This window comes from Nyctibius grandis, chromosome 8 (assembly GCF_013368605.1).
Source record: "Nyctibius grandis isolate bNycGra1 chromosome 8, bNycGra1.pri, whole genome shotgun sequence".
NCBI classification, from domain to species: domain Eukaryota; kingdom Metazoa; phylum Chordata; class Aves; order Nyctibiiformes; family Nyctibiidae; genus Nyctibius; species Nyctibius grandis.
This window is the reverse complement of record NC_090665.1, coordinates 45,018,377-45,595,092: the sequence shown is the minus strand read 5'-3', so window position 1 is coordinate 45,595,092 and position 576,716 is coordinate 45,018,377. Positions and strand designations below refer to the sequence as shown.

The 576,716-nt window shown below is 42.2% G+C and overlaps 3 protein-coding genes across 3 annotated transcripts; 2 read left to right on the top strand and 1 right to left on the bottom strand.

The window, feature by feature from the left end:
- The first annotated feature begins 169,853 nt into the window (after positions 1-169,853).
- On the top strand, positions 169,854-515,732 carry DAB1 (DAB adaptor protein 1). Its single transcript, XM_068406705.1, has 15 exons — positions 169,854-169,871; positions 278,034-278,105; positions 396,356-396,555; positions 453,479-453,618; positions 455,985-456,083; positions 477,376-477,507; positions 478,131-478,250; positions 484,885-484,944; positions 497,494-497,550; positions 500,427-500,489; positions 501,666-501,774; positions 503,149-503,697; positions 504,539-504,666; positions 505,588-505,686; positions 515,068-515,732. The coding sequence occupies exons 3-14, from the start codon at positions 396,489-396,491 to the stop codon at positions 505,669-505,671; spliced, it is 1,608 nt and encodes a 535-aa protein (XP_068262806.1). The 5' UTR covers positions 169,854-169,871; positions 278,034-278,105; positions 396,356-396,488; the 3' UTR covers positions 505,672-505,686; positions 515,068-515,732.
- A 7,530-nt stretch (positions 515,733-523,262) lies between these two features.
- On the top strand, positions 523,263-541,590 carry C8B (complement C8 beta chain). Its single transcript, XM_068406861.1, has 12 exons — positions 523,263-523,354; positions 524,776-524,929; positions 526,008-526,149; positions 527,167-527,308; positions 529,487-529,619; positions 530,484-530,681; positions 532,837-533,077; positions 535,184-535,303; positions 536,076-536,239; positions 538,577-538,730; positions 540,003-540,071; positions 541,439-541,590. Exons 1-12 carry the CDS (start codon positions 523,263-523,265, stop codon positions 541,588-541,590), a joined length of 1,761 nt encoding a protein of 586 aa, XP_068262962.1.
- Positions 541,591-548,508: 6,918 nt separating this feature from the next.
- C8A (complement C8 alpha chain) lies at positions 548,509-569,877 on the bottom strand. Its single transcript, XM_068406900.1, has 11 exons — positions 569,759-569,877; positions 567,169-567,265; positions 566,081-566,225; positions 564,778-564,922; positions 563,065-563,254; positions 560,774-560,974; positions 559,207-559,447; positions 555,044-555,172; positions 554,180-554,337; positions 551,639-551,861; positions 548,509-548,660 (listed from the first exon to the last, which is right to left on the bottom strand). Exons 1-11 carry the CDS (start codon positions 569,875-569,877, stop codon positions 548,509-548,511), a joined length of 1,800 nt encoding a protein of 599 aa, XP_068263001.1.
- Between the last annotated feature and the right edge of the window lie 6,839 nt (positions 569,878-576,716).

Sequence of the window (576,716 nt, the reverse complement as noted above, 5' to 3'; positions counted from 1 at the left end):
TGAAGGTACACAGTGGCCAGAGCGTGTTCTGCTTTTAGGTCTGTCCAGGGTTTCTTGCTGCTGCACTGCTGGGGTGCAGCTCTGCTTTGTTGCAGGCTTTCAGCTCCGGTGCCTGAATGGCAGTGGCGGGGCTATGGCCCTTTCGATGCTCATGCTTCATAAATGAGCAGCACAGGCAACGGTCCTGTGACATGGTCAAGGAATGGAGGAGACAGGACTCTCGGGACCTAACCTCAACTTGCTCCCAGACAGGGGTCTTACCCTGATTTATTTGACTTTCACTGGGTTTCAGATGAGCTCTAAGAAGGTTCAAGAGCTCAGCCTATGAGGATGTAGTCTTGCTAATGGAATCCTGTGTAAACTTTTCTCTAACCCAAGCATCTTTCCATAGCACAGTTGCTAAATGTTAAGATCTGCACCCTGGGGATCATTTGCAAATGACAATCAACTGTCATTTGTGAATAAATTAATGTTATTGCTCTGATTCACTCCATGCACCTGCTACATATGAATGTGTATAAATAACCACTAGATTCTTTAATACACCCATCTTTTAGCGCAAAGTAGCACCCCTCTTTTGAAGAGAAAGACTTTAAGTGCCCTACTTGTATGACTAGGAGAAGATGGTTTTCAAGACAACTCAGGTACTGCTTCAGGGAGTTAAAAGGCAAGTTTTCAGGAGCATTCGAGCCTTCACAGGTTCCACCAGGAAATGAACACCCAGAGTTTTTGTGGAAAGTGAAAGCTGGGGAAGGGAGCTTTTTGGGAATCTCATTTACAAGTGGTGATTTTAAGAGGTGCTGAGTGATACAACTGCTCTGCATGCAGTCAGAACAGTGTGTGGGAATCACTTAAGTGGGAACTAGATGTCTGGGAAGAGTGACAAGTCCCAGTAGGCACCTCTCCGCATCTTTAGGTACCTAAATACCTTTAACCATCTGGCCTTAGGCAATAAGGTCTAATAAAATGTTAGGCAGATGTAGTAGGTAGGTAATTTGATTACAGCTGGTAGACAGACAATGGGATTTCAGATCATGGAGTTTTTAGCTATTTTCAGTAGGCCTTTTTTGTTTGACTTTTATTTTGAAGCTCCTGATTTTAGGCTGTGATTTTAAACCTTTCTCAGCTGGTGACTCTGATTGCTTTGCAAACCTTCTATTTTATAACCTTTGTACTCTTCTGCGTGAATCTAGGCCAAGTTACTGCCTTCTGTTCGCTTTCCAGCGTCTTTGAGCTTTAAAGTAAGCAAAATAATGCAGTTTAGGTCTGCTGGGGCTGGGAACCTCGAGAGACACCATTGTTGTGGGTTTGGTGGTTGGGTTTTTTTTTAATTGGCTTGTATACATTTGGATGGGTCACCATCCATGTGAATGTCTCTAACGATTGGTATAGACCTATACCTTGTTTAGTCAAGCACAATTAAAATAAAATGTGCATAGGTTTTTTTGCCTGGCTTGCAGCAGGGCTTGCTCTTGAGTGCCAGTGGAAAGCAAAGGTGAATGATGTCACACAGCAAGAAGAAATGAAGAAGGGAGCAAATTTTACAGCTCTCCTGTGATCATTGTTCAAGGGAGAATTCTCACAAAATGAGAATGAAAATCTAATTGATGGCCTGATTCTCCATGGCTGTGCAGCCATCCTTTCCTTCGCCTCTTCTAATAAATGCTCTCTGTGTTTGCCCCCACATATGCAAGAAAAATCCATGTGACCAGATAGGGAGACCTTTAAGAAAAGACCAATATTTGCATATCTATTATGGCTATACTCAGTGGTATACTTGTTTCATTAAAATTTCTATTTGGATAATATGTAAGGTCAATACTGTCACTGTTCTGGAAAATTCATTTATTTTAAAATTAAAGCTAAACGCAGCAAGTATGATTCTCCCCATGCCTCCACCTGTGTAAATCCACTGAACTTGACAGAGTAAGTGAACGCAGAATCAGGCCCAACGTGTTTAGAGATGGGGGTCTGCTGTGTGGGGAAGAAGCATGCTAATTACATGAATCCTAACTTTCATGGTAAATCACTTGTTATAGATGCACTGAGTTCCTGCTTTTTTGTATCCAAGGGATGGTTATTATTTCTGCTGGGTGCCTACTGAGGTCCATTAGCTTTTACACACCCGTCAAGGTTGTCAGTTGCTGGGATTGAAAATACATGAAGAAATACTTAGGATTACTTAAAAGTACCATGCTTCCCTAAGGTTACCAGCTTTCAAACCTCAAGCAGCCTTTTTCAAATGAATTTGCCTGTTGAGAAGGCTGAAGACAGGGGTTCTTACCCCAGAAGAGAGGAAGGGAATAGCTGCTTTCAAAGTCAGGTGCCGGTGGGTTTCCTGATCTGTTTCACAGCCATTAACATTTTTTAGGGCCTGTGCCTGGTGTGGTCTAAGTCTTTCCAGGTTTGGGCTCTTTTGTGTGGTCAGTTGTTGTTTACAAATATTGCTTAACAATCCTTAAAAGGGCATCTGGTTCAGTTCTCAGAAATCAGGAAAGGGGAAGAAATTATCTAGGACAGCTACTATGGGAGTCACCTTTAAAGTCTTACAAAAATATATTAAAAGCAAAAGCTATTTTCAACGTGCACCAAGGGAAAAAGTGTATTAAGATGGGTCTGTTTTAATGTTAACATTTCTGGTGTGAAATCGTCGCTTTTTAAAGGTTTCATTTTGTATACAGGAAACTTGTGGGTGTCTGTTCAGTCATACTGGAAACACAAATCCGTTTGTTAAATGACCATGTTTGTTAAATAACCATAAACTGGTTACACTAACTTTCACCCTTAAGGCAGCTGGCTTGCAAGCAATCAGATGGTGTCTGTTACCCTTTTCCAAGGTGGTAATGGTCTCTTATATGTCAAATAGGCTCACTGGCTTTAATCCCTGCCCCAGATGTCCACAGCACAAAGAGCAGGATCTCAAGCAATAATCTTTATGTCAGTCTCAACAGACAGAGCCAGAGCTACATCCACCCAGGGGAGCAAGAGGCTTTCTTGTCAGCAAAGATTTTTCCTCCAGCAGGAAAGAAGGAAAATTTACATTAGTGCTTACAGCACTTGGTCCTTTCTCCAGTGCTATTTCCAAAAATTACTTTCATTTGTAGATGAGAGACTGGATGAAGTGGAACTCCGCAGTGAAGAAAAGTCTAAAACCACCTTTTTCAGTCAACTTGCAGCATGCTGGTAGTAGGACAATGTTATTGTTTTATAGGAGGAGAGTGGATTACAAAGATGGGATTCATCCCACTGAATTTAAGCATCTAGAAGTTAGCTGTAGGTACCCTTTATAGTTAATGAGAAAGAACTGGTTTCTCCAGGGGGTGAATCAGTGGCAGATGAATTTTCTTTCAGAGCCTGTGGCAAGTAACTTCTAGATACCTGGAGTTAGGCTGAGTGAATGCCGCCCTGCCTGACAGAAATCTTTAGCAGAGGAAAGACAGGAACTCAAGAATCCCAAATCCACAGCCTGGACCATCTTCCCTTATTTAAATTGCTGATTTATTAATGAAACAGAGATGTGCAAGTAGCTTCATGCATGGCATTAGTCTGGGGAATGTGGGAATGCAGACAGTGTTCAACTGGGTCACCCACGGTGGCTCTAGCTGTTACACTGAGGAAAGCCAACAGGGCAGTGCTGAGGGCAAGGTGTATGTTCTGCAACCTGAAAGGAGCCCAAAGTAGCAGAAACTTGGACCCTGCCAGTTTTTCTGGGCTGTGGGGAGCAGGTACTAGTTTTCTTACATGAGACTGTGCTGGAGATGAGCCTGAGCTATGATAGTGGAGGTGGAGGTCTTTGGAAAATTCAGATCTCTGTTCAAAACTTGTAAGCTGAACTCAGCAGACGTGAAACTTCAGGCCACAAATGACTGCTTCAAATATATTTTTAAAGTGCTGCTAAATGATGGCTGAATGTAACTGGCAAGAACATTTAAAAAAACCCAAACACAAACATTTGCTACTGCACTGAAATCAGGCGAAGTTCATACTAGGAACGTGGAAATTTTCCCTTTCCCCTTAAACATTTTGAATGATTTCTATCAGCAAAAAGATTAAATCGGACAACATTTCAACAAAGTGTTTATTAATCTCATGCAAAGAAATGGATTTTGCATCACCTGTGTATATATGTATTTATCATCTCGTTAGAACTGATCAAAGTGGGTTTTGTTTAGCTTGGTAAGTGCCAAGATCTAAAAGAGGCCTGAATGATGGTAAAATAACATCATCACTTTAACATCAGGGAGCAGGAGTTGTTAAAATGGTCATTTCTTTTCAGTGCTTCACCCATGAGTTGAGAAATCCAATCTTATCCTTGTAGTAACCAGTATTAGCACAGGGGAATAGAAAGGAACATCTGGAGGCAGAAAATCCATGGCATTGACCTGGGGAGGTCAAATTGTGATACTGGCCAGGGTTTGGGGAGAGGGGGAGAACAAGGCTAAAGGCCAGATTTGAATCCTGATAGATTAAATGAAGCTCGGAGAGGGACTCAGGGAGTAATAAGGGATTCCTAACCCTGCCAGCAGAGGGTTTCTGTAAGCCTGCAGCTTGATCATTCTTCTGGGCTGGGAAATGAAGACTTTGCTGATTAGCATGCAAATGCAACAGCACTGTAAAAAGTTCCAGATGATTTTATGACTAAGCCTTGCTGCAGGGAAAAACACGTTTGACAATATGCATTAGAAAAGGAGAGGTGAGTGAAATTAGGTGTCAGTCTACAATCATTGTGGTTGGGAAGGTACATAGCAAGAGGTGCAGGTACACGGGACATGAGAAAGAGGATCCTGCAAACAGAAGCACAGACTGAGAAGGGGAAGCCCCTGCTTTTTTCATGAAAGAATACTAATAAATGCAACTTTCTGCTTGGCACTAATGAAGCAGATTAATAAGGCTGTTGGAGCCCATATGGCCACAGAGATTTCCTTAGACTAAACATTGCTAATGAATGTTTTCAGAAAGTAGTGTTTACACTCAGATGTATTTCACCCTTGCAGTGGCCTTGAACGTGAGGTAACTTCAGTGTTTATCTTCATGCATCAGCTGCATCATCTCGCTGTGAAGTAAGTATTATTCCCATTTTGCAGATAGGAAAAGTGAACCAGAAGAGCAAAGACCAACATTTGCAGAAGTCACCTTACATCAGGCGTTGGTTTTTAATAATCTCAGACATTAATAAAAAAGCCAAATTTTTAACTGGTAGAATGAGGCCATGAAGAGGTTCAACAGTAGAGCAAAGGTAAGAGTGCAAGCATGTCCTGGTGTGAGTTCGGTGTGCGACTGTGGGTGTTGTAGGAGAGGTTATTGTGGCTGCTGCTCATTAGAGCCAGCTCTGCTGCACGCGTCTGACTGCCCAACAACTGGTGGCAGCCCCCATAGCAGCAGAGGCCTTCCCTATAAGCACATATCCCTCTAAAAATAACTAACTCATAACCTTACCAAAAATGGTTCAGTGACCGGACTCCAGCACAGGTCATCTAAGTCACATATCTGTTTATGAGCTTTATGGGTTTAATCTCCCAACACACTGGCTATCTTTCTTGCCCAGCGCTTCTGGCATCCTAAAGGGAGGCCAAACACATTTAAGTTCAAAATTACGACCTGACTGCTTGGGTTGAGGCAGTCAGATGTGAAAACATACTAGTTTCATTCTTAAATGGAGATTCAGTTGGCTGCTTATCTGCTGAACAAACATATCTGCAAAGATAACAGGAACACCAGCTCCAGGCTGCGTGCAGGGCCCCTGTTCCATTTTCTCCTCTTGTAGGTTTCTCAGCTCTCCCTCTCCACATTCTTCCCTGTCATTTTGGTCTGTGTCCCCACGTAGTCCTGACCAGTAGAGATAAATGGCTTTTCTTTTGCTCTGTCTAGAAACGGGGAACCTTAAGCCCTAAATCTCCCTGAAAATAACTCTGTTGTGATCTTTTCTTAAAGATTTCTGAAAGTTCTTGTCCCCAGTTGTGCAGCTAAGATTGAGTGTGTGATGCATATTCAGACTCTATTTTCTTTTAGCTGACTCCACCTGTAAGTGCTGCTTTGTTGGATTCTCCAGGTAGTGAACTACTGACTGAACCCAATTCCCTGCTGCAGCATTAGTGGCTAAGTCTGGTGAACTGGCTATAAACACGAACACTATTATGTTGTGTTTAACTGTTTGTGAGTGCAAATGTGTGTTTAAAGACAAGTTACCTTTGAAAATCAGACTCAAAGTACACATGTATCCTGAAAAGCTGAGGAGAATTCAGCTCAACACCAGCACATAAATATGTGCATGCATGTGTGTGCGCCCTGCCCAGAGATAACTCAGAAACACACCTAAAATCATACCTCATCGATGTGAAGGGCAAAACCAGATGCATCAGCTGTCTCCTCAACTGTGCTTGAGCCCTTTCAGGGGAGTGCCTCATTTATTTATGGAGGGGAATGTCCTCCGTGCGCGATTTCTTGCTGCACTCTGTGCTCTTGGCGCAGGACAGCTGAAAGTAAAAGAAAGGTAAAGGAACAAGCAAGGGAGAAGAGAGCTAGAGCAGGATGCTCTGTATGTATTTTCCATCCACCCTTATTGCTAAAGGACAAGAGAGGGATAGGAAAGAGGAATCCTCCAACTGTACCAGCTTTTGGACAGAGACCACTGGCTTTTCCCTGGTGCTTGTGAGAGTTACTTCTCTTTTGTGTCAAACTAATATTCCTCTTGAGCAGGTTGACAAGGACAACAGCACCCACATCATAGGAAGATTGTCGAATAACCACAAGCTCTTGGATGGGAAACTATGCTGTGGTGTCATTGCTGATTGTGTGTGGCCCCTCAGCTGATTCAGGATTGTCAGAGTCTCCCTCTGCTCTAAGGATGAGCTGAGAAATAAAACATTTTATCATTAAATGACGTATGACTGAGATTGGCTGAATTAACATATCCCAGTGCATGAGAGCTGTATGACAGGAATGAAGATCACTCCTCAGCTGCTCATTATTGCAAAGGTTCCTTCCAGTGTCTGTTACACAAGTGAGGTTGGACATTCGTAGTTCCATTTGCTGGCAGTGTTGGCACAACAGCTTTAATTCTTCAAATATTTCACACTTATGGCAGTTGTTGGACCTTTTGTGCTTTTGATTTGATATGGTGAATACATCTTTTTAAGAAGCTTTTCTTTTAAAGATGAACAGTAAAGCAAAAAAGCCCTTTACATCACTTATACCCAGTGGATAAAGCATTTCTGCAAGTTTTGAAAAAGGTTTATATTTTCCACTTTTTGACATTTGAGAAGTCTTGGTTTTGCTTTTTTGCTGAACAAGTGGCTGAGGCCATCACTGCATGGCAGCAGGCTGCACTGAAAGCAAAGACAAGTTAAAAAAAGGTCATGTTTAGTGAGATTGTTCTGCATTCTGTTAGTATATAATACCCACTTGCCTACCTAAGCATTTCAATACTGTTTATCACCATGGTGCCTGAGTGCTTCTCAGCCATTAAGAAGTGTATCCTGGTCTATTATTCTGAGGTAGCGTAGAGCTGTTCTATTAGGGTGAGATTTTCGTCACACACAGATCAAAGAGCAGATTCTTCAAAAGTGTTGAGGTGAGAAAACTGATAATTTAAGACTTCTGAAGGAAAGTCTGAAGTTGTACTTCCAGAGCCACATGAGATTATCATGTCTCTGTATCCTGCAAGTACCCTTCAGCTCCCAAACCATGTGGCCAACTTCTTTTCTTCTTGCTGAAGCTTTAGAGGAGAGCATTCTCTTCGGGAAATGTTCAGCATCCTTTTCCCTGACGTCAGTCTGGCAGAGTTTCTGTGCAAGATCTGCCAGTGAGCGGTCAGTAAACATGTGACTGAGGTGAAAATATGTCTGGGGCAAACAGAAGAGATCTCTTTTATCAATTGCCCCTGTATCGTATAAAAAAATTAATACCAATCTGTCTCTTTCAGGCAGGATTGCATGAACAGTAGGTTTATTTGCATTTAGCATTTCACTGTTAGCAAGAAGCGGTTTTGCATTAAGCATTCGACCATTTGACCAGCAGATTTTGCTGCCATCATTTAAAAAGAGGTGAACAGCATTAAAAACCCTCCCAGGTTAAAACGGACAATAAATATAGGTGAGAGTTTGCACAGAGGAAACAGGCTGCCCAGTGCACATGTACTCAGCAGGGTGCCCTTGTCACAGGTACTGGTTTTGTATCTGGTTCCCCAGCGTGCTGTGGAATTTGAATTCTTCCCTTCACACAGCATGGACAAGCTCTCACACTCATTTTACTTCAGGCTTTTTTGCAAAGGCAAATGGCACTGCTGGAAACTAATCAACGTAATTTTTTACTCTTCACGGAGGTCTATTAGCAATCATTGCTGCAGTCTTGGGCTGTAAATGGGGACAAGCGTATTCCTAAATTCAAACCCAGAAATGTTTTGTGTTTTCTATAAAATATTGTTGCCTTGGCTTGTCGCTGGACAGCCTCTTTTGGGGCTTTTTGTATATTCTCTTGTTCCCTAGATGCTGTAGCTGGCTGTCAGATAGATAGGCAGATGCTGCTGAGGATATTGAAAAAGCTCAAATGATGATGAACAGGAAGAAGCTAACTCTAATGTCACGGCTATTGTAGAAGCCTGGCACAACCTCTTCTTATATATGTGTACAGGAACAGAGTACAAATATTAGTTTTATTAAATGAGACACAGACACTTAGTTTTTATGCTGCCTGCCAACGGAGAAGAAAATAATCGTTTTCACCACACAAAGACAGACACAACTTTCGTGATGTAAAATCCCAACGGAGACAAAGTGCTGCAGATTTATCATGGCTCAGCTAAGCAAAGTTGTCCTTAGGGCAGACTTCATCTAGTTCTATTTCTATAGAAATTTTGTTCCTGTTAAAGACAAACAAGCAACTTGTTTATAGTGTAAGAATGCAACCTGAGTGATTTGCCAAATCCCACGCAGGAATTCTATGGAGTGTGGGTGTTACATTCCCAGGTGACCGCAGGAACCACTGATCAAATTTCCTTTTCCTATTGAGTATTTATATTGAGAGCAGTTAACTTAATTGGTAAATGCAGTTTTGGCTAAAAGTTTCTCTGGGACTCAAAGGGACGCCATTTAATTTCCACCCCTTGCCCTGGCTTCTCTGAGAGCCTGGGGATGAAGGCTGTGGTTTCTTTTACACATGCAGCCAAACTGCTTCACTGTGCCCATTTGGATAGGATTTAAGCCTAAAATGAGGGTGAACATTTAAATTCTCATGTATTACAAGAGCTTGCCCATTTATCAGAATGAAAATTATAAGGATCATTAATTTGTGCATATGTAAATGAGGAACTGGAGAGGGTTTCCTAATAACCAGTGGTAGCATGTGAAATACTCCGTCGCAGTCATGCCAAGGATGAAATGTGTTGATTGCCTCCAGGGTTAACCCTGCAGCTTTCACACAGCGCAAAAGCAGCTTGTTCTGCTCCCCATGTGGCACTGGAGCACAGGCAGGAAAGGTCACACGAGCAATCAGGATCAGCATATCCCTCCTCAGGTAGGGACCCCCTGTGGCTGTAGGCTTAGCCGAGAGTCTGAGCTGACTTTGAATACATATTTACTTATAAATGTCCTGACTCTGTTATAGACAGTTTTTCATTCATTAATCTGTGCCCATATTTGCCGTGAACTTGGACAACACTTGCTGTTTCTTGCTGTTTGTCTGGTTTTCGTCTTTGCTGGGGTTTTGCAAAATGAAAACAGGAGGAATTAAAAGGTTAGATTGTTTTGATAACGTGCCTCTCTGCAGGAGTGAGGCATAATCTGACAGGCTGCTTTGAGGGCTTTGCTGATGGTATGACTTTAAGAAGGATTCTACGAGAAAACTAACAGTAAGCATCTGCAATTATCAGATAATATTTTTTAAAAATATGACTGACATTTTCTAAAATATTTTGGGTTTTAGAAGCATGAATTTGGTTGGGGTTAAGAGGAGCTGTACATCTGACCCCCTTGCATCTTATCTAGAATTTTGGTACATGAATTTCAAGTTGAGACTTTAAAGCCAGACAAAATTTACCCTTCCCTTTTCTCTTTACCATTCCCACAACATTTGGGTAAGCAGTAAAACACATTTGCTTCAGGAGCTCCCCGATCCTCTCAGCACCTGCCCTGCCCAGCTGGAACAAGGGGCAGCAGTGGATACATGTAGTGCTGTCTCCAAGGCAGATATTTGTCAGGGAGAAGTCACTGACCTCCTTGTTTCCTTAGCCCTGGAGATCCTTGCACTCTCATTGCTGAGTCTCCCCAGAGAGGTGGGGGTGCTGATGCCTACCCTGGGAGGAGGATAGCATTTAATCTTATCATCTGTCTCAGCTGACATCCCTCCTGTTGCTGGAGAGGAGCTCTGGGGGCAACCCCCAGACAGCAGAGCAAGAGATGTCCGTTCCAGAGGGTCCTCTAAATGAATCCTCAACATTTTCATTAAAAAGAGACACTCCTGCTGGACAACTATGGATTGTGACTCTCCCGTTTTTCCACAGGCAGAGAGCTTGTGTAAAAACTGACATTTTAAAATGCCAGAAATCTTATTAATTCTTCAGTTGAAGAAGTGTTTCTTGGGGCTTTGCATGTGGAATGCCATGTGGAGGACAGAAGGGTGATGCAGCCACGCTGACAGAACCAAGCTCTTTACACAAATACTGGACTCCTTTGAGTCTTACTGCTTTAAAATTATGTTTACCATGTAACTTCTGACTAACTGGGAAATGCACCTGTGAAGGTTAAGGCACCTGGTGCCCCTGAGAGTTACAGCTGTGTGAGTACAAGCTCCTTTGTGCTCTGTCCCACAGTTGACCTCTTTCTGCCTTGCGAAGAGCCCCTTCTGCAGGAATTAAAGGCTGGTCTCTCTTCCTGCTAGCACAGAGATGCGCTGCTGCTCTTCCTCGTAAGCAGAGTGCACTAGTACAGATTACTGTCCACCAGTAATTCGAACGGCATTGCTAAGGTGTTGCCCTTATTCCAGGATCACAAGTTAAATTCAAACCAGAGGACAGTGTGTGTCAGGGCTTTTCTCTACTGCAGGATTGAAAGGCCAAGCACACTAAAATGTCTGTTTCCTCTTCTCACTTCCCAGTTTGTGGTAACTGGCACTCCAAAAAAGCTGTGGCACTTGTCTGAGGAGATCTGGGTTTAATTAAACATCTGCCAGAAAAAAATGCAACCTTTCCCCCACCCCACCTTTATTATTAGCTATGTGCTGAGTTGCAGTTCTTTTCTCTGCAGAGGAGGCAAAGGGAGGTAGTTTCCAGGGGATGAACTAATCTGTGAGCTGCCTTTGTACAGCTCCCACTGCCTTTACCGAGAGCTGCCGAGCAGAATTTGGTCCTAAGCTGGACTGACAATGCAGCTCAGAGAATACAGCATGTTCCCCTTCTCATAGCTGCTTCGATAGATAATTCTGGCGTATGCTGCTGCCAGCTTACTCCTTTAGCTCGAGGAGAGCTTGGTGCTGGGATGGTGATTCACACCAGTTAAAGTGACTGGGATCGTGCATATTTGCTCTGTGCCAGATGTACGTATATTTTGATGTCAAATTTGTTATTCTATATGGAAAATCATTCTCCGTGGTTGGTAAGTATATTGTTTTGTTGGGTGTAAATCTAGCCATGTGCTGCATATATAGAATCAGAGCCAAGGTTACTTCACTTCGAAATCTCCAGTGACCACCCAGTAAATAACAGCTCTTGAAGTCCCGAGTCTGTTGGCAGAAAACACAACTGTAGATCACTCTTAAAGGAATGACTCATTGCAGGAAGGTTAGGAGAGAAGAGAGGGAAGAGGTTTCTCTAATCGGTTGATTTGCTTTATTAATGCAACAGCTACTACTGCATTAGCAATTATATTTAGTAAGTAGCGAATGAAAAAAATCAGATGCCTTCTAGTTCCTGCCATCGATAGGGAGCTGCTCTTTGTTGAAAATGGGAGGGGTATATAAAATTATCTCGGGGTAAGAGGTTATGCGTGCATTGAGGTGACAGCCAGCCTCATATGGGCTGAGCCGTCTGTAAGCCATGGGTGCTGGTCACAAATTGTGAAGACACTGTCTGTGGGTTAGCGCAAGGTCTTAAATCCTGCTTTGAGAGCTTTTATTCTTTGACCTGATTCACTGCAGGGGAATGAGTTTCAATTTGGAATAAATTTTGACCCAAATAATTGAAAGTTAATCTCACTTTATTTTACATAATGCTTTATGATAATGCAGTTGTAACATGTTTAGTGTGGGGCATAGAGGGCAACAGTCTGCAGAAGCTGACATTTTGCATAAAAGAAACAAAGAGGCCCTGAGTTTATCTGTTCAAACTGATAGCAGCAGTTGAGAAGATTAACCTTTTTAATAATGACTTCCCCTCTTTTATGTATTTTTGGGGGTGGTCTCTTGTAGGTATTCATTTGTGACACTCAACAGTTACATGATGTGCAGCATGGTATATGTGAACTGAATAGTTTACTAGGTCAAGCAAATGCAGAAGAGATCGAGACAAACAGGGTGAAAAAAATGAACTATAACAGAATAAGTGTATCGCAGGTCAAGTGCTGCTCGAATGAAGCAATGTATTGGTGTAAGCTGCTAGATACAAAATACTTTTCTTCTTGGGGAGTTATCAGAAAATATGCACTCAGTGAACCAGAAAACTGTGAAATTATTTAATAAAATTAATCCTCAGCTGTGAATAGCAAAAATATAAGACTTATTTTGCATCTAGATTTTCATCCCAGCAAATATAAATTTATCTCTGGATTCTTTTGTCCTGATTTTAACATTGGCTCTGTTGTACTGAATATAGTTTTATACCCAGTCCATGTTTTCTTAATAAGTGTCAAGTTAGCATAAAGAAATAAGGAAGCATGTTTTCAAGTAGGATTTAAACCCACAATATTTGTGTTTAGATATATTTTCAGGTGTAAGCCAAATCATTTAATTACATATCCTTGCAAGCAGGATTGTTCTTCTGCAAAGTTTTCCTGGGAAGTAGCCAGAGCAATTGCAGTAACTAGCACATGGAGGGACCTTGCTTCCCCATTGACGGCAAGTGGCACTTCTGATGTCTTGCCCCTTCCTGGGTCAGAGTGCGTTCTTCTCGTTAGACAGTGGTCACCCACTTCATGAACGGCGCACAGCCTGCTTGACTTCTGTTTCAGTGCTTGTGTGTGCTGGATCCAAAGGGATGCTCTTGCATTTGGTACTAGCAGCTGCCAGCCCCATTAACTCTTCTCCCAGCCCCGTTCTGGATTGAGGTGACCTGTGTGCGTGGCTGGATTCAGAATTCCAGCAGCAGGAGCTGAAATCATCAGCATTGCCTCTGTTCAGATGCTGGAGCAGCCAGTATTAATGTTCATATTCTCTGTCCCAGCTCGAACAGCTCGCTTTAAAGATTCTCCTTTGAACACCCCTCTGCTTCATTTTCCCTGGGTGAAACCATCACTGTGTTTCAGTCAATGTCAAAACACCCCTTGAATGAACAGAATTAGGACAGAATGGGGAGGGCTTTATTTCCCTGCCTACATGGCAGTGGCTTGGGACTGAAATAATCGGTGCTCTTTGAAAGCTGAGTTATTTCCATGAAGATGCCTTAGGAGTGCAAAATGTTATTAGCATATCCATTATTATTTTGATTTTCACCTGTCAGGACTGACATCAGTGACAGGGAAGGGCACCATACTGGAAATACGATCTGCTCACTTCTCGCCAACATGATGCAGCACAAAGACAAGTGATTGTTACGCTCTGCTTTTACGTGGTAGCTCAGTCCCAGAGGGTATTGTATTGCTGGATGACATTGTGCTGGAGTCTCTGTGCTTGATTTTATTTTGAGTAAGTCGTACCTCTTTATACACAGTTAATGAACCCACTGTGCACCTGGTACACGCTGCACAGTATTATTTAAAACATGAGGGTCTGAGCATGCCTGAAAGTGAAGTTCTCTCATAAGTATAAGCTGCAAACCCTTATTCAACATTAAATCAAATCAGTGTTAATTTGTGAACTAATTAGCGTTTCAGGCTTTTTTTTTCAGCAGTGTGGTGATTTTGTATATAATGCTATGTGATTGGACCGAAGTACATAATTATGGAGCTGAATACATTGTCTCCTGCTGACATGTTGCAAAAGGAGTTGCTTTCAGCAAAGGATGCTCGCTACATCTGAATTAAAATAAAGATACACATCTGAGTCCCATGCATCTGACCCACAGCTGAATTAAATGCATGTAATATCAGAATCTAAGGGCCTTGTTGAACAAATGGGCTGAATATATATTAACTGAATTTGCTTCTTCATAATTGTACTTTATTTTAATGAGGAAATGGCAGCATATCCTTTGGTGTGAGACAGACGATAAGACAGGTATTTTGAGTGGGGAATATGCATCAAAGAAAACCAAGTGGTTTCAGGAGAATATTTTTTTTTAACTCTGCAGTCGGAGGGCTGGAGTACAGAACTGTCAGTACGTGCTCAGCTCAGTGTTCATTCTCACCCAGAATCTTCTCCCTGGCAGCGGCCAGCACCAGGCGGCTGGAAATGGTGTAAGAAATTCCATCAGTTCTGTAATAGCTGTCTCTCTTATGGCAAAAATTATAGAAATCTCCTCTACATTTACCTATATTTACCTAGCAACAACCATCTTCATTAGATATGACTGCCCACACTCTAGTTTTCTTTAAAAAATAGCATTAATAATATTTATGTCCTTTGTGATCTATATGTTATCTTTGACAACACTGATTTTTCATAAAAGTAACACATTTAAGATAAAAGCCTCTTTCTTACTGTAATGCAGAATGTACAATCTGCACTGCCAGGCTGAACATTGTACATATCTAATATAAATACATAGGATAGTAATGCAGCCTTATGTGTACAGTCAGTGACCTTGTTTAAGAAAACCAACACATAAATTGTAAAAGGTTTCTGCAAAATTGAAGGTCAGCATGTGCGTATAGTTCCCTATAAGATCCCTGAGTCAATCAGCAAAATCTCATATCCCCAGATAACCTTTGCCCAGGTCAGTTACTGCTCAGCTGCTCACAGGAGTCAAAATATGAGTGTTTGTTGTGCTGGGGACCCACTGCTCTCCTCCTGCTGGTTTTGCCTTGATGGAGGTGAGCGTGGGACTGCTTGAAACTGTTCTGGGTGTTTGTCCTTTTGGACTGACAGGCTATTCTTGCACCAGACTGAATCATGGCACAGAACCATGATTCTCACCCTTCTTCATTATTTGAAGAATTAAACGCTCAAAAGTGTTGAAATTTAAATGATCGGCTCCATCTGCCTGGGTTAGACTCTGAATGAGTTGACTGTGACAAAAGCTGTTGGTTTGGCTCTTTTTGTAGACTGTTTTTCTGGGTTCTGCTTCCTAGATCTGACTGATCTAGGGGTGACTGCGATCAGAAAGGCTAGACACTTTAGTTTTTAGTCTAGTGTTTTAAGAAAATGAGGCATGTTGGATCTCTCTATCTGTATGCGTGGTCTGTTGGTCTGTCTTTGAAAACTTTTGAAGCCCTCAACTAATTTCAACCAAATCTGCCAGGCTGTTAAGTCCTCTCAGATCTCATACAAACAGATTGCCTCTGAGGAAACACAGCAGGGTGGGCTCATTGCTTTGGGAGGTGTCCCAGGTCTGTAGGTAACAGGCTACATTGATTCTCCAGCCCTGAGAAATGCAGTTACAGGCTGAGACTCCAAAGGTCTTGACTGTCTTTTAGTTGAGAGGTGCTAGAAGTCATATGGCTGGGAATTAGCTTTCTCCAAGACTTGCGTGTGGAATTGAGTTGCCTACAGAATCAAACAAAGCAGTCACGACAGTACAGCCACCTTGTTCGCTTTGGTGCTTCAGTCCAGCAAGTCGTGTAGCTTTGCATGATTCAGCTGTAGTCATCACATCTGGTGACATTGGCCTTTTAGTAACATAAACACTAAAACATATTTATTTATTCAACCTGCCTCTCCTCTTCATCAGTCAATGTATTATCTATATTAAAATTTAATTAAATTAAATTGTTGATTTTTATTTTAAAGGTCCAGGAGATCTAGCAAAGGGCTAATGATATGAGCTTAGGCTGAGTATCCATTGTGCTCTTTGGAATCTCAGCCCACTATTACCGAACTCTCACGCTAGTTCTGGACATCTGCATTATGGGAGGAGAACTGGCCCTGATTTTCAGCTTTTACCATAACTTTCTTACGTTTGTATGTTTAAGGCATTTAAAAGGTTTAACATTTCTCCCAGTTACATTTTATGGTTGAATGTACACAGTGCTACCTTTGTGCCAATACCCCAGTATGCCAATGTTTTCAATGCAAACAGCAGAAAGTTGAACTATTAAAAAAATACATTTGAGCCTAAGAACATGCTAATTATATCCTTGGTTATTTTCACACAGAGAAATATTTCAGTCTACACTGTGTGTTTATATGCTAAAGATGTTTCTTCTTGTCTGAACTAGCAAATATACCTCAGGGACCTTTATTTTTGGTTACGCATTTAATGCAGAACATTATTTGCATCACGGAAAGTTCACATCTTCCCCTTGCCCATTGCAGCTTTTCCATACCAAACCTCAGGCTTTCCTATTCTTTGTAAAATTGCTTTTGTTTCCAGTTGGGATCAGATTCAGAAACTGAAAGATCAGGGCATGTTAGGATTTGTAGCTAGGGGAGAATTCTGCTCCAAGTGCAGAATGCTGAACCACGGCGGGGAGGAGGGGTTGCACAAGACAAAGGAAAGGGTTTAGAACAGGGTTTTTGGGTGTCAGATTGCTGTTACCCTGTGAAAGAGCAAGAGCTGAGGACAGGAGGAGTAAGGTGTAAAAGCAGGGAAAGAGAAGTATATTCTTAAATGGTGTAGATAATGAATTTATACTTCCTAAATTTGGAGGTAAGTGATCTTGCCTATTTGGGAAGAAAGCTGGTACTGGCTTATCAATCGATTAGAAACCCCCAGGACATATTTAAGGAGAAGGTGCAGAGAAAATGTTCATTTTTATATATTCATGGAGAAATTGTAAGAATGTTCCAGTTTGTGCGGCCAACTCTGATCTGCTTAACCATTTCCCTGTCATCTCCCTGTTTGCAATGAATTTATAAATGAATTTTTAATTGGATTCTACCGTTATTAGCAGTCTTTTTTTTTAGTTCTAGGCAAATATCACAAAATGACGGGCAACTCTAGAGATAAGGTCTGCTCTACTTTCTAGCAGCAGCTGCAATATCAAAGTGGTTAATTTAGATCATCAAGGTTTCATCTTCTCGCCCTCTAAGGTCTGATTCATAAAGCTGAAGAGATGAATTCAGAAATTTCCAGAGACAAAAGGGGGAGAAAATCAAGATATATGAAAAAGGGGGGTGGAAAATTAAGTTTTGTCTCAGTGTATGTGGTTACCAAGCAGGGCTTGAAATTCGCTTACTTCTTGCGCAGAGGAGGTGTTGAGATGTTTCCCTCAGCAAAAGGGCAGTCTTCGTATCCTGGGCCAGTTTTCAATGTTGAAACAGATCAATGATCCGTTTGGTCTCCATCGCTGGCTGATGCTGGAGAGAAGGGCAGAAATCCTTGATGATGCATTTAACAGTTTAAAACTACAGAGATGAGATTGCTTCCAGCTCATGTTTGTCTTCTGCCCCTAAAATATAAATACTAATCAGTTGCTATTGTAATGCTGTTCTAGCGCATGTGTTTGTATATGAAGTTGATACTAAATATCTCACTGAGCTTTTCTAAGTACCTTGCTCTGCTCCCAGCATCCCACGGGTTCCAGTTCAGCAGGTTAATTAAACACTGTTTAACTACCACTGCCTTTACCTAAACACCATCTTTCTGTTAACTTTGATTTAGTTTTGCTCTAAATAAGCATTTGAATCTTTGTGGGAAAAAAAATAAACAGCCAAAAATTGGTATAGTGCTAAACCATCCAGCTCAGAGTGTACAAGATGTAATGGACAGTTATGCTTGATTCTTCTTCTTAACCGAAAGGAAATAGAGGCAACGTTCTTAATGTCTCCACTGGGACAATTATGTTGGCAGCATCTGACTTGGATTCCATCAGGTTTTGCTTTCCAAATTCTGAACAGAAGAATTCCAAAATTTGCTGATCACCTTGCTAAAGCCTGAGATGTTAGAGGTAGTCTCAAAAGCTTCAGAGGTAATGCTGGTGCTTCCTGAAATCATGCAGATGTGGCCTGTGGTGGTGACTGCTGGATACAGCCATGAACCCTAAAGCTGTGGAGACCCAAGGCAAGCCCAGAAAAGTGGATGTTGTGTGCTGGTTGATTCTGGCTGTAGCAGTTTATGCTTCACTTGCTCAGACTCCCACCCTTGTGAAACAGCAAAGGTAGCGCCAGGACTGCACGAGTGGGAGAGGAGGACGAATGCTGGCTTAGAGAGACACTGAAGGGTGCAGGAACCCTTGGTTAGAAAGGGTCATTAGCCATTGGAAGGGGCTGCCCAGGGAGGTGGTGGAGTCACCATCTCTGGAGGTGTTTAAGAAAAGACTGGACATGGCACTTAGTGCCATGGTCTGGTTGACATGGTGGTGTCAGGGCAATGGTTGGACCCGATGATCCCAGAGGTCTCTTCCAACCTCGCTGATTCTGTGATTCTGTGATTTAGATTAAAGTCAAAACTCATGCTTTCTCAGTGCAAGCATGGTGGAGCTTTGACACTGGCTGAAGCTGCACTTGTTACTCTACTACATCATGATGATCATAAATGATAAACATGAAACTAAGAAGATAATCACGGAAACAAGATTTAGCAGGGACTTCTGGACCTTGTATTTAAGGGCAGAAGAAGATGTGATGAGAAGGAGAAGGGGAGGGCTTGGAGTGATGTTCTTTGATGTGTTTTTGCTTGAAACCTGAAGGTGGGAGGAGAAAAAGAAGATGGTTTTGTTCGTTTAAATCTGTTATGAGAAAAGACCAAGCCTTTGCATACCACCCTTATGCACCCTGGTTTATGCCTTAAAAATGTTCTATGCTCTGAGAAAGGACAAATTTGTAAAGCAAACAGTGAGTATTCTTTAAATGCAAAATAGGCTCTTAACTGAGCAACCAAAGCCTGACTGCCTTATGTCTGGATTAATTTTACAGTGGTACCAGCAGTCAGATAACCCTTTTTCCTTCACAAACAGCAGACAGCTAATAACCCAATGAGAGCCCTACATTTAATCTTTTTAATTTTCTTTTTTAAATGTTGATTTCAGTCCTATCTGGTATATAGGACGCTTGCAAGTTTAGACGCAAAGCCAGAAAATGCCAGTACTCTTCTTATTTTTTTTGATTATGCATGGAAAAAGTCCAGGATGTTTTTTCCTACTTACTTTTTCCAACACAAAGGACAGAAAGGAGCTAAATTTCTGCCTAGAGAATTCTCAGCTCTACCCTGACAACTACCTTCAACAGTTAAGAGTGTCTGCTCTGCTGTGGGAGCTGGTTTCTGTATGGTGGCACAACTGATTACAGTGGTATGGACTCAAGCTTTTGCCTATGGAAATGATGGTCTATAATTATGTTTCTTCTTCAGCTAACAAATAACTTTTTAGCATAGGGATGCTCCTTATTTTATGAGACACCTCTGCAGGAACCTCCAAGTGCAGGGATCTGAATAACCTTCTTCCTATTCCGTTTCTTAGTTCTAGAAGATATAAAATCGTAATAGTGGTCTGTAATGTACTGAGGGAGGAATGCAGACACATAGAATCCAGGATTAAGTTCCGATAGCATCTAAGTCTGTTATCTCTTTGCGTTTGCTTTTTATTGTGTGTCTGTGAATCCACATGGTTTTGTAGATTTTCCCTTCCTGATGCGTATCTCTCTGTTCTTTGAGAAAAAACTAGCTGAGAATGTATGCATTGTTGAATTGACCTCATCAAATTTAGTTTACAGCTTTTAGGAAGTTAAAACAGAAAGTCGTGGAGCACCTGCACAGATTCTTGTTTACTTTAGAAAGTCTTAAAGATTTAATAACAAATGTTGTCCTGGTTTATTTCTGAGCTTTCTGAAACCAGCCTTGCAGAGAGAAGACTGTTCAATGTGCTACATCTTGAATTAACAAGTTAATCTATAGCTTCTTGCTGAAAGTGAGAGGAAGCAATTACTGGTAGGCATTAGATCACTTTAATTTCAGGTATAGGTTCAGATATATCTTCCTTGGCCCAACGAAGGACTGGGGTTTGGACAGAGAGAGTGAACAGTGATTAGCCAAAGCAGCCCGAGTCCCTTTTCGTCATGAAGTTTAATCAGTTACTCGCTTACATGACAGTTTTCAAAAGCTATTCATTACTCTTAAAAGATGCTTGATTCTGTGACAGTGCTGACTGTGTTGTCTATTCTTGCTGCTTTTGCAGACAGGACAGTACTCATTTATGTGTCATATCCAAGAAGATGCCATTAACAGAAGTCCCAGATTCAGTAGTTTGATGCCAATATGAAAATGACTGATGTTGACCTATGTAAAAGATACAAATCAATTAACAAGAGTTTTCCAATTATTCTATAGCATGGGTGACCTGCCACAAACAACCACGATGCCCTCTTATGCAGGGCAGAGTTTTTGTTTGCATTTTTTTTCTAATTTCTTCCTGGCATCAATATTTCTTGCCTAGAATTGTTATAAATCAGGTATTCTTGATTGCTGAGATTTGCCTCACTGATGGGACTGGAGTTTTTCAAGGTAGGGCATAGGCTCCCTCCTACCCCTGGCAAAGCAGCAGAGCATACTGCTATAGCTGCATTCCCTCCCGCTGCTTCTCCATAGTGTCTGCAGAATTTCGCAGTGCTGCAGGGCATTTTCAGCTTTGTGTCTGAGTGCTGCTGGAGTTGCCACCTCATTTGCCAGGCTGGTGACCAGACCTGCATCCCATTATCCTTCCTGGTCCCTTTCCCTCACAGCACCCTGCAGAGCTCTGCAGTTTCTAATGGCCCCCTACTTCTATCCTCCTTTTGGGTCCCAGGGTCAATGAGGAAGAAGAAGAATTAATGGAGATGAAGCTCATTTTAAAAAAATTAGAAACTGCTAATGTATGTGGTGGAATAGTGCAGTGTAAGTTTCTAGGCATTACAAACAGGGAGGGCAATTTGTTTCATCTTGTTCTACTCTTTTTTCATAGCCGTGGGCTACATTGGGTGCAGGGTGTTTCCCGTGGTTACCTCGTGCTCTGTTAGCACGTCCCACTCCTTGGACCTCATCACCAGATGTAATTTATCTCACCGTGCCACACCATTACCGAAACCCACTTACTTGAGGTTGAATTTAGCCATTAGTCTATAAATTTCTGGCTTTTCTGGCTGGGTGAAGAGTCTGTCGTGAAAAATATGAATTATTTAGAAATAGAATTTCAAAAGGGAGCAGGTAGAAAGGACCTCTGACTGGGAGAAAACAGTCTTCTCCTGCTGCATTGTTTCGATTAGTGTTTCATGTTTCTCCAGCACGAGTGAACCGTTGGGTTGCACTTACCATGCAAATTCATTTTGAGGTAAGCACCAGAGCAGAGGTGTTGGGTGGTGCCTGGGGAGGTGCTCCAGGCGGGGAAGCAGGAGTGTTGCATGTTGTGGTTATGGCACGCCTATCTGGAGTGAGTTGTAGTGGGGTCTTTAACCATGGAGCCTCCTTTTCCTGCACAGCCAGTATTTACTAATGCCGTTGATTTGCAGAAATGAAGCTAAGGCCGTGAAACTGGGTAATAGAGGAGCTGCTCGATAGGCAGGCAGTGGAAATTTCTGGAGGAAACTAAAGCAGGTATAGAAGCAATAGGCTAATGGGAAACACTATGTCTGGTAATGAAAGGGAAAATAGTGATGAGGGAGTGTGAAGGGGGATTATTACTGAAGCATTCACACTTCTTTGCAGAGCTCCTGCTTTTATATTCAGATTCCTTGATGATACGCTGACTCATGGAGTTTGCAGTTACTCTTTTCCGTGGTATGAAACTAGCAGGTGATATTTTTCTTTTTTTTTTTTATTTTAACCAACTGTTTCCAAAGGCTGATTTTCTTTGCTTACAGTAAACGTCCTAGTTTTAAATCCAGTAGCGTAAGGCACCTGTCTCCATCTTTTACCCCTGCCTGCACTGAACTGTGAGCCTTTTGATGTTGAAAAAGATATCTCACACAGATTGCAGCTCGCAGTTGGTAACGAGGAGGAGTTATCGTCACCGTGCTATTCTAACGTCTCAGTATGCTTTCTGTAATGTGAGAGATTATTACTGATGCTCTGCTGGCTCTAGTCATTGTTGGGAATGAATTATGCTTTTAAGCTGGGCATTAGCCTAAAAATACTTCCAGTAACTTAAGTGGGGATTATTATTACTGATCATGTTTATGGTTGTTCTTAAGAGCCCCCCAAGAATGGAGCCCCGTTGTGCCAAGCACTGTACGCGAGATGCTCTCTGCCCCAGTGAGGGTCTGTCTAAAAAGGTATATTTAGAGTGGGGCCAGGGAAAGAGCATACAAACAGGGTGATTTCACACGCAGATACTTTTCTGCTAAAGAATATGACTGACATCTTTTTCCTTCTGGTACTCTGAAGAAAAGAGCATCTCTCCCCTCTGTAGTTCAGGGTTTGTGTGGTGTGGGGTAGAGTCCTCCCACCAGATACCGTTAACACTTGCCTGCCTTTAGCTGCTCCTGCTGGCTGCAGATTTTTTTGCTCTCTGTGGACTTCCCTTGGGTGTCACAGGACTCTGGGGTGAGGGACGATGGGGAAGAAAAGGCTGTGAGTGGTACTGTGCAAGTCCAGCTCGGTGTTTTTCTCTTCAAGTTTGTCACTGTCTTTTAATGCTGAATTTTTGAGCCTTTGAATCTGGACATGCATTTCACCGTGAAGAGAGCCTTTTAGAGAAGGAAGTGAGGAGTTCATTACTCAAGGCATTGCCGTTGGATGGCTTATGGGGAAAGCTGTTGGGAGGAAACAGCACAGACTAGTCCATGTGCTTTCTCATTTGCAAAGATTCAGTTGCTGTCTTATTTCTCCCATCATAAAATTGTCTCTCTGAGTTTTCCAGGTGGATGCATCACAGGGGCTGGAATGTAGGCTGACAGGTAGAAATCAAAAGCAGCATGTCTTAGTGATGCTTTGTCAGCTGTGAATAACAAGAAGCGTTTGGGGGTTTGTTCTGAAAATCCAGATGCCATCCATTGTCAGCTCTCAGCTTCTGCTGCCCTGGGCAAACCTCGTAATATGTCACGGGCAGAATGTTTGCTGTGCCGTGTATTTTACTCCCACAGACATTTGCCTGATCCATCTGTATGGCAGCTCTAAATTGGGTGTCAGCTCCTTTCTGGAACGAAATCTCTATTGCCCTTGTTACCTGAAATCCAGAGGAAAATATTGAACATGTTCTGTGGCTACCAGGATAATTTGTGCTTAATTCCTAATGACTTAGGTGACTAATTGCATGGAGTTAGAAAGTAAACACAAACTCTCTAAAGCATTATGTTTTTGCATAGCGATGCTGATAAATAAACCAACAGTAGAGAGGATGAGACCTGCAGCTGTTAGTCAGAGCCTGGTAGTGACCTCCCCACCCCCAGTGGCCGTGAGGTCTTGGCACATATAATGGATAACCCGTCCCTTTGCCAGTCAAGCGTCATTTCCAGTACAGTCTGTGAGCAATGCTCTGAACGTATGTTACTCTGGTGTGTGTGTTTGTGTATGTATATGTATGTTTATATATGATCTGGAATTATTTAGCCTGAATATTTTGGGATGTTTGTTTGATACAGTGATCTATGTGATGATATATAGATCTATTCACTGGAATAACAAACAAGGTTTATAGAAGTGTGCTGCATGCTGCAATACACTTAGCGTTTATATCAATGGGTATTAAAAAGTATACCATGTTTTGGCTTGACAGTACACTTCATAATATATTATAGGAGTAATATTTTACCAACCAAATACTCTGTGATACTGATTTCTTCTGCTTCTGTTCCTCTTTCTTTTAAACCTCTGAACTCAAGTACCAAAAGGAGCAGATTCACCCCACAACTCTCTTCCCTTGCTATGCTTAAAGATAGGTTGTATTCCATATTCAGTAAGCTCCTCATATTTTAAATCCAAAAGATTCCTCTTTAGACATATGTAACAAAACAAAAGTTTTGTTCTTCATAAATTAAATATCAATGAGCTAGTGGTAAGATGTTAATTAGAGTAACCTTTCAAACTCCAATCTTCGGCTGGTAAGAATGGGAGAAAAAAACCAATGAAATGCAGGATAGTGCTATGCATTTTCTCCAAATAAAGATCATTAAAGTTTCTGACAAGGCTTTGATGCTGAAACACTGCCTCACTCGTAGTAAACACCCAAGTGAAGCAAATACTCGACCTATCTGACAGGCCATGAATGCTTCCATTAGCATGGCATAATTCTAATGCATTTAGCGTGTATGTTTAATGCTAAATGCATTAGCACTTAATGTCAGGAGCTCCAGACCTGCTCGAGTCAAGGGGTTAACACAAATTAAGAATTGCAAGAGAGATTTGTCACTCTTTATAGCTTTGTGTTAGAAGTCCTAATTTCATTACCGACGCTTACTCTGTAAGGAGAGAGTATTATTTTTGTGTTAGGCTCTTTTTCTTTCTTTTCAGTAAAGACCTATTACCCTGCTAGCATTTGCTGCCACAGTAACACCTCCTGAGAAGCCCCATTATAACATCATGTAAATATATACAGTAACATAGTGAAACCTGCAGAATGTTACCTGAGAAAATTTAACAACCCAGTTTAATTAACAGATTGACATTACAAAATCAAGTCTGTAATGGACACCTCTGGTTAAAGGTGGGCTTTTTTGGTTTTTTATCCTCGCTAAAACCAGAACATTTTGGACTTCAGCCGCGTGAGAGAGCGAGGCCAACGTGTGAAATACAGCAACCCAGGGCACAGCTACAGGGAACTTTCCCTCAGCATCCAGTGAGGGTTAAGCAGCCCTTAACCTTTCCACTTGACCTTGCCCCTCTCAGTATTTCAGCACAGACAGTGGCACAGCTGTGCAGTGATCCTCACTGGGGATCAGCCCAGGTGAAAAATAACATGGGAGGGGAAACTGGTACAACAGAGGAGTTGGCTTAGAGGCTGGAATGAGCATCGGTTTTGCCATATTGCTGATGATTGCTTAATGGCACAGAGCTTGCTTTATTATTCAATGTGCAATGAGGAAGATGCACCTGATCTTTCACAGCACTGCAAAGCAACAGTGCTTCATTGCCTTAATAGTAATTTCTTCTAGCAGTAGTAATGTTAAAGTCAATGGGACTGCAAACAGAGCATGAAAAATGTGCCAGTCTCGGTAGGGTCAGGATGAAGAGCTGTTGTGTTGATTGACCTCAGGAAAAAATTATTTTGAAGGGTTTTTTAAATGATTTTAATTAAAACATGTATTTAGATAAGTGGGTTTTATGCTAATTGGCACTTGTACGTCATCCTCATTCTTGAAAAAGTTTTAGAACTCTTACAAACTTTAGCTTCTCACAGTGCTTCAGTGAGATGATGCTTGACTCTCTCTCACAGAAAGGCGGTAAAGGAAATGTTTGCTCACCCATCACCAGCGTGTCAGGGCCCAAGTGCACCAGCAGGTCTTTATTGCCCCAACCAGGGGCCTCCCTGCAGGTTCCTGCTGCCCAGGGCTCCGTTTCAGCTCGTCCCTGGTCCTTGCTGAGCCGTGCCAGAGGTGGGTCCAGCGATGGAAGCTGAAGTACAGAGGTAACGTGGCAAGAAAGAAGGCTTTGTCTGTCACTTCGTTCCTGTTCAGAGACCTTTGCTCTGTTTTCCTTGAGGGCAAGTTTTTGTGCTCGGTACTTTGCTACACTCAGAGTGTTTTGGTACCGATAGCAGCTAGGTGCACAGGTGTACTTTGTGTGGTGTATCTTGACTCACAGCTTGTGCGCCAGGTCCAGCCTGAGGAATATTTCTATGTGATTTGCTTCCTTTTCCCCAAAGAAGGAGGAAATACTGCTGTAAGAGCAGACATCTCTTCTTGCACCTTCCATCTGTGTTTAACATCTCCTGCTGAGATCCAGAGGAGGATCTCAGAGGGTCTGATCCTACCCTTGTCACTCTGTGAAGGATTCCCTCAAGATCCCAACAATTTGTTTCCTTCTGTCACTATGTCACTTCCCTGCCCCAGCGTCTCCCAGCTGCAGTCTTGGTTCTCCAGCACACACACGCACTAGTAATGAGGCTGGGGGTACAACTGTGGCTTCAGAGGGGACCAAGCATTCATCTTGCTAACTGAAAGGATAAGCAGTGTATTTCCTTTGCCTTTTCAGGCATGCTGGGATTCTTAACCTTTCAAAGTATTCTTAACATCTGCTCCTTTCAATAAGCATGCAGTGTCGGTAACATGCCAGCGTGTTCCATGGGTTATGGCTACCAGAACAAGTCACTACAGGGAAGGATCGAGAAGAGTTATACCACAAGGTAAGAGCCAGCTGTGGAGCAGCTAATGCTGCAGAGCTGCACTCCTTTGCCCTGCAGCACTGTGTTCCTGCAGCCATACCCTAGCGCTACCCTCCTTAACCCTGCCGTGTCCTCAGCGTACACTGCTGTCAAATGAGCCAGTCCAACATTTTCTGTGTGTGGAAGAGCTTAAAGTGCTTTCCTACACCTATGCTGAAAACCAGCCATCTGATCAGTGATAGGCTACCTGCTGGACAACACAGTGTTAAAATGCCTCTAACCCAAGTTGTATCAATAATAGAGCCCAACCTGACTATAGGCAGTATGTGAGCATTGCACATTCCTCTGCTTATCTTAAACTGATTGCAAGGTATCATTTAAAATTAAGGAGAAAATCCAGTTGAAAGTGTATTTGTGGGACGAAATCAGCACAAAGTGTCTCCTGTTAAATTGTACCTTGATTTTAATTTTTTTGGCTTTCATTTCATGAAGTGTTAGATAAATGGATGAGCAACAGAAGTTATATGATGCAGTTGTCTGTGTTCTGCATTTACATTTGGATAGTAATTCCAGATGAAAAAAAAGAGCTCTGTGATTTGACAGGCACCTTGTGATGATGATCATGGTGCGTTCTGAGAGTCTGATTTAGTCGATTTTGGATGAGGTGGGAATTAATGAACAGAAGCCAACATGCACACCTTCCCCTTTGAATATCTGAGTGGTGAAGCAGGCTGAACCTCTGGCTCTGCCACCAAATGGATCAACATACTGAATAGGAAGCAAGGGTAACTGCTGATAGGAAATGAGACAGAAAGCTGGAGCCAGCAGGAGCTTTATGCTCATTCTCTAATAAGCCCTGGGGTGCGTGGCATTGATAGGACATCTCCAGGGCAGTCTTGCAGGAGGATGGAGGTGAACGTCTAGGATATGCAGATGTGGGCAGGAGCTATTTCCCAGCTGTGACTTCTTAACAATCTCTGGAAAGGCAAAGGTTTACCTCAGGCTGGAGACTTCCCACTCCGCCTGGCCTTTGAGAAGTGTTAGAACTCCTCCTCAGCTGACCAGCAACTGAGGTCACTGCTTTTGCTCTCTGTTTCTCCTTGGACCTTGGGTTTTATTTCGGTCTAACCTTGGTTCTCTCTCCATTCCGCTTGTATCTGGCTCTGGCCATTAGGCTGCCCTGCTAATGCCTTGGCTGCAACGATCCCTAGCCTAGCTGTGCTCTATAAAATGAGACCTTTTCTTCCTCGGGCATCCCCGTTTTAGCACACCTTCAAACTGAAGAGAGTGATAAATCGAGCTCAGGCTGTACCTTGGGAAGAGTTACAGCTGGCTGAACAGCCACGCACGCAGGCTGAGTATTTTCCTCTGTACTTTGCCATTTTAAAGTGACATTTGCTTCATCTGAGCATTTATATTAAAATCATGCTTCTTAGTAACCCTTGTTTATTAGTCTATACAGTATTTGTAAGCTCTAATCATAATACATTTTACTGGGATTTTGGCAGGGTCTTCCTTGTTGAAATATTTGAACATTGTTTGGAAAAAAAAAGAAAAAAAACAACCCACCAAAACCTGGTAAAATTCCTGATGTCTTAGATGCTGTTCCAAGTGGATAAAAAGTCCTCTGTCTCAGGGGTTTTTCGACTCTGACCTCCCCAATATAAATTTCAATAGACAGATTTAGATCTCAACACAAAAACAAATTGCTTGCTGTTTATAAAATGCATATATTTGTGTTGTAAATGAGTGTAATGGATGTAATCCAACAACACTGCTATTGTCAGGATCGCTTTATTTTTGCTTATTAAAATTACATATACATTTAAAATAGATTTATAACTACCTGTTTCTATACTCGAGCAAAATCTGGCGTTTCACTAGCTGTGCCTTTGATAGTTAAGACTTCTGTAGGTCTTTTCATGCTTTCTTTCTGGTTAGTGGAAACAGGAACTGTTTATTTTGAAGGTTCTTATTTTTAGCATCTGCAGCTGAAAATGTGTCTATTCAGTTATGTCAGTGCCACAGTTGTCATTTATTAAAAATACATATAGATTAAATGGGAACATACATATAGATTAATGGAAAGTTATTTTTTTATACTTATAGCAAATATTCTGACCCCAGGTTCAATTTTGCTTCTAAAACTTGGGTTTATTGAATGGCCAAGAAAGCACTAAGTTATCTGTGGCTTTACTGATCCTTACTTATACTGTCACATCTACCAGGGACACGTGCTTGGCATTGCCACCTCTTCCAAGGGTGCCTCCCTCATGGGCTGCTTGGTCCTGCGCGTCACTGCTGCCACTCTTGGGTGCTGCTGTTTGTCCAAGGACTAAGAGTGGGGAGCAGACTTGCTTAGACTTGTCCAGACGCTCAACTCAGCTTGAAACTGGCTTAACAAACCTTTATTCCAGTCCATGTGATAGAGAGCACACATAACCCTGGGGACTTGGGATCAAGCAGATGGAAAGGAGTTTAACCCCAAAACCAGTTCCAGAGAGAGTTCCTCTTTATACAGCAGAATCCTCTTAGGCAGCCACCTATTTCTTATCTCACTAAGTGGTTGAATATTTTATTTATTTGCAAAGTGTGCACACAGGCTTCATTCACATCGCATGCACTGTGTTCAGTGCGTGCTATGTGTCTTTATATGCTGTGGTTGTACACTTCCCAGTCTGCATCCCTTCGTCCACGCAACACCACAATGCCTTGTACAGACCTCAGATAGCCGATGTTCACCTTGTTAGCCTGTCCTGCAGCTCTTGATCGGTCACTCTCAAGCTCCCTTATTCTTTCAGCTGTGCAGCTGCCATGAGCAGACTGCGTATCCTTAAGACCTTCATAAGATTGTTCTAACCTATGCCGGGAATAAGCCGAAGAAATGACTGGGACTGTTTTCTTCCCTGTTTTCAATAATCTGTTTGCAGCATGTGCATCTTAGTATGCACAAGTCTTTTTGGGGTCAAGGCCTCACTGGTGTCTTCCAAGTTCATCCAGCATCAGCTCGAATGAATTAGTGCTTTGTGCAATCACTGAGCAGAGAAGGTAGGATGTTCTGGCAGAGCAGAACCTCATGGGCAGTAATTAGACTTAGCATCTGTAAATTACTTTGCAAACCACATCTGAAAGGTGCTAAAGAAGCACCTCTGCAGGGATTATTAGTGCATACAAATAAAATGAAATTTTGAATGCTAAATGACTAAACAAAACCCAAAGACATATTAAAGGTGTTCTAGAAAGGCTATAAATCAGTTGCAGCCGGTAGGTTGGAACAGAGTGTGGAAGTGCTTGGAACACATCTGTCATCAGGGAAGCTGTAGCAACCTTATTTCGTGACTGCAGAAAGAGAAGCTTTGATCACAGCTGCCACTGAAGCACTAATTTCTCACAAAATGAGTTAAAAGCCAGTGTAAAGTTTAAAAAAGAATGGAGGGTTATGACTTTGAAAACTGGTTTCAAATGTTAATTTTCTTTCTTTCTTAGTAAAATGTATTTTAATGAAAGTAACTTAAGGCCCCCAAGACTTTGAGTTTGTAAGTTGATTTAATCCTTTTCTTCTTGCTTACTTGTCGACCTCATTTCATCAGCTATCTCAATGTAATATTTCTTTAATTAGTGAATAGTGACTAACATCAGGGAACTGGAACTCCTCGGATTGTGTTACATAGTGCTGTAAATCAGGTCAAAACAGTACTTGGATGCAGAAAAGAAATTCTGCTTGTCAGGTGGGTATTTACCCTGATGTTTTAATTCAGGTCAGTGGTAAGCTTTTAAGGTAATCTCTCATTCACTGCACTGTGGTTCTTGGAGTGCACAAAGTGGATTTCTTTAGTATGAAACTAAGTCAGAAGTGATGCTCCAGGAGTGCACCTAATCTGTCTGCTAATGGACACTTAGCCCACTTAAATCAAGCTTGGTCTAGTCTGAAATAAGTCCCCCAAAATGCAGGGCCCTCAGCACAGCCGCTGTGCTCTGCAGATCCGCTCCTGTCACACTCAGGTAGCCTTGATTCCTGTGTTGCATGCTCTGCCTTTACTTTCCACCTGGTAAAGAAGATTGTGGGATATTTTTTTATTATGGACATACTATGAGCCTGTGAGGGTTTTATGGCATTTCAGCCCCATGCAAATAGGGAGCATGAAGGCTTGTGGTTAGAGAAGAGGGAGGGGAATAGCCTTGTGTTTATTCCTCACTCCATTGGCCCTAGAGAAGTCCAAAGTAACTGGAGTCAGAAAAGTCCCACCGTGAGGAACTTATGATTGTACTTATTTCTTCACTTTGAAGTAGAGAGAGATGATTTAAGAGCTGGCTGTGAAAGTAGACATAGACATAAAGATAGACATAAAGAAATCATTCTGACACTGCTGCTTCCTAAAGAGAACTGGGAGCTGGAAGTGAGTGCTTTCAGGGATCCTATCAAGTGGTGTTTGTTCTTGAAGCTGTTCTTCAAACTGTTCTGCATATTTGCCAAGGCCCTGCATATTAACAGTGCATCCATAATAAATGCTACCTTGGTGGAATATTAGCAAATCAAGCGATCAGCTTTGGTTTTAACTCCTTCTTCTAGATACAAGCCACCTACAGCTGTACATGGAATTGCACCCATTGTTTATGTGACGTTTGTGTGGTAACAGGGATAAACTGGAAGATGAGCATTATCCTTGCTGCATCCGTTAGCTCATGTTACTCCACTAAAGCATCTCGAGAGAAAGGGATAATTCAGCTATAGGAAAGAACTTGGTTAGAAGCATGGAGAAATCAGACTGGCTTCTGAGCTGACTTGATATAACTATGCAACCTCACTTCTTGTGAAGCTGCAGCCGTTATGTCTCTCCAGGCAGGTGTCTCTGCTGTTTCCCTGAGCTAGGTGGCCATGAATCAGCACTGCTTGATCAGACACATGAGGCCACAAACAACCCCTATACCAGTAAGTCCTGTCTCTGCAGGTGTGTCCCAGCACTGATGTACATCTTTGGGGCTGGTCTGCCTCTCCAGGCTTGGAGTGCAGGAAACCACTGTCCGCATCTGGGAGTGTGTGCATGTAGGAGCCGAACTGGAACCCCAACTTGAGTTAGAGCCTTATCTGGTCCTGCCTTAGTTTGATATATTAACATGAAAAAACGTGAGAGATGAGCACATTCCTCCTTTATGGTCTTCTTGTGTTTGGTTTTGTGTTTTAGCAAAAGTATCTTGATCTTGAACCAGCTGGCCTCCCACTCAAATCTAGGGCAAATGGCAGGGAGATGAGTTTTATGATGGGAGGTAAATAGAAGGGGAGGGACCATGAATTTAGATTTAAAAAAACCCACAAATAAAATTAAACAAAACATGCTCACATTATTTGTCTATCCTCATCTCTGAAAGAAATGTCAATTTTTAAGCCTTCATGTCAGTATGTCAAATTCAAATTTTCTAAAAAATAATTCACTGCTCTGGTTATTCAGAGATTTCAGCGACCTCACATAAATGCAGTGAACAAAGAGCTATGTCATATCTTTGATAACAATTTGGTACTGGATGAGTGAAATAAACCAAAATTTGAAAGAGGCCATTTTGATACTTTGCTTATCACTGTAAACTTGCATGTGAGCATCTGGCTGAGAAAGAGTTAACTGTGTTTGTTCACTGGGGTAGAAATACATGAAACAAAACAGAGAATCACTTGCATTTATAAATGTTGGATTCACCTGCATTTTGAATGTTGAATGGCTCGTGATAGAGTAAGGAAATGAATGTTTGGAAATAGTGAAATCATCATCAATAGAATGAATGGAATAAAACACTGGGAAACACATACATGGGAGACGGGCAGAAACACGTGATGGTGGTTACACAAAGCTGTCTGCGTTTGTACCAGGAGGTCAGGAAGTGTTCAAGGCAAAGGAGACCTCTAGGGCTTGGTTTTGTATCACGTACTTAAGATTTGGCTGTGTTTTTTTTTGTTTTACCATTCTCAAATGATAATGATGAGAGGTGTTAGGATATATTGTTTTGAACTGAGATCTCAAAATCTGCAGACGGAATTTTCTCCTGAACATTGTCTTGAACAGTTTAACATTCTGGCTAATGTGTTAAGTGTTACATCTCTTATCAGGATGTCAGACCTACTAAAGCAAGCACATATCTGCTGGATTTGAATATGTGTGAATCCTAGATAATGCTAAAAGTGAATATGTGTAGGAGAATCCATCTTAAGTGACATCTCATTTTTGCCTTTCACTTAGTTAAAGCCAATAATAGGCTGAATAAGGAGCAGATGTGAGCTCAGATATGCTGTGTTAGTACTTACAGTGCTTACTCAGTGGTGCCAGTTGTGTGACTATGTGAAAGCTCTGAACGATCTTCTGAACAATACCCATGCGGGTTAGCTGCTGTCATATCCTGATATCATATCTCCAGAACAGGACTGGGAGCGGAACAGCTTTTCTGTCCTTGAAGACCTCAGAATTTCAGACTTCCAGTGCTGGCGCACCATTGGTGCTGAAGGGTTTGGAATTTCTTTAGTGGGGTTGAAATAGAAAAACACTCAACCAAATTCCCAGAGACTTGGAACCTCCTCCCATTCCTGTCCCAGAATAGGTAATATCCTGACTGACTGTTGGCATAACAGAATTTCTTTTGACTATTTAGATTTAATTTTTTTTCTGTTGCTGGGGGGGTGAGGAGAATTACTAGTTTGAAAATATTATAAAGCTTCTATCTTCACAAGTATCTGCTGTTGCCTGAACCACTCTGGTGGTTGATTTGCCAAGGGTAAAGGCACTGATCTGGGGAATCTAGTAGCAGAGATGTGTAACGTTAATCTCACGTCTTCTTCGGTGTATCATTATCGCAACGCTCGCTGTATGCAGCGTGGCTCACGCTTTGAACTATCGAGGCAATCACGTCTTGTGCTGCCACAACCACAACTCAAAATACAGATCCGTGCCTAATAACGGTAACTGCTTTCATGTATCTTGCATGATGTGTTTCTGTGCTGTAAATACAGGCTGGAAGATATAGGTTGGGGGGAGAAGGGAGTGAAATTTTCTTTGAGAAGTCTGTTTTTTATGTTTGCTTGAACAAAGGGGTTTAGCAAACACTGAGAAAAGGAAATTGCCTTTCCTCTGAAGATTAGAGAAGTCAGCATTTGTTTAAGCAATCTATCGTGCTGTGCTGTGAAACCCCTGTGCCTTTCAATCGAGAGGAACGGGAAATGAAAGGTTTGCCTTTTAGGAGGTACTATTCCAATGTCTACCTGCTGTTACAGGAGTACAGACATGACTGCATCTCCAGTGGTGAATCCTGCCCTTCTTTTTAAAGACAATTAAGGAGTGATTTTTCTGGGGCATATCTGGAGAATCTAAAATACTGAAGCTGTTACCATACTGCCCTCTAAAACACCAAATGCTTTTGGTCAGGGCTGAGTCCTTGAGCCAGAGGCGACCTTGTGGGAGCAGGTCACTGATCTCCATTGCAGGGGCATGCGTGGAGATCCCAAAGCCAGGCTGCTCCTTTGTCTCTGTTCAGAGGTACCAGCATCTGGAAGCTCAACTGGATCTGTTGCAGCTGGGAAAAGCAATTTTCCTGAGGTGCCAGCACAGGGAGGAGACACTCCCTGGCTGGCAGCAAAGCACCCTGATTAGAGGGTGCCTCAGCAGTCTCTCTCCCTGCTGTGGGCTGGCTGATGGATTTTATTTCTGTCTAGAAGGGGTGGGAGCTGGAAGAGCAGCATACATAGCTTTCATAACTGACTCTGCTTTGAGTGGGATGCTGGACTACATGACCTTCTAAGGTCCCTTCCAACACGAACTATCCTACATCCCAATGAAGAAAAAAAATCACTTGGTGACCCTGCCTGGGAGCCTCTTCCCTCCTCCTGACTTTTTTCCTTCTGCAGGTGCGGACATGAGAATCTACTGGCTCTCTAGGAGCAAAGCTTCTGTGTAACCCTGAAGATCTGACCTTGCTGGAGATATTCAGCATTTCTTTATTTATAATTATTCCAAATGAAATGTACAGCACAACTGAACCTCTACTCTGTCGTAACAGATCACTTGGCTTTCTGAAAAGATCATGAAATTCAGAATACGCTGAGTTCACGTTGCCCTGCTCCCCCTGTTGAATATACATTAAGACTGTATTGCATGCGAAGAAGGACCTTGCTCTGAGTTTGCCTTCAGGGTTTTGATTTCAGTGCTGAATAGTTCTTCCTTTTTTTGGTTCAAGCCTGGGAGGGAGGGTTATTTGGTAAGTTTAGCAATAGCTGTGTAAGCTTTATTTTTACTTAGCTGTGTTATTTCTTTCTTATGACTGTTGCAATCGCCTGCCATCTGGGGGCTTCTGGACCTGCCTCAATAAATCGTGTTCTCTTTTCCTGTTGCTCTGAGGATTTGCAAAAGGAGGGGAAACTGGATGGGTTATGAGTGGGCTGCACTGTGGAAGGAGCATTACATGTATTTTACTTGTTTGTGCTTATGTAAAATTGTCGTGGTAAGTCACCACAAATGACAGCCAGGGAAGAGATGGGTGGCTAAGAAATTTTTGTTTGACAAGTTGACACAATGTGAACAGGGAGCTGCTAACCTCCTTTCTTCTTTGCCTATAGTAGAGCATTATTGCTGGTTTTATGAATGTGTGTGTGCTCTTGGGTGGATCAAAACATTGTCAGGAGCCATCCCTGAAAGTACTAAGTAGTGCCTACCAAAAATGCCACCTTCTGGAGGTGCAGTCATCAGAAGCTGTGTTGGAGAGAAGTTCCCAGGAGACCCACCTGTATGCTACAGCCATATGTTTCTGGAAGATTCTTGCAGTGGAGTTCTTTCTCTTAAAAATCAACTCTTTCCACTTACACATTGCATCTGTCGTTTTTGTAAATTTTGTTTACACCTTTCTTCGGAGTCCTTATTTATAAGTCTCTGTGTGAAGCCTCAACGTTTTGTACATCAATTTTCTTTCCCAAGAGACTGCGAAATGACTCAGGCCAGCAGCCTTCTGTGATTCCAGCATCTGTATTTATGAGCTAGAGGATGTCTGTGATGCAACATTTCGTTTTACTTTGCTTTTTGTTTTATATACTTATTTTCACTTGGCATATTACTCATTCCTCCCTTTCTGTAAATGCACCATTGGCATAGATTGCCTCAGCCCAATTTTTTCTTTCTTTGCTCTTTTGCCCTGGCTGGTGGTCCTGCTCAAGTAGTTTGTTAGCCTTACGGTCACCTTTGGTCTAACAGGCACATCGTCATTCTCTCAGCAATTCTCAGTTTCCGAATTGCCGTGTTTAATAATAGTAGTTTTGAGATTCAGCATTGTCGACTTTGACTGTTCCCTTGACCTCCTCATTTTCCTGGGAGGTTATTGGAATAGAAATGTAATGGGAGAATATGTTAAAAGAAATGCTGTGGCATTCATTACTCTTGCTACGAACCTTCATTTGTAAATGCTGGTTAATGGTAATGTAGCTGCTGTCCAATGTGCTCTCAGTTAGTGTATGTCATGCATGCAAAACAGATATGCCGTTCTCGCTTCGCTGCAAAATACCTCGCCGTTTGCTATCTACAAGCACAGCAGTGAGAAACAAGCTGTCCTGTCCCCCTCTAAAGTAATAATACATTCAATATGCAGGTGGATTAGTTCAAGTGGTTGGCTTAAAGAAAGCTTTTTGTAAGAAGAAATACCCATACCAGGTACATAATTAGCTCTTGCTTTTGTTTTTAATGAGTTTAATCCCAGGGTTTTGTCTTTTGTTCTCTTAGTGCTCTTACAACCTCCTGACTTGGTGCTGATGCTTTCTTGGAGAGCTTAAATTAACACGGCACCAGCTTCAGTAGGTCCCCAAGAGTGATAAAACACTAGAGTCACGACACCTCAGGTGTACTTATTCCTGATGGGAAATACTGACTGGATGGTAGTGGCTGTTTTACATGTGATGACAGGACAGACCGCAGATGTGAAGAGTTTTCTTCATGCCTCTCTTTGGAGCAATTAGTCATCTAACTGAACTCTTGGGTTTTTATTTGGAAAAAGCTACACATTGCATAATAACTCTATCTAAAATACTTTAAGAATCTTATTAGGAGCATCAGAATTGTGTGACCTTATGTTTGGACCTCTAATATTACTTGAACATATCTTCTTTTGTCTTCTTTAGCTCAGTGACAGGGAAGTAAATGATGTGCAGAATTCAGCCCCCACTGAAAATTTGTCTTTTTAAGTAGCATTGTCTTTTGCCTACCTAATACTTGCATATGACAAGCAGCGGGACCCTAATCCTTTTGTCCTTTGTGTGTTCATGATTATATTGAGAACATCTACAAGCAGGTTCCACTGTACATGTAGGGCCAGGCTATCAGTAATTGATCACAACTCCAAAGACACCTGCTGGTAGTCTATTTATAAATCTAGTCCATATTGAGTGAAGTCCTTGGGGATAAAAGAGCTTTATATATGCAAAATATTCATTTTTCTTCTAAGTGGGGTAAAGCTGTTTCCATCTCAAGGGATGAAAAACCTGGGAGTGTTCATGGAATCGAGCCCATCTTTTAATGATCGTATCAGCAGAGTTGCCAGGCTGACATTTGATTATCTCCAAACAGGGTAGTGCCACATTACCACCTCTCCCAAATGGATGTTGGATTGCTTATCCATGCCTTTTGCAACACTCTGGCTGAATTAATTCAACTATCCCTGGAGTGCTTCCAACAGAGACAATTCACTGGGAACAACTGATCTAAAAGTTTCCCTTCCAGGTTTTAACGCAGCCTTTGCATGTTTTGCTCATCCTGGAGTGGGTCGTGCTGACTCACAGGTACAGGGTAACAGAAAGCTGTATCTCGCTTTGCAGTGTGTGGATTCATCCAATCCTTTTTCATCTCTAAAAACAAAGGTCTAGGCAGACATACAGTCAGGAGTAAAGTGAGCTTGGTGCCCCTGACCTCATCTCTGGTGGATGTTTGTCTGCAATATAAACCAAGCACATGGGCTGGCGTGGTTCATGGTGATTGCTGTCCTCTCTCACATGAGATCCAGGGAAGGACTATCTGGGGGTGCTAAAGGCCACAGCAGAGGTGAATTAGCAGAGTTATGTCAAAAGCTTATTTCCTGAGCATGCCTCATTTGGTTCCACTCAGACCTGTAGCAATTCGTTATATTGAATGTTTAGCAGTTACCAGTCTATTAAAGGGAGCTGAAACAATAGAAAATGTCGTTCCTATATGTTGCTGAAGTTTTGGGGTTTTAGTGCACCTATGGTGCTGGGCACACCATAGTTGCCATGCTGATTTTTATAAAGGTACAGCCATACTTCCACCTTTAAACTGATCATATTATCATCTCTGTAGCTGTAGATGTCAGTGCTGGCTGTTTACTGATGTTGCAGAGAGACTTAAAATGACTGTGGCTAGGCCTGCGTTCAGATAACTTATACCATCTGTTATTACTACTGTAAACTGCGCAGCTCTGCTTGTACTAACATGACCTGAATGCAGTGCACCTGTTGGGAAACCCTTCAGTGCTTGCAGAAGGAGCAAGCCTGAAAACCTGCTTTTCATCAGAACACATCTTACTTCAAGAAGGCTGGGATTAGATCCAGTTTCAAACTTTATGGATAATGCTCCTGTCTGATTTCTCATTTGTATCTCTGCCATTTCTATTGGCAGAGCATCAGATCTGAAAGAGCCTCTGACCCAATAAATGCATGAATTATTTAAGACGTGAGTTAATTTTCTTTGGGCATTGTAACAGATTTAAACGTGATACCAGCAGAGAGGACTGTTTTCTGGAATTCCTTTGAAGTATCTTTTAAACATTTTTAATATATTTGCATTATGGTCAATTAAAAGGAGCTGAAACAATGCTAATAGTGGATTTCTTATTGCTAGTGCTTTTAAAATTCCTAGATTTTTGCTTCATGCTTGAGGGTATAACCCCACCTCTAACTAATGAGAGCTAAGAAGCAACTTCCCTGTGGGCAGATTATTCCATAACTGCTGTATGACTGCTGGCTTGTCTCCCCAACTAAGGAAGGGCTAACATCTTGCCAAAGTCTCTTCCAACCTCTTCCCTTAGGGCATTGTTTATTAATTCAGACAAAAACCTCTGAGGGTAATGCAAAACAGAGCTGTTCCTTGAGCACCACGGCCTTTGTTCGATGCCCTCTTCTTTATCTCTCTTCTGTGGGGCTAGTTGTAGAGGAAAACTCCTTAGTGTGTGTTCATCTCGCTCTCTCTTGGTCTTGTTTGAGGCTCAACCATTCCCTTTCCATCTGAATCTCAAAACTGCATGTGTTGGTCTTGCCTAAAGTGGGCAGGATTCTGGATAACCAGCCCCTCCGTCTGGGCTAGTACACCAATTTTAATGTTTCTTTTAAATTATCAGTTATAATAATGAAAGAATACCATAATGAGGGCACAAAAATGCTTCAGCGATGCTTCAGCAAAGCCAGGAAGATGTGGCTGCCTGTCCAAAGGCTCATTCAGACCCATTGTCACCTTTGGCTGTGACAACTGTACTTGTGCGGTCCGACGTACTGTCTCATGAGAGCAGCGTGACTCTGGAGGCTCTCTCTGGAAATGCGATGAGATGACCCAAACAGCGAACCGAGATGGCGTGGGCAAGTCTCTGCTTGTGTTCGGATGGCAAGATCAGGACGAGCTGGTGGCAGATCTGGAGCCTCAGTGCAGCGTTCTGGTCCGGCAGCCAGTGTGCGATGTGTGCAGTGAGACAGGCTGGGGAAAGTACCTCTTCAAACCCAGGAATGCACACAATGCCTAGACATCTATTTTCATAACATTTTTTTTTTGCAAGTATTGTTTGTTATGCAGCTTGTCATCAACTAGGGATCACATTTATGGCAGGCACTCATGTCTGAAATTATTAAGAAAAAGAATTATAGTGCATTCTAATTTAATTATATAAATCATTTAAATTATTTATAAGGGCTGCTTCAAATCTGTTCTGAAAAATCTTTACAGACTGCATGTGATTTAGTATTAACACAACTGAGATGCAGAGGGGACATTAAGTGCTGTTTCTATTTTTTTTGTTGGTTTGGAAAACATAAAGAAGTCAGTAATTGGCTCTTTAATAGTGCTGTAACTGTTGATTTTTAACCTTATTTCAAAGCATGTTTGAATACAGAGAGCAATTCAAAAATTCTTGTGAGCAGCAGTTTTAGTAGCTACCATAGCAACAAGTCCAGTATCCGAGCCCTTCCTCCCCACCGGGGGCTAGCAGCCCCTGAAAGGACACTACCTAGAGACGTTGCGATACAGTTTTGCTAACACCACTTGCATTAGGACAACCTCTAGGTGAGCACTTCATTTTAAACCATCATGTTTTAACTTGGAAACCAGCAAGGCATTATTCAGCATGTGATGGAGGTACTAACTGAGAGGAGGGGGAAAACTTTGAAAAAGAAAATGTTATACATGTTTTAATACAATTTGTGTAGTTCATGAAATTATCGACATGTTCTAGTATCTTCTAGCTTAGTTTTAGCCTCTTCTATCTGTATGTTTTAGCCTCTTCTATGTGTACATTGTCCTGTTGTTTGGAAGCCTTCATCTCTATTATATTACCTGTGCCAAGAAACAAGGAGTCTCATCCTATTAATGCTGTCACTGCCTGTAGCTTTGTCCTCATGATAATGCAGGGGAAGACCAAGGGCAGAGGTCTGAACAAGCTGCGTGCATTTTGGAAAGAGCAGAGTTTGAAGTGGCCTTCTGCTTCTGGGACCTCTCAACTTCTCTGGGGTTTGGGAAGCCAAACAGAACTGAATTTCAGAGCTGTTCTTATCAATAAGCCAAATCAGAATCCTGGATCTTAATTATCATTTCCGCATTTAGAATTACTTTTGTGAACGCAATAGAGCTGATTATTACTGAAAGCCTCTTCGAAGAAGTTAAATTAATCTGATAAATCAATGTGGCCAATGCAGCTAAGTCTTGTGGAGCATTTTCAAGCTGTACCAGGATCTGTCAAAAAGACTAATGAATATAAAATTTCCAAAAGTACACATTTTCGGAGGGAGAGGAATAAGATAAATGACACACATAAACTTCACTAACCTGCATGCCCGGTAACATGAGGATGCAAATATGAAATTAAACTGGGTCAGCAGAAACAAACTTGAAGACAATAACGGAGAATGCTGAAATTGTTGTGACTGAGGACTCTAGGAGCAGATGGCAAAGAAAGGGAGGTGATGTATGGGAGCGATGGTATGACTTGCGCTCCTTCAGATGTGTCCAGCTCAATAATAATAATAATAATCCTGCTGTGAATGAAATTTCATTCCCTGTCACATCCAAGTGAGGAGTAGCACACTAGTGTGGTAGTAAACTCATCATAAAACTGAAGAAATGCGAAGGCCTCAGACTGTGGCTACAGCAGAAGATTACAAAGTGAGCAACGGGCCAGCCCTGTGTTTGCAGCAAACGACAAGGAGGTTTTCAGGGAAGGTTCTTACCACTCTAGGGGAAAATTTTGCATCTTATTCTTCTGTAAGATCATCTTTTCACGGTGCCAAGGCTCAGATAATAGGTGGTTTTGGATGCCAGTGATACATGAGTGGAAATATAAGATAGTCAGAGTAGCTGTTTTTATCAAAAAGTGCAAGTGAGGAGTTCCTATTGCTAAAAAAGGCATTATTTCTCTTTCTTTACGTGTGAAGTCAGGGAAGCAAACAGAAGAGGGTTACATACAGAGGAGTGTAAAAAGAAAAAAAGCCCAGCCTGAGATCAAGAGGAAGAGGATATCCCTAGAGTCAAAGAGGAAAGGAAATGGCAAGGTGTTAGAGGAAAGGTAGCATTACCCTCCCAGTGGGCTCCATCTTGGAGGCTGTGTCCCTGACCTACACTGGTGTCAAGTGTCAGGCCTGTCTGGCCTTTTTAATATTCTAATATGCCTTTCTGACATTAAAGGATGGGAGATAGGCTGGAAAGCACTTAACAAATTAATATGGGAGGTGTTGTATGCCCACATACAGTGCTGGCCCTTTGGATCACGGCTGAGTTACCTCTGTTGTACCACGTCTTCCTGACACGCTGACTCCTCCATGATGTTCAGTAGGAGTGGTGATGTGGTTTATGTTAGATGGATAAATGTATTTAGATTTAAAGGTTTGTTTGATTTTTATTCTTCATAGATTTCCTGACCCCCTAGACTTTCAGGTTCTACCTGAGCTTTGAGCAGGGAGTATCAGAAATCTCACAAGAGTTTTTAGTCTCAAGACTTCTAGTCTAAAGCATTTGTGCACACACCAGATGAACATCCAAAGTAAACCTTTGGTAAGTCAGCCTTCACTGTTCCCTAATGATCACACCAGCTATGCCTGCTGGCTTTTTGAGAATGGCTGTGCTCTTTTTTAACATTTCTGTGATCTAGGATGACCTTGCTAGAGGTAAAGAATCACAGGGGAGCCTGTATAAGTTTCATGGAGCAATCCTCAGACTTGGAGCTGGAGGAGAAGAAACTGCATCCTCTGAAATATGTGCTGCTGTTTCTGTCTTTGGAATTAGGGGACAGGGTATGAGAATAGGTACCTTGTTTACAAGTTTTTCTTGTCTTTCAACTCTCTGAGCAATTTATGTCACCTTTTTTCATAGGCGATGCTGAGGCAGACTTGCGAGCTCGAGTTGAAAGATAAAATAAAAACGATGAAGTGAATGGAGGGGGGAAAGCGTTCCCTTTTTTCAGTTCTATACAATAAGAAGTGGGTTATGAACTAAAATATTGAATCACAATTCTTCAGGCAGTTTTATACTTAAATCATAGTCTTGTCAAGTCTGTGTTTGATACGGTTTAATTAATGCTTCCCTTTGTGTTTGATTTTGATGTGTATGTGATAGATTCATACAACCTCAAGTGATCAAAGAGAGACATTTGTCAGTGTCAGAGTCTGTGTTAAGATCTCGGTTGGCTCCATGTACACCCTAGATAAGGAAAGCGGGGAAGGGTTATTAGAGGAGTGTGAATCAGCTATTAAGAAATCACCTACAGTAAATGAGGCTAATACTGTTTTCATTCGGCTGCACTCAGTACCAGGGTCAAATGAGTTTGAAAAGTTAAGTCAATCTGCATATGACATCCCCTGTAATGTGACAGAGGGTTGTTCGCAGCCTGCAGGTTTGCGTTTGTTGGTACGGCTTGTTCATTCTTCCAGTGCCAAATCCTCATTTTCAGCAATCACCATCTGAAGGTCCTAGCTTTCTGTGAGACACTTACTGTTTGCAAACACTTTTATTATTTGAGACAACCCAATGGGAAGGAAAGGAGACGGAGCAGGTAATTATTCTCGTAGGGACTGGTGGTGGGATCATGCTACCAGCAGAAGTAGTTAGGAAGGAAGCTCAAAAGTCTTTTAGTTGGGATTCCCTCGCAGATGACATTCGCAGTGACAGCAGACCTGCGTCAGCTTCAGCCAGTGACAACTCTTTTTCCCCCATTTCCCTGGGTAACCCCCCTCAATCAGTTAGGACATACCGGGGTATGTCACCTTCCGTTCCTGGCTTGCTCCGAGTGCCTTGTGATGTTTCAAGCATCCTCATTGCTCTTCATTTCCTTAAGTGTTAATAAAAGAAATACCTGGTATCTGTAAGGAAGTGCTTCATGGGATAAAGTGCTTTGATAAGCTCTTAATTATATGGTTTCTTATAATTTGTTGACTTCCCTTCACAGCAATAGTGGGGTGCTTCTAACACAAGGCCTCATTCTCAGCGGTGTCATTAGACATAACTCTGCTGATTTCATTAACTTACACTCTGATTTACACCCCATTTTTTTGCAAGTCGATCACAATGATTGATTGACCAGGAAAATAGGTTTTATCATCCTTAGTCTCCAAATTGAATAGTTGTAGCTGTTGGATTATGCTAATCCTGGCGGTATCTTCCTTTGGCTGATTTGCATTGCTGAACAGAACCGCCCCCATCTCATCCCCCTCCGCCACCCCTGCAAATTAGGGGATTAAGTGAAGAGGTGCTTAAGCTTCGCACTCGACTGATACACATGGTTATGCAAATTGTGAAGGAAATCATGAGATTCTTGAAACTTGGCTTGAATATTGGACATCTTCAATGTGAGAGCACACAGAAAATAGCAAAGGATAGTGAAACAAAGGCCCAGTCAGGGCAAAAAATCGTGATCTTGAGCCCATTTTGCTTAACTCTGCGCTGGGACAAAAAGCTCATCCTTTCTAGGCTGTCATGCAAGAAGCAAACCCTCCTTTTCCTTCTCAGCTTGCCACTAAGAACATTCTGCACCAACCGAAACAAATGCCAAGCGGTGATAAGCAGGATGATTTTTTTTCTTGTACTGGATTTTGTAGTACTGCTGCTGCTGGTTGTGCTAATATGTCTCTCAGTGAAAAGGTCTCCCTGTTTTCCGGCACTCGCTGTGCTGTTGTGAGTGGTTCACTTTGCCACGGAAGGTGACATGTGGCAAGTAACAGACTCGCAGTTCAACGTGGCACCGAGCGCACCGGCTCTTCGCTTGAATTTTCTTTGAGGATTTTTTCCTGCTCCGTAAGAGGACGAGCTCTGGAGGCAGACGTGCCAGCCTGCTACCCAGGGATCAGAGAGACGAGGAGTCAGCTGGACTCGGTCATTTAATCTACCGATTTCTTGCAACCTTGAGATCCGTGGACCCCCTATGAGCAGGTGGAGGGAAACAAGCAGGTTTTAAACACAGGCAGGAGGCAGTAGTTGTGTGATGTATACAAATGTTAAATAAACCATATCATTTACATTCATACATGGCAGGTGAAAGAGGAACAAAATGGCTATGTCGTCTACCACAGGCTACAAGGGAGGCTCAGTGTGTGATTAAATAATGAATAAAATATCATCGCAAATGATAATGTTATATTGTAAATAATTCCATTTGTTTACCCTACTCTGGCATTGAAGTTCATCTCCCTTGGAGACTTCTTTGACTTTTGATGCTGTTTTGCTTTGCATATGCTTGATTTTTTTTTTCTGCTTTCCACAGAGCCTCTATAAAGGTTCAGGAACCGACAGAACTAAGTGAATAAGTCACAGCAAATAATTTCTTGGTTGAATTTAGCATCTTTATTTCTGTAAAATAGCCCTACATGTTATGTGTGTTTTGCACTAATTTATTGTTAAATTAGTTTTAAGTATGAATTCCCCTCTAGCCACCATCCTTCCATTTTTATGAATAGAATATAAACTCTAGTCTGGAAATAGTTGATTTTTAAAATTAGTTTGTTTGTGACTGGAGAAATGTGTATCATTTTTGTTTCCTGCCTGAATGACTACAGTATTGCTACTGGTATAAATATGTCCAAACATATAATTAGGCAACGTGAATCTCAAATTTTATTTTTCTTAATCATACTTAAGCTATTAAAGTTTGATTTCTCAAATGCTTTAGAAAGGGAACACGAGGCAGTCTAAAGAGATCTTCTGTGTTTTCCCCTAGAGAAATCATACGGAGGAATATATTTTAAGGAAGAAATAGTGCAATTTTTATTAATGGTTTTACTTGACTTTTACTTTGGAAAGTGGTATTTTTTGGAGGTGATTACTGCAGAAGAATACTAAATCATTCTTTCAGGGGATGAAGGGTGTGGGTGTGTATACTGCGGATATAAATCCAGACTGGTGTTTACACCTGAATATTAATCTAAAGACTGGAGTTTAGTGTGAGAGTACATGGCAGATGTTACAGTGATGCAATACACTTTATTGGGAGGTATCTCAGAAATCCTGTTTAACTTACTGTGTTGGTCTGGAAATCGGAAAGAAAACATTGATCATTTGTCTCTGATAGAAGCAGAAGCTTTGTGGTACCAATAATCCCAAAGTGCACCTCCCCACCCCCTTCTTCCACCCCCAGGAGTAAAAGAGAAATATCTAGAAAGGAGCTGCTTGGGGTGGAGGGAGCCTGGAGCTCTGGGAATAGCAGGGATGGAAGGCACTACGGTCTACTTAGTGTCACCCAAGCAAAGACTTCAGATGAAAGAGACTCTCCTGCTTTTGATTGTTGAATACAGGATATTTTTTATAACAGGGGTCAAAAGGAAACTTCCAGAAAGGAAGATCATCTTTGTAGTCCAGCTAAGGATCCAAATAATTCTGTGTGTGTTTGAAAGATGCAAAGTCAAGTCATGCTACCTGATCTACTTCTAGACGGTGCCTCTGGTCAAACACCAGCTACCTCTCTTCAGTTGTCTTTTTGGTAAAATTGGGGTAGTGACACCTGTATCAAGCTCCATCCACAGATGGGAAGTGTAAAGTAAAAGCACTGCAACATAAAAACTCAGAACATTTTTCTATGCATATGAGACTTGTAGTATTGCTGGGCATGTATTTGATTAAGTATCTCTTGTCTCAACTAAAACAGAGATCAGAGGGGGTTTTGTGTGTGTTTGCTTTTTTAGGTGCCAGCAGAACATGCAAGCCCTGCCTGAGAAAGCCAGGAGTTTCCTAAAGTCATAAAAAAGAAGGAAAAAAACCCCCAAGCTGTGATGAAGGATGATGACAAGGCAAGTCAAACTTCTCTTTCTTTGGCAGAGGCAAAAGTTTGCTAGACGTTTGCATTGGTCCTTGCCTGGAAGTTATGGGTCTGGAAGTTCTGAAGGTTCAGGGAGGCCTGAAGTACATCAGTGAAAGTGGGTTTGGTTTCCTTATAGGAATTTTGGGTTGAGTAGGCACTATGACCTGAGGCATTCTCAGACATGCCTGACTGCAAGAGGAAGCAGTGTTCTTACTCTGCAGCTCAGGTGTGAGGCCTTTCCAATTCCTGGCTCTGGAGGCCTTTGCATTGCATCACAGGCGGTATTTTGTTTCCAAGCCCATAAGGATGGGGCCTGTGTGAAGAACTGATAATTTGCTCTGCTTTGAGTGCACAAGCCGAAGGCTCCGCATGCAGGGAGACCTCGACATCAATGTCAAGATGTGAAAGTAGGAGTTTTTCTTAATGTTTCATTAGAACATGGGACTTTCTGAGTAACAATTAAACGAACCTCTGAGATGAGCTGAATAACGGTGAAACAAAACAAAGTCCACGCTGCGTGTTGCCTGCTTCCCTGTTGTCTTAGAGCAACGTTTACTGTAGCTGCCGTGTAGTGTGGCATGGAAACCTCCTCATTTCCATTTCAAACCCTGCCTGCTCTGCGATGAGTATAATCAGTCCCTCACTGCAGTTGTGCACTGCAGCATCTTTGCTCCTGCTCCCCCTCTCGGGGCTTGCTCCGTTGCTTGCCCAGCTGTTTGTGGCACTCTGCTTCCCAGCTGACTCAGAGGCCCTGGAGCTCACACAGCTCTGGGTGAGCACTCCAGCGCTCTTATTCAGAGGCACTTGTGTGGCTTTTTTGCTCAGACATCTGCGTTTAAGGAATGGAAATTAATGTCACTTGCATATAGATCCCTTTCAGTGATCTTTTGCAAGCGTTTCCCGATTCTGTATCTCTTTGTTTGGATGAGACTGCAGATAAGCATTTGTACATTCGATGCCCTTGGTACAGATATGCATCGTTACGAGATATGCAAGTTGAGAGCCTTGCCGAAGCTCAGGGAGTTATTCATACCAACAGCAAGCTTTTGAACCCAACTGATCATCCTGTCTGTCTTCAGCAAGTATTTTTGCTAAAAGCAGGCAGGAATCTGTACCGGAGCTGGCTAAACACCCATCTCTCAAATCCCACTTTGTACCTGCATCACAAGCCTGCGGCTTAATCCAGTCACTATGGGAACGTGATGGATTTCCTACCAAACTTCTCCCTCCAAAACCAGGCAAGAAGACAAAAGTGAGAAAACTGTTGGGGGCCTCAGTCAGAGACACCATAACTTAACACTGGCAGGATGCAGGGCTTGAGATTTGACAAATATTTTACTATTGTAATTCCAATTTAATTCCTCACACAGACACGGTGGGATTAGAGAAAATCGGGCAGACAGACGGCAAGTTCAGTGCTGTTTTGTAGGCATGGTTCCTCTTTCCATCCCCACCCAAACCCCAGAAAAGAAATAGAATGGAAGAAACTCAGTGTAAAGAAGGGCAATCAGGGTACATCTCAATCACATAATCAATAGGATATTTGACAGCTTTGTCCATCTTTTATCACCCACGAGTTAAAGATAACGAAATGTCTGAGGCAGCCGTTGTCAAATGGCTCAAGGTTTGCATCAAAGCAGCCTGTTAAGCAGGAAGAGCTATTACGCTTGTAATAAATATGTGAGTCAGGAGAGCTGGTAAGAGATTGGGGCCAGGAAAAATCGTTTAGTCAAATGTGTCGGGTCACCCTGACAAAAGGTGAACACCCTCTCCCATGGCACATGTCGGTAGCCACCGAATACAGCAACTACCAACGCCTCCACAAGGCTCCCTCTCCTACGAGGTACAGTAACCACAGACGCTTTCATGTTCTTACATATGAAGGAATATGTAAAGCTGCTTAAGTCTCATTCTCTAGCTATTACAAGCTTGATCTCCTAGAATTAGACAAGAACTTTAATCGCTGTCTCACTGCTGTGGTTTGCAAGCTCACACATGAATTTCTTCCTTGCCAGGGATTAATTTTGCTGTTTGGGGACACCCCATTGAAAGAGTGGACACGAGGAGCAAGAATGATATCCGTACACAGATGATAATTCTCCTGCCCGAACACTGCCCAGCAAGCCAGTCACCTATTGACAGAGCTGGCTTAGGTCAGAGCTTCCAAGATAAATACTTAACATCAAACTGTGAACAAAAAGGGAAGTTTGATCTGCCGTGGCCATAAGCTGTCACTCAAAAGTATTTCTGCCTTCAAAGTCCATTTTCAAGCAACAAGACCAGACATCTACTCTTCCTCCCCGCACAGGAGAGACAGCAGCCAGGAAGGAAACCTCTTGTGGGACAGCCAAGCAGAACTGGCCAAGAAAAAGAAGCCAGCATGGGAATGAAGCTCAATGCCACATCCCACCGGGCCCAGAACCCCAATTAGTGCCTACACTTGATCCGAGAGCCCCACCGCTGCTGGCCAGAGGCACATCAATCTTCCCAGCTGCTGCCTCCTGTCTGGCCACCGCCGAGAGGGACGATGCTGCCCGCGCTGGGTGATGATGGTTCAAGTGTCCCATTCCCCAAAGTCAGCTTGTGGCCGCAGCCCGCCCTGCCACGAAGCCGGGAGCGATGAGCAGTGCGGCCCCTCTCCCACCACCTGTGCGCTGGAATGCCTTTCGCCAGCCTTCCCTCAAGTTACCGCCGGCCCGTGGGGCAGAAGGCAGCGGCAGCAGCCTGCGGGGTGGATGACGGTGAGATGAGGCGTCAGAGCGGTGCGGCGGGGTGGAGGGAAGCCGCGGCCCCGCACTCGCCCTCCCCGGGCACCCTGCGAGGCGCAGAGCCCCGAGGAAGAAGGACCGGGGCGGGCGGCGGGGGCCGGGGCTGCTGGGCGGGGGGGAGCCCGCCGGGCACCGCCTCCTGCCCCCGGGCCGGGCGGGGCGGGGGGCTCCCGGGCGCGGGTGCGCCGCGCCCCGCTATTAGGGGGAATGCGGTAGCGCGGTGGCTGCAGGGGACCGGCGCTGCCGCCGCCGAGGGGCTGCGCTGCGCGGGGAGCGCCGCGATCTGCCGCCCGGGAGCCGTGTCCGCCGGCGCAGGCTGCGCGCCCAGCAGCGGGAGCGCGGGGAGGGGCAGCGGAGGGGAAGGGAAGGGGCGCGCAGCGCTCCGCCGCCACGCGAGGAGGATGAGCGGGGAGCTGCGGACAGCGGCGCCGGCTGCAGGTAGGAGGAAGCGGCGGGGAGCCGCGGAGCCAAGCGCGGGGCTGCGCGGGGGCGGCCGCGGCCCTGCGTGTGGGGCGTCGCTCGTGGCCTCCTCGTCGTGTCCCCCCTTGCGCAGGGTGGCGGGGGGGGTGGGGGGTTCCGCGGCAGCGGGTGCAGCTGCCGGGGCGGCCGCGGGCGCGGACTTGGGCGCAAAGTTTTGTCGGCCGGGAGGGAGGCGCTGGAGCGGCGGAGGCAGGAGGGTGCCCGGGCGGGCCGGTGCCGCCGGGGCTGGGACGTGCGAGCGGGGAGATGCGGACGGCGGCTCGGCGCGGAACCGCGCCGAGCCGCCGTCCGCATCTCCCCGCTCGCACGTCCCAGCCGCGCAGTTTGGGCGGCGTGTGGGATAATTTAACACTTCCAGAGCCGGGCAAAGCCAACTTAGAGCTGTAGCGAGCATCTTCGCGGCCGTAGTGGGGATAAACGTGAGCCACCGGTTTCCTTCGTATCTCTGTGTGTGTGTATGTGACTCTTGAGCAGGGTTTTCTTTGCATCCACCTATGCGTGGGCAGCCTGGAGGGAGCAACTTGCACCAGCTCTCCCCTCTCGGTTTCATATTTGCAACCCGAATAAATATTTTGTTACCCTTCAGCCTTTTTTTTTCTCAATGCCTTCTTATAATGGAGATGATTAATCAGTTAGGTTGGTGGCCAATTAGGCATAACCTTGTAGGAAAATAATTATGCAAGGATCTATGGGGTTTGACTAGTGGTGTGATACAGTATACACCCAGATTTTAGTAGCTGTTTCCCAGTGTGTTCTTGATTTTGAATGAAAATCAAAGTGTAATGATAAATATGTTGTTACTTCCAGTGGAAGAATATAATTTTCTTTGCCAGTGAAATATATGCCAGCTTTAAAGTAAAATGGAGGGGGGGAGGTATAGAGAGGGGCTGTTTTCTCTGGTCAGTCACAAAATGTTTTTCTCCCTTTGCAATACGGTCTTTCTAGTGCTGCTGGTTGCTTTGAATGTTTGGTTTGCAGAAATGAATTTCATTTCGGTGCCCTGGGAGTCTCATGAGAAGAGGTGCACTGCTGTGTCTTTTGAGGATAGTCGTTTTAACTGATCTTGTTAAATAATGCTATTATTAAATGAGTGCAAATGGAAGCAAATGCATTTTTCATTGCCCACAAGTTGTGTTTCTGAGCTAAATTTCTTCTTCTGACTAGAGAGGCTTTTGCACTGCAGTATTACAATACAGCCATATTAAAAAGGTCCTTGGAGCAAATAACCCTCTAATGCTGCAGCTCCGTTTTCAGTAGACTCCAGTAGTTCTATGGGAAATAATTATGTTGGATTTAAGGAATCTGGGCTGAACTGATTGTGCTTTTTAAATTGTGGTGTTGTAGGTGTTCATGTGAGTGGTAAATCTAAACCCAAAATCTAAAAAAAGGAAAACCCTGAACCCAAAGCTTTAATTTGAATTCAATAATTGTTCTCTCTTTTTTTGCAACAGGTTCTTCTGGTATTTTGTTTTTCCCCTTTTATTTGTTCCTCCACCTTCCTCCTTCCTTTAATTGACAGTGAGGTCTCCTGCTTGAATATCTTTCCTTACCCAAGTAGAGTGCAGTGGTAGATGATACCATCATTTGCTCTGTCGGTGATGCTGCAAGGGGTGAAGGCAAGGAAAACTAGAGATGAAAGGAAGGAAGATTCCTGAGGTTGATGGTGGTGGCAAACTGGGTGATGAAGGTTTATGCTGAGGAACCCCAACAGGTTTTAGATGGTGGTTGCTGTGGGATGTAATGCTGAAATCACAGTGTAGGTCAGCACGTATCCTTCAGCGATCTGCACCATGTTCTCTGGTGCATACTTGGAAGGTGTGGAAAGCAGACATGGAACTAAGCTGCTTACCTTCTAATGTCAATATTTGGTGCTAAAAATTTAATTTTGAGTGGAAGACAAGCAGGTTGCTTACTTCTAACTGCAGCTCTTCATTACTGATCTAGTAAACAAACACATATCTCTTAAAATTGAATTAAATGTATAAACTGCTTGAACCAGAGAGGGGGAGAGAGGATGACTCTGTTTGTTTTAAATAATAAATAAAAAATGAAAATGTTGTGCCACTGCCTGGCTGAAGTCAGCTTTGGCCTTATCACTCAAGCAGCGCTCCAAGCAAACCCTCAGTGTCCAGCACCCTTCTCCTGGATTGGAGGATGGAAGTGCTTGGGGTGACTTGCGGGGTGACGCCTGCTTGACTGACAGACGCTTATTGCAGAGCGGCACCCGGCGCTCTCTAATTTTGCCTCTGTGATGATTTCCTCCAGCAAGCTGACAGAGAATTAAGATGTTTACAGTTGGGTTTTGGAAGGGTTCATCAGGATGCAGAGGGGAGGGGAGGGAAATCCTTCCATTTTTAGATCTCTCTAATCCCAAGCTTCTGTTCCTGTAGTCATGCTAATTTTGTATCGATTGTTGTGGCAGTGACTGCTGTGTTTCAGAGCACAGCAATGCTAACGGTTCCACTCCAGGTAGAGTGGTCTTAAAAAAAAAATGAAAGTGGGAAGGAAGGAGTGGCTGAAAGAGACTCCAGTCTTTTTTTTCAGGTTCTTCATGAAACTGAAGCCATTGATGAACAGTTGTACACTTTTGAAATTAAATTTCAGTGAAAGGACTAAGCTTTCAATCCTGTGTCTACCATAGAAATGCCAGGTAATCTTGGGCACTACTTACTGTAAGGGTGCAAACTTCAGTGTTCTCCATCTCAAGCCCATTTCTCCACTGGAGTGAAACTATGGGAACAGATGAGTATCGTTTGCCACGTTGATGTCAACGATTGTGTGCAAATGGAGCTGACCTGGAGTCAAGACTGGTACCCAGAATGGCAGTACATGAGCAGCAGAAAACTTGAGTCAGTCACTTCTGATGATCAGCTTTCTCCTTACCAGCTTTGTATGTGCGCTGCAGGAACAAAGTCTGTGTTTCTTTAACCATCTGACTCTGACATAAAATTCCTTTGCAGATCCATCTGTGCTCATCAGAGGAGCCTAAGTCATGCTTGTGCCTGATACTCACCCTCTGGTACCAAATTCGCTGCTTTCCACACTTTGTGTAGGCAAGTAAGGGTGGTGTTGCAGCTAACCCAGCCTGGAGCTGGCAAATAGGGGTGCTTTTACAGTGACACCTATTAAGTGAATTCACTGTCTACAAGGGGGAAAGAAGAAGGGTTATGATACTCATGAGGATTTACCAAAATGAGTATGTTCTCTGTGTTCCCCGTTCATCTGACTGCGGGCTGCCTACAGTTGCGCTCTCAGATTTTTAAGGATGTCCTCCTGCTATCAGAGCTCTAAAGAATGAAGTAGGCGGCATGTTTGTGGTTTTACGTTTTACCAGGGATGCAGAAGCAGGCTGGAAATGGAAACAAACCATTCTCAAGTGTTGCTAAGAGTTCTTGGAAGAGGGAATGAAAAGTACTCTTTCGAGTAACCTGGATAGCAGATGGAAATGACCCATTACACAGTGTCTGTAAAACAGCATGTTGGATAAAATGGTCCTATTGCAGGAAGCCTAAGCAGTCTTGACAATCGTTTTGGGATTGTTCTACAAGAAAATCAAAGGCTTGTCAGTTTTTGCTTTTATGCAAATAAATCACCTTTGCTCCTCCGTAAAATGCGTTGGGTCAGGACTTTTCAGTTTTCCTCCGTAGTATTACGAGTACTTACAGTAGAGTACACTTACCAAACAACAGGAGATCCGTATTTCACAGCACTTTCGTTTTTCATCGGTATGCCAAGTGAAAGAACCTCCCAACTTTCCTTTAAAGTAGCGTTAAGATTGTGCAAGCCAGTTAAAAGCAAGGAGAATACCTTCCAACATTCCTCTTTTATATATGCAGATTGATGCATTCAACAGCCAACTTCTTTGATTCTTGCAACGTTTAAACATGAATGACTTAGTGGAAAAATACTGTATGAATATTTACTCCTGTTTTAACGTAGCAGAGTTCTGTTGAAGTCAAAGCAACTGCATCTGGTTCCTTAAGCTGAGGATGTGGCCCTGCAAAGGACTTTTCTGATTGACAGGAGGCTGGGTTTGGTACCCTTCCCCTTCCTTGCAGGGCAATATTTTAGGGGGAAAAAAATCTTACTAACATCAGTGGGATTTCTCATTTAAGATGTTAAATACTCCTCAGTGAGAGGTGAGGGTATTACTGCGGCTCACCGAGCATTTTCTCTGACTAATGTGTACAAAATGTATGTTGGGATTGCCCCACACTGACAATTCACGCACCTCTGGAGTGGAATACAGCAGCCATTCTGGGATAGAAACATTATGCAGGAGGGGTTTAGGGAAGAGAAATGAAGAAAAACTAATCCAATTGAAACTGCAAGGGGAATTTAGGAAGCAGAATGCAATTATCCGAATTGGATATTGGCCAGGACATGTTAGTTAACATTTTTACTCTTGCAAGAATTGTCATGGGATCTTTAATGACGACGAATGGTCAGGGCTCTATTTTACATCTCATTTGAAAGCCTGAGCTTTCAGTTCATCATGAAGATGAAGTGAATGCTTTGCCTTCCTCCAGGATATGCTGCTCTGGTCAATGTGCTGTCCTCCCCACGGGCCCAAGGCTCTCTGTGCACGCCTGCCTTGCAACTCCAGGTCTCCAGGGGTTTTCCTCACCTTGAGCTGCTAAGCCAGAAGGAAATCCAGACACTCGGCATTACTTGATATTTCCTTTCTACTTAACGTCCTTTTTGGGGTGGGGTAGGTAAAGGTGCTCTTACACCATCGCTTCTCCCTTCCTTGGAATTTTGTCATGTTAGCAGTAATCTCTTTGGATGTGTACTGTTAGTTGCAGGTTCTTCTGAATGGAATCAACCCTGGTTGTCGTGGCTGAGTATTATATGACACAGGGCACCTTTGTAACTCCAGGAGGTCTTTATAGTGGGTAGTGTCAGCGCACAGAAGTCATTACAATTACTTGTTTCAGAGACTAAGTAGGTATTTTTTGCAAGAGCACACATCAAAGCCCAGTTCCAATTTAAATAACTAAAGTCTTCCTATGGAGAAGTCCCCCTTCAGTTTGAGTTGGCCGTGGCATATTTCCCTTTCCTTCCCTCAGCTCTTGTGCGCTGGTTCTTCCCCCTGTTATCTGAGGACCACGGGATGGAAGAATCAGTCATCAGTAGTTAACAGGTGATAAATGTTACTGAAAAGTTAACTGGTGTTTCAGGAGAAAGGAGTTGATGTGTAAAATATTTTCTTCTCTATAATAATGATATTCCATTTAGCTCTCTGAACTTGGATCTTCCCCAAAAATAAAAAGAAAAGAAAAAACACCTCTTCTCTGTAAAAAGTCATTGTCCAGTTATGAATGTGTTTCAATGTCAGTGCTTTTTGGTATTCAGGCTAGAAGAGCAGTAGGATGGCAGTGTGCTGCTTGGGGGAGAAGAGGCTTCATGTTGTTTTGGAGGTTTAGGGATGGTGCATTTGTTGTGATTCAGTTAAAATAAGGTTCTGGGAGCTTGGAGGGTTGCTCTGTATCTGCTGAGCTACCTATTAGTCTGTTCGTCAAAGTGCTTGCAGTCTCTCTTAGAGGTCATGAAGCAGGGGCAGATCCTGAGAGATAAGATTAGATATGCGTCCAGACTTTAATATGTAATTTTATTAACAAAATATGAAGAGTAATGGTAGATACTTTGTTTTACTTTCCTATTGGAAGACCTGTCCTGAGATTTTGTTTTCCTGCAAGCTGAAACATAAGGAGGCCATGCTTCTAAGCTACCTGTGTCACTGGTACTGATGTGCAACACAGATAATTAAAAGATAACAGGGTTAATACTCTTCTTATAGTAAAGATTTTTGCTATTTATGTAGAAATTTTCCCCCAAACTCTCGTGATAGCATCAATGTCAGTAATTTAAAATGCTGTTTCAAAATCACTCAAAACATACATAATGTAAAAAATGATATATTTTGCATCCAAGGATTTCCTTTCTACATTTTCATGTATTTGTGGACAGTTTAGATTGTTTTGTAGTCTCTGGAAGGATAGGTAAAGCGGGTACATACATCCAAGTGTCTTGTGTTTCTGGTTAAATGTAAAGAGCTGACCCCTCCAGCCTGTGTTACGCAGGCTCATGGTGCAGTTTCTACAGCATCTGTGGGGTTTCACAGGGGAGTTGTGAGTGATGGGGAGAGTCTCATCGTTCTGTTACTGTCTGTCAGAGTGGCATTAACATACAGGTGGGTCTTAATTACACCGATCTCCTCTTAGGATGTGAATCAAAGTCCCAACTCTGAGCTTTTTAAGATATTCAGAGTATGTGGAATGTAATGTTAAGGAACAAAATGAATTTTCGTCACCATCCAGAAGCCTGGGAGGAGACCACTCTTCCTTAGCTTTGTAAAATCACAATGTCTTTGGTTCAAGGCTTCTTAGATGACTGCGTAAGGCCAGCTTTTGTCCATCATAAATAAAGTGAATGGGCTTAGGGACTTCCCGTGTAAGTGAAGTGCCCATTCTGTCTGCCTCTGTGTGGGTTGACCCACAAAATAACAACAAACCCTTGCACTGCTTGAAAGAATTTGATGAATATATTATGTTGGCCAGGTGTAAAGCCGTGATCTGTGACAGTTCATGCCTCATGTGGGCATCGTGCTGTCATGCGGCACAGTGGGCTGCATTAATAGAGTCTTTGGGGATAAAGAGAGAGAATATGGACAGAAGCTGTTGTTAGGCAAAATAAATTATAGAGTAGCTCATCCACTGTGAGAAGGATTGTGAGTGATGTAGTTTCAAACATCATTTTTTTCAGTAATTGTGCTGTTTGAATTGTGACCTACTTTAATAACATTCTATCATTTTTAATATTTCTTTATTCATTACATTTTATACACACTCAGGTGGTTTACTGCAAGCTGTGTGGAAATTACGATGAAGGTCAAGTGCTCTTTGTGAAGATAACATTAATGAAAATATTAACTTGTTGTCATTATTGTTTTTCAACGTGAAATTTTATTTGTCTAGTGAATGAAGAGATGATGTCGGGCTTGTGTTAAAATGTGTGATTACTGTCAATAGACCAAAGTCCCTCCAGTCGTAGGTCTGAGATGTACATGATCACTGAACAAGTCTCACTTTAAATTGATTTATTTTTCCCTACACTGCTAAGCTGGTACAGGCCCTTATTGGAAACATCTTTCAGATTACGACTGGCTTATATAGATTTAACGTTTAAATACCTTCAGTTAGCTGAAGCTAAACTGAAAATTGCAACTTTACTGTTGAAATAACCATGCCTATGCGTGGGTTTGCAGCCTTTCAAATAAGCTTAAATTCATGCTTTAAATTATATTAGTTCAATATTTTTCATGTGGAAAAGGCTTTGTGGCTTGGTCCGCAGGAGGACTGTGTAGAGTTGGTGTCAAGCCTTGGGTAGGGTTGAGAGTATGCTCTTTATTGCTAATAAATCACAAGGTCTCTATAGCAGTTATCCATACAAATGACCGTCTAACAGTTTCCCCGTGGCTAGTGGCCATGTAATTGTAAATTGTATGTGAGAGTTTGGAAGAATGTGTCCTGGGATCAGGACATCAGGATCACCAGCTTCTCAAATCACGATTCCACTTTGGTTTCTTACACATTATTGAAACAGAATAGTTTTAGGTAAAGGTCAGCTGTGCTCAGTGTCTAAAATGTTCTAGGTTTTATTACGCGTATTTGAGATTCCACGTAGGAATCAAGTATAGAAAGTGTAGAAAGAAAACAGTTGCATGTGAATGTTCACCCTTTGGGCTGTTGCAGCAGGTCAGGGGTTGAAGTGTTACTGTCTTTCTCACTGCATGACCAAAATTCTAGCCTGCTGGTTTGATGTGGTGGACCTAAAGGTTTCCCTGATCCAAAGCCAGAGGGACTCAACTTAGAAGTCTTCGGTGTCTAATTTTCCTCCTGAGCTGTGTAATTTGAATTCTGTATAGTAGTGTCTTCTAAGTATAATATGGAAGAAAACTGTAAGTAGTAGATACTTAGGTAAGTATCCTGCTTCTAAAGGTTCTGGACTGCTGTGTTAGCTTTGGGTTGGACAGGTTAGTTAGGAAGACAAGAAATGTTTTACAGAAATAGAAGTGAGATATTTTTAGCTGAATGTCTGTTTTCTGAGTGCAATTGAGCTACCCTAGACAAAGATTTCAAGTCCCCCCAGCATAAAAAAGAGGTAGTGGAACAGGAGAAGGTTAGCCCAGAAAAGAGAGCACTTATGATAGAGACCTAATAAAGTCATATGGAGAACTGAATAAGGAATTGTCTTTTCCAGTAAATTAAGTGAAGGGTGTCACATGAAACAAGCAAGCAGCAGATACAGAACAAGTAAGATGCTTCACACAAGGTGATGTTACACAGGAAAACTCACTGCCCTGGGATGTTGTGGCTGCTAAAAGCTTACACAGACCACACAATCTTCTGGAAAAGTTTGTGGTAGAACTGAGGACTATTGCATGGGGTGATGCTGTGTCTGATGTAGAAATGCCAGGCTCACAAATGGCTGGAGGCTGGAAATGTGTTCTGGTGAGTTATTGCAATATGTGTCTGCTCTTGGTGACTGCCAAAGAGTCAAGGTTACTGAGTACAGGGCCAGCTGGCCCATTGCTCCGGGCCAGAAGGGCTTTCTTATGCGTAGGTGAAGAACTTAGTCAAAAACCAGTGCAGGATAGTACACCGTCGCCTCTCCCCTGCTGTCATCCGAGTGTCTCTTGAGTTAAAGCTGTTTGAGCTGGACTAGAGCATGGGTAGAAGTTGTTTCTGAGAGACAGGCATCAGTGTTGGAAGAAAGATGTTACGTTTGAGCAAGGCACTCAGTGTCGCAAAGGTGTAGAAAACTGAACTAAATATTTATTTTTCTGTAGTTTTAACCAGTGACTTTGGTTTAAGCCTGTTATTTCACTTATTTGGTGATATGTGCTCTACCTTTGCTGTTTGATAGTGTAATGATCTATCTGTTGGAGTTGCTTGTTCTCAGCAAATACTTGTGATGTATTTCTGTATCCATCTGTATCTAACTGCACAGCTGTAGGAAGTTTGTAAAGTGACCCAGCAGAATTTTAAATGTATATATTTAAAAAAAAAAAAAGTAAATAGTGTCCTGGTATAAAGTGTTGAAATGAGAACTTGGAAAGTGAATCTGGGCCCTGAAAGGAGAGCAGGGACAGGTGAGGCTTGCAGAGGAGGCACGCTGCTCTCAGCTTGAGGGCCAAGTGAATCGCCTCAAAGACAAGTCAGCCCTACTCTTCCAACCTCTTTCTCCACAGGCCATGAATGTGTTGGTTGTGGTAGCAGCTGCTGGTCTGTCCTGAGCACCAGAGGTTGAAATAAGATGATTCATTTGCAGCTTTGTCAACCATTCCAGCTCCTGACTTAGTCTTTAAAACATCACCTTTTCAGTTTCAAAAGCCTGCAAATTTAAACAGTCTGTGCTTTTTTGTGTTTAGAAACCATTATATTGTGTTTAAGTCGTGTTTAAAGCTTTGTTCCAAGCTCATGGGATGGAAACTCCAATTCATTTTTATTGGAAGTGGAAAATCTTGGGTAATTGCTTGACTACAGGAATTAGGGCTTAAGAAGAACACTGAATATCATGAGACTTGTGATAAAATCTTAAACAGTGGGAAAAACTGTATAAGCCACCGAACAGCTGTCAGATTGTAATTAGGTTTGATCATTATCAACTTGAGCCAGATTTGCACAGGTTACCTAGACATGAAAAAGCGCATGTACCGTTACCAATCCCTCGAACACCCCCAACCTCCAACTGAACAGTTCCTTGATGATGGTTATATGAAGTGTTCAGGCATTTTTTCTCTTCCCTTCACAGTTTACTTTGCACAAGCTCAGGCTACCTAGTGCCTAGTCATAGGAGACCAAGCGCTCTTCCCATGTGGAGGAATGATCTAGGCTGAATATCGCTGTTGGTCCTGGAGGTTATGGTTTCCCCAGTTCATTCTGATTCTGGAGACCAAGGAAGGCCTTTTAATTCTAAATGGCTGTCTTCGAAATAGGTTGTTTTTCTGTGGAAATGCTTGTCTGTTCCTGTAACTTTCTGTGTACAAATTTTGAAGAAATAAAATATTAATCTGGTAGCAAGAATGTCACCTTGTGCAGGGTTCTAGGGTACAATGGCTTTTGTTAGGGGGAGGACCTGGAGTGGAGTTTTTTAATAATTTCATTTGCTACAGACTGTTGCCTTCAGATTATCACTTCAAGTGCAAATACATGGTGGAGTTTACACATGGGAACATTTAAAAGGCAAAGTTCAGACACTGTAATTGTGCAGTGGCATTGCTTGGAATTATTTAATGAAAGAGCCATACAAAAATGTTCCTCGTACTCTAACTTCGTTAATGTATTTTGCAATTGGCTGGAGACATTTGGCTGACAACTTTCCTTTCAGTATGTTGTGGAACAAATCAGTAACCGACTAAGATTTCATCATTGGAATTATGCTGTACATCATGTCTGCTGAGAATTTCACAGTGGCAAGGGGATCATATAGCCCTTATTTCAGAAGTACAAATTAGGGAATGGAATAGCATTTTTACCTGTCAGCAGATGTCAACAGATGGAAACAGAGATTGGAGCAATTGTGCTTTTGAAGGAGAGCGGCGTGTCATAGAATCACAGGATAGTTTGGGTTGGACGAGACCTTTAAAGGTCATCTGGTCCAGCCCCCTGCCCATCGAAGCTAGTTAATTCATTCGTTTGATATATATCCTGATTTATTTTTCCCCCTTTATTGAAGAAGTATGAACACATGCTCACTGACTTCAGCCTTCCAAAGAATTTCACAAGAGCAGTTCATGAAACAGCCAGGCTTTTTTGCCAGTGAGATTTCTCTTCCTACTTCTACCTACTAGTTGCAAACATCTTATTTTACCTTGCAAATGTGGGATGCTGGCTCTCCAGTTCTGTTCACCTTTGCTTCCCCTGCAGCTCCCACATCTGATTGGGCTCTTGGCTCCGCAGTTGCCTGGCTGACTTGCTTTCTGCCTCATTTACTCCCCAATGACCGACGAACGACGTTCCCTGAATTCAGGACCAGCTCAACTTTGCGACTGGCTGCTCAGGATGCTGCAGCAGCAGTGTGTTTAGTGACTTCTCTCTACAGATGTACAGCCATACATCTTTTGAATTGTAAAGCTAAATTTCATTAGCTTCACTGGAAGGAAGGAATGAACAGTGGGGAAAAAATATACCACTAAGGCTACTGTAAGGAAGTCCAGCTAAATGATTCAGCATAGTGGAGCTAGTGCTGAGTGTGGGTAAGTGTTGGTACACACGCTGTGTGCTTTACTGAAGCTAGAGCAGAAGTTCATGGTTACCTGATGTATCCTGAACATTTGTTACAAATACCAAACTGAGCCACATGCTGAGTCACTCATGTTGTTTGGTACTTCGCACTTGCAGAAGTGTGTGCCGAGGCTTTGGAGAGGTTTAAAATTTTTTTCTCACTGAGCTTGAGACCTTCTTTAGAGTAAACCTAAGGCAACTTGAGACCACTGACTGTCTTTGAGTTTTGAGCTCTTTTCAGTATGATGCTCCCAGTGACACTGAACACAAGTTAGGGGTGTGAGCTGTAAGTGCTGTTCCCCATCAGTTTTTTGCAGTGCAATATTGTGTATTCGGTCCTTGGTGGCTCAGAAGTGAGAGTCTTGGACTGATTCCCTTCTCACATGTACACCTGGATCTTTATGGGCCCTCATTAATCTGGTGATTGCTGACTTTAAGCCTGTGGAAAGGTGAAGAAGTGTGTGTGTGGGGTGTTGGGTTGTTTTTTTTTGTTAAGGTTCTGCTCAGTCAGAGCTGAGTCTTTTTCAATGGAAGCTTGTATGGGCTTGTGGTGGCTTTTTTTTTTTTCCATGTGCTTATTTGTAACATCTTTCTTCCATCATATTTAAGGCTGTATTGGGTTTGCATGACAAGGTCTTGGTAGCAGGGGGGCTACAGGAGTGGCTTCTGTGAGGTGTTACTAGAAGCTTCTCCATGTCTGACAGAGCCAATGCTAGCTGGCTCCAAGAGGGACCCACTGCTGGCCAAGGCTGAGCCTATCAGCAATGGTGGTAGTGCCTCTGTGATAACATATTTAAGAAGGGGGAAAAAAAAGACCTGTGCGACTGCAGCCAAAATGAGGAGTGAGAATATGTGAAAGCAACAGCTCTGTAGACCCCAAGGTCAGTGAAGAAGGAGGGGGAAGAGGTGCTCCAGGCACCAGAGCAGAAATTCCCCTGCATTGTGGTGAAGACCATGGTGAGACAGGCTATCCACCTGCAGCCCGTGGAGGTTAACGGTGAGCAGGTATCCACCTGCAGCCCGTGGAGGTTAACGGTGAGCAGGTATCCACCTGCAGCTCATGGACATTAACAGTGAGCAGATATTCACCTGCAGCCTGTAGAGGACCCCACAGCAGAGCAGGTGGATGCACCCGAAGGAGGCTGGGACTCCATGGGAAGCCTGTGCTGGAGGAGGCTCCTGGCAGGACCTGGGGACCCACACTGGAGCAGTCTGTTCCTGAAGAAGAGTCTGTGGGAAGGACCCACGCTGGTGAAGTTTGTGGAGAACTGTCTTCCGTGGGTGGGACCCCACGCTGGAGCAGAGGAAGAGTGTGATTCTTCCCCCTGAGGAAGAAGGAGCAGCAGAGACAAGGTGTGATGAATTGACTACAACCCCCATTCCTTGTCCCCCAGTGCAGCTGGTGGGGGGGAGGTAGCGAATTCAGGAGTAAAGCCTGGGAAGAAGGGGAGAGTGGGGGGAAGGTGTTTTAAGGTTCAGTTTTTATTTCTCATTATCCTACTCCAATTTTGATTGGTAATAAAATTAAACTAATTTCCCCAAGTTGGGTCTGTTTCGCCTGTGACGGTAACTGGTGAGTGATCTCTCCCTGTCCTTATCTTGACCCATGAGCCTTTTGTTATATTTTCTCTCCCCTGTCCAGCGGAGGAGGTGGTGTGATAGAGCGGCTTTGCTGGGTACCTGCCATCCAGCCAGGGTCAACTCACCACAAAGGCCCTTTTTGAAACCCTGGGTGGGTGAATCCTGACTTTCCTGAAGTTGAGGGAGAGCACCGCGATTGCCTACATTGTGTAGTGTCTTAACAGAAACCCCACCCTTTTGGAAATATGTCTCATCTATTGTTTTTATCAATTTTCCCACCTAACTAAAAGTTCTGTTTCTGGTTTCAGAATCCCAGTATTAAAGGAATTTTGCCTTTAAAAGTCCTATAAATACCGTGCTAACAGCAAAGATACGAAATGCTGCATAAACTCAAGTGCTCGAGTAACTTTGACTTAATTCCTTAGCTAATTGGGCCAACTAATAAAGCAAAATTGGGGCAGAGGTATGACATTCATGCACCGTGCTGTATTCTGTGGGCATCTGATTTATAGTTCTAATGTTGGTTAGCTTATAGGTGACATAGTATTTTTAGAGGTCAGCACTGAAGCCAGATAGCTGCTTGTGCATATTTTGGAGGAAGAGGGAGAGAAGAGAACTGGACAGTGATCTTGGGTTTTGGTTTTCTCTTGGAGGAGGCTGAATTTGAGACAAACTTGACACTGCTCCATAGCAGAGGAACTTGCAGTGATGCTGCAGTTTTGTTGGTGCCACTGCAGACACAAAGGCTAAAACAAATCAAAATGAACTGAGAGGAGCAGATGGGGCAAGTGAGAAGTTGGGAAATCATTCCAAGTGTTAGACACCGAACGATTTCAGTTTTCCTGAGACAAGCAGGTGCTGCGGCACAACATGGCTCTTTTTGACACTCAACACACGTGAGACAATTTTGGAATAAAAGCTGCATCAGGTGTTCTGTTTTCAAATTTTCCTGCCTGAGGGATAGTGTTTGCATTTGGCAAGGATGTCTAAGGGGGGTGGGTGGTGAAAACAAGCTTGTAATAAATCCTTTCAGGTGTTTTGTTGACCACTCTGAGCATAGTATGTCTGTATAAGACACAGGTCCTCCTTCTGAGACAAAAATGGAATTTTTAGGGTTATCCCAAGGCAGTGGGAGTAAAAAGTCAAACAGATGTACCTCCTTTCTTCTGAAAGTGTTGTCTTGCTTTTTATGTCATCCTTAGAAGAGACAATTTTCCTGTAGGATGGGAGTACCCAAAAGAGTAAATGCCTCACTTTGTTAGATCTGAATGTTGGAAATTTGGGCATCTTGACCTGTGCAAAACCCAGGCAGCAACCCTTGGAGATGCCTCCCAGTCCTTTCAGTCCTTAGTGATAGTTTTGCCTTGTGCTAGCAGTGGTTTTTTGGGTGCCACCTTCCTAGAAGCTCAGGTAAGCCTGTCACTATGGCATCAGCTTAGCGTTTTCCCTGCTTACGCTGTTTAAAAAAGCTACAGTACTAAGAGGCGTAGAAGGTGGAGAGACTTGCAATTTTGAGGGTGGAAATGCTAAGGTCCGAACTGCTGTGCTCTGCCAGCATCAGCTAAGCTGTTCGCCATCACTAAGGAATCCACAGAAATCCCTCAGAATACATCACCTCTGTTACCCTGTAACATTGTTCTTGTGTTTCAGATTCTCCTTTAAGGGATTTGGCTTCTTTTAAAAGTAGGGAAATGAGATATAAAGAATTCTGTTCCCATCCAGTAATTGCAGCCTAAACACGATTTTGTAGTATTTATTGTTTATAACTGTATAAATAGAATGTAGATAATTCATGCTTTAAATGCTGTGGGGCATAGAAAAGTTGGGTGTAGGAGGAATGTCTATGATAAGGCGTAGTTCCTGCAGAAAGAAAAGGAACTGAAAAAGCAGTTGGATTCTTTCCATCCACCCTACAAAGAAGCAAATTGGTTTGCAGGAAATATAGGTCATGGCACTGTTCTGGCATCTTGATGTTACTGTTTTGTAAGTACCGTGTATTGCTAGCAGCACGATTTGGGACTCCCATTAGAGCTGTTCTTTGCTGTCAGACTCAAAGGGCATTTAATATTCCTTGTCTGATCTAATGTACTCCTCCTCACACAGACAAAGACAATTTAGGTGGTGGTGTGAGTTTGGTAGGGGTTTTGTTTTGTTTTGTTTTAAATTAAGTTATTGAAAGCCACTTTGGAGACGCTTCCTGCTGTTGCACCCAAAAGTCAATTACTTCAATAAGGACCCAGGGATCAGGGGTGCACCATAAATGGGGCAGTGAAACTAAATTCTTCTCCCCTCTCCGTGGCAAAACACAGAAGAAAATGAAACCTTGTGTTGCTGTGCCAAAGGGTTTTACAGATATGAGCTTATTACCGGAGAAAAGCCTTGGCTTTTGGAACATGACATTCACTTTTGATTAGGAGATTAATCTAATTTCTTTGTGTTAGAACACAGCTGCCTCTAATATCTTTTCTGGGAGTCAGGTTGTCTGTATTCTTCTCTGTCTGTGTCCAGCACCAGGACAGTGTCAGTGGTGTTTGCAGAACAGGAGAATAAGGCCAACAATATCTCTGTGGGGAAGGGAGGCAAAACTGCTGCCATCTTACAGATGGTAGCACTGAAACGTAGAGAAAGTACCTGATTTTTCTGCGTAGATGTATACGACTGGCTACTGGGAACAATATAGAGGCCAAGATGAAAACGGAAGGGTGGGCAGGAAATCTGGGTGAGGAACTGTACCTACACGGTGGTGCTTGCTTGCTTTTGAGGTACGATGCAGTGGCGTAAGCACAATGATGTGATTGATCTCCCCAGCCCGCTGCGATGGTGCTCGCTGTCTTCTGGTGAAAGGGAAATAATAATGTTCAGCTTTCTGGTACAATGTGATGTGGTGCAGCTTTGAAGAAGGATGGAGATATATACATATATCTATTTTTCAGGTTGGTTTGAGATGTTCTTCGTATCCTCCAGCTTTCATAACCTTGGGTCGATGCTGTAGTGGTAGGGATGCAGGCAGCCTCCTCGTATCCATCCCCCAGTACTTCTGTAGCTTTAGAAATTACACGCTCCGTATAAACACGCTTGACTTGCTAAAACTGCTTCATATGCACATTCTCTTTTTAAATGTTTTATCTCAAATGAGACTGGAGGTTAACAAATCCATGAAATCAGATGAAACCAGGGTCAGTTTTGCGTCGCCCTGTGCTATGATCCCCTGTGGCTCATGCAGTTTGATGCCGGTACAGGACTCTCTCAAGCTCGTTGTACCAAGTAGGGCTGCAGTGAATTGAAACCCTTTTGATTCAGTTGAAGTTCTAGCAAGTTATTGCTGCTCAATCTGGATATTTTCAGGCGTGACAAAGATATAAGAATGCAACTACAGATTTTTATTGCTGCCCCGATGAATTTCCAGCGTGGTGTTATTACTTCAGAGTTCATTAGGAGCCAACAAAACCAGTGGAAGGCGTACTGCTTGCAACGTGGTGCTGCACAGCACGGCTCGCTCTCTGCTGGCTCGGGAAATGGCTGAGCTTTGGAATAAGCAGGATCCCAACAGTTTCCTCTGCAGCTTGCCTGAAGATTTCCTAAACCCCTAACTACTTTCATTCATTATCTGCTGGTACACTTGGATAAGAAATAGGCCTTTTTTTAAGGCAATCAGGAAAATTTCCTGTGGTGACAAGTAGGTTTTTCTTTCGGGTTGATCTAAGTATCAAACAGTCTTATTGTATCTTAGTTTCTTGCTTTCTTAGTTTCTTCTTATTTAAAGCAGGATTTGGAAAACTGATTCTTTGCATCCTAAACGAGGTGGTTGTATGTGTATGCACACGTGTGTGTGTATGTTTTTTTTTTTTTTAATAAAGAAAATACTTTGTGGATTACTCTGGCTTTTCCTGCCTCAGTGGGAGTGTGGGGTGCATTGAAATGCTTCAAGATTTCACTGGGACACTAACGCTTTTGACCAGTTGCTGTTTGAGTCATCTGACTTGGATGACATCTAGAAGACCAAGGTTAGAAACTTGAATTCCTGAGACTCATAGGTGGGGAATAAAGAAAATAGTTTTGTGGGACACTGCATAGGATGTATAACGAAGATGTGTTGAAGACATCTCTCAGTGATTGCTTTCAAGCAACTGTCATTAAAATTCCAGGTTCTGATATTTATCTCTTCTTTGAAGATGTTTCAGCATTATAAGAATTGTAAATAAATTCTTTTTCAGCTTTAAAAAAACCCAAACGTAATAACTTTAAAGATGTGTTTGGTTTTATTATTTTTATATAAACATGCAAAAAATGAGCAAACAGAAAGCCCTAGTCATTGTGTGCTTCTGATTTAAATGCATAGGTTCTTCTACATAAATTATTATTGGATGCAGTCGTATGAACAAACAGAAAAGCTGAGTTTCGGACCCCTTAAAAATAATCTATTTCTGTTAGACATGCATATCATTTCGATATATGCTTGTCTACGCAGTGTATAATTTTTCACTGGCTCTTTCAGAGGTAATTTTGGGAGGCGAAATGTGCCGTGTGAATATGGTACTTCCAATTGCAGAATGCTTCCATGAGAAAATGTAGGATTAGTCTGCAAATAATCTCTTCAAAGGCCCTATTACAATTCTGAACTCTCAGATGGCTTGGCTGGTCTTTGCTATTGCTTTAGAGGGACAGAGAATGTTAAAACCATTTATGTGTATTCTCACAAAATAATTTTATGTGGTTGATCCTGCCTGACGTGATGCTTTACAACATGATGGAAAATTCGTAAATGTTTTCTTCAATTTGATGGTCAAGAAGCACTTAAAGGCGCTCATTTCTTTAAGAATTATTTTCTCTCTTTACATCCAATTCATAGATTATGGTCAAGTGTTCATTTTTATGGTATTTACAAGAAATCAGTTGAGCCAGCTTGCTCATGACACCCCTCCCTCCCCCCCCCCACCCCCTGCCCAGTTACATCCTTGCAGCATCAGGGAACAAAGCGTTGAGATTCTGAGCCATGCTCGGATTTGATTTAATAATGCATTTTCCTGTAGTAAATTTTTGAGAGGCTGCGTTGTTTGTGGTCAAAGATTCTAAGGTTATGTCTCTTATATGAAAGACAAGACTGATGGTTAGTAAGTTTTTCAGCTGTCTAATATTTTAATTGGGGATGAAGCTCCTGGTCTTGTATTTGCGAGCCGTGTGTGTGTTCGTCTGTCCCTGCCCCTCTGCTCGACCCACAGGTGCCTGGTGATCATCTTCACTCTAACTTTTCATTCCCTCCGTTGGTAAAGCATCCCACTTTCCTCTGCATGGACTGGGAGTTTGTCAGCGATAGTCTGCTCTGGGCATGGAGCTCTTGGAAGAAGCTCAGATGACTGAGGAAATCTCTCTAACCAGTTCATCAGACTGTGTTGTCTGTTTGGGCTATTGAAGATTGAGTTGTCCTTTAGAGCATTAGCTACACAGTCTTAAGTCTGCTTGTGGAAAAGTATGCTGTTGGATCCTGAGGCTTCTGGATGAAGCGTAGAGCAACAATGTGCCGGTATGTGTGCCATGTCAAAACTGAAACGTGATCTCCTGTTTCCAGACTGGAGGTAGCTGCTAAACATCTCACGGTACTAGGGATGCTTCAGGATTCACGTGGAATGGCTGGAATTGGATCAAGAGTTTCATAATTGGCCAAGTATGATCATTCTGGATAACAGCGTCTAAGGTTGGACTGGTGGATAAGTATTTGGAAAACAGACCACTGTCTGAGACTGGCCATAACTCCCAATATGTGAGGTCAACCTTGCTTCTCCTGTTAAGAGAATTCCTCTGTGGTTGTCTCACTTCCCTCCAAAATGGAACTGGGGTTTTACTGTTAGCCTTTAGGAAAGGTGTTCTCTGCTAGACTGTTTTGCGCTTGGGTTGGCTGTGTTGCTGTACCATCACTAGCGAGGCTTTTAAGAGTCTTGCACATCCTTTTGGATTATATGACAGATGCAGTGAGAAAAAGAACATGTGTGGGGTGTTGGTGGCATCATCCTGAATCCCAGCCTGACACATTATGTGTTTGTCCACTTGCAGTGTGGAGAAATCATCCTCGTTTTGTTCCTAGTTTTGTTGCCTTGGTTAAGGTGACCTGCTCTCATGTGGTGTGTTCTCCTTTATCAGGGATATTTTGGTGCCTTTGGAGGTGGGGGGGAGACCAGCTGGCTATAAAAGAGGTGTGTAGGACTCAGACTCTTCCTACAGTTGCTTTAGCTAGTAGTGTTGCTTGCTCAGGTAACACTTTTGTTTTAGTCTGTCGTTTTGTGGCTTGGCCTTTGTGTTCTCCATAAACTACGTGTGCAGCTTGGGAAGCACTGGGTACACACCAACACTGGCTATATAGCTAGTGCTCCTTCCTGGGGGAGGTTGTAGTAAAGGTTGTAGTGAGAGAGCTCTGAGGAGCAAAGCGTGTCACACATCATCAGATAGTGGAAGTGTGGAGACGGCACGTTGATACCGTTACACAGTCCCCTCCGGGTGCCCGTGACCAGGTGATGAGGCTGATTTTTCACAGAACTTCAGTTGCCTTTCACAAGTTCACGATGATTTATTCTCCTGTGCACCTACAGTGAGCGGTTCTTTTTGAACCTCTGCTTGCGTTAAGTGGAATTAATGGTTTAAAAGGTGTCTCCGCAATATGTTAAATAGCTAAACTGGTTCAGGAATTCAAAGGCATCAGACTGTTTGGTTACCACAGCAAGCAAAGGAGGAAATTTTTGCTAAATATTGGGGTTGTGTTTGTTGAGATGCACCAGAAATGAGATGTCCACTCTTCCCTATTCGCTAGACGTAACCTCAAGGCAATCTTTAGACTGTAAGATCAGGCATTTTCATCAGATCTTTTGTTTCTTTCTCTTTTCCATCTTTGCTGATGACGCTTGCTGAGGCTGGCGGGAGCATTTGTAAACCTTTGTGAACTCTCCCCGCGGCTGAGGCCAAACTGGCTGCAGCTTGCTCAGCTTGGACTGCATCACCTTGTTCCGTGGTGCAGTTCACTGCGGTCCTCGGGCTGCTGTTGTGGGGGGTTTGTCAGCTGGGATTTGCCACCTGGGGATGATGCTGGAGTGCTGTGCTGCTGGGTACACAGCAAGCTGCTCTTGCAAGGAAAGGCTGCTTTTGGCCAGGGCTTGTGACCACACCTTTGTGGCTACTGAGACTTCTGATGTGTGTTTTCTATTCCTCAAGCTCATGTTAATTACTGCTGTAAACGTGCACAGAGCTGCACTGCGTATCATTCCCCACGCGGAGGCTGGGGCGGGATGTGGTGACCTTTTCAGGAAGCCCTGGAGTCTCCCCTGGAGATGCCTCCCTGCCACCAAAGATCAGTTGCGTGTATCCGTTGTGGATAGTTTGTGGCTGGTTCTTTTGGCAAGGTTGTATTTTATTGCTTTTCAAATTTACCTCTGCTCAGACTTTCTTTTCCCAGATGAGGAATAGCTGGTGTGGCTGCACTGATTGGTAGGTTTGGCGTATTTCTGTCAGAAAGACACCTGTAGCTCGGGGTAGGCACGCTTTAAAATGTGTATTTGTGAATTTAAAATTACAAACACTTTTTTGTTTGGGGTTGGTTTTGTTCCCCCCCACACACCAAAATAAGCCCTGTAAGGAGTTGATCCTTCAACTCACCCACAAATAAGACAGTTCCGGTGAGAGAGGCTGTTTTATGGGATTCATTTTGGAAGCTATTCAGGGAAATTACTGTAGGCTTTTGAACAAATTAGTGAGAGCGTAGAAGGACCACAAAAAGGCTTTTTCCCTTAAGATTTATAGGATCTTATGAATGGAATAAAAAAAACCCAACCCCTAGTAATTAAAGAAATTTTATAATGAAATAAAATTATGCAAGCTCTGGTTTTGAACTTGGGTAAGTTCTTAGCTGTTTCTGCTAGTGAAAGTTTTATTTTAAATTAAGGCTTTTAGAAGGGAAAGGAAATTACTTAACCACTGCTTCAAATATGTGTGTTTATTCTATGGAGGCATATGTGTATCCCCTTTGCAAGATTTTAGGATGTTGTTAAAAAAATATATATGTAACTTGTAGGTGTGAAATGATCAAGGCAACGAATCTGTTGGGTTGTGGGAACCTCAGGAGCTCGGCTCGTGATGAATATAATTAGTTGAGTTCACCTGAAGTGTTCACCCTGGGCAAAAAGCAGTGAATCAAACTTCTGGGTCTTTCACAGGGACGTTTCAGTTATTTGAATTGGAGAGGGGCATTTCTTGTTGCTTGAATTAGGTTAATATTTTGTGGCTATACTGCCAAGACAGCTATGATTCAGGGCATGAGGAGCTGGGGAAACTGTTCATGGACCTCTCCTGTTGAACGTAGTGTCTCTTAATAACATAGGTTACGGAGGGAAAAAGTCAGATTGTTGGAATAACTTAACCTGATTCTTGTAAATCATGTGGACAGTGTGATGTTGAAATGCAGCGAGGGGAGTAGGAGAGCAGGTGTGGCTGTGGAGGATCCCAGCAGCATCCAGTGAAACTTTACACTAAATGGTGAGTAACTTGGGAATGTGCCTCATCTGTGCATGGGGCTCGTTGACTTACAGGCTGCTTGATCTGTGTGCTTATTTGTGTTTAAGGTACTCTTTGGATTCCCTCTGTCTCTTGACTGATTCAGAACATCCAGAGCAGGTGAGTCTTCAAAATGGAAAGAGATGGACATGGTAGCTTGCTAGCGATGGGGACCATGTTTCCCTAGGAACAGTATCCCTAGGGAAGGTCGCAGAAAAGCTTGGACCTCAGTCCTGTGTTTGAGTTCAGAAAGTCTCAGGTCTGGCTACGCTGTTTGTCTGGTTTGGTGCTAAAGACAAGAGGCTGAAATGCGAAAGCAACATTTTTTTTTACGCATTGTTGAAATCACTCCTGGCTAAAGCTGCTGTCCAGGTATTCCTTTGAACGTACCAGACATCGTGGACCTTGGGATCAGGCAGCAGCCACGCTGAAGCTATTCAAGTCATTCTCTGAGGCTTTAGCATGCTTTCATATCAAAAATGTGATCAGATACTCTGTGTGTATCTTGCATAATCTGGGATGTAATAAACCTGAGACCACTTTGCCATCTTATTGTAAATACTTTTGAAGCGTCTGATTGCTGATTAACTTCATCAAGCTGCATTGACAACTCAGCCGAGATAACGTGGGGGGGAAAAAAGCACGTGTGAGCCCTGAGAACTGCCAGGGCTGGGAAACCTTTTCTGTTTCTGATGACATTTTCAAAATCGTGTTTGCAGATGCTGGTGTGTCTGCCTGGCGGCACTCGGTAAGTCCCACACAGCCTGCCACACGGGGAGCCAAGCCCTGGGGCACGGAGGGCAACAGCCCCGCTGTGCCTTTTATCCTGTTATCTGAGATCTCTTCAGCCTTTCTGGTGCGTTGGGAGATGACAGTGTGCACCAGAAGGAGGAAATGAGATTCAGCAAAGCTTTTTTATAATGTCCTCATTGGATGCAAGCAGATTCTCAGGTGGTCTGGACAGGCATGGTCTGGCTTCACCATCTTCATCGGCGTAGATGTACGTGGTTTTGGTGCTGGTGTTACTTCAGTAGATGCTCAGGTTAGATAGTACGGGAAGGCAAGGGAGTTGTGCGAGAAACTCGGTGTTACTTAGCGCATCCTTCTCCTTTGGTGTGCCAAGACCTGCGTTGTCTCGAGTTTCACCAACTCAGTGCTTGAACTCCTTCCCGTTTCTGGGTGACACAAATGTCTGCATGTGAGCGTGTGGTTTCTCCTCCTCCTCTTGTCTCTTATTCCTGATGTTACTTTGCCTGGGTGGGGATAGCGCGTTTGCCTATTTAAAAACAACAAGAACAACAAAAAAAAACACCAAACAAAAAACCTCCCACCTTGAATCACTGAATTTGTCACAATAATTAAGTATGGTAGCTACTGTTTTGGATGCATTTCACCTGCTAAGAGATACAGCAGTCAGCACCATATGGTAGCCTTTTTTTCCTTTTTAATAGACTTACAGCAGCAATTTGTTTCACCCGTGAGCCAGCACCACAGCGTGCATTGCTTAACAGAAACAATGTAGGGCTGGTGAGATTTCAAAATGAAAACTTAAAATAAGTTTTCAAGGAGCATTTAGCTGAGGTTCAGAGCCTGAGTTCTGGCACTGTCCTATTTGCATTGTAATTCTTTGATGTATAAAAGTGAGGGGCCGAAGGACAGAAGGGCTTTTTCTGACCAGAGACTCCTCGGTACTTCAGTCTTAACATTTGCAAATAATATACTAATGTTTACCTGCCTTTTAGCTTTATTGCCAAGCTCTCTTCAATGTCCGTATGTCACCCTGAGACTGTGGAAAGAAAACAGTTGCAGATATGGAAAATATTATTTTATTTGATGGATGGACTGATACTGTTATGGGTATGTGTGTGCTGTAGAACGGGGCCCAGTGCGGGATCCCTGACCATCTTCTGAAACACAGAACACTATTACAGCACCATGATACGGTCCCTGAGGGCCTTATCCCGAACAGTATCGTGATGATGTGTCAGTGCTACTTTGAACTAATGTGGGTGGTTTGTTCTGTTTGTTGTGCTTTGTGGGTGTTTTTTTTAATCACCAGGGTACTCGGATTTTGAATAGCTTGCTGCACTGTGCCCCATAAGCTGATGTACTTAATGCAAAACCACAGTTAGTTCAGGATCCCCTTATCTTAAAGCTTTTTTTTGGTAACTGCCAGATCGACTATGAATTTTTGTATATTCTGAGGCTTCCTTAATACTTGGGCAGGTCTGCTACAGTCATGCAGTACCTTAACAGCCTGAAATGACATCTCCAGAGTGGAACGATAACCTGGTGGCATAGCAAGTTAACCTGCAATGCAAGAGACTCCTGTTTAATTCCCCTTCCATTATTGACTCTATATAACTCCAGGTAAATTGTTCAGGTTAGAGAAGCAGCAGGATTCCCTGCCTCGAAGGGCTGTAAGGATACACATGCATACCACAGTGGGTCTCGGATATCGTGGTATCGAGGATGTATAAGAAGTAGATAGCCCATTTCAGACCCTGTCACTTCCCCAGGCAAAAGTCGATTAGGGTCATGCTGAGTCCTCATTTAGATGCAAGAACCGTGGTCCTGGTGTCTTGCATCCTTCCTCCCTGTCCCCTAATTGATCCTGGGATCTTGCAGTTTGTGATGGCTGTCTAATTCTGGGTCAATATCTTGGGTTACTTTTGTTATATAAGATAGTGTTGATAACCCCATTCTGCAGGTCGTTCACTTGGTGATAACCACTTCATCTGCTTAATTAGAAATATCTGCTTAAAAATAAGATATGTATCTGGGTGAAATGCAGGTTACAAATGATTGCAATTAAATCTCATGTTTAATTAAACTTCATGTGATTTCCTACATCTTGTCCTGTGGTGTTCCTTTTTCCTTTCTTTAAAGGGTAAGAATGCAACATTTCTGGAGGGTACAGGTGTCTCTTTGGAGCTCAAGAGCATCTGAAGTGAAGCCGGTTTGAACTGTCACACATCCAGCCTTGCTCCTGTCTTGCATCCTTGTGTTCTTTAACTGGAATAAAATGTACTTTTAATTTCACAAAGCTTTAGAAACAATGGGGAGCTCCGAGTGGTTTTTCTTTTGAAATTAACCAACTTATTTCTAAATAAGTTGTGACTTTTTGTGAGGGCAATTAAAAAGTTATTAAAGTAGTATCCAGTGGTGCTACAGCTAACACTCTATCAGTGTTTTTGTTAGACGTGTTTTGGACGAGGCTGGACTTGAGACTGGAATGGAAATTGCCAGCTTTACAACTAATCAAATTTTCTTGGAAAAAATTCAACTATTTGGCTGGGACAAGGGACCTGATTTGTCATCATGCTGTGTTTTTTCTTATCTTTGGAAGCAAAGAATTGCAACAGTTGCCTTAATCTTTCCTCACTTCTCACCAAACATAGTTATGTGGACGTTGGTGGCCTTGGGGAAGGCAACGCCTCATTGCAACCTGTGAGCAGACCAGGCAGCAGCAAGAGGGAGCATCCTCCACATCGGGGACTTCCCAATCCCAGATGCAAACTTCTCTTTCATTATACACCAAGAGAACTTGCTCTGCACAAGAGAGACTTTAATCTGAGCTTAAATAGGAGTGGGATAGAAAGAAATTTGCCTTGCAATGGCGTTCTCTAATGTGATGTGGAGAAAGGTGAGCAGAAGGAAGGTAGTGCAGTGCCCAAGAGCTTTTTGTTCTTCACAGTCTTTTAACTTCATGCATCCTTGCTGCTTGCTAGTGCTCACGTACTGTTCAAATTGGTTTACTTTGCAAATGTAAATGAACTTGCTAATGTTCTCATTTTAGCAATGCCGTAGAGAAATACTGATTAAAAATGTCACCTAGTGATTTTAATCTGTGTGGAATAAGTGGTTCTAGAAAAAGTAGCTATACTTCTTTCTCAGTACACCTCCATCACGGCAAAAATGGTCCTGGTAGTGTTCCTTGCCTGAAAGGTGTGTGTTTAGCTGGTTTTGGAAATAAATGGGAATCTGCATTCCTTTTCTGAAGCACCAATAAAAACAGTCTTTTCGACCAGCACTGGGCTTGAAGTTGAAATTTCTGGTTTGAAGGGAATCAGGAGAGATGGCTCTGCACCTACTTGGGAGTAAAATGCAATTAAAATATTTGCTTTTTGAAATGACAGTTTGCAGTTCTATATTCTTCCCTATGGGAAAACAGGGATCCTAAATCTGTTGCTGTGGGTTTAATAAGCCGCAAGGCAGGAGCTGGGCTACCTTGCTGTTACTGGGTGATTGCCGTACGGCAACCTGCATTGCCGAGCTTTCCCACGGGCCCAGCACCTAGAAGCCTTGGCTCCCTGTGAAGTGGTGTAGGCTCACCAAACTGGTATCGTTCATCCAAAACCTCTCTTTAGCAGAAATTTTCTGCTCAGCTGTTGTTGGAGCTAAGATCTGCAGATATTTGCAACAGAAAAGGTGTTGTTTCTTCCATTGGCGGGTCCCACAGTCAATATTTGTTTAGCAAATGCTGATATTCTAGTTTGTTTTACAACACAAAATCCTTCAGTAATCCAAAAATTGCTCCCCAGACTACAAATAAAGGGCAGGATTTTATCATGTGGGAGAACGATATTGTCAAGTGTCCCATTTTTTTTTTTTTCAGTAGAGAGGATGTCTCCTGCAGTAAGAGATACTTCAGAAAGCAGTTGTGTGGTTCAGGACTGCCTTACTGGATTGATTTCTGAAAGCCAGAGAGAGATGCCAGTGAGTAAAGAGAACAAGGGACTCGGTGCACGTGGGTACTTTTCCTCTACTCGCTGGAGCAAACAGATGCACAGTATCAATTAGTACATACCTTAGGGCACCTTATGTACTTAAAGGAGGGAAAAGATCAAAACATCACCTTATTAACAAGAAAGATGAGTTGTATAGTGACCTTAGAGCAGAATCATAAAATATTTTGTTATTCTTCAAATTCTTTGAGGAAAAATAAACTGAAGGATGCAAACACCCAGAGCACTGAGCCATAGACAAGAAAGCAAAACAAAGCGAAAGGGGGGAAAAAGAATAACAAACATTTAATTTCTCACTAAATTTAGTGTTTTCCATTTAAAAAAAAAAAAAGTCGGGGAGATGTGTGGGAAGAATCAGTTAACATATGCCAACACTAATATCAAATGTGTTCTTTCATATATGAAATTATCCCATAATTGAGACAAAGTACTTGAAGCATTAAAAAAAATCCCAGAAAAGCTGATGTGGAGAAGACCTTAGGAGGTAATGTAGTATGTTGCCAGGCTCTTAGGCGAGATCAAGCGTACCTGTCTCACCTCCAGAAGCTGACAGTCTGTCTAACCTCTTTTTAAACCTTGGGTATTGATTTCTCATCTGCCCTAGACAGCCTGTTCTGGGTCTTCACCACTCTTACAGTTAACAAGACTTTCATTTTTCTAATATGTAATTCTTTCTACCGCTTGTCCTCCTGTCAGTTGTACAGAGAAGAATTGATGAATGTCCTCTTCTGTTACTGCCCTGTTGGACATTTTTGGAGGATGCTTAGCACCTCCTTAACTTAATCTTGGCTTTGCTTTGCAGGAAGAGAAGAAAAAAAGAAATCTTGGTGCTTTTCTTGTTGGCCATGCTTCTGAAATCACTTAGTTGTTTGTGTGTTGTGTTGGTGTTTTTTTTCTTTCCTCCTTATTGACTTTTCCCTATGTTTTCAGGAGTGGCACTCAAAAAGGGATATCTGTTGAGATAACCAATGTCTTTCTAGTGAAATAGGAAAAGAAGAATAAGCTCCTTGGTCTGAGCATCTCATGCTTCTGTCATACTTCTCTGATATTTCTGGTTTTCCAGTAATATTGTATTTTTTACCTGTATTCATTGTAACTTGCTGAAGTACAGATACTTGGCCTTTTGTCACCTCACGCGTTCACCACGTGTATTTTCAAAGGAAGAATAAAATGAACAAACAGGAAGTGCTGCCCTGTATCAGGTTGCAGCTCTCGGTTATTGTAGCCTAGTCTCCAACTTGTTGATGATAGTCTCCAACTCTGCTGATTCTGCTCACATTTCTTAGCTCAGTGTCACCTACAGCTGGTCAAATGTTCTTGCCATTTAGTCCTGTAAGAGCAATGGCATCTCTGATTACTGCTGATGGTGGATATTTCTGAGATCATTTATCAGAAAAGAGTTGGTGACTTCAAGCCTTGAGCAACTTCTTAGCAGAGCTTTACGTGAGCCTCTGTGAATGTCCAACCCCCATGTACTAAAGATTAGAAACAATTTCTAGATGTAGGGCTAGTCGTCATTGCTTTTGCTCAATGTGTGTATGTTGATTTAAATTTTGGAGTTTTAGAGCTGATCTCCTGAATGCTGTTAGTGATTGAGATTTTTAGAACCCTCTGAAATGAAAAAGATTTTACAATATTATTTTTATAATACTCTATTAGGACTGTATCTTCTATTGTATTGATGCGAGCATCATCTGTACTCTCATTTGGGACTAATAATATTCCATAATTCTCCAGTGAAGAGGAACAAAACCAGTTGTTAAAAGGTCTGTTCCTTCCCTTGAAAGAAGCTACCAGTATTGTCAGGTAGCTCACGTAGTTTTCAGGAAGAACTTGTTAGAATATAGCAGTCCACATAAAGATGAATATATTTGCAATATGTAGTTGCAGTGTGGTTTTAAAAGACTAGGAGATTCTTGAGTCTTATAATATTATTGTTATTAAATACTTTCAAATGCAAAGTGACACTAAAGCGTTTCATTGAAGCTGTTATTATTTCAGAGTTAATTTTACACCTGAACTGAGGAAAGCACTTTAAGGAGTATTTGAGGGTGTTGCTATGTTATTTAGAAATACTTGGGGAAACAAACAAAACCCCTCCCACGTTCTGAAATTTTTACAGGTAAATGCATTTATCCCCTTACCTGAGTGCTTATGAAGGTATTTTCCTCAATGCACTCTGGGATCATTATTCACATACCACTTGAACATACATAGTGGGTACAATATACTGCACGTTGCTGTTAGTTACCACTATATTGGACAGAATTAAGGTTCTCTAAGTTTACAGTATTTTATAATTCTCCTCTGGGTTTCTTGCCTGATGCTCCAGTGCTCTGTAAGTCGGATCTTTCCCTGGGACTCCCTGTTTGTTGTTTGTTTTTTTTTTTTTTTCCCCCTCATCCTTTTTCTCCCCTCTTGCTTTTTCTGGATGCTCTTTGGAAATCCTGAACCCCTTTTGCTATTTTTTTTTTTTTTCCTGTGATGCTTCCAGTGATCCAGAGAGGCTTCCAGCATTCCCATCCTGCTTTTTGCTCTCCCTTTGCTCTGCTCTCATGCAGCAATATTTCCTACCCCATGAAGCAAAATTACTTTCCTTTTGTGCTTCAGTTTTCTTCTTCTCCTTATGCTGGCCCATGCTCTGACTATACCCTTAGTTGCTCACTCCCTTGCTCTCTCCCTCCTCTGCACATCGCTGTTGTCCCTGGGCCTCCCTGCACCCCGTGTCAGCCCGTTTCCACGCGGGTTGCCAGCTGCAGAGCTGCCAGTTGATATTGCTCTTTCCCCCCGTGTTTTTCCCAACGCTGCTCTGCTCGCCTGCTATGTCTGATTAGCTGGCTCCAGGCTGCGAGTTAAATGTCAGTCTTTTTTTTTTATTCCAGTCTTAAAGGGGTGCCATGAAATAGAATTTGAACACCAAAAAATTCACTTTTGCTAGGAAAGGTTTAACCTGCAGTGTCCAAGTAGGCACTAAATCTCCATCTGATTAGCTTCCATTTCTAATGTTCTCTCGTTAGAATCCTGACCAACAGTGGCATAGTCTGAAAGACTGGAAATAAGAATGGTTGCTGTAAGTGAACTAATGCCACTGAGTGTAGTCTCTTTTGTTCTCACATCTTGAGTCTATTCGCTGCTTGTAGCATGCTAAGGCACTTGCTAGTGGTTGCAGTTTCTCTCCTCTCAGGTCATGACACTGACCTCAATAACAGTGATATGAGGCAATAGTTGTGGGTGCACGTCACGTCACATCTTCCCTGTGCAGCTACTGCCTAGTTTTTATTTATTTAATTTTTATTTATTTTTCACTAAGGGGAAAACGGATCATAATCAGGTTTTTCTAAGAGCTTATTGGGGGTTATTTAAAAAAAATAGATAAAAAAATTATGGCAGTGGACAACAGCCAGTAGGCGTGTCTGACCAACTGTGACCAAGAAAATAGAGTGAGAGAGACAGTGAAACAGGCTCTGTGCTACAAATCAATCCACCGATGACAGGCAGGACCAGCCTTGCAGGGGCTCAGGGTGCAATGGTTTTGTTCTGGACACTGGGAAAAAGGTTAGAAAAGATGAGCAGCTTGGCAGCAAGAGGGATCCTGGGTCGTTTGCCTGGAACTGAACTCTTAGCAGTTAAAAGGTGGAGGCAGAGGCAGGAATGTCTGGGCAGGCAGGCTGCTTCTCGGCCAGGGGACGGGTTGGGCATCATAACTTGCAGAAGAGCCCCCCTGCACCACTGCTAGCTCTTCTCTGAGTGAGGACTGGTATTTGTGAGCTACTGTGCCAAACTGGGTGGTAGGGATGGGGCGATGGGTGTTAGGCATGGAGGCTTGTGCTTTTGGCAGCCCCATTGCAGGCTGGACTCCTCGGCTAAGAGCTAATCCCACGCTTAGGGCTCTGCTGGGTGGGGGCCAAGAGAGCCGGTCCCTGGCCAGGCGCGAATAGCTTGTGCTTTTCATCAAAACTGAATTTTGATCTACTTTATATTTAGGGACAAAGTGCTCTTATTTCATCATTGACCCTTCTCTCTCAATTCAAAGCTCTTCTGTATTGCTCTCAACTGTTCATGGATACTTTATATTAAGATAAGGATCATTGTTTGGTTTTTAGAGAGATTTAAAGTAGCCTAAGGGAAAGCAGCGCGCTTGGCAAGGGCAGTTACTTGTACAATGAAAAAGACATTGCTGCAATAAATATAACAAACCAACCCAGTTCAGAAGGAAAGAGATGACATTTGGGAATTAAGTCCTGCCTTACTGCGCTGTCGTTCAGGTTAGTATTTTCTGTCAGGTGACATCCAAGAGCCACAGTCTGCGCAGTCCCGTTCCCCTGAAGGAGGATGATCTGTCCGAGATGGAAGTGGAGCTGCAGCGACCACAGATAACCATCCTGTGAGGACGGGCTTTGTATGTACGTGATATGCAGTGGCAGTTGAAAATGGAGCTGGCTGTTGAAAAAGATAGACATGATTATAACTGGTATTGGGCTGTGCAGGGTGTTCTTCCCTGTAGATTGTGCTAATGACATGATGGAGGGAAAGGCAGAGAATTTTGATAATCCGTGTTTGATTCCCAAAGATAAAAAATTGAGTAAGTTAATATTTTACAACCATCTCCTTTTGCTTTCTTCATCAGTTGAATAGGGGGTCTCTCAGAACAGCTAACCCTTGATGAGTGGAAGGATCAGGAGGAAAACTGCTTTTAAGAAGGAATGAGAGAATTTAGTTTTGCATTGCACATTTTGCTTGCTTTTTGCCCCATGCTCATGGGAACATTTTGATGAAAATCTAATAAAAAATAAATTAGAATTTGATGTAAAAATGAAAATTCAGCTACTTCTTACGTGAAAAGTGAACATGACTCATAAGCCAAAACACATCTTTTAAAAAATGAAAGTTAAACTGGAGTGAAATTGTGTGAAAGGTTTTAGCTACATCTGTTAATGGCTTTTTTACACTGGTTCACCTGGTGATCACCTTCAGAAATCTCACTTCTAAACACTCTGCATGTTTTTTTAACAGGATGCATCCTGTTGTGTCATGTTCTTGGCTGGTTTCAAGACCTGAATGCACTTAGGAGACACTGAATTGGGATCTCAAGATTTTTTTACATATGAGACCTTGAGAAAAGACACTTGAGCATAGGTTTCATGTGTTGACATTTTAATCCTGTTGTATCTGAAGCTCCATGGGGAAATAATTTAAAAAGGTAGATATGTTTATATCAGGCCAATTTTCATTTTCTCACCTTTTCACAAAAACTACCCTCCCTAAGATTTGTGGTTATCCAACCTCAGCTGGATAATCCTCTCTCCTTCCTTTCCTCCAAACAAAAAGAGAGACTTGAATGCTTGGCAGAAAACAAGCACGTTTGCCTTCAGTGAACAGCTTATGCCTAACAACAAAAGAAAACTTCTGCTTGTTTTTATATGTCAGTGGGCAGAAGAACTGCCCTGAGAGAACACATGCCTTTTCAGTGTCTCCTTTATCGCCTGAACACCTCCCAGATGAACTGCCTGGTTTTGTGGGACTTGGTGTGTACCCAGTCAGAAGGTAGTGCTAAATGGCGTTAGGAGCACGGACAATAATTGTCTGTTAATAGACATTACAGGGATTAACGGCTTTTAAATACATTACTACATTAAGGCAGGTTTTTCAGAGGCAGACTGTTGAGATAAACTGAGAAGTCGATGGTGGAGAGGAACAGATTGGTGCTTGGACTGGCAGAAGAGAGCTGTGAGGTTACGGCAACGCAGGAGATGAGATGTGCTCCTGTTTTTGTTAACGTTGGATGATAACCTCGACTTTTGAGTCCTACCCTCCCCCTTTTTCTTCATTAAGCATTTTACATCTGAACTATGCCTCTTGACCTCTGATTTTTCACAGGTACCGCTGCTGATCACGATGTGCAGGAAACATGCCTTTGTGCTGAGTAGCTCAATTTTGGTGTCTTGCCATTTTAGGCTTTCCGCTGAGCTCCCTGCGTGAGCAAAGTGAGACACTGCCGAATTGGAGTACTTCTCGGCATGCTTTTTTTTTTTTTTGTACCCTTAAATCCTATGGCTTATTATTTGTCTTGCTGTCTTGCATAGGAACCTTCATTGTGGAACGAGACTCCTTGGTGCTTGTTGTGTATAAATATTGAAAGAAAAGAAAATCTCCCCCCCCCAAGAGTCTAGGAATATGAGAGATGTTTGATGCACTTACATGGACACGTGTAAACAAACGGTCAAAATGAATCACTCTGAGAACGGGTTATCTCAGCATGCCCACCGCTCCTGCATGCCCCTTCTGCAGTCTTTTGTAAAGCACTGCAGTGAAAGACTTACAAAAGATAAGGAGATGATTTTGTAGAAGTTTGTGGAAACTCTTGCTAAGGGCCCAGATCAGGTGTAGATAAAGTCTGAAGGTCAGTGTTTGAAAATGTAACATGTAAGGAGTATTTATTGACCAAAGATAGGATCAGTTCTCAGTGTAATGACTGAGAAACGAGAGGTAAAGTGGAAAAAAGATCTAGTGAAAGGTTTTTTCTTGAAGATACACGTCACATTGACAAGTCAGAGATTGGGAACTCTTGGGGGGTTTTGGGGGTCCCTCTCTTCACCACTTACCAATACGCAATGCAACTTGGGGTACTGGCATTTCTCTCATTTAGACTATGCGTTTGTCTGCTCATTTACCTTGGGCTTTATGGATTAGCATGCAAATCATAGCACATACTGGTATTTATCTGCTGTTGTGTATTTGGCTTATCTATGTATTTTCCAGAACGCTCACTTCGTTCTGTGTTAAGGTCAGTGGTTCTTAGTTGCATCTATCCATCTCATTGTAACGCTGGGCAGGCCGACGTGAAGCTATTTGTTTAACCATTTCAGTATCTCTGTCACCCTCAGGCTGTTGATTGAGTCTGCTGAAGAGACACGCATCTATACAGCCACACTTGATTTGTTACAGGTCATTTTTTCCCTCCCCATGCAATTCTCTCTTGTCATCAGTCGACCGCTTCGTCTTAGCACCGCTCTTCTCCTTCAGCTTGTGTGTCAACCTCCGCCGTTGCCAGCCACACCAGATGGAAGCAAAGTTGTGTGCCCATTGTGCCACTGATCACGTCCAGGCCCAGGAAGGTGTGTGCCAGCTGGCTTTGAAGGTATCATTTCAGTGTCCTCCAGTTGCCATTGGTTTGGAGGATAATTTGGCATGTTGATTTTGGTCAGAGAAATGATCTGGGCATCTGTGGCGAGCCATCTGCTTTGTGCGCAGTCAATGGCATGGGGAGTGGAATAGTTGCACCTGACCCTTTTCCACCATATCACGGTTGGTAACTTCTGTGTGCTTTATGTTTATGTTCATGTATCTGGCTGGCTGCGAGTGTCAGTAAAACGCTCTGTCCTAGCGTGCGTTTCAGGGAGAGCATCCAGTTGCCTTTTCAACTACGCGGCCACGCATTTGTTTTTCCGATATCCTTTGAGATAAAGGCTAAGGAGCTTTGCCTTGCCATCTCCTGGCTTCACACCGCTCTGCTGCTGGAGTAACTTGCACTTTGGCGTGGGTTTTTCTGCTACGGTTTGCTATCGCTTACAGTGAGTAGATGCAAATTTCATTAGGGTGTTTTGCGTGTATGCAGCCTTGGATCCTCCTGTGTGTACATTCTTGTACACCCAGTAAAAAGTGCTGGTAGTGAAACATGCTGTTACTGGTGTCTTTCCTGCGTGTGTTGTTATCGGTAGTGGGTGAAGACAGACTGATGCTGTTTTTGCAAATACATTCCTACACATCTCTCTCTTGCCTCTTGGCTCAGGCTGTGCTACTTTGTTGGAAACAAAGCCAGAATGTAGCCCTAATTTTGCAATATGCAACCATCAGCTTGAAAACGCTGAATCAATTAAACACGGCCTCACCCAAACTGCTGGTAGTGTCTGGGCTGTGCAGGTGTTAGTGTGTGCTGAGTGGAGCAGCGTGGGAGCCTGGAGCAGTGTGGGAGGTTATTGCACTTTTCTCTCAGGAGCAAGAGGGTGTCATTATGAGTGACTGGATTTCTAGTCATGGTGTTTGCAACACTATTTGCTGACACATGGTAAATGCTGATTTTAGTTTCTCCTTACCTCACATCATGAAATGGAGCTGGAAATAATTCAATACTTTGTATTTGCTGCTGCACAGAAATATGCTGGTACTTCCAAATGGGAAGTTCAGGCTTCTCAAACGTGAAATTCTGTGCTTCTGTCTCAGCAATTTCTTGTTCGTCAACGTGTTTAAGTCACTCTGTATTTGAATGGGTGAAGTAAGGTATAATTCATGTTACTATTGTTTCCGATTGTTAGGAAAAGCAGACTGAGCCAAAATCACCCGAGTCTATTCTCAAACAACAGGAGTTAGATGAAATGTATTCCTAAACAATCAGACTAAATTACATGTGTACTTTGGCAGACTTCAAATGAATGACATTGATGAATCCTTAAAACTGTGACCATTATGTCAAGCACAGGCACAATACCATTAATGAAGAAATAATGTTTTGACGTTCCTACCTTCATAAATTCTGACATTTCCAATTGTCCTCAAGTAAAAAAAACACCGTTGTCATCTGCAGTAATTTGTTCTTTACAAATTTTGCCTGTGCTACCTAAAGCTGGGTGCTTTATGTTAGGAAAGAACAAGCATTTCTTGTTTGTGCTTTTATTTCCCTTTCTTTGGTGGTTGCAGGTCCTGCTGTTTGAGTCCTCGGCCGTAGTTCAAGGTCTTGTGCAGTGACTGTCGCGTGGGTCAATAGGCTTGAGCTGAGCCTCCAGACCTAAGCGATGTGTTGTGCCCTGACTTAGCATGTTGATGTATGACCACTTCCTTTTCTATCCTCGAAAAGGGCTTTAATGCCTCTTTTTCTTTTGTTGATGTTGCCTTTTGTTCCCATTACGCGGAGGACAATCCAGTCTGAGAGAGATAAATTTCACAATTTGTCTTGTCAGACTCTGAGATGAAGTTTTCCGTTACGCTGGCCAGGCAGAGCAGCAGCAGTGCTCTTCCCGAGCGCGCGTGGGTGGCCGTGCGCAGACACCCCTCTTGTGATGGGAGCTGGGTGATTCCCTCCCACGCAGCAACCTGCAAACGTACCGCAGAAACTCGCGCCTCCTTGGCTTGCTCTCTTCCTACCTCCTGACGGGGCTTAGCAGTGCTGACTTGGGATGTAAAACCTCTCGGTAACCCTTCTTGGTAAGTCATCAATTATTAACATGAAATACCCGCTCTGTGCGCTTGCACTGCTTAAGGATTCATTATGTTGCCTTTTGGTTGACCTGACAAAGATGTTCAGCACTTCTTCCAATGCCAAGTGGATTCAACCGTGCTCCTGGGACCACATGCTCCAGCTCTGGCTGACCTTTCATAGGAAGCAGAGAAGAGAGCATAGCTGAGAAATTAATTTCTGGAGAGAGTTAGAAAAAAGGTATATAAAAATATTTCACTTACTGTAAAGGGAAAATAGCGGCGATCATGCTAAAGGTAACAGGAATCTGGTTCATGTTCCTTGCTGCCCTTTACTGCAGCATTTAAATGTGCGGTGGAGCAATGCTCTAGCTATACGGCGATGTTATTGTTGACCCATTTTCCCAACAGCTAATGGCTAAGGCTGAATACATATTACTACCATTATAATTGTTAAATTTTGCCTCGTTGCATCGGGAATTCGGTGAATATTGTGAGTCTGGCCCAGAGCACTTTGCTAATCAAACACAAATTAAAACTAACCCAACTGACTGCTTTAAAAATATTGGTACACTTCCCTAGTAGATTTACTGTCTCATGTACTAAGAGAGCTTCGTGACCCTCACTGAAAATATGTGGCCATATCTCCATTTTCCAGAGGATGAAAATGAGATGCAGTAAGGCCTTTAACTTGCAGCCACACAGCAAGTGAAAATTGGCTGCTGCTCGTTTGAGACTGGGAGCTCTACCTTTGGTAGAGAGGTAGGTGTTAGCCAGATTTACTTCCAGTTTTCTCTATGTAAAAAGTGATTTGTAGTCTTGGTATTGCATTTCCTGCCTCAATAAATAGCCGTTTTCTGAATGCTGTATATTTTAGGTTTGGTGCCAAAAAAGGCCATTACAGGTTTTACTGCAATTCATTCCCGTGAAGAAACACATTAACCCCATTTTTTTTCTTTACCTTTAAGAACATCAGCCAAAATCCTGCAGTTCTGAGGAAGTAATAAAGGAAGATACCCCCCGTTTTACTGAAAATGCACATCGCATGCTGTCGATTGCCATTTTCCTTGCGCTGTACTCAGCGTGGCATCCTATAGCACAATGTAAACAAAATTATAAACTTATCAACCAGGCTGCTCCTACAGTGATGACAGCTACTTAGATTGCCAGAAGCAGGGCCAGAAAAACAGAGACCATTTTAAAGCAGCTGACAAATTTTTTTAGCAGTGTGGGTTGAAAGAAAATTATAATAAAGATTTCATTATATGCTGTTCAGGGTCAACACAGTGAGTCTCCAGCAGACCTCAAGGCCTGCAACCCAAATGGGGTCAGTGTCCTGAGCATAGCAATACCTTGTGTGTTGAGATGAGGTTGGGAAGACTGGATGAGAGCAACTGTGGGTTGAATTCTTCTTGGGTGTTGTCTTGGGGGTGTTGCATGATCTGGTTGATGGGATGGACTCACTCTCTGCTTATTCTAAAGCCAACTAGATTGCTTTGGGCCGACCAAACCATCAAGAAGAATGTACTCTACCGTTTTGCTAAGTTAGGTATGTCCTTAACTCACCTACATATTGAACTGGTTCTCAAAATATTGCCTTAGTATGAATTTGTAGCATTCTGATTAGGGCTTCTGTTTTTGCTCGCTCGCCTTAGTAGGTCCTTGCACAGTGCATGTTTAAAGTTTTGCTCATTTTAGAGGTGTCTTTGGAATAATAAGCTATTCTCCTGGGACTTGAGATCTTGAGCATGACCCAAAACTTACAATGCCCCGTTAAGAATTTGCTGCCTCATGCCATATCCATTGTGTTTTCAGTTGACTGGTACATCTTAAAAAAACTTGGAGACATGGAGTAAAATACTGCTCTACAGATGGCAACATCAGTTTTAGCATGAGCTCAGGAGAACTACTCCATCACATACTCGCTTTTAAATATATTACACAAGAGGTCACGGTCCCAGTGCATTTTGTGTCCTTAACGGAAAGGAAGTATATTTGAAGGTGGCTGTATAACTGTCTCTCTAGCTTGTGAAATATTATATCTCCTATATATTTTCAGTTATTCATGAAGTGTATTGCATATATAATTAAAGCATTAATAAAAATAACAGCAGGAGGAGTTCATCAGCAATTCAAATACAAATATTTGTGAAAATCTGTCTTCTCCAACATGTTTCTTTCCCCTCTGACTGATTTTTTTTCTTCTTGGTAAAAATACCATAAGCAACGTTGCTTATCCATTTTCTCCAGTACATCCAGTATCTCTGTAGGATAGTAAATTCATTTAGCTATTGAATTAATTTACCATAGATTGTGCAAACTCGTTATTGTCATGCACTTTCCAGACATCACATATTCAGCACAGGAAAGGCTCCTGGCTGGCTTCGTGTGTCCATTCACTTCAGGGTAGGGAGTTTACCCAGAGATCTGGAGGGGCCCTTACCCTCCCCACTGCCGCTTGGCACTCCACAAACAGCACGGGGCATCTTTGTAATGTTAATGTCCTGCAAGCAAAGGAGTAGGGCTTGAAGTGCTTGGTTTGTTTCCTGTTTTTTTGTTCTGAAAGGTGCCTTTGACTGGTCTGTGAAGTAGGAAACTGAACCACAGCTGCCAGGATTAGGCAGCGCAGGAGAGTTGGGTTGGCCTTGGGAAGGTAGCCAGGAGATCCCGCCTGCCATTTACCGTGATTTTGGTGGGACTTGGGTACTTGCCTTTCACAGTCAGCTTCGAAATTCTCGGTATGTGGATTTGTCTTTGTAAGAGTCTTAAAAACCTGGCAGCATATGTCTACTTTCTGAGCTCATAATATATCTTTTTAAAGAAGTGCTGTCAAATGAGTTAGACCTTTCTAATTCTGGGTTATTAAATTTTCTCAGGATAGAACCTAAATTGTACTTTCCCTCTCGTTACCATGATCTGTTGTATGTCTGTAGCATATGCTATATTCCTAAGTAAAACATTCGGACAGTGTGCAGCATCGATATATTGTTTTGAATAACGATCACAGGATCCAGCCAACAAATATGTCCGATGCGGTGGTTGGAAATAGGTTCCATTTCCAACAGATGGATTAAAAAAAAAAAAAGAGAGAGAGAGAAAAATGGCTGATGATGGGGAGCACTGTTCACTTCCTTAATTAAAAGGTCCCCTTTATTTGAGGTGTTTTTTCAGCTTTTCTAGTTCACTTTCCATTTTTCTGTTGGCGGGTGAGTCCATGGCCTTGGAGAGAAAGGAATTGCTTTCTAGAGAGAGTTTCTCTGTGGCCTTACTGCAGTTTCTCTGCTTTTCTTGACTGATTTAGTGTTTCACTAAGTCGTTATCTTTGGAATACTCAGCTGTGAGGAGGATCTTTGTTTTAAAAAGAGAGGATTTAAAAAACGTGGCTCCTGCAGGATGCTGAGCTCTAGTGCTGGCAGTCCCTCTTCTGGGTTATCGCTTCTCATGTTTGTCTTTTTGAAGGAGCACTGGATACAGATGGACTCTTCACCCCCTTGCATTTCATTCCCAAACCATGCAGGTCATATTAAAGGACTTTGCAATGAATCCCATGCTTTTATTGTTTAAAAAGCCACTATTTACTTCCAGCATGGGAAACTGAGCATCTCCCTGCGGGTAGCCAGCCTGCCTCTGTGGAACCAGCAATGAGCCGCTGGTTTAGTACCTCCGTAAGGAAAGCAGTTCTTCTCTCTGGTATTCTGTACGTCGATTGACGTTAATCCCATAATTGAAGCATCCAGTTTTAGGATTAAACTGATACTTATCAGCAAAAGCCAGATAAAAAAGCACAGATTTGTCGTAAATGGTGATTTAGACCAACCCTCCTTGCTCCTCCAACATGCATCAAACTTGTCTGTATTTCTTGCTGCTTCCCACCTCTGTAAGCTCAGCGAACTAGGCTGCTGCACTTGTTGGTTGAAAGCTGCTCCAGTCAGCTCTGTGGCTTGGAAATGTATTAGGTTGAGCAGGCGTAGACTCAAAGTGTGAAAGAAAATAGCCTCTGAAATTTATAATCAAATAAATGCCACCAACCAGAAATTCAATTTGTAGTAGCAACAAAATCCATGTTAGGAACAGAGACGACAGAAGATTTTGCTGTTAGAAAATGTGACTATGGTATGAAGTGGAAATTCCCTGAGCAGTTGCTTGGTCTGAAGATGATGGTCCGAGTGCCAGAAGAGCAGTGCCTTTACCATTAGGTTTGTATGTGAATTCAATGTGTTACTAAGACCAGGTGGCACCAGAAATTTCACGGGTGCCAGCAGTCCAGTGTGGAGGCAGCCACTTAACAGCAGCAAAAGCAAAGTAAGGCTGACATCATTTTATCAGAAGGTGCCTGGATTCAGATCCTTGAGCTCTGTTTCAGGTGGTGACAGGGAATGTCAAACTGCTTTTCTCGGACAGAGCATTTTCTTCCTTTCCTTACAAATATCTTTAATTTGCTATGTTACGCTTCACTACTTTTCAAGCATGTTGTCTTTATATTTTCATATAAGTGATTTTTTCCCTTTGTTTTCATTTCTTTTTTGTTGTTTTCTGATTCTTCGCAGTATTTCCTCACTGGCTTCGAAAGGGAGCTAACTAGGTATAGTGAATTATATCACAAAATGGAAAAGAAATGTTAGCTGAGGGATGTATTGCTTTTTGTTTCCTTCGGGATATAGACCATTATCTTGTAGTACTGCAAGAATTTGAATGCTTTAAAAACATATTAAGTGAATGAAGCTATATAAAATTCCTTTTTTTAAAAAAAAAAAGTCACAAACGTGCTTTGCATAAGAGTTTAGTATTTTTGTGTTTCTATTGGAGATAGTTAATGTTGTCTTGAGATTTGTTGCTCTAGAACCCCTGTAACAAACTACAGGGTTTGTGCTGTGGAAGGAGTGCCATCCGTTAAAAGCTGCCTCAAGATTTTTTTTGTTGGGTATTTATTTTTGTTGTCTGTATTGTTTTATCTGCTTTCTGCAGGCAAAGCTTAGGACTGCTGTAGTTTAAAGAAACTGGAAAGGAGGGGAAAATAAATAAAACCTTTGCTTTTTGATTTATGATGTTCATTTCACAGCTGTTTTGGTACAATACGTTCTGCTGTTTCTTAGGTAGTCAGTTGGAAAAACAAATTTGGAAATTAGGCAAATATGATTATAAAATGACACACAACTGAGAAACCTAAAGTCTGAGGAGCAGGTGAACTGCCTTAAATGACTTACTCTGAACTGGTTTTGGCTAATTGCTTCGTCTGACTCACTAAGATGTTCAAGTCTATGGATTGATGCATTTGCTCTGAACAGCATAGGTAGGTCTTCTTGGGGACTTCCATGTTAGATCAAACTTGCTTGTTCCAAGCCTGTTGTGTAAATATCAGAGGACAGGTTACCCCTGTGCTCTCTCTACATTATCTGCATGTTAAGGGTGGCTGATAAAGAACTGCTGATCCTAAGCTGCCATTTGGGGTAGAACATGGTCACGTCACAGTCCTGGTGTGTCTCTACGTTGGGAATTAGCTTCATTCTGAGCATGTTTCTGGGGCTGGTTGAATACGTAGTGTTCATCAGACAAAAATGGGAACAAAGACCCGTAACATAGTACCAAGTTTTGCAAGATGTTCTTGAAATGGTCTGTAATTAAGGGCATCAGGAATGTATGTCAGAAGAAAGCCATGGGAGGGAAATGCTCTCAGAGATATTACCTTACCTATCAGAAATGGCTGTGTTTGCCAGGCTGTTAGGCATTAGCTTAGGAAACAGATGCTGTTCAAAAGCCTCATTTCCCCTGTGCTCTGCTCAGCTCTTCTGAAGGTGCTCCATGGCTTCCCAAACCTGAGCGAGGTGGAGTCTTGACCTCAAAGACAACTTTGTGGAGATAAAGGTAGCATTAAAGTTTAATACGGAGCAAATATTGACTGATTTACAAGGGATCTTTGCTTCTCTGAATCATCCCTTCAAAACATTTTATGTCAGCAGGAGATTCCATGGCAGGAATAGCAATTTTAACCCCTTTTAGCTTTTCAAAGCTCCAATAAATCACTTTTGAATTCCGTATCTCTCCTGAAATACAAGTGTCAGGCAAGTTAGACTCAAATACTGCTAATATTATGGGTTGTGGTGATTCTCATTGCTTAGATCAGCGTGTCATGTTACCAGAGTATATTTTTTGCCTTTGCAGTAGTTATTATATCGCAGCCAGCATTGTATGTCATTAAGATTTACTGTGTAATAAAATTCTTGAGAAGTTGTGAAATTTAAGCCACCTAGTCATTCTGCTACGTAGTTGACAGACATATCATTTGGGATATGTTTCATACTTGAGAAATGAAATCCAGTATTTCAATAGGCTAAATAAAAGCATTGAAATTTATTAAACTCCAATCTATAATTGTTGTTACTTAATGGTGTTGTTTTTGTGGTTTTTTTTTAAATTAGCTGTCCTCACAATACAAACAGGCATCAAGAGGTATTGCATGTTTCTGGAGTCTGAAAGATTCCCTGCTGCCAACCTGTTGTCTCTGCACTGAGACTGGATGTCTGAGGGGATGTGGAGTACAAGCTGCTTATTCTATTTCATAGCATCTCTCAAAGATTTAAAACCTGTTTTCATTCCAGAATTCAATAAAACCAAATCATTTTAGCTAAAATTGAATTGTTACCAGGTCCATTGCTAAATCATGTGAAATGGGTGCGACTGGCGGAAGCACTGCCGCTACCCAGTGGAATTCTTCATCCTGCATCATGTTGACTGATGCTCTGCCATCTCCAGACCTAAGCCCTAGCCACCAGCCTAAGGTTTGGGACAGAGAACATCTGCTTCGTTCTCTTGCACAGAAACACATCTACAAAAATGTTAAACCATTTTGGCTGTCCTGCAACAGGAACTTGGACAGAAATCCATGTAATCGAACGTGCTCTCACCAGCTGCCGTAGGCGGTTGGAAGGGTTCTCTCTGACCAGCTGTTGCGAGAGTCATTGGGGATAATCTAATGCAGGATGCAGACACCCAGCCTGGCTGCACAGAGAATAAACCCAGATCTGGGATGACACTTCTGTCCAAAGCAAATGTGTTCCATCTCATCCCCTTTACCTAAATCGCTCTTGTCTAGTAAAATAAAACTTTTCTTAAAAAAAAATTTATATTTTCCTATAGGAAACTGTTTTCCTTCAAACATCTAGCACTTTTATCTGTTATCTAAGCAACATTTTTTTTCTCTTTTTTCTCATTCTGTTGTCTTTTTAGATTTTATTTTCTCTATATTTTTCAATTCCTGCCTTTGAAAAAGCCTGGTAGGAAAAGGAGAGATGGGAGAGAGACTGTAGGAAAAGAGCTCAGTGAAGATTGAAAGTGGAGGGAAGAACTTGGAAAAGTACAGAAGGAAAAATCCCTGAACTTTTCCAGATTAAGAAAACATATTTTGTCCAAAGTATTTTCATTTAAATATTTTTATTTGCTTTACTGTTGTGGGTACCTATCACTCAGAGTTTGTAAATGTTACCTAATCAGTCCTTAAGGGACTAAGGACTGTTGATTTGAACCTGAATTAGTTTCATGGGAGAGCAGCGCTCGAGAGCCAAGTCTCTGGGCCAGTCCTACATTTCTGCTCTTACAGGTTTCAGGAGCATGCTAACAGGATTAGGTCCTACAAACTTTCTTGCATTCAAAATTAATATCAGAGGGGGAGTGTGTTGTGGAACAGAATTTCTTGCAAAGGGCGCTGATAGCAGAAGCACAAACTCACTGTGAGGTTCCACAATCGTGTTACTACTCACTGCTGTGAGCTTCCTATTCCATCGCTTTGGATTACTGCTGTTCCAAAACCTCTTCCTCTTCACACAGCTCCTTGGCTTCACCCAGAAGATCCCTTGAGTTGGACATTCTTGAGCACACACAGATGCCCTTATGTCAGGGGGTTTTTACACGTGGCTGTGTCACGGGTTGTTATGACTGAGGGAGGAAGAACTGGAGTGGTTGTGTAAATAGCAGATGCTTAGTTTCTGAAAATAGCCTTAGCTGACGTTTTTGCAAAAATAAGTAGGTAGCCAAAGTCTTGGTGAGCTGTGTTTCTTGACTGGTGGGAAGTCAGGTCAGTATGTTTCTTAAAAGGAGCAGTGTCTGTACTCTGCTGCTCTCCCCCTCCCATTCTTTCTTTTTATTCATTTTGCAAAATTCTACAGCAGTGGAACCAGAAATATAAAATTACCAGTTCAGCATATGTTGGGTTTAAAATAGAACAAAAATCAAATTCCTGCTAAGGGATCCAAAGCTGAACTTCAGATAATTCTGTTAATTCCCACGTACAAGGTCCAGCCCACCATCCCATCTCCAGCAGTGGCCATGGGCTAGGGGACTGTGAGCAGGGCAGGCACATGTGATGCTTCTCCTCCAACGCTTCCCAGGCTCCAGCTGTTTTCAGCTCAGGGACTTTGTGCCAGGAGTGATTTCTGTGTAGATAGTAAGCATGAATAGACTTTTCTTCTGTGAACTTGATCTTTACCGTTAAGGCAGTGTGTGCTTGTGACATCCACAGCTGCTCTTGTTAGGTAAAAAATCACTTTTATTTGTTTGTTTTGGACATGGTTCCAGTTTGGTTTAAGGTGTCCGTGTGTCAGCATTGGAAAAGTCCATGAACAAACAGTCCCCGTCCATGCTGTACATGGTATACATTTCCTTTTCCCCTAATGAGTCTTAACATTTGATCTGGTGTCTTTTTTCCTGTGACTGTTGGTAGCCCTGGGCTGACATTTCCATGGGGCTGTCCATTGTTAATCCAGGATTTCACTCCTGTGTAGTCACGGTTGGCTCAGAGTCCATCATTTCAGATGTGAGGTTAGAGTTGTTTTTCCCACATGCATATTTGACATTTATCTCTATTGAATTTCATCTGCCATCTCATGTGTCATATCATTTCATAAGGTCCTTCTGCAGTTCCTCACAGTCAGCCTTTGTCCTCATTACCCTGAATAAATTGATATCAGCAAACTTCCTCCTGCTGCTTTCCGAGAGTACGTTGGAGAGTGTAGATCCCTAATTTGACCAGTACAGGTGACAGGCTTTCAGTCCTGCAGGTCTGTGCATCTCCCTTGGTTAATTGGTACTCAGTATTACGTTGATAAATTCAGTATACTGTGAGATGGATATGTACGTGTCCTGTTTGCTCCAGTGTTCTTGCTTACAAGAAACCAGAACAAGCTATGGGAAAAGGACTGCTAACAATTTTCATCTCACAGGGTGTTTGTGAGTATTCTCTTGCAAGTGTTTGATGTTGCAGAAATTCAGGTTAATCAGGACAGTTGTATTACTTTTCAAGAGACAGAAGAGGAACTCGGTAACTGATGAGAATCCTCTGAAGTACAAAATCTTCTTGCAAGTGATTTTGACAACCTGCACTGATAAGCTTGAATATTTCTCTTGATAGAGTAGCACGTGTGAGAACAGTGTGAACAGGTCGTAGGGGTGTGTTTAGAAGTAGTAAAGTGACTTGACTGAGTTGAAGGAACCTCCTTGAAAAGCTTGCTGTAAATACACAACCAGTGATGGAGGACGTGCAGCTGCCGTTCACATCAGGTAGCCCTACGTCGTGGATATACCTGATGCAGGAAGGAGGGGTGGCCTCTCCTCCCCATGCACGCAGGGACTGTCACCCTTTCTCCAGGTACTGTCATACCATGGCAATCGTAACCTTCACTTCCCTGAGCTGATCAGCAGCTTCTGTGCACAGCGCGGTGGAGCGTGGGCACAATCAGCACGTCTTGCACAGCAACGAAGAGCAGAGATCTGACTTGGGAGGTCTGTGGTGTCTGGGACTTCTCTAGCTTAGAGATCTCTTCCCTGCCCCAATCCCACATCTGTTCTGCTAGAGACAGAAGAGTCTCTGTGACAGGTTCCTGGTTGAGTCCAAACCTGAAATTGTTTATGTTGACGTTTGTCCTGTGTGTGTGCCAATCTGAGTCCCGGAGCTGATGAGTAGGAGGGAAAAGGGAGAGAAGAGGCCGAGAACAGGGGTCACATAAGAATTTTCCTGAACAGTTCACAGTTTGATTTCTGTGCATAACATGAAAGGCACCAATAAAACCTAGAAAAGAAATGGAAAATTCAGAGGTGCCTCCTCTGATGATTACGGTGTGGAAACCTGCCATTGGTGTATTGTGCTGCTTTTCAAAATGGGCACTGTTGAAGTTGTAGCAGAAAGGCAAAGACCAAAGAGGATTTGATCAGGTACATGAATACGCAGACAGGAGCGGGAACACAGGCCTGTGAAGCTCCTTTGCATTTCTCTCTTCTGCAACAGTAACTTTCATTTCAGCTAGCATAAAGCGTTAGTTTTTGGCAGTATTTCAGGCAAATCTTCAGATAGGGATGAACTTTTTCTTGAACCAAATCTCCAAAGGATTTGGCACAAGTACGCTTTCCCGCAAGGTGAAATGGGGATTTTTGTTCAGTAGTTCTGTTTGAATAGACATTAATGAATGCCTAAAGAAAATCGCCATCTCTACTTTTTCTCTTGTTATTTGATTTCCCTTTGTCTGCTTAATGCTTATGCAGATTGTACATATTGTACTGGCAAATCTTACCTGGTGTCTGTCTCACTGTTGGGGTTGGGGAGCGGTGGGGGAGACGACTTGATTCTGATGTACCTGCGACAAAACATTTATTGATCAAGTGCAACAGTTTCGGTACTTAATGTCTGAGGATGATGCCAAACTGGAGGAAAATCCATCTTTTTTTTTTATATTTTTACTCATAACCTTTTCTGTGAGTGTGCTACCAATACCAGAACGTGTGAAGTTCCTCTGTAGGTATCATTAAGGGAGATAAGCATCATTAAGGAGTTATTTTATTTGGTATTGGCTTTCCCACTTCCTGTACGAGACCGACCAGTTCCTGCGTGTGCTCATCAGGAACTGATCGTGGTTGCTTACAGGCAGGTTTCAAGTGCGTGGCCAGCTGAGACTTCCAAATGTTGATGGGTCATATTCTTGCTTGAGTACCGAAAGATCTGAAAACGGTATTCAGGGACTTCACAGGAGGGAAGAAGAGTAACGAGAAAAGCATCAGTAATTGTGATCCTTCTGTGGGAAGTCCACTGCTCTCTGTTTATTGTATAATAACTAAAAGGAGGCAAGAAAGAGACTAACCATGATCATTTGTGGGCTAAAGGCAGTGTCTTGTGTAACCAGATCCAGTGCTTGACTGGAGATCAACATGAAATTTAACCTGAAATCTAGAATCACGTCAGCGAAGGAGCTAACGTCGCAGGATAGCTAAATGCTCGTGACCTTTTTCTGCTTTGCTGAGTTAGTAGATTTATCGCTCTAGTATATTCTTTAAGGGTGGTTTTTATACACCACTTGTCAAGTTGTAACAGATTAGCCCTTCAGAAGATATGCCCCAAGTTTCCTCTAGACTTCCCACATCGCACTGAGTAATGATTCTCTATTAATGAAAAATTGAGTTTGTTTCATTTGCTGTCACGTCTGGAGCACAGGTATATTTTTTGTTCCGTAGGACTGGTTACATTTTAATGCATATATTCAAAATTCAAGACCAATCTGAAATGACCTGCAACAGCTATGATAGAGTCAGTGGAAAGCATCAAAACATGATGCATTGGAGATATTTTACAGTCCTAGGATAACAGCATCCTCGAGTTGATTTTGTGCAATACATACATACAATATTTGATTTTGGTGAGAGGGTCTGTGGATGCAGATGTACTTCTCTGTGATTATATTTTGGCAGTGGTAACATATACATTGCTTTAATTTTGGATACAGAAATCACATTGATGTTTTTTAAAGCTGTGATTAGGAAAACACAGCTGAAAGGATCAGGGTTACTGTCAATAATTATATTTTAGAGTTTAATGGAAAAGAAAAATATATTATTATAAACCAGGTGTGGTATGGTAGGTTTTAAGGCATTTCACTGAGTCTAGCAGACGTGGTAGGTTCTCAAGTTGTTTATCAATGGGCAAGTAAATCTTCTATTAATCTCTTTATGCAGTTAGAGTAGACTGTTAGATATGTAAAAATATATTTTATACAGTTAACTATATCTGAGTTATGTGTCTGGGAGGGTGGTGCAAGTATCCTCATAGGCTGGTATTTAGGCCTGAAGTGAGAAACAGAATAACATGCAAAAAGCGGGTAATTAGAAGCTGCCTGTTTGCTTCCGAATTTGTAATCAGGTTCATAACTCCTGCTTCAAATGAATGGAAATGGTATTTTCATGCAAAAGTAAAAAATAAATATTTATCATATCAAAACCATTCCAATATTTCCCTGAGCACATCAGGATTAGAAGAGAGAGCTTTGTAGCTAAAATGAGTCCCTCAATGGCTTCCTGAACAGAAAGGAGAGATGAAATGATCTCAACGTAAAAATTGTAAAGAGAATTTCATAGATCACACCTTATTACCAGGCAGACTTTGAAAATGGTGTTTGGGGATAACTTAAGACATCTGTAAACTCAAAGGCACGTTGTGAACCCTTGGAAACCTTGTAATGAGATTATTTTATAGCAAACCACATTTTGTGGTACTAACAGAGATTTTGATGGAGAATTTTAAAACTTTCCAAAACCAAGAAAAATGTCAACTTGCGAATTATTCAGCTTGTTAAGCTCTGAAGATGAGGCCTCAACAGATATTGGTCCTCTGACCCGTTCACAAGAAATCGAAACAGCGATTGACTTGGGACTTTCTCCCCCGTGTTCCCGGCTCATCCTTTATCTGGTTTCTGAACGGCAGAACCTCTTTGCCATTGGAAATCCAATTACAGTTAAACAAAGATTCACCTCAGTGCCCCACGGAAAGCTTTGAAAAATGTTTTGCTTAAAGACAGTTCAGCCCTCATCTGTCTAGGTAGAGAGCCAAGACTTTCTGAAGGTTTTAATGCTGTGTCACACTCTCCTCTGAAACAGGGTATTAGCTAATCTTGACATTAGTGTTAATCTAGACCAGTCCCCTTTACACACTACAGAGGCCGTGTAGGTCACACTCTTACTACCTGTTTCCTCATGAGATTGGCTTAGAAAGTTGACTTCATTGAAATGAAATGTGGTTTTTTTTCCCTTTAGTTTTTTAGTCTACCTTTCTCATCATGTGAGCACCTGAGAATTTATGTATTCAGGATTTTCTCTTCCTTCCCTGCACCCCTCTTTCAAAATGCAGCAGGTAGAAAATCACTTTGACTAAAGCTGAGATTCTCACATTAAAAGCTGAGATTCTCCAGCTTTTCAAAGTATGTGATTATATAAAGTATCAAATACAGTGAGAATTGGATTAAAAAACCACGAGGGCTGATATGGAGGCAAATGATAATGAGCAGTGGGAAAAGGCAGTGCGTACAAATACACTAATGGATAGCAAATGTCAAGAGTGCAACATTCCATTTTTTTTCTCTATTTTTATGAGCTGGATTTTTATTACATGTCATGGGGAGTGTGTGTATGTGGTTAAGGGAATAGCTGAAAAGGTGTATAGAGGAAAGAGATTAAGGGTCTGGATAGTCAGAGAAATTTGGGCTGAAGAGGACTGGGCTGAAGCCAGGGGAGTGAGTACCAGTAACACATAGAGGAGCAGATTGTCAGCCTCGTTGGGATGCTGCTGCAGTTCCCCAAATTCGTGTTTGCCAGCTCCCTCATAACTGCAGAAAGTTCGGAGGGTCGCTTCAGCACCAGGGGTGTTGCTTCAGCATATGATAGAGGTGGATCCGAAACTATCTTCCTCACATGGAGGCAGTTTCTCAGCACATTTATTCAAAACCAGAAGGAAACCGTAGCTTTGTGTCCACACAACTCCTCTTTCTCTCCTTGGGGAGCTGGCTGTGAATTTTACGGGGGAGATCTGATTGTGAAGACTGGGGCTCAAGCACAGTAAAGATTTCAGCATATTGCAGAAAAGAGAAATGTTTTTCCAATTGAGAAGAGTGTCAGAAAAGTAAAGATGTTCCCCAGATCCCTCTAAGCTGTAGGCTCCACCAGTGAAAAGAATGATGTTTATTCCAAAATTTCAAGTGGGCCATTTTCTAGCGCTGGGTTCTGCAGCTGCCTTTGCAGCTTGGATGTGTCAGGGGCGTGGGAACTGCTTCCAACTGGGTATGGAGACTGCATTCAGGTACACTGTTTGCTGACTTTGTGATTCAGTTTTGCCATTTTTGTGTTGTTGAAATCAATTCTGCCTTTTTGTTTTCCCATCTCATCTTTGCTTTCATCAATGACTGCCAACATGCCCACGTAATGCTGTAAAGCACATCCTTGAAAAACTTGCCTGAAGAGGATGGAGGGGATACAGTCAGGAAAGGCAGAGCTCCTGCCATACAGACTGACCCATAAACCCTGGGCTGGTGCTTAGGATTAAAACCAGCTTATGACATGATTGTGAGAATCTGCACACAGATTCTCTGCAGCTCCTCTTGGCCACATCACCTCAGCCCCCTGCCCTCTCTTTGGCAACTTCTGAAGTGCTGCTGCCTTGTGCTAGATTAAGGATTTAAAATGTGTCTTTTCTGGCCTTCCGTTATCCTCTGTCCTGACTTAGATAGAACAGAAATGACCTAGGCCTTGTTTGAAAGTAGGCTTTAACGAGGGGGATGGAAGTGATATGCCCTGCCAAAGTGAATGCTGTATTTAGCAGAGAGTATTTAGTCTGGAGTTCGTACACAGAGAGCCAAGGGAGGAGAGCTCCTTCCTTCCTCAGGTTTGAGACTGGACTGGTTACGCATCGTGGATTCACTGACCGGTGGGCAGGCAGCTGCCTCACGGTGACACCCCTGCACGGCTGTGCGGTTGCTTTGAGCGTATTCCCAAGCACAGCCTAACAGGGCTCTTTAAAGGGCGGTTGTGCTATGAAAGGCGAGACTCTTCAATGTTACATCTTGGTGCCTCACGTTTATTCTTGCTCCCTCAATGACTTCCTCATCAAGTGCGGTCCGTTTAAAGATTCAGAATGAGATTTTTCTTAACTGCCAGCTTTGCAACAGCAACCCGCTATCCAAGAAATCAAGCTGTGTGCTGTCTGCTTCATCAATCATTACCAGCCGGCACTGACGGGAAGGAGTCAGGATGGAAACTTAGCTGGCAATCAGGCAGCTGACACGCAGGAGCGGGTGGAGTGTTATTTTGTGCTGGCAGCGGCTGTGTGGGCTCTGTGGTGCAAATGGTAGGGAAAGGAGTTTTGCCTGTTTCTTAAGAAGGTCAACCTGTGGCTTTGTGCAGGGATTAATTTTCCCCATTTTTTTGCCTTTACTACCTTGAAAATTAGCTATGTGTCTCTGCATTTGGTAACAGCAGCAACATTTGGTTGTTTTTGTATTTCTGGGAGGGCAACGTTTTGGAATTGACAGCTTTGGCATCCCTTCCCAGCACTGCTGTTGGGGCAGCATTGCGTCTCCCTCTCACCAACAGCCTCGTGGACAACTTAAACAGTGCAGCATGTGTCATCGTGTCTGCTTCCCCCTCTGCTGTAGTAGTAATTGCAGATAGTCTCTAATTACCACATGCATTCCTAGTATATGTTGCAGTGTTACACAGCACTTACGAGACTTTCAGCAATTTGGAGCCATCCTACATGGCTGGCAGCTTGGTGACTTAAAGGCTTTTCCAAACTAACTGTGGTTGTTTTGAAAAGTTGGAGTGTGACATGGTGTTATGCTTTCTCACGGCTGAGACGTGCCGTGTGTGTCTCACACACAACACACATGCACAAAAGAGCTGCTGTCCCCTTGCACATTCTGTTTGCTTTCACACATGCCTTGCTGAAAGAGGAAAAGGTGAAAATGGGTCATCATCAACTGATCTTCGTAGCTGGGTGCGAAACATTTCTTCAGTCATAGGTTTTACAGACTTCATAAAAGTTCCTGGTTTTGGAATCAGGGTCGACTGCAACCTTTGGGAGTGGAGAAGTCAGAGCAGCCTTTCAGAGTGGGGAACGGGAACCACCACCCAGAATCAGTAGTTGATGCGTTAATATCTGTCATGGGGAAGCAGCGCTTGAATCAGGTAGACCCGACTTGGACCTTTGCTTTGCAAATCCCGAGTGAGTACCCAAACCACGGGGAAGCTCCTGCCCCCTTGCCTGAGAAGATTTGTTTTCAGTTAACTTAAAACTAAATGGTCCTTGCAGCAGCCTTCACTCTGTTTCTCTCTGGCTGATAGACTGTGTCCCTGGCCCAGACATGATGAAGCTCTTGGGGATAACCGGAGGCAGAGAGGCCATTCCTACATTGGCCAGGAGACTTGATACTGCAAACCCACGGCCTGCAGTCTGTGCTGACCGCAGACCCTTGGGCAAATACTGCACGTGCAGACTGAAGATGAAGAGGAGGAGGTGTCAAATGATGGCTTATAGCAGTGTTAGATACACCAAAACTTTGAGGGAAAACCCCAAAAAGTATTGCAGGGAAAAGCCATCAAGGCAGACAATTATTCCCATTTTTGCAAGCCTGTGTACAAAAACAGAACCTGTGGTATTAAGATCTGCAGTAATTTTGCAAAATTGTTTCCTCTTCTTAAGTGGAAATGAATTAAGTCATACTGTGAGCTATCATGGTCAGTGCATCATAACGGAAAAACAGCAAATAAAAATTACTCCTCCAGCAATAAGGTGTTAATGCCTTTTTAGCACCAAATAAATTTTTGATAGTTATCATTGATGTACTTCTTAAATAATTGACTGGGATGCTTAATAATGCTATGTATAATTTGGGAATCCAATTTATTGACAAAACCAGAAAGAAACCAACACATTAAATAGACAGAAAAACCAGTTTAATACAGTTCATGGGGAGGAATCCTCACTTCACAGCAGGCAACATACAATAAGCACTAATGTAACCTTTTAAAATAAGGATTAAGCACAAAACCTCCCAGCCTGTCCAGAGTGGAATATGAGATGATGTGGAGGCATTGACGCCTTGGTTCATAGCCTGTAATCTCTCTGTCTACCCAGAAAAGTCCTGTTTTGTTGACCACTTCTTTATTCTTCATCTTTCACTCTAGCTGCCCTCATTTTGCTTTTTAAAATATCTTTCCTTCTGTGCACTCTTCACAGTATTGTTGAAAACCCTTCCATCGTGGCAGGGTTTCCTTCAATTCCGTTCATCTTTTCTTCAGCAGCCGAGTCCATTTAGTGAGTTTATTAATTACCGTGTTAGGTTCATTGAAGTGAGCACCTCATTTGGAGAAACCTCCTGGGGACTTCAGCAAATACACACATACTCATTAGGCAGAATGTTTTCCACTTGTATATCAGCATTTTGATAATAAACACTTTATAATGTTAAGGAAAATGGTGCAAGTTAGAAGTTAGAATTTAGGTGAGGCAAGGTTTTTTGTTTTGTTTTTTTTCTTCCATGGGCATCAATATAGTTATTAGCTGTACAGCTATGGATCATCAAGCAACCAGGAAAATAATTTCTCACATGATTTCTGTACTGTGCTTAAAGAAATCCATCTCTTCTGTCTTGCTGGTTCATGCTGCTTGGCTTGGCTGTTGGCAAGTCAAAATATAAAGGGCCATGCAAGTAAATATAGTTCTGAATTTCCTCGCTTTGCAGTAGGGGCATGATAATGGTGTCTGACTTGGTTTAGCACTAGTAGCTGTGCAGTTTAACCCAACACATGCAGAAGATTCAAAAGTTAAGTAAAACTGTGAAATTGGTAGCCCAGGGCTGGCTTTACAGTTCAAATTAACTAGGTGACGATGATGTAGGGTGGTGTGTGGGCCGTGGTGTATTCAAGGAGGGCTGAATGCAAGGTGGAAAGATTTTGCAAATCCTTCTGATGCAATGACAGGTCAGATGAAAACCTGGAAGTATTTTAACTCAATCAGTTAAAGTGCCTCTGATGTGCCTAGGGCTGTGCCCATTTTATGGGCTGTAAAAGGCCCGGGCAGGTTAGCTCATTTGGCAGCAAGTCTGCGGTTCAGCTGAAGCTGGATTTCCCCCCTGCCTCTGGAGGAGCAGTCTGTCGCCATCCTCGCCTGTTGAAATGCTGTAGCAGTTTGGTTAATCCCTTGCAGGGAGATCTACCGCAACCCTCTTGCTTACCATCATTGAAAATGATCCCAAATGTTTTTGTCCGAGACGAGGATGTTTGGTTGGACTGGCAGAGCCGTTAATTTCTCTCCCCGAGGATGAGCAGAGCTGTAGAACTGAACCCTGGGTCGCACCATGAATCAGCCTCCAAGCTCCCACCCTAGACTGGAAAAAGCAGAGAATACAGCTTAAAAACCAGCCGGGTAACTGGAGGCTGCCGGTACCCTCCTCTCCTCCTGTAAGAGGAGACGTGACACCTATACTGAGTTTCTCTGGGGGCACTTAAGGCTGAGTTTATTTACTGTGTAACATGTAGTTTAGTGTGATTCCTGTTTGCTGCCTAATTAGTTCCACTAATTTATTTGGAACAAAACTTCCTCCCTTTCTGTTAAATAAGCGGAGTGTGGTTTCTGTGAGCACCTCTAACCCTCCTGTAGCCGCAGCATGGCTCGCTGGGTGCCATGCTCGCTCTCTCTAAGGCCTGTGGTCTCAATAACTCTTACCTTTGTAAGCACTTTACCTTAGCGATGCCCAAAGGCCCTTTTGGAACAATTGCAACAGACTTTGTGTAGACAGAAGATGTTGCCTTGATCCTTTTAAAAGCTGGGTACTCCTAAGGAGCTCCATTGTTGTGAGTAGTCCCTGGAGCACAGGGGTTCACAGAATCACAGAATGGTTGGGGTTGGAAGGGACCTCTGGAGATCATCTAGTCCAACCCCCTGCCAAAGCAGGTTCCCCTAGAGCATGTCACACAGGGTCGCTTCCAGGCGGGTTTTGAATATCTCCAGAGAAGGAGACTCCACAGCCTCCCTGGGCAGCCTGTTCCAGGGCTCTGTCACCCTTAAAGTGAAGAAGTTCCTCCTCACATTCAGGTGGAACTTCCCATGTTTCAGCTTGTGCCCGTTGCCCCTTGTCGTGTCACTGGGCACCACTGAGAAGAGTCTGGCCCCCTCCTCTTGACATCCGCCCCTAAGGTATTTGTAAGTGTTGGGAAGATCCCCACTCAGTCTTCTCTTCTCCAAGCTGAACACACCCAGCTCTCTCAGCCTCTCCTCATAAGAGAGATACTTCAGTCTTCTGATCATCTTTGTAGCCCTTCGCTGGACTCTCTCCTGGGAACCTGAGCTCAGGGAGAGGACACGAGATGGTGGCGGGGGGACAAAGGGGCAAAGTGAACAGCCTGACCCTTGGTAACTGATGGCAGAATGGTGGAAATGCCCAACTTCTGATTTCACCAAGTGCACAGACACATCCGTGCACTGGCAGGTCCTGTGAGAAGGTGATGCCTTGAACTCATCATATTCTTCTGTGTTTTTAATGGCTGCATCAACCACCGAGAGTAGTTGGCTTTAGCCACTGTTTGTCTGCTGTTTTTCTTTTGGCAGTGTGACCACTAACTACGCCTGACAAACATGCACATCTGTGCCTCGCTGTATACACGTACCCCAGCTGGCTCGGAGCTTCTGCTGGGAGCGGTGCCTGGGGCACGCGGGGTTCGGGCAGACCGATTCACTTTGCGTTTCTGCCTTCAGGGTAGCTTCGATATAGATGAGTCTGTAGGCACTTCTGACAATTTTATTCATTCATTTTATTTTATTTCTCATACTTTGCTAATTAACTTGTGCCTGATATAATTTAATTTATTTATTGGCCTTAATTCAATAAGACTATGCAGTAAGATCGGAGAATTTTTATATACTTCAACTTTCTTATGCTTCATATCCTGCTGCCTGCTGACCTGTTCTCTCTTCCCTACCCCTTTCCAACCTTGCTTACTGTCTGCTTATTTAATACCTTTAAAAAGGATGTAATTATTTCTACAATGTATGCACACTTGTAACTAAAACTCTTTGGCTTTGAGAGCAGTTTGTACAGAAGCAGACTTGATACTAAATCTTCCTGTGCAAGTGCTGCTTCTCTGTCCTTCTCCGTGGACGGCTGGCTGTGACCTTTGGGACTTTGGTAAGTGGAGAGGAGCGTAAGCGGAGCGATTGCAGGTACAGGCATTTGCTGCCCAGCGTGTGCACCAGCACCGTGCCTCCTAGCAAGATATGTCCATGCTTGTGCTTGAATTTAGGACTCGGCACCAATGGGTCAGGAAGCAAAAGTGCCAGACCTGACCGTACGTATGGTGTGCATTTAAACTTGGTCAAGCATTTCCTTTGTTAGAATTGCTTCTTTCGTTTTACCATCACCATGAGTATGGCTCAGAGCAAGGCGAGCCCACAGACGCTTTACCAGCTTGCACTGGGACCATTCGATATAAGCCAGCAGGCACCTGGACTTCACCACCGCAGCCGTATTTGGCTCAGACAACCAAATGGGTGCTATTTAATCTGTTGCAACTTCCTCTCCTGAAAGTTTCACAACAGGATATCGTGTATTTTAAAACTGTTTTCTAATGAAAATGCTCTTTTTGTTTGGTCTTTTTCCTTTTGGCAAAGGAGACTTTTCCCACTCCCCTTGGCCGAGGAGCTGGAGGGAACTGGAGGCTGCTCTGCGAAAGCTTGCTGCCTCTGTGCAGACAGACGGGAGGTGATCAGGCTGGCACAGCAATGGGCCATTATTTATGAAGCCAGCCCTTTTCTAGCTTTTCCTTTGTTTATGCAGTGTACTTTCAATGTCATAAATACTAAAAGGTTTACTGCTGAGAGATGAGAACTTCTCTCATTCATCTCTGCAATTAAACAACTTCTTGTGCCCACGGTGGCTTTTCCTTTTAACTGCCTTTTAGGATGGAGTCCAGGATTTTAGGAGTTTTCACTGACTGAAATTTTTTAATGAAGTCAAAGAGGTTGTGAGGGAATTTTGAATACTATTTCATTTTGTGTTGTTTGTTTTTTTTTTTCAGGTTTAGGCTTTATTTTTCAGTACAGTCCTTGAATTCCTGAGTGACTTCAAACAAATCCTTTTCTGTGTCTTACTTTCACTATATCTGTAACAGGATAAACCTGGTTACTGTCTTTAAAGTGTCCAGTGCTATATGTGAGCTACCCTAGAGCTAGATACTCTCACAGCTCAGCTGCTCCCTTTCTTTCTGGCACAATCTCTGCAGCCTCTGGGCTTGTCCTGGAAATGTGTCACACAATGACAAATATTTTAAGGAAAGGAATCCTGATTGAGTTTTTCTGCAAAGAATGGGGAAAGTTACTGCATGGTAATCCTGAGGGGTACTGTGTGGTACTCTGTCAGCTGTAGGCAGGCGGTGCTTTTATTCCATTGATAGAGCTCTGTTAATTGGGGTTGCTTCAAATCTGAACCAGTGTATGCTGGGGAGGAATATACAGATCAATGAATTTCAAACTTTCCTAGGAGAAGCAGGGTTTTCTACTAAAGTGCTGACACTTATATTCCTTCATACCTCCACGGATTTTGGTATTCTCTGTATTTCAGCAGAGTGGACATGATGCTCCATGACTAGCAAGCTGTCAGAGCAAGCCACGCTGTCCTAAATAAGACTTATACATAGGACCATCCCTGGGTACTCCTGGCTGTAGAGCCCTCCAAGTGTCTGCTGCTCTGGTTTTTCTAGTCACAGGGAGGGCACGGTGCAGCCTTGCACCCAGTTACTGATGGCTGTTGCTGTGGGCAGCTCCCTGGCAGGGACTGGCTAACAGAGCATGAGAAAGGATGAGGTATTTGAGTGACTCTTCCAGAGCTCTCTCCAGACCTTGCTTCTTTATTCTTTATCTACAGAGCCCACTGGCTTTAAGGTTTGGGATGGCGAAAAAAAAGATCTCATGCTGTCTTTGGGCCCTTAAGTTAACTGAATTGTGTCTTTCAGTTGCAGTTGCAGATTTAGTGGGTAAAATTTATTGTGAAGAGGAATATAAAGAAATTCTGAGGTCACTGTAGAGCTTTAATTGTTTTAATCTGTAAGTATGATGTTGCAATAGTGGGAGTAGCTGGCGTGCATCAACCTACTCTCATTTCAAGCAGCTGTTTAATGAGGGCTTCTTGTAAGATCCCCTGTTAAGAACAGACCATAATGAGTATGATGAAACCACCTCATCCTTGAAAACAAATTCCTTTTCATGGCTTAATTAAAAGTGCTCCTAATACTTCTGTGAGCATACATGATAACTTAGGAAAGCCTCGGTGTTAATTTATATAAAGCAGTCTCAATTAAGAAGCAAAATAGATAATATATTGCTTTAATATTATATAGTAAAAACTGTTCTTATTTCTGAACTACTCATATCTTCCAATCAAATACAATGTGTATCTTAACAGCTTAACAGCCTTCCCCAGGAGACGAGCATGGCAGCCACTTTCTTGTGTGCTTTTAGTTGTGTCTTACTGTGATGGAAAAAATAGTTGAGACTAGAGCAACGGACTTCGTTGGGTGTGCTTTATTGCTGAATTTTTGGGGGGAGAAATTTACGGATGACTGAGCCTTATTTGAGCCCAAATTTTCTAGCAACAGACAGCACTAGCTAAAGTTGGCTGTGCAATGAGCAACAGTGCCATGTGCCCAAACTACAACACTGGTGAAAGGTGCTGCAGGATGGGTTTGTGTGAGTGAACTTTGGGGAGAACAAGAAGCTGGATCACCAGCAGCTGGTGTGGACAGAGCAGGCGTCTTGGGGCTGTGGCTGGGCTGAGCCGTCCCTGCGGCCCCAGTGCAAATAAAATCCAAGTGCAGGAGAACAACATCGCCTGCTGCTCCCCACCGCTGGCAATTCCTGCGCCTTTTCTTTCTTTATTTTCTTCTCATTTGCCACAGTGAAACGTCATTCTCTGTTTGTAGTTTCTATGAAGGATTCTAGGAAAGATGCTAATTAAAGAAAGAAATGTTGATTTGAGAGAGAATTGCCAAAATGAGCACTGTAAAAGAACAACTGTTTCCTTACATTTGTGTGAAATTGCTCTCCCCTTGGGAGAAGCATAAAGCTACAAGTCCCTTGTGCAAGGTCTTCCCAGCCTGTGATACATGAGGAGGAGGGTACTGAAAAGCAGGTTGTTTCCATGCCATATCATTCGCAGGTGAATAAATGCCACTGAAATGTGTTAAAACCACCCTTAAGGGGTCTTTTTAAAAAAGAAGAGTGAAGTCTTGAGGGAGGGTTGCTGTCTTGGGTGAAGAAGTTTGTTGCTCTTTGGGAAATGCCCTGTGGCTCTGGCCTGGCCTTGGGCTTTGGCCATCCTTCGGAGGGTCACGGGCAGCACCCGGTAGCTGTGAGGAGCAGCTGGCTGGGGAAGGAGTTGGGGGGATGTCACGCTCTTTCCGAGTAGCCAGCGGTGTTACGGAGCAAACAAATGAGCAACAACCCATGACTTCCCATATAGATGCAGTCCTGCAACAAAGGTGTTATCCTGGTCCTCTTTCCCTTCTCTCTCTTTTAGGTGCTGCATTTTGGTTTCCTGACAGAAGGCGTGCAGTAGTTTGGACAGTGTACTCTGATGTAGTACTTTGTTTTCACATTGTCAGATTTTCTGTACTTAGTAAAGACACACTACATCTGTGTGCCAGTGGAGATCGTGTGGTCCATCACATGAAGGCATGGGAGATTCAAATCTAGGAGTTAAACGGTGACTTAGTCCATGTCGCGAAACCCCGACCTCTTGCACCGCGACACCCCAACAGATATTATTAGCAAAAGGATGGTTAAAAAAATTAACGGCTAAGAAGGCTTTGTTTTCATATTGATTCTGGTGTGCCTTCCAGACGATCAGGCTGACAACTGTATTACTGACCCTTTGTTCTCCACTCAGTCTAGGACACTGCTAAAACCTGATCTTCTTTCAGTTCCACCATTATTGCAGACTCTAATTTTCACCAATTTTTGTTCTTCCCTGCAAATCTGTCAACCACACAAAACAATTTAGGTGTGATCTGTCTTTCTCGTGCTCTCCTTCACACATAGCGGGCTCCCTGTCTCTTCTTGGTGGGTTGTTGCAGACGGATTTGCTTTCATGCTGGATGGGAGATCAAATTCTTCAGCAGAAACACTGCCCCTGGTAGCATTGTTTGCAAGTTTTGTTAATTGCTCGTTGATGGTGCCTTGTTTGCTGTTAGTCTGTTGTTTCCTCTAAAAAGAGGTATATTTGCAGTACCGAGTAATGCTCATAATTCGCCTCCTACTTTGCCAAAATGCTACTTGTGCGAGGCTAAGAGATTGCAAATGTCAAGCATGGTACCCAGGAGGACAATCTACCAGTCAATGCTGAAATGATTTGAACTAGTGAACTCTTGTTAAAACTGTTAATCGCTTTTTTAAAAGCACTTAATGGAAATTGCCACATTGAAGTAGTCCATAAAACTGTGATGACACCAGCTTTAATCAGGTGTCATGAAAACAAGTACATTATAAGCTACCTGGCCTGATAACTTTGACGGTGGAAATCAGTCATGACAGCCTGATGTTTACAGTCCTGGATCTCTCTGGAAGAGAAGAATCATTTATTTATTTTATTTATGAAGCGACCCTTCTCTAAAATGCACCTTTATGTGAAATAAAGCTTATTGAAGAGAGTGACCCCAGTAAACTCAGAAGTCTGTAGGGTGAGGTTGTGCTGCCTGGGTTTGAATATCTCCTACTGGAACATGCTAATCGGTATGGTGACTTTGCTGCAGACTCAAAATAACCACGGAGAGCTGAGTGAGAGCCACTGTGCTGTGTTTTTGCTGGTGTGTTTGGATGATTCCAAAAGGCAAAATGTTATAGGGAGGAGACTCTGGTGCTGGGCAGTGAAGTCCAGGAAGAGAATTATCAGCTAATATAGTAACTGAGGACCACATTTTAAAGAATACCAGATGTTTATGTGACATACATTTTTTTTTAATATCAGATGAATTAACTATAAATCCCACTGAAAGCTTAGATGGGCACTTAAAAGTATTTATGCAGATACTGTGAGATGTCTGTTCGCCTCTTCAAGCTGTCTACAGAAGCTGATAGAGAACGGCGTATATGGAAATAACCACACTTCTTACCTGGATTGTGGATCAACACCTGACCCACCAGAGAAGATCTTTGGAAAGAAGAAAAGCCAGGAGCGAGCGTTAGGTGAAGGTGTTTGTATGGGAGAGGAACATTTAGGTTCTCTGTATCCAGTTCAGATTGAGACTCTTGACGGCAGCAGCCTGGAGCCTGCTCAGAGGCCGATGGCAGCGGGCGTCCTGGCCTCACTCCATTCCCCGTGCAAAGGTGTTCCTCTCCTCAAATCTTCTAAAAAAGGTGCCATTAATTGCTGTGCTTAGCAGCAGTCTCAGAAGAGAGCCTAAAAACAGAAGTGGCCCGGTGAAGTGACATACTTTCTAACCCTTTGCAATGGACCCTTTTAGGTCACAGCATCTTAGTAGGGCACTGCATTAAACATCAGAAACCTCTTCTTTTGTTCCTGGGGGTGTTTACTATGCATCCCCTTGCACCTTTCCCACGCATATCATACTACATATTTTATTATACACTTCAAAAATAATACCTGTAGTCCCTATCAACTTGTTTTCTCTCTTGACATTAAGAGATAAGTTGAACAGAGCTGTGGTAGCAGTGGTATTGCCAGAATGGGCTGTTTTTAAGTAGGGTTTTAGTGACAAACATTGCTATAAAAATGCTAGAAATCAGCAAGTTTTCACTTTTGTGTCATGCGGAGTTTCCATAGTACCATGATGATGTTTCTTTTTTCATGCTGCTTAAAGTTTTATACGGGCTCTTACTACAAGTTATTTGAGGAAACTTTAGGACATAACCTTGAATTCCAGTGATCTCCCTCAAAGACTTCACAGAAACTCTTCCACTTCTTTTGGAAGAAAAGTTTGCTTTATTAAACCAGTTTAATTTACTGACAACACTGATTTAGAGCAGAGCTTTGGAGGCATATGGAGGTGCAGGTGGTCCATCTTTCTAATGATGGGATGTTTGCAAGAAACAAAGCCTTAGTGGATTGCCTGAAGTTAGTGTCTACATTCATTGGCCCTCAGGAGGTTTATTTCGTAGGGCAGGTTTCTTTGACAGCTGATGCTTTCTCAATTTGAACTTGTCCTTGGTCAGAGCGCTGAGCTACTTTTAGATTAATGATGTATCCAGCTTCACACTGAGAAGAGGGACTCTGTTCACTCCTTGAGTTGGCAAAATGTATGAATAAAACTGTAGGAACTTAGAATTTTAAAAAATGAGAAGTATTTTTGCTTCTTTTTTTCTTTTCAGTTCAAACCTGTATTTTTGGAAAACAATACTGGAAAACTTGCCCATTTCCAGAGGACTGAACACTTGTCACTTTGTGAAAGTCTGTGTTTGTTCATCTCCATGAGAAATTATTTTTCATTTCTTACGATTTGGTTTTGTTTTGCCTTTTATTGAGGGGATGAAAAAGGGTTTATGGTGCTGATACAGCAAAATATTTCATGGGCTGTCAGAGAGAGGTGTGCACTAAAGCATCTCCAAACCTTGAAGCAGGTTTGGAGATGATGTGGGTAATTCAGTTAATGTTGGTTTGTACCTTTGCTGCCAATATCCTGAACTTTCCCAGAGCTGCTGTGCAGCAACTCCTTGCCTCTTTGATTTTATGGAAGCACATAAATAAATATAAATATGAAATATGAAGTAATAGGTCTTTATTACACTTATGTGATATTTTTTAAGACCTTATTTACCTGGGATCCTGACATCTTCTACCGTTATCATTACTTTTTAAAATATAAACCCTGAATAGGGCAGACAGATTACCAGAAGAGCTAAAGGTAATTTAAAGCAGAAAAATTACAGCGGAACTTGAAAATAACTTTTTTTTTGAGGCACCTGTTCTAAATGATATGTTCTTAGTCTTCCTTCTCCAAAGGGAAATTTTGTCTCTTCCAGTCAGGGCAATAAATAAAGGTGAAAGAACCACCGTGAAAACATCACTGAATTATTAATTTGCCAGAAACACTGTCTCAGAAGAAAAAAACCTCTTCGGGATAGTACTGGAATGTAAAATACTCATTATTCACCAAACACATAAGGATCTGCACAGATAAGTAATGCAGCTGGGCCCACAAACTGAGGTCAATGAAAGACTTGAACCAGATTTGGAAGACTACATTTTTTTTTAACAAGTGAACTAATGATTTTTAAAAACACAATATATCTAGCTCAAGGTACACCTTCATTATAATTCAAATGGGGAATACCTGTGTTATGAAATCAAGCTACTGTAAGGTGTAATGACGTATATGCTTTAGTTTTGGTATGAACAGGAGAAAGTTTCTATTGCAGTGCTTGGCCCAAAGATTTAAGGTCACAATGAGGAATATAACACCAGCCTTATGAGTCCCAGTCCCTGCCACATATCCTTTAACTTTGGGTATCTTTAAAAATTAAAGGAACGGAAGACAGGTGAAATATTAACAGTGGATCGTTTACTATATCATAACAGTTCAATCATCAGTGCTGGAAAGTCAATATTATATTAACTTCACAATAGTCTCTACTTAAGTAAAGTTCTCCAAAATGATGGAAATTCAGCAGTCCTAGCTTTCTAGCTGTGCATGTGGCTGCTTATGAAATGTCATATAAAAATGATGTTTTGGTAAGGAATCATTACCTCTGTTCTCCCAAAGGCAGCAGTTATGTGTTACACCGGGTTTGGTTTCAGAATAGAGTTTACTACGAAGTATGTCACGTAAATTAAAATAATACTGACATAAGGTAGTTGGGTAAGAAACAGTGCTTGATGATTCCTATTGCAAATTCTTTGAATATTTCTCAACTTGAGTATCAGCAATAACTTCTGAATGTCTGTCAACAGATGACTTCCCAGAAGGTGTTTGGTTTTAGTCCTAACCGCAGTGGAAGTTCATTACCTGAGGTATAGATTATTGCATCTGTATTCTTGCTGTTGCATCAAGGCCGTCTAATTGGCAGCTATAGAGTGTTTTACCACTCGGATTAACAAAAGCCTTTGTCTAACATTTATAGAAGATAAAAGAGGATTTGAGCTTTTATAAACTAAATGTATTTTATAGGATGGTAATAGATGAAACTGCAGTACACTTCTTATGATATAAAATACAGTCAATTTTCACTAAGAGCTTCAGGGGCTTCCCTCCAGCCCTCGTTCCCCTCCTGTTAAGCAGTCTGGGAGTTTGCCAGGAGAGCTGGAAAATCTGAAAGGTTTGATCCCCAAACTGCTGAAACCAACGAAATAATTTTGTATAAAAAATGTAGTACGGTCGCCCACGTATACCTACATGGCAGATGTGTACATGGGGGCTTCGTTTAAATGCTGTAGGTTTTAGTCTGCATAGATGTGTGTGATTCCCAGTCTGAATTTCTGAAGGCTGGTGTCTTGCTTGTATCTGATTCCAGTATTTGTACAGTTCACAGGAATCCTTCAAGGGCTTATTTGCTCTATGTTCATCTGGGATGGAGTGAGTGTACCATGTAAAATAATATGTCAGCTCCTAAAGTGCATGTACAGCAGTGAGATGTGAGCTCATTTCACTTTTATCGCAGGACCCTGAATCAGACTTGTTCTGCTGCCAAGGCCCTGAACGCCTCCTTGCAATGTGCCTGGAATTCACTTTTCTGGAATTGTTGTTTTTTGGTGTCTATTTGTGTGTCCTTTCAGGCTCTCGTGTAGGGGACTGATTGCTTCCCAAATGAGAGCCAAGGAGGGATGCAGCCAGTGCAGCTGGGAAGCTTTTGCATTTTGGGTCCTTCCTAGGGAGCTCAGGGCAGGACGTGAGCTCCACCGACATGAGCAAAAATATTGTGATCTGTGCTTCGTGGGACATGCTGAACTGTGCTGGCTTCCTCTGCCCGGTTTCATGGTTGCTGCTGTGTGGCACATTGATTTGTGTGCATTTTCTTGGCAGCATGGACGCCTCAGTCCTCCTCTGTGCCATGTGAAGTGGCGTGATGTGTGCTGCCGGCTGGACACCGAGCAGCAGCAGGCTGTGGTGGGGTGCGGTAGCTCAGAGCGGAGAGGAGAAAAGATACCAGCAGCGTTCCTTCTTTTCCTGCTCAGCTGCTGAGCTGGCTGGGCAAAAGGATGGCTTCTTCCAGCCTCTATTTCAGGGAGCTGGTTTTAATGAGCGTGATGCACGCTGTGCTCCTTTGTGCGTGGAGTGGTGATGTCTCAGCAATGAAGAGGTTGAGGAAATTTATGAACTCGACTTACCCACGGTGGACTTAGTGGGATATGTAATTCCTTTTACTGTTACTGTTCACAAAATGCCTGCTTTAAGTCACAGCGTTTCCTTAAACCTCTAAAAGCTGTCTGTTAATCACGTCGTCTTGCTGGTAACGGCTACAGTGTTGGACAGCACTGTTGCCGCAAACTGTTTTCTTTTCATCTTCTCTCACCATCTCTCCAACAGCTGATCTGCTGTGACTAGGAAGATTTTTGGACTCTCCCATGCCTCTTGTTTCCTTGGCAGAGTGATACTTATCTACTCATAGGTTGCTGCTTTGCGAGACGATATGAATCATGCTTCGAAATGAGCTGCTGTGTTGTCTCGTGCTCTAGAGGAGCTAACTTGTTATTTTAGTGCTCTTCGTATCCTTATGACAGCTTGTCAGAGAAGAGAAGTTTTGCTTTATTTTCTTTTCCTTTCATCGTTGTTGACTAATTAGTAGCCAAACAGACAGCATTTGTTTTTGTTATCAAGCTGGTAGTAATTTAAGAGTTGGATGCAACCCAAAGCTCTGGAACCAAATAATGAACTTTGGGTATGGTCAGCTGAAGAGGTGACTTGGAGCCCTGGCTGGGTGCATCCAAAGCAGGACTTGAGTGGGAAATTGCCCATCCATGGGGAAGGTCTTTATATTCTGGACTATCTCAAAAAATCATGATTAGTTTTGAAGTGCCATTTTAACAGTTCATGATAAACAATTTAAGCTGGCATGCTCTAGAATCAGGGGGGATTGGACTGAGGAGAAATTTTGGACCTGACCCTGGTCTCCTTTATTTGTTTAAACAAGAAGGAACCGGTGAAGCAGACTGCTTTTGTGTTAATCCAAACCCTGTAAAAGGGATTAGAAGTGAAGCCCCTTGGTAGAGGTGGTGTCTCCTGGAGATGAATGGCTGTCAGACAGTGCATTTCAGCTCCATGTGACTTTCTGGGTGACAGATTAGCTGTGTATTTTGTGTGTTTGCTTATACCTGGCTACGAACGGGAAGGCCATTCTCAACCAAGGGACCTATTTGTCCAAAGGAGTTAAACAGTCATGTATTCATGTCATTTGGAGAGTAACTAGTGCCCTATCTTTTCAGCCAGTGATTAATTGCACAGAGCAATGGGTGACACGCAGCCATTTTTCATACCTAACGCCATTCGGGTCGGGCAGACGCGTGGCACTCCGCGTCCTGCGACTCCCCGACAAAGCAGCAACCTTCTTGCTGGCAGGTTTCCCGAACCACCTCGCCTCATGTGAGGAGACTCTATCACCTTCCCACAGTGGGACCAGATGTCCCAACACAGAATGTAATATTGCAACGAGGGGAAAAAAATGAGGTAGAAAGCTCTGAAAACTAATCTCTGTTTTGTCGAACAGTTGGAGAGCTCCTGGCCATGGCATTCTCAAAGCTGACAAAATTACCCCGAAGTCACTGATTTTACATTCCATTTGGCAGTAGAAAATCTTCCAAAGCATTCAAATTCTGCTTTTCTTCATCAGCTCCATTGGGAGGTAAAATAATTCAGAGTAAAGGATTATTGTGTTTCACTCAGGCCTGGGAACGATTAGCCATTTTTTCTACAAAATTCCTTTTTTAAAGTTTTTCTTGTCTTGCTTCCTCCTGGCTGTGTTTGCACATCAGTGGCATGTGTCTGTGACTAGTTTGATGAAGACTAGCCATCTTTGGGAGGCTTGTTTAGAGTCAGACCTTTGCTATATAATAATCATTAATGTTAAGAGAGAAGTAGTTGGGAATTTCATCTCTGTACATTGAGCTGATTATCCATCCCAAACTGCTGCCTCGGTGACAAGCTTAGACCCTGCAGCCTTAACGTGCGTGTGTATCAAACACGGCTCTCCCACAAGGTAGCAAGCAAAGTGTATGTTTCCTATGCATTATTTATGGAAGTGAAAATGTATTCTCTTAAAAATTATTTGTGGACTGTGCACTTCTGCGCGATGCAGCTAGAAACATGGGGATCGCTGACGTTTGGAAGGACCTGGGATGGGCGCTTGCACAGCCTTACACCTTGCACAGCCTGTTAAAATTCACAGTGAGGGTCCATGAAGCCCTTTTAGGAGCTTAAGAAAAACAATTAATAGCTTTTTTATTGGAGTTTGAGTTTCAGTGAGGGAAGATTAAAAAATAGCTGGGCAAAAATACGTGTAAGGCATAGCCATTCTAGAAAAGTGGTTTGTTTTCATAAAGAAAGATTTTATATTTTTTTGTTAGTCTTTTTCATAATTACATGTATGAAGTGTTCTTGCAGATGTAACGGTTTGCCAGGCAGGGTGTGTTTATGGTGTTCATAGCCTTTGTTCAGAGGTGCAAATCTGCCCTTAAAACCATGTTGTCCCCACGTGGTAACTGGAGCACAGAGGTAGGACCCTGTGCACGCAGGGACTTCCATTGCTTCTAACACCCTTTTTCAGAATAGTGTCCGTCCATCCTTTATCATTTGTACACATCGAAAAGCCAAAATCAGGCAGACCTTTTTTTTTTTTTTTTAATTTTCCTGAAATTTTTGCTCATCCAAGCAGTCTGTTGTTGTCTGTGGTTGCACACAACAGTGTGCACGGGCAGCCATCAGTACCTCCCTTACTGCTCTCAACCATGCGGAGTCAGGTGAATTATGGTGCCTTATGGTATTCTCTGCAGTGAGGGACTATTAATGCTTTGACTCAACTGTTGTCTTGATTAGCCTGAAAATGTTGAGAGCCAAGCTTTAGACTGTGCGATGGCTAATGTGTGTTTAAGCTCAACCAAAGACAGATTTATATTTGTCCTAGCAAATCTAGGTCCTCTTCCCATGCCTGTTGTAGCTATCAGGGGGAGTGTCAGGTATTGGTCTACAGGCAAATATATTTACTCATTAATGATATGCTTCATCTATAAGGCAAGAGAATGAATTATTTAAATTGCTGGCAATCTCCAGCCAGCATTTCCACGTGGATTTAGAAGTTTTATTTCACCCTGGGTGTTTTATCCCTACCTACTACGATGCGTGCCTGGAGTGTGCCCGGGATAGCCTACATGCAGATAATGTACACAGTAGGTTTATTATTTCCAGGTAGCAAAGAGGGATACACCAGCACATTGGAGACATTAAAATGTATGGTTTCTCTGTGGCCTTTAATGAGGGTTTGCAGGAGTTCCTGTGCTCTACAAAAAATACCTGGATTTTTCTCCTACTTTCTTGCCGGGTCCAAAGAGAAAGGAGGAATTTGCTGCGTTTGTGTTCTGAGGATACCATATGTAGGGTAATCACAAGTTTTGGCTAGTTTCTCACACACAGCCAAACATGGAGCTAGGTAAGCTCTTTAGCTACGCATCATTCCTGCGCTGGTGCCTGGGAGAGGTTAAAGTCCCTCTGTCCATGCTTAGCAGCTGAAATCAGTCATAGGTGTGCTTTCCAAAGGCGGCTACTCTGCCTGCGTTTGGTTTGGTTCCCAGGACTGTGTAAACTTGCACAAATGTTCTTTTCAATATGGCAGTGAATCAGCTTTAGTTGTTTATTTTCTTTTTATATTTATTATCTATAAATACACTAGCCAGTAGGTTTTCTGGCTGCAGCTAGCCCTGAGATAGGAGGATTGAAAAATGTTTCCAGAAGGAACATTTTGGATGGGTAATTGTGACTGTTCACCCTACAAATCTGACTCTGAGATTGTCTTTTCCAGTCAAGGAACAGATACACTGTGTGACTTACGTCTCACCGAATCCACCTGGGTATTTTATACAGTCAAATACTCAGAAACATGTCACAGACTAGGAAGTATTCACAGAAAGTATTTAATGGCTAATCTCAGGTAATATTCAGTGTCTGCTGTGATAAAGTCAAGACACTCATGACTTGTTCACCGACAATTTGCAGAAAGAAAAGCGGCTGGTGTACATTAGATATTCCTCACCCATCGCTCAGCTCTAGCTACATCTGGAAGCAGGTCTGGGATAGCATTTCCCTTTATTTTCACATCCACAAGGTCTAATGGAGTGTGGCATACACACCTTTACAGTTCCTCTCCCTCGTTGGGTAGAGTACCACCCTATCTTCCAAAAGTGGTGCGTGGTCGGGCTTTAGTCCCCTGAGAAATGGTAGCTCTGAGCTGCCCTTTGTGTCTCACCTGACTTTCACGTTCCCCCTCTAGTAGCACCGTTTGTTTTGGACATCTGCTTCCCTGTGGGAAGGTGGCAGCAGGTGACAACATGAGATCAGTTAATGATTCTAAGTATGTTCAGGCAATCTGCCAGTCTGAGCGCTCAGCCCTTCTTTTTTTAACTTGTCAGGAATTCAAAGTAAAAATATTTTAGTGAAGAGGCTCATCTAGAAAAACAGCACGTTAATTATGGGAGGCAGTTTCTTGGCTATCAGTTGCTGTCCTGCATAGAATAACTTTGAGATTTCTATTTTTACTGTGGGAAGATGTTTAAGTCTGGAGCTACGGGCTTTGGTCCTTGTAGTGTGTTACTGCTACAACCATTCAGGAGCAACAAAGAATTCTCGGAGGCTATAGACTAGAACCGCAGTTTTCTCCTTATTCTTTGTACATATTAGGTAAAGTTTCACTCCATCAGGTCAAATTTTCAAATGTTATCAGAGAGTTTTGTGTCCAAGTCTCTAATAGATTTTATAAGTAGCTACAAGTGCCAGTGGCTAGAAGCAAGGCACCCCTATTGTGTGATTGATGTTTTGTAATATATAGCAGGAGAATTGACAGCATTTCAGAAATAAGGCCAACGTTTATAGGTTATATGCCAAGATGCATTAAAAATATGCAAATCCATTGAAAAGTAGAATTCAGGAGGTTTAAAAATCAGGTCCTTTGTGTAAATTATCATGGTAGCATTGGATCTGCATTTGCTGAGTAAGAGTCTTCGTGTAACCTAGGGCTCAATGCATACAGCATACGCCTCAGCACTTTGGCATAATCTCTTTTTGCAGAAGTTTTAATGTGCTGAAATTAAGCATGCAAATAGAAACTATGATGGGGGAAGTGGGGGCAAGGGGCTTACCTGATGTTATTTAGTCTCCAGTGTTTACTTTGATCATTTTGCTCTTTTTAAGCCTTGAACTCAAGTCAATCAGCAAAATAACAAACCTTCCTTCATTGCAAGCCAGCCCTTTCCCAAATACTACAAGTGGAGGGTTTTACCCTGAAAGAGGGAGAGAGACCCTGCAACGACCCCAAAACTGTAGTTGTCTACTCTCAGTTACGCTTAAAAAGAGCTCGGGGATTCCAGTGATGGATGACAGTATACAAAACTAAAGTAGCTTTGTTTAGTGTGTGTTGTGATATGATATGGGAGAGATAATTCCTACCCAGTGCCTTTTAAAGGAAATCCTGAGGGTGAATCAATTACCTTTCTTTTCGGAATCAATAGAGATGGGATGTATTGCAGTTACTTTATGCTTTAGCGAGTGCTCAAGCACAAAGGAGGGCTGTTGATGATAACCATTGCGAAGAATACCGTGTTATTTTTTTCTCTTTCTTCTTTTAAGGACACTACAATCCCCTTAGTTCACACACTTCATCATTCCTAGTCACAACCTTTTCTCAACAAAGATTTAAGAGCAGGAGGAGGAAGTAAGCTCTCAAAACGTACAAAGTACGCACTGAAACACGGCTTGTAGTCCTAATGACAGCACTTCCCGTTCCTGAGACTCTCCAAACCCTCGACGCCTGTGAATTTTGCCTCAAGAACGTTCAGATTTAGGAGATGGAGGAAGGGAAAATGGGTTATGAGCTGACACCGTGGTGCTAGCTGAGGTTAAATCAAGCAGTTGAGGCTCAGTCAAAAAGACAGATTTCCTGTATCTCTGATTCTACAGCAAATATCTTTATGCTTTTTGCAAGACTCTTCTGTGTATCCCACCAGCTACACTTTTGTCCAAAAAAGGATAAAATGCTGCTATATGTAAGACCTGATATTTTAAAATTATGTCTGATAACTTATTGCCTTTATAAAGTTCATCATTATACTCTCAAAAGAGTATTAATGTGTGGGTATAATCTCATTTAGGAAGACTCTATTGTAAGAGCTTCCTGAGTGCAGCCCATAGAGAGTAGTATGAAATGGTAGTTAACACAAAATGAAGCGTGATCTGTGGTTTAAGTTTTCATAAAAGTTATCTTAAGACAATTGGGATGGCATTTTCTTTTTTTTGATTTGGATCTCTCCAGATCCAGATATATCTGAGAGGTCTGTATAGGTCACTCTACTTACCTGTGTTGTCAGACTGGTATCTAAAGGATATGGTGAGACAGGAAAGTGGAAACTAGATGGGAAAGGAAGGCTTCTTAAGGTCCCACCTTTCTTGCCTGATACTGAGGTCCCAGGAGCACTAAGGCAGTCTGAGGCGACAGAGGACTGCATTTGGCTTTTCTCCCTAGTTCCCTTCATCAGGATCTACGTTCCTTTTCAGAAGCTGAGAGGAAACTAAAGATACTAAAAAGACAGTGAGGGGTCTGACCACGTACTGGCTCTGTTGGCTGCTGTTTCTCAAAAAGAGGAAGGCTGTGTCTTAGTACACAAATGAATTGACTTGTAAGAGAGGGTCCTGTTCTGTTGCAGGCATTTCTTTGCGTTTTGTGGCTTGCATAGCAACGACTTGACAAGGAAAAGGAAGAGAGTTAAAAAAGAAGAAAATTTAAAAATGCCTTTCTCAATGAGAAGAAATAAAATTATACAAGCAGATGGGGACAGGTTAGATGTGTGGACAAGAGACTTTAACATGGCTTCACCTTTGTTTCTCTAGAATAGTTTGCATTGCACCGCCTGAAAACTCAGCAGAAGCAATATGTGGGAAATCGTATGAAAATGGAGGAGTTACAGAGGACACCATACAAAAGTGATACTGAAATCATTGAAGTGCTGGTTGGGAGGGAAGTCTGGAGGTTTTTGTCTGGCCTCTTGATTGAAGTGGGATGATCACAAACATTAGCCAGGTCAGCCATGACTTGGTCAAGCCAAGTCTTGAAGTCCTCTGAGGAGAGAGATGTGACAGCCTCTCTTGTAATGTGTGCCCATGCTGCTTTCTCAAATGACCAGTCTGAACCTTCCTGCTGGGTTTGTGGCTGTTGGCCCTATGTTGTATTGTCTGCCGATACCAATGAGAGCTGGGCTATTATCTTTGTGTTAGATTTTACAGTAGTTGTAGCTGCTACTAGATCCACTCTTAGTTTCCAGATGAACAATTTCGTCTCCCTCAGGCTCTCCATACAGATCTGTTTTGTAGCTCACTGACCCATCTTGATAGCAGTTTCATGGACCTTTGACAGCTTCCAAGTATCACTCCTGAATGGGGAGGTCCAAAAGTGAACACGGTATTCCAGGTTCAGCCTCACTGGTGACAAGCAGAGGGAAGTAGTAACTTCTCAAACTCCTCATGTAGCCCACGTTGTAGTTCCCCTTACTTGGGGTGGGTGTCCACTCTTGGTTTCTATTCAATTTGCTGCCCACAGAAACCTCCAGGTCTTTTTCAGCAAAGCTGCAGTGATTCCCAGCCTGTGCTCATGTGTGGGATTAGTCCGTGGCAACTGCTAAACTTCGCATTTCTCTTCATTGAGGGTCATGAGGTTCTATTGACTCCATCTTCAAGTTTATCAAAGCCCCTCTGGATTGAAGCTCTGTTCTTTTTGTTGACAGTTCCCCTTAATTTAGTACCATCCACATGTTTGCTCAGGATGCATCAGGTTTATGCAGAGATCTTTAGTGAGTGGAGCATTATGAATCCATTTTAAAATAGATTCCAGAAATGCCAATTAAGTTTTGTCTGGGAGCCAGACAGGTAATATTCCCTCTGTGCAAAGACCCTTTTTCTGCCGTGGAATGTAGCATTCATCTACAGGTAGTTCGATAATAGAAACAGGTTAACAAATTAGGTGGCATTCAGGAAAGAAAGATGATTGTGTGTGAAAGTGAATTTTCTGGGTGAATAACAAAATAATTTTGATGTATTTCATTTTGATTGAAGACCAAGCAGCTTAGAAGGGGCAACTACCAACAAAAATGTTTCAAGGATATTTAAGGTACAGGAAAGGCTTTTCATAAAAGTTACGTACCTGGTAACTACCAAGAAGGATATAAATGAGCCCTGTCTCTAAAAGCTGGATCCTAGAACTGCTACTACAGTACGGCTGCACCACAGGGGTGTTTTGTGAGTTTGGGATGAACCATGTTCGAGTGCCAGTGCAACCTTCTAAAACCTTGAAGATCACCTTAATCACTAAAGGTAAAAATTAAATCTGTACTATGCTCTGCCTCTGTGTGCTTTCAGGAGAGATGGCAAGAGCACTGCATTTCACCCAAAGTATTTCTCTTTTCTCTTTTGCTGGGAGGGATCCCCATAGAGAGGAGATCCTGCCAGCTTGCTTTCATGTTGCTTTCCCCTGAGTTATTCCCCTTGGTTTCTCCTTGCATTCTTGGAGGAGAGAGAAGCAGCTTTCCTACCTTCAGGGTGTAAAATCTGGCTCTGCTGGGGTGAATGGAAATTTTTCTTTGACTTAAAGGCGATCAGAATTTCACCCTTAGAGTCTGCTTAGGGAAGCCAGAGGATTTAATCTGAAGCATTGCACGTTATGATGATCATACATAAAAGAATAACATTAACCTCAATGCCACATACAGAATTATTTCTGAGTGGAAATGAACAAAATTTTATATAGTAATATTATTTGCAAGGCCTCCTTGGTAAGAGAAAATATTACAGATGATGAAGAGAAATAAGAATTACTGCTTGAACTACTGAAAACCTCTTTTTGACACTGTCTCTTTAATTAGAAAAAATGAGCCTAACCAAGGTGTATATCATCATTGATTTTTATAATAAGCTTTTAAAGCAAACATACGTGGTGTCACTGTGCTATTTTATACCATACACTGCTAACCATTTACTCTGTCGTATAACAGTTCACCAGCAGACATATTTTATTATTTTTTCTGTGTAATAAAAAAGATAAAATCAATACCTATTATATGGCATACCTTCAAGGCTAAAAAGTACTAAATCTTGATGCTAACATCTTTCCTTGTATGCATTAATTTAGGAGCAATATAAATTCAATACAAATACATTTTCTAGCTATATGGTTAAAGCTAGATCCTAAGTATAACAAAGGATTTGGACATTCGGAAAGTAACATCAAGATACTGACACTGAACAGTGTATTCAGGTAGATGGTTAAACTTTGCAGGAGATCTGACTATGGAAACTTGAGAAAGCTGGTAAATGGGCCAGATATGTTTGGAAGGAAAGATACTGTGGTTTCACATATTTTGATGTAGTTTTTATCTGACAGAAACTCATCTGGCCTGACAACCACATACCAATTAAATGGATTTATAAGGTCAACACAAAAATGGAGTCACTTTCCTTGGCCCTGTTGCTGGTAGTCATTTAACAACAATTACAGAGTACAGTTAATTTAATGATGAGAAGCATCAAAACCGAGAAAGTGAAAATGGAAGTGTCAAAGCCATCACAAGACTTGTCTTTACTAGGTGATAGCTCAGTTATTTGAACGCCTCAGTGGGAAGCAATATGGTAATGTTGCAGCCTATTACTTTGCCAGTGCTTCAAGAAAATATCAAAAAAAGAAAATCCAACACATATCTCTGCTTATTATGAGTTAGTTCAAGATCTAATGTGATTGCAGAAGTAGTCAATGAAGAAGGACTTATTCTCTTTTCTATTAAGCAACTAAAGCTTTTGGGTTTCTGATGCAATGATGGGTTTGTGGCAGGTGTGAAGCCAAGTATACTTGTTGGTGATGTAACATGCACAAAGTGTGTGCTTAATATGTATTTTGTTCTGTGTTAAACTAGAAATCTTTTCTATTCATTACTGCTTTTTCACTACTCAGCAATTAATTGTATATTGAGATACTTATGAATATGCAATTACTGTTTCCTGCCTGTGAGCAGTCTTCTCCTGTATGCAGGGGAAACAGTTGCATAGAGTTAACTAAGCACTAGCTGAAACTCCCTCTTTATAATAACATCCTTGACATGCAAAATGCAAATGATGCTAGAAATGCTAATGAACAGATTCATATTTATGGGACAAAATTCTGCCCTTGGGTTATAACTGCTGGTGGGCAGGAGGTTTACCTCGGTGCTGTCCTGGTGAGGAACATGTTATGCTTATGGTGAATGAAACAAACTTCCAGTGCTGAAGACAAAAAGAAACAGCCAACACTGAATACCTCTTATCCTAAGAGTCTTCCGTTCCTGTTTGCATCTGGGTAATATGCAGGATAAAATTAGTTATTGTGGGGATTTTTTTTCCATGTGGCTTTAGAGCTGCTCTCAGCAACTTCAAATAACAGCTTACACCTGGAAATATCCTTTGGTTTACTGTCAGTAACAGCATGAAAGGTTCTGTAATGGACTGACTTGGATGGCTTCTTGTTAAAGCTGAGCTCTCCTCCCCGCTGACTTGCAGAAGCCCCTGGAGCAGAATAACCCGTGTTTTCCAAAGTATTTGTCAGCTGAAACACATCTTCCGAGAAGTGTGGCTGGACTTCTGTCGGTAGGATGAATTCCCTGACGTTGCAGATTTGTTCGATTTCCTGGACACTGCAGAAGGATTCCCTGCTGGGGCAGATGAGAAAATTCAGGAAATCTTTGGGAATCTCCATGCCTGTTATCAAATCATTATCAATTTCTGGATTTCTCCAAATTATCCACTTACTGTTAACTATATCTCTTTCTATTGACAGAATTTGAAGGAAAAATTCTGTGGGCTGCTTAATATTTGCACTGTTGGGGTTGTTTTTTGAGGGCAGCAGCTGTTTAGTGAACCAAATAATGCATCACAGGCACCTTCTTTTTTGTACCTTATACAATTACTGGCCTTTATTTTTAAATTAATGTTTTCCAGATAAAACTTAGCTTTGTTTGGCCTTAGTTTAAAACATCTTGATATAATTCAGCTTGCTTCTTGCAAAAACTGAAGCGGATGCTGATAATATAATTTATGAAGAAATACATGGGTTTGGGATCTTTTTTAATAATTTGGTGAGGAAATAAAAGGCTAGCTGATAGATTAATGTCTTACATGCTCAGCGTAAGGTGGAGAGACATTTCCCTGGCAAGCTATAAGCTTCTGGATACAGAGGATTATAAGGGAAACGCTCAGGCAACCTTAGCAGCGTTACAAACAGCGATGCCACAATGAACGGAACAGCCTCATTGCAGCGATCTAAAGCCACTGCTGTTTTCTTTAAGGCAAACATTGTTTTTATGCCCCCCAGATAAATCCCATTTTAAGCTTTGATCAAAGCAAATACACTCACTTTGAGGCTTTGGGCAGATGTAAATTGCTTTGTTATACACATGCATTTGCATACATTTGCAAGGAGACAGGGCCTATGTGTAATGGTGCCTTTTATTTTTGACAGTGCACTGAAATTCAAGTAACCAGTGGTTTTCTGCCATTGAGAACGCAGAAACGTCTCTGCAAAGGCAATAAATAACACAAGTGAAGCAATGTGGAGGTGTGCACGAAACTCTGACATTGCCAGAGCTGCCAGAAGAGGCCACACAGGACCCTGAACATCAAGAGTGGTTTTATTTTATTTATTTTGCTGTTCCTTGTGGTGAATAAATGTAAACGAACTAGTTCCTAGAGAGGGACATTCCTCTTGTTTGGCCACTTCTGGAATGACTGTACCAATAGTGTACGAAATGTTCAGACTGCCAAAATCCTGGGTATCCGTCTTTGTTACAGACTTCCATTTGTTTTCTTATATATTTCTCTACTTAGTTTCCTGAATTAAATTGGATTAACTTCCTCTCTCTCCCAATTAATGCTGTTAACAGTAATAACAACCATAATGTGTGAACATCTGGCATTTTAGTACACAGTAAGCTCTTAGAAATACCAGATATGAATCTACTGAAATCTGTCTCTATAGTGATTTTTCCAGCATTTTGTGGCTTCGACGATGAATTCTTCTTTCCTCTCTGGTTTCCTTTCATTATCAAGGTTTGGTAATTCTTTAGATGCCAGGGTTAGATAATTAAATACCCCTTTGTAATTACCGTGGTGCCTGTGGGTTTGAGACCTCTAGCTCATTAGGCAGTATGCTGTCCTTCTGAGATATTTGAGGGAAATGCTTTCATACTCATCAAAGATCTCTGTGGCAAATTAAGGTCACAGCTGTCTCTTTGACAGGCTGAAGGCTGAGGTTTTATTTTTTTTTCATTAGTTACCACTAGGGCAGTTCATATCAGAAACAGCTTTCTGAATCCAAATATTGAACAGCCCGTTCTTCAAAACTTCTGTGCTTTCAGTGTCAAACATGTTGCCCTCATAAATTACCCATGGCTCCTTCGCTGTAGTGAACAGAGAGATTTTGTGGGGCTGCCTGAACTTCCATACGCTCTAAGCTGAGGATTGCCCTTATGTCGTCTTTTATTTCTACCCTGTCACAGCTCTTGACCATTTTCCAAAGTTTTTTGTTATGGCTGAAGAAAGAACTGGAGCAAGCTTCCGATTATTCCCCCTTGTAATTTTGAGAAAGTGCTAGTTGTCAGGTGAAAAATATGAACTTCTCACTGGGGTTGCCCTTCACTCCGTTACAGAGATTTCTGTTGATTTTTTGTTACCTATGTAGGTGTCTTTCCATACCCATCTTCACTGTGTTCAAGCAGTCCTTGTGAGTGTGGGGAGGCTGGGTTTGCTAGTGAGGATTTGAATGCCTACTGAGCTCCTGGTTCAGTTCATGGTTACACTTTTGTTCAGTTAAACTATGTATGATTTGATGTCTCTTCACTAAAATGGGAAGGAAAATACTTCATTATTATGGAAGGCTCATAAAGAGCCTGAATACTGAAATGGCGAATGATGCAGCGTTGGTTGCTTAACGGAAAACAAGCAAATGGAGCCAGTGAACTCCAACATGAAAACTCTGGAGATACACTAAGGAGGAGAAATGGGAGACGGATATGCTGATTTAGGAAGTAAACCCATATTTAATCTGGAGTATAGTTGGAAAAGGAGAAAAAATTCCTTTCCAAACAGCAGGATGGGGTGGTAGGGGTGCAGGTATAGCAGATGAAATGGGTTAATTGTGTGTCCCCATCCCCACCCATGGTAGATCATCTCCTCTGCAATGCCTGGAAAGAACAGGAAGGTAGATTGGAAGGGGAGCAGATCTGAGGCATCTGGAGAAAAACCTGGGTTGAAGGTTGTTTAAAAACCCTACAAAGGCACAGTTAATTTTTGTGTGAGGCAGAAGCCAGTTTATGAGCAGCAGAAAGTGCTCAGAAGGGAGCCCCAAGACGTTTTTCCCCACTGGAAAATTAATAGGGAGTAGCAGGCTGCTCATCTGCTGGCTCGAGGCAAGCTATGGGAGGGAGGGCGTCCCAAAGCCTGCCGTCACAAGCCTACCAGCACGCAGGGGGAAGGGTGTCACCACCGATCTGCCAGATGGAGCATGTTAAAGGGCAGCCTGCTGAGCAGAGAAGGCAACAAGCTTGAAAAGCCAAGCACATTGACGAGTGCACCGTCTCCCCTAAGAAAAAATGAAGCCGCAGACAGTGTTTACAATTGCATCACACTGATTCACAGAGGCAAGAGTTGGGGGTGCAGGTATAACTTTGATTTATTGGGTGTTAGTAAACAACTGCATTTGATGGTGGCTTGAGCCAAAATGCCAGCGCCCCAACTTCATGCTGTGCATGAATCTGTGCTTGGAGCCTGGCTGGTTTTGCTGATGGTAAAATTCCCATGGACTAATGTGGAGCTCAGATTGGAGTCGTTACATTGCAGGAGAGATGTCCTATGGGGCAGAGCACTCCAGCACCCAGGAATGAGGACTACAGGGATTGAGAAGTACCTGAAGAACAAAGGAGATTCCATTGGGCAACTCTACATCCAACTATAAATCTCATGAAGAGCATTATATTCTCTTCTTCTTTTTGTGTCTCCATGATTTTTATTTTTTACCACCCATGAATCCCATAACACGCATCAGGTTAAAAGAAAAGCAGACCATTGTCGACTGTATTTCAACAGTGCTGTGCCTCACATGATCTTCTCTGATGCTGGGCTTGATCTGTGAACCTTTGTTTCCAAGAATTTTAACTGTACAGGTGTGATGGCTTTTGCTGATATGGAAGTTGAAGGCCATAGATAACACTCTAATTTGCAAAGTTTTCAGTTTATAGTGCTCTAGAGCATGGAACTATGAAGCAGATTTTCATAAATCTTCTCTTTTTATCTTGTCTGATGGTTCCTTTTTAGATCTTACTCTGCCAGCAATTTTCCACTTTGCCGGACAAATGAATGCGTATAGGCAGAACGTCCATGGCAGTTGAAAGGTTAATGGAAGGAAAATGTAGTGACATCAAAGTTAGTTCTATTAAGTGAAGCTTTGATTTTCTCCATTATTGGTTCTTTTGTATGAACAAACCTATATAAAGCACATGAGCACAGACTGCTCGTGAGCAGAAAGCACGAGAGTACAGCAAAGAATATTCATTTTTTGTTTTTTTCTGTAATTCCTTCCTGCTGAAGGTCACAGTGAATGCATTACATTTCAAGCGTCTCTACTCTTATGCGTGTGTTAAATATTACCAGTTTCTTATTATAAATAAATAAGAGACTGAAGCAGAGATTTGCATATTTAAAGACGAGAATAAATGTCTAAGGCAGCCGTAGGAGGAGATGTCAGATATTTTGGTTCCCAGTTTTGGCCCTTTCCTAAATGAGAATTTTTTCTTTATAAGGCTGCTTCTGTGCAGGTCCTGGGCACAGCACTCTCTCAGCACTAAACAGATAAATAATAATCGTCCAACAGATTCACGGTTGCACCTGACATACCAAATCTATTTGAGAAAACTTCTACTGCTGGCAAATGCCGATTCCATGTCTGCATGCCAATTATGGGATAACTGTCTTCTGCGAAGAAGAGAAAAGCCTATTGTTTTAAGGGGTTTTCAGAAAATTATACACCTGAAAGAGGTCACTTTCCATTATGCTTGAACAATTTCAGTTATCTTAAAAAACCCTGCACATAAAAAAGAAAAAAGATCCTATAATTTTCTAAATTGCAAAAAGAATTCTTCTCTTTTCTCGTGTTCATTCCCCCCGGGTTAGCTGCTGTGTTATTAGTGCTACAAGAGTCGAAGGCTGTCAGATGTAGAGGCAGGTTTCAGTTTTAGGCGAAGCTGTACAGTGCTCTGAGATGAACCCCACACCTGTGATGGTGGAGGTTTCTTGGGCAAGTGAAGACGAAGAGCAGAGGAAGGATCAGGAAAACTAGTCAAGGTCTCTAAATATAGAGAGGGTGACCCCCTCGTTCAGTGGCTGAAGGTTGGTGATTAAAGAAGTGTTTAAGGGAGAGAGAAAGCAGGAGCTCTGCATGTGTTACAAATATAGATTTTTTTTTTTTTTTAATTTTTAAAGAACTGCACTTGACCTTTTTGTCAGTAGCTTTATTGAGGGATTTAATCTTGTCTTTTTGACATAGAATAGTATGAAAATAGAAAATCATTATTGGCACATACAGTATTTAACAAAAAATATAAGCAATGTTTTCCATTAACTTTTTCAGTTAACAGTAGATAATATATCCATTTCCAACCATGATGAAGTGTAGTATTGGAAATTATTTTTTACACTGTTTTGAGAGGCAGAAAACCAAGTTTCTCTTATATCCAGTGATAGCATGTTGTGCTTCAATGATGTGGCTCCCTGTAAATGCAGATTTTGTAATGATATACTGGTCTGCTATGGGTCAGATTCCTTTCACCCTCTGTGTTATGGCAACTCCCACTGCAGATCCGATATATAACTTGGCATATATGGGATTTATACTCACAGCTTGTATCTTGTCCCGTGTGGAAATCCACTCTGTCAACATAAGCGTATGTGTAGCTGATTCAATAGTGAATGTTATTCCACTTTACCCCAGTACCATTAAAAAATGGTGATGTAGGGAGGGAAAAAAAAAAGAGGGAGACCAAAAAAAGAGAGACAAACCCATAAGGATTTAAAATCCCACTGAAAGTCAATAAAGCTTTAGCACAGGAGTTATTTATATCCTTTTGTTAATGTTATCCGCTTTTTCTGGGTGCAAAGTGCAGATTCTCAGTGGAAGGCTGGCTGAACACTGTGAGTCTTGAGGAGGAGGATGGGAAGAAGATAACAAGGCCACTGGGGAAGGACACGAGGCAATGGAAATTGTCTCAGGCAGAGCAGAGCGGCGGGTAAAGAGGCGTGAAAAAGGAGGTGTGAGAAGGGTAGGCAGCAGAGGAGGGGGAGAAGGAATGAGAGGGCTTGGGGGGAAGTAAGAGCCATCATGCACTTGGGAACGGTGGCTGGGGAGGAGAAGCCTGGCTGCCCCTTGCCAGCAGTGGGGTCTCAGGAGCAAGCTCAGTCATTCTGCTCACGCAGTTGTATTTCACATGATTTTAAACAGCAAGATTTTAAGGTGGCTGGTACCTGCAGTTTCTAAAGGTGTCTTGTCCACCCGTTAACTGCATGGTACAATTTCCATTGCAAATGGAAGCCAGCCTAGTGAGTCCTTCTGGGAAGGGTGTTTGGTTGTACAGTTCGGGTCATGGCACACACTGGGTCGGGGCATCCCTGAACCGAAGGACCTTGGGGGTGGCAGCCTCATCGGCCAGGGCCGTGCAGGACCAGCACTCCTTGGGCTTTGCTGGGCTTACTGCTACCTGCGTTCAGGTAATATTTTGACATGAGGAAGGTGGAATGTGGGAGAAGACAAAATAGAAGTTTGGCAAGAAATATATAAAAATTGGCAAAAATTACCTGCTAGTCTGTGATTTTATTAAAAACCCCCACTTTGTATATAGGCTTTTTAAATCCTTCATAGCAAAGAATTCAGCCAGGGATTTTATTCTTGCATTAACCTCCCCACCATCGTTGAATTTCATGTTACTGTAACTGATGAATTGTTTCAAGGCTGCACAGAGTTTCATGGTCAAAATGGAAATGAGTTGAAGAAAACACAGCGTAATGAAGAATTCTGCCATTTTACGTATCAGTTCCCTTATGATAATTGGCCCGCAACATGAAATATTTAAAAACACAATCAAACCCCGTCTGTATGCATGAGGGTATGTTTGTGTATCTGTATGTTAGCACTGTGCAATGTATTAGTTGCTTGCAACTAATTAGTTGCTAGCTACTCACAGCGTCTGTATTTCAGATCCCATGGGACTCCAAGGAATGTGACCTTATTTTAATGCTTTTCTGTGCTTTGAGAATCCCTCCTTTGTATCTGCTACTAGGACATGTTTTGTTGCTTTAATAACAATAATGCTTAGCACTCTTTTTAGATTTGGTTCCCAAGGACATCTACAAAACTAGACAAACATTATCTCTAAATATTATCAAACATTATCTCTATTATAAGATCCTCCTCTGCTCCGCTCTCATGAGACCCCACCTGCAGTGCTGCGTCCAGCTCTGGGGCCCCCAACATAAGAAGGACATGGAGCTGTTGGAGCAAGTCCAGAGGAGGCCACAAAGATGCTCAGAGGGCTGGAGCACCTCTGCTATGGAGACAGGCTGAGAGAGCTGGGGCTGTTCAGCCTGGAGAAGAGAAGGCTCCAGGGAGACCTTCTAGCAGGCTTCCAGTACCTGAAGGGGCTACAGGAAAGCTGAAGAGGGGCTTTTTGCAAGGGCAAGTAGTGACAGGACGAGGGGGAATGGTTTTAAACTGAAACAGGGGAGATTGAGATGAGATATTAGGAAGAAATTCTTTGCTGTGAGGGTGGTGAGACACTGGCCCAGGTTGCCCAGAGCAGCTGTGGCTGCCCCCTCCCTGGCAGTGTTCAAGGCCAGGTTGGATGGGGCTTTGAGCAACCTGGTCTAGTGGAAGGTGTCCCTGCCCATGGCAGGGGGATTGGAACTAGATGATCTTTAAGGTCCCTTCCAACCCAAACCATTCTGTGATTCTATGATCTCCTACTTTAGAGCTGGCCACTTAAGAACAGAGCAGTCTGATTAATTGTTGGGTGTTGCTGGTGCAAAGATTACAATAAACTGTGCTGGAAGTGCCAAAGATGGGACTCTGCCCTCGATCCCAACTGCACAGCTCCAGTGGCTTTCCTTGACTCCTTTTATTCCTCTGGTAGCTTCTCCCCATGCCACTGATGGGGATACCTGCCCCAAAGTGCTCCATCACAAAACACAATGGGAAAGGAGCTCCTTGGAGTACATCCATTTACACGCAGCGGTGACTTGTGATAGAGGTTGTGGTATCTATCCAGACAAGGAGAGAGAAGAGAAATAACAGCTCGACTTCTAAATACCTTGTATTTCTAGGGACATCTGACTGCATAGCAATCAGATGAGAGACTGGGGTTTTGCTCTGCTTTCCCTAACACACGTCTGTCTACAAGGCTGAAGAGAAGTTTGAGCTCACTAGAACAGATTTAATTCCCCAATAAAGAATGATGTTGATGTTCTTCAGGCCCAGGGAAGTTTGATTAAAGAGGTTCATTAGACTTTGTGTAGAATTTGGTATAATGCTTGGTGCATAGTTCTTAAATACGCTGAAGTTTGCCAAATCAGTACTTAGGCTGTATTTTTATGAGAATGTTGTTTATGTTTAGTAGATGATGCAAGACTTTTTTTTATTCAGCGCTAGAGCCACATTAAAATTGGAGCTTGTTCAGTGGCTATTTTCTCTTTAAAAGGCCATATTGTATAGGATGCAACACTCTGGGATCTTGCCACTTGTATTCATTAAAGATCTCATGGCGCTTCTGGCAGGAACTAGGTGGCTGGACTTCATGTCCTGGCTTGTACTCCAGTTTGCACTGGCCAAAGTCCAGTATGAGTAATTATATTCTGCATGCCTTAATTCCCCCAGTAATTTCAATTAGAGTTAGTATTGTTCTTTGTGCCTGATCCTAAAATGTCGCGTGGTGTTGCTGTGTGATTAAACTGTTGCGACATTCCATCCCAGGGGTACGTAAAATGATCTTGGCTTCACACTTTGTCAAGCATTTCCTTGGGATAAATGGGCAAAGGAAGCATAAAAGATTATTACCATTTATCTGAGAAATATTGATGGCAAGGTTTTTTGCTTGTTTGTTAGTCCTTTTTTTTTTTTTACACTACAGCAAGAAGTGTTTGAAACTCAAGACATGAGGAAGAATTAGGCTTGTTGCTCAAGGTGTTTTCAAGGTTTTAAACCAAATGAAGATAATGTACCTTAATTGCATTTGCATAATGGACATAGTTGATATCAGGTCCCTTTTTTTAATGTCTGTGACTTCCTCAGCAACGTGTGCGAGAGCCAACTTTCTACCTGTGGCAAAAAGGAAAATTGAAACTAAATCTGGATGGAGTTTAGTATGTGAGCAGAGTTCAAATGAAGATGTAGTTGGGCTCGGTGCACAGGGAGGCAGCCATCCTTATTCAAAGTGGTCACATGTTCGCATTTGGGATTTACCAAGTCCTTGATCTTTGAGATACTGAATGAGCTCATTTCATCTGACTGCACGCTCAAATCAAGCCTGAACTGCAGAAGATAAGACCTGCTGCAGAGTGCATACATGTTTTTTTTTCCACCCCACTATTCTCCTGGCCCCAAGATGTCACACCTAAGCTGGATTTAAAAAAGCTTTGATGACTAAGAAGCATAAATAATATTACAATGGTTTCCTGGAGTCAGAGGAGTCACTGAACAAGGGCAAATCACATGTATGTTAGTTCCCGAGCGGGGAACTATCCCTGGGGAACTGAGAGTACGTACAAGTTACCTTCATGTGCTGTCCCATATCAGCAGAATTGGCATGCTGCTTTTTAAGCCTACAAACCCAACTCTTTCCTGGAAGTAATGTTGATCCTTGGGGAAAAAAAACAATCTTCCTTGCTCCAGAAATTGTCCTTGGTATCAGATGTCAGCAGCTCCCCCTGAAGCAATCTCAGCAGGGCTGAGACAATCTACAGTCGTGCATGAGCACATTGAAATATTAGGGAAAACACTGTTAACTAAAGAAAAATTTGTGGGTGCTGGGTGATATTTCAGAGGAGAAGGATGCCTTCGTAGGCTGATAGCACAATGGTTCCCTTGAACCGGTGGCTTTTGGCTTGGTAAGAAACTTCAGGAGCAGTGTTTTGGGTGAGGTGTTTCTTCTACCTCTTTTATAATTTCAAAAGCTTTGTGAAATGCTCCTGAGCTGCAATTTCTCAGCTTTAAATAATTCAGGACTGAAAGCAGTGGTCCTTACTGAGGCAAAGCTCTTAATTGAAGTCGATTTTTTTTTTGCTTGAGCGGGTCAGACTCGACTCTGAAATAAGACCTAGGACGCTTGATGGGAAACAAGCTTTATTTAAAAAAAAAAGTTAAAATACTAGTAACTGTTCTTTTAATAAACAAATGTCCTTCCAACAAGGACAAAATCACAAGAGCTCACGGAGCACTCGGATGTGTCTCTTCCTTCAAATGTTTAGTGTGTTTTAAAGATGAGCAGAAGGCACAAGTGTGCTGGGTTTTGTAGACTGGGCTTGCCTGCAGAAAGCAGGTTCCTTGAGCAATAGTATTTAGGTTTTTTTATTCACCGGGGCAGTAGCTTGGCAGAATTCAACCAGCACTACTGGTGATATCCCATAATTGTTCACGATAAACAAATTATCTGATGAATGGAGCCTCTTTCCTATTTGGGTAATGTCTGTCAACGGGCTGATGTTGTTTTTTGTTGTTATGATTGACGTATGGAATGTGTTGGCCATAACTGCTCAGACTCCTCCAGCCAGCATCACCTGCTGTGCCCCTGCTCTGCGCTGGGCTGGCATTAGGGTAACTCGCCACTCGGGACCTTCCTCCTCCTCTCTGGGGACAGCGACTCACTGTTTGGGTTTGTGCACAGGGTTTTCTCTTTTGGCATTTCACTCGGTGTTTGTAGGGGTCAGTAGTTCTCTAGTCCCACGGTACTCTTTGTCCACTGAGGCTGAAGGGATGAAAGCAGGGAGCTATGTGAGATTTAAATTCCATTTTACTTAAATTTGCGACTTTTAAATCCTGTCTTTATTTGTTTGAAGAGGGACAAAAGCATTTTGGATAAAGAGGGTTTTGGTTTTATTCCTCCTTTTGATTTTTGGTCTGCTCCCTAGAGCCTTTTTTGAGTATGATCTTTAGTAAATCACATTGTTTGAGTTCTGCAGTTGCACTAGATGTGGTCCAAGCACGTTACCCTGTGAAAGATTAACATAAAGCATTACCTGTTCTAATGGACAGTTGTGACAACTTAATTTTCAGAAGTGACTTGTGCAGAGGGCACGCTGTCATTTGCTGCTTGGTAAGTAATCTGCAGTATTGATTCTTAAAATGTCTGTATGTTTCTTAAAATAATCATTCCTGTAGTTGAGACTACAGCTGTCAATGCAAGATTTCTTCTTGGGTAATTCAGCAGATGCTGAACATGCTCAGGCTCGAGCCCTTAAGTGGAAGATAATATATGATAGTGAATCTATTTCAGAAAGCATCTTTTTAAAAAAAACATTGCTGCATTATTTTCAGTTGATAACTATTTCTGGTATATATCTCATTCGCCTGGTTTATACCATCTGTTTTCTTTCCAAGTTTAGTGTAATTTCATTAGTTACCCATCAGACTTGGAAAGTTTTAAACACTGCCTTGAAAGTGTGTGAAGAAAGTTGGAGTCATTGTTGTCTTTTAGCTTTGAATTCCACAGCTTCTAAGTAGAGTATGTCAAAATAGGTGCTTTAAGAAAAAACACAACTACCACCTTCAAAAGTAAATTGAGTTAATAATGGTATAGGTAATAATCTAACTTCTGTATGCTGCAGATGTGAATTGTCAGAGGAACAAGATAAAGCAGTATATCATGAATAGGACTAGATCTTTGATGATTTTTATGCATAATTTGCATAGTAATGAAAGACAATTATACTCTTAGATTTCGTTGTAAGCTCATATGAATCACCTTCAAAACAATTTATAGTACATATATGGCAAGAAAACTTGTATAATTTTGCTGATGTTTCAGCTTGGCCATGTCAGCCTGACCTTCAATCACTGTCAATTGTTCCTTTCAAACCAATCAATGAGAACATTATTAGTAAAGTAAGTGATCGCTTATGGCAAATCAGTGCAATGTGATTAAAGTGTCTGTGCAAATACCCATGGTTGCAGCTGTAGGTGCAAGGAAGTAGCACAACGGCGGGGGTACTTAAGTCTGTTCTGTAGACTCAGGCGTGTAAGTATTTCCAGAAACAAATGTATGGAAAGGGCAGTAAATTGAACAACAGAGAGAGGTAGATGGTTTGTTGAAAAAGCTGCATGTGAAACTTAAATGGCAAAGAGAGCAGCAATAGCAACCTAAGCTCCATCAAAGTGGCATGTTTAATTTCTACTGCAGATTAAATTCAGGTCTGCTTCATGCCATTAGTTGCACGTTCCCACTGCTGTAATGCAATTACTTTCACAGAGTAGCTTGCTCTTCTTGAATCTGTACTCGGGCTTTGAGCAACCTACTGATAGAAACCTCTCAAAACTGTCATCCATCCTAGGAGAGGGACAGAGCCTTTGCCTGAGCTGCAAGGAGGATGTGCTGCTGTGCAATGCAGGCTCTCGCTGCAAGCCTTGGACAGGCTCTGTGTTTCCCAGATAGCTACTCTGAATAGTCACCAGCCCGAATCCAGCTGGAAAATGGGACTGGAGGCGATCCAGCTTGACAGATGCATCTGCGATGCACAGTGCTGAATGCAGCCTTCCTATTTTTCTGGCTTCTAGGAGGTGACAGCAACCATAATGATGACTTCCTCTCTTTCCCCAAAGTCTTTCATCTCAGGACCAAGGGGCTACTGCACTTCCAGGTTGCAGAGAGCATGCTGTTTCTTCCGTCCACATCTGTCTTGTTCACTGTTTTCAGTGTCAAATCCAGTTTCCCTTTAGGACCCTCCGTCTTTTCTGTTTAGCTGCTACCAAGAGACTTTCTTGTCTCCTCTCCCAGCTAATCAGTTAGGTCTTCTCCTTCCTGTGAGAAGTCCCAGTCAATCAAAGTGTAAAACAGACTTACTAAAGCAACCATCAGAAAAAGGGTTTAAGTTTTTCATGAGCTGACAACGGAAGACCACTTTTAGCAAGTGCTGTGTGCTGCTTACATCCTCCTTAGTGAAAAAGGGTTGCTGAGAAGAGGAGCCAGGGGATCCAGAGGAAAGAGCAAAGGAGAGGGAAGAGAAAGGAGAGCTCTTGGCATTGGTGTTTGTGCACATGTGTGGTAGAGAGTAGTAAATGTGGAAAACAATTGTGTGGGGAGGGGGAAATTATTAAAATAGCTGGAAATTTCAGTTAAAACCTTTGGGTTTTTTTTGATTGAGCTGTTGAAGGCGGGTCTGGATCCAGTTTATGATCTATTTTGGTTCCTCCTTGTGAAGAAATACTATTTCTGGTGTTTGTCTTGATCAGGATGCGTGCCAGCCCTCCTGCTGCTCAACTTCTCACACTACGCTGAGCTATGGAGTATTGCTCATCTCTGGGAAGGGTTATGGGTTATACTGAATCCCCTTACACTTGTAAGACGAAGTGCTTGCCACCTTGGTTGCTGTTTTGTTTATTAAGAGCTGAAATAACAGAAGGCCCCTTCCTAAAACATAGTAGCGCGCAGCACTGCGGTAGCAGAAGCATTGATGCACCAAATACAAGAATTACATCACTGATGATCTGGAACTAAGTGGGATTGTGTTTTGGGGACAACCAGATGAAACAGAGACACTAAAAACCAAGGGGCTGTGGTAAGAGAAAAGCCAAGAGTAAATATTTGGGTTACATGCTGGCTGGAAGAAGAGCAATACGGTGATGTCTTCTGTTGCTGTGCCCATAGAAATAGGACTTGTAAATAAATAGGATGTGTTAAAGGGACTTCAGAGTTCCCCATGAGATCATCTTTCTTGTTGGAATTGCATCTGAGATGATTTGATTCAAAAGGGACAACGTTACTCTTTGGCACTGGTAAATGACAAGCCCAAGCTCCTCCCACGTTAAGTGATTTGTCCCAGCAGCACCTCATTTCTCATTCCACAAGGACGGAGATATTTCCGTGAATGTGCTTTACTGTAGCACCACGGATCCCTCTGGAGTTCCTGGGCCCTGTCTCAAGTCTTCTGCTTGTGCTATTCACAGAATCACACAGAATCACAGAATGTTAGGGATTGGAAGGGACCTCGAAAGATCATCTAGTCCAATCCCCCTGCCGGAGCAGGATTGCCTAGACCATATCACACAGGAACGCGTCCAGGCAGGTTTTGAATGTCTCCAGAGAAGGAGACTCCACACCCTCTCTGGGCAGCCTGTTCCAGTGTTCGGTCACCCTCACCGTAAAGAAGTTTTTCCTCATATTTAAGTGGAACCTCCTGTGTTCCAGCTTGCACCCATTACCCCTTGTCCTGTCAAGGGATGTCACTGAGAAGAGCCTGGCTCCATCCTCTTGACACTTGCCCTTTACATATTTATAAACATTAATGAGGTCACCCCTCAGTCTCCTCTTCTCCAAGCTAAAGAGACCCAGCTCCCTCAGCCTCCCCTCATAAGGGAGATGTTCCACTCCCTTAATCATCTTCGTGGCTCTGCGCTGGACTCTCTCTAGCAGTCCCCTGTCCTTCTTGAACTGAGGGGCCCAGAAAACAGCCAGAAAACAGAAAACAGCCAGAAAACAGAAATTCCAGCCTTAGAAAACAGACCCCCAGTTACCCTGCCAGCTCCCTTTCTTCCAGTGGTGCAGGTTTCTAACAGAAATTCAGGTGTCCATCTTTGGACAGGTTCAGCCTTATTTTCAGGTTAAACTTAATATTAAACTCCATCTCACTCTAAGTTTGGTAAAAACTGTTGTCACTCCCACACTTCCTTATATTTGCCCAGTGCTTTGCGAGTCGTGGAAGAGGCACAAAGTTTTAGTATCATTAACCGTTATTTCGAGGATTGTGGGAAAGGAAAGTCAACACAAGCATTCAGCTGTGTTACAAACTACAGTTCATAGCAAAGAGGTGACCGTTATGTACATTACATATGTTCAAGCTGAATCTTTGCAGTGAATTTTACCACAGTGAGGAAAACAACTAGATTAGAGATGGCCTTGCGCATCGGATCAGGGCAAGCCAGGGATTAATATGGCAAAACTTGATACTAACTTGATAATTAAAGCACTGGCCGCTTTACTGAATATGTTCAAACAGGTTAAAATCAGCCCCAGGTTCCCAAATATCATGCACAGAAAGTAAAAAATGGATTATATTCACAGGCCCTTCTTCACTGACAGCAGCAGCTCACGTTGAACAAACTCGATAGCCAGTGATGACCTTCGTGTGGCTGCAGCAGGATGGGAGAGCAGAGCGCCTGGGCCAGGGAGGTGGCACAGCCCGGTGTGTGCAGGGCTACTCTGGGTGGTCGGGAGACCCACGCTCTGGCCCTGGTGATGCCACTGGTTTGCAGTGGTGGTGGATGCAACTTGGGTTCGGGCTGTCCCTGCTTTCCTGGCTGTGAGGAACAACCTCTGTCAAGAGCTTTGAAGTCTTTACTGACTGTGAGGGCTAATTATTGCATAACAATTTAATGACTCATTGCCGTTGTTCCAGCTAATAGATACCCGTGTAAGAATTTGAAACAGTATGTTAGTTCTTTTTACTGATTAAAGGAAAACCTTGAGTTTCTGAGTGTCACTAGCAAGCAGGAGCTTAAAACAGGGTTGCCGGCTGCCACGTGGTTTCCTGGTAGCTATAATATTACCAAGATCTCAAAGCTGAAATATCAGTTTAAGAGATGAATATCTTTTTCTTATAAAGTTTTTTCAAGTACTGCCTTAGCCCACCTAATGCAGGATGTATTAATTAGTAAAAGTGGGTTTGAATCTTCCTTTATCTTTCCGTCCTCTACATCTGACTCCCGTCCCCATCATCCCTGTGCGATTGAGAGGCGTTTGCCTGCAGGTGTTGTTTAAGGGTCTCTCTCCTTGACAGTTATTTTGTCCAAAGCAAGGGCTGACCTTTGCTCCCATGTTTCAGGCACTCTCACTATTATCCAGGCTTCGCTCTGCTTTTTTGTGGATGTTGCTTCCTGCCATTACCTTTCCTTTTACTACTTGAAAGAAACCAAAACAACCTCCCCTCCCAAAAGCCCCAGGTTTCACCAGCAGGTATCCTTCTCTATTTCCTTTTCTTTGCCGTGTTTCACTCCAATTACACGGCGAATGTGGTTTCCCTTTGAAGTTCCCTTGCTGCTCAGCTCTGTGTTGACTGTCCCCCATTGTTGTGTATCATCAGCAGATCTGACAAGTTCACAGCTGGTTTCTCCACTGTAGTCACTGCTGATTAGAAACAAGAAGGGGCTTTATTGAACCTTCCCTCTCTGCTTACCTGCTTATCTGCTCTTACAGCCTGTATTCTCATCGTTTCTTTTGCAGGGGGTCTCTTCCACAGTTTTGGTTACTTCACCCCAAAAACAACTGGGGGAAGAGGCATCCTTTCAGTACTCTCTGTGATTACAGCCCAGCAACCCAGTTTTGTGTGCACACACCCAAACATGCACACCTGTGCACCCCATCAGTTGGGTTGGGCAGGAACATTTCCCCTTAGTTTAACAGTTCTTGTAGGATAGATACCCGATCTCCATCCTTCAGTGTGCTGTCAACTATAGACCTGGAGGTCCTGAAAGAATTAGATGGTGTTGCTGTGTGGTAGAAAGTTGGAGTGAGCCAAGGCACCCTGGAGTTAGACACATGAATCAGAATCATAGAATGGTTTGGGTTGGAAGGAACCTTAAAGACCATCTAGTTCCAACCCCCCTGCCATGGGCAGGGACACCTTCCTCTAGACCAGGCTGCTCCAAGCCCCATCCAACCTGCCCTTGAACACTGCCAGGGAGGGGGCAGCCACAGCTTCTCTGGGCAACCTGGGCCAGTGTCTCACCACCGTCACAGTAAAGAATTTCTTCCTAATATCTAATCTAAATCTCCCCTGTTTCAGTTTAAACCGTTACCCCTCATCCTATCACTACATGCCCTTATAAAAAGCCCCTCTCCAGCTTTCCTGTAGCCCCTTCAGGTACTGGAAGGCTGCTAGAAGGTCTCCCCGGAGCCTTCTCTTCTCCAGGCTGAACAGCCCCAACTTTCTCAGCCTGTCTTTAAAGCAGAGGTGCTCCAGCCCTCTGAGCATCTTTGTAGCCTCCTCTGAACTTGCTCCAACAGCTCCATGTCCTTCTTTTGTTGGGAGCCCTTATGCTCCTTAAATTTGCTTTGGGAAAAATCAGACTAATTACAGCTCTGTAGGATCTTTGAGGAGGGTGCTTTGTCCGAGTGGAGGTACCTGCTTGCACCTTCTTCTGCTTGGCATTTAGCACGGGCAGCAGAAATGCCTTAATCTCTACAAAGGCTCCCTCTATCAGGGTGAGAGAATTTATTAGTTTTCTGTATCATTTGGGTCTTAGTTACTTTGCTGACAGCATCCACACGGGGCCAGCCTACTGATTCCTTGGGGACGCAAACACTTCCCCGTGGGCAGCTAGAGTGAGAGCCTCCAAACTCCGGTCAGACCTGGGGTACGGCCTCGCAGGCCTTAGCAGGAGAAGCATCCGCTCTTTGCATGAGCTACGTTGAATGAGACACACTGATGCAAAAGGTTCTCTAAATTATTTTCTAAAGCCCCTGGTCTCCTATGCCATCTAGTCCTTTCCTTATTGTGTAGCTACTTTGTGGTTTTAATTAATATTATGATTATACAGCAGACGTGCTTCTAGAGCGTCTGTTGCTGTGGCAGCTAGACGCTTTAATTACAGAGATTAAAACACAAATCAAGGACAATACAGAGTTGTTATGATGATAATTACCAGATTTGAGTATTTATAGAAAACTGGCCACTTGAGCCACTGAGGTTGATGTATGGACACGTGCCACTTGGTCTCTTCTGGAGACCTGCGTTCAGGCGGCTGCTTGGGACCAGGGAGGGAGAGCGTGGAGGGCTCCTTCTTGCTGTCACCTTCCTGAAGTGTTTGAGCCGTTGGAAGAATTGATACTTTTAGCCTAGGGGGTCACAAATTTCCTCATCCAATGTCAAGACCCCAGTCTAGGGCTTCAATTGTTTTATTCTGTTATTCATTTTAAAGTAATTTTTGTTTAATCCTAAAGGAAACATTTTCTCATTTCTTACCAAAATGAAAATGCTGGAGGAAGGAGTTTTAGTATTTACTTAAAGGAACCTTGAAAATTCATTTGTTTAAAAATTTGAAATATTAATATGAGAATTTTTACTTTTTTTGAACATGAGCTGTTTGGTGGGTTGAAACAGTTTCATATGTCTAATACAAATTTGGGAATATTCTAGTCCATTTCTGTATGCATTTCTGATTTCGGGGTGGGGAGGAAGATTGCTTGAAATAATTAATCTAGCGTTAAAATCACCATGTAATTTAGGCTTAGAGATCCAGCCCAGAAAGCTTTCATAAGGCTTAAGAATACTTGCCAGCCTCAAAATAGGGTTAAAATCTTTGTCTTCAGTTATTTTTATTTTACCAAAAAAAAATCTGTAGTTTAAGAATCTTTGTATCTTGTTGGCTTGTAAATACCTTCTTTCTTGATATGTGACTGAATGTGTTCTTTCCACTAGATTTGCTGCTTGCTTCTGTGTTCACTTACTCTTTAAATAGAAGGAACAGAATATGATTTCCCCTTAATTCTTGGCCCAGAGGTCTGTAACAAATCTGCTGTTATCTCGTGGTTCGTAGCTGTCAGTATGCTCGTGCAGTGGTCACCGGGAAATGTAAATGCTGCTCCTTTGGATGCAAAGGACCCTGATACTTTGCTCGTACACTCCCTGATTTCGCCACCGTTCATCCTCCTCCGTCGTTGCCAAATCTCACTTGTCTCATGCTGTCACTCTGGCAAGGAACGGGGAGTCATGATCATATTAGAAGCATGGCAAGCTAAACTCGGAAAGGAGAACTAAAAAGGGTCTCTCCAGAAGGATTTCTGACTGTTGAAAAATCTCCAAGTCATCTCCTGCCAGCATTGCTGGACACCAGGGGATTGTCACCTGCGGTGCAGTAAAGGGAAGCATTTCTTTTTTGAAAGAATACAGCACCGTATTCTTCCTTAACTAGGCAGAAATAAGGGGCTACCAGCAGGAGCTAACTATAAACCTACAAGGAGTGACAAATAAACCAAACAGAAGCAATACAGTATATGTGGTTGTTCGCTACTCGTCCCCCTGGAGAGCTGTAGAGATGCTGTGCGCGAAGGTGGGAACAGCAGCGTGTGCACGATTGTCCCTGTCCTGTCACCCTCTCTTGATCTAAAGTAACACTCTCTCCTAAAAGCACTCGTGATTCAAGAGAAAGCTCAGATGAAGCACAGCAAGGGTTTCCCAACCATATTCCCTTCCTCCGCGTATTTCCCATATGTGGAGGAAGGGAGCCAGATCTCTAATTGTTGCTCTAATGTTTATCCCCATGGATCCTCTTAGGGAAACAAGCTGTGTCCTGCGGGGAATTTCCCTGCGTATTTTGAGCAGGAGTGCGTTTTTACTTGCAAATGAAGGAAGACTTTAAGGGACACAACTGAATTTTAGTACTGTGGTCTGTCTGGGGGGGTGATTACCTGCCTACTTAGAGCAGATGAAACAAGAGCTCTTCAGGCCATGCAATGCAACTTTATGTTGTACGGGTTATTTCATTTTCAGGTGTCCCCAACTACACTGTAGAATTACACAGCAGAAAGTATGTGGGCTAAATTAGAGCAGAGTACAGGCATGCAGTGGTGCATAAGTTAAAATAGTAAATAACTGAAAGAAGAAGAGCTTGCAAGGTAGGGACAAAGAGAAAACCCATGTTTTCATGTTAGGTTTCATAAAAGACGGTGTTGCTAAGCCCAAGAGATAAAAGGTGATTTGACTTTATGGCAGAACCTAGAAGGAAACGTTGTCCTATGGGTAGAAGAGTGGTGGGATGCAGAAATGCATACAGAAATCATCTGTTTCCCTTGTCTCCTTGTTGATGGGGAGTTAACAAAGGTAGAGAAAGAGACAGCTGGGAGTTTTCAAAAATATTAAAAGACGTCCAGTCCTGTGGCTTGGGCTCATGCTAACGATCAAGGTACCTCTTGTCAGCTGAGCAGGAGTGTCTTTGTGCAAGCTTTTAGCCTGCAGCAAAAGCAACATAATTCAGCTTAGTTTCGATTTGTGGTAAAAAAAGTTCAGTGTGCTTCTTGGTATCTCAGTGCATGGGCAGTTACTGGTTTCTGTGTGCACAGGTGACACAGTTCTTGCTCATTTTCAGTGAGGAGTGAACTGCCAGCTTTTAAAATCTCATAGTGCAGGACAATGTGGTGAAGAGGGTTGTACAGTTTTGTTTTGAAAGGGAGGTAGTTTTAACCAGACCGTGTTAAAGAGGGATGCTGTGGGACAGCCTGATGACTGCGGTGAGGCTGGACTTCTTGGTGAATTGATCATCTACAGGAGGATCAGCACAACTAGACTGTGGGAAGGCCCTGGAACAATGAATCTAAATACCAGACTCAAAACAAGGCTGATGTGCAGAGTAAGGATTCAGCAGATGTGCTGTTGAAGTAACTACGTACAGGGCTTTGCAAAATCATGTCCCAGAAATAACTATTTTTATTCCTTACATCAGTTTTCTACAGCGTACTGTCTTCTATATTGACTGCACTGAGCTGTTGCATCCCAGCATCCTTGGCTCTGGGACTTTGGGAGTACACCAATGTTTTGTGTTTGCTGAGAGGACATACAGGAGCTGGTGATAAACAGCTCCCAAGGGACTGTTCCTTACATTGTCCATGCAGGGTCTTAGTTTCTAAGTGTGATGGATCACTTAGATACTGGTGGCGTTTAACCAATTAATAATAGAAAAAACAATATAACGTTGCATTCCCCTGAACTTAATAGAGGCTTTGTCAAATACTTTAGTAGCGCTGGGATTTTATCCTTATTATTTAAAAGTTTAAAACACCTGAATTGCAATTTAAAATTGTGCTAGTTAAATGCTTAACTAATCCAGATATTTAAGATGGGCAGTTGTATGTGTGTACACGCATACTGTGTTCCTGTGGATGCACGCTGTGTGTGTGAATGCATATAGTTACACAGCAAGTATATTATGTGTGTATCCACATCTGCCTATGATAGATCCTTTGTTACTGCTCCAGACTTATTTGTCAGACACCATTGGACAACTTAATTCAGAGCATTAGCAGCAGTTTCTTTTCATTAACAGTCTTGTTAATTTGGGAGGCAGTAGTCGTTAGAGTACAGTGTGAAAACAACAGTATTGTATCTCAAGTGTTAACTAAGTTCTGGATGTTTTCACATGCCCAGCTCAGTCTTAACCTGTCGATACTCCTGTGCCACTGGGCACTGAATGTCCACAGCTGGATCTATCCCTTCATTCTTCATTTAAAGACAGTGTTCAGAGGGAACCCCCCCTGCCATCCTCGTGAGCTGCTAGAATGCCTCTTCATGCTACCTCTCGCTTGTATCGTGGCATACATAAAATCAACTAATTCTGAACCTTATTGGCCTTCAAGATTTTTTGCCTTAAGAAAGCCCAAACTGGCATTTGCTGCTAAGGTTTGACTCCAGAAAAACAACTCTGCTACTACTGGAGTGCCCACGTCCACTGCATGTATACGGGGAGAAGGAAGGTACATCTTGTAGTCCAGATGTGCATCCTGCTTTAGCTGACATCTGCGATCTGACAGACACGGCACATGCCTCTGTTTCATTCAGATCCCCTCAGCCCTTTAACAGTGTGAGTCCTAATTTTGCTAAAAGTATGTCATTTCTTCAGTGTTTTGGGGGTTTGAATCTAGGACAAGAGTATCAGCAGAGAGCAGCAGGTACAAATATTCAGCCTGTATATCTTATCAGATATTCAAGAATGCAGTAAGAAATGTCAGAGAGCCTTCTACGAAATATTTAATTAACAGCAACAGCTACAGAAATGAAAAACAACATCTAGGCAATTACAGTGTTCAATAAAGCAGCTCTCAGAGGATGGAGCAGCAACGGATTAGTGACTGACTGGCATTTAAATATGTTATCAACCAGTTAGGGAGACCAGAGTAAATTTGCTCCCCTGGGGATCAAGCTCGTAGGAGTATTATAACTATATTATTGTTTCTCAGGGCAATCAATTGAATTATATGGTGCAGTAGTCTGGGACGTTTGGCTGTTATTCCAGCAGCTGGCTACGTGATTTGTTTCACTGGACAGTAATACAATGTACTGGGTGAGAGACTTCTGTCAGCTTGCAAACAGCGTTTTCTTGTTTAAAATCAACAACGTATACATTCCACTTTTGGATTTTAAATGCAGAGTGAGCTGGAAACTCTGTAATTTATAAAAGTGGTGGAATATGCTAATCTTTGGATGTTAAAATAGAACACAGTGAAGAATTTGTGTTATCTTTACCTCCAGGGCCAAGTATATGCTGAGAAGGCATAATTAGTCTACTGCTTGTAATGCCTTATGATCATGCAAAAGTGCGGATAGTTTCACTGATTGGGGACTTTTGCTGTTATAGATTTTACATTAGAAAAAAATGGAAGCCCTAGAATAAATAACTGTGCTTTTAGTATGATGGATGAGAGAAAATTACATGAACTGCAACCATACTTCATTGCCAGCTAATGCATTCCCTTTACACGTACATACAATCTTGATGATGCAAAAACCATGTTTCATGATGAAGCTGTACAGGAAGGGCATACCCCAGTGTACACAGATACGTGTGTAGTTGAATTTCTGGTTGCATCTGGTGGTTGAATCCATTGCTTCTCTCTGTCTCTTGGTAGAGTACAGAGATGCAAAGGAACTTGTAGGGAGTTGGCAATTTGCAAAGTTGGACCTAATAAATAGGATTTGTGTTGATTTACGTTTGGTGCTGATCAATTTGGCAAGTAAACTAAAATTAATCAGTGCCCCTTCAATAAATAACTGGTCCAAACCCCACGGTGTATGAGCCAAAGGATAGCAAGCCAAAATGATTCAGTAAGGGATCTACATTTCCTTGATATCATTCATTCTTTCTTTATAGCAGCAAGGCTGCCTGGGATGTCCTGTTGAGCCAGTATTGTAACAGACTCTTTTTCATACGGAGACGCAGAGTAGCAGAGAATGGCTTGGTTTTGTTTTTTTTTCTCCCATTGCGTTTATATAGATTCATTTTCCCCCACGGCCCCTTTCTTCTCAGTTTCTCTTCCAAAGGTGAGAGCAATCTTTGCTCTCAGGACACTAGGAGCCAATGTAATGGTCCCAGACAGAGCAGCTACCAAAAGGGACACCACTGTGAATGATTTCTTTCACTGTAAGTGCATGTTATTGATGGATGGAAGTGAGGAAGAGCCCTGGATAAGTCAGCCTGTTGAAAACGTAGGTGTTAAGGAGTCCCCTGGAATAGCTAAACAATTTTCCATTAATGGCATGCTTAACTTTAGAAGAAAAGACTGCCATTAAAACACATAGGAGGCTAAGTACCTTCAGTACAATTAAAAAATATTTATCTAAAGACTGTGAACCCCAGAACAATATAGTCAACAAAATAATACATCAATATGAACACATTTACATTAATAACAGTCACGAAGACAATTACAGACAAGCATGTCATGTTAGTAAAGCCCACCTTGAGTGATGACTTGTATAAATCAACAAGTGTCACAGATTCAATACTGATGACATCCAAGGTGGGTAAAATGGGCGGGATGGTCTGATCCAGCTGTCAGGAGAGAACTGAAGCAGGGTCCTGTTGCTCACTGCTGTCCAGCTCGTCGTGAAGAAGAGAGGGGTATTGTGTGTTGCCTTATCTTGCAGATGCCAAGATATAAAATACTACATTACTGAGTAAGAATTCATTCACTAAAAATGGTCTATATGTGCTATATTTTCTAGCTGAGAAATGGCAAATCAAGGAAAAAATGGGACCAGCTGCCCTGAGATGTTGCTGCTGGAATGAAATTCTGGATGAGAGAAAGTTCAGACTGAAAAAAAATCTGTGTTTTCTCTCTGTTCCCATTGCACTAACCACTGAGATGTTTTGGGAGCTCCCGAGCACCCCTCAGCAGTCTCTAATTGTTCCACATTGCAGCAAGGAGAGGGGGACAGTGGTCAGGCAGGTGAGAAGCTCATAGAAAAGCTGTTTACACGCCGCTCGGTCTGCACAGTCCCAAAGAAAAGGGGCAGTGTGGATCCACTCGGGTGTCTTACGAAGACACCTTGGAGAAAATTTGTCAAAGTGGAACCAGTTCTCGCTGTGAAAATTATGAAGTGTCCCTTTAAAGTTAAATATTAAGGATCAAGTTGCTGGAAACTCACATGGTTTTCCCCATTACCCCTGTAACGCAGGGAGTTGAGGGAAGCAGAATGAGAAAAAGAGCGATGTTCTGAATAACAGAAGCCTGAAGTTAATTAATGCTCAGAAAGTGGTTTGAAGATGAAAAGCACTACTGCTAAGTGTTATTAATAGTGGAGTAACCCTGCTGTTAATTATAAATAACAATAATGCTGCGGAGCACACTACATGCAAAGATCTCAAAACCCTTTTGAAATATGAATCACTGATTTATTCTGATATTCTAAATGGGAAGAATGAGGCGTGGAGGGGTGGAACAACTTGTTTGAGTATGGCGTTAAATACAGAAGTAGAGGAGTCCAAGGCTGCAATCCAGATCTCAGACTGGCATTTTACAGGTTTAACTCCTGCAGACTGTTCCCCAGCTCTGCAAACACTGCAGCAGAGCCCAACCTCTGACGGAGTGTCCATTTGTGCAGAGTATTACTGATGAACTGAGATGAGGTGTACCAATACCTCTGATTTCTTTTCTTTAATGTTAGGAAGTGCAGTGAATCCTTGCAAGGAGTCTGAAGCTGTATAAAATGGACAAAGCAATCCAGCTCTGATGCAGGAATTCCCCTGAAAGCATGCCTGGGATTGCAGTCTTGCTGTACATGTGAAAATAAAAACATTCAGTATTTCTCCTCCTTGCCACTGCTTTGTTTTCAGCATGGAGTAGTGCTGGGCTGATCTCTCAAGCAGAGGTTTCCTAACTCAGAGCTTTGTGCTTATTCCCAGAATTCCCAAAAATGAAGTCTGCAGAACAAAGTGACTCAAACGGGGCTGAGCGAACAGTGACTGAATTTCAATCAGAGATGCTAATCACACCCAAGGACCCTCTTAGTTTTAGGGAATGGCAATGTGAAAGTAAAATAAAAAGAACCAGCTCCTGCAATAAAAGGAGCATCTCTTGTAGGTCTTGCACTCTCTCTCGTTTCTTGTGGCTAATAGACATTCGCTGCCGTATTAGTTTGGCTCTGAATTTCATCAGACCCTTTTAAAATGAGGATTTTTAGTTCTCAAACTAATCTTTTCCTGTGAAGGAGGGCTCATTTGTATGCTGCTATTGTCATTAACAGTGTAATCTTCAGTCTTCATGTTAGTGTGTCTATTTTGTGCTTCCTTAGGGTAGCTGTGAAGTACTTCTCCCCTAACTCTGAGTGCCTCTGTTTTCCCATCTTACCCAGGCCTATTGTGTATTGTGATCATCTGCTAATAGAGGAGATTAGCTGAATCACAGCAGTCTCTCAAGCAAGAGATAGGACACTTTTTTTTCTTCTTTTCCCTCTTCAGTTGATGTTATAAACTTGTCTTTTTATACTGGGAATAATCACTTTGTGTTGTTCTTTTATTATTGCCATTTCTGCTGTAAGATTCCTAACTGCGGAGTCCTAAAGCTTTTCCTTGTTTCATCTTCATGGCCATTCAGTGTGTTTAATGGGCTTACGAGCAAATCAAGATTTCCATCTTCCTTGAATGGAGCTTTTGTTGCAGTCAGTCTGCTTGCACAACTGGGATCACAGGTGGATGCAACCTTTCAAGCAGTGGTTCTTGTTCTCCAGACCACATTTGCCCAGATGTTATTTCGAGAGCGATCAGAATTATTAACGTATAGTTCAGCAAAATGTTGACAGAATACAAAGCATAAACCACCTTGTGCTGAAATTCCAAACCCAATTAAATGGGCTAATTCACCTACTGCTTAATTGGCTGGAAGCCATAGGAGTAATTACGCCACTGACATCTTCCAAAATTATATTCTTAATTGTTACATTTATTTGCATCACAATGAAACAACCACATCTCAGCTCCTCTTACAGCAGCAGCCTCACAGCGTAAGGGAAGGAGCAGTTTTGCATTTCACAGGGTTGCCTTTGTGAAAACGTCACTTGGCAAGGTAGCGAAGCGGGGCCGCTGGGGAGACGGGGCAGGAAAATGCAAAGTTGGCCTGTTTATTCTTGAACATATGTAGCTTGTTATTGTCGAACGTGGTGGCTTTTATTGTAGCACGCTGTTGAAGACTCCTTCCTTTTCTTTTTTTCCCCTCTCTGTTATTATTCACTAAAATGTATGAACGTAGCAGGGCAATGCTATATTGGTTGTGCTTGCAAACTGCAATATAATATCACACTCCAGAGATGCAGTGTTTCTATTTGCTGTCATAAATTTATTTCGTATTTTCTTTCCTTCATAAAATATACCCCTACTTCTTTATACAAATAATGTCATTCCAAGGAAAATGTATGCAGAACCACTTTACAGAAAACCTCTATAAGCACTGTTTGGTCTTGCTGTGTAGATCTGCTCTCTAATTGCTTTGAATTTACTTTATTGCAAGGCTGGGGATTGCTTTGAAGTGATTATGAAAGAATAAGCAGGCTTCTGCGAAGGGAATTTAGGAAAGAAAAAGCTTTTAAGAAATCCTATTTTGAAGTTCCAGTTCCAGAGGGTCCCCGGTTACTGAAATGTGATGCCAGTGCATCCCCTTCCCTTCGTTCTCTTTAACGGCGCGCTCTTCTTCATTAATAAGGCTTACACTGGCATGAAAATTGTTTCTTGAGATCATTTTCCAGCCATGTCATTTTGTTGTAGGGGGCCGCAATATTCCTGTATTTATTGGCTTTTTGAAAGTCCTTTATATGCATTCAGGAATATTTTCATCCATCTCACAAGAGCTTTACCCAATTCTAACCCTGTTCCAAAATACAATAGACACATGATGGGTTTGCTGGCTGCACGATATCTTCTTTCTGAAGTACATGAGTTAGGTACAAAGTTCACCCGAGTATCTATTTGACCAAAATAAATTGAATACTGAAAATAAGGACTTAGATGGAACAGGTTAATGTTATTTTAAAGAAAATAAATAATGGAGTAATAAAAAAAGGATGTGAGGATTTGGACTCAAGTTTCTTATATTTATGAGCAGTCAGGAGACCCAGGTAAGTGCTGCTAAGTCTGATGACTTTCTATTAAAGAAAAAAGTGGGGTTGTATTTTTCGATGTATAATCAGTTAGAGATTTCTGGGGAAACTCCAAAACAGATCCAGCCATCTTTCTATCCCAGCATGAACATCAGAGGATGACAAAGGATGGATGGAAATCGGCCCCGGGTTGTTTTATTCAGACCTTGTGAACACCGTGACTCCCAGGCAGCGTTCCCCTTTAGAAGCTCTCTGCGTTCATTTATGAATTGTTTATTCATCAACCAACTCCGAATTTCCATCCATGCGTAGAAGACTTGTTCGTTTTCTGATGCAAAGCTAATAACGTCTGCTCTTAATTAAACATTAATAGTAACAAATGGCTGCTTATCAGGTTTTTATCCACTGTCAATCTGTGCGATATCTGAACATCTTCTGGAAGGCAGATTTCTCACCCTGCCTCACTTCGGGTGCCCTAAACCCAGTGCTTACAAAAGCATCACCCTCACAGGCATGCTCAGGGCTGTCCATTCCAGGCGTGGGTGCTGGGCAAACAAGTCACCCAAATTAATTACAGGAATGAGGCGAAACAGAGGTAAGCCCACTGCCTTGTGATGCCTCGTGTGGGACTCATGCTGAGGAGGGTGTGCTCAGGGGTGTGCTTGGATATAACTGGTCTGATATGAATTGGGTCTCCTGTGTTGCAGTGTCTCCAAATTAATAATACTCAGCTTTAGATCTTTTTTTTAAGTTGTCTTTAAAATGGATGTTTGGGAAACGTGTATCAGGGAAAAAATGGGTGTGCTAATAAAATGGAAATTAGCAGGCATCACTGGCAGTCCCACAGCAGATAAATAAAGAGAATAATGCTGCTGGCATAGAAGGAAGTAAAAATTTTTGTAGTACATTAGTTAAGCATTAAATTCACGATAAGTCATAGTTTCTCCGGTAAAAATGTGTTCCTATTCAGATCGCTTATGGAAAAGTTTAAATGGGTTGTAAGTGGTTTATAAGCGGCGCAGCATCTCCTGCCATGGCGGGGGAAATTCGGCTGCTCCAGCTCCCAGCTCCCTTCGGGCTGTCGCCTCCTGGGTGAGCTCTCCTTGACTGGTTCAGTATCGATTTTTTCCCTGCACAAAGACCAGGCACCTTTTCCCCTTCTCATTTACAGTCCATCTCCACAGAAGTCAATCAAACGCTCTTACCTATAACTCACTTCAAACGCTTGCTAACTTCAAAAACCCCGGTTCAAAGAACTCTGGTTTATTTGCTGTTTTTGCAGTAGCTGTAGCCTAAATAATTAGCGAATACCTTTTAAATATGTGTTTTAAAGATTATGGCTTAAATCCTCAAACTGTGTCATCACTGGGAAACAAGTCTCGTTAAATTTGCCGAGCAAGCATAAATTACAGAAAAGCTCCAGATGGTCCAGCAGTTTGCTGTTTATTTACAATAAACCGGATCCTTCCCTCCGCCTTTTATCTCAGAAAATACAGTCGGTTAGCAAAAGGTGAGGGGCTTTCTGTGAGCTCCGTCAGGTATCTGAGTCCTTTTACCAACCTGCAAGTGAAAAAGCCACCCTGGCTGATTCTGGAGCCATAAATCAGATGGGAAAGTCCAACGTACGCTGAGCTGTCACCCATGCAGGCGCCCCGGGCAGCGTTACCGTCCCGCACAGCCGACAACATCTGTGTCACATCGCCCTGAGCCCTGGGAAGAGCTGCCGGTGGGGGTCTGCTGGGAGGACACCTCTGCATTTTTTATTATTATCTTTTTTTTTGCCCTTGACTGTTTGTTTTGAGGATCTTGACAACAGCGTTTTATTATTTTACCGTCTGTGACTTTGAAGGTAGGACTACAAAAGAGATTTGACTGAAATATTTGGGATATTTGCAACGCTCACATCTCTAGCGTGGCTCAGCTCTGCTTTCTGATCTTTCCCAAACAGTCACAGTTTTCACCGATCACAGATGTTGCCCTAAATCAGAAGAAAGCCTTGTTGTCCATCTATGCCGAGATCTATAGAGAACATCTTTTTGGGTCTCCCGGTACATTTTTTTGTCAACTATGTTGTTCTTGTATGCTTGTTTGTGCTCCAGCTGGGCCTTCTGTGCCTCGTACAGAGCAGCAAACCCTGCCAGCACGTTCCATTATTTATAAGGCAGAGATGCTATCAGATCTCACTCAGGTTGGAAGAGACTCCGCTTTCAAATAATTATAGAATTTACATTTATGTAGTGCCGCTCAGGGAGACCTTGAAGCTCTGTGTCGAGTGTCAGTGTGAATCTAGGAGTGTTAGTTTGCTGCTGAATAGAAATAAAATCAGTCGGAGGGGGACAGGGGAGCAAATACCCTGTTGGTGTCCGGCTGCCAGAGGTTGTGAGGAGAGTTTAGGCAGAAGATACAACTAAGTTGGAACTTAAGTCAGAGAGCAGGCCTGAAGCAGTCTGTAGAAAGAGCTCTGGGCTCATACATGACCAGTGGGGACAGAGTCCTGGTTTTATTTTTCATCTAAAAGAGTTATTAAGGGCTGTGTAGTTCCTCATGCAAAGCAAACTGGGACTTTAAGTGCAGTCTACAAGGCAGGGATGAGCAGCCATCAAGTTTTGACAGAAAGGAGGGCTTGGCGTGGCGTGGGGTGAATTCGGGGGTACACCTGCGAGTTCATCACAGCCGCTCACATCTGGGCTGTTCCACGTCCCGTCTGTTAATGCCATTTTCCAGTTTTAGCCAGGACTTGGCATGTTTCTGGCTTCTCAGCAGGGACAGGCACAAGCTGCAGTTCCCTCCAAGGTTCATTTTATCGGGATGTTTGTAACATATGCCTGTCTCTAGGAATGTGTTTGTTGGAAGGAGGGTGTTCTGGAAGGATGGGAAAGATCCATATTTTAAGCGTAAAGCCTAGGGAAGAGCTTAATTGTAGTGTATTTGCAAGTGGAAGAAGAGCTCTACTTGTTCTTGCGTTGGCACAGTGCAACACACCAGTTAAGCAGTTTGGAAAAGTAGAGTAACTTAGTGGAGAGGTCCCAAGTGACACCCTTCTTTCTTTTTCTTTGGAAAATCGATTTTATACAGAAAGCTTTAAAACAAAAAAAAAGGCGGGGGGGGGGAAGGCCCAGGAATGCCTGGAGTGGGATGTCAAGACAAGAGCTGGTAGGGCCCAAGGTCTGATCTGAGATAAACTGGATTCCTGCTGTAAAGGCTATTTCACTGCTCTGCCCCTGTGTTGCCACAGTTCCCCTGGGAATATCTGAGCAGGGGTGTCTTCATCTAATGTGATCAAAATACATTTGGTTACTACTTTTTGAAGATGTTGTGGCTGATATCAAAGGTCCTGATTTAAGATCATGAGGGACCTATGGGTTTGATACAGCACAGACAAATATCAGGGACAGTTCGAGGCGATAAGAGAATCTGGGAGCTTCAGACTGAGAAGATGCAATTTTGAAAGCTGACTAAATGAGCTGCGATATTTTTGTTGATAACTTCTGATCAGATTTATAACTAGTGGCTTTTTAAAGCAGACAGAACTCCCAAACTCTGGAAATTAATATTGTACTGTTGGACCTGCTTGAACAAACATAATAAAAAATGTGCTCTCTGTCACGGCGAGCTGAAAAAGCAGATGGCAGTCAGAAGCTGAGCAGTGTACAGAAGTTTGAAATTTTAAATTAAATCAATTTGAAGCTTTGTTTGTGCCTAAGGCAAGCTTTCCCCTCAGATGAAGGAGAGTGGCTAGCTGAACTCTTTTACATGGGCTCTGGTTTTGAAAAGGCTGCTGAAATCCTCTATGATCTACACCATTGTATTAGTCTGGGCTAATAGTGGAGCAGAAATACGAAATTCAGGTTGGTCCAGAACTGGAAGCCTTTCCAAAAATGTAAACTCCTGTAATGAGATGGGTACAGAAGAGGGGCTTCTGCTTTTACACAGCGTGCCATAAATATTCAGATTGTGTCATATGTTTCCTGTGCTCTGAAGAGATGCAAAAAAATAACTGAAGGAAGAAAGAATCCTGAAGCAGACATACACACCGTGTTGTTCTGCTATGGTAAATCAACTTGCATCTTGATTTAAACATCATGAACTGTCTTGACTTTCCTGTAAGCTCACAGGAGATCACGGAGTAACGCAGGGAAGCTGCTCCCTGGGCAAAATTTTGTTCTCTGTATCTAAGAGTTCATTAGTAAGATGGGATAGGCTGGACCCTGAGGTCCTTATTTTTACTTACTCAATACTCTCCCAGATTTTAATGAGAGCTTTACCTGAATAAAAACTACGTTTTTTTCCAGGCCAGTAAGATTGCTGTCTTCTGCAGAATCGTAAGCCTTTTTCTGCTGTCTCCCAGCTTTTTGATAATTGCGCCTTCTTTGTAGTTCACCAGCTTTGTGTAGGGACCCTTGGAGCAGGTCTCGGGCTTTTGCTTCTTGGCCACTGATTGCTACATTAGTTCAGGGGTGAAAAGTTATTTCATTTCTGCTGGTTTGGTGTTTTGGCCTTTCCTTTTTGGAAATCATCCCGTCAAATTGCAGCTGTACTTGTCTGTTGCCTCGAGCTCTACAAACCTGCTGCTGGTAGTTTGTGTGCCTCCTGCCCTGATCAGCAGTGCTCAAATCACGATCCCAGAGATTTTGTCAGCCCCTGAACCCTCAGAGGTGCTCTGAGGTGGTGGGTGTGCAGCTGGTTTTGAGAGGATACCTACATGCACAGGAGGGAAATACTCGTTTTAGCAAAGCACAAGAGTCAAGAGATATTAAAAGAAAATCAGTTTAATGACTTTTAATTTTGCAGAAAGAAACAAATAATATCAGGATTCTCAAAAGATGGCTGAATTCTCAGCCAGCCCTTTGAATAAAAGAGTCAGTCTGTTCCTTGCTGCTTCTTCAGGGGTGCTGGTCTGCTGCTCATCCTTGGGCAGGGTGAGTGGTTTGTGCAACAATAGGCATTCACCTGGAATCCACTGCCAGTGTAAACTATACCTTTATCCAGGAGAGTAGGTGTTGAAGTCACTAGAAATGTAGCAAACTCAACCGTGTTGAAATACCAGCCGCAATTACTGCAGTTCTCCTGAACAGAAATGTAAAGGAGAAGAATGTAGTGCCCAAACCTACTGCTCCACCGTGTTCGGCGGGACAGGCCGGAGCGTGAAATCAGTGTGGCTGTGGGGCGGAGAGAAGCGTGGGCTGTGCAAGGGAAGGACCATACGTGGTTTCCCCCACCAAGCACCCCGGCTGGAGAAGTTGCTGCTTTGCTTATTGATGGCGGGAGCCCGTGGCATGGCTGTAGCTGCGGATGGAGCCAGTGCAGTGAGCAGCGTTGTGCATTCATTCGCTGCACAGTGCTTAGAAAGGGCGACGTGTGCGTTACAGGCTTAATTTGACTTTCCCCCAAATTTTTCCTCTATGTTACCAAACACACCAGGTTTTGCAACAAGTTTTTCTGTAGCCAGCCTGAACCGCTGGAGCCTGCAGCTCTGTGTGGTTGCGTTGTTCCCCACTGCACGGCAGTGGAGAGGAGCTGTGAGCTTCTGCTCCTGGCACTGCGCTTCTGCTGGGGGCTGGGTGATTTCTGAGTCCTGGCGGGCTCGGTGGGCTCGAGCAGTTGTGTGCTGCCCACTCAGTGTCGGTCTCGGGGCGGCTGCAGCAGGACCGCGCTGGTGACCTTGTGGCTGTGCACAGCGTGTGATGCCCGGCAGTCACACACAGTTGCCTTCTGCCGTGTTGTGTTTGGCAGTACGTTGATTTACACCGAAAGGCTTGCTACAGATGACAGGTCACCACTGCTATTAACGTTTTTCTAGCGCTTAACCACTCGTTCTTGTTTCTGAATCGCAGTTTCTTTTGCGTCCTGAGTGTCAGAGTGCATGAGACAAAGAGCAGTGGCCCTGTTGCTCAGTGTCGCTGGCATGTTCAATGCACGCTTCCCTGACCACTGATTATTATCCTTGCTAATGCCCAGGGCTCCACTGTAGCAAAGCACTTGGCATCACTGCCAGCTGCACGAGCTACCAACCAGCTGGCAAAGGACAGGGGAAGGGAACTGAGAAAGGAAGAGAGGCTACACTGGGAAAAATGATGATTTAGACCCAAGTACATTCTTTTTGACAGTACAGCTCCAGAGGGATTTGTGTGGCTTTTTTGGTAATAAATAAATATAGCTCATGGACACAACAGAAATGGGGTTTAACTTTCTCTTCATCAATAAATTCTGGTGGCTCTGTTTGGCTTTAACGATCTTACTCTTTTAGATGGCTTTCTATAGAAAAGACAATTAAAAATAGGCAGAGGAAGAAGACTGTCCTTAGTACTTTTCCTCTGCTCTCGCTCTCTCTTGATCTACCTTGCAGTCAGAAGAGCTGCTATGTGCTGATGGGTGAAATAAGCCCAGTACAGCTGTGTGGTACCCCGAGCTCTTGGAGACTGGGAAAGCCACAGCCCGGGGACCAGCTGCTCCTTCAGGAATTTCTTCTGCTGTTCCAGCTTTTTGGCTAATTTCCACATATTTTCTTTCTGCAGTCCTAGATGATTTTTAAAAATCTTCCTATGTGGAAACTGTGGAAGGAAGAGGCTGGACAAAATAGCCCTGATGTTTCCAGTCTTGTAAATCCAGATTAGGGTTTGGACTGAGAGGCATGTCCTGAGCTATTGGGATTTGCTCTTCTTACTTGGAGCATTGTAAGCCTGTGTTCTGGAAGGCAGTGTTCTGGGTCTGCCTTCCATTATGTGCTGGGAAGTTTATAAAGAGATACCAGGGGTATCCTCTCAGATACCACTTTCCAGATACATACACATGGATTTTTCTTGGCTTCTCTCCTTTTCCCTGATAGGCAACCACCACCAGGTCCCAATCCAGCTGGGAGGCCACCGATATAGTCTAGCTGAGCGGTACATATACAGTCTGAATTTCAGTGAGAGGGAGACCAGCTGGTATAAAATTACCCCTTGACTCCAGTGGAGCTGTGTATCTCCCCTCAGCTGAAGATTTATACCATTTAATAGTGGCTCTGGCTTCTCCAAAGGCTCTTACCACATCTTGGATTTAGGCCTATCTGTAGATCTTCGATTATGTGTATCTTGAATCTGAAGAACCAGAAATTAGCTCTGTCATTAAGTTGGATGGTACGTTGCCACTGCTACTGGGCATTTGTGTGATGAATTAACCTGGCTAATGTAGCATGGGGTGCAGGCCCCTCTGCAATGCCGTTTTACAGGGTTTATAGGTATAAATACATTTACAAATGTAGCAGCCTGACTGCATAAATCTTCAGAAGTGTTTGCATCCGGCTACCCTTGGATGTCCAGATTTAATTATCTTCAGATAATTAAAATAATATATCAGTACACTGCAATATGAATAAAAGGACAGGGGTTTGGGAAGCCTCCAACACCTCTGTTGTACCTTGATAGATGTATGTGCTATGTGCTTTCATGTGAGCGCCGAGCGAGCTCTGCATACCCGCGTACTGATGTATCGAGTTTCCCGTGTACCAACTCCCCTGCCCCAAAAATGGGAGATATTTCTTCTTTCTTTTGTGTGTCAGGAATATGTGATTTTGTTGTCAGCACATTTTTTGTAATGAAAAGCAAATGGTATCCAATATGTCTTGGAGAAAACGTGCAAACAACAGCAAAATTATATGTTGTTAAAAAAAAGATAAGTAACTTGTTTGCTGTCAATACAGCTCTTAATGACAGGGTACAAGGAAAATGTACCCAGTGTTCCCTGCATGTGTGCAGTGATATGTGTAGGATTGGAATATATATGTATTTAAAAAACTGTACCATGAGAACTGAAGTTACGAATATTGGATACACATCTGCAGCATTTCAGAGAGTTAAGAGTGTACGTGGACTTTGTGAATAAGGACTTGGTGCTGTAAAACATGTGCGAATTGAAAATCCCTGGCTGGTCTCTTCAGAGAGAAGACACAGACAGCTCCCTGAAATTACTTCTCTGCAATTCACTGTGATTTTAAGTTCAGACATGGAGAGTAGTGTCCTAAATCACAAACCAAAAAATGCCGTATATTTGTGTGTGTGTGCGTGCACACACAACACGTGTGGGTGTAGAACAGGTATGGGAAGAGCCTTCCCTGTTTTTTTGCAGTATCCCATTACCTTTGTCCAAGCAAGCAGCCACTATATGGAATTTATCCTTAAACCAGAGTTGATTTTAAGTGCCTATGTTACTCAGTGTAACTTGGGAAAGGTATTTTTTTTCAAAAGCTGTCTCATTCTAAGAAAGGTTATGAATGATTTGCTATTTCGGTTGCCAGTACAATTGATTGTTCTTGCTTCGAAATCAGCTAGAAGACTTCTGGAGTAAAATCTCAGCGTTTTTGAAACACACAGCAAAATTCCCATGGACTTCACAAATGTCACATTCTTCCCAAATAGGAAAACTTACTGCTTGCCACCAGTATACATATTTTACACGAAGATCTAGTCATGCTAAAACTTGCTCATGCAGTGAATTTTTGCAAGAAGTGAGTAAAAAGCAGAATGAATACTTGAAAGGAAGCTCGTGGGCCTTGATTGAATGACTGTCCATAAATATTTGATGCCAATATTTGTCCTGCTCTTGCAGAGACTCTTAAAGAGCTTTTCCTCTGTGATCTTCACTTGACTGTTCTTTTCTCCTTTCTTCTCCCCATCTGTTGGAGGGCTCATTTCTGTTCCAGCTGTGAAAATATAAGTCTCAAAAGTGGAACTTCCATTAAAAGTTATCATAGTTTAAAAAAAAAATAAATTAAGAATCTGTAGGCTGTTCGTAGGAGCATGTTTTTAATAAAAAGATATTAAACTGTCTGCATCTGCCCCCCACAGCCTTATTTATATGCTACTAATACTTCTCAGTATAGCCAAGCTTCAGATAACTACCCCCAAAAATGTCCACGTTTCACACACATACACAAGTTCCTTGGGGTTGTATTTCATTTTTTGTTTATAAAAACATGGGGAATATGAAGATTTCTCTCCTCATCCCTGCTGGAAGACAACGTATCACCCCTGTGATAAATTCAGCTGGGAGGGTCCAGTCCAGCTCCTCCACGTGTCACTTGGGATCTGCTGCTTTCTCAGTCTTTGCTTGTGACCTCCGTTTCTGATCATGCCTACGTACAGCAAGGCCCTGCAGCCCTGAAAGTGTTCCCCAGGCACTTTGATCAATGCTGTACAATCCCCAAAGTAGTACAGTAGGGATATCTGTAGTATGCAATTAAAAACTGTGTAAGACTTTATTTGAAAATATTTTTTATGAAGCTAATTTTCAGGCGTAACGTTCAGCCTAGGAAAGCCCCAGTCCCTGCTGTTTTACACTGTTGTGACCCATAACTTCAAGAAGGGCATCATTTACCCACTGGCAGTGTGCACCGAGCTGCCTGGCAGCTGTGGGCGCTGGGGTGGTGCTTGGCTGCCCTTTGCTGCCAGAATAAACCACGTGAGTGGACGGTGCTGAAAACATGCGCGCGAAGGTGGCTGCCACCAGCGAGGAGCAACCTGCCTCGCTTTAGCTGCTGTACATTCATATTTCCTTGGTTATGTCCACTGAGGTTTTACGTGCAGTGTTATGTTGAATGGCAACAAATAGGAAACGAACAATTGTGTGATTGTAGGTAATGTTTTTTTTCAGCTGTAAAACAACAGCAAGGGGGGAACAACTGGGATGTAGTTTCAGCTCTGCTATAGCAAGTGTTGGCCTCACAGCTCCCATTAAGCTAACAAGAGATGCACACCTAATGATCCGTACCCTGTAATTAGTAAGTTGCAAGAGGGAATTTGGATCCGGAGTATTTTTTTAAATTATTTTTTATTTTTATTTATTTAAATGTTTTTTTGGCATCTAAGGCTGGCTGTGGCATATATTTCTGGGGAAGTCAGGGCTTTTTCATGAGAGCAGCTCACATGAAACATTGAAGTGTTTTATGTTTTTAGCAAGACGTTGTTACAGTTGGTGGCCTTCCCAATCAAGAATGACATTAACGAGGGAACTGGTCTTAAGGATGCGTGCCATTTCCCAGTGAGTCGAGTGATAGCTATGCACATAGTCATTTGGAAAGTACAAATGCAAAAATGTGAAAATTAATTCAGAATATCTTTGTGATCGTTTTTGAATAATTAAAAACTCTGTCGTAGGCCCTTTCATTTCTTGATTCAACCACTATGGCCACTTTTTTTCCCATGGTAAATTGTATAGCGACCTTAATCTGTGGTAGTGAAAGAATAGACTTTAAATCAAAATAAGCGTAAGGGAAAAAAAAAAGGAGCATATTAATTGCTCCTTCTTCCCACACAGTTTTTTTCGTTCTCTTTCCTTCAGGCATTCCTTGCATAAAAATATCCATTCACCAACTGTTCACCAACTGTTCCTCTGCTCATTGCCCTACCTTGGATTTCATTTTAAGACACCAGTGAATATTTGCTCTTCAGCCTCACAGTCTTTGAAGTTTTCTTCAGGTTTTTAAAGTTAGCAATTTGAGGATGTACCAAACCGTGAGTTAACGAGCACTTTTTGGAAGGGCTTAGGTGTTACTAAAGTTACTCTTTTATGAAACCGTTACAAGAAACGTGGCGCAGATTAACTGAACTGCCGGCAGCGTATTCCTCACTTTAGCATCCTCAGTGGTTTAATTCCTCTCGCTCCTATCCTTCAACTTTTGGCACTTCCAGGCCACGTCCTTCATCATCATAAGATCAAGCGGTACCTTTTTAGACATGGGATTTGGTCCTGTGAGGGGAGGTGCGGGCGAGACGGGAGGGGAGAAGATCAGACGTTGACACTATTGCAGTGGCACATTCACCTCTTGGTTTTGGATGGTGTTTCTTTAGTCAACGGTGGCGAGACAGAAGAGGGGTTTTGTGGGCTTCGCCTGAGGCTCTGTCTGCAGGTGGGTCTCTGGGCAGCCCGGGGACGCGGCTGGAGCCACAGCAGTGCTCATCGCAGGCACCACATCTGCTTCGTCTGCTTGAGGCGGGAGTGGGACAGGACACAATGCAGTGACCAGGGGTGGAAGGACCCTCTGGAGAGACCTGCAGAGCTTTCAGTGGGAACGAACTCTAAATCCCACCCTGTGCCCCGTTATTTATATCCTGGTTTTCCTGTAGCTATTTACATTGTTTTCCTCTTCAGAAACAGAGAAGCAGATTGAAAACTCAGACTGTATCTATAACCATTAAGGTAGATGTTCAGCTTATAACAATGAACTCCTGCAACTACCTGTGAAATTATGCACAAACACACCAATTCCTTGAAGACTGTGGACAAGTGTCATAAATATCTTCTGTTACCAGCCAGGGGCATTGACTCTGCAGTTTCTTTTCTCGTTTCCATGTGGTGGGCCAGGTGGCCTTCTCCTGGAAGGTAGTTGAGATGAGAAGACATTTGAGAGGCAGCATTATTTATTTTTTCAGAGCTTTCTATTGAAGTTCTAGGAAAAAAAAGTTATCAAAAATGAAATACACTGTACACAAACCTGTCTCTTTTTCCTGGGAATGGGGTAGGAGTTCTAGCCTTAAGAACTATGAAGCCATGCAAGGTACTACAGCTGTGCTTGAAAAAGGTGGGGAAGAGGAGCAGATGCTGGCTGAACTGCCTGCTGCATCATTCCTTTTCTTCTGCCCTTTCATTTTGAGGGGCTCCATCATCGTTTAGATACCTGTGACAGCTTCTCTTCTAATAATAATATAGGCACAGGAACTGAGTGAGACCTAAGGTCCATCTATTCCAGTATCTTGTCTCTGACAATATTCATTACAGTCTTTTGGGGGGGAAAGTGTAAGAGCTGTGCAGGAGGGAGATACGGAATAATGTGATTCCCTGCATGGTCTCCTTTGGATCTATACTACTTAGAGACTGACCTAACCCCTGAGGCACAGGGTTTAATATCCCTTCAGGTTTTTTGCTGTCATTAATTATGACAGCGCTGGACCTAAGAGTGGATGTGTTTGTTGTTTCTGTGGATTTTTTCCTCTTTCCATCTCTTGAGACACGTGATCTTGCATCTTGTTTGTCTGAGCGAAGCAGAACGTGCTCCTTACAAACAAGTGAATTATAGGGGCCTGAAGGGACATTGCAAAAGGACTAACATGCCCCCTCCTCCTTATTCTTTATGTCTGATTATAAATAACCCAGGGTTTATGACAGAGTCCAGAAGAACTACTTGCAGACCAAGTACTGGAACATTTTGTTGTGTAGTTTGGCCAGTTTCAATATATTTCCTTATGTCTCTAACATAGGGGCTTTTATAGAGCCTCTCAAAGGAACATTAATATGCTCCACACAGAGATTATTTTATGTGCAGAATGAAATCCCTTGCACCTCTACTTTTTCATCCATTGTTTTTAAAGCCTCCATATACACTGGTAATTTTGGAAAGCTCTTAAAAGAATAGGTGGGATTTGCTCATGAATCAGCTGTGCTTTGATCTGGCTGTTTGCTTCCTTAAGGCGCTCTAAAAGGTGATAATATTTCAATATTTTTTATTTTCCCCAGCATCCCACTTTCACGAGCGACATAGGTGTGTAAGAATCATCAGGTTTTATTAGGCTCAGATTTCTCTTCCAGCGTTTTCTTTCACCCTTTGATTAGCACTCCTTTGATGTATCTGTGTTGAGGTTTTGGATGCACCCCATTACTGAACCATGTTCTCTCATAATGACTTACTACAGTCACTTAAGTTATCCGTGCTTAAATGTGTAAGTGGCAAATGTAGCCTCTGTAATGAAATACGGAAAATGTTGCTGTAATATTTGAGATACTTCAATTTGGAGAACAGAGCAGATGGGGTATGGGGTTTTGTTTTTATTTATTGTATTGCTCTTTGTGCTTGTTCCATGAGTCTGGTGACAATATACTGTCTTGTGCCACTTTGATTTAGAAGAAGCTTTACTTCAGGAGTGTAATTACCCTTTCTTTAGCATTAGCTCATTCTCAGCACATGGGGAACTGTTCCCATATTTCTTCTTTTGTCCTTGTTGGTACTTTCTTCTGTGACATTCTCTCCATTCATATGATCTCTGACCCTAGTGATACGTAAGTCGCTTCTGAGTCAAACTACACATGAACCCTGTTCAGAGCAGCTGCAAAAAATATTCTTTGCTTCAGGAACTGTTTGATGCTGTACTCCCGAAGGAAAGATGTTTGTTTCCCAAAACAAGAAAAAAATCTTGCTGCGAACAAAAGAGATGATAAAATATTAAGCATCATTTTACCACTGACAAAGAATAAAAATGATTTAAGTCTGGACATGAATGACTTCAGCAGAGCATAGATTATTTTTCAGGTTGAATGTGCACTCCGCAATTCAGAACACAGTCGAATATTCAGACTTTTTTTTTTCTTCATCATTTCAAAATGCATCAAATGTATTTTATTTTTTTTAAACCCAAACACATGCTTAACAGTACATTTTCTACGGCTGTTGTTGGCTTCTAATGGTGAGTCAGTTTGTCCTTTATCAGAACAGCAACACATGGCTAAACTAACGTGAACTCCTTCGACTGTCTTGTGCACGTGGTTAGTCTGCTGGCGTTTGTGTTGAATTGCAGAGAGGTGATAAGGATGCAGAAACCGTTTCATCCAGGTTTCCGTTACGGAGTTGAATTTCAGCAACATCCCTCCTCGCCTGCACTATTCCCTTGTGACCTAAAAGTAAAAAAAATCATGTTTCAGCTCTGGCTGGCTGGATCCTCGCTGGCAAGGAGTATCCTTTCAGATAACCTCGGCAAAACCGAACAGGTTCTTTGGAGATATAAAGCCTCCACATTGGTTCTTTAATTGTTACTTTTCACGTGTTATTTAGTGCTTCTGTATCCGCTTCTTGCAGCCCATCCAGTTACTGAGTTATGTCACGTATGAATCACAAACAGATGATGGGTCCTGCCATTCCAATGGCATCTTCCCGGTCTAGAGGCAGACACAGTGCGAACGTCCCCCCAGGGAATGTAAGATGCTCCTGATTCCTCACTGAGCTCCGGGATACCATCTGCAGTTCCCGACACTCCTTGCCCTTTTGGGGCAGCCACACTTCCAGCATGGAAAGTTAATCATATCTGTCTCAAACTTTTCTTTCCAAAGTCAGTAATTCATTACAGTGGCCCACAGAGTTCAGCATTTTGGCTGAGAGCTGTTTTGATAAATTAGTTGCGGACTTTATTCATTAGCTGTTTGAAAAGTAAGAAAGTTTTGTGCCAAATGGGGAGAAGACTTCAGTGCAGATAGGTGACAAGATATATGAGGACCCAATGCAAATATGGATTATGCTTTCTTTGGCTGTTGGTGTTGCCTTGAAATTATGATTCTTCCTGATTTTTTAATTGTTTTTAGAAGCTGCCATTGATGTGAAATTCACTTAATTAAATTTGACTGCAGCGTGCATGTTTTGAAAGTTTTATTACAAGCCAACACTGCCTGGATGTGCAGGCTGCCTATAGAGTTACCTGCTATCTTCTTTCTGGTCGGTCCTGAGAGAGAAGTACTAGGTCGCCACATCAATTTATTTACAGTTGTAGGGCATCATTTTAGCTGCTTTCTGGGTTTGCTCCTAACTTCCCTCCCAATTCTGTTAATACTCACTTTCATTAATACGATACAAAACCTGACAATCATCTTGGTGTCCTTTTTGTCATCTTATTGAAAATGAAACTATAACAGTGATACACTTCCAGTGCAAGGTGATTTGACTGCAGTAGGGTAGGCAATTACTGTTGCATTAACATATCCCCATTACATTAATGACAGAGTGCCACGCTTGCTACCAGAAGGCTATGGTTTACTTTTGTCTTGCACGCAGAAAGGGATCATTAGAGTTCCACGAATAATAGAAATCAGAGAAGAAGAAAAAACCTGTTAGGGTATTTTATCTGTCTTCCTGCCAATATAAAATTCCCCTTTTTCAGCACATATTCTACAGTTGTGTTCTTTTTGCCTGACAAAATGTCTGCGTTAAAATTCCTGAATAACTCCCTGTGGGAAATGTGATCCGAGTGCTGTTAGGATCAGTGGCAGGACTCCCACTGAGTTCAGCAGCAGTTGAATCAGGACTGTAAAAACTTGAACACGTCTTGGTAGGTAGCTTCTTCCAAGCAGGGTTTTAATCTATAAATCAGTAGGAGACATACAGGGTCTCTCCGTTCACGTACTGTAGCATTTGCGGGGCTGCTGTAGTTGCTGGATTTAGGCAGCTAGAAGGCAGATGGAACGCAAGTGATTCCACCCACGTTGCCTATTGATAATTCATTATTCTTTCACCTTCAGAAAATATTTTCAGATCTATTCTGGTAAAAAAGGCACCAGATATTTATTTTAAAATGTCTTTCTACATGGGTTACAGCTTTATTCCACAGCTGCTGTTCTGTTTTTTACTTATGAAGACAAGGCATCATGGAGAGAAGAGGATCAGAGATGCAGACAGCCTTCCAGTGTGCCGCCTCTCTATCAGCAACATCCAGAGGTTGTGAAAAAGCATCCTAATTTCTGCAATATCCAGGGGAAAATTTTCTGAAAGCAGGACAATTCTTATTTTTCGTCTATGTAACCTTTGGGGGAAACTGTGTGTGCTTTTGTCATCAGTCTCGCTCTTTGGACCCACTGATTTCACTTGCCAACGTGGGGCCTGTTTACACAGCTTTGCTATACCCTTGTGAAGTGCCTCTGACTTGCTGTCCTCTGTATTTTGCATCATCTGCTGAGTGAGAGCTGTGCCACTCCTCACATTTTCCTAGTGTGCAAAGTCCGGCGTGTGCCCGTTTTCAGAGAGTTTCAGGAGTCCGGAGAACAGGCAGTGCTTCCTGCACACTTGAAGGTGAAATCCCACATATAACTTGGTTCTGCCCATGTTCCATATTCCTAAACTACACAATACTATATACTTGCTAGGTCAGGACACAGAGAATGGTACAGAAAGCGGCAACTTTCAGATAGTTCAATGAAGGCTGGAAAGAATAAGAGTGTTTTACACCAGAAAATCCTGTTAACTGCAGGGGACAACACTGGGCTGTCCATCCTGCATGGAAAAAGCCACCTATGAATGCTAAAGTATGCAAAAGTTGCAGCAGATGTCTGTGATTTAGAGATTTGAATAACTCTTGTACTTGCCAATAGCTCTCATGTACAGGGATTATCCTCCCTCTCACATAAAAACATGGTTTATAAAACGTGGAATATAGGGAAGATTGGGTAACCTTGAGCAGTGCTAAAGCTCCTGAGACAGGGGACAATAGATGGTTTCTTTGGTTGACTCTCCAGCCACCTCTTATTAGGGCTGTGCTTGCTTTCAAGATTTCTCGAAGTCTGGTGTACCAGCCTGACTGCAAATCAGCCGGGGTAAAGAAAACATCCTTTGACTTTGAAATTATTCCATAATCTAAGTGGTTTCTAGTTTTGCCATCCCAGGTGGCAGCTTTTCCCCCCACAACGTGAACGATGAGCATGAGGTGTGGTTGTGTGGGTAGTAATTTTTACTAGGGTGATAAATAATTGATAGATGCACAAACAGGATCTTTACGCTGTCAGATGTAAAACATTATGGGCTATAATATTGCTATTAGGCTTTTTGGCTGAGATCAAGTATAGTGTCAGCTTTGGTTTATGTGTCTTCCAAAACAGCCTCGCAACAGATTCAGAGGTTGTGAAAACATGTTCTTGTGTTGTTTTTTTACTCTGTTCTTTTTAATTATTTTGTCAGAAAATGTAGTTATTTAAGTAGTTATAGGAGTTTATCCTTCATATGCTAATAAATTGACATTTACAAACAAGAAACATATATGTCAGTAACCAGATCAGTAACTGTAAAATAATTTCTATTTTTCTCATCTGCTAATATCACTCAAAGAAGGCCTTGGGTTTCCAGACGGCAATAACATAAATACCAATTTAAGAGGTCTAGTCAATAAAGTGCTCTGCACACACACTCCAAATGGAATTAGTTACTCCATTCTGTTCCTGTTGTGTTACCTATGGATTACATCTATGGATTAGGCCTTCCAGAAGCGTTTCTCTCCTGCTGTTTTCCCCTCACTGTGAATCAGGGAGGTCAGGAGGTAGCTCCCACCTTTGGGTGGGAATTGTCTGCCTACAAATGACCTTCTCCATTGGGCACTGCCACCCCGTCATGGGAATTTCCGTTGGGGAAATTTGAAAGGGATGTTAGTGCACGTTAGTACTTACCTAAGCACCCAGGAGAGGGATGTGGATATCCTATTAGGATAACATACAAAAATTGGAGTCATAGCGAGATTACTTTGGAACTCTTACTCCATTTAAAAAATGCAGGAACCAATTTCTAATTATGTTTCTTGCATGTCAAAGCTGCAGGTTTTCTGCCGTCACACGGAGAGCGAGGCAGCGGGAGGCTGCTTGCCTTTCTTTCTAGTTTGCTGATGGGGAATGTTAACCTCCTCCTTCTCCAGTGCTTGCAAACTTGAGGCTAATTATCAGCGGGGGTCCATGTTGCATTTCTTTCTAAAGCAGATTTCAAGGCCATGAAATCCAACATAGTAGTAGCTGAACCTTAAAAGAGGGGGGGAAAAAAAGATGAAAAGAATCTGTAGCATAAGTTTGATTTAGCAGAAATAGGTCTTTCAAGTTTTGTTTGCTTACCTTAGCAGACACACACGAGCCCAAAATACACAGCGGACTGCAAAAATAATGATCTGGAAAGCAACACGCTGTGTAGGGGAGTGAATAGTTCAAACGGGAATGAAAAAGTCTCCCTTTTCTGAGCTTGTGTACTGTGGTATACTGGTATCCAGTGTAAGTTTAATCTGTGAAACTGGAAAAGTGTGAAACTTGGTGTGTTAGCCCAAACCTTGTAGGCCACATTAACTCATTTTCAAGTAAATTTAATTGCAGAAACTTTAACGAACCATACCGTGTTGAGACCTGCTGTTGCGTTAGAACGGAAATATTATGTGAAATTGGTTGAATTTGCCATTATTTAATTTAAGAGAAATCTAGGGAAAGAGGTTATGATGTCTAAATATCTTATTTCAAAGTTTTTGGAACAGAATGTCTTGATTTTTAATTGACAATCATACTTTCATTCAGAACAGAGTTCTCATTTTATGAAAGTTGATGACTCAACTATGGAGCATTTTACTGATCGCATGAAACACTCTTCTGCAGAATTTTCCTGCATTGAAAATTTCAACATAGGGAAGATTTGCTCTTAACTGGGATGAAGCTGAATGTCAAAATTTAAAAATTAGTTGGTATAGCAGAACATGGATCTTTTGCAGAACTTGATTTGTAATGTAAAAAAGAAACAGTGTATGGTAAATATTCCTCACTGTGTTGTTAGTCACAATGAGGTAGAATTTTAATAGAATAAAAATACTTTAGAAGTATGACTTGTTTCACCATAGCTCAGAGGAGCAGGTAGGTGAGAGGCAGCATGTTTGCTCTGCCAGGGCGTTTTGAATGGGCTGAGGAAGAGCTGAGGCTCTGTGCTGTGCAGAGCAGTGCCTGTGTGCTGGTACTGCAGGGGCCATAAACCCAAGGAAATTAGATACAGAAGTGACATAGGAAATAATCTGCTGTGCCATTTGCTCTTTTTGTCTGCTGTCGTACCCTGGGATTTGTCCACCCTCTCTTTAAACGCCTGAAGCTTGAAGACTTCCACTTGATTTTTTTTAGACCGTTTCTTAAACCAAATGGCTACGTAACTGAGCAATTAGTCCTGGCATTATTGAAATGCCTCTGCTTGCTTGCTTTCATTTTTCCTACTTGTCACCCTAAATATTAGGATAGTTTACAGGCTGGTTTGCAAAACAGTGTGAGAGTCTCCAAGATGATAATTTTTTAATTGGTATGAAGCACCTCATGATTCTGCCTAGAGAGAAGATGCTTGGGAGGGGATCTACGATGGATGGTATAATTCCAGATGGTGGAAATAGCTTCCAAAGAGTCGAAAAATAATATGGAAACATTGGACTTTTACAGGGAATGATTTCTGATCCAGACCAATGGGAACCCGCAGTAACTCCACAATGCGTGAGTAATATATTTCCATCCTCAGCTGTTCTTTATACATTCCTCCTGCGAAGCATTTGAGCCCCCAGACCCAGGAGGCCTTTGCATGGCTGGCCTGCTCTACTTTAACCTACATGAAGGTTCTTATATTTTATTTTCCTTAAGGACAGCTTTTCCCCTGTACGACCTTCCTAGAGATCCTTCCATTCCCCAGTAGGTTTTACAAAGTTAATCAGTGCCTTGTCTAGCTCTCAGTGGTAGAAAGTGCTACAACACAGCCTATTTGTTCCTAAACCTACGCTTGATATAAGAAGCGGCAAGCAATGTATATCCTCACATACACACGCGCACGGACGCTCACACCTTCTTTGGCTGACCTGGTTATTCCCGTGTTCCCATTAGCCTGCTCAGCTGTTCAGTTTAACCAGCTGCATGCGCTAAATAATAGAAACGTTTAATGTTTTGCCGCTTGAGTGGACCCCAACAACAGTTTGGAACAATGTCGTCCCAGCGGATGGTGCTTGCGGAGCGGCTGGATGACAGCCCGGCTTCCTTCCAGGGCTTCGGCGCTGGGGTGGAGGCGAGGGGGAGAACACGGGCTGTTTGCTGAATGCTCTGGGTGCTACCAGGAGTGGGGTGTGTACGTGTGTGTGCCTCCGTGTTTACACTTCATGCAAATTCAGATGTCTCTACAGCAGCACAAACCTCTTGCTGCTGCTGGAGAAGCTCTCAGAAGTTGTTTTCCTCTGTTGTTAAATTTGATTTCGATGTTGTACTGTGTCACAGAATGTTCTCTGCCTTCCTGCTGGGGAAGGCCTTCCTGTGCAGGGCGTGCTGGCTGCAGGCATCCCAGGGTGAAAGCAGAGCTGCAAATCAGCTGTGATTCCTCTGACAGATTTTAAGAAGAAAGTGCAAGTCTCGGTCCCTCCATCCTGCTCTCCCTCCTCCCCCTCTCTTTGGACAACGCACTTTCTTTGCAAACGGAGATCCTTTCCCTTGATGTATCCCTCACCCTGAAGGCCCACATGGTCAAGTCCTTAAAAAAAACAAAATATCATAGAATCGTAGAATGGTTTGGGTTGGAAGGGACCTTAAAGACCATCTAGTTCCAACCCCCCTGCCACAGGCAGGGACACCTTCCACTAGACTAGGTTCCTCCAAGCCCCATCCAACCTGGCCTTGAACACTGCCAGGGAGGGGGCAGCCACAGCTTCTCTGGGCAACCTGGGCCAGTGTCTCACCACCGTCACAGGAAAGAATTTCTTCCTAATATCTAATCTAAATCTCCCCTCTTTCAGTTTAAAACCATATCCAACCGAAGGCCTTACTTGGCAAAGCACCTGTGAACAGCCTGCTCCTGCCAGCAGGATTGTTGCGGCGGGGGGCTGGTGCCTGCGCTCTCACTACGGGGAGCTGAAGCCTGGAGAGGATGAACGAGCTTTGTTTAATGCACTGCTCGTCCCTTCTCTGACAGAACCAGCCTCTCGGAAACGAAGTTCAGCGTAACCCCGGGGTGCTGAAGGGCCCTGCAGAGCAGGGGGTGCCTCCCCAGTCTGCTGGGGACCTGCTGAGACCCTGTAACAGCGGGACTAGGCTGGCAAGGGGTGAGCCACCCTGCAGAGGGGTCGGTGGCCTCAGCTTGCCCCCAGGAAGGCTGTGGGACGGGTTGTGCAGTGTCACGGGTATGGGGACAGAGCCGGTGAACGGCCGCACGTGAGAGAGCACGTCCCACTGAGGGGTGCAGAGCCAGGGCGCTCCCAGGCACAAAGCGTGGCCCCCAAACGAAGCTCCCTGCTGACCTCTGTCAGCTGGGGCTGGCAGATGAAACACCCCAACTCAGCCGGCGCTCCCTCCGAATGAAGGGTTTTCTGCTCTTTGTCCAGACAGAAAATTGGAAAACGTCAGCTTTGTTTTCTGATGAAAATTCATTGTCTGCCAGCTTTCCTGAAAGCCCTCGGTAATGCCTACCCCCAGCCTGCATCAACGGGAGTCTTGAAATACAGCTACTGGCAAAGAGAAGTGGTAAAAATAGAGGCTGCTCTCTTCTTGTAGGTGCTATTACTCTTCCTGCCCCGCCATGGGTGCCTTGTGTGAGTGTGGCAGCTTCTATTGATGAAGAATGCTGTTTCCTTCAAAAGAAGAGGAATTTATTATTTTTGCTACATGGGGAACCTGTCATCTGACAAGTATTTCCCTTTTCCCAACCTCTGTTCTCCTTTTCTGTACATAAATAGAGTGCTTGCGCCCTTCCAAATGCCCCAGCTTTTCTGAAAAACCGAGTGTTGTACACATCAAATTGGCCCATGCATTTTTAATGCAGTCTTATTGACTGGATTCGGGAAACATAAGGCTAAAACAAATCGCTATACTACGAAGGAAAAAGCCATTTGGCCAAGTGCATCTGCTCACCTTTGATTTATTTCAGCAACTTTCTCCTATATTTTCAGTCTATTCCCCCCCCGCCCCCCGCCCTTAAAAATAATCTATTAGTCTTCTAGTATTTTGGCATTTGCATTTGCAGTTGCTTCTCAGCCTATTCCATATTCACTTTCCTTTGATATATACGTGTGAAATAATGACCCAGAGCTGAAATACTAGCTAAACCTGGTTTCTGATATAATCCCTCTGGTATTTAATTTTACTTTCTTAGGCTTCTAAAATGATGGCTTGTGTGATTGGTATCTAAATGTATAGTAGTGTATCTTCGAGGAGTTAAACCTAGCTGAACAAAGCCCCTCCAGAGAAATGAGCTGTGTGCTGTTTGCTCAGCACAGGGTGGATAACCCGAGCCTTGCAAATGCCATCTTGGAGAAACGCTGCGGAGGGAATATAGAAATCCACATTTCAAAACCTTGGCTGCCTCCCGAAGCCATCCAGGCTGTTCCTTTGGCTGCCAGCCTTGGGTGTGCAGCCTTTCGTGGGGGCTGTGCTGGGAAAAAGGAAATGTTGAAAAGAGGTCTTGTGGGGATGTGTCATTTGGGAAGAGGACTTGCTTTTTCAACAAGTAAGTACTAGTCTCCTCTGCTGCCTGCAAGCAGGATGTTCATTAGGATGTGATGGAGTATGGTCCTGAGAGCAGCAGCGTGAAGGTGCCATCCCAAGGGGCTTCTAGGTGAGCTTAAACTTCTGGGATGCCTTTTGAGATGTGGACTGTTGTGTCAGCTTTCCACGCATTGCTGTTATGTACTGCAAGCCAGTCCACATCTTCCAGAAGCAGAAGTAGCTCTGTTGTAATGGAACAATGATCAGCGGGTCCAGGCAGGGCCTGATAAAGCCACTGTACTTCAACAGCAAGAAACACCTTTTTTCCAACCAAACCAAGGTGGATCTTGATCTTCTTGCTTCTCTTTTCCTTCCCTTTCTTTACTGCAGAGCCTTAGGCACTGCAGGACTCTGTTTAAAACCTGTAGTAACACATACTTGTCTTGATGAGCCCTCTGTGTGAAGGAGAACTGTAAAACACACAAATTCCGATAATCCTTCATAAGCTGTGGTAGGCAGTTGGGGTCCAAGTGGCTACATGGCCACACCAGCAACCTGTGGGCCTGCTAGCATCTTGTGGGCATTAATGATTGTCTTCATTTAGCCTGCACCCAGGGCTAAACAATAAACAGCTTTTCTCTCACCGAATGTCCCTTCCCTGACCGAGGAAGGGAATTGGGAAAAGGAGGGAGACTCGTGGGTTTGAAGTTAAACAGATTTAATAAAATAAAGAAACCAATATCAATGACAACACAAAACACACAAAATTATACTTAGCTACAGAGCACTGGCAAGTTACTCCAGGAATAGTAATTGTTGGGAATGAAAAAGAGGGAGGCCGGAAGAGAGGAGAGCAAAAAGAGCCCCCCTCTACCCCCCAAGCCCTCCCTTTTGTAGTGAACTTGATGTCAATGCTATAGAACACACCTGTGGGCCAGCCTGGGTCAGCTGCCCTGGGTTTAACTGCTGATGGCCCTGATCACCATGGCTGGCCACAGACTGAACCAAAAATCTAACAGAAACTTGATTCTATAATTTTTATCCCATGAAACCAGGACAATGGTGTAAATGCAAATGCCGGTGCTCGTAACAGAAGTGCCTGTGAGGTCCATCTGAAAATGGGACCCTCACTGTGCTCATTACTCCACAACCACAACAGCAGGTCATTAATATACCAGCCTGTCCCCAGAGCTGTCAGTCTGAGCAGGTAGGATGGCCAAAGATGAGACGTGAAGGAAAAAGAAGAGAGAAGGGAATGATCTTACACAAGTCGAGGTGCACTGACAGCAGTTAGATCCTGGTCTTTCAGTCCCATCCCAATGCGCTGACCCGGGACCACATGGTTTTCCCAGGAACAAAACCAAGCTTAATGTCTTGTCTTCTCTCTAAAATACACACAGTCTTGTGCTTTTCCGTATTGTGTTGCTGCTGTGAGTCGGTGAGGCTTGCGCTCCACATACAGATATAAATTACTATCAGCAGCATAATAAAGAGTGATATACACAGCCGTGTCAGCCCTTCGCATGCTGCGAGCTTTTATGTTGGTTGTTTAAATCCACCAACAATATTGCTGCAACTTCACAAGATATTGGTGCTTTTTAGTCTAATGGGAATGACACGGCTTGTTTTCAGCTGCCTTCAGGAGCAAATATCAGTGCTGTGGGATTTGAAAATAGACTCTCAGCATCAGGAGGCTGGTGCTGGCTTGGAGCGGGTCCTTCACCGGGAACAGTCCGGCAGGCCAGAGCACTGAGAAGGACTGTCAGTGAAAGTAACCTAAAACTCGTTGTAGAGGCAGGGTGTCATCATGCTTTTGCAGTTTACAGCCATTTACTAGTGTGGAAAAGGATAGCTTGTGGAAAAAGAAGTAAAAAATTCAGTGGGATGTAAATCCTTCTGCATTAGGATGCATTTTCCCTAAAGCATCCCTTAGCCAAATGGGCTGTAAGGTTCCCTTTGTCTCAGGCAGTATTTTAGCCATTCCAAGTTTAAGTGATGGGTGTATAATTCTGTGACATGCCCTTAAAGAAACATATTGTGTCTGTGTTCAGTGTTGACCCAAAGCCAAAAGAGAAAAAGGTTTTTGCAGATTTTTGTGTCCAGTAGCTTCAGGGAGTAATGCTCTTTCTTTAAAATATTTCTTTTAATAAGCTTAAGTGGAGAAAATTGAAAAACATCATTCATACTTTGATGTCCTAAAGTATGAAGTCTGAATAGCTTACTAGTGACTAAATTCTATCCCTTGACCATGGAAAGAGGCAAGATTTAGGAACATCTTAAGATCAAATAAAATAGGGTCTGCTTTGTGATGTAGTGGCTGTGCGATTCATTGGCATATAGGAGTCATGAGTCCAAGCTCTGAGCTCGGTGTATCTCTTACAAGCTGACGTTCCCACAGAGGGCTGCAGGGCTAATATTTTAAACACAGTCCTTGAGAAGGGCTCTGGACCAGCTGCATGGGGAGACCAGTGGTTAGAAAACTTCCACAGGACATGGAACATGTCGGTTTGAACCCCTTAAACTACAGCTTTCTCTGAGATTTTGACTAAGATCCTTCTGTAAAGCAGAAATAAAAGCACTTTTGTGTCTCAGTAGGGTGTTTTGAGCATTAAAGACACCCCAGACCGGAGTTTTAAAGATGTTTAGATGCCTGAAGATGCAGTTAAGCAATTTGGGAAATCACTCAGGGCTCCCAGGTGCCTAACCTGTTGGCTTCGCCGAGTTTTTCATAAGCTGCTCGGCCGGTATTGACTGGTACACCCAGATAAATGAACCTGGAGAGATTTTCAGTTCATGGCATGGTTTTTAGAGGTAGCTTTAAAGACACTTCATTTGCCATGAGAAAAGTAACATTTGGGAGACAGCTGTAAAACATCGTTAGACCCCTACTGCAGTTTATTACTATTCTTCATGTAAATCCATGTGGAAAATTGCTCTGAAGGTACCTCCTTAGGAATCTAAATACTGACAAGCTGGCCACAGACTGGAGGAAACTGGACATACAAAATCTCTGGCCTGACCTTTGAATAACCCTGATACTGAAATATTCAGTTTGTTGTACACAGTCTGCTTTAATTCATGTTAGAAGAAAAACAGTGTGCCCCAGAGCAAGGAACCTGGCCAGGTGTGAAGGGCTGCAGCTGATGTGTGTCATCACCTCCATAGCTGGGCTCCAAAACTCTGTAATTGCATGTGAACTTCAGCATCTTCTTTCTGCAATCAGCTGATCGGGAAGTTGGCTGTGAAGCATTTGAGCTTAGGTATGTTTGTATGTATGTATTTAACAGGAAGTTTTTTATGAATCAGACAGAACTGAGATGGTATCAAGGATGCTCTAAGCTTTATGGATGTGGGTGATTTGGCCACAGCTTTATGATGGTACTACCAGTAATATATGTACTACCTTATGCTGAGAAAATGTATTCATCTTTCACCAGCATGAATATATTAACACTTGTGGTGCATTGTGTTCGCCTTCAGCTTGTTTAGGAGGGTGTAAAGGAGCCTTATTTTGGTAACTATGTTTTGATAGACTCTTAATACCGTGCTGGTTATTGACTATAGGCAATAATCTAGCCTTCATTTATACCGAAGTTCCTCAAAGTCTTGCTTGCCCTGCTCAAAAAATATTTAGAGGAAGACTACAGCTGTCTTCTTGGGGAGGAAGGAGGTGGATTCAACCCATAACTGAATGCCTCATCAGCCCAAGGCACTAAAAGTAGGAGTATGGTTGGCCAAATTTCACCTGTAGTTTATGAAGAGAAATAGAACCTCCCCAGGGACTGGGTGCTCTTTCTGCTTTGACTGAGGACAGCTGAGCCCCCACTTCAGGCCTCGTTCAAGTGCATTACATTAGGTCAGGAGGCATGAACCCAGGCCACAGATGTGGAGGGAACGATCGGTTTTTGACTGTGCGTCAGGAGGCCCACCCATGCTTCCTTAATTGACTTAGCTGGGGCGGCTGGAGCGGTAAGGGCATGGTACATCAGGCTTTACCGCAGGCTGTAAAGGCATTTCCAGCATCCCTGGATGCATTTTTATGTACCTCAATAAGCCCGTGTACCTGCATTTTTATTGCTGCAGGATTCTGCTGTTAGAGCGATGCTTTACTTGTCCTTTTATGCATCAGCCATTACATCTGCTTTTGAAGTATCTCTGTGAAGAGATAAACCTACAGACATGTGTGCAGAACACAGTACTGAACCTCTCCCCCAAGTTCCTGGGTGAGAACCTAGGCAGTAGACCATTCCTCTCCTAAGTCACGCGTGTATTATATTACTGTTCTTTCAGAGAATCATAGAATCATAGAACGGTTTGGGTTGGAAGGGACCTTAAAGATCATCTAATTCCAACCCCCTGCCACAGGCAGGGGCACCTTTCCACCAGACCAGGTTTTAATTCATAATTCAGGTTTTAATTCATAATTTTAACCTTTAATTCATAAAAAATGAATGCAGAGAAGCTAAGTGACATCTGGTTTTCATCTGGATAAGAACTTGCTGGCCTGTTCAGTAACACATAGCCATCCCCCCTCAGAGCCTACAGAGTACAGAAATATTAAGGCGTCCTCTTTTCTTTATGGCTTTAATTATTGTGTGCTCTGGGTACGATGATAAGTGGATATCTTTATGTTAAGCAGCTAATTAATGTTTGGAACTTAGTCTTTTGTTTATTGTAGAGTTTTGCGTGAAGCTATTCTCAGCTGTAATGGAGTTCATGAAACATGTACTGTAGATTCAAGATGAGAGACGAAAAGATGAGGTGCTGCTAAGGGCCATCAATGCGTGTTGACTTCTTTTGGTCCTACATACATCAAAAAAATGAAGTGAAACCCGTTGCTGGAGGACTGACTGCAGCTCAAGTACCTTGTTTAATCTCACACGTGCAGGATGCCTTGTGAGCCAGGAAGGCTATCAAGATACAGTTTTAATTAACATTTGCTTTTTAGATAATGTGCACAGTTTATTTTGGCAAGAGTTCATTGAATATGAAATTTCCATAATTAAGATACTTAAACCTGCAATATTTTGTTTTCTGCAGTATTTTTTCCAAAATGGCATAAATTCTGCAACGTTTATTACCCAGTAGACAACTACTGCAAGAAAGAGCAATTTCTTCCCCTGCTTTTTTTAATCTGCTTTTAGCCTCTTGGTTTTGGTGCCTTGTTAGGCAGCATCTTCTTTTCGCAAATGTGTTTTAGCAATCACAGAATAAAAATAAAGGAGTGAAAGTATAAATATAAGTACCTATTCCTAAGATAATTAAATACAAATCTTCTATTAATTTGTTTTAAGATGCACATCTGAATGAACTTATCACTATATCACCTGAACACCCCACAAAACTATGTAAATCAGTGAGTCTTCACAGATATATTTCTTTTCTGTCCTTTGAAAGGAGCCTGACTCTTAAAACAATATGTTTTACATATTTAGAGGTATTAAATGCTCCTTTCAGAGATCTTACCAGCCTACTGTTGTAAGAGGAATAAGAGAATAGGGGTGAGAAACCTTCCTTGGTGTAGATGGTGAGCCAAAAGAATTCATGATTCTTGGATGTTCCTCTTCTTTTTAATGGTGCCTAAAAAGAATTTGCTGAATAAACTCAGTTGTGCTTTACATTTTTCTGTCATAGATTCTTAAGATGAGGCGAGAAAGCTCTAAAACCAAACAGAAATGGTTGATGAACAATGAGACCTCATATCTTAGCTTTGTATAATGTCAACAGATTTTCCCAAGAAGCAATGTTGTTAAACAATGTCAAATTAAAAGGGAGAAAACTGCTTCCATTCTGGTTGTGTTGGGAGGGGTTAGGAGAGAAGAGAAGGGTAAAATCACTGTTCAGATTGCTGGAAAAAAATGAGATTCTTCAGAGCACTCGATGTCATTGGTAGGGGAGGAAACATGCAGATCTGTTGTGGCACTGTGAGTTTATTATTTATTGAGGGACTTCCAGATGAGCGCAGGAGGAGTGTAAAATTGAAGAACAAATTAAGGGTGAAAGGTTATTTGTGTTCTGGCTAAATCCTCTTTCTTTTGGATATTGCCAGTAATTTAGTTTTTAGCTATGAAGTAGCTCGCCCTGAGAAACCACCAGGAATCCAGTGCACAAGGTTTGAGGGGTCCCACCTCCTCCCTGCGTGCTCAGCGTGTGTGTATTGATGTGAGGGTTTCCAGACTGGGAGGAGAACAGCGCACTTGTAAGAATATAGGTTTTCTGAACTAAAGTTATTTCTCTGTCGTCCAAAGAGTAACTGTGAGGAGAGTTGAAATCCCACCAGCCTCCCTACACGCGCTATGAAAGCAATAGCTTAAATTCAAACTGCCAGGTAGCCTCTGCTTCCCCTGGGCTGTGAAATAGCTCTCAGGGGAGAGCTGGTCCCTGGAAGGAGTTCTTCTGCACCCAGTGTCTGCACCCAACATTTAGCAGATCTGACTTTTTTTCACAGCTTAGCCCTTACATTTAGTTGCGAGATGTGGTCAGTCCAGCAGTACCCATCAGAGCGTTAGCTTCTGCCGAGATACCTGGGGGTCCTGGACCAGGTTACGGATTGGGGGAAGGTTCATGTAGGACGTCAGTTCTCACCTGCTGAGCTGGGCTGAGTAGCTGTTCCCGGCTGCGGTCGAGAGTAACCCCTGCGATAAAACCCAAGTTTGCTGCGCAGAGGCACTGGCTGGAGGAATGCTGCATCGATTGCATCCTCAGTATCTCAGAGGGCGTAAATGCTAATGAGCATCAGCGATTGCTAGAGGGGAGGACGGCACCCGTTGGAGGGGTGTAGCTTGCCCTTTCTAAGCAATAAATCTATATTGGTTAAACCGCCCGTGTTGGAGTGTTTGTCGGATCAAAAACAGTGTGTGCAAATTCGTGTGAAGTTAATAGTCTCCGTTAGCACATCATCACAGAGATGGGCGACCCCGCTCAAGCAGATGTTCTAGGTATTAAGACAATGTTGAGAAGCTGGAATTGCAAACTTTGAGCAAGGAGGGGAGATGAGGAACGGGCCTGACCGACGGATGCAAAGCACTGCAGGGAACTGGCAGAACAGAGGCTGTGAGTTTATTCAGACTAATGCCAATATTTGCATGAGGGTCCACAAATGGAAATCTAAGCTGCTCACCAAAAGAATACGAGAATTATTTCTCTGCTGTCAGAATGACAGCTAACAAGACTGCAACCAGCCAGAGAATATATGTCTTTAAATGACCATCATGTATTATCCTCAGAAAATAATGTAGTCTCTTCACAGCTTCCATATCCCTAAAGTATGTGCTAGTTATTAGCTGTTACAATGTACATAACCGTCCTTTCATTTTGAGGTCTCTTCTTTGTTCGTTTTCTTCATCGTTCATTAGAGAAGATGTAAAACTACACGCTGTTTTAATCCAAGCAAAAATGGCTACTAAAAATTAAAGAAAATCTATGGTTTTATGTGCTGCTTAGGAAAACCATTAGTGCAAATTCTTGATGCCTTGGCCAGGTACTTCGGTAATTCTGGCCTTTGTGCTCCCGCTTTACCCGTATCTTCACGTTCTCGCTCAGTTCTTTTTAATCTGTATTAAACATGTTTACATTTAATTCCATTACAGGCTCTTACCTAGTTTGCTGGGGCTTTCCACACTGCATGAAAGAGAGCTAGGTGTGCCATGCACCGCATCCCATTTATTCATCGGAAAGTGGGTGAGCCAGGCAGGCAAGGCTCAGGGGAAGGAGAAGGTGGATCGGATATAAGCTAGTGGGTTAATAATGACTGCGAACTGTGCTACGTCTCTATCAAGTTCAGAGCCTTTGTAGATACAGCTGGGAAATTGTACGAGATGGGTTTGCTCAACCACAAACACACTCGCACAATAGGGACAAAAATGAAAACCAGAGATAAAAGAAGCAATATATTAGCTTCACAGAAAGCTGCGATACAAAGGTTTCAGGAAACCATATTTTGTAGAATTAAGAAAGTTTTAGGAGGTAAAGTGGGATGTCTGGAAGGGATATATGGAACAATCAGCGATTTTTGTGCCTTAAAGAGGGACTTCTCAGAGACTGAGGCTAAAAGCGTATGTTGAAACAGCCAAAGTAGGGAAAGAGGAATACTGAGCTGAGTTAAATGCGAAAGGACAAAGATAAGCTGGAGTTCGAGTCAGCAAAAAGAAGAAAAAGAAGCTCCCTTAGAAATAATCTATAAAGGAGAGGAAAGTTCAAGAGGGAGAGCAGGCCTATAATGAAGAGAAGGGCCTATTTAAATGGTAATTCAAATGGTTAAGGTGCTAAAATAATTTTTAATCATTTCTGTAGCAAAGAGAAAGATTAGTTTCTGGCTCCAGGGAATTAGTATCGATAGCCATTTGTTTCTGATGGGGCAATACTTTGCCCAATAGTTGTGAAGGGGTATTGTGTATGTCGTCTGTGGCATCCAAGAATATATGAGGAAGGCTGGAGGCAATAAATGTGGGTGTAAGTGGTGAAGGGTGGGGAGGAGCATGGTGAGAGCCCTTGAACCTTTGCAGCTCAGGAAGGCCCATGCTGTGGAGTTACAGGGCCCAAGGAGTCAGACTGGCGGCTCTGCGGCGGAGCAGCAGTGGAAGAGCTGATGGGCTTGTCTGACATTTAGAGGTGCAATGTTACAAGCCTTCATCTAATTAGCACCTTGTGAAGCAGTAGCCAACGCAAGCCAACGGGATGTCTGTGTGTCTAAAGTAAGCGAGAGAGTCTAGGGGGGTGCTAACAGTGTGACAGTATGTCTAAGTTGGCAGTAAGTAGGATTTTCGACTGAAGGGTGTAAGACAAAACCCTTGGGTTGGGTACTGGGGCTGGCAGGACACCTGCCCACGGCAGCCCTACACCCTCGACTGACTGTGCTTTTTTTCCCTCTTGTTTCTTCTTTTCTTGAATGTAAAAAGAAATCCTTTTCTCCCATTTGAAACAAAACTTTAAAGATAAACACACTTCTTTTGGTCTTCTGCAGAGGAATGAACTTCACCTGCAGGGACTTAATTAGCAGTCACTGTGTAAACAAAACAGGCAAATTATAGTAAAGTGGAGCTGATAAAATGGGAGGAATCCTGAGTTACCTGGTGAAAAGCTAATAGACTATCAGTTTGAAAACAGTGTGCAAAGTGATTCTGGCAGTTCCATTTGAAAAATATCTTCTATCATCAGTAAAATAAATGGAGCTAAACCCACTGGTGTTAGAAGGCTAATGAAACTAAGTGCAATAAAGAATACAAGTTTATACAGAGTAAATCCCACTAAGAAAGCGTACTGTGGTTTAAAACAGAATCACCGCCTCTTTTGGCAGCAGGTAATGCAATTAGTGTCGTAAGGTTTGGAGTTTTCCAGAGCATTTGATATCGCATTTCAAGAAATCTATTTGACAGATTAGTTTAGCAAGGCTTGCGATGTGAAGCACGGCCGAGAGACTGCGCGACAGGAGCTGAATGATGGATGGCCAGGTATTGCAGTCAGGAGAGGTACCTGATGGGGGGTTCTGGGAAAGGCGTTAGGCCTGGGTTTATTTAACCTCTTCATTAATGAGCTCGGAGAGGGAGTGTGCAAATGAATGATCTCAGTTTGAGAAGATTTGCAGATAAAAAAAAAGAGAGAAATAAGGAATATGGGCAAAAAGATAACAAAATGCCTTCACCTTGGAAATACAAATGCAGGAGTATATATAGCTTAGGAGAGCTGGCACTGAAATAATGGACCGAGAGGGCAATAGAAGGAAACAAATCAGATGCAAGTTTGCAAGGAAGTGTGCCAATATGAAAAATAAATACGAATTTGGGGTGTATTTGGGCAGCATTTCATCACAGTGCAGAGGATGTGACAGTATGAATCGCATCTCTTAAGACATTGGATAGTCAGATGGGAGGAAGTACAAAATACACGCTGTGAAAAATAATCTTATATTGGCAGGTGGACGGTCGAAATGATGTCATACCAGTCTTTTACCTATACTCTGTATTTCTCTAAAGTCAGGAAACAAATAGTTTTAGCCTGGATTTGTTGTCCCATAAAGCTACACAAAATGCAAACCGGGAGATAAATCACCCAGCTGACAGAAGGGATGGAAAGGAAGAGGAAGAAGTGCAAAGCCTGATGCGTAGCACATGCGGTTTCCAGCTCTTGTGACTGAATTTTTCTCCTCGTAGAGAGTTTATTCATACATGATCTGCACTTTCTGTGGTGCTTCCCACTTGATGAGCACTGCGATGTGACATCTGAAGGATTTGGGAATATGGAAAAAATAAATTAAAAAAACGGGGGAAAAAACCACTTAAATTTAAGAAAAGATAGAGGTCAAATGCAGCCTAACAATCATACTTGGGCGTTATTTCAATCAGGTTGCAAAACCTCTTTGTGTGATTGCAGAGGATGCAGGATTTTCTGTGAAACAGTTGCCTCATTAAATTAGGCTTATGTTTGGGGAGGCTTGAGAATGGATTTTTTTGGAGACGGTAGGGATAAATTGAAATAACAGTTCTGGGCAATTGTTAGTTCAGAGCAGCAATCAAAGCCCTAAAAATGCTGTTTTTAGTTGCAGATGGCTGGAGAGGGAGAACTGAGCGAGCTCCTCGTGTTTGCTGGTGAGGGGCCGGGTGCTAATGAACACACGGGTTTCGCAGGATGGACAACCAGCAGCTCACACTCGCCTTTGAACTTCCACAGCTCTTTTCATCTGCAGGTTGCGAGTATTTATCCAGACACTTCGTTAGAGTAGAATGATCTGTTGAGCAGTGAGAGAGCTTGCAATTCAGGTATAATCTTTGATAAGATCCAAAAATGGATCCCACTGTAGGTTTTTTGACCACAGGGGTGAAGACTGACAAATTCAACCTGGTTTTTCTCTGGGAAGATATATAATTGTTCTTAGGGAGTTGCTGTAATTTAAGGTTACCCATGTTTTCCTTAAGCATGAGTTACTCATTCATACATAAGCCATCCTTACTGCTTTTAGTCTGACGCGTGCAGCTTAGACCTGATTTTGAGAATGCATTTATTATTTCCATGAATTTGGCAAAAAACATAGGTCTTCAAGTGCTGGTGAATTGTTCCCTCTTCGTAATTTATGATTGTGCAAACGGCTCCTTAAGACTCCTGGTATTGCTCTTCTTCCCTCCTTGGAGGACCAGCGTTATCCTGAGTTTGTATGGCTTTTTGGAGGCGGGACATGCAGTAATGTCCAAGCAATTTGAGGCATTTCTTACTGACCCAGACTTGTCACAAGTGTTCTTTGCAGGTTTTATTTGCTGTTCATCTATGCTAGTCTCTGCTGTGTCTTACGCATTTCCCCATAAAAAGGAAAGCATTGAAGTCATGTTGTAGTTATAGGAAGAGTTTATGCTGGTGGAAGGTAGCACTGATGATGGTTAGGGCTGGTCCCACGCTCCCCTTGTAGTAGCTCCTGCCTCCCTTCTGCTGCTGCCAGTTTTTCCGGGGGACAACAGCCACGGCACTGCTGCATCTTCAGACTCACACCTCCATCGTGGTCCTCTGTGACCCGCACCATGGTCTGTCCCTAAGGAAATGGCATCAATAACAGGGTGCATTCTGGTAGGACCTTCTTCGTCAGCTATCTACCATCACAGTTCTAATTTCACTGTTTTCTTGCAGAGCAGGAGAATTCCTTTCAAGATGTGATGGAAGGAAACTGTGATGGCAATAGTGAAAGATAAAATTTTGGAATGCCTCTTTGGAAGAGGACAGTGTGAAGTCACGGGAAGACATATGATACTTGCTTTCTCTGCATTATTTTTATGGCTGCAATGGGGAAATTGGCCAAAAGTGCTGTTTCCTGGTGTATGGCTGTGTAACTGATTGGTAAGGGAGAGTGCTGAGATGTATTTTCTCTGTCTCGTGTTTGATCTTTTTTCTGTTCAAACTCCAACCTGCTACTGCATTCACTTATTGTAATCTAGTATCATGTACCCATTCACATCTGCTGGTTTTGTCCTGCCATTTATATACCTGCAACCCTCTGTATAGGCATCATTAATGTATGGATGCAGAATCAGCCCTTCTATGATGCATTGAGATCAGGTTCAAGTGTACTGTGTGTGATAAACCTGCTGTATCCAGGAGATGCATTAGAGAACTCTTTGTTGCACATGAATCACCTACTTGATCAACTGATGCAAAAGATATTTTTCTGTTAAAGAACAGGAATGAAACAGTGCCCTTTTCCATAAATAATGCTCTGTTTTGTACATGCATGCTACTGAGCAGGAAACCAAAGGAAATATTTGCAAGTGATAGTTAATTTTTTAAAAGCAGCATAAACTCATGTGCTCCAGGTCACATGGCAAGCCTCAGCTGACATAAAGTCAGAAGAATCAGCCTCTTATGGACAAGATATTCCATAAAAGTCAGGGGTTTTGTGCATCCTCCAGAGTGTCTGGTCCTCTCTGCTTATGGATGGGCTGCTGTCCCGTTGTGGCAAGGCAACTCCTGTCTCCTGAATGTGTAGTTGCCTCGCTATGCGCTTGCATTCCTATTTAATAAAGGTCTTAAAGTGTTGGTATTTTGTTTGGCACAGCTGAGCACATGGGGGACAAGAAGAGGCTCCTCTGTTCAAACCAGTGTCACACGGGCACGCCCAGTCCCGCTGCCGAGCTGCCCAGAGACCTACGTGTGATTTGCCTGTTCGTGATGGGATGCCCTGGCCCAGGGAGCTGTGATCCTTTTGAAGCTGGATACGCTTTGTATTACTAAACTGAAGATTGTGTGAAATCAATTGGGAGGGGGAAAAAAAATCAATGCCTGTTTTTTCAGGATGAAAAGGCAAGATAGCCACACAATTAAGCACTGGAACACATTTTCCACACTCTTCCTGTCATGTTCTCCTAATTCTGTGTCTTGGCTGTTCATCAGAAATAATTAAACTCTCTCCCATGGGCAACAATTACTTGCTTAAAATATTTGAGTATAAAGAATGCATTTATAATTACCTACCCTTTTTGAAGGTGAAAATGGAGATTATCTTTTGATGAAATAAATGTATGTGGGGAGACTTCCTGACTGCCACAGCATCGTACCCTATGGCGGTATGAACTGTTCATCGTCAGATGTGATGCACTCAACGGCGTGTCTCCAGCCCTCCGGTGCGTGTTAACTGTGAAGAACTGGTGGAAATGTTTTGATTTCAGCGTTAGGCCCAAGTCTAAGCCCCTGCCCATTCAGTAAGAGGTGTTTATTCTGGCAAATCTGCACATGGACTTGACATTTGTAAGCAGCAGGAATGAAGCAGGAAACATATCTAATTTGTACCTATCAAGTATCGCCCTTTTATTTAGTCATACCGTGTCTTCCCTTTTCATGCTAAGAATTGTCTTTGTTCCTTTTGACTCTTACTCCCAAGGGAGTTTGAGCTTTGAAAGTGTTTCATGTTTCAGAGCAGCCTTTTTTCCCCCTCAGATTTGTTTACTGATCCATCCTTGGTAAGACCTTTTAGTGAATGTGATAGGAAGGTTATTAAAAATAAAATATTCATCAGGAAATCTGCCATAAACATGTGGGCTGGTTAAAATTCAATTCCTAATTCTTTCAACCTTGACATCATTTTGCTTTTCGCTTAATATCTCTGTATACAAATTTCTGAGCTAATTTATTTTATCAACTTATGCTTATTTCAGTTGTTCCTACAACTCGCTGTTGTCTGCTTAATAGCATCAAATAATGTGACAATGGTAAAAATGACAATGACAAACGGAGGATTGTGACAGATTGGCTGAATTTGAATGTCTCTTGCTGAGAAAAACGTTCCAGGAGTGCCATTAATTGCTTTCACAGCAGTGAGTTATGTTTGTGCATCTCGTCTGTCACTCGGTGCTTGTTCTGCCCCTCCCGTGCGGAGGGGTGCCGACTTCTTTCATTTGATTGCCTGGGACAGTCGTGCAGGGAAGCCAGGGCAGGGAGTGCAGGAGAGAGATACGGGATGGAAAGCAGAGAAAGTTGGTCTTGGGCAGAGGTGGGAGCTGGATTTATCTGGATTATTAAATGCAAGCGAGTGGGGATGGAAGATTGTTGGTACAAACTGGGCATCTCTGGGAAGCCACAGAACAGCAGTGGTGAGTGGCTGATGCCTGGAAGCTCTGGTGGGTCACACCGTTTCCGCTGCACCATTCCCACCAAGGCTGAGGCTGTTGATGGTGCTCATTCTGGTGGTTGTGTTCTTCATTATCGAGAAAGATGGTTCGATTCTCTTACTTCTTCCCGCTGGCTCTTCCTCTTTTCTCTTTTCAACATCTTTCTGTTTTCTCCCACTACTATTCCTGCTGTGGCACTGGGCGTTCACACACTGATGTAGTCGTTCACTCAGACCTTGGATCCTATCATGGAGGAGAATTAAAATTACCTCATCCGACACTCTGTTCTCCATTCGCCTTCTGGGTTCAGGTGCGTTGGCTGCCAGGCAGGAGAGACCCTTGCTTCCATCTGCTCTCTGAAGATGCAGTTGAGCTGAGGAGCCGTACAAAACACATGGCCCTCACTTATCCCAGACCTGGGAAGCTTGTACGGGGCTGGAAGAGCCATCCCTGTCCCCTGTACAGGGAGAGGGACTGAATTTCAGTCCAGCCTTCAGTACTTTATTATGCCTACTTCTTCTTGTCACGCTGGGGTTCAGTAGGGTATTGCTTTCTTTGTCAGCTCCCATTTCAGGTGGTTTATGCATGGATTTTAGATTTTTTTTAATTAGAGAAAAATATGCTTCAATCCTTTGGACATCTTGCTTTGCAAATCAGTGACTGCAGCCAACAGTTGCCTGTCAGCTCGCAGTATGTGCGATAATTGTAAAGGTCAAGTAGGAACCTGCATCATTAGAGAGCTACCAGCATTCAGCGTGTCCTCAAAGACTACGTGCTGCTGGCACGCCAACGGGAAGGACACACGACAGCTTGGTGGGGTACACCAGGGCTTGAGCAGTGCCTGTTGGAGAGCGTCACTGCCACCATGCACCCCTGCCACTCGCCCAGCCAGGCTGGGCCTCTCATGGTTGCTCTGGGGAGTCCCCATGGCCTTCGCTCCTGGAGGTGGGGAGGAAAAGAGCCACCACTGAAATCATCAGTCTGACGAGCACTGCTAGCAGAGGAATGATCTAGGTATTTAATTTGCAGTTTCATTTTCAGAGTGATTCAGATCACTTCCTTGAGGTGACCAACATATTTTGGAGCCTGAGGAACATTTTTAATGTTGGTAATGTTTATTTTATTAAAAAATAAATAAGAGGTGACCCTGAAAGGGCTGGAGTTGCACATGGGGTGTTCATTTCTGAGCCTCTTCTGAAGCACTCTTCTTCAGAAACAAGAATTCACCAATTTGGTTTGTGACCCATGCGTGTCCCTTTGCCTTCTGCGAGGGTTTGGTGTGCCTAGGAATAAGAAAATAATTACTTCTTTTTATTGCGTGCAGGTTTTCTCTGACTTCTTTCCTTCAAATCTCCAGGTTAAATAACCAGGAGATACCAAAGGGCAGGTTTTGAGATACATGCACTCAATTACTCAGCCATCTGTCTTAGCTGAAATCATGATTATGCTTTAGAGCAAAGATTGATTTTCTTCCTTGACCGCATTTTCTTTTGCAAGAGGAGAAGATGCTCGCCAAGCCTGCGTAAACTCTTGCTCTCACCTTCAGTAGAGGTGAGCGTTTTTGAAGTGCCACAGGTACTTGAAAGCCTTGTTGGGTCAGGAAAATCTATTCAGAGGCCTAAAGAGCTGAGGCTTGGAGTAAAATATCTTTTTTTGATAAATCCACCTCTCCTTCTGTCCTTTCCTCCAAAAGGTCAAAGCTAATGATTTCCCGTATGGTGGGCACAATGGAAAATACAGAGCATCAGAGTTTGTTTACTACTACTTTGTATATCAATATGAGGAAAAAAAAGAAATAATTTTCCTTGCAGGCTGGTGCCTGGGGACTAGAAATCAGGGAGCAATTTGCCAGTGTTAGTGTATTTGTGAATGTGCATTTCTGCCTGATGGCAAATGTTAAATCAGCCTTGGAGCCAGTCAGCCGCCATAAACTTTCCCTGTCCTAATATACACAGAAATGTGTTTGTATCCCACTAGAGAACGGGTTTGGAATTAGCTTTAACCAAGCGGTGTCTCAGTTTTGCTCATGATCTGCAAAAAGAGAGAGAACAGCTAGGAAATGCGTATTATGAAATGTGATAGACAATGAGTGATTGAAACGCGAAGCTGGTAATGTATTTGCTTTCCCACTTACCTGTAATAGAAGTATGGGGAAAGCAAAGATTTTCTTGTTCCTTTTTACTTAAATGGGGGCACTTCTCATTTCTTGCTGTAGAAAATCGGTGTTTTTCCATTAAAATATAAATATATATTTCTCCTTTTCAGATGCTCCCTTCTGAAACAGGTTGTTTTAAACCCTAACAGTTTAGGGATGGGAATATGTTAACAGCTAACATCATTTTTTCTGATTTGTAAGTATTTTTTTCCCATCAAAACTGTTTTCACTGCCGGTTGGGGGCAGATTCTAAATCAGTCACTGGCAAAATTGTTTAAAATCGGGTGTTTTAACTGATTGGAATGAGGTTACCCAGCGGAGTTGAATTTGCAGCATCTGGACCTTGCGAAATGTACGGACAGGGGATGTTTGTCTGTTAAATGAGTGAAGCCACTTTTTGGCTGAAAAAAAATTCAGGGGTTGCCTTCTGATACAGAAGAAGGTTGTCTTTGTTTCTCAGATCAAAGTGTGATCCTGTAGTTGAGCCTGTGAAATGCCCAGCGCCTCCCCCTCCTCCCCTGGATCCTGTAATGCATTGATTCATCAAAATCAATCGCACTTTCATGAATTAGTCATTCGGTTCCTCGCTGCATCTGGACAAATTATATACTTCTTCCTGCGCGCCGATATCTCGGCTCTGGTCTCTGAAGCAAATGCCTCTGACTGGCTTGTTAATAGGCCAGGCTGCTCCTGATATGGAGCTGGCTGACAGCAAATAAACAGTTATTCTGTAGGATTTTGTTTGATCACCTGCAAGAATCACCCCAAACGTCTGTGATGAAGGGACTCGTTGCCTTCCAGGAGCGATGGCAGAGAGAGGAGTTTTCAAAGGCGTAAAGCGCCGTTGCTATTTAAGGGTGGATTAAATGCCGCGTTGTCACCAGCAGCTTTATCACAGTGGAAAGCACAAAGACGTGCCTGGCGGTGTGGCAGGTTGGCCACGTCTCTGCAAGGTGCAGAGGAAAACCTTCTGCCTCTTGGATACTTCTTGCTCAAAAGAATTGAAGCGCGGGTGATGACAAGTTGCCTGTAGAGACGGGCTTGTTACCTGTGCCCACCGATACCTTTTACGACCTGTACGCTGTGCTGGAAGAGGGTTCAAAAGCAGCAGCGTAGGGCAGGAATGCAGGATGCGCCCCGTGGAGCGGAGCGCAAGGGTGACACCGCCGGGTTGGCGTGGGGTGGGAGTTTGAAGCAGGACTTCTGCATCCCTCACTCCCCAAACCCCTTGCAGCACCGTGAGCCCCAAAACATTTTCTGTGTTGGGGAATCATAGAATCATAGAGTGGTTTGGGTTGGAAGGGACCTTAAAGATCATCTAGTTCCAACCCCCCTGCCACAGGCAGGGACACCTTTCCTCTAGACCAGGTTGCTCCAAGCCCCATCCAACCTGGCCTTGAACACTGCCAGGGAGGGGGCAGCCACAGCTTCTCTGGGCAACCTGGGCCAGTGTCTCACCACCCTCACAGGAAAGAATTTCTTCCTAATATCTAATCTAAATCTACCCTCTTCCAGTTTAAAACCATTACCCCTCGTCCTATCACTACTTACCCTTGTAAAAAGCCCCTCTCCCACTTTCCTGTAGCCCCTTCAGATACTGGAAGGTGCTAGAAGGTCTCCCCGGAGCCTTCTCTTCTCCAGGCTGAACAGCCCCAACTCTCTCAGCCTGTCTCCATAGCAGAGGTGCTCCAGCCCTCTGAGCATCTTTGTGGCCTCCTCTGGACTTGCTCCAACAGCTCCATGTCCTTCTTCTGTTGGGGCCCCAGAGCTGGACGCAGCACTGCAGGGGGGGTCTCACAAGAGTGGAGTAAAGGGGCAGAATCCCCTCCCTCGCCCTGCTGGCCACGCTGCTGGGGATGCAGCCCAGGACACGGTTGGCTTTCTGAGCTGCAAGCACACGTTGACGGCTCATGGTGAGCTTCTCATTAACCATCACCCTCAAGTCCTTCTCCTCAGGGCTGCTCTCAATCCATTCTCCGCCCAACCTGTATTTGTGCTGTATTTCCCATTTGGAAATGGGATCTTGCTGTGAGGATCCTCCACTGATAGTGGCACATTCTTAAAGATGTTGATTTCTGGGCAGAAACTAAATTCTCCTTGTGAAGCCCCGTGCCTGTGCTTGAGCAGGACATAACTGCATCTACAGCTGACTCCTCTCGCCAACGGGCGCAGCGTGGCATCGGAGCATCCTGCCTGGCTCCTGGTGTTCCATGCTCTGAAGCATGAAATGTAATCATCATTACCTTATTGCTCTCTTATCTCCCTCGGGTGCCGTGCCCTCTAGCCCATCCCTCGGCACAGAAATCACTGCTCACAAAAATCCTCTTGCCTCTTTAAAAATCTAGCTGGAGTGTTTGACTCGATGGCCCTTCCGTGACAGGGAATCCTTCAGGCCGGCTGTGTGAACAAGTATTTCCTTTTATTCATTCCAAATTTACTGGCAATTATCGACTGACCCCTTTGCTCTTGTGTTACGGGATGGTATGAAAAGAGAGGGATTGATCAATCTTCAGTATACTGCCCTGCAGAGTTAACGATATTTTATTTTCCTGTATTATGGGCGAGAGAGAGAGATCCTTTTTCATTACGAGTCTGATCAATTCCTAAGTTTTTCAAGGCATTCAAGTTCCTGAACTTTACAGATAGTAAAGAATAAGATGAAAAGGCGTAGAGTTGTTCTTGAAATAAATCGTTGAAGAAGATGAAGAAAAATCAACGCCAGTTCATTTATGTGTATTGCTTTGTGCCTAAATAAATTAGAATCAAAATTGTCCAGCGAAGGAAATGCAGGCCTCTGCTGTCTCTGCTGCATAAGATCTTCAGGCAACATTTATGGAGTTGAAAATAATGTTTCTGGTAATAAATGGCAGAAATATTCTGTTTTCTGCATCAGCAGATATGAGGATTAAAGGATTTGACCATATTAAACAATTTTGCACAGCTTTGGCTCCCAGGGCTTGCAGGCTGTATTATCGGAGTTCATCTCACGGCATTTCCAGACCTGATTTAAGAAGAGAATATGTTCCTGCTTTGCAAGTTGTAACTCCCTAATTTAGGCCATCTTTGACAGAGTTAAAAAAACAAAGATAAAGAGATTATTTCCCTTCTCTTGAAAGTGGGACGGCTTCCTGAGGCGCCCCCCTACCCCAATCAGCCATTTGAAATGATGGAGATAATTGAATTGTGTTGTTTCGCCGTACTCCCCCGAGCTCAGCTTATGCTGGACTATCACATTGCTATCGAAACTTGAAAATGGTAGTAGCTGATCTTTGTTTGGGTGAACAAGAAGGTTTCCTCTGCCATTTGTCATCATAATCAAGCTGGACCTGGCGTATAACACCCTGCCCTGTGGTCTCTGAGGCAGGTATCTTCCACTCTTTTTTTTTTTAAATTTATTTTTTAATTTCTGAATTTAAAACCATGGAATAATTTGTTGTTATTTTAGCTATCCAGCATAAAGGTACAGCACGGGTACCAAAATAAGAGTGAGATGCCTTTGAGGTAACTAGGTGTGAAATAAACCCAGAGCATCCTTCTGCCTTCAGGGTTTGTATCAGACTGAGGAGGTTAGTCACTGCTGTGCTCCAAAAGCAAATGTTCCTGCCTTCCTCTGCCAAGAATGGGATGGGGCAGGTATTTAACTCCATTAACCAAGTACATTTTCTTAAAATTGCGCTGAAGACAGCAGCTGGCCTGATCTGTAACCTTAGTTAAAACCATCCCACCTGCCTTAGTGCCATTCCAGCACTTCTTTTTGCAGCGTGGTGTTGCCTGCTGTGACAGCACCAGCCTTGCCGTGCTTTCGAAGAGTCATTGCTTCGACATCGTCTGGATGGATGTGGGACTTCCTGGGCACGTTTTCCAGCTGGCTGTGCTGCTTTGGGTCCATGTATCAGGCACACCACAGTGATACGTCATCACCCACTTGTATCGCGTGTGTATGCTGAGGGGTTATTTTTGTGATCCAAAGAGCAAGATTTTACATGTTATCGCTTTCTCTTAATGTGTTGTTTGTCTGATAACCATCTGATAGACTCCTGAGAGCCCTAGAGACTGATTTTATTTTAGAATTATGTTTTTTTGCATTGAAGAATCATTAAATTTTAGGTGAAAAATTATGTAGATACCCATTAAGCTGTGCTAGGGTAGACCCACCAACTCCGTTTTGGCTCATCCTTCCTCATCTTCTGGTTTCTTTTTCCAGACCAAAACTTTTCAGTAATAACAAGCCCTTTTTTTTTTTTTTAATTTATAGCGAACTATAGCGTCTACTGCAGCATTAAAATTCTCTCCCGGTGCTGCGTGTCACAAGCCATATTTTACAAAGCTTCTTTGCTTTTATCAAAGAAAACTCTTAGAACTTTGAAAGTCCTGAATGCAGATATCTGCACGCGTTGACTCTTGCAGTCTGCACAGGATTAATCAAGGCTGTCACACATCTAGCCATAAAACCTTTAATATTTTTAAAAGGTTTGGAGCTGCTATGTTTATCGCATCCATCAGGGAGAATAAACTGTTAAACTGCTGTATCAGTAGGAAATAGTTTTATTTGTTGCAAAGTAAGGCAGAGATGAGCCCCAAATGCTAGCCAGCTAGAAAAATACCCCTCTAGATATTAGACTGAGATGCTGCTCTTTGAATCTTTCGCAAATATTTCCTCTCACATACACACGTATGCAAATGGCACTGGATTCGGTGGAATTTGCACATGGAGGCTGGTGAAAGCATTAATTGGTTCCTCTAAATAGGCAATAAAAAGGGTAGCGTGCCCTTTACTCTGCTGGTAAATACCTCATTTCTGAAGAAATCCCACGGTTGACTTTGTCACTACAAGACATTAATTTTGACACACAGCTGCTGATATCGTGCACCTAACATCAGAAGTGGTCTCGGGTATTTGTAGCGGCCTGTGTCCAACGCAAGCATAGTGCAAAAGTTTGTAATTTTATTTTAATACTTCTCTGGAGTAGCCACCTTTTCAGCCTAACTTTGGAAAGTTTCTGTGAGATTTCAACCTAGAGGTGGAAGAAGTTTGTCAGAATTTTTGCGTTGCATATGAGTAATCACAAACCGGCAAACAGCGGTGATGGTTTCTCCAACCTAATTTGAAATTCTTGGGTCTGTGAAGCTAAATTGGATGTGCCACCAAGACAGATGCTGCTTTTCCCTTAATTCTGCACTTCAGCTTTTAGCTTTGCTGGAGATTTGAACAAAAGAGAAATGGTGGGGAAGAAATAAATGTTAATGGCTCCTTTTCATCTTTGAAATAGGTTTGAGTATGGAGAAAGTTTAGATAAGGCTACTTTTCCTTGTGTATATTCCTTCTGTACACACATCATGTTATGTATAGCTCAGAAATGTGTAACGCACAGTAAGATGCAGCACAAGTAAAATACTGGTTATACACAACCATTGATTATCTGTCCGGAGGATGACGATGCTGAAATCACGTATGGATCTGAAGGGCCGTTATCTGATACACTGATCCCTGCCCAAACACGCTCCTGCCAGATTGAGATCAGCTTTGTTCTGTTCAGCTTAAGATGTTTGGGAAGACACAGGCAAAATCTAACCAGGGAAGAGCTAGTGTTGGGGCCATACCAGGTTTTTCCAAATCTCCAGGAGGAATTATAATCATACAGGTGCAGATGGCAAGGTCTGTGCACTAGGACTGAGCAATAGACGGTACTTTGATGTCATCCCTTTTATGAAACCATAGTGATTCTCAGTGTTCGGTGAGTTGTAAGGGGGCAGATCCTGAGAGGTGTTCAGCATCCCCTGAGAGCTGCTGAACCATTTAATTCCTTATGGCTACTGTCAGAGCTGAGGATGTTACACACTGTGTAAGATGAGCACCTACCCAATTACGCATGGCTGCGACACTTCTCAGTTCTCACATATGCCTTTCCTTCAGTTGAAGCATTGCAAAGGCTAAATTATCAAAGTGTCCAAATAGTGATGGCAATTACATGATTAATTAGACATGCAAGTGCAGTTGCTTAAAAATTTTCAACAGTTGGTGCTTAATGGCAAAGAAACCATTGTGCAACTAAATAAACCTCTAGAAATGATCAGGTGGATCTGGGGGCATGTAAGTCCATTTAAGTATGGAATTGCAGAGTCAGTGTAATTAGTTACCTAATTGTGTGCCCAAACTTGTTTGATGCACTTAGTGTGCATGTATAATTAATGATGATTTATTGAAAAGCAGTCTTAGTGTAAATGCTTTCCTTATCATTTCCTAAAAATCAAATTGCTGAAGGAAAGATTAGAATCTGATTTAATATATATGGACAGAATTAGAATTTCTTCTTGCATTTTTTACTAGCTTAAAACAGATAAGCCTAGAAATTATCTGTGTGTAAACTCATATGTGGGAGTGGACCTAATACACTCAAGTTCAATCAGATCCAGTAATATTAATGGTTCAAATATTTTCCTCAATTTACACACAAAAGAGGGGAAAAAGCAAGATTTTTTTGCAGGTAGCACAGAGACGTGACCAGTGTGTGTGTCCTTTCATGCTTTTTCTTTTCCCCCAAAGCTCCCTACCTTGAATGGTGCTGTGCAGTTGAGCAAAAGTTAAGCTGAGCACTCTCTGCTTTCTGGGTACCCACATTAATGTTGGGTTATGGCAACATTAACTGTTACTGAGTTTCCATTTCTTTGTGAGTAAGTCTGTGGTGCAGTAGCAACTTTGCTGCTCACCGAGCTGCTCTTTTTCCAGTACAGGGAGGAAAGTGTGACAGCAGCGTGAAGAGGCAGCTGTCAGGGTTGGTGCTGCTTTGTGGTTGTGTCTTCCTCAAGTCCTGAAGCTTCAGTGCATCTGTAGATGTTGTAGCCAAGTAAGGGGGGTTCAGAACCTCTCAGAAGACAGGTTTGCAAAGCCTTCTCAGCCTCCCAAGGCATTTGTGGTTAAGCTGTTTCTAGAAATTTGAGGTTTAGAAGAAGTCAGGAGAGGAGAAGGAGTTGTGATGTGTTTTTCCCTGGTCATCTAGGGCCCTTGGTGTGAACGCAAACTGGCCATTAGACTTGGTTCTAATGGGGAACTTCACAGACCCTAAACTGAACTTCATGGGTGGCATCCTATTTCACCAACCAAAATAAAAGCTTCAGCTGAGGTGGGCCGTGGGCAGTAGGTTACATGGCAGCCCTTGAGAACAAGGGCTGCCCCTTCTCCCAAAGCGACAGTACAGCTGTGCTCTTCCCTCCCGGTGGTGTTTCCCTGGTCTGAAGACAGTGTCCAAGCACATCCCTGTTCCAGTAGTAGCTGTATTACATACTCCTGCTACTCACGTTCCTTCTTTCCAGTGTTCCCTTTTTCTGTGATGGGCAAATCTCATTTCTTGGACATTTCAGACAGGTTTGAGAGCCAAATGATGGAAGAAAATTCATCATTGATTTCTTCAGGTTTCCTAATAATCTTTGCACTATTACCTCTTTCCTTCCTATTTTTTACTTATCACAGATCTGTCACTGCTCCTTTTTCATCTTATTATTTCCAGGCTTTGGTTTCTTGCCTTGCTTTTCTTGATGGGCTTAACACTGCTTCCCCTGATCTTCTGTTCATCTTTGTTTTTCACTGACATGCACAGATCCTGTATTCTTTCTGGCATTCAGATCTTTCCTCATTTCCTTTCTATCTTTTAACAGTCTTCTCTCATCTCTTCAGATATGACTTCCAAGCTGTCTGGCAGTTTCTTCTCCCAACTACCCTGTAGTACAAGGAAAAGTAATGTGTACTGTGCGGCAGGTCCAGTGGGGGAGAGCAGAGCAGATTGCTTGATTTTTTGGTTTTCAAATACTGGTTTAAAGGAAAATTGGTTTCATTGCTTGAAAATACACATAATCAAATAAATACTTTGATCATCTGAAAAATAAAATTCTATTCTGTGAGTAGAAATTAAAATACATCATGTGTAGGCTATTTATTGCCTATTATTCTAATATTATTCTAATTCAATTTGCTATCTCTTTTTCCTACCAAATTTTTCTTAATGTTATTTTTAAAGCAGATTTCACAGATATAAGTTGTAAAAGAAAAAATGAAGTGTAAATTATTGCAACAAGGAATCTGGAAAATGACTTAGGTCTTAATTTTGCATCCTATAATATTCAGGTGAACACATCAAGAACCTCATGGATTTCAGAACGGCTTCATGTGGAAACACATATGTAGCAGGATTTGGGCTTTGATCACCACTAGAATCCAAATCAGTCTGAAAAAGTAAGAATCAGTTAATCACCTCCCTTTTTCTTAACCTTTGCCTAAGTTGGCTACACCAGGACGAGCTGCGATAACTCTTTCCCTTTAGCACAGTTGGGGTTCTTCTGCAGACCGCTGTGATATGCAGACAGTAGGGTGGCTGGGTACATAAAAATTAGCACAAAACATATCAGTAGTAGTGCTTCACATCTTCAGAGCGCCTTACAGACATTAACTAATGAATTGTCACAGAAACCGTATAACATAGGCAAGTGTCTTTGTCCTCATTATAGAGATGGAGAAAGTAAGGTAACAAGGATAAATCACTTGTCCTGGGCCCCAGAGCAGCTGACAGCAGAGGAAGGATTTGTAATGGAGGAATTTCTGGCCAAACATGCAGGAAGGCTGAGATTTCGCTTTCCTTCATGACTTTCTCTCATACAAAAAATTGCCAAAGGTGGGTAAATACCATCCTTTTCCCCCATCCTTTTCCTTCCTTTGGCAAGTTTTATTGCCTCTTGCTCTCATAGATGTTTCTAAAAGGTCTGTGTACAATAAGTTGGGGGAGAGTGTAAAGGTCAAAAATTGTATCTTGGAAAGTGGTATTTTTTTGAATTTCCCAGTCTGATGAGTCATTCATTGCTATGACATATCGTGTCTGCTTTTGTTAGTCATGTCATATTAGACTCAGTGAGTGAGAATGATCCTGCCTATTCCAGGATGGCTGATTTCATGAAAAAACTTAAATTGAGAGTGACACTGAAGTGCAAAAGAGTAATCTGAGGGAATGCAGTTAGTTTGCTTCAGATCTTATTTCTTCTGTACGTTGGACTGACATGAGTGTTTTTCTTCATAACCTGCAGTTCACAACCAGCTGAGTTCTCTAAGATTATGCACTTTACAAAAGTGACACTATTTTATTGAATTAAGTAAACAATTTGTCACTGCTGAAACTCAGTGTTAGTAATTTATTACAAATTACATCATTATTTTACAACACAGGACAAGTGCGTCAGATGAAACGCATCTAGCTAATTCTGAATTTCAGGATAATCGATGAAGCCTTTGTTAGATTAAAATATGATATATTATCTAAAGCCATTTAGGTGGGCCTGGGCTGAAATTTAAATATTTCTATAACAATCTAACTCTTAATTTCAAAAACAACCACACCTTTCCATTAGCACTTTCAGTGAGTATGTGTCGTCATTTTCTGATGACCAAAGACATGGAGAACGTGCGTTATTCTGTGCTATTCATCAGAGGGTCGTACTTCGTGCTGTCATATTGAGGGTTTCCAGCAGAACAAGGAGTTGTGCCAGTTGTGCACAGAGGAAAGAGGCTGAAGTACTTCACCTCTGTCTTAGGCTCTAGAAGTATCTAATCCAGAACAACTCCCAAGTTACTCTCTGAACTGACTAAAATCAGGTCTAGCATTGCAAAAAAGTTGGCATCAATGTGGTTGTAAACTTATACCTGTGACCATAACCTCTACCTTGCTGTAATCACCTGTTATTCATGCTGTTTCGCTCATTTCCACCTGTGAGATCTTTTTTGCTAAAACAGTGGGATGTTTTAGAGTAGTGGTGTGTTTGTACATGGTGAGAGTGCCTAGACCCGCCTTAAGTGAAGCACAGTGTGCTGCTTTTCACTGTAGTGAAATCTGCATTTTAAAGTTGTAAAATTAGAAAACTGTAAGATTTTAGTGAGATAGGAAATGATTCTTTCCAACCACAGGAAAAAGTAGGAATTCTGACAATGTTACCAGGTGGTCAAACAGCTGAAGCCTGGTATATTTTCGTTAACTCAATAGGAAAATAAAATTTTAGAAAGAAAGAAGTCAACCGAGAGAAAGATTTCATTTCAAGCTATTTTAATAATAATTTGTATGTATGTCTAACTGGTAAGTAAATTGAAATCAGAGATAACGATTTTTTTAAAGTCAGTATTAAGTGATTATTTTTATTTCCAACACTGGTTGATAAATTAATTGAAAATTATTTTTCCTTCAAAAGCGATGCTTTAACAAATCTCTTATTTTCAAATTTCAAAAAATTGAATTCTGAATTTCCCAGGTTTCCTTTTTCCCCAGGGTTTTTGCATTTTTCCCCTGTATTTTTCTGGATCAGCATAGCCTTGCCTTCTATTAGGAGGGAAAGACATGGTGGCCAATAGTTGTAGGCCATTTGTGCAATCTAAACCAAGCTTGTAAGTGTAGGGAGGAGAAGCACTCTTCTAAATCAGAGTGAAAACATTCAATTATAAGGTCTGTTCTGAGGCTGTGGCTCTGTCACAGTTTAAATCTGGGCTGGCTATTAAACCTGTGGCAGATGCTCTCTGTTAACCCTCCCTGAAGGGAAAGGGAAAGGGAGAGAGACTTACGGGCTGGAAAGTTAAAACATTTTTAATAAACTATATTAATGAAAAAGAGTATAGTAATAACATTGGAATAATCAAATATATACAAATATATACAAAACCAAGTTCGGCCACGTCACCACCGGCACTGCAGGGCAGGCTCCAGGAAGGCCCAGGCTGGGCCTAGCGATGGTCAAGAGCTGGATTCAGGGATGCACGGATCGGGATCGGGGGCAGCAGGAAAACGGACAGAGTCCTCCTTGGACACTGGCCAAAGGCTCAAGCCGCAGAAGCAGCCCGAAGCAGCAGCAGCAGCAGCCCAAAGCAGGCAGAGGCCCACAAAAAAACGAGGCAGAAGAAGAAGAAGGCCCCCAAAACAGCAGAAGGCCGAGACCCTTGTGATCCCCCCGCTTTATACTGAGAATGACGTGTATGGGATGGAATACCCTCGTTGGTCAGTTTTGGGTCACCTGCCCTGTCCGCTCCTCCCTGCAGGTGCGACCCCCCTTCGGCTCTTCACTCGTAAGCAGTGAGGAATTTAGCAGTGACCTTGGTTTCTCTAAGACTAAGTACAGCAAGAGCCTTTCTGCATAACATCCCTACCAGCGCCTCAGCGATAACTACAAACTTCAAGCGTTACCGGTTCTGGAAGCAGACACTGTCTGCAAAACATGCAGTTAGTTTCAGAAAGTGCAGTTACTTAGAAGAGACTTAGCTGAAAGTAAAAATCACTGAAAGGAAAATTGGCCTGGTTTAGGCCAAACCAGGACAGGCTCCTGCTGACTTCCTAAGGGAAAGGCCCTCTTTTCTATGAAGAGCTTTTTTCCTCCCTCCCTTTAACCTGTTTGCAGTAGGAGTTGGATTTCTTTCTGTCAGAAATTCCCCTCTTGGCAGTGGATGTGCTTGGGATACTTGGGTAATTAATGACCCTAGTTAAGGACCTGTTACCAAGGGAGAGTTCAATTCATCTCACTTCACTGGAGCATTATATACTGTGTATTGTCATCGGTGAAGATATGGGCTTTTGCAATTACGGTAGGTAAATTCCGTCTTTGAGCATACCGGTGATGAGTCTTCCTTTGGCTTTCTCCAAAGGACAGGGTTGTGGAATAACCCCAGCTGTGTTGTCTGAGAAACAACCCCCCTAGGTTTTGTTCTGCTTGGATACATGGCTTTTGGGGGGGCGCAAGGACTGCGTTACTTTGTGTTTAGGATTTTGAGATACAAGATGAAGGTTTAGGCATTTGCTGTGGAAGATTGAGGGAGGAAAATAAGAAAAGTTGTAACCCGGCCTTTATATCTCGATTTCCATTCTGTCCCTTGGCGTCTTTATTAGGTTACGGTTTTCCATGGGTGCTGTCTGCCTACGGTGAATTGAAATAAATAAAAAGAACAGCAGCATTTCAGCTACTTTTTTGTAGGAGGAAAATGGAATTCCCTGACTACGAAAAATTATCCCCAAGCAGTTTGTTTAATATCCCCACAGTCGCAACTGCAGGAAATGCAAACCGGAATGAGGAAAGAAAATAAACTTTAGTGTGAAATCGCCTATGTCTGCTGATGGAAAGGCAGCTCTGTTCTGCAAGTGAGGTCCAGCGGCCCCCACCTTTAGTGCCTGGCTTCATGGGGCTTCGCAGCACCCTTCGTTCAGCCAGCGAGCATAAAAGAGAAGCAGGCAGAGGAGGAGATTTGTAGGCCATGTATGTCTCTTGGATGGGTGTAGGTCACTTCTGTCTTCCTGACTGGTCCAGGGACCCACGAGGTAGGAATACGAGGAAGCCCATTTGCTTGTGGCAGACATGTGGCACAGTGAGTAGCCCAGGGGCTACTGTTCCTCAGCCCTGTCCCTAGTGCATTGCTGCCTTCTGCTTGCAGGGGACAGGGAGAAGCTCATGTGTGTCATAGAATCATAGGATGGTTTGGGTTCGAAGGGACCTTAAAGATCATCTAGTTCCAGCCCCCCTGCAATGTCCTGGGTTAGGCAGAAGATGGGTTCATAACTCTTCCAAGGTAACGTTTCCAGCAGCTGTACAGTTTTGCTGCAGTCCAGGTGCAGAATTAACAACTATCTGAACCAGAGCATAGATGTAACAAGAATTCATTTGCAGCTCCTCTTTCTGCAGAGCTTACAGCATCACTGGGCTGTTCAAGGGAGTTACCAGCTTGTTGAGGAGTTTGTGCATCAGATTAGCAAATAAACTGAGATGCATTTGTCAAGATGGCTTATGGGTTGCATGGCTTCCCGATGGCATTGCCTGGCATGGTATATGCTTCTTGTCACACGATAGACATGAGTGACATCCCCCTGTCACAGAGCATCCCAGGCCTGGTCACTTTTAGGTGTCTGCACCTTGTAGTTCAACCAGCAGCATGAGCTCCAGCTCAGGAAAAACAATTTATGAACTGTTTTATTTGAGATATTGCCTAAAGTTGCTTTTGAAAATGGTTGTTAGTCACCTGTGTCACTTTGATGCGTTTCAAAATTGTATTTCCCGTCCAATTTCTCACTTTGTCAGACAGAAGTAATTAAGGTTTAACGTGCAGAACTTAAGCCAGAAAGGATTTGCTGTGCAAAAGATGTATGTGGGCACTGGGGAGTAAATTTAGCAGCCTTCTAGTTGTAAATATTTTATCACTTTATCTGTAAGATTATGACCATGATACACAATGGGAGTTGGAGATGTGACTGAAGATGAAAATGTGGCTGTCTGTGGAGGGTGTTCGTGCCCTGACATGCAGTGGGAGCTGTATTGAGCCTATCCAGCCACTGGGTTAATTTATATTCACCAAACCCCTAAACCTGGGAAATGAAGAAAAAGTTGTAATTGTTCACTCGTTAAGGTAAGAAGATTCTCTCCAGAAACACCCATCACTAGTCCTAGCCTAACTTTTTACTGTCTCTCCCTTTTCTAAGTTGTAGGTCTTCAAGTAAGAAAAGATGCCTTGGGTTGCAAAATGGAGGAAGGAGGAATCACGGGGGTTGCAATGGCTTTGGCAATTGTATTGAAGCCTGAGGATGAGTAGGCCTCAGCCAACCTGACATCCCTCGCCTGGTCTGTCGGCTGTTTATTCTGTGTGTGTTGTCAGGAGCAGATCCAAGTGAACAGAGATTAAGAAATAACTCTCTGAGAGTCATTTTTATCAAAATTTTCCTGCTTGGAAAATGAGACAAGGAGCAGATGCGGACGTCGTCCCCCAGACCTGGGCTCACACAAGGCGTCAAGGCTGTGGGTTGTTTTGATCAAGTGCCTGGTCTGTCTTAGGGCACAGGAGAGGAATCGTTGCTTACCAAAGCCTGTGCTGTATTTGGGGTGCAAATTCTCTGCTGGGTAACTCCCAGCATTATTTGGAGAGCAGGATAAAAGCCAAGGATCATGAATCTAGATTTCAGTATGCTTATAGCTGGAGCTTTACTTCCAATAAATCTCTAATTAAAGCCAAAGGATAAAAGCACTCCTTCAGTGAGGTATTACACTGGTAATTCTGTCACTCGTTCAGTTGCATGAGAGAAATGATAGATTGAGCTACCAGACAGTTTGTACTTATGGCATATGGGTTGTTTGTTTTTTGCAGCTGAGCGGAGCAACAGCTCTGGGCTTGCCGCTGTGCTGGGTGTTATAGATTGCGTTTACAATTCCTCCATCATTCCCTATTTGCATGGACATTTTAGTGCCTCTGGACCTTTGCACAATTATCTCCCAGGATTATTAATCAAGTCCCAAAACATTAACACATCCAATCAAGTTAATTGAAAGAGATGAGTTTTATTTAAAAGAAATCTTGGCCAGGTCTGTAGCCTATATAAGAAGATTGTTCTGTAGAATCTCTACCTCTGATGCAAAAGAAAAGCCCCTTATGTGTGATACAAAGCAACTAGATCAAAAATAGCTGCTACAGCTAAGGTCTTGCTGTGGTTGGGTAACCTGTGGCTGTATGGCAAATAGCAAGGCATGTCTTGAATAGTTTAATTTTCCCCTCATTTAAAGCATAAGTTCTGTGTACAATACAAAGTTATGTAATACTACCCATAGGGCATGTTTCTAGCAGTTTTCAGGGTCTTCACTTTCGATTTATACAGTTTGTGTATTTTCAACATGAGTGGATGGTTGTGGTAGCTGCATTAATGGAACAAAACATCTATCTCAGTGAGTCAGTGAAAGCCAATAAATTTATTCACCATACATTTGCTAGTTGAAGTGTAGGTAATACAACTACATCTGTGTTTCAGTTTTGATTCAGAGCAGTAGTACGGCTGTGAAGCCAGTCCTCTCATTGGCCCCACTGATTGTGTGCTGATTCAATTCACAGCTCTGTTTTGCTGTGCACAAACTGCCCCAGGCAATGCATCCCGACCTCTAATGGAGGTAAAAGGCCTGAAACACTGATAAGTTTTGAACCACATGCATGGTGGGCATGTTTGGTTGAGGGGAGCAGATTAAATTTAGTCCCCAGTGAATGCCTGAATTACATGTAGGGTAGACGTAGAAGCCTCAGTACAAGATTGAATCTGGTGATTTACTTCTGCTGTGTGAAATTACTTGCTAATGTAGATATAGCAGTGAGACTACAATGAAGAAACTATAATTGGTGGCTGTGGATGTAGTAACTAAACTGTTGTCACCTGACGTTTCGCAGCATGTCTACCATTGTGTATTGGACTGAACTGGTGAATCGTGCGCTCATCACATGCTGTGCCAGTGTATCTTGTTTCCTTTCTTGAAGTCTTACTAAAGATACCATAGGACCAAAACTGGATGAAACCGTGCATTCAATATGCGTTACTGCAGAAGTCAAGATCAGTGTGTTGGCAAGTGTAAAGGGTGAGACTTGCTTCACCACTACCTCAGGACCAACAGCTACTGCCGTCACATCCTCAAGTGTTTTTCTTGCCTGTAGAATGACAATGACAATTGTCCTCTGTTAGGGTTTGTTTTCACCAATATTTTAAAGAAAATGAGGTTGTAGACCTATTGAGGACCTAAATTAGCAGAGACTAAGAAAATGCAGCAGCTGGGACTCTTAACCTGACCTAATTGGAGTAGGCATATATTTGATGAGGTGTCAGTGATTGGAAAATCTGAGTCTGAAGCTTCCCATGAACTCCAACTCTTTGCACCCCTTGCTGTTCTGATGCTGTATCAGATGATAACGCTCACTGCCTTAGAAGAAAGAGGCCTGTCTTAACCTCTCAGATAAGACACATTTTCTTGTATTTACTACATCTTTCCAAAATATGTCACAAACTAATTTTCAGTCCTCAGAGGTCATACTAGCTTGTCCATATGTGTTTAAGTAGTAATACCTTCCAGTAACGGTTGGAAGACCAACGGGTTGTTGTAGTTCTTAGAGCAGTTCCTTTCGCTTAGCTGTGGCCAGGATTTTAGTCCTGACTGGTATGTGTGCGTGTGCTCAAGTCGTTATTAATCATGTTTTTTGTTAACTCTGTGCAGTTACAATACCTTATAGGTGACTGATAAGGGTTTGAGCCAACCAGTTTGTTAATGCAATGCCAATGATCAACACTCCATTGCTGAACAACTTGTTGCTGTCTATGTCTGAGGAACCCGTAGCTTTAATGTGTTGGCTGTAGTCAGTAGATGGGCTTTTTTTTTGCCACAGTATAGCTTGGGGACAATTGTGTGGAAGATAGAGAGTAAAGCAGAGAAAATGCATGTTACTGGTGTAAACTTGTTATATTCTACCAAGGAGACGTTGGGCAGACACTAACCAAAACCTGTCATGTTACCAAAATTCTGTAAGATGATACATAAAAAGATACAAAGCACCAACGCAGTAAACATCCTTACCTCTTTATGCACCATCTTGTATTACTAATGCCAGAAGGATATTACCAAATGGTTTTATTTTTTACCACTCGTGCTGTTTCCTGTTTATCTTTAAGTCTGATTACTTAAGTCACTGATTTCACATCCCATTTCTCATCTATTAATGCCTTGATGCAGTGACTTGGCTATCCAACAATGCAGAGAAAAATTACATCTAGATTTTTTTTTCTCATTTTGATCACTTATTTCTGGCCATTTCTTTAACTTTTAAAACTCACACTGACAAAGCTAAATTTTGGACCCAAATGAGTTAGAACTATACATTAAAAAAAAACAAAAGAAAAAAGGAAGCCCAAAACCTTTATTAAAGTTACCCCGATGTTGCTGTGTCAGCATCAGTGTGATTAACTTGCTGTACAAATGTGGGTGCTATAAAATGAACTTGCTCCAAGGCAGCTTTGATTTGCATGCTCAACACTTTCCAAGTGTTGCATTCATAAATCAGTAGTTTTTTGTGTGTGTCTGTTCTGGGTAAGTGTTTTTAATTCATTCTCCCCTCCGTCCTGCTGCCCAACATGTATATCACAGCCATATGAGACCTGCCGAGCATGTAGAATTAGAGATGCTGATTTTATTTCTTAGATACAAAGGAAAACCTATTGCCCAAGCTTTCTAAAATAAATACACAAATTATTAATAGCTTATGGAAAAAAAGTAATAAAGGAAAAAAAAAGAGAAAGTGACCTGCCAGTGCATTAGCAGGAGATGCAGTATTACAGAAGCTACGTGTTTCTACCCATTTTGAGTTCATATGAGCAGAGTCACTAGCAAAATACATCTAAATTCCCTTTTATTTGAAATTCTGCATTTCTTCTGGAGAAGCTGAGCTAGTGGCATTTCAAACAAACACAGCCTGAAGTCTTTCACTTCCAGATCACACTGTTTTCTAAGGCGTGCCTCACTTGCGTGCTGTGTTTCTTAGCAAACAGTCCTACTTGTTTGTGATGGGGAGTATGACTGCCTCTGCCCAAACATTATTGATGCCAAGTTCATTTAAATTGCATTAAGTTAATTGACTCGTTGTGGAATGGGATTTCATTCTTCCCTTATCACAGTGCAGTGTCCTCATTTGATGATACTGATTAATAGATTCTCAGTTCCTGCAGATAAACTTTCTAAGCAGAGTGGTGGCATCTTAAGAAGTGCAAGAGATTTTGGGAGAGGTGGAAGGCTGATCTGAAGCAATAGTGTGTTTTCCTATATTTTATCCATAAGACCATAGCACCCGTAAGAACAGCAGTAGCTTCTGACTCGGCATCTCTGCTGGAGACTTAACATTAGTATATCTGCATAAGATCTGAAGACTTACTCCTTCTTGTTGTCTTTCACCTAGAATACTCAGTTTTGTGACTGTTTTATCTCTGCCTTCTTATCACTGCATCGTTTAGAGAGAAACCACAGTAATACCCTCTGCAGATGTAGGAACCAGAGTATGGCAATAATATAAATATTGTTGACTTGAATACTTGTTGAGCACTATTGAATACTTGTTGACTCGTTTTCACCTCCTGATGGGATCCCATGGAAGATCTCTCTGGGTAACAGTAGCTTGGGTTCAGATTTCTCATTAGAGGGTGTTAGACTGACAAGATGGAGCATAACTGTGTTTAAAAGTGAGTATGTAGGATGAAGGTTAGAGAACAACAACAAAAAAGCTAGGAAGGATTTAAGTTGGTCTGAAATGAGCAAAATTAGACTGGAACACACCAAAGTTACAGCAGTCTTTTTCGTTGGATGCTGCAGTTTTGTATCTTATTTTTTAAAAAAAAAAAAGCTTAAAGATACATTATGAACCCAAACTGATACCGTAGCTCAACAAGTTCCAGATCAAAGAATCTGGAAAACAGTATTTTGTGGCCTCTGTGTCCTGCACAGGCAGACCCCAAAGTTTAAGAGTGGCTTTAAATTGAAGAAATATGAATCAGGAGTTTCCCTCTAGCTCCTTAACTACCTAAGGGTAGATGTTGAGATTTGGGAATTGGTTGGCATTTGAACCTGAGCCACAAGTCTAATTTTCTTCAGGCTCTTCTGAATGGGAGGAGAAGAAAATGTATCACGCAATATACAACGGATGAAGTACTTGATGATATTTTAATATGTGGAATTTATTTTTAGCTGTAAGTATGGATTATGTATAATGCGTATTTAAACCATTTCTGTTTGAATTCCCTCTGCAGCTGACAAGGTGGGTAATTAAAAAGAGAAGCTGGTTATGGCCAACTAGACCTGACTGATGCCATGTGGTCGGCTTGTGAAGAGAAAATTACATTAAGATGGGTGTTAGATCTAATGTCAACTGATTAGAGCAAGGGTGGCTAAGTGCAGTATTTACCAGAGTAAATCAGGAAAAGATTAAGGAAGGAAAACAGGGCAAGAGATGAGATAAGAGGTTTGAAAGCCATTGTGTTCCTCACTTGTATCCTAGGAGATAATCCCAGCAAGTCCATCAAGATGAATGTGATGTGTGATACTGAGCTGCAGGTCAGGGACCAGGGACCAGACATGGAAACTGGGAGAAAAATGCCAGCAAGTGTCACTTTCTGTGCATCAGATACAGGAAAGAGAATAACAACAACAACAATAATAATAATTTCAAAGCACTTTTGATATTATTATTTATTTAAATACTTATTCTCTCATTTACAGCATTGTTTCAGAGCAGGCAGGAGAAGAGAAATGAGGTGAGATGGCCTAACACAATAAGCACAATGTGCTGCTTTTTTTTTTTTGGTAATTCACAGAAGTTTGTCTTTGCTGCTTTTGCTACCTTAATTTTTCACAACGAATGTTGCACCACAGGATCTGCAACTCTGCATATCAATACAGAAAGCGCTACAGAGGAAAGAGTCAAGTAGTGCCAATGTTTATTACACCAAAGATACGGATTTGCTTTGTTGTTTTTTTTTTTGTTGTTGTTCTTCTAATATTACTCTCTTGTCTCCAGGCAAGAAAGCAATTCTTCCTTTGCCTCAGAAACATGTGGTATAACCTCATGTCTCGCTGGCAGGGGATTTAAAACAGCCACTATAATTTACATGATAATTGTGTCATGTTTTTTTACTTCCCATACAAGTTCCTCCTCGTTTGAGATTGTTCTGTCCTTTAGCAAATAGCGCACTTACCTTCGGCTCTGTAGGGAGCTCTTGGCAACCTTAAGCCAGGAATATAGAATCACAGAATCATATAATGGTTTGGGTTGGAAAGGACCTTAAAGATCATCTAGTTCCAACCCCCCGTCATGGGCAGGGACACCTTCCACTAGACCAGGTTGCTCCAAGCCCCATCCAATCTGGGCTTTGAGCAACCTGGTCTATGGAAAAATGGCTCACCTGATGATTTCAAGGGGGTTACAGATTTAGGGAAGATAATCTGGTGGATGGGATAGGGAGGAGGATTCCACCAGACACTACTGGAGCAGACCAAATGTTGAACTCTGTCATCACTGGGCTGCCCACATGTTTTCTTTGCGGTGCTGCAGGGGGTGAGAGGGAAAGCGGATGTTTGGGATGCACCTGGTGCATGTGCAGAGAAGATGCACATGCCAAACCAGGTGTCTTCTCTATGCTCAAACCTGCTGCCAGCACTTTTCACATCCCGAGTCCATCTTTTGCTCTGTGGTTTAAGGGGGATTGCCAGGCTAAGGCGGCATTACAGACTTGCCCTGAATGGCATTTTTCCCAAGTTCGGACGTGAAGAACGTGCTGCAGGAATGCCAACTGTTCCATGGTTACGCTGCAGTAAATGCAACCTTTGCTAAGAGCTGCAGCGCTTGTCCTGGTTGCAGAGGAGATGGATCATTCTGGCCTTTGCACAGCTCCGCTCTTTGCCGTTCAACTTGTCCTGTTTGAAATACAAATGATAGAAATTAGTATATTAGCAGGAGAGTGCAGGATGTAATTGTATGTTGACTGAAACGTTTCTGATGGATGGACCTGGTGAGATGACATCTCTTATGTATGGAGAGGAGAGCACAGGTAGTTGATGGATTTGACAAGAGCACAGTGGCAAAACAAAGTAACACTAAGGCGGCATGAGAATGTGTTTCCTAATGGCCTCCCTCACAGCTGTATACACTGATGTAATCTCTCCAAAGCACTCCGTTGTTTATGAGGCCTGTGGGTACAATTTTATGCCTGACTGAAGAGGTTGCTAATAGCTGCCATATTTGTGTTTAAGGACCTGCGAAGGATTAAACTAAGTATTTTAAAGCAATGAGCCATAATAAAGTAATAATATATTGAAAATAATAAACAGCTTTTTATTCAATAATTGGCTGCAAAACTGGTGAACTTTAAATGACAAAACTACTAATTATAAATGCAATTATAGTGCAATATATTTATTGGGGAATGCAAATTAAAACTATGGCATAAAGTCTCTATATGTGCCAGAGGCAACAAGTCACAGAACAGGACAGTAGGGTCCTTTAAAAAACACAAAACCCACAAAAAACCTGTAAGGGACAACAAAATATTCCCGTAGGAAGAAGTTGTGGTCATTACTCACGATTGCTTTGTCGGGGATAAAGCTGTTGCATGAGGGGAGATGTATCTGGTCTTCTCAGTGACAAGGCGCAATGTTCCATGGTGAAGCATTTGGTGTCTCAGTCACAATGAAATGATCTCCAACCCACAAGTACTGGAGCACTGGAGGTCTCCTTTTCCCATTTTTGAAGAACGATTCTCCCATCCCAGTGACCTCATTCTCTTCTGTTCTCTAGGAACTACAGATCTTGTGGTTCCCATCCTTCACAGCACAGCATCATAATCAAGGTTTCCTCTCTTCTTGAATAGCCTTTTTAATAGAGCAGGTCTGGTAGGGGTGATCTGAATAGATGATGAGAGGAGGAGGTTCCTGGAAGCCTCAGTGATGAGGTATTTTGTGCTTTTCTTTCCAAAATGTGTCTGATTGGAGCTTACCAGGGTCTAGACCCCGTAGACTCACTGTCTCCTTCCTTCCTCAGTATGGGGCAAGATTGCAGGTGAGAAGGCACTGTAGGAAATCACTTTATAGACAGACAATTTCTGGGTATAAACATGTATTATGGTTACTGAATCAAGTGTAGCTCCACGCAGACAGAAGTACACACAGAGAAATATAGGTGCAGAAGCTATGAGAGAGGCTGTCCCAGCAGAGAGCCTGCTGAAGGGTACAGAGCGTTCCTGGAGCTGAGACAGCTGACTCATGGACTACCTCCAATACTGCAGATCTAATAGATACTTCACACAGCCTATTGATAAAATAAACTTAGTCTGAACCTACCCCTTGGTATTGAAATATAATTTGAGTTTCACAGGTCAGGAAGTGACGTTAAGATCTGTGAACCAAGAAATCAGGAAGATGCAGAGGATAACCTATCATCAAGGACAAGGGGCAATGGGCACAAGCTGAAACATGGGAAGTTCCATCTGAATATGAGGAGGAACTTCTTTACTTTGAGGGTGACAGAGCACTGGAAGAGGCTGCCCAGAGAGGTTGTGGAGTCTCCTTCTCTGGAGATATTCAAAACCCGCCTGGACACGACCCTGTGCAACATGCTCTAGGTGAACCTGCTTTAGCAGGGGGTTGGACTGGATGATCCCCAGAGGTCCGTTCCAACCCCAACCAGTCTGATTCTGTGATTCTGTGATCAACATCCGTATGTTCAAGGGCAAGAGCCTTTCTCAGGCTACTTCTAAGCCAAAAGCCATCATCTCTGTGTCTGTGCCATCTGCCCATCCACAGCTTGATAACAGATAGTAGTTGATACTATTGATTGTAGTTCAGTGTTCTGCATAAAATTAGGTTGCTGGCCCAAACTAAGCTGTTGGGGAAGATCCTGCCGCTTGCTAAATGGTCATTTCCATGTAGTCACAGCAGTTGCTGCTGGTTGCATGGCTTTGGTGCAGGGGGTCTCACTGTGATTCTAGATGGTGTTAACAGGAGACAGAGCAAACCCTTGTGCTGCTGTTTCTCATTGAAGGCTGCGCTGGCTCGGTCGCACCTGAATTCCCTGCCGGGTGCTCTGCGGGCCTTGCACAGCTGAAGGTGTTACAAGGCTGTGTGTCTGACAGGATGAAAAATGCGGAGGCACGCCTGGACCTGAGTCTCAACTAGTAATATTTGTCTCCTGCTTCCAGCAGAAGCTGTATACATGGCTGCACAGGCAGATTTCCCTCTCTTGATGAATATATAAAATATATATGTCTATTAATTTGCTCTTAGGAGCCTTCAGGTTTCCATTAATGACTTGAGTCCCTCAAGGACCTTGCAATACCAAGTTTATGTGGAGATGCCAGTGTAATAGCCTCAGGGCCAAGCAGCACATCACGTGGTTTGTGCCCTCCAGGTAATCATGTGGAACGGTAGTAACAGTCCAGATATCTTGGCAGGTCACTGAGTCAGCAGCGGCTCCTCCTGTGCAGCCCCAAGTGCAGCTTCTCCCAGTTCAGCAGCTGAAGAAGATGAACCTGCAGTGAGAGCACTCGTTTGGTGTTACGAGCTGTGGGTGTTGAGCTCCCTTGAAAAATGGATTAGGTACTTAGACGCTTGCATATACATTTTAGGTCCTTACCTTAAATATCCATGTTAGAAATCCTTCAGGGGAAAAAACATTTTTCAGGCAAGACATGGTTGGAAATTATAATTTTTATTCCGCTTCCTATAGATTCTATGTTGATTTTATTTTCTTATTTCCCTGGTGTCACCAGGCTGGGTTATATATGCCTTTGTAGCTAAAAAGGCAGTTACCAGTTGAACAACTTCTGTACAGGTTTGTTGGCGTCCCCGTCTATTTTAAATGTCGCAGCTGAGGCTGGACAAGCTTCTAGAAAACGTGCAGTCAGAAGTCAGGATTAATGCAGAAGTTACCACATGACTTTCAGCACAATTGAATGCAGGAGGTTATGTGAGATGATGGTGGAAATCTGTCTTGAAGGTGTTTCCAGTGTGGCCCCTATGTTTCTGTGTTACATGGGCGATAGCAGGACTCTGGTGCGGTGGCTGCTGGGTCATCCTGGTCCTCCTCGGAGGGAGGAAGGCAGCCGGGTGGAGCTGCTGAGGCTGGCAGCCAGCAACCCAGATTCGGAGTTGCAGAAAGTTAATTTTTCAGTGACCACAGGAGCAACTCGATTTCTTTTTATTTTTTACTGTTACAGTCTACCCTTCAGAGAACCAAAACAGGAACATGTGACTTGTTTGGCTACAAAGCTCTTTAGCGTAGCTTGGCTACACTGAATTACTTGAGAAGAATTTTCACACCAAAAAAACCCCAAATAAATAAAAAGGCACAATAAATCTATGAACATTGTAACTCCTTAAAAGACAATTTATAGACAGTGAAGAGGCTGAAGTTGTTGAATAAATTATTATCACTGAAATTATTCAGCCCTGTTTGAATTATGGAAGATGTTACCAGGTTGTTGTCTCAAGTCATCTTGCATACTTTATATGCAGTGGTCTTCTGAGCCCTTCTGAGGTCTCCTGCATCAAGCTAAACTGTTGATTGAATCTTTGTTGACATTTTCAAGCTTTCCACAGAAACACCCTTTTACTGCCGCTTGTGAGAAAGGCCTGTCACCAAGTGACATGCTGTGAAGGCATGGGCATGGATTTTAGCGGCCCTGGCTCAGCCGGGCTCTCCAGAGCAGCTGGAGGAGCAGGTCTGTGGGCAGGGAAAAGCTGCTCTGGGCAGAGGCTGGGCTTTCCTAGGTGCTGCTTTGGGGATGAGGAGTGATTCCCTGCAGGGATACAGGAGTTAGTCTTCCCTCTCCTCAGTGGGAAGTGGAGGTGTCACTCTGTCAGCTCACCTCCTGGCACAGAAGCACCCAGCAGCGTGTAAAAACGCTGTGAATGCAGTCAGGGGGGATGTGTTTCTGAGATGCCCATGGTCATAATGTGCAGTTGTGGCAAGGGATGGGCCGGGATGGGGCTGGTCCATGAACGTGCAGCTCCTTCAGGCTCTGCGCAAGAACAAAACCAAGGCCTAGTCTTGCTCCCCAAGAAGCAAACTTTGGTCGGTCTGTGCAGCTAACTAAAAAGTGAGGTTTATCTCGGATCCCAGGTGTTCAGGAGGACTCAGATGTTTCCTTAAAAAAATCACAGAGATACAAACAAGGAACAAAGCCATTTCCCTGACCACCAAAGGCATCGCAGCTTGGGGATTATTTGTTGGTTGAAGTGGCAACAGTGAATGGTTTGGATGAGGATACAGGTGATACCAATCATGTATCATTTGCAAGCAAAGCCCCGCAGCCATGTGCACGTAATGACCACCAGCCCTACCCACTCATTGCGGGGGCTAAAAATCAGTCTTGTTCTGGGGGGTTATGGCTGCTGCAAGCCCTCAGCCACACCTGGGTGGCCCCTGGGCCTTCTGGGGGGAACTCAGCTGGAGCAAGGGCCTCATTTGAAGAGGAAGGACTTTCCCAGATCCCCCTATAAATGCTGGCTGCGAGGAGTTTGCTCTGGGGTGTGTGAGGCAGGAGAAAAACCTGAGGTAGTGCTGTGAAATATTTGGAGTGGAATAAGTGTTTGGTTGGTGTTTTTTTTTTTATCCTGACTAAATTAAGCAGTTTGGATGATGTGAGTGGGAGCAACTCTGCAATGTAAAAAGGTACTTTTTTTATTTTTAAACCAATATGTACTTTCTTGGAATATAATTATATAGAAATATGAATGTCCTGTAAAACAAGGTCAGGTGTGTAATTCTGTTGAACTGTGGAAGTATTTGCATACAGACTTGCATGAATTAGCCCTGTGACTAAGTGTATTTACATAAGCAGCAGTTCAGCTGCTTTCTGGAATTTAAGAGTTAAATCAAATATTTAATAACTTCCTCACCCCTGTGATTAGGGCTAGGACTGGTGGTGAGTTGGAGGTAACTTTTTTGTGCTCTAATGCACAAAGGGACAGAGATGCACTTAGCTGTATTGGTGGGGAAAGCTGAGAGTTAAAGAGCAAAGTCCTGAAAGTAGGGATTAAAGTTGCTTTGTCTGTTTGTAGCCTGTATAGCTCTGCTTTTTTCCATAGTCCCAGATTAGTCTCTGTTTTGTATGCATTAGGTCTCACATCATGTGTTTTCTAAAGAGAACATGTGTTCATCATGTCACTAGCATTGGGGATGGGTGTGGGGAGTTTCTCTCCAGACTACTTTTTTTTGCTGCTGCTTTTGCATTGCGTTACCTCCCTGGGGTGGTTTGGTGTTGCTAAGAAAGTGGATATGGATGTCACCAAACTGTTCCTCTGTTCCTCAGCTGTGCTGTTTAATTCTGCTGTGCTTATTTTAGTGATACCGTAACAAATTCATAGACAAAGGTGGTGGGAGTGTCACAAAAGGTGGGTTTAATAACCACTTGTAGAGAAAACAAAAGCAAATCCAGTGACAGCCCTGGCAATTCCTACCTTCGTTATTGCTGATAGACAGCTCAGGAATAAACAGAAGCCGGTTTACATGCACTGACACCAATATACAACCTATGGTGATGTCCCAAAGGAATATGTCACCAATTAGCATGAAAGCTGCTGTAGTTATCAACTTAGACAAGATCTGGCCATGGAAAGTACAAGATTTTAAGATGAACCTATGACTCCTTCTCCCAAATGCTTTTCTATCTGTGGAGACTTGTAAGACAGCTCAAGTGAACTTGGTAGGTTCTTGTGGTCTGATGAAGCTGTTTCCTTCACACCTGTCTTGCTTCTGGGAATGAGGTAGCATAGTGTTGTGAAAACAAATACATCTATATATATATATATAAGGTGTGAAATAATGGGATTGCGTGATGAAGTTCAGTGTTGGAAAAGTCATTAAACATGAAGGTGGAAACACTGAGATGCATGTTAGGGAGATAGAGGATAGCGGGGAAGGATTCGGACTCCTTCACTTAGCATAAACTGCTACAGTACTCCATGTTTAATCCGAAACTGGACAGGAAAAAAATAGAAGGGGGGAACTGCCACACCATCTGTAAAAACTGCCATGACAATTTATGCTGCATTAAAAACCTTTCCCTGAAGCTGTGCTTTAATAAGATCCCTAGTCAGAAGTCAAACTCTGCCTAGTAATTCATTCTAAACTCTCATAATGCATTTATTAGTGTGGAAACTGCAGAAGTGAAGTGACCACATTTGAGGTCTGTATTCAAAATTAGCAAAATCTAATGTCCTTCCAAGTTAAAAAGGAAGGAAAATGAGCAGTGTAACATGCAGTGAGTGATACCTTTTGCATTAGGAGGCAGCTAAATGAGCATTGTTTGAAATAACATTTTATTAGGTTTCCTTAAAGGGAATACTCAATATGATAGATTATTTTTTTATCTCAGATAAAGTTATTGGAATGAGAAATGTTCCATTATAAAGGAATCTCTTGAAAGACAGGGATACACTTTATCATATTATAGCTCTTGCATCATATTAAATGCCGCTTCTGTGTTATATTGAAATCCAAGCCTCTTGCGTAGTGTTTCTTTTCCAACAATACAAAAGCTTATGATTCACAACCTTTTGCATAATAGATATATTAATGAGTTTGTGCATATTTTATTGCTTTGTATTATTCTAAAAGCCATTAATCTATTTTTCTTGATTATCAGTTATGGCAAAAACATTATAATTTTTCTCTGAATTTCATTGCTGCCAACCAAGTTCAGGGTTTTCAGAACTAATTTATTTCGCTACTTGTTGGACTCATTAAACCTGATTCTTTTCTTCCTTTTTCCTGTTGAAAAATGTATCCAGCCAAAGACCCAGCATATTTTTATCTGAATACAGGAGGATAAATCCTGCTTTGGGGTACTTGCATGTTCTTTCGTTCAAGTAGATTAGAGTTGTGTGTATGAATCTCGGGCCCTAATTATGTTTCTAATAATAGAAATTTCTTGCTATAAATACATGCCTCATTGAAATGATTCCTGTATGTTTAGGCTGCAGATGTGACTTCTGCATATTCATTAACCTCCCAGTTCTCCACTTGAGATATGGGAATGCTCGATGATTAGCAGAGGACATGGGGAGAAAGGGTATTTGCCATCTCTATTGGGGGGCGGTGAAAGCCGAACGAAACAATTGTGGGAGCGAGTGGCAGTGGCTTCGAGCTGTTCGTGTGTCCAGTTTGGGGTGGAGAGGACTGTGCTGTAACTTCAGTCTGGAGAGACTTTCAGAACTGGGGCCGCCACCTGAGGCCACCTCATGTGGTGCAGTTCTTATTCTACATAGTGCTTTGCGCTTTATCTGTTCTCATGTTTTCCTTAGATTGAACTGGTTTGTTTGCTGAAGGGAAAGTATAGGTATATGTTTCAACTAATTTTTCTGTTTGCTGTAAGACTTATGAGCTAGATGTTTAAGTTACTTGGCTTCTAATTAATTTCTGGACAAATGTCAAGTTTCACAGGGACATGTGTAGTTCTTAGGCAGGTAATAGGTAGTTCTGTGCACATATTTCAGCCTACTGTTAGTGCCGAGAGCTGGTGTTTCTAAGAATTACTGCCTGCGCTGGTCTGAACAGTGGTTTGCATAAGAAAGGGAAAATATCTATTGTATACAGTATATATTGTGTGCAGTATTTTTGACGAGGCTGCCTAATAATATTATCTATATATGTCTTTTCCTCCTTGATGGCTTTAGTTACTATCAAAGCAGGACACTAGTGATTAAATAAAAAGACCCTTCATTCTTACACATAAAAATGGATGGCAGAGGCATCATTTCTACTGTGCAGAAGGAAACGTGTGGACCGTAGGCCACTTAGTTCTGCGGAGCAGGTTAAAATGGGATTTAAGTGATGCACGCATCTCTCTGTCCCAGCTCCAAAGGATCCGTGTCACCTGCAGGGAACAACTGTGCTTTCACTGTGAGCACAGGCCTTAATGGTGTGGGTTTAATTAACAAATCACGTGAATACGGTATGGCAGAATGAACTTGCATTTTATCCTGGCAATTATTGATTTATATTCCTGGAGTGACAGAAAGCATTTTTACTTTTACATCCAGCAACAAGTTGTTGCCATGGCAACATCAGTGCTGGGCACCGTTCGCATCCCACCCTCATCCCAAAGTGAAACCCAGTAGATTCTGAAACTCTTTAAAAATTATTACAGTCATAAATTTTTTAAGATAAGTTTTACTTCTTGTCTCCATTCCTGAGGGGAATAATTTCTATTCCAGGAAGGTAATGCATGAATCTACTGCATCTTCTGCCAGCCACTGTCTGTATTGGGCAAAGTCCAACATTACCTACAAAAAGAGCTGGAAAAGCTTTGTTTTTGCTCTCTTTGACCCTTTGCCTACTCCTTCCTTCCATCTTTCTTTAAAGGGGGTGTGGGGATGACACCCACCAAAGCCAAATCTACCCTCAATGCTTCCTTCCATTGTAGACTTGCTAAATTATTTTTAAAATCCGCAGCCTGTTTCTACTACACGCAAAGCCAATAGTAGAGTTTGCAAAGCCAAGCTCTTGTCTTTGCAGGATGCCTGGACAGGGCATGTGTAACATCTTTTCTGTTTGCTGAGTGCAACTTTGATACTTTCCAGCCTTGCTAGATGGTTGTCCTTGTTTCATGGGGAATCTCCCCAAAACCAGAGATGAGGTGAGTAGGCTTATTCCTAAGGCTCCACTAATTTTCTTAACCTCTTGCAGTTGCTCCTGTCTTTACTGCTGAATTTCCAGGTCATACTCTTTCCTACAGCAGCCATGGTTTATGCTGTGACTGAGAGCGGGTTGCCTTTTCTGAATATATAGACTGCTGCTGCAGAGTACCCATACCCCAGCTCTGAGACTTGCTCTGCTGAGTGCTGACCTGCTGCCATCTCTGTTGCTACAAGAATGTATGTTTGGACTTAAAAGATCACGCTTCTATTCTGCTGACTATGCCCAAGAAAGCAAATGTTTTAGCAAAGGGAGGGATGGCTAAATGGCATACCTGAAGAGCAAGCTCCTGTGGTAGCAACTGTAAATGTGATAATGTGAACTCTTCCAACCAGCACTGGGGTGCATGTGGTTCCCCTCTAGATCCTCACACCCAGAGTTTGCTCATAGAGGTGCATTCTGCCTAAAAGAAGTGTCACATTCCCAGCAACTATTTTCTTCTGCTGCTTCTGCCAGCTGGTGGTTGACCAGGCAGGTTGTGGGGTCTCTGACCTTGGAGATGAAAACCCAGCTGGACCCAGCCCTGAGCAGAGAAGATCTCTGGATGTCTCTGGAACCTCAGCAATGCAAGGAATTAGACTCAAACTGTGCTCTGGCACAGGTGCCAGCACTCTGGCTCCATTTAGGGTTGGTTTAGGGTAAATACTCACAGCTTGTGCAGCTCAAGCAGCCTCCTGCCATCCTGGGATGCCTTGTAAGGGCTGCTGTGCTCCCTGCCTGCCTTGCTGGGATGGGACAAGCAAGCATCATGACTACTTATTCATCAGTGCGTCAAAACCAGCAAGAAAATACTCATTCTGCTGCGCCTACTTTTAGCATTGACTGGTTGGAATTACTTACTGTTAGTGGATGAGCAGGTATTTGAACAGTCTTTTCTTTTTTATTTTTCCCCCATCTTGCAGCATTTAAATGCAATTAAGAGACTGACTAAAAGTCAAGTTTGATTTATCCGTGGGTGACCCAGCAAACCACATCTTTTTAATTTCATGCATCAATGAGATGATACGTCATGCTTTGTACGGTGCGACAGCTTGCTACATTGCATAACTCAACATGCTGATGCAATCAGGCATGCAAAATTAACCTGATCATCAAACCCAGGAAATTCAAGACAAGCGGCTTCCTCTGCAGTTTGCATCATTCAACAAACCTCGTTGTTCCCCGTCTTCCCTCATATTCCTCTTCTGTGCAAATGATGGGAATGGAGTATTTTGGAAGATATGATTGGGTAACATAAAATGTGATTAACTCCAGACTGGATTTGGGTTGAACTGACAGTTTCTCTGTCAGAGGCTGCCCAAAAGGATGGGCATCTCTTTGGGTTTGGGGTTAGCTTGGGAAGGAGAGTGGCTTACTATGCTTCTTGCAGGGGCTGTGCCTATCTCTTTTTCAGCAGTGGTAGGAGGCTATAGTTCCCACATCTCCTTGCATCCCCTTTACCAGCTCTTAGGACTATTCCAATACTGCAGAGAGGCTGTGAGTCCAACAAACCTCATAGGAATTTGCCTTTCTCCATTTCCACACCACACAGCCATGTAAGCACGAGCTGCCATCTGGCCTTTGTGGCTAACTTCTTTTTGGAGTGACATGGAAAGGGATATTGCTGCAGCTCTTCTGCTCCTCTGCAACCCTGCAAGGCACTTGGGTCATCTCATCTGCTTCCTTCCCAGGGAAGGGAACAGGAATATTGCTCAGCAGATGCAGGGGTGCTTTGTGGGACCCTCTGCAGCCACCCCTGAAAGCTGCCAGCAGCACATGCTTGGTCTTGCTGTGCCCGAAGTGGAGCATAATTATGAACTGTAGGGAGAACAAAAGACTGATGCTGGGCATGAATACCTTCAAAGGCTGTGGCATGCCACATGTGAGCTTGAGCATCCAGCGCCTTGCTCAGGGCAAAATTTTTGCTCAATATCTGACATCTGTCAGTGGCTCCTTGCACGTTCCTGGGTGAAGTAAAATAGAAATTCTAGAGGAGTTTCTCGCATGGTTGTGGCAATGGGAAGCCCTGAGAAACTGATCTTGATGACCACACTTGAAAGTATGGAGAACAGGGAGGATTTTCCGTGCAATCTTACACAGGTAAGATTGTGCTGGTCACCATAGCCACCTGAGAGCAGCTCAGGGAAGTCTCTGGCCACAGTAATGAGTGGTGTGTGCTTACCTGAGCAGTGAAAATCAAAACAAAATGGTGCTTAGTGGCCTAAATAAGGATCAGACTCTGTGTTGGGATTATTTCAGTGACTGGGGTAGATCTTGGTAATGGTGACAGTGACATAGTTGTTTACTTGCAGATTGAAGTAACCAGAATGGGCGTTTGGATGTCTCTGGGTGACCAGAGTGATGTCCAGATGTTGCTGTTCTGGCTGGAAGAAGTCCCTTTGGAGCAGGAGGTGCTGTCTGTTTGTGTAGCACCCAGTGTGATGGAGTTCAGCTCCTTCAGTTGTCCCTCTGATTTTCATGTATGTTAAAAAGAGGGGAAAAGGAACTGCCTGAAATCTATTTCTTACCTTAATCCCTGTATCAGCAAATGGGCTCCTCTAAAATAATGAGGATTAGTATGTCTGGGAGAGGTAGAAGAGGGCCATGACAGCTTGTAGTCCTTAGATATTGTTCTTGCTTGAGTTGCTTTGCGTTTTCTCAAAGTGTACAGTGCCCTCTGGCACAATATACATCCACACTGCATCGCTAAGTGCTGAAACTTCACGTCTTAATTCTATGTGAGTGGTTTTCTCTCGAGGCTGCGATGCCTCTGCGGAGAGGGAGCCTGATAGCAGCACTGAGAAGGTTACGCATTATGCAGAAAAATGTTGATGGTGTATTAAAAAATCTTCACTAATGTCTTTTTATTTTTGTTTTTTTTTCTTGTACGATTGTGTTTGAAGTACATCCACTTGGAAGTTCAGTGAGGAAAAGCCTGTTTATTTGAAGCTGATGGAGATGCTTGAATGGAGGATAACTGGGATATAGGGCTCTGGGATAAATTACTCCACTTGTATTTTCTTTTTCTTTTAATCTGGAATGCACATAAGCCACACAGCAATATTATCATCACTTTGCACTTTCCTTAGGAAGTATCTTAATATTCTATAATCCTCTTTGCTACATAATGGGGACTGAACTAAGATGGAATTATATTTTAATATTTTAATGTAATTCCTCATGAAACAAAAGGGGACCGTGTTCAGGAGCTGGCTAGATATATGGCAAAAGGGAACTAGACAAGCTGTGTAACATCATGACCAGTTTCTATGGCAACAAAAATGTCAGCTATCCTTTTGGCTGATTCTATTAATCTGTGGTAGAGGCACTGATACTGACACATTTGGAATTTATTTAAACAAGAAGGTGAAAAGATAACCTCAGCACAGCTTATAAACAAGGGGGAAGTTAAGCCACTAACCTAATGCTATCTGACATGTATATAAGGGTGTCACAGGCAAGGAAGACATTTCCAAAGCAGCCACTCTGAATTTTATCTGAGAAGTGATTAAGCCATTTACCAGGAGGAGTTACCTGCTGTTGTTTGGGTTTTTTGACAAAATTCCAGATTTGCCTCCAGGGTTGCCATACCTGAAAACACTGCCCCATGTTTGAACCAGTGGCCAGGTAGCACTAAACCCACTAAGTGGGGTGAAATCTGAGCACCTGGGATATCCCAAACTAGTGGCCTGGTTTTGGGGGTCTTCCCCTCCCATGCTTGCTGGCTTCTGTCCTGGTTTTATTCGGGTAGCTGGAGCAAAGTGGCTGCCTGATGGAGAAAGCTGTAGTACTCCGTGTTTACAATGCATGGGCTGGCCACTGAAAAATGGCAAAAGCAGTTGCAAGGAAACAAACTACATTCTCTATTCCCTCTATGCGAGTCAAATATTTTCCTAGGGATACTCAGAAATGATTGTGCTACGGTACTTTATCCTTTATTCTCTTGTTATTGAAATAGCTAAATGTTTTCCTACTTTTCAATGTACCATGACAATACAAACTGTAGGGTGATGTCAGAGCACAAAATAAATATGGATGCAGATACTTGTCATTATGATAAAACAACATCTTTTCATCTTTATCTTGGAATTACAGGCTCCTTGGGAAGATGACACTGTCTTGTTATGGAAAATGAATTTTCAGTAGTAGAAAGATATCTTTTAACTTATTCTTGAATTCTTCCTGTTTGCCAGAGGCATGTAGAAAAATTAGCTGCTTTCCCAATTCTTTTGCTGGTTTTATTAAAATTCATAGTACAAAAAATGCCATATAAAAGTGCTTCGTGTGTGACAGAGAAAAAGAAGAGCTGGAAAATGCAGAGCTGAAGTTGTTATAAGGTTATTAGCTGGCTGCTGTCTGGATTTTTTTTGTTAGTTATTTACAACTATAAATATTAAACAGCCCTCAATATCTTTGTCCATTTCTTTTTAGGCTTGTAATGTACTGAAAAGAATTTAATACCATATATTTCTGATTAAAAAAACAAAAAGCCAAATTCCCAAATAGAAGAATAGTCAGCATTGTAACCCCAATACAGCTCCTGGAAACAGAGTTCCTGTGAACATCTGAACTTTTTCAAATTCAGAAGAGCTTTCTGATAGGGACAGGAATTCTCAAATTTTTTCCATGCTTCTCTTAAACAAAATCACATTCCTACAACCTGTAGATCTGCCTCTTCCATCCCTGTCACTGCTGGCTTTGTTAAGCAGGTGGTGTTGCAAAATTGCACAAATGCATTATGTTTTGAGCTTTTATGAAGTTAAAAAGATACGTAGTGGTAGTGTAACGGGTATGCAGCGAAGCTGATTTCTCCCAGTTTCTAGTCCAAGAACAATGGTTATGTTCAAGACAAGTTTCTTATCAACCTACATATTTAATATCATCAGTTTATGAAGTTCTGCCTCTAACTCTCATGGGAGTTTGCCAGTGTTTTAGACAGCTTTCCTTTCCATCTTTGTAATGTAGGAGCAGAGAAACGTAGGTCATCACTTGATATTACAGAAAATGAAGCAGATGTGAATAAGACTGAACGTGAGAGCTTGAAATAGCATCGCTCAGCCCCCATCTAGGGGAAAAACTTATTGAAAAACTCTACTTTCTCCTAAATCCCAATGCAGTTTGACCTGATCAGGAGCTTTTTCTGAAGATGACCTTGATTATTTTGCTTTTCTTTCCTTTCTACAGGAAATTCTAACAAACTGTAGTTGGGAAGGTTTCTCTCATCCTGGTTAGCAGTGAAAGAGAGCTTCTTGGGTTTCTTCCTCTCTTGGCATGATTTCAAGTGTCCCCATTGCTTGTGCTGGAGATGCTTCCTTTTGTTACCTCCTCACTGAAGAACCTCCTGAACTCAGGGCTCCCACAGACTGGTCAGTGTCCTACCCCAGGAACCTCACTAGGCTAGATCACAGGGAAGAATGTCGCTTTAATCCTGAAAAACGGAGAACAACAAAACTTTAAACCTCTTGAAGAAGAGACTTCCTTTATTTTAGTCATTTACCCTGGATTAATTGTTACAGCAAAACTAGACTTTCTTCTCCAAAAAAGGTGAAATCTCCTATGAGGAGAGAAAATGGGGAAGTGGAATTTCTTCTAATTGTTTTTATTCTTAAGCAGGACTGACATACTGTATGCAACAAACATTAACAACTCTTAATTCAGGTGGAAAGTCATGCCAGAGACATTGTGAGAAGAATGCAGTCTTTCCTTCTGAAGCCATTGACGTGGAAAACTTGCGCACACAAGAAGGCTGACCTTTTGAGGAGTCGTAGGCATTAACTTCTGATTAATTACTAGATTTAATTTCACTGAGCATCTAACCTGAGGGCAGGGTCTAGCTTAGTGTGCTTTGAAGTCAAATGCATGGCTGGTCCTATCATGATCAGAACATGTTTTGAGTCCTAGGTATTAGCAAGGGAAATACCTCTGGTGCAAAAGCAGATGTATCTTGATTTGTTTTAAGTCCCACTTGTGTGATTTTGAAGGCATTATTTGGGATATATCCTGCAGTGCTTTAAAAATAAGGACCTTCATTTATTCTTTTGTTATCTCTTGTTCAATAACCCCAATTCTGATCTGGCAGAAAAGAGTGAATCTGCTCTGGTTGCTGGAGTTGCCATCCTTGCACACCAAGGTTGGACTGGCTCTGTGTTAGTGAGAGCACTTGGGTTTCCTTGTCTGCCTTGCCTTCTGCCCTTCAAAGACACAAGAACTTAATTTTATTATCTTACACATTTACATACATATACACACATGTGTTATACACACATGTGCGTATATGTCACGGTTTAAAGCTGGGCTGGCTATTAAACCTGCGGCAGATGCCCTCTGTTATCCCCCCCCCTCCCCCCAGAGGGAAAGGGAAAGGGAAAAGGGAGAGAGACTTCTGGGTTGGAAAATTAAAACAGTTTTAATAAACTATAATAATGAAAAAAAAGTATAATAATAATAATAGAAATAATCAAATATATACAAATATATATACAAAACCAAGATTGAGCTCCCCTGAAGTCAGCCACGTCACCACCGGCACTGCAGGGCAGGCTCTGGGAAGGCCCAGGCTGGGCCTAGCGATGGTTGAGAGCTGGATTCAGGGATGCCCGGATCGGGATCGGGGGCAGCAGGAAAACAGACGGAGTCCTCCCTGGACACCGGCCATAGCAGAAAGAGAGCGAGACCCTCGTGATCCCCCCGCTTTATACTGAGAATGACGTGTGTGGGATGGAATACCCTCGTTGGTCAATTTTGGGTCACCTGCCCTGTCCGTTCCCCCCTGCAGCTGCGACCCCCCTTGGGCTCTTCACTCGTAAGCAGTGAGGAATTCAGCAGTGACCTTGGTTTCTCTCAAGAACAAGTACAGCAAGAGCCTTTCTGCACAACATCCCTACCGGTGCCTCAGTGATAACTACAAACTTCGAGCGTTATCAGTCCTGGAAGCAGACACTGTCCGCAAAAACATGCAGTTAGTTTCAGAAAGTGCAGTTACTTAGAGGAGACTTAGCTGAAAGTAAAAATCACTGAAAGGAAAATCGGCCTGGTTTAGGCCAAACCAGGACAGTATATGTATAAGATACGATATATTTATTATGTATGTTATAGAGTACTATGTTATACTGGCATATTTCAAATTTTGTGTTTAAAATCCAGGCATGCCTCATCAATAACATGGCAGTGACCTGCCAGATGCCTGTCTTGTCAGCCAGATGTTGCTAGAGGAGCTCTTCAGTAAAGCCTGCCAAAGAACAAGAAATCACGTTGCTGGCTCTTGGCGGATTTTGATGTGTGTCAGAAGTAAGGCCTCCAGTACGTGTGTACCTCCTCATAGCAAACGGACCGGTGTTTTCAGGGTCACATCAGAGCAGATTAAGTCAGAAGTAGAAGGTGGTCTGAGCTGGCATGGAGTAGCAGAGAGTTGGCCTGATGTTCGTTAGCAAGCTTCATAGCTAATGAAGTGCCTTATTTGACGCTTCTAAAAATGATGGATGGACACATGACTTAGTGTGTACTTTGACCTCTAAAGGATACAATTGGAACCACTTAATTGTAAGCTGAACGGCCTCCTTCTGCTAATAATTAATGTTGGTTCTCCATCTGCTTATAAAACAGGTGGCCGGTGGTAAAATAGTAAAATGTCAGAAAGATGAGACAGGGTGAACTTCATGTTCTCTCTTCCTTCTAACTTTCAGCCTTTTCTTTTTCCCCAAATCTACCCAGCCTTAAAAATCAACGTGAAGGAGGACACAGAATGACAGAATCAGTGAGGTTGGAAGAGCCCTCTGGGATCATCGAGTCCAACCATTGCCCTGACACCACCATGTCAACTAGACCAGGGCACTAAGTGCCATGTCCAGTCTTTTCTTAAACCCCTCCAGAGATGGTGACTCCGCCACCTCCCTGGGCAGCCCCTTCCAATGGCTAATGACCCTTGCTGAGAAGAAATTCTTCCTAATGTCCAACCTGAACCTCCCCTGGCGAAGCTTGAGGCTGTGTCCTCTTGTCCTGTCGCTAGTTGCCTGGGAGAAGAGGCCAACTCCCACTCCACTACAACCTCCCTTCAGGTAGTTGTAGACTGCAATAAGGTGACCTCTGAGCCTCCTCTTCTCCAGGCTAAACACCCCCAGCTCCCTCAGCCGTTCCTCATAGGTCAGACCCTCCAGACCCTTCACCAGCTTGGTTGCCCTTCTCTGGACTCGCTCCAACACCTCAACGTCTTTCTTGAAGTGCGGGGCCCAGAACTGGACACAGTATTCAAGGTGTGGCCTCACCAGTGCCGAGTACAGAGGGGCGAACACTTCCCTAGACCGGCTGGCTACACTATTCCTAATAGAGGCCAGGATGCCATTGGCCTTCGGTCTTAGCTATGTGAGGCTGGAGACTTGTACCCTGGGACTCTCCTCAGATTGCTGTTGTCCCGAGCTCACTGTGACAGTGTTTGGAAGCGTTTGGGTTATTACAATTTAAAAAGCTAATGCTTGTTGGTACGGTGCAGTTGCCCTCATGTAGGCTCTTAGACCAGCTCTGTTCTACAGGGTGAAACATATTTGCTCCAGGGGTTCATGAAAGGACCAGGGAGGCACATCTGGGAGGGTATGTGCACTGTTGCTTCATGTGGCCAAGCCAGATGAAGTTGAATCACAGTAACTCAATGACTTGCAGCAGTCTACAGCTTCCTTGGAGGAAGAAAATCTGTTTTCTTCTCATTGCCAGAAAAGTCTGATCAGCCTTGGGGTGTAACGCAGGGAAGCCTATTAAATTCAGACCTGCTACATGTTCACTCCAAAACATGCTCCCTGTTGAATTTCCTTCTGCCAAAGAAAAGGAAGTTAACCAAGACCTGTCAATAGTATTGTTTCTCCAGAACTCCTGATGTTTCACTGGTGCACAAGGGGAATCATTTAACAATCACGTAAGCCCACCTCAGCTGCCCTGTGTTGAGGTCCCCTCAGCAGCTGGCAGATTCCTGGGATGGCTGAACCATGAGCAAATGACCAGAGGGTTTTTTTTCTCTCTGGACCATGTCACAGCACAGTAGGAGATTTGCCTCAGTCAGTGTGTGAACTGAAGTTGTACCTTTGTGCAATACTTCAGTATGTTTCAGTATTTCCTTTCTTAAGTGGGAGGATATTGCCTTTAATTAGGCTGGACATGTGCTGAATTCACATTAGAAATGTCTGTTCTGTATTAAATCGGGCAGGATTAGAGCCTCTGCTAGTGCAAACTGTTGGGGACATGGTGAAGTCGGTGCAGACGTGCTGATTCACTCCTCTGTACGTGTGGCATTAACGCTGATCCTTGTTACCAGACTAAAAATGTCTAAGATGATGCAAGACTGTGATAACATTTTTAGGCAATTGCTGTGTTTGTCAAAACTGTCTGTAGCTTTTCTTCTTCAGCACAAGATGGTAAGTAATGAGCTATTGAAATAATGTCTGTTTGAAACATCCATAGCCATATGGCAATGTGGGAGGCGAGGATAAAACAGGGATCAGTCACAAGTGTTTACTTTGAAACATAGATTAAAAAGGCAAGTTTTGTGCTGCAGCTTGGTTACTTGTTGGATCAGGTACTGCAAACAGTAGTTTTTAATTACTTTTGTGTTTAGTGAACTTTAAAATCCCAAGCACTTAAATCTGTTGTGTATTAGTCCTCCTGATTGCTCTCTTCTGATCTGCACCGTGAAACAGCAGGACAAACCAATGTTTGAGTGAAACCCCAACCGACTAATCCACATAGACACTGGATGTTATTTTCAACACTGTATGGGCTGTATGTTGTTAAAATGGGGAAAATATTGCTTAGGAAGGTTTGTAAAACTGTCTGGCTGCACTTGCAAGATGGCTTTGGAGGTTTTGGGATTGTTTTAAGACCAGTTCAAGACTCCCTGGTAAATGCTTGGCTGAGTAGTTATTTTTTTTCCCCAAAGAGCTGAAAGACTTGGGCTCCTTCCTGGGGCGAGCCACAGCTGCAGGAAGCAGAGTCCTCTGGGAAAGTAGGTGGGTTATTTTGGGAACTGGAGTGGTTTTGGAAGCGATAATTTGTAAAAATATCCCTCCGGAGATAACTCCTCATTTGGGATTGGAAGAGTTGTACTGATTTTTTTTTTTTTTTTTTGCCTTTACCGAGCTTTGCACATGCACTGTTGGCTCCTGCCTCCCTCCTGGAGCGGGAGCCATGAGCCTCGGCCGTCTGCTCCGTCCCGAGGTTCCCATGTAGGAAACCTTTTGGAGAATGATGGAAAAGAGACCTTTCTGTACCTGTCAGGCTGTTGTAATTGAGTGGTATTAAGAATATGTTGTGGTTCAACAAAGAAAACCTCACGTAGTCCACATGCATTTCAGTTTTAAAATACTTTTGCAGATTAATTGGATGGACGATCCTATCGGATAGGATGAAGGTGAAGAGAGAAAGTTACCGCATCAATATGGTCTGGCAGTTTCCTCCAGGACTATGTTATTGACTGCTGAATGACTAAAGGGTGCTCCTTGTCTTTAAAAGGAAACTTTGTGAAGGTGAAATGTTTTCTTTGCAAAGCAGAATTGCAGAACAGGGGAAAAAACATCTCTCAAACTTTGCTAATACTGTGTGAGCTTTTGATTAGAGCATGCTCTGTATGCTAATTGAATGTTGTCATATATTAGCATAATCTTGGGGTTATGTCTGGTCAGTGTTAATGATAAGTGACAGAGACACATTTCAGAAACTGTTTCATCAGATGGGAATTACATCCTGTAAATGCAAGCCCAGATCATAATATTTCATCTTTGTGTTGATTTATCCCAGCCTTAGACTATTTATATCGATTTGCTACTGGAAAACATATCATATTGCATGTGATCTACTAATTGCAGACATATAATACAGACATTATACACAGTATAATGTATAAATCTATAAAAGATGAAGACTACTTGAAACATAAGTGGATTCTAAATTTGGTTTTGAGGTAAAATTGCTTCATAAAGGAAAGGTGTATATGCTTATGTGTACAACATGTACATATGTTTTTTTTCTAAACTTCATAACCATGTTTAATGCATGTGCTTTAAACTTCTAGGACCATATTGCCCAGAGAAGTATGCTTGTAATTGTTCACAGGATAAGTGTTTATAATTGCTGTGATTTTTGAGCACAGCTATTGTAAGTAGCTGTGCATCCAAATGAGCATTTAGAAGAGTAATGGGCTTTTTCCATGTAAGAATCATCTTTATAAAAACAAAAAAAATACATCCTGGGAAAGTGGCTATGTTCTGTCAGCACCTGGTAGCTTCACTAAAATTGAACAGAAACAAACCCAGCATCTCCCCGTCAGTTTTAGTGCTACAGACAAATGTCTTCTCAGCTATTTGCACTTGAAATGCTTCATTTGCCAGCTCCAAGGCAGCATTTGCAAATGTAGATTAGTGATGGGAACGCTGTTGGCTGCTGCTTCTTCCTCCTTTCAGATGTGGCTCCTACTGGACATTTCCTGCCCAGACTTGTAGGCAGCAAACATATGGTCTGGTAGATAGTTTATGGAATAACTTGCTGGGAGTACTTCAAGTGTTCCAGAAATCTCACAGGCAAAGATGCACAATTTTCAACATAACATTCATCTGAAATGCCAAAGTTAAGATATTCATTTGCTCACTCCTATCATTGTGTTTCATAACGATAGCACAGAGAGGCTGCAAGTTAAACTAACAGATACAAATCTCTGCTGTTATTAGCTGTTTGTTTGAAATGCACCCACTTTCAGGGGTCTGCATTACAAGAAAAATTGCCATGTCTTGTTAAGAAGCGAATTCCATGGCGTCAGGAGCTAGCAACAGTGGAATGGTCTTTGTCTGAGCTACAATTTCTCCCTTTGCACTGTACAGCATTTCTGTTTTATCAAATGTATTCAGTGCCTGCCATCGCCGAGGGAACTGTCTATAATTCTTCCTTGTACTTCTGAACTGTGTCAAGTGTGCTGGGAATCAGTTTTCATACAATTTTAGTTTTTCATAGCCGATAGCAAATGAGCCTAGCACACCAGTCTTGTATTTTTGTATTTCCTCCAAGATCTCTTTCATAAACACCCTGGTATGCGGGGCCAGGATTCAGCTGATGTAACTCACTAGCAAAAAGAGTTTGATTTCAGTTGCCTGGCAGGACGTATTTATTTATATCAGCTAATCTTAGGTGAGGGTCTGAATTTAGGCTCTGCTTGAATACACTGTTGAATACCCCAAAATGTGATGCAGATCAATGCGCACTAGCACGATTCACCATTTTATCTTTCACGTGGCGCTTCTGTGCGTTAGGTCCTTTACATGGCTCATCTTAGTACTGCAGATTAAGTTGCTGTGGTGAGCTCGGGGCGGGTGATAATGCAGGGTACGTTGGTTAGTCTGCGATGAGTTTGGGCCTGCCTGGAGAACTGATCACAGGCTGCCTGGCTTTGGAGCCTGTTAGCTGTACCTGGAGGATGGGGAGGCTCAAGAAGTGCCTGTAGAAGGGGAGTTGGGAAAGGCAATGCGAATTCCCTGTGAGCTTAATGGGGATTATTTATTTCCCACTAGGTAACTTCCATTCCAGTGGGCTGAAACCTTATAATTTGACTTTGTCCAAGCACTCTTGTCTCTTCTGCAGTCTGTCTTTCTGGATGAGTGTATGTCAAAGGAAACACAACCTCAGGTTTCTCTTCCTTCTTCTCCTTTCTGTTCTTTGGAGCTAGATACCTCCTTTTGGTAGGAGGATCAGGGAGTGGATCTGGGTGAGGAACAGGCACCTGCTTAATTTTGGAGCTAATCACAGTAAATCTGTTTTGCCTTTCAAGATGTAAACAAACCAGATTCCCACTCCAGCTGTCCAGCCCCATGGGTGCAGAGGGGCAGCTGAGCAGTGGGGCTCAGGCTTCACTGCTTGCAAATCGGAAGGGAAACCACGGCTGTAGCTTGGAAACTCCTTTTGGCACCTTGTCTGTTTTTTCCAGAGGTCCCAGGTGCTCCTGCTCTGTGGCAGCTGCAGTGCCCAGATGCCAAACTGAGCAACAACATATGTATTTTCTGGTGGCTGGCTTATTCACATGATTTTTACGTGATCTCTTTGACTGCTTTTCTCATGATATATATGGAGCTGGTACAGGATCGTGTCTCCAGTAGCCTTTTCTGGCTGATTGGGCTGATCAAACACACAAACACATGGCTGATTCCCATTAAATATTTTCAGATAAATACATAACATGAGGCACAAATTAACTTTAGCTTCAAGTGGTTTCATGGTTTAAAGGTCATTTCTTAAGTGAAAGTCGAGAACCACCTTTGTCCTTTTTGCTGGGTAACTTGTGGCTGTAGCTCGTGTGAAGTGACCGAGAGCACTGCCTTTACAAAAGGATGCGTTGCAAAAGGGTGAGTGCTCATCTCAGGACAGAAAAGCAGCCTCCCTTGCAGAAAGGCTGTCATCTTCCTTTTCCCAACCCATCTGTTTCTCCCAATTGGAAAGGAGGGTCGAGCCACTTGCCTACATCAAAAGACCCTTCCAGTACCTGTGTGTAGGTACCACAGTGAAACCCAGTTTCACACCACCGTTTTACTTTACCATAGGTTTTTGGGGCTCAAAAGGGAGGTGGGATTTTGAGGTTTTTCCCTTGCCTAACTTGGCATCGTGCTGCTGTGGGAAGTCTTGTTTCTAAGCCCCTCTCTTTTTGTAGCACCAGGGAAATGATGGTGCCCAGCTCCAGGCACTGCCTGCCAGGGATCTTGCCATGCCCTATGTCCTTCTGGGGACCTAGCCCTAGACCAGCTGGGTTACTGATATTTCTAAATTAGGCCCTTCCAGTCCCAAACAAAACATTATCAAACTTTGCCTTTCTTTTTCAACGTTTGCATCCCAAGATAAGTAGGGAGGAAAATCAGAACCTATTCAGTATTGTAAATACAGCAGATTATTATCCTAATGTTATCTAGCACTAACAAGCTAAATAATTCAGCACACTTTTAGGTCTCTATTCAAACTGATGAGCTAAAATAAAAAGTGTTGATTAAGCTGAGTGCATACCTCAGTGTGGATGGATACTGCTGTTTGGTTTGGCTTTTTCCGAATACGGGAGGCCTCTGATAAATATCCAGCTATTCTTGTAAGGCTTCTCATAAGCTGCATTCCTTTGCTGTTTTACTGTCTTTTTTTTTTTACTGTGATCACTTTAAACCCACATCGCAAAACTAGGTTTGTCTATCACAAGCTTGTGTGCTCATGATGGGTTTTGTTTTTAATCCTGCCTCACCGCTGGAGTTCAGGTGTCACATAAAGAAAACCTGGCTGTAGGACGATGATAAAGCATAAGCGTCAGCTTCTTGTATTTTCTTAAAATAGCTCATAATTGAGAAGTAAATGTTTTTGTTTTACTTTCCTTCTGCTGTTAAAGACCCCAGGGATTATAGAAAATTCAGTGTTATTACACCCAAATAAAATGTCTGTATTTAACAGGCCCACTTTCCCTGCCATGGGGTGCTTGGGAAAGGCTTTGCAGGGTGACTTTGGTCACTTCTGTACTTACATGAAGAACGTGAGCGTGCTCTCCTGGTGTACAGTACCTTCAGGAGCTGCGAAGGGGGCTGCGCTGCCTTCATGGGGTGCTGCCGTGCCACGTTAGTGGGGTCTTGGCAGAGAAAGAGAACCCTTTCCAGTGAGCTTAGATAGCTTCATCATAAATAGCCAGTGTCCTGGGATTGTCCCATTAGCAAACCAATTTGCAGGGTATAATTGGATCTATTGACCTAATATTTTGCCTGTTCAGACAAGTTATTCTGTGTAATACAGGTGTTTGCTTCCTGTGCACCAAGATCCTTACTCCAAGAAGGCCTGAGTGGGTGGAATCTGGATTTAGTTGTTACTCTCTTTGTCTAAGGAAATCCCTGCTTGTAGCACAAGGTAACAGTTAGACTTGTGCACCAGCCACACCTTTCCATAACCTACCCCTTAAATTCTCAAACTAAAGCTTATATATAAGAGGAAAACAAAAAAACATGATTTTGAATGGTGGTTTATCCCATGCAGTAAGTCCATGGAGGAGGACATGTAGGCAAAGATAGCTGGCAGTCTGCTTAAAGCATAGTGGTGAAGAGCACAATCAATGTTTCTTTGGGAATCTTATTTCTCATAATACATGGTATATGGATGGAACAACACTATTCCTGCTGAAATGACCTGCCATTGCTTCTGTGATTAGCCCAATGTTAATGATATGACAGGAGTTCACCCCAATTTCAAAGATGAAGTTGTGTTTTAGAGGCTCAGTTCCCAGAAAACTGATGGAAGAATCTTTAGTCTTGGTATGAAGTATTTAGATAAATAAACTTTCAAAATAAGCTTGTGGTGTTTGCCTAAGTTGGAGAGCAAGCTGTTTCTGTAAAAAATTGAAATGTTAGGAAGAACTCACACATGTCCACTTAATTTTTTTTTATATATACTAATGCTTGAATTATGAAATGGTCAGATTTTGATCTGAGTTTTCATTGGAGATATCTATGGAGATATTTCTGACTTACACCATTTCAATCAAGTTCAGTAGCTGATTTTTCCTTGTCTGTCAGCACAGACACAGAAAAGCTGTTACAAAATGATCCCTTTAATCCTGTACTGTTTTTTTATGTGCTGATTAGAATCAGGGTAATTTCAGCCTGTGTTCAAGGAGTTAATCTTCCTGATGGAGATGTGAAAAGTAGGAACCATTTTAAATCTCAATACCACATGCTGCCTTAGGGATCACACTGTGCTAAAACCCAAGATAAAAAGGCCTGACAAAGATTATTGACGGTTTACCTTTTAATGAGCAGCTTGGATTGATTTTTATTTCCCTCTGGGGCTGCTTGCATTGCCCTGTTTCCACCCATGATGTCATGATTAACAAAAACAACAACAACAACAAAATTAAGGCTTCATATCTGAATAATTGCAGAGAAATAAAGAGTAGCCATGGCATTAAAAGGCAACTGGTGCCAAATCCTGTTGAACCTTCTAGGAAAAGCTGGAGCATTTGAGTCAATGGTTTGGCGCTTCTCCCTTCAGAGGAAATTGTGCCTTCTACCAAACAACACCTCAATTCTTAATATATTTACATATTTTAAATAATATATAATTCTGCAAATCGATGGAAAAACAAGAAAATGCCTCCAAATGTATTTAATATTATTGCTGAGAAAAGCAATGATTTATCTTCTTTTGCCAAGCCCCCACCCCTCTAAAGCCAGCACTGAAGAAACTGCCTCTGGCTACGTTTCCATAATTTCATTCAAATCTTTAAGCTTCAAAAGAGAGCAGCTCTGCTGCCACAAAACTATCATCCCAAAAGCTCTTAAGCTCTGACATCATCTATTCTGTTTGGGTCCTTGCGTATAGACCTTGCCAGAAAATAGAAATCCCTTTTTCACATTGGAGAAAGGGCGTGTGTTTTTTTTTAAGAAAAAAATCCCATTCTGCATCAGGATGAAACAGTAGTTAAAACAAAAAAAAAATGAGGCTGTTTTTCCCAGGCATTGCTTTCCAGAACAAAACCCTATTTTTGAAGAACAGGATGGAGCAAAGCCTTCCAGGCAGGCAGATGGGAAGCCAGCGGCACAGAACTGTTCTGCAAAGTGGGAACTTTCCCATGGAAATCTCCTGTTTTCTGAAGGCAGGAGAGGCATTTGCCTTCTGCACTGGGTTAGGAGGTGGCTCCAGCCTCCTGGGCAGGGTTGGACAACCTGTCTGTGATCAGTAGGTGGTCTTTGGGCCAGCAGGAGAGAAGGGTAAAGGGTGACAACATGTGTGGCCACTCAGAGGCTATAAGGGCTGGAAAAATGCAAATCCAAGCCAGGTTGTGAGAACTGCAGGAGCCTGCTTGATACACAGGTGTTCCTCAGAGGTGTGTTGGGTGGAGGTGTAATTGGAAATGTGGTGGTTAAGAGCACTTGAAGAGTGGTACTTGTGCAAGGCTGTGCAGAGCTGCATGCTGTAGAGCATTGTTCCTTAATGCACTCAGCCTGTTGCAGGCGAGATGCTGTTGGGTGGAGCATGGAGAGGGGGAAAAGCAAGTACAGAAGGGAAAGTGCAGGTTAAATTGCTTGAACTATCACTAAAATAATCCTCTCGAAGTATTTTGGGGTTTTTTTCTTGCTCTTCTAAAGAAAAAAAAATAAAAAAAAACCAAGTTGAATAACTACGGGTCATTCTCAGCAGTGTAAAATTTCAATTCTTTAAAACACGTTCTTACCTATCAAATTGGCAGGCTCGCAGAGCAGTTATTCTGCTGCAACTTCAAATCACCGCTTCAAAAATTGATCTGGGCTTAGGTATGTCTTTGCGTGTCCATGCTTATTAGCTTCATGTTGTGATTAACTTAATGGGCTATGGAATTTTACATGTACTCTATGCAAATGCAGCTGAAAAACCAATTATTGAAAAGTGAAAAATGAACTCTAGGAGACAGTCATTAGACTATTAGAATCCCCAGCTCCTTTGGAAAACCGTATTTGGGTAATACGTGGTTTTAATTCTGAATTTCAACCCCAGAAAAAGCAATTGGCAATTACGTTTTTTCAGGCAGTATGAAAACATTTTGACAGGCCTGCCTGCATGGGCTGCTAAGACCCACTGGGCTTTACGAGTTGGAAAATTAGTTACAGCTTCACTAAAACGTTGTAGTCCACTTAGTACCCTGTTTTCAAGATCCTTAGATGTACAAGCATCTGTGAATTTAGCTTGGGTGGCTGGTGAGTATAATCCATATTAGCTGGACTGGATCCAGCAGCAGCAATGCTCCCCTGGCTGCTTCCTTGCAGGAGTGTCTTCCAGTGAAGGTGTTTTGTGTAGGTAGATGGTGGTGGGAAAAACCCCTCTAAAGCCTGGTTAGGTTATTTGCCCAAGACCATGGGGACAGGCTGCAGCAGCACCTGTTAGACAGCAAGTACAGAAACACTGTTGTGTTATGGGGTGGTGGCCTGGATGGCACTGCTGCTGTTAACTGGAAAATGATGCTGATGTCTTCCTCCCCTCTATAATAGCTCTATTTTTTAAATACGTTCCTATTTGTGTGCCAGAGGTGCTACAGGTGGCTGTTGATCAGCCTTGTGGCATTCGCAGGCCAGTGGCCCCCAGCTTTGGTTAAAAGCCTCTTCAAAATGAACCTGCTGGTGGAGGCTTGGCTTACACACCGCCAGCGGCAGCCAACACTGACACGGTGATGCCCTGAGCTCACAGCATATCGCTGCTCTCGCAGAGAGAACGCAGGCGCTAGCGTTAGGTGAGCTGTGCTCTCAGCCTGGAGCTCACGCGGGTGTTTGTAGGGGATGGAGCTCAACATAAAGTCAAAGCACTGATGCCAGCCCTTTATGGAGGGAATGTTGTCACTCCTCGAATGTGCATGGACCAGTGCTATTGTGCCACCTTTCTTTCTTGCTGGAGACCTATAACTAGCATTCAGCATGCCGAGATGCACATTTGGACCCTTTATCCTCCCTTACCTTCCATTTCCATCACAGGTTTGTCTGGTTTTCACCACTTGCAATTTCTACCCACCCTTTGCAACAGGTTTTGCCTGTGCAGATGCCTCTGTGCTGACAGGCTCCCTGTTGTCTGTGTGGTGGAGGTGTGTTACTCTAACACACCCTGCGTCTCACACTTGGCATCAGCGGGTCCTGCACAGGTCCAAGGCCCCCCACATGCAAATGGTTGCAGGACTGGGGACTGTCAGTGTATGTGATGGGCAACAAGTGTCCATTTAATGCACACACACATGTTGCCTTGTGCTCTGGGGAGTGTGGGGTCTGATTTGGTTCTTTGTTCGGCTCACTTCATCTGCTGTAAAACACTTTCCTAACGGGGTGACAGGCTGGAAGACCTTGTGTAGGATTGAGTCGCCTTGGGCTCCACGGGGAGCTGTGCAAACAGATGAGGGGCAGCATCTGACCTTTCATTTTCAGTAGTGCCTAGGCACAATTGGATGAAGAGGTGAGAGGGTGTCTGAAGAACGCTGGCTGTAATTTAATCAATTGACATTTAGATGTGTGGTGATGAGTGTCTGTAAATGCTTTGGATGGATGAATGTAGGGTACAACCAAAAGGAAGGAAGAGAAATAAGGGTGTGTAAATTCCATAGACCAAAGTTTGGAAGAACATAGTAAAGAGTAGATGAACAGGAGTGAGGTGTGATGAATATAACAGAGAAGCTAAAAGCTCCTGGATATAAAGCATCATATGTTGAACTGTTCCAAGTCTATTCCATCAGGTAGCTTAGAGCCATTTAAAATACCCTCTGTACAAATGAAGAGGGGAGAATAAGAATAATCAAATTATAGATAAAGCATGTATTGAGAACAAAACAGGGATAAGGAAGATTATGAGGCAGAGAGAAGGAATAGATGTGATGTGGAAAGCAGATGTGCAGACTGAAGGGTAGGTGTGTAAAAGATAGATGTAAATAATAAGGCATTTGTCAAATCCTTGAATGTAAAATGTCAGGGCTTCAAGAGCTTGTAAAGGTTATTTACTAACTAAGGCCAGAGTGAAATACTGTTTAACTACATTAATGCAACACAGGCATGTGCATGTATGCTTTGCTGAACTGGACTGGTTTGATTACTTAGTGCCTAAATAAAAAGTAGTAATTCTTTGTCTCTGTTGCCAGGGAAATGGGAGATAAATGCCATAAGAAATGGATGTAAATTTCTGAGCTTTTAAAAGAAAGCAGGAATGAAGGGGCAGGGGGGAAATCACACTAGAAATTATAGTGCTTAAGCATTGAAATCTATATTGGAAAACTTAAGAGATAGAACTAAAAGACTTGGGATTGAGGAAACTGTAGAATTCCATTGGTCTAGCTGTGGGAAGGCATTGATAAATTTTTCGAAGACCCTTAGGGAATACATTCATAAACAAGATTTAGAAAAATCTGCTTTTAACCCTGACTCTGGAATGGGAGAGTCAAAGAAATTCTGTAAGAGCCTAAATAAGGTATAGCATGGAAAACTCTTAAATCTGGATAATTTGTATTCATGCAAAATCATATAATCACATGCAGTGTCTAATTAATTGTTTTTAGGGACCAATGTCAGTAGCTAAGAGTCAAAACGTATTAGGAGTTTAGTAAAGCGGTCTTTAGACTACGTAGCGCTCAAAGGCTTGTGTTCCTCTGGTAGCTGAGAAGGGCAGATGTCTGTAGTCTGTACTTCAGAGGGCAGGATTTCACTAGGAAGACTTGAAGCAATTTTGAGTTATCAGCATAGAAACAACAGAAGGAATTGTAAATGCTTCATATGTTAATAACCTGGAAAAGGGAATTCGCAGCAGGATAAGAAAAAAAATACAGTGATATAGAACTGGGAAACAAAGAGTTAGAGCAGAGGATGTAAGCAACTTGTAATACTTCTGAATACATCACGTAGATTAAGAGCATGGACAGATAAGCAGGCTGCACAATTTATGGCGAAGCAAGATAAGCCTATGGACAGACAAAGCAGGAAATATAAAAAGATGCAGCAAAATAACCACCGTGGCTGTACACTGACAAGGTGGAAAAAGAACAGATGAGAAAGGTGGTTGGATATTGTTGCCTTCATCACCAATGTTATCATTGGTGCATTACAGCAAACAATATATTAAAGCACACGTAGCAGAATGACATTTAAATCAGATGAAATAATCTTGACACCGAACAAAGGACCAGGGACTACTTCTGCACCCACCTGTGTATAGCTTTACTCATGTCTTTCTGGGCTATAGGCCCAGACCACATATGGCAGAGGGCAGCCACATTTTTCTTCTGAACTCCTGAACCATTTATATGCGCTGTCCTCACATTTACATATACTGTATTGTTAGATGTTGTATTGAGCACGTTCATTAAAATTAACCAATTTGTTGTAATGGCTTCTGGTTACATGCACAGAATTGCCATAGTCTTGCCAAGGGAAACAGTATAAAGAAAAAAATGCTATAATTACACTTAAGGCTTCTAGAATGAGATTTCTGTACTTGCTAAATGTAAATTCATCCCCCAGATAGCTTCTTTCAGCTATTTATCCTCTGAGAATCTATTAGCTGTTGCTATTTCTGTGTGGGTAGTAGGATGACTGTTTATAAAGAGCCATGTAGATAAATCAATAACATTTGCAAATCTGATGAACTAGGATGTGCTGCAGGTTGCTGCGAGTGGGCTGCTCTGTGCCATGAGTGCAATTCACTTGACTTGGAATCTGTTCTCAGGTGGAAAAGTGTGACTTTCTTTTCTTGATGGTCTCCTTGGTGATATATTCTTTCTTCTTTGCTTCCTGGTGAAGCAGCTGCAAATTATGGCACAACTCCAAGCTAGAGCAGGGTGAATTCCCTTTCTCTGTCTTCTCACCTCTGTTCTCCTCTTCTGACTGATGATAAAGAGGCAGAGTCCTGGGCATGCCATGAAGGTGGTATGTGGATTGCCCTTTGCTAGACATGTGTGGCTTGTGGTTTACTTACCATGTACCTCAGATCCTGAAAACCCAATTTGTTTTGTAGATCAGTGATGGGAAGCAGCCACAGTCTTCTCTGCATGCTGCCTGTTTCTTGCCAGCTCAAAGGCATAGGTTGCTCTTGGGCACGTCCTTCAAAGAGACTGTCCTTCTGCTTCCTTGTGTGCAGCTGTGCTTTTCTAGGTGTTCTGATATAGTTGCGTGGTGAGCAGCATTCACATCTTTGAACTAAAATCAGCCCCGTTCAATTTTAAGCACGTGGACTAAATGATTAGACCTGTAAATCTTACTTCTGCAGGCAGCAATCCTCCACACTTTCAGATGTCTGACACTGGATTAGTGGGAAGAGGCTGCTGCATCCACACTGATCAATTGAGCAGAGACGGTACATGTGTCTGACGTGACCTGTGTTGGACATGCTGCTTTCAAACCTAAATCTGCTAATCATGGGACATCTGGGTCATTGCTGTATTGCATTGAGGATGAAGAACACAGCAGCTCCTTCCTAAATCCTTCATACGTGTGATGTAGCACATCCAAAACAACCCCAAAGGACTTTGCTCTGTAGCTTCCCTTAGTCACATACTTGGAATTTAACAACAGCTACTAATCCCACAGCACTGTTAGATGCTCAGTGGGTTAGAGCAGTAGTAGCTGTGTGTGCTGTACTAGTTGCATTTGCCTCTGCTGTAACAGCAGGAGAGAAAAGTCTTTATTCACCAGAAGATCAATGATTAATTCCAAGTTGCAGAGTTTGGAGCTGATCCAGCCTAGAACTTCTCCAATATTTGTGGTGTTTAGCTCCAGGATTTTTCAAGCATTTCTCTAGTCCAGGTAGGGTTATGAAGTATTGAAGCAAACTCTCAGAACACTTACCTTGCCCTAAGAAGAATAATTTGTGCAATAATGTAGAAAGGTTTTAATCCATGCACTTTGAGTAGTGGTTCGATAGTCTCTGAAGATGTCCCATTTAATTTGGAGTTAATTCCACCTTTGTTGCTCCATGGATGCACTTGAGGTGCTCTGTGGTGTTTAATTTGGATTCTTTTGAATGCCAGATGCAGAGAATTAGAGTAATTATAGTGTGTAACTCTGCTTTTAAAGGCTGTTTCCTTTTTAGAGAGTATAAAGAGTATATAAATTGTTCTAAATGTTTTAGTGGGTATTGATGTCCTGGAAGATTATCCAGCTGGAAATAGAATGCATGTTCTTTGTATTTCTCTATCCAAAGAGAACATCACCGTTTCTGGCTGTTTTCTTAAGGGGAAAAAAGAAAACACAAACCAACCCTGTCTTGTGGAGGGGAATGACATGTATATACATGTGTGTGGTGCTCTTTGAGGAAAAAGACTGTCACCTTGATGATGGAAATCATCTTATAGCACCACCCTTTACTTTAGGGTCTAGGAGACCTAGTCATGGATTCACAGCCTGCTGTGATGAATACTCTTTGGACTCAAACGTAATGCCAGTACCCATTTTCAAGTAAGTATTTTATGCCCCTTCATATGAGCTGGCACTCATGGGGAGGAGATTGCCATATGCATCTGCAAAAGAACCTTTTATTTCTCTTCTGAAAACTAACCTTTGTGCCTACAAAACCTCAATAAATATTGGTTTTCCATTGTGCCTATTGTGGACTCTTACCCACTATTTCTATGTGCTGCTCTTATGTCTCTCCTGAAGCTGCACCGTCAGGAGCAAGGACTTTGTTCTGTGTTACTGCAGCACCTGGCACAAACAGGCATGAAAACAAAGCTTTTGCTCTTGAATTAGCCCTTGAAATGCCAAGAAAGGGGGGAAAAAAAGCCAAAGTATCCAGGTCTGTCAGGGTTAACTCAACTCTTTAGCCATTCTGCAAGTCAGCTGAGATTCAGAGTCTGGAGCTATCAGCTGCAGTTTTCGTAAGTTTTTAAGGTGTGCTGAAGTTTTAAAAAGCAAAATAGTAAATATTAATAAAATATATTAAATAGTGATGCTCTCTCAGTGCAGTCATGACTGCAGGTTTTTAGTACAGAATAAAGGCAGTGGACAGAGGCTTTGTCTTCTTTTCTAGTAACTGAATGCAATCCTACAGTAGTTATTCGTGCCTGTGTTTTCGGCAGTTGGGTTCGGGGCATGTGGAACACGTTTGCACCCACTGGCTGTACAGTGAGGAGCAACTGCTGTGGGGATTTTCACTGCACCAAAGAACTGACTCTTGGGAGCAGTCCCAAGTTTTCTGCACTTTTAATCAGCTCTCCTGGTGGGGAACTAAAACAAGTACTGCTAAACCTAAATCAAATTTCCTGTGAAAATGTGAATCTGACACTCGGGTATGACCTGTTTCAGTGCACCATAATTCACTTGGGCAAAATGCGGTCCTGGAGCTGCCTCCCACGATGCACAAGCTGTGATGAGATGCACCATCTCTGTTGGGGGCTTTCGAGGCAGTGGCTGCAGTGGGAATTGTCTGACGGCTTAATATTTCAGTTATGACTGGCCACACTTACAGTAATGAGGATGTAATTATTTTTTTTAGCCTGGTTAGAGCCACAAACATATGGTACAGTAGCAGAAGAAATTATTTTGGGTAGCAATCCTTAAATATTTTTTTGGCAATCAAATGACTAGGCCTTTCCCAAGGGAAACAGAACTTCCCATAAAAGCACTGTACTGGCAAGTCTTCGTTACTGCTCTTCCACCCACAGACAAGCCATGCCTCCTCCCATCTTTCACTTGGCTGCGAGTCCAAACACTATATTTGCTGTTGGCAATGCTTGCTGTCACCTGCAGGAGAGGACAGCACAGCAGGGTCTCTTTCCTTGCTATGTGAAGGGCTAATGTGTTGAGAGAATGACTTTAGGTTTGACTATTTTTTTTATTATTTTTATTTTTTTCCTGTTGGAAAATGGGTATACCTATGTTCATCATTAATTCTAGAGTAAGTGATGGATGTTTGGAGTGTCAGTAAAGTTTTTATAGAGCTCTATCGAATAAACAGTGAGCTGTTTCTCAAATGTGGATGTTTGTAAGTAAAGCTTGCAACTACTGAACGTTAGAGATGGTGGCATTGTGTCCATGACACTTTTCTGGACATCCTTGTGTCCAGGGCTCTGTGCAGTGCAATACACAGACCTTGTTTTGGGGAGTTCCAGTTAAGGCATCCCATAATGGGTTTGTAGTCTGCGTCAGTATGTCCTTAAGGCAGGTTACACATATGTTACTTCCTCATTAGCATGTGAAACACCGCCAGAGAGAGGAAGCCATGCCTGGGATCCCAAGCTCTGCGTGGTGGCTGATTGCTCCTTCTTTCTTCTGCATGGGCTATTTTCTGTAGCAGCTCTGACAGGGACAAGGCAGTTTGATGCACAAACTGTCAGACAGGTTTGTGTCCTGATGGTGGCTGAAGGGGCTGTTTTATTCAGAAGCAGAAGGGATCTGATCTCAGGTGAAAGAACAAAGTCCAATGATCCCAAATAATGTCTTTGTCAACATTTATGGATTTATGGGGCTGTGAATATATTGCCTCAGCTCTGCGAGAGCCTTTGTAGGGGAAAACAAATCTAGCATGAGTGGTTCTCCTGCCAACCTTATTTTCCCTCCCTGTTGGAACAGAGCACATTTCCCAGTGTTTTCAATGTAAGAGGCATGCTTTGAAAGTGGGACCTCTGACCTCGCTCTGTAATGCGGTGATTCCTGGAAGCTATGTTTTGCTGAAAGCTTTGGTTTTTAAAGGGGAAAAAGAGCAAACAAGGATGCTCTGTGGAGTCAAAGCTAAGAAGAATTCCTCTTAAATGTTTGCTCGTAGAAGTTGGAGAGGACTTTAGGGCCCAATATTAGGTGTTGTAGTGTTACTATAGGGAGAGCTGATGCCTTGGGAGGCATTTCTGGATACAACACTCATCTCAACATTTGTAAGGTAAGTTCTCTGTTGTCCCATCCTGCAGCGTTCACAGTCCTGACCCCTCTCCTGAGCTCTGTGTTTACATTTGTTTATTGAAAGTTGGAGCCAGTTTCACTTTTTTTTTCCCTACTAAATCATGGCTGGAAGAGGTAGAGCTGGAGCAGGAGGAGCCACAGCAGGAGCTGCCATGCTCAAGGGGGGAATGATGCTGTGAGTCCTCTTGGGAAGAGCAGGGAACTGAAGTCACTTTTTCATGTGGTGGGCAAGTGGTGAAGGCTCCAGGCTTTCCTACCAAAGGAGGGCTGGTTGTGCCCTTAACCTGCAGTGCTAATGATGGGGTACAATGACAGAGCACGGACAGGTTTGTTGATAGCTTTCCCAGGAGTTAGAAGGCCATGCAGACAAGTCAGGTATCAAAGTTGCTTTGATTTTTCTAACTCATGAAAATGGCAGAAGGATTTGTCTTTGCTAATAATTGACTTCAAGCTTGGATTTCACTCAGGCAAGGAAGGTCCCTTTTTTTTTCCTCCTCTTTGAGGATGGCCATAGTCAAACCATTTGGTTTCTGTCTGGCAAAACAGAAGAGGGGGGCATTAGGGTGAGGAAACTCCAACATGAATTTTTCCATCTTTTAGCTGATGCTGTTTCTCTTGGAAGCTTTCTCATAAATGCACGTGTTTTTGTTTTGAATCCATTCTGTGGAAAGACTAAATGATAAATTGGATGTAGCAACAAAAAAGTCATCTCTTCCTCTGAATGGACTAGTTCATCATGTGATGTGCTGTTGTTACAGAAAATTACTCTAAGTGCCTATTGATTTCACATGGTTGTATGCAAGGATGTATTCTGGAAGATCCTGGGTTCCTCTTGGCTTCTGGGGATGGCAGTGGAGATAGTGGGCACGTGGCTCCCCACCGATGTGATGAAGCACTTCGAGGGCGCCAGATCCCACATTCAGCCAGCTACTTGATACTAGTTCAAATCTTGGTTCATAAATAACTGGGAGATCTGTTCTCAGAGGCTGTTTTGGGTATGTTTTTCACCCTGTGTTTAGCAATTTGCTAATCTTCTCGTTCATTAGTGCTTGGGGGGAAGGAGGGGACCTTTATTGGGCAATGTAAACTGAAACAGGCTCAGAAGAACATATTTTGCAGGTATTTGTAGCATACCTACCAGTGTAGTGATGGATGGGGAAGGGCAGGACTTGGAGAAAATCTCTTCTCTTGTTATGCAGTCTCAGCTGGGTCACGTAACACATCCATATGCCAAGAGAGGTGCTAATGGGAATGCTGCTGGTCCCCTTATAAATCTGTTCCAGTACTGGTGGAAAGCACAAAGGCTCACTGGCACTTCTCACCTGTGCCAGAAGCTGCTGCTGCCTTTGGGCTGCAGGTAATAAAGTGCACAATCAACAAGGTTGTATCTTATTTATGTGTTTCTGAATACTTCCTGGCTTTCTTTGTGTTCTTGTAAGAAAGCAAAGCTGCAGCTCACGCCTGTGCAGGAGGCCACTGTGAGGCACCTCCCATGTCTGCCCTTCCAGCCCTCGAGGCATTTCAGTGGGCATCAGGTTAGTGGCGCGGAAAGCGATTGCAAGAGCAGGCCTGATTTAGGTTATTAACATCTCTTGAACAATGACAACAAAAAAGGAGACTCTTCCATCATTCGCAGCTCCCGAAATATCACTAATTAGTGTCTGAGGAATACAGACTGCGTGGGAAGTTAGACATTCTCCAGGCTGTTCATCTGGGAGCTGTCTGAGGAACAGCTCTTCCACGCCGGACATCTGCAGGATTTAAAAAAAAAAGAGAATAAGACACAGTTCATTAACCAACAACAACATTACCCGTAAAGCAACTGGGGAAGCTAATCGCTGCCACTAAATCTTATTCTGTTTACCATCAATTAATATTTAGTCTCCCAAATTTGGAGCTCTTTTGTTCGCATGGCTCATGTCATGTAGAGTTGCCACAAATCTGGGAATTGCGCCTAGCTGTGGTTTGCATCAGCGTGCCCCACGGGCTGTGATGCTCTCTGCAAAAGCCTTCAGGGTGCCGCTCTACTAATGAGATAATAGTACAGATTTGAAAGCTGCTGCTGATTAATTAAATGCAAACACAAGATTGTACTCACAGGCCCTTTCAAAGGACTCGGAGTCCTTTTCTGAAGTCAGTTCAACCTTGACCTGAGTAAGCGCTTGTATAAAAGATTAAAGGTGACCCATAAAGAGAGAGAATGGATTTGTGTCGTTTTTAAACTTGGGTTTGTATGTTATGGAGAGAAGATCTTTTCCACTGCACATGCATGCCTGCTCGCTCCCTTATACATGCATAGAAAACGGCATTTTGTGTTTCCTGACTATATGGGGGGTTAGAGCAGCATGTCAAAAGCAAGCAGACGGGAGCAACTTTCTGCCTGGTTTGCGCAGCGTGCTGGCAAGAACCACATGGTGTAAACTGTTTCTGGTGAGCTCCTCTGAAGATGCTAAACTGTTCGAGACCTCTGGCAGTGTCATTACTGGCTTTCTGCTTTTGTTGCTGGCATGTACGTCAAAGCCATCTAGGGCTGGGTTGTCTGTGCTAGAGGTCCTGCAGGTCTCCTACCACACCTTCTGCACGTGTGCACCTGGTCATCGTGCGAGCGGCACGTCTGGAGTGTGGGACCGGGGTCAGATCTGCTGTGCAGTGCAGATCAGCTTTGTGCTGAATAGGTAAAGGCTCTGACATGGGATGTGATGGACGCGCTGCACCTCTGCAACGCAGCTGCTCTGCACGTGTGCTTGTAGCTGCCTGGCTGGGGTTGCCAGTCTGCGAGACCCTGAGCAACCCAAGAGATCACTGCCTGGAGAAGTCAATCGCTGCTAAAAATAGCAGTCTGCCCTCTGAATCGGCGGGGCTGTGTGGTGTGTGCATCCTTCACCCATGGCAGCGGGTGGCTGCCTCTCTGAAAGCTGTTGGTTTTGCAGTGGCGTTGAGGGCGGTGTGCTCGATGGAAAAGCATCTGCTCTGCTGAGCCCCTCATGGGGCAAGGCACTGAAACCATGGCCTGCACCTGGGCCATGGGAAATCAGTAGTGCTGGGACCTGCCGTCTGTCTGGGAAACATGTTTCCATCCTACTCGTTTGGGTGGAATTTAGTTTTGGAAAATGCTTCATGAAAATCATTTGAATCTCTTTTGGGACCAGTCAGAGCAGACTGTCGCAGGAAAAGTTAATGTACTTGGGGATTCTTACGATACATGTTCATTTGTTTTGATTTGCTGTTTAATTCTGGTTGTACTTCTTATTTTAAAGGGCTGAGCTGTATGTTTAGCATTCACTGAACAGCATGACAACTTGTGAAGTATGTGGCAACATGGCATGAGAAAAATAATACGGTGGACATCATAAATTACCTCTTCAGTTATATTTCTGAAGCTTTTAGAACAACAGAGATTTGATCCTTTCTAACTTCCATTGAACCTTATGAATTGCAGATTACTATTATTTTTTGGTCAGAACAAAAAAGATTTTCACTTTCAGGCCACATATGTGTGTTTCTAGCAGCTATTTCCTAATCTATAGCTGTTGTAACCCCTTAGACTGTTTAATTGGGTGTTGCCAGCGAATATACAGAATTACAGTGTTACCAATCATTGTACTACATTACAAAGCTGAGTTCATCCAAGTGTCCGATTTTTTTTCTCAGTAAGTTTGTCCCTGCAGACTTCTCTTTAAAGTTAACGTTTGTCCTTGACAGCGTGCGTATAACAGAAGCAGTAGAAAGGACCAGATGTAGTGTTATGGAGCTGCTTTGTTCTTCCCTTCATGATAAAGCATAAAAATCCTACATAGTTTAACAAAACTCTAGTATCTGGTCCTAATTGCTGTAAGTAAAGCACGTGTGATCTAAATGTTAATCAGATTTCTGCATTTAATGAGGGGAAAAAGCAGCTATTATATGAGAAATGTTCAGGAGCAGGAGCTGTTCGTGTTCCAATCAGGTGATTGTGCATTTGAATAGTATTTCCATTTAAATAGCTTTATCGCCCCGCTGATTCCTAAGCACTGAGTCAAAACAAAAACTAACAGCTAAATTGATATTATTACTAAGGAGGAATGAATAATAGGCAGTAAATCCATACCTGCTGGGAATCGTCAATGTGTTCACGGACTGTGTAGGTGTAAGGGTTTGCACCAACTCTATCGAACTGTTACATTTCCAGAGGAGTGTCGTGGGGGGGTAATTCTGTCCTACTGAGTTCACATTATGTTTCCATTAAATTTTTCCTTTGCTCGTTTTACTATTGATTCTCGTGAAAATGCTTGGTCATGCAGTGGGCTCCCTTCCTAATTCCCGGCATTTGGAGGAGCCAAGACTTTCAAGCGGGCACATGGAAATTCATAGAGGTCCTGCAGGACACACACTCATTTCCCCAAATCATGTCCGTAGTTGCAGCATTTCCTGGGACATCAGTGCAACTCTATCGCTCTGGCCACCCGTATCTCCTAATGCTCCTGAAAGGATTATTTTATAATCTTATCCTGTGAATGCAACAGCTGTAAGCCCAGATAAATTGCATTCCTCTAGGGAAAGTGAGTTGGGACTCGTTCTAACTGCATCCCAGTGGAATTACATCATCTATAATGTTAAATGGTATTTGGCTGACTGTGATTGTGGTTGATTCAATGGAAGAGCCACCTTAGGATCTCCTGACCTCTTTCTGTTTATATAAACCAGGCAGGTATATACTGATGTTGAAACCAAGCCTCTAGCTCTGATGTATTTGCAGCAGGACTGCCCTTCAAACAACGGCTTTGGGGAGAGTGTCACAAGAAACACATTTTATTTCCGATTTGACTGTTCTTCCAGCACGTGCAGCTGTCATGCTAGGTTGGATACAGATACAATTAGACCTTACGAATGTTCAGAAACTCTGGTTCTTTCAGGCTATGCTTTGCAGCTTCACAGATGGTAAAAGCCAGATGAGGTTATATCATGATCATGGAGTCCTGCCTCCTGCATAGCCTGGGCCAAAGGCTGTCACTCAGCAACCCTTTCATCAGGGTTGGTGCCTTGTGCTTGAACCAGAGCACTTCTTTCAGAAATACACTCAGGCTTCTGTGAATTGATGGTGAATCCAGCCTGCCCTGCCTATCAAAAATAAAAATAAAGGAGAAAACCAGCTTTTTCTCCCAAATGAGAACCCTAGTGTGACATGTGATCAGAAAATGCTATATTGGAAGGGACCCGTATCAGTGTGATTCAGAGCATGTGAACTTTGGTCCCTGTGCAGAGACCAATCATTGCTTGCTTCTAACTGTTGAGGTATTTTATAGGATATTTCATCACAGCTGCTTAAGAAGTTGGTCACATTTTAATACATCCACTTGTTATGACTTTCTCTTCCAGCTCCCTCAGGAGCTGCTAAGTAGAGTACTCCTATTTGTGCAATACTTTGTTCTTGATGTTTCTGTTCTTATCACCCTCTGCTTTTGCATAACCATGTTTATAAAAGTTCAGGCCCCCTGTGCATACATACAAAGTAGATGTACACTTGTACTGTATTTTAGGTAGTTAATTAATAATAGCTAAAGAGTAGGTATTTCTTCTTTAGGCTATTTCAGTTCTTCAGCAGAAGGGTGACTTATTTTTTCAACTTTTTTGTTTGTTTTCTAGTCAAAAATCATAAAAAAAGCCCAAGAAAAAAGCGATTGCTATTGATTCTTAACGATATAACAGTGATAACATCAAGCTTTGGAGGTGGGGACCACACTGATTTGGAAATTTAGTAGGAAAGGACACAGCAATTTCTGTAAGAGAAAGGCTAAGCCCCAGTGCTGCAGTATGCTCTCCACAATACAAAGGTGGAATGCTGCTATTTGAAGGCAGACTTCTGTGAAACACCTTCTTGTCCTGTATGTATATAAATGTATATATATATGTTATGAGGGAAAGGTGGCATGTGTAGGTCTAATAGAATCCCAGTTTATAAATATGAAGGTGATGCTCCAAGAGGATAAGTGCTTTGTGTGAGGAAAAGGTCCCCAACCTGACTGTTTTTAACTAAAATTTCTTCCTTCCTTCCTACTGTACATACGATTATAATAATTGTATGGCAGATAACAGGCTGCATGTGGATGTTGGTTCCTAATGAAGGCGGTATTCTTGGAAACGTGGTTGAAGGTATCAAAGATGAACAGAGCACAGTCAGCACTGATCAGAAATGCATATATCAGTTGAATGAGAAATAAGTATAGTGATAGTGCAAATATATTCAGTGTCGGGCTATTTTTGCCACTGGGTATTAGAATTTCACGTTGGTAGAGAGCTACATTTGGTTTCAACATTACAACTTAACACCTGGAAATCAATTCTTACACAAAACCTCTTTCAAAATGTTAACTGGGAAGTGTTTTCCTGACATCTAGAAAAGCCACCCTTTCAGCAATTAAGATTGGAAATGTTTACTAGAAATTGAATCAATGGTGAACTCTAGAAGAGATTTGATTGCAGGTTTGAAATCTGGGACAGATGCTCTTTTATTCTCCCATTACTAATGATTGCATTAGTAAAGAAAGAAATCAATAGTGTGACCATACTGGGGAAGTAGAGCAAAATGATTGAATGATTGGAAAAAAGACTTCAATAGTATGAGACCTGCAAAGATCCTTTGCACAAGATGAGCATCTTATAGTAAAGAGCAAATAGTGTTTGCATGACAACGCTGCAAAATTCCCCATCCAGGGGCTTTCTGCAGATCTGGCTCAGCTTATCTCTGGGAGCACTAGAAGGTTCCCCTCCAGTGTCAGGCTTAGGAAAAAAAAAACAACAAACCCACAGATTGAGTCAGTAGTGCTGAATTGCATTTAGCTTTATGTTGAAGTGACAATTTTTGCATAGTTTTAATGAGAGGCAGCCCTGGACCAGAAACTTCAGCCTGGGATGCTTCTTGCTTTCTGCTCTAGTTTGTTTTCTGTTGGTCTGAGACTTTTCATCCCTAGCACGAGAGTGCCATCCTGTAGTGCAGTAAGCAGTGGGACTAGCATCTATCTGTGGTGTTTATTCTGTCATCTCTCCCCAGGAAGAGAAGTGTGAGCAATGAAGTGTTTTATTTTAATAGCATTTTTGTTTGGTTGGTTTTGTTGTTGTGGAAGTCTTTTCTGAGGCAGGAGGAGTTCCTTTTTGGTTTTTAATGCATCAGTTGCTGTGTGCTGAAGTTAAAGCAGAGAGAATCAAGGCTTGTATCCTGCATTTGGGGTGGATGGGTGTGAATTTTCTCTTAAGCTTTGCAGTTGATTCCACAGCCTTATGCTTGCCTTCAAGAACATCTGCCTTCTGCCTGGATAAGCTTTAACTCATCGTGCAGAAAGTTCCCAAAGGGTGGCCCGTGGGCTTGTGGAGTCTGCAAAGTCATTCAGTGTAGCTCACAGACTTTTTGAGTCACAGATGAATTTTTGGTAGGCAGACACCAGCCTGGGGATTTGTCTTGGTCTCAGACTTTAGGGTAGTCATTTAAATACCCTGGGCCAAGGTCATGGACTGCTCTGACAGACAGGGGCAAAGCTGTCAAAAGATGACAAAACCATTAATATCTTGGGTCCGGTCATCATTTCACATTGGTGTCCTAAAAAACAGAGCTGGAGGAAAGCCTTTCCTGTGGATGGCAATGTGAGAGCCCACGGCTGAGAAAGACTGAGGACTACATCTTGTGTCAGGAGTAGCCATTGGACACGTTGACCACTGCAGGTGCGAATATTTGAATGACATGTATCTCTCCATGGTGGAGTGCTCTCCACAGCTTGGTCTGGATCCAGCTATGTGCTCTCTGTACCTCTGTTTCTCCATATATAGAAGTGATTTTTTTTTTTTAATATATAGACCTTCCTGTGCTATGAAGCCAGGTCAAAGGAAACAGCTTCACAAACCATTTGAAGTGTTGTGGGGCTAAAATGAAACAACCTGAGAGATATCTGGGTTGAAAATAGGAAGAGGAGCTAAGTGTATCCTCTTCAGAAGGCTGCCAGTGGTGGAAAGCCTTGGGAATACATACTTTCTAAGTTTATACTCCTCATCTGGACAATGAACGTATCTGGGTTTTATAGTATTAAGCAGTAAAGTTCATTGCAGGTAGACGTGAAGTGGAGAAGAGGAATTCGGGGCAGGGGAAAAGAGCATTAATGGTGAATTATTCAGCAAGAAAACGGTTAGTTAGCATGATATTTGATAAGGTAATGACTAGACACTTTTTTATTATTAATGAAATCAACCCATAAAGGTAAAATAAGAACAATGAACTTAAACATGTGAGAATAAGAGAAATAAGTTAAATGTTTTCTTGCTGTTTGTAGAATGTCTTGAAGATGATGAACACAGTAATAATGCTGAGATTACTGCTGAACGCAAAGTGAACTCTCAGTCCCACACAAAACCTCTAGCCAACCCAAACGGCTGGGTCAGTAGAAATTAAATCAGCACTGAGCCCCAGATAATATCTGGTGGTGGGTTTATGTCTGGATGGACAGATTCTTTCTTGTTTGCTCATTATGACTGATTGCAGTCACTGCAGAAAGCAATAGTCCGGGCATGGCTGGGAACCGAAACGGTATTAGGTGGAAAGGCGGCATCACAGAAGAGCTTTGTGGGAGGCTTTACAAATCCTGGTAGCAGTCCTCCCAGGTGTGCAATACCTTCTAGCAGGGACTGAATGTAGAACACGTAAAGCTCTTCGTCTTGCCTGGTCAATTGGGGAAATATTTCCTTGTATATTCTCATGTCAGCGTATGCTTCCTCGTGGCACTGGAATTCCTCCCTGGGCTTCATACGAAGTGTGTGCAAGTCCAGCTGGGCAGAGAGCAGCGCTCCTTGGAGAATCTGCCGTAGGGACGGCAACCCAAAGCTTCCTGAGAGGTTTTTTTTCATGCTGTACTAAAGTGAGAAAGAACCAGTTATGATTTCTACTGGGGGAATAAAGCTAAAAGCTTTGAATCTGGTCTTCTGAGAGCAATAACTGGTATTAAATGATAAAACTTTACTGTGGTTTCCCAGTAAACTTTTAAAATACAAATTTGGATATAATTTTTTTTAAAAAAATTATTTCATTCACCACATGCTTGGTTTTATTTTACTATTTCATTGGTCTTATCTCTACTTGGATTTTTTATGTGGTATTTGTGAACAAGTACCATAAATATTGCAAAATGTTATAGCAATGAGAAATTTTATATTCCTGTATAATTAATATATTATAAAATTAATAAGGAAAATTCACTCTAGATCAGGTGGCTTCTCATATATTAGTTGATCACTAGCATATGCTTTAATGGATTTTTAAATCAGCCTGTAAGTTCATAATTCATGGATCTCCATGTTTTATAGCTCATAGCAAATTGATAGAATTGAATGAATAGGAATATAGGAAATGGATTAAAAAAAAAAAAAAGTAGTTTTCTGATGAGGTAAGTTAGAACAAAAAGGGGAAAAATATTTAAAATGCTCTTCTATGGGGAGGACGAACCTACCCTTAACAGCACATGGACCACACTGACACGAGAGCCGCTGCTCCCCGTGTGCTGTGCGTCACCCGCAGCGATGGCCGGGCTCTTCCCTGGCTCTGCAGATGGTGGCTTTGGGTTTGGGCTGGGAGGGGACTGTGTGGTGGGACCTGCCCAGGTTTGTCTCCCAAGACCCTGCGGAGGGCTGGGTCTGTGTGTTCACTACATCTCGATATTCTACAACTTATAGGGTACGCTGTGTGTGCCTTAGGCCAGGGATAAGCAGAAGCTTAATTTGTTCCAAATGATTTTCCACCCTTTTTCCTATTGTTTATTATTTATTCTGCTTTAATTTATTCACAGGATTAAGTGGGTAAACAACATCACAACTCCTTATTGCTACACAGTCCAGTAAGCATAATGATGCCAGTTTTAAATGCCGAACGCTGCTGGTTAGAGCTGTTATGCTAATATTCATTTGTTTCCTTTACCTTTACCACTTTGCTCACATACTTCACAAATTAAGGTATTATCCTTTTTTTTCCTCTTACTGTTTTTATCATCAAATGAAGGTAATTTACCATTTTTCCATTTGAATTGTACAGCTAATTGAACTTAATGGCTTCAGAAAAATCAATAATTTCCTACTGTTATTGATATAATGAAGCACATGTAAGAGATTATCCAATAAAGACACAAACCACTTAAATGAAGAATTCAACTCCATGTTGAACTATTTAAATTCTCTACATGGCCAATTAAGGGGAGATCCTTATATGTGGGGAAACAACAATTTTAGTACGTTAAAGTTCTGACACAAACTGTGTGAGTCAGAGAAGAGCACTGCTCTGTTCGAAAGCCATCCACTTTTACCTAGGAAATGCATTTAGTGTTCACTCCTGCCTTCCCTTGGACGTTGTATCTCCTATGGTTTGCAAACTGTATCCCCTCACATGCCACTAACTGAAGTTAATATCCTCCTTGTAGGACAGTCCTGAACCTCCGATGGGTTTGTGCTTGTCCTGCACAGCTGAAGAATGTGAGGGTTTTCCCAGGGGGGTTGTACATTTTTCTATGCGTTGCCTGTAAGGCACATTGCAGTATTTTCTGTGTTGTGGTATGAACTGGTAAAGTGGGAAAGGACAGTATCACCAGCTTGCTTCCAGGTGTTCACCTATCGCTGCCCAACAGTGTCATGAGAGAAGCGGCCCATGTTCTGCAAAGGGGATGGAGTCCAAGAAATTAATAAGGATCGCAGTGGTCATAATGAGCTGGCTTTAGCGTCTCATTTGTGGCGGCCTGGCTTTTGTGATTTAATGTACTCTATTTTTCATGGCTGGTTTTAGAAAGTAATAAAAATCCCATATTGAAGTGTGTTTGGGGTCAGAAATCATCCCATGAGAAGCTTCCTCAGATGCATTGCTCTGCCATGAAAAGGGAGGAAGGGGAGTTGGTTGGTTAGAAATGCAAAATGTTGAGGTTTCTCCACTAGTTCAAAAATACAGATTTATTTGGAAACTACCATTAGCTTGCACCCTGGTTCTGGCAGAGGTTTAATGGCTCCTAGGAGAGTATATGAGAAACTCCAAAGAAAACACTTCTAAACCTTTAAATCTGGATCAAAACAATTAAATCCCTAAATGACACAGGAGATGTTAAGTTCCTTAATTTACGGATCAGTGTAGTAAAAAGGAATGGCAAATATGAAATTAATGACATTTAAATTACTGTTTCATTAGAAAACAATTTTGCTACAGTATTTTACTGAATTTAGGATACCCAGAGATCAATAGCAATTCTCTTTATTTCAGGCACTTGTGATGTTTACTGTGTGATTTTTTTTTTTTTTTGGAAAGGAGTTGCTATTTGTGAAAACGCTGTTTGTGAAACATTAGTGAACTGAATGCATTTTTAATTGCACTCTAAAGCTGTATTGGTTTGGCACTTGAAACTTCTGCGTTAATTCATATGATGAATGGATGTTGAGAATACAGAACAATTTCTGCTGGATTTGCAAAATGGGAAAGGTAGGCTGGAGTCGCTTCCACACTGTGTTAGGGGATGAAGAAGAGAGGGGACATGATGGGCTGCTTTAGCTCAAAAAAAAAAAAAAACCAAAACAAAACAAGGGGCAGAAAAAAGTGCTAAATACTAAAACTTGGAAATTTTAAAATTCTCCTCCCCTAGAACTGTGGTAGGTGCCTGGGTGATGCTTCCTGAGCACCACCACGCTGTCCACATTATCTCCAGTTCATGCCATGTGCCAGGACTGACCTGCCATGGGTGCTGGAGTCCCCCATCAGCCTGATGAGAGAAGGTACATCCCAATATATTTAGGTCTAGGCTGTACTGGAAAATAATCTCCGTGAAGTAATCCAATTAAACCCCCCCAGAGGCACTAAGGGAGGACGGCTGAGTGGAAACACTTTAATTTAGGCTTTTGTTGCAAATACCTGAAAGGTTCGAAGGAGAATGAATACCTTTATGGAAATTGCCAGTCCACAAAGCTGCATTTACAGAAGAAAATGTTGAAATGAGCTGTTGACAGTGAGCAATAATTACCTGAATGCTGTGTGCATCCGCCATTTTAATATTTTTACCTCCATGGCGTAAAGAGAAGGACTGCGAGTCCTGCCGTGCGCAGTGCTTGGACTTGCATGTGCTTCTGGAGTGTTTTCTCAGATTGCAGTTGAGGTGCTTCTCCTCTAGTGTGCCCCATAACATTTTCAGGATGACACTTACGGGCATGAAAAAATAAAAAGAAGTGGTTTGTTCCTACTGTTCTTTAACACTATAAAAATCGTGGCTATCACCTTCCCAGCATCCTCTCAGCTAACGTCCTGACACAGCACCAATATTTGATTTCCACTTGCTGTGTTTACTTTATAAATAGATACTTCATGGGTTTCATTCTTTGCTGAGATTGAATTAGTGGGTTAAATAGACAGAAATATTTCTTACCATGGCATACTGATCTCTTAGCATCTTGCACTGACCTGATAACAGGCTAGCAGGAGAGTAAACTTAATTATTTTTTTAAGCTAGAGACTGACAAAGGAGGACACTGAATATTTCTGAAACCTAGATCTTCTTTTCTGTCATTAGAAAGCCGGGGAAATCTGAAAGGAGTGTGAATTCAAGGCATATATCACTGCGATTATTGAAGGGTTTTCAGAGAGTGGCTTATCACCTCCCCGGCTTATTTACCTGATAAACCGAAGCCTTATGCTTCAAAAGCCCCAGCGCCTCAACCCTGGTGCGGTAGCCACCTCTTAGCGAGGATGAATCCAGTATGATGGCACTGGCAAGCAGGACGTCACCAAGGCCTTTTGTTGCAATTTGCACTTCAAAGACCTCCCCCCAAACGTCTCTGTTTCATTATAAGCAATAACTGCATAAAATGAGCTTGAGAAGATGTCTGGGGGTGCTTTGCCTCCCTCATTTTGCTCTTTCAGGTTGACTTCTTCATGAGTGAATGTGATGGAGAAGCTGAAGGGTGAGGGTCTGTGGTTTTGGGGGTGTTAGAGAGGATGCACAACACGTCCTGGTGAGCTGCTGAGCCCAAGCGTGATCTCTGCCAGCTACTGGGGCATGAGATCAAGCTCTAATTTCAGATGGCCTTTTCCAGCCTCGGTGTGAACAGTAATCTGCAAAAGCAATAAATGCCCGTGGTACCGGCCTTCGCCAACCAGCAGGGCCCCAGAAAGCTGCTTCTGTCCCCGGGGAGGTTTTGTGGAGGGTTCCTGTTTCCCCGCTCACCCTTCACCGCTGCTCCCCGGCCGTGGAGCCGGCTCGCTCTCCCTGTCCCCGCAGCCCTCCTGCTTCCACGTGCATATTAATCTTGATTCTCAAACATCCGATGGACGCCGCATGCAAATACACCGAGCGGTTCAAATTGGTTTTCTCTGTTTGTAAATGTGGTGTTCTGTGACTGCTCAGGGGCACGTCGAACATATGCTCCCTGATATCTGACATTTTTCAAAATTTCAAGCAAGAAGGATATTTGTGGCATAGGCATGTGGGGGCCCGTTGTGCTGTCCTGCCTCTCCTCCCACCCCGCGGTATGCACCCAGAGCCTGCCTTGCACGAGAGCGGGTTAAAATCTTTAAATGAAAGGGTTTTCTTTTGGGATGTGTATATATGGGGAGGGGGGGAGAAGCACCAGAATTTAAATTCTCTGTGAATTAAGCAGAAAAGCCCGATCCCATTCCCAGAATTTCAGTTACAGCAAAGTCTATTATTAAGGAGGTTTGTGTGAAAATATCATTACTTGTATCTTGCTGCCTTAAATTGACTCTGTAGCATCTCTGCTGGTGATCTGGGAGGAGAGAGCCTTGCTGCTGCTCTCAGCCACAGGCTGGGGCCTCCAGTGCTGGGTAAGGGTGCCAGGGAGGCACGGGAGAGCCTTTTGCTGCTCATTCCCACACCAAACCCCACATTTTCACACCCTCCACTTGTTCCGTGCTGCTCAGGGTGAGACTTCTTAGTCCCTTCTCTCTCCTTGGGCAGTGTGACCTTGGGGGTGGCACCTGGAGGTCATTTAATGGCTCAAGTCAGTGGTCTGTAAGCATGGATGGATGGATGGAAGTAGAGTAGTGGCTGAAACTCCTGCTGCTCTCACCCAGTCATTCTGCTGGTCTGTGAGACAGATGAGGCATCCCTGAAATACCTGCGAGGCTGATGCTGAGCACGGTGGTATGTTTTCACATCAGCCCTAATGGACCTAGCTCCAAACTGGGAGAGATGAGGAGTGGGCTGATGTGCTGTTTGGCCACCTTACTGGAGGGATGATGCCCTGTGGAAAGACAACCTCCAGTCATCTGGGTAGAACCCACCTCTATCTGCAAGCCAGCACCGCTTGATTTCTCTGGCTGAGGAAGTTGAGGTTACCAGAGAGATGCTGCCATCGCTCGTTGGGTTCCTAGGCGCAGTCTGTACCTCAAGTGCAAGGTTTGCACGCAGCAGCCCGGGGTACATGACCAGAAATCGCTGTGGTGCATCCAGCGATGGTCGCAGTGCTGCCGGGATGGAGCTGTGCTCTCCGGGCTCCAGAAACACGCAGCCTTGTTCCTTGAATGCCTGGCTGCACCACAAGACTTTAGGCACACATTTTAACACTAATTCCTTCCACTGAAGGGGAATAAGTACTCTAACAGTTAGTTTGCTGCAATAATTAAAATTCATGTTATCTTTCTTTAAGCTCAGAAGACTCTCTGTTGTCAGCACCTCCAGAGGTCCTAGTTTAGCTGCTTCTGGTTCATTTAATGATATAACAGTGAGACGTAGAGATATTCCTTTTAATGTTGATGTGCAAGGTTTAAAATTAAATGTCTCTGCTGGTTGCTGGGTACTTTCTGCTACTGCCAGCCCCATGAACTCTTTAAACATATGCTAATGAGCCTGACTTGCTCCCATTCCTTCTGTATAATCCATGAAGGAAGAAAAGTCAATCTTAGTCTTACTGCCTAATGGCCTCTATACATTGTAGTTAGCACAAAACCACTGTGAAGTGACGGAGATCAAGAGTTAAATGCATGAATTAAGCAGAGTCCCTCTGACCGCACTCCATTAGAAGAGAAACTGTCTCGAGGGAGACAAAACAAGATTCCTCTTTATATATACATTATGAGAGTCGCCCACTGATCCTCCAGGCATTTTGAAGCATTACTGGCACCCTAGTGATGGGGACAGAATATAATTTATCAATATCACTACCAACTCCCTACCTGAGATGTTGCTGGAATACAGATGTGCTACAGCATAATAAAGTTTGAAGGAGTATATATGTTGTACATAGCATCACTTTCTATCGTGCATCTGGCCTCTCAGCCCTGATAGAAGTCTAAAAGGTTTATTAATTGAAATTGCATTTATTTTAGCAGTCTATACTGCTTTTTATTTTTAACATTGCTTTTGAACAGCTGCACACAGTTTTCTGCATTGGCCAGCAGCTGTTTGTGTGTGGTTTGCTCAGAAAATAGAGGGGAGGAGTTATCCAGCAAAGCTCCTGTGATGGATTAATGCAACAGTATTACAGTGGTAAACCTCGTGCCATGGCAGCAGACTGGTGAGGTACAGCCATGGGACAGGAAACTCTTCCACAGTTCTTTCAAGCAAAATCTTTTCATCTGTAGGAGTTGAGGAAAAAGCAGCCACCAAAAAAGACAGCACGGCAGAGCTGGAGTGGAGGCAATTCTTAGCGATGTTATGATTGATTATGGCATCTTATACAGTCATTGGGTGAAAATAAGAGACTAACAGGCCTCGTCCCTTGCCTCATGTTCCTGCAGCTCCATTCAAAACACTGCTGCTGTAATCAGCTTTTTACCTGGAGTGTTTGATGAGGATATGGGCCAGTCCTCTCTGCTATGTTGGACGAGATCTTCTTTCTAGAAGTCTCAAATACCTCTAGCCTGTGCCAGTGCCATTCACCACTTCTCTGTCTACCACATCCCCAGGAACTGTGCTTCTACATCCCTCTCCTGATTTCTCTCCCTGTTTGGGAATGCAAGAAGTATCTTTTACCATATGTTTTGTATGTTGTTGTGTGTAAGCATGTTATCTTAACTGGGGTCTCTGGACACTGCTGTAGCACAAACAGCAATGTTCCCAGCAGCAGCAGTGACTGCTGCGTTAACTTCTCCAGGATGCTCGAGCAGTTGGCCTCAGCATTTCTGCTCTTTTAATTTTAGTGTGGGAAAAGAGACACCAGATAAGAATCTGGAACAGAGGGAAACCTGCTATTTGCATGTAGAAATTGTGCATTATGGAATGGGATTGTACAAATCTTATGAGTTTTTTGGATAACGTCTTGTTAGCATCCCTCAGTAGGTACTGCGTGACTTTTCAAGAAAGGGTCTACTGTTACATGTGCTATTTAGTAGGATTTGGTACCAGTACCAGAAACTCTGCTGGATACTTTGGAGTGAAAAACTTCAAAGAATAAAAGTGTAAAGAGTGTAACACCAGAGAATATGTTTCTTTCAAAGAAATCCATGAATATGAGTTAGTTCTGTTACAGTGATTTGGGCAGACACGTTTCTTTCTGTCACTCTTTCAAATTCCCCAGAAGCATTCTCAGAGGGGCCTCCAATCTTCCATGTAATGCTTTAGCCCTTGTAATAAATTATTTAGAAGAAATATCTTAATCTATAGCGAGAATCCCACTTGACATTGTTTGTCTTCCTTTATATACGTAAACAGGAGAAGAGTTCTGCAGGAGTTAGGTGTGGATGTTTACGGTGGAGTGTGATAAATTGTTTTCAGGAGCTATATGCTGTACTGGCTTGTGATGGCTTTAAAAACAGGAAAAAAAAAATCTTTCTTCAAGCTCTATTTTTATCAGTAATTCCTTAGCCACAGGATCTAAGTTCAATTATTAAAAGGGAGTAAAAGAACAGGGAGAGCTAAATTCAGTGCACATACTTTTTCTGCCAGGTCTATGTGTAGGCATGAGTCCAGCTGATTTCAACGTGAACTTTGTAGAGTTGTAGTCTGCACTAGGACAACACGTTGAGCCTCGAGCGCAGCATGAGGCTGTACTGTGTTTACAGCTATTTTCTTTCCTCTCTGCGTGCCAATAGCTGCCTTTTAGAGAAACCAGCTGGAAGAGTGCTCCAGTAATCCTTTTAGAGCTTGTGGGATCCGCATTTAAGTACTCCTTTTGCTGCTTCTCTCTTGCAGACGGTTCCTTGCGGTAGGCTCAGTGTGATCAGATGCATTATTGCTCACGTTTTGCATAAGGCACGCAGCCTTTCTTCCAGCACTAGCATGCCATGTGTATAAAGCCGTCGCCCCAGGGGATAAGCTTCCAGATCCCCATTGCCTTGAACTTGAAGATGCTCACACAGGAATGTTTTTTTTTGTGGTACTTCACTTCTGGTGCTCGCTCACATAACGCCACGAATGTGTTTGTTCTATAAAGACACGGGCTTTGCTTTAGTTTGTAATATTGCAACATTTCTGGGTTTCTCTCTGATATTTATTCTTCGTGTTCTGCTCTCCCCCATCGTGTTTTGGTTTGATGCAGGCTTCTTAATGGAAAAGCAATTGCTTAGGGAAATACACTGCCTATCAACTGTCTGATCACGGCTATCAGTTCATGGAATTAAACTGAGACTATATCAGTGTAAAGGCTCCATGAAGAAAATTTGCTTCATAAAATTCATCTTGCATATCACGACTCTCTTTGTCGGTACCGTTCAGAAGCTCACTGTTCTTTACCCATAATCTACTGAATAATAACAGTTAGCGCTTGCATCTGCAAATCAAGACGCAGGCTGTAGCTCCCGACCATAGTGAAAGTTGTGTTAGTGTGTTAAACAGTAACCATTACCTTCCATGCCTATGACTGATCGTTGTGTTCTGTGTTTCTGTCAAATTTGACGACAATCACCTCCTGAAGCTTTAACAAAAGGCAGAAATTCCCCCGGTGCTTCTGGCAATTACACACTAACCTTCGCGGAGACAGAAGATTACTTGCTGATTCCTGTTTGCTGATTCCATTACGTATGCTCCAGTACATAATGGTTTTTTAATCCTTTAAAATAACATAGCTAGAAATATTCTTTCAAAATTATACTATATTGGTTCTATTAAAAAAAAAAAGCCATCAAAAATGATGAATTCCGTAGAGTCTCTTATAACCACTGGGGATTTTAATGCGATCGCTATCAGGAAACTTATCATTATAGTAGCTGGACTGTGTGCTATGTGGTGAACTGTTCCCTTTTGAAGATACTCATTTTCCTTCCGTCGATGTGATGCGATATGCTTGCAGTCTGGCCGGGCAAGAGTAATAGCTGCGATGAAGACAGCTTGGTGTTTTATTGTGCTCTAAAATAATTCCATTAAGATCTAGTCTCTTTCCTGAGATGAATTCCTGTTTTCACTTTGCTGCGTTTGCAATCGCCCAGCTGCAAGCTTCACCCGCAGCCCCGTCCTGACGGAGAGCCGCGGGCTGTTTTGGCCCTGTTACAGTCAGGTTGATACACTCTCATGAGGTTGTACCTCAGCCTTGCTTGCGAAAAATGCAATACCATGCTCTGTGAAACGGGATTAGGACAGGGAAAACAGAATGTGATAATAAGTTCGGCTTCATCTTGCTTTTTGTGTCGGTGCAAACCTCACCGTGTGATGCTCTGCACCGCTGCTCTACCCTCCGCTGCTGTGCATAGCTCGTGTGCCCACGCTCTGGAGTGAGCTTAGCAACCAAAAAGCATTGCATTCCTTATGGAAAAATGGACATAACAGTGAGAAGCCCTGCGCCGCTTTCCCTCGATCCAATGTTACGTCCCTCGCATACCATACTGGCTCACGGGAGGATGGCGGTGATGCCACCCCGTGAAGGGCCGCGGCTTGTTGCTGCCGCTGTGAGTTTGAAGGGGCAGAGCAGCAGGAGGTCCCGCTCTGATCCCGTCCCCGTTGTAGCGGGGATTGTCCATACAAGCTGTAAGAGATAGTCCTTCCCCTGCAGAGCTCGCAATCTAATAGACGAGACGGAGGCTGTGGGAAAGAGTGTAGCGTTATCCGTCTTCCGCAGATGGGGAAAAGAGGCGCAAAGAGATTAAGCCCAAGGTCGCAGAGGAAGTCTGGGGAAGGACCAGGAACTGAATTCAGCTCTCCCGGGTCTTCGTCCAGTGCCTTAATCACAAAACCTGCCTTTGCCTCTATGCTTTTCTATTATTTAATCAGCTGGAAAAAAAAAAATGCAAATTGATTTAATTAAAGGAGAGAGCAAATTTCTAATTTCAGCCTGGATTCATTCTATGGATATGGAAATTTTGAAGAATGGAGAATAAACATCTGTAATTTATTTTCTCGACAGATGTGTTTTCATTTACACAGCTGTTCAAAAATTACATTTATATATTTTGTGATGTATAATTTCAGCCTAGAAACAGATCTGATGATGGACTGCTGAGAGGTGTCATTTTCTGGCTTGCAGAATAATCCGCTTTCTGGCAAAAAGTCAGTCATGTTTCTTCCCGTAGATGTGGTTTCTTCCTTTAAAGCGTCTCTCAGAATTATTTTATACTTGATGAAACAAATCCTCCAAAGGCTTCATTATTCTGATGGTAGCATCATCTGATTGAATATTTCAATCATAATGTCCTTTGGTGAATTTTAGCAGTTTCCACTGGGGATTTTGGAGGCTTGGATTCATGTGTGTTCCCGAGGTTTTGAGGAACGGGTGTAACAAATTCAGATAATTTCGGATGCAGAGAGTTCATTGGGGAGGAAGATGTTAATGTTTACTCTAGCTGTGGATTAGAATACATTAGATCACCTCTTTCCAACATGAAAAACACAAATGCAGCTTCTGTGGGCCCTGCTCAGCAAAGCATTTAAGCATGTGCTTATTTCTAAGCACGTGAGTGTTGTCTGAGCACGTTCCTGCCACGTATTATTAGTAAATCGCAAAGGTTAACGCAATAAAGTGTCACTCGTCAGATCCGACTGCTAGTGACATCAGCAAGGAAGTGCACGCTTCCCGGTGCCAGGAAAACATTCAATGTTTGTGGTGTGTGCTCCCCATGAGCAGTCTCCGCTGAACTCCTCTTCTTATTTTGTTGTTCCCCTTTGTACCGCCGTGTTGTTCAGAAGCCGTGGGCCCCGGTGCTGCGGGCGCTTCATGTCTTTGCACAGCAGCAGCCTTGTGGGACTGAGCGGGGCCATGCGTGTGCTTTAGGGTTGGCGTTTTGTGAGTGTTGGCGAGATCAGGGCCTCTGTGCAGAGCAGAAGGGGAGGAAAGCAGCTTTTCTGCCTTCATCCTTGATGTTTCTTCCTCGTTCACTGAAAAAATATAGAATCATAGAATGGTTTGGGTTGGAAGGGACCTTAAAGATCATCTAGTTCCAACCCCCCTGCCACAGGCAGGGACACCTTCCACTAGACCAGGTTGCTCCAAGCCCCATCCAACCTGGCCTTGAACACTGCCAGGGAGGGGGCATCCACAACTTCTCTGGGCAACCTGGGCCAGTGTCTCACCACCCTCACAGGAAAGAATTTCTTCCCAATATATAATCTAAATCATCTACCCTCTTTCAGTTTAAAACCGTTCCCCCTCATCCTACATCCCATGCCCTTGTAAAAAGTCCCTCTCCAGCTTTTCTGTAGCCCCTTCAGGTACTGGAAGGCTTCTAGAAGGTCTCGCCGGAGCCTTCTCTTCTCCAGGCTGAACAGCCCCAACTCTCTCAGCCTAATCTATCTTTAGATAATTCTGGAAAAGTTCTGTAGTTTTTGATAAGCGAGTTCCTACAAGGATGCCAATTTTAGAGCTTTCTAGAGAGCTACAACAGCCCTTGGTGCCCCATTGCCTCCTTTTCCCCCTTGCATCCCATGGAGAAAGTATGAAAGATTTTGGCATCCACCTTCAAAGAAGGAGCTCCTCAGGCTCACGTTGCTGCCTCTGAATTGCCGTGTAGCTGAGGACTACTTGTTAGGGTTGTTCTGCTTATTTCAGTCTCACATTAGGTTTTATGAACTTTAATGAACAGTAAGTAATAAATTCACTGAAGAAATTGGGTTAGCCTGTGATTAACATTCAGAGTGATGCAGATGAGTGTACCAATGATGGGAACATGTGCTCACATCACGATGAAATGCAGATGAGAGGCCCTGGAGCAAGCCCAAGGATGTGGGCCAGTGCAGTTTCATCTCTGTCAGTTTTAATCTGATCTAAAGTGCGAGTGCTACCGGCCTGCAGAAGGAACCTCAAACCCTGGGAAGACCTAAATACAACTTCTGTTTTCTATTAGAGGCTCTTAAAACATTTTCTTTACAGTCAAAGCTCCACAACGTAGAAGCGCAAGACACTGTATCTAAAAAACAATATTTCTAACAGTGGGGAAGAGAGGGGAAAATGGTTGGAAGATGCCTCTTGATTTGGTGTAGCTTTTGTAACACGCTGCTTTACTGAGCAGTCATTTGAGTCAATTGAAACCCAGCTGAGCCTCATCGTCTTATGACAGCGCCATTGTACAGAACAGAGGGAAAAACCCACTGCCGCCCCCTCTTTTAAATGAAGTGCAAAGCAATGCTAGAAAGGGAAAGAATAAATCAATTTTAAGTGGTAATCTACGAAGTTGGACAGAAAATGATGAGAAATGAAGCAACTGGTCATAGGAAATTGACCTTGAAAATGGTGTTTATCTTGCAGACGCGGTGGCAGGGCCCTGCTGCAGGCTGGTGGCTGAGTGGGGGTTAAATCAGAGATTCTTTGCTTTGAATCTCAGTTGTTTTTTGGGGGAGTTTCTTTTAAGCCTCTGTATTCTGATGGCTACGCCAGTGGTGCTGCTGAATGGCATCTAGCAGGATTTATTCCTTTGTGGTAGTCTCATATTTTACTCTGTTGCTTGGAAGGCTGCATGTGTTTGGGAGCAGTAATTGCCCAGGGTCAGAATGATTGTGTAATAGATACATACGCTAGGAAAAGAGATGGTATTTTTACCTGGCTTTAATTTCCATACAAATAAACACATTAAAGTGAGTAAAAGGACAAATGAGTAATACATGTCACCTCTGCTATTTTAAACTGTAACACCTACTTACACCAGAAGGACGGCTGTTGCAGTATTATATACAACTTTATTTATGGTAAAGGTACAGAAGGGTGTGGGAGGTGGGATATATTGAGTTTTCACTGAAACTCCTCTAGCAGAAACCAATTGACAGTGTCTTCCTAGGGCGTGTGGTCAGGAGTTCTTCAGATTAACTAAATGCTTTTTGGTTCAACTGGTGACAATCTTGTTGTGCCTTTTTTAGCATCGGCCGTGTCCATGAATGAGCCATGTGCAACTCACTGTGGTGGGTCATCTCCTCTTCTCAGGCACCCACTTACTGAGTGTCTCAGTTACTCCCAACTAAAACATGAAGGTACAAATAGCCTTCTGCCATGCCATGGAGGCTTTATGGTTTTGATGGTCAGCAAAATAACCTGATATTAACACATTAACGTCACTGAAACATTAGAAATCGTTGTGTCAGTTCTAATCTGAACCATCCAAGTGGGCTATCTGGTTTACTCAGGTGGTTAATATAATCCATGACCTCCTTTGCCAACAGATTCTCTTTCAGCGTAAGTCAGATAGCAAACACAGGCAGGAAGGTCGCTGGGGCTTCCCAGGTGTGAGACCAGGTCAAAGCCCTTAAGTACCCCATATTGTGTCTGGTGACTTGTCATACATTTTGACTTACACCTGAGCTTCTAAGCCGCCTGAGGAATAGCTCATATTGGCCATTAGAAGATGCGGTCCAGGCAATATCTGCAGTTGCTTCTGCTTGTATGGCCAGCATCCGCCCTAGCTCTGTGTACGTAAGGGCTTATTTTCCCAGCTGGGACCGTGCGGGTTTGGAAATGCTCCAACTCAGGCGTTTCCCTTGGCTGGGAGCATTTCCTGATCCATTCGGTCCTGCGTGTGTCTACTGGGATAGGATCTGGGACGCGCATCCAGAGCAGGCGCAGGGAAACAAAGGGAGCGAGGTGGGAAGCGGGGCCGCGACGGTGCTCGGCTGCGGGAGGAGAGGAGGGGAGCTGCTCCCAGCAGCTCTCCCTGGAAAACTCTTATTGATCAAGCGCTGGTGACATTTGGGTTGGTTGTGTTATTACAGCGCTGCTGCTCTGATGGAAAACTAACAAATAATAAATCTAAGCAATGTTTTCAGACTGTGCAAAAATTAAGAATTTCGAAGCAAGCCTTCTCCAGATATTTAAAATGCAGTGAGCTTTTTTTGTCCTGGGTCTTGAGATGTTAATGACTTTGACTAATTGTCAACACCACCAATTACTATGACTGATACCTTATCATTTCCCACAATGAGCAATGCTAATTAAAATTGATTGTGCTGCTGTTCTGGCACAGCAGCAAGTTTCCTTTTCATTTTTTGTTTAAACATGAGCTTATTGTGCCGATTTGGTGAATTAAATAAGGGAAGCTCATTATTCTGATGTTTATTTTTGAGCAGGGGCTTTAAGCCACATTGGAAGCCTGTTACAAGTGTCAAAGAAATAGAAGAGCTTGAATGAATTGTATTTTTGGAGTACCAAAACATACACCTAATAATAATATTTAGCACTTTTATACCACAGTGTTTTTTACATGATCGCATTTCTGCACAAATGTAACTGCTTCTATTATCTCTGTAAGGTGGGCAAACACTGTTACCTGTGTTTCACAGATATTGAAGCTGCGACGCAGGAGCTTTGATTCTCTAATAGCGGTGCACTTCAAGCTAGTCACTTCAATTACATTACAGATCTCTGTCTTACAGCAGCGTGAGCTGGCTCAGTTATGATTTGTAAGACTGGCTTGCTTGAATTTTAGAAACGTGGCCTTTTATTTCTCACTTATTTTTTTTAACGTATGGTTATTTCTTTCTCCCAAAGACAGGACCAAGGCTTCCTTGTGGCTGGCCTGCCCTGTGCTGCCTCCTGCCAGTCAATTGGAACAGGCTGCCCAGAGCAGCTGTGGCTGCCCCCTCCCTGGCAGTGTTCAAGGCCAGGTTGGATGGGGCTTGGAGCAGCCTGGTCTAGTGGAAGGTGTCCCTGGGGTTGGAACTAGATGATCTTTAAGGTCACTTCCAACCCAAACCATTCTATGATTCTATGTAGGCATAGCCATACAGGAGGGCTGGAATTGTGCAGTCTCGTGTCCTCCTTTTTCATGGTCTTTGCTTCATCAGCTGAATCTCCTCGTATCAGGAGGGGCTGTTCTTTAACAGGGAGAAGCTGCTGGCGGGGAGGAGAGATGGCTGGATAGTAGCGTGGGACGGTCCCCTTAAACTCATGTGTTACATATCTCCTGTGCAGCACTGCAGTTGTATTCTGCATTCAGCTGTGGGTTTATGTGCGCTTTTCTATGGGGAATGTTTATGGGAGAGGTTATCAACGGAAGATCTACTTGGTTTTTGAACTGTTCTGCTGGTGTCCTCTTCTGAAGTGGCTGATTGCAGTTAACAGCACAAGTCTTTGACCTTACCCTGTCGGAGATTGATTTAATCTGAACAATTGATTCTTTCCATGATCGATCTGTAATGAGTTAATATGTAATGGATATAAATGCATGGAAATGCCTGAGATACTCCTTACTTCCTCCTACATAGTCCGTAAATGAGTCAACTACTTCATGGTAGTTATTAAAAAAAAGGCTTTTAAAGAAATCTATGTGTTGCACTTTTTCATAAACAAGATCTCTTAGGTCTTGACAGAAAGGGAGCCCATGTTTGCCTGCATGGTATCTTGTATGAGCAGTTATAGAGGTGTATGTCAATCAAAAAATGTTTTACATTTATTGGGAGAAAAACTTTTAAATGTCTGGCACTTGAAAGCAAGATAAAAATATTTATATTACAGAAACACCAATAGCAAAAATAGTATCTGAAAAGTAAATATTTCAGTCCTGAACACTTTTTCTTGATTATTTACAGCTACATGGATTTCCCTTGAGCATTGGTTTCTTCCAATCCTGATATGAGCTAGGAGCAACCTTATAAATCTGTAGAGCTCGTTATGCCAGAGTACCATGACTGACTCCAGTGCAAGTCCTCCTTGCTGCAAAAAAGTGGAGGTCCTGCCCTCTCCACCCCTCTTGTTTTGGCTCTCCTGCTCCACCAGTAGTGTTCACGGGGACCTAGATCAAGTTAAAAATCTGGCTGAAAAGTAATTTTTAAAATAATAATAAAAAGAAATGTTTTCAGCAGTGACCAGTTGTTTGATATGGGGTTTCTGCATGGTTACATGAAAGCCAAGGTGGCATCAGGCAGTGGGGGCTTGGCTGTGGGGTCTCAGAGCAAGCCCACCTCCACCGCAGCAGCACAGTTTGATGCCTAATTGAGCTGACCCTGCAAGCGAGGCTTCATGCCGTCTCTCTAATGGTGCTCTCCTGAGCGTTTCACCTAGGTCAATTTGTTTATGTTGGGAAAGTGCTAGGAAAAGGTGCTGGTGAAGTGCAAAGTGTTCTGGCTGGACGTAAGCACTCCCCTTTTTTTAGCGGTAGAAGAGCTGAAAGGAGCGGTGGTCTGCGTTCAGCTGACACGCACCGATGGCACCATTATCAGAAGGTAACGTGTTGCCATCAGTATGTGAAGCTGTGAAATAACATGCCGAGTGTGTCTTCTTTGAAGCACATTGGACCTAATTCTCCTCTCATCTGTACTGATGTCTCTCCGTGGACTACAGTGAAGTTGCTCATGATTTACACTGTAGAAAATCAGAGAGGAATCGTGGATGACTGACTCCCTCAGTGTAACAAGCTGTACGTGGAGGCAGAAGTTTTTACTTTCTCCTCTGTTTCCAAACGTCCCCTGGAGTTTTGTTGTGAAGTCGGTTATGAAAATTGAGAGTGTGTAGGGGGGGAATATGTCATTTGGGTTGTGATTTGCTGTTAATTAAACTTTAGCGTGACACATCCTTTATGTCAGGGGATTCCTGATTCTCATCTCAGTGGCCTGGTAGAATGGAGGAGCATCTCCATTGAGATCAATGCTCATTATTATTTTCCTCATTATCATTATGATGCTCATCAGTATTTGTTCTACAACACCGGCTGTGGAACGGAAGCGTAGGCAGAGATGACCCTCACCCGTTCCTGTTCAAAACCTTTAATTTTTAACAGATAAGAGACACAAAGCCTGGGGAAGGGAAAGTGACAGTGAACTCATGATAGAGAATTAGATCCAACTCCTCAGAAGTCAAAATCAGCCTTTCTTTCCACTGCAAATGACATGATGAGATAATCAGTTTTCATTAGTTTCATCAAAGTACAAGCACTTGCACACAGGTTGAAACCCACAGCACACAAGATGGGTGATGGATGTTATCAGACAGGTTTTAGCTGCATGAAGCTCACGCATCTATGCAAGAGAGGGGCTCAATGGTACATGGGAATGGAGTCTGCCCAAATAACAGGCGAGGCAGAGGGGGAGGGTGGTCAAATTTAGTAAATGTTCCCTAGAGAGAGAAGATCTGGCATGGAAGGTAAGGTCTACAGCCTTGACCTGTACCCTAACAGGATTTTGAGAACTGTTCTTCTTTCTCCTTAGTTGCAAGAGTGTCACTGTGGGAAAAATGCTCATTATACAGTCTGAGGCCTGAACCGTGGCTTTAGGGTGGCACTGTAGGTGGCAGGGAGCTCCAGTATGATTTTCTTGCCTAGCAGTAGCTCCTCCTTGAGGTGCAGATGGGCTGAAGTCAAGACAGGGGAGCTCGGCCTTGGAGGAGAACCAACGGAAGCAAGGTTCAACTCCTGTTCAGCGCCCCTTGAAATAACCTCCTCAGACCCTGTTACACTCACCAGGGGGATGCCGCTGGCATGAAATGCTGAGAAAGGGCAGACGCTGCCAGAAGCGTCTGGGAAACAAATTCGGAAAGATTGTCAAGATGTGGAATGACATTTGGGGGCAAATCCAGGGGCAGAAGAGATGGCCAACATCCCATTCATGTCTGAATGATAACGAACGGAGGGCTGGAGAGAAGCTGGGCTCAGACCGTGATTGCAGACATACCCTGGCAAGTCAGCCTGTTTCTGGACCTGATTTGTGCTACACGTGGGGCAGCAAGAGAAGCATCTGCACTGACATGTACCTGCGGGAGACCTCAAACACAGCAAGCGTTTGATGATCTGACCACCTTGTTTTGCTGGATGACCTTTTGTAAAATCTTGAAAAAGGACCACAGAAGAAGAGGTGTCCCTTTGACTTAGGGACCTGGACCTTCCTGCTTAAAATGTTTAAAATTAGTTCTTTTGGTACTCTGGAACAGAAAAGACTCTTGCCAACCTGACAGCTCATTTCTTCTGGTTTGAGATGTGGGAGGAGGGGTGCAATTTCTGTGACTCGTGTTCTGACAACCAACTGATAATCCCACAACCGTCCCCTTAGTGCCAGTAGTTTCTCTTTCTGCTGATGGGAAGTCATCTGGGGGCTAGGAAGTGGATGGAGTTGTTAAGGCTCTCGCAGAGAAATGATGGGATACAAACACATTGAAGTTGTTGTAGGCTGTACCACAGGAAAAGCTGCAGCTCTCTTTGGGGAAAACAACAGCTCAGAATAGAACAACTGTTGAAAGCTTTGGGGTTCCTGGAACAGATCAAAACCAGTTGGGATCAGCCTTACTTCCAGCCTGATGAAAGAGGTGTTAATCCTGCTGCTCATAAAGAATTTAAGAATATAAATGAGCTGCAGCCTGGAAGAGTAGAAGAATGCTTAAATAAATGATAGAGGCTGGATTGACAGAAAGGCTGACATGCTGGGATCAACTTTTCTCTCTTCTGGACTAGCCAGTTCCCAGCCCCTATAGAGCTCCCGGTTATGGAGAAAGCACCATTGTGATAGTGGTTATCAGACCCCTGACGATGGCTGATGTCCAATGGTCCTGGTCATGGCATTCAAACACCATCTGCAGGTCCTGTACAACGCACTTAACTCTCTGTGGGATGCTGGTTTGACAGCAAGCTCTTGGAAAGCAAGACATGCTTGCCAGGGAATGGACAAGTGTGGTAGGTTGACCTTGGCCAGCTACCAGATGCCCACCCAGATGCTCTCACTCCCTCTCATCACAGGATGGGGGGAGAAAAGTGATGGGGAAGCTCATGAATTGAGATAAAGACAGGGAGACCGCTTACCAATTACTTTCGTGGGCAAAACAGACTTGACTTGAGGAAAATTAATTTATTGCCACTTAAAAATAGAGTAGTATGGTGAGAAACAAAGACAAAAACTCAAACATCTCCTCCCCGTTCCTTCCCAGGCTCAACTCCACTCCTTCATTCCCAACTCCTCTACCTCATCCACCCACAGCAGCGCTGGGTGTGTGGGAATGGGGGGTTATGGTCAGTCCATAACAGCCCCTCTCTGACACTCCTTCTTCCTCACACTTTTCCCCTACCCCAGCGTGGGCCCTTCCATGTGCTGTAGTCCTTCAGGATAAACCTGCGCCAGCATGGGCTTTCCGCAGGCCATGGTTCCTTCAGGAAATATCCTGCTGCTCCAGTATGGGGTCTCCAGGTTCTTCAGTGTGGATATCTGCTCTGGTGTGCTCCTCTCCATGGGCTGCAGGGAAATGCCTGCTCTGCTATGTTGTACGAAATTTGCCCCCATGACCGGAGGCATCAGAGCTCCCGTCCAGGAGGAAGCAGCTTCTACTTGCAGCAGGGGGCGGGGGGGTTGCAGCTGGCGGCGGTGGGGACCCACACTGCGTTCATGGATCCACGAGGCAAAGCGGTGGTTTTGATGTGTTTTCCTGGTGATTTTATAACACCAGCTGTGTCTTGTGTCTGTTGCGCGGTAGCTGTAGTCCTCCCTATCAGGGGTTCGTGTTAAGTTGCAAGCGTTTTGTAGGTAATCTTTTTTTGTTTAAATGCTTATATAAGAGATTAGTTATATTCCAGAATATCTAAGTATAGATAGCATTGGTTTATACAACAAAGGATAATGCTACTTTGTTGCAGAAAACAAACAGAATACTTCTTTTCTTCTGAAAAAGAAAGCATTGCAAGTTACAGAATTAATGCATCACCCCCCAAAAAAAATCCAAAAACAAAACCCCCACCAAATTTTTTCCTCCCCTTCCTCTCCAAGACAGCAGCAGTGTTGAGCATCTGCTCAGGTTCACCCTCTTACTCGTTTGTGCTGTGTGAGTGAGCGCTCTGTGTCCCCTACCTCGAGCCCTGGCTGCTCTCAAGTTTGCTGCAGGAACCGGGTTTGGGGAGGTGTTTTGGTTACACCAAAGTGTTTTGCGGGTCAACCTCGGGAGGTGAACTCATGTCATATTAAAACATTTGCTGTGTGAAAGAAGAGTTTTGGGGCTGTTATGGACCCAGAGAGGGTGGCGAGCTGCTCCCGTTCCTGTGCGCATTATAACCCCGTGCGTTTGTGTAGCACATGGGTTAATGGGCCATGGCTCAAACTTTCTGGAAATTGCCCGTGACCATAGCACTGCGGTGACATTTGACCTGTCCTGGCCCCAAACCAGGGCGGTGTCACCTTTGGGTGAGATCCGTGCTGCTCTTTGCAGCAAGCTACAAGTCTACAGCTTTTTATGCACTTAAAATGGCTGCTGGGGAGAGGATGCAGAGCATACCTTCCTCTTGTGAAAACCCCTTTCACGGTGACAGGTATATTTTAGCATTATGGATTTTCCTAACATATTTTGTTGAAAGGCAGCGAGGTTGCCAATGTGCATCTGTATGTGCTGAGCAGCTGCTGGCTCACAGAGGTGGGTGTTGGGCCGGCTGTGAGGTCCATGTGTGGTAATTTGCCCCTCTGGAGCATGGCACAGCTAATGAGGACAGTCCCTCCAGTCATAGGTAGCACACAGACACTCATCAGAACAGATTGGAAACAGCCTCTGCTGACCGGACTCATGAAAAAGCTGTATTCTGTGCATGGCGAATAGTAGGATGTTGCATATTTTTCATTATTAACTCTGAATCCATACAATTAGGCGTAAAAAAGAAAATAAAATATTCCTATCTGTTAAGTCTAATGATGAAATAATATCCAAGTAAAATATTGATCCCTACCTTGACCTCTCTCTCTTATAAAATAGGAATTTTCATTGTTTCACGGGTTCGTCAGTGCATTGCAGGTACTGGAGTTGGCAGTACATCTTGTACAAACATCATCTCCGCTGTCCTGTTCCCTTCCCTTCCTTCCACCAAGACTTTCCTCTTTTTCTTTCCCTTCCTGTGGGTGATGAGGAGGGTGTCTGCTCGATGGATAGAAAGGACAAAATGCCTTCTTGTGACACCAGAAAGAAAATGATCCAGGGAGTTACAGACCACTAAGCCTTTCATTTGTACCTGGTAAACTGGTTCAAATGATAAGAAAAAAAGAAAACATTTGGGAGATGCTGATAAAATCAGGCTTATCCAGTAGAAAGGTCCTGTAGGATATGGCTGGAAGTGATAGGAAAAGCCTAGGCTTGATGACCCAGCAGGTCACTTACAGTCTTTCACTCTTAATCTGTTAGAAGTCTTTGAACTTGTCAATAAGAAACGAAGAGAGAGGAACTGGCTTATCTCATTTATTTATGATATTGAAAGGTCTTTAGCAAGGCCTCTCATTGAAAGCAGTCAAAAAGACAAGGTAGGCAGGTGAAAGGGAAAAGTTTAGTAGTGAATCAAAACCTGAAGTGAAGTTTAGGTATAGCAGAGCAATTTTCACCTTTGCGGAGGGTTAAACTGGGAGTTCCTTTTATGTTCCTAAGTCCTATATCAGGTCTTTGATCTGGGATGGAGAAGAGGTGGAAGGGTAGCCAGGTTTGTGGGCAGCAAAAAGCCACTGAGGTCGGTCAAGTCCAGGGAAGGCAGTGAGGAAGGTCAGAACAACCTAAACAAGCTAATAAATACATGACATAACATTCAAAAAATGTTCAGTGTTAAGGTATAGCTTTTGCCCACCCTCTGGTTTCTGAGTTTGCTATGGTCAAACCACAAATAAAACAGTTTTCAGTTCTGCAGTCCATGTAGGTGAAGATCTTGTTGGGGCTGTTAATGGGAGAAGAGATGATCTCTCCCTGGTAGCCTCCCGAGGAGGGTCTGCATTTCGGGAAAAACTGTACCAGTGACTTCAGATTCCGATTAATGAGCCTTTTTCAGAAGTACAGAAGAGTTAGACAAACATACATAGTATTATCTAAGAAGCCAGCAATGGTACTCAGCATCAGAGTAGTCCTGTTAGTGGAGAAACCCAAACCTAAGAGGCTTCATGTATCAGTATGAACCATTTCCCAAATTGGTACTGGGATTTCAGTTAGATTTTCTCCCTCCCTTTAGACACCGCATCTTGTTTCTTTTAAATAGCCATGTTTGTCTCTTTGTCCTAAACAGAAAGTTTGAATAAGAGTTAAAAAAATATCATTTTTTAACTCCAGCAGCTTTGCCTGCTGGTCTGACTGTTGCAGCTGCGTGTGTTCCCTGCACCACTGACTTAAAAGGCCGCCGCACCTCTGAATGGATGGAGCCTCCGGCCTTCCCTTTCCCTTTCCCTTTCCCTTTCCCTTTCCCTTTCCCTTTCCCTTTCCCTTTCCCTTTCCCTTTCCCTTTCCCTTTCCCTTTCCCTTTCCCTTTCCCTTTCCCTTTCCCTTTCCCTTTCCCTTTCCCTTTCCCTTTCCCCACTACCTTCTAAGCCAGAGAAAAGCTACTAGATGTCCCTTTCAAAGCCGGGGACTGAAGTCCAGAATGTTGCTAATTAGCAGTGAGAGCTTTTTAAGGAATCGAAACGTTGCATTGTTATGATTTGGGAAACAAAAGCTGAATAAGAACTGTAACACTTAACTATGGAATTCCACTTTATTTTTCTTTAATGCAGGCTGAGCTGCCTTACAGCAATCTTTTAAATGTAATGATTGAGACTATTATAGGAAATACTATACAAAGCAGCATTTTTTTTTTTTGCAGCCTAAATAATAAGTAGGGCAAGGTTTTAAATGAGGCTAGAGTAATGAATGCTGTACAATAATGTTGATGATAAATTTCCCCGGAGGATAAAGTGGAAGAACAGAAGCAGGCTGTATTTAATCATGCAAAGTTAAAGGAATGCAGACCAACAAATATTTGTAGAGATGTACAGTTTTTCTAACCTTTTCTGAGATATTCCTGCCCCTTTTTCACCTGAGAAACTTAGCAGAAATTCAGGTCTTTCGGTGTGTAATAATTAGGAGGTGGAATTGGTCACATAGGGTCATGCGTTTCTTTGATGTAGTGCACAGAAATTCCCGCTTCCTTGCAGGCTGGGGGACTCAGACAATAAGACATTTGTTTTTCACAGCTATTTCATTCATCAGTGAGTCTGAAAAGCTTGCTTTGAGCAGCTATACAGCATGTGATGACATACTCTGCAGCTGCTCTTCACCTGGTATTGACCCAAGGAGATATGTCCCCACCATACAGCCGAGCGCGGTGCGGAGATCCTCGCTTTGCTCCCCAAAGCGATATAGTCACCTTCGTGCAGAGCTACATGCAGAATAGTAAAAAGGTCCATGCGTTGCATTGCAGAGACGACGTCTGGGCTTCCACGTACTGAGCAAGCTCAAAATCTTTGCCCCGTGCTCCATCGCCCTGTGTAGACCTGCCCTTCCCATGCACATACCAAAGACCATCCTCCTCAGAGGTGGCGCTCCTCAAAGGTGATGCTCCCCGGCTGTGGTTTCTTCTGGTCTTTGCTATTTGTCTTCAGGAGGCAAGCACGACTTCAAAAACTTAAGAGACAGTAAAAAAGTCACTGCTGACATCTGGCTTAGCGTGTTCCTGGTTGTTCTGCACAGATGCACATGTTTGTGGTAGGGTTAAGCATGGGGTTGGCTTGCTTTGTGATTTTATTTTTTTAAATAACTGTTAAAAGTAGGGTGTTTCGGTGGACTTTAGCTCCACCTATAACAGTATTCACTCGGCAGAGGCAAAAACCTGAAGATTTCTGTTCTGCTGATCAATACTTAAAGCATATATTGATTTCCAATTTAGGTGTTAACTTTTCAGCTCTTAGAAATGCTCTCAATATCAATTTTCACCTTGCCTGATGTTCATTATATACTGAACATTATGACAGTGAGCAAGCTAGGATCTCATCTGGTGAGACGATTAGTTCTAGTGACTTCAAGACTGCAACGTGCGAAGATTTACTTGTCTTGTGTAAGCATAATGGTAGCATGAAATATCTGTGTTTAAGGCAATGACCTTTTATTCTGGCCTGACACAGGCTTCCTCTAGTGTTTCTTAGTCTGTGTAGTCCACCCCTGAAATGATACAATAAACAAATTAATAGCGCTCTTTATTACAGTCATGTTGTTTTCTCATAATAATTCATTGGAAATGAGCCTGAGGTCCCCAGCTCAGGTTGCTGGATGGCTGGACTTTATTTAAGCAATAAGACACACACGATAAGCAGTGCATTCCTATGTGATTATGCCTCCAGTAGTGTTAGGAGGCACAAGGTCAAAAGGCTCAGTGACTTTTAACTACCTGAGAAGTGCCTTGTAATCCCCTGCAAATGGCCTGTCTGCCATGTCTTACTGCTGTAACAGAGAGGGAGTTATTTCTTTTTAAAGGCAGGCACATGAATAACCTCTGTAACTGGCACGGGTATGACATCACTGACTGCCAAGCAGAAATCCTCTTTTGTCTTGGATTTTAACACCTGAATTTCAAGTTCAGGTCATCTGCACAAACTGATTTTGTTAAAATGGTGTTTAATCCTCTTTGTGCTCTGAGTCCCATCTGCTTGCTTTGGTGGGGAAAGCACTGTTCCTGCTATGTGCCTGTGTGCTGTGAATTGCTCTGCAGTAGCTTTTGTATCGTCATCAGGAGCTAAACAGTGACTGCAAAGTCTTTGCAGAGCTGGTGACATAGAAGCCATGGCCTGACTTGTAGTGCCTAGAACATTATTTAGGCTCAGGGACACAAGCAATCAAGGAAGCAAAGGGGAGGGTGGACAGCGAGGTGAGCACTTCAGGATGCAGGCAGCATGGCTGGGGTTTCAAAATCAATGTGTAGCCATCACATTCTTTCAGCCTAGCACTGCCCTTTCCTTTTTATTGGCAAACATAGCCCCAAAATAATAAAATCATCCTGATTTACAGTTATTGTTGATAAAATAGGTACACATAGGTGGCAGCTTACTAGCCTGAGCAGATAAGGAGCAGGCCACAAGAAGGATGCTTCCAGCTAGCCGTTGCTTCTTTGGCAGGGGAGAGAAAAGCCTGCACTAAATCCCGTGGTCAATCCCAGAGGATGTTTTTCCTTTGGGAAAATGGGAATGGATGGCAGAGGTCACAGCTCGCCCACGTCTCACGGCTGTTGGTGGGTGGGATGAGAGCATCTGCTGGTCGAGGGGATGCTATGAAAGTCGTTGTTCGGTTGCAGAGGGTTTGGGGGGCAAAGTGAGAGGAATCATCATCCTGTTAGAGGGCAAAATTTTAACAAATACTTCTAAAGGCTTAAAATAAATCTATCTTCATAGCCTGACTGCAGTGCTTTTTTCCTTAGGTATGTTATAGAGGCAATGATACCTCTACAGTGAACTCAATTAACCTTCTGCAGCCTTCCATGTGACAGGGAATCCTAAATCATCTTTTTTATGAGTGTATGTGCAAGATTTGAAGCTACTCTGAACTTAGCATTAATAAATGCCATTTCCTAATTGGTGCCCATTCGTTTGTTTCTTACAGTGAGAAAGACATGGTGGCTGTGAGTGGGATCTAGTGCTCATGGTCGAAAAGAGCTTTCCACACTGGAGTGAGGTAACTTTATATTATCATTGTTATTAGCGCAAAGCTGTTGCTTGTGTGTGGGTGCCTTTTGGGGTTTCTGTTGTTCGGTGGTGTTTTAAGAAGATCTTGAAGAATTTAGCTTTGTTTCTCTGCATTGTTTTGTGTAAATGGACATTCATTGCCAAGAAAAGCTACGTGACTTTCCTCTGTCTGAGACCCGGTGCATTTTGAGTGTCCTTTGGAAGTGCTACTGTTACCGGAAAACAGTAACCAAGAAAACTCTCTAAACCAAATGATAGTTTAGAAAGCCAACACTGGTTTATTGCAGCGCTGGGTGTGTGGAGGATCTCTCCTCCTAGCATGCATACCTAGGAACAAAAACATACTCATTATATACATTACAGAAAAATGAATATTCATATAATTCCAAGAAAAGCCCACCTATTCCGAGAAACTTATGCATATGCTAATACATTACGTAATTGTCTTTGCGCATGCGTCCTAAATTGGGGAAGGGGTCTTGGGTGGTCCCTGGGGGTCTCTAGTGGTCGCAATCCCCTCGTAATTGTGCTTCTGCGCAAGCGTGGTCGAGGCCTTCTTGTTGACAAGTGCAGGTGGCCTCAAGGAGAAGATGTTGTTCTGATTCTCACTGGACTTATCTCTGCTCCAGCGCCAGAGTTTGTGAATCAAGTTAATTTAGACATCACAAAGTTGTTTTTCACAGTCCTGTTTGTCTTTAGCCCTTCTTTATAATTAGCAAGGAATTTAGCAGAGACCTTGGATTTTCTAAGACTAAGCGCAAGCAAGAATCATTGACGACTATAACACTGTTATCAGTCCCATAAGCAGACTCTATCTACAAAACATGTAGTTTGCCTCAGAACATATTATTCTCTGTTATTCTAGCTGAAAGGAAAATTACTGACAGGAAAGTTGATTCTGTGTAAAGGTAACACAGAGTAGGCCTTTTAGAGCCTACTCTGAGGCCTACTATTGCTAAAGTGTTGCTAAACCATCTGGTATCACTGTGGGAAAAAGGATAGGAAGAAAAATCTCTGTACGTAGGCTTCCAGAGCTCGGTTTCCCTACAAACCTTCCTTCTGCTCTGTGACACATCCCAGTAGGTGCACATCGTGTCAGAAGGCTCAGTAGCATTGGCTCCGGCCTCACTTCTGAGATCTTTGCCTGAACACATGCTGTATGGAGCAAAATGTTGCGTCTAGGAGAGAGGATGTCAGCGATAAATGAGAAAACAAGAGAAATGGATGATCCCCCATAATGCATACCCTATAATACAATCATTGTTGTTTGATAAAAGAGACACTTCTAGCAGCTCTCAGTGCCCTGCTAGGTATGCCTGGATTTATTATTCAAAAAGGCACAATCAAATCTCTTCATTCAGTTGACAAATGGGAGCTATTCAATTCAGTATCTGCCTCTTATTTATAGCATATAGTGGGGTGATTTATATGCTAGCTGCAGATCTTCCAAAACAGTTTTAATTAGCAGCATTGGCTACTTGAATGGGAGTCCTGTAGCTTCCCTGTCATACACATGCCCTTAAAACACCATAGAAATCTTACTCTTTGCCAGGCAATGCTTCTCTGTTTTTTTCTTTTAATGCTAGCAAGAAAATGTACCTGTGCTTTAGTAGCTCGGAGAACGCATTCGTGTTTGCAGCTCCGAGGGGGCAGGCAGGGGAGGTGGAGGAAGGTAACGCCAGTTATTGCTGTGCCTTGGGGAAATGGGGCAGCCCTTGGGGCATTAGCATTAACATCACATGGGAGTTTGCAAATGTCATAAGCAACTTTGGTTTTGAGAGCAAAGGAAGCGCCGAAGACGCCAAGGCCAGCTGCTCCTGGATGCTGTGCTTGGAGGGGGATGGATCTGCGAAGGCAGGAGCCCTCATCTTGGCGTGTCCTGTGGCTGGAGCGTTCACAACGTTATTTTTCCTGTGTGCATTGTGTGATGATATAAGTGAGCATTTCCCCCCAGTTCCCTTATCCGCAGAGCTGCTCTGGCTTGTGGTCTAATTGGTACCCCTGAGGTACGGACCAGAGCAAGGCACGGCGCGGAGGTGAGTTCAGTGAAGGCACTAGTTTGAGTCTCTATTATATTTTCACGCATCTAGGAGGAATGTAATCCCTTAGAGACCTCTGCCTATCTGTCAAACCTGAGATCAGCCAACAGGTTCAGAAGTTATTTGGGGAAGCAATGACTGACAGAACAATTGCACATCTCGTGGTTGTTTTTTTTTTCTGAGAAACCAGACTAAAAAACACAGGAAACATAAAGAGTGTTTTTGTGCTTTATGCGTGTGTGCAGCATGCAGAATGGTCTGTCGTTATGCTTCCACTGATCTTTTTTTTGACATGAGCAACGCAGTCGTTCTGTCTTCACATCAAATAAGCCTTTGTACTACTTGTCACCAGCGCGCAGTGTCTGTGTACGCGTGTAAACTCGGTGTTTCCTTCATCCCCTTGTCAAAACCCTGCTGCTGCTGCCTGCAGGGGCACGGTTCTGCTAAATCGCTGGGTGGTTTGCAGCAGCACGCTGGCTGTGACGGTTACTGTGGAGAGCAAGGAAACCTTAGAAATTCTATCTCAAGTTTGAGGTTGACAATAATATGAAAAGAGAGGACACGAGCACTGGACCTGGTCGCAGTGTCTCTGCATGTGCATCCCTTGGAGGAGGCCAAGGAAGCAAGCCCCAGCTGAGAGAGGGGAGGCTGAATAAAGTTCATCGCTGCCCCGCCAACACCGTATGTGTGTGGTGCTTAGGGGACTGATGGGAAAACGGGGAAGGAGGAGATGAGGACATAAAAATCCTGCTACAAACAGGCCTGAGAATGAACGTGGTCAGAAGGAAGAGTAGACAGGGTGGGGAACAGAAATGGTTCCTGTGGTTTGCAAGTTGGAGGTGATGGGCTCTGCAGCCAGGACGGAAACACGGCCACGGATAGTTCTCAAATCAGTGCCTGCACTGTGGAAATGTCAGAGTCCTCTGGCTAAACACAAGTCAGACTTTTTTTTTTTTCATCTATGAAAGTTCTGTTTAGGACTTTTTATTTCCTTTTCTGAGCATATCAATAAAGCACATTGTTTAAGAAGCTTTCAAATTATTAACGTATTTGGTCTTGTCTTTCAGCCAAATGAATAGTATTTGGTAAACTGTCTTTGGATGTTACACTAAGTGCTTTTCTGCTGCAATTCTACTAGAGCATAGGGCTGAATTTGATAGTTACCTATTAGTGATTAGGAAGTGAAGGGCTTTCAGTGCGTCTGTACTGCAGAATAGGCTTTGACTGATAGATCAGGCATTATGCATTTCATCATTTTAAAATTTGGCCTCAAAGTAATGAGATTTCCTCTTAAAATTCCTCTTTTCCCCAATATTTTGAATACATTTTGAAAGCATGAATTGGGGAGGAAAAGAAAGAGAGAGAGCAGTTTTGTTCATAAACACTTAAATATTAAATTGTGCATTAGTCAGTGGTACAGACTGAAGTCTGCCGGAGAAAGGTACTTTTAAATTACCAAAATATTAACATTGTAATTATTGAGCATGGATAATAGTTATGAATTATGGATCATTCAGGTTAGCAAAGTCACAGCTGCCTGATAGAGAAAGGTATGATGGGAACGTGAGGGAAGATGATTGACGATTCCCTCTTCATGTTTTCATACGCTCTTCTTGGCAAAGGAGGTTGCTGGCCCCACCAGGGCTTTTTGATGTGCCAGCCCAGCTGGAAGGCCATGGGCGCTGGGCTGTATTTGACACTGTCACCGTTTGTCACCACTGAAAAGTCTTGGCGTGCTCCGAGGCACAGCACCTGCAACGGGAATCCCTGCTGCTTTTAAACCTTGTCCTCCCTGAGGAGGCCCTGGAGGGTGGCAGCGATGAGGAGTGGTTAAGGACCGTGGCTCTAACTTTGTTGATGACCTGCTATCTCATCTTGAGAAAATAACTTCCTGTCACCACCTCTCAGTTCCTCTGTCTGTAGAATGAAGATAACATCATGTCATTCCTCTGCAAAATGTTTTGACATCTATGAAGGAAAAGTATAACCTCGAAGCACACAATATCCTACTACAAAGCGACTCTGACAGAAGCTCCAGGCAGTGCTTGCTGTTAGGATTTATATTTTTTTCTCTGTGACTGGGGGTTGCGGTGGCAAGAGGTCCTGCCCTGTCCTGCTCCGTTTTATAAGGGCAAGTTGCTGATGGTGTTATCACGCAGCTGCTCTTCCATCGGTTATTCACTTTGTATCTGGCCAGCTTCTTGCCTTTTCTTCAGCTACATCTATTTTATCCAAACAAAACTGGTTTTGCTTTTACTTCATTTTTTAGAGGAGGGCTGTAATGTGCTTGAATTGTTTGTAATAAACTTTTGAGATTCAGTGACCTTTGTTAATCAGGAAGAGTTTTTTTTGAGGTCTACAGGAAGAATTAATCATATGTATACTGTTTGCTTTAAAAAGCCTCTTACTGAATTTGGGATTTCCCAGGTAGCCATCGAAAGGTCAGAGGCTGGAGGCAGAAGCTGTGAGCAGCTGGGAAGAGGAGAGCTGGAGAGCAGTGCAGGAGGACAAACCATCTCAGAGTAGTTTCATAAGTAGGGAGAGATCTCTGGTAACACATGGAATTGGGGAGAGACCAATGTGTTTGAGAGACTGGCCTCAAGCCAGAAATTTGGAGTACCTAAGGAAACAATACACAAACTAGCAGCATGCTGTTGTACCATGCTCATATTTGCTTGTGATATTCTGCAGTTTCAAAAGCAAGTTTTCGTGCTTTCAACAAAATGTTCCTTGGCCCTACAAGACTCTAAAGTCATACGCAGCTCAAAGAAACCATGAGAATTTTGAAGAAGTTTGCAGTCAGCTGCTGGTGCCTCAGCTGGCACCTTCTCGCAGGCACACAGGGTACAGGAGTCTCTAAAGGAGAAGGTTTGCCTCATGGACCTTGCCGCTGTCAGCTGTTGGTGAGAGCAGCATGTCCTTCCAAGTGTCCACCTAAACCTTCCCAGCATCACAGTGCCGTAGCGAGGACCATCCAGACTCCAGTCCCCTCCTGCTGATGAGAGCAAGCCCCAGGGCTGTGCTGAGGAAGGACGTCTCTAGTCTCTGCAGGAACCAGAAAAGCCACTGCTGCCTGCACGTGTTGCTTGATGTACTGGGGAGAGGAGGTTGGATGCAGTTCATCCTTGCAATTGCAAAAATGAGTGAACTGCATCAGAAGTTACCATTAACATCCTGAAGTAGCAATGGCTGTAGAAGCAGAGGAACGGTAGGGACTTTCTCCGTTATCCAGTCGTATGTCCTGTACCTTCGTGTCACACTTTTGAAGCGGATTCCCTGGAGAGCCCCTTTCCTAGAAGCTTCCTGGGATGAAGCAGAGCTGTCGGTCATGTTGGGTGGTTCACGGTCAGAGCAGTGGAAGGTGGCTCCAAAGCTGCCAGTGCAGGCCCCCTGAAGAGAGAGAAGGCTTTCTCCTGCTTTGTGTCCTTGCTCAATGCGTTCGATGAAGTTTAGCTTGGGGGATTTCACAGTATAGCAAACCCCTGTGGGGTTCTTCTCTCTTACCAACCTCTATAGCGATGATTATGGGGACCTTATAGCTCTGGGTTAAACCCATGGAGAAAAAGAGTTCATGGAGAAAAGGGCAGTTGTCAAAAGAGGGGGACAGTCAATGTCATCAATATCCTAAAGGCTGCAATGTCTTGCTCTATAGGGTCCTTACTAAGGAAGGTTTTTCTCTGAATTTTACAGAACTCTGCGTGTTTAAGCCAAACCCCTTAATGTTGTTTTAATGTGTTTTGCTGTATTCAGCAGTGGTTTTTACCTGTGAGCCCTGGGCATGCTGTTTCTCGATGAAGATAATGTTGGGAGATGTCTCACAAATTAGTTTCCGTGCAGTGAAGTCTTTCATCTCCTGCTGTGCAGCTCTGTTGTTCACCCCACTTAGCTTCTTCAGATGATGCACTGGAGCCTGCTCTCAAACTTGTTTTCAAATTTTTTCAAGTCTTGGAGAATACTTCTGTTATATGTTACAGGGAAGCACATTTGGAGGGTTTCATTCCCAGAAGCACATTGCGTGACAGTCTGGAGAGTTTGCCTGACTACTTCTGTGCCCGTACAGGAGGAGGACATCTTGAGCACCATTAACCAACCCTTCCCTTGCAAGCAAGTGGAGGGAAAGAGATGTCACCTCACCAACCATCATTTAGCAGTGTGTGCTCTTCACTAGGGATATATTTAGGGCCTGATTTCTGCCAGTGCTCAGAGGGACCTTGCTCCCAGGAGGGCCCTGCTGTGGTGGCGTGGCTCAGAGCCCAGGGGCTTCTCGGGGCTCATCCTGCAACAGTGAAGCATGGGCATTGCTCTTTGTCCCGATGATTAAAGAACAGAGCTTTCTCTTTAAAGAGTTCATTCCTCAAAAACATTAATGGAAAAGTTATGGCCTAGGAACATTTCCATCTGATCCAGAACATACAGAAAGTCTGGATATGAATGATTTAAAGACTATGGGAAAGCATAAAGATGTTGAGGTGAATTTACTGCTTTGTTCGGTGCCACAGATTGTGTGAGGGCTCTTCAGCATGAATTAAAGAAAGGTTCCAGTCATGAGATATTACAGTTTAATTCAGACATTAGTACAGTAGGGGAGAAGACAGTAATGTAATGGCACAACCAAATAGGATTTCCCATTTCCAATAGGATCGCACCTATGATGTATTTGGTCCTGTTTCTGTACGGACAGTGCTCTGTGTGTCAGCAAAAATAATGTGATATAGGATAACAGGCAGCTGTGGAAGGATTTACCTGGAGCAAGCTCTATCTACTAATAATTGGCTCATATCCCAACCCTAACTGTGAGAGTTCATTGTTAAAAAGCCCTATTGGGTGCCAGCGAGGACGTTCTCCTGACCTTCACCAGCCTCAATGCATTAACAAATCACCTACATCTGCACCTTGTTCGTACAAATAGCAGCGAGTTCTGTGGGACAATGTGTTTAAAAACACACACAACATTTTTTAAAGGCAGTTTAAAATGTGATGTTTGTCAGAGTCATCTGTTGCCCCGTTTTTGTACTGAGAAGATGGTACGCTAGAGAGCCTGCTTTATCTTTGTTAAATCTCTTGCCACTCAAGTATACCACCCCCCATCAATTTTATTCATCCCTTCTCCAAATTGAAGAAGGTACCAGTTTTCCTCTAAAAATATTTGCAGATGGTATCTAAGCTTTTAAACTATTTCTTTTCTTTTTGAGGTTGGATGTGCCAGTGTTTCAGTCGAGGTTGGATACCCTTCCTGGCTTGGTATTTGAAGTATCATTTCTTGTTCTAGTCTCTCTAGATCTTTGCTTTGACTCTCTGACTGCTTCTGTTTACAGATGTGTGACTTTCCTGGAGCTTTTATTTCTCCTAGAAAATGTGGAGGAAATAGAGGTGGCTGCAGAAGAGCACTGTGCTTGGGTGACTTCTGTTCTAGAAAATTGGTTTTAGCCTTCCGGAGGCTTTCTTTCCCCCCTGATTTTTTTTTCCAGTTTAGGAATTTCCAGCAATGGCTCTGAAGTAATCCCAGCGCTCTGTCTCTTTCCATTTTTCGGCTGAGAAAGCTTTGCACTGTACGTTCCAGAGGCCATCAAACTGGGGTCTATTGCACATCAAGCAGTCTGCTGCGTGTTTGCTGCTCTCCTCAGAAACAGCATTCCTGGAGCCATGCCGTGAGGAGCTCGGCGAACAGATGGGCCAGGAAAGTACCTTGCTCTCGGTGGGTCTGGAGAATGAACTCATTATACAGCCAGTGGTCTGTCACACGAGCCTTGTTTAGCAGTGGCTGGTGTAAAAAAACAAACCCTGGAAAGTGGTGCTGTGCCAGGCATGGCGGTGTCATTCAGCGAGCGAGCTTGTTGGGTATGAGGAATAGCGAGGAAGCCGGGAGAGGCAGAAAGTTTACAAACAGGCATCGAAAAGCTTCATGAAAAGTGACAGGAAGTCCACCTTTCGGGAATCAAAAAATGTCACGGGGAGAGGAAGCCACATTTCAAGGCTGGCTCTGCGACTTGGACACACCTGAGATGAAGGCGTTTCCTTAGATGGTACGTCCTGCCAGGTATCTCCTAAAAAAGCCATAAAGTATTAACAAAACACGTTAAAAAAGCATTATGTTCCAACAAAAAAGGACCAAAAGTCCTTTTAGACTGCATAGGCAACTGGATGGCTTTTCATCTTTCTCCCCTTCACATGCCAACTGGGAAACATCTCTGAGCTCCATGCGGCTCAGCCTCCTGCGTTGACAGCCGGGGAGTATCCATGGGGCTGCTGAGCTCAAACCGCCCGAGAAATGTAACATCTTCCTCCATGTTTCTTGCCCACTCATCAGCGAGGAGCACACTTTGCTAGAAGTGTGGTGTGATTCTGAAAAGCCAGAAGAGATGAGATTTGGCTTGGTTGTTGCAGTGATGGCTTGAGGATTGCCGGACTCCTCAGTAGCTGTTGCTTTGGTTGCTGTTAAAGATAGGGAAATTTTTGGCACTGATTTACTCAGAGGAATATAAAAAATGTCAGTCGGCAGCAGTCTTGGAAAGGGAGAGTGCAGGGTGGGAATGATTTTGTTTATTTATAGTAAAATCCATTAGGAATATGAGGGAAATTGTTGTCTCTGAGTTGCTCTGTGGGTTTGTAAGTGACTGATTGATAGCACGTTAATAGTTTTAAGCTCTTTGCTTCAATAACATCATTGGGAAATCTGGCTGAAAAATATTTGACCGCTTGTATAATCACAAGTTTTATGCAGACAAAGCATCCACCGCTGTCATGTGGAGTGGGGTCCTACACCCGCGTGGGAGAGTCTCATCAAGTAAACACATATATCTGGTCAGCGCCGGTAAGATCTCCTGTGTGGGGAGAAGTGGGAAGTTACTTTAGCTTCGAATTAAGCAGAATGTTGTGATTTTAAAATGTATAAAGACACCAAAAATGTGTCCCCACAGGCTACTGCTGGGCTTTTTTTGTTGTTTTTTTTTTTTTTTTGAAAACTAGTACCTGACACAGCTGGCACCGTGACGGTATGTAACCTTTACCATAGGTGAAGAGGCTGGAGGCAGACAGATGTTCCAGTGTTGTTGGCTGCGGATTCTGTGTTCTGTGCCCGCACGTTGTGCCCAGATGGTCCTTTGTAGTAATGCGGCAGCCTCTACCTCCTAACGCCCCGTCCCACCTGTTGACACTTACAGTATGTCTCAAAAGAATAGCTGACTTGCTGGGGAGAGGAAGACAAACAGATACAGCAGCACTTCTGGCTGTGAAACAAGGCAAGCTGTGTTGTAGCACATAGCAAGGAAGCCAGCAATGACAGAACTCTCCAAAGCAGGAGGCTGTGTATAAGTAATACATTCTGGTAATTCACCAGGTTGTGGTATGTATGGAAATAGAGGATTTTTTTTTTTTTTTTAATGAAAGGGAGCTTCTGTCCTGAGAAAAATTAGTTGATGCTGAATTGGATTCGGTTCTCCTCCTGCATGCTCAGCTTTATACAGAGAATAAAAAAGGGCACAGAAGAACAAATTGACTCTGTAAACCACCTCTTACAATCCTGCCAGGATTGAACCCTTCCCATAGAGATGAGCCCCCTGCCCACATAGAGAGTAGCTGAAGTGGAGAAGCCCCTTTGTAGAGGCAGCTACGGAGCTCTGTTAGGGCAGTTTCACAGCGGGTTTCGGCAGACTGCACCCGCGCTGCGTCCCGAGGGGCCATCCCCTTCTGGGCTGGCTGCGACGGGATATCGCTGCTACCTGAAGGGAGGTTGTAGTGAAGTGGGAGTTGGCCTCTTCTCCCGGGCAACTAGCGACAGGACAAGAGGACACAGCCTCAAGCTTCGCCAGGGGAGGTTCAAGTTGGACATTAGGAAGCATTTCTTCTCAGAAAGGGTCATTAGCCATTGGAAGGGGCTGCCCAGGGAGGTGGTGGAGTCACCATCTCTGGATGTGTTTAAGAAAAGCCTGGACATGGCACTTAGTGCTATGGTCTAGTTGCCATGGTGGTGTCAGGGCAATGGTTGGACTCGATGATCCCAGAGGGCTCTTCCAACCTGATTGATTCTGTGATTCTGTTTCTCCCCTCCGCCCTATCTCTTGCCCTTGTCCTTGCAGCAGGAGCAGGAACAGGACTGCTGCCTGGCCCCTTCCAGCATTGGCACAGCTCGGGTTGGCTTCAGCCCTTCGTCTGAGAGCTGGAAATCAACCCAGAATGAGCTCAGACCTCAGCGTCATTCACGTTACCTCACTCTGCAAGTGAAAGCAATGTCTTCAGCAGTAAGGTGTAATACTGTAGGACCATCACTCCACACACAGGGCTTGAGGGCTTTCCTTAACAGTCTGTGGGGAATCTGCCAGGCTGGACAGGGAGCTGGTGCAAGCTGGGCCTGCGTTACCAACCCCACAAGGACCACACTGACTGCCAGCAGTGGGAACGCAGGCAGCGCTGCCTGAAAAATAAAGTAGTAGTTATTGTTTTCTAGTAAGTTATAACTTGCAGTTGTGAAATTAAGCCCTGACTCAAGCTGACATTTGAGTTGTTTTGGTTTGTATCGGTTCAGAGGAGAGCTGGACAGCAGGGGCTTTGTTAGCTGATGCACCACGCAGACCTTCGCAGCTGTTTGAGGGATAGTACTGTACCATGCAAAATATTTTGCAGGCAGGCACTTTGCGAACCCCAGAAAGTGCTTTACGGATTCTTCTGCAGAGGAAGTCCCCATTCAGTAGCATGGTTTATTTATTTTGCTTGGTTTATTTGGGTTATTAAACATGCTTTATTTATAGAGTGTGCTTTCTAGAGATCCATCTGCATATATGTTCTTAAATAAAACACGCGGGTCTGTGCGTTTGCAGACGCTGGGTTGCCGTTTGTGTGTGTTGGGCCCACGCTGGGTACCAGCAGCCAGCTCTGTGGGATTTGTAGGAGCGGGTGGAGCTGTGCATGGAGGTACTCGGCACCCACCTGAAGAGAAGAGCCAATGTCTCTGAGCTTGGGAAAAGAACGTGCGTGTGGCTCGCTCTGGGCTCCATCCAGGGCTGAAGATCTCTGCCTGTCCCTTCTTCCACCACGGAGCTCCTTGCCTGCCAGAGTCCCTTCACAGCTCGGTTTCAGTGGCTAATCCTGAATGATGAACTCCAGCCGTAACCCTTTTAAGCATAAGCGTGGAAGGGTCTTGCTAGTAACCTTGTGTCGTAAAAAAGTGTGAATTTGTGTGTGTGAATTTTTGCACCATCTGTTCCCTTTCCTGCAGCACAGAGTGAGATTTTTTGTCTCCTTTGCTTAGTTCCAAACAGGTACATGTGCTACTGATGTCCGCTACGACATAATACAGATTGCACAGATTTTTTCCAGTAGAACATATCAATACATGGGCATAGGTGTATCAGTGCAATGCAGGGAGAAATCTATTATGATAATAAACACCCTCCTGCCTTTATCTCCTCTTTTCATCTTCTTAATTAAATTGAAATTCCTAAGATGTATTCAATTTAGGATTTGGGCTTTTTCCTACTGAGAAACCCAAGTAGAAGGAATTATGTGCATAATGGTGTGGCCAGCTGGCAGAGCTGTACAGAAATACAATTTCTGTATTTCTGGGTAGGTTTTGTCCTAGCAATCTACAGAGCAGCCAGTGGGCAAGGAAACCCTGCTTGTATGAGCAATTTCACATGATTATTAATGCCCTGAAAGCTAAAATCACATACTGCTAATCTCTGCCACTCACAGTGCTTTGACACTGAGCCGTCGCAAGGGAAGAGAAGTGTAGTTTAAGTTGTACTTTGATTATAATGGGTTTTGAGAAAAGCTAAGATATTCATCTAGACCAAAAGTCGCCAATTAGTGTCGTAGAATGAATTTAAAACTCTTCCGCTCTCCTTCTAAACCCTTGGCCATGCAGGACTGCTCGTCTTTGCGCACCAGCTAATTTCTCCAGAGCAGATCGTCTGAACAAACCTTCCAGCAAAGTTTTAGGTGTGGTTCAGGGCATCAGAAGCCATCTGCAGCGTGACACACGTTCGGCTGCTTCTGCAAACTACTTCTGGGGCAAAGGGTTTCATCTGTTCAGCAGTCTGTGATATTCTGGGGAAGAAAGGCTCACATCTGGACTGTGGTCCTTGCAAAAATGTGGCAAAATGCTGGCTTGATCACCCACAGGGTGAGGCAGTGATGGGCTTTCAAGGATGCTCGGCTCTCCAGAAGAGCCACCCTTTCTGGGTGATTCTGGCGTGCTGCGCTGCAGCGTTGCAGGTTGCTGTTCCTCTCGGCTAAACTGAGGACTCAGGAGTTGAAGTTAACTCCCTAAGGACTCAGGAGTTAAATGGGTTAATGCCTCGACACCTTGCACGCTGTGTTTTAAAATTTCTTGCCTTCTGATTGCGTTACTTTCTCAGTCATTGCAGCTCCCAACAGCAGCCCAAGTGCTGGTTTATGCAGTCATTGATCAAATCAGGATGCAAATGAGGTCTTAAAAGTATATGTATAACGTGGGAAAAATTTTATATGTATAGTTGGAAACCTTTCAAATGACAAACTTTTGTAGCTGAGTCTATCGTAATTTATTAAGATGAGCTGTAGATTTTGTATGGCGGCATAATTCAGAGTTTTCACATCTTGGCATTTCAAATAATTTTAATTAAGCAATAGATTTACAATTTGTTCCACAAGTAATACAGTCTGCTCAGATTATGCACATTTTCTGTAGTTTTGATTTTACTACTGCATTCATTTAGCTCAGCAAAATTATAAAACTAATTAAAACAGAAGTACTTTTTTGATTCAAATTGTAAATTAAAAACAGCGATCTAATGTAAAATGCTGCTTGCAGAGAAAATAAGACCAATTGCAACTCTATAGGTATTTTATAACTTAGTTTTTTAAACTAAAAGAAATTATTGTTATAGCAGATTCTTGGCAGGGTCTTACTTGTTTTCATATTTTGAGATGCCAAGAGAGTGAGAGATTAGAATCTGATTCAGCAACATACTCAAACATGTCTGACATTAACCATGTAATTAGTCCTCATTGAATTCGTTGGGTTTCTTGTTTGCTGAAGCACTTTGCTGAACTGAGGTGGTGGTTTAGACCCCCACATTCCCACTTCAGGATCAATGCACGTCGTGCTGCTCCCTGGTTCTTGTTAAGTCTCGTGTCACCAAGGGAGTAAAAAGAAGCTGCAGTTCCCGGGCTATCAGCATCCCGAGACAGCATCTTCATGCCAGGATTTTTCCTTGTCTCTGGAGCCCTCCTGTCCCCAAGTTAGCGCTGACAGCCGAGCTTCGTTACGATACAGAGAGCAAGGAACATGTAACATTGTTTGAACTCATTTGATGACACGCCGTTGCAGGTTTAAACACCAATTACCACGTTTCAAGTGACAAATCTGGAGGGAAAAAAAGATGATCATTTAATAAATTTATTACGAAGGCAAATGACTCATACATAAATCAAACTGCTTCATTAAGGGTGAAACTCAGTCAGCTAAATACAGAGGTGACCAAGGTTAACTCCCCAGTCGTGACACCAACTCTTGTGTCATTTCTCCTGAGCTCTGGCAATGCATCAGTATTGCCGCAGCGCCTGGTGTTGCCGTCCCCAAGTCCTCTGGCAGCAGTGGCATTTCTCGCGTCACCTCTTGTGACATCGGAAGCAGTCTAAACGTTAGGAGACATTTATAATCCTGCTCTTGACAGAGGTGGAATTAAAGACGCTTGTTTGTTTATCCAGTGCGTGTCTCGTGCGAGCCGGGTGTTCCCAGCGCCTCCGGGATGTGTATAGCTGCACGCTCCGTGATAGCCCTCCCAGAACGGGGCCCTGCTCCTGCTGTCCTCCGCATCTCTTGCATCAGTAACGTATCTCTCTCAGCTGATGCCCCTGCAGTGCTGTGAGCCTGTGCCTTTATCTGAACTGCTGTCCCATGCCATTCCCGTGTTATCTCCCGCTGCTCCAAGGCTGATCTTTGCCCGCCGTACTCACGTGGCAGCCATGGCTGCTGTGGGGCAGCCCATGTGAAAGGCATTTTGCAGGACCCGTCCCCCACGTCTGGGCACCCGTGGGCCACCTTCTACAGGCCAGGGTGTTTGGCTGACACTGTGGGGCTGTTGCCAAGGACAGCAATGCATCTTTTGGCCCATTTCACAAGCCAATGTGTACCTCTGTGTGTCATAGTTAATACACAGAAAGAGTTTGTGGGGGGCTCTTGGGGATGGGTGAGCCATCTCAGTTATTGTCGCCTTGTTTGCAAATCATAGAATCACAGAATGGTTTGGGTTGGAAGGGACCTTAAAGATCATCTAGTTCCAACCCCCCCTGCCACAGGCAGGGACACCTTCCACTAGACCAGGTTGCTCCAAGCCCCATCCAACCTGGCCTTGAACACTGCCAGGGAGGGGGCAGCCACAGCTTCTCTGGGCAGCCTGGGCCAGTGTCTCACCACCCTCACAGGAAAGAATTTCTTCCTAATATCTAATCTAAATCTCCCCTCTTTCAGTTTAAAACAATTACCCCTCATCCTGTCACTCCATGCCGTTGTAAAAAGTCCCTCTCCCACTTTCCTGTAGCCCCTTCAGGCACTGGAAGGTGCTAGGTGGTCTCCCCGGAGCCTTCTCTTCTCCAGGCTGAACAGCCCCAACTCTCTCAGCCTGTCTCCATAGCAGAGGTGCTCCAGCCTCTGAAAGATGATCCGAGGATCATCTTTATGGCCTCCTCTGGACTCGCTCCAACAGCTGCACATTATTCTTTTATGCCCTGTGCCCTGTGCTTTGGGAGTTCGTGAACAATGATGGCGATGATGGGGCATATCAGCTGCAGTGAGGGCAGAAAAAAGCGCAGGAAAGTTTTGGCCACAACAAGACAAAATGAGATAATTTTTTGGTGCCTTTGGAGCTTTTAGAATTGATGAACAGGTGGCGAAGATTTTAAATAACCCAGATGAGGAATTTACGCATCTTTCTGACCCCATACGGTTCTGCTCTCTGTGATGCTCTGCTCACGTGTGCAGCCTGACTCTCTCTTAATTTACTCATACCTTGAGCAGAAAGAGGGCAGGCAGGGAAAGGCAGCACGAACACCAACCCACCATATGTTGTTTCTAATCATTGAGAATAGCTGGTGTGCGCGTCGGTCTCCCAACATATTCCTTAGGCTGGGGGCCTGTGGCACTACAGCTGTTGTGCTTTTATTACCCTCATATTTTCCCCTCCACCACTGAAATCTGCGGTTGGGAAGTTGAGGATGCTGTTGCTGTGAAACGCCTTTGGGAGACGGCTCTTCTGTGAGGAAGCGATTGCCACCGCCTATCCCCCCTGAGTTACACAGCCCAGAACTGGTGCTGAGTGGCAGGAAACACCGTTACGGTTTGGGAATTTCAGGTTTTTCCAAGCCTCCAGCATTAAATACTTTTGTTCTCATTGGTGTGGCAGAATCCATTGCATTTTCCAGATTTAGGGTTGGTCCCAGTGCCCATCGGTGTATTGCGAGGCAGAGCCTGAAATCAGCAATCGGAAGAGATGGTAGAACCGTGTCATCGCACTATTAGTTCATATTTTTATAAAACGCCAGGAATTCGGAATATAGCTCTTTTAATGTTTCATTCAAGCAGACAGTAACATAGAAATGTATTTTATTTGATGCCCAAGAGACACGCACTAGCATTTATAGTGACAATAGAAATCTACTTGTATTCCAAAGTCTTGAGGAGAAACATTGACAGCTTTATTCAAAATAACGGCATTGAGAATTGCTGAATCGCGTTCCCAGAGCGTCTATCCTGGAGGAAAGTCAGCGGCGTCATTCCAGTCATAGTTCCAATAATTAAATAACGTGTAAGTGAGGCATATATGTCTTCTGGTCCATACCACAGGGAGGGGATAACCCACAAATACAGAGAGGGGAAATGCATCAGCGTGGTCCGGGCTCCACTGTGGTCTTCTCTTCTCCCCCATTTTTGGGGAGAGAAGTTTTCACCCACTACGAGTCACTGAATTTTGTAAGTTAGACTGGCAGGGATGCTTAATAACAAGCAATGAGGATAGTTACACATTAAATACACTTTATTAATCTGACAGACAGTGTTTATTTGTTTTATTTTTTGATACAGTGGCGAATTATCCAACAGTAGCGAAGCCTCAGGTGTAGGTGACCTTGTGGTGAATCTTGGCCATTTCATTTTGCTAAGGGTTAAAGGGAAGCTCGTTTCATTTTTATAGAACTCTGAGGTCTCTGTATGAGCTCTGCAAGAAGTAGCAAGATTCTGCTATTACATTAAATATAAGACCTGCTATGCGTTAAAATAAAGTGGAAGCCTGTGTTAAACTGGCACAAGGCAGAAATTGCCCTCATATTCTGAAAGAGGCACTGGTATTGCACAGAAAATAGTCTATTTGGAGATCATTCTGCTGATATTTTTCTCCACTGTATCTTTTTGGGGAGGAAAACAAGCTCTCGGTGGCTGAGGAGTTCATTTTCTCCCGCTGCTGCTTTTTTCATTGAAGTCATCATAATCCTCCATTTGTGACATCAGAGTTGCTGGCTAGCGAGATAATTATGATTTCACAAACTGAAGATTATGACCTTCCAATGAGGAAGGCACAGCGGGGAGGACAGATTCCTAAGCAACAGCCATCAGATATTTGTGAAATATTTGCAAAAATGTCCTTGCAGTTTAAAAAAAAATGAGGGAGAGAGGGCAGGAGGGAAACATCCAAAAAATATTATCAGCAGAATGAGTTGCCAGCCAGCATTTTTTTCCCCGAGTTTTCCATTTGGTGCCCATGATTCTCTAACCTGTCTCATTTAGCCTTAATGAACACGAGACATTTTTTTAGCATGCCATATGTGCTGTGGTCCTCAGGAAAAAAATGCATCCAAATAACTTATTTTTTCTGTTCTGACTCTACCCAATCATAATTTACATTTTGCACAGTTTGATGCCCATCTGCAACGTCTTTACTATCAGAAAAGGTAATAAGAAAGGGAGGAAAAAGACACAGGAACATGTTGAACGACTAACAGAAGAAAACCTGGTTGGAAGAAAGTAATTTTTCTCCCTGTGTCAATAAGCAACTCAGAGAATGCGTTGAAATCCTGTATCCAGTGGTGGGGCCAGCTCCTGGATCAGCAGTACCTCAAGAAGAAGAGCCCCAGCAGTGGTCTGTGTGTCTCTGGGGAGTCTCTTGCTCTGTCAGGGGGTGGGTGAGTGGTCCCCCCATGGCTGGGGAGGCTGGGGAGCAGCCACGTGTCTTGAAAATGAGCCCTGCCTCTTGGCATGAAGTTCAGAAACAAGTTCTCTGTACAGAGCGAGTTGTGCCTCAACTGGATCCTTATTTGCAATTATGGGACAAGCTGTTTAATGACCACAAACTCTCCTCTGTCCAAAGCTCCTTGCAAACATTTCAACCTGAAAAGGTGAAAGACCTTCGAAGGACATCTGTTCCTCTTCAGTGTTCCCTGTCCTTAAAACCAACGGAATAATGTATTTTTATTTTGGAGCTTGGCAGGAGAAGGAGGAAAGGAAGGAAACACCAAGGGGAGGTCCCAGATAGCTCCAGGAGCACATTTCCACCATGTGACTTTCTGCCTGATGACAGTTCCCAGGATGGTGCTGATGGACTGTGAGCTTCTCTGCATCCTCATGTTCTGCTGAGCACTACATGGGGCCTTGTTCTCAACAACTGCAACAAATGATGACGATTAATTACATTTAGAAAACAATCAGCGTTTTCCAAACAAAGCTCCAACTGTAACAATCCAAATTAGTCACATCAAGCCATCGGAGAGCCCTGATATGGCCAGGCCAAAGGTCTGGCATCTCTGCAGCCCCACCTTGGCTTCACTATGACCCCACGCAGGGCAGGGAGTCAGAAAATGTCACGTCTCCCTTGCCTCGAACTATTACAGTCCAATGAGACCTTCAGTTACTTTACCCAGATTTTACAAACTGAGAATTTGAAAATTGGTTAGAATCATAGAATTGTTAAGGTTGGAAAAAACCTGAAAGATCATCAAGTCCAACCATCGACCCACTGCCACCATGCCCGCTAAACCATGTCCTGAAGCGCCACATCTAGACGTTTTTTGAGCACCTCCAGGGATGGTGACTCCGCCACCTCCCTGGGTAGCCTGTTCCAATGCCTAATGACTCTTTCACTGAAAAAATTCTTCCTAAGATCCAGGCTGAACCTCCCCTGATGTAACTTGAGGCCATTTCCTCTCAGGATTCCTCCATAGGTCAAGACCTCCTCCACGCAGCCAAAGCCATGTTTGACTCTGTTTTGCTTTCCCCCACTCTAAAATAGGGATGTGGTGTTTGTACGTAGCTCTGAGCCTTAGGAGGGACTCCCAGTATAGACGATGTACTGGGGATATTCGAGAGCGATCACAGCTAATGTAACTTTAAGCTTGGCCATCTGAATGCTGGAGCCTGAAATAGCCCAACTGTTGTCACAGGGGCTGCTCTGAGAAGCAGAGGAAACGAGCTGTCTGCAGGAGCTAGATGTGGCCAATTTGCATCCCGAAGTACAAATCCAGTCCAAATCCTCCTGTCCCGCTTGAATCCGCAGCAAACTGCTTGTGATCAAGATACAGACTAATAACTATTTGTATAAAATATTTAGTGACTAATTTCTCATTACAGATGCTTTGGGGAACGCTGTAAGCTGCTTGCAGACAATTGAAAAATTAAAAAATTAAAAAAAAAAAAGGATATTATTGAATGCATTATTCACTGCCCATGATTTGACCAGCTTTAGGAGCTGCAGTGTTAAACCACAAGACAGGACCCTGCAGAGCATCTGGAGTGTCTTTACCCACTAGTAGAGAATAAAGTAGCAGCAGTACCCTGCCAGGTACCAGGAACAAGTACATATATATTTTTCAAAACTGAATTCATTTAAAGTTATAGCTTGAAAATATTGTGGTTGGAGTGAGAACCGAGCATAGAACCAAACCATTAACCTCCCTGAGCCTTCCTCCTGTGGTGGGCATTACCCAGAGCAGTAGAATGTATTTTTTGTCTAGTTAATAAATAAAAAAACTCAGTTTACTTCTTCAATTTCACTTTTGCTAAATGTGCATCCGTGGCAATGAAGTGAAAAAAACAGCAGAATAAATAAGTACAGACAAATACATGGAGGAGTTCAATTATCATTTTCCCCTATCGAAACTGCCTTTTAACAACTACATCTTCTGACTGACAGCTTATTAATACTAATTACATTAGATATATGCAACATAACTAATGCACTGGTACTTTCAATTATCTTCCCTTGTCTTCATTCCTTCCCTGCTCTCCCATCCTCCTTTTTCATGCCCCATAACTGCTACTCTGGGCTGCAGCTCAGAGCAAATGGATCTGTCTGTCCATGAGCAAAAGACTTTTATTTCTTACGTGGGTAAGAAATGCTGGAAACTCGGGCGTGGGTTTACGAGGCTGCGTGAGCGCTCGCTGAGACATGGCATGAGGGGAGCTTCCAGTCTCGGCGGCGGTGGGAAATGCTTTGGATGTTGGGTGGAATTTCCTGTGGAGGTCCTCTGAATTTCCTGTGGAGGTCCTATGAAGTTCCTATGGAGGTCCTCTGAATTTCCAATGGAGGTCCTATGAATTTCTTGTGGAGGTCCTATGAAGGTCCTATGCAGGTCCCACGCTGTCTCAGGCTGTTGTGGCCTCCAGCCGTGGTTTGTACCTCAATTTTCACAGCTTCTCCAGAGTGCAATGCAAACCCAGTGCTAATCCTGGTGAATCTGCAGTAGATGTTTTGGTGATCTGAGATTGAAGCAGCACTGATTGACCCTCTCTAATTATGAGCTCTGCAGAAGGACTCTGCGCACTGGCCTTTTTCTTTTCCAAAGTCACAGTCACTCCCTCCAGGTCATTGTTTAGACCAAAGTCCCCGGTATTGTCTTGGCTTTGTTTTTGTCTGTTTTTTCCACCCATATCTAATGAACTGTTAATTGCTTATGCAAATCAGTGTAGCAGAGACATTTAAAGGTTATTTAGAATGCCTGAAAACATTACGAAATCAATCATTCCAGCTTTTACAGCTCCTCCTATTCAAGCGTCATTTAGAACTCTTAACTTTTTACATGATAGTTCTGTAATAGTTTATATAAGAAAACAAATATGTTTTGATTTTTTTATATAAGCTTGGTGATTGCCAAAACATCTATGACAGTTGACAGGGAAATCAGGGAGGTTTTGATTAGGCTTTTCTGATACATAAATATTTGTAAATTAATTACATTTTTAAAAAATTCTTTTAAAGTTCTATTTAAAAAGCAGGAGGTAGTATCCCATAGCAATTACGCTTTAAAGAAAGAGCTTGAGATGAATGTTCGTGTGAGTAACATGTATTTAAAGGAACTCTAAGAGTAAACATTGACTATTCTGTGCAGAGTGGAGAGACCCTTTAGTATTCACCAAGTATTTACACCGGGCACTTACACAGTCAATGTGCCTTGGCTATAATATTTCGTAATTGCTAAAAGTTAGGAACCGTGGTCAGACACAAAATGAAATGGTTGTCCAGTAAAAAACTCGATAAGATCGAACTACAACCATGAACTTGCAAGTGATTTCCTATACCAGGTCCTAACACAACGGTTGTTGGGGCTTGCTCCTTGCCCTGTTGACGACAAGAGAAGAGTATGTCTCTGTACAGCAGGTTTGTGCCTGCTGTTTGAGATGTCCTGGACGGTGCTGGAAGGCAACATAGGGGGAAATAAGATCACCACATCCCTTGAGATTTATTTTAATAATATTTTTCTGTGGAGTAAATTAGTCTGTTTTACCTGGCGCCCGTAAGAAAGCACCACTGGGGTCATGGGGAGCTTGAGATGATGCAGGTGGTGGAGAGTAGCCCTGCATGGGGTCCCACTGCAGCACCATGGGGCTTCGGGCAGCCCCCCGTGGGCAGGTACCGGGGGTGTTGCTCAGGCACTTCTTCATGTTTGCAGGATTTTTCAGTAAGTCCAGCTGATGCCAAATCTAACATCTGTCCTCTGCAGAAAAGACAAATAATTTGTGCTCACTGGTTTAAATCAAGCATTTGGATCCTTAGGCACCGAGAGAACTGACAGCGCTTTCCCGTGGGGTGGGTACATCTGTCTTGAGCTTTTAAACTGAGCTTTATTTATAGGCAGAGGATTGCTTTTTCCAGGAGGTGAGGTGTTGGTTAAACTCAACAGGAGCTGTGCCCCAAAGAAGAAGGGTTAAAATCAATATTTTGAACTGGATGCTAATTTAAGCTGAATCTTTCCTAGCCTCAGTGTTTTGAGCCCGTTAAGCTTTTCGAGTGGTTTCTAGACTGAAAAGAGGAATATCATTCAGTGTTGGGGTCCTTGTTAGCTCTCCTTTCCGTTTCGCCCTCAAAGAGCCAACCTGGTGTTTTCAAATAGCAAGTTTGCTCTTGTGGAGCATCTGCCGTCTTCTGCAAACCACACTGCTGTGGATCAAAGGACAAATGAGAACCCAAGATGCAGGAGGTTGAATCCAAACTTCCCCCGGCATGGGGAGGTGTGGCAGGAGGTTCTCCTTGATGGTCCATCCAGAGTTTTGGATCTCACATTTGTGTTGTGCCCTGCTGGCATTTCTCTTCAGTTTGATGGAGTTCAAGGCTCTGTTAAATCACCTGTTTTCTTTCATCTGTCAAAGTAAATTAACAGCTATTTTAGCAGTATCATGGTAAATCTGTAACATTTATTTTGAAAAGAAAAAAGAGCTCAAAAGATTACCTAGGTGTCCAGCTGTGATAATATTACCTGCCTTGTAAAGTGCCGTAGGTGACTTTGAAGATGTAAAGCAAATTGAGGATTAAATTAACTTCCTTGTGATTTTCTAAAATTATTAATTCAGTATCACCAACTATCAAATAGTGTGGTGGTGTTATTTTTCTAAGTATAAATACATAACTATTTTTGATACACATGGCAAAATACTGCCTTCAAGTCAGTAAAACCTATTTTGATTGTATCTATAGTAGAGGTTGGTACGTCTTTTTTGGTTTTTACTGGTGTTTTTTTAATAATACAAGATTATAGTAACCTGCATTCACATTCAGCCTAAATAGTCAGAAGAATGAGTATTGCACAGCAATGTGATTTTGTAATGTGATAGTTTTACCTTGAAGATTCCCAAATTTTTTTCACACTCTGCCTCACTGCACGGCAGATTTGTTACTCAGCCAGCAAAGACCATGCTCACACCCAAAGCAGGTCAGTGGCAGAACTGGAAACATGGTCCCTTTTTCCAAAACTTTCTAGTCTAGAACATCACTAGCAATTTTGGAAACCTTATTCTCCCTTATTCCAAATAGATAATTTTAATCGTTTATCTATTCTGTAGAGCATCTAATGTCAGTGGTGGAAGATGCTCTGGTGGGCTTCTCTGCGTGGAAGGGACGTGCTGATCCAAGCTGCCCTATTTTAAGGGATGCCATCGCCGGGCAAGCGCTCGAGCGGTTTCAGTAGTTTTGTTTCTGCCACTTCAGTGCTGGCTTTTGACTCTTCCCAGAAGTCTGCGTTCCCAGGGGCTGTGGGAAGAACTGCAGGGCTTGTTATCGGAGGACACTGCGAGTGCGATGATTTCGAAGAGGATGGCTGACTCACAGCTCAGATTCGCAAAGCTGGAGCGGATGACACAAAACTGTATTGAAACCTTTTTCAGCTCTCGTGTGTTCAGGCTGGAACATTTCATTTCTCTGGTGGAGACGTGAGCTTATTGTTTATTCATTGTTCTTTGATCTTGATGCACTAGAGCAGGGAGTAGAAAGAAAAGGTGGGAATGGCTGGGAGCAGCTATTATCCACCACAATGTAATGATGGTTTTCGGGATGGCAAGGCTCACCAGTTAAGGAGGCTCACACCAGCTACCTGAGCTCCTGTACTAACAGTGAGGCAGAAAAGGGACTGAAACATTCACCCAACAGATTAAAAAAATATAATTATCTGCTGGAGCAAAATCCTAAAGTGTCTTAACCCCAGGATTAATATAGAAACATATTTTCCAGTTCAGGTTCCCTATTTAGTCAGGCTTGGCTAATCCACATTTCTAGGGCAAGATGTAAGACACCGTAGTTAATGCTACAGTCACCTACCTGCCCGTGCTCTTCTGCCTGTGCTCTGCTGGTGATGCTTCCAACACCGTGAGATCATTGTTTCAATTTCATTGCCTCTTCCATTAATCAGGAACAATTTGAAATCGTAAGAGCGCTGTAGCATTTCTGTTAATTAATAACTAACTGAGCTATTAATTTTCTACTACTATATTGTTCTTTAGTGTACAGAGAGTGAAAACTTGTCGATGACCTGTACTGATCCTACCCTGATCAGGAGAGATTTCCCTGGACTTCAGTGAGTGTTTAGGGATGCTCCGAGATGCCCCATTGGAGGTGCTAAGGGTTGAGAGAAAAACAGGAACTCTAAAGCCCCTCACATCGCTGCTGTTCTATTACTTCAAGGATTTAAAAGCACCCCTAACCCCAATTAATATGGGCAGGCTTGGGTTGTTTAAGTCTTAAGCTTTTTGGAAGGTATCTTCTGACTTTATTTTCCTTGAAAAGGTATTTATTGGTAAATTTGATTCAAAACTGCCTTTTCCACTAGGAAAGAAAATAACTGTGAGACTAAAATACTTTAAATAGGGGTACGAGGTGTATAGTAAGTTTGGACAGACACTGCTGACCCTTGTTGGGACCAGCAACGTACATTCTTCCTCTGCCAGCGATTATCATTTCTGTAGCAGGAGGAGAAGGAAGAAGTGTCCACATTTTCGTGCTCCTTGCAGTTCGGTGTGACACGTTAGTATGCACCCACCTTTAACGTCTGCAGCTGCCCCAGTGAGGTCTGGCAGAAGACCTCTGCTAGAGTCCTTACCAAATGTCCTGCAGCAGGATGGCAGCTGGCAAATTCCATAGCTATAAAATTTTACAGTAGCAGAGCTCTGATAATGAGTTTAACAAATAATTAGCTGCAGTACCTCTTTGTTTTATAAAAGTACAGGAGCTGATGAACTTGCTATGCCACAATTAGGAGCTCATTAGCAAACAAAATTCAAGGGTAACAAATACCTTAAGGGGATGTTTTTAGGAGTATTTAATGAAATCCTAAAATCAGAGGAAGAGTGAGGAAATGTGAATTTTCTTTCCAGACATGCCCCACACCTCCTGCAGGACTGGGGACAAGGCGGGATCTGGAAGTCACGACTGAAGCTCACTGTAGTTGCCAGGGTTTGCATTCATCTACAAATTTTAGGCCTTTCTATGTCATTGGAATGACACTGTATTCCCATTTTTTTTTGTTGTTTAGTTTGACAGTTTTAGAAAAAAGAATGCATTCCTTTTGCTGCTGCAAGAGGACTGTATCTCAGGAAAGAGTGTCATCTTTGGGTTTGTTCTTTGTTATTTTCCAGTCTCATTGAGGAAATAGTAATCCTAACAAAGCTGGCAAAAAGTGTTTCCTGGGCTGCTCACAAACCAACAGGAGATACAGCAACATGAAGCAACGTACTCCATCAAAGAGTGTTTCTAGGAAATGTTTGCTATTGTTTATATGCTTATTTGAAGATACAATTTTCTGTGGTTAACTCCACCTTGTCTCCAGAAATCCATCCCTCATTCTCTCCATAAAGGATAAAGCAACAGGACGAAGAGAGCTGGTTTTACCCTTGTCCTGAGAAAAACCTTTTAGAAAATGATAATGGGCTTCTAGCAAATGAGAAGTCTGGTTATCATTGGAGAGAATTAATCTTTGACTTGATTGAGAACACCTATGCCAAATTACAAGCTACGATATCCATCTGCTTGCTGTTATCCAGCAATATAGATTTATTGTGACATTTCAGAGAAGGAGTAAGAGAACATATGAACAACTGTTTTGGTTCATTAGCCCTTTATTGGTAAAGCATGGTGCTCAGAGATGTTAGGGGGGTATGAAAAGACAATCCTTTGGCTGAAATCAGTACAATCATTGCATTTACAAAGCTGTGCAGAGCATCCTCAAGGACAAATTAGCTGCTGCTTCACGTTACTTGACCATGAGATCGTTCTTTTGGTTGATACTGGAGTGATTCAGCCAGTAGCTCCAGGAAATGGGAGAAAATGTTGGGGTGCATCCAGAGCCCTCTAGATAGCAGCTGCTTAGGACACCAGACTCACTCATCCCAGCGTCAGGCAGATAAAACAACCTCCTCTTTCCTACAGCTCCTTTGCCACCACAGCTCGAGAGGGCTGCTGGCAGGGCCAGCGTGGGCGCGGGGCAGCCAGGGTCTCCTGCTCTTTCAGAGCCACCTGTCAGACCCAGGGCAGGCAGAGGAAGCATCACTGGGATGGTGTATCCCCAGATGTTTCTAGTTTGGTCTCTTAGCTGCAGTTGTCATTGTCATAAGCCCTTGTGACAGGTTTCTATGAAGGAAAATCCATCTGTGTTGTCACTTTCTTTTCTCACAAGTATTTATTTTTAATCCACTCTAGGGTGCTGTTCCATGGGTACAACCATATAGGCTGTTGATTTATTTGCAATTAAGGATCTCAGAGTCAGGATGTTAAAGCCTTCTAAACCAACTCCCTTTTTATATGGGAGAACCTTTGGAAATGCACTTCAGGTTTATGACACTGGCTTGGCGTAATTTAATTTATGGTTCACTTAACTGATTATTCAAAACACCAGATGTGACAGACAATAGATTCAGCTGAAATATTACCTCACAGGCATGTTCAACATATAGAATATGCTGTCCATATGTGAAAGTACTGAATGTCCCCCATCTGCATCCAAGAGCAATCAGTTTAGTTTTGAAAGGATAGTGAGGCTGAGTGAGAGACAAAGTCCCTCATTTCTTCTGTAACCTTTGTAGAAGCTGATGGGAGAGTGTAACCAAAGCTCTGTTGCGTGAGATAAAATGTGACATCTAAAAAGGCCAGCGGCAAAGGATTTGTCATGTGTAAAACATTTGTTGTTAAGTAGTTACTGATGTTAGGCTAAGTTATTCTGCTAGCAACTTTAATAGTACAGTAAAGGCAAATAAAATGGTGGCAGAAAGGTGGAACATCCCAAGTTTTCAAGAGTGTGTCTTCTGATGGCTGGGCCGGTCTTTCTGAAGCGAGGGGTCGGACAGAACAGTTGGAAAGGCATGTATAGGTCACAAATACTTGCTGACTTCATGGTCATTGGTGCACTAAAACCTTGAGCTGGGGTAAGGTACAGGGGCTTCGAGAGCTGGTCCTTAGAGGTGGCATTGGCCATCAGGTAGGAACAGAAGGGTTGCAGCAGTCTGCTGAGGCCTCCCTCCTTCTCTCGCCACTGCATTTGTCCTTTGGAGCAGGATGATATGTTTGGTCAAAACAAGAGCAATGGAGACATGATTAACTCCAGGACTACCTCAAGCCAAGAGACCTTGATTCTTTTGAAGAAGCAAACATCAGATGCCCATCATCAATGCCTTTGAAGTTTATGGTCTGAGCTTCCTTCATGTCAGGGCAGGACCTATCTAGGGTACTCATCTGGACCTTTACTGTTAAAGAAACATTAAAAATTAAACTTTCAGTGATGCAAGAACCTGAACTTTGAACTCCCATGTGCCAATGGAATGAAAATCTGATCCCAGCAGTACCGATAAAGTCAATCTGTCTTCCTTGCCTAGTTAATTTTTAATCGTTTCAATGGATAGAAGAGCTGTGAGAGGTGAGATTAAGAGAAGGCTGCCTTACCACCACCCCTAGATCCTAGTAGGGAATGGGGACAATAGGAAATAAACTTTATACTCTATATTATACCCCTGTGTTTATTTATCCAAGACTTGATATATAGGTGTGTTCTCTGAACTGACGTTCAAGGGTAATAGTACACAAAAATATCTGCTTGTGTGCACATATACTGTGTGAGGCTGTTAATGGGAACAGTATTTCCGAGGTCTACAGCAAATGTTTTTAGCAGTGCTAACTAGGAAAGAGGATTTATGTGATCAAAAAGCCCCCCACCTTTAGTTCCAATTTTGGGGTGATTCAGTAGTCTATCCTGGGGTACTTCTCTCAAACTTTATAGAAATAGTTAAAAATAACTGTTAAAGCATTCGTTTTAAGATACTATTTTGATTATGCTATTGGTGATTTTTGCAATATATCTGCCGTTCTGCATCAACACTTACAAAGCACGTGAGGATGTAAAGATTAACGCCCTGTGTCAGCACAGCACTTAACGTGCTGAATTTTATCATCATTGTAAAGGGAGGGAACTCAGAGATTTTAAAGCCCATCTCTGTTACTTGGACAGCCCCAAATTACAGTGCTGAGATCACGGCAAGCCCAGGCACAGACTCTCGTTGAACGAGGGCCACCTTAGCCAAAACCACTCTAGACCTTCCTGTGCTTGCTCTGCCACCGTCTCACTGCTAGTAGGGAACAGGGCAACTCTATTAGTGCCACTGATTTTTTTTTGTGGCTCCACGCAGCTCCCATGAAGAGACCAGCCAAGGTCAGCAAGACCTCAAGGTTCAGGTGGCTGCCAGGGGAAGTGTGTTACTGATGGCCATAGGACCTCAGCGGAGAAAAGTGGCAGTTAGAGGGTCCCCAGGTGGCTTTTTTTTTAAACATGGATTTTTCTGAAGCATTTGTGAGCCTAACTTGTGCTGAAGTCCAAGCTGTCAGGCAACTGACAGGCTTTCAGGCTGTCAGCCTTTCAAAACCTAACCCCAATTAATTATCTGTTTGTAGAAAAAAGCTGGATCAGCAAAAAAAACTGTAGAAAAGATGAAGCAAGATGCTGCAGATGCAATATGGAGAAAGGCTGCGTGCACTTCTGTCGCTAGATTACCCCAACGTGTGCAAAACTCATTTAGGCAACTGTTACCTGCAATAACGTTGAATTCCCAATTTTTTTCCCCAAGTAGGGTGCACAGAACAATTTTGTTGGCCTGGTCTCAGATCTGACTCCACCATAACTGTCTGTCCAGTGTCTTTGAGGGGAGCTAATTCTGTCTGGCAATGTTGGAGGTGACAGCTCGTGCAAATAATTAGTAGAAATGCAAATCAACATAAGTACATTTTTTAATTCTTCATGCCTGGAGCTGTGCTGAACTTAGCAGCTGTGAATAAACAGCATCAGCATTCCCCTCCTTGAAAGGACGCAGAGCCTCCTGGTATTTGGGGTGTCTCTGGTACACTGGCTCTCTCAGGGTAGCCAACCCCAAACATGTAATAAAGTGAGCAGGCCCTCAAAAATTACTGAGATTAATAAATGTTGAATGTTTTCATTTCTGAGCCTTGAAGGTGTACTTAGCTAACATCTTTAAGCTTTTCTTTGCAACTGAAAGGCTGGGAAATTACTCCCAGTTAATGACAGTGAGATTCTCATGTAATCACCTTATTTCAGGCACAAGACTTTTAAATAAACTCCAAGAGACTCATGATAAAATAGCGGGAACTGGCAATGTTGAAATATGATCCTCTATCATTAAACCATTCGCACTTAATTAGTTTTTATTTGCAATATTGACAGCTAGTCTCCTCTCTCTGTTATACGTGTGCGACCTCCAACGACTGGCATAGCAGAGTATATATGTAGCTGAAGACATAATTTGGTCCTCCCCACAGAAGACTTGCAAACCACACAGGATTTTTTAGTAAAATTAAGGTGTATAAGACATGTGGGCAAAAGTCAGTAATTCCAGACCTGACCTTGATTTAGAGAGAATGAGAGACTTATGGGACCAGAGACTAGATGCAGCCCAGTGGCCTGGCTAAAAGAGTGGTGGGTGGTGGAATAATTGTATCTGTCTTTCAACATCATCCAATTTTTTGCTAAATAAATAAATAAATAAACGTAGTTTAGTTTCAACAAGGTGACATTTGATGATGTTCACTCATTTAAGAGAGACTGATTTATGCGTGTTTAATCCTCACTAATGATGACTCCAGGGCAAGAAACGAAAATAAGTTCAGTTAATAATCTGTGTATATATTATTAACACCTTTACTGATGGTGATGGTTCTCTTCCTGGTAGACAAATGTACAAGCGATTTGTGGAAGATCCAAATGACTCAGGACTGTCAGAACCTCTCTCTAACTTACCAAAGTGTAGAGAGCAGGGATATTTGGACAGTAAAAATTCTCAGCTGATGAACTGTCATTCAAAACTTGTATGAAAACTATAAGTAAATACAATAAGTAGCCCAATCCTTATGTTTTGGGGTGCTGTGTAAAAATGAAATTATGTGTATCGCTGTTGTTATTATACCCTGATAGTGGCTGGCGTCTCCTCCTGCCATAAAAATATTAAGAAGGATGCAATCCTTGAATTCAATCCACGTGCTGACAAAACTTATTGCGAATATTAATGTGCTTGGTCTAATCATCCTGCTATTTTTTGTGTAATTTACTTGGTCAGGGAGTTGGAATTCCCTCCTAGCTGTTACAGATTCAAGCATTTATGCAAAATCCTCCAGTCTTGAGATTTACAGTGGATTATCTACAAATATTTGAATACATTAGTGCAGCCCTTTAAATGCATTCCCTTTATTTACATACAGAACAAATAACAAGCAACTTGAATGACAGCGCTGTAATTCCATCAAGGAGCTCGCGTCCTGAGAAACCACAGCAGTAAAGCTCTAAGAGGCCCATGCATTTGGTGGAGCTCTGCCCTGAATTACAGCTCCATAACCTGGATTTCATTCCTTTTTCATATTTAAAAAAAATTCCACAATTTCATAAATTGTGGAGCTGATGTCATGTTTGGAAGAGGGTGGGGGTGGCATGCTCTCCTCTCATCCACCTGTACCACAATCCAGGAAAAAAACAGTTATTTCCTTGGTGTCACCATGTCCATCAGTGTAACAGCAGATCAGAGAGTAAACACCGGGTTCTTGTTATCGATGGGGCGAGGGAAGGTTTACTGCGACTGATGGTGGGGGTTTGAAGAGCTCCTTTGAGTCTGACCCACCCAGGTCAGATAACCCAGGACGGGTTATCCTGTATCCGTGGCTATAGAAGCTTACACTATTTGCATTGATTTATGAGGCTGCTGCACTCGCGCTCAGTTGCAGATTATCGCAGTGCATCGGCGGGTGGATTGATGCGAGAAGACCAGCCTGGGCTTGGTTTCTGTTGTGAATCTTCCTCCTGGAAGGAAGCGAGAATAAAATCAAACCCAAAGACTTGCAGGCTTACCTCTGTAGTAAGAGGGATGGGTTCCTGCCGATCCCAGAGGTAAAGCCTGAACAATTTCCATGGAATAGTCAATTATCTGTTTCATTGCACAAGCCAATATCTTTTCTCAAAAAGATGTATTAGAGTGTTTAGCCATTCAAGTGATCCATCTGGCTGAGCATTCTGAGATGCTCTTTAACTTGATTTATCAGACCCAGAAGCAGTGTCCTTGATAGCTTCTGGGACTGTACGGGGACTGTCCGTGCATCTGCTGCGTAGTCACAGGCTCGTGACCTTCAGTTCCTAGCGGAGACAGGGCCTGTGCCATCGCGCTCCTCAATCAGGACAGCCTTATTGCGCATTAGCGTGAGGCTGCAGTGTAATGGTGAGATTTAAAATTGCCGTTGCCGATGAGGGCTGAGGGGCCACCAGATGCTTCCAAGGAAAATGCGAGAAAGCCCCCAGGCAGCAGATCCCTGATAAGACACCATCTTTTTCTCCAGCAGAATCTGCACCTAAATCCTAATGGAGTCTGGCTAAACCCCCGTGGCATGAGATTGTGTATCTCCTTTAAATCTCCTCTATTTATAAAATACACATTCCAGCTCCAGCACTCACGTTATCCCCATTTCCGTTGGGTGTCACCTCCAACACAGTTAAAACGTGGCACGGTTCAGTCACTGGGTAACTCACTTCTCTTGTATTCTCATCCCATTGCGGCGGGGGCTGCGCCGATGTGCAGCCGCGGAGGGTCGGGGCGGCTACAGGATGCCCCTGGGAGGAGGCGGCTGAGCTCCCATAAACCAGGGGATCGGGATTGCGGCGTGTCTGGGGCAGGCATCGTCGGGGACTGCTGCTGAGCACATGGTGAGATGCAGTCCCAGAGCCTTGGACTGCAGAGGGGAGGAGGGACACGCAGCCCAGGGAGGTGCTGGAGCCGTGTTTTGGACCAGAGAGACGTACAGCAGCGAAGGCAGGACCCAGCTAACCGCTAGCTACAGGGCGCTGGGAACTGCTGTAACGTAGGAGCAGCTAGGAGGAGGCTGTATGTAATGTTTACAGCCTCAAAGTGCATTTCAAGGCAAAAACATTTACTGTAACGCAAGTAAATGAAATCAATGGTGTAATATTTTAATTACTAAAAACTTCAGGCGAAATCCTACGTATTTTCTTCTGGGCTATCATCCAGCTTTACAGCATAAGTTCTTTAAAGGTAAATTATTAAATTAAATTAAGCTTTGGTTCCCACTTGCTGCTTTTTAAAACTGAAAATCACCGCTTGGCAATGATTTATTCTTCTTCCTCCCCCCCCTTTTTTTTTTAAGCAAAGATTGCAACAAAGTTTAAGTATGAATGCATTTTGGAGCAATTGGAGTTATATATTTAATATAATCCAAAACAGATTGTCTCCTCAAACACTGTTCATTAAATGAACTGTCTGCAAGTGTGATTTACAGTGCAGCATGGTCATGTGAATGTCTGTGTGTATTTAATAACTGCACAGTAATAGCTTATTGGCAGGAGTGGTAATTCGATTTTGGAGTTTTATCTTATTTTTGAATTTCTGGACCGTGCAATCCTGCTGTCTGACACACTTTTCCATTGCTTAATCTCCTGAGATTTGTGTGAAGAACAACTTTCCTCCTTACCGAAGATCCAGTGCCCTGCTGTGTATTTTTTTATTGCTGACACCCCGGTGCAGTTATTCACATACACCCATCTCAAATTTATGGGCTCGGGGCCACAATCAAACTGGAGTAATAGACCAAAATACTGACATTTAATGAGCTAAGACCTCCAGTCTTGGAGGAGGTAAAATCTTCCAGTATTGCATAAGTGCAAAAATTTTCAAGGATAATTTTCTGCATAATCTGTTGTGTTCTGTATTTAACTTCCTGAGCTTTACTATTGATTTAAAGTCAAAACTCTCTTATTTAACATACTTAAGGAACTAAATCAGTAATTCTTATTCCACACAGAGACTTGTGAGTGTGCTCTCCTCCTTACGGCTTGCAAGTTTGACAGGTTAGCACCTGAATCAACCCAAATTATTCTGTACTCGTATTTTCCTAAGGCCTTGAGAAACAGTTTTGGAACCAAGTGTTGACATTTTTCCTTTGGAGCAATGTCCAACGCCTGTACATTGCAGCTGCTCTTCCCAGAGGGGTCAGCGGCTGAGGGGCTCCCCCGTGCCTATGGAGAGCTGCCTCGGGGCTGCTCCACCGGGTACGATGAGGACACAACAGTTGGGATGGCAAGGAGGACACAAGGCTTGCGGTGGCAGGATTCGTTGAGGAGAAGGGGATCTTTCCCGTGGCCCCACGCTTGGATGTGCGGGGCTGACATGGTTACGGGGTAGGGAGGCTCTATGTAGTCAGCCAGTATTGTCTGATAGGGAATTAGTATTAATTTGCCTCTTTTTATCATCTGCCTTTGCCATATCTGTGGAGAATGATGTCTCACAGCAAGTTCGGCTCCCACCTTCCCACCCTTTCTTTCCTTTCTTGTGAGAAATGCACTGCACGATTGAACAAAATATTTTGAGTACCCATAATCAAACATAATTCCACCTGCTGAATCAGTCAGCAGTGTCAAGGCTTCATGAAGGGTTCCAGGGCCCCAAATAATAGCAAACCCACCCTCTTACATGACAACACAGGCATCAGCTGTCATCTCCTTGCGTCGGCAATGCAAGTTCTTTAATTCACTTGTCATTATTTTAGTGTCTTTCTGCCTAGTGGAACATTATTGTCCCCACAAATACACGTCTGAATCATCTAATTATTCATCCAGGATTAGAACTGAAATCCTTGCTTTAAGGCTAGCTCTACCCCTGAAATCATACTATTTAAGATTTTAATTATTTTAAATCATATATAAGTTGTTTCCTTTAAGTGTTGGAGCCAATTAGTTGTCAAATATGGTTGGGCAGTGTAGATCTGATGCAAAAAATATTTTTCTATTTTTTCTTTTTATTAAAAAAAAAAAAAAAAAAAAGTAAAAAATAAAGGGTATCAGGTAATTCCTGAACCTGTAACCAGCTTGATAGTCCAGAGGGAGGGTCACAAAGCAACTACTAATGGGAAAGTAAGATGATGCAGAGAGTTAACTAAAACAAGGTTCATTTATGGGGAATTACAGGTGGGAAAGGAAGTTTTACAGCATAGAGGTTTCCTCTACCCCTACAACAGTGACAGCCAAACCTAAGGGCCCGATACAAAGCCTTTGGAAATCAACAGATGACTTTTAGTTAATAGTGGATAATTCTGAAGTTTTATTTCTATTTAATATTTGTTATGAGGAAACAAACAGAAAAGTAAAGAAAACGAATTGGGAGAGGTTTGCATCAGCTTTTTAAGCAAAAACCCACAGTGAGGGCCAGGACTGAGAGGGTCGTTGGAAATGTTTCAGTTAAAGAACTGTGAAGGAATTACTGAGCCTGAAGAGTTTGAAAACTTTCTGAATAGGAAATCATGGCAAATAATTGTGATTTTGTTGTTGTGTTTTGATACCGTAAAATATTTTCATGTTGCTGTTTTGTTCAGATGTATTTTAATGCTTCAGATCATATTTAAACATTAACCCTCATTATATGTATTCAGAGCACATACATACATGCTCTTGTTTTATGATCCAAAAGGTCCAAAATTATCTTTCATTGTCTCAAGCAGAAGCATTTTAGCATTATTACAGCAAATCTTTTGATTGCTTAAAGTAAATAATTTCTCCATTTTTATTTTACCAGAAAGCTTGAAATAGAAGAATTCAGCATGGCAGCATCTCCTGTGAGAGGCTCCTACTTGGAGCAGCTCTGTTGTTTTGTGAAAACAACAGCAAAGCAGTGGTAGAAGATATTTCATGAATGTGTTTTAAAGTAGCTTTTGTTGGCCAACCCTTCTTTCCTTGAAATCGGTGATGAGACCCCCTGTGACTAGAGCACCAAACAAAAACCCCGTGTGAAAACCCCATTTTAAAACCAAAAATGTTTATTAGAAGAGACCAGGTGTTTTTCAGAGTAAATATAACTCATAATCATCACTTAAATGCATGCTTTTCTTTCTCTCTTCCCCTCAAAAGGAGCTTCATTAACACTCGTGTGTAGTTTAAGAGACATTAATATTCACCTTCCATTCTCTTGACAAAGTGTCTGGCTACGCTGTGAAGGACCATACACCATTAACATAAACACACGCACGATGCAGATTGCCTCATGCTTTTGATAACCGGAAAGTTAGGCAAGAAAGGGAAGAAAATATAACCGGTGAGGTGGGAGCAGAAGCAAGCTTGTGTGTATGACTGCCAGAGGTGCGTGAGGCACGGGTGGCTTGGGTGGAATTTGGTGGCCTCGCACTAATTGTTCAAGGATTTTAAAGATTTCCTCTGAGTTTTGTGGGTTTTTTTAGTTAAAAGAGCTGGTAACGAGAGCCAAAGAGGTTGGTGAGTCTTAAGCTGCTCTCTGTGGGGTTGTATCAGTCTTCGCTGCTTTCCTTTATATGTGTGTATGTTTGTATCTTATCTCTATGCAATAATAGTATCTAGCAGGCTAGATAACTATTTGGTGCCTATAAGAGTGTTATCTGTATGCTCAGAAGTTTTCTATCAGGTAAGTGAACGCAAACTGCAGGAGCTTTGCAAAATTGATGCGTGCGTTAGGGGAACGAGGAACCTGACTGCATTTCTACTGCCTACACTGTTACCATGTACTGCTTCCCTCTTTGAAGAGTTCTTGTCCTGTTAACTCTGGCTTTTACTGTTCTAATTGATACACCACAGGGTTCAAAAGCATTAAGGCTATATGACAGCACCCAAGACAGTGGTCAAAATCCCCCAGAGCCACCCCAGGAGCAGTGAACCCCGATTTGCAGAGTGTGCAGTCTACAAAGCATGCAGTGTTGTGTTGATACCTTGTGCCATCAAATCAAAATGCTTCTACTTACCAGCTCCTGACAGTATGAAGCACAGAAGTGTTTCAGAGTTAAAAATGGGAAATAAAAGTGCAAATTCAGAAATCTGGTTTCCTGAGTGCCAGGAGAAGTGCTGACTTGCTTTGCCTTTTTAGGCTGTGGGCTAGTGCAGACATGACATAGCAGAGGATATCGATACTGCAGGAGCGTTGAATGCACAGCAAACACTGTCACAAAAAATACCGTCCTGGTATCACTTTTCCTTTTCTTTTTCCTTTTCCTCCTTTTTCTTTTCCTCCTTTTCCTTTTCCTCCTTTTCCCTTCCCTTCCCTTCCCCTTTCCCCTTCCTTTTCCCCTCTTTTCAAAGCCACGTGCATGAGAAAACATCTGGTAAAAGCAGCAACAGCTGCTCTTTGGGCTTGGAGAGGATCAGCTGCCCACAGCAAAAGGTGCGCTGTGGAGGGGACCGGGTGGCACTGAGGGCTCCACTGTGCCTCTCCACAATGAATTTTAGCATGCAAGGAGGAGGGGAAGGCCATCTGCATGAGCCTTAATCATACTAGTGTATGCTCAGCTGTGTTGGCTGTTTTATCTTGCCATTCCACTCCGTGTTCGCTTCTTCCCAGTGTGTCATCCAGTCCTTCAGAAATCACTGAAATCATTCCTTTGGTCCTCACCTCTGGGCTTCGTTCTGACTCTGTTGACACTGCTGTGGAGCTCGGCCCTGCTCCTGCATACATTGAGCATATGGGGCACCTGGTCCCAGCTAATACTCGCTATTTGTCAGAGAGCACCTCTGAATCCCTCCCGCAGCCATCCATCCTGCTGCTGTTCCTTGTCGATCATCGTGAACAGCACTTGCCTCTTCTTCTGGGATCCAGGCACGGACTTGGTTTGCTTTTTCAGTGGTCACAAAATGAACCAAAAAAAAAAACCACACCAAAAAAAGAAAAGCAGAGCAAAACAAACACAAACCTGACATTTTTTGCTCTTGTGCTATTGATAAATGTGCTCTCTACTCATCCCTAAAAGGCTGTTGTACATATTTATGCTGTTGGTGCCATGCCATAACAAAACCCAAATCATTCCTCCCCAGTTCTCCATATCTCATCTGTTTAGGCCTCTCAAATGTTCTTATCTTAATGGAATTTTGCCTTACAATCCAGAAATTGTACCAGGGGGCTCTTGCATACCCCAGGCAATGCTTTAGTATGCATATTATAGCACTGCATTGTCATATGTTACTATAAATAGCTCTCCCAAAGAGTCCATATTTCTGCAGAGATTTGCCTGTCAGCTCTTAACAATGGTAGTCGTTCACAATGGGAAAATAGAATACCAGCTCCATCAACCTTTGACAGACTAATAGGGGTTATTTGACTTTCAATTTTTCATTATCGGGTTTGGCAGCCACAATCGTCATGTTGAAAAATACAAACTGATCTGCACTCCCAACAGGAGAACACGCTCCCGGTCCTCCTTCAGCGGGTACACGAGTGCCTGCAGTGCTGTGGTGTGTGGCCACTGATAATACAGGACATAAAACCAGCTTGTAACGTATCAGAAGTTCAGAGGTCCCAGTATTGGCCTTTTCCCCCCTGCTTTTGATACGACGGAGTAGAGTGGAGTGGTCTTGTATTGCTGCAAAACCCCCCCACCTGAGTGTGACAGAAGGATGCTACCTCTGTTGTGAGGGCTGTAAACCACCCGTTCAGGACTGTAACACTGACCTGAGGCTCGTCGCTGTCCTTTTGGCCATGGCAGCTCGTGAGTATGTGCCCTGTACTCACGCTGTCACGATGTGCTGCGTGCTCTTGTAGACATTGCTTTCCTTGGGAAGTGACATTGTCACAAGGCAGCTGTTCTGGGCTGTGAAAAAGGTGAATCACTCGATAAACATTTCAAATGTAGCTCAGATTTGCCACTGGCAAAAAATTCCACATGAGAGTTGGAAACACAAAGGCTTTTACTTTGTGATGTGAAAAGGCATCTCTTTACACGAGGGTAACTGTCTTGGTATAAAATCTGGCAGCAATAAAGGACAATGATCTACTTGAGGTCACTGCTTTTACCACAAAGTAATTAGTCAAGACCAGCTTCATAGGCCCTTTACAGGACCCCAACTGGCTATTTAGATGGAGAAATAAAGCATTAACCTTTTTCCTGGAGAAGATGTAGGCTGCGTGTCACACATCTCAGTAAGGTCCCCTGTGCGCACAGGTCAGCGCCGTAGGTGCCCAGGCCCTGTCAAACAGTTGGTTGTCAAAGCTGAGTCGGAGTTTGGACAAGGAAATATATGATATATAAGAGGTATCTTGCAGGTTTCAATCATACAAATGAAAGGGGTTAAACTGGAATCAAACAACATACATAGTTGTCCCTGTAGAAGACATGAAGTCTGATGTGCTGTGGTGATACCCAGAGCATGGGTGCTCCGTGGCTTTGAATACTGGGCTTCCCCCTGGAAAGTTGCCTGCAAGGGCTCTCCAGCCTCCTGATGAGTATCCACTGTCACCAAAGACAGCATCTTAGGAAAAAAATCTAAAAATGGATTTTCGAGCAGTCAATGTTCCTCTAATTACTTCAGTACCAGTAGTAGGTAAGTCTTCTAGCATGAACCTCCGTGTAACTCAGCAAGGCTAAGAGGGGGCTGCCCCGAGGACCTTGATCCATTATCCAAACCTAAATCCTAGTGGCTTTATATTTAAGGGCCATCCAACACGTTTAAATATAAATGACTGCATGACTTTTAGTTCACACCATAGCCTAGCACTGGCTTACCTTTATAAATTACAAATTACAGGAAAACCTGCTTTAATGGGAACAACAGCGTATTTAGTCCCAAAGCTTAGAAATGGAAAATTTCTTTGTTTCCTTCTGACTCTGGCACAGCAGCTGCAGGGATTAATTGAACTCATGAAATCTATTGATTTTCTGTAGCTGTTATTAAAAAAAAAAAAAAGCACTTTTGCACCCCATGAAAGCTATGACTATCACTAAATTGTGTGCAATAAACCAACAAGGCTCTAGTCTGTTGAGAAGCCCAGAATCACATTATTCTCCTAATTTTATTTCAGAGCACAGAGACTTTTATTATGTTACTGAAGCTTCTGAGATAGTCCTGCTGTGCCATCAGCCTCATCTCAAGGAAGAAACCTTCATGGTCCCCACATCTCTCTTGCGGATCAGCAAGCGAGATGCTGACTTGCTAGAGAAACCACCCAGCCTTGCCAAAAGGAGGTTCTCACTGCTGCAAGTAAAACCTGTTCAGCATAAAGGCTTGTGCATTCTGCATGATCAGATGTTTGAGGAATAAATGCAACACTCATGGTCTTTATCTCCATGTAAGCTCCCATGAGTACATCAGGAAAATGAATTTCATTTTAGAACATCTGAATTATTCAACTTGAGATAAGGCATTAAGTTGTCTGTTGCTGACCTCCCTGCTGATAGTTTAGTAAAAGGAAAGCTGCTTCCACCCAAACAACTCAGCAAAGTCCTTTTCACTCAGGCCTCGGATGGTTTCCAAGAGCTGTGTGTATTTACAGCATTGAATAAATTACCTCCACTAATAACAGGAATGAAACCAAATAACATGGTGTGTTTGGGGCTCATTCTTCCTTATCATGTTGTTTGGCAGATGTATAGCACTGCAAATAGATTGGTACACAAGCATTAGTTTTCATATTTAAGCACACTTACATTTCTATAAAACACAAGTTATATTTTAAGACCAGACCAAAATCCAAGGACAGCAATGTGATGGTCTTCATCTGAGGTTATCTGTCTTAAAATATTTTGCTTATGTATATTGTCATCTTAAGCGACGCGCGGTGGTGGTGGCGGCAGCAACCTATATATTTCTTTAAGGCTCTCTTACTTATTTCAGTGATGAGGTTATGGATTGTGTCATCTCTGCTAAACAATGTAGTTAAATAAATCCCATACCCTATTCTCTATAAGCCAACAATTTATTGAGTCCTTTATTAGTCATGTGCATGACAATATATAATGAGCAAATTCCCTCCTGCCTTCAGCATTACCTAGAAGGGATTTTAGAGCACACCTGTTCGATTTGATTTCCCAGATCACCATGGGCATACCGGGTTTTGTTTTCTATGTTTTCTGGGAATTTTTTGCTACACAGTTGTTAGATAACTTAGCTAATGAATGGAAAGTGCTTTGTAAATGAAAAAGTACAAAATACCCGGTTGGTGGTCACAACATGATGAACGCTTTAAAAGCGAATTCTGCAACATGTGTCTCAGGCAGCAGGAGGAAAGGAGCACGGGGATAGTCTGCGTGTGGGATGGAAAACCAGTTCAGTCTGTGGTTTAAAGCCTTCCAGCTTGTATCTCCATTGGCCTAGGTGAACGAGTGCTATTTTATTTCATTTCATTTAACGTAAAGCTTAGGAAAGGCATTTATACTTGTTAAGATTAAAGGCATTTTTCTTTCTGGTTCTCTGAAGACCTGAGTACAGGCTTATAGCTCTCATTGTACATAGTGAGAAGCGTGTGAGTATGCAAAGAGGAACAAATAGACTTTGCTTATGTTTTAGCACTCCTGATGGCGTTTTGTGTGCGTGCGTCTCCATCAGAGGAGACATCAGCCTTTCCGGACTGCAGTAATTGGAGTCTGGTTTTCAACACTCCCTCTTGGGGCCATTTAAGCATATGGAGCCTTTCCCATTTTTCACTCCGCTGTTGGCAGTGGTGCCTTTGCAGTTTCGGAAGTTGCCCCTTTTCAAGCATGGCAGGTCGTGTCATAGTTGAGAAACATGACAATGGTGCGCAATTGTCTTGATTAGATGGATACCAGAGAGTCAAAGGCTTAACGAGGTGCTCTGGTGCGTAATCATCATCGCTAATGGGTACTTGCTTAGAGTGCATTATTCAGCTAGGATATATTGCGTCCTGCACTCTCTGGCTGTAAATAATATTTGCAACATTGCACAATTTGTTGACCAGCTGAACGAGCTTTCAGTGAAATCCTTTAAAAATCATCTTTACCATAAATAAGAGTCTGTGTCTTTCCATACAGTACCAATGGGACCGGCGTTCAGAAACTGTGTGGGCTGAATGTTGGAGCTGGTTTATTTTGCTGCAACAAAGTGACCGTGTGGTGCTTAACTGAGCCTGCATGAGGCTTGAGTATGCTCGGGCCTGGGGCCAAGGGACAGGAGGAGGAGGACTGGGAAAAACTTTTTCAGGAAGGGGAATGTTTGCTGTATCATGTCACTGATGAGGAAAAATGGATGTAGGCAAGGGAAAGGTTTGCATTGCCACAGGATGGGAGCTGAGGGACGCTCATCTCGATGACAGAATTGTCTTTCGATGTCAGGACTCAGTGAACTCTTTGTGCTGGCTCCTTGTATCTTTGCTCCTTAGCTGACACCCTGTTCTTGTGGTCCTGCATGCCAAAACTGTTTCTTTAATTAAATTTCAGGCTGTGACTATCCTTTGTGGGAGAGGCAGCCCTGCTGTGGTCCCTGTCCCTTCCCAGCAGCCTGGTCAGGTGGTGGCTCCAGCAGACTGTGTCCCACTCTTCATTTGTAACAGCGAGTTGGTTACAGAAAACACTGAGGCTGGCTCAGGTTTAATTACTATTAAATGAAGGCAGCAGTTAAAGCTTTAAATTGCATATTCTGAATGAAAGGAGAGTGGATGTTAAACTTAACGACCTGAAGGCCAGAGGTGTAGGAACGGGGATTGATCCAGAGACTCTTAGTTTGTAAAGCCAGAAGGGACCAGTGTGATCATCTCTTCTGACCTCCTGAAGGCTACCCTGAAATTGATGCAGCTGAGCTGGGCTGGATCTGTCAGAAAACATCCACTTGTGAAATACAGGTTTACAATATTGAAGAATGAGGCTTAACTCTTGATAAATCATTTCCAGTTGCTAATTACTTTCACTATTAAAAGCCAACATCTCATTTCAAGTCAGAACTTGCCCAGCTCAATTCCCAGATAGTGGATTGTGTTATAGCTCTGTTTATTTCATAAAGAGGCTTCAATTATTGAGCTTCAGTGTCCTGTGTAGGTATTAATAAGCTGTGATCAACTTATGCCCTCTCCTTTATTCTGATAAACTGAATAGATCAAGTTCCTCACTTTTTTGCACTTAACACATATTTACTATTCCTTTAATCATTCTTGTGGCTCTTTCATGCAAGACCCATCCTGGGGACAGCACTGCTACGTTACTGTTGTGGTTGTTACCAATTCACATTAACAGCATGATATAATCTTTCTGTTCCTGTGTGCCTTTGTTCTGCTCACACGGTCACGGAATGCATCAGCCCCTTTGCTGCAATGGCAATGCCTGGTCACGATTTCCAAGTTTTTCTGGTTTTTAGACCCTGGCTTCCCAAAATAGACTTCTCCAGCCTGTAAAAGTGCTGTATGTTCTTTGTTCTTAGGATTCAGTTTATCCTAATTCCTAATTAGGATTTAGGACTCGTTCAATAGCTGTACTGCGGGAGCACATAATGTTTGCTTGTGTTGATCTTATCAGGTTGCTTTGAATCAATACCTTCTCCACTTCATTATTTACCATTCTCCTAATCTTTGTCAGTTATTTGACATTTTTATCAAATAATGTTTTTGTATTTTCTTCTAGCTTGTTGATAAAAATGTTGTATAGCTGAGGGTCAATTACAGAGGGTCCTCACAGGATCTCATTAGAAACACCCACCACTCTGTGATTCCTCTGTGGAGTGATTGAAACACAGTAAAAGCAAATGAATTGATTAGTGAAGTGATATAGGAAACAGTGACAGGAAACTGACACATTATATAGTGCTGTGATGGCAGAATTCAATGGCAAACCATTTGGTGGCATTGTCTTTTAAAAAAATTTTTACTATCTCAATAGAGAAAATAACCTCTTGTTATAATACAGTTGTTCTGGACTGGGACTTTTTAAGGCAAAGTTTTTATATTGGAGGAAGCTTCAGTATCGACACGTCTGTGATTTTTAAAAGATTGTGGTTCATTTCAGTTTCTCTTCTTTTTGGCCTTTTTTTTTCCCTTGAGGAAATATGTATTCACCTGCATGGGCAGAGCCTATTGACAGCAGGAGGGTCACCTCAACAGCTGGTGCATTCTGATACACCACCTTCTGCTATGGTAGTTTGCATCGTTATTTAAGTGCAGTGGGTGAGGACGGCGAGTTACCTTGCTAGAAATGGAGGTTTCTGAGTGTTACTTTAAACAGCAGCAGGGGAAGTTCAGCGCATGCTGTTGGATGGTTGTTGAGGTTGGGGTGATGTACAGCGTTCTTTCTTCAAGTGTTAACATGGAAAGAAGAGACTTCCCTTTTACCTTTTGAGTAACTGAAGAAACAGGTTTGAAGCAGAGAGTCTGCCTTCCTCCATCCTCGTGTGCCCAGCCAATGCGACCATATTCCTTCATCTGTAGCCTGTCCGTGCTCCCGCCCCTGTTCAGGTCCCTTTTGCATTTGGGCTCAGAGGAGCCCCTTGCTCAGCCACTCTCAGCTGCTGTGCCTGCTCCTCTCCTGCACGTCAGGACGGGCTGTTCTCACGTGAGCTGGTTCCCTGCTGTAGCACGGGCATCCACGTCCCTTGGCAAGTCCCTTTGTTGCTTTGGGAATCGAGGCTTAGCTCTGTTACGAACTCCCCCATCAGTTAGCCTGATGGGCTGGATCTCCAGTGGAGAAACAGCGAAAGAGGTGTTCTGTCAGTGTAGCTACTCAGATAAATACAAGCAAAGCTGATGGGCAGGGTTTTGTCAACCTCATTGCATTTACATCAGAAACTTTGCCTATTTCAGTCATGTAGATTATGGGATGTGATTTTTCACGCTCTGTAATATCAAGCCAAACCCTACCAACAAAGCTTTGTTGCCTCAAGACTAATGAGGTTGTAAAACTCTATCCATAAAATCAGAATAATAGTATTCCCTTGCATCACAAGATTGCTGTGAGTACATCTGTATATTCTGCACTCGCATGGCCTAATGTTATGTGCTACACAGGGAACAAAACTTCATTTATTAATGCGAAGGGCAAGTATCTGTTCTGTACAAGGTTACAGGTAAAATCCCAAGGTTTTCCACCTACATCTTGCCATGTAAATAGAGAGGAACACCGATACAGTTCATTTTATACAGTGAATAATATAACATCAATTATTGCTGAAATCTTTATTTGTCTTCTCGTGTAGTTACCGCTATGGTTTCTTTCATACCTTTTCATTTGTTTAATTAAATTATGTTTGGTCTTTTCAGAGTCCTTTCTGTCCCTGCTTGTTGAGGACATTTATTAATAGTGTCACTTGGTTGATAGTCTGTTAATTTTAATCTCATCTGAATTTGATTATCTTCATCTATTTACACTTCAGAGACTTTTCTCTGAATTCAGAAGGACCTGCTCTTTCTTCCCACTGTTACGCAAGGCAGGTTGTCATGTGTACTCTGCGTAGGTGCTTTAATGGCACTAATTAATCAAGAAGCAGTGCAACAGAGGAAGGAAAACATTACAAATGAGTGCAGCCTGTTTATATGCAGAGTACCATGAGTGACCCATACTGGTAGTCTGAAGGGATCGTCCTTACTCTGGCATTACCCATTAAGCAAAATCAGAGTACTGCAGGAGGAAGGCAAACAAGATCATGAACAAACAATTTAGCGGCTATTCCTTGGCCCCCATCCCTTTTGCTACAGGTCAGGTTAGGTTTTAAAGCACTAATCTCTGGTGCTTTAGGTTTCTGAAATCCTGTGATAGCGCAGTGTAAGTACTTAAAGAAACCCAGTCACTTCTGGACACGTTCAGTGCAGTTCTGTGTAAAAGCATCATGTCAATGTTCAAATGAGCTTTGTCAGCTCTCAGGTAGCTTGTCTTTTTCTCAGGGTATCAGGTCTCGATCTCTCACCTTGCTCTGCTGTTGAGTTTCTAGTGCTTATAGAATCAGAGAATCATATAGTTGATGGAGAAAAACTTTAAAAATGTGAACTTGAAATACTCAAAAACCTCTCTGCAAAACAGGAAATAAGTATAAATATAAACATTTGCATGCATTAATTTTTAATTCCATGATCTTAGATCGTTCTCAGAAGGGTTGAGAAAAGGTTGAAGGGAGCCAGGGAGAGCCCTCCCAGGAGGGCAGCTGTGGGTGGGTGGGCAAGCTGCCCACTTGCGAGCTTACAGGCTTGCTTGCAGGGAGAGTTGGCTCTCGAGCTGGACTGTGAGCAGGAAAGGAGACTGCTCAGGGACCTGGCTTTTTTGGAACCTGATGAGTGCTCCCAGGAGTAAGTAGAAATTTGTCAGGGTGAGGAAATGGAGCAGAGGATGTTTGCGTTTAGTATATCTGGAATTTGCTTGAGGGTAGCCTGTGGTAGGCAGGACCTCGTGCACAAGATGGGGAAGATCCTCTAGGCAGAATTTGGGTTCCTGACACCCTAAGTGCTTTGGCCACCAAGGAACACAGAGAGAGCAAGGGACACTTTCTCTGCCTGGTTTTGAACAAATACAGTCACCTCCATTTTTAATAGAAATGGTGTGGCTAGTGGCCGCAAGGCAGGGCATGTCGAATGGGGGCAGCACCTCTTGTGCAGGAGAGAGATCGAACATCTCTTTGCTGGTTGTGTTGAGTGGCTTTTTGTCCTAAAAATCTCAGTTACGTTAAAATGCACTATTGGTTTCCCTTGATCTGTATGGGAAAGTGAAATACCTCATTCTTAGGTCTGGATTGCTCTGTAGGGTTTAGGAGTTATAAGTACCTTATAGCCCAAAGTATTGTTGTCCAGTGAATAAGAGTGTTTCTTTGCGTTGCACCAGCGAACAGTGAGAAGAAAATAGATCTCTATACCCCTGCCTATTCAAAGAGATAATGTGTAATTAATAAGAAATGCTGTTGTCAGTTGTCTCCTTTCTCTCTCACAGTGGAAGTATAGGGCAAGGATCACACACAATCACCTTTCCTCATTTTATCTAACGAGGATGAAATTCTCCTGTCAGGCATATTTTCCAGTTTAAGTCGTGATTGTTATGCATGATTATAAAGCCTAATAAATTTCTCACCCTCTCATTTTTCCTGGCTGGTAGAAGTCAGGGATGAAATGCAGTCCTGTTGGGTGGTAAGGGGAGGTGGAAGGCTGCAGTCGTAGCTCACAGCATGGGGCTGCATCTCCCCTTAAACTCTGTGTCAGGGATATGTCACTTGTGTCAGCTAACGTGGTATCTATTTCACAGTATCTATTTCACAATTTCCCTACCATTTTGGGAACTCACAAGCCATAAGCGTGTGGGTCGATACACTGAGCCTGGCTTATGGGCCTGAACCAGAGAGACTGGGACTTGCTAGTGCCACAGGAGTGGGAAATGAAGAGCTCACGTAATGGTCATTCGAGTGAATTTGGTTTGCTAAATGTAAGATGAGGTTCTTTGGTCACTTTGTTCCATCGTTAGTTCTGATTTCACACAGGCAGTTCATAATCTGTCGAACGACATAATGTCTGTTTGGGTTATCTCGAGTGTGTGGTAGTGCCTTAGGCAGGGCCATGTTACTATTCTAAAATTAACATTAAATGAATTCCGATAGCAAAATGGATGAATTAAGATTTGTGAGTGCTCTGTTAGCTGGCTTCTCCTTGAGTGGTGTAATCTGTACTGATGTTGGCTTTCATCATACAGAACAAAAGCTTCTGTAGTTCTCATATTACTTTTCTTACATCAACAGTCTGTCTGCATTCAGGGCTCCGCAGTCCCAGTGACTACTGTTTTGCTCATGAGAAGGCAGCACGTGGTAGGAAATGTTTAACAGAGTGACAATCAGGGGGTGAGCCTGGAAATAGTAGAGAGACTATTACATGATGAGGTTAGGAAGGAACAATAGTAAGAAAAAAATATTGTGGTCTTTATATAACGTTTAACTATTTCAAAGGTATTTGAGAGTTGTTGTCTCCTTTAAACTTCTTGGAGTTGTGAAAGTGTTAATTGAGTATCCCAGAGGGTGACTAATAAGCTTCTGGACTATAACATGTTGTTAAATTGCTTATCTTTGCTAAACGTAGAGATCCATAATGCTAACAAGGCACAGACTACAGCTGTAGTCTGTATTTTTTTCTACAAAGTTCTCAGCATGGACAAGTGGCTTTCGCGGTACCTACGAGGAGACCGGCTTGGCTCGGCTCAGCGCTGTCAGGTTGTTTATCTCAAGGGAACTGTCGGTGAGACAAGCATTTTCCATTATTATTGCTTTCCTAGTGTTAAATTTGATTTGTTCTCTTACCTAGTTCTTGCTACAGAGACTAATCATGCCCTGATTTACTTTCCCCTTTTTTTTTGGTTACACAACCATTTGGAAAGAACACTCCGAGTGATCTATCCAGCTTCAGACTGGTACAACTCCGCTAAAAGGTTGGAGTAATTTAAACTGCTTTTTTATCTCCTTCTCTCTTTCTCTCTCTCTCTTTTTTCTCTTCAGGTTACTTAAAACATCAGCAAGAAAAATACTGCTGCAGCAGTAATTACTGGAAATAAAAGTTCTATTTAAATAAATATTTGAATCATGCTAAGCACTGATTTTCAAGAACTATGTAAAATAAATCCATTGTAGATGTAAAATGAGGGGGCAAAGTGGGACAGTGGCAGAACTGGGGTACAGCTGGGTGCAGAGACTGGGTTCTTTGCGTCAACAACTGAACTGGAAATGCACTTGGAGGGAAAATTGTGGGAATGAAATGGAATCTGTGTTGTAATAAAATACTATTCAGTACATCAGGAAAAAACCATACCACTAACAAGTCAAACCACCCATATTTATGGCTAATACTGACAAGCAGGAAGTTGCTATTAGAATAATTTGAGTGACCTCGGTGGAATAAGGTCACTCTTCCCATGACTGCCTTGATTCTTTGTACGCTACATGTGATTTTCTGCAATATAATTCCTTATCTCTATGTACAAATTTCTTAAAAATATCCTCCCTTATAATTTTCTGTCTTTATTAGTTCAAATCAGTTTTTGGTCACTTTAATTTTTTTCTGTACCGACATAGTGTTTTCTTGCTGAGACATGTTTTCACCTGAACCACATATTTTTGAAAGATCCTGCACATCTGAGATTCCACCTACTTAAAACCGTGAGTGCTGCTGAAATGGCTAAAATATAAATTCACAAACATGGATGTCCTAAATGCATTTTGCACAGCCTTTAGCATGTAGCATGGGTCTTTTTTGTTCTGAAGGGCACAGGATGGAACAGAGTAAGGTTTAAGGCGAAACATGAAATGGTAACATCATTAACAGAGGAAGCTTGTTAATTGATGGGTTTGAGAGGGAGTACCTATTTTGGTTCACTGATCCCTATAGATTTATTGGCAAACGCAATCTAATCATTGCTTGCAGTGCGGTTCCAAAAGGGAAAAAAAAAAAGGCAAGCAGCTTTTCAGAGCTCAACTTTATTTTAATAGGTTAGACCGGTGCAAACCTGTGTGATACTGTTTCAGATGAAGGGGCTTAGATCTGACAAGTCTCCTTTCTGTCAAACTAGAAAGGACACGAACTATTATTTTTGACACAGAGGGGAAGTAATCAAATATTTAGGTCTTTTGTTTTCATTAACAAGAACAGGAGGATAAAAAATAGATACCACGATATTCCTTTTGATTTGCTTCAAGAGTAAGTGAGGCGTAGCTATTCATTCTTCTTCATTTTCTTTAAAAGATGAAAATCAAGAGTAGTGCTGTCCTCCCAGAGTGTGCTCCGGCTTGTTGTGGTAGGAGCATTTTCTCTGTCAGCTTAAAGCGTCCATACAGAGCACTTTGTCTCTCTCTGTCTCTCTTTTATTTATATGGATGGTTTTTCAGCAGAAATAAGTGCTTAAGTGGAAACTTTTTTCCCTTGAAGATAAGATGAAGTGCATGTCAGTGTATACAGACAATGGAGGAAAAACAAACAGAGTTTATTTCAGAGGTATTTTCATTTACACATTCTCAGAGCTCAATGTGAAAGTGCCTTTAAAAATGCCGTAGACACACCGGCTTTTGTACTCTAAATGAAGACTGAAATCCTTTGCTTTCCAAGAGAGCCATTTGAAAGGGCGAAACTTAACAATTATACATTGATCTCTCTACAGGAGAGTGTTTTATAAAGATGTCCTGGTCCCCATCTTGGAGGTGGAGAAACAGAGAGAGACAGGCAAAGAGATTTTTGCAGGGCAGCATACCAGAGGGCAGTGGCAGATCCAGGAGCATAACCCAGGTCTCCTGGGTCACAAATTAGAGATGGTTAAATTCTTTATACAGCAGAGTCTGGACTATAATGTAAGAATTTATTCAGGGACTGCTGGGACACATATTGCAGTATGATAATCATTTGAATGGACAATTGTCCCACAGGCTGTCATTGAATGATCCTAAAGTATGGTTTGTCTGCTCAGTAAAGAAACTATTTTTTTTTTTTATTCCTTTTGTTTTGAAGACCTTTTTAACTGGAGAAATCATGCTTATGATGTCAGCAGGGAAAGATTAACCCAGTACATTCTCTCTGAAGGTGAAAAAATTGCCTTAAGAAAATTACATACTGTGTCCTGTTAAAAAGCCATTAATGCGTAAGGCGTTGGGAAGAAAAGGCATTGAAATTTCAAATATATTGGACAGTTTTTTCCCTGGCATTTGAAGGAATGAGTGTATGCTAATTATTTTCTTTGTAGGTTTGGTCCAATATTTCTTCATTGTGTAAGAATTAAGCATTGCAGAAACATACCACTTTTTTCTTTCTGCAAGATATCCCGGACAATTTCTCATGAACAGAGAATTCAGTAGCTTACAAGCCATGTAATTAGAGGATTAAAATCTAAGTGTAAAAGGAATTCTGAGACTCAGGTAACAGCTGGAATGAGCAGGTTTTCTTTGCAATGTCTGGAGGAGGTTGTCAGAATTAGGATCCATCTTACTAAAGAAAGGTGTAAATCCTGGAGCCAAGGCTTTTTCTTTCTGCATGCTAGTGGAGAGGGCCTCTTTGATTTAAATCTTGGTTATGTGAATGTTGCAGGGGAAGAAAGTTTCTAATAGATCCGAAGTGTATTTCGTATATGGTTTTGTGATTCGTATCAACACTCTGACTTGCGCTCGGAAGCAAATCGGATTCACTGCATTAAAAGACTGACCAGAATTGCCCATTATTGGTTTGGGAAGGCTGGACTAGCTCGTAGCGGTTTAAAATCTACTATTCATGCGAAAGGGTGGGAGAAACCTTGGAATAAATGTATTTTAAATGTCTGCCACTGATGTCATTTTCTGATAAGCTGACCTTCATGCTAAGAAATGATGGAAGATGGGCAATCCTTTGCTTTCTCTCGGACTGAAACAAATAGCACCAAGATAGAGGTTGCTGCATTTGAAATGTATTTGACAACAAAGTTGATGAACAATTTTTTTTTTAATTCTGTACCCTGGCACCATGAAAAACATGCTTCCCTGTGTGAGGAGAAACTGCCTTTCAATAACTAGTAGCATGTAAGAATGAAGGATCAAATCTGCTGTTCCTTGGATTGGATTTACCAGGTTGCATCTTCACTGACCCTATTGACTCTCGAGCAAGAAAACATAACCAGCTGCCAGCAGTTCACTTCCATTGCTTTAAAAGCTGCTGCCCCCAGCTGAGATGCATTGACTGATTCTGTGTGTGTCCTTCTAGTCCCCTGCAAAGCCAAGTGAAACAGCTCAGCTTAACCTGCCACCGGGCTGAAGTCTGTTTCACTGCACGTTGTGGTAGACGAGGAGCATGAGTACCACTGCCTCGTTGATTGCTTCCTCTGGAGGAGGCAGTAACTCAAACCGCTCTAACTGTAGCTCATGCCTTTAGGCAGGTCTTTGTCTAGACCCATAATTGTTGTGGACGTGATTCTAGTCTTCAAACCCTTCTCTGCATGATCTGCGGTAAAAGAAGATGCACGAGTGTAACGATCTACATGTGTACATAGCCAAATTCTTCCTTAATTGTGTTAGTACAACCCATCTATTGAGTTCGGTAAATGCAGGGTGAGCTCTGCCCCAGCACATTTTGATGTGGGCTGCTGATTAGCCCACAATACATATTTCACTTCACCACCAATAGGACTTTAACCTCACTTAAAAAGAATAATGACAAAACAGCCCAATTATCTCTTCCCAGAGAAAAAGTCCATTACCGAGGGGGAACCAAAATTACCCTTTCTGTTCAAACAGCCCAGCTCTCTATTACATTTGCATTAAAAAAGGGTCTGAGATTAAGTTGCCTTTGTGTTAGGCACTGTACGAACACGTAACAAGCAATAGGTCCTGGCCCGAAGAGGTTACAGTGTAAATTAGACAGAAGTGGAGAGAAAGGCAGTGGCTTTTTTTTCTTTTCCTAAGGAGAAATGAGGCACAGAATGTGTTACACAGCAGAAGCGCACAGAGTTAACTGTGAATGAGCTAGAAAAGTCCAGATACACGTATTATACTGCCAGAAGGTGAGGCACGTAGTGATCTGGTTATTTTACTTCTGGAACTGGGACTCTGGGACACTCGAGTGATGTCCAGACATAAGCACCCGTCTGAAGCTTGCCTGGGTTTCTACGTGGAGGTAGTGTTTTAAAAAACATTAAAACAGATTGTGGGACCTGCAGTGTTTCTTCTATCTCCGTCTCCCTTGCTGGGAAGCACCTAAAACCTCGAGGCCCTTGGTTGTTAGACACCCCTGCATCGCTGTCCCTGGCGCAGAGTATGTGCCAGGCAGGACTGCCCGAGGCAGTGGACAGTGGAAGTCCTGATTCCCGAGCAAACCAGCAAATGAGCTACTGGGAAACAAAGAGCATTGAAGGTTAAAACATCTTAGTGTCAATAAATCAATATTTTTCCTTGAAAATCTTTTTTTTTTTTTTTTTTTGGTCAGAAATTTGCTGATGAGCTCTACTAAAAGCCAAGCTCTGTCTCTGTTCATCAAGGGAAGTTCCTAAGGGGTAGGCAGTAACGTGAAGGTAGGAAGGAGCCAAGGATGGCTTTGGCTGTGTCCTGCTGCCCCTGCCAGGGTGCTCTGCAGGTGCCCTCGTGTCAGGCAGTGGGCCCCAACGCAAAGCAGAGCTGCCTTCAGCTTCTGGTCTTTCCCTCTGCACCCCTGGTTTGCCTTCCGCTGAGGGGGTGAAGCTGAGAAATAGCACTTTGTGCTAAAACAACAGCACTGATTCGTTCCTTCTTTCTTTTTTCTTTCCCCCTCCCCACCCCTTTTCTTTCCCCATTTCTCTCCTTTCTGTGTTCTGGCTGAATTTCCATGCCTGACATCTGTATTGCTGGGAGGATAACACAGCCCTGAAGTAATCATTCATTTCAACACCTCCATATCTTTGTCTATAGTTCGAGGTCATTTTTCTGACCTGCAAGAATGAATTCTGAATCTTCAGTGAATCTCACTTTTTACTTAAAATACAGTTGTTGGTCACATCTTTTCTTTTTTACTATCTTCTTTCCCTCGGAAAATCCACGGGTAGAATTCTGACTTCTATGAATTTATTAGCAAACAGGCCAGCAGCTCACCTCATGTGTTTGGTAAAAGACCTTTCACAACTGCTGCAGGGAGAACTGCCCTCAAACAAGAGCTCTGAAGAGTCTGGAGCACAGCCAAATGGGGAAACATGGTTGTTAGTGGCATGATTTTAATCATGATAGACAATTAGCAAAGCTTAATTATATTGAGAAAGAAAATCAGAGCAAGTGGCAGTAATGAATTTTCCTAGTAAATCTCTTGTGCTTCAAAATAAAACTAGCTGACCTATAAATACAATGAAATTAGATGAGGTGTTTGCCCATACAGCTTAGCTCTGTGCTGCTTGTTCCGTGAGCGTGGCTTCTCCTGTGAGTCCCTTCTTAAATATCTTTCTCTCATGCAGTAATAATCCTAGGAACCATTTAGATGACATCCAGTGTCAATAAACGTCAGGAGGAGGCTTTTTTTTTTTTCTGTAGCTGAACTTGGTGGTATTAGAAGTTAATAGGCTTATAGAACGAAGGATTTTTAAAATACTGCCGTTAGCTAAAATAAGTATTATTTAGAACTTAGTAAGTGGGTTATTTTTTAATATTGTGAAAGACTTGAATAATTCCAGAGGAATTTCTGGCTAAAATAAAAATACTAAATTGAGTACTGTCAACCTTAAAAGATTTCAGAGAGGATTTCTCATGTTTGTGTTAGTAGCCTATAGGTCTGGTACTTGGTGGAGAGTGAAAGCATCTGGCTTAAATCAAAAGTGCTATTTAAATCGTTTAACCTTTTAATAGCTCCATAATAATGGAGCTTATAAAACAAAGAAGCTTCTGGTGAAAGCAAAGAAACCCCTGTGAGTCATTTTATGTTAGATGTCTTCAAATGAAAGCTGTGCTTTATGGAGGCGTGAGCGGTTCTTTTTCTTACTTGTTTTAAAGCCCAGGAGACCAAAATGCATCTCACGGACCAAAGACAGCCAGGTAGGTCCCACTTCTCGTGAGTGGTGCTGTGAGCCTGAAGTGACCTTGAGATAGCCAAACCCATTCACCTAGACTTGCACGATGGCAGATGACTGAGGACAGAGCCCGTCTCTGCTCCTTGCACTGCGGTATGAAAGCTGGAGGCTTCTGGTCCAGCGATGTATTTTGAGTCTGGGTAGCCTGGATGCATCTCGTGTAAGGACCCATCTGTTCCGTGGGTGGCAGTGCTGTGTTGAAGTTATAAGCCCTATCAGTTCGCTCCACTCGCACAGATGAGGGTTGCTATTTTGCAAGGATTTACATATGTGCAGAACAGCGATTTCAGTGGGATTAATCGAAGGAGTGAAGTTCAGTGGGGTGCATTCGCAGCATTTATGCCCCAAGCTCTCTCTTCTGCTCTCTCATTGTGAATCGCACTTCCCCTGACTGAGAGATGAGATGAGATGTCTGTCGCTGCCATGCTAATTTGCACTGCCCTGCATGCTCCTCTGCAGTTCGCAACACAGCTGGATGCATAGAAGAGGGGAGTGCTGGTCCCAACTGGCATCCAGCATGAACACGCCTGAACTGGGACCACACTTTGCTGTGTTTTGGGAATTCTCCTCGTGTTGGTGTCCCCAGGGAGGGTACCGAGTGCTCAACTTGGTTGAAGCACAGAGAAGAAGCAGGAAAAGTACATTTGTATTTTTCTGGCAGTCATGAGGATGTGCTGGGTTCCTTTACAGCTTCAAATTGGCTCTTCTGTTAAACTGAGGTACGGATCTCCATGGCAAGTCACCTGTGATAAGATCAGCACAAATTTAGATTGAACTCAGATATTCAAATCCGAGAAATTTCACATCTGGGGCTTTACTGTGGAACTCTTCTCAATTTGGCTTTTTTAGTCTCATCTCCAGACTATCTAAGCAGATGGGAGTGAATGTCTGCTCACATTGCCCTTCCTAACAGAGATCCTAATTTTGACTGGCAAGTCATATTTCCCCAAACAGAGGAGAAAACCTGAGAGAAATTCTCTTTCCAAACCATTTCGAAACACAATTAACTCACTGGAATAATCTCTAACTGTTCTTGTTAGATGCTGCAGTGCCTAAGCAAGGATACAGAGCAGGATTCTTGTTTTTGTGGAAAGGCTGCCGTGTGCGTAGTAACAAACAAGTTCTTGCCAGTGGAAAAATCTTTTACAACTGGAAGAAAAATGTTTTAGCATTTCAAATAGCTAATGCTCTGAGATCAAGTGGAATTCTTTGCTTTAGGAAGTGAAAGGAATCTGTTTGATGGGATATTTTATTAATCGGGTTTAAGTTTTAGCAGTTCAGTTTTACATTGCCATTAATATTGTAGTATCATAGGAATTTGAGATAATATTATTGGGATTATTACATGCAAGTCACTAATAGCTGAGAAGATGTAAAAATTATTACCATCATTGAATTTTAGAGCAAAGTTAAGTCAACCTAGTTATGTCTGATTTGTGCATAGAACTCTTTAAGCTGAAATAGCTCAAAGCCTTTCATCTGCATTTTGTTGTGTTACTGAGCCAGCAGGATTTCAGTTGTGACAGCGTTCGGACAGCTTCTGCTCTGTCTTATACCACAGCAAATCCCGTGGAGCTACCAAAGATGGAAAATGGACTGGAAGCTAATTTGTCATATGCAGTGTATTACAAATATTTTCCATCTCCAGTTAAGAACAAAGTCCCATTTTTACTATTTGCTTAAGGCAAAATCATGCAATTAGTGGTGGGTTAGGTTGATATGCATAAAAGGGCAGCTTGGGTTGCTGTCTTTTTTCCAGTCACTGTACAAGGGTCGAAGTTCTGGAACCAGAATTGATGCTGAAATGATGAAAGAAAGGGGAAAATACGAATACAGCTCTGTACATCATCCTTAGCTGGACTGTTACAGCTTCATTGACTTCTGTGAAGCTATGCTGCTATTTCACCAGCTGAGCAATTACACATCAGGGTGTACTAAAAGCACACAAATACCTGGGATAGCACCCAATAAAGTCATCATTGGCTCTGGTTGCTGAATTTAGCCCCTCTGAATTAAGTTATTGCATGGGCACCAATTCTCTTTCTTTCTATTAAGTTTCCTTACTGCCATAAAGCTGGATTATATAATTGCAAAGAAAACATTTACTCACTGGGAAGTGTGCGCCCTGGTCCAGCCATTGTGCAACTGGTGAAGGGGATTTTTCCTCTATAGCTCCAATGATATGAGCAATTGAAAGCAAGATCTTGATATATCCTGTCTTATAACTGCCAGACTGATGTATCTGTGGTGAGCGCCTGCCTCCAGCTGACTTTGCGGAGTGAGAAAAATTTTCATGCAACACAGTATGGCTTTTGAAAATGAGGTGAAGGAGGGGAAAGGTTTTGTTTGGTTGTTTGTTTTGGTAATAAGAAGTACCTTAAAATATTTGCGACCTTTTCTTTGTAGATTCTAGCCCGTTGTGCTTTGGACTACACACTTAAGAGCTAGTCACTGATTTTGAATGCCTAAATCAACCTTTTTATTGGCTTCTTGCCTACAAAATGGGATAACATGTCCTCTTCTATGGAGGTTAATAAACACTTGTGGAAAGCTTGTATTCCATAATGCTGGGTGCCTGGAACAGTCTATAAAAATAAGCAATCTCTCTCATCAGAGACAGTCTTGAATGGTGTGCAGTAAATACAGTGTGGGATTACACAGTGGCCAGGCAGATGAAGTACTCTTGCATAGCTGCTTGCTGCATGAACAGCCCTCACAGCCTCTCCCTGTATAACCAGCCTGAAACCAAGAAATGAAAAGCTGTATCAAGCAGCAGTGTAGAGCAGGGCAGAACTGAAATTGTGTGGGAAAGACGTTCCCAAAGGTCTCAGTTCTAATGCAGTGTGAGAGCTGCAGCTCTGCGTCTGGCCTGAACCTGTATTTCCCTTCTGCCTTTTGGCTCCTCTGTGGACCAGAGACTATTTCAGGTTTTTGCATGAGGTTTTGTTTCCTTTTTCTAGTTGTTGTGTGGAAGACCAAAGAGCAAGGGATTGCATGCAGAGCTGTTTACTAATCTGGATTTATGGCAGTGCACGTAAGAGGAAAAAACCTCTACTATTTACAATGTTTAAATTACCCCAGATTCCTGTAGTAGAACCCAATGGAAGAAGTGAGTGATCAAATGTGGAGCTGTGCCAGCAGATCGGCATGGATAGCACCTCTGGTGATGGAGAAAGGACTGACATGGGTGCAGCAACGTAACTCAGCTTCTCCCCAGAATCACATCATCAAGGCAAAGGTGACAGAAGAGTTTCTACAAGTTTACAGTAGCAGTTTTTGTGCAAAGCATTACTCCAATCCACACTGAGAGGTCTTATTTTCAATAAACCTTTCATTTGGGGGCAGAAGGCAAACTTCTGCTTGTATCTGTAGTATTTAAGAAAATTAATGCAAAAGCATCCTTGCATTTAAAGAAAGATCAGTGGTGGGTGAAAGCAATGGAACATTTATTCTTTTATTCTGTTTTTGTCAATGGCTAGTAACTCTAATTCAGACAGAAGAAAGTTACTGTGAAATACTGTACCTGTAAGTGCTAGACTCCTGTCAGCTGATGGTTAGCACCCCAGGTTCTCCATTTTTAGGAAAGAAAAGAACCATAGCAAACCTAAGAACAGTAGCAAATCCACATTATCCTACTATGCTTTAATGTTTAGCAAGGGCTGGGGAAAACAGGTCCATAGGTTAATTATGCATTGCACAAAAAAAAAGAGTTTCCTTTTAACAGGTGTTTTTTTTCTGAATTCCACAGAAATTATTAAATAAATGGCTATATGCCTGCATTGTACCATTCATTTCCTGCCCTCTTGTTTCCTCTGGAAACCAAACAGGCTCAATAATAGAAGCTCAGCCTTTTGAGAGCGCTCTTTGTGCCACTAACCACGTAAAACAAGCGTATGTTGTCCCAGCAGTCACAGGGCAGAGATGCCACTAAGTATAATCACCTCCTCGGAGCTGTTTCGGGTCAGACCGCACCTCTGGATGGCTTGTGTGCTGGCTTGCGTCAATGCCCGCCCCGGCGTCCGGCCACTGTGTCCCTCTGCACAGTGTGGACGTGCCTTTCACTCTCCTCTGTGGATGTTTCCCCATTGTGCTCCTTCTGGCCTGTCAAAATAAACCTGTGTTAATACAAACTGTAGCTGGGTTCACCCACGGCGGATGGTGTGGGCATTGCTCACGTGGGTCACAGCTCCTGGCACGATGTGCCTGCCAGATCTGTCCTGCGAGCTGTAAAACTGGGCACGTTATTTTTAGCATATTCCCGGCCTGGCTTATCAGTAAAGCACTTTGAGGTAACGACTTCAGCACATTTGATGATTGTTCATTTTGAAAGATGTCATTTTAAGAATTTCTGGAAGTTTCAAAACTGCCCCGTGGGAGATCTGTTCCATGCCAAAATGTCATTTCAGATTCTAAACTACATACTCCCTCATACTTTCACTTTATAAATGTTTCACAGCACCTGCATTTTTTATCATTGCACTTTTATGTGACCTATGAGTTCCTTGTAGCTAACCTACAAGGCCTGTCTGAGGGAAGTAAGTAATATATTTTTTTAAATTGGCTTTTTCCTCTGTCAGAAGATAAAACCACCACCCAATTATTTCTTCCTTGTGCATAGATGTTTGTATTAATATTTTAACAAATGCAATGTTTATAATATCACTTATAGGTCTGTGTTAAAATTAAAACAAATGTGTCCTGGTAAGCGAATGCTTAGTTTAATTTCTAATAGTTGTTAGAATGAGGCCTTATTTCTTCAGTAGGAGATCAATCTCCTGATATTTTCTGCAAGTCATCAAACTTCATTCTCAGGCTGTAATTACGTGTGAAATCCTGCCTGATCGTTTTGCTGGCAACGCTACCACGCAGTGCGTAAACCTAACGTAAAAATAACCCGAGCTAATATTTGCGTTGCTATCTTGCGTACAATGAGCACCACTGGAACGTTAATGGTGTTTCCCTCCAACGAGGGGGGACGGATAGTGAATACTTTAAACGTTCCTACAAAGGTAGGATGGGGAGGTAAACATCAAGTGCAGACATGCAGCTCTAAAAATGAAAATGGTTATTAATAACAACAAAAAAAAGATTAATAGCAGGCGTAATGACCAAAGCCAGGTGGGCACATAACTGGGAGCAGGGGATTTAACCTGTTCTGCAGTCCATGTGGAGGGGGACTCAGCCACAGGGCTGCGGACTTGTTCAGTTGCTTTTGGTGTCTTCTGTTTAAAGCCCTTCCAGTTTGTAAGGATATTCATCGAGCTAAAGGGGAGGGGAATGAGAGACTGAATACTTGGACTTGAATTAGGGAGGACGTGAACTTAAACCTGGGTTTCTCTTTCACAGATTTTGATCAGAAATTTCAGCCTGGATCTAGGAACTCGTTGTGAAAAACGTTTTAGGCAAACTAATTTCTCCACAGCTTCCCACGAATGCAATGTTTTTAATGACCCAGGTTGTGCTGGTCACCGTGCACAGTTAAAAACTAGTAGGGAGGGGAAGCCTGAGGCAAATTTGCTCATTAGTGTGTCAGTCACACAAAGATCATGAGGATGTAAACTCTTCAGTTTTCAGTGGGACTGTCTGCACTATGCAGCTGGAAAGTTAAACCTGCTCCTTCCACCTCTTTGGGGTTTGCGTTTTGGTTGGATTTTTTTTTTCCCATCACAAATAACTTTTCTAAGATTTCTTAGTCCCCAGGGTCCTGTATTGGATTTTCCCTTTCTACTGAGTTGTGCATAAGATGGTATAATAAGATCCGATGGTTATATCTTTTCTTACAGCTACAAAGTCATGAACTCCAGAGCAGTATTTCCACCTCACAGCAAGCTTCAGTAGAGCAATGGTAATGCCTCTGGCAGCCCTGGGCTGCAGTGTTAGGAGGAACACTGGGTGCCCCCGACAGTGCTGATTTAAGCTCCACAGTTAACATTATTTTTAAGGACTCAAGACATAAAAAACCTCAGAATAAATGGTCGCTTCTGTGTTCTCCCCACAGAGCTGATACCGAGCATCAGATGTCACAGCAAACCTTTTCAGGCAGTACTGGCTAAAATCGCTCAGAGGTGTCCTAAACAGCAAACAAGTAATTGCTTAAAATCAAAGATAAGTCCTGGGAGATATTTCTCCACATTTAACTGTCAGGAGGAAGAGTCTCTGGTCTCAGAGGTAAATAGGTCCTGTGAAAAAATGTTATTTTTATGATAATGGAAGCTAAAATCCTGTAATGTCACCCCTCCTTCCATTTCCTTTTGTTGCTTGCTGATGAAGACGTGTGACCCTTCCCACCACACCCTGCACCTCCATTTCCCCAGCTCTGCTCTCACAAAGATGTTTTCATAACCAGGCATGCCAATAGATTTCCAACAGTGGAGAAGGTTAATGAGCAGTTGGCACTGATTGCCCTTTTCCAGGCCTGTGAAGTAGAGAGTCCCATGGGGATCAGGGACGCCTCCCCATTTGTCCTCCCCAGGGACATGAGGGGTCACTGGCAAAATAGCAAGAGACTGGTACCACTTTGTTCGCAAAGTGTGTGCTCCCTCCCTACTCCACTGTTTTCTGGACCAAGCTGGCAATTGCTGTAGCATGAGAAGGAATTAATTGCAAAAACTAGTCACCCTATAGCTCTTTATTAGGGAAAGAAATTTTGTGGTTAAAACAAGCTTTTTAACTAAGTCAAGGAAATCAAGAAGTATGTTTGTCAATACCTTGAAGCAGGCTTCCAGACAGTAGTGAAGTGGACAATGGTACACCAGAAGGTATAATATTACTTCCAAAAGCTTGCAAGACTTTATGTAAGCTTATAGAAAGAGCACTGACTGGAAAATGATAAAACTGTCTTGATGATGTCCCTCCACCAAGTACAGATCTGGAATAACAGAAGGTAACAGGGCTTGTTCTGAAGTTAATAACCATTTTTCTTTACTTCTTTAAAAAAATGGCTTTTTAAACAGTGAACATATTTTGCATGAGACAAGCACTGAGGAAAATGACAAGTTACTGTTTCTGTTGAAAGATTAATTTAATTTACATTCAGTTTGAAATGAAAACATTGAGTTAATATACATTTAAAATGTACTGTTACCAGGAACCAGCTCAGAGGCAGTGTTTTAGCATTTTTGTAGGAAGTGTTATAATCTAATTAAGAAATAATTAAAAAGACCACAACACAAGAAAGCTAGAGGGAAAGGGTCAATGAGAATAGACAAAATTTCAGACTGTGTTTGCAGTGAACTTGTGACAATAACGGAACCATAGAACTTAGAAGCCCATTAACAGTGTAAATCAGGAGCGTGGCTGGAATGAATCAAAAGCTGGTTTTGACATACTTGGTTTTAAAAACAACAATGAATTTGTTGTGCATAGACCTGCCTGCACTGAAGTTGCTATTAGTAGCAGTTGCGGTGTTTGCCCACCCACAAGCCACGGAGGGACCTGTGTCACAGCCTTGCTCTGACTCCACCGGTCCCTTCGGCACTGTGTCCCCATTTCAGCTCCCCTGCACATGCGCCTTCCTCACCATGCTTTTCCCTGCCAGACTTTCCTACCCCATCTCCTTTTGTTCTCATCTCCTTAGGTTACCTAATAACGTTCTTTTTCTTCATTCAGAAATCACAAATTAGAATAATAAACTTGTTGCTATCAAAATTTGTGTTCCAGGCACCCTTCCAGCCAAAGACTGCATCAACTATTTAGATGATAGGTTCCTCAGGGCCCAGGTCCTCCTGGCCTATTTTTATTCAGTATCTAATAGGACAAACTCATAGTGGGCCATTGGGTCTTGAAGCCACAACTGGAATTCTTCGTAGTGTGTGGTCTACATGTTCAAAGTTCCTCAACGCAAGCATTTAGAAGGCACATGCTTAGGTGAAAAAAGTTACCCCAGAACCTCTGCCTTTGATTTTATAGCAATTATTTGAGAATGCAAGCCATGTGAAGCCTTTCTTACCAAATATTTACACCTTTAAAGGGATACAGAACATCTAAAGTGATGATGAATATGTAGAAAATCACATAACTCCAGCACTGTGGATAAGACTTGACATAGAGTCTGCCTTCATTAAGGGAAAATAAATAACTATTGTAAAAAATACTATAAAAAAAAATCCTTTTTTCCCTTGCTGTTTTAAAGGAGACATAAGTTAATAATCCCTGTTAAAACATAAACACATTTAGTGAGGTATTACTCAGAAGTCTCGATAGCTTTTAACTTCATGATTTTTGAAAGTCTTTTAAATACATTCCATTCTTTATGAACCATAGCTTCTCCTGAGAAGAAACCTAAAAAGACAATGGTGATTACATACTCCGTAAAGATCAAGAGGGAAAGGCTGAGAAAAGAATAGTGTGATTGTACTTCCTTGCCACTGCAGCACGTACTGCAGATTGTATTTTCGAAAGAGGGGAAAAAAGTTTTGGCAGGCTTTACTAGAATAAGTAATTTAAAAGCTATCACAGAACTATCTTACCAAAAAGTCTGTTTTTAATTATGCTCATGGGATAAAGTAATATAAACAAGCAAACAGTTTGATCAGATTGGGTGGATTCTTACACAGTTGATTCCGTTGTGAGATGATCCAACGGGAACTCATTTCCCTGCAGTGTAAGTTATGTTTATTGTACATTATCCCCATGCTGTATCATGGGCCTCATATATTTTGCTTTATGGGACAAATCAGGTAACAGTTTAAGGCTGAGTGGTAGCCGACTATATATATTCCCAGCTGGTTAAACTGCTGGTTGTCAATGGGCATCTTTCATGTGAAAGGCAATTTCAAGGGGATGAGATTCTATCTAACAGAAGTACCTCAAGTACATTTTTATACTTGCTCACACGCAGTATTTATTTCATAGCTATCTATGCAGAAGATAAATGTGAAAAATACAATTACTGAAAATCCCTCAACCTGCTTGTGTCACGTGGTTCTTTTCGGCTCAAAGAAAGGTTTCAAATGATCATCCCTTACACAAAAAGGATAAAAATGATCTTTTTTTTTTTTTTAATAAAAGCAGTTTAGTCTGTTCTTCAGTTTCATGTTGCTGGAGAGGATTTCACAGTACATCTGCAAATGTTTGTTTATATTTGATACCCCACAAACTGTGTGACAATTACAATTTTTGCTAAATCAATTCCAGCAAAGAGATAATAGATTTTGGTTACTTTATGGCTTTTAAGTTTAAAATAATTCATCAAAAGTCAAAAATATAAATCAGATATCCTTGTGGCTTTTCTGTACATGTTTAATTGGATGTTGAGAAACCAACAAATGTATTTACAGAATAAAAAGGTGTGTCTTATAAAGAGTAAATTGGCTGAAAGAAATAATCTTTAATCCATGTCTATGGTGACATAGAAAATGTAAGGTTGCAATGTTATGAGAGTGATGTTGCTTACTCTGTTATATTGATATAAAATTAAATTGATCATATTAACTTCTGTGTTTAAAATGTTCTCCTTCCTGGCTGTTGATGTATGTAATATCTTTCCTTTTTAAGTTTTCTATTATTTATATAAAGGGATGAAAATGGGGCAATGTCTATTCCACTTCAACTGTCTTGAGACACTTCTGTATGGATTTTGCATGCCTACCAGAATAATAATAGTAACAAACTTTCAACCAAGTCTGTAAGGACAAAATACTTCATAATTATTAACTGCACATTCCTTTCAAGTTTCTCAGTGTGCTTTACCAACACTGACTCATCAAATCTTATAGTGTGTCTTGAGGTGCCTGGAAATCCCGTACCCAGCAGAATAATAAGAGACAGAAGACAATATGAGAGAGAGGTATAAATATTTTTAAGTACTTAATGCATACCGATTTAGATAAAGTTAAACACATTTAGAAGTTAGGCCTTACTGTATATTCTCAGGGTCCTCTGTAGAGTGAGGAATACAGCCTACATCTTCTATGGGGACTTTGTTTATAATTTCCTATGGTCCCTTCGTGCAATGGAAGAAAAATTCACTGCAGCAAGAGCGCAACTAGGAGGGTCTGTCCTGCAAACTGGTTGTCAAAAACAAGGCTGTTTCAAAGCTGCCCAAATATAAAAAAAAAAGAGGCAATGAGTTGAAAATGTGACATTCTCCTCTGTTTCTTTGGAAAAAGATCTTAAAGTATAGTAACATAAACAGTATCTTTTTTCCTACTGTTTTAAGGAGATAGATCTGCTGATCCATGAGCAGTGTTTTACCACATGTATATCCAATACTGCAGATATGTTTTCCTCCTAAGCTTGTTCTATAACCCCATGCTACTCTGCATTCTGTAATTGTACTGATCCATAGCATACTGGGTTTTTCCCAGCTGACCTTTGCTTTTCACTGACATTTGCAAAATGTGACTAAATGAAACCAGACTAAATAGATGTTAACAGCAAAATCTTTTTGCCACTCTTCTATTAAAAAAAAAAAATCTATTTTCTGAAACTGCAGAATGTGAGGAAAAATACAAAAGTTCAGATATTTACTATTACTACACTACATCCAAATGCAATTAAAGGCATTGACCACTTGCTTATTTTTATGTGCTGATTTACACAAATCTGTTCAAAGTAATGAGAAGGCCAGCTGGTACAAATCCTTACCAAATGCCTTTCATAACCACCTTTAGCTGGAGAACATTCATTCTATGTTAACTGAGAACAAACTGTTTCAAATCATGCTGGAGTCTCTCAGAAATATTAGATACAAGTTTATCAACTGTTTTGAAAGGAAAAATTAATTTACCTACTTCTCTACTGCCAGATGTGTGTTCTGACAGGTTGTGGTATATCGGGTCTCAGTGCAGTGCCCCAGCTTTTGGGTGGAGGGAACACTTCCTTGCTGGGTAAAGCAACCTTGGCAGCAAAAGCTCCTCCACAACCTATTTATTAGTATCTGTACTCCTCCCCTGCTGTTATATTAATATAATGAATTGTTCACAGGTGCTTCAAATGAGGTTTAGATGATCGCTGGGAGCTTTGTTACTCAAACAAGCCAAATTGAAAGGAGCAGATGCAACAGTCCCCTAGCAAAAGTACAAAGTGTGACTTAATGAAGGTCATTTTGCACATTTTGGCCTTGGTGACCCTAAGAACAATCAGACTGTAATTATTTTACTGTTTCTAGACAGAAAGGTGATTGCTTCTTGCCCGCTTGCCTTGATTTTTTTTAGATGTCTTTATTACATCATTGGGAGCTCTTAATTGCATTTAATCCTACTCCCTTTTAACTAAAATGAGATAGTTCCCATATGATTGTAGTTAAACCCTGCTCTAAGTCATGTTTGAGCTTTAATGCTCTTTTGTGTGGTGATCACACAAAATGTTTAAATCACAGTGAGTATTCCAACACTAGGCCAGGTGAATAGATGGACATTCGCAGTTGGATATGCAGACCAGTTAGAGGTCGTGCCAGATGCACGGCCTGAATGCTTTCTACAGCTTGTACTTGTACTGTCCGTAGGTGGTGGTTTTCTTCTCTCTCCTTGTTTTGCGCCAAATACAGAGATACTAATGAACTGGCATTATCCCAGAAAGGTCTGTGTATGCAATTAGCTTTGTAAGTGTTGATTTACTGGTCTACAAGGTCTCTTCAAAGGCTATGCACGATGTAAAAGAGCTGCAGTCCCTGTGTCAGAGATGTGTGGTTCTGAAGTGAAGGTCTCAGCCTAGCAGTTGGCAGAGACCTGGGTCCTTCCTCCTGGCTTTGCCACAGCTTTCACTGGGATTTTGGGGAAAAGCTCACGTATTCCTTATGCCTCCGTTCCTTGTTATGGAAAGAGGGATGCGGATGTTTTCTAACCAGCCTTTTTAGCTATGTTTAGTTTATGCATTTTTGAGATAAGGCTTTTCTCTAGCTTTATGTCTTACACTGCTCATCATAAAGGGATTCTGGTCTCAGCTGAAGCCTCTATGGGCTATAATAATTGCAATAAAGGCAATAAAGACAAAATGTGAAGGCTACTGTACCCAAAGAGCCACTTAATTCCCCCCTCCTCCCAAATGGAAAAGAGAAGAGGCTCTTTTCCTTCCTGTTATTAAGATGTTTAAAGGGAATGCACTAAGGTCACAATGTGCATCAAAGGCCTATCTTTGCATCGCTTGACTGTCCACTTGGCAAGCTCTCTAACGTGTATACTTTGATAGTTCAGTGACAGATATCACCAAGGAGAAAGGACAGCATTTTAACCTTGAGCACACATTGCGGGAGAAAATTACACAGGGACAGAAAAACCGTGTACAGCTCCTGTGCAATGAGCCAAAGAAAAGGATCTTCAGTGGGCTTTTCCTCTAGAGAGGGTTTTGTAAGGAGCTACTAAATGCTGTTGTTTTGTAAGAGGGGGTTTACAGTGTATTCATATGGGTTGCAAGTGGTCAGTGATGGAATTACCAACAGGAAACCATTCCTGACAGCAAATACTACTGACGAGAGTGAAATTACAGTGTAAATATGGGCACAATATTCTTTGTTCTTCCCAGAAAAGACATCGTTTTGTTCTTCCTCCAACAGTGTATGTCCTTTGCTCGAACAGAACATAGTGTATTCAAGATTAGATATAACCTAACTCTTCGTCGGGTTTTAGTATGAAAGATGTGTATTTGGATGGTTTTCTGCCTTGTGCCTTGGTAGACTTTGTTTATAAAAGTTTACACTGGGCGCCTGGGGTAGGTGTCTCTTTCATGCTTATTGGGCTTTATGGCAGAGTCCACAGAGTGGAGCTCAGAGGTAATTTTTGAATTCAACCGTGAAAACTGCTATTACTTAGTTTCTCTGTGACATCTCTTATATCCTGTTGTGCATGTGATGAGAGGTAGATTTTGTTTCATTTTGAAATCTGTTGGTGAGCTTGAATAGTATCTAAAATAGTTGATGGCTCATCAAAACACATACAAAATCCATGCTTCCTGAGCTCAATGCAAAACCATCTTCTGAAGGTGTAGCAAATTAGTGTTCTATAGAGAGAGGGAGTCAGCTTCCTGACTATGTTAGAGGGAAAGCAGTGAGTAGGTGTGTCAGGCAGACTGCAAAAACCCCCGTGCATTAGAAAAGGAAGATGTTAATAGAATATGAAAAGTGGGAAGGTGGATTTATGGCACCTTGGATACAAATGTTAGCAACTTCTAGTTCGTTTACTGATACTGTTTCAGCAGATTTTCCCATGAACTCTACTTTCGCCAACCCAAGCCACGCTTGTGTCTTCAGGGGAGATTATGTACCAAGCACAAATACAGACAGCGATATGCAGGACTGCAGCATACGTTACTACAGATCTGAAGTTAATGTAAGGGTATGAGGCTGAGGAAGCTGTATGCTTCCATTTTCTCATCCAGTGTTCCTGGTCACACTTCTGTAGCCGTGAGTTTTACACCACTCTTTCTTCCTCAACAGGCCAGATGGATCTAGTCTTGCTTACTGCCCACTCCTGAGCTGTAGTATTTATTGACATTTGTCAATCCCAAGCACTTATATTTCAAAAGAAGATAACTATTCAGCTGAATGCTACAGATCTTTTGTAATCCATTATCTATTTAATCACATAGGATTCTGTTCCTTGCTAAAGACCATGTCTATGATGTATTTGAAGTCCAGAGTGAACATGCTTGCACGTTTGAAAGCCTTGTTTTTTAAACAACATGGATTCTTCCCTGCTCTGAAAGCTGACAAACATCTTGGTGTTCTTGTTCAAGTTTATTTTTATGTTGAGAAAACAAACTTCATTGTAACAGGAGATACACTTAGGCAGATGTTAATGAGAAATGAAGGAATCAGAAAGGAATGCGTTATTCAGCTTAACAATAACTTGGATTTCTTTTTATTTTGTACGTAACCTTGATTCCATGTAACTTCTTCTCTGGATACCAATGCTGCTGTTTTTGTCAGTTTTGCTAGAGGTTGGCATACAGATTCAGTCTTTGATGTACAATATATGTGAAAGTAAGCCTTCCAAAAGTTGCAAGAGTGCGTGCTTAGCATCTAAAACTAGAATTTGGCCCTCATACTGGGTTGAAGGGGTGCCATCGTATTCTCTGATTTGTTGAGTGTTCTCCTGATTTGGAGAAATACCACCTTAGCCGGAGGAACCACATATCTGAAAAACTGTCATCTCTTCTTTGTATATGCTGCATAGTCTCAAACTGAGCCTTACGCATATGACAAACATCAGTCTTTCAAAAATCCTGTTTGTTAATGATCTTTGAAATTATCCTGCTTTTGTGGCAGTGGATGAGGACTCCAAAACTGGGTTGTATAGGTTCTGTCTTGGTTCTGTCATAATTCCCTATTGAATATGAATAAGAAAGCCAGGAATAAAAAGTGATGTAGACATTTAGGAACCTAAACTGTACCATTAAGATGTTTTTTAATATAGATAAATCGTATGCATTTGAGATGTTTTGTTAAACTTCTGTGGTTGTCTCAGGCTAATGTTATAATCTCTTTCAAGTGAAGGATTGTCTTTTTAGATAAACAGTAAAACCCCTTTAGAAGTGAAGCCCTGGTCTAGTTGACACCTGTATATTTATTACAAAATAAAAATACCTCAAACATCCTTCATTTAAATTGTTATTTGAAGATTTATATTATTGCATTGAGTTGCTATGGTGGCACTTGCAATTTGCATTTCTGCCTGGAAAGCTTAAAGAGAAAAACATATGAATACCGAATGTCAGAAGGTAACGATTTGTCAAGTTTTGAAAGGTACTACAGAAATATCAACTTAGGCAAATATATTTGGATGAACTCTGTCATGCTGCTCAGAGCTGAGGCTTCCAGACTTGTGCAAACCTTCACTGTGCAGAGTGCATGGGGATTGGGAGCTCCAGGGTCCAACCTCCTTGCTGGACAAAGAGAAAATTGACATCCCAGGAGCTAGTTTTACCTGTACGTTAACTTCATGGTGCTTTGTAGGGGTCCCAGAAGCGCAGAGATCTTGTACTTGAACCGCAGGTGTTAGCCCTGGCCATTGTTTACTGTTGATCCACATACATGGAAGTCTTGAGTTCATAAGTGAGTGCAGCCTCACATAATTCCTCAGTCCTTGGCCACAACATACTCCGCAGCCTGAAGGGTGGATGAGCTTTGGGGATGGTCCCATCAGTGTCAGTTCCACTTCCATCATGAAGGAGCAGTGGCAAAACGGTCAATAATCAGCAGCTGTTAAAGATGGATTATATCTGGGTTTGGAAATGCTGATGTTGGTTCTGAAATGGCAAAAGGAAACATCTATGCTTTGGTACCCATGAGCTAGACTGAGAGGCTGACCACTCAAAAACATGACGAGAGGGTAAAAGGAAAAGTCAGGAATGCAGACAGTAAAGGCAAAGAAATGTACAAGTTACTATTTAAACAACAGGTTTTTAAAATACATTATTATTAAAAGGAAAATAATTAAAAATTGATTTCGTACTTTCAAAGATAGCTTTACATAGCAGTGGGCTCCACCAACTTGAAAGTGGGCTAAGCAAGTTTCAAAGGAAAGTGTCAGGAATCTTTTCTAGTGTCTAACAGAAATAACACATTAAATCTCACTTGAAAATGCCTTGTTCAGCTAGTGCTCATAATACCATGCTGAGGGCACTTCTCAGGATGAGTCTGAGGTTAAGAAAAACACCTACTGAATAACTAGTGCCACTTACTTCAGCACTTGAGTTTTCCTCAGAGGTCTTCCACCCAATTACTGACCAGATCCAGTGATATTTAACTTATCAGATCTGACAAGAGCTGAACCCAAGGTAGAATGACTGCTTAAAACATTTATTTGTGTCAATGACATGTTTAAAACTCTCTTCTCTGTCTGAATATTTAAAGGAAAATATAAAGAGGAAAATGTAATGTGACATAAGAGGAAATGAAAAACAACCTTACTTGTTAAGGACATTCACTACACACAATTGCTGTCTTCTGAATACCTGTTATATTGGCAGAAATTGAGGGGAACGCAGTCCTAAATACCATGTTTCTCTGTCTCTTTTTAACAAAAACGATTTTTACAATGGCAAGCGGATCTTTTGCTGTCAAAATCACAGAATATGACAACAGCCAAGATCTTTAGGAACCTCTGAGTCTGAAGGTTTTGATTGTAAAGCTAACATCTGAAAATGAAGAAATAATGAAGATAAATATATACTTAGTAAAAAGAAGTTGCAGTATTGTCCAAAACAGCGAGCTTAAATGTGTTGACTGCTTGTTAAAGTAGACTACATCTTAAGAACAAGCAGCAATAAGCTTGCTTCTTGGAGAAGTGGAGCGATTAAAACAAAATCTCCAAACCCCCTTTTACTGTCTACTTCAGAATAAAGCCAAATTTCTCAATTCTCTATAAAGCTGATCTGTATTTTCCCCGGGTAGATAGATTTTTCTATAGTAAATATACATTTTCCATAGTTTCCCTTTGCTGTCAGTTTATGTGTGTTTAAACTAGCGTGAGCACTTTCCAAAGTAATACGGAACATGTGGGCTTTCAGTATAGAAGGGATGCTGAACATTTTCGTGAACTTTTCCTACAAAGGAGCTTATTAAATTCAGAACTTTCTCTACGTGGATCATCAGTGATGTCTGGGGGGGATGAGAGAACAATGGAACTCAGAATGTGTGCGTATATCATGCTCTTAGCAGCACGTTCTCTGTTGGAACCTGACACTTATGTTTGCAAAAGCAAACCCACTCTAAATTAGTTTGCAGTTAATTGGCTGTGAAGGGAAACGCACCTTGCCAAAAAGGATTTGAAATATGAAGCAGTTTGTATTTTTGAAGAAGTTGATTGCTGTACTTGAAGAATCACAGACTCTTTCATGGGCATCTGGGAAATAATGTGGTTCATAATCTCCAGCCCTTTAGCAAATTCCATTATTTGGCAAGACGGGCATCTCCTTGCTGCCACCTACTTGATTGATTTTAGAGGGGCAGTCTTAGAATGTATGTTGGAGCTGTTCATTTGCAGTTGAGGAAAGAGATTTCGTTAGGGTTAGTTCAGTAATGTTTTGAACATGTGATGGAGAATAACTGGAGCTAGCAGGCATAACAGTAAGATCTTTTTTCTATTTTTTCTCCTGGGACTCAAAATGGAATGAATGGTCACATCCATAACAAAGGTTAGTGTCCATGTAGTGTTATACTTCCTTGCATGTCTCTGTTGTCTTTCCAAATATTAGTGGAAAAAGTATCATAGTAGGCCTGTGAAATAGGTGTGGTAGAGATGGACATAAAAAAAGGGTAGGTTGACTTATCCGAGGTCACACAATCAGTCAGTGACAGAGCTGGGGTTTGAACCAAGCTCCTGAATCCTTTTTGCATGTCTAACTACAAGATCGTGCCATCTTTGCCGAGATGCATGAAAGGAAGAGTTCCTTCTGTGACCAAGCCATAATACAGTAGGAGCTCCATCTTCAGAAACCAGTCATGAGTCTCTGGAACTTTCAAGACTTAATTTCATTTTTAGAATTTCCATGTGCTGGCTTTTAATAGATGTCAGTGACTTTTCAGGATAATACATGTTTCACCTGATTGCACTGCAGTCAAGAATTATCATCACCTCTTCCTGATGTGCCACTGACAGAAGATAGGGGGGCTTCTAATTTTCCATGAAGGATCACCACAATTTTTCTACATAGATCTTTTTGATGAGCAAGAATAGTGTTCAGCAACATGTTCTGTTCAGTCACCTATCAGCTGAGTAGGTATAAGTAGGTAAGAAAATATCCATAATAATCTTTAGTGAAATGAGAGCACTGAGTTTCTTCCCCTTTGAGAAAACAGAGGATGAATACCAAATCATGATTAATTCTGCTGAATGGCTAAGGAGCTAACTGTGTGTCTACAATGGTAAGAGAAGGGCTACCATAGCTACTGACAATGCAGCAGGTATTTTCAGTCAGTGCCTAATTGCCTTAGAGGAACTTATTAAACTGAAACCACTATTGTGTGAGGAACTGCTCATGTAGAGTATCTCCAGAGTGATCAGGATGATCCTGCTGTGGGCTACAATATAGATCAGTGAATGTGAAGAGTGTTTTGTGAGGAAGCTGACAGTTTCAGAGCTCGGTTGGCAAGGGATGATCTGCACATTTGTTCTGTATTTTATTAAGATTTTAATAGCAAAAATAATGGCTGATTCTCTTTTCAAATATTTGAATACCCACTCCAAAAATCACATTGTAATCAAGTAAAGCGTAACAAGTATCTTTCACTTCTAGATTCTTTGAAAGCATCACCTAAAGCTCCTTCTCAAACATCTCTCAAAAACGTCTCTGTAATATTGTTTGGTAGTCATTTATAATAATGTCAGCTTCAGATATATGAATTAGTTTAATGAAAATAAGACCTATCTTCCATATCAGAGAATGTCCAATTCTCATTAATACTAATGGATGTTACACATGTGCACTGACGTGTGTAACCCTACAGGTTTTATGGCCTAGTGATTTACCATTTCTGCAGGATGACACTAGTTTTGTAGCATGGATACTATCTTGGCATTTCACGTGAGAAACACATAGGCTTGCAGCTGGACAAAACTCAGTGGATTAAGCAAAAGAAAACTTCCTTTGCCTTGGCCAATAGAATGCTAAAAATTTGCATCACCCAAGGAGATTTTAGCTAGGGAAGCTCTGGAGATCCATCTTTCAGCAAATGGTCCTCATTTGGGTCTTCTCTGAAAGGAAGCCAGCTCCATTCTTATTTTGTATGCCTAACCAGGCTGACTAACTTGCATATGAGGTGAAAGTGGGAAGTTTTTTTATTACCCTTTTCCTAGGGAGTCAGAAAACTTGTCTGTGAATTATTGGTGAATTCACTGTCAGTAATTATCCTGTGAATTATTTATTTCCAGGTAAACATTTTTGCTCTGGGGGGTACTTCTTACAGCGGTTTACTAGCAACTGCAGTTCTTATTGTCAATTGGGTGGTATAATAAATTACTTAAAATCCAGGCGTGCAGGTATCAGTAGTAGATATTTTAATGATATTTTGAGGCAATTCTTTAAACAATTTGTGCAGTGCTCTTGGTTGGAACATTGAATTCATCCCTATCTCAACTGATGTGTACCGGAGCACTTAAACAGCTTATGATCATTGTCCTGTTAGCTCAAAGCTAATCAAGAACTAAGATAATACTACATCCCCAGTTGTTTTAGTAAGTACTAAGGGATTGAGTGCTGCTGAGGTAACTATTCATCACGTTGGAAAAATAGTTTAGGGAACTACTTTTTTAGGTTCTTATCTATCTTCAGCTCCTACAGCTGGTCAGTGGTTACTGGAAATGCCATAACTCTTAATGGCTTATCACTTCATCTGTGATGGTATAGTACATCATCAGAAAGGAGAATATAGCAATGTTGAGTTTAAGTAAGCTTTACAGAGAACTACAAAAGAAGGCTATGCCTATCGTCACACCAAATTTCTTGCTCCTTTGTGTCTTGGTCATGTTTTTCACTAGAGAGGAGGAACTGTGACCATATATATGTTTTCATGTGAGAATTTGTCTTACAAAGTTTGGCCTTAAAAATCTTTTACATTAAAACAGAGCAGATTGCTTATGGCAACTCGTGCATAATGAAGGAATACAATGAAGAACTGCAGTTCACACTGCTCTTCAGGTCTGTTCTATTTTCATAGTTTTTTTTTAAAGTAGAAAATTGCATAGTATAATTACAAGTTCATTTGCATTCATATTACAAGCTGTGAGCTAGTATGGTCTTTTATATTTAAAAAATATTGTCAGCAAGTGTGATTTGCATCCATAAATTTCAGAAATGGGAATGAAGTTTACACTTACTCAAAGTTCCTTCTCTTCTCAGGCAACAGCAAGCACCCCTCCTGTAAACTGCAGGCCCTCAGGGAGGCCAGCAAGATGGTAACACAACTTCATTTTATAGTGTAATGGGCAAGTGTGTAGAGCAGTTCATTTACTGTTTCCCCAACAAAAAAAAAATATGCCTTTTGGGAACCGAGGCTCACCAACACGTTATTGACTTAATACTTACAGACAAACATAGCCACATGTCATCTAGAGGATACTGTCTATCATTTCCTAATGGCAAGGTGCCTTCTGTTACTTTATTTTTTCTTAAGTTCTTTGTCTTCCAGAGATGGCAAAATTATCAACAGTAAGAACTATTTCTGCAATTAAGTTTACTACTAGGACTTAACTTTTTTTATCCACATTAGAATAAGTGGGTTCAATTGATAATCCCACCTTTAATTTCTGTAATAAATGGAATTAAAGAAAACAGGTCTATAGTAGAAGTCTCCATTCCATCAACTACTTCTATAAATGTGGTAGGACTTTTGAAGTGCGTTTTTGTTATGTCGTGAAGGTTATTAGATGACTTTTATGCTTAATACCTGATGTGCTATGGAAAGAATAACCAAGGAAGATGAAACTGAAAATATTTGACAATGTTACCGGATCTCTGCATGCATTTCCAATCAATCTGTTTGCTCAGCCTTTCCCCTCCGCTCTTGGATGGGTGCTCTCTGCCCTGTTAAGCACGTTGCCACATTGGTTCAGATCTCCTGCCCGTCAGCTGGAGGTAAAATAACCTGTAGACATCTTTCTACCTTGTGAGCATCTTGGTGATCACTCTTTGACTGTCATCTTGAGAGTGCACATCAGCAGTTAGATATTTGCGTGGCTGGTATAACGTTTCGCTTGTAATTTCTGGTCAGCCTGGATACCCTGTAACGGTTTGAGCCCTCTTCTCTGTCAGCCAAAGGAGACGCTGCCACTCAGACCTGGGAGGTGAATCAGATCTGTCTGGAGGCTGCAAAAAGCTTTTCTTTTAATCATTTGCCTCAGCTAAAGCAGAGCTGCTTTTATGCCTCGATTGGAAATACTACTAGTGAAATAGCAATAACCTCGGGAATGTACTCCTCGGTATGTAAATCCTTTCAGGAAGTGCATGACAGCCTCTGTTTTCTATGGGTCTCCGTTTGTAAAGAAGCTGTTATCACAGAATAAGTTTAATGGGTCGTGAATTTTGTGCGGAAAGGAGAGTCTCTCCATGACTTCTGATCTGCCTGCAATAGGCCTATTGGCTCGGCAGCGAGTGCATTAGGCTAAATATGGTCCCTCCATTGACTCTGAAGGTAACAGCCCTAAATGCCTCATTAAATTTTCATGGGTGACTGACAGAAGCCATGAGAAAAACACCACGCTAGCAGCGGTGTCACGGCGGGGCCCCCCGACCCCCCCGGCGTGCGCCACACGGGCCGTGGGCTGCTGAGGGGAGCCGGGGGGTGCAGCACGGCCACGGCCCGGGCCCCGCGGCTGTGAGGGAGGGCCGCGGGGGGGAGGCCGTGGCCGCGGCGCCGTGGCCGGGTTTCTCGCGTGGCCAGGGGCCGGGGGGCCCCTTACCGACACCGCCGGATGGCCGCTGCCCCGGCCGCGGCGTGAGCGCGGTGATGCGGGAGCCGGGCGGCGCTGAGGGGAGTTGGGCGGCGGGGCCGCCAGCCGCTCCCTCACACGAGGGGCTGCCCCGGCGGCGAGTGACAGATTAGGGGCGAGCGCGCGCGCCGTCCTCCCCCCGCCCTGAGCGGGGAGAGCCCAGCCAGCCGCCCCCTCCCCTCCTGTCCCCCTCTCCCTGCCCAGCTGCACCAACGGCGCCGAGACCCCCAGCCCTGGGAGAGGAGGAGGAGGAGGAGGAGACCGACCCCTCATCAGCAGCTTTCCTCCGCCACACACCTCCCCTTTTCCCCTCCCTCTGGCCTCAGCGCCGCACTGGCGGAGGCCGGAGAGGGCAGGCGACGCGGGAAGGCGGCTCTGCCAGCATGGACGAGCCATGTGTATCCTAAGGAATAACAGCAGCTGCTGCGCCCACGATGGGGAGCAGAGGAACGCGAGGAGGAGAGCGCTCGCTGGGGCAGGTGAGGGCGCCGGCTCCCTTCTCCCTTCGGCGGCCGGGGCGGGGGGGTGCCCGTCCTTGGGGCGGGCGGGGAGCGAGCGGGGCGGGCGGCTGCGCCCCGGGGTGCCCCGGCGGCGGGGCGCGTTGGACCCGCGTGTGAGGGGGAGCCGCTCTGCCCGCCGCGGGCACGGGAGGGCAGCTGCTCTCCGGAGGAAGTTTGGTTTTTGCCCGTCCTCCCCCCGTCACCCGGAGGAGGGAGAGGGCTGAAATCCGCGAGTCGCGGGAACTTGCCGGTTTGGGGGGGAGCGGGGCGCGCGGCTTGCCCTCGCCCAGCCGAGTCGCGGGGCAGAGGCGGCCTCTCACCCCCGCCAGCCCGGACGCACCGTCCCCTGGAAGGGAGCAAGAAAAAAGCGAAGGGGGATCCACAGACGCGGTGCGGCTGCGGGGTTTCCACCGCCGCGACCCCCCGGCCATTTTCCCGTGAGAGCCGCGCTGCCCCCGCCGTGCCGGAGGGGTTCCCGGGGCTGCTCCGGGCTGGGGGCGCAGCCGCTCCGCGCCGCTCTCAGTAGCTTCAGCCGCTGCCGCCCGCCAGCTGGAAGCGCCGGTTGCCCCGTCGGTCGCGGCTGTGCCCGCTTCCCCCAGCGCGGCGGGGGGGAGGCGCCCCCCGCTGCCTGTCAGGGCCCGGCCCCCGGGCAGGGATCCCGGCGGCGGCGGGGCTGCGCCGTCGCTGCCTTCCCCGGGAAGGTGCAGCCGGGGCGGGAGACGCCGCGCTGAGGAGCGGCGGGGAAATGGCGCCTGGAGCTGAGGGGCCGCTGGCCGGGGGGTGGGGGGCGAGCCGGGGAGCCCCTCGGCGGCGCGGGGCCTGGGACAGAGACCCTCCCCGGAGCCGCCCTCTGGTCCTCAGCGAGGAGCCCCCAGCCCCTCGCTGCCAGCAGCGTGCGGGCAAGGAAGGGGGCGTGAAGTGAACAGTTCTTCTGTCGGGTGCTGTGTGTTCGTATATCTCTCCTGTACGGCTCTTATTTTGGAACAGCAAACAAACAAAACCCCTGATCTGAATGTTTTGGGTGCTTTTTTTGTGTTTGTGCAAGGCCACCGAGTCATCAGGAGCGTGTTAACAGATACACTTGAATTAGTTAAAGTTCACAATACATCGCTCCTCAGCTGCCGCCTGCGGGAAGGTGCGCGCCCGGGCTCGCTGCCAGCCTGGAACAGGACAGTCGTGGCAGATCCCACAAGGAGGACTGTAACCTCCCCGGGAGCCAGAGCCACCTCTGCCTTTTGTGTTTTGCAGGGTGTTTCACACCATGGGAGCTCATATTCATGACCAGCACATTTGAAATGCCTGTATGAATAGTGAAGTGGTGATGTAGGGAACTGGGACCGGTATTCTGCTGAACAGGAAAGAAGAAAGCTTGTTTCTGGTTTGGACAGTCATGGAGCTTACAGATGAATGGAAAGTTTATTTCTCTATGAACTTTTGTTTTAATGTACATTTCAAACTGGTTAAGCTAATTTTACATCTTTCCCCAAAGTAGTTTTAAAGGCAAAGTCCTTGGAACTCTTTGCCATTTGTCTAAATTCTGAATGCATGTCTGAAACAGTTAATCATGTTTATTGTTTTCAACCACTCAAACGGAATAAAAATTACTTATCGTTGATGAAGCTTATCTTGCAAGCTGTTTCACAGTATGTTTCCGTTGCGAGACACAGTGCTGTGTTAAACTACTGATGATGGTATTGTTTATTGTTCTGTCATTCTCCACCCTCACCCCCCCATAACGCCAGGATCAATCTGTTCCTTACTACTATACTCAAAAATAATGGAAGAGCAAGTTTTCACCAGTTAGTTTGATATTTCTACTTGTATCTGAGATTTATATCTTTTATATTAGCTCTTAAGCTATTTTTCATTGAGTCTGCTAAAGGCAGTGGCTATATTAAAAAAGGAATTAACACACAAAGCTAAAAGGCACTTTCAAACTTCTGAAATAGTGGAAGTAGTGCTGGCTTCACAGTCATTGTTTATTTTTTAGCCACATAGTATAACACGTTCTGGGAACATAAGATTCCTTGCCCCTTTGTCAGTACCACTTTGTTTCATCACACATTTAAAATTCACTATTCAGATTGCTCTAGAAGTTCAGATTTATTTTTTGGTGTGTTTTGATATAGATGCTGATCTTGGACTGTACCTCATAGGTGATTTTGCTGCACTTTAACAGTATCTCAGCACAGTGATGGAGGACACCATCATGTTTTCTCGTAGGATTACCTTCGGGACTTCAGTGACTGCACACATCAGTGGTTTCATCTTAGGAGGATTGAAATTGATTTTCTTTTTTTTTTTAGCTCAGCTAGTCAAAGACCCTGTGTATGTCCTTTGACCCGTGGCCTCACATGATGAAGTGACACCAATAGTGGAGGATGTAGACTTGAAGTAGCTGCTACTAGGGCTTCAAAAGTAGAGAGGTACCAGAATGAACACATTGTCCTGGTGGTCAGCCTGCTTGGTCCTTTGGGCAAGGCACAGTTTTTTAAATATACGTTGGAAGACCCCTGCATATATGTATCAAAATAATTTTAAGCCACGAACATTGTGATTATTTTTAAATACTTTTGAGATGTTCTTGCTCAAGCAAAACACAGCAAGATTGACCCTTTCCGCTCACCCATAAAGGGCCCATTTTCTTTTAAATCTTTTGAATTTCAAATTTTGCGAGATAGTTGTATTGAATTTAGCAACAGCCAAGCTACTCAGTTAAATATTGGTTAGGTGTGAGAATCTATTTTTACAATTGTGTTTACATTTTATAGTGATAGCAAATACTAGTAAAGAGGACTAAGATTTTCTAGAATTTATAGTTCAAATGAACTTTCCCAGTCAATATTTAGTCAAGGTCTTGATGGTTAAAGTTAACTGTCCAAGTCAATGTTTAGTCAAGGTAATGACTTGATTTTTATAAACACTACCCAAGCATTCTTGCAAAATTAATCAAAGTTGCTGTATCACAATATGTTTGCTCAGCCAATTACTTAGGAATAAAAGTATGTTATTACTTGTTTGATATTATTTCAGCAGTGCCTGCCTGCAGCCCTTCTGTGGCTTCATTCTTACAGTACTAGTTCTACCTTTAAAGCATTTATCTGCCTGGTGGATTTCTGAGATAAAATAAGCCATGTGCTATCCTGTTTTTGTGAGTAGGAAGATGAGGCGCAGAGATGTGAGGTGCTGGCTCCCAAAAGGAGGTGTAAAGCCTTGCAACGTGTAGTGCAGCAGCACCATTTACGTATGTAGTTCCAAGAGAGTGTTTCAGGAGCCTGTGTTGGGCACCCAGCTACTTGTACAGTGTGCAGGAAGAGGTGGGCACTTCTGATAAAGCATTGGACAAAATATGCAACCAGTTTTGGTGTCTGGGACAAAAATGGTGAAGCTGAGTATGCTGACATTGGTACTTGCCCCGCTATATTGAAGCATATTGTGATGTGGGAAAGAATTGGAAATCTTTATTGCAATTCTTCCTTTCTTGGGGGAATCTTCATTCTTCCAGGTTGTCACTTAAATCTCTTCAATTGACACTAAAACACAGTCTGGACTTCAGTGGTGCTAGTGGTTTTTTCATTCTTTTTTTTTTTTTTTTAATTGTACCATTTGCAAATGCATTCCATGCAATTACATGGGTATTAGAGTAGATATTCATTAGGATTTTACTAATCTGAACCTCAAGTGCTGTTCTGCAAATTCGCTAGGCTTTGTAAGGGAGTGCTTGACTTCAGCAGCTGCACTGTTTTATTATGAGTATTTTGATACAGTAGAATGAAAAGCATATATTCTAAACCAAGTAATTAATCAGATTTAAACATTTTCATTTTTATACGTTGACTTGTCACATAGAGAACTTGCATCTCTGTATTTTACCGTTAATACTAGATTTTGCCCAGTCTAGCTACAGCAAAATTACATTTCACGGTGGTGGTTTAAGAATTTCATCCATGAATCAATTGTCCATTTCTGTTTCAAGGCAGGAGAATTGTGACAACTTAGAGAAAGTGAGTAAACCCGGTATTGTGGGTTACAGAAAAGCTAACCATGTTACTCTGTGCAGCCTCATCCTACACAGCCATCAAACATGTTTTCAAGTGTTACGGGTATAAGAAGCATTCACTGGTTTTAACTGTGCAGTGTGAAACTTCCCATTGTTCTGTTTGCAAAGAGCTTTCCATTGTTTAAGCACCAAATGTTTTAAGAACTTGTGTAAAAATGGTTGTAGTGAATAGTCCTTAGCTGTCTTTATTGTCAGTGGTTCAGTCCCACACACAAATCCTCTGTCAGAATTTGCTAGCGTGAGCCTTGCCAGCTACGGTGGGGTCTGCGCAACCAGTTTTTGGTGGTGGATCTGTTTCAAGATGTGTGCTATTTTGATGAACCAGATCAGAGAGAGACCTGTCCGCTTTGTCTCTTAATCAGTGTGTTGCTTTTTGAGGGGTCAGAGTGAAGCCCGTACCCTGGGATGACCAGTTGTGTGTCTGTGCAGGTGCGGAGGCTGTAGGCGGCCGTGTCTAAGAAAAGACTGGACATGGCACTTAGTGCCATGGTCTAGTTGACAGGATGGTGTCAGGGCAACGGTTGGACTTGATGATCCCAGAGGTCTCTTCCAACCTGGTTGATTCTGTGATTCTGTGTCCCCAGCTGTGGGGGAAGCAGCTATCCAGACCTAGCTCTTCAGACTCATCTGTGTGTCCTAACCAGATCCATCCACAGTGGAGCAACAGGACTGCTGAAGGGCTACTTGTCACATCTTGCTCTGACTCAGACCTCTTCTCAGTTATGTAAAGTAGTTGACATGGTCTTACGGCCCTTGGAGGCATGAAGATTTACGTTAGTTGCTTATAGAATCAGAAAGGATGATAACTGTGGGTAAGCTTTTAAAAATGCAATATTCCTGAGCAGGAGGAGCCTGCTGGTGAGCAGACTCAGGGCAGAGTTTCCAGCCTGTAATCCTTTGCACTTTCTACAGATAGTGCTTCTCCTGTCATTACATTATGTCGGTTTAACGAGGATGCATAAATTGTTTTTTTTCTTAAGGATATGTACAACGTAAAAAAACAGGGCAGTGTAATACCTAAGTACACAAAAGCAGTTGCTGTTTTTTTCTATATTGAATTTTGCACATCTCTGTGTATGGATACATGTATGTATGTGTTACATATATGCAAAGATTTATTATCTGCTCTTTTTATTATATAAAGATTTCTCAGGTCTCCAGGTATTGTCAAGCAATTACACTGAGAGATTCCACACACACACCATCCCCCCCACCCCCCGCAATAGTGATTACTCTTGTGGGTAGAAGAACATCAGTTTCTTGAGAGTCTTTGCAATTCCCCAAGCCTGAAGGCAAATGAATAGAAATTTAGTGGACCACCTAGTTCTTCACACAGAATTCTCCAAAGAGGAGTCTGGCCTAATTTATATTGTATTGAATCAAATAATCCTATCATGCATGTGTGCCTCCCATATTGTTTTCTTTCAGCAGGCATATCGCTGTCTTGTAAAAACTTCAGATTTAGATGTTAGGCAATGTCCCTGTGGTTTTAGAAGATGCTTTTCCTCAGTGAGTAGTTACCGGAAAATTACATTTAGAGGACGTTTGTGAAAAGGCAGACACTCAAGACGTAATACTAAGGCTGCTAGAATTATTCGTACCTGAATGTGAGTGTATCATTGTTAAGTACTGAGGGTAATCAAGAGTCTTCCAATACCAAGTCCTCCCATTATTGCTAAAGGTGCAGCTGGAATCTCCCCAAAATGCTTTTTGTAGCTGAAAGCAGCATAAATATCTGTGTCATCAGCGTGACAGTGATACTGGTAGGTGTGCTTTGCTGGGGGTGATTGCTGCATTTTGTATTTGCAGCATTGCTGATGAGAAGTGGTACTCAATGTGTTTGTTGAGGCTAGCGTGCTTGGAAGCTAATTGGGAGCTGATTAGCCTCCAGGCACTGTAGGTGTGGCCTCTTAACGCAATTCCTGGCATGCAAATACCTTTTCTGGTGCTACTCTCTAGGTAGTAGGACCCGTCAGTCTATCTGCATTAGGTCTCAAGATAAACTTATCAATCTGTCTATATATGTTTGTGTTTTGAAAAAGAACTTTTTAAACCTGTGCAGTTTTATTCTTGGAAAGCTTAGGAAAGTTGTGGGTCTGCAGAAATTCAAGATCATAGCAACAGTTACCTGAAAAGAGTTATTTGGGTTTAGAATGAGTAGGTATCCCAGCTGCAAGACTCTTAACACTTATTCATTGTCATTCAGGGAGGTTTTGCTTAAATCTCTTTTGACAAGAGTGGTGGCTTTTTTGCTTAAAAGTGTGTCTCTTCTCTGTTAAAATGCAATGTTTAAAACCTTTTGGCTTTCCAGTTAGAGATCTTTTTCCCCTCCGCTTTCTTTTTAGGACAGCTGAGCATGAACACCCCTTTAGCATGGGTGAGCGATCAGCGAGTTAATAGGTTTGACAGCCACTGGGTGACTCTTCTTGTTTTAGGTCTCTGCAAAGTAAGAACGGTCTTACTTCCTTTCCAGCTGTGGAACAAATTGTATGAGGTTCCACTTCTCTTGGACTGTGTGTGGTCAACATGAGAGAGAGAATGGAATAATGCACTGTATAGTGTTCTTAGCCCATGTAAATGATATTTGAAGCCAAAAGAGGTTCTTTGATGATACTGTCCTAATTCCCACAGTCTCACGTTGCTATAGTTTTTCTCTACTGGCTGTCTTTAAGATTCACAACGTACTCAACTAGGAAGAAAATCCACAGTCTGAAGATGACCGATTACAAAACTTTAAAATATTTTTTTAAAAAGTTGAAAAAATATGCATACTGAACAATAATGGGTGTTAAGAATATCAGTTGATATAACTTTTAAATAGTACTAAATGATTTGAAACAGACATTTTCCAGTAAGGGCAAGAAGTTTTAAAGTTGCAGCAAATTCTGCAGTGTTACTATATTCAAGTCATGGGAAAATTTGTTTTTTATTGTGTCTGGTCATCTGGTTTCATGCCTGCACTCATACCAACTGCTGTTGGTTAAAAGTTGACTCACTAATGCACAGCATAAAATAGCTTCTTAAACATATGGCTGTCTTAGTTGTAGCTAACAAAAAGAATTTTATCAATCAATTAAAATGTTTAAATGAGATTATTGACATTTGTAGCTTCACATTTAGAATCTGGAAATGCAGAGACTTTAAGTATGCCCATTTGAAAATGGAGAACTTGAATTACTGGGAATCCAATTGATGCAATACACATTTGTTATTTTTCTTTTGCATAACTCTCTTCTAGCCCACTGACAGATTGGTTACTTAAAGAACAGCAGGCATTGTATTGGTCATTTCTCAACCTAAAAGATTATAAATTTCTTTTTTCAATGCTTGAAGTAACTGAGGGAAAAAATGTGAGTGATCTCTGTACACAATACAAAAAAATCCACTTCAGTTCTGTTCCTAGTTACTTGAGATGCAGCTCTTAATAAACTATAATAAAAGGGCAAAGAAAAAGAGCGCTTCAACTTGTTTAACCTTCATTGAATTTATTCAGGTGCCTCAAGTAGTTCCTGAGATCAAGCCGGAATGAAGAGATCCAAGCCGGCAGGATTCGGCGCTCATGCAGAAGCAGACAGTGTTAGTAACCTGACAGCGTTTGCAGGGCCTGTCAGTCTCTGCCTGGAGACTGGCCATAACAGTTCAATTGGCATGTGCTTTTTGCCATATTAACATGTAGTAGGTCACTGGAATTCTCCCCTTGAGTTCATACCTTTCCTTTAATGCTCTCTCACAGTAATCTGTCAGTATTGATGGAAGGAAAGAAAAACTTTCTCTGTATTTAGGATGGTGGTTATTTTTAACAGGTAGTTAGCGTGAAGAATTTCCGTTTCATGCTCTTTTTGGTTTCCTTGTGTAACCTTTACCAATCAAATAATTTTTAACATACTGTATTTTGCTTGTGGCTGTGGTGGTATAGGAGACTCTGCTTCCTTGATCTTTGCTACCTCCTGAAGTTACCGGTGATGAGCTGCTAGTGCAGCAATAGCTTGGACTTCACTGCATTGCTGCAATAGAGGAGTCAGGGCTGGAATTTCCAACTAGCTGCATGATTAAGCCAGGCATAAAGGTAATTAGGAAAAAAACAAAATACTTTTAAACTTTAATGTAGTCCAGGTGATATTCATGAAATTGTACTGCTGTTCAGTTCATCAACACTCAATGCAGTGAATATTTTATTAGTATTTCAATTTTCCCTTTCATTCCTTTATGTAACAAAATAGACAGTTAAGTTAGTTTTATTCAAACTCTGGCGTATTAGCAATTTCAAACCTTTTAATGGCAAGATTAGATGACCTGTTAGGTGTTCATGTCTTAACTGTAGCAGCTATACCACTAATATCAAGAGTCTTCCCAGTAGGTGGGGGTTTTCCCCCTCTTTTTTAACATAATGAAGTTTTTTCCACGCTAGGATTTTCTTCCCTAATTATGCATACATTTTTAAATTGGTCAGTGTGCCACAGTAACACTGGCAGTATCATTCGAAAATGTTAAGGCCCCTGTTTATTGTTTTAAAACGCCTGGTAGTTGATTGCAATAAAGGCTTCCCTTTTTAATTACACTGTAATTAATACAAAGCAAATCAAGAGGAAGTGCTGCTTCACACAGCATGTTGGCAGTTTGCTCAAGTTTAAAAACAGTAAAAAAATGTCAGTGATTTTAATAAAGATGATTTTATGAATGGGTTTTTGTGGCTGCTGAAGTAATCAAATCTCAGATTGTGGCTTCAGGACAGTTTTCCACCCACCATCACTGTGTGACAGTTTTCATATATTCAGCTCCATTTTTCTTCTGAAAACAAGAGAAATAAAATGATGTTTGAGAGTCCTAAACAGGATAACAAATTGAATTGACCACTTACTGTTCCTGGCACTCAAATTTTATGATCCTTGCCTCCCTAGTGGTAGAGCAAGCTATTCAAAAGCACTGTGTGAGAGTTATAGCTGATGAAATTTGGTAACTTCTTTCAACTCAGAAGAACTACACCGATTTACATCAAATGAGGGCTTGTCCGCTGTTGCCATGTTACGTTTGTAGCAAATGCTAATTGATTTTGGTGCATACGGATCCTCAGAGAAAAGTGAGGATTGTTATTGAGTGAATCCCACTGTGCCAAGCTTCAGTTTCTGGATTTCAGTCCAGGATGATCCTGGAGAGGACATGAAATCCTCTTTATGATGTGAAACAACACTAGAAAAATAACTCTGCCAGAGCCGCAAAACAGATCTGAGACTTCAGCACTCCCAGTTTTGGGCTTGACAAAGAACAGCAAGTGATTTTTGTAAAGGAGGTCTTTGCAGCTCCATTTTTTGTAGCAGGACTGTTGAACCAACAAGCTACTTACGTGTGGTTGTCCCTCTTGAATGTAGCGTTTCTCGTATTTCATGCTTGCATAATTTGTTCTGTTGGGCTCTTGGGTAAGGTGAAGAGATGGCAGAGAGAGAACTCTCCGTGGGATGGTTCTGTCACTCACTGGTCTTTGTAGAAGTAAGCCTAGTTCATTAGTTTGTACAAGATGCCCAGTCCTGACAGCTAGAGTTTAGGTGAAAAGAATCCTATTCTCAGTCACTGACCTCTAGTTGCCTTGCTCTTTCCAGACAGCAGAAATCCAGGGGAGTAGATCATGTGCATCAAACTTCGAAATATTGCTCAAGCCTGTGTAGAGAACTAACTCTGTTCTTTATTGCAAAGATCATCTTTAGTTCAAAGAACAGATTGCAAATGACCCGTAAATATCGTGAGTGGCTGATTCCGCTAATCAGTGTTTTTAGATGGAACTTTTTGGTGGAGATGGGAAGAAGTGCAGTACAGAGAAGGAAAGTAGTACAGGTGTATGTTATTTGTTTTGTGGATCCAAGAACACAAGAATAAATTATCTTGATGAATACAGGGTTGATTTTCGTCTTTGTGGCTGGAAGTGTGTACATAATTTGCACGTAGACCATGAGTAAAGCAGCTGTAGTATCAACTATAATGTCTGTAATGGACTACCTTTGGGATTTTTATTTTTTTCTCATTTTGGTGGACTATACTGTATTATCTTTGTCTGCTTCACTGATTTTTTATTTATTTGTTTATTAAAGGGAAGTACTCTTATGTTGAATGATAGGGAATGTATTTAATTTTCATACATGGACATATATTTTCATGAGAGAAACTAAGACTGGATTTTTCCAAGACTGTCAAGGGTTTGATTCTTTTAGGAGAAACAGGCATCAAGAAACCACCAGGAGTTGTGCTGGTTTCTACGAAATTAGAGTATGTATGGTTTCTTCTGCAAAAAACATGCTGGAGATCAGTGTAGGGTTACTGTTGTTTATTCAAACAATACTGGAAAAAAAAACCAAACAAACTGGAACCAGGATCTTTGAGGATTCCTTCCCGTTCCAGACATGAGTGTTGCAGGTGTTAGGTAAAAAGAGCAACTTAAAGTTATAATCAACAAGAATAGAAGTGGTTCATAATAGCTCTCTAGTTTTCACAGTAATCAATCAGTGCTCAAAAGTTCAGGCTAGAGTCACAGAAGATTGTTATGCAGATTTTGGTCACTGCTGAGGTACTTCTGTTGGATTGCATCCTTAACATTTCAGTATCACCTCATGAGATAAGATGCAGACGTGACAAAGTAGTGTGTATTAATCTTGTTAAGTCCTTATGAGAGTCCTGATTGTTCCAGCAATTACTTCCTGTAAGAAGTTGGCTACACTGAGTGCATTAGGGAGAGCACAGTGCTAAATAGAATGAATTGTGTATTCAGATGTACTTTAGCATGTACTTCAGTTGCAAAAAGTGGAGAAAATGTTGTCCGCCCTTCTTGGAAGTATGGGGGATGATGTCTGGAGGAACAGTTCCAATGCTGGACAATTAATAATAGCACTTTCAAGAGAAGCTTTTAGCAGAAGACAAGCACATAGGTTACAGAGCAGTACAGAGAACGATGCATTTTTGTGCTGTTTCTAATATGTTGAGATCAAATAACTAATTAATAGCAGAACAATTTATAAGGATGATGCAAGTAGAAGAGTAAAGTTCTTTTAACTATTAATCTATTCCATATATTCTTTATTGTTGTAATAAAAGCTTGAGAAGTAGACATGGGAGACTGAAATGCCTTGCAACTTGTAGTAGAGTTCACAAAGTGCTTTTTTTAAACAGATTTCCTGTAAATGAAAAATGCTGGTGTAATGTTTTGGTGAGATGCTAGTAGTAACTTGTAATGATGCTTAATGCATCTCTGGGCAGTGATGTGAGAGGGAAACTCCTTAATCACGGTGCAGCCACTCAGTATGTCTGCAGTGCTCTGAAAAGAGCTTGGAGCTAAAGGAGTTACAGTCACCCATTCTGAGGAGCAAACAATGTGTAAATGACTACTACAGCAGGGAGAAGGTCTAACTTACCTGTGGAGTGTTGAACTAGGCACAGGAGAGCTCAGTGCTTGTGAGTGTAGGAGCCTGGTTGTGGTATGCAGCTGCTTTGCCTGAATGAATCAAGGATGTTTGTTCTCTCCACTTCTTCAAAGATTATTTTAAAGTTTATGAAAAAGATCTTAATATATATGTAATACATGTATTACACAAGATATGTAAAAGCTTTTCTATAAAAGTAGGAATCACTAACGGGGTCTGTCTTACGGTTTCGTAGCAACACACCATACTTAGGAAGAGAAACCCTTGAGTTTTGGCACCCAGAAAACAGTCTTATTGACCTTCCCACCCCCAATCTCACATGCCAGAGGTTACCTTTTTACAGTTAAAGAAGCCTATTACATTTCGTTGTTACAGCCTTAGAAGCCATGCTACAGTGTACCCAATATTATTTCAAAAATATGATGTGAAAAACAGATTAGGAAAGAGTCACAGTACAGAAAAGAAACAGTTGCTGTTATAGGTGTAATATGTTATTACCCAGGGCCTCCCTTTCTCTTCACTGAATAATTATATATGTAACTAGTAACTTGTGAAGCAGGGTAGTGGTCTGTAAATAAACTGGAGTGCGATACCTTCTAGTTGTTGGTGCTTTCAAAGGTGGTATCTATTGGCCTAAGTCTTCAGGAGCACATGTGCGTGTAGTACAAGGGCTCACATATTTCTAGCTTTCAAAAACCTGACATAATAACTCTGAATCCCCTCCTGTGATAGTTCTGATTGATCACTGATGCTTATAAGACACTAATACAACCTGTAGAAGAATTCTTAGCATATGACAGAACTGTACCTTGCTTATTTTGAAGAAGTGTTCACATACGTTCACACAGATTTGTAAACGGTTCCTTCTAAATCTTTGCCATGACTGCAAGTCAGACAATGCGTTGTGACGTAGACTTCAGTCTTCTTCATGTTTTGTGAAAGCTTTTCCATGCATTTCTTCTTTTTGTTTTGTTCTTGTGTGATTTTATGGCACATGTTGGTGTTTGAAAGATTTTTGTCACATTTCAGTACAAAGGTTTGGCTAGAAAACAGCTTTTCTGATGTTAACTAATGTTAGCAGTTAACTTCTCTGGTGTTAGTCAGAGATGCTCTTCCTGCCATTAGATAATCTTCATATATTATCGTTGTTGATTCAGTTGTGTGTAGGAATGTGTTATGCTTAACATAAAAAATGTTATTTGCCCTTGGTTTTATGCTGTGGTAAAACAGACGTACTCATGGTCTCGTTTAATGCTTAATGCTGTTGTGTAGCTGTAAATCTTACAGGGATCCTGTACCCTGGGGATTCAATTTTTCCTTGTACCCAAGTGAGCAGTAAAAAAATAGCTCTGCACAGAAACCTGTAGGCCTGTAAGCTCTGCATTTGCTTCTGACTTCAATGCTTTCATATGTATTGGATGTAGGTAGAAAATGTAACGCTACTTTCCGAAACGGCCATCATAGCTTTCTAATTAGACATTTGGATTTTTTTTTCTCTTGTGAAAGAGTTTAAATGTTATGTATTAGCAATAACGCTTAAATTGATGAAGTGTAAAACTAGTGAAATGGGTTAAAGGAAAGGAAGTGAAAATATTATGACCCATATGCCCTAATTTATGTCGTCTTAGAAAATTTGTCTAATGAATTAAAGTATTTAAAATAATTCAGCTTACAATATTCAATGAGAGGTTCAGCAATAATTGTTTCAAAACCCAGAAAACTTTTCAAATGTAAGTTCATAATGATTACTTGACATTGTCAAAACATATTATTTTCCTACAGTCTAAATCTTGGAAGTGATTCAACTCATTCCTCTTCCCTTGTGTCCTGAAAATCACCCCAAAGCAGACGCACTTGACGTGTAAAATTGTAGCCTGAACAGTTAAAAATCTGGCAAAGTTGCAAGCAACTGAAAGGAGACTCTTAGAGTGGGAAGCGCCAGGCAACCTTAATAATAGGTGGTGCTTCCTGTCTTGGCTTTGACTAGAGACAATTTAAATAGGGAACTTATTTGAAGGAAATTGTTTAGCAATATTACTGTTCATAGCAGCATTGTAAATAAATTGCTCAAAGTTTTCAGTGAAATATCTGACCTTGAGATCAAAGATTTAAGAGGTAATTGGAAAAACCTATTGTGTGCTGGTTGTGTACTCATTAAGGTACTCTGTGTCTGGTCGTTTCAGTCACACAACCGAAGGAAAACCTACCTGCTATCAGCACGTGTGACACTGAATATTTTTAGAGCACGTGTTACAGCTGATGACTCCTGTGAGGCAGAGTACAGCAGTCATTGATACCAAGAGTCCTGTTGACTCCTGTTGACCAGGGAGAGCAGAATTTAAACTACGCTGCTCTTTGGGCCTGGGTAGGAAGAGAATTTGAAATGTGAGGAGCTTGAAAAGTAAATGAATCCAGCTTGATGAACTCTACACTTGGGAAGTGACTGAGAGCTTCTGAAGAAGAAGGAATGGTGTATGGGAGGTCACAGCACTTGGCCAAATTCAGGTGCCTTGCCTTTTGTATTTGTTTCACCGTTCTAATGCTACCAAACTACCTGTGGTGATTCAAACGTGGCTTACGAGAGTTTCATAGCAATTGGTATGTCATTAGCAAGGATGTAGTAAATGTATCTTTTGCCACGTAATACCGCTATTGACTGTTGACTTCAGTTTTCAGGAGCATATAAAAGTACCTCCACCTCTATCTTTCGTGTTCAGGAAAATCGTCGTGGTAATGGCTATAAATGTATGAAGTATTTTGCTTCGGTAAATGAGTTTGGGATGTGGTGTTGGAATTTAGGGGCAGGAAGATACATGAATAAAAATAATATTACTCTTCTTGGGCCCTCATTAGAGAATTCAAGACAGGCAAACACTAAGTGAGTGGAAATGTCATCCTTCAAAAACATATGAAATGCAAGGACTATGATAGAAGTGTTGTGCACTTCAAGGTATCTGAGTTACAAAGAAAGCTTGTAGTTCATGGAATTATATCTATGAGCCTTTTAATATACTCAGGTTGTTCTTTATCTCCTACAGAGCATTGCAGAATTTGTATCCCTGGAGGTGTCTGAAGTAAGGCTAGAAAAATCCTACCTGATCTTTAATAATCCCTCACATGCATGGTAATACTCCAGTATTGGACTATCATTGTATAATTTACACTTAAATCCTTTCATCTCTCTCCTCCCACCCTTGAAAAAATCCCTTAGTGTTATAGGGAGCCAGTGACTGCATACTTGAAATACTTGGGCCTTGTTGCCAGTTTAGACCCACCTGCTTAGACTGATTTATTGTGGGGTGTTTTGGTTTTTTTTTCAGGGAGTAAAACTGAAAAATACATTTCTCCCATTATAGTTAATAGATTCAGGAAGTAATTTGCAGATTGGGAAACAATGGATCTCATATAATAAAAGCACTGCCTGGGTAGTTCATAAGGAAGATAAACTTGTATTGTTAAGCTTGCACATTTTACTCTTACTTGTAGGCGGTGTATTGCTCTCCTGTGCTTTCCACCATTAAGCAGTAATGTTACTGCATTAGTAAAAAAGCACTGCTACTTTGGCTGGCTTTCAAAAACACACACAAGATCAAATAATGTATTTTACTGAATTATGAAGAACTGTGTTATTTGTTTATAACCACTCACTTAGTTACGGCTCTCAGTGCTCCGTGTTACAATTTAATCACTGCTCTGCCTCTTGTGAGTTCATGCAGGCTGGTGTGAGGCAGCGAAGGGACGAAGTGAAATGACTGGCAGTTAAGTGTTTCAATCAGTCAAGATACTGATTTATTTCTTTGAGGAGGAGTGTAAAGGAAATGAGAATGGCTGTTTTTTGTAACTGGTGCATTGAATAGTCATCAGTTAAACTGTGGAGGTCATACATATGAGTTGAAATAGTTCTTGAGAAAGAAAAAAACCACTGGAGTGTGTCTTGTCATCCACACTGCACACAGTCTTTGTGATGCTTGTGATGTTCAGCATGTCCTGTAAAGGCAGCACAAAGGATGAGTCTGGAATCCTTTCACTTGCAGGGTTTTCATTGTAGAAGTTATATGAAGAATTAAAACACAGGGTGTTGGAAATTCTTTGTTGTCTGTCTAGTTAGTATATATAGGTGCAAAGTTTTTAACTGTATTCAGGATGATTTACGTGTTGATGTGGCAGAATGTTTAAACTGCAATGCCACTCGGCTAACAAATAAATCCTGTCTCTTTGGAATGGGGTGGGTGGTATGAATATCTGTAAAAATGGATCCTTTTTGGAGTACAAATTATAACTCAACTAGAGCAAAAATAGGAGTAAAAACATCGTCAGTGTTTTATATCTCTGCTTTAAAAATATTCATAGGTATGCTTGAGGTAGGAGCAGATACATTAAAGTTTTCATTGCCCACTTTGATGCAATAGAAATCATGTAATTTTACATTTTTCCCTCCATCCCACTGAACTTTGTGCATTTAGTAACAATAATTTTTTATTCTTACCTTGAAGTGCTGTTTTTAATCTGAAAAAATATCCTTTTTATATAGTCAAAACAATAAATATCCTACAGCAAACCTGACAGCATTGAATGGTATTTATAAGATACAGAAAATTCAGCTGAAGTTTTTTGCTAATGGTGTATCATCATTTCTTTTGCCCAATTCTATATTCCATCTGAACTCATACAGATATAAAATCCAGAGGAAGCAAGCAGATAATTTTGAATGAAATTAGGTCTTTCTAAGACTTTAAACCTCCAGAGCCCACTGAAAATCTGTGCTCAACAATCATTGCTTTTACAGCAAGGAGGATACCTTACCTATCAAGAGATTGCTTTGGTGGGGTATTCCCTAGAAAGCCCACTATAGCCTAGCCTACATTTCATGTTCTTTTTCTAACCTAAATCCTGAGGTTTTCAAAGAGTTTTATAAAAAGTATGAACTAAAATTTGATGAAAATGCAGCTACATACAAAAAAATAGAACTACTTTAAGAGAAGCTTTCAGTGCTGACGATAGAGAAACTTTTCAATGTCTCATGGAAAACTGCATGGCTGGAGCTGCGACTACAGAGAGAGAAAAGGTGACTTCCCTCTTGGTCAGAGGAGAAATTGCCAGGCTTGCTGCTAAATGCACCCTGGGGAAGTCAAAGTATCTGCGGTATGAAATGATTAAAACAGCCCTTACTATTGCAGTGGCTGGCTGGCAAAGGAGAAGCCCTGCCTCATAATGACACTGATTTCTGGATGTTTTATGCATGTTACATGAGCTGCATTCAGATGAATTGGTATTTATTTTGATGACACCCATTAAGACGGAGATTTTGAGACCTATTTTGTCTCTTTCTCAGGGAACGTGCAAGTTATGGTGATAGATGTATGATCATGATAGTTTTGGAAGATGAAGGAGAAGAGAAAGTGTGCTGTGGGCAGGAAACAGAGCTACTTCAGCATTTCTTTTCCCTCCTGCCTTTTTTTCTGAGCTAACAGTCCATTCAGTCTGAATACAGATCTATTCTTAATGTGTTGAACTGCATTATTTAGCCCACCACTGCAAGCCAAGTTGTTATCCCTGGAGATAAAATTGCTAACTTGATTTAATGGAGCTTTGTTAATCTAGAATTTCATTTATATCTTCTCTTGAATCTGTCCATTATAGGTTCTTTGTGTTTATTAAGTCTGATTTTGACAAAAAAGACACAAATATACACTCATAGCAGCTATTTAGCTAGCTCCTTAATGCCTGAGAGAAAGCTGTTGAGGAGACTCTTGTCTTGTAAGAAGCAGTTAGTGCTTGCTATTAAGTCCTGTAGTGCCTGTATTCGCACCACATCGATCCTTTAGAAGTGAGACACTGAAGAAGCAGATCTCTATTATGTTCCTTGGCTGTGAGTAATTACTGAGAAATACGGAAAAGAATACCTGAGTGTTTTATTCATAATCTACTTAGTGGCTGCATTCCGTACTCCTGCATCTTTTCAATATCACTTACTAGAACTCAGAGTTGAATACACAACCAAGATCTGTAGCAGTTAAAAATACTGAGAGGTGTGCTTTCTGAGAGAGAGATCAGAATAGTCCCCTGGAAGACTATAGATAAGGACTACATAAAAGAGAGAATTTGCAAGTCTGGACTGTGCTTTTCCTACAGTATCTATTTCCATTTTCTGTGAAATGACTTTCAATTTTTAGGTTATTTCACATTTTGTTATAATCTCTCAGATGGAGAGCAGATTTGAGATTTACACGCTCAAAACAGGTTGCATTGGTTCTTGATGACGTCTGGAATATTTGTAAGGTTTTAGCAGCCCGTATGATGCAGATGAGTGCATAAAACAGGTAATGGCATTTATTATCGATATTGCCATCCCATTCCCCAAACTGTAGAGGCTTCCCTTCGGTTTCCCTCAGTGGTGCTTGGCACGGCATAAAACAGAAACCCCCCCCAATCTCTCTCTCAGACTGCTTGATAGCAGAGACAGTAGCTGTTTTCTGATGAGGAAGTGCCGGAACGATGGGACTGGTTGTCAGCTAGTCAGTGGTGTCAGTACTCAGATACCGACATCTTCTGTCCCTTTCTTTCTCTTTCATTAAATTGCACCATAAAAGATGTATTTGAGGTGAAATTTTAACAACAAAGAATTGGCTTTGGAGCACTGTGTGCACTGCTTTAGGAGGGCAGCCTGGGAACCCCCCATGAAGATACTTGCTTGGCAGGAAATTGTGCTGATGTACATAGAGAGGGTCAGAAATGGGATGAGTACAAGTTATTAGTGGTTTAAGAATATTATGTGTGATAAAAATGGTAATCTCGGTATTCATTCTCCCACATCAAGGAGAGACATGATGAAAGAAGCCACTAAAATGGTTTTTGCATTTTGGATGGATTATGAATGGAGCAAGACTGAGATTTACAGACAAGAAGCTGTAGTAATTGGTTTGTGAGACAGTAGCTCACAGGCTGTGTAGCTTTTAAACTAACTTGTGGATCAAGATGTTCATAATATTATACTGAACCTGGTCACTCAGTACTCTCTAAAGAGGGAGGGTGAGGTTTTCCATAACTGCTCTAACCTCTTAGCTTTCCTGTTTTCTTTAAGCACTGCATTCAGTAGACCTTTCCAGGTTGAGTTTTGCATGATGCCTGATCTGCTGCAGCTGCATGGAAGCTCTGGCTACTGAGCAAAGCAATCATCTCACCTGACTTGAATAAGACTTACCATGGCCAGTAAGTCTTTCTGTAACAGGTTTTTGTAGAATCAGGCTTCTGTTTGCAGGATTTGTTTGTGTATTTCTTAATGGAAAAAGAAAATGTTCTGTATTACCTGTAAAATGTTGAGCATTTAAAGCTTTCTGCTGCTAAGAGTTTTCTAGTTTATATTTGTTTTCCCATAAACATCTATTCTTTCCTAAATCATTCTATCTCCTCAGAGCAATCCTCAGCTAAACGTGAGGACAGATTTGCCCCATTAGCAGTATATTGTCTTGAAGCTGAGATTTGCGTTAAGGAAAATATGATTGTTGTGATGTAAGGACAAATGGTGATCTTGCCCATATTGCCATGATTGTCCATGATTTATGTATTTCTTTCCTGCTAGTTTCAAAGGATTTCTTTCTATTCAGGAGTTAAATGGACCCATTCAGTGTTTACATTTATGCAAATGATCATTGTGTCACTAGGGTTGCAACATTAGAAAAAATAAAGTGCCAGATATTTTACATGCCTTTGAGTTAAGTATTAAAGTGATTACAATTACCTACATAAAAGGAGCTGCTTTATTAATTAATTAACTTGGAGAAAAAAGGCTGGTGACCCTCTGAAGGAATATCAATAACTGAAACATTAATTATGCAAATAAGAACTGGCTTTACTGTTCATTATTCATAGTTTAACATGAAAATTGCCTTTAAAAATAATGCTTCATTCATATATTTCAATAAATGTCTAATCTGCTTGGGCTGTCACTTGGATCTAGATTTTGAGACAAAGACTCTGCGGTGACATTGATACAGACAGACCGCTCGTTCCCTGTGGCACTTCGGTCAAGTCACCAGTTCCCAGTTCCCAAATGCTGGGCTGGTGGTTTTTTGGTGGCTTGGTCTCTGAGGCAGCAATCCCCTTTGGGAATGAGTTCTTGCAAAATTTGTATTCAGTGAGACAGAGTCACTGCCTTTCATAGGTGAGAAAGGTGGGGGGAGAAGAAGCAGCAAAACATTTGAAGAGCTTTTGTGACTTTCTTGTCGTTTCGAAACAGAGGCTGTGGCAGAGCTCCGGGTCCTGTTTGAGGCTGTTAAGTTGTGGGGTTGTCTTTCTTTGGTGAGTCAGTAGAGGTAGGACCAAGGCAAACAAATACCATAAGGAAAACAAAGTTAGACCACGTGTTTGAGTACTCTGAGCTTATGCACCCAGTCAACTTGCTGGTCTTTTTTCCATTTTGAGAATGTGACTATATGCCACCTGTCAAGTGCCGCAGGTGATTTTCATGCAGATCTTGAGAATACTGTCCTGTGAAGAGCTCTGCCTTTCTCTTGTCTGAAGTTTCTCAGAGTGTGGTAGCAAATTCTGATGAAGGATTTGCTTTTCATATGCCTAAAGACAACAGTCAAAGGTTTCTGGGGCTATTTCTCACTCAGGTGTCTATAAGTAGCCCTGCAACAGGAGAGAGAAGAGCTGTGTTTTCTTTTCATCAGCTGAAAGGCTGTGCTGCAGATAATCATGTTTTTGTTTTGAGTGTGCTGACAAAAAGTAGTAGCTATGCAGTCCCAGAAAACCTTTTACTCTCCACTCCCTGAAGATTCAAACGTACCTGCTTATGAACGTAAGACGTTAAGATTTCCTTTTTTTAATGCCCTGGAACTTGCTCTGCCACTAGCAGAAAGGGCTGATGAAGAAATATGTCCCCCCCCTTTCCCTTGTAGCGTGATGAATTGTGGAAGGCCTGATTGAAAATTCTAATCACAGCCTTGCAGTCCTTCAGATCACAACCCTTGACAGTTGATTCACTCCTTTTCATGCCTGCTGCCTCTGACTGCTTCTGGTGCCTCTTATGCATGAGTCTATCATTAGCACACAAAGCATGATGGATTGGTTGGGGTACCTCTATCCTTAGAACCTGGGAAATGCTTCTTTTTCAGAGTCAAAGAACCTGTGTGTGACATCGTCATGAATGAGAGAAGAAAGTAATACAGTATTGGATGTGCCTGTTTGCTGCCACTGTTTAGAGAGAAAATGATGCATTATGGGGAATGTAAGTATATGGCCTGTTTATTTGGGTTTTTTACTGCAGCGAATGATGCAGAAAATCATGGATCTTAAACAATTTTCCTGGTTTTGCAGGGATAGAATTTATAGAACCACTTTTCTGTTACGTTTTGTTTCAGTCTGTGGCCAGCCCGGTGATCAAGGTCATTAGCAGTAAGCCAGGGCAGCTGCCCCAGGCTGGCCCACAGGTGTATTCTATAGCATTAATGTCAGGTTCACTATAAATGGGGCTGCTGGGGAGGGTGGGGCTCTTTGCTTTCTTCTGTTCCTTCTTTGCTTCTCACTGGTTGTGATCCCTGGAGGAACCTGCTGCCACTCTATGGGCTGAGTATAACTTTGTGTCTTTTGTATTAGTATTTATATTTGTTTTCTTATTTTATGAAATCTGTTTAAATTTCAACCCATAAGTCTCCCTCCTTTTCCTAATTCCCTTTCTCAGCTGGGGAGGGGTCTGAGGTGATAGAACAGCAGGGTATGGCTTAGCCCTGGGTGCAGGCTAAACAGAGACAGCAGTGTATAAGCTGAGTCCGGCAAAGGCGTGGAAGTGGTAATACTTTTTGGAAATCTGAACTGTAAACAGTTTCAAAATTCTACTTAAAGATCGGCCTATTTATGAAATCTCTTAACTTTCAGTGTGATCTGGTGACCAAAAGGATTAGGAATAATTGGTTGTGGTACTGACTGTGGACTCGATTCGCTTTTGTGGATTCGCTTCTAGAGACCTTTTCTACAGGAAACACTTGCAAATGTTTGCATCTGCAAATGCAGATGTTAAACTTGCAAATGCTTTTATTCATCTGCGTGACTTGGCATTTAATGTTTCAGTGAATAAGACAGTTAAGTTTTGGCTCCAGTGAAAGATTGATAGGAACAATTTTCGAATGTGGTATCAAAACAAAGTGAAAATATGTCATGTTCAAATACAGAGCTCTGATACATCATGTGGTCTTGTAATAAATGAAATAGCACCACAAACCTGACAGATTTGCAAGAAATTGTTTTTAAATTTATGATGATTAATTTTCAAGATGAACTGCAATAAAAAAAAAAGTGTTAGTAGATACTTAAGGTAAGGGGAAGCTGCTTTCTGAAATGAAAACAAGCAGGTAATGATAAGGCTGCCTACGCTTTTATATCATGCTTTCTAAAATTTGTTCAGTGAGTAAATTGATATTCTGGCTGCTGCAGCTGGCAATAACAGCTACTCGTGCAAGTGTAATGTCTCTTGGAAATTCCACTTCTTGGATTTGTACTGTTGCTTTGTACTGGTGTTGTCTCGAAAATAGGAATAACACAAAGCAGAGCTGAAGATTTTCTACCAGGACTGGTGATTCTCTCCGAGCTGTCAGAACAAAACAGCACTGAACCTAGTGAGGATACAGAAGTAGCTCTGTAGTTCCTTGAAAGAAAATCAAACTTTTCTGAAACTCAGCATGTTCATTCATCTTGAGCATTTGCCACTTGAAGATTGACGTTTTACATTAGGACAGTTAAATGCAAAGAATATCGTTTGATAAGATATAAATGGATTTATTTAACCAGCTGGGTAGTATTGGGCTAAAAACATGCCTCGGTACCATTTATACTTAGCAAGAAGCCAGCCATACATGCCAAGTGCTTATGTTTTATTTGTATTGATTTAGGTTTATTTTTACCGGTAGGGTTCCTTGCTTCACTTCTTTCCATTTCATTGTGTTTGCACAGATGCCTTGGCAATCGACAGGTGCAGAATAGCTTTATGCACCCATTAGTACAATGTCGTTGCTGGCAAACATGATTTAATGGAGTGAATGAAGGAACTGTACACTGGGACAGATCCTGGATCCAGTGTGAATTGGTGTAGCTCCTTGCACCAGCATAGGTGTTTTGAAGTTGGTTGTTCCATGCTGTTACAGATGAGAAGTGACATTAAACTGAGCGACGATTTGCATGTTAACTCTTTCTTTGGTAGCATTTAGTTTAACCAGCGCTTCCTTTTTGAGGTACTAATTGCCAGCTGAAGGCTGTCTTAAGTAGATACAGGCTTTTATATGTATATGTACACACATGTATAACCATCTAGTCAATATATAAACTAATATATTGAAACAGTGACATTATGTTGCTACTTATTTGAGCACGTGTTTAGCAGTTTTCCCCCTGCAAGGCCTCTTTGCTCTGTCTCATGTCTCTTGTAGTAGCAATTCCTGCCGAATGCAAAAAGGTAGAATGGTATCACTCCCTAGCAGTTAGCCTTACTTTTCTTTTAAAACTAGGTGCTGAAATATATATATATGTGTGTAATCAAATGAAGATACTAAGAGTGGTTCACTCTTTGGTGGGACCTGATGCTGCTCAGTGTTTCCTTATGTCTGGTATCTTTTTAACAACTGAAGCTTCATTTCCATGAGCAGCTCATTGCTGTCGAAAGGGCAAGCTTTACTCGTCTCCTACATGCGCCAAACTGTTGTTTGTTGGGTCTCTATTGTTCAGCAGCTGAGAAGACATTTCTATTAGAAGATGCTTTGGAAGAGGGTGTTAGGAAGGAAATGGGGAGCATTGTGACTGAAGCGTGAGAAAGGAAGGAATGAGCTTTTATGGTGTGTTTGGACAGGGACTTGGCTTTGTCTTAGTGAGGCCAAAAGTAAGCTTTCAAGTTGGACATGGGGGGGGGGGAAAAGCTTCAGAAAGGATGTGAGCTGCACTTTTTTCCGAGCAGGAGTTCAACAGGAAAAAGAAAAATCAGAAGTATCAATGTCATGTTATTTTGAAACAGCCAAAGTGCATTTCCAAGGAGATGTTAGGGTTATCGTTAGCACTATAAACATTTACATGAGAATGTTTTATGTTGGTAAGAAGTTATGTGGGAAACACTAACAATTGTGTGCCAACAGTTGATTTCGGGCACTCTGAGGACACTGGGCCTGCAGCATCTTCTCATACCTTACCTTCCTCATCTGTAGCAGTGCTCACTCTTCTCTGTTAAAGAAACACACTTGGTGGTCCTAGAATTTTCCTTGGCACCCTTGGGATGGTGGGCATGTAGTTCAAAGGCAGGCTTTTGTTTTATAGATTATAACTTAAGTTCACTTGATAGTTAGTAGAAAAGAAAAATTCTAGAAGCTGTTTTCGTCAGAAATAATTTTGAGCTGGGCTTACTGTCTGAAGACAGACCTGAATGCACTTGTCCGTTTATATTATGTTTTTTCAGCAGAGATGCATGTCACGAACAGGGTCCCTGCTGGTCCCTGTCAGGTCCCTATTTTACTATGCACAGAGAAAAGAAAAAAATCAAGGCCTATCTGAAGAGCTTAAGGATCCAAATATAAAATTAGTATAATAAGCAGGTGAAGAAAAAAAATCAAAACAGATGAACCGTATATGCAAGTGTACAGTATATTGTGCTTGCCGCCTTTAGTGCGCTTCATAATAGCTTTCAGATGCAAGCAAGCTGCTTTGGTCCTCAATCCTTGGTATCGGGAATAATTTTTATCCACTAAGATCCCCAAAGAATAACCAAGATTGTGCTGCATGTTCTTTACCTCCAACTAATGCCAATGTCCGTGCTGGAGGAAAAAAAAAAAAAAAAATCTGTTCTTTGCAGATGCTTGCAGCTGTGTGTTGTATCAGTAACCATAGAAGGGGAATGCTTGTGTTCTGTGCTTGTCTAGAGTGCCCGTTGCTTTTCAGATGGAATCAGTATTTTTAGGGAGAGTATCTTTCATCTGCATGTAGACATTTTCATGTGTTCAGTAGAAATCAGCATTAATTAGTTTCTCAGAATTAAAATATATGTGGATTTCTGAAAGTTGAAATGTGCTAGCTGAGGCTTTCAAATGGCCACAAGAAATTTAGCTGTGCTACTTCTGTTATTTGTATGCTCTACTTTGCATGTCAGAATCCTGATATCTAAAACATGTCAGATGATGTGCCATACACCACTTAACAACTGAGTAGCCTATACATTTACCACTTACTATTTGTGAAGTGTTATACAGTCATCCTGCATGGGCTCGTTTATATTGGGGCCGTTTTCCCTTCCTGCTGAATGCTTTGTCCCCGCTCTGGAATTGCCAATAACCCATTGACTATTCACTCTCACCAAAACCTGAATTTTTCACAATCTTAGTTTGTTTTAGAAATGTGAATACTCTGGAAGGCTTTCACGATCATGACTGATCAGTTACGCTGTGGCATTTACATTTGGATAGAATTCAAAGTTTCTTAAGCATAAATATTCACAAACATATGATGTCTCGTGTGAATGTGGTGTTTAGTGATTCTGATGTCTGTTAGCACCTGACATGAAGTGACCAGAAAAGTGTAATCACTACTTTCAGTAACAATTGGATTGTATCTCTTTTGCAGTTTCTGACAAGTTTAGCTCTCAAATAACCTGTAGTTGTTTACCATCTGAGCTGATAAAGCTTTATAAGTTTGGAAAGTTAATTTAGAGAACATTTGAGTCGTACTTACCACTGAAGAAGTTCTGTCCATAGTGGTCTGGATTATACTTAAGGGTGTAAAGCTTCATGGTTGTTTGTCTTAAGGATTTATATTGTCTGTAGTTCACACAAGATCTAATGGTCTAAAGGCATTAGTAGTTTTTTTAAAAAATCATCTCTTTTCTCAGTTCTGTATTTTGTATGTGTTAACTCAGATTTTTAAAATCAGTGAAATTTCATGTAAATATTCTAATATTCTCATCCTCCCCCTCTACTCTGCCCTGGTGAGGCCGCATCTGGAATATTGTGTCCAGTTCTGGGCCCCTCAGTTCAAGAAGGACAGGGAACTGCTAGAGAGAGTCCAGCGCAGAGCCACGAAGATGATTAAGGGAGTGGAACATCTCCCTTATGAGCAGAGGCTGAGGGAGCTGGGTCTCTTTAGCTTAGAGAAGAGGAGACTGAGGGGTGACCTCATTAATGTTTATAAATATGTAAAGGGCAAGTGTCATGAGGATGGAGCCAGGCTCTTCTCAGTGACATCCCTTGACAGGACAAGGGGCAATGGGTGCAAGCTGGAACACAGGAGGTTCCACATAAATATGAGGAAAAACTTCTTTACGGTGAGGGTGACCGAACACTGGAACAGGCTGCCCAGAGAGGTTGTGGAGTCTCCTTCTCTGGAGACATTCAAAACCCGCCTGGACGTGTTCCTGTGTGATATGGTCTAGGTAATCCTGCTCCGGCAGGGGGATAGGACTAGATGATCTTTCGAGGTCCCTTCCAATCCCTAACATTCTGTGGATTCTGTGAATGCATAAATATGATCATCAAGGATATAATGAAATGGATATAAAGACATATCCAAATTAGTCTTTATTACTATGTAGAGCTGCAGTTCTGGCTTTCGTAGCTGTCCCAAAGTCACCTTTAGTCTAGGCAGCAGGAGTACTGCTCGTGTGCCAGCTGTGCCAGCTCGGGTTTGAAGGAGGCACTGCCCACCACTGCCAGCGCCCACTGACACAGCCTTATCTTGGCTGGTTCAGGGCCTGACTTACTTACACTCACACAAGCTGCGTTTCTGTTATTTAGGTTTCCATGTAGACGATTCTTATGGCAACTGGAGATTTTAAATGCAAACTCATCAAATTTTAATATCTGCTGGAATGAAGCTAGTTCATGGTTCGCGTATGTGGTTTTGTGGTGATCCTGTGTGTGAAGGTTCTCCTCTAGCCCCTGACTGCCCACTGACAGACAGTGATTTGTCTGTGTTGGGTCTCATTGACTTGTCTGGAGTTTTGCATAATACTAGAATTGGCTTGAAGAAGAGTTGCAAATTTTTTTTTTTCAATATCCTGTAAATATGTTTTACTAAATAGACAATGTGGTTTCTGTTTTCAAATTTTAACAAATGCCAATTTCCTGATGTCCTTTGCTTGCAAATCTGCTGTGAAAGAGGCAGGTTATTTACAAAAGAAGGTGATATTTATGATCACTGTAATGCAAGTAGGTAACTTCTCAGCACAAAATAGAAAATACTTGTAAAACCAAGTTGATATTTGAGATGAGTATTCTGAATCCTGTCATGAAGTACCTAAATTAATCCACCTCAGTGACTAACGTTTTGACATTTACGGATGGGCCTTTGCCTTTATAGTTTGTCAAATGTGATCTGCGTATCCTAGGCTATATCAAATCTTGAGTCTGAAGCATGAAGCTGGAATCCATCTGCGCATGCAAAATTTTTTTTTTTTTTAAATTTCACTATAAATACTTTTTATACCTTAAGATAGTTTCTATCTGTGGTGTGAGTTACGGCTATTGATATAGTTATCAGATTAGATAAGAATTATTAGTTATTAGAGTATTAGAAATAACTTGAATTAATGAGTGGTTATGAGTTTTGGACCTTATGTAAAAACTTCTGAAGATAATGGAAAGACTCCCGTAGAAGCTAGCTGACTGTGATCTCACTGTGTTATTTCTTCTGATACTTAAGGCTGCAGTTGTGCAGTCTAGTATGCATGAACCACACGTAAAGAATGGGGATTTAGGATTTGTCTAATATTCTGATATGTACTTTGGCAAGATGAGCAAAATTCTTAGTGGAGATTTTTAGCTTGCCTCTTAAATTGGAGAAATATTTTTCTTCTGAAGACCGAGTGTAGAGTATTTCACCAGGTTTGGTATGTGTTGAAGTTTTCTATTTGTTGATGGAGCAGCTCATACACATCCTCTGTACTTGCTCAAAGGGAAATTTGTGTACTTGAAAGTTTTGTGAAGAGACTTTGCATGCTCAGAAAGTTGACATGTAAACTTGGTGTATGTGCCTAGAGGTAACTCCTGGAAAACGAAAAGTGCCAAGAAAGCTAAATTTCCATCGGGCTCTGCAGTTGTTTGGTTGGAGTTAATGAATCATTTTTTGCAATAGGTGCTTTGGCATTATGGCTTCCTTTTTAATGTGGCAAATACAGGCAGACTGATCCAAAGAACCACTGTCAGATTACATGTGAAGTCAAGATTTGTGCTTTCCCATGGAAAATGTGGATTTCTATATAAACCATTTTACAGTACAATACCAGAGTTTATTATATATAAAAATGTGATTTGTAATAAAAATGAGAAAAATGTATTGATATGTTCGTCTTTTAAGTAATGATCAGTGTGGCTTGTCTTAAATGGTTTAGACTTCCACTTTAGCATCTAGTGACAAAGTGGAAAGGCTGTACAAATGTATGGTACTTTGATTAATGGGGGGGCAATATTAAGTGTTGAAAGTCCTCTGGAGCTTTTGTCTCTGTTGGAGCACTCTCTGTGCTGTGAATCTTCCCTAGTAGTTAAAGCAAATGAACTAAAATAGCCTTTGGGCTATTTTGTTGCACTGTGTTGTTGGGGGAAAAAATTAATCCTGTGCCATTTTGCATTTGCTGTCTGTAAATCAAACTGTGAAAGCTAATTTAAAAACTTTCACACTTGGCTTGAATGAGGACTGCCAGTGCTTGGAGAATGTTAAATTGAACGCAATTAGCTCGAAGTGAGATAGCTTAGATGTACCCATCAGCCTCAAAGTGCCCAGGCTTAATGACTGCTCTGATAAACTAACACAGAGGTTACAGAGAAGAATTTAAAGGCATTAAGTTGCTACTAAAACTTACCCTGTATAGACTAGAGCTTTGAAACCAAAATAGTTTGTACACTGAGGGGTAGGGAGCCCTGTTGGCAGGGAGGTGGTGAGCCCTGTGGAAAGTTAGATACAGCACAGTGCTGTATCTGTGAATGGGAAACGAAACAGCTGATGAACCTGCTCAGAAATCTTAAAGGTATAAATAATGTAGAGTATTTGTAAGTATAATACATTGTAATAGCAATAAAGTACTATTTATGGTCTCTGAAGTAGTTGGGTGTCAGATATTTAAAGAAGAGGCAGCTGGTACAGCTATGGTAGGGTGAAGTCTTGGAATGTTTTAGGGAGTGATGGCTGTACTGGTGCTAGTGTTTTAGTTTGGAGAAATAACATGGTTTGAAGTTAATCTCTTAATTGTATCTGTTTATTAAGTGCTGCATCAACCTGTAGTGGGGACATGAGGTCCAAACTTGATTGATGAAGTGAAGTTCTGTGCTTGGTGTGGGAGTTCAGAGTAGCTTTCAGACTGGGTGTGAGCAGATCTCTCAGACTGCAGATGCTCTAGAGCTAGGGATTCTAGGAGAAGGGCTGAAGAAAAAGGTGATGAACAGCTGAAGCTGTGAGAAGGGTTATCTGCAATGACATTAGCTGCTACTCTTAAGTATAATGCCTCTTCTCTTGGAAGATGGGATGCTTGTCAAGCACAGTGGACTGTGGCTTTTGGGATTCCATTTTTCCATGACAGCATGTCAGAATGTGTGTTTGGAGCTTATTCAAAACCTTTCTTTTTTTTGTTATTGTTGTTGTTTTGTTTGTTTGTGCTTTTTGGGGGGTTTTGTGGTGTGGTTTTGGCTTTTTTTTTTTTCCTTCCCTCTTCTTTTTCTTGGAGAAGACTGCCTGCAGTGTTTTATCTCCAGGTGCCGAGTGAGGTCTCAGCTCAAGTTATTTTATGAGGATTGTAGTAAGTGACCACTGAACTTCCTAGTGGAGAGAGACCCTGATGGTAAATTGAAAAGAACTGAGTGTGTAAATTAGTATTTTACATGTCATACATTCTTATGTGAGCAACACGAGTTGTGCAGACAACAGCAACATTTTTAGTTAATGAATCCAGCCATAAGCACTATTCACATTTAAGATGTTTACAGGGGATAGCATCCAGTCAAAAACTTGCATTAATTCTTTTTGCATGAATATTGTGTGCACGAGTGCATACATTTATGTGTGGATTTGTATATATATGTATGCTATTAGTGTATGCAGTGTTGAAGCATATATAGTAATTCAAAAAGAACCACTGAAAAAGTTTCATTATGCATGTAAATATATTCAGCAGAAGACTTAAAATAACTCTTTAATGGAAAAAAAGGAAAAATTATGCCATTTGACATGAGGAATCTATTTTGAACTATAGTATATGCACAGTCTGTTTTCTGCCTTTCCTTTCTTGAAATTGTTGCCTGAAATACCGTGGCATGCAAAGGCTTTGCTTTAAGTTTAACTTTAAATTTAGTTTGCCTGAATGCTGTGAGGATACTTTTAAATAGACAATAAATTTGGAACTTGGTAATATTTGGCAGTCGGTTTCTATAGAAATGGCATTCAGGATACAACTTTGGATTCATATGTAAAATAAGATGACATCACACATGTTAATGATGATTTTAAAATATTTTCAAGAACATGTAAATGTAATTTCTGCCTTGATTTGGTTAATTATATGGGCAGCAGGGGGGAGGGTTTGTAACAGTCATATAGATATAAAACTGTGAATTAACTTTTTCAATCTGTTAATCCAAATGTTCTTTAATGGATAAAAATAGAACCAAATTACTGCACATATAAAAATCTGGGAGTTACTGAGCTTCAAACAATTATTCTTCCAATAATATTCTGAGTATTCTCATGTTTTGGTCTTGAATAGGCTGGCAGAGGGTTACTTTGCTGCTAAAAGGCTAGGCATCCTCACTGGTGTTTGCTCATGATCTGGTGACACCAGTTGTTCTTCAGCTACACTTCAGTCCTGATAGGAAGGCTGAGTCTTGCTGGAAAAAAAATAATTTAAAGGCTTTTATTAATATGAAGTATATGCTTTGAGAAGGTGTTCAACCTGTTAATACATTTGTTACCAATATAACTTCCTCTTAGGTCAGAGCCAGCTTTGTGAGGATGATTGTGAAGGTCACTGTGGACCTGTCTCAGTTACTCTCCTCAGTTGTTTCCGAGCTGTTCAGCTCTGGTGAGGAGCCATCCCTGGCTTCCTGGTGCTGACTCTGGTGCAGGTTTGGTCCCTGCGGGTGGCAGAATCGATACACTTGCTTCTGCTCTTATCAGAGCTGTAGCATTATAGCAGAGGAAAGCATAAATCACAACGGGACATCGCTACTGTGGGTCTCAAGGCATATGTTCTTTTCAAAGTCATCAATCTGGAGGAAATAAAAGGAAAATAAAACCCTGTCCAGAACATAGATGGATGTCCTTTCTTGTCTATCTGAACCAGAGGCTGTATTGCAGGTGTTCTGAACTTGCCCTCATGACCCTTCTATCATCATCTTGGGCAGTTAGAAGATTTTGAGCTAGCCTCCTTACAGGAAGCTAAACTGCCAAACAGTGTTGCCTTCGTCAGCCAGGCTGCTTCTCAGTGTATCCTGGTGCTGGATGTGCACAGCAGCAGAATTTTATTCCCAGTTGATTAGTTTGGTCAGGTCACCCCCAGTTGATTGACTTGCTAGAGCTTGTAGAACCAGTACCCTGCCACCCTGCTTGCCTGTCAGGGCTGTACATGAAACCAGCTGGTTCAGGAGTGACCGTGGTGCTTTGTTGTGCATGCGAGGCAGTGGTAGATAAAGTCCTACCAGTTTTCAGTGGTGTATAATTTGTGGAGAGGAACTGAGAGGATGAGAGAGAAGCTTTTTTTTCTTGGCTGAATGTCACGTTTCCTAAGGAAGGTCTTTGGCTCAAAGGTGGACTGCTGTGTCTTTGTGTGGTTGGTTGGTTTTACTTAATGAAGTAGTGCATTGCTTATAATAATGGAAGCCCTCTGTGAGCATTCAGGGCCTTGAGACTGTGTTTTGATACAAACAGACCCAAAAGTCACAGTTACAACTGGACCTCCTGTTATTCTTTTCTATCCCTCTCTGCCAAAGAGAAGGGTAGAAAAGAGAAGTGACTGTCTTTGAGAGATAGTCACTTCTTCCAGACTCTTTATCATGTATTGCCAAAGTCACTTTTGCAGGAGTAGGTGCTGAATGAATGCAGCTTGCCAGCTGAATTCAGGAAGGCTCTGCAATATAGTTGTGGTACACCTGTGTTGCCTCTTCTTCCTCTGTTACTACACACATACCTAAAAATGTAAATTACTATTACAGAGCCAAGCACATCAGTAAAGAAATGGTAAATTTAACATTGTCCAGATGGAAGGTAACTGAATGCAAAGTCGTGTATGCAGTCACATAGTAACTTTTCTTTCCACATAAAGTCTTAATACAAAAGAAGAGATCTGTACTGGAGCATCAAAATCGGGATTGCATGATAAAGGCAGTCACTGTCTGTAGAAAATTTTGTTGCTTAGTGAGCAAGGTGGGAGGAGGAAGGGATGATGTCATGCCTCAGGGCAGCAGGATATGATGTATCTTGGGTTTTTTAAACTCTTAAGTAGGATGAAGATTTTGCTGCAGATGATACTGTGGAAAGGCTTTGCAACAGGAGGGCAATCAAATAGGGATAATTAGAGTTACTATTTAAATATGTAGAAAGCAAAAAGCTTATCTGGAAAAGCAGAGTGAAGTTGTAACAGTGTAAGACTAATGTAAGAATGATTTGCAAGCAATAAAATCAAATCTCCCTGACTTCGTAAGTACAAAATAATAAGCAATATTGAATAATGGAGACTGTAATAGTCTGGGTTATAAACCCAGCGGTATGTATTTTTACCATTAGATCTTACCTAAAGGGGATAGGTTGGTTTAACACTGATAGAGTTGAGCTGTGTGAGGATTACAGGTATTTGGAATGTGTGTGCTGTAAGGGGTGAGAGTAATTGCTCAAGGTGATCCTCTAGCAGTTATCTCAGAATAATTATGAAGTTGGTGGAACCTCTGTTCTCGGGTTTTACTTTTTCCTCTGAATCAGTCTGAATGTATGAACGCCTCTGAAGAAGGAGATGTGACTCTTACTGCTGGCGTCATTTTAAAAGTTTGATGAAGAACAGAAGAACGTGCTGTTAAGGACAAATCCTCCTTGGCAGAGAAATGGGAGGATGATCTTCAAGTTCTTAATCATCTCTGATTTTTGTAATCTTCAAGTTCTTAATCATCTCTGATTTTTGTAACTCTGTCATTATTTTCATTAATTAACTTGAGTGGGTAATGCAAACATCACATGTCTTCCAAAACTAATATTATTGCCGCCTGCTATTTAGTCTGTAGAACTGAAAAAAAACAAAACTACCCAAAATATTAAAGTGACACATGGGCAATAACTTAATTGAACACATGTTTATCTGAATGGCTTTAATTGGACATCATATACAGCCTCACCATATTGTACTGAGAACCTGTCTGATTGCACAGGCATCATGAGGAAGCTCCCAAGGAGCTGCTGGAAATGCTGTAATTCAGGAGCTGCTGTTCTTCCCTGGGGCTTGGCTAGAGGGCACGTGGCTGCCAAGGGTGCCCTGCTCAGAGGAGAAATAGAGCCAAGGGCCTGACCACTGGTAGTCATTTGAGTTCCCATGGCCCTTTCACAAGGGCATGGGTGCTTAACCCAATGGTCCTGGCTACCTTCCAAGTGGAGTAATTAAATTCTGCATTCCTAAATTCCCTTTCATTTTAATTGGATTAGGTATTCTTCACCTTTTGGCTTTGAACTCGGCTGGCTAAACAACTAAGTTTTTCATTATAGCAGAATCTTTATTTCAGGTTAGGTTATATTATCCCTGAATGTAACGTGTGTCGTTTTAAGAGGTGTTTCGGGAGAGCAATGTACAAAGTAGATCAACATTTTACTTAGATTTTTTTAATTGATTTTCTTTGCTTTGCTGAAGCACACTCATTTGGTGGTTATTCCTGATTATCTCTCAACTTACAGGTGTTGTTGAGACTGTCTAATCAAAGACAGTTTATAAAAATACTTTAGATCTCTGCTGCATGCAGGAAACCCTCTGTTTGCCTGTGTCTGTAACTTTAACCTCGTTTGTGTAGTCACTGAAATCTGGGGCATCTCTGGAAGTTTAGTCTTTAGTGTGTATTCACATGTTCACCTGGTCACTGAGATTGTTTAGTACTTTGCAGAAATAAGCTTGTAAACAAGGGAATTGGTGCTACATCTCCTCTAAGATCTGACTTGGTTTCTAATGTGCCAGTAACTTCTGTTCAGGTACTGGAGCCTAAATGATGAATTTTTCAGTTTATGCCATTGCACAGCATTTGAAAACCCAGGCTGCGGTGTCGATGTGTGCTGTGATTCTGTACAAATTTTAATTAATGAATGGGGATATCCAAAAGACGTGTGAAATCATCAGAGTGAACACATGGTTTAAATTTGAGAAGTTAATTTGTGGACATTACAAATTTTTGAAATGGATAAAATTCAGATTAATTCACTTAACGGCTCACCTGGCCCTGATACCTAAATTCAGAATTTGCGAGCACCACTGGCCTGTAATCAGAATTTTTTTTGCCCCGCATAAAATGGAATTATATTAGTCAATTCGCATTAGCCAAGTCTGAATTCTGTGTCTGGTTGGATTTAGTTGCACTCTGCTGATGACAGAGCTCTGTTTGGCTTTTTGTTTGACCTGGATATGTGCATCTTTCTTAGTGCTGTCAGTCTTCTCTTGTGTTGCTCAGTGTACTCCTGTTACTGAAAATCCAAGATCCATAGCCCTTTATTAAATTATAGAGTACATTTCTTATACCCAGAGGTAAATATTACAGGTACTAAGACTTTTTTTCCCTAGAAAATAACCTGATACAGGATTTTGTGGGAGTTTCTCACTCTAACCTATCTGGAAACTCTTGGAAAAAAAAAACAAAACAAAAACCAAAACAACAAGATAACATCCAGGCATATCTTTGTGGGAAAGACTTAAAAAAAAAAAAGTAGTAGTAATGAACACGTCTGCATTTTTCTTAATTAAGGAGTATATTTATTTAGTGTAAGTAATTGCACGGAAGTCTTTTTAAAAAAGGACCCCACCTGTGTTATGGACTATAAATGCACTTTCTGTAGCATTCTGTCCCCTTTCTCTGTATTAATTCTGGAGGACTCCTTTAAACTGACCTAAAGCCTTTTGGTTGTGGACTTGATTTTGTTGGTATGCAAAGAGGGAGGGTAAAACCAGCATCCTGTCTTTCATCCTTCTGCATGAGGATTAATCATGATCACAGCTGCAGAATAATGCTGATCTTAGCTGCTGGGGTTGGAGAGGGGGAAGAGACGGGGAGCAGGGAGAGCAAAGGACATGGGCTGTCTTCACTTCCACGTGCCCTCCTGCCCTCAGAGGCACTGCATTTAACAGAGAAGTTGCAAGAAGCAGATTCTCAGAGACTGTTTTCCTTCCCTTGGCTTAGCAGATCCCCTTGTATTTCAGTTTATGCTTGCTGTCTGCCAGAAGCATTCCTTGAGTTTGTGTGCACTGTCCCTTACTACAGGACACAGCACAGTACTGTCTTCACCGTATGAGAGCAGTTCATATTGTAAATAAAGGCACAGATTTGCTGTTGCCCCAGCTTACCTTTTTTTTTTTGACTAATTAATTTTTCACGCATCTTATGTTTTTCCTTTAATCATAAGGAGTGCATTCAAGGAGTAAGACACACACACATACAGTTTTTTGCATGGCTTACTTGTTTTCTTGATGATGCATTAGGCAATGGGTGCTGAAGTGCAGCTGGCTCAAAGGTGCACAGATTTATACCAGTGATTTTTACTGTGTCTCTGTAGATAGCCTATAAATGCCTTGCAGGTCAACTGTTTGTGAAATGGATAAAAGTATGCTAATTCCTTCAAGGTAAATCAGAAGGATTATGACATCTAGGAAGAAGAAACTGCCAGACAGCTCATGAGCAATATAACTAGGACTGACCCAATAGCATCTCTAAAGCTTCCAATAAAATTGCCTGAGGAGTCTGCCAAGAAGCCAGATGCTGCTGCTGGAAAAATACCTTCTGTAGCTTGGCATTTGTCCTGTAATTGCTTCCAAGAGAGAATAAACTGTAGCATGACGGTAGAAGGTGAACGATTCCCCACTGCATGCTACTTGGGTGTTTTTTAAAAATGGTTGGAAAATAAGCATGGTTTTGTGATGCGTTACCACTTGTGCAGGTCCGTATGCTCGTTTGCTGCTTCACAGTTCCCCATCTGAATAACCAAGAACATCTTTTTTTTTCCCTGACATTTTAGCCTGGCAGTGGCTTGTTTTTTTTGTTTGTTTTTGTTTGGTTGTTTTGGGTTTTTTTTTTGGTGGTTTTTTTTTTTTAAGTAATTCCTTTTACAGGATCCCTAACCTGATCACTTAGGCTTTGGTTCTGTGAGTGCGTGGTGTGGTCATGTAGACCTCTCCAGTTGCATGGTTGTAGCAGAGTGGAGGCTGATGTCTTTCCCCATATGGATGTTTCTCTATATGGAGTTACGATACAGAAAATAACACTTGGCCCACACAGTTTCAAGGGTTAGATTGTTGGGTGGGTTTTTTTTACCCCCTATAGTATATTTCCAGCTATGGGAACAGTGCTGCCTTTCATTATTCAGAAACCCTGCTGAATCTTACGAACAGAAAATGCGTAGAGCCTGACTTCTTACGGGAGGTGCTTCCTCCCTTTAAAGTGTTAACTTTCTTACTGGTACAAAGCAGAGGTGTTTGTGGAGCAGTGTAAACATAAATCATAAACCAAGGCACTGCATTCACAAATGAGATGAGAACAGAGAAATGAATTCAAGAAAATAACTTATGGTTTGAAATTTCTCCAGTAAAATTTAGCAGCCGTTCTCAGATACTTCTGTTTGGTATTGCTCAGAAGTCTGCCTGCAGTTGTGTGGGATTAACTTTATGAGTAACATTGTGGGTTTGAAGACTGGAGTATATAAATGGAATTGACAAAAGTATTTCTGTAGCTAAAAGTAGTTTACTAGACTATTTAAAATATTGATATTTGTCAGTTGTGGAACAACAGTGTAAAATTAATTTTTGCTTTTATGTGTTAAATTCATGCTTACAGTCCCAGAAAGCTTTTTGCTTTTTCCCCTTTGCTCTGGTAGTCAATGAGCTTTGGTAGAAGTCTGGTGGCTGGGTTTGGTGTAATAAATCAAAAGTCCGTTTACAGCTAGGTGAAGTCCTCTGATTAGTTTTCCTAATACTTAACTGTCAGGGAACAAGGGCTGAGTGTTGAAAAATAGCAGTGAATAAAGAACCTGGCATAGGGTTTTGTTGTTGTTGACATCAGGGAAGTTTGCTTTGCTTTGCTGTAATGTCAGGAAGCATTCAGAAAATTGAAGGGCACGATGTGTAGGCTAACTCTTGTGACTGAACAAATCTCAAAGGGACCTGAAAAAGTTGGGGCAAAATTCACATTCGTTAAGGAGGCCATTATAAAGCATCACTTCAAGCCCTACTTCAGATTTCAAAGTATAGCTTAAGCTGGATCTTGTGTGGATATTGTGCTGTATTTTATTTAAAATGAATGCGAGGTTGAGTCCTGGTTCAGTCTCACTTGCAATATTAAGAATGTAATCTTGAAATTAAAAAAAAAAAAAAAAAAAAAAAAAGGAGCTGAATTAAGAAATTTCTGTAAAGGACAGGAGAAGAATAAGTTGCCTTCAACTTAAGTGTGCCACTTAAAAAACATGCTGAGCTGTCTAGGATGCAAGACATTTAATTCCATAACCTTTTCTTCCAATTAGAAGGCACAGATTCTGATGGTGAGGAATTTGCATTTAAATATAAAACGTGGTGTCTCTGACATTGCTTTTACCTTCTCCCTGGTGATGCTTCTGACTGCGTACTTCTCCCTTTCCTTCAGTGAGATGATTGCACCACCACGCTTTAGTAATCATTTAACAGCTCTAATTACAGAATACTGTGATCCCAACTGTGTACTTTGTCCTTTTTCCCTTCTTAGTCTTCACTCTCTTTCTTTGTGTCAAGAGGATTGCGAAAGAGCTATTCTTCTGCCTTGCAAAAATAAATTCCAAAGACCCTGCTTTGGTAATGTACAGATTTGCATTTTCTTGTTGCTTTGGAGTTAATGACACTGAATTTTAGACATATAGGGGTTGGTTGGTCTGGTGTTGTTTACATCAGTCACGCCGGCATAACTTCACTGACACTAATGCAGATACACCAGCATACAATTGGTGTAACTCCAACTCCATTAATATCAGTGGAGTTAGGCCAATATAAGTCAAATGTAAGGCTATTGATTTTGTGCTGGTGTGACTTTATTGACTTTAATGGAGGTGAGGCAGTTTTCTGCTGGTGGGACTCAAATCGCAGTCAGGCTGTGCCTGGGCAGAATCTGTAGGAGTTGAGTTTTGTTTCTTGTTTGTTCTTACACAGTGTTATCAGAAATTTTTTGTCTTTTCTGCTTGGAGGTCAGCAACGTAGTAATCTGGGTATCGTAAAAGCCTTGGTGTAACGCAATTCATGTAGGAAAAGCATTTAGGTAATTCAGTTTCACTGTGAGCGCAGGGAATCTCTAGTCTGATCTGAATGACTTCCCATGTTATCTGATAGCATAGCAGCCGCTCGGTATCGAAGGAAGGGTGGGAAGTTTTTAAGCCTGTTCCATTCAGTGGCAGTGCGCTTTTTTTACGTCATACCCTGCAAAAGCTTGCAAACAGCACTTTGAGTGGAGTTTTGCATCTCGGAGCAGAAAAGTATGCTTAAAGAAATGACGTGTGTTGTATTCATACCCCCAGCACACGGGGGGTTTGTTACATGTTTTTGACTCGCTGTTGAATGTTATTTCAGAGTTGAAGCTGATACCCGATTATTGGAAATCGGGCTGAGCCTAGCTGGAGGGACCACAGCAGCACTGGAATCACACAGCACTGTCTCTGGTCAGCCATAGGGGAGAGCAGCAAGCCCTGGGTTCTCAGTGCTGTGTGGTTTATTTGGTGGTGTTTTGTTTGGTTGGTTTTTTGTTGTTGGTTTTTTTTTTCTTTTTTACATCAAAAAGATTTTACACTGTGATTATAGAAATTCTTCTAAAAGGATAAATTTCATGTTGAAAGCATTGAAGGAAAAAACTATAAATATTTTTCTATTGGTCTTTAGTGACTGGCTCAAATCTAGCAGTTTTTCTTAAAAGTATTTAAATATCCGTCCTCAGAGAAATTACAAACTGACATCACGTAGTTTTTCCTGAATGCAAAATGGCACACTTGTGAATATTTCAAAAATTCTCTTACAGCAAGGTTGATGTCTTCTCTTTTGCCTTTGTTTCCAGAATGCTGTCCTCTATAATACAAAATAGAAACTGTAATATTAAAATGAAATGTTAGTAATTTCCCATTAAAAATATCGATGAAATCAGTTCCTTCCTGTGAAAATCATCTTTTTAATCCAGTCAGCATTTTTCAATGAGGAGAAAATTCACAGCGCTTCTGCTGAATAATTGGTGAGGTGGGGTGTAGTATTCTCCACTACATGGAGTGATTTCCAGGAGGAATTTTAGTAATTATCCCTGCTGTCATTGGAATACTAATAAACATCTTACTTTGGAAGTATTTTATAGGTCAATTTTTTGGCAAGATGCTCTTCTAGTGGTAAATCAGCTTCAATGGTGCTATTTACACTGTCTGAGGAACTGGGTAGCATGCCTGAAAGATGCTCTAGAGATAGAATAATGAAGCATATTGTAAACCACAATAAATTTAATAAAATATGTTATTTGCCTTAGTTACATGTAGGTTTTTTTAAAAAAGAGCTTCTTGTTTTCAGGAGATAAGAGCAGTATTTTATAAATATAACTAAACAAATAGCAACTACATACAATGGGAAATTAAATGTTATGGTTTGAGTACTAAGTAGTTTTCTGATGTCAGAAGAATTAAAAAGGGTTGATTGGGAAGTATTGTTCTGGTATCCCACTCCAGGCATAGCACAGACACCATAATAAAGCACATAAGTGTCCTCCCTTATCTTTAATATATAGAAAATCAGAGGTGGAGGGGAATACTTGCTGGTTTTAGAGCAAACAAAGCTGAGTCTGACATACGGAGGCAGCTGTTGGTGTTTGCAAGCTGTGTAGCTTTTCTTTTCCTCCTTGTTTTCTCCTCTTTGTCAGTGTATTAAGCTCTTGCTTCTACCTCATTTTCTGGTTCTTACTTATAGGCCTTATTAACTGAAATATTTCAGTGGGTTTTGGACCAGTCCATTGGGTTTCAGTTTGGGATTAGCGTAGTGCCTTCTGTAGAAGAGTAATATGCTGATACCAAGTCGCTTCCCACAGGATGATCGCAAGACCTGACCATTAGGGAAATGAGCTGATGAGTACAAAACTGTGAGCAGCTCCAAAGGATTTCAGGCCTCCTCTCTCGGGAGGGTGTAAAGGGCACTGGTGGCAAGGATGGGTTTTTCCGCCCTCTGTTCGTGTGCGATCCCACTGACGCTCTCCGTGTTAGGCTTCATGGTCAGATGAGAAGTTGATGAGTAACACTCTTCTCCCTGGATAGCAGTCCTTCGTGCTTGAACTGTTTCCAGTTTTCCAGGATCACAGCTCTCTCAAAATAATTTTGTCACTTATATTTTTCCATTTTAATATGTTTGGGCATTGTTTAATGCATGCAAACTTATGGATGTCAGCGTTCCCTTACAGGTTATTATATTGTGTGCTTTGGAGGAAAGGAAATAAATTGGAAGAGTTCAGAGGTATAAAAGCAAGAGCTAAGCATGGCAGCATGGGTTTTATTTTGTCAAACCAGGGTTTGGGAGGGTACCATCCTCTTGTCAAATCCCACTTTGGGGCTGTGGAGAACTTAAATATCTAGGGAATGCCAGGGCTTAGTTACAAATCCTTTCTAAGACTGCTTTTCCTTTACATAAACAGATGGAAACTGGTTTCAGGGGAGGGAGCTTCTTAAGTTTTGACACCCTGAAGAAAATGAATAAATTCATGTATTTTAAAGCCAGAGGGGAAGTATTGTGATCGTCTTGTGTGATCTCCTTCACAACTCAGGCCAGGGGAAGCCACTTAACAACCCCTTCATGAGCTCGCTCATGAAGTTGAAAAGACAAATGTGGTTACAGTGTGGTTGAAAAGACAAATGATTTGACAGAAATTGTTGTTTTAAAAATGTGGGGGGGGGGCGGGTGGAGCATGGGACTCATTTCCCTGTGCATAAAAGGTCCAACCTGTGTTAATCCTAACTGCAAAGTGAATTTACAAAAATATTTCTTCACTCAGGGTGTGGGTTTTATGCTGGTGTAGGAGTAATATAGAATGCAGGCTTAAGACTTCTCTTGGAATTAAAAGTCAGTTAATTCCAGAAGGCGCTGATTGTGTTCTTGCTGTACCGCTTAATAAGGGAACAGAAAATGTCAGTATTTTGTTAAAATGAAGAGCTCTGAATCCTCTTTAGGAAAAGCTGAGGCTTGCTGTGTAATAGCTGGAAGAGTAACAAGGCACCAAAAGATCATTAGAGTGGATATGTGTAAGATGATGGATTCTTTTTTTAAATGCAGCTAACAAAATTTTGTCTTTAGAGCAGGGAGAGAAATGTGACAGAACTGATCAAAGAAAATAGCATCTCATTGATAAAACACATGCTGCAGTACTTCCCAGAGTTGGAAGAGCGTAGTATTTAACAACGGTGACCTAGATTGGAGGAGACAATAAAAGCTGTTGCGGTGAAGAGCAGATTGACTGCCATTCTCATCTGGGTAATAAACGGCTGAAATATGGGCAGTATGTGGAAGTTTACTAATGTAGCTTACATAAAGACCTGTACTTTCGGAGGAATTGTCTCTGTAGCAAATTCAGTTTGAACGATAGCTTGCATCTGACAGATGTTTATGTGCTCCTTTGCAAAGATACCTATTACTTTATTCAAGGATCTATGAGCCTGCGAGAGTATGACCTGATTAGGTTTTAAAGTAAATCAATATGTGAACCTGTCCAAAAAAAGACGTGCATTTATTTTAAAAAATATTACTCAGCGGGATAGCCTCAAGGGGATATAGCTTTTCTGGAGAGTTTCAAATGAGATAGCAGTCATATGTTGTTATTTTAAAATATTCAGTGCCATTCAGATGCTATTATTTCAGCTATCCTGTTGAAAGTAGCTGACAACAGGAGATGACTTTCTTGATGCTTTGTACCCACAACAGTCTTCTAAGACATTAAAACTTGCTTAACTCTTGACTCTGGGGGTATTTTGTATTTCTTTTTATTTTTTTTTCCTTTTTTTTTTGTTGTTGTTCATTGTTTTTAATAAATGGACCTATTATAAATATTTTCCTTTTGTTAGATAGTTCATGTTAGCGCTTCTTATGAAGTTATGCAGTTGACCTTTAGGTAAATATAAATCCAAATTCTAGAAAAATAAACTGTCAATCCAGCTGTGACTTGAGAGATGCTTTAAGTAAGTGCCATTGAGCTGTAAAGACTGATGCATCCCTACTGTGCTGTAAAACTAAATATTATTAAATTGGGTTGTGTGCAGGGGGAGGGGAAGGAGATGGGGGTTGCGAGGGACATCTGCTCTCTGCAGCGCTTTCCTCCCTGTTTGCTGGGGGATTTCAAGCGTGAGTGAAGAGCAGCTCCATCGATGGCAGGGTGAGGTGGTTCCCTCGCAGCACGGTGGATGCGTTGGTCTGTGCCAGGGCCCGGCGGTCACTGCACGTGGTGTCCCCCCATGGCCGTGTTTGGGGGAGAGATGTCTCCTTGTCCATGGACCTGTCCAAAGAGCGCTTTAGGTCCTGAAAGGTTGTCAGTTTTGGGGCTGTTATCTTCTTCCTTTTCTCTCTTTGATCAACCTTCATTTGCTTCGTCCTTTTCTACTGTTTTCTTAACTAATAATGTTAATCAAAATGCTTTTTGTTTATTCGGGTATTCCACAAAGGTGTATTTAGCAAGCACTGCAACTTTGATTTTTAGGTTGCTTTATTCTTCCTCCTTTTTGCTATGTGGCACTTACTCAGACTCCATAGAGTAGGAACAGGGAATTTTGTATTTCAAAATCAGCTCAGCACATTTTGAAAAGCTATCTTTGAATATTCTATAATACACATACAAATTTGAAGAGCTTATTAAAGAAAGCCCCTGACACACTTCAGCGATATTAAATCACTTCCGATGGTTCATGGCAGTGTAATATTACTGAAGCATTTTAAAAATGTTAAAAGAGCCTGGATTTGAAAGTACTAGTGAGTTCACAGCCCTTGCTGTGAAAAGTGATTTCAGCTGTCAAAATTATTTCAATGTTTGCAGCGTATTACTTTCTTAAATTACAGAGAAGGGACATTAGTAAATAAATATAACTGGAGTTAATATCTGGCCAACTAACCAGCTGATATGCTGGGTTAATTTCTTTATTAAATGCTTATTTAATAACTGGGCAGCTGTTCAGACAGGCCAGATGGACTTCACTGTAATTGTGCTAATAATGAGAACTTTTTCACAAAAAGAAAAGAGCAGTAAGAAGCTGCATTTAGTGAGGGAACATTATGACAAATGGCTTCAGGACGGTGTGGTCCTCTGCCCTCAACAGACTGCATGAAGTAGGTGGCTCATCCTTCAAAGCAAGAAGGACCAGCAGTAAGAATTGGAGTAATGGTTTATTCTTTGCTTGGTGGCTTATTCTTTGTGTGTTCTTCGCCTCCACATCCCCAGTCTCCCAGCCTGCCTCCCTCATGCTGCTCCAGCACGTTTCCGCAGCGGCTGCCGTGGGTTCGCAGCCGGTACATTTCTGTATCTCCCCAACAAATACATGTCATGTAAAGCTGTAGCTTGCTCCCTAAATGTTATCTTTTTGTCCCATGTAAACAGTCCTAGCCCATCTGTACTTTGTAGAAACTGTAAGGTTTAATTAGCTGTGTTTTCAGTGTCCTTTGCAAGAAAAACTACTAGATTGGCGTTAAGAATTACAGCCTTGTTTGCATGGAGGCAGATTCTTTTATACTGGGAACATTGTAATAAGCAAGAGGAGTGGTGAAGTATGATGTTCTCAGTATGAGTAATGAATACATTTTTCTTTCGTATTTAATAGAGAACGAAAGCATTGAAAGAGCATTTGAGGAGTAAAAATCTGAAATTAATATCTTGGAATTGTTGCATTTAAGAATTGAGTCCTTGCAGATTTTTTTGCTGTTGGTGACATTTCCTACTACTTCCCGAATCGTAGTCTTTGTCCTCCAGCTGCTGGTGCAGGAGTACAGGTCTTCTGTACCCCTTGTGTGGTGTCTCTAGCCTGTGAAGATAATCTCAGATATGCCAAAACATCTCAAAGAGGACTAGATGACTGTGTTTAAGCATCTAAAATTGTGGGCAATTAACTCTGTAGACAGAGAACTTCATAGGTTTCTTTCTCAGTAAGCTTGGAATGGCTTTTTTTTTTTATGTTTTAAACTCAGAAAATGATCGTTACTTTTTGTTTCCTTCTTTAACAGCACTCGAAAGGAGTCAATGAGATGAACTGTTTGGGTTATAGTATCTGAAAGGCTGAATTATTCTCTTGAAGAGACGTTCTAAATGAGCCTGACCGAGATCCTGGATCTGTGTGAAGAGGACTAAGGATATAGGATGTCAACTGAGACAGAACTTCAAGTGGCTGTTAAAACCAGCACAAAGAAAGACTCCAAAAAGAAAGGTAGTGACTAATTTCTCTTTATTCATATGTATTTTGTACTTTAATCAGCTCCTACATCAACCACCTTTTATGCATCTGTGATTCTTCTGTTATCTGTGCCCTCAGTGAAAGTAAAATTTGTTAAGCCCAGTGGAAGTCTGGTATGGGAGCATGGGATTTGATTCTCTGACACTAAAAATATATCAAAATATATTTAAAATGTAAGGAAGAACTTATGTTTTACAGTTCATTAATTTTTACTCTATACATGTGTTGGAACTGTTTCACAAATGGAAATGCAATTTTAAAAATTACTCTCAGCAAAAGATGACTTTTTTTTTTCCTCCGTTGATAGTAACTTTTCTTCTAAAGGCTGTGTTTCTACTTTGTGTTGAACTAACCAGAGCTTAGATATACTTTCTGTTACTGGATATTGAATCTTACTGACACACTGTGAAGTTACAGGGAACTCAGTAAGAATCTATAGAGAGATTAACTGTAATCTGGTAAAGGAAATATAAATGAGGAGGAGGAAAACTCAAAATTAAGGAGAAGCTATGAATAAATCCATTGTTGGATAAGTTCATATTTGTATTTACAATTTTGCATCAGATTTTAGGGCAGTTATTTGGACTGATAAGCATGAGAAATGGAACTATATAAATTGGTGCTTATGAATACGAGTGCTGCAAGATTTTTAGTAGGGATTTTTATCCTTAAATTTTTATTATTATTTTTATTGCTTATGTTTTTAAGTAGTGATAAACTTGGAGGCCAAGACCTTGAATTCTAGTGGTAATTCATGTTGTTCTGTGTATCTGTCTTTGATTTTTTTTTTTTAAACCTATACAGGTAATGAACTTGAGATTGGAAATAAATTTAATATGAATTGCTCAAATAAAGTGAAACAAAACCAAAAAACAATACTGAATAGTTTTAATACTTGAGGCAGCAAGATTTGAACTTTCATGTCAGCTTTTCAGTTTGCCATTCTGTTTCTTTTTGTGGGTGTATAATTTAGCTGTTTACTTCTGAGGATTTTTTTGCATTTTTTTAAGACAAAAATTCTTATCTTTGCTCATACATGTGCGTGTTGCAAATTTTACTCATCTTAGATATCTGATAAATAACTTGTTCGACTTCTGGGCAGCTATACCTTTTACTATGGCAATTCTACCAAACCGGTAATTAAAGCCTGGTGTTTGCTCTTAACTTTGGTATCAGAAATCTTCATATTAGCATATTTTAAAAAAGACACAGCAATTAAAAAAATTTATGTATTTGTTTAGGAAGATGGTTTAGAATCCTTATGACTACTCTAGGCCTAAACTCAGAAGGAAAAAAAGATTCATTTAAGATAAAGCTGTAGTTTAGAAAGGCAAAAATTGAGGGACTTTGATGTAAATGATAATGTGATCTGAGAGAGATGTTCGAGGCAAGTAAAGAAAATAAAGATGGCTTGGTTGTGTGATCATTCAGTACTTTTGGGCAGGCAGGAAATTAAAAAATGTCAGTTCTTTGCAATACAGACAACATCTTTATGATGTGTCTGTTATTTCTTCTGCTGGAGGGTGAAACTTCTGACAACAGCAAACAACTGTTTTAGGAACTTGATGATAATAAAATATTCAGCATCCAATTCTAAAAACATTTTCATAAATCATCATAACTGAATGCTTCTCTGCACAAAATCTGATTCTTTCCCCCAAATGGAAATTCTGGGATTTACTGCTGAGAAGTACAAAATATGCTGTGTGGCAGCGATCAGAGCTGCCTGCGGCATGTACAAGTATCTGAGGAACTGGAAGGGACAGTGTATGGCAGCAGCACATCTCGAGGATTAATCTTGTTCTGTATTGTATGTGTGAGTCTGAGTGCATCGGATCACATCCAGCCATCCGAATGCCTCGCAGTACAGTGAACGCTTTATACAGACAAGGTATAGAGTTCAGACAGTGTTTGTGATTCAAATCCCATGTAATGGAAGTCAAAAGAAGCTTGGTGTGCTCATTTACTTGTCATTGATTTGTATGTATTTGCATATATTTCAACAAATGAGCCTTCTCCTGTATAGTGTGAATGATCCAGCCAAAATGATTCTATGATGATGACGAACATATGAAAAATGGGGAACTACTTTTTTCTTGGTTTTCCCCAAGTTCATTAAGTGTGAGCAGTGACAGATAGAAAGCACTAACATGAAGTTTCTAACCACAGAATGGTTTGGGTTGGAAGGGACCTTAAAGACCATCTAGTTCCAACCCCCCTGCCATGGACAGGGACACCTTCCACCACACCAGGTTGCTCCAAGCCCCATCCAACCTGGCCTTGAACACTGCCAGGGAGGGGGCAGCCACAGCTTCTCTGGGCAACCTGTGCCAATAATGTTACTTGTCAATGAATTTGATTATGCAATGGAACTGAGTATTCCCAAAAAAACGGTCTGCTTCATAAACAGAAATTATGGCTCTAGAGTGTTTCCAGTGAATCAGGTTTTGTTGTACTTCCACAAGAGCCATGCAGCCATTTCCATCCAGAGCAGGGAGGGGCCACTTTTGCTGTATTATCTACTGTTCTGATAGTTCTCCTGTCATCTGCAGTTGGCAGTACTGTGCTGACAAGGAGCAGTAACTTTCATAATAACTTTTTAATGGAACAGCTGTCCCACAGGTGTATCCCATGCGGAAGATCTGGGGTGACTCAAAGGGGGTAAGGATTAGTATGGAGTTAAAGCACAGGACATAGTTCTTTCCAGATCTCAGCAAGATTTCGTGTGTAGTGTCAGTTAGATCTTTAAATCTCTCTATGTCTGTATAAGGATATAGTAAGGTAGTGTTTTTTATTTGAAGTGTTGAAATACTACAAAGCTTAATTTCTAGGAGTTGTAAGGTATGTGAATATAAAACATGATAGAATGTTGTGTGATAAATGGAAGCTGATGTTCCTGTTGAAGTAGAATGGCTCAAAAGAAAATGTTGTTATTCAGATGATGTGACTTGTACATTTGTGGTATAGTGCCTATCTTGAGTTAAAGGCACTGTAACAGCATTAGTCAAACAATTTTATAGCCTGGACAGGTTAGAGGAAAGGTCCAGGAGGATTCTCATGATATTCAATGAGGGCAAATGTGAAGTCCTGCCACTGGGGTGGACTAACTCCATGCAGCAGGGTAGGATGTGTATTTGAAGTTCTTTAGGTTTTCTTATAATTGCTTTTAGGCTCAATTGTGTAGATTACTGATTTTTTGGTGACAGGGAAATAGTTTGATTTCTGCTGCAAATAGGGCGTATGGCATTAATGCTCCTGCAAAGTTACAGATTTTACCAAATATTTAATTTATATGTTGGGAATACTTATCTCTCTGTGTAGTCATGTACAAAGCCATTCTCTTACAAGAGATTATTTAAAACATTTCTCATTAGGCACAGTGTTGTTACAGCCATAAGCTTTCTAGTCATGGTCAACTGTTCAGTCCCTCTCCATTGTCATCAGAGCTGGTTTATAAGATGGTATTCTGTTCTAACATTGAAGGATTATTACTACAGTTAGGACAAGAACTTACATATGAAATCCTCTCAGTAGCTGCTATTTAAGTAGAATCGCAGCTGCGAAACTCTAATGTATGATAGGTAAGTTCAATATTAACACAATAATATCAAATTGTAATTTTCTATGTTAACCTTATCACCCTGGATAATATTAAAAATAGGCTATTAAAAATCAAGTACTAATTTTGCCTTTTATTCAGTCAATATTGGTCTGATGGATCCAGAATTCAGTGGGCTCTGGAAACACTACCTGCTCATGCTGCCAGCACAGGGTAGGAGTTTTAACTGACTTTAAGACAGTTACAAAAACGGAGGTGAGCCAAGCACCTCCGTTCCCCACCAGATTGTCACTTTTTGCTCAGTGTCCCGTGAAGGTGCTTACCAGCTGAGGACCCGTGTTTCACCCTGACCTCCACCGCCCTCCTTCCTACACATTACTCCATCTTACAAGCTTACAGCACACTCTGTGCTATTAGAGGAGATTATATTTCTGCCGTTCCCCATCTCCAGCCCTAATCTTCACGCCACTCTTGACTGATATCTACTAGTAACTGTGCTGTAATTACCTTTTTTGAGAACTTGCTTAAATTTTAAAAGACATCCTGAAGAGGTTTCATACTGCTCTCTAAAAGGAAATCATGTAAAATTCTTAGGAGATTTAGAAAGCTCTATTCTAGGAATTTTTGGTGATTTTTTTTTTTGTGACTTTGCAAAAAATCATGTTCTTTAAGAAGCATTTAGAGAATTAATGATTGAAATAGTGGTCTTAAAATCTGATTTTATTTCATTTAAGTCATTTGGTTCGTTGAAAGGTGAATAAACATTATGTTTTTGTACCATTCAGGTTAGGAAATGAGAGTTTTTTGTTAGCCAAAGTTGTTAGAAACATAAACCATGTTTGTCTTGTAGTACATGGGGGGAAAGCCATTTATAAGTGTGTGTGGATTATTGAATCAAATTCAAAACATTTACTTGAGCCTATCGGAATTAAAATTGATTTAGAAACCTCTCAGGGGGAAATGTGTTGTGTTGTTGAATCCACACTGATAACTGCCTTGGAAAACCCTTCCTTGCAAAATAAACAGGAAAACTGAAATGGGAGGTCAGTGAAGATGTGAGCCGGGCTACCAGATTTGAATGCGGATCTGCATCTGCTTGGGGGAGGCCAGGAGACTTTTCTGGGGATTTGATTTCTTCCTCTTGCACTTAAATTCTGTAATTATTCTATTGGAAGCTTAGGATTTTTTTCAAAGTCTTCTCTCATTATATCCCCTGTATGGAGTTGTATTAAGACTTTAGAGTCAATTTTCAAAATGACAGCGACTTTTAACAAGGGAAGCAAAATACAAAGAAGAGCTCAGGCATGTTGACAATCAGCATAACGATCTTTGATGCTAAGGATCCCCCTGGGTGAAATTCCCTTATTTAATAGGTTTTCACTTCAATGCATGGGAAACACGTGGCATTTGGCAATAGATTTCACAGTAGGCAAACTGCCAAGGTGGGGATTGCCATAACTAGCCAGTAGGAAAGTGAAACATAGAGGGGGTGTGATGGGCTGTGTCTCTAGAGCTAGGTGCCTTCTCACAGCCATGAGTTGGGTGCTTTGACTGAACAACTATGCGAGTTCTGAAGCTGTTGAGGAGGGAGAGCGAGAGCAGACTCTGCTCAGGGAGCTGTTCAGTGCCAGGTAAGGAACTGCCCTGCTTGCACCAGCGAGCAGGGGGCATTGCCTGGCAGTGCTTTCATGGTGGTAGAAGATGCGAGTTTGATCCTTTTGTGATCAGGATGGCAAAAAGTCGAAGTGTCCCATTTTAACTGTCTGACTACTAATTAAAAGGAGTGCAGTGGCTCCGGGACCCTTCATGTGTATCAGGTTGGGCCTCTGGCAGAGTCACATCTATTTCCTGAGTCTTTTAAACTCTAATGAGAGAGTGGAGTCTGTCTAACTATCTGAAGGGAAACCTTTGCATCCCCAGAAGCAAAACTCTAGTCATACTAAGATCAAACAGGAGGTACCTAGTTAGTTTAAAAGCCTTTGGGGATAAGCAGCCTTTAAACAAGGTTATGTTTTGTCACTTCCAGTTTTCATCATACATGCCTTATGCTACCCAAGTCCTGTTTCGGATTTTGTAGACCTCATTTGAATCTAATCTTTGGACTAATCAGTACTAAATTTTGAGAGTGGGATGAAGGTTTCTGGTTGATGTGAAAGTTGCAATTTTGCTGATACGTAGAAATCTCAATGCTGTTTTTACAGGTTCATTTCCAGATTGGAACTTCAGTTTAAATTAATGCTATGAACAATGATGGTTGGGGTTTTTTTAATTATTTTTAAAATTATTATTATTGAACTTTTTTTTTACATTACAATCAGCTAACAACAATTAAAGCATCATCACTGTAATGAGGCATTGCAAGTTGTCAGATTGGTTTAGGTTCATTTATTTTTCTGATTACATAGCTAAGATTCATGGAATCCAGCAAAATTCAGATTAGAACTAAAGAGTAATGAAAGAGGGGCACGGTCAGGAGCTTATTACATTGACAGGGAGTGGATTTGCTTTGTTTCCTTGCAGTAGTTATGAGTTTTTCAATAATTTATAGATCAAGTAACAGCAGCATTAATTGATGCACTAATTGAGTCCACATGCCTGCCTTTAACAAATCTCTTTTGTGAAGTGGTTGCTGACAATATTAATTGCACATCTTTCGAGTCTTGATATAAGTTATGAATTCATTCTCAAGTTGAAAGAGGGTGGGAAAATCATTAATTTTGACATTGTGTAGCTATAATTAACAAGAGTTATCCAATAACCTATCATAAATTAAAAAGCTCATGAATTCTATTTGAAATACCACGTTCAACCATGGGGGTCCATGGTTGTGTTAATTGAAGCATTCTTGGGGGTGATGGATGTGGTCTTTTGCTGCGGTTAGAATGTTTACTCTTGTTTTAATTGAGAGACAGGTCTGCCTAAGTTAAGGCTGGAGCTCTGTTACTTTGCTGCTCCTTAGTAGAGGTATCAATAATCTCTTGAGTGTTAAGAATAACATTTCCTGCGAGCTTCTGTTATGTTATCATTTCTCAATGTTTTAACAGTCGTCAAAGCATTTCAGTTGAAACAAGTAATTAGGAGCTTAATGCAATGCATGTTCCACAGAGGATTTGACTAATGTAACAGTCATTAAATGCAGGTGGGTGTTACTGTGCTCCACGGCTGGCTGTACATGAGGAGATCTGTTGGTTGCTGGCAGTGAGGATCACCTATGCATCCAGTTCAGCCTGTGCTGTACGTTGTTTCTGGCTTTATCCACTTACACTGTTAAACTACGTCTGAGATTTGGTTGAAATACGGAGAAAGTGAGGGGCTGAGGCTGGTAAGGAGGTAGAACTTCCAAATGGGCAAATAAAGTAATATTCAGGGGAACTTTTTGTTTACTTGAAGTCATTGGAAAGACTACTAGCAAAGTTGCTAGTAGGATATTTGTGAACAAAAAGTTTTGTTTAGAGAGTTCAAGGAAGAAAATTCTGTCATGTAATGAATGTAACTGAGCAGGAGTGACTTAATTGCATTGTGCCCAGGTGGCCAAGAAGGCCAAGAGCATCCTGGCTTGTATCAGGATTAGTGTGGCCAGCAGGACTAGGGAAGTAATTGTCCCCCTGTATTCGGTACTGGTGAGGCCACGCCTAGAGTACTGTGTCCAGTTCTGGGCCCCTCACTTCAAGAAAGACATTGAGGTGCTGGAGCGAGTCCAGAGGAGGGCAACGAAACTGGTGAAGGGTCTAGAGGGTATGTCCTATGAGGAGCGGCTGAGGGAACTGGGGTTGTTTAGCCTGAAGAAAAGAAGGCTCAGGGGGGAGACCTTATTGTTCTCTACAACTACCTGAAGGGAGGTTGTAGTGGGATGGGGGTCGGCCTCTTCTCCCAGGCAACTAGCAACAGGACTAGAGGACACAGCCTCAAGCTTTGCCAGGGGAGGTTCAGGTTAGACATCAGGAAAAATTTCTTCACTGAAAGGGTTATTAGACATTGGAAAGGGCTACTCAGGGAGGTGGTGGAGTCGCCATCCCTGGAGGTCTTTAAGAAAAGACTGGACGTGGCACTTAGTGCCACGATCTAGTTGACATAGTGGTGTTAGATCAAAGGTTGGACTCTGATCCCAGAGGTCTCTTCCAACCTAGTTGATTCTGTGATTCTGTAATTCATCCAGTTTAGTAGCTAAAATGCCTCTAGAGGTTTGGATTAGTGGAAGTTCCTAATATGGCTCACATAGAAATATTCTACAGGGACAAGTATGTTGATGATGTTTTTATATTACTCTTCATCCAAAGATATTTGCTTGCCTAATAAATATTAATGAATGACACTTCTGGCAGCATGTTGCATTATGTGCATTTGAACACTTCTACTTTTCTGAAACATTTTGCCTTTTCCATTAACATTATGGGAAATTCTGCAAGTAATAATAAAATATGTCAGTGTTACTCACTGTAAAGTACAGGTTAGAGATATCAGCTGTATTGGTGAATGCTCCCATTTTGCTGAAGGGAAATCAAAGACAGGTAAATTTTTGAAAATGAGCTTGACCCCAACAATCTTGGAAGCATTAAACTGCTCACCAGTTTTCCCTGAAATAAACAGGTAACGCTTAGCATTAAATGTCCGCATTATTACAGTGTATACTTTTTCATATTACTACGGCAGATTACTCAAAACTTATATAATCTTATATAATTTATGGAAAGTAGTGAACTTTCATAACCTGTGTATGTATGGGGGGAAAAGTAAATTGAGTTCAAATATCGTTAGATCTTTGCATCAAAAGCCAGTGCTGATCTCTCAAATACTTTCCTAAGGTTACACCACGAATCAGGGCAGAGCTTGATATGGAATCTGAGGGTCCCATTTCTTATTTTGTGCTCTGACCGGTATGTTTTGCTCTCTCCATAATGGTATCACAGTAATGTCATTAGTCAGCTTGTGAAGAAAAAAGTGTGGAGCGATGTGCAAGTTAAGGGAAGCATGCAGGATTTGGTTTGTGTATTTAAGCAGCCAGAAACACAAGTGTTCAGCTAAATACCATAATAAATTAGTCACAAAAACTGTAGTTGAAAAATTGTGTCCTTAATCATTAATGTCCTGGGCCTTTTGAACACTGGTCACTTACTCTTAAGAAAAACTTGCCACAAAATTTGTGGCCTTTTGAAATATACTGTGGCTGAATTTCTGAGTCCTCCTTTCATGTATTATGGCATATCCCTAAGCTCAAAGAAATATACAGTGAATTTGGCCAAGCAATAGCATTGGACTCCCTGTGATAAATATGTCAGGCCCAGACATTCACTGTGCTCCTTGGGAGCAAAGAAAAGAAGTGGCTGTGATTCTTCATGTGCCTTAGCTATATAATCAGTATTCACATTATGGGCCATCCAGAATAAAGGTAATAAAATATGTAATGTATTTGGGTTGTGTAATGGCACAGTGGATGAATGTGTTCCTCTTGAAAATTAATTTCTCTTGGAGACAAACGTGTCCTCAGACATGATTACATATTATTCGTATTATTTTAAACTATGCATTGTTATATATAATAGCTAGTATTAGTGTAAAGACAGGAAAAAATGCATTTCTCTGCTTTTACAGTTAGTTGGTTTTGCAGATGAGACAACAATATGTTTAGTTTGTTTAACTAAATAATGTGTTTGAGTGAGTCTTCTGTATGAAAACAAAGAGCTGAATAAAAAGCAAAATTACTTTTTTCAGTTTTTTAAACTAGACCAATTCTTAGTGAAATCATGGGTAGGTGCGTGGGTATGTGCACTTAATTTTTTTTTTTTCAATTCTGTCAATGTATATTTTAATGAAAGTGTCAGATGATCAGATCTCAATGTATATCTGTGGGTTTTAAACAGGCATAGTGAGTATGAAAAAGAATCAAGGCCCCATGTGATGTGAGCAGCAATAAAGAGAAATTGTTTTAGAAACTAACAACTGATGTCAAAGACAACTGAATCCTTTTGCAGGAAAGGAGAAATCGGGGCACTTTTTGGTAGCTTTGCTCTCCCAGGAATATCCCCCAAAAGCTGTGTGTAGAATTGTGGAGTCTGGCATGAAATAGGTTTTGAATACAAATGAAGATGTGTCTCTCTGGAGGGTGACAGTGGAGGAAGCCCTGACAGAGCCAGGTAGCCAATGTGGAGACATTGCCAAGGGTCAGACTGGCTTCTGCAAGGGGGTTCTGGCCCCTGTGAAGTTGTGGGAAACCTCTGTCCTGAGAGCAGAGTGGTGGCGTACAATAATCGTACCAAAACCGCCAAGGGTAATCCTCATGCTGTGTACCTCAAGAGCTTTTCTTCTCCTGGTCACCTGCTGTAGTGGTTTCTGTTGCTGGTTTCTGGTGCCTAAATATTAAAAACATGAACAGCTGTATGGTAGACCAATGGATTATGTGCCTATGATTCTGTTAAGTCACTCTTTTTTTAAGTGACAAAAATATTCTTTCCCTGATAGCATTAAGAGTGCTTGCTGCTTAGAAAAATAGAGGGTCCTGTATGAAGTTCAGAAAGATTGTAAATTGAATGCATAAAGTTATTGGTACTCATCAGCTGTTCACTGAAGACCTCCATCATTAGGGACCACCTTCTGAAACTCTTTCTTGTCTTGAATAACTTCTCACTCTGCATTCAGATACCATTCACTCCAGAATGGCTTCGCATCCCGCTAGCCCAGAGCTCAGGCTGCAGAGGCCTCTAATGTGTCCATTCAGCCAGACAGATAATGGCTCATCACGAGGAAGAGCTGCACCACGTTTCACAGTTAGTGCTCTGTAGTGAGGAACATTCCAAAGATGATCCATTTTATAAACCAAGAAAGAAGGCAAGTCTTCCATGTTCAAATTTGTGTAGTCTCTGTGAGTAGAAACTGTAAATGAATCCAAGCCATAAGGAGCAAATATGTAATGCTTGTTGACATCTTTCACAGAATCACAGAATGTTAGGGATTGGAAGGGACCTCGAAAGATCATCTAGTCCAATCCCCCTGCCGGGGCAGGATTGCCTAGACCATATCACACAGGAACGCGTCCAGGCGGGTTTTGAATGTCTCCAGAGAAGGAGACTCCACAACCTCTCTGGGCAGCCTGTTCCAGTGTTCGGTCACCCTCACCGTAAAGAAGTTTTTCCTCATATTTATGTGGAACCTCCTGTGTTCCAGCTTGCACCCATTGCCCCTTGTCCTGTCAAGGGATGTCACTGAGAAGAGCCTGGCTCCATCCTCTTGACACTTGCCCTTTACATATTTATAAACATTAATGAGGTCACCCCTCAGTCTCCTCTTCTCTAAGCTAAAGAGACCCAGCTCCCTCAGCCTCTCCTCATAAGGGAGATGTTCCACTCCCTTAATCATCTTCGTGGCTCTGCGCTGGACTCTCTCTAGCAGTTCCCTGTCCTTCTTGAACTGAGGGGGCCCAGAACTGGACACAATACTCCAGATGCGGCCTCACCAGGGCAGAGTAGAGGGGGAGGAGAACCTCTCTCGACCTGCTGACCACACCCCTTCTAATACACCCCAGGATGCCATTGGCCTTCTTGGCCACAAGGGCACACTGCTGGCTCATGGTCATCCTGTTGTCCACTAGGACCCCCAGGTCCCTTTCCCCTACACTGCTCTCCAACAGGTCTGCCCCCAACTTGTACTGGTACATGGGGTTGTTCTTGCCCAGATGCAGGACTCTACACTTGCCCTTGTTATATTTCATTAAATTTCTCCCCGCCCAACTCTCCAGCCTGTCCAGGTCTCTCTGAATGGCTGCGCAGCCTTCCGGCACATCAGCCACTCCTCCCAGTTTTGTGTCATCAGCGAACTTGCTGACAGCGCACTCTAATCCCTCATCCAAGTCATTAATGAATATATTGAATAGAACTGGTCACAGAACCGATCCTTGAGGACCCCTAAAACCTCTCTCCATCGTTGAGGATCAGTGGAGTTGACTCACTTCTGATTCAGACAGCGTTTATCCTGTTCTTGTTGTCTGGGCTGAAACACCAAACAATAGAGGTTATCCCTTATTTGCAAGCAGATGAGTTTACCCACTTTATTTACTATAGTACTGTTGGCTTTTCCCAGTTCCTTTATTTATGCTGTTGTGCAGCACAGGAGGGCAGTTGCCAACACAATATCCATTATTATTCTGACAAGAACAGAGTAGCTTTCACTTCCATTTCTTGGAGACAGCATTACTCATTGCTGCAAAACAGCAATAAAAATAGGGGAAGTAGGACAAATTCTCATTTGGCTGCTGAGTTGTGAAACCGCCCTTCCTTGCTCCAAGTAAATCACGTTTGAAGTGGAGGTGCAAGTAGTGTGTGGTCTCTCTGGGTTTTGTGTCTGCTTTGTGATGCTTGCATTAGGGAAGAAAACAAGCTGTTTCTCCATCAACACAAGTCAGTATGTATGGAATCAAAGATGTTAACATGATCCTGTTTCCAGGATCTTCCATTGAATCTGGGTGGCTGTGTAGCCCAGGCAAGCCTCTGCGCTTCCCCGACTTGTCCTAGGTGTGAAGGGGATGGTGTCTTGTGAGGGATTCCTGGGACAGCATTGTGTCCTCCTACCTTACCCATCACTGACCTCAGTGAATGCAGCTGGGGAAGGTGTGAGGTCATCCTGACAGTGCTTTTAGTGGTGGTGGGATGTCCTGCTTTGGGAGAGCCCTGCAAAGTTGTCCAGAAGCACAGAAAGCTCTAGCCTTGACTTCATAAGTATTAACATTTCACAGCAGTCTCTTGTACAGATGACGGGAGGAGCAGCTTTCTCTGGGGTCAACTTGCTTTTAGTGTCTGCCCCATTTTAACTACTAGAAAACGTTGAACCGCTAATCTGTGATCTATAGTTACACCTCTGATTCTTTCAGTTTAGTTAGAGGAGAAATTGTAGAGTGAAAAGGATGATTTGGGGAGTGAAATGAAATTAAGCATAGTAAGTCTTTTGAGGTTAGCTATTAATTTCATTTTTAAATATAAAATTGCCATCAAAGTAATATTTGCACATCACAATAATGTGCACTAGCATGGTGGAAGGCGAAATCATCAGTAGTAGTTGACTTGATCTTTTTTTTATACCTTTTTTTATACCTATGTACAAAGTCACATAAACTGAATTAAATGCATCAGGGAAATTGAGTGTACTCTGTACTTGGGCATGGCTTAAGTTTAATATGGTTACCTATGTGTGTTTAATGTTTGATATATTTAGTGAAGGGATGTTTATGGATTACAGTTTTTTTAAAAAATGCACAGATGCTGAAGTGTGTTTTTAAAAATAATGTGTTACCAGCCCTTCTCAGTTAAACTGGATGTGGACGAACACAGCCTCTACTGCTGTGAGCATGTCAAAAAGCTGGCAATGCTGGAGAGAGACTGGAGATCAAAATGAAAGCTACCTACAGGGTTCTTTATCTGTCTCACCTATTTTCTTTCTCTTTGCTAGACTATAACTAAAGCAGTATGTTATATCTATACCTCTGTTTTTAATTGCATTAAAGAAATGCTGGGGCTGTAAGGTTAAGCACTAAAATTCTAAGGAAGCACAGACTCAAAGTTGCCTGTGTAAGCCTAATTTAACATCCCTTCAGGATATACATTTTCATAGAGTTTTTAATGAGCTGAGCTCACATTGCTGTTTCCTGGAGACCTTTGCCCCGTTCAGTGAATGGAAGGACAGTGGTCAGGGAACGTGCTCCATTTGGTGCTGCCTGCTTTGTTTGCACAGTGCTCCAACCCGAACGTGGATACACGGATGTTGGTGGGAGAACCAGATCTAAATTCTTCACATTTTAGCAACATTCTTTTCATATATACTTCTCTTTTTTTTTTTTTCCCCCCAAAAAAAATCTAGCGACAGGTAGGTTTGGTTTCGATTTTATTTTAGAAAGGATTTGAATGGTTTTAAGAAGGCAGTCTGATAAATAGCTTTTGCAAAAGGTCACATCACAGGGACATGAAAGGAAGAGGGAAACATTTCTGGAACAAGAAAACATGCACAATATTGAAGCAGACAGTGGTGCTTCAGTGAAGGAAGGCAGACTGGTTCAGGTGGGAATTAAATAAGGGCATAGAAACTGTAGGTGTTCAGGAATTATTCTTGGATATTTTCGCAACAAAATAACAGAGGAACTTTCCATAGAGAAGTACTGTTTTCAGCTAAGGCTTTGTTAAGGAAACTTTCTCAGATGCAAGATAATGTTTCAGAAAGAGCAGCTCTGTGTCAGTGGAATTGGGGATCCCTCCCATTCACAGGGACGGGAGAAGAGCTTGACCCTTGTGCTGATTGTGTGGCATGATTTTGGGGGGAGGTCCCATAGCTCTGGTGATTACCTTGGGCCACTTTGGCATATGTGTGTGTCTCTCCATTTTAGTCATCCTTCCTTCCTTCTTTGTTTGCTTTTGCAGCTCCCTTTTCCTTTTGGAGAATATCAGAACAGGAAAAATCTGAGTATTTTGAATGTTGGTCTTATTTTTGAGCTGGCTGTAGCTGGAAGAAGGGAATAGTAAGTTTAAAATGAGTAGTCTGAATGACTGGAAGTCAGTACAGGGCTTCAGAGGGGTGCAGTCAGACCAGTATTCAGGAGTGATTATTTTGGTTGCACCTTCTAAACAAATAAGAGATGACCAGGAACAAGGGATGGGAAGAGACTGAGATAGCTGCAGTTGTGAAGAAGTTGTTTAGGGTACTGATGCTTAATGTGGCCACAGGGTTAGAACAGAGAGGGATGAACAGTCTTTAATGATATTAAGAAGAGGTTTATTAGAGGTCATCTAATTCTATTTAAAATGATTGAAAGGCTCGTACTTTGCAGCTCATCTGTATGTGTGTATGTTAAGAAGGTCCAGGATAATACAGGCCTACCTTCTGTCTATTTAGGCCAAGTCCTTCCCCACTAGGCAAGTGTAGGTAGTCCCACTAGCTGCTGGACTACTTGCTTCAATGAAACTGTTGTGGCTTTAACTGCCTGGCTTGCTTGATTGCAGCGCGTGTTCCACGTTCGTGGGTAACCTGTGGAACATGCTGGTTTGGACATCCCAAGGATTTTCAAAATTCTTAAGAGCTATTGTAACTGACCTGGAGGAGAAGGGGAAGGTGAAGGAGCAGGGGGGAAAGTGTCCCCCGTTGTCTTCCACATAGATTGGCTCTCTGAGGAGAAAAGGCAAAGAGTGTGATTATTAATAGTTGCTGAGAGATGGTTCCTGTAGTATGGAGATAATGGCAAGGCTGAGTACAAATACCACATTAGTCTCTCGACCAGTAAGTTTATCATATAAGCCAGTGCTACAGTACAGCAAAATGATAACCTTAATCCAGGCCCCAGAGGTGATAAACAGCACAACAGGGAGCATATACAGCACGTAAGGTGTTACATAGCACAACTCTGATAGCCAATAAATCAACGTTGTGACCAGTGACTATTAAACTAATATAATGAATGCTTATAACAAATTTGTTTTAACGCCCTCTGGTCAGATCTGTTGTTATCTCAACCTTCCGTGACCCACGTTGGGTGCCTCAAAGGACTGTTGTGGTTTAACCCGGCAGGCAGCTGAACACCACACAGCCCTTTGCTCACTCCCCCCCACCCCACTGGGATGGGAGAGAGAATTGGGGGAGAAAAAGGGTAAAACTTGTGGGCTGAGATAAAGGCAGTTTGATAGGATAGAAAAGGAAGGGAAAATAATAATGATAAAAATATACAAACGAAGTGATGCACAATGCAGTTGCTCACCACCCCACCCCAGCCAACTCCCCTCCAGTTTCATTGTTCAGCATGATGTTGTGTGGTGTGGAATATCCCTTGGGCAGTTGGGGTCAGATGTCCTGGCCGTGTCCCCTCCCAGCTTCTCCTGCACCTACAGCCACCTCGCTGGCAGGGCAGTATGAGCGGTCCCTGACTTAGTGTAAGTGCTGCTCAGCAACAACCAAAGCATCAGTGTGTTACCAGCATTCCTCTCACCCTAAGTCCCAAACACAGTATTACACCAACTACTAGGAAGAAAATTAACTCTGTCCTAGCTGAAACCAGGACAGAAGCAAACACAACTTGGTGTGTTCAAGAATATCTTGAAAGGATTTCTAACACCCTGAAAGCACACTTTAAAGCTAATATGTAGGTTCGTGGTTTGATTTTTTTTAATTTAGAAATATTTAAGGGAGCAGCAAGGATCTTGAGGTCGGATCTTGTGAAAGCAGTGAACCTTCATTGTGTTTAAAAACATGTAGAATGTTACATTAATTTCATTATTCATTCACTTTATCTCATAAAAATTTTCAGGGACATGGTGATTTTGGCAAATAAAGATAAAGTAAATATATATCCCATATAGTTGAAAACCTAGTAAACTCTCTGCAGTAATTCATTAATTCAGTAATTCCTCATACTCTATTCAGTGCATAAACTGCCAATATACTGAAAAGATTATGAAGATCACAGAGGAGGACTGTTTGGTTTGGTTTTTTTTTTTTTTTAGTCTTGTGGTAGAACCAATCATTTGGAGCTAAATGTCCATAGAGCAGTTGGGTACAGGAATTTTAGTAAGTGCAACTATTGTGTGTTTATATGAAATACTTTGTGTCTTTGTATTAAACTCCTCAGTTCTTAAAACAAAAGGTTTACAAAAACAAAAATTAAAAAATTTTTCAGGGACGATTTGGATCCTTTTCATAATGAAGCTATCAATGCAAATTTAAAGTTAAAGGTACAGTAAGAACTTTCATAAACATACCATGAAAACATATTTCCTGTCACCTGATGATCATCTGTTAAGATAGACAAATATAAAAATGTTGCTGTTAACAAGTAACCTGACTTGATGACTCTGTTAATCGAGTCCAATTTTGTGGTAAGACTTTCACAGCGGAGGAGATTTGAAGCCTTGTAATTTTGAAAGGCAACTGTAGGAGTTGTTTTTCACCTTTTACTCAAAAGTTCAGCTCACAGGAAAGTGATATCAACATTTAATCTATTTTTGAAAGAAAAGAAAAAAGAAAGCTCATTTGTGTAACAACAAATGCAACTCCCATCTTTTATAGTGAAATATCAGACCCCTGGCAGCACCTCTGTCTTAGCTGGAAGTCAATAGTGGCAGCCTGAATTGTCTTCTGTACCGGCACCCATGTTCTCTTGCAGATTGTGGGGGCTGAGACCAGCATTTGATCTGCAGCAGTTTAACCATTTAAGGTCTAACAAAGCATGGAATAAACTTGTGAATGAGTTTACGTGGCTGGAGTTCAAAAGGCAGAAAGAACATGTGGGACAAGGGCGGTGGAGTTTCTTCTTCTTCCCAAGAAACTCTCTCATTTAGAGCTGTTGGCAAACACAAGAGTAAGACAATCAGAGCTACACCTTTTTTGCAGAATTATCAAAGAGATCTTTTATGTTTTATTAAAAAATATTAAATTTGTATGCTGCATAGTAGACATTGTTTTTCCACTACTGAATTGCAGGGGAATGCGCTAGTTAGAGGCGAGGGGGATGAAGATACTAAAGGCACATCTCTTAGTGTGTTTTTTCAGAAATGTGAAGATATCTTGAGAAATGTAACTTGAAACTCATGTACTCATGTGAGTTTACTGACCATCAGATGAACTCAGTGAGGTCAGTATTGCATATTCTGTGTTTTCTTCACGCTCCCTTCTGTATGGTGTATCTCCAGCAGGTAAGCTTAAACCATTACAACGTCATCTTTTGTTAATGTCCTATAACCTCTGCAGGCCAGATCTTGTCATTTCTGTTACCCCACTAATTATATCCAAACACAAGTTGACTTTTTTTTTCACAAAGCAGATGATGTTTGGAGGAGACTGAATTCTCTAAGGTTAGTAATGAAATTTCCATTTGAAGTATCCTAGTTCAAAGGGAAAAAATTTCCCTTTAGGTTTAGACCAAAGGTTCTAAAAGCCTGAGATGTGACAATAAAGAGGCACGAGCCATAAATACCTTTCAAAGTATGTCTCTTTAGACTTGCTGAAATGTGCAGTTAAGCTTCTTTCTTGCTGTTTTAAAATATTCAAGGTTATTGGCCTGCATTAAACTCAAAACCCTTTAAATACCATTTTTTTAACCAAGTTATTCAGAATCGACAAGCTGAAAGATTTAGAAATGGAGGTCTGTGAGGGGGGAAAAAAACGGAGCTGAAAAAAGTAACTGGGTATTTTCTCCTAAAAAAAAAATTTTAATATTTTTACACACAACAGTGAATTATTTTAATTGCCAATAGTAGCTTTATAATGCAACCAGTTCCCTATTGCCAGTGCTGCTTATGTAAGCTCAGCATCCCTGGAATATGGCTATTTAGTCAACCAGACTTTCATGTCTAGGAAACATTAATACACTTATGCTATGACCAAGGCAAAATATTCAGAGTACATCACCTTTTGAAGTTCTTTTGCCAGCTTTTAGAGTAGGATTTTCATTTGATCTGTTGTGTATGATGGGCTTTGAGGTCTGAGGTTCCATAGTCAATATGTTTCTGTTCATCAGAATTTCATTTACTTAGAGATGTTAACTTACTAGTTTGCTCGCCTCAAGCCTAATAGTAGTATTAAGTTAATTCTAAGTCACAGTTGTTAAGGGAAACACATTTGTTTCATGCAAATTTTAATTTTGAATGTGGAATTCAACCATTAGATGAGAGAGTTTGGAGTCCAGCTAGAACAGCCTTGTCCCAGTGTATGCAGAGCTGGGTCAGCAGAGCTGGGTCAGTTCTTGCCAGTGTCGGTGATGGTATTTCTCCAAATGATGGTGTTTCACGTACCGATTTAGAAAGGGAGCCAGATCACAGCATGATGTGAAGGCTGGCAGTGAATCCCAACAGTCATTACATTAAGCTGAAGCACTAGATTGATTGTGCGATCTGAGGTAGCTCTTTATGCTCCCTTTTTTTAAAAACCCTGTAACACATGAGCAGTACTAAGATGGCAAGATTGTGCCAAAAGTATTCAATAACTCTGAATATATCAAGCCATTGTATCATGCAGATTTTTATTTCATGTGTCAGATGGAGGTGTGGCTAAAGCTTCGTATGACTCTTCTTTAAAGTACTTAACCTTTGTACCAAAAGCATTTTTGTTCACGTAGTTGGTAAGTGTGAAAGGAGATTGGAGCAGCATGCCACTGCAAAACGCTGCAAATGCTGTAATCATGGTATTAACCTACTTCAAAGCCTTAGGAGCATGCTCACTTTGTGAGGGTAGTAAGAATGTCTTCATCACTGCTAGCTCACTGACAGAATTTGAAACTAAGTCACGTTCCTTTTATTTGTGTCTTTAAGTGGAAGGCTACAGTGGAAATGATTGTTCCATCTTACATTCCACTTAGAAGAATAAGAATTTCTTACACATTTTCTGGGCCTGCATGTGAAGGTTTGTATTTATTGCTGCTGTGCGTAGATGCAGAGATTTTCCTACCACCCGTAATGAATGACTTGATATATTCCAAAGTAATTTGCCAGTCAGCTTTGGATTCCAGCTTACAACAGCTTATAGTTACTACAAGCAGAGCCCTTTCAGCTCTTCAGGCACAAGAAATGAGAGTAAAAGGCTGTGCTCATGTGCACCATGTACAGTTTTCATGGTTGCAATACTAAAAGATTCCATGCATCTAAAACTGATCCTTTAGTTAGAGACCCACGTACAGAAATTTAAGTATGGTGGGGTTTGTAACCATCTGTACGTAACCTAATGCCTCTTTCCAGTTCTTACCTCCTGCAACTGAAATTCAGCTTTCCAGATTCGCTAGCGTGATTTTGGGAGTATGGCTGTATGTGAACAGCCCTGCTAACATGCGAGTATGCTCAGAGGAAGTCAAATGGAGCAACTGATTCATTAAAGACTGAGTTGACCCCAAAATGGAGCCTTCAAGGAAAGAAGACTAAAAAGGGGAAGGCATAGAGGGAAAAAGATTGCTCTAAATAGAGCAAACGGTCTAGAAATGCAGCTTTTTTGGAATATTGAACAAAACAGTAACCTTTAGAAGTGGTTTCATGTCTTCTCATTTGAGGATCAACTTTTGTGTTCTCTTTACCCTTTATTTTCCGCATTAGCAAAAATAGCTAGTGCAGGTTTATACAGAGATGATTACTGAAACTCCAGGGAACTGGGATGTGGCAAGGAAAGGATCCACAGTAACAGGGCAGGGGGGCATCGCTGGTGGGAGCGCAGGGAACAACTTTGTTGGAAAAGCACTTCCATGGTGGCAAAGTCATCAGCTACTGTCTGGAAGAGCAGACAACCAGCAATACGAAGGAACTGAAGAAATGCAGACATTGAGTACCATTACTGAGGGCCATCCAAAACCCATGAAAGGTGTGTAGTTTGTACTGTTCTTGGCTATTGCTATTAATCTCGTTTATTAATTTTCACTAGCCATCATGCCTGAACCAGCCCCACAGAAGTCAGTACATGGTCACGGCACTGCATCTCTGTCATGCCTTGTCTCCTTAAAAAGAGAAGGTGGGAGCCATTTCTAGACAAACGATCTCTATTTTCCTTTCAGTTAATTTTCAATGAAAAGAAGCAAGCGACAGGTTTGTAGTTTTAACCCCACTCAATAATAGCAAGTTGGCAGGAACAGTGACGAAGGGAAAATTCACGCCTTTGCAGCTAAACATTTTGTTCTGAACTGTATTTTAATTACAAAATGTCACTTCATGATAAATGAAACTTTGTTCTTTAGCTGGGTTCAATTAAGTTTTGTTTTAAAAAGGAAGAATAGGTTTTTTGTAAGGCTCGAAATACATAAAAATATTTCATTTTGACTTCAGTAGAACAAAGAGGATTTTAGTATTGAATCAGGATTGAATAACTTGAAGTTATCTTGGCTGGGTTTCTTGCTGTCCAGGCTGTTTCTTTTACTGGCCAGGGTCACCACTGGCTCCAGCGGCTGTTACCTTTCCGGAGGCTGAGGTGCTGCATCCCAGATGCTAGCAGAAAGAGTCAAACCAGCCTTGTGTGTACAGTTTCTCCACGCTTAAAGATTTTATGGAATTAGGCACACAGGCATGGACTCACTTTTATGATTAAGGATTTTGCCTTAAAGGAAGAAGCTGTTTCCAGGAAGTCCTGAAATTCCAACAGTACCAGCAAAAAGATTACTGTTTTGCCTTAAAAATGAAGTTGAGCCTTTATTGTCTAATACATGCAGGTCACTGTTATGGCTGTGTTCCAGAGTGCCTGATCCTGGCTCAGTATTTAGACTGGAAATATTGTATGACCACAGAGATTCATCCAGAGCAAAGACAATTCGTGAAAGCCACATAGGTCATAACTATAGATGCACAGGAACATGAAGCAATCAATCAGACCTTTCTTGTTTAGGTTTCCATGTGAGCAGCAGCACCCAGTTTGAATCACCAGGAGGTGAATGTTGTAACACCAGCAGAAAAGTGGCTTGAATTTTGTTCTCAGTGGCTTGAACATGTGCACTAAAAACCGATTGCAACTTCCTACAACTACCTGAAGGGAGGTTGTAGTGGAGTGGGAGTCGGACTCTTCTCCCAGGCAACTAGCGATAGGACAAGAGGACACAGCCTCAAGCTTCGCCAGGGGAGGTTCAGGTTGGACATTAGGAAGCATTTCTTCTCAGCAAGGGTCATTAGCCATTGGAAGGGGCTGCCCAGGGAGGTGGTGGAGTCACCATCTCTGGATGTGTTTAAGAAAAGGCTGGACATGGCACTTAGTGCTATGGTCTAGTTGACAGGGTGGTGTCAGGGCAATGGTTGGACTAGATCCCAGAGGTCCCTTCCAACCTGACTGATTCTGTGATTCCTCTGGGAACGAGAGTTACTTGCCGGGACAGCTGTGTAGGTCAGCTTGGGCAGGGCTCTGCTGACCCAACGTTCAGGCAGTATTCTGGACAGCTTCCATTTGTTTTTGCAGTTAAGTGGAAAATCTAACCTGCAAATTGGAAACATTTAGTGAGATAGTGAAACAGATGTGTTTTAAATAAGTAAAAGCCTGCCTGAAAAGAGCAGGAGGCTTAACTCTTCACCTCTCTCTGGTAAGTTTGTGCTTGAAAGATAAAGGTCTCTGCTGTTAGATCTTACTGTGGTGAATAAATGTGATGCTGTAAAATAACAGTTTTAAATTGACTTTTGAGGTAGTGGATTCATCAGAAGGACAGTTTACTAAGTATATTCTGTCTGGACCCTGTCAGAAGTGCTGTATTGTTCATTAAGCCCCAGGCTGAAGTGTCTTTGGTGAGATTTCATGTAATCAAGAAACCTGCCACAAAATGTGTGTGCTCTTGTGTGGAACTAAGAAGAGAAAATTAATTTTTTAGTTTGCTAGAGCTATGTCACTTAAGACAAATTTGCTTTGGAACAAATGCAGAAGTTTTGCACAGTTATTGTGGAGGGCTGAGCTCTCGGTTTTTGCAAAATAGATCTGCTGAAATCAGTGCAGACAGTTTTCCCCGAAGTTACCAAACCAAGACAATATTTTAATTATATCTCCTGTTGGCTGAACCCAGACTTCTTCAGTATAGAGATGTGTCCATTTTGAAATGGACTGTTGTATTTTTGTATATTTTTAAGACTGTAAGATAAAATTCTGTTTGTTTTTCAAGACTGGCCATTCCATCCTAATTAGAACTAGCTGAGATACGTAAGGATTAACTATCCTTGTGGCATTGTAGAAAATCAATGTCAGAACCATTTCCTGTTAGTGCTGATAAGCCCTATTTGTTTATTATTGTTGTTTTTATCTAGTATAGTTTTCTTTCCAAATATAAGTGACTGCTAAATTGAGATTCATAAGGTTTTGCTGGAGTAGAAAAGTGGATAATTACAGAAAATAAACAATAATGTTTATTCTTTAAGTGTTTTATTGAAATATAATCATCCTAGGAAACTAAGGTGTACCTGTTAAAATAGGCTGTGGTACAGCAAGAAATACTGGGATGCTCGTGGGTTTATTAGTTTCCTCATGAAACTTTACTTTTGTGTTTTGGGAAGTAAAATATGTTTCTTGAAACCATTACACATGCACATTATTTTCTTCATTATGTGAACAAATTATTTCATCTCCTGTGTTCATCCTGAAAAGTTCCTGTAGGAAGTAAAAAATGACAGTAATATTACTGTTGGCACAAGGCAGGCATTTTTCTGTAATGCTTCAATTCAGACCACGCACACTTGCATGGAAGATTTTGGAGGTGACCGGTTCCAGCACGGGTGTTGGCTGAGATGGTCGCGGTACCCTTAGGCAGGATGATAAGATGTGCTTGTTGATGTTGCTGCCTATGAAGGTATTTATGGATTTACAGTTCAAAACAGGCATTTAAACATTACTAGGAAATTCAGAGGTGACCAATTTTCATGACAGTCAGGAATAAAGTAACTTAAGAATAGTTATGGGCAGCCTCTGTTCGTTAGTGTGTGAGTGGTCTTGTGGAGTTGCTGAGGGCAAGGGACATGGCAGTGATTTCAGGAATCCATGGCCCAGGTGTCTGTCCGTGGCACAACGTTTAGATAAAAGAAAATTTCAAAAAATAATGCTATCCACAAGATGAAGGCTTTTTTTTCCCACTCAGCTAGACAACAAACCCGTAGAATGTTGCAGGTTGACTAAAAGCCTTAAACTCCACTTACTGCTGCCTGCTGGGCAGTGCATCAGCCATGTGCAGGCTCTTAATGGAGCACTGTGTTAAGGGAATGTGATTTTTCTCTCCAGGAAACCTGAAATAAAGATGGTTCTCTATGAAGGAGAAATTTTAAGTATCTTGTTGTTACAAAGGTATTTTGGTCCCCAGCTGTAACAATAAGCATACATGACTCCAGGTTTGCTGCTTGCCAAATTGTGCAAAATACTTTGAGGAAAATATCAGTGATTTTTCTAATTATCCTTTAAATGTGAATAAATACACCTTTCAATGCGAGGTCTGCCTAGTTTTCATAATGGTCAACATAATATGGGTTGTATACGTGGCAATTTAATGCTGTGAAAAATCTTATGACAGTAAGAGAGACGTGGCAAACCCCCAGCAGAATGCATTGGAAGAGGAGCAGGTGAGTATTTAACACTGAGGAGCTGCTAAGCGTGCAGAGGCTTTATTTTCTTTGTTAGTGAAAAAGGCACAGGGGTTATGGAGAGCAGCTGGATTGGAATTTCTCTAAAATCTTCATTTTCAGAGAAATAGAATTAAATTACTACTGAGTAGAACGGAAAAGCTGCTTCAGAAATCAAATGGCTATTAAGTTCAGTGCTTTGTAAATACTTTGTAAATCTCTTTTCAGTTTCCCTTTATGAGTTAACAAAAAGAGAAAAGTAGGAAAAGTGTGTCCATGGTGTCAGAAAGTGAGAGGTGGCTTCAGGGGCAGGTGTTGCAGCATCTGCACAGCTCTGAAGGTGTCAGTGTACCTTAAAACACACTTTGGACTCTGCTTGTAGGAAATTGAGAATTCTACCCAAGGCAGATAAAAAGGAAATTTGGATTTGAACAACTTTTGTAAAAATAACTTTGAAAATCCTCATTTTTTTTTTTTTTCAAAGGCACACACAAATCACTTCAGCCTTGTTTTCTCAGGTTTCTTTTTAATTTTTCTTCCACTTTATTCAGCTGTGTGGCAGATTTAGGCTATATCATGCTGGAGTTTTGAGGAAGTTCTGACAGTTTCATATTTATGACTTGTCTTCCCTTGAGGAAAACAGTCATGCTGAATTGAAATTAGACATACTAGCTGCTCTGTAATTTCAGGTATTTCCTTAAACTATTTACAAATATTATTGGAGCATATCAAGCACTTTTAGTGGTGCATTTTTCCTGAACTGGGTGATTGCTTTGAAAACACCTACTTAAATTTGTCACTTGTTACTTAGCATCCCTTGTATGTAATCTTTATTAGAAGTCCAAAGAATATGTAAGTACATGTGACTGTTCAGGATTTGTAATACTTCGGTTTCCTTGAACTCCTTTTGTAGTCTGAATCTAAACCAGAAATTTTCTCTTCAAATTGGATTTAGTGGGATATTCCTGAAAAAGCTCCGTTCTTCCTCACCTCCCCATCAAAACTGGGGGCCCAGAAGTGATTTTTGGAATATGGGAATTGCAGTATTTGCAAATACACAGGCAGAAGATTTCTCTAGTACAGCTGTTAATCTTTATGGTTTTACCTTCATAATTAATTAACCATATGAAATGAAAAACTGTTTAGGTTTTTTTTCCTTATGTGGCCTGAAAATAGTATTTCAAGTAAATTGTCTTTCAATGTATTCCCAATTTAATTTGTTTCACTGTAATTACTGCTCTTTGGCATCATTACAGTCTTGTTTCCATTTCTGTCTAAATATAACGTTTCTGCAATGCTTTTCCAGCAGTTGCAGGTAAAGAGCAGTAACAGTGGTGCAGAATAAAAAATGATATTGCATACGCAGCCTCACAGGGATGAGCGACAACGCTTAGCGTAGTTCATGGAGAAGAGCCAAAGCTTAACTTTTATGAATTACTAGAAGCAGCATTTTGTAATTATGAAACAAAACATCATACAGTTATTGAGTTCAGAACTACACTGGTCAGTCACCAATCATGTCAGTATATTTGTTTCAAGTATGGAAATAGGTTATTTTCCTGAAGTGTCAGGAGCTTCAGTGAACTGTGACGTTTATTTTGATTTGCCATGACCTGATTTTTTTTGGATTGTGGGTTTCTCTCGCTAAAACTGGTTTACAACAGTGTCCTGGGAGGTCTTGCTGGCAAAGTGTAAGGATCATTTCTCTAACTACATCCCAGAGGCCTTCTGCAAACCTGGCTTGCCCTTGATCTCTTCTGTTAGTTATTCCCTTGTTATACCCATGTATGCCATGAGCTTCCTTACAATTCTACTCATGCTTACATCCTTGCTTACGGTAGTCTGAAATTTGCTTGAAAAAACTTACTCTAGGCATATTCTTTGATAATACACTTTGCATGAAGGTTTCCAGAGTCAACATGTTATTTAAAGTAAGTGTTGTTTTGCTACTGTGGAATTGAAAATAACCTGATAAAAAGATGCTGACAACAGTCTCTCTTTATTGAACTCACACTGAGGATAATTTCCGGACAGCTGAACAACAACCGTGATTTATAGCAACTTAAAGGGTGGCTTTATGTAGTCTTCCCATACCTTTGTACATTGTCTAGGAAACCAAAGGAAGGTTTGCAGGCATATAATAATGCTGTGCTGTGTCAGTTGTTACATATTTGTGTGGTTATGGAGTTCTAACACATCCACAATTGTAGTATTTGGGTTCAATATAGGAAGGAGAACTAGTAACTGAAAGGTCCAACGACTGTTTGCACTGAGTGACTGCAAGCCTTGGTTACTTACACCATCATGTGTGTTGACACTGAACTAGAAAACCACTCTTCTTGCTTTGCTTTGCAGTTACAGAAACAAGATATAGAACAATGCAATTACAGTTGCAGAAGAGCGAAGATTTGGAGGAAATAGCAAGTCTGTCAAATGCAGGTGATTGCGTATATGGGGACTCTCACCTGCCTTTTTTGATGGGCTCAGAGGAGTTTGATCTCTCTTAAAGATGTTGGTGTTTGATCTGTTGTGATGTTTGTTTTTCCATTCAGTAAGGGTAAGATAGTGTACGCAGAATTGTTTTAGTTCTCACTCTTCTGGTAAATTATGATACAGTGGAGACTGTTGTGGGGGGCACAAAAATGGCACTTTTTACAGAAAGCTCTGATAAAAGCAGAGAGGTTAAGGAAGTTTCAGGCTAACTTTTAGTGTACAAGGAGGATAATGGAGTGACCAGCGAGCACAAGAAACACACGAGGAACGAACATTCAGGTGCCGCTGTGAAAAGCACGACACTGTGATAATGTATTGATAAGCCAAGAACATTCCAGTTGATGGTAATGAAGTGTGCTGCAACAGCTTTCCATCCTTGTATGCTTCATGTGCAGGATATAGGCAAGTATATTTCCATTATTTTTTTTACTGAAAAATTAAAATACTGCTTTTTTTTAATTCCCTTTCTGTAGAATGGAAAGGGCTGATGAGCAAGCTGCTAAATGTTGGGTCTAACCTCATAGACTTAAGTATTTTTGAGAACCCGCTTTACAAGAAGCTAGTAATGCTGATGTACGTTTTGAGTTTTCCATTGCTGGAGATATTTATGGCGTATTTGAACACAAAATTAGAAATGCTGTATACATCTATAAATACTGTCTATGGAGATGGAGCTCTGTCTTTTTTTATCCTACATCTCAAAGTATTGTACAAACTTTAAAACTAAATAAAGACAAGATTGACAGAATACTGTGTAGAAATCATGGGTACACTCTGCCTATTGTGAAGAGAGCTTTTTAGTTTTATTTTAGACCTACTTTTTAAAAATGAAAATGAACCTGCATGCATCAGTGATGGGCAATGAATGCAAAAATAATAAAGCAATCAGCCACCACTGAAATGCTGCCGCCTCTCCAGAAATGACAGCAATTTACCATATGCTGCAGTGCATTACAGTATCATCCCTCATTTTAATATTTGATTTCGAAGATTCATGTTTCTGCTATTTGTGACAGGTGTAAATCTCTGAAATCCAGAGATGTAAAATTACAGGCTCGGTGTCTAGAGTTAGGCTTTTGTGCTTCTTTGCTCCTCAATAACACCAGAGTTAAAGGAAAAAAGAGACTTCTTTCTGAATGTGAGTCTTCCCAGATGTGAATGTCTTTAGGTGGTTTCTCCGATTATGTGTTACCAAGTTCTGTGGTCCTGTATATCACTGGAGGGTAGATACACTACATCGATTTTACAAAAGAAAATGCTGTTTTTCTGTATTAAATGATACCAGCAAAACGACCTGCTTGTAAAGCATTTTATCCTCTGCGGAGGAGTCACTCTCAGGGTTTTTGTGTGTTGCTGGCTTGAGGCGTTTCAGGACTAGAGAAGTTCTGTCTGTTCCTATGGAAGGACTCGCCGCCAGTGGGTCTGAATGAAATCAGGTTTGCATTTCCAATCTCCATCGTGAGTTAAAAGCTGAATTTTTACCTCGCTGTTGCTCAGCTTCACTTCTGTGAAAAATTGGAAGCTGGGTACAAGCCCCTTAAGTGGCAGCTTCAGCACGACGCTGCCGCTCTGAGTGGTGCTGTGTTGGTGCGGTCACTGAACAGGCGCAACAGTGAAAAGCATCAGGGTGTAGGGTTCCACATCCTATTAGTACTTCTTTATCAACACTATATCAGAGTATTAGTTGTAAATTATATCATTTTATTGCAAAACCATTTTTGGGTGAGTCGTCAGACAGTGATAATGAAAATGCTCAGCCTAGTTGAGTGATGCGCTAGCAGTGCTACCTGCGAAGTGGTGAATGCATTCCTTGGAGCTGAAATGGCTTGTAGGTGATAAAAAAAGACAAACATCTGCTTCTCAAAAATTATATGAAACCAATCAAAATTAAGAAAGATGGGCCCTTTGACGTACTGGGTGACATTCACCTGGATTTCACTATGCCTTTGTTGGTAAGAGCTGAATGCTTGATCCGTATTTTCAAATTATTGCTCCATGCTATGATTTGCCTTGTCTGTTTTTTTTCTTAATAAAGAATAGGCTTTTCTGTAGCAAGTGAGCAATTTGTATTGTAGATTAGACATTAAAACGCTTCAGTTGGGTCAAACTGGTTGCTGCTGAAACTCAAAGTGCAGGAACAGATAGAGATCAGACAAAGCTGTGTAAAGTTGGCCGTCAGCTACGCTCAGGCTTTTGACAGGGGATGTAAATTATACTCCGCTTTGACTCTCTTAGTTAGTTGATCTATGGAGTGAAATTGAACCTGACTACCCAGGCGGCTGTTCATCTTTCTTCTTGATTGAGAAAAAGGTGCTGGTGGCACCGAACAGCAAGTACCAATGTAGAGGGAAAATGGCTCAGACTGGGGGAGACTGGGGATACTGCTGACAGCCCTTGGGAGATGGGGAGTGATCAAAGCACCAGCCCTCCTACTGCTCTGCAAGGGGAGTGGTGGAAGCTTGAAAAAGAATAATAAGAAAAATAATAGAATGGCAAATAAAATAAAAATACCGTTCAATAAAAAAAAACCACCCAAAGCCGAGTTGTAACTTTCTCGTGTGACTGCAATTAATAAATATAAATATGTATGTGAAGTATTTCGAAAAGAAAGTGAATATGAAGTCATTATCAAATATAATCTGTAACTTAAATTTTACTTTACGTTTATTTTCCAGTCTTTTGCTTTCGTCTGTGTAGTGAGAATGAGGATATGATTGTGTAGAGGACTTTCAGGTTTTACTCTTGCTTTCCAGTGTGCTGTAAAAATTATTCTTGAAGCATTTGTTCCCAAAGCAGGTCTTGAAAATCAATTGTTTTGGTTGTCTGTTGTCCAGGTTATGAACTGACCAGGATTGGCAGCAAAAGAGGATATGAGTAATTCTGTGTTGGCTGAGTCTTCCTTTCTCTTGCAGGGATTATTTAACATCTAATGATGAGATTGAACTGGTGTTGCAACTTTTATCTCAGTGGAGACCTTCATTTTGAATCTTTTCCCTCTTTGACTTCTGATCTTCATAGAATCTATGGGAACTTGATATCTTTCATATTCTGTTGAATTGTTTGCAATTAGTAGTTCAAATCATTTCAATAAGAGATTGATCATCATGTCTCTTCAGGAAAAACATAAGAATGGAAAAGGGATGACTAAGGAAAAAAAAAACAATAAAATCCTTTGCCTTGTAAACTGCCAACTTATTAGAGGAAATATGGTATTGATGGTGCTCAGTGATGAACAGCCATAGCCATATATTTCTTCTCCACAGGAGCATAATGAAGGTCTTAGGTTAGAAGACAAACCACAATGACGTTACTTAAAGGTACTCTAGGGAACTTCCCTATACATAGGGCAAAATATATAACTATATATTTACTTTTACGTATAACTATATATTTACATTTGAGTCAGCACTGTGCCTGGGAAAATCATGGTGAATAATTGCTACTAAGAAAATCAAGTGAAAAATACTGTACTACTTCTGCTCAGCTCAATCCTGTGCAGTTCAGTGAGATAATACTCAGCTTGGATATGTTTTTCACTTGAAAGAAATGCAGTGAACTGATGCCAAGGAATAGAAAGAATATCTGTAGAATTGATGACTCCAAAGAACAGTTGCAGGAGAAAGGCTGAAGATGAAAGCTGTAAACTTTTTGACTCAAGTCATGTATGATACTAAGTTTACAGTCTTCAGATAAAAACATCTTGGCTTAATAGGTTCTTCTAGGAATTTATCCATTAGACTTCCTGGCAGCTGGGGGTGGTGAGTAAACTACAAATGCTTTCATTTATCCTTTAAAAACCTAATCTTAAAAATCTAAATGGCAGTACAAAATTAATTTGATATTATTTTGTAGAGTTGTGGGACTTGAAAGTCCTTGAGAAATCACAGAGGTGACCATGCCAGGCAGATATTTGTCTAAGCTGCTCTTATAAAAACTTTAATGAAGAAGCATATTATCGATAGGGAGGTGTTCCTGCGGTCCAAGTGCAGGACAGAAAGTTTTCCTTAATCTCTGCCCTGTAAATTTAGCTGATTTCTTATCTTTTCCCACCATATAGAGGAAAATTAATTGCATGCCCCTTAATGCTGACAATATCATAGTATGTCTAGAGAATTGAATAAATAAAAAAAAAATTGCAAAAGTTCTGTAATGCCATTATGCTACAGGGAAGTGTAGTCAAAAATATAGTAGATAGGGGAAGACACAAGAGGAGTTGGGTAAAATTAGGGTGGTTAGTGCAGAGAGTTGGCGAAGATAAACCAGATGCTTCATGCTAATAGATCAAACAAGTGAAACTTGAAGAGTGGTAAATTTATGTTAAATAAAAAAATCTGCCCCATCGGAGTCACCGCTGCGAGATATGCATGCTGAAAAATTTCTTTTTAGATAATGGGCACTTATTCTGAATACCTGGATAGCCTGATATTTTTTTTTTTCAAGGAACAAAATTCTGTCCAGTCACATCCAGAGGAGACTTTCTGAGAATGGATTTTGCAAATCTGTTGACTGAATTGAAAGACAAGAGACTTGTGTGTTAGCCAGTGAGGGACAGAGTCAGCGATAGGGCAGCTGTAAATGTTTACCCACCGTGCCTCATTTAAATGTTAAATATTACTCTCTGAATCAGTAGGCGTGCAGGAAAAGGTCACCTCTGCCTTTTCCCGTTGTAGGGAGGCTGATTGCGTGGTAACAGGGATGAGCGCAGGCAGCAAAGATTGTGGTCAAAGGATAAAAGTTCACGATGAGAAGCAGAAGCCTGTGGTTAAGTGGGATCCTTTGCCTCGGGGTGAGCAGCTCAGTCGAGCGTGCTGCAGCGCTGGTGAGTCAGTCCTCGTCCTTTCCCCTCCTGCGCTGTGATCCTGCCCTTGAGCCTTTGTGCGAGGAGAGGAGGCAGCCAGTGGCAGCGCAGGGTTCGTGTTTTGCTGTTTTGCCAAGTGCTCCTTCCATGTTACAACTTCTTTTAAATGAGAAAGTGCCAGTACCTGGATAGGAGCTTCCGCACTTGTTACAGAAGTCACTAGACTTACACTTACTTGGAAAAATGGGGTAGTGCCCATCATCGCTTCCGCACCTTAAAGCGAGCACGTGTGACGTTTTTGAAATGTCTCATTACCGTGCTCTTCTCCTTTGCCATCATTTTCATTAGCCAGCATTGTCGAGTGAAGCTCTCAAATGCCGAGGTCCGATTTCAGCGCACCGAGCTGCCGCTCACGTTGCACGTCACGACAGGAGGCTGCGGTGGAGGGAGCCGGAGGAATCGGGGGGAGGCTGACACCGAGACCGGAGGCACGTGGTGACTTTCAGTAGTTATCCTCATTACTCGGTAGCTTCACACAGAATCATTATTAATAAGCTGGCCTGAAAATCCTATTTGTCAACAGAGATGTGCCAAGGAGGTAAAGCAGCACTTCAAAGTGCCTGCTGGTGTGTGCAGGATTTCCTCGTGCACTCATGTGGCAGCCGGACAAGCGTACCCTTTAGTGTGCTCCAGAAAGCGTTGCAACGTAAGAAATAGTGAAAATCAGTTGTCCATCTTTAGTGTTTGTTCTCCGATTTTGCTGTATTATTCAAAGGATGAGCTTGTAGAGGATGATAATGGCATGCCGAGCCTTGCTGTGGGCAGATGCCCTTGTGTAAATGAATGCATATTTCTCTGGCTTTAAGTCTGAGGAATTTTGTAATGACAGCATGAACATAAGCAGTATTAAAGTCTGCTTTGTTCTTCTGTTGTGGTGGTGCATTTAGTTAAGATCCAGTGTTTGTCATTTTAATTATAGGAAAGATGAGGAGGTGGTGAGTAGGAAAACATTATGTAAAGGTTTAGGCCACGGCTTCAGACTGTTTCAAGGTAGAATTGAGTGACAGGCTGGCTTCAAGAGGCTGCCACCACCTGGTATTTCTCTGGGCCATAACTAGAAAAAACTGGGCTAATACTGTCTCGTAGACTGAGCTAGAACAACGTGCCTAGTTCTGAGTTTAATACCGTTGTAGTTACCGAGACCTCTGTAAGCTTGAAAACCATGCCTTTAGTGACTGACACGTGACTGTATGGAGGCATCAGGATCTACTGCTCTTTCTAGATGAAGCTCATTTGTCTTCCTGCATCAAGAACTTAAAACTTTCTACTTCATCAGTTCATTGGATTGAGAGGAACTTTGAGTCCAGCCCTTCACACAGACAATTATGCAAAATAAATGTAGGAGTTTATTGTAGTTTGTTTCTTCAGTGTCATGTCGCTGTTTTCAGTTACCTTCTGCGTATGCTAGACTAGGCTGTGAGCAACCAGCATGGCTGAACATCAGGCAGATGACTTTCCAGCTGCAATGGAGTTGCTGTTTTTTTTTCCTTGAGCTTCTTTCTTTCCTCTGCTGATCCCCACTGTGTGTCTCGAGAGCAGATGGTCTTCTACTCAAGCCTATGGCTGATTTCTCAGATCTGTATCACCATATCATCTTCCAGAGCTCTCTTCCCTTGTCTCCCCTATAAATCTAAAAAGCCTCAGAGAAAGATACCCGAGTGAATAATTTGTATTGCCTTGTTTCCTCATGCCCACTACTCCTGGGATGGACAGCTTCAGCAGCCTGTTGTTCCAGCTGTTACTACTACCCTTGCGATTGCTAGCATGAATGTTAGATATCCAAAGTGCATTGACATAGTCTTTATGTAAGGCCATTCCTGGTGTTTGTCTCCTTCATGTGTGTACTTAGACACCAGCTTTATCCTCTTCCACCGTGATATTGACAAAAGGGAAAAAAACCAAAGTTCATTCCCTTAGTCTCCTCTCCTGTGTTAGGCTCTGAGATCAGTATTCAATATTTAGCCATCATGAAGCAAATAACTTTCTAAATTTTTTTTTAAGTATTGGGTACATCTCAGTTCTCTGCAAAGGTTTCCTTTTTTTAATCTGGAAAAAATGAGAGTTAACCTGACCAGGTTATACAGAGCTCTTAGTGGTGCCTGTGTCTAACTTCAGATGCAGGTGAGGGAATTGGCCCATGAGAGTTTGATGGGACACATGGCTTAAATGTTCCAATCTCAAAGTTCCTGTTTGTCCTATGAAAAAAATTTTGGAATGCTGATGTGAAGTACTGGTATTTGAGATGCAGGAGAAGATGTTCACACCTACTCAAGCAGATTTGTAATGGAAAGCAGTAACTTTTGGGTACTCCTGGGTGAGAAGGTGACTAGTCCTTAGGAGTGGGAAGTGGCAGAGCTGGAACTGTTTGCAGCAGCTGAAAATCCTGCGCTGATGTGAGCTACGGCGGGTGCTCTCCTCCTTCTCTGCCCTGCAGGCAGGACACGCTGTGTGGAGAAAGCTGCTGGTGGAGAGGCAACAGGGGAGGCAATTGGAAGAAGGCTTAAATCAAACTCAATCAGGCACGGCAGCCCTGAGCTGAAGGGCCAGATTCTGTGCTCGGATACGTGCACTTAACTTCTGTTTGTGTCTACACAGTTTGAGAAAACAATGCTGGCATCAAAAATGTGAGCAGAAAGCTGCCTTTTCAAACCTCCTGCATTTAATTTTTGACAGTCTCTTCCCCTCTCTTTTTTTATATCAGCTGTTTCTTTTCTCTTTGAAGAATTCTTCACTGAATTTAAAATCTCAAGACCTAAACCATATGTAGACATAATAATGTCTCTTCATATTTACTTGTTCTTACTACTTGTTATCCATACAACATTAGTGATGACCTGTTTTCCTGGGCAGGGTTATAAGTGATGTATTTTCATGAAGGAAGGGGAAAACAGATGAATATTTTGAAGAGAATAACTTGACTTATTTCAATAAAGGTAGGCAGGTGCTGTGTTTAATATGTTAACCCCCTGTTATTTGAATTTGTTTTAAGAGTCTTTCTGTCTTGAGATGGTAGAAGAATGGAAGGGAATTAAGGAAACCAAAGAAAGTCCCTTGACATTTTCATGTGCAGAACTAATGGGCAGGCAGGCTTGCTTCATACAATGCTGTCTTCCTGTGTAGAACAATTAGTGTTAATATGGTAATGATAATTGCTTCTATAAATTATCCTTAAGTAACTGTTTATCTAATAAGACATTTAAAGATCTGTATTTAACAATTTTGAGGGGTTTTTTCCCCTGCTAATTGCTTTCTGTGTATATTTCTTTTCTGTGCTAGTGACTGTCTTCTGTTCAATATTAACTGTGTGACATCCAGGCTTAAAATCTGATATAGGTGATCCTTAATTAACACAAAACGGTGCATAAATGATCTAGTAACAGGTGGGTTCCTTTTAGCTATCTTGTAATTGCCGATTGCTGGGTTTTCAGTGAAGTAATCAAGCTCTAATACAGATCCCAGCTTGTGGGGCCACCAATCCTACCCGGTATCATCACCCTGCAGTTTTCAGCAGGTGACAATATGCCCCTCTGCCTTTTGGATGTTAAACTTCATTCTGTGCCAGATGTGGAAGTGCCTCTTTGGGAGTCTTCTGTATCCAACTGGCACCGCTGAGTCGAAAGCAGAAAGGGGAAAAGCATTTAAAACAAAAGCTCTCTGGGCAGTCAGTTTACGCTGGTATTTATAAGCAGGGAAGGGAGTAACGACCGTATGATCTCCTGCCTCATTTGATGTGTCTTAATATATTTTGAAGGGGTATTGAAACAAGGTGGGGGAGAGGGAAGAGCCTGCTATGCTACGTGCTCTTTAATTAGCTCCTGTTGTTCTCATTTGGACTTTTTTCATCTTGAAAATGTCACCTGCTGCCCTGCTTTTTCCTCATTGTTTTTTTTACTTGAGTATGTGTGAAGCATACCAATATTTTATGTACATAATTGGTCTGGGTTTCTGCATACCGCCTAATATAAAGTGCATGTTCTCCTTTGTACTGTGGTTTATATTTATTGCACTCACTACATTGTTTTATGTGCACAGTGTGCTATTGAATGTGTGGTGTAGTCGGAGAGATGTTATATTCCATTCTTAGCATCATTAATGCTGTTTTCCTCACCCATTTTCATCAAGCTATAGTTTAATTTAATTCACTTCATTATTTTGCAAAGCAGTTTGTATCTGTTGGATTTCCCTTCTGTTGCTTTTAAAACTACCAGTGTCACAAAACAGTGAGAACCTAAGTATTTTAAACTTTTTCTTTTGTTTGATATGTTCTGAGCATTCTAGGATTTCTGTAATAGAGCCAATCAGCTAAAGCCAAATACTGATAGCTTTACAAGTTAATTAGCACCTCAGTTCATCAGCAATCACACTCAAATTAATACTGGAGCAAGCATATCAGAATCTCATCTTCCGTTTGCATTTAGTGAAGGTGATTTTGCAATATGTTAATTTACATTGTGTGCAGAGTGTATTTAATTTTCAGTGCTCTTATTTTTTGACCTGTTTAAACTCAGGGTCTAAAATATTACAGAAATTGGCTTGTTTCAGCTTGTGTAAAGAACGTGGAAAATTCAGTCAATTGCTAGGATTTATTCTCATTAAGCAGCACTGACTAATGTATTTCTCTACTCATTCACTTGGAAGGTAGGTATTTCTTTGACTATTTTGGTTTCTTAAGTATATGCAGCTTAGGGCTCTTGATGTGAATAAAAGTAACTGTATGACTAAAGTAGGGAAAATAACTTTAGCCTAATCAAGCCTTAATTGTCTGGATTAGTAAGACCTACAATAATTAAGATACTTTGCAGAAGTAATAAGCTATTCATATTCAATCCATTGCTCCTTAGATTTTTGCTACATAGGCTTTTATTTCAAAGACTGAAAGAAATGGTGGAAAGAAATATTTATACTGATGGTGAGCTCTGGTATGTACGAGAACAAATAATTGGAATTTCAGAGACTGGATATTTTGGGAAAAGTACAGATGATTACTATTTATTGTTGTCCCCTCAGCTGCAGCACATCAAGAAAAAGTAGCTAATATAGATTAGTTCTCTGTTAGAGAGGATTACTGTGGGAACACTTCATCAGGAGCAGTCTGCACTGCTGCAGAAGACTATCCAAATGCTGTCAGTGAGCAGGAAGCCAGAAGCTCTGCAGTGGTCCTTCCTCTGCAGACTTAGAGAAGGAAGGTCCTTTGAATTGCAAGTCTAACTTTACACCACTGCAGTGATGCTTAGGTCTGAATGCGGCGCAAATGCATCAGTACTGCTCTGCTAGCTATATATCCCTGATCTAAGCAAGCAGTTATTCCCAGTACTGATATATGGATTTGGAGTATATTAAAAGCAGAAGTCAGGACCGTGTCTCTCAAGGACACTGCTCGTGTCTGTGTTTTGGTGTTTAGGGTATTCTTCAGGGGTTCTAGCAAATGTACTGCATATATACTGTACCATCGTGTCTTCCTTTGGTTTTCTTGGGGTAGAGCAGAAGTAGAAGAAATATGAGTTTAGCCTGTTTACGGTAAGCACGCTAGGTAGAATGGATTGGCTGCCTGCTGGAATATAGACTTTTATCAAAATCTGCTGAACAGGGTACAGGTAAATGCTTCTTTCTTTTAATCAAGGTTGATTAAATTACAATCAGGAAGATGCCCCTGCTCCCTTAGGCACATCTCAACCTTGTTATCTCAAATTCATCTAGCCTTTCAAGAGAGGGTTTTATTAGCTCTTCCTAATCCCCAAATAATTACTGTAGACAAAGAGCTATTTGTAGAGAAAGTCTTGTCTAAGGAAAAGGGATTCACAAGAAATCACAGGCCCTAATAAATTCTCTGGTGCTCTGTGACACGAGTTTCCCAGGTTGTCCTTGATCTTAAATCACAACTGGGTCATGCTGCTAAAGAGCTGTTAGGGGAATGGTACCTCAGTTGACAAGAGATACCTCCTCCTTGGGGTCATGGGGTTGAAATGTTATTCTCAGTACTTAAGCCTTGTGTTTGAAAAGGAGCAAGAACTTTTTGAACAGACTGGTAAAAGGGAGAGGAGACTTCTCCTAAGAGTTTACATTTGCCCTTAAGCAATCTGTGAAGCATGGTTGCACAGCCTCCAGAAGTCATTTTGCGACCTGCATATAACAAGTTGTGTGTTTCTCGTATCGTGTACATAGGGACTGAACATTGCAATGCAAACTTTAAAGCGCATGGTCCCCATCTCCTCACTCCGTTGATGGAGTGCAGACTACACCAGCTCCCGTGCCCCTTCTGTGTCCCATGGGGAGAGCTGAGACTCTGAGGCTGAGGTTCAGAAGAACCTGTAGATAGACCAAGCCAGGAGTCTGACATCCTGCCCTGCTCTTCATCTTGGGTACCTGGCACAGGGCTGCGCAGCTACATTTGCCTCTAATTAAGGCAAGAGACTTGAATCCTCCTGGGATTTGCACCCTTTCTTTGGGCATAGAGCAAGGGTTCCTCCTTTCTTTTAAATTCTGTCACTGCAGAAAAAGGGGGATGATTTTGATGATTGGTGCTGCTGCCCTTTCATAAAATAGTTTCATGATTACAGGAGTAGGAGGTAAGAAACCCATCAGGATCATTAATTCTTTAAAGTTTCCACTTGTTTCATTAGAACTACCTCTGAAAAAGGTTCATAGTTTCTGAGCTTACTGTATTTCAGAAATCAGCAAATTTTGTGGGGAGTTTTATTGCAGTGACAGTAAAAAAAAAAAAACCAAAACAAAAACCAAAAAAAGCCCCACAAAACATAAACCTAGACTATTTTACATACTTTGAAGTTGTGTGTTTACTCACTAATGAAATGCTCACTAACATGCAGACTATCCGCTGGCACCTATTCCTGTTTTAAGGGAAAATGCCTTTACTATTGCAAACAGAGAAATTAATCATAACTGGCTTGTTCTACAAAACACACTCCCAGCGATGAGGAAGGTCTGATTCCTCCCCCCCACCCCCCCAAATAAGGAAACTTAAATTACTTAAGGGACTACTTAACTTCCACTGGTGCAATTAGATTTATGTAGGAGGAATTTTGATTTAGTTCCAGAGATGAATATGTGTTTCTAGGTCAGTAACTCTATTTAGAACAAAAGATCTTAAGGTTTTTCCAAAATAAATCAAAGTGTACTGTGGATTTGCTGAGATGTGAGATGTGCTGCTCTCCATTTGAATTTCAGTTTAATCTTCATCTGATTTTTTTTTTGCCCATTCCTTGAGAAGTGACATGAGTCCAAAAGTGTTAAGAGTTCAGAAGTAATGAATGAATTGGGAAATAGGGGAAGTGGGAATAAAATGGTGATCCTCGTTTGCATTGCCAGAGGACTGATGTCAGTCAACCAGAACCAGTAACATAAGCCAGATAGGGGGCAGATAGAGAGGCAGGGATGTTTGCTAGCAGTGAAATACTATCCAAAATGGTAGAAATGAAAGATAGCAGTGAAGCATTGAAAGGTATGATGCTATTGAATAACTAGGCAATGAAACAGCAGGTACAATTCAATGCTGATGATGTAAATCAATGTACATGGAGGGGAAAATAGTAATAAATTTATATGTGCAGTGATGGGCTCTCATTTCTCAATCGCCACTTTGGAAAGACATCTGAAAGTTTAGTTCTGCAAAACCAACTGAGCAAGTGTTCACAGTTCCTTTGAGCAGAAGCTGTGGGGTGCGTGAGAGCTGATGGGAGCTGGCTTCAGAGGGAGCAGAAGGACCCTGGTCTTCATAGACCACATTGCTAAACTCTGGGACTGCTTGCCACGGGATGGTTTGGGCAGTAGGTTTGTGTTGGATGCTTAAAGTTCAAAAAGCAGTTGGGCAAGGTCAATGAATTAAAAAATGTACTGGAGACCACGGATTTGCAAAGTTGTCCTGTCTGCACAGGAGTCCTTGGGATCTGGGAGGGTGTTTCAGGGCGATATCACTGTCTGATTTTCCATCCCACCAAACTTAAGGAACTTTATTAATGTGTTCAGCACAGGATGCTGATTGCCTTAGCATCCATCTCTAGTCAGTAGATCTCCAGAGGGTGATTTATATTTTGGTTGGCACTTAGTCACGGGTACTGTGGTATGGAGGTTCTGCTTGAGATAATGCCATTTCCAGGATGGGTGGTCCTTCAATGAACTGTGGTTATTAATAGAGAGGTGTGAGATCTGTTCTCAGCGAAATGGTTTACTTAATGTCACTAGAAAGGTGGATTTGATGAAGCTAGAGCTTGCTGCCTATTAGATCATGACACCCTTGGTGTGAATGGAGTACAGATTTCTGGATTTGGCCCCTTGTACGCAACCTAGAGAACATATCATAAAAGATGGAAATTTTATCAATTGAAACAAAATCAAATGTGCAATATGTTGCAGTGTGTACTACTGGTTTAGTAATGTATTTGTTGACAAACTTGATAATGGAATTATGAAAACTCGGCCTTCGTAGAAATGAAAAATCAAAGAATTAGTTGAGCCTCTCTTTGGACATTCAAGATGTCATGCGAGACTGAAAATTAGCTAATGTTTCTTGTGGAAAAATATCTTTTGGCAAACTGTTAAATGTAAATTTGAGGGAAGTTATATGTATCTATATTAGTTTAAAAAAAAGTCTTCTTAGCCATTAGATGTTCAGTATAATAGACTTTCTTCTTGCTAGCTAAGCTACCCAGGGGAATGTATGGTAAGCGTTGGCTTAAAAACCAACCGCACCCCCTAAGAAAGCCCCAAGTCTTCTTCTTCCCCAAGAATCCCTTGCTCAGTCTTTGAACACCAAACCGGGACCCAGTCTGTGGCCCACTTTCTGGTGTCTGCTGCTAGTTACAACCACTTTTGAGTGAAGTTGTGAAGACTTGTGACTTGAGTTAATTACCAACAGTATCTGATTTTACAGCCTGATAGTTAATTATTCTGTATATGCCATGTACTGTAGTTTACATGTAAACAGTCGTTGAAAAGCAAAATAATCCTCCACAGTAAAACTGAATGTGTTCTGAGGAGTATTCTCTGTTTGCATCTCGGGAGCAGGATGCTCTTCTCTCGTGTTTCAGCTTCTTGGGGATTTTTATAAGGTGACCTGTTACGTATAAACATCGTTTATCCCCATCACCAATAATGCTTATGCAATTGTAGTCTGAATACTAATCCTGAAATATAGTGTAGGCTCCTTTTGTATTCATGATAGATTTTATGAACCTTTTTTGTTGCTGGTGATGTCAGCAGAATGTCTCTATTGAATTATGGATCAGATATTTAATCAAGGTCTGTGCATTATTATACAAGTCACTTCTTTCAGTTTTCTCCTGAAAAATTAAATTAAAAAAAAATTCTATTTGCAATGGGATTGAGCGAACACCTGATAAATAAAAGTTCAGTTATGCATCTTGTACCTCTGTCTAACAACATGCAAATATAAAACACAAGGTGTATGTTCAGGAGGCCTTTCTACTGGAAGCCAAAGAGATTTTCTGCATCAGTAAGAAAGGAATACAAAATTCAGAATAATTTCCACCAACTCTGTACTTTTTTGTACTTGTTCCTGCAGATGTTAGTTTTAAAACACCTGTTAGTCCTGGTGTTTCTTTTCTCAACATCTTGAATTGTAGTTGAGATGTGGCTGCAAGACCAGTTCAGGACCACCACCAGACTTGCTGGTTTAGCAATTACATCTGTTTTTATTCCAAATTATGTTTTTGTCCAGCTGTCTTTTAAAACCATTTCTATGAGTTGCTAGGATACATTTCTAAAAGTGGAAACTGTTTACACAGCATCAATATGAAAAATCTTTGTATTTCACTTATTTCTTGCCAAGGCTTCATTACAAGGCACTGCTGAAGTTTACCAAGCTCTCAAAATTGTCATACAATCCTGTTTCTTTGTTTGTTATAATCAGAGAAATACATAGCTGATTAAATGAATCTTGTTTTGTCTATTATTATTAACTCCTTTGCTGAGCTTCCCAGTGGCATTATTCAGATGGATATTTAGTCAGCTCAGCCCTGACCAAGTCCAATCCTGCAAGTGTAGCTGGACGAGGCGATTCTAATCGAAGTCAAGCTGAAATGTCTCCCCTTTGTACACACTCTGCTTTACAAATGCCTAATATTTGAGATGGTGAAAAGGTGAAATGAGAAAATTTGAAATGAAGTCAAACCTACACATTTTCCTAAGGAAAGTATTGAAGTTTTAGGTAAACAGCTTGAAATTTGTGTGAGGAATGGGTTGAAGAAGCAGTGCAGACCAGCCAAAAGGCAGTGTCAGCATTTGCACAATGAGTTCTGCATAATTTTTAAATGGCTACTTGCCAAAATATGATCCCAAGAATCAAGTCTTCCTCATCTTACAACATCTGCTGTAACTTGCCTTGTCTTATACTGTTAGGTTTTCTAAAATACGAAGGGGTTTTCATATAACAGTAGTCTTTTAACTATAAAATCTATACAGTAGAAATATTTTTGAACATCTGAATTCATATTTTGATCTGTCACTTCAGGCTCACTGTTGATGTTTTTAATATAGAATAGATTTTATTTTTGTTGTATCACGTAGGAGGGTGACTGAAGAAAGAACTGGCATTTAAATTTAAAAAAAATTTTTCTTAAATGTTAGCTCTGAGATTAGTCTTGTTAGCCACCGTTGTGATTGTTTCAAAGCAGCCCAATAGGCAGTTAAATAACTGCTACGGACATAATCAACAATCAGATTACATTGAATGCCTGCAGACTCCACCAGAAAGGTCTAAGGGAAAACTATTAGAGATTAAACAAAACATAGCATTTAAATCCTAGCATGAGAAGCAGCCAGACAAAGGGAACACAGATTGCAGTTTGATTACCCCTGTAGAAGAACATTTAGAAAATTAATATTAGGACATTGGTAATTGAAAGCATTTAGAAGTGTTAATGCCCTCCTTTTCTTTTTTTTTGATTAAAAAGGTCGTTGACAGAATAGAGCTGTGTGCGTACGTGGTACCTCGAGCAAATATGGGAGTAATGGCTGTAACGTGCTCGGGTCTTCGTGCAGCTCCTGCAGGTGTCAGAGGACTGAACCTCTCAAGGGTTGTACACAGCTGCTTAAAATGGTGGCCAGAAACACGCATTTGTATTGAAAAGCTTATAGAAGTAGCTGTGGGGTTGATGACTTAGTGTCAACATCTAAAGATCGGTTTTGAGTGCAACTTTTCTTGATTGTTTAAAGACAAACTTAAGGTTTGGTAATACACAAAGGTGAAAGACCATCAGAAGATTTTAAGTCTTGTGTGTCTTTCTCTGTTGTTCAGGGACAACTTCTTAATTGAAGAAAGGTAAAACCATTCCTTCCTCTCTGTTCTGGAAGCAAAGAATCCTATAGATTATAGACAGGTATAAGCTATGCCGTATGACCAAGGAGGACAACCTGCACACGGCCTCTGTGCCTTTTGCCTCTTGCTGTGGGCATTGCTCTGAGGAGTGTCTCTTCATTTTGACTTACCAGTACATCTCTAAAATGGCATAAAAGAAAACATAGTAAAGCGAAGAATTAGGCTCATGATTTTTTGCCTTAGGAATAATAGTACTATACATTTTTCACTTGCACCTTCTGGCAATATACTGAAAGATGAAATATAAGCTTAGGCAGCACTTACTTGGGGAGGAAAGTTTAAAAGATTTTACTTCTGCCAAGCCTAAAGTTTTTGGAATATTTAATAGGGATACGGTGGGTAAAAAGTGGAATCTATCGTGTGGGTGCTGATAAAAGCAAGTAGTGGTAAAAGTAAGGGGAAATCCACAGGTAATCTGAATGCTGTGGAAAGGTACAATGGAATGAAGAAAATATCGATCCTGAAGACCTTTCCTTTGCCTGCAAGGTCACTGAAAACCATAGAGGTGCTATTTGTTCTTGTCTTTTATATGATCAGCTAGTCACAGATGGCCTTGGTTGGGTAATGAACTTTTCCACCTCCGTGTTACTGCGCGAGCGTTACCTGCAGCTCAGTGTCGTTCCTGTTCTCTCACTGGGAGGAGTGAGATCTTGCCAAGCATGTGTATGATCTAAGTCGTTGTATATACCCCCCTTTTCTTCTGGTAATTTTTAAATTTCAATGGACAGACTTATGTGAGTTGAGGAACTGGGAAATCCTTGATGTTGATCTAAGATCTGAGGAAAGACAAGCTCACAGCGTGGCCTTTCCTCAGCAAATCTGTTAATAGGGTCTCTATCTTCTGTTCAGCCACCTATTTTCCCCTGACAGATAAAGTGAAAAATTCATAATATAGATGAGACTTGACTGAAATTGGCACGAAGGTTCGAGTGTTAATGCAGGGAAGAATGGGCATGAGAAGGGAGGATGGGGGTTTCCGTTGCTTTGCACGTTCCCACATACACCCATGGAGTGGGTGGTTGTGTTGCTTTTGTTTTCTTGGGAAACCAGACTGAAAATAATGGCAAATAGGAAATAAAAACAATTCTGTAACTGCATATTATGTTGTAAGGGAAAAACATTATCCACATTTCTGGATTACCAGAGTGTTTGAAGCTGTGATAACCCAGTTGTTAGCAACCATAATTTAGATGTAATTTTTTTTTTTTTGCATAAATATGACTTATTTGAAGTATGTTGAGTTGGGAAACTCATGAATAAGTATTTTGACATAATCAGAATTATATGGCTAGGAATTGACCTATTTTTCATGACAGATGCTTGAGAATCCCCCAGCCAGTAGCATACTAACCTGGCATGGCAATGCCCGATCTTATAATACACTAAGCTGCATACAGACATTAAATTATTAGATTGTTGGGTTTTTTTTCCACGGAGATTAGACACAGTCAATTTTGTTTGTAAGTGAATAAGTTATAGGCAAGTAATTGAGAAGGCATTGGGGTGCAGTCCAAAGGAGGAATCGTGCATCATTTGATCAGTATTTTCAGTGTGATCTCACAACATACTGTTAGAGGTAGAAATAGCCAGAAAAGCTTGATGGTACCAGCCACCAAATAACTAGAGTATTACACCAAGTAGACAGGTCTTACACTCTTCAGAAGATAAGCACAACTGCAGGAGGAATAATAATGTTTTAAAAGTCTGTTAATATTTTAATGATATAAATAGAATCTATTTTTTTTTCCCCTGAGGCTGTTCTTTATACTTGTGTTGATTTCAGCAGACTGATTTTATCTGTATGTCCTTAAAGTTAATATGACAAGGGTTTTGTACAGATTAAGTCAATAAAGAACTCTGACCTAAGAATGAAAGTCTTCTCCTCCTTTTGAGTTCATATGGAATGTTTTTTGAAATAATCTTTCTTTATTATTTTAACACAGGTGATGAAACAGTTTAGGTGCACATTGCACATAATAATTTTCAGGCTTCATAAATTTCTGTTGTTCAGTTCTAGCACAGGAAATAGTGCTTTTGTTCGTGAAGTACCATTGCTTTTTATTTCTACTGGGAGAAGGGTAACTTTATCTTGGCTCAGTTTCAGTGAAGAAAACCCTCCTCTCTTTTATTTAATTAGTGCAATGAAAAATAATACCATATTCAATTTCATTAGCTCTTTTATTTGCTTCCCAGTAGTTTTCTCTTGTTTTTAAAGAACTTCTGTAGGTGAAGTCAACTTTGTTCACACTTTTTTCCCCAAGGTCTTCAGAGGAATATGATTTTGCTCTCTTGTAATGAACTCTTGCTATCACAAACTGTCACGGTTTAGAGCTGGGCCGGCTATTAAACCTGTGGCAGATGCTCTCTGTTATCCCCCCCCCTCCCCCGAAAGGGAAAGGGAAAAGGGAGAGAGACTTCCGGGTTGGAAAGTTAAAACAGTTTTAATAAACTATAATAATGGAAAAGAGTATAATAACAATAATAGAAATAATCAAATATATACAAATATATATACAAAACCAAGATTGAGCTCCCCTGAAGTCAGCCACGTCACCACCGGCACTGCAGGGCAGGCTCCGGGAAGGCCCAGGCTGGGCCTAGCGACGGTCGAGAGCTGGATTCAGGGATGCACGGATCGGGATCGGGGGCAGCAGGAAAACAGACGGAGTCCTCCTTGGACACCGGCCATAGCAGAAAGAGAGCGAGACCCTCGTGATGCCCCCGCTTTATACCGAGAATGACGTGTATGGGGTGGAATACCCTCGTTGGTCAGTTTTGGGTCACCTGCCCTGTCTGCTCCCCCCTGCAGCTGCGACCCCCCCTTCGGCTCTTCACTCGTAAGCAGTGAGGGATTCAGCAGTGACCTTGGTTTCTCTAAGACTAAGTACAGCAAGAGCCTTACTGCACAACATCCCTACTGGTGCCTCAGCGATAACTACCAACTTCGAGCATTATCAGTCCTGGAAGCAGACACTGTCTGCACAACACGCAGTTAGTTTCAGAAAGTGCAGTTACTTAGAGGAGACTTAGCTGAAAGTAACAATCACTGAAAGGAAAATCAGCCTGGTTTAGGCCAAACCAGGACACACACATAGTAAAAAAAGCATGTATAATCTTGGCAAATAATATGCTGTCTTTCAAGCCTTAAGGAGGAACAGATCGAGACACAGCTCCTGCCCTCTGTCTTGGTTTATTCTAGCTGCTTAAAACTTCCTAGAACTCGGTTAAACTGTCCCTTTAACGCTCATTTGTCTTCCAAAAACGATACAGTTTGGTCATCCTTGCAGTGCCCAGCTACCAGAGACACCCTTGGGGGCTGTAAGCAGAGGCACCTTCAGGTACTGCTCAGTTGGTGACTCAGCCTCTCAGGTAACGAAGGCATCGTTTTTAAATAAGTCATGTTTGGAGGACACTGATTTGCAGTTGGGCAACTTGGGTTCTTTGGAAACTTCACCAGAGGACAAGAGACAGGGGTGATTATTTGGCTGGATTAGTTAGAGTCACTCTTTTCAAGAGCTTCTCTCTGCCTTGCAGGGTGTTTGGAAGGAGCGTTGTTAGCAATGTCTTTCTGGTTGCACTGTACCTTCCTACCATTCTTTAGGTGAATAGCTCTGAAATGCTGGGCTGATCTGCAGGTGGCTCAGCGGATTTGTTAAAACTTGTAAAAACATTGGTAGCACTAAGCACTTGGCTTTGGTCTTTTCTCCTGTTTCCCTTCACATACCAACAGGCTCTTCAGAATCAAACATTGTAGTTTAGCGTGGCGAGCAATTGGGTCCTTGTGCCCTTACAGCTCAGCCCGTTTACCCAGTGCCTTGAAAAATTGCCCCAACTTTTCCCAGTTGAGTAATTTCCTTTCCTCTTTCTTGCAGTAGAGTTATCTAGTGGGCTTTGTCAGTTTGTTTGTGTGTATTCTATTACTTTTCTGACAGTATTGTTTCATTCTTGGTTTCCTGAGTACCAGCCCAAACGCTTTGGCTCCTTTGCCTGATCAGTGTAGTTCCAGAAACAGAAGAGTTATCCCGATGGGCTGATCCTCTGTGGCACTATGCACACAAGAGATGCGCAAACCCCAGTTTCTTATCTCTGGAATTTGTTATGGCACAGGGGTGTTTCACTTCTTATTAACGCTTTGCCCAAGGGTGATTGCCGGCAGTAGGCTTTTCATTTCTGCCTCCTGCTGCCACTTTGACAATAGGAACGGCAGCAGGAGGCAAAAATGAAAGGACCATATTGAAAGAAGCACTTTGCCACTGTTGTAATTTTGAAATTGATGGCATTTTTTAGCCCAAAGTCTCCGGAAAAAAGCTGCTTTCCTTTTTGCCTCCTATTGTTTTTCCAATAGGGAGAGATATTCTCTGATGTTGCAGAGGCAGTGGGAGGCCAAAATGAAAATAATTTTCTTCCTGAAACATTGGATAGCAAAATGTGAACAATTTCAGCAGGGAAATAGCGGTTTATTTTTTTCTTGGCTGCCATGTGGTGAATACTGGTATTTCTGCTTGCCCGTGGAAAATAAATAGCAGCTGCTTTTGTTATTGAATTAACGTGATCATAGGATACTTTCTACAAATCTATTTACTGTGTGTTTTTAACATGTCATTTTCATTCTTTCCCCTTTTCTGCGTGAGAATAGGCTTTGTAAGGTGGGTACATAATTCCCTTCTGAGGCCACATGCTGCCTCTGATGCCGTGGCCCTTGGATCCAGCTTTTTAAGACAGAAACTTAGGGATCTGCATGTTCCAGAACTGCATTTTATGCCAATATCATCAGAATGACTAATAAATCCAGGCATAATTGTCAGTGCCACTAATTCCATAGGAAGAAAGGCTCAGGGTGGTTCTGCTGCTGCAATGTCACATTGGTCCATAGTCGCCGTCACAGCACGGTGCGTGATGCAGCTTTGCTGCTGGAGTCTTTGTTCAGTGGTATCGGGGCTTAAGTGTTACTGGGGTTAAGTGAAGTGGGTGGTGGGGTGGAGTGAGCTTCAGGGGAGGCCAAGTGGGAGAACTTTTATGCTTCGTTTGGGACTGATGTTCACCACCTCTTCCCTAGAGACAAAGTCCTATGATTTAGGTGAGACTTTATTTGCAACGATGAACCAAACCAGTCAAGGAACAGAAGCACAACCACCAGGCTCTGCAGTTTGCAGATGTTTGCAGCCTGTTGTGATCTACTGCATCGTTTTCTAACTGTTTTAACAAGTAGTGGCATGAGTCTTCAACAAAATAAAGTTCTATATTGACAAAGAGGATGGCTCAAGGAGAAAGGTTGCCCTGGCACACGGCCATGATTTCATCCAGTGTGGTGCACAGTCCCAGTTCTGTGCGTGCACGCAGCACTGATGCAGCAGGAGACCACAGTGTTGACAAGAGAGGGTAAAGTGTAAATCAATGAATGGCTTTGTCGTCCTGCTTTAGCTGTTAGGGGCTATTGCTCTTTTCTTTGGGGACTTCAGAGACTGCAATTAGTTATCTTGAATGGAAAGATTTTTCTCTTATTGAACATGTGAGGAATTTGGGAATGTTAATCAGCAGAGCGTAACCTTTTCTTAACTTGCTCTTTTTATAGTCCCAAAGAATTAATATTTATCTTAGGGCAGCACAAGAATTTGGCATTTGTGTGAAGTGAACTGTTTCTCCACCCTTTCTCTTTCTTTATGCGTAACAAAAACTAAACTCTTTGATAGACTCATCAACAGAATGTATTTGTAGGCTTTGAAGTGTAAATTGTGAATTTGTGTGTCGCAACATGACTTTGGGGCGCCGCGTGTAAGCGCATGCGTGTCTGTGTCCTGGTTTAGTTAAAGTCTAATTAAAATTGTTCTGAAAACTACATACTTAAATCCAGATAGAGGTAGACACATAAAAGCAGGTTGATTTTTTTATAAGATCTGAGCACTTTTAGTTCTTGTAGGATTAAAGAGAGTCAGGGGAATTCAGCAACTCTGCAAGTCTTGATGAATGTTCACATACCAAAATAATTATTTAGATGCTCATCTTTAAATGGTCAGTTTTCCTAGTGTTGGCTAGTTTTGCACCTGCTTTAAGGTGCTTCTCTGTGTTGCAGTGGAGCTTGGAAGGAAACGCAATTCTAATTTACTTTCCTCTTGCCCAGCAAGTTCAGATTTGTTTGGGAAATGACACATTCTGGGGTAATTTAGCAGCACCAGTTGGGCTGGCCTTGCTGCTTTGGAAGTCCTTTATGGAGGTTTGTGGCTGTAGATAGTATCTACTGGCTGCCCCATTAGGGCTCTATTGCTTCGCCATATTAGTACAGCTGTGATGAGTCCCTTGGTATTCAAAGTCTCTGGACTTCTACCATGCCCCGTCCAAATGCAGTGCCATATTAACACCAATTAAGGATCACTGCAAAATCCTTCTCTTAGTTGATTTTGTCTCAGAAGTAACCAATTTGATAGTGACATCCAGGCAAGAGGGTAAGGAATGAACTGGTTGATGACCCTGTTTTCCCAAGGGCTTTATTTACTTGACATTTTGATGTTTGCTTGATTTAAACATTTCCACCAGCTTTGAAACATTAAGTGAACAAAGTTTGCTAAACTATCGTCTGTCTTAAAGAGGAGAATCTACAGATACCTGTACTTTCCCTTCCCCTCTAGTTGTCCAGAAAACATAATTTTTATTAATCTAACAGCAGAAAATAGATCGCCAAGTTTTCCTTGTTTTTCTTTTGGTCGTTCCCTGGGGCTTGCTGAACAAGGCTAGTACCCCAAAAAGAAGTTTTATTGCAATGTCCTATTTCAGTTTAAATCAGTGTAGAATTTGGGATTTGAGGTGCTTCTGTACCCAGCCTGCAAAAGGCACCTTACAAAATGGCTTTCAAAGATTTATGAAGACTTGCGTGGTACAGAGGCTGAAAGGAAGTTTAATTACATTCAGCTTTTGGTCATTTCTGTGTCTGAGGATGTGCCTGTATACTGTCATCTCAAAGACCATCTCAGAAAATAAAACTGATCAGTGAGCCTTCTGGCTAAAACTAAAATGAGTGCTTTGTCATCTGCCCGAGGAGCCTGTGTGCTCAATCACTGCCATCTCCCGTGTGCTCGCCCAGGACTCTCCATCACTGAGATTCGTCCAAAATTTTATTCAAACATTATTTTATACTGAGGCCTTCTCTGTAAATAACTGAATTCTTCTCTTGACATACTCACACATATTTCTTTGTACTATAAAGAAATAATTTAATCTATTCCACACGACCATTTTGCTTTGGAGACAGTGAAATGTACATCTTGTTTTGTATTAGCTTGTGTAGAGTACAAAGTGTTAAGAGAAAAACCTGGCAAGTGCAATTGCTGTCACCTTGTGAATGACATCTTTGCTCATAAAGCTCTGATCAAAGACAGCAAATAATATAGGAACATCTCTTTTACTTGCATAGGAAACTTGGTTCTACGAGTGGGGATGTGTAGGTGTCTTCGAGTACAGAGATTCACAGACTAATAATGCCAGAAGCCATAAAATCTCTCAGTTGGAGGGTACTGTGAATAGCAGTGCTGAACAATCGGGAAGTGCTGCTGAGACGATAGTCTGAATGATGATTGAGTTTTCCCTTATCTGTGTTTAAAATTGTAGGTAATGTTTTTAAATTTAACCATAATAGTAGTTCATTGAGCCTTCAGAGTGGTTTCTGTTTCCCCTCTTTAAATGGTTTATCATGTTCTGTAGAAATATTTGTCTTTGCATTCAAGACAAATGTCTGCATTACTTTCAGAGTGGGGCATTTTACCTTTTTCAGAGCAGAAGGACCAAGAGGACGAAGCACCAGCAGTGCAAGAGGGAGGGTCTCCCTCTAGTTCCTCAGGTGAGGAGGCTCACGTGCTTCCTGATGGCACTCCTGGGCAAGGGCAGCTCGGAGGAAGAGGTAGGGTTCTTGGCAGGAGGAGGTTTGAAAGATAGTTTGCTGAGGTTTTATGTACTTGTACCTTGGCAATATCACTTTGTTAATACAGTAGACCCCAAGAGGGTTCACTTGTTGACCCTACAGCAAGCTATCGGTAGCTGGGTGAGTGAAAAGCACTCCAGAATGCATCTTGCAGACTTTTTAGGAGTTACCCTACACTTGATGAAAAGAGAACTTTGTATTCAAGTTGTACTCATATGCTGTAACCAAGGTCCTATACAGAGAAGAGGTGCTTATTCCCTATAAAATTTTAACGTGCTTTTTAAGGTTGTATTCCACCTCCATAAACAGGTTGCATTTGACTACATGAGTAGGTTTTTTCAGTTGCTGGGAACTAGCCTTTATCGATGAAATAAAGTGTGAAATCCAAAGTACATCTTCATTCAGAAGACAGCGGTGATTGATGTTGTGAGCAGATCTCGCTGCGAATGTACTCTGGTCACTTGAGATGAATTATAGATCTTGAAATTAAACCCTGAAGTAACTCTCTTGTTAAAAAAAGTTAAAAATGGCTAATTGCAAGAAACTCATTTGAGAAATATTGTTAGAGGAAGAGAATGTTAAGAGTGGTAGCACCAGAAGTTAAATTGTGTGCACTTATACTGCTAGATATGATGTGTTCTCTTTTCTAAAATGTGATGTTAAAAAAGGAAAAAGGTTTTATTTTTCTGTGTCAGATCTCTAGGTGCAGCACAGTGGGTTTGGGCAGTCGTGCTTCCAAAGACAGTGACAAATACACGACCTGGCAACTTAGTTTTCTACCTCTAGCAGAGAAGTTCAAAAATGAGATTAACATATAGCAGGAGGATCTGGGAATTTGTGAGGGGTTTTTAGTTTTAAAATCACAAATAAGTGTGCTGCACTGAACTTTTTTTATGCCTATGAAGAAAGAATTGTGTTCCCGAGGTGCTGCAGTATTGGTATCAAGATCCATACCTTTGTGTGACGGATAGTTTTGAGCCCTCTGCATCAGACTTGGGGTTCTGTGAAGCCATTGAGAAAAATGTGCTATCAAGAATAATCTGTTTGAGCTTTTCATGATTCCTTCATGTATTGCTGTTGAGTTGCTGCTGTAGTGAAAGGTACATATCATTATGTATGAGTATTTTCTCGTTAACACCTGCTTATGTACTCCCCCCTGCTCCGAGAAATCTGTAGTTGATTAAAATTACTGTGAATTTTCTTCAGATAATTAATACCAAATGAAGCTGTGCACCGTGTGTGTATGCATATGTGCAAATACATAAAATTACGGATGCATAGATATGTTGACGTAGTGGCGTATATATGCACAGCTAATGGGAAATATCTTTCACTTAGCAATTAATTCAGTAGTCTTCGGTGTGTGCGGCATCTTGGAGGTCATTCTGTGCTGCAGTGTTTCGTATTTTCCACTGTGTTGGTGCTATAAAAATGCTAATTGTCCCCATGAAGGTGTAGGCTGTTTATAAGTGTGTATATGATTGTTTTTCAGCCCTGCGAGATACAAGGAGGTGTTATTTCAGGTTTATAATTTGAATGTGTGGTGGATATAACTTTGACAGTTTATTAGTTAGAAAAGAAAAAAAAAAAAGACAGTGTGTCGTTCTTCAGCAAATTGATTGCCAGGAGCACGTTATTGACTTTGGTGATAATATCATTATATATTTTACAGTCATAAAATCAAGAAATTCAGATTATGCCCTGAGGGCTTCACACATTTAAATAAAGGATATAGCCATTTCCAGGGCTATTGGTTTAGATTATTAGGTGCTGTGACGAATGTGTAGCGTGTTCTAAGAGCATACAGAAAAAGCAACAGTGTGCTTATTGCAGTGATGCTTGGGTTTATTTTCTTTTTCAATTTATGAAATACACTCACTTAGAGATCCCCTGGGAGAATGAACAGCGTTTGCTCTAAATGTTAGCATATTAATACAGCGTTAGCTTGGTGCTCTGTTGGGCTAAGAGCTGAAATCAAGTGTAATCCTTGACTTGTACCAAGAGTGAGGATAAGTCCTCTTGAAACACTCACCAAAATACACAGTGCCTGGGAATAAAACTTTGAGTGAGCTTCAGTCTGCAAAATTAATTATGCATTATGTGGAGTCGGATAACCTCATGCAAACACAGCTTTCCCTCTTGACATCAGAGTGAAGGCAGCTGATGGGCTGCTGTGGTGGTAGCGCCTTGGGAGCAGCTCCCCTAGCAGCTCCAGTGACCACTGCTGGTGGGTATAGCTCGGGGAGCACCCACCTCCGGTGCTCAACTCAGGCTACTCTGACCTGGATCTTCTGCAACATCTTATGTTCCCCTTGGACTGTTTACCAGTCATGTCTTGGGATTGACTACACTTGAGGTACTTGGGTTGAGTATGTGGGGTTTTGGCTTCAGGTCTCTCTCTAGCTTGCTTTACAGAAGCTGGGTTTAATTAAGGTATATTGCCTTGAATAAAAATGATTGTGTTAAAAACCTTGTTTATTGCTTTTACAGTATATTTAGTGAGATGGATAAAACACCTTAATGCTGATCATAATGATAAGCCTCTCTCTACTTTAGATGCAAGCTCAGAAGCACATTGTATCACCCAGCTCCGGGGATTTATTGTTCTCTCAAAAGACTGTGGGAGTCCAAGTGCAATGTCACAACTCGGCAGCAAAGGTCATGTTTCCCACTCACGCAGGAGCAGTGGCTCCAGCTGGAACAAGTATGGCTTAAAGGTGGACGGTGATATCTATAGAAGTAGATAAAATAATTACTTTTACATTTCAAGGGCCTCTGAGGATTATAAATCTATATGCTGCAAACAAAACGTTTCTTTGTCTGTGTCAGCAGCGGCACATTTCTAATCAAAACTGATCACCTTTCTAAACTGAAGTTATGTGATGTTGTTACTGGATTTTTCGACTTATGCATTTTTTTCTCAGTTTGGGGCGTGAGAATGAAATCGCTTTTAGTTTTGTTAGTAATCTGGTTCCATTTTGGATTGTGAAAGGCTTGAGTTGCAAACAAGTGCTTGGGATATTTCTTTGCTTCTAAAAAGATATTTATGAAAGCATTTTAGAGCAAACCATTGGAAAATACTCATTGGTCTTAAAGTTTAAAAAGTTTTAATACAGAAATTTAATTTAGGATCATTTTAGAGTGACTTAGTGGGGCTAGTCCTCTGAAAAACGCTGGGCAGATCCCTACCTGCGCAGGGTACGGTGGACAACTGAGGTGGGCATCAGCTGCTCAGCTGGTGTGACTTTGGCAGCTGTGGTCTTCTCTGCAGTCAAGAAATCCTAAGATGAGATCTTAGGAAATAATGTGTTGTGGAAAGAAGTGTTTGTCATTAAACACATGCTTCTAATTTTGTTGTAGATTATAGTCTAGTAATGATTTGAGACCTCAAGCTTCAGTTTTCCAAAAAATCTTCGTAGTTGGTTTATGAACGTCCTCGTCTCTGCCCTTGAGGTGTTATTTGTAGTTTGAGGAAGGCAAGCTGAGAGTGAAAGCCCCAAGATGCAGCTTCTCGTTATTCAAATAAAAACGGAGCTCCAGCAGTAAGTGCAGCCCCTCATCCAGGGTAATCCTCCCTCCCGCAGGCTGGGACCGAGCAAGTGTGGTGGCAGGGGGTGGCCGGAGAGCGAAGTGCGGCAGCAAGCCTCTGCTGACAAGGGCAGGAGCTGTGAAGAAGAAAAGATTGGCTCTGCTTGTTACGTGGAAGGGAAAAGGCAGCGCTTTCCTGGGCAGGTTTCTGGCACATTAAGAAGAATTACAGCCTTGTGATTCAGGCATCTCTTAGTTACGCAGTTTCAAACAAAGGAAGAACCTTGTTCAAGAAGTGTCATTAAAAAAAACCCCTTTTTTTGTTTTAATAATGAAAAGTTTATGAGAGTCTGGACTATCTGACTTCCAAGTGTCCAGAGTGCAAATGAAGTGTCACCCCGTATAAATCTCACATCTCATGAGTGCTGTAAAATTGACCACACTGACAGTGTTTGTCACGTGGTAATTTTCCAAGGAGGTAGAAAGTGTTTTCGGTACAGGTTAGAGCACCAAAATTTGGAAATCAAGTATGAACATAGATGAGGGGAGATCCGGATATACACTGAGAAGTGGTGACTGTTGCAGATGGCTGATTTCTAATATAGGGCAGCGTGTGTTTGCGTTCTCTGTGCTTTTTCATGGGACATATGCTCTAGGGTTTTACGGATGAATTTGTAGTCTCTAGTAATTTGCGGTTTCCACCACGATTTAAAATATCTACATCATTTTCAGGTTGATGATTTTTCCCAGTCATTTATCCCAGAAGCACTTTATCCTGCTTAATCTGGGTCATAACTGACATGGGACTTGTGCGTAAGCAAACATAGCCGTAAGTTGTGCTTGAATGGGCTGTTAATGTCAGGGATTTAGTTACATTCAGCAGAATAGATCATAGGTTGGAGTAAGTATAAATGTTCAAACAACTAAATGAATGAGAGGTCGCTATCATGGCTCAGGCCCAGGAAACACTCTTGAACACTTACACACTCCTGCGATATTACCATTAGCTAACAGCTACCTTCCTCTGTAGTGAAGATGTAAGGTTGAAAATTGTTGGCAAGAAAGATACTGGAATTGGGTTTTATTTACTGCATATCAACAGGATGTCCTTGCAAGTATAAAAGACCTATGGAAAAGTCCACTGTTACCATTGTACTTTGTTGTGTCTCCAGATGTTCTCCCTCCAGCCCCACTCTGGAGCTGAAAGTGGAAAATGGTTTTTTGTTGGTTTTAGCTGACAGTGCCAACATCTGCCTTGGCATCTTCCTGGGGAATGGTGTTAGCATTACTTCAAGTTTCTGATTTATCATTTATGTCTCATTAGCTGTTTGGTTTTTTTTTTTAAATGCAGTATAATGTAAGAGCATGAAGTTTCAACACTGTTTAATTCCTTTTGAGGGAGCAGGAGTGAAAACGAATCAATGGCAACAGTTGGGTGGCCGCTGAACTACCACAGCAACACTTCATCAGCTGCCTTAAGGGGCTATAAATGAGGCATCAAAACAGTGCTCTGAGCTGATATTTTTCATTTAAATAAATAGTATTGTGTGCTCAAAGATCTCAATATGCTTAAAATAGCTCTATTTTTTAACATTCGTTTAGTCCGTCGTTAGTTCACGGTGTGGACTGTGCTGTGCTTTCGGGGAAGAAGAACCAAATGAGTATCTTCATCTGGAAGTACTCTTCCTTGGTCGTGTATGCTCTCTAGTTTTTCCTCTAGTGGTATTGTAAAAATTTTAGTTCCATAGTTCTGAACCTAGTTGTTGATCCACTTGATGGGTGTGTAACACTAGTAAAGTTGACCCAAGTGTTGACTGCTGAAAAAGGTGCTTTTAAAGAAATGCAAAACAAAATAGCTTTTCCCCGCACATCTTCTGTACTTCTGCTTATCAAACACCAGCTACGCAGAAGAAGCAGGTTTTATTATTTTTCCACACTTAAATCTGACATTTCAAATAGGAAAGAGCTTTGGAGAAAATCTGGGGTAACATTCTCAAATACAGGTGTCTAGTACTAGATTCTTACCTAGGGTTCATTTATAGCAGGCTCTGGCTCTTTGTTCATTTTTTACCATAGCTAGAAGGATGGGGCAAAATCTGTGACTAGAGTTCCTAGGTGGTAATAGTGTAAACTTTAGCAACGTCAGTCCGTGTTTAGGCAAGTTTTCTGATGGTTTCTGTTGGGTCTGAGAAACTTCAAATTCTTTAAGATCTCCCATTTTTGCTTGCTGCTTTGTGCCTTGGATGTTGTTTCTTTGGTTCTTTGTTTGGTTGCAATTATTTACAGTTCACTGCTGGTTTTTTGAGATCCTAGCAAGAAATTCCACAGACAACTGCAAAATATATCCTTAATCAATTTTAGGAAGACTGATTCCCTAACTAACATATTTCTTCCAGCCAAGCCGTGGTATAAACTCTTCTGCAGATACTCAGGGGAAAAGTCTTCCGACAAAACTGTTCCTTTCATGGATTGCTGTCGTGTTATCGTCGTGTGGTTCAGGCTAGTCTGAGCGTTGTAATTTATGTACATTGGCCCTATCAGTGCTGTGCTATCTTACCCCTTGATTGCTTTTTTATTAAGAAACGTCTTGTGCCATTTTTCAAACTTCTCAGAGTGAGCCTGTGAGAGCCAACGTTGCTGGTTGTGTTTTTTCTGTATGTCTCTAAGCAGAAAGAAGAGAACAAGGAGACAGTATTTCTTGTGGGGGTTTTAGAGCAGCAATATTCTATAGGCAAATAACATTATTTGTTTTTTCATCGTTCAAATGGTAATAATGTAAATATTGCTGATACGGTTAGGTAAGTTTGTATATGAGGAAACAGTAGCATGTTTCTATTAGAGTTTTGTCTGCAAAATGAAGAATTCTCAAGTGTATTGGGATTAAAACAACCTGTACAGATCAGAAGTTTTCAGATCCATGAGGTCTGATTCAGGCTTATCTCTTATTCTGTTAACCTAATTTGTGTGCAAATTTCGTGCAGAACATTTTGTATGGCAGCAATCCCACTATGAATTCGTTTGAGGTTGTAAGGCCAAAAGGTTTCATTGAACTGGGACTTTCCTTCTAATTGTATTCAGATGTTCGCATGTTTAGGGTTTGGACTTCGATCTAATTTGCCACGTAATTGCAAGTATTTATTCATTTATTTTCTTTTGCATTCATGCAAATTTCCTTGTTTCCCTTATGTCTTTTCAGGTCAGGATCGCAGTGAAGCCACTTTAATAAAGAGGTTTAAAGGTGACGGTGTTCGATACAAGGCAAAACTGATTGGGATAGATGAGGTTTCTGCCGCGCGAGGAGACAAGTTATGCCAAGACTCCATGATGAAGCTTAAGGTACAGTGGAACTTTTAATGTTTAATATTATGGAGTCAAGGGGAGTGAATTTCAGCTTGAACTTTTGCTCATTCTCCTTTCATGACACTGAGTCACAGTCTAGTTAATTATGTATTTAAATCAGTCAATTTTACATGAACTCCTGGCTGGTATTGCTTATCCCAGTTTAATTTTAATACATTATCTCTGAGTTCAGTAGTTATTCATGATTGACACCACTGTAATTTGTCCACAAATTATAAACAACACATCTGCAAATAGAATAATTTTATTACGCAAAAGGAGAGGTAAACCACTATGAAGAACAATGGTATATCAGAACATTTTATATGACAGTGCTATTCAACTACAGCCCTGCCTTTGACTGTTATCTCCTGCTGGGACAGGTAGGAAGGGGTGAGTGACATTGTGGGGTGTAGGTAGCCCGACATAGGGGGGAAGTGGTGTCTTCAATGGGATGATAATGTCTTGCACCTGTAATGGCAGGATTGGTGGGTTACAAAATCAGGAGGCAGCACGCTGAGAGGACAGAGCAAGAGAAGATAAAGAGGAGCCCCCAGAGTTTTAGGAAAGAAATGGAGCAGTGACAAAAGCAGGTTTTGAGTAGACTGCAAATGTAGTGAGTAGACAGAGTCTGAAAGCACTAGTGGTGTAAGAGGATGGGCTTCCTGGAGCATGCTAGACATCTCTGGCTCAGTCTTTTCTTAGAACCCTCGAAGAGTGTAAGAGCTCTCTATAGGAAGCATCCTTTAGGTAGCCCTGGGGAATGGGGAAGAGCTGGAGTGGTTGAGAGGAAGGAGTTAAGTTGTGTTTTTCTTGAGTGCAGTGTTGGCCATTGGCTTCCCGCCTGCACTGCAAGGATTACAAGCTAGGTCTAGGAGTAAATCCTCTGCAGTTTTTTTTCCCCTTTTTTTCCTTCCAGTCCTCTCCCCAGCACTCTGCCAAGAGAGCTGATGGATTTCCCATTTCTGTTTTCAGAAGGAGAAATCACTAAGTAGTATCTTTTACACTACCAACCACCCAGGTTCCAGTCCTGAGGAACTGGGAGGAGCAGGTGGTTACTCATGAATAAACAGCGGAGAGTGACATGCGTCTTACGGTTCGACAATCTAAAAGTAAGATCTGGTAGATAATTTACAAATCAGTTATGAACATTTTATGACAAGCAAAAACTAATCTGTTCTAAAAGGTGCACTGTTGATTTATCGTATCTGCCACAATATTTCTATCTGGTTTAATTGTATACTGGCTATTTCTCATCATTTCATAGTTCCTAGAAGCAATCTGGGAAAGGTGTCACTGTTCTGCACAAGCCTTTTTGTCTCTCTCCTCTGTGGATTACCGTTTCTGCATCTCCCAGATGCCTGATACCTGTTTGCAAAGTGGCGAGATTGATTTAAACAGTATTGTGAGGTGACTAAAACTATTGAGGTGAGGGAGCATTAGAAATTCGTGTTTGTATGTAAGGCAGCATAGCGTGAAGTTGTGGGCTGTGAAAACCTAGTGTCTAACAACATGAGTTTTAAGGCCACGCATAAAGTTTTGGGGTGATTTTTGACAAATGAGTCCATTTTTTCCTCTATAATTTTCATGTCTGTGTAATGAGAACAACCACCTCATGAAGGTCTTAAAACATAAGTTAGTGGTTGTTAAAACATGTTGAAATTGCACCAAATAAAGGCTAAATATTTTCATTTATTTAATAGTGCAATTGATTACAGTTGATCTTAGTACAGTGTTATTGGTCAGGGCAGGCTCCTGAGAAGGTGGAAACAGAAGTTACTATTATACTTACGCTTTGGGAGAATAATACACAAGACTCATATCAGCAAGTTCCCTTACAAAGTAAAAGCCTGAGATCAGGGAAGAAACTAATCGTCAGTACCAGTTTTTTACAGCAGAGGTGTAGTTTGATTTTGAGAAGAATATTCTTCTTCTATAAGAAGTTCAATTTGCTTATTCCAGATAAGCATGCTTGTGAAGTAGGCTAAAGTTGTTGGCATTTTTCTCCTCCACTGCTTCTTGTTTTTTTTTTTTTTCTTGAAAAAAACCCAGAAAACAAAACAGTTATAGCTGGGAAAAGTGTGCTAGAAATGACCTTCAGCTTCCATGAAAACAGATTTCATGGAGGATTAGCTAGTGCAGGGGTTGGAAGTGGGAGCACATTTGAAATGCTCTCTGGGTAGCGTAAAGAGATGTGGTACCTTGAAAAAAGGGAGGAAGCCAGAAGTAAGAGGAGGACTGTTCCTGGAAAGCCCTGAAGTTTTCCTAGAAAAGTGGTGAACTGTCCACAAGCAAATCTTTGTGCTCTGCTGTGTCACCTAGAAGAGTAATGAAACCAGCCAAACTGTTCTTTGTTTCAATAGGGAATTGTTGCTGCGGCTCGTTCGAAAGGAGAACATAAACAAAAAATCTTCTTAACAGTCTCCTTTGGGGGAATCAAAATCTTCGATGAAAAGACAGGGGTAAGTAAAATAACCATGTGATGTGACAAAATTGAATCTTTTCATGGATGTTTCTTTGAAAGCATTTCCTGGCTGGGCAGTAGTATCTCACCAGTGTAAGCACACATGAAGCACCTGACAAGCTTGATAAAGGGTTATCATATATCAGAGCAAGCCATTAGATGACTGAGGTGTAGAGTGTAGCATGGGGACATGGTTTATTGTAAAGCCTTGTCCTGAATACTTCTGCAGAACCACTTGTGTACATAGATGCTCCTGACGTGCATAAACACTCACAGCTCCGAGTTCAGAAAGTGACGTGAAGAGATTTGTTTTCCTTCTGCCAGATAAAGAATTGCTTCTTGGAAATACCAGCCCACTGTTTGCAGGAGACTTTAGCAGTCCATGGTACAGACTGGTGTCTGTGCCCCTATGGGTTTTCTCATCCAGCCTGGGCCCAACTGCACCAGTCCTCTGGATGCTGCTTGAGACTCCTTGGCAGTACGAAGTGACTTTTGAGAGTCTAATGACAAGGGATTAGGATAAGAGGCTAGGATTGTCTTGGATCGGGCCCCTTGTGTCATGGGAAGCTGAGGGGAAGAAATCAAGCTGGAACAGGGAGCTGCGGACAACTCCAGGAGAGTGAAGCTTGTTTTCCACACTGATGCTTGAGACAGAGAGGAGGGGTACTGTGAGCTGCGGAGCTCCTGGGAGCAGCACACACTTAGCTGGGATTGCCCTGAAGATGTCCCAGGGGAATCCTAAGAATTTATATCAGGTCCTTAACTCTACATGAACGCAGTTGTAGTCACATCATGTGTTATACTCCTGTTAACAGCAATGACAGTCTTCTGCCAGGTATGCAGTAACTATAAGAATCAGAGCTTTTGTGTCATCAGCAGTAGAAAGAAGTACATATTGTATGGAATTGGGGGTGAAAGATATCTGAAAGTTTGAGGTTGCTCTTTGAGGCTGCTAGGCAGCAACTCGACCGGTAGCATCTGGCAGAGGAAGTTGCAGGAAACTTCCATGCCTTACTCAGTTTTTGCCACAGCAATATCATGTTTGATTTTTTTAAATTGCTTTGAAAGAAGAAACCTAAGCAAAACATTATGCTACTTAGATATAAAGCAACACACAAACTGTTTTAATCCTAATTAAGAAGATTTTTACAGCAGTTTAAGCTCTGCCTTGAATTTTAAAAAGCTCTTGATTTAATCTTTTGAAAGATTAACTGTTTAACATGATGCCAGAAATAAAACCCTGCTGATGATAGATGAAATTATCTTTTCCAGTTAATTTATGTTATTAGAAAATCAATGTCATTGAGCTCGCTGATACGTAATACAAGTAGTTAGTAATGAAAAGCTCATTTGGAATGTGTTGTGTACAGCATGTGTAAAGTATTCATACAAAAGCAGTGTTTACGAGAACATAGCTGAAGTTACAGCCTGTGCTCAGACGATAGGAAATGTCGGGATCAGGGCTGCCAGTGCAGTCGTGGTTGGGTCCTCTAATAAATAGATATTAGGGTAGTACTTAACTATGCGATGATGTACCTTTTTTTGGCCAGAGAGCACCAGCTTCATTCAGTGTACAGAACAGAGTGTAATACACCAAACAATATGGTAACACTTCGTTTTCTTTTTCATCTGATAATTGCACTGAAACAGCAGTTACTTTCCTAAGACTAAAGTCTTTTTCTTGGGAAAATAAAGAATGAGACTTGCCCTGTGGCAAGCGTCTCTGAATGTTTCAGAAACGTAGGATTTATTTTCATTACATAAAGAGGGAAAAGGGGATGTGTTTGGAAACAAAGGTGTGGTTGAGCCAAGTTGCCTCTCCTGCACGCTCTCCTGCAGCTAGTGAGGTGGAGACATGAGAACAAGTCTCCTTCATTTCATAACTTTGACACCACGTACTGTAAATCTGACATAACTATATCATCCTTATGGTAAACCTGTCACTCACTCACTGAGGCTTAGACTGAAACCTTTAAATCCACGTTCCAGATGTCTGCCCCTGAGCTGCCGCAGTGATGGACAGGAGTATTGAGTTGTCCTTCTTGAAACAGGACTGTGACAGAGGGATGTGAGAAGCTTTCAATATCAGTTTTTACATGTTTTTGAGAGCAGGAGAATCGTGCTTTCCATGCCAAACTCCTGAAGCAGGGGTGCATGAGCTCCTCTGCCAGTTCTTCACAGCCACCATCCCTTCGGCTTTTTCCCCAGCTTGGGTCTCGCCGTGTCCCAGAGTTTTATGTCGTTAACCCACTCTTCTCATAGCTTCTCTCATCCAGCCTGTCTCTGCTTCGCCAACCTATAGCTGCCCTTTCATTCCTGCTCCTGCTGGTAGTCACATGCAATCTCGGCATCTGAAATACACTCAGCAGCGGGTCTGGGACAGACCCTACCGGTGTCTCTGGGTTCTCTGAGCCTGCATGAGCACTGGTGAGGCAAGGGGCTTTCCACAGCACAAGGGGCAAATATTTAGGGGTGATGCGCTGTGTCTCATCTGTATTTGACTTGTTGTGGTGTAATGCTAAGAGGTGTCACTTCTTGTAGTAAGTAATACCGTCTGTGCAGTCTCGTGTCGATGTCTGTGTTCTAAAGTCACCCCCAAAGAAAGCAGCGTTACTGCTATAACGTGGAGCCTCCTATAAGGCAAAATCAGGACAATGCAATTAGGTGATGCAGGACACTGAGAATCCCATTCTTGATTTAGAAGCAACAAGGAAAATCCCACAAGCTGGCAAAACTGGGAACGTACAGTTGCTCAGCCTGACTTTTGATGGGAAGGAAGCAAAAGAGGTTGCAAAAAGGTTGTGTTTTGCTCACACAGATCTTCTGATATCCATGTTAAACTTAAGAGTTTATAAAGTTTGGAGACTGATATTCATGTTTGTGCAACAGGGCAAAAAAATGCCCTTAATAAGGAACAGCGTGGATAATCTTGTGTTTGCTTTCTCCTCCTTTAACTGCCTTCCCCATCCCCCACAATTCTTTCTCCCTTAGTTGTGTTTCCATGATTTTGGAATTCCCAAAAGGGCATTTTGGGCCATGGTGCTCATTTATTGTTTATTTGGAAAGGTTATTTACTTCTCTAGAGTGTCCTTTCTTAATTTTTATCATTGGCTATTGCTGTCATGTCTGCCACAATGGCAGTCTGATGTGATAGAAAAGGGGAAAAAATACTCTGAAAAACTGTAGGCTTCTGTATGTTTAGCGTCTTGTAGGCTACTATTGGATTTTAATTTATCACAATAAAAAATCAATTTGTAGCTCAAAACTAGCAAATTTTTTAAAATTGGCAGTGTCATAGCTGACTTCATACAGATGATTTAGGGGCATTGCTCCATAATTCATTACAGATGAAGGGCTGTAGTTGGGTTACTACTGAAAATGATAAGCAAGGCTTTTTCCCCTGTACTTTATAGCTCTCTTTAATATGTTCCAGACCTAATATTCATCAAAAAATATTGATTTTAATAATGCTGTTATTCCAGCTATCAGGAATACTGCCCTTTGAGTAAATTTACCCATGAAGGAGATTAGGTTGAAGGTGGAATATCATTTGGGAAGAATTTATCTCGCCAAGAAAAATAGAAGAAGGATTTGCTGTGAGTTTGCACTGTAGCTGCGATACAATTTGGTTCATCTATAGCACTGCGATGGAAATAATAACACTCCTCTTTTATATTTCATCATTCTGTTCCATAGATTAATCTAAATAGGTCCCTTCATACCACTTTTCAAATTCTTGTCAATGTATTTAGAACAAGATAGAAGGGCTCTGCTTAGCAGAGGTCACCCTGCAACCCTGTAGTTTACGTATACTGTCACTCATCTGCTGCAGGAGCCTGCTTATGTAGGCAGAACAACGCAAATTGTTCTGCTGTTAACACCCCAACATTATCTGTGTAATCCAAAATTGTATTTAATTTGACTAACAGGATGTTCTCCTGTTGTATGCCAAAAATTGTTATTACACATGGCTTTTGACCCTGTTTTTTCTTATAAACGTACTTTTTTTGTCTACTGTCATATGTTGGCCATCCATCCCACTTGCCTTCTCCAGAATACATTTGCCAAATACATACCTCACCTGAAGGAAGTACTTATTTTATTATTAGTGTGAGAAATCTACCACAATTGTTACTAAACCGAGACTTTCTACTCAATGCCACTTCAGCGATTTCATGACTGCATATTATATGAAAATAATTTTTGACCATTTTTTCTGTTGTGTTCCCCTTGCACCCTGGTGATGTCTCAAGACACGGTCTTTCAAACACAGTATGGCACAAGCTGAAATGTATTCTTCGTTGGTAGACTTTTGTGAGAGTTCTCCTATATTTTCAAAAGCATGGTCTGTAGAAGGCAAAGATGCAAATAGTTGTATTATGCTATTTAATATTCTCCTTTCCAGGGTGGAACTTGGTGGTTAATGTGTTCCTTAGAAAGCGACAAAAACCATAACTCACAATATAGCAGGATGTGCAAATTTTTAAAGGCCCATCATTGTTCATTAGCTATTTATGAGTATTATTTTGTTAATCACAGACATCAGGCTATCTCCCCGTGATAGCTTAGTAATGCTTCATTAGACGTGCATGACTAATATGGCCTCCATAAAGAGGCTGTAATTGTCTCATTGTTTATTTATGTAACAATAAATCTTTGTTTACTGTAGGTTACTTTCCAAAAATGTATTTAATAATTACATTCTATAAAATACTTGGGAAAACATTTTCTTCTACATTCATGTGACGAGGTATACTTTTAACTCATGTTCTTTCTAATTGCAAAATGCTGTTGACTTTAATGGAAAACCCAGATACTGTGAAAGAGAAGTAAGATGAAAGCAAAAAAATTACTATTTGGCTTTAAGTAAAGAATTATTTCTGTTACAGTAAAAATTTGTATCAAAAAAAGGGTATCAAATTTGATATGCAAATTGCCAGAATATACTGCAATCTGTATCTTTATGAGCTATTGTTATAGATGAAATATTTATCTAGACTCTACAGTTGTCCAAAAAGCATGATAGACCTATATCAGTATCTCGTTTATTCATGAGGAGTACCCTAAACAGATGGATTGTAACCCAGCTGATGAAGATGACAGCTGTTTCACCAATTTTTATTTTGTAATATGCAGCACCCCAAGATGGACTTTCACTTGCATTGTTTATGATATACTTTGGAGGGACTGGCCAGTCTTTCAGAGATGTTGACCCATATCTTTATGAAAATACAGGGCTTGAGGGATTGTAAAATTTCTAGGAATACTGTAAGTGTCTGATAGGGTTGCAATGCTGCAGAGAAGTATTGCAGTGTGTTACTCATGTTTTATGAATTTAATCTGTAGCCATTTTCTTCAGGTTGTCAGTATGAAATCCAGGAAGGAAAACTGTATATATAAATAAATATATATAAAAAGATATATATATATATATATATATATCTCATGTTGACTATCTATTCTCATTCTTGTTATCCATCCCTTACTCTAACCTTTATTATTTTTGGAGGATTATGTGACTTATGCACAGCAGGTTTTACCTACCTGAGGTGTTACTCAGTGAATAATACCTCCCTGTTCCACGGAAGGGGGACCAGACCTTACTTGTAGTGTGTTGTACAAATATTTAATTTGCTTTTTCATGCTGACCACAGAACTAGTGATGGTGCTTCTGCTTTAACTCTTAACACCTGTAGTGGGTGGTTATAATCCCTCTGGCCTCAGATTGTTCTCTTCCAGTGAGATAATGTTACGGCTGTGATATGATCAAGCCGATGTTTCAGATACCTACATCTTGCCCATCTTCCTGACCTTTTAAGCTCTCTTGACCTTGTAATGCACAAATTTTTCAAAGTTGTTGCTAAGGTGTCTATAAAGCGTTTTCCAGCTTGTTCTGAGACTTTATCAAGTTTGTGCTGGTAACCCCTGGATTTTGCTGCTCTTCTCCATTTGATGTGAAAGACAGTGTTAATTACGCTGATAGATTGCTAACAGGACAGCTAAACCTGGCTGAAAGAAAATTTTAGCAAGATTAAAATTCTCACTGTTGGCAGAAGATACTTTATTTAAAATGTACCAAAGGTACTTCTTGACTTCACTGGAAATCTGTTGGTTCTGGCATCTTTGACCAGAAATCGAGGTACAATTATGGATCTATAGTTATTCCTTGAAGCACGTGTGCTGGAGCAGATAAAATGTCAAACTGTCAAGTCTCTATCACTGAGTTTCTCTGAAAATTTAAAATAGAAATAAAAGAAGAAATTAATTTTATCTGCACTCTACTCGCTCTGCAGTGAGCAGAAGAGATGGTGTGATTAGTTCATGGAATTTTTGTGTTTGCCAGAGCATGGTGTGGGCCAGGAGACTGTTAATGGTCCCTGCCTGGGGCTCTTCCGGCTCCAGGCCAGAAGCTCCCAGAGGTGAGTTTTGTCCTCTTCATTTCTTTGAGACTGATCTTCCCAGAGTTCCTCTTCATGGCTTGTCTCAGGTGGAGCACTTTGTTAGTGTTGTTAATTTATCAGCTGGTTTTGAGTAACGTCCTTCTTCCTGGCCTCCCTGACTCTCATCTCTGGATTTTACCCCTGTGCTTCTAATTTGTCTTTCTCCTGCAGTTTTCATCTGGGATTTCCTGGGTCCTCTCTGTCCTTGATCTCTTTTTCTTTTCCTGCTGTGCTTTTTATCAGAGTTACTTCAATTGCAAATACAAATTTGGTTATTGTGTCAAAACAAATGATGCCAGCCCTGTCTCCTTCTGTTCAAATCTTGACCTGTCTCTCCAGCCCTCTCCTTACACGTTTAGCTAACAGTTCAAGCCTAACATGGCTAAACCGGGCCTTTTAATTCTGACTCCCAAGGGTCTTTCTCTGACCTCCTTTTCAGAGTGCTGAGGAAAATATTAGCATCATCTCTTATTCAGCCCTGTAACCTCAGCAGCCTTTTTTGACTCAACCTTGTTGTCGATTGTCACATCCAGGGTAGCTCCAGATCTTGCAGATTCTTCTTAACTGCTCTGAAATACAGCGTTTATTGTCATGCTTACAGTTAAAGCCCAGTCCTGTCTCTCTTCATCTTATGTCTCAATTGTTATATTTTTATTTGTCCTTGACAAATGTGACTTTTATTTTTGAAATCCACTGTGGCTGCCAAGATTGCTGTCTCAGCTTGTTCTTTTGATCACGTCACGCTTATCTTTGCATTCCTATGCTGAATCTACCTTCTGTATTTTATCATCCTATGGCCTAACTTTTTTCCCCGAGGCTCTTCATGGCAGTCTTTACTCCATCCACTCTCAAGGAGCCATTCCACAGTACCAGCTTTCATCGTTCGTTTATTCAGTTTTCAAATAAATGACGCTGAGCCTCTTCCCATCCTGCCCATCATACTTTGGAGGAGTTCTTTGCACATACTCATGCAGTACCCCCTTATTTTTTCTTCAGATCCCTCCTTAAAACACTCCCATGCTAGAAACTTGTTAAACTCAGTGGTGCTGTGACTGCTGGTGCCCTCTGATCACAGCTTGTCATGTAGAGCTGGGCTGCCTCTTGCAGTCACCCCCTTGTCATTTGTCTGGATGAGGACAGCCCATGTAGTGGCTTGTAGATCCAGCCCATGAAATGATTCTTTTGGCTGTCTGTGGTGACCTTGCAGAGGTGTGGATTGAGGAGTGGTTGCACGGGTCAAATCAGCCATGCCTTCTACCGTGTCAGCCTGGCATTTCAGGGGTGAGCCGCCCGCAGTGTACTCACCCAGGAGGAAGGGGCTGAGGAGTGATGGAGGACGTCTTCCAGCGCAGTGAGTGAAAGGCTTCTTCGTGACCAGGGTTTATGAGGAGGAGCTACTGTGGTTATGCGTCTCAGAGATATTCCAAGGGGCACCTTAGCTTTCAGTGGTTGGAATTAAAGTATAAACTTTCTGGGGTTACCTTTTAATTCAGGGTTTTTTTAGTCAGAATTACCTGTTTATAGGAACTTTTTGTCAGAAATGTTGGGTCTTGGACCATGCTGAGGACTTCTAAGGACGGCAGTGATAAAAATATTACATAATGACAATAAACAGCATACTGAAAAACAGCAAAGTTAAATTTTGCATGTACATTTGCAAATGGTGACAGCTGTGGCCTTTCTTATGCATTACGGGAATTGTATGCATTGTCTGCAGCTTCTGCCTGTGAAAGATCCCTCTGGCCAACTGCGAGTCTTGCCCTGTTGCTTGGCATTTTCCCATCTTTCTACTTGTAAATATGAATAGTAAGACATGGCATTTTCTGTTCTACATGCAATAAATATATCTAATGAGAATATGGCAGAGTGTAGGGGACTTAAAAACCCTGTGTATTACTCTTGTAAGGTATTTATAGCCTTCTGGTACTTCAAAAGGGAAACAATAACACATTTCATATATAACATTTGACAGCAAAATGTAAATGTCAGGAGAACCTACTTCCATAATTACATCCCTTATTGACTATTGTAATTCATTTCTTACTGGCTTTCCAAACTGCACCCTAGACAGTTTGGATGGTTCAGAGCGCACCACTGGGATTTTTTAATAGCCACAAGCTCATGGAGATACATTTTATAGGTGCCCAGTTTGCTGTACGAAGGTTGTGAAAGCCTTATGTATTATGACAGTTTTGTCCCTGTGAAAAAAAATATCCCAAAGGCAAAACTCAGGTGTGATTTTGCACATCGTGAAGTCTGAATGTTTTGGGATGAGGAGCTTTGGTTTGAGCCTTACATCTTTCCTTCTAACACTTGGCATACAGAGGAAGGCTGAAATTTCTGTCCTTCCTCTCACCTGGAAATACTCTGACCTGCAGCACAGTTTAGCCTTCTGAAGGCAGGAACTGCTTCTGATGCTAATTGGAATAAAGATAAAATAAAGCTATTCCAGATGTTTTATCCAAACTGAAAGAATTTGTGGGAATTTTTGTAGTTGTATTTTTCAGTGCGAAAAGGGTAAAAATTGGATTGCTTTCAAAAAGGCAGAAAATAAGATTTTATTACTTTAGTGATGGTCTCATTTGGCTGTATATGGCCTCCTGTTGTTTAAGCCAAGCACCCCAGGATGGATTTAAGAAAGGGAGGTGTGTGTTATGGTATGGGGAACCTCACAATATGTGTTCCCCGTCGCCATATGGCTTCCGTTGCGTATGGGTGAGGTATCGGTCTGTAGAGCTGTTGTAGTAAAAATTACTGTGTAAATACTTTCAGTGTCGTTTAGCGTTAATGTTTGGTGTACTTAAGCAGAATTTTGGGTGAATTTTACTAAAAACTTGAAAGTCAACTTTTGGTTATAAAGATGTGTGTTGTTATGGATCCCGTTATGCAGTGGAGCTGCACTGCATCCCTCCGGTGAGGTGTTGTCCCATGGCAGAAAACTCAACATATAGAGTTGTTTTGGGTTTTTTTGCCTATATTAACTACTGGTTTGTGACTCAGATAAATAAATTAGGACACGAAAGCCACATTGTAGTCCCACTGACTCCAGCTGTGACTTTTGCCTTGTAGAAGAGCACCCAAAATACAGAGGTGCTTGAGGTGAGGGAGTTGTTTGCAAGTGCTGTTATTTTTAAGCCAGGTTAATGCATTAACTAGAAAAATGAAAGAAAAAACACCAGAAAAAAAATTCAGGCCTGCTTTCAGCACACACTGAATTATAGCGGCTGGATTTCAAACTGCTCGGGAAAGGATTTAGCAAGAGAAATGCTGACATAATAATAGCACAGGCGGCTGAGATGCACTGAAACCTCCCCGGAGCGGTGGGGGACCTTCGGTGGGTGCCATAAGAGAAAGTTACATCCCCCTTTGAAATCTGCTGTTCCTTCCCCTCGGAGGTGGCTGGGAAGCGTTACGCCCCAGGTGTGCTGGTGATTTTCCTGCCTTTTTAGTGCATTTTATCTGGTAGGCTGCTCTGCAATTTTCCGTTTGCCCCGGTAATAGCAATACTACCGACGGTGGTTCTGAATTTGTGTGCTAACTCGTAGGCTGTTTAACCTCTCCTATTGCCGGGGTCAGATGCAAGGGAGACAGATGACCTTCGCTGTCAGTGTAATGGGAGAGGGAAACTACAGGAAGGTTTACTTCTAAAGTTACCTGGAGTTTGCGGGATGATAGCAATAGATCTCTATTGGCAGTAAAAACAGTGGATGATGTTCTGCCCTCAGGGACACTTTTGTGTTTACAAGGAGTTTGGCAAGAGCTTTTTTCAATCTGATAGTCCAGGGAGACAAGTAAATGCCTTTCCTTCCACTTATTCTATGTAATAAGTGGCCCTGTGGAAGAAGAGGAGGAAAGACAGCGATTTCCACTGGATGCTCTTATTTGTCAACAGTTACCCAACAGAAATACCTGCTTTTGTTCTTGTCTTTCAGTTGAATAAGTAATAAATTCCAGATACCAATAGATTTTTGTAGATTTTTGCTTAATATATAAATAACTGTTCATAAAAGTTGTCTTCCTAAATGAGGCAATTGTACTCATAACCTTCCTGCTTTCTGCACTGTGTGCTCAGCGTGCAGGCAGCCCTGTGTCGCAGAGCCGAAGGGCTGGAACAGCATCTCCTGTTGTGCTACCCAGCACCTGGTGGTAATCGTGGAGCTACAGCAGTGCCTAATGTGTCCCTGCATGGTAACACTCTAGAAAAAGCAGCATTTAATGGACTCTAGCTGTCTCTACTGTTAATACTTTTTAATCCTTTGTGGTTCCCATCCTAATTCTGTATCGTTGTACTCCCAGTGAAGCAAGCAACTACATTCCTGCAGATTTTAAAGGGAGTGTTGTGAAATAGGTGAGGCAGAGCACTAATTAATTTGAGTGCCTTGACATTTAAAACAGATGAGAAATCTGGGTGTCTGAAAATATTGCATATGGCTCCTAGCTCCTGCTCTGCATAGCTCTGAGTATTTTTTTTTTCTTTTTAGGTAGTCAAAATATGGATCTGAATCCAATTTTTTTGATCATGTCCTTGCTTTTAAAAAGGCTGAGTTGGTTTGTCGAAGGTTTTATAGCCTTATGGGATCTTTAATTAGCCAAATGTGCTCCTGCGAATGATACACGAATTTGGAAGTATTTTAAAGTGTAAAGCATGTGAGTGTAACCTGTACATGCATACGGCTTAGTGCTGAGCAGTGCTGAGGTTGAAGTAATGAGGAAGTTCAGTTTTGATTAGGAGAAGTAGAAGACATGCTGTGCACAGAAGTTGTAAAGGATGGGGGAGAGCTGAAGGAATAAGTAGTAGAAAACAAGCCAGTGAAGGGCTCTACTGCTTGCATTTAAGTGAGGGCAGCACTGCCTGATGGCTTTTCTTAAGGGCAGACCCTGCGTGACACCCGCTGCCAGGACAGAAAAGCAAGGCAAGGAGAGAGAAAAGCAAGTGTAGTTGAACTGTGCTCTCCGCTGGGCCACGTCTGCGTGCGGCCTGTTTAATCGAAGTTTGCTTTTGGAGATTTTAATTAGCAGGAGAAGACTAAAACCAAACATTCGACCTGTTTTACATGGAAATGAGCAGGGAAGAAGGAACTCTGGACATCACAATGTGCAAACAGGAGCTTTAGGATTCCCTTTTGGAAGGTGCCAGGGCAGAACTTATAAATACTCTCCATTGCCTGAGTTGAAATGTAGGACTGTGGTCACACAGTGTGTCAAGCACCTGCTGAATGCGACTCCAGTAATTCCTACCTCGGGATAATGCAGGGGGAAAAAAACGAAATCAAGCCAAAAATTACCTGCAAACTCTGTTCTTTTTTAGAGTCTGTTTGAGGTTTGCCTTTTACGTTTTATTTTATCCTTATCTTAGGGCTTCATCGTGTTTCTGTGGATGGTTTATATCCTAGGTTAAGCGTCTGTTGTGAGACCTGAACAAATGAAGGAGTGGCACATTTATAGGATTATCTGAAGTTTGTTTGTACATGCAACTGTAACTCAGAGAATCATAGATTCATAGAATCCTTTTGATTGGAAAGGGCCTTTAAGATCATCAAGTCCAACCATTAACCCAGCACTGCCAAGTCCACCACTAAACTATGTCCCTAAGCACCAAACTATTTCCTCTTTTTTTCTGTAGGAAGACTGAAAATAAAATGGCATGAAGTGTCAGTATGGCTTTTATGGCCAGGATGGTAGTTAATGATACGGTTTCTGAATTGTAAAGCCCGTCGCTCCGGAGTCATGTGGTGCTAACCTGCAGGTGCACTTGGAGGGGTGGCTGACACACCGGAAGGCTGCGCAGCCATTCAGAGAGACCTGGACAGGCTGGAGAGTTGGGCGGGGAGAAATTTAATGAAATATAACAAGGGCAAGTGTAGAGTCCTGCATCTGGGCAAGAACAACCCCATGTACCAGTACAAGTTGGGGGCAGAGCTGTTGGAGACCAGCGTAGGGGAAAGGGACCTGGGGGTCCTAGTGGACAGCAGGATGACCATGAGCCAGCAGTGTGCCCTTGTGGCCAAGAAGGCCAATGGCATCCTGGGGTGTATTAGAAGGGGTGTGGTTAGCAGGTCGAGAGAGGTTCTCCTCCCCCTCTACTCTGCCCTGGTGAGGCCGCATCTGGAGTATTGTGTCCAGTTCTGGGCCCCTCAGTTCAAGAAGGACAGGGAACTGCTAGAGAGAGTCCAGCGCAGAGCCACGAAGATGATTAAGGGAGTGGAACATCTCCCTTATGAGGAGAGGCTGAGGGAGCTGGGTCTCTTTAGCTTAGAGAAGAGGAGACTGAGGGGTGACCTCATTAATGTTTATAAATATGTAAAGGGCAAGTGTCATGAGGATGGAGCCAGGCTCTTAGTGACATCCCTTGACAGGACAAGGGGCAATGGGTGCAAGCTGGAACACAGGAGGTTCCACATAAATATGAGGAAAAACTTCTTTACGGTGAGGGTGACGGAACACTGGCACAGGCTGCCCAGAGAGGTTGTGGAGTCTCCTTCTCTGGAGACATTCAAAACCCGCCTGGACGCGTTCCTGTGTGATATGGTCTAGGCAATCCTGCTCCGGCAGGGGGATTGGACTAGATGATCTTTCGAGGTCCCTTCCAATCCCTAACATTCTGTGATTCTGTGTGATCAGCAGCCTTCAGGCACCTTCAACACAGGCGTCGTTATAACGCTCTGTGATTGTACACCTCCAGTTATGGAATAGTCTGAGATCTTACAATACTGATAGAGGTTGTTCTTTAGTCTTTTCAAAGAGTTGGCCATCACCTCAAAGGCCAGTTCTGTGTTGAGAAGAATATCCAGCAGCTCAGACGTCTCTGCTGGGAACCAGGAGGATTTCTCATGCTAGTGTATTTCAGAAAATATAGTAGTAGAGAAGGGTGACCCCAGGATGAAAGGCCTACCTGTTTATGGTCCCCTATAGTTGCAATGTATAAAATATAACTTAGGTTTAATAGTAATTGCACAAGGATTTTAGACTTAGCTAGCTACTTTCACTCCTGATACACTAAAAAGTCGAAAAACCTTTGAAGTGAAGATACGAAATTAGCCACATGTGTGTTCCAGTTTTGTTTTGTTCCTTTCACAAGTTCATATACCTAATAAATGTATCATCTGCATGAGCGACTTCGCATTTGCTTCCTTAGACAATGAACAATAACTAAATTCATGACTGGTCTTTGTCAGACATTATTACAAATTATGAGAGCCAGGCAGAAGTTTATTACCGTAGTGGTATTTTCTTTCACAAATGAGGTTCTTGGAACATCCAGCTAGCTCAGTATCGTACATCCATTCATCACAATTAGACTGCTGCACCGGCCGAGTGAAGTCCCGCTAACTTAATTATTGAGTCCCGGTGTGTGCCGGGGTCTGGGGTGAGGGCAGCTCCAGGCCAGCCGAGAGCACCGCTGCGCATGTGTGTCACAGGAGGCACAAACGGGACAGAATGACAGAATCAGTCGGGTTGGAAGAGACCTCTGGGATCATCGAGTCCAACCATTGCCCTGACACCACCATGTCAACTGGACCATGACACTAAGTGCTATGTCCAGCCTTTTCTTAAACACATCCAGAGATGGTGACTCCACCACCTCCCTGGGCAGCCCGTTCCAGTGTCTAGTGACCCTTTCTGAGAAGAAATTCTTCCTAATGTCTAACCTGAACCTCCCCTGGTGAAGCTTGAGGCTATGTCCTCTTGTCCTATTGCTAGTTGCCTGGGAGAAGAGGCCACTTGTGTTTGCTCCCTGAAGAATTTGCTGCTCTTGCTGCCCAGGTGAGATGCAGGCAGTAGCAGGATACCTTTTTCATCGAGCAAAGGAAATGGTAAGGATCAGTTCAGATTTTAGCTGAGGCTGAAGTACCCTTTTAAGTACTCTTCCCAAGTCCCACCAAACAGGCTCCTACCTGGGGTGCTTTTGCTGAGTGCTTTCCTTTGTACAGGGTGAATTGGAGTGTACGGATGGAGCTCAGTCTAGCACTTCACCTGAAGACTTGCTTATCCTTACACATACAATTATGCTCACTCACTTTTGCCCTTCCTGACTCAGCTGCCCGTTGCCATGTAAACTTGGGAAGTCGCATCATCTGTTTTTTGCTTCAGTCTCCTCGGTTGCAGGAAGAGAATGGCTCTCTAAGAGTTTATTATTGTTATTAAGAGGAAATTAAATTTACACGTTTGGGTGCTTTGGTTTGTTGCCCTGGAGGGCCTGAGTCTGTGGTAACTGGCCTAAATGTGTCTTGATTCTTTTCTTTATCAGCACCGTATTTGATGTGCCCCTTTGTGATACATAGACCAAGCTTTGATCTGTGTATAATCTGAAAGCGTGCTTTTTGTGCCAAGTGTTTTTATTGCAAAGCTTGTGCACTGAAACGCCTTTGAGAAGTTGGCACTTGGAAAAGTCTTCCTTTAGGTTATTGTCTGCAAAATCAGTGTGTGTGGAAGAAGCACAGGGATTAGACAGATTTATTTTCTTCTCATTGTGAAGACATGCTCAAAGGCTGCCATCTGAGGAGTCCCTTCAGGCTTGGAGGACGCTCCAAAGGTTGCATTTTCCTTTTCTGCTCCTATTGTTGTTTTTTCAGATGGAATGTCCGTAGCCTATTGCTGAGCCCAAACTCCATGAGTGGCTTTGGGTTAAAAAGATTAAGGACCATTCATTTTGGCTGCGTAGTACATAGCACGTGTTCAGTCTCCCTCAGCAGAAGGGTTCGGTTCTCGTTCCATGGTAGTATGGTCAGTTTATACTCTTTTATGATCAAAACTGATCATCTTGGCCAGTGACTGGAAACACCTCCCGATACTGGAATCTTTATAACCACAAGAGGTTTCTAGTGGGTTTTGCTTTTCAGGTATTCATATGTGACATTTATTTTTGAAAGCTGAATTGAAATGATACTTTGTTCCAAGACTGCTTGCTGTTCTAGTACGAATTCAGTATTTTGGTAATTTGCTAAGCTTAAACTGCACTGCTTTCTTCTTTTTCTAGATCGAAGTAGGTGAAATTTTCCACATGTTGTAATAAATGTTTATATAACAGATTTTTTGGTCTATCAAGTGTTTAACCACACCAACCACTACCACGTTTAAGCCAAATTACTGTGGTCTGTCATATATTGTTTATTCTGCTGTCCTCTCCACATGGACATGCAACTGGAGTACTCATCGTGGTAGGAAAGGACTGTCACATTTGAAATACGATGTTTCCTATTTGCCTTTTGTTTAGGCACAGCTTCTGAAGCTGTTTCTCTTGCGAGCGCTGTTTTTCCTCCTTTCCTCAAATGTCCCCTCTTGTATTATATAGCTTGGGTGAACTGCTCCCCTCGTGCCTTTCTGACCAATGGGAGCAGAATCCAAACAATTTTTTGTATTATTTTGGCCCATTTTCCAAAGATGAATAAGAAAGAAAAAGGATAACGAGAAGCATCTGCCCACTGGAGGCAGAGGAGACAGCAGCAGTGACATGGCGATTTGCAGCAGCCCGTCACCAACTGAGAAATCAGCAGCAGTGATAAATTCACAAGGTGGGTTGCAAAGCCTTGTCAGGTTGGATTTAGCTGCCTCTAACAGCAACCTGCAAGTTCTGTCTCTCCGTTTACACTTTAGCAACACCCACAGTGCCAGTGAAATGTTTTTATACTGCGCCGAGTGCTCAGGAACCACCAGGGAGGCAGGGAAAGGCTGTGGGTGAACGCATAGATGGTGGTGGGGCAGCATTGGCTTTTCGGGTGGGTAAGCTCTGTCACCACCCTTGCTCTCGGTCACCCTGTGCTGTGCCCAGCAGTAGTTTGCAGGGAGTTTGGTGTCATCAGTAACAGTAGCTCTGAAACACACTGAACTGCGTTCTCTTCACTGTTTCAGATTAAGCTGAAAATTTCATCACTGGTTAGGAGAAGGTGTTTCCCCCCCATCTTGCTCGTTCCTTGCGCATCTCAGTAGGCTGATGCCTTGCCACCCCATCTGCCACCCAAATACTAAGTTCCAGAAAACCACACAGGAAAGTTTGTGGTGCAAATATGATTCATTGATTCATTTTCAATTTCATTGACATTTGAGATAGTTGACTTTTCCCCCAGATTGTCTGTACGCAGTCCCATTGAAATGTACTTGCCTCTAGAGGGAAAGGAAGTTGGAAGGTTCACAACTGCTTAACAGGTATCCATGCACCATTAATGGATACCAGGGAAAGGTCCATGCCAGCAAGGGTTTTTTTGGGGTTTGGATGGGGTTTTTTTTAGGGGACTTCTCTCCATCCTTGCCTGAAAGTTATAAACTTAGATGGGTCTGGGATTCGAATCTTCAGCTGTAGAGAATGTAGGCATTTCACATCTGCTCCTTAAGTGTGTATTTGACTGTGGTATGTTTGTGATGGAGATGAGCAGCTCCAGACCACCTCTACTAAGTGCATTTTAATGAAGCAGCAGAGAGGAATTGCAGCACAAACATAGGCAATTAGAGGAATGCTTGTGACCAGTTGTTGTCGCCATGATCCCTGCAGATCTCAGCTTAAACAAACAGGAATTGTAAGGAAATGGCCATGAAGAACATCTGACAAAGTGCTGTAGTATGCAAATCTTGAGCACCGTTGAGGAACACAGCAGCCTCCTCAGAGTAGTGGAGGAGCTGGCTGCACGTCTGTGCCACTCTGGTGTTTCTTTCACCAATGAGATAAAATTCATCTCAGAACCACTCACCTGTCTTACAGTTCATTGTTTTCACTTAATGTGTTGCAGTAAATAATGTGGTCACCGTACTCCTGCACTTGGGGCTTGTTAAGCTTGTTGTTAACGCATTGCTGTAATTTTCCACGTTAGGTTCAGTTTCCACGATTTGTTCAGTAGTTCTCCTAAATGTGCAGGACCTGATTTCCTAGCGTGCTGCTGAGCAATCGCAGTGTGAGTTGGGGTATGGGGGACTTGCATATAGACAGCAATATGACTGAAACTATAGTTCATAAAGTTATTTTATGATGAATCCTTTAAAGATTTTGCAGTTCGGTGAGTAACTTTGATGTTTGGGGAGCTTTAAGTGGCATGCAAAATGTATTACTGCTTATTGAGATGTGATAGAAGTGAGTAGACAGGAAAAGAAATGCAGAGGATGCTTGGGCCGTGTCTGTCACCCTCATCCCAGTACTGAGAGAGTGGAAGTTACAACAGCGGAGCTGTCAGTTGATACCACTTGTCTGAAAACAGGCTCACCATTTAGTTATTCAAGGTGAAAGGCTGTGCAACTTAAATCCCTGTGAAACTTGTCCGTGTAGATATAATATTGTGTGGTACATGCTACCTGCTTTTGGGGGGGCGGCTTTTATAGGAGGCTTTGCAGCTTGCAGGATATTTTTTGTTGTGGCTCTTAACACCGTGCCCCGGGCTCCACTAAATAGACAACCTCATTAAAAGAGAAATAGCGATAGTAAAGCAGTGACTTTCTCATGCCATCTAACTCACATATTTGACATGATTGCTGGACCCTCCAAGTACTTAATTGATTGACTTAATTGATTTAGTGGCACTGAAGGCTACAGCGTGGAAATAAAGGGGCAAGATGAGGATAAGGGGTGAAAAAATTTATGATAGGTGCCGAGGAGCCTGAGGGAAATTAGAAATGCTACAGATCTCAGAGGCAGCTAAATCAATTCAATGTGATGTACAGGGAGCAACCTGGGGGAAGAGGAGAAGCGGGGGATAGGGTGGAGAAAAGGAGAGAAAATGATGGCTAGTGGGAGAGACTGGAGTAAGCTTAAGGGGAAGAGGGAGGACAGCAGCCGTGTTGGAGGTGGGTATTTTGGACTTCTTTAACACCAGAAAAAAACTTCCTAGTGTATGAATAAAATGTAGTAATGACATCATGTTTAGCCTAAAAAGGACGCGTGCATTACGGGACTTAGTTATCCTGTTTGAGACTTTATCTGGGCTTGCATTTAAAATCCTCAACATTTGCAACAGTGACTAAAGTCACAGGAGACCTAAAATAATTTGGAGGCTATGTACAGTGGATTTTTTTTAACAGCTGAAGCTTAAATGTTAAATTACTTTCTAATCTGTGCAATATTTAATTGGCTGTATTGAACCATAATACAAATTAAGTCTTCTCTATAATTTGTTCTGTCGTACTGCAGCCCTCCAAAACAATTTGATACCTCACTTATGAATTGGTAAATGGCTCGTAGCAGCACTCAGCAGCAATACAGTAAAAACATCAAACAGTGTGTGATGGAATCCATCAGTGTGGGCGTACGGGGGTGTCATAAACATCCCTGAGTTAGGAAGTAATTCTTTTATGTGCTTCTGACCCACTAGAGACAGGATTAAGTCATGGTAAAACGTTGAAGAAATAAAAAAAAATAGAGGCTGGGGAGAAATAGGGGCAGATCAGCTTGTGAATGTTAACTGTTGAGCACTGACCAGCAGTTCTGCTCTAAGCAATTTTGTGTGGCTTTTGTCTCATTTTCTTTTGAAAATGTTTGTGTCGTGTATCAAGGGGGTGGCTACATGTGAGCAGTTACCAACGGAGGGGTAAAGGTGACATTTCTATTGGTTGGTCTCATTTTATGGGACAGATTTATCTGTGTGACACACCAGATGCAAATCTAACCCAAACATGCAAAGACTGTATTTATAGCTAGCCTCAAATGTATGTCTCTGCTGGTGGCTGGAGGAGAAGGTGTTTCTCCTCCTGCTGTCCCTTCTGCTGTCCTTCGCTCCAGTGCATGTCTCACTGCTGCGAAGGGCCGTGTGGGGTACGGGGCAGGCTGCGTCCTCAAGACAAAGATTTACGAAAAGGATGCAGTTCTCATCTTGCATTTTATGGTGGTAAATCTCCACTGACTGCAACAGGAGTGTCATTGCTGCTTGGAAAGAGCAAAGAACGAGGCACTCGTTAAATAATATTTAAAATAGAGTATTGGGATATGTGGAAAGGACGCATTAGATGAAGCAAGGGCTGTGAAAGCACAGGTTCGAAGAAGTGTTTATATCTACATTTGAGTACAGATGTGTGTATGCAACATTGCATTTCATGTGTATGTTCCAACTCAGCGTCCCTCAAACAGATGAAAAACTCTTGCTAAACACTCCATACAGTAAAATACGTGAAAGGATAATGTTGCAGTCACCTTTACTTAATTTGTACATCTATTGATACAGTAAGTAAAATATCATAACCATTAAAAATGTAATGATTTTCGAATGGTTAATGAAGGTTCCCAAATAAATTGGAGTGTCTCCATCTGCTGACTTACATTGTGGGGGATACTTTTCCATGGTAGAATGATCTTCAAATTTAATTCCATGAGGAAGGAACCTGATCACAGTTTAATTTCAGTGCAAAACGCTGTCTGGCAATCAATAAAGCAATGCCAAAGAACTTTGATTTAATAGGAGCCAGAGATAATGTTCCCTGTCATATGCAGAATAGAGCGATGGGAGCATTTCATTTCATTGTAACAGATAGCATGCAACTTGGTTTTCAGAAAAACCTAATAAATCAATATCCCTGTATTATCTAAGTAAGGTCCCATCGTTAATTTTAAATGCTTAACGCATTGAGAGAGTCTGAAGTGCACCTTCATCTTAGCCACGCTCAGCCTGAAGCCAATGGCAACACTTCCATTTTCCTCCGAGCGAGCAATCTTGATCTTGGGAAGTTAGGAGCCATTTACTGCGAAATGAAAATGAAACACGTCCAGTCTTTTGTTTTATATGTAGTCATCTGTCTCTTGCTTGCTGCCTCTCCTTTTAAATTTCAGTCCCTGTTGTACAGAAGCCTCATCGCTTGTCACTTGCCCTGCACGCGCTCAGCAGTTTCGCTTCTACACACACACATCCTCTCCGGTTCTGAATTTTAAAATGTTTTCTTAAAACTCTAAAAATAACTGGTTGTTTAGAGATTGCCTGGGTACCATGCTGGTTTTCAAAATGTGCTTTTCTCGAAACCAGCAGGAATCTGGACCTCAAAAGAATTCTTTGTGAGGCTTTGCCTGCTCTCAGAAATAGCATTATCCCTAGGTGATATAAGAGCAGGTCAATATATCAGAAGGCAGAAACTCAAAGTAAGAGATTGTTTTAGATAAACTTCTCAAGGGCATTATTCTAAGTAGAAATACTTAAGTAATATTTTGGTAATAAAATACTATTTAGGCCAGAGTGAGAAAGACACTGGCACTCTGAGACATGCTTATAGGAGTCTCAGATTCATGGCCTGGCTCTGGGGAGAGTTTTACTCACACATTTAAAACAAAATTGAGTCTTTTTATTATTACAATTAACCAAAGTGGGATTTTAAATAAAAAGTGAACTTTTGCATTTAGCATTGATTTCAAGTTGGATGATGCATTTCTGTGAATTTTCTGGGAAAATGAATTTTTGGAGTTACTGCTTTAAATGAAATATCGCTTGCTGGCTGACGCTGAGTGTTGCAGAGGTAAAGCAAGTCTGGTGCAGGTTCCTAGAGAAACTGGATGTCTCAGCTCTAGCTCTGCAGCCCCCCCAGATCAGTCTGTCCTCAGGCTCGCCCTGTAGGAAGCTACGGGTAGTTGCTGCTTCTTTTATATGCCTACAACTATTGAGTCTGTGCCTAGGGTGCTGTGTAGGTAGTAACTAGGTAACATGCTATTTTCTATTGAATTATATCTCACCAAAAGATACCAAGAAAAATATTCTATTGAAGCTTTTAGTCAAATTATTAAAGCAAATTTATAAAGATTTCAGATATTAATTGATGTTGATACCAGGTTATGTTTGTTTGGTTTAATTCCATAGGTGTGTTGACATTGAGGTAAAGTACTGATGAAAGAGAAATTATACAGTTTTTAATAGAACATTTTTGATGGATATTTCTTACTGTGTTTTTTTTTAATAGCTACTACAGCACCACCATGCAGTTCATGAAATTTCGTACATCGCAAAGGATATCACAGACCATCGAGCGTTTGGATATGTATGTGGAAAAGAGGGAAATCATAGATTTGTGGCAATAAAAACAGCCCAGGCGGTAAGTATCAGATCACTGTCATTTTCTCAGTGTAACTCAATAGCAAAGCCGTGTTCATAAGCAGCTGTTCAAGAGGCCAGTCTTGTCATGTTTATGATTGTGCTAGACTTGTCACAGTGTCTGCTTAGCTGTTCTTAAATAGCAAATTAATGAAGCCAACTTGAGAAAAAGGGAATGTATTTCTCTATTTCTGATTTTTGATGATGTATTTTTTTATAATTAGTTATTGTTTTCCTTTCTACCTAAACTGGACTGGGTACAGATATGTTTGGGTTTATTCGTATACTTATTTAAATAGAAAGTGATAGGTATCAAATAGCTACTTTGCATATAGTCTATTGCATTTCCATGGTGTCAGAAACTACTAATAAATATGCCTTTATATTCATATATGGCTTTTATATTCATAATGCCTTTTGTATTCATAATTATAATTATCATTAATTTGCAAATATAGTTAGTTCGATAGAAATTAGCCCAAGCCTGGATGCTAAGGTAGAAGTTAATTCTGTATGAAGTTCTCTCCAATTGCGGAGATGCTATAACTGCTCTATGAGCAGGATGGGATAACAGGTGTATATTTTCCTGTATAGAAACCTTCCTTCCTGTTTTTGCTTCCGTAGGCTGAACCTGTAATTCTGGACCTGCGAGACCTGTTTCAGCTCATCTATGAACTGAAACAAAGGGAAGAAATGGAAAAAAAGGCACAAAAGGACAAACAGTGTGAGCAAGCGGTATACCAGGTACACGCATAAGCTTAGATTACTGCCAAGAACAGTATGGTTTGAAGTATCCCCCCAAAGCTGCTCCAAAGAGGCACTGAGCATCCTCAGCATTTCTTAACAGCAGTGGGTTTGGATGGTGCTAGCTTCAAATGGATAAATACGAACCTAACAGCCATCGTGAGCTCAGAAATAGAATTAAACAGTGATGAAAACTATCACTTGGGGTACGATGAACATGTTTAGCAACTGGAAATGATCTGTTCATTTCCTGCATAGTGTTTCTTCTAATTCAGAAGGAAAACTTTAATGAAGGTCAGTGTGTTGTAAGTCAGGTTTTTAACAGTGTCTAATACTTTAGGGAAGATTCAATATACTTCTGAATGTGTGTACTTGAATCAAATCGAATAAGGTGCAGATTGTTAAACTTGGATGAAATTTGAATAAAGTTACTTTGTACAGTAATGTGACTTTATCTGTATCCTAAAGAAAGAAAACTACATACTTACCTGCCCATTTTGCTTATTTCTTTACTGTCCTTTAATTTCTGAATACAGTCTTTTATCTCTACTGTTTATGTTCTTTGCTTTTACTGCCTGTCCTTGTACTTTGCTGTAGACAATTTTGGAAGAAGATGTAGAAGATCCTGTATACCAGGTAATTTCTGAAGCTGTATGGCCTTGGAGTTTCAGAAATGACTAGATATATGTTATCTTCAAACAGAGCCAAAACCTTTAACAAGATGTTTTGAAATTTACTGAGATAGGTCTTCTGAGAAACTTGTAAGATTTTTACAAGAAGTAGCATATTTAGAGATCAAGCTGTAAGTAATAGCACAATATATCTGTATAGAATAGAATATTTCAGTTGGAGTATAGGAATATTAGATTAAATATGTCATAAATATTTCCTAAGATGTGGCGTGTGAGTCCAGATTTTAAGTTTCCAAATGAGATTTGTCATCATTTTTGAATACAAACTCTAACTGAAAAGGGAGTTACTTTGAGAATAAGGAAGGTGACATCTTGTTCTGGTAGTAATAAATTGACATTTTGTTTTTGTCTTCTGTGGGGCCAGAATTTAATTCAGAGAAGTGAATATTTGGAAAAAAAAACAACAGTGGAATTGATGTTGTAACACACTCCTCTGCTGGTGTTTGGGCTATGATTTAATAATAGATTTGAAATTTAAGTCTTGTTTCATTCAAGCAAAATGTCTGGGAGCAAAGATGATTATCAGAAATATGACAATATATTCATGTCCAATACCCTACTGAGTGTGAGGAAGAAAAAGATGTAATTTTATTCTCATGTTTTTATGCTGAAACAAAATATATGATAGTTTACTTTTTTTTTCCTGGAGATTTTGTGTTCTTCCACTTAGGCATGTCAGTGGGAGGCACTCTGAAAGAAACTGATTCAACCATTAGTGAATATTGAACAGCGCCTAAGGTGCAGCAAGAAAGATGATAAGAATTAGGATACCCTAAATTACTATTCAGCTTTTATAATGTCAGGAGTTTTACTTTGTGCTCTTCACAATAAAGCAAGTGAAAATGAAAAGTGCTGTGACAGCCTTTTGCCATGTGGCCTGTTACGTGAGCACCAGCCTGTTCTCCCACTTTGGATTTAGCTTTTTTATTCATAGATAATAAATATATGTGGAAATAATTGCCATTATGTAAAAGAGGCAAAATTCACGTTGACTTCAGAAAATTAATATTGGGCCACAGGCGGTCTCCCTAGTGAGAAAGAATTAGGAAGTTGCTCTAATGATCATTAGAGGAGATTTAGGTCTATTCATTGCCGGTTTATGAAATATGAAACAACCTTACTCTGCGCTTTCCAACAAACCCGTTGTCCTGCTGCCAGCCTGTGCTTTGAACTTGTTTCTTTAATGCCTGCCTATGTTTTTACGTGGAATTCCAAACCGCCTTTTTCCCTTCTGTTTCATCTTTGACTTTTCCTCTCTGGCGCCTGGTGTAATAGTACATTGTGTTTGAGGCTGGACACGAGCCAATCCGTGAGCCTGAAACGGAAGAAAACATTTACCAGGTATAAAATCGCTGACGTCGTGTTTTCATTGCAACAATTGCAAGCATTTAGTAAAATACATTTCATATATGGTTCACTTGTATTAGTTTTCATTCATCACAAAAATTTCATTCTGATGGCGTGACATGAATAATCTGCCCGGTCTCGGTGTGATTTTTCTGTTGTTTGTCATTTCAGCTTCAGCACATTTTATTAACTTTGTCAACTTATGAAGGCTCTTAAACTTTTGAGTAGAGCATGTAAGGTGATAAATAGTCTTTTTCTGTTAATTTTTTGAAACTTTTTACACCTGTTCCGAGAAACAGAAACTGATATCTCATAGAGGGCAGACCATCCAAGCAATTCTTAGAAAGACATTTTGATGATACTGCTCTTCTTTCTGGCTAACCAAGGAAATAACTGAGCAAAACCTAAGAGCTCTCAGTGGATATCCCCCAGACTGGGGAAAATATTTTCAGAGTGCATATGTTACGTTAAAGCCCAAGCATGCATTCTTCACACTGACAAAAAATTGCATTGAAAGCAATATGAATAATCTTTTGTCGTTCGGTTCATCCTCAAGGAATCAGTAGAGTGTTTATTAAAATATAACTTAATTCATTTTGTATGACATACTAGAGGCAAACCTGGAGAGAGACAGAAATCTCTGTATGCTGTAAGAAAATTGTGATTTGAGGAAATCATTAGTGAGGAGGGGAAGCAGTGATTAAGCATTTCTTCTAGCTGTACTAGAGGTTGATCTGCTAATAGGAAAAGCTTTTCAAAGATAGACAGGGGCAGGGATAGAGGAAAAAAGAAAGGAAAGGTATTTTTTTAAGTAATGAGAAAAGGTAGGAAGATAATAGAAAAAATGAAAGGGTAGAGTAGCTGTAAGCCAAAATGGAAGCTAAGTGGGAAAGGGAAATACAAGTTAAACATTAGAAAGTAACCATCTTATAGACCTCATCACAGGGTCATTAAGATGAGATTCATTACACTGTTGATTTCCTGGCACCCTGCCACACAGACTAGAATATGCATCTTTCTGCATGTCTAGATCAAGACATGCAAAGCTCTCAAGGTGAGAGAATGCCTAAGGTTGAAAATTTTCTACTGCATAGTGTTGAAAATCTGACTATTTTCAGGAAAGCAATCTGTTAAAAAATTACTACTCTAGTTGTCAGTTTTATGCTAGAAACAAAAATCCCATGACAACTACATTCAGACAAAAAATTCTGATTGTTATTCATCAAAGTGCGAAACTTTTAGTGACGACGTAGAGAAGTACTGGATGAAGCAAGCAAAATGGGGTTGTTGCTCCCAGTGTTTGGAGATCTTAGAGCAAACTCTGGTGGGTAGGGAAGAAGTAGAAACTGTGTCCTGAGGACAGGAGGACTCTCTGGACATTTTCTTTTTCTTAAAACGGAAATAGAAGATGATAAGCATATAGTGAGGTTTTGCCTCATCTCAAGGTTCTACTGTTGCTGTCCTGTAAGTCACCAGAGAATTACTCAAGGCTTCATATGACAGTGTCTGCATGTGATGCAGTTTTTTCTCCCACAGTGATGCCCAGAAAATACCTGTGATACATAATATGCCATACTCTCAGTATACGCAGTATAGCATTGTCTTCTCTGTATTTACTACAGGCAATACCTTGAGTAAAGCAAATGCTGAGATTAGAGAGCTATGAGTCTTTTTCTGTTTTCTATTGTAATTGATAAATGCTGAAGTATCGCGACAGTAGACTTGCCCAGAGCCACAAGTGTCTTAGTTCCCATCGACTTCGTGAGCTTTTGGCTTGCTCTAAATCTGGGTTCCAAAAGCTCAGATCTTACACACAGATCACTGGCACGATTGTTTCTCTTAGAAGATCTTGATGATCTCAGAACCATCCAGGCTACTATTAAAAATGATATCAGAAAAGGTCTGCTTTTCTTTTTTGGGTTGGTTTGTTTGGTGTTCTATTTTAGTTTGATGCAAATTGGTACCAGCTTGTATTATTTACTACAAAGCCTTCCGCATACTACACTCTGGTAGATGTGTTTGTTAAGTAACCTCATGCATCCTCGCTTCAGCCTCGCCAAATCTTTCTTCTGGTGCAGCTCTGGTTTTTCAACCAAGAGCTGGTATGCAAAGAATTCACTTCTCCCTTGGTGGAAAAGATTCCTACCCGTCGGGTAACTGCAGATGAAACATACGTGCCAAAAGTGGCAATTTCTTTTGCTTTTTAACATAGTAGAGATCACAATTTTTGTTTTTAAGCTTTCTTTCTCTGTCTATCACCTTTCTTTGACACATTACCCCAAAGACTGTCTGTGTCTGTCTGCTCTTTTAATATTGTCTCTCTGTGTAAGTTGCTCTAATGTGTTAGTTAGGCAAGGACTTGATCACTGAGCATGTGCCAATCCTCTCACCTAATGTCAGATTTCTTAATAGCATCTCTTTGCCTATCTTGTTTTATGGTAGTGAGGTGGGGATGGGATTTTGTTAGGTGGTTTTGTATTGTGTATGTAGCAGCATTGGTGTCTATGGAGAGGCATCCATTGGGCTGCCTCCATCGGAGCTGACAGTCTGAGATGGGGGTTTCTGAGTTGTGGTCCTTGTATTGCTGGTAAGATGCAAGTATGTCAAAATAATGCACAGCCTGTCACAGAGCCAGGGCTGTCAGCAGCAGTAGTGCTGGTACCCCTTTGCTGATATTTCTAATCAAAGAAAAAACAGGAGAAATCCCTTGCAGACCCTCAGCCTGTGTAGTGATGCAAAAAAGTGTGATGATAAGAGACAACGGGAAGACAGGTGGAATTGAATTGGGAGAGAAAAGTGTCTTTCAGAAAAGTTTCTCTGTCTTGATATTAGAGGTCAGAAGCTTGTCTGTAATGTAATTATAAGCTGGAGTAAGAGAAGGGAGAACGATAGTGCAGGGAAACACTTGTTCCATAATAAGCTGTGGATAGGAGTGTGCAAACTGGGATGACTTCATGAAGAAGTTGTCTGATGGGAAAACTTTCCAGAGAGAAAAGAAAAACATGTGCTGCTGATAGTTTATCAATAGTTTATCTTACCACGTTTGTCCCCTTTTTATGAAGAGTAAACTTTCCAGGGACTTACTAAATATACCATTCTTGGTTTCTGCTCATGCATTGTCACTTAACAGTCTGTAAAAAGACAGCACTTTATTGCCATGAAATTGAATTGTTCCACTCTGAGCAGTTTCACGTTATCTAATGTCATAGGTGGTTTTAGCAGAGACGACAGTACTTTGAGAAAAACAAGGCAAGCAAGTCAGTCCTGGGAGAGGAATAGAAGAGATCTTTTAAAAAGCTCATTCAGTTTCTGTGAGGGTTCTGTGCTCACGCTCTTGAAAAACTTCTGCAATGTGCACCAAGCTAATGATGCATCGTTTCCCATGAAGACTTTGACACTTAAACATGGGAAAGAGAATGTTTGAACAGTGAACTTCTTGATATACTATACAGAATAAGAAATGATAACACATCTCAATGAATAAGTAACATTCCCTCAGCTTCCCCCAAACCAGACCGACTCTAATATCAGAACTCTAAGATATTTATTCTTAGAAAACAAAAACTTAATAATTTTTTGTCGTATCTGCAGTACTATTTCTCCTGTTAACCTGTAAAGTTTCATTAATGTCTGAAATGTAACCTTCTTATGCTGAACTTACCAATTTAAGCTAAACGTCTAGTATTTCTTAACCAAGTGCCCTTGTTCAGTGGAAAAGTGATTTACTTAGAGCATTTACGTCTTAGAGCATTTTACTGTTCTTTTTGCTTGTGTCATTTACAATAGACATTCAGTGCTTCTAGCAAGGAAAAGAAATATAATCAGAAATTATAAATATGTAGACCAGCAGTCCTTAGGCAAGCAAAGCCCAGTATTACAAAGCAATTGAATTTACATGAGCAGGTTATAAATGCCCAAGGTGTAAGTCATGACCATTGACTCAACTAAAGACTCGCCCAAAGTTTAAGTGCGTCGTCCCCTGTTCCCTGCAAGGCTGTTGACTTCAGCTCCCTGGCTGTGTCAGACTCTGCCAGGCTGTTAATTCCTTAGTAAAATAGCAGAATTGTAACCAAACATTGCTTAGAGCAGCTGCAGGGCCATCGCTGCAGGGGTACATGTTATGACTTTACTTGACTTAGATTATTAAATGAATTGGAAGAAAGAAATCTAACGCCATAGGCCAGACTTCTCTTTCCCTCAGATGGATAGCTCTACTCTGGATCTCTGCCATGGAGGAAGATGATCTACTGACCTGATCATGACTTCCATGTGCATCTTCTAACCCCCAAGTAAAATGAAAAAAACAATTAAGTAGGAAGGAGATCCTAGTGCCTCTGAACTTAATGTAACCAAACCTAACTGAGACTGAAAATCTCATTTCTGAACACTACTGGGCTTTAGGATTTAAAAAATTCAGATAGAGGTTTTATTTCTTCAGTATTGTCTCCATTAATGTTACTACGTGAATGAAAAGGGAGCCACCCTTGATTTCATTAGTATTAAATGACTACCCTGTACTTAAATATCAGTTGCAGATTTCAATTTTTCATCAAACTTGTTTGGATAATGACCTTTGTTTTCATTTGCTATTGCAGGTTCCTACCAGCCAAAAGAAGGAAGGTGTTTATGATGTGCCAAAAAGTCAACCTGTAAGTGTAAGTATCTTCCCTATATACATGCAGTAAAGAAGATGTTTCTTAGCTTCTGTGACTCCCATTATTGTATGTAACATTTGGTACATTCCTTGTGATGGGAATTTTATCAGTGATCTGTTGTGGGTTGATTGGGTTGGTTCAGAGTAACCAGGATTGTAACGTCACTTACATCCATCTCATTCATTACTTAAATCTCCTTTCTGTCTTTTCCAACTCATTCTTGTGACAAGTCACCATTTATAAATGTTATCTGTGGTTAAGAGTCAACAGTGAGCCTTCTGCATGTTAATGCATGAATGGTTGCTGCCTGGGTTAGAAGGGTTCCTCTATTACCCAGTGCTATACAAGGCTTATCACTCTGAGTGAGCACGGGCTGCGTTTCTCCCGTGTGCTCTGAGGACCATACTTTACATATTGTGCTCCTTAGAGCTTGGTTTAGTAAGACAGCGGGGGAAAACAAGGTCTGAACAGAGCGGAGGTCAAGAGAAGCAGAGTTAGGAAAAAGTATGTCAGAACATTGTGACTTCTGCAGTGATTTTCTGTGGCTATAATGTCTACACCTCTCAGAAGACTTCCTGGTGAATACAGTGTGCTGATAGGTACAGATTTCATAAGGAGCTTCAAATCAAATGTTGCCAAAAATATGGGAATTTGCATTGGAATTACTTTTCTGTCATTTGGAAAAAAAAAAAACCCAAACAAACAAGTTACATCAAAATCCAACCTACAACACACCATAGAAAAGCAATTATTTTTCCAATAAAACCAACTTCTATTGTAGTTTAGTAAGGACTGTAGAGTTGTAGGGCAGAGATGGGAAACTCTGAAAGGACCTACATCAAGCTTAAGTGTGCAAAAAGACCTCTCTCAACAAATTCCTGAGTGGCAGAAATTTTTCTCTATGCGTTGCATTGCTTTCTTGGTTATTGGGGCTGTAATCAGCACAACGAGATTTCCTCCCAGTGGTGCTATGTATTATTTCTGTAGTGCTCTAAGTATACAAGAGGCTAAGGGTCAATATAGACTGTCAACTTAATTCATTCTGTCCTGTGCCTTGCATGGACAGTAGACTATTAAAAAATAGGGGTAATATGCTGTTGTATCCAAATGGCACCGTTCCCTTTCTGTCTAGTAGCGTTTTGAAGAGGTGAAGCATTTATCCCCAGAATATATAAGGAATGGTAACAAGTGGTTGAGAGAAGACATGGAGTTACAGATGCCTTAGCAACAAGGCATGCATTTGCTGAGGAGTGGGTTATGTTGTTTAATAGAAATTTGTGCTATAAATACATCGAGAAATTGTTCAACTGCGTTGGTTACAAGAAAATTAGTATTTCTGAGGATTTGTGTGAGAATAGCAACAAAGGAAAAGGTTAGGAATTTCAGTCTGCCGTAAGTATGGGAAAAATGCCTGTACTCAGACTCCTTTCACGTAAGGCTGTGGTAAATTGCACAGCTTGGGCTGAGCATGGAGACTGAGATGCCGAATAAAAAAGATAAATGCCGGGGAGGGCCTGGATGGGGGCCTGAATTGTGACACTTCTGTGGTTTGCAAAAACAAACAAAACTTGCCATAAATATTTCATGATAAGCCACTGGGAGGAGGGAGGCATCATCGGGTTGCCTGGGAACATCTAGTAAAATCACTCATGGTGCATAACTAATTAAGGTGTTTGTGGACACGGAATCGCTATAGATTTTTCACTCATATAGCTCAGTGTTACAATTCTTCCGCTGTATATTTTCTGTGACTTTTCTATTATTCCTTCAGCGATGTTTCAAATTTACTCTGGGTATAGTCTGTAATTTAGGTCGTTGCAGTGTGACTGGATGTACAGTACTCTTGCAATCATGTCTGCAGACACTTTGGTATTAGACTGTCCTGGTAAAGAGAACGACTGTGAGATATAGGGCATGTGGAACCTACTCTGTAATCATCAAATATATTTAATCTGTCATCTCCGTTGAAGCTGGTTGCGGACTACTTTTTTTTTTTTTGCTATTTCATGGTTAAATCTAAAGTGATTAGAGCTTTTTCTCCAAACAAGTTAGGTACTTTAATTTATGAAGAAAAAGAGAAGAGGAAGAAGTATGTAGCTGAGATTTTTTTTCACCTTTTTATTAGTATGTATTTAAAAAAAAAAAAGAAAAGCAGCAATAGCTCTTAAAATTAGCAATTTAATATTCCACTGCCCTTCTGATTTATTGCTCACCCTTCCACATCTGAGACTCTCTGTCATTGAGACACTTGCCTTAATTTTTTTTTTCAATTTATTGCTGTCATTATTATATAAACCTCTAAAATTCAATCTGAGGGCAAATAATCTAGCTCATCTACCTGGTTTAAACATATAAGGACACTTCCTTTATTAGGAGATCTTGCTTTCATTAATTTCATAATGGATGAATAAAGTGAGAAATTTTTTGTAGCTCCTCATAGGTCTCTCAACAATAGATACAACACTTAATAAAAATGCAGCAAATTTTCCTTGAGTTCAAACGGAATTGCTCACGTTCCCTGGACAGAGATTAATTTTCTATCTTGGGATTGTTTTCCTCTGGTGTGTTCTCAGTCAAGTTATCTCTAGTCTCCGCACATAAAAGTCATCTAGGTGCCCTCCACCCTTGACTCTCTGTAGCCAATGGAGAGAAATAGCCGCTTCATGGGGAAGGTCATCCTGACTACATGAGGTGTCCCTCTCAGGTGGAAATAAGTGTACTTCTGGGCATCGTTCTTTCATTGCTGCAGAGGAATTTTAAATCACTTCAGGTATGATAACTTCTAAATAGTTAGGCTTGGGTGGGGTGAGATCTACCACAGTGTAAAAACTAAAAGCCAGAATCCCTTTTCCAAAGGCTGCTTTGAAACTGGGAAGTGTAATTCATTCTGATTTTCGGTAACATACAGCTTCCTAAGAAACCAGAACCGTTTGGACAAATATTTCTCTGTCCGTATGGGATCCCATTGTGGCATCTTGCTGGTAGGGCCATGAAGCAGAAGTATCCAACATTGTATCTGCATTGAGGCAGCAGATGTACTCACACAATGCTATGCCATTGTGTGAGGCCATTTGTCAGAAGGTGTCGAAGTACTTTAGAGTGTGACTCCTCATGATCTCTGATATCAAATAATGCAAATACGGTGCAAATGAGGCGGAAGGGAATGAGTCTCGGATCTCTGAATTTGAACGTACCCACTGAACTCAATTACAGGTGGTGGCTGGTTGCCAAGTCACTTCTCTGACATTGGGATGAAAAGATTGCTTGCTCGATGTAGTTCTTGTATTTCTCCATCTCTTTGCTGCATCCCTTCCCAGCAAATCCTGGTCTCCTGTAGATTTCCTCTGTCGGGCATGCAGCTCAGCTCCAAACACAATTTTCATGAGATCCATTATCCTCCTGGTATCTCTCCTTCTGTATCAACTCACACTTCTTGTATTTATTCCTATTTTCTCTCTGCTCCTTCCTTAGACCAGTTCTCCTATTCTGCATTCACTGGGAGTAGACATCAAGCCATACAAAGAAAGCAAGCTTACCCCAAAGAGCTTGTGTTAAGTGGTACACGCTCCAGTTAGAAATTGTGGTTCTGTATGTGAAATTAACTGTTCTAAAAAAGTGAAATGCTTAATGAGCTCTTTTTGTCATAATTTCCCATCTCTCCCCATTATACATCCACATCAATTTCTACCTGTCATGGTGTTCTTAGTAATAGGAGTCAGACTGTAAACACCCTTCACGAAGACTGTCAGTCACATCACAATAAAATCTTCTCTTCTTATCAAAATGTCTAAACTATCTGCTTACAATTTTATGAAGGCTTTCAAACAACTCGTCTTACTGCTGTGTAAAGATTCAAGGCATTGTAGCTGATGCCTTACAATGCAGGCAGTCATCCGGCTAGTACCAGCTACGTGGGAAATATTAACAAAACAGGGTGGAAGGGACAGGAGGTAACTTGGCTGCCTTAGGGCCAAGGCATGGGAGGAGCAGATGAAGCTGGGCTGGACCTGAGCATGCTCAGGTCTAGAAGCCGTAAGGGCTGCCTGATCCTTTTGCCTGAACTAGGAAGCTGTATTTGGGAAAGCTCAGTTTTAGTTCTGGCTGGGATTACAGTGCCATTTGCAGGTCTGATTTGTGCAGGTCTCGTGTCAGAGGAAGCGTGCCTGGGGTCATCTGGGAGGCATGGACAGCCCTGGGCTCTACCAGCTCGCATGGAAAGTCAGTCCCTGGAGAAATGACACACCAAAATGTCTGGCAACGAAGTAGTTCAAAGCAGCTTTCCAGATAACTCTCACCATCCTCTACAATTCTTTCTGTGACACTTGGTCTGGAGAAGAGCTTTGTAACTCTTGTCTTTTCCCTAAGTTTGCATCAGTGGCTTTACAGAAACAACTTGCAGGCTGGTGAGGTTGACTTCAGCCTCCACAATCATGCTTTCAGGCTCAAATTTTCAAACACAAGAAGAAAGAGAGCACACAGACCCAGTCTCTGACCATCTGTGCCTGCAAAGCCGTGCGTTTTTATTTGTCTTTGCTAAGAGAGACACCTGTGTTCAAACGCCCCGAGTTAGTTACACTCAATTAAACCCTACGTACGAGGTTTAACATTGCAGTGTGGGACATGCGTTTTCAACAGACACAATTAGTTGTTGCTAAGTTTGAAAATACATTAATTTGTTATGATGATGTCTTGTGGCATGACTTTCTTTGATGTTTTAGTGGGCCGTTGTTATTTTTTTAGATAGAAGTGGATGCATATACCAGTATCTCTAGTGCAGACGTTGCATTAACTATTCTGAGAAGATTTTGTGCAGCACTGGAAACACCTCTGCTCCATGTGCTCCTCCTCTCAGCTTGCCTTTTGATTTAGTACCAGTATTAACTCTGATACTACTGCTGGCCTAGAATGGAAACATTTAGCACCACGCCAAAGGTAACATCTCAGCCCTGAAGGTGAGATGATGTTGTCACATACATGTCTTCAAGAGCGAGACTTGTGCTGTAGCAGGAGGCCCTTATTCTAGCAGCCTCTCCACACATCAGCCATTTGTTTCCATGTGCTGTGTGGGTACCGTCCCCTTTGCGACCTGCATCACCTGCCCCGTGTTATCCTCTGGGCAATCGCGGCGGATGTCGCTAGGTGATCTCCAGTGATGTTGCTCACATTGCACTGTCATGTCTTAAGATACAAGTATCTGTGGGGTTTTTCCTCCTTCCTTTGGAGTCAGAGGGTCCCGCATTCAGTCAGGTCTGGCTGACGCAAGAGAGGCAGATCCCTTGACGCCTTGGGGCAGGTTGGGTATGTTGGGCAGGTAGCTGACACACCTGGTTTGTTTGGACTTTGCGTTAGGTATGTGTGTTACCAGTCAAGGTCTGTCATTAGCTGTGATTTAATTGCTTCTAACATCGTGAAACGTCACTGAGATTTGTCAAGGTGGTTTTTCCTTCCTTTTAGCATGACCCATGGGCTTCTTCTTCTGCTGTTTTATACTTTCTGCTTCTGTTTATACCTGTGTGAAATGCAAGTAAAAACTCTGAATAAAAGCCTTTTACCCACTCAGCACTGACATGAACAGCTATGGAGCTGGTAGTTTGGAGTGAATCCACAGCAAAAACCACTTAAACACCTGAACTTTCACTAGCAGACTCTGTTCAGCTTCAGCTGAGGTGAGAGGCCGGGTCTGAGACTTGGCTCAAACCCCCATGTCTCTTTCCCACTTTTTCCTTCTTTTTTTTTTTTTTTAAGCTGTTTTTTCTGGGGATATTTTGTCGTTTACTCCTTAATAAAAATTTTCATGCCACAGGAAGCAGAAACCAGGTCCTCTTCCGTAGTCTTCCCAGATTATAGCATCTGTAACATAAAGTGATGAGGTTTCTTCATCTGTGTTCTATACATGGCTTATGTAGGTCTTGGCACCTGAGCTCAAAGTTAGGGATATTTCAACTGATTCTTGAAAAATTGTTGTTGCAATGCCAGATAGAGCAAGAACATTCAGAAAGCTGTTAACTTGAGTTCAGAATATGTTTTCCACCAATCTGGAGCGCGGTGGAATGTTGGAATTAGTCCATTGTTAATGCACAGACTGTTTAAGATGATGAATCTTAATCTGGATAGTTTCTGAACATTGAAAATATGCCCATGCAAACTTCTGGTTTCAGTCCATCCATAATTTTATATCTAGCATGTCAAGTAGCGGGTTTTCATAGCACAGGAATACTGTTTCATAGATGAGAATAAAATGTCCTGTTTTAATTGTTCTTTTATGTCATATTGATATTGTGGACCACATCTTGAGGTCTTTTTAATCCGTAGGAGTTGTCCTGCTAGCAGGCTTTCCGTTCCTGCCTTTGTAATACCGTTCCCTGAATGTCATCCTAAACCCTGTGCCTCCAGCAGGATAATTACATGCTATCAAAGCATTGAACTTACTTTACTCCCCAGTGCAATCCTTTAGGATTTGGGGACGTAATCCCAGAGCATGGGAAAACTGGAATCCAGCAGCACTGCCCTTGGTCAGTTTTCTGTCATTCTCTCTCTGTACAAACAGCAAGAAACAAGGAAGCAAACAAAAACTGCGGGTTTTGTCCTGGTGACACGATTATCTTGTTGGATATAGGTGGTGTGGGTGTTAGTATGCCAGTTTAGATTTGTACTTTTAATACAGAACTCGGGAGATATAAATAAATGGTAAGAATTTCAGTGGGTGCTTAGAGTCGTGCAGCCTGTTAGGTCCCACACCTCATGGCTTCATGTGTATTTGCATTCCTAAACTTACCTGGATTCCTATTCATTTTCTGGGGTGATAGTCTAGCCCTTTCAGTATTCTCCAAAGTGGAGAAAAGAGAGTGTAGCTGAACCATAGGTCTAGCTCATTGATTGTGGGATAAAGTTCCGTTACATATAGTGAATTTTTGTCTTTTATGCAATATGACTGATGCAGATTTTATCTGATGGCTGCTGATACATTGACAGCTGCACGTTATATTGATTCACTACATTTTGTTTTGCTCAGAGCCCTGCAACTCGTAGTAATTTGCTGAAACGTTTATTTACACACAATCTGCTTTCTGAGTAGTGAAGTTTGTAGCTTTACTCAGTCTGTATCGCTCTATGCAGTAAATTATATCAGTTGCACAGTTTGGTGCTCGTTTACAAATTAAAGGGAATACAGATCTGGGGGAAGTGCTGTGTGTATTTTGCGTGTTTGGGGAGAAGTTGTAGATTTTTGCAGATTCATTCGGTGCTATCCTGTGTTATTAAGTACAGAAATATACAGGTCTTGGCGGGTTTTTTTGCCTGCTGAAACTCGGGAGATTTCAAGGTTTCGAAAGTACCATGATGACATGGTATTCTATAATGCAGGTAGAAATAACTTGTTTCTTGGTCATAGCTCCAGTCGCCTCTCGTTTTGAAAACCATTAGACCAATATAACTGTGCCTTGTATTTTAAAATAGTAAATTTGGGGTTATTTCTAATTCTCTGCCGTCACAGTCTAGAAGTGGAGTTTTGCTTCCAGGTGGAAGTTTGCATTCTCGCCATCGCTTGTCTCTCCATTCTGCAGTTAAAGAAGACCATCATGTGTGACCAAGGCTGTCTGCGTTGTGCCGCCCGGTCAGTGCCACAGTCCCCTGACATTAAAGAGTTCATCTTTCCCCGTCTGAGCTCTTACCATGTCCTGTGCCACTGTCCTCATTCCCATTTTCCCTAGGGCGAGCTGGTGGAGCTACGCACTGGGAACAAAAGGTGCATTACTTTCAGAAATATATCTTCAGGCAAGAAATGCCACTGATGCCAATGCATGTGTCTGGCAATAACTCTGGATGGAAACCTGGCCGAGGCTGATGTTAAACCAGCCAGCAACTTGTCATTGGTCCCTGATTTTCCTGCTGGGACACCCTTCCTCATGCTGAAGTGAAATTTGGTGCAGGCTGGCTTTTGCCACTGTGTCAGCTGGAAGGTTTTGCTCTTCCCCTTTGTTTCCAGTTTTCTGTTGGATAGAAAAATATGTTTAATTTTAATATCTTTGCATTGCATCAGCAGCATGCAATAAATTGCACATATTTGTAAAGGTACTTAAATCTAAAGCCAGGCTTATGTTTCTAGCAGACAGATGTCAGGGCCTGTTAGTACATAGTAAATGTAAATTACAACAGCTTTCGTAGCTTGCATCACCATTTTGAAAGCCTCAGTGTTTAGTTCAACGACAAAGTCGTATTTCTGGACTTACAGCATTTCTTTTAAATACATGTGATGTGATGGGTGTATACCATGGTGTATACCATGCTCTCTGAACCCACCGTGTGGGGTCTGGAGAAGATATGGAGGAGGTGATCGTGTGGCTGGGGCCTTTGCACCAGCATCCTCTGTGCTCTGGGAAGTTTAATTATCTTGGGTGTTGTGTTGCCTGGAAGCAGCATGGGTCTGGCTCTAAGCTAGAGTCACTCTTTTGGACTCTTGATTTATTAGAGCCTGTCAGAGAAAAGCGGTAATTGAAACATTTTAAATACCTTTTCCTGTAAGAGTAAATACCTAAAGTAAGCAGGGAATTCAGAATTAAGTTCCCTTCAAATGAAGAGAGAAAATAAACAAATGAGTAAGCGTATGTTTTGATCATATGAAGAGATCCTTAATTTAAAGGCAGCTATTGAGCAACAGTGAAGCAATTCACTCAAACACTCCTCAATAATCTGTTATGTCAACTATCGTCAACCATCCCACCTCCTTAGCTGCACAGGGTTGACTAACAGCATTTTTAGCCAGCGTACCCACCACTTCCCAGTGAACAAGCAAGGGAAACTGGGCAGTTGGTGAATGTGATGAAGCTCAAGGCTACCCTGTAGTTGAGTACCTCACACCAAAGTCAGTACTTGGGTTTATTACTTCAGATAAAAATACAGAGGAGGAGAATTACCTGAAGAAGAGTGCTCCTGACAAGTAAGAGTTACCCTATGAAACTGAAAAGAGAAGCTTTAAACAGGAGGGTTCCCATGTCCCGCGGGGTTCTGAGCACTGGATTTGAACCCCATGTAAGTGACGGCAGCCCAAATGCGTGTATTTTGGATAAAAATCAATCAGTGTAGTTTTGTGGCAGCCCACATTGCTGGTGTGACCTCTACTGGTTGGGAATCACCTTATGTGTTCGCAGCAGCCTTACGACTAGAAGGTTGTGCTTGGCTGTACCTGTGTAGATCTGGGTTGATGGTAACGTCGTGGCTGCCGTTACCTCTGTGACTGAGAAAGGTTACGGCATTTGAGGATCTTTAGGATCTGTAGGAGGTTGTAGATTGCAAAGGCATTGACAATTTTTTCTTCACACACATATTCTTCAGTGTATTCTCTTTAATTAGGAAGTAATTGAGCAATTCTTTGTTGAGTTATGCTACTCCATTAATCCAGCAGTAGTTTTACAGGAAAACAATGTGTCTGTTGGATGTTTCCAGTGTGTCTCAACCTACTAGATGTGGTTTGACTGATGATCGGTTTAGTCACCGTTCTGACGTGCTCCCTCGTTATAGTTCTAATTGTTTTTTAGAATGACTTGCCGTTAATTAGCAAGCTGCTTGCAGCTCGTGGAGCTCATAGTAATATCAACATTTGTTGTATGAGGTTGTGCAAATAACTGAAGCTTTGCTTAATTAAAATAAAGGTTTGAACCATCAGAAAAAATATTTGGTATAGACAAAATATTTACATTTTCAACTAAAATAAGAAAAAAAATCTTTAGTTTGACTAACCCTTTGACTTGTCATTAGACTTCCAATGTAAAATGCATGTTAGAAAAAGGGGACTGGAAATGCAGAGAGGCAGCATGGTTGGGTGATCCCTCTTGTCTACTGGGCCGAGTGGCTGGGCACTTACCCTGCGTGCAGGAAACCAAGTTTAAATCCCTCTGCTCTCTTAAAACATTTGAATAGCTAATACCCAGCTCAAAGGTTAATTACTAATTGCTGGTTAATTGCTATATTTAATATCCTTCATACTCTTTTTTTACTTGCTGAGCTCTGTGTCATAGTAGAAGTTAATTACTGTGGATTTTTTTCATGCTTTTTAGGCACCATCCTTGCTTCATTCTCTGAGATTTCAGAACTACGTTTTGTAAAACACTACTTTCATCATGTTGTTTGCAAAAGTATAGCAATATTAAGTAGGTTTTCTCATGCTGTAAGTCAGTGCGGATCCCTTGCCTTTGGTAAAACAAAATTGAGTAACAGAAGTTGAATATTTTGACTTGTTCTGTATATGGGAGTGAAAGAAGTAAGGTGCTTCATGCTCCTGTGAGTGCAATAGGCCTGTCTCAGATTTCCCTTTTAAAATCTGAACTTTTGCATTGCTTAGAAAAGATGTTTTTTGGAGTACTTGGTGATCAGAGGGAATACTGTAGTGGAGGTGGATCTTTTTTGGTTCAGGTTTATTAAAGCTGCAGTTTACTTATCTCTTATCATTGCTTCTGTACCCTTGGTTTTTCTCCAGCTCTTGGATGTTTTTCTCTTTAGTGAATAGTGAAAATTATCATGAGGAATTTCATTACTGGCTGGAGTGGTTTAAAAAGCTTGCTGCTGCTTTAAGAAGCCAGATTTACATATTTCATGTTTAAAAAGATTTACAATATGCCTCACATGCCTGTATAGAAAGATGGAGCTTTCATTATGGGTTTAATGTCACCATGGTACAAGGATTAATACTCTTTCCTCCGCCTCAGTCTGCGTGGCTGGTCACAAGTGACTGGTGTGTTCCTGGTTGACTAAGCTGTAGGGGGGTTTTCATATTCAAGGAGATGCATTTTTGAATAATGAAAGCAAGCTTTTACATCACTCTGCAGAGAAATCCACAGACAGCAATCCTAGAGAAAGACCAAGGACTGGAGCATCTTTCCAGGCTTCTGGTTATTGTCTGTCGTGCACTGGGGAAGGAGGGAGAGGATTGTTGACTTCAACTGTCAAGGTTAAGCACTTTGTATCGAAAAGCTGAACCAGAGGAAGGCTTGAAGGGCCAAATTCTGCCCTCAGTAGCCGTGTTGCAGCCTCGGCACGGTCGCTGTTACAGGCTGTTCCATGCTCTGATAGCCAGGGATATGTCACCCTTAGGACGTGTCTCCTCACCAGTGTGTGATGCAGAACACGAGCTAATGGAAGATGCAGCTCAAGTGCTACATGATAATTGGGCACTTGGGGACGTGCCGTGACATGTTGGGCAAATGTTTTCTGCAAGGTCCTGCTGTAGCACAGGTGGGAATTTCTAATGGTCCATTGAATGCCGCGCACGTTTCCTCTGTGCTGAGACGTGGTTATTGCTCAGCTGGTTTCACCGAGCTATCGGTGGGGCTGTGGGGGCAGGATCCGCTTCAGAGCACCGCGAGCTGCATCCCTGCGTGCTGCAGGATGGGTGGTTAAACGAGAGGGGCCTGTCACAACAAAAAGTGATAAACTACTGGCCAAAACTGGTCCCTTCTGAAGGTGTAAACCCTTCTGGTTTCATTTTAAGAATGTTTTCAAGGTCTGTGGAGTTCTTTGCATAAATGGACACAGCTTTTTTCACACTTTCCTTGCCTGGGGCTGGAGGAACAGGCAGTCAGCTTCAGGAAGGTACAGGACTGGGGTCTTGCCTGGTTGTGCACGGTGGCATTTTCTTCCTTTAGCTTCGCCTTTTGCCAGTCTTTTTCCCCCCCCCCCCCAAGTCTGTGATGAGATGAGGGGGGGAAAAACTCTTCTAAGGCTGTTTCTGAGATTTTGAAACTTCTTTGTTTTAAGATGGCATTGGATTAATGGCTGGTGACTTGTATGAAGCTTCTCAGTCATCTAAGATTCGATTTTCGATAACTTGCTGTTATGTTTGTTTCTTAAGAAATAAAGTCTGCAACACTACAATAAAAGTTATCTGAAATTTGTCATCCTGAGGACACTGAACTGATAATTTGTGTTAAATATGTAGATGGATGGAGATATGTATGCATGTGTGGGCAGTATACTCCCATGTATATTTACACAAACTATATATTTAAATACAACTTGAATTGACTTATGTAAGTAATTTTAAAAATTACTAGAAAAACAATATTCATCTTAAATGTTTACATTGATCTTACAGCTTCCTCTTAACTAGAACTGTGTTTTTCTGCAAATACTTGCTTTTAGAGCTTTTGTTGTCCAAAACTCATTTTTTTTTTTCTCCTGAGGATGTTAAGTCTTTTCTTTCACCAAGTCAGTGAAAAGTTCTATTAATGTAAGCAGGTTCAGAGCTCACTAAGTATGCTTATTGCTGAATTAATAAATATCTGGGAAAATAAATAGTTATGATGCAAGCAGTAAAATTGCCTTATGCACCAGAAGGCGAGACTTAGCACAAATAAAGTGTATGTTTGCCCCACATCCCAGCAGCATTGGAACTCGCTGTTTTGACTGCATGATTTCATATTTGTGCTCACTGCAAGATGGAAAGGGTTTTCATTTCAATACTGGAGTCAATAATTATGGAGGTTATTATTTTCATGCTCAGAAATTCATGTCATTTTCATAAATCATTCATTTCATTTCATAAATCATGCTTTACAGCTGGAGAATGGAAACTTATTGCTGGACATTGATGAAAATCTTGTTTCAGTCACTCAGGTAAGGTCGTGACATTAGAAATGTTTTAAGGAAATATAGGTGAAATCATCTGTAGGAATAGTGCAATTTGAAAATGTTCAACTTGGGATTCACTTCAGTGGAACGTAGCTAATATCAGATGTGAACAAATTAAAAAAGTGTAATGGGTGAAATCAGATCTGTAGTGACGGTGAAATCACAAAAATAAAAGATAACTATTTGGTGTCCAGAATCTCATATGCTGCAAGTGGATAAAACTACATCTATATCAGAGAAGATGCATTCATTTATTCAGGCTGCGAATTGGCTTGTAGAAAAAAAACTAGATCCAGAATCCAGATCGGAACCATTTGGGACTTTAAAATCCCACCTCCAAGTGTTGCTGTTTAAAGGTGTCCCTCGTAAGTAAATGGGGAAGTTGTGTTCCCACGCAATTTCTGGTTACATTCTCTGATGTAGTTCTGTAGCTCCTGTTGCATATAAGGTTGCTATTCTGTAAGAAGTAATTCCCCTGTAAATATATTCCTTTTTCTGGGGGAATACTGTGAATGAGCGTTTGTTACAACAAATAGTGAAGTCTGCTTTCCTGTCACTCTCTCCAGCTGCCTGTTTAGAAATCCACCTGCAGAGTTTAAGAGCTTTAACAGAATTATATCTGTGAAGAGTTTCTAAAGATCCATCATCTTGAAGCACTCTGAAAAGCATTATTATTCCCATTTTACAGATGTATTGAGGCACAGAAATCTGAGTTGCCACCTTTCAAATACATACCCTATAATCCTGAGTTCAAAAGTGTACTCACTATCAATTTTCAGTATTGATATGGAATGTATAATGTTTTTTCTGCAAAAAATGTATGACTTTACAGACACTTCCTCTTGGTCTGTGTAATCGTGTTGCCCTGCACACTTGCTCTCCTGCTTCCTCACCTGGGATGGAAGCACTGGGGAAGCCTTTGCTCATGGCCTCCTCGAAAGGACACCCGCTATTTCTTAGCGAGCCAGAGAGGAGAAAACAGTGAAAAGCTCACCAGTGATGCAGGAAAAGTACAGATTTAGGGGTGGTGCTGAACAAGCAATTTGGAGAGATGAGAAGAAAGTGGCTCTTTCAGTGATTCGGTGTCACTTGGCATCTCTTGAGTCAGTAGTGCCTCCAGGAGGCTTGAAGTGATTTCCAAACGAGTGCTGCTGCTGTCATTATTCCAGCTTTTCTGGGCATTTTAACAATGCTTGCCTAGTGTGTTTGCACACACTGCAGATTGACTTACAGGCTTTTTTTTTTGCAGAAGCTACTTCTAGCAGTATTTTAGTAATGTACACTAGAATTGGTGTACCCTGAAGAAAACATGGATTTTCTTCTTTCTTCTTTCTTCCATTTCCACACAGATACTTAAGGGGATATATAAGCCCATAAGAAGAAAATATATTGTCATAGCACTAAAGCAATGTGATCTATTTAATATAAGACATGATGTGAGGAAATGTGAAATAATTCATCCCTAGGTACATTGTTAGACATAGAGCTGAGAATCATCTAAGCTGCTAGACAAATTCCTGGTCTAAGTGACTGTAGCATTGCTTTTGTGTGTAGGAACAGAGATTGGATTGCAAAAATATATAATAATTTCAAAGTCTTATACTTGGAAAGATAGTCTTATTTCTTAAAGGATCATTTATAATAGAAGGTTGAGGGCAAGAAAAAATTTTAGGGCTATCTTGCTCCTTTGGTAGGTTGTAAAGACTGACCAGCCAGTGTGGGTAATGTCCAAAGGGCTACGTGGCTGCCTTTGCAGGTCAAGACTCAACTGAATTTCAAACCTATCTGTGTGATAGGAGGCTGCAAGTTTTATGTGCATAAGCTGGGGAAGAGGTTGAATGAACTGAATTAAGATTTGCATTAAATCTCATTCATAATGAGAATTGTGGCATCCCACATGTGTGGGTGTGATTGAGTATGATACAGGGAAGAGGAAAGCCAGTAAGCAGAAGAAAGGTCGTGGAGAAGGAGTAGTTCTCAAGTTCCCATTAAAGCTTCCAGAATAGCCACCTTGATAAGGATGGTAGATGGGTTTTAGGTTTCCTGCAGAGCTATAAGGGATCCATGCTTTACCATCCATGGACTCCAGCTGAACTGATTTGCAGATGGGTGGAAGAGAGTAATTTTACTCCAGGACATGTGAAGGAGCTTTGATTCAGTCACTCAAGGTGCCCCTTATTATGAAAGTGCTTTCTCTTTTCTGGTCCAGTTGAGTGAGACCTATATGGGTGACCTATTTTGAGATCAAACTGAAGGACACCCCGAGAAAACATTTCTAGCATGAGTTAAATGTAGAGCTACAAACTTAAAATAAACCAGTTGTGTGTCCTTCTTCAAGTCCACTTATCCAGGTCACACCTGTCCCATGGGCAAGGGGAAATCAGGGAGCACTTTAAAAGCCCTTCCCTTCTGTATCCTTCTGTCACTTCCACAGTCTGCTGCTGTGTTTTAAGACCTTAAAATAGGGGTCTAGAAAAGGAGCCAGGGAAAAGGACTGGCCATAAATCATGCTTGAGTGCTCACTGATGTTAAGGGCAGAGCAGTAATCCATCCAGTCCCATTTTGGATAGTTTTTTCACACTTTATTAATTTTTTTTATGGTGGAGAATCCCCTACAGAATCATTTTATAGGGTCACCTGCTGGCTATTTGGGTCCATCAGCAATATCAAGATCCCACAGCTTGAACCCATGTGCTTCCTCCATATAGGACTTGACATTTGAAGCCTACATGGCTTGTGGGGGATGTATATTGCTAGCTGTTACTAGTTAACTTTACAAGTTGTAACTAGTTAACTCACCATTTCTTCTCTTCCTCAAAAGATAAATGGAAATGTTTTTTTTTTTTTTCCTCTCTTTACAGGCTGTTACCCAACTAGAGCTTTTTGGGGACATGTCCACTCCTCCTGATGTAACCTCTCCCCCAGTGAGTATCCAGGGAAATGGAACCGTGCATTTTTCTATGTGCTATTTACAGCACATTTATTGAGCACATTTACAATTCAGGTCATCAGCCATTCCAGTAGGGAGAATTTCAAAGTAGTTTTTATGTTGCAAGAAAATAAAAGTGAAGCAAATTGAATGTGGAGTCACTGCTTCATGATGATGTGCAAAAATATCTTCAATTTTTATTTTCCTGATGCAGGGCTAGGTGTCACATAAGATATAACCTGAGCTGCAGATCTCCTTCCCTGGTGTTTATCAGAGGTGCATGCTTCAGTGCACTCTGTCTCTCCACTGCACAGCAGGAAGATCCAGTTATAGCCTTATATATCATGTCTCTTTGGTTCCACCAAGCACATATCCCAGAACTCCTGTTAAAGGAAGGAAGACAAAACAGTAAAGAGAGAGAGGCTTGAATGTGTTTTGAGGGTAAAGAAAATTTTCTCAACATGGTTTTCTGCATCATAAAAATGAAAACACAATCATTTTCCTATCAAGTTTTTGAACCTTACATGAAGCTGTAGCAGAGTATGAATATACTGAGAAAACTGAGGCGCTGCGAAGTCAGCAGCCTCAGATCTCCACGGTGTTCTGGAGCATGTCTGGGACTAGATGTTCAAAGTCCTGTCTGCTTATCATTAGCTTGGTCAATTAGATTTGGTTTTGCCTTTTAATATAGACCTATGGTTCTGGTCCTGTTGGCTAATTGGAAGCAGTATGTATTCACGTTCCCTTAAATCCTACAGATGCTTCATTTGCCTTTACTGTTTCTTATGTTAATGCCTTGGTTGATGCCTCTACTGGTTGTCACCTAATGCCTAGAATCACAAGTCTGTATGTTATGGAGAAAGAAATGATGTCAGTATTTTGCATGTGATGTATTCCAGGCAATTTTTTTTTTTCCTTCTGGTACAAAGTCTCTCATTTTCTTTATTTTTTTCTCCTGTCTCCAGCAGATTCTAATACTCTTATTCCAACAAATTCTAATACTCTTATTTGTATTGCTTCTTTCCTTATACATCTTTCTGTTCTGTTTTCTTTCTCTTTCTTCCCTCCAAACCTGTATTTTTGGAGTTACAGAGGATGTGACAGCAAAATATGTGCTGCAGAAGCTGCAGCTGATATGTCATCATTGTATTTTATTCCCATCTTCTTGCAGACTCCTGCTACTCCAGGTGATGCCCTTATCCCATCTTCATCCCAGTCACTTCCTGCTAGTACAGACATGTTTGGTTCTGTACCTTTCAGCACTGCTGCCGTACCCTCAGGTAAGAAATCTGGGGAAATACGAGCTTGACTCAAATTTGTGATCAGTTCTCAGCTCTGGTTTGCATTTCAGTACTCAGGGCATTAATTTAGTACAGTGGAAGTGAGAAGGATTTTGAGGACAGTGCTGCAGGGCAAGGCAAAACAAGTCTTTAGCAAGCAGGGAGTACATCATTTTGAATTTACCCACATTTTTTAAAACAAAATACTAAAAAGTCACTGGGAGTTCAACCATAGTTCAGCCATCTGGATAACATACCTTCTAGGTACCATAGGAAGAGAGAAAAAAGCATTTAGTTTAGCTTTGGTTTCTTTGCAGTAGCAATGAATATCCTGGGCTGTCTTCAGTAAATACAAGGATGAGACATGGAGAATTTGGTTGCATTTCAAAGGTATTCCACTTAGTCGAACCCTGATATTTCCTTTAGACTTTTCTGTGTTCCTCAAAGTGCTCAAAATTTGAAAGCTGTGTAGCATTGTGCACAGACACGTAAGGGATGTGGCTTTGACTGCTGATTCTCCCTGGGATACTTGGAGCACTGCAAGAGCAGCGTTCTCAGCTTCACTTAAGAAAAAAAAAAAAAGGAGGAGTGGTGCCTGGAATCATTCAACAGTGACTTTCTAATTGGTTAACTCCTTCTCTGATGGGCTGTGTTGCAGCGTCAGGTTAGCCGCTGCATCTCAGAAAGGTTACACTGATGGTGCAGGGTTTGGGGATAATGTCAGATGAAAACCCTTGCTGCTTGGATGAGGTTAGGGTGCGTGCAAGATAAAAGGACGTCTGGAGAATCCATCATAGCCATCTGTTGAAATAGATATGTCTCCTTGCCCCGAGAGGAACAGGACAGGTGGAGGTGGAAGGCAGAGGATGGGGGGAGTCAGGGAAGTAAGAAGAGCCTGCAGAGTTCAGCAGTGAGGAGCAGGGCTTTGCTGCAAGTGAGTGAGTTTAGGAAATGTTTTGGGAGCTGCTGTGGTTATGGTAAGTGGCTTGACCAAACTGATCCTGGCTGTGCATTGACACAGCCCCAGGGAAAGGAGCTGCCAGATGGCCAGCTGCCAACAAGGTCCACGGACGCAGGTCTGCACAGACCCAGGGGGGTACTCACTGAGGAAGAGAAGAACTTTTTTGTTCGGGTGAGGGGAAGGATTATTGCCAATATCCAGCAATTTGTGGTTTTGTACATAAGTATTTGTTCAGCGACGTGAATTCAACCATGTCTTTCAGTTTTCTTTTTAAGTGTGCTGAAGCTCTGGGATCACTAATGTAGCCTGCATGTTTCTGATTCATTGCGTAGCTTTTTCTGCACGCTCTTGACAGTAGTGTTAAAATCTTTCATCTTTTTTTTTCCCCCCCCTGCTCTCTTTATTCTTTGAAGGTTATGTTGCCATGGGAGCTGTTCTGCCCTCATTCTGGGGACAGCAACCACTTGTTCAACAGCAGTTGGCCATGGGTGCTCAGCCTCCAGTTGCTCAGGTGATGCAGGGAGGACAGCCGATAGCGTGGGGCCAACCCGGTATTTTTCCTCCTACTCAGCAACCGTGGCCATCTGTAGCTGGTCAGTTCCAACCAACTGCCTTCATGCCAACACAAACTGTTTTGCCTTTACAAGCAGCCATGTTTCAAGGTACCATTGCTCCTATAGCTACTGTTCCACCCACAAGTGATTCCAACAGATCAAGTCCACAGACAGACAGGCCCAGACAGAAAATGGGAAAAGAAATGTTTAAAGATTTCCAGATGGCTCAGCCTCCACCAGTGCCATCAAGAAAACCAGATCAGCCTTCCCTCAGTTGTACCTCAGAGGCCTTCTCAAGTTACTTTAACAAAGTTGGGATGGCACAGGAAGCAGATGATTGTGATGACTTTGACATCTCTCAGTTAAATTTGACTCCTGTGACTTCCACGACACCATCTACAAATTCACGTGAGTATTCATATGCTTTCAGCCATACCTTTCCTCAGACGTGACTGCTTCTCAAAGCATTTCTTTCTTTTTTTTCATACAGTAAATTGCAGCACAGATATGGACTGAGAACCGTCATGCATGGTCTAGGTTATTAAATGTGTTCCAACCATAAAGAAAAGTATCAGAGAGGAATTTCAGAGACCATTGAAATCAACAGCCCTGATAGCTGCAGTCTGAAATTTAATTTCTAGGGAGGCAGTAATATGAGTTCTGTGCTAGGGACGTGCAAGCTGGTTGGAAAATGCTCGTGACATTCAACCTAACAAATGGTTTCACTTATGTCACATTCAAGCCATACTTTGCAGAAATTCGGGAGTGGGTATTTATTTTAATAGCTTTCTGTATTGGACATGTGAGGAAATCCATTGAATAGCTGTAAAATAAGCTTATTTTGTTCATAGCATGGAAATGGGGGATTTTGCAGATTGCTGAAAAGGAGGAATTCATTAAGACACAGATTTACCAGGGGCCAGCCGGAGACCTTCTGTTTCACTTACCTGCCATAGGGCAGGCAACTCATGCATTCTTAATGTAATGTAGTGGCATCTCCCCGGTTCCTAAAGACATATGCCAGATGCAGACAAATTTAATTTGGAAACGGCTGAATAAAATCAAATCTATGGAATTGATAATGACTTCTGTGTTCAAATTTACCTCGTACAGCTCCTCATCAGAAAATAATTTTCAGGGGTAATAAAAGTTGAGGGCTTTAAAGCACGAGCAAATTTTGTGCTACGGTGTCTTTCTGAACAAATAAACAGATACATATTCTATTGATGTTACTTTAATCTTTGTTTAGCTCCAACCCCTGCACCCAGACAGAGTTCTCCATCAAAATCATCAGCATCTCATACCAGTGATCCTGCTGCAGATGACCTCTTTGAAGAGGGATTTGAAAGCCCAAGCAAAAGTGAGGAGCAAGAGGCTGTGAGTAGCAACAAGGTTTCTAAATACTCATTAGCTCCTTTTAGCTAGAAAAGACAGAAGTTAGGTGTTGTTCGTAGTGTCAGAAATAACTATTCTAATAGGGCTGGGTGGTATTTAAGGAGGAGCTGCAGACAGCATTCACTGCCCAGTTCAGTTTTGATAGCTAAAAGCATGACATTTATGTTGATATGCACTAATACTGCATACAAGGAACCACACTCGGAGTTCATACGTAAGGTTATGTATGTTAGTTGTAGCCAATGCCCTTTTTAGCATACCAGCATTCACTTGTTGATGGTGAGGGAGTCTGAGGTAAAACAACATACATGCTGAGGCTGCAGAAAGGGATGTGAGAGTTTGTGTGTTAAAAGATGATGATTGGTGTTGTCTTGCACATTCTTGATTGCCTAGTTATATTCCTCAATGTTCTGGCCCTCAGTATGGGATTTCTTTGCCTTAGACTCAGTGGACCAAAGCAAGAAATGTTATCCAAGCAAAGACTTTAAATCACAAGGTTATCTTGGGCAAATAAGAGCCTAAGTGAGCCAAAGGCAAGAGGGAGTCTGTACAAAAAAAGGACCCAAAGGTACAAAATAACGCAAGCTTGGACTCTTTCTGAATCGCATGGATTCACTGGCTTTCAGGGCCTTTTGCAGTTCTGGTTTGTCTGATCCAGTACCTTCTGAAGTCTGTGGCAGCTCCTGTGTGGGCTCCAGCAGGTGCTGGTGTGGTCCTTTCCTGCCTGTATCAGCTATAGGAAACCATTACGGCTTTTGAGAACATACCAGCGATGAAGTCCCACTTTTCTGGTTTTCATGAGATAGTATGTACTTGTAATGCCCACAGCATGAAAATAACCTCGTGTTGACTTTTCACTTTCTTTTTGTTGAGAAAAAAAGGTGTTATGTTCTTGTATTCTAGCCTGATGGGTCTCAGGCCTCATCCAACAGTGATCCATTTGGTGAGCCAACTGGTGATACTATAAGTCCACAGGTCGGTAGCTAGATAGCGCAGGTTGGGGTAGGTATCTGTCCTTTTTTTCTCTACACCTTGAGGTGCTTGCTTATTCTTCCACCAGTGCCTGCCATTGCTTTCATGGATGCATGGTTTGTTTTCCCTTTTCATCTCTTCCCTCGTTCCTCTCCATTACCCACAGTGTATTCCTCATGCTCAGTGGTTTGCATGGCTTTTGCCATTCACTAAGTATTGCAACTTAAGCAAATATGTGTGTTTTAGCTGCCTGCATGCTTTAAAGAAATGTAACTTATTTTCGTGTTCAGATTCTAAGGGGAAATAGGGAAACTGAGCCATTACTGTCAATGTATTAGGCAGAACATTTTTTTTTGTTATCAAATCCGCTCTGGCCTTTAGTCAGATGTAACATATTAAATGGAATAAGACATCTTACCCATAGACGTAACAAACATTAAATAAAATTATGTAATGATAGATGAACACTCCTACCCTAAATCAATGTGATAATCAGTAGAAGCAGCACATTTATTATCTGCATGTAAAAATTTTTTAAATGGGTTTATGTATTTTTGTCTCCAACTGCAAATTAAAAACATCTGAAAATTACAATCATTCTTATTACTATTGGCATACTGATGTTTTAAAAATTATTCATCAAATGTAAGTAATTTAAATCCAGACAGTCGGGAAAGATGGTCTTTTCATCTTTTGTGTTACAGAACACGTTAGAAAATGTGGCTGCCAGGGAATGTTCTGTGATTTGTTTCAATACAGTATATACGTTTGACCAAAAAGACAGTAAAGCTACAAAGTTTTGTGAGTGCTGAGCGTTGTTATTCCATCCAAATACTCTCTAGTGTTACTATTTGAAGGATATTTTCATTGTCGTCTTCCTGTCTGCCATTCGTGTTTTGTATTACCCAAATAAGTGATCTGATGCTGCTTTGGTCCTTCAGCACAGAGCTCCTGGAGCAAAGCCATAACAATAGTAGAACCATTTTTATTTTTGTACGGGAGCTGGAGTATGTTTACCAGTGACTTATCCACCCTGAGCTGGAATAATTTGATTTCAACTCAAAATTAATAGTTTTATTAGGAGACAGTTTACTTTGTGTATTCAATATGGTTAAAAAAATCTTACGGTAACTTAGCTTTGATCCACTTGGGAGTAATAAGATTATCTCTTAATAATATGTGGTGCTGTGAGAAGGCACCTCCCCTTTCTTTGGCTTCACTAACGTAAAGTGCTCAGCTCTTGGGGGCTAAAGCAAATGTAGCATTAAGCTTTGTGTCTCATTGAGTCTAAAAATGACAGTGTAAGGACAGAGTCAAGCTGGGATGAGCTGCTCTGGCAAGAGCATCCGCTGGTTATTGTACTCCAGCGAGAACTGCTTCTGCAGGCTGGTGGTGCCACATAGTAAAGTGGCTTTGCCTTTCCTGGCCCTGGCCAGCACTGACGTAGCTGGCTGTCCCAGCTTCAGACCACCTCAAGAGTTCTTTTGTAAATCAAGAAAGAGAATTCGACCTTTATCTGAGTCCCACACTCTGAAAACCCACATACATTTGTTTATTGCAGTTTATCCTAATCGGGGTAATTCTGAAATTCATCATGGGGAGAATAACGATAAAATCTCTTTCTACTTTTCTGACTGTCACAGAGATAGTTAGCATCATTTGTAAGCTGGCATCACACACGTTTAACTACTAGGAATTCTGGCAATAACTTGAAACAGTAGTTTAAGTCTGTTAATGCATATTACCATGTTAGGCAGTCAAGTGAGGGACTCCTTTTGTTCTGCTTTTATATAGCGCTTAGTAAAATACTTTTTTTTACCTGTCAAGGGTCTCTGGGAGCTACAAGAACAGTATATTACCAGTGATTCCATATGTTTTTTCTATATTTTTTGTTAATTCTTGTAGAGTCTTGCATAAAATATGTATAATTCTCAGAAATATATTCTAGGAAATGTTAAATAATGTTACTGATTATCGTATTACAGTAATTCCTAAAAGCTGTAGGCAGGAACAGGAGGCTGAACAAAAAGAAAGCCTCCATCCAGAGAAGTTACACTAATATCATTGTGCCTCTGTGCAGTGCCATTCAGCAGCAGTCCGTAGGAAATCCACTTGCTAAAACCAGCCCATCTAATTCTGAAGCCCAGTATCGTCAGAGCAACAGCAAGTCTAATCTCCATGGAAAATTGTCAATTCAGGACTTACTACCGTGTTGTGTATTGAGCTCCACATTTGGAGAGAAACTTAATGGGGAGAAGCATGTAGTACAAAAGAATCACAGTCTGCATAAAAGCCACTTTTGTGTGTTCGGTGGGAGATTACTTTGCTCTTTAGAACGTGGTTCTTCACACCAAGAACAGCACCGTGTACAGCTCAGATGAATGGACCTCTCAGGAGCGTGACATAGTATTGTGTTCAGAAATTTCAAATACATCTGTTCCCAGCATCCCTATGAAATCAGCTATGCCCATATAATGTCTTTACTTACCTTGTCTTGATGTATGCAGAGTGCTCACCTGCCTAGTACTTGGTATCCTGATCTTTCAAGGTACCTTAGCAATTTGGTTTCTTGATTCCTTCTGTTACTCCATATTCTCATGTGGAAATAATGCAGCATCTTTCAGTTACTATCTTAATTTCTCTGTTTTTCCTCTCTTCCTTTTGTGATCTTCAACTTAAGCTCTCAAAATCCTCGTCTTACCAGTAGCTGTTCTTGTAAGTCACTCTTCTACAAATAGCTATGGGTTCTTAGTAGGTAAATGTGGCATTTTATGGATATGTTACGTTTTTGTCCCTTTATGGTTGGAGATAAGAAGCAGACAGGCCTAAATTTCACAGGTGAAATAAAATCAGCTATTTCTAGAGCTATTCATAGCAAGATTTATATTTGTTTGTTTTCCCTTTGTTCATGAGCGGTGTTGAGGATGGATAGTGATTTTCCAGAAGGGGTGAGGAGAACACTGAGTAATAAGACTGCCATCTTCAGCTGACTTACATTTAATCCCTACTGCTGTCTTTAGAGACTGTGTGGGGGTAACTATGGTGAAAGGAGAGAGAGGGAAACAACTGTGTTATCTGTGATTCTACCAAATATGTTAAATATTTCTTATTATTGGCATTTGGGATTGAAGCAAGAAGTTTGAACGGAGGAGTTTTCACCTGGTCATCCCCTTTGCACCAGTGCACCTGATCAACCTGAATTATAGGGTGTTAGGTACAGACCCTGCTGGTGTGGGTATTTTTGTTCATGGGGGTATTTTAGCCTCAGCAATTGGTCTTGCACACCGTGACTCTAGGAAGCCCTGAAGCTGTACAATTGAAAGCTTAGCAAAGGCTATAGAAAGGGGAGCCTTCAAGCATGATGAGAAAAGGGAAGGAGGAGAGCAAACTTTGACTCTCTGATGTCAGGCTTCTTCAGATACCTGTGGTTATGTTGGCCAGCATCTCCAAACAAAACATCCTAATTGTGGAAAGAATAAATTCATCCTGAATACTGGGATATCAGGTATCACAAATGCAGTCTAATTCCGTATGGACCACACGAACTGGTTCTTGAAGGCAAATTACCAACAGGATGAAGCTTCTGAAAGAGAATAAGGAAATATTTGGTACCACAATTATTGCAATAAAAGTCATTTTAAGTGCTGGAACAAATGCAGCTCTATTGATATGCCGCCCAGTTCAAGACTTGCACTGGCAGTCGTTCACAAGAGATTCTCAGGAAACCTTCAAAACATTTGTGACTAGAGCATATCTTCCTAAAAAAGTTGTTTAGTTGTTCTGCGAAATGTGTGCAGACAATTATAAGCCCTCAAAATATGTCACACCCTTCATGATGCTATCAGCACTGTCAGGAGAGCACAGTTCATTAGAATATTTGTCTATCAGCTTTTGGTGGTACTTCGGTGGCCGGCTGCCATCATTCATCTTTGAGCAAGTGCCATTCTTAGTGATAAATGTTCTGAATAATCTTAGTCAGCTCCAGGATGGATGACTATAACTCTTTGTTTGAGCTGTTATTAGGAGGTTGAAAGAAAATAGCAAGTTATGGACAAAGCATTGGCTTCTCTGGGAGCTTGGTGAGCCTCAGGAGGGCATATTAAGCTGATTCTGCATCTTCTTCCTTCTGCCCCCTTTCTATTGCACTAGGACTCTGAATGGCTCAAAATATCACAGAATCACACAGAATGTTAGGGATTGGAAGGGACCTCGAAAGATCATCTAGTCCAATCCCCCTGCCGGAGCAGGATTGCCTAGACCATATCACACAGGAACGCGTCCAGGCGGGTTTTGAATGTCTCCAGAGAAGGAGACTCCACAGCCTCTCTGGGCAGCCTGTGCCAGTGTTCGGTCACCCTCGCTGTAAAGAAGTTTTTCCTCGTATTTATGTGGAACCTCCTGTGTTCCAGCTTGCACCCATTGCAAAGGCTATATTGCAGGATATGTTACTATCATTCATCCAGCTCGATGGGAACTGAATAGAGTCCAAAGAGAAATTCATAATGATTGCAGGTGACCTGTTCTTACTGTAGGCTCTAGAGCTATCATTCTCTGACTAAAGACACAGCACTGAGCAGGGCTGTGAACCTGAGAGAGAAGAAGTAGTGATGTGCGTTTGGAAAGGGATCACAGTTTGGGAAGTACTGCTTCATTCCAGAGAAATCCTAAAGTTGTCATTTCAGGCCTCATGTGCGTTTGTTCATCATATTCCCCAGGGAATCTGAAGGGACAAGACCAGAGAAATTCAGGCTGCTCTGTGAACAGAGGCATCCTGCAGATTTGCCTTCATCTCTGCTGCTGTAGTCCCCTTCAAGCTTTGTTTTAATGCAACCAGCTCATACATGGGTTTCTCCCCTCTTTCAATGTCTTCAACCCCGCTTGAAGCAGCCAGGTACCCTTCCGTTTCTCCAACTTCTTCCTCTAAACAAGTGATAACATACTGTGTAGCTTGTTTAGAGCCGTGTACTGGCTGATTGGCAAGCCAGCAATTCAGTTAGGGGACGAGCTCTCCCAGTTTTCTCTTTAACGAGGTCATTTAAAAGTTCCCTGTCTTCTGCACAACAACTGATTTTTAAAAGGCACGTGCGATAATTTAGTATCTTTGAGACTTCTGAACAATTTGCTTCAAATTGGCCATCAGGTTCAAGAGTTATGAAGGAGAATTGACAGATATGTAGACGGAAGGTATAATTGCATAGCTACTGTTTTGTTAGGAAAGGGGCCCAGAAATAATAGGTGTGTTTCTTGGCTGCAGTTCATTATTATACAGGGACCAAGATGGAGCAGGGTTCATCTTTCCGAGTAGTTCTCATTGCTTTTCCTTTTATGGATGCATAGCATCCATCTGGGTGCTAAAATGACAGAGACTTTTAAAATGCTAATAATTAAACTGGATATTTGAAACTAGGAAATATTCCTAGGCAGGTTTATAGTAAGAAGAGGTACTCTTCAGTCGTAATCCCAAAATAGAAGGTTGCTGTATTTATGCTGCTAGTAGAGGCTAACTGTATTAAAAATAACCAAAGATGAGCCACCTCCTGTTAATGAGCCAACAGGAATTACCTGTCTTATCACCAAAGATATTTAATTTGAATCCCGCTTGCCAAGTTTGCTACGTCTTATTTTATTGAGTCAGCATGCAATAAATCGAGAAGAAGCATTGCACTCCCATTCCCTTCACTTGCATCCCCAGCACAAGATTCTCATTTTGGCTGGAGTTCCAGCACACTTATTTCATGAAACTCTCTCGTTTGAGCCTGCCCTCTCTGATCAGTCAACCAGGAGTAAAACTGGTGCTGAGAATCTATTGTAAAGGGCAAACAAATCTATGCGGCCTCACCTCTACAACTCAGTACATCTTGCCTGAAGCCTTGCACGTAGCAGGGTGCCTTGCAATGATGAAGGGACTGCCAATGGAAAAATGGTTTCTTCCTAACCGAGTCCCGTGTTATGTTTTGTGAGTGGGATCACTTCCAGAAGCCCAAGTAGATGCTGAATCTTTCAAGATATGTTCTCCAATGATTAGTTCTGCTGAGGAGCAGATGTTAATATCTTTAAATAGGATGCAAATTTACTTCTAGTATTTACATAATGTCGTTCAAAACCATTAGCAACCTTGTTACCTCATGCAGTAGTGTACTATACCAGAAATACTTGCTGTTTGCTGCAGTCTTGTTTATTGTGCAAAATGTTCTTTAAAATGGGAAGAATAAACTGATTCTAAGCATGAAGTATCTCTGGAATATGTAACTACAGCATACATAGGGAAAATTTTCTCTTTGGTAGTTTTTGCAGTTTATTCTGAGGGAGTTCATAACTCAACGTTTACACAACATACTTGTAGCTTCCTAAATATTTAGCTGTCTAACTTGAGGCATGTATATTTAGACATTTCTGGTCCCTTACTGCAACCTGTCACTTTGGTCAGATACCTGACGTGTGAATTCCTATCCTCTTCCTGCAATATCTTGTTATTCGAAGGCTACTGTTCAACATACAGAGCCCCATTGGTATGTGAGTGTATAGCTAAACACTACTTTGATAGCAGCTTCCAAACATAAAGGAAAACGTTTACTTCTCAAACATCTGCCAGAAATTGTATATCCCCGAAGCTGATAGAAGCCTTCAAGTGGGATTTAGCAGCAAAAAAAGGTGCTGCAGCTGTCTTCTTGGTTTCTCCCTGTGGGTTGATGAAAGCACATCAGAAGTGCTTCTGAGTCAATCCTATAGAAAGGAAAACAGTTTCAGATTCAAGCTATTCATGTGAATTGGAAGCTTTGTATGTTACTTTATTTGTTCCCCCCCCCTTTTTTTTTATGACAAAGACCCATTCTGTCATTTCCTTCCCTCTGGATCTGTTCCTAATGCAGTGGTAGAAGTGGAAAGCAGAAAACATTGGTGAGATGATTCCGATGCTGTGGGAAGAGTTAGGCTTGCCTGCCTTTTAACGACATTTCCTGTGACTTTTGAGTGGCATGTGTAAAAAGAAAGGGGGTTTATTCCTGCTTCCAAGACCCTCCAAAATAATGCTTGTGAAGCCCCGCTGCCTGGCATTTTGAGAGAAGCTATCCAGGAAGTCAACAGCACTCAACTCTCCTTTTGCCTCTTTTCTGTCCCTTTCTGCTCTCTTTTGCTCTTTTGAGTATCATTATCAATACTTTACAGATACTGTTTGCAATGTTGGGCTACAGACAAGATGTACTGCTTGAATTATCTCAAAATATTAGAAAGCAAATCTCAGTCATTGACAAAAAAAATTCAGCTGAGAAGATTGCATGCGATTACTGCAATTAATTTCTCGTTTAGGCTTCTGAAGGGGGAAATCAGCTAAAAGGAAGACGTAAGAGCACATTTTTCTGTCAAAATGATCTGGTCTACTAGAAGAAAAATTCAAATCAGTGAGAAATGCAGGCCTTCACCACATGAAGTGTGTGTTCAGATAAATATTGGGTATGAATAAAAGAAATCTCTAATGCTAAAGGCTGCCTTGTGTTGAAAGTGCTGATGACCGATGATGAACTCCTTCTCCTCTTCCAGTGGTGTCAAGTTCAGTGACACCTTAGGACACCTGTTACTTAAGCGCATCTGCATATCTTAAATATATTTGAGGACAGCTCTAACAAGCACGCTTGACATTTTGAAAGGCTCTTTTTTCTCGCGAAGGCATTTGAAAAACTGACATCTTTTGTTCCAAAGGGATGTTCTCCCTCCCTCCTCTTTTCTTCTCCTCCTCCCTTTTCACTTCCCTTTGCAATCACCTCAGGTTCAGCAAATGCCTGAAGAACGGCCTGGTGTGTGTCAGGTTCCCACATTAATTAGTGCAGATTTTCTCTGAACTAGCTGTGATAGATCATTCTGCCAGCTTCATGTCTGCGGTACATGAAAATTGGCATAGGTGGACTTAGCACACAGTATGTGAAGTGCAGTTATTTACTCTCATCTCTTCTGATTACCTTTGGTTTTTCAAGGTCACAAAATATATTTGCTTCTTGCTGGGGGTAATTTCAGCAGCCTTTATTTGATAGTTCCATAGGATTTCTCTCATCCTCTTGTAATGTAGTGTACTCAGTAGTGTACTCGTGTAGGTTGGAGATGGGGAAGCAGAGTCTCTGCAAGCTCCAGAAATATAGTCGTTTCAAGGAATAAGAGACAGCTTTTCTTGGCATGGAGGAGACAAGTCATATTTTGGATTTTTTGTGTTGCTCCTCATTAAACACGAGATGCACAGTGAGGCAGGACAGGGCACTGGGATGGGGCACAGCCTGGAGCACTGGCCAGGCACCCTGGGCACGGAGTAAATACAGCGCTATGGATCCACCTTTGGGCTGGTTTTCTTAGGAGCAGCATCATTTTTATAAGCAGTAATTAAAATCCTCTGCCAACCCCTGCCAGACATTTATGTGCTTTGCAGTGCCCAGTGATTTGCCAGCCTTTGGAGGTTGTTTTTTTTTGCTCAAAGTCAGCTTCTGCTGATGCTGCTGTAACATGAGTTGATTCTAACTCAGTTAAATTCAATGTCGTGGCATGGTATTTGAATATTTATCAAGCTGTGGAGAGTTAATGCAGTATGGCATTAATTAGCCTTTCTGCCTGTCTTGTTCTTTTTTTAGATGTCATTCGTAGTTTAATAAATTAGTTTCTGGAAATGAAGTAGAATGGATTCCAGGGTTCATGGGTGGTTTACTTCCCACTGCAGCCAAGATGAACATAGTATTAAGAAAGCACAGGGTGTCAGCTATGAAGCAACACTGAGGAACATGGCAGCTTTTTTTTCCCCCCCAACATCCAGGAAATTCCCAAGAAAGTATCTCTTAGCAAATCGACATGCTTTCCTCACAGCTTTAGTGGTTGTACTAATGGCTATACAGACTCCTAATCAAACTGCACAGAGCTTCCTTTCCTCATGCTTTATAGGCAACTCATATTGTTATTTAAAATCCCATCACAGCTTTCAGCTCAGCTTTCAGCGGCGGTTTCTGTTTTACAAGTGTTTTTCTCCATGAGTTGTGTAAAACCCACAGCTATGTTCTGCTGCTGGGGGTGGGTCTCAGCCTGGCACGAGGAACAGTGTTTTACACCAGCTGTATTTCTGGCCTGTAAACTTCAAAACATCTGGTCATATAAATATCATTTCATTTCTTCATGTGTCTGTGCCCAGCAATACCTCCTGAGGATCCGTGCACGGCCAATACAGGAAGAGGAAATTGATAGTAAGCATTCATTTTCTGAAATAATGTCACATTTTCTTCCCCATTCGAGTGGGGTGCCGTGATCATTCCAGGCAGCACAGGAAACAAACGCTTCCTTTGGGTTTTGACTCACGAGGTATTGCTGTTCTCAAGCAGACGTTCTAAAAATGTGCTAAAAACTTTCTGGAGACGTCTCCGCTGATCTTATTTTCATTATCCCCAGGAAGCAGAACCTCTCTACGCCCAGATCAACAGACCTAAGAAATAGCATTGGTACAGGCTTGTGGTGCTCCAGGACTCAAACGAAACCCAACGACCTGGCAGGCCTTTGGCTTTCATGCTTTTTTCCGATTGATTTTGTCTGACGAGGAGAGATGATTGCGCTCCTGGACTGACTCTACGAGCGTTCCTGACTATTTTTTTGGCAACCAATGGCAGATTCCTGTGGCAGCACAAAACAAAAACTCTCCCTGCTTATCATCCCACGAGTCCAGCCCCATCCCCACGAGTCATGGGTGTCCAGACTAGGAAATCTTACTCCTTGGTCTTCTTTTAAACATATGTTTTCTTCTATATGCCGCATATAAATAATGAGCATCTGAAATTTATTCAGTATTAGACATTCTTTTTCTTTTGAGAAAAGCAGAGTCTGTATGTAGCAGCAGCATTATCATTCAACAGCCTTTTGGGCACAAGTCAGCACTTTTTATGTCATGGTGACATGTTTTTCATCATCATTTACATCAGGCTGATCCTGACTTTTTTATTTTTTCCTACCACTGTGTAGACATATTTAAACAACAACAACAAAAAGTACTGGCAGTGTCATTTTTTTTTTTTATTTCTCATTCTGTAGTTTTGTATGAGTGACAGATCTAACAGCAAAACGCCTCCTGCGGAAATGATTCCTAACTTGAAACCACAGAGTAAAACGCGGTTGTTTATCTGTCCTGACTGAAAATGTTGCCAAATGGACCTTTAAGTTCTAGTGCATCATGAGGAAGAAATGCTGCTTTCTGTTTGAATACTCAAGTTGTGGGTAGAGAAAGGACATCGAGTCCCACTGAGGAAAGACGCAAGAGTCAGTATTTCCTAGGAAACTCTAAACAAAGTGCAGAAAAAGGAATATTTTTGTTTCTTCAATATCTTGCTGCTGTAATGCTATGCAGACAAGTGTTTTCTTCTGTGTGCCATTTTTGATGAAAAAAAAAAAATCATTTGCCAAATAATACTGGTATGATTCTGGTTTAGGAATTTGGATGAAGCGGACTTTACAAATGGGACAAGGATGGCATGGATTTTGGAATAACAAACTGATTCTGTGATCAAACTGTTCATCTTTATCACTTTTTGTACATCAGAAAAATCAAATGGGATTTTTATTTTATAACTTGAAAAAAAAAATCTTACTGTTAAACTCTTTAAATGTTTAAGGGGAAATGGCTTTAAGGAGTTCGAATGAAAATTGCCAGTTTTTTTGTAAATATAAATGTTATGAAAATTCTTTTACTAATGCCATTACACAGTAGAGAAGGTAGCAAGTCGCAGTGCTTGGGAGGTGTGGCAAACCCAACTTGTGGTTCTCACATCACATACGTTTTTTCACGTGCTTACGGTAACGGGCTGAAGCTCAAGTGCATTTGCCAAAAGCAGTCAGCTTGTCAGCGACTAGTGAAATTAATGGGAACACATGATTTTATGGTCTAGCGTTATCATATGGACATACTCCACTTCCAAGAAATCACATTTCATCGACATTCCTTTGAACCTCTGCGTAGAAGTCATCAAACTGTTTACACACAGAACAAAAGAATTTAAAACAACTTTTTTTTACATTTATGAAGCAAAAGTGCAGTGTTTGGGTTCATATGTTTAGCACATGATTTTCATAAAGAATCTATATATTTTTGCCCTACAGAGAATTGTTATACAGGTCAAATGTGTTTTCCTGATGTTCCTATGCAGTTACAGTATATTGAATTTAGTGGTTTAACACTAAAAAGAAAAAAAAAAGAAGAAAAAAAAGAAAAAAAAAGAAAAATAGAAAAAGGAAAAAAGGTTAAAGAAATCAAATGATTAATCAGTTTTTAGGGTTATTGTGCAGATTTTGTTTTTAAATTGACACATTAGGATTTACATTTTTGTCATGATTAAAATAGGCCTGGAGTTATAAATATTTTACTTTTTCATCTCTGCTATAAGCTAAAAATGGTTTAGAAGACACAAAAACTGGGGTGGCAATTGTTGATATGTACAACCAAATCTCACACCATGATTCCAGTCTTTTATTTTGAATTAGAGAGATTAGAGAAATGTGCGTTACAGAATGTATGTGAATGAAAAATTAGCTGTGAATAGACCTAATGAACCTGCAGAGAACCGTTATCCCCATTCACGATCGTTCGATGCTTATTCCTTAGTCATGTGCAAACAGCTTTGTAGTGAATCTTATTTTCCCATCAGAAGAAAGATCAAGTTTTCTATCTGGAGAAGATGAATGAAAACTTGGCGGATTGAGTGTGTCAGGATTAAAAGCAGAGGTAAAAGCGTTTCTGAAGGACATTTAGAATATTTTCCTGATTTGCACAGTGGTGCTACTTTCTTCCTCAGTGGCTCTTTTGGGTTTTGTCCTACGTACGGAACCACAAAGACAATTTCGGTTCATCATAGACATTTGAGGTTTAGCGTCATCAGTGCATTTCCACTTATGGGGTAAAACATTGAAAGAAAAAGAAGAGATTTATATCTCAGAGGATCCATTGACGTCGTATCTGTAGGAAGCAGATCGTTTGCGTAGCCCTTGCAACGAATAGGTGCCGAGGGAATGAGGCTGGGATTTCAGTGTCTCATGAGAGACAGCTGGACCATCACCGTGGACCTGTGTCTTACCTTTGCCAACACTCATAATAAAAATGAATTCTGAATTGTCATGTCATACAATTAGATTGTCTTTGTCATGGTTGAGGTGCTGAGTTGAGAGGACTGGAAGGCCTCTGCACTGTACCAGTGTTGTAGATAACTAAAATATCCAGCTTGTGCAATTGTTTAATCCCTCATCCTTCACTAGCACTAAATTCGTCACTTTAAATTTAAAAACCAGGGAATTCCACCAGCCATCCTGTTATTATCCCCCGTAGGTTCATGATCTTTACCTGTCATGAAAAGATATTTTGATAGATCGTAGTCATCCAAGTGTCTGATGAAACCTTTCATCTGATAACGTACTGGGCACCTTCTTTGCAAAAATGTTTACTCCGTGGTTTTCATTCATTTTTATTTCTGCATTCTGACACATATTTTTTTAATAAAGATGAGAAAGATAAAATGACTGTTGCAGTACATTTCTAAACCTACTTTAACTTTACCTCAGATAATGACCATTTGTTAACATATACGGACACGTTATTTTTAACTTTATGTATAATGCATTCAGCAACAACAAAAAACAACAAATTTTTAGAAATTTTCCATTAATTTCTGTAACACACCATGTAATACTGTTATGAATAAAAACATTTAAAAAAGGCGTCATTTCAGTAAGTTTGTTTCATAGCTTTTGCTCTTCTGTGGTAATTCTGCCATTCTTGTGGTGCAGTGCGGGTGTCTGTCATGGCCAGTGTTTTTGAGAGTGGAAATATCTGGGAAAAGAGGGAAAAAAGAATGCCCCAATTTGGGGGATACCTAATCGTAAACACTCTTTAAGTGTTGCTTATCTTGCAGATATTTAACCTGCGGTTTTACGGAAGGGAGGACTCTGACAGATCTCTCTTTTCCATGTCAGTGACTTCTGGGAGAGCAGTTGATTGTATAGACTGGGAATATGCAATTTTAGCTCACGTTGGATTAAAGGCAATGTTTTGTGTGCTTAAATCACTACACAGTGACAATTGATACAGCAGATAAGCTAACCTTTCTTCCTTTTTCTAGGTTGTGATATATGTTTCCATGCACCTTTTCCTTTTTTCTTTTTTTTTTTTTTTCTTTCTAAGCAACTCATGTCTTGTCCAGGTTCATATTTATTAGTTTTCTGGCAAATTCTGTTCTCAATCAGAAGAATATAATTTCAAAGAAATGAAAGGGGATATCTGTTGGCAGTTTTCTACAGAGGTTCAAATCCATCATCTACAGTTGTCTCTCTAAGCCAACGTGGCAAGCACAGTGGTGAATGAACAAGGTAAAAGTCCATATGGCAACCAGAAAATGGAGGGTTTGGGTTAAAGGGTGACCTTGTGTCAACTACACAAGCATCTGTACTAACACTATTACTCTCACTGTCCTTACTGCTGCATGCACTGTTCCTGGCTTCTGGTTCTGCTCCTCTATGTGAGATCAGTGGGCCTCACCCCCTGTTCCTGGCTGTGGTCTGATGATACTACTGTAAAAGTCATGATTTAGAAGAGTACTTCTGTCAGCTCTCTTGTGCTGAGGTCTTCCACAAATTGGTCTTCTCATACTGATTTGCTTTCTAGGATCAGCCCCACTAGGAGCCTTTTTTTTAATACTTAAGTATAGCAGAGAGCTGGCATGGGGAAGGAAAAAGGGTATTTTTTTTTTCTTGCTTTACTTGCTGTCTGAAAGTATGGGGAAACTGAGTTATACATTTCAGCATGACAGTGAGGAATATGGGGAGATATCCTGATAGGATTTCCTGATTACCTGTAACATTGCCTGTCTCTTTCTAAAATTATCCTACTGGAGGCAGGAAATATCAGGTCTATTAGTGAAACGACTCTCCGGCTATTAGTTTTTAGAGCTTTAAATAGTCTTATCTCAATGGACGTGTTTGCTCTGTAGCTCATCTATCACCCCTAAAATGTTTTATCAGCACCTGAAAAATCTCAGTAAGAAGAATAGCCTCAAATGTTACCCATTCAAGGGCCTTTCAGATGCAGAATGTATTTTTTTTTTTAAGAAAGATCTTTTAAGATCTGATATTATTTGCTGGCTTTTCAACCCTGTGTCATAGCTCCCGCAGCACCACTTCTGTAAATACTCCTGACCAGCGAGTAAAGGAAATCACAATAGATTAAAAGAAAACCAGGTTAATGGGCAGCAAATCAGTGTGCATTCAGCCTCAGACATTTGTGACAATAAAGGATTATAAAGAATTATTGCCAGGTACTAGCTGCGTGCAGACCTTTTGTGGTGTCTTTGTCTTCTTTAACAGATGGTTCTTCAAGGTCTAAGAAAAGCTCCCAGTGTCAGAAGCCAGTTGTATTAGAAATAAGCAGAAGTTACAACGTTGTAAGATGTTGCATTTTTTGTAAAGTTCTACTATTTGACATATTCAGAGTGTCTTGGTTTTTCTTTAAAAAAATGCTGTTTCTAGTTTGAAAATGAGTTTGTGTGTTCTCTTGAGGTCTAATGGAGGGGAGATGGAAACAACAGATGGGGCACGGTGGGTTTTTCTTCCTTTTTCTACTAATTACTGCAGCGCCTGTCTTACTGTCTTCACAGGACCTTAGAATCAGAGCTTTCAGAGCAGGTAAACCTGGGCCCAATTTGGACTGAGTCACTATACAGTATTTTTATTGAATCAAAAGCCAGAAATGGAGAATTAAGCTCAACAAGGTGAGTTTTTTATCTCCAGGGCCTTACCAGCAGAAAATAACTGTATTAGTAACAAAAATGGTGACGCGGCAGAGTCAATTGTAAACATCTGAAATCATTCCGTAGGGTTTCTTACGTGTAAACTTTACCATATATTTGCCACCTTATGTTTTCACCGTTAAAATCAGTGGGTGAGCCTCCTCTTACCTTTGAATGAGCCAGTTGTGTTCTTCTGTGGAAGGAAATGCGTTACGAGATCCGAAGCAGGGAATGAAAAGATTGTCTCGGAGAAGAAGAAAAAGAAACTCTTTTTGGAAAGTGCACTAACGATAGCAAGAACATCTGCTTTGCTGGCTCTAGCTTAACGTTTCCCACGGAGGACCTTTCATCTCTGATGTGTTTCACAGTTTTCCTTTGGACAGGAAATTGCCATTTAAAAAAAAAAAAATCATCTTTGGTGAAACTGTATGGGTTTTATTTACAAGGAGCACGGGGTCACAAACTTTACGCTGGTGTTGTGAACTCTGCAAAGGATGCGTTGCACTTGAGAGCTGGGTGTTCATGGTGGGCGCTTAGTGAGGCTTCATTTTCAGGTGTGATGAAACCCACGTTCAGTGACTTACAGTGTTGTTAGCACTAAGTGCTTTGGGGTTTAAAAACAGCTCAGCAGTCAGCCACAGCTATTACAGCCAGCGACGAAGAAGGATCAAGACTGGGGAAAAAGGACACAGGCAGCGTTACAAGGCGACATTCCCACCGATCCATGGACCCACTAAGCCCCCAAACTGCACAGAAGTGGAAAATGAGCTGTGGTGGTTGTTGTGAATTTTACATGTTAGACCTACCTCTAATTAATCCAGATTATAAATCGTGGCAAACCTGATTTTGCTTTTCAGTTCTCTCTGAAAGGTATGTTAACATGTAGGAAATTCTGGCCCTTGGGTCCCTGCTGCTGTTTTAACCTACCTTCTTTCTGCTAATTCAGGGGCAAGCACGTTCACCACTGAGGTGTGCGTGGTGAAGAGGGAGCAAAACAGGAGCAGGTTGGTTTGAGGTCTTCACACACCGGGACCGCTGTCATGGTTTGCAGTTAAATCTAGAGGGTGCTCTGTGCTTGTGATCTTCGCTTCTCTTTTGCTGCTATTGAAATATTGGATGTGTACTGCATTTCCCAGCCAGCAAAGGTCCCGCATATGGAGAGGGCTTTCCTGTAAGTGGTTTTTTTTTTTTTGTCATGCACAAATGATTAACAGCTAAATCAGTTGTGTCAAAGGTTGAGCAAGCTGTATCGCATGGGCATATCTTGGGTTTGGTCTGGGGCAAAGTCATTTGAAACAAAAAAATGAAGCCAAAAAGGCAAACAAAAAGCTTTGCACAGCCTAAGCCATCTCTCCTAACAGTTTGTCCTCCGTATCTAGAAATGAAAGGGCAGTTAATAACTGACTGTTCACTAACATTTGGTTAGAAAACTGGCTGCCTGAAACGGTGTCTTTTAAGGAATCCGTTAATGTGCTTCTCTGTGTTAAATTGTTATCATCAAGATCCCAAACTACACAGATGCAGCAGCCAGTAGCTTGTTTTGCAGAGACGTGGCTCCGCAGTCAGAACAATGTCATTTGCAAGGTAACTACGATGCATTAAGTGGTATAGGACTTGGCCAGGTAATGACGCTGAGGTTGTCAGGTTTGTTTTGTGTTAGTGAATATGATTAATTTTATATATAGCATCCATCATTCCCGTAATGAGCAAATTAAAATGTATTTATTCTATGTATCGTCAAAGCACTCAGAGACCTTATCCCGCGGTGAGAGACTGTGCTGCTAAAAGCCGTAGTTGCACACAGAGTGAGACTGCGACTCTTCAAAGGACCTCCGCTTGTCCAGCAAGAGGAAGGATAGGAAAATGCAATGATATTCATTGTTTTGTACAGGGAAACACAAATTCAAAGAGCTTTTCTCCCTCTGAGATGCTCATTGTAGATTAAGACTACTTAGGAAAATGAAGGAAAAGACTGTTGTGTCTTGGGGATCAAAAAGCCGTACCTGGAGTGAGAAGCAGCAGGATGTGAAGGCTGCCTCAACAGACAACCGGAGAAAAATTCTGCAAGGTTTTGAAGATCCTGATCTGCCTTTGAAAGCCCAACTGAACTGGTGGGAATCAGCCCTTGGTAAGTTCTCTGCCCTGGTTAGGAGCATTTAAGAGAGAGAATGACTCAACATGGTAGCTAGAAAACACCAAGATGTTTAATTTGATACTCCCAACAGGTCTTGCTTCCATGGGCTCAAGGCTTTGGGTATGTGCAGCAGAGGATCTCTATGGAAGGGCTCAGCTAGGACTGGGGCTCTTCCCCTGCAGCACGAGCCCAAGCCCAGGTGAGAGGCAGCAAAGGGCACTCTCGGGGCTGAAGGCTTTCCCTGAGCCATGAGGATGGCTGCTTCTGCCTCGTGCCCGGCCTAGCTCTGGAAGACAGGCACGAAAAGCAGAAATAAATAAATGATTTTGCAGTCTACTCTATTCCTAGAAAGCCGACTTCAGTTTACTTGTCGCTTCCCTCTTGCCAAGGCTCGAGTATGTTTCGTTTGTTGAAATATTCATTTTTCCCCGTCCCTTGAAAGGAGCATAACAAATGAAAGTGTAAATTGCTTCTAGGCGGATCTTTGCTTCCTCCCCGCTTGCCTCCAGAAATCTGTGTACTAACAATTGCAACATTTACCTTGTGAATCTGCCAGGTGGTGGGTCAGCTGCTGTTTACAGTGTGGAAAAACGACCCAGTAATTTATCTTTTTCTACTTGAACCATTTTCAAACCCCCGTGGCAGACGGAGCGGGAGCGGTGGTGGTTTTGAATCGCCGATGGTACCTTGGAGCGATGAGCACAGCACGCACCACATTTGCTCTGTACCCCATCAAACTGTTGCTGCTGTATGCCATACTCAGCATCCAAACCGTTCCTTGCTTTAGGTGAGTGACTGTTTCCGAAGCCATGTCCACGGGGTGATATGATAAAGAGCGCAAATCAGTCTGGACTCTGCTTTCACATTGTATGGCACATAATTCCTGTCTTGAGGGATTTCTGTATATCTAACGAATAGCAAAAGACATTGTTTTGAAGTTAACATAGTGCAATGTGTCTGCCTTTAGAAAACTAATCCTGTTCGATAAATCTGAGACGACAAATTGCCACGGTCATGTTGTAATGTGGAATTCTGCTTGCAACATGCAACCTTCTCCCATGCTAGCTGCCCGGCAGCATGCTGGAGGGAAGGGGGTTTGTTTTCTTTGAGTATGTAAACGGCAAGAATCTGGCTGATAGTTGTTGCTTCCTCTGCTAGATGAATAGATTTTGCTCTTTCAGAGGACTGTGGTCAATCAGTGACTGTAATCTTCCCAATCTAACTATATTTTCCCACTGTTCTCTGAACTTTGAGCTCTGATTTCATGCCTCAGTGAGCTGATGAGTTTTTGTAGTTCCTTTATTCCATGTGATTTTTAATATGCAGTAATGGGAGCCCCTTGCCAGGCACTGAATCATACTTAAGGCTTCAGCTGATGCTATTCCTTGTCCTGGTGGAAGAATTGGGAACACAACTGTGGTAGTTTACTTGTCAAAGTGGGTATGAAAAGAAACTAATTGTCAATGTTTTACTAAAGCTTCCCACTTAGATTAGGTGCTACAAGGAAGCATTTGTCTGGGATGAGGATTTAATCAGCAATACTGAATCTGCCAAAAGAGTAGGCAGCATTTTAGCTGTGGCATCGTGGAAACCTTGGAGACAGTTGTCATGTGAGGGAGTGAGAGAGGGGCTGGAGTGAAGAGCAGAGGCTTACACTTGGGGTTCAGGTTCATTACTGAGATGAATGGGATTAATGGGTTAACGACTCTCTATTGTGAACCGAGAATAGAGCTGAAGACTAATGGGTTTGGCCAGCTTGAGAAAAAATAGGCTGTTTGGCAAAGGGAGGTGCTTAAGCCTGGTGTTCGAAAATGCCGAGTGCGCGCCATCCCTTGGCATTGCAGCTGGTGTTTGTTGTGGAGGTATCTGACCTTGGAGCTGTTCATCGTGTACAGCAGCGAGGTACCAAAGCAAGCAGTAAGGAGTAATGGAACAAGGGCAGCAACTGATGGTGCAGATTGTACTGCTGGCCAGTTTGCTGGGTTATTTGGTAGGGCTTGCGCGGCTTAACGTGAAGCCCAGGTTGGTGGGACAGGGGTTGAGTTTCCCATGCTGGCTAGATCAAACATGTCCTGCAGTCAGCCCTCCTGAGTGCTCTGCAGACTTACTCTCATGGTGGTGGTATAGAAGACTGGGTCTCCTCTTGGGCATTTTGTCCTCGTAGCTCGGTGGTTTCACACCCTGAAGCTCCTGTGTTGTTGAATGCAGTGGTGAAAAGGCGTCCCTTGACCTCAGCGGCACCAACAAGAGTGTGGCTAATGGGAGGCGGGCCCGGTCTGTGAGCAACCTGCCGCAGCCCCGTGACTGCACACTCTCTGCCTGGTCCTCGTGGAGCGAGTGCGATCCCTGTCAAAAGAAAAGGGTGAGTGTTTGTGGTCTAGGCATGAAGCCTGAGAAGCCTGGAGGCAGGACCTCCTCCAAGCCTTGTCTTTTTTGTCTGTGGGGTTGGGCAAACAGTGGGGAGCTGCTGAGGAAAGCCCTGTACAGGTGACACTGCGAGCTTCAGCTTTCAGGTGGCTTTTAGCTCTTCAGCTCTTCACCCCCAGTAACTCCAGTGGTTTCCAGGCTGCCTCGCTGTCCTGAGAAGGTGTAAGCCTAGGCTTGATGAAAACACAAGTGGGAAGGCCAGGCTTTGCAGGGACTTTCTCTCCAACACAGTCCTCTTCTTCCAGCATCAGTGCAAGGCTCCATCCCCACTAATGGTCCCCCGTGGGACCTGGAGACACTCAGTGCCTCTCAGGATTAAGATGCTTTTTCTTGGTTGCCAGTGAGCGTTTTCTACCCGAGAAGCCCCATCAAACGAAAGTAACGATCCCAATAGCGTGAAGAGCAAAATCCCCGTTGCTGGAGGGACCTCTGCTAATGAGTTGGAGAAGCCATTCCCAGGCTTATGCAGAAATAACCAGTGATGGGAGTTGGGAAGAGTGAAGCTTTGTATCAAAGAGTTAATCTTAAAAGCTGGGAAAAAAAGGAGGGCTAACATATTGGACGGAGTAATTGACTGCTTCACAGCAGTGTTGTGGGCGGAAAAAAATCCCTAATGATACAGAGGGCCAAGTAAATACACTGATGGAAAATAACAAGGGATGTCGTTACCAGCACTAATTGAAAGAGAGGACATGTAACTGAATCCTTCCTTACTCTTGCAAATGCCTGCACCTACCCTGTCAGGCTTATTTAAACAAACTGTCAAAGAAAAGCAAACTTTCCTTCATCCCTTCCAATCCTCAGTCCTTCCTTAGTAAAATTAAAACTGTCGCAGATAGGAAACCTTTGAAATGAGGCACGTTACCAGCATCACGCTTCTTTGCTGACACTTTTTTTAATATGACAGTACTCTTAGATCAGATCTCCTCAACACAAAGTTTGTTTTTTAACTAGGGAAGCGTAAAATTCATAATTTCTGTACACTTGAGTCAATATTTTTTATTTCATCGCAGTACAGATTTGCCCACCTGGAACAACCGTCTCAGTTCAATGGAGATCCGTGTGATTACTCTGACAAAGAAGCCGAAGACTGTGTTACAAATAGCCCTTGCAGGAATAAAGTTAGATGTGAAGGTTTTGTGTGTGCAGTTACAGGTAAGGACTTACAGAGTGAGAAGTGGTGGTGCTCAAGTGGCATCTCTGACACCACCACACTGAACCTTCTGCTTCTACAGCTGGGCTAAAGAGATGTCAGGAGTTGACCTGGGTCCATCCATGCTTGTGTTGTGTTTGCATCAGTGGTTTTGAGTCTGTTAGCCAATGTCTTGTCAGTCTAAAATATGTCTTGAAAATCTTCAAATAGGAAAATAAAACCCAGTTAGATCAGCAAAATCTGTAGCACAAGTGACAACAACAGGAGAACATGCACTGGGCATCCTTGACATGTGCCCAAGAGCACAGCAGCTTATGATGGTGGTCCTCATGGCATTTCCCTCCATCCATATCAATGACTAATTAGTCAAGGACACTATAAGCAGTGTGGGGAAGCGATGCAGCAGTTAGCTGCATCCAAAATTTGATCAGCCTCTGCTTTGCATCTGCACCCAGGCAGCAGAGAGGGAAGTGTGCAGGGAGCACGGCACTGGGGCAGAGGGGAGCTGAGCACAGGAGATGGGTAAAGGAAAGCGACCCTGAGGTCTGTCCCCCAGGCTAGTGTTCTGGTGAGACTGAAAGACAACTCAGTAATTATGGACATGGGAAGGGGAAAAAAATAATACCATGAACAAGGTCTGCTGAACAGTCTCCAGCATGTTTGTTTTCTCAAAAATAAAAAATTTTAGCAACAGAAAAATTCTGTCCCTTTTTATACTTTCAATTAGTCTTTTTTTTTTCTGGATTGAGGAAGGAATTTTAAGATTTTGAAAGTTTTGAGCAAAACTGAGCAGGTGGAGTTTGGTGATTAAAAAACTGAGCAGGTGGAGTTTGGTGATTAAAAATCTGAGGTTTTCCATGCAGACAGAGAAGAAATCTTTTCCAGCTAGTTTTGAACCATACGTTACAGGAGTCTTTTATTTTGTTTCTAGGCTCTGAATCAGGGACTGTGATTTTGCAAAATTACCAGTAAGCATGCTAATAGATTGTTTTATGAGTAATTTACACCTTGCACCCTAGGGAGATGCATTACACGGAGGCTGCTTTGTAATGGGGATGATGACTGTGGGGACCAGTCAGATGAAAAAAACTGCAAAAAAGTGTTTAAAAAATGTGACCAGAAGATGGAGCAATACTGGGGAATAGAGAATCTGGCAAAAGGGTAAGTCAGTGACCTTCATGAGTTGTTTTCTTACTTAAGGGATAAGAATGATCTTACATGGCTTCAGAGAGAGGAAAGCTGTAGCAATTGCTGTACCAGGAGTCAGGATCCGTCAGCCTTTGGGGTCCTGATCCAAAGCCCGGTGGGGGAATCCTTATTGACTCCATGAGTCTTTCTGAGAGAGATGAAGTGAGTAAAAGTCCCAGATAGACGCAGGAGTACTTATGCACCCTCTGGAGATCACCAGCTCAGCTTGCGAATATCTACTACAAGAGCCTGTGCATGCTCTTTGTGCTGCCAAAACCTGGTGAGTGAGGAGAGAAATGTCAACACAAAGCATTTCTCTAACATCTGCAGGTACTTGCCCTTAAATTAATCAGTGAGAGAGTTTTGATAATCCAATTATTTTGCACAGATGTACGTAAAGTTAGACTTTGGCCTAATTCCATCTGTGGGGAGCAAAAGTGTCCTGGCCTTTAGGAACTGAGAGACTACTTCAAATTGTGCTTTTGAAATAAAAACAAAGGAAGGTTTGTTAAAATCTGAACAGAAAGTTACATCACTCTTTATAGAGTGACTTAAATCACCATCTTGGGTTGCCTAAAATCTGAACCTGACTATGGATATCTATTTTTGCACAGTGTATTGGTTTTGAGGGAGTCAAAATGTCTTTGTTTTCTTCCACGACAGTGAGAGATGGTGGAATTTGTGTCCTTTGTGTGAGTGGGGTAGGATTAACCTGCATGTTACCAAGCCCAAACTTTTTGGGGATTCAAATCCGTGTCTAAATTGATCCATCTTTTACTGGCTAAGACTGTGGCAACTTTCTGTAAGATCAGACTGTGTAAAAAGAGTCTTTTTTCATTCTGTAGGGAAAAAAATGCTTTTTTACATAAAAAAAAAGGAAAAGAAAAAATCATATTGCAAGGAAAAAATTATAATTTCTTCCTTACTCTCTGGAGATATGGCTGCTGCGCATGTCATTGTTAATGCTTTGTACTTCTGAGTTTAATCAAAATTAAAAATTATGTTGGACGATTACAGGAACATGCTTCTCATCTCTTTGAAGCTACAATTGCTCAGTAATTTGCTTTTAGTGGACTTCCCATCTTTTCAGATTGTTCTAAAATTAGAGTTAATATTTTACAGCTTCAGAGTCATTATCATGCAAGTCTCTCTCCCCAAAATAAGGAGAGGCAGATCTAACAGAGGCCTGCAACGCTAAAGGGACACGACATGGACTATTAGCAATTTATCTTTTTTTTTGGTGGGGTTTTCTCTAATGACTCTTGTTACTATTTGAGTATGAGCTTGTGGAGGTGAGTGCCATGTCCTCAGCTGCGTGCCATGAGGCTGATGTGAGGGTGTCCTGACAGTGAGCAACAGAAGGGTTTTTACTGCAACAGATCCCCCAAGAAGCAATAGGAAAAGCAAATGACCCGGTTTAATCACCCCATCTAAAAAGGCTGCAGTGTGACATCCTTTCTTAGGCAGACAGGTTAAGGTTTCTGTCCATCATCCACTAAAATCAAAGGAAAACTTCCCAGTGACTTCAAGGAGTAGTTGAACAATTACTTGAGTACCTACATCATGTTCCCTGACAATTTTCACTCTCATCTACTGACCTCTGGTTGATCCTTGACCAACCCAGCAAAGATCATGAGTGATAAACTAGAACAAAGAAATGTGAATTAGAAATGAGGCTGGACTGATGACATGGGTTGGCAAACCTGTCTTTGAAGATCCTGCTCGATGCTGCTGCACTACTGTGGGCATTTGGGGATGCTCAGGGTGGGGGTTTGGCTGGTCCAGTGTGTTCTACTCTTCCCAGAGAGTTCCAGTAAAGGCTAGAGAAGTTGCCAGTGCTGGTGGCAGTAATGCTCTGGTGTCACTCCTAGCTGGGTGGTGAAAATTGCCCTTCTGTAATTAATATCCTATTCAGCAAAGTGTCAAAATTTGACTCTGTCTTTTGCTTTCTTGTTAGTCAGTTTTCTTCTGGAGCAACTAAGTTGGTCAGACAGTGAAAGAGGCAAAACTTTCTGTTGGGGTTTCAAAATAGAGAAGTATGAAACGAAGAGGCCTCAGCCAACCAAAAAATCTTTTGCCTTTCTTGGCCAAGGCGTTTGATGTTTACCTCTAAGGAGATGGTAATATTTTGCTGTTATGCTTCATGTACAGGTTAAATATCTTCACAAACGACTTGGAAGGATTAGTTCTTGATCACAGGTACTATGCTGGAGGATGTTCTCCCCATTATATCGTGGACACAAGATTCAGAAAGCCATACAATGTAGAAAGCTACATGCCAGAGGTACGTGTCAGATTCTTCTGCAAATAAACATACGTACATATATTCCAATAAATTTAGTGCATAATACCAATAAAGCTTCGTTACTAAATCATTTTATAAAGAATTACGAAACTCGTGAGATCAAATGGGATGAAGCTGAATTTAGCCCTGCTTCTAGAACATCATCATACCCCACGCACTCTGTGAACTTGGACAATTACCCTTATAATATCTGTGAATAGATGGCAGTGTTCCCTTGGACCTTGTCATTGCCAAAACTGAGCCTAACCTTCCTGGGGCCATCTGTCAAGAGGGCCCTACAGCCACCCGGTGGGCACGGGGAGGGAAATTTTGGACAGAATTGTAGTGCCTTGAGAGCCGGGCTGGGAAAGCTGTCCATGAGCGACAGTCTGGGCTGTGACGGCACACCGTGTGCTTTGTGCAGAGGCAAAGGCACCTAGCTCATTTCTGTAGTGCACCAAAGCTATATTTCAAACATTATTATATTTGACCCTAATGCTCTTGATGACATTGTGTGATGTTTTTGAGTGTTTCCCATTAGAAAACTTTTTCCTCTTAGAATTCATACATTAATTGATACCTATGTTTAAGTGTTCACCTTCTTTGCGTAAGATTGGCATATTAAGTAAAAGCCTGAGGTCCTTGCAGTATGGAGGAGATAGTAGCTTTCCTGCTGCTGCAAATCAAGTATTCTTGAAGTACCAGTGTTAATAATAATAGTGCTTTGCAATTATACAAGGCTTTTCATCTTCAAAGTGCAAGCATTAATTCACAAGTATATTTGTATCTGTACTCCTTCCCCATGCTTCAGGTACACAATTGTTATGCAGGAAATTAAACCTGTTGTTTCTGCTTTCTGTTTAGACCAAAGGCAAATATGAATTTACAATGACTGAATATGACTCCTACTCAAATTATGAAAGCAGTGTCCTGAAGGCAAAAGCTTCTCAGTCTAGCTTCAGCTTTGGTATAAAAATACCAGGAGTGTTTGAACTTGGTTACAATTCAAATGACAACAGGTTCAAGAAGTTCTTTCAAAGGATGAAAAGATTTTCTTCAACTGTAAGTACTACTCCGCTTAATTCTCTGCTAACACGTTTTCTGTATGTGTGTGTATACTGGTTTGATCCCTGTCAGCAGGTCAGCAGCCATGACTAGGATAAATGAAATCTTTCCTCCCGATTGGATTTTGCAGTTTGCATTGGTCAAGTGTTTGGTAAGGCCATGACACCTTCGTTTGTGTTTGCAGCACTCGGGAGCTTTTCCATTCACCTACCAGCCAGGAACCAGCCTGCCTAACCTCCAAAATCAGCCCAAACTGAGTGCTGTCTGTCCAGTGTCCTGCTGGGCATCCACATTTGGGTGTTTGTAGTGAAGTCACTTAGAAAACATGAAACTAAGCAGTGGGTTGAGATGTCCTCCCCTCCATGTGGTGAACTCGCTGGTAGCTGTACCAGTGGCGCTCCTAAGAGGGTCTCCATGCTGCAAGCCAGCGATGGGATGCTGCACACCTTGCCCTGCCAGCTGTGAAAAAGTACCTACCCCTCCAGCCTCTGGGCTTACAAAGTGAAAATCACAGCTTTGCCCAGTTGGATGTTGTTCTTTTATCAAAGGAATGCAAAGCAGGCCGTGGAGGACAGCAGGCACGGGAGCGTGCATCACCCATACTGATGCCAAAGCAGTGTGGCAGGTGGGAGGTGAGTGGGTATAACCAACACACTGACTCCTCCACGGGAAGCTACACAGGTAGAATTGGGGTTTAGCTGACAAACCCAGGAGCCCAGAGTTCCCTCTGCCCTACGGGTGAGTTGGGGTGACTAATAGAGAAATCTGGAGTGAAAGAAGGGCAAATGGGATTTTGTGGAGTTCCAGAGATTTCTGCACCTGTACACACAGCTCAGAAACCGATCCGTGGGGTGGACAGCTCTTGTCTGTGCAGAATCTCATCTTGCACGTGAAGGGCCATCCCTCTTGTAGACGTGTTTAGCAAGGCAGGAGCTGTCATGTCAGTAAATGGTAATGCAGACGGCGAAGCCAAGCTGTTCAACTGTAGGGCAGCCTTGACAATAACATAGAACAAAAACTGCTAGCAGGCCTTCCAGGGGGTTAATTATAGGCTAACACATGCCGTTCTACTTCAGCTGATGTGATCTATCTGCCGAGTACGTCTTCGCCAGACCAGGACACCCACAACACAAAGTACGGATGGCACAGTCACTTCCAGTCTCGTCTGCGGAGAACTGGTCGCAGCTGGGAGCTGATGCACACTTTAAGCTGGCTGGAGATGCTTTAATCTGTAACTGCTAGGACTGCTTTATGAGATTCAGTCTGAGGGAGTGTGCGCCATCATTTGATTTCTTTTTTTCATCTGTTATTGCTGTAAACAAACCTAGCTCTTGTCAGTGCTTTAATAGTATCACTGATCTATGTCTCTGCCCTCAGTGTAAAGTGCACTGAGGAATGGCAGAGTATTCCTTGTTGCTATTAAACTTGCCTTTGCTTCCTGCAAAGAGGCATCTCTGATGAGATCAGAGGTATGTGAGAAGCATTTGCAGTAGATATCCGTAAAGATATACACAATACTAAGTCTTGATTTTACTGTTTAAGCTACAGAGTTCTGTATTGAAACCCCCCCTAATGTGCTTGTCATGCTGGCCCAAACAGCTGGGTACTAAGTCCTTTGGACATGACAAAAGACCTCTTCTGTTCCTGACTTTTGTGCCAGAAAGGGGAGATGTAATATATACCCATGTACACATATCTCATACAGAGACATAGAAATGTGTGTGTGTGTGTGAGTGTTTGTGTTTTCTTCTTTCCTTTGAGTTTTGTTAATGGCATATTCATAAAATCATGGAAATAGAATCACAGAATGGTTTGGGTTGGAAGGGACCTTAAAGATGATCTAGTTCCAACCCCCTGCCATGAGCAGGGACACCTTCCACTAGACCAGGTTGCTCCAAGCCCCATCCAACCTGGCCTTGAACACTGCCGGGGAGGGGGCAGCCACAGCTACTCTGGGCAACCTCACCGCCCTCACAGCAGAGAATTTCTTTCTAATATCTAATCTGAATTTACCCTCTTTCAGTTTAAAACCCTGTTAAATTGATAAACCCTGACCAACATTAATTGTTTAATAGCAAATAACTACAAGTTGTCACAAGAATGACATCCCTCACTTCTTCTCGATTCTCTTGTGTTTCTGCATTTCCTCTAGTCCAGCAAATTTATTCACGCCCGTTCTGAGCTGGCTGTTGCTGTTTATAAGCTGAAGCCCCGAGCCCTGATGCTGCATTACGAGTTCCTGCAGAGACTCCATCAGCTCCCATCAGAGTACAGCTATGGGGAGTACCGAGAGCTCTACAGAGACTACGGGACCCATTACATCACGGAGGCTACCGTTGGTGGCATCTACGAATATACTTTAGTCGTGAACAGCAATGAGCTCCAAAAGGCAGGTACGTGCATCCAATGCTTGTGAGAAAGCTTTGGGGCCAGCTTTTTGGTGGGGAAACCCCTCTGCAGGCACCCAGGGATGGTCCAGGTCTGAGGTCAGAAAAGAGAGAGGGTGAAAGAAGGAGTCAACAACATCTCAAAGAAAGCCCGTAGGAAATACGGGAGTAGAAGTGCTTTATGGCAGTGAATAAAGAGCCTGGTTTTCAAAGCATGCTCAGCATCGTGGGCTTCACCTAGCTCTCAAGCTGTGGGTGCTGCCAGTTCACAAAAAGGGCCGTGTAGCAAGTACATTAGACGACACGTTTTGGAGGCTGACAAAATGTTGAGATGAATGAGAATCGTGTACCTTAACACTTTTGTTAGCTTTGAAAACCTTCACCTAAGTTCTTTTTCCACTGCCTTTCAAATGACAGTTTTGAAACACCTTTAGCCTCGAGAGCCTTTCCAGCATGTAGGAAACAGTAAATAATTTGCTGGGTGACTCTTGTGCCTGACATTGCTTTTGCTCTCTGACTCTGGCTTCCTTTTTTTGCGAAGACATGGTGATTGTTGTGTAGGATAGAGCGAGCCGTGTGACATTAATCAATAGCTGCACTCTCTTATTTATTCATTGGCATGGGAGTGAGTAACTGCCCTCGCTGTCTATTTGCAAAAGCATTTAGTGGGCTCTGCTGTGTGTGACACTCAGTCTGTTTGCTTTTCTGCTGTCTAAGAACTTGCTTATCCTGTAGTCAGATACAGCCCAGAGGGACAGAGTTTAGATTCAGATTTCAGATATTCAAGCCATTAGCGCTGCCCAGTTTCTCAGATGTTGGTGTGGGCCCATCACAAGCCACATTTGTTTGAACTAATGTGTGTTATTGTTTGCATCAAAGTGCTACCTGGCAGTGTCTGCTGTCCTAGATCGGGATCCTGCAGTGGTACCAACATTTTCACACTATCCCCAGGGCTGAGCTGGGCTGTAAGTTCTCACTGGGGTTTGATAGGTCCAGTCTGAGAATTCAGGTTTTTCCCTTCATCCATCATTATGTTTGTACAAGTCTTCTTTTGCAGATCTAGTATCACACACCGTGTCACACAGTTGATACTTGCACTGCTCTCACATATAATGCAACATGCCAGATGCATCTGTTGATACTTTCTGTGGGTAGGACAGCAGCAGAGAGGTCTGGATTGTGCCAGGTGCTGTACAGGGATGTCATAAAACAGTGGTTCCTGCCTTCAAGTGTATACAAACATTAGTAGGGGCCATCCTGGGTCAACCCAAAACTCAGTGAATCCTCTTTTCTGATCTAGAAACTGGCCAGTCTCACGTGTATGGGAAGAGCATAAGAACAGGACAGCCATACAGCGATACTTGCGTTGTGAGCTCATGTAAATATTTGTATCATCGAGAAATGAGTTGAACTAAAAAAGTAAAGAATTCAGGGAAACCTGAGGCATTACAGCAAAAAAAAAAAGCAGAGAAAGAAAAGAGATACTTGAGTGTCATATCTGGTGTTTCACCATGATGACTGCTTAAATATTCTCGAGTGTCAGGACAGCAAGGAGTTTGGAGAAGGACTTTGGGGAAGAACATATGAAGGATTTGCAGATTTTTATGGCAAATTCTTATACACCAGGAAAAAAATATAGTAGAGCTTCATGGAGAAACTTCCATGAAACAATTAAGGCTCTTCAGGCAGCAAAGAAATGGAGATGTGAGCTAGCAAAGGGGGAGAAGATACTTGATCTATTACCCTTAAAGAGCCTGGCTTCTGCCGATGAGGACAGGTGGTAGGTAATCCTGTGTCAAAGACATTTGGAGTTTAAGTCACAGGCCAGCCATTGCAGCTCTGCATAACCCAGTGCAGCTGAGCTGGTCATTGAATGCCTCTTCCAGCATTTACCTTGCATTTGCACTTGATTTCAGCGTTCTGTAAAATGTGGACATTTAATTTAATTTCATATAGATCTGTTAAATATCCCCAAAAAAAGACTACTTCATCTCATCTCTTTTTTTTTTTCCCAAAGGAAAAATATTTATCAGCTCACACTTTCTGTGTATATTGACACAAAACATTGAACAGTTGTATTAAAACACTACGATTTCTTGGTGTGTGTTTAAGGTTATTCTCTGAGCGATGTCCAGAAATGTGCACGGCATGGCTTTAACATTGGTGTGGGTATTGATCTGAAGCTTGGAATAACTGAAGCTGGCTGTAAATCCCTTTTAAAAGAAATAGGAGGTAAGCATGAAACACTTCTGCCTTTTCATTTCTAGCCTTTGTCATAGTGAAAAGAAGATTTTGTGATCTTGCCTGCATGAAAGATTTCCCCACTCGCCCACAGCTGCTTTTGAGTCTGCTGGCTAACCCCAGCCAAGCTTAACAGAGGTGTAGATGTCTCAAAGCTTGGTTTTTTTTTCAAGATTTTATTTGCTGGGTAGAGAAGAAATATCTGCTCAGTGTCCCAGGGAAAAACAGGGACAGATCAACCATTATGCACCTGGCTGGTGCTGTGTTACCAATCCACCCACCTCTCAGCAGAGCAGCCCAGCATGCTGGTTTTTTGCATCCAAAAAAGCCCAAATGGGGCAAGCAGGGAGGTAAGGGTGTTGTGGGAGCCTCAGGGGATGTATGGGAAGCTGGGGGTGTTGCAGTGGGAGGAGGGTGCACCTGAAGATATGTGGAGGAGAATGGGCAATATTCATGGTGGTGAGGAGCTTCAGGCTGTGGAAGGACCTGCAAGCTTATAACCGTAGGGAAGAAGTTTAGGGGGAGAGATACAGGGTGCAGGAGAGGAGGATGGGGGTATTGCTGCAAGGGAGCAGAAGGGGCACAGGACACACAGGGTTAGGAAACCAGGCTTTGGATGTGAAACAGCTGTGGCCTTTTTCCTTCCCCCTCTCAGTGGGATGGATCACATACAGGGGTGTTCTGCTGTGAGCTTGTATCTCAACTGCAATCCACAAAGACATACTTGAGCAGAACTGGCTGCTTTCTGAATGCATTTTTGCAGACAGCACCTCCAAAAAACAGTATGTGGAAGATTTCATCGCCCTTGTTCGTGGCGGAGCAAGCGAACACGTTACCACGTTGGCTTACAAAGACCTGCCGACAGCTGCGCTCATGCAGGAGTGGGGAGATGCTGTACAGTACAACCCTGAAATCATAAAGCTGAAGGTACTGTATCCATCACTTCATTCAGCCTCACTTAGCTGAGCACCTTGGAGAACAGTATGTTTCAATAAGCAGGATTTAAAAAAAAAAAAAACCAACAGGGAAATTTCTAGGGCAAATAATAGACCTGCATTGTGCAACATGGTTTCTATAAGACTGTGTATTCAGAAAATCGAAAGTAGGATGTATTAAAAAGGATGTGGTTGAAAGTGCATGAGGTAAACAGCTTTAGCCCTTCTAATTTGGCTGTGCAGATGTGATCACTTGCTGCCTACCAAGCAGGTCAGACGATCCACCTTCTGTTTTACCAATGTATCACTTATTAAAAATATAGCTGGCAGCATGTATTTTATAAGGACTGTTTTCCTTGAAATTTCTCCTGTCTTCCGTGAGCACCAGTGACTATTTAGCAACAATTCTCTCTGATTCAGAAGGTCAAGTAGTTCACCACACATGCATCGATGTGTGTGCAGCATAGCTAAACCTTAAAAATATGAGTTAGGTTTTGAAGAGTCAAGGTTTTTTGATCTTGAAGAGTTTTAGAAATGCAAGGCACTGTAAAAGTAAAAAGCAAGCAGAAGTATGTAGCAATTCTGCCTCATCATTTTTAATGTCAAAAAAAGTTCGAGCTGAGTGAATAGTAAAAAAGGTGCAAGAGAACATCCTTTTAAACCAGGAGTTTGGACTGATAGTGGTGGCAATTGATTTTATTATTGGATAACTGGTTTTCATTGTAAAATTTAGGCAAAAGTACTTATATTTGTAAAAGGTGTTTGTTTCTCATTGAAAATTCTGACTTTTCATTTAAAAAAAAAAAAAAAGTGAATTCTGAAAAATAAGAAGCAAAGGAAAAATCAGTAATTTGGAAATAGAGCCAGTGCCTGTCCGGCACTTGCTGCACTGGAGGTGCCTTTCCCAAGCCCCTGGCGCGCTGCAGATTGACCTTCCAGAACTGCTGTGGGAGGTCTTGCGGCAGGAGATGACATCAATGCAACCCTCCACACTAGATCCCACGTACAGAAAATTCTCTCACAAGAAATTGCAACGTTCTTTGTCTTGCCTGGCGTCAGTGACCAGGCTGCCCGGTGAAAAACCCCAGGCGGATGTAATTTGGATTTGGTATCTCTAATCCTTCATTTCCATACCGATATCCCCGTGGGGCTTGAAGATCAAAAGTACCAGCAGAGTGTGACTAAATGTCAGCCCAAGAATGCTTAGTTAGGGAAAACTAAAGCAAATCAGTTCATAAATCATCTGCTGAAGGGACTTGGCAGGTCAGTCTTAGTGTATTTCCTCATTTGTCTGATCTGAATTCAAAAAGCAAAGTATGGATCACAGATAATTGATGAAGAGTGGATGTGCAGCAGCAGGAAATGAGCGGTTTTCTTGTTGAAACATTCTTATATTTCTTGTAGCTTGAGCCTGCGATAGCAGTAAGGTGATCTTTCGTGCTCACTGTATTGCCGTGGCCTGCGTGGCAGGCATCTCTGTAGCAAGGATGGGAGTTTGGGTTGGGTCCTCTGATGATACATGCCAGTATCATCCCACTGGCATTAGTGAGTGACTGGCAATGTTGAGACCGCACTTGAACTTTCCCTTGTTCTCAGGAAAAAAAATAAACAAGCAGGCCAAAGTCATCTTGGTTCCTACTGCACGTTCACCATGTTGTGCACCCCCTTATCTTCTCCTTGGTCCCTACTGCATGCTCATCGTGTTGTGCACCCCTTTATCTTCTCCCACCAGCCCCACCTGCAGATGACGATCACAATCCTCTACCTTCTGGAGGCAGGGGAAACCCTTATCTTTGCTTCATAAAGAAAGAAATCAGCCTTGAAATGCAGAAGTGGTTAAGGTGGAAGTGCGAATTCAAATGCCTGTGACCGTGTGCCACTGGCTGTGCTGTGTGGCTGGAGGAGGGATGAAGGAAACTTTTGTGGGTGGGTTTTTGGGAGACCTTTTTTAAATCAGAGTAAGAGAGCACTCAGGAAACGTAAGTTTGAGCAAATCGGATCTGAAAATGTCAATATCAGGAGAATGGATGAGAAGGGATTTAATGAAACTTCTGTGAAACCTTGCCCGTTTGTCAACTAATGGTATGGCTGTTGTATTTTGTTATTCATTTGCAACTGCTCTGGTGGTGTAAACCAAGGGGGGGGATCCCTGTAACTATTCCTGACATCGCTGCCTTGTTGTTCACGAGGTTTAAGGAAATACTAATGGGAAACGTGGAGCCTGTACCACAAGGCCTTCATTTCCCTCTCCAGCTGTGCCTCCACCGAGCCCTGCGATGCTCACACCAGCTTGAACTTGGAAATTAATGCAGTTCTCCCCTCCCTTTAGGCAGAGCCGCTGTATCAGCTGGTGACTCCAACCGTCTTTGCTAATGCAATGGCAATAAAGGAAAATCTGCGGCGGGCTCTTGACGAGTTTCAGCTGGAGACCAGTTCCTGTCGCTGTGCTCCATGCCACGGCAATGGCGTCCCCTTTCTGCAAGGTAGGAGGATCTTGCACCTCTTCTCTACCCTCTAAGAGAAATGAGCTGGGAATTTGTGGGGAGCGAGGAAGCTTGGCGAGTAATCTGCTCTTTAGTTTCTCCTGTCATGTCTCTTTCAGGTAATTAAATATTTTGTTTATAGTCGGCCTATTTGTAGAGCACCACCGGTAAGTAAAGACAGTAAAGTCAAGGGATGAGCCTTGTTAATGGGAGTGACCATCTGGATCAGTTTTGTGGAAGAATTTGTTACATTGCAATTATGCATTAAAAAAAAAAACCCTTGACATATTTAAGTCTCCTCCTTTGCTTTTAAGACTGCTTCCATCCTCCTAGAGAAGTGACTACTGTCTCAGCATTAATTAGTGTTTGTAAAAGTGTTTTGAAGATGAAAGGCACCATATAAGTGCCAAATACAGTTTTCACCATCACCTCCCCCCATTTTTAAGAGAAGCTGTCCTCCTTTTTGAGCAGACTGTGATTTAAAAATGAAGGGGAAAAATAATCAAATTGAATGAAAAGCACACTACCTAAACAGAGATATATGATGTGATGAGAGCTTCTAACAAAGGGACCATTTTGTCAAGTGCCTAATTCCAATTTGCATCTGCGAAAGTCCTGATGAGAATCGTTATCATCTAAATGTACCTAATGCAGAAAGGATGCTTCAGGTACCAGCTAGTTGATTGTAGCACTTAAAGGATTGGCCTCATGATTACCTTTGTTTAAATAACTTTGTAGGTGCTGAGTCAGGTTAGCCTTTCGTTTAGGATCTTCTCAACAAGAGGTTTTAAATGACTGTTATTTTCCTAAGTGGGAGCTCTCCTCCGAGGTCCTGCTGTGGGATACACACCACAGTCCTGGGCAGCCAGAGCAGGGTTACATGGACTTCTCTGCCCCAAAGCAAAGCTGGGATGCTCCTGTCCCAGGTACTTGTTTCTGATACTCCCTCTCAGCTCTACCAAGATACCTCTCTTGGAGAGGAGCAGGAGGACTGCGTGGTACCCTGGCTTGCTGAGTCACTGCACCTGCGTAGCTGAGGTTGAGCTGCAGCGCAGTGGCAGGAACAAATGGCCGGGGAGGCAAGAGGGGCGACAGGGTAGTCACAGCTCCCCTGCTTTATTGCTATTTTATACTTTCACCATCAGAGAAAAATGCTGATATCATTTCACCCGCTGTCCCTTCCTCACAGAAGATGAAGCACTGAAAGAAATGAGTGTCTGCAGGGAAATGTGAGTTGAAGTCTCTAATCCCACCATCTCTGCTTGTTTTCAGGAACCAAATGTGAATGCTTATGTCCCCTGGGCTACAGCGGCACCGCCTGTGAGATCAGCGAGAGGACAGGTAAGAGGGACCCCAAGTCCGAGGAGGCAGTCCCAGCAGTACTTAGGAGTGTCCAGGGATGGTGGCTGGTAGATGGGGAGCAATGCCCAGCGCTGGCTGTCCCCACTCTGCCCAGCCCAGTGCACGAGGGGTTAGGGTCCTGCAAAGGGACAGATACACTTTGCCTGCCCCCTTCTAAATTTCTTTGCACTCATGAGGAGGTGGCTTTACTTTTGCAGCTCAAAGCTGCATAAATGCATCTTGCAATTTACGATCCATGCCAAGCCTCAGGTCTCCTCCAACAGCTGTTTCCTAAGTTTTTCCCTTTGATACAGCCAATATGTGGCAAACTGTTTTCCCCCAGATATATTACCATGCATTTTAATCTTAACATCTTATTACATTTTTTTGAAGCATTTACTAATGCTTCTTGGTCACTTTGGATCGCTGCTGTCTCCTGACTGATGTTCTTAACTCCATCTAGTTTAGGTTCATCTGTGAATTTAATTGTTTTGTTTACTTCTTCCAGCTCATTAATTTATATGCTAAATAATACCAGATCTCTGGCACTATCCCATGATTTGATGCACTGCGTTTATCATTCTGCTTTGTTTACAGTCTTTTATCCCGTTCTCATTCTGCCTGACTTGTATCCTAACTAAGCCAGGTTGAAATACATTTTAAGCCAAGATTTCACTGAGCAGAGGGTCAGTTTTGTAGGTGTTTCTTGGGAAGTCCACAGAGGCTTAAACTGCGGAGTCACTTACACCTTGTTCCAGTCTGTTTACCACACGTGTAATCGCATCTGACCCTCCCAAAGACTCACATCCATCCACTTGTCAACATGCAACTTCCTTTTTCACTCCCCTTTCCTCCTTTTATGTATTGCCTTCATGTTCAGCTCTGTGATTCTCAGGATTTTGAATATATGTCACTCACGTGCTCAGGGTCCAGAAGAAACAGCGTAATAGGAAAAGCAGTGAGTAGAAAGCTGAATATTCAAGCTGTTGCTCATTGAAGAAGAACGTGCTAGCATTTCCACTAGCACCTCAAAATGTGGCTGACACGAGTTTAGTTGCTGTTTTTCTTACCTGGGCTTGGACTAGGTCAGAGAGAAACGTCCTACAAGCAAGTATAAAGCTAATTGATTTTTTTCCTTGTCCTTGCTGCATAAAGCGTAGTTTGAACAAACACCAGAAATGCTGAACAGAGAATTAACATCTTTAAAACAATCACTCATTGTTAATGACTCAAGTGTATTGTTAGTGGCGTGGACAGGGGCAGAGCTGTTTGTATTTAAATATGATTCATGGAAGGTGACAGCTCTTCCAATGGAAAGAGCTGCTTTATTCTGACAGTCCTTTCTGGCTTTGGGGTTTTTTTTCCAGATACTGCTATTAATGGAAACTGGGGTTGCTGGGCCAGCTGGTCTCCATGTTCAGGAGGTCAACGAACAAGGAGACGACACTGCAACAACCCTGCCCCACAAAATGGTGGTTCATCGTGCTCAGGGCCAGATGCTGAGACAGTTACTTGCTAGAGGGAATCATTAGGAACTTACACAAAACTGATGAGCGGTTTGCAAACTGAGTGGGAAGATGTCACCTGACTGGCTCTGAGTTGGCCTCGCTCTGCTTACAGGTCTCATCCAAGTGCGTTGAGGTTGGAAACATTTCAGAAGACTTTGGGAGCTGGGAGTGTGTTGTGAATCACACCTTTGGACATGCTTTGCAGTTGTCCCATGGGATTGAATGTGCTTACTGTTCCTAATATTTTGACTGTTCTCTGTCTTTGTTGCAATGGCCTAACTGAGACAAGCTTTATCTCCTGCCTTATTTGGTAGCTGCATGATTTTAAATTTTACTGTCTTGTTTTTGAAGGTTCCTTGTGAGATAAGAAAAGACTGTTTGATCTTACGTGCACCAGAATGTGCGCTAATATGCAGCTTCTGTGAAGACAGCTGTGTTATGTGGAGCAAAATACAGCGTATTAAAGTCTAAATCTCAATGAGCACAATAGTATCTAATGTGACTTTTAAAGCTGCCGTGCCTCACTACCCTAGTTTCACACTTATTGTATTTAACTTGTCTGTCATATTAGAAATTGTCTTGAAGGAGTGAAAACTGAATTGTGAAGAACAGTCTGGTGGCACCAAAGCGCTGTCAGACTATATAGCAGTTGTACTCCTACCACAGTCATGAGCTTCCTCCTGCACGTTTCTGAAGTAAAACAGATAGACTGAGAGTATCAGATACACGTCGGTATGCTCAGATACACTGGTGCTCTGGTTCCTTGGGAAGGGGAGGGAAGGACAGAGGGATGCTGCTGGGATGGGGAATTGGAAAGCAGCTGCTGCTCCTTGTGCTGCTTGGGGATATTGGAAAGCAGGGGGGAGATGGCTACACTTGTAGGAGAGGCTGAACCCCCTGCACCCTGACTAGGGCCTGTCACTCCAGGGTGCCAGGACCCTCCGCTGGAGCAGGATGAGCAGCCAGCTTTTGTGTAACTCTCTGTCATGAGCAGAACAAATAGAATATTTTGGAACAAACATCTTGCTCATCCCCTGAGGTCTTCTGCGCTTAGTAGTTGCCCCTGTCCCAAACAGGCTCTGGTTCATCAGTTTGATCTCAAGAGAGCCTGTGTTTCAGCAGCTGCATTGATAGTCCACTCTGTTTAGGACATCTGAGATGGAGTGAGTTTGCTATGAAAAAAGCCAAAGCAAAATGAATGGTTTGCCCTTTGTTACCGTTCCTGGAGCAACGTGTCGCGATCCAGGTCAAACAAAAGAAGAACTTGTAATATTGTCCATCATTTCATGACTGACCTGAGCGAGATCATTCCAGGGACTTGCCTCCTACAGCGTTGTAGGTGGTTAATGATTTTTGCAAAGGCATTTGGTGGTTCATGCTGTAAAATAACTAGCAATAGGTGTGCTCCAGTAAAACGGTTCCACAAGTGCAAAGTTCTTCATAAGTGTTGCAAGTCTTCTAACATCTGCAAGGTCAAACACTCTTCCAAGGGTTTTTGGTGATGATGGGTTGGTATCACCAGTTTCTGCCCTTTCAGACTGATGTTGTCTAAATGTAATTCTTGTATGAACAACTCAGGCTCTCTGACATCTGAACAATGGAACACGCATTTAGTTGTAGCCTTCGTGCCGCCTCCACACTTATCAACAAGGTTTCTGTGACAGCTTTAAGAAAGGAAGAGCACATTGCATATGTAAAAGAAGAGGGCTCGGTACTCATTATGGGCTTCATAATTGAGCTGCCAACCCAAAACATGTCCATTATACAGTGTGTAACTGTGATATCTTTTGTGTGATAGAAATCTGCCAAGACATTCATTTAGGGTCATGGTCAAAGAAGTCACTGCTTATGCTAAGTATGATATTCTTCAAAGCTTTTTAAAGGGACGCTGTAGAAGCTCTGCAACAGAGGACCCTGATCATGGTTCATGGGTGCCTGTGAGGACATGTACTGCAGTGCAGTTGCCTGCCCTTCTTGAGAAGCATCAATGTAATCTTATGAAGGGACTTTCCCAGGTAAGTAGAGTGGATTTTGTAAGTTTGACCACCTTTCCTGATCATTAAGCTGGAGTAAGCACTCTGACACATGGTCATGGTGCATCTATCCACTGCTGCGGCAAGCAGAGCCAAATGCAGCAACCTACCTTTGGACTGTTCCCTCATCAGAAAAGCCCAGATTTTTTTGAACTGGCAGTGCCTGGGTTTGGATATTTGGGGTTTTTTGGAGGAAGAGAGGAGAGATTTGACAATCTTCCAAGGTCAGTGGGATAGTCTAACTGAAGTATGGTTTCAGTAGTGGTTGAATATTGAGCCTATAGGCTCCATAAAGGACATAACTTTATCTTGTCCTTGTGATTTTGTGCTTTGATTCAACTAACTAATGATTTATTATGACCTGGAGGGTAATAAAAATACTGTGTTGAAGCTTTTATTGTTTCATTTTGGTACACATTAAATTTTGGTACTCTCTTTTACTGGTGTTTCTAGCTTCCACTTTCTGTGTAAGTTTAGATTAATAACCCACGTATGAAAGCTCAGGAAGGCTGCAGGCATGATGCGTGCATGCACTGATTGCCCATTTCTCTGGTTAAGACACTTGTCTCAATGGGCTTTACTACATCCCATATTATATTTTCACAAGCAGATTGCTTGTGAAAAAAAAAAATTCAGTAAACATGGAGAAGCTGTATTTTCTTCACCTCCTTGCTTGAAGATATTGCTGCTATGATGTGTGCTGAATCCAGGCAACATGGCTTAGGAAGCTCCCAAAAGGGTGTTTTAGGTAAGTTGTAATTGTCACATCCTACAGCCCCTAACATCTCCATCAGGAGTGGGTAAATCAGACTGGTTTCCAGTCTGGATTCATTTGCTGCTTGTCTTTTCATGTCATGTAGACACTTTACGTTTACCTGTGAGGCTGGGACGTGGTCTAAGCTGCAGCTGGGGACTTGCAAACCCTGTGGTGGTTGTAGTATTGCTAAGTTACTTTACCACGCCCCTGTTTCTCCTGCTATCAGATGGATATAGTTGTTTCTGCCCAGGTTCTCTCCCAGGTGGAGATATTTTGTTTAAAGTGACCCAATGAGTCCATGCAGAGATGATAACAGTCCCCAGATCTCCAACTCCTATTTCTTCTACCTTGATGGCTGAAGAGCCCAGTGAGCACCCAAGACAACTGCCAGATTTCAGGTCAAATTATGCCTGCAGATTTGTCTTCCTTTTATATCCTATTTTAACACCCCCTGCTTCTGTAAATCAACAAAACCAGAGATGAAGTCAGTAATTATTACCATTATGAACATATCTTTTGTACTTATTTGCAATGCAGCACCAAGAGTCCTGCTGTGTTGACCATGATAGAGCAGCACAACAAATGCCAGTCCCTCCCCAAACTCTCCAGAATTTGGCATTTCTTTTGTTTCAGGTTTTTTGGGGTAGGATTAAATGTTTTGTATCTTCCTGTACCTCTGCATTACACTATATAAAAAGGAAGGCAGTAATTTTTGAGCTGCTTCTGCTGGGGAATTTTTGCCTGCTCTAAAATTGCAGGCTCAGAGGGACGCAGGCATGTGGATAGTTGGTGTGACATTGACCCCGAGGTAGAAAACAGCTCTGTCTCAAGCGCTACCCTTATCTCCTCTTCTGTTAGCTGGTTATCTGGAGTCTGCACCTTGTGACCCGAGGTGTATTGTCATCAATCATTTGCTGTTTTCTTTTCCGTACTGGTTCCTCTCTGCCCTTCCTTTGTTAATAACCCAGTTTGCCTATATCCATAAAAATATCTGATTGTGATACCATTTATCCAAAGCACCATACATCCATCATGTACTTACGAGCGAGATAAACAAGGTCTCCTGGGAAATATGCCACAAGAAATATATAGGATAAATAACTATATCAAATGTATGTCAGTGTGCAAGAGGAGAAAATCCATTCATTAAAACTGGGGTGGAACTGCAGTGTTTTATTGTACCCTCTAAGCTTTTAGTTTAAGTAAGAAACATACGTTTTTGCTGCTTATCTCATCTAGCACGACTCTCATGCTGGCCACTTCAGCATGAGATATATTAGCTGCTTTGACTGGCATTGTAAATGTGTAATTGCTCATAATCTGTTTTTTTTCCAGGCCTTACAGGCAGCTTCTTCCTTGCTTTTAACTTCAGCTTCGCTGCTCCTGAGTTTCAGCCATGCGGGTGTCTGAGCCCTGGCTGTGGCGGGGGACTGGCGTGGGAGGAGGGGGGCTGCTACCGAGCTGCCCTTGGCATTCAAAGGGAACCCTTGGGTTTGTATTTCATTGCAAGGTGAACGATGAACTCTGCCCTGCACGAGTCCTTGCTTTCATTTCTATACGCCAACGTCGTGGTGTTCAAAGCGGAGAATGAACAACTGCAGGCAAATCCCAGCTTTTTTTCTCTTGTTATATGTGCTTATTTTATTTTACTGCTCTTATTTATATGTGCTATAGCTGTGATTCTGTGCTTCATAGTGGTATTTCACATGCAGTTTCTTTAATCCCTTGGATTTTTTGCTCTTATTTACATGTGCTTATTTTATTGCTCTTATTTATATGTGCTGTATCTATGTTTCTGTGCTTCATGGTGGTATTTCACACACAGTTTCTTTAATCCCTTGGATTTATTCTTTTTTTTTTTGTGGTTCTCCAGCCTGTGATCTGTCCTCCTAGAAGTGGTCTAAAAGCTGAGGATGCAGGTTGCCTTCCTGCAGGCCCTGTCCCTCCCCACCCTCCAAGGCAGCAGATCTTTCTGTTCATTAATTTCTTCCCTCTGGTCACAAAAGAAGCATACTTGGCTTTCTATCTGAGGTGACTTTATACTCATTTACTTTCAGGCATTTTCTGTAGTCCTAAGCAGTTGGTGTAAAGGTAAGAATCACCTATGAGCCAAACTGGTCGTTCGTGTAAGAGCAGTCTCATGTTCCTACATAACCTGCCAGCCCAACGCCCAGCAGTATTGATAAAACCACTGATGGGAAAACTTGTTTTGATCCTACATTTCACATTCCTTCGGGATGTCGAAATCATAGCAATATATGGGTGCTTCGTGCTGCTGCATTTTGCCAACATAAAAGACATCAGATTCAAGCCCTTGGGAGCAAATTCATCTCTGGGTGAATACCACCTTTACCTGGTGAAGCAAAGTTGGCAAAAAGGTCACAGCTTTACCACTCATCATAGGGATTTTTCACAGAACAATTACATCTCAGTGTTCAAGACAACATAATTTGTTGTTTTCTTAACGCAAAAAGAGCCTATATTTTCATTTTTAAGCAAAAGAGATGGAGTGGTAAAAAATTTGTCCTTTGGCAAACGTGCACACAAAAGAAAATATGGGGCCAGATCTTCAGGTAGCATAAATCAGCTGCAGCGAAGGAACGACGCTGATTTACATCAGCTAAGTGTCAGGCTCTAAATCACCACTGACATGCTGTTGAAAAACAAGCATTTCCAAGCACCAGAGCTATAGCTGAGCAATTTCTTTCACTAAACCATGATTCCTTTCTACTCTCTCTTTCCATTCAAATGTATATAGAAGTACTCCTTTGTGCTTTGAGGGTTTGTTGCTGCTGTTGCTTTTCATAATGCCCATTCTTTCTCAGGGCTTTTTTTTTTCTTCTTCTTCTTTCCTTGTAATGAAAACTGCAGTAAAATGAAGTGCCATTCGCCTTCCGTCCACCCCAGGTTTTTGTGGCAGTTCATTAAGAAGAGGGAGCTGCGGGCTCTTGCTGTGGTCTCTGGACACAGCTCAATACTGTGTGTATTCTTGTGCTGAGATTTACGTCTTACATTCAAAAAAGCCTCTTAAATCACGCAGCCCGTTAGGATCTTCTCCGGCTCTGGGTGCCTGGGAGATAAAACGCCTGTGTGCTAATAGTCAATTCATCACTGATCTTAGGAGTAGCCTTCGCTTGCATGTGAACATCCTCTGCCGAATGGTTGTGTTCGAGCCTCTCTAGTTATTACTTTATTTATTTATTTGTCTTCGTCAGTTTGGGTTCACGTTTCGCAGTGATGCTTCGGCATCTTTAGGCTTAAGCCTCCTCCCATGCAAAGCAGCGTATGGCTTTGTTGGAAATTAATCAATCAATCAATCAGGTTGGAAGAGACCTCTGGGATCATCGAGTCCAACCATTGCCCTGACACCACCATGTCAACTAGACCATGGCACTAAGTGCCATGTCCAGTCTTTTCTTAAACACCTCCAGAGATGGTGACTCCACCACCTCCCTGGGCAGCCTCTTCCAATGTCTGATGACCCTTTCTGAGAAGAAATGCTTCCTAATGTCTAACCTGAACCTCCCCTGTCGAAGCTTGAGGCTGTGTCCTCTTGTCCTATCACTAGTTGCCTGGGAGAAGAGGCCAATGCAGCCCTGGCCAATATGCTGGACTTAAAAACCTGACAGTGCCAACTTATAAAAGTTTCATGGTACATGTGTCAATACCAACTGCATAAAAATGCAAGGATCTTGAGCTTTCTTTTAATGTGTTTTCCAAAGGCAAATATAAAAATTTCTGCAAGTCAGGCTTACTTATGTAAACACTTTCAGTAAATTTATTTCATGACACGTTATAGCCCCGCGGTCACTGAGCAGCAAACCACCTGTGTGGATTCTCCACCATCTCCTGTACCACAGCAGTGCTGCTGTGAGCTGGTGGGGCCCCCATCGCATCTTGTGGTGCGAGGGCAAGGAGGCAGCCAGGGACGCATTCAGTCAACTGGAGCAATCGGTCTGGTTTCATACAGCGAATCCAGCATGTCTCCATGCATACAGAAATGCAACACTTGACAATTATTTCTTTCTCTCCAGCATAATCCCGTTGCAGGATTATGCCCGGAGGATTTGTAGCCCAGCACAGACTCCAAACTGCTCTCAGCCATGTACCTGTGGGGAGTGATGCTGTCCCGTGGGTCTTCAGCAGGCTTTGGTGTGCAGGTCCCTCCCCGCGCAGGGCTCCCCGCCACGCTGCGGGGCCGGGTTGTTGCACTGCCGGCTGCGCCGCGCCGTGCCCGACTGGCACGGACCCCACGGTGACCAGCAGCTCCAGCGCCCGTTCGTCTCACCGCCTGTGAACGCATTTAAAAAAAGAGGAAAAAAAAGAAATTCAGGTCTGACTGCAGCGGCATGGTTTGGGTGGGAGCAGGGGAGGAAGGCTGAGGTGAATGCTGCTGCCAGTTGGTGATTTCGGCCCTGACTGTACCCTCTGCTGTGAGCGGGACTCCCTGGTCCATCCCAGCCGTGTCCAGCACGGCTGTTGAGATCAAGGCGCTTTGAAGCCAGGGGAGATGAAGCAGGGCACAAGGACTTGGGGGTGATGGTTGATGAGAAGCTCACCATGAGCCGGCAATGTGCGCTGGCAGCCCAGAAGGCCAACCGTATCCTGGGCTGCATCCCCAGCAGCGTGGCCAGCAGGGCGAGGGAGGGGATTCTGCCCCTCCACTCCCCCCTCCTTTCCGCTCTCGTGAGACCCCACCTGCAGTGCTGCGTCCAGCTCTGGGGTCCCCAATAGAAGAAGGACATGGAGCTGTTGGAGCGAGTCCAGAGGAGGCCACAAAGATGATGAGAGGGCTGGAGCACCTCTGCTATGGAGACAGGCTGAGAGTTGGGGCTCTTCAGCCTGGAGAAGAGAAGGCTCCAGGGAGACCTTCTAGCACCTTCCAGTACCTGAAGGGGCTACAGGAAAGCTGGAGAGGGACTTTTTACAAGGGTATAGAGTGATAGGATGAGGGGGGAATGGTTTTAAACTGAAAGAGGGTAGATTTAGATGAGATATTAGGAAGAAATTCTTTGCTGTGAGGGTGGTGAGACACTGGCCCAGGTTGCCCAGAGAAGCTGTGGCTGCTCCCTCCCTGGCAGTGTTCAAGGCCAGGTTGGATGGGGCTTGGAGCAACCTGGGCTAGTGGAAAGGTGTCCCTGCCTGTGGCAGGGGGGTTGGAACTAGATGATCTTTAAGGTCCTTTCCAACCCAAACCATTCTATGATCACTTTCTTCAGGCAACAATAACTCTTTTCTTTTTCTCCTCCACTCGTTTGAAAGGCTGTGGTATGGCTTTCCTTTCCCAACGGGCAGCTGACAGCTCTCTCTGCACTAACTTTCCCATCTCCAACCATGCCAGAGGGACAAAAGTCTCCTAACATCATGGAGCTGTTTTGAAAAGTCTGCCCATCCCTTTGGAGATGGGTCATTTCACAGCTTTTCATTACAGTACAGACTGAGTTGTCAGGAGCGCTCAATACTATGGATTATGGTGGTGCTCCTGAATGATGGGAATGCTTGATGGCTGTCATTTACTGTCATTCTTTATTTACTCACCTGGCCTTCGTGCCTGGCTTGGGCACTTTATTAATCCAGACAGCACAAAAGGATGTGTGTGCTCTTACTTAGAGCTGGCTGAAAAGCTGGGTTTCCTGTCTGCTGGAACACATGGTTCTTTAAAAAGCTGGGTTTGGTCTTAAATGAGTTTTGAAACTAAAAATTTGCTTCATTTCCCATGAGCTGGAAGCGTGTGTCCCGCAGCTATTGCTAGAGTTCGGTGGGCTGCTTTGGGGCCAGGTCCTGAGCTTTCCACGTTCCTCAACCAAGGTAGGTTCCTTGGATTTGGAGACAACTCAAAGAACCTGAGATTTTTTTAAAGCAGCCCAATTTTGAGTCACTGAAGCAGTGCTTTTGAGTTCAGCTTCATAAACCATCTACCCATCTCTGCTCTTACTCCTTATCTCGTCACAGCTTTGCTTTTCCAATGGTGAAACCCTAGTTATGAGCACACAGATGAAGGCCTGGGGCTCTGCCTAGTGGAACTGCTCTGAAGATGGATTTTTCTGCCAGCTTCAAGTGGTAAGATTTGGATTTTTTTTTTGTAATATCCAGAAAGAACTGTGACATTTTTTTGGAATAAAAGAACATGTTCCAAGGTTGGCTTTTTTTTGCCACCCATTTAATTTTTTAGAATAGTATATAAAGGAATAAAAAAAATAAAAGCCTGTCACTTTGAAAAAACACACTTTTTCTCCCCCAAAATAGATACTTCCCTCTAAATGTTAAAATGTTTCCCTGTGCGGGGGTGGAATCTGGCAATGTGGCATTTTTTTACTAAAACAGCCTTTTTGGTGGCACATTGCTGGAGCACCACTTCCCTGTGGCTTAGCCTGACCCTTTCAGCCTCCCTTCCCTCCCTGCCTGTCAGGGTCTGCTGTCACCCTTGTAGCAGGCATCCATAGGGGGATGCCATAAGCGCTCCGGAGAACTGCCATCCTGAGGATGTGACGTGCCAGTTAGTGAGGAGCAGATGATGGTCTCATTTACAGTAACGAGCTGCATCCATAGAGCACCGCAGGCAGGCAGAGGCCACCCCGTAGCTGGCAATATGGGCAGCTGGGCTTTGCCTGCGTGCTGCTGCTGCACCCCAGCTCAGCTTTTTCCAACATGTCAGTAAGCCTCCAGCTATTAAACACATCCTCATTTCCACAAATTTATTTATAATTTTAGTCTGGAAAAAAGGAGGCTGAGGGGAGACCTTATTGCTCTCTACAGCTACCTGAAAGGAGGTTGTAGCAAGGTGGGTGTTGGTCTCTTCTCCCAGGTAACGAGATAGGATGAGAGGAAACGGCCTCAAGTTGTGCCAGGGGAGGTTTAGATTGAATATTAGGAAAAATTTTTTCACCGAGAGGGTTGTCAAGCATTGGAATAGGCTGCCCAGGGCAGTGGTGGAGTCACCATCCCTGGAGGGATTTAAAAGACGTGTAGATGTGGTGCTTAGGGACACGGTTTAGTGGTGGCCTTGGCAGTGCTGAGTTAATGGTTGGACTTGATCTTAAAAGTCCTTTCTAACCAAAATGATTCTATGATTCTAATAATCACCTGAGCTGTTAATTTAATTCTCTTGCAGGGCTGCTTAGGATAGCATAGCAACGAAAGTGATACAAAAGCGAAGGCTTGACTGATACATGGATGCAAAGAGCTGCTGGTTAACCACACGGAGGGGAAAACCCTGTGCCTTTGCTGCCTTTCTCCCTCCCCTGCTACGGGTGTACGCTGGGGTCTTACCTTGGCGCTTAGTCTGCTCACAGGCAGGGCCTCCGTAACCTGGTCGACACTGGCAGAAACACGTGTCTCCCACCAAAACAGGTTCACCATTGTTCTGGCACGGTCCACAGCGGCAGGCATTGAACTCCAACAAGTAATCGTCCAAAGCCCTTTTCAGGTTTTGCCGTTTGGTTTCCATGTTGCCAAGGTTGCTTCTCCGGAGAATTTCGTGGATGGGCTGCAGCTGCGTAGGATGGAGATGAATAGCACGGAGACAATTTCAGCTGGGCATCAACTGAGATGCTACCACGCCGCAGTCAGGGTGCTGTGACATCGCTGGATAAACTCAGGGCTCAGAAAAAAACTCATTTGTCTTCCTTGACAGCTCCATGTACATCATGCAAACGCGTTATCACGACTGATGGGCTGCAGTGAGAAACCACTGTTCCAAAACCCTCCTCATCTTAGAGGTTTGTGTGGGATTGGCTTTTCTGGACATGCATTGGAGTTTCAGTCTAGATTCAAATGATAAATTAAAACACCCCAGTAAGCCCATTTTTGACTAGTTTCTTAGTGCTGTCAAGATCTCAGAGATTCTTGCATGCTTTTTGCCTTTTTAAACCAAAATGGTTTGGTAAGAGCTTTGGACAGTGGGTGTTATCAAAACTTAATGCCAGCCTACCACTAATGGTGACCAGATTGTGAAGCATCTGGTAAATGCTGAGCGTGGAGAATTTTATCTACCTACGTTTTGCCCTTTGATGCAGCAAAATAATATTGTGCCATCTACAGCTTTAAGAATACAACATGCACGTAATATTCCAGGAGCAAAATCTAGTTCCTATATATCATTCGGCAAAAAATGCCCAGCCTGGGCAACTGCAATTATAACTCACCTTCTCCGTTGAACCTGTTTTATAAAAATGGTTGGATGAGCTGAAGGGCTGCAGGCTCATGCGCTGGTGGTAGCATTCAACCTCCTGAAACGCTCTGAGTGGCTCATTGGGGTGTTTTAGGTATTAAACTGTGTTTAGAAAATGGTTCCCTGCAAAATCTCAGCCTTTCTGTTTTCACCAGTAACAAAAATTCAACTGAATATTCAAGCTAAAAGCCCAAGGCTGGTCTGAGGACACATACTTATACTTGTCCATCCATGCATCTGTGCAAATGTTGAACATTCTGGCTGGGAATCAGTGGAAACTGGGCCCAAAGAAGAACTGGATATCGTCTCATTGCACAAGGTGCAGTGAGAGCGATTTGTGGGAAGAATCAGCTGGGCTCTGGGAAGAGCTCTTAGACAAATTTGCACAAGCCTGTTTAACAAACAAGAGGGAGCTGCAGATAAGAGCTGCTGAAGTGGACATGAGCTCTTATCGGCAGCTCTGGTTGCACAGTGACTGCTGAGCTCCGGAGCAGCCAACAGAGAGGTCAGTGCATGGTTTACTGGAAAATTGCAATAAGTTTTGCCTGGAATTGATGGTGCAGAAAGGTGAAAAACCTGCAGAATGCCTTCAGCTGGGACGGAAAGCGCTTCTACTTTATCAGGGCTTTCTGCTGCCAGGGTGCTGCCCAGGAAGGTTTGCAGATTCCCTCTTGCCCTGCCAATAACGCAGATGGTTCCCGATTCCACCTTCCCTTCTCCCACGCTCTGTCAGAGCCAGGAGCAGGTGTGCTTTCAAATGAAGAAGAGAGGGATGGAAGTGGCAGCATGTCCCTGCCGTGACCAAGGTCCTTCCCTCACAGCCCACAGCTGTGCTCCTGGAGCAGACCAGCGGTTGTAGCATCTCAGGGTAGATGTGGTACTCCTGACCGCAGTGAAGGAGTGTGCCCACCTTTTAATGCCTCTGTGATCTCTGGTCCTGGTTTCTCTCTTCTTTTCCATCCCTCTCCACTTACACCCATCTCCTTCCCATCTCTGAAGCCCTGTAGGATGCTTCAGTGATCTTTCCATTGTATGAGGCATCCAATAAAATGAATGAGGAAGGAGAACTTGGCTGATTTTTATGGCCACAGACCCTCTTTGTGGAGCATGGAGAGAGACCGGACCCACCTTACAAAGCAGCCAGGAGCCCCCTACTCTAAAAACTCCTGGAAGCACCCGTAGCAATACCCACCATAGTCTGCAGAGGTTAGGCATAGCTACTGTGGCTCTGAGGCAGGTGAAAAGCAGGGGGGTCTATATAGAGCCTTTGCTGGGGGGGCAAGACTCCTTCCCCAGCCCCCACGAGTGCCCTGCTTATACAGGAGGGCAGACAGCATCGGGGAGAATAATAGGGATGAGTGCCACCGCAGAGAGCCATTCATCGGGAAGCTGTTTGGGGACACATCGAAAACTTAACTCAGCACTAATCCAGCATTAAGCTCCTTGTCCGTCTCCCTGCGGATGCAGTCGGTGGGAGATGTACTCCCATTGTGAAATGAGTAAGAGGTTAGCAGATCAGTGGCCCATTACATTTAATCTTGTTCTGTGATGGGATCACAATAAAAATACAAAATGATCTGCTTGACTACACTTTCATTCCATATAGCGGCAGAGTTTCTTCAACTGCAGAAAAGCCTTACCTCAAAATCAATAACGGCAGGATTATATTTTAATGACCTTCCCCAATGCCGATACATATTGCCATCCCAACTGTTTAAGAGCCCTCCGCTGTAACTGGTGTCTCCTCCTCTAATCCGGGGAATAATATCTTCCACAATTGCGCTGTTGCTCTCAGCATCTGAAAAGTTGAATTACACTCATATTATTTAGTTTCCATTTCCACACATACACTAGAAACTGCTTAATGGAGGTGAGCTCACTCGTGCGATGGGCTATCAGTGAGCAGCACTGATGCTGCCGCCCGAAATCGATGGGATCTCGGCATCCCGTGCTCGTGGGGTGAGCCCTGCCACATTACCACAAGGTGATCAGTGATGAGTTGAGCATCACAAATGCTCTAAGCTGGTAAGACCTGAAGAGCCTGCACGCCTCCAGCCTTTCTTTCTAGTTAGCACGTGGGCAGTAGATCACGCTGTCTATTGCTGGTTAAGTGATTTACAAATGTGGGGCTTCCCAGCCTCTTTGAGTACTTTTTATAGTCAGTTTTGACTTCTTTAATAGTTGCCATGTTGCTCTTGTCATCCATGCCTAGTCTGTCATGGCTATAGGGACTGCAGCCTTCCAGCCACCCCACCGCTTCTGTTTATATGTTTCTAATCCAGGTATTGCTGCCTTAATTCCTGCTCTTTCAAGAGCAGTCAGCACTCCTGGAGACTTGGACCCAAAGTCACTTTGATCTCACGATTGGGCCTGAGCCATGGCTGGGGATGGCACCAGAACTCCCTTCTTCATACCCTTGTATGACCCTACTTGAATGTCCATGCCCAAGTGACCAAAAGGAGTGACGCAAGATGCCTTCACAGACATCTGCCCTGCTATCATACCAGTTTTCAGAAATCCTTTCTTTGCACAGTCAGAGGATGACACAGACGCTTCCAAATGCAGTTTACTCTCGCGGACTGTAAGGCCAATTGACAGGCCAGTACAGGCACTTATCTCTTCAGCGCTGATGTCTGCAAAACAGAAAGGAAACCGGTAAAATCAGCGGGTCATTCTGAGTGGAACGATGTTCATTTTCCTATTTGTTTTTTTTTTCTATCAGTAAAGAAAATATTCAGTTATTTGCATGGCCTGTTTTTCAAAGTCAAGGGCTATTCTGAGCCAAGGATAGCCTTTGGTCTTGCAGTGGAAAAGCCAATATTTTATTGTGGTATATTGGCCTTATCGCATAATAGGTGAAAAGGGAAATGTCCTTACTGTCAAATTGTTTCCTTAGAAAGTATTAGAAGACAGACCAAACAAGGAAATACATGTCTGAAGCCTTGTGTTAAGACTTTTACTATTTATTTAAAAATAAAACATTATTTTTTTTTCAGACTAACTCGTAACTAGGGTAAAGCTGGGAAGAGCAGCTGAAATCAATAGATCCTTGCTAGTTTTCCTAAACTGAGGATCTGACCCATGTATTGGTGGCTTAAGTAGCATCATAAGTAGCAACTTGCAAAAGATCTGTCTGCTGAGAGCTGCTGAAGCCTCACTGCCTGCTGCTGGGCTGCAGCCGCCAGCACCGCCACATACATCATAAAAATACGTAGCTGGAGACCCATGAAGCAACTGCAGAGGGGAGAAGGGGACTAATGAGGTGGATTCACCAAGGTAAGCAATGCGCATATTTCATACAGCCTGGTTTTATGTACGCACTTCAGTGTACTGCAAATATAAGGCCGTCTTCTGTAGTAGTTAAAAAAATCCATTGATTTCAATAAATACGAGTATTGTAAGTAATACATAACTTTTATATCGCTCTTTTTGTCAGAGGACCTTAAAGTGTTTTACAAAGCAGCCTGGCGATCAATACTGTGGTATTGAAAGGGAGGCACAGAGGTCAGCGAGATTTGTGCATCATGGCTTAACGGTCTAGAGATCAAACCTCCAGCTGAGTCCCAGCCCGGAGCGTTGTCTGCTGAACTGCCTCACCCCAGCACTGGGGAGCAGTGTCTTGTCTTGCTTGTGTTAAAAATACTGGTAAAACACCCAGAACTCTGGTTTTGCTCACTTCTGCACACCCTACAGGAGAGGCTCGCTGGAGCTGCACAGGGCATGGATCTGCTCCATGGCTTGGTGGGTGCCAACTGGCCAAGGTGCTCAGCATCCTGAGAAAGGGGCTACACATCCTGGATTGAAACTGGTGAGAACTGAAGCATACTCAAGACTTCAGAGGGAATTACATCCCATTGCAAAACTGGGCCCTTGAGAAAGATTAAATGTGTAGCACTCAATTACTTGTACTAAACAGTTCAACAGTTGTAAACACAGTGGGTAAAGTTCATTCACCCAAAGCAACATGAGTGATTGGTTATCTTGGTGTTGGAGTGCCATAAAATTAAACTTGAGGAACATCCTGATTAATTGATTCACCATGGTTCCCGTTGAGTAATTATGTTCAGCGAGGGTCTGTCAATACAATTCGCTATTGGTTGCAGCAAGATCGGGTCTTGATAAATGAAAAGTGGTTATCATTGCAAAAGGGTGGTCATAGAAAATATTGGCACTTGAGGGGGGATCTCTGATAGGGTTTTTTATATGATATAATTTGTGATAGTTAAATGTGCTGGAGTGATAAGATTTACTGCAGCATTTTGAATTAGTCAGGATATATGAAGACTCTAATTTACTCTGTGCATAATGTTTCTCCCATAAATGTTCTTGTAATGTGTGAACACATTATACTGTTTTCTGCTAAATAATAGAACCATAACAATCTATTTTAAAAACCAGTAATGAAAAATATTGATGGCAGAGCAACAAGGGACCTAGTTCTGACATGTAGTTATTTCACTCATGACCACATCCATATAAGCCCTTGCAGCCTGAAAGCTAGAAGCAGGTCTGGCAGCAAAACTGCAGTCCTAAGCTCTGCACCAGTGCATTGTGGTCTATTACTGCATATCTAAACTCAGAAGGGAACTTCATTCTCAAAATTCAGGTTTCCTAGATGCTTAAAGTTCAGCTCATGCCTATGCCAGGCTGGATGGATGCTCAGCAACCACCCAAGCTGTCTCTCAATTTAAGGAAGATCCAGCCTAGGGATCTTTTTCCTGGGCATGTGCGTTAGTCACTGGTCTATAAAAGAGTGTTTTCTCTTCCAGAGCATGTAACACATAACCTCATGGGCTAGGTGGGCTCTCAGGATGCAGTGGTTGATCTAAAGCAGATGCCGTGCTGCTCAGCTCTGTGGGGACTCAGTGGTACATCTCCAGGCATCTGCAGAGCTTCAAACTCATCTTTTGAAGCTCTAATTTTAAGACTTCAGTGCTTATATCCTGATCCTGACCATTCCTTAGGGGAGGCAGATAATCCCCTTGCAAACACAGTCTTCAAGCCATGGCTGTGATTGCCATTAGAAAAATCAGGGTTTTTCTTACTAAATGCTTTTAGACAGTGGCATATCAGCCACTGCAGTGGGTCCTGTTGGGTCTACGTCATGTGACATAGAGCACTGCTGACTTGGTAAATGTGGACTTTCTAGCAGAGTCTGGGTTAGATGAAAATTACAGAAGCATGCTACATTAGAATGAAAATTACATCTCTACTGGGGCACATTTTTGTCTTTTGCTGAACTTCAACATCCTTCTTTCCTAAGATAAGGCACATTGTAGTGGTAAATCACCTCCTTATATACACAGCAAGTACAAGATAAAGCAAAATAATAGCCTCCCTCCACATGCTCTTGATTCACTCTTTCTCTGAAATTGACAGTCTGCTTCCTGAAGACTTGCTTGCCAAGATCTTGTTCACTTCTATATCACTCACTCTCCAAAGTGAATAAATGATTTGAAGAGGCATCATGTTTCCAAACAGTAGTAGTTCAGGAACTTGATGAAAATTCTCTCATTCAGTAATTTCTTGTGGAAAAATTGGCATGGTTAACACTCAGTGTTGAGTGTATAGTTATCCTAGCACTGATGGTACCAAACCATTTCAGACCAGAGGTAGAATTTGGGGCAGAACCATGGAAATTAATAGAATTAATGAAACTACAGTAATTTGCACCAACTGCAGCAATTTGAACCTGTTGTCCAAGATCACAATTTTCTCTTGCATAAATGTCCAGCCTGGAGTTAACAAGGCAGCATTCCCTTCAGAGAGCAGAGTGATGGTCCTTAGGGGAAGTGGGATCTATTGCATTGTCGACACCTTTGCAAAAGTTGACAGTCCAGTTAGTGTACTAAAGTACCATATTATTGTTCTGCATCTTATGTTTTTGATTAGGAAAAATGTTATGCTTTGGCTTGCCAGTAATGGCTGTTCTTGTACTCTAGACATCTGCAGTGGATATTTTAGGTAACTGAGATTTAGAGGTATGGCACTCCAGCCTCATACACTCTGATTTGTTGAGAACTGGAGCTAACAGAGGTCTGTTAGTCTTCAGATATGACACTAACCAGAGTAAAGTGGCAGAGGTATTGCCAAGTGCAATGTGTTATTTCCATTTACAGAAAATTGAAACCCTCACTATTAGGAGGCTAAAACATGAGTGGGCTATCTGTCTTTACTCTGGATGAGTTTGCAGTCCTTGAGCATTCATGAGAACAGCCAGAACAAAGACTATAAGAAATAGCAGGAGTTTAGAGAAGAAAGGGAGAAAAAGATGCTCAGGTTCCTTCCTAAACTGCCAAAATCTCACCCAGGTTGTAGTGAAATTAGATCAGGAAGCACATTTCGGGACACTCAAGCTTATCCCCTGCTATATGGCCAGCAGTGCATCCATCTTGTGAACAACATGCCCCTACCACACCCCTACTGTGCATTTTTGGGCTTGTGATGAGTATGTGTCTACCGTGTGATGGGACATGCCAGCCTGCTCGGCAAAGAGGTGACAATGAGCACCCACCCTCCCAGGGCCCAGGGAGATGATGGCTGTGGGGAGCAGCCAGAGCCAGATGAATTACTCTGGTGGACTGAACCCACCCCATGGTCACCAGGTTGGAAATGCCTGGTTTAGAGCAGAAAGTTCTGAACAGAGAATATCTTGTCATTTTCTAACCTTTTCTTCTCATTTCGTCCTTGTTAACGACAAGGATGTACTCAAAGACACCTCCCATAGTGCCGGATGTCATGAAATGGGTGCCGTAGTCGTTGATGAATTTGGCATATATGCCATAGTTGTAGGTGTCTGGCAGCTCCTGCAAGGAGAGCAGCACATCTTCATCCAAAACAATGTTGTCCCTTCTCATCTTGAAACGGGCTGTCTGCACCTTCGTCACACCTCTGATGAATCCAACCTCCTGCGGGTAAAGAAAAGAGAAGCTGACACTAAACATTCATTTAAAAAAAAAAAATCATTTCTAGTCTTTAGGTTTGTGGAGGAAAGCCTGGATCTCTGACTGTCAGTGTATGTTGAAGGCATGAAAACAAGCCCAGGTTTAAATGAAAGTGGTGGTAACTCTTTTTTAGAGTGTCTCTTTCTTGTGTGCAGTATGAGGTGGAGGGCAAAGCCATGGGTTTGGATGCTATGGGGTTTTTTTTATTGATGTGCGAATACGATCAGAATCGGGCTCCGCATGATTCCCCTCCATCCTCCCATTTCTGCTATTTCTTTTTTCTGCTTTCCTTTCCATATTGTTTATTCCCTTTTACTTTTTTTTCACAGCCTTGGCCAGTGATGCAGAACAAGGGCTCATGGCAAGCCTGGCCCAGCTTGGCAGTGGGGGGATACCCCAGCCAGGAAGATGCTGACCGGGGGGTCGGATTTCCTGGATATACCACCATGATATATCCATGACTTCTCTTCTAGAGTGGCCATTGCCCCAGATAAGGTTCCAGTGCAACCAGAACGGCCCTTCAAATGATTCCTCCAATAACCTATCATTTATTAGCTGCAAACCATGTGAGTCTAGACAAGGGCACAGTAAATACTATAATGGTGCCTATTTCCAACAGCTTTTAAGGGCATTTCAACTCAGAACACCAAAGTAATTCTTCTTTATGGTTTTCTGTCAGCAGCCATAAGAAAAGTGGAGACAGGGCATGGTAAATGTGGGAAATACCAGCATTCGTGTTACTAGTTTGGAAAGAAATCGTCACAGCTAGTCCATGATGTAAACCCACTGTGAGAAATACACCCTATTTTTGGATACTCTTTTTTTCAGTGCGATATTTTAACCTCCAATAAAAAGTAGTGCATTTCCCCATCATAAGGCAGCTGGTATTAATTTGAACAAGATATATTTGCTACCAGAGATCATTCCCTGAGGACCACTGTTTTGATCAACATCTTGATATTTCCTCCTCCCTCATCATTGTTTTAAGCATTTTTTTTTATTTATGTGCTTAATGTAGCCATGAAGCAGGATGGGGTGAGAAAACGTGTTGTGGTACTTCGTAATTCAATTTTATTCCCACTCTTTGTTTGCTAAAATGTAATAAGAACAACAAACAGGATTACTAACAATCACACATTTGCAATTACATGAACAAATTAAGGTACAATTACTATGTGTTAAAAAAGGCGATTAAGAGAATAAACTGACGTAAGTTACAGCCAGACCATGCGATGCGCAGATGACACGTCTGGGGCATACACATCACTGATATTTTTTTTTTGTTTTTACCTTTGCAGTGTATTGTGTGAAATTCTTCAGGGATCCTTTGCCACCTGATAAAGTGAAGCCCAGGTCTAACTGGAAAGCTGATTCTTTGGACCCAATTCCAATGGTAAAGCCTTTTGTTCTGAATTTATCACTTTTAAGGGCATCAAGCAGATCCTTTGAATCATCGTAAAACTCAAAAGCAAATCCAGAATCAGCATGAGCCTAAAATGAAAGGAGCAGACATTAATTTTTCAGGTACTTCCCTTCCGTTTTAATCTTTATTTCTTTAAGGAGCTGATGGTGCCTCTGTTTAAGCCCGTGGTGCTCCGGACAGCACCGACACTGACTTCAGTGAATGTGGAATAAAGAATTTAGTCACATGCCGTTTCATTTGGAAATATGTGAGAAATGTGGATAAAGCCATGCATTTTGCTTCATCCATCTGGGGTGTATTAGAAGGGGTGTGGTTAGCAGGTCGAGAGAGGTTCTCCTCCCCCTCTACTCTGGCCTGGTGAGGCCGCACCTGGAATATTGTGTCCAGTTCTGGGCCCCTCAGTTCAAGAAGGACAGGGAACTGCTAGAGAGAGTCCAGCGCAGAGCCACGAGGATGATTAAGGGGGTAGAACATCTCCCTTATGAGGAGAGGCTGAGGGAGCTGGGTCTCTTTAGCTTAGAGAAGAGGAGACTGAGGGGTGACCTCATTAATGTTTATAAATATGTAAAGGGCACGTGTCATGAGGATGGAGCCAGGCTCTTCTCAGTGACATCCATTGACAGGACAAAGGGCAACGGGGGCAAGCTGGAACACAGGAGGTTCCACATAAATATGAGGAAAAACTTCTTTACAGTGAGGGTGACCGAACACTGGAACAGGCTGCCCAGAGAGGTTGTGGAGTCTCCTTCTCTGGAGACATTCAAAACCCGCCTGGACGCGTTCCTGTGTGATATGATCTAGGTAATCCTGCTCCGCAGGGGGGTTGGACTAGATGATCTTTCGAGGTCCCTTCCAATCCCTAACATTCTGTGATTCTGTGTGATCTCCAGGCAGAGGAAAGGTTTGTGTTTAGCCACTCAAAGCAGTACTTTACAGGCAGAGCTGGTAATGGTGCCTATTAAACTAGCTTGACACTTGCCATTATAAACCCCTCCTTCCAGTTCCTTACAACTCTGCCAAATCCTAACGATTTGGAGTAATTTTTTTCTCTCCAGCCTGCTTCTGGATTAATATATTCAGGAAAAAAATTCCACAGTGGTGATCCAGCCACTTGCGATGGCAATGCTAGAAAACAAACATTGTTTTGCCTGTATTTTAGAGAAGTGACCTTTTCCTTGGCAGCTCTACTTTGCTGGTATGTGGAATCGAGCAGCCTTGCTGAATCTGGGCTGTGCCATTTGCTGTCTTTATAAAAAGCGGGCTAAATTCCCAACACTGAAAGAAACCATCTCACATCATCATCAGTGATTTCCTAGGCCCCGGTGGGTAGAAGCTGCAAAGTCAAGATGCATATGGAGCATGCTCAAGCGTCCCTCAGTGCCTGACCATGGTGCAGATGACCTTCCACTGCTAGCAGCAGATAAAGGGGAGAAGAAAATGTGGCCTATGTGGTGGGTCTGTATGGGTTCAAACTGGGGAGTAAGGGACACAGGGGAGTCTGCCTGCTGGGAGGACATGAAAGCCACTTGCATTGAGCTGGTGGCTATAATATTCCCCTGGAATAAAGTGTGTTTCATTCAGTCATGTCAAAATACATGATAAATGTTCATCAGCGTGGCCAGGGCACCCACTTACAACGTGGGAGACCCAGGTTGAATCCCTGCGCTACTTAGTTCAGTCTCCCACATCAGATGTGACCCTCCAGAGTATAGGTGTTGTGATACATGGTGATGGCTTTCGGGATCTGTGTCCCACTCAGAATTTGGATTTATGTCCCTTGTAGCCATGGCAAAGACTTAAACTGCTTTCAGAGGTTGAATTGGTAGCATTGTTCCCATTTTACACATGGCCAACTTCATCCCTAGAGATGCAAGTGGCTTGTGCAAGCTCTACAGCTCATTAATATCAGAATTTAGAGAAAACCCATTTCTCTTGGCTCTGACTAGGGCAGAGCAAGCAGTGGGGATGCCTGGGTGATGAAGCACGTTAGTTCCTTGATGTGCCATAAACCAGCATTTATATCATTGATTGCCTGTTGTCTTGGACAGCTGGAGAAAGGTAACTTGGAAGGCAACCTATAGCAAATGATAAAATGTACATAATATCTTTACAGGAAATTTGGCTTTTAGCTGGGAAATCATTGCTGAATTTGACTTACTAGGAATTGGTATATGTGAAAGTTGTAAGGTTTGCGGAAATATTTCTCATCATCTCCATAGTACAGATGTTCACATGCAGCGTCGTACTTCAGCTCCCGCCACTCTCCGTTGTAGACGTACTCACAGTAGCCTCCAAAAAAATTAGGATCATATATGTACTGGCTTTCTTCCTGTGTTAGAATATTGTATCTTGGAAAGAAATAGTATTCAGGAAGTTATCCATAGCTCCTGTTTTATTTTCCCAACATCCTCTGTCGCTGTTTCTGTTCTCCTGACACTACAAGTTATCTGTCGGACTCTGACATTGAATTTGGATAGCACCTAAAATATAACGTTTGGGTCTGTTCTCCTTGCTGTCTCCTTCCCATAGCTAACAGGAGACAAACAGCCATCTTATTTCCAAGACATTGGTTTGGTCTCATATGCTAGAATGGAAGAAATCAGTTAAATTGCCCAGTCCATCCCGGTGAGTAGTTACGGAAGTCGCGAAGTCCTGGAATTCCTCCAGGTCCCCTGCGAGTCTCTCGCAGCCTAAAGCATCTCACTGTCACAGTGTTTTCTGGCAGTCCCTGTAATTGTTTTCTATCTTTATTTCACCTCCTTTGTTTTAATAATGGTCCCATTTCTCAGGGGAGTTAGCACCCTCCCTAAACTTGCAGTCTGCTTGTGCTTTGCCAAGTCTCTCACTTATTATTTCTTTACGCCTCTTTCTTCCTGCTCTCCAGCCATCACAGCTGCTGCCTTCTGAAATCCCGCCTGTTATTTAATATACCCTGTAATGCCATGGCCCCAAATGAAAGCATTATGCAAACTAGACATCAGCATTGCTCCTCACAACAGGGAGTCGTCTTGAAGACTGAGATAGTAAATGCTATTGCTTCTGTGTGTTCTGCAGGAGAAATGTATCAGCAGTATTAAATGTGGTGCTCGGTGAAAATTAATATATGTCTTGAAAAAACTCTTGATGGACTCTCCCAGGCCCTGGTCCAGTGAGACATTTATCTCATGGAGTCCAGAGAGCATTGGATGGAGCTGATGGGAAAGTTATCTAATGGGTGAATACGTTCTCATACTGTAGTCCATGTTCTCCAAGTGAAACTAAGCAGTATCTTAGTTAAAACACAAGATTTAAAACAAAAATGTCACAACAGACAATTTGCCTTTAAACTTGTTCTGGATTCCTCTTTTCTATGTATTCCCTAACAAAAATTTGAAACTGAATACATTAAGACTTGTTCATGGATAGGTGTATTTACCCTGCACATATTCATGTGGAGCTCAGGCTCTCTGCCTTGAATCTGTGCTCTGAAGTCCTAAATCCTGGAGTTAAATCTTCTCCTTAAGGATGAAAACCACCAGGATGCTGCATCTCCAAAGTCTACTGTTTCCTTTAATATATTGCTTTTATCAACTGGAGAAAGTTGTAAGATACATTTTTACATGAGTATACAAAGGACATTCACAAGTACAGAGCAGCTGAGAGAGACCAAGGTCAGATAGTAAATTTGAGGCAGAATTTGAAATAAAAGCTGGGATGAACCCACCTGCCTCCCTCTTTGCTACCCACAGTTGGGTGGGACAGTAGCTCTCTTTTGGGTTTTGTCCAGCACCCTACCAATTCATGGAGCATTGCTGTTACTAAGGAAGAGCAAGATAAAAAAACATCATCCTGTTTTGATTGTGAGAGTAGCAGCTGTTGATTAATTACTCACCCTTGGGCTGCTTTTTCAGACCCTGGGATTGGAAACAGATGTTCACAAGGGCTTTCAATATCTTCAGCCTCACAGTTATCCTCATCAGACCCGTCTCTGCAGTCTGGCTCTCCGTTGCACACAAGATGCCGTTTAATGCAGCGACCTGAAGTGCACATGTACAGGTGATCGCTTATCCACCTTCCGAAAATCTTTTTGGCAGCTTGCACTGATTGTGGTGTTTCCCACCCATATCTCAGGGCCGCAAGAAGTCACGCTGGGTGTTAAACACGGCGCTTTTCTGTTGGGAGCTTGCTTTTCCCAGCTCCTTGGTGGGGAGGTTTTCCTTTGCAACCTGGAGCAAGCATGGCTTGGAGTCCAAGCCAGCTGCTCCCTTGGGCTCCCATGGGATGGGAATCAAGGAGAGGTCACCTCACTGGCCTGATTTTATTATCTACAGTCATGCTTTTGGAAGGGAGCTCAGGAAGCAACAGCTTCTCCGCATGGCTTAGGGAGCTCTGTCTGGTCAAAGTGCAGTTTTTCCTCTTCCCATTGCAGGAGGTATTTGGGGAGTTTATTGCAATAATCATACCTCAAGAATGGATGCTTGCAGGAAGGGCAACCTGGAAGTGCTTTTGCTTCTGGGAGTGAGGAGAAAGCCTTGACATGATATTCGTGGCAGGAATCAATGCACTTGCCTTGATGGAACGATTCTGACCTGCTCCAGCTGATGAGCTGGTCACAGACCTGGCACGTGTTTCTAAATTTCAACAGGTTTTTCATTAAATGCTCAAGATGAGAGTTTGAGCCATTTGTTTAAAAACAGAAATCTGTCAAGGCTAGTCAAACTTTCGGAGAGCAGCCGTATGACATCCCAATCCTCAGCGCTGGGGATGGCTAAAAATAAATCAATCACCCCAACAGATTGTTAGTTGGTTTCATGATTGAACTATGTCTTTTGTAGGGGGAGAAAGTGGGGTGTTGTGGGAGTGGTGGTGCCCACAGAGGGGAGTATGAGCGTGTAGCACAGCAGTTGGAGCAGCATGTTTCTACTCTCTTTGTTCCACTGAAAAATTAACCTTTTCCATGTCACACAGCCTTCTATCCAAATCTAAGCGTAACATGAATAGGTTTCTGTAAAAGTGGGGAAAAAAACAAAGATGGGAAAATTTCCTGCTTTCTCTTGCTCTGGTTCACCACCCTGCTGGCAGGGCTGAAGGCATTTTGGCAAAGCTCTGCCCGTGGCAGGGGACTGAAACCATCCCAGGTCTGTCCAGCCAGGACCAAAACTGCCTTGGCAGGAGTTTGTGCCCAGCTCACTCACCTGTTTCCTCGCACCGAAAGTCCTTCCCACAGCCAGGGGTTCCAGTGCACGTCGTCTCGGCACGGCAAGCTTGCTCGCCCCACAGGTGCCCCGCGCATCGCCGCCCCGCAAACCCCGCCGGCTGCACCAGCCTCCGGTACCGGTGCTGAACCGCACAGGAGAGAAAAACACCGCCAACACCTAACTTGTATCCCCTGAGACGTCACCTCCACAGGCTAGAAAGCAATTAAAACTATCATTTCTATCTATATTGTTATTTTTCTGTGTAGTCCACAGACTTTGCACATGATAAATAGAGAAGCAGAGTCAGCAGAGAGGTGGGAGCTCAGGAGATTTGCTTGAAGTTCATACAAGTGAATTTGGGGAGGGTTGGAATGACTGTTTTTAAAAATCTCTTCCCTATTTTATGCCTTGGAAATAATACAGAATTTTTCCAGTTACACATGCTTTGTCCTGGAATGTAACAGGCTCAGATGGACACAGACACTAATTACAACACTGATATTGCAACATTTCTGATGGGTTATTAATGAGTATTGCTGCTCTTTAAACTATGGTTGCGGGGGGAAAGAGAGAAGAGCCAAATAATTTACTGATTATAAGCACAGGGAAAAAAATGCAGGGATATAGACTCAGTAGAAAGCAAAATTATGTCAGGTACTTGAAAATAAATTCTTGAATTGTGAAGACATATGTGAAATGATATAAAAAACTGAGAACAGGAGCTGATGAATGAAGGCTACTTTTAATTTCTTTTCATTGGAATATTTGCATTAAGAATCAGGGGATGCTTAATTAAATCTGAGATAGAAAAGGAAGAAAGTCTTGGGCAAATATTCTGGCCTGATTCTTCCACCATTTGCCTTTATTTTGCATTTTGCTGTTCTGCTGCCTTAAATGAATTTATGCTTCAGTTTACACCACGGTAAGTAAGAGCCTCTCTAGTAGAGGAGCATCTCCATCATATTTGGATGAGTTTACTGGATGCTTCAGAATGATGAATATGTATAATATATATAATTAATGTGTGTACATCCTCATCACAGACACATCTGAAGATAAATGAATACATTACGGTGGAATCTTACTTTTTTCTCTTGGCAAGGAAAGCAATCAGTCCATTCTGACCACTGGCTCAGCTGACAGTCGACAGGAGCTGGAGAATTAACATCTCTGCTGCTTCTTCTAAGGAGGGGAAGAGAGAGAGGTTTGAGGTCTTTGAAGTTGCGTTTTAAGGAGGGCTGGAGGCTAGCAGGGAGAAAATGATCCCTGCGTGTGTGTTTTTCCACCAGGAACCAATTTTGTTGGAAATGGGAAGCATCCCTTAGTGGGAGGGGCTGTACTACCTGATACGCCCTGTCCAAGTATTCACCATCAGAACTGGTCAGGGGCAGCAGGCACAGGACCTGAGGATTTTGTCTTGGGTTTCCTGCTCTCCCAAGAGATCCTAGCCCTTTCCAATAGGTAGATTGCAATAGGTACATCATATATATAAGACCAAACACACTGAGTAAACAGAAGGAATGTCGAGAAGAGACAGGTTCTAAGGAGAGGGTGGCAGCTGTTGAACCTGGAGAAGAGAAGGCTCCGGCAAGACCTTCTAGCAGCCTTCCAGTACCTGAAGGGGCTACAGGAAAGCGGAAGAGGGACTTTTTACAAGGGCATGGAGTGATAGGACGAGGGGGGAACAGTTTTAAACTGAAAGAGGGTAGATTTAGATTAGATATTAGGAAGAAATTCTTTGCTGTGAGGGTGGTGAGACACTGGCCCAGGTTGCCCAGAGCAGCTGTGGCTGCCCCTTCCCTGGCAGTGTTCAAGGCCATGTTGGATGGGGCTTTGAGCAACCTGGTCTAGTGGAAGATGTCCCTGCCCATGGCAGGGGGGTTGGAACTAGATGATCTTTAAGGTCCCTTCCAACCCAAACCATTCTATGATTCTATGACAGGCTGCTTTTTTGGCTTTCTTCTCAGAAGCACATCACAAACTCCAGGTGCAGTGATGTTTATCACCTTGAGCCTGTTCTGAAATCTATTGATTTCACTTTTTTTACACCATTGTGAAGTCATAGTCAGTATTTTTCCAGACAAGTATGAAATCAGGGTCTGATTCCCACAAGCTTTGCAGAGTGCTGGGAATGGCTGCACCAACAGTGCTGAGAAGGCAAGGTACAAAGCCATGTTGACTGTGGGAATTTGTTGGTTGACTATTTCTAAAAGGAAATACATACATTCTGAGAAGAGGGAAAAAACTAAAGGAAGAGTATAAAAGCAGAAAACGGCAAGGGTACTGTATTGCAATGGCCCTTGGATCAGACTCTCTGTGCATACAGTGAATGTCATTATACAATAGCAAGAAAATACTTCTCTTGCCTCCCAGCCCAGTCATTATGAACTCTATTTCTATCCCTGTTCCTACAATCTTTATTTGTACAATGTGTTTCTTTGTCTTGAGGAGCAATCTGTGGCATGTCAGTACAACTCTGTGTTTGCCACAGCCTTCGAAGCATTTTGAGGGGTTATTCTGAGCCAAAACATTATTATTATTTTGGTGATTAACTAATGAGCAGTCTGTTTTACTTACGAGACTGCAGTCCAAAGAGAAATATTGATAATTAGCAGAGGTACAGAGCACATTGGGGATTCATCAGAGGCTCTAGAAGAGAGACTACTAAATAAAAGCTGCAACAGCTCAGTGAGGGAGCTTGTGGATGCAGATCAGTGCGTGAGATAAAAAGCCACCATGTCTCCAGGAAAACATCAGGAGCCTGCAGACAAACACGGAGCTGGGGGACACACGTGTATTGATGCCTTTTCGCTCTGACAGGAGGATTTGTGGGCTGTATCCTTTAGCACTTCACAAAGTACTTAATTGGCTCACCTTCGATTGGATTTTACATTTACCTCTTCATTATTCTGCCTTGTTTGATAAGTTCATCAAACATCAAAAATCTCGTCTTTGTTCATTTTCAAAAGGGATTATTGGAATAAGGCTTCATAATTAAGTGTATCACTACCACTTTTTTTTTTCCTTTCTGCCTTCTTGTCTCTGCGTTCCAATTATCACTGATGCCTTTTTTGATCCTTCTAAATCATATTTGCCTTTAGAACAAGCCTGAAATTAATAGCTATAGAAAAAAAATCCAACCATTTTCCTACCATGACACTATAGCTTTAGAATAAGGTAACTTGTTTATTCCCTTCCTTCAAAGCCCTAAATGGCACTCATATAGGTTAATAATATTGTTGAGGGAAAAAAAAAAATAGAGGTATGAGGATCTGGCTTGGATTGAAAATTGAGTTATAAACATGCATGTGTTAACTTCACATTGTCAAATGCAAAATAATTATAATGAAAAAGAATATGAAAAATATTCACTTGTAAATAATCCTGTATAGGGAATTCATTCCAAGTGCCCCAAACCAGTATGGTAATTTTTGTAAGGAAGTTTAAGAAGGCTTAATAGTCATATGTAAAAGAAAAACCATTGTGCAAACAGTTCATATAAGAAGGAATTACGATGCTTAGCTTGGGCTTTGGACAACTGCCAATATTTTTTTCCTGGTAGCTGTTTACAGAGAGCACAGTGTGCACATGCCTCAAGTCAGGACAAAATTGATGGGCTGACTGACCTGCCCAAAATTTCTGTATGTAAAGTTGTTGGGGGGGGGGCAGACTTACCTCTGGGAAGGCAACGCCTCGAGCTCCCTGCGTGCTGTAGCCGCGGCCTGGTGTGCCGTTAAAGACAGCGAGCATAGAGAGAGAATCAGAGGAGAAAGCTGACACGGGCTCCACCGCATTGTTTTTCCATATGTAAATGTTTGCTGTAGATTAGCTGCAAACAAAAGCTTTAGGCTTCAGGATGGCATGGGGCAAGCACTGCTAGAAGCAGCACAGAGCTCACCGGACTGCAAAACGCTGCGGTAAATCATTGACGACAGCACAGATCAAATCACAAAGAATAAGGACACATCCCGGAGGCCTTTGCCCTTTTGGAAACAAATTCCCAGTTTTCTGGCAAGGGAATATATTGAACTGTGCAACTGTTCCCACATTAAAGTCAATCAAGTCTTACAGCAGTAGTGTGTTTCTTGTCCAGCCTGCACCCTCCTTTTAATTTGAAGGAGGAGGAAACTCATTTTATTTCCCACAGTGACTTAACTGTATTTTTGGTGTGTCTGGTTGCTGACCAGGGAAAAGCTTCCCAGTACAGCAAATTGAAGATTATTATAAAATTGTGTTATGAGGAACATGTACCTTCCAGATATGTCAACGAAATGTCGATTCAGCTTCTTCCCATTGCCATCCCCATAAGACAGTGTCCCATCTCCAAAGCTGGTGTGAGTTATCACCTGGCTTTTGGATGGTCCTACACAGTCACTGCAACATGAGAATCTAAATCTTTGTTTTCTAAAGTGATTTGGGGTGAGAAAGATAACCCCTAAATCTGAAATTGTGTCCTGTCCCATAAGCTGTGTGAACCCATCTGTCAGCGGTGGCTTTTAGTGGGTAGGGATCTTAACACAGAAGTAGTGGATGTGCACAAGTATAAGAAAGCAATACCATCCAAAGAAGGAACACCATGGGTTATTTATTATTAAGACAATAGTCACAAGATGAGAATATTTCGTTTTCATGTGTTGGAAGAAAGAAAAAATGGCCAATGGAAAGACACTTGGTCCTGCTATAGCCCAAGTTGCCCCATACCTCAAGCTTTCATATAGCCTGCAAAATTCCCCCGAGTGCTCCTGGGCAGGCACAGAAGTGCACAAGGACTCTCTAACTTCATTAGATATTAGTTAAAAAAAAAAGAGTAAGAGATCTATGGAGACTTTTCTGTTCAAACAAGGGTCTGTATCCCTTGCTTTTCTTCTGTATAAGTGGGCTGAGATGCTTCATGCATAAATGAAGTGTTCCCAGCAGACAATTGGAAGCTTGAACCTCAATAAATTCAAGAGAAAGTGTAATTATTGTAGGAAAATCTGGTCTTGGGCTATTACAGCTATTAAGCAGACAGTGAATTGTCCTCTGTCCACAAAAGACTGAGATAGAAGTGTCACTTTGTGTATTTCCTGAATTAATTGCCAAGCTCATTTCAATAGCTGGTATTGTAAATTATCAAAACAAAAGGACCTCTTACCATGTTATTTTAATGTAATTAAAGTTCAGAATGACCCTGGGGCTTGTCTTTGCTAAAGATGGAGAAATGTAGCACATGGGTAAACTCTGTACTGAAAGGAAATGAAAACTGCCTTTTTGTGACCTTCAAGGGTATGTTAATGTAATCCCTTACCTACTAACGCACTTCAGATGAGTCCAGAAAGTCTTTCTCCTTTCATTGCCTACAGAAGAACAACTCAAATAAGAGTTTTAATTTTTTTTTAATATACTATTAAACCTAATTTGCTTTTGCCTGTGAGAAAAGCAGAGGATTGAAACTGGCCTAAGGCAATCGTTACTTCCCTATTACACATTACAGCCTCTCTGCATGTTGCTGTTAAGACAGAAGGACATAAAAAGGTTTTAGCAATGCTTATAAAGATCTGGTGGGGATGGACCCCACTGTCCCCACGGCGGGAGCCTCCCTGGCCATCTGCCAAACCTGTCTTCTTCCAAATCTTCCAAACTTCTGCCATCCTTTTATATAAACGGCTGCTTTGCACAGTCAAGTGCCTCCTCAGCATCTAAGCAAGACTGCCGAAGCATTATATCTTTTCTTTTCTGATAGCAGCATCAGAAACACACCATATATATAATGCAAGTTATTTGTGGCATGTCTCCCAGGTAAAAGGCTGGGCTGGTTTGTGCAATCAGGCACAACAACAATTTCGCACTGATAGGTGAGGTCGTTTGAGGGGGAACCGTATGAGAGAGATTTAAGCAGCAAGCAAGGCACACCACGTTAGAGGTGAAATTAAAGAACCTTTCTCAAAGGTGTTGTGTTCCAAAAGTGATATATATAAAAGTTATGGTTCCATTTATAACGTTATGAATTGAACTTGTCTAAAATGTGGGTTGGATCCTTGCTTCTAAACCTGAATTAACTCCCTGAGCCTCTGGCTTGCCATGCTAGCCGTGCTGTCAATACCGATGCAGTCACCTTCAGGACGATGAGCCGTGAGCTGAAGTCTTGGGGCTCTTCAAGAGCATGGAAATACGGGCCGTGAGCGGGCAGGGCTGAGCAGCGCGCTTGCTGCAGCAAAGCCTGGGTGGGAGCTTGCATCGTCACTTTGGGACTGTTCCCATGGCAAAGGTCTTTTCCCCGACACCGAAGAACCCTTCACTGCCAAACTCTAATTAGAAGACACATAACTCCTCATTTACAATTCTTACTTATCTAAAATTAGGAGAAGATTAACTCAGTGTAAACAAACGGGCACCCACTTTTCCTCTCTGATAGCAATACAGGATTTTGTCCACTTCAAATGTCTTTGGCCCAACAAGGGGAATTAATTTCTGCCTGCAGAATGCATTGATCTTTTAAATAGCACCTGAACAGCACATTAGGTAATGTGGCTGTCGACACGAGCCTAGCTGCAGGGTGAAGTTATATTACAAGAGCTAACAACATTGCTGTTGTCCAGCAATTTGCATTTGTACTTTCTTTATATGTAGATTTTTATTTTTAGTATATTCACATGGTTTTCGCTGCAGGGGATACAGTTACTTAAATGAATCATCCTTTTTTTATGATATTCTATTTATAATTTTTTGTAGTACATTATTCATGCAATACTGTAAATCTGAATTTTGTTCCTGACTTGAAGACCATGAATTTCTAATGACAGAATCCTGTTCCTTTTTATTCTGTTCGAAACACCATACCCCCAAAGTTGTATCCAGGTTCCTTGCTGTCGATGTGACTGACACCTGCCACGTGCTGTTTGTTCTCTCGTGGTTCCCCAGGGAAAAGTGCAGCGCAGACAGCCTTTCATTCAGGGGTAGGGTGGGGTGTTTTTTTTAAAAAAAATCTAAAGATTGTTGCAATGCGCAGAGGTTATAGAGATATTAGTTATGGCAAGATGAAGACATTGTGCCTAGCAGTTGGAGCTCTGCCCTTGGAAAGTTTCACACATGCTTTCGCAGCACACATGGGCTTTCTCAGCTCATCCTCTCCGCAAGCGCTGGAGAGCTTTCTCTGCGCAGGAGCTTGGTAAAATAACTCCTGTTTTGCCAAGGAAGCAAAGCTGGTTATCAAGGTCTTCATCTCTGAACTTCAAAATAAAAATCCCAGCACAGATGCATAGAATCATAGAATGGTTTGAGTTGGAAGGGACCTTAAAGATCATCTAGTTCCAACCCCCCTGCCATGGGCAGGGACACCTTTCCACCAGACCAGGTTGCTCAAAGCCTCATCCTTCAAGAGAAGGGTTTAGATTTAGAAGATGGCTTTACATTGTATAGCAAACAGAAGACATGAGTAGAAGCATTAAAAAGGGTAAGACAGATGTAATGAATTTGCTATAGTTTATGCTGCTGAGTAGATGCTCTGTGCGAGACAATGTTTCTGCAGGCCTGAAGGCCTCGTGCCGTGCATGCTGCGTTACTTCAGGGCAGGGGATGGATGCTGCAGGCTGTACCTGACCCTGGTCGTCATCCTCTGTGTCACTGGGGTGACAGCAAACACTGCCTGCAGGTGCTGGCAGGAGTGGTCACTGTCACCATGATGGTCCCACACCGCAGGTAGCGGTTGTGTCCTGATACCAGGGCCGAGCAGTCGCTGCAAACACCAACACGCTTTTCCTCTCTGCACCGGTTGTGCATCGCTTTTTGTGAGGTTCAGCTGTTGTTCATCTCCGTCTTAAATTCTCCAGTCACTAAGTGCTCACAGTAAGACGGTGCTTTGTAAGAACCAACAAAGCTCTGTGTCATGTATGCGCATCAGGCACGTGTCCCCGCTACTGAACCCAGCGGCTGCAGAGAGGGGTGGAAAAGGTCCACCTAAGGACCAGAAGGTGACCACAGCTCTGGTGCTGGACATGTCAGTCCTTGGTGTCAGTGAACACTGAAACGGTCTGATAACATACCTTCTACCAGAGTAAACTGCCTGAAACACATGAGCTATATATGGGCTATGTTGTTAAAAAAGAAATATACACTTAAGTGTTTGTGGGGTCAGGGCCATACTGCAGGGACAACCTTGTGGCTTGGACAGATAAAAAAACCTGAAACGTTGCAAGGCTTTTAAATTAATTTTCTTGACTGCTACAGTGCTGTGATGGGGCTGATCTTAAAACTTCTGAAGGAGCCACATGGATACCTACATTATCTCCTCCTAAACACCATTTTGTCCTGGCCAGTAAAAGAAAGTGTCAGCTTTTTGAATGCGGGGATCAATAATACTGCGTTTTCTTAAATTCCCTGTTAATGCCAATAATGCAAGACAGAACAAGCAGCAAGGTGGTGGAACAAGTGATCCTATCTCCCCCTCTGCTGGAAAACCATGATATGACCTCCTGGCAGAAAAAGGGTGAGATGTGCAGGGAACCGGGCTGGGGTGGCTGCGCTGGCCCTCCCGGGGACAGAATAAGGCATAAAAACTGAGCCAAAATCCCCCCTAGCCCAAGGTTGTGCCCTGCTATCCACTTGTGCCCATTTTTCTGGGTTCTGAGGTGGTTTTTTTCAGATATATGGACCCTGCTGCGTTGCACCCAGGAGCAGCCGTTTCCCTTGCTCTGTGCCTCATCTCCTTCCCCCAGTGCTGTCCCACTGGGCCAGTAGCTGTGACAAGGGAAAATAGCTTGTCAGACCATCCCCAATCTATAACATTATGACATTGGGCTAACATTATCACCAATTATGTCATGGGCAATACCCAAATCTAGTTATCTTCCAAAGGCGACGGGATTGGCCGAAAATTGCCCTGGTCTTCAGCAGTCACGCTACCCCCCCCGTTCTAAAAGTCTGAGAGATTAGAAATAAATGATATTCCCAAGATCTGCTGTTGTTTCTGCTCTATAGTAAGCCCTCTGTGAAATCCAAAACCCCCCAAAAATATACCATAACATATGACAAATCTCACCAGTCATTCAGTAGCTGAAAAGAATAATGCAGGGAAAATAAGTTTGCTGAAAGCTCTGCTTACAGCCCTTGGGCTGACGTGTCTATATAAGATACTAATTGTATCACTGCAAAAACCCCATCCAAATAATAAAATTTTAAATTTTTTAAACAGGTTGAATTTGTTTGTTCTGGGGAGATTGTGCCCTCTCAGGAAGTGTTCGGTGCTGTTGCTCTCAGTAGTGGTATTTGGTTTCATTCAAGTCGGGGCTGTGCCTGGGAACTCCTGTTCTGGGTCGGTGCCTCTGGTACACAAACCCAGACCAAACCCCAAGCTCCTGCTCCAAACCACTGCCTGTTTCACAGCGGCGGTGGACAAGGTGGTCATTGTGTTTTGCTAGGACGTCTCTGCTCATGGCAACTTGCAGCTTGGTGGGGACGGACAGGAGGCACCAGCACTGCAGGGAGAGCGGGGGCAAGAGGGGAAGAGCTCTCCAAGGGATTAACCCCATTCCCTCCAGCATCTTGGGGAGGGTGTAGAGTCCTGTTCTCTCATCTCCTGACGTATCTGTCTAGTTTCTCTAAGGAAATAGTGCCATGTGGCCCATTAAAAGGTGGCTTACATAGAGCAGTGCCAGCTCCTTATCATCAGGCGTTCCCCAGAAAGATCCGGAGCCACAGAAGAAAGGCAGCTTCCACTTCTGTGGTGTTTGATCTATACAACACCACGGCTACACCGCAATCCCTGTGCGGTTAGTATAGCCCAGTGCAATTTATGGCAGCCCTGGGGCTGCTGTCGAAGGCAGGTGAGGCAAGTGGGATCCCACCAGGGCTAGCACTCCCAAAATGCATATTTTAAAGAAACCTTTGACATTTTTTTTTTTAAAGTCCATATAGAGGAATCTGCCCTGTCCTTTTCTGCAGGACTGCGGCTCTGAAGTCACAACCTCACGATTCTCCAACAGTGCTTTAATTCACGGTCCGCGTTCATACCCCTGGGTGGGTCATAAATCCTTCCCAGCTACCTGTACACAAAGCCAGCATTCATTTTCATCACATCATGACTCCAGCCCCGGCTTGGGGACTTCCCTGCCAAGTCCCGGCTCAGCAGGACCCCCCCCTTTCTTCTCCGAGACCACCACGCAGCAGCAGGTCTTTTCATGTGGTGAGGAATGAGACTTGCACTTCGAGTCATGTCTCCAACAACTGAAACTTTTCCCTCCATTTCCCCCCCCCTTTTTTTTTTTTTTTCAGCTTTCATCGAGCTTGGCTCCAGAAAGCCCAGGTTAGTCTGGGAGAACATCAGTCCCACTCCCAAAAGTGGTAGGGATGCTTGGGGCAAGGCTTTCCCTAATGGCCATGTGCAGAGGGGGAATGTCCATCCACAGGTCATGTATCACACAATTACCCTCAAATCAGTGGGGAGAAATCTGGGACATCTTCAGACAATCATATACTGTCTGTGTTTAGCCCACAGCCAGGGCTAAACTTTAACCAGTTGTTCTATCACCCAATCTCCCCTCCCCAGCTGAGAAAGGGAATTGGGAAAAGGAGGGAGACTCATGGGTTGAAATTTAAACAGATTTCATAAAATAAGAAAACCAATATTGATACTAATACAAAAGACACAAAGTTATAC

What these genes read in the sequence shown, in the direction of transcription:
- C8A (XM_068406900.1), bottom strand. Translation starts at nt 569,877, where the DNA reads ATGCGGTGGAGCCCGTGTCAGCTTTCTCCTCTGATTCTCTCTCTATGC. An exon ending in TTCACATATACCAATTCCTA is followed by an intron (nt 560,975 to 563,064) that starts GTAAGTCAAATT and finishes CTTTCATTTTAG; the next exon opens with GCTCATGCTGATTCTGGATT. An exon ending in GAAAGGATTTCTGAAAACTG is followed by an intron (nt 554,338 to 555,043) that starts GTATGATAGCAG and finishes TCAACTTTTCAG; the next exon opens with ATGCTGAGAGCAACAGCGCA.
- DAB1 (XM_068406705.1), top strand. Translation starts at nt 396,489, where the DNA reads ATGTCAACTGAGACAGAACTTCAAGTGGCTGTTAAAACCAGCACAAAG. An exon ending in GAAAGACTCCAAAAAGAAAG is followed by an intron (nt 396,556 to 453,478) that starts GTAGTGACTAAT and finishes ATGTCTTTTCAG; the next exon opens with GTCAGGATCGCAGTGAAGCC. An exon ending in CAATAAAAACAGCCCAGGCG is followed by an intron (nt 477,508 to 478,130) that starts GTAAGTATCAGA and finishes TTGCTTCCGTAG; the next exon opens with GCTGAACCTGTAATTCTGGA.
- C8B (XM_068406861.1), top strand. Translation starts at nt 523,263, where the DNA reads ATGAGCACAGCACGCACCACATTTGCTCTGTACCCCATCAAACTGTTG. An exon ending in ATCCCTGTCAAAAGAAAAGG is followed by an intron (nt 524,930 to 526,007) that starts GTGAGTGTTTGT and finishes ATTTCATCGCAG; the next exon opens with TACAGATTTGCCCACCTGGA. An exon ending in ATAGAGAATCTGGCAAAAGG is followed by an intron (nt 527,309 to 529,486) that starts GTAAGTCAGTGA and finishes CTTCATGTACAG; the next exon opens with GTTAAATATCTTCACAAACG.